General features: G+C 46.2%; 3 protein-coding genes across 3 annotated transcripts; all 3 read right to left on the reverse strand.

The window, feature by feature from the left end:
* Positions 1-4833: 4833 nt before the first annotated feature.
* On the reverse strand, positions 4834-5503 carry LOC136777861 (uncharacterized). Its single transcript, XM_066734441.1, has 2 exons — positions 5134-5503; positions 4834-5067 (listed from the first exon to the last, which is right to left on the reverse strand). Exons 1-2 carry the CDS (start codon positions 5333-5335, stop codon positions 4910-4912), a joined length of 360 nt encoding a protein of 119 aa, XP_066590538.1. The 5' UTR covers positions 5336-5503; the 3' UTR covers positions 4834-4909.
* Positions 5504-73066: 67563 nt separating this feature from the next.
* Positions 73067-74160, reverse strand: LOC136777814 (uncharacterized). Its single transcript, XM_066734404.1, has 3 exons — positions 73398-74160; positions 73256-73271; positions 73067-73121 (listed from the first exon to the last, which is right to left on the reverse strand). The coding sequence occupies exons 1-3, from the start codon at positions 74158-74160 to the stop codon at positions 73067-73069; spliced, it is 834 nt and encodes a 277-aa protein (XP_066590501.1).
* Positions 74161-74186: 26 nt separating this feature from the next.
* On the reverse strand, positions 74187-77174 carry LOC136777815 (uncharacterized). Its single transcript, XM_066734405.1, has one exon. It carries the CDS (start codon positions 77172-77174, stop codon positions 74187-74189), a length of 2988 nt encoding a protein of 995 aa, XP_066590502.1.
* Positions 77175-576716: the final 499542 nt, after the last annotated feature.

Here is a 576716-nt window from a genome sequence, read left to right on the forward strand (position 1 = left end):
TGTAGTTCCAATACTATATAATAGAAGTAAAAGAGAGTGAAAAGCTTACGCTTTTACATTTCTTCCAACTATCGTTAAAATAGGCTTAACATTTAATTTCATAACATAGTTCCACTGTAATGGAGATCATGTACCTCTCAAATAAAGAATTAAAGTTATATTTAAATTAACAGCTTCAATATAAGAATTATATAATTCATATTTGCGAAAAGTTTCGAATATAAATCAGTTGTGTATGCAACGAAGATTAAGTAGTACTCTTTCGAATGAGTAGAAAGGTTTTACACATACGAGCTGAAATGAAGTATGCCTAATCGTACAAGCAAGAAACTGTTACTTTACGCTCGAATTGTATAGAAAGTTTTTCCTAATTTTGTAAAAATTTGAGTCAATTATAAGAAGTTATTTTACTCACTTTTAAATTAGACAATATTTTTATTATAAATTAACTTTATTTAACATATTATTATATATTCGATGCTATAACATTTTTCTTTATTGAAATAAACGCTTTTATAAAGAACAATTGGAAAATTTAACAAGATGTTCGGTTTGTTAAGGTAGATTGAATAATCTCTTTTTCAGGGATGCACAATATAATGAAGTGCTGGGCCAACCATTTGGTGGCTTCTTTATTCCCTTTAAATTATATGCCCTTTGTTTCTCTCTTCCGTGAAGATCGGCAATTTCTTGTATTATTTTTATTCGTGTTTCCCGTATTAGTGGTTTATCGTCTTGTCCCATAATTAAGTTGGCTAAGTTTTTGCGGAAATTATCCATATCATGGTCATTGACGATTACATGATTTCCGGAACATATAATGTACATGTACCAACATAAATGTACACCGCAATTTGCACTAATTGTACCATTTTTTCTAATTTGCCTTGGTATATCTTTAGGTAGGTAGTAAGACCAGTTATTCCAATGTATATCTTTTGATTTTTGTATTTTAAATACTTGCTCGGTAAATGAACATATATTGTTTATTAAATTTTTCGGCGGAGCGGAATGCAGAGAATCTAGGAAAAGGATTAACTCATCTTTAAAATTTATTAATAACAAAGACCAATGCTGTCTATTCTGGTCATATACAGGTGCTATCCATAGTAACGCGTTGCTTATAACTTGAGTTGTTGCCCATTTTTCATAACCTTTAGATATATTGCCCACCATAATTTTTGATACTAAGAAAGTGTCAAAAATTATGAATTTGTCATTATCCTTGAGCATATCTTGACATATTACGCCAAAACAATTTACAATAGCATCATCCACGTAAGCGTTTTCTTCTAGTGACCGAAAGCTGTCTTCGTTAACAACAACGTTGTTTAGATTTTTATACAATCTAGGAAACCCTTCTGGATACGAGCTATCTGATGATATTAGTTGAAGAGCTGCTGCTATATCAGGATTGATTTCTTCTAACGATATGTTTGAGTAGAGTAGCTAGGATGGTTCTGGGACCGCGTGGCGAGGGGGTCGGGGTCCCGCGGGGGCAAGGGAAGTAGGGGAATTGCCCCCTCTCCTCGTGCGCGGTTGTGCGCATGCGCATCGTCCTCCCCCGACGTTAAACTCGTAGGGTACACACGTGACCTCCCCCCCTCTAATGTTAAGCAGTGGACGCCTGAGAGAGAGAGAGAGAGAGAGAGAGAGAGAGAGAGAGAGATTCCAGCAGAATAGTAGGGTACACACGTGGTCCCCCTTACGTTTATCCGTACAAGAGAGAGAGCCCCCCCCCATCCCCCTTACGTTAAGCCATACAAGAGAGAGAGAGAGAGAGTAGTGCGATGATGCGACCTCCCCCCTCTTACGTTAAGCAGTGTACGTCTAAGAGAGAGAGAGAGAGAGAGAGAGATTCCATCTTTGTTCCTCTGTAGCTGATTCTTTGCAATATTTCTAGTACGGGATACAGTGGATTGGTGGAGAGGTAATGTAATAGAAAAAAAACATAAATTTAAGGGAAAAAGCCTTTCGGCATAAAAAACCCTCTTTATTTAAATACATATGAAATATATATATATAGGTACCGCAATAAAAACAGCAACAGCATCTATAATTAAAAAGAAAAATTATTTATATTTATTATTAATATTTATTATTATTATTTTTTTGTATTAACTCTTACCGATTTGGTGGGGACTGCCTGTCACACACACACACAACCTAGCAGCTCACATAGGCTACATATTAGGTAAACGTAATATTAATTACAGCCTACGCGAGACTGCAGGTTGCTCCGCTGCAGACTGCTCCGCTGCAGGTTGCTCCGCTGCAGACTGCTCCGCTGCAGGCTGCTCCGCTGCATGCAGCATCCGCAGGGCTATGGGCAGCGAATGTGGCCGCCGCAGTGGCTGCTGCTGTTCGGGTATCGTGCGATACCCTCTTCGCACTGACTGCTGCTGCTGCTGCCTCACAATTGGCCTCACTATTGCCACTGGTTTGGAGGAATGTTTTAGATCCTCCAGCGTCACTTTCTTGTCCGGTAAACTAACTTTCCTTGTGGAACTCATGATGGTTCACTGAAGACTGATTTGAAGAATGCTCTCCTCTACGTGTTCAAATTTTCTCTCTCTCTCTCTCTCTCTCTCTCTACTCCAGATGAAGTTTATACATCTTTAACAATACATATTAGCCTTCTCTCCACTTCAGATCAAGTTTACATATTAGCCTTCTCTCCACTTCAGATCAAGTTTACATCTCATTGTCAATGCGGAGAGAAGTTTATATTCAATTATCAATACGTATTAGGTTTCGCGATCGACTTCTTTTAAGGCGAATAGTCCATCGTCGTAGATACTTATCATCCGCTCTGTAATTTGAGCGGAGCCTACGTGACCTTACCTAAAGAGAAGTGGTTGGGACGTATTTGAAACACTTGAAAAGATTTAGGAGCAGTGTTCAAGGGTTCTATTGGTGTGAAAATGGCTCTCAAGGCAATATAACTGGAAAATGGTTGCTGGCTTGCGAGTACCGTTATTTTTTTAAAAAAAAAAAAAAAAACCTTATGGATAAAGAATTTTTAAAATGTAAATATTTTTCTTAATAAAAATTTTATAGGTATTTGAGCGATATAATTCCCATTTTGTTATTATTCAATAAAAAGGGAAATTGTTATGGATTGATGGAGAGGTAATTAAATAAAAAAAAAAAAATTGAAGGGAAAAAGCCTTTCGGCATAAAAAACCCTCTTTATTGAAATACATTATTGACTGATGATATATATGTATTTGCTTGCTTCCACCGTGACGAAGTAAGTTGTACCTCAGGCTCGTAACTTGTGTTCCCCCGTGACGAAAGTCTCAGATTGCGCAGCCTCCAAAATTTCTCTCTTCAAAAACATATTTGAATTAATGTTGTTCTTCGTTTTCCTCCTCCTCATCTTCCTCCTCCTGCTCTTGCTCCGCTTGCTCTAGCCCTTCTTGTATTCGATTTCTGAGCTCCACTAGTTTTTCAACAATTACTATCAAATCTTCTTCCTCTTGCACTGCTTCCTCCATTTCACCCATTATCTCCACAAGTTCTTCAACCAAGGCGCTAAATTCAGGAATATCCTCCGGATTCCTCAACAAATCTTCGTCCTCTTCCTCTATTTGTTCCTCTATTTCACTTATTATCCCCACAAGCACTTCAATCAAGGCATCAAAATCAGGATTATCCTTAAAAATGTCTCGTTTTTTAGATGTAGCACGGAACATTGTCACTGTCGTTGCTAGCGTTAAAATGATCTCAAGATTTTTCGTCACTAGTCGCTCAGATGCAAAACGATCTCCCAATGAAATATGAACTGACCGATTACGCACGTACATTTTAGTTAGTCAGATACCTTTCTTTATCAATACATATTAGTTAACTCTTTATCAAAACATATTAGCCTCCTATCCGAGAAGCGGAACGCAGTCAAAGAGAATTTCAATAGAGACCTGATACGACGAACGTTAATAATAATAATAATAATAGAAGGAGAAGGAGAAATAGAATTTTGAGGTTGTGAAATGAACGATATTTTTTTGTTATTTTAATTAAAATTTATAAATATATTTTTAATAACATACATAAAAAAAAAAGTTATAATTGAATTTAATAATAATAAAATATTATAAAAATGAAGTGGTAGTGAGAGTAGCAGTAGTAGGAGCGGTATCATCTACGAGAAAAAAAAATTAGGAAAAATTATACTACTTATCCAAGCACTTGATAGTTTTTTTTTTTTCATCGATTCTTACCGATTGTTGGAGAACGTCATTATCCTCGTCGAACCGTATTACATTTTCTGGAGAAATTTATTCCCAAATTTCTGGCTCCCACTCTACTTCACTACTATAATCTAATAGATTAGCCTCATCATCATCATCATCATCATCATCATCATCATCAATATTTGATGTTGATTTTTGCCGCTGAAGCTTCTTCCTCAACATTCTGACAATCGCGGTCAACGCGTTGTTATTCACTTCACCCCAATCTCCTTCCAAATCTACTTCTTCTTCTTCTTCCTCCACAAATTCATCCATATTCTGAATGTTTTCAATATTTTGTTCAATATTTTGTTCAGTAGTTAACCTGTACAATTTAATTGCACCCATTTTTTTTCTTGTTGAAACTGTCACGTCAAGCAAACTCGGTAGACTGAGAATGGTAGAGATGTAAGCTCAATACGAAATGTATAATTATTATTATTTTCTCTATCAATACGTATTAGATTTCTCCACTTCACAATAGCTATTAACAGCCTCCTCCTCCTCTTCTACTACCTCGTCCATACTTTGGATGATAACGTTTTTCACGTGAATTCAAGGTTGAGGAGCAGGGGTTTGCTAGTTGAACAATCGTTGTAGTTTTTTAAATAAAATTAATATATATTTTTAATAATATTTCTACAATAATTTTTAAACTATTCTATAAAAATTTAATAATAAAAGAAAAAGAAATTTGGTGATTCATCTTCCTTCTTAGTCTGCTTTGACACATTATCTTTTTCCTCCTCCTCTATTTTTTTCTCCTCTTCCTTCTTCATCTCCTTTGACTCAATATCTTCCCCGGTCTGTTTCTCTTCGTCTTTCTTCACTTTAATTTAAAAATACAAACAGGTAATAATTATGAAAAGGTAAAAAAGATAAAGTTAATACTTACATTCTTCCTCCTCTATTTTTTTCTCCTCTTTATCTTCTTCTTCCTTCTTCGTCTGCTTCGACTCAATATCTTTTTCCTCCTCCTCCTCCTCTATTTTTTTCTCCTCTTTATCTTCTTCCTTCTTCGTCTCCTTTGACTCAATATCTTTTTCCTCAGTCTCTTCGTCTTTCTTCACTTTATTTTTTTCTTCTTCCTTCTTCATCTCCTTTGACTCAATATCTTCCCCGGTCTCTTCGTCTTTCTTCACTTTAATTTAAAAATACAAACAGGTAATAATTATGAAAAGGTAAAAAAGATAAAGTTAATACTTACATTCTTCCTCCTCCTCTATTTTTTTCTCCTCTTTATCTTCTTCTTCTTCCTTCTTCGACTCAATATCTTTTTCCTCCTCCTCTATTTTTTTCTCCTCTTTATCTTCTTCCTTCTTCGTCTCCTTTGACTCAATATCTTTTTCCTCAGTCTCTTCGTCTTTCTTCACTTTATTTTTTGAAGAAAAAAAAATACAAACAAATAATAAATATAAAAATATTAAATAAATACTTACAGTTTTTATGCAAATAATGGTGCAGTTTCCGTTCATACTCTTCGAAGTAACGATTGAAGAAATCGTTAATTCGATTGACGTATTCCTCTGTCAATTCTCTGGGAAGAGTGGGTGAAAGAGGAACAATATCCTCTTGAATCATGATTAATTTACACTTTTCGCAGCTCATTTTTTCTTACTGTCACCGACGATGTTGTAACATTGAATGAGGCTGCGAGGACTTGTTTTCCCCTCTTTATTCCTCCGATGAATTTTAAAGAGTCACATTTTTGATTGTATCCACTTGGCAAAAACTGACACCTCCTCGTACGGGCAGTGGATACGTTCATTGTTCAAGTTCTTCTCTCGAACGTGTAAATTGCACGGTGTTTTTTCAAAATCATATAATTCAATTAAATCCTTAAACTTAGGGCAACCATACACTTCTAAATTAATATTATCCACATTCATCTTATTCAATAGATTTTTTTCAATGTTCCCTCCCTTGTAGGCTACTACGGGATTCTCGCACGTTAGGCAACCTCTAATAAAATCTTCCACATCCTCCTGCTCGTATTTCTCGAATCCCGTATCACTGTATTTTATACCATGCACCATATTTAGCAAAAACCACACAGTTTTTTTGTCTTTTTCACTAAGGTTTTTCATACTGTCACGCAAACGAAAAGATGCGTAAGAAATTTGATTACTTTTTAAATCAATTATAGCTATATCTTTATATTTAAGTTCTTTTTTATAAACTAAGAAACCTTCTATATCCATTATGTGAGTTATTCTATGCATTGTTGCGCTATTCTCGACGAAGATAAAAACTGAAATGAAGCATCTCCGAAGAAATATCTCCGTAGAGAGAGAAAGATTTTTTAAAAATATAAAGTTACATTCGATAAGGAGTCCATTGTTTCTTAATCTCTGGAAGATATTTTTTTTTTCCGAAGAAACTAACAATGGGAAAAAAATACATTCGATAAGGAGTCTTAATCTCTGGAAGATATTTTTTTCCGAAGAAACTAACAATGGGAAAAAAATTCTTAGAAAATATCCCCTCCTAAAAAAAACATTAAACTTTCTTAAATGTAACAAAAAAAAAAAAAAAGATCGTTCAGTATTGCATCGAGCGACTGACGATAATGACACCGACATTCGTTGATTTTCAAGGTTTTGTATTGACCGACAAGAGTTTTATAGTTAAAGAATTTGCGGTGTTGCGTGATAATGAAGTGTATCACAATGTATTTTCACCACCATTTCAAGAAGCTTGGTTGAGCGATCTCGAGAGAGAACAGAATGAGTAAGTATTTTTTTTTTTTTTAAATGTAATGTTTTGTATATAATTTTTTTTCTTTTTTAAAGTTGGCTTTATTTTAATCGACATGGATTCAATTGGACCGACGGTCATTCACCTTATTACAAGCATAAAGATGTAATAAGAAAGTATGTAACGTCGTACGATGAAGATTGGATTTTCGTGAAAGGACGGGAGAAATATGATTGGTTGAGAAAAATTTGCAACTTAGAAAATATATACAATGCGAAGGAGTGTGAGTGGGGTAAATTTTGTCTTGGATGGAGTAAAAATTTCGAACCACCGTTACCCAAGTGTATGAATCATTATGGTATATGTTCACTGCAAAATGTCTACTATATGAAATCTGTATATGATCAATATATAAAGGAATAAAAGACTTCTGAAAAAAACAATGTATATCAATGTTAGTATGCATCTCAGACGAAACAATGGGATGTGTAGATACCCCTACTTCCATTCTCTATTCGATATATATAAGCGTTACTCTTCGCGAGAGACGCATTCGCAATTATTAATTTAAGAAAAACACCAAAATGTTGACGGAATTGCGAAGAAAATTTTTTACAATTAATAGTGCGAATGAGTACGATGCGTGGGTACTGGAATGTCGCGAGCATATTCGACGATTGAGCAACGCGGATCGAGCTTTACCCGTTGGAACGCGTCAAAAGAATTTCGCCGAAATCGCGTGTATAAAGTGTCTGTTGCTACGAGCGCAGAGGGAATTGAATTATATTAAATCGGGTGCTGGTTGTAGCAATGACGTACAAGGACTTACCTGGGAGGAGCTTGATTCGGCGTTTCGAAGTCGAATATGCAGCGGCATGGTAGTTAATAGTAATTATATAGAGCCTAAGGATTTTTTAGTAGACGCGGAAGTATTAGTGCGTACGCGTATAGATAAGGTATTTGTTAGTGCAAATAGTGTTAAGGTTAATTGTGTATTTAACGGGCAATTCATCTCTAAGGACCAGAGTGATGATAAAAACATTAGTACGACTAATGCTACATTGTACAAGACTGATAATTTTAGTGATTGGTATAGGAAAAACATTTTAGACGTTATTATGAAAAAATTAAGTGAATTTCAAGAGCGTGATAGTGGATGGACTTTGCACAAAATTCATTATTTAATAGTTAACATTAATCGTTTTAACCCGTTGCACGCGGGTTGTAAAATTAATCTGCCATCCGCTATCACGAGTAGGAAAGCTCTGATAAATTTAGAAACCAGTGATAATGCATGTTTCGCGTGGTCCGTGACGGCGGCACTCTATCCAGCGAAACCTACGGCTCATCCAAATCGTACGTCCTCTTATCCACATTTTCGGACGGTTTTAGACGTCGGTAGCCTAACCTTTCCGACTACGCTAAAACAGATCCCGAAATTCGAGGTGGATAACGACGTGTCGGTGAACATCTTCACCTTGGAGAATGAAGAGCAAAATAGCGACGCAAAAATTGTGCCTCTTCAGGTGACGAAGAAGAAGAGATCGAGGCATGCTAATCTTCTTCTTCTTCTCGTCAACGATGAACAGGGAGCTGCACATTTTATGTGCATAAGGAATCTCTCGAGACTGGTGCGAAGCCAATTCACCAAGAGAGAAAATGCTCATTATGTATGCGATCGGTATGTATTAATAATGATACAAATATAACTGCATATGTTTTATTTTTTTGTATAACTGCATATGTTTTATTTATTTTTTTTTTTTTTTAGATGTCTCCACTACTTCCGCACAGTGGAGAGGCTCGAGTCGCACGAGCAGGATTGCGCGCAGCTCAACGATAACCTCCGCTTGATGTTGCCGAGCAAAGCCGAGGATCGCTGGGTTTCCTTCAAGAACATCAAAAATGGGGAACGAGTACCATTCGTCGTATACGCGGATCTGGAGTGCATATTATCAAAAGTTGAACAATCGAACAGTAGTGATATTTATCAGAAGCATGAACCTATTAGTGTAGGCTATTATTTAAAAAGTGCTCGCGATGCGTCACTCTCGAAATACGATGCTCATCGGGGTGCCGACTGCATCGAATGGTTCGTACGCGAGCTCGAGGTCATTGCGCGCATCGCGAGCGAGAAACTGGGGACTGTCGTGCCCATGCATAATCTTAGTATTAGCGAACGATCGCGTCACTATAATGACCCCAATTGTCATATATGCAAAAAGCCGTTTCTTCCGAATCAACTACGAATTCGCGATCACGATCATCTGACCGGCAGATACAGAGGACCGGCTCACAATAATTGTAATTTAAATTTCAAAGATTCGCATGTCATTCCAGTAATTTTCCACAATTTTTCCGGCTATGATTCACATTTCATTTTCGAGACGATCGCTAATTTGTACGAGGGATCGGTATATCTGCTGCCTGTGCATAAGGAAAAATACATTTCATTCACCAAATATCTGCGAAATTATAATATACGGCTGAGATTTATCGATTCGTTCAAATTCATGGCCTCCAGTTTGGACAAATTGAGCTCGTACTTGGCGGAATCTCAGCTGACAAATTTGAGGTCACAATTTTCGGAATTGAGCGTCGAGCACTTCGACTTGCTTACGAGGAAAGGTATTTTTCCTTACGACTATGTAGATAGTGCGGCTAGATTGGAAGAGACGGCTTTACCACCGCGGCAGTCGTTTCACAACAGACTGTCCGACAGCGATATCAGCGAGGAAGCATACAATCATGCCGTAGAGGTATGGACCAAATTCCACATGCGCACACTTGGGGAGTACAGTGACCTGTACCTGAAAACCGATGTCCTATTGTTGACCGATGTTTTCGAAAGTTTTCGCGATAGTTGCATGCTAAATTATGAGTTGGATCCAGCCCATTATTATACGCTACCGGGCTTCACCTGGGACGCAATGTTGAAGCATACGGGAATCAGGCTGGAGCTTTTCACGGACGTGGATATGTCGCTGTTCGTGGAGCGCGGTATACGCGGTGGTTTGAGTCAGTGCTCCCATCGTTACGAGAGGGCCAACAATCGGTACATGCGGGACTACGATCCGGCGGAACCGTCGAAATATCTCATGTATTACGACGTAAACAATCTGTATGGGTGGGCAATGTGTCAGCCGCTGCCCACCCATGGATTCCAATGGATCGAGGACGCTGCCAATCTCGATGTCTCCGCTATACCCTCGGATCATTCCGAGGGTTATATTTTGGAGGTCGATTTGGAGTATCCGCGCGAGCTTCACGACAAACACGCGGACCTACCGTTCTGCATGGTGCGCGAGAAGCCGCCGGGCGCGAGCCAGGAGAAGCTGCTGGCCACTTTAAACGATAAGACCCGTTACGTAATACATTATCGCGCTCTGCAACAATGTATGCGTAATGGACTCTTACTGAAGCGTATACATCGCGGTTTAAAGTTTCAGCAGTCCACCTGGCTTCGCGATTACATCGAGCTGAACACGCGTTTGCGCACCGCGTCCACCAATGAATTTGAGAAGAATCTCTTCAAGCTGATGAACAACGCGGTTTTCGGTAAAACAATGGAGAACGTGAGGAATAGAGTTGACGTGAGGCTCGCAACCAAGTGGGAGGGAAGATACGGAGCGGAAAGCCTGATTTCCAAACCGAATTTTCACAGTCTCGCGATTTTCAACGAGAATTTGGTCGCGATTCAATTATCGAAATTATCCGCGAAATTTGATAAACCCATTTACGTGGGAATGAGTATTTTAGATATTTCAAAAATTTGCTTGTATGAATTTCACTATGACTATATGCTTCCTACATTCGGCGGTAAATGTAGAGCGATGTATACCGACACGGACAGTCTGATATACAGTGTCGAGTGCGACGACGTTTACTCGGTCATGAAACGCGATCTCGCGCGATTCGACACCAGCGATTATCCTGACGATAATCGGTATGACTTGCCACGCGTCAACAAAAAGATACCCGGTCTGATGAAGGACGAGAACAATGGTCGTATCATGACCGAGTTCGTAGGACTGAGGGCAAAAATGTATACTTTCAAGGTGCAGGACTGTGCGAGAATTACCAAAAAAGCCAAAGGTGTCAAAGGTTACGTTATCGATAGAAATATAACATTTGACGACTACAAGGATTGTTTGAACAATTTCACCGTACAGTCTCGCAGTCAAAATTTAATAAGATCGAAGCTGCACCGAGTTTTCTCGATCAGTCAGCGGAAGGTCGCCCTCAGTCCGTACGACGACAAGCGTTTCGTTACACCCGACACCGCGGCGACTCTACCCTGGGGACATTATAGTCTAAAATTATAATTTATTTATTGTTTTTATTTATTCGCTTTATTTAGTTATTTATGTATTTATTCTATATTTTGATACATCTTAATAAAAGTTTTTATAAAACATTGCTCTTATTTATCCAGGAATTGTGCGTACTGTCGAATCCCAGCCACTTAACGAACACTTTTTCACCCTTTCTGCGCAATACTCTCTCCACCAGATACACATCAGGATTGATGGTTTTCGAAAGCTCGTATTCGTAAAATCCACCCAACAGTTGCGTGCCCCTGGAATCCTTGAGGAGATACGTAGCGGGATTGGTACTCTGCACTTTCGCCACCTCGAATATTTCGGTCGTCCAATTTGGCGTGTAGCCTTTGGCGAACATCTGCTTGTATTTACTGATTCGTACGAAATCGCCGACTTTGAACTTGGCACGACCTGCGACCTTGATGTGACTGTATACTGTCTTGAGTAGCTTATCTGCATGCTCGGGTTTCACATCCACGGGACGCATTCCCGTGGTACGATGCTTTCGCGCATTGTACGCATCCACCAACTCTTGCAGCATAGCGCGCCACTTGTAATTGCCGTTCAGCGTAAATCGTTTCCACATTTCCGTCTTCAACGTACGATTCCAGCGCTCGACTATCGACGCTTTCATCACGCTGTAGGTCGAGTAGTGATTTATCCCGCGTTTCCTCATCAACGCCCGAAAGTCACTGTTGTAAAACTCCTTGCCGTTGTCGGTCTGTAAATTTTTCGGACATCTACCGCCGTTCTTCAGTAGGATTCTCGTCATTGCCGTCGTCACTTCTCCGCCGCTCTTGGTCTTCAATGCCACCGCCCAAGCGTATTTCGAGAGGGTATCGATTACAGTGAGAATGTACTGGTGACCCGCATCGACGTAATTGCGCATATCAACAAGATCGGCCTGCCAGAGATCGTCGAAGCCGCGCACGATGACTCTTCTGCGTGGAAAATTTATCCTCGCCGGTGCGTGGAGCTCCTCCACCAACTGTATCTTTTCTTTGCTCATTTTTTTTTTTTTTTTCGAAATTCCTAATGAAAAGTGTTGCTAAGTATTGCTCTTTCCAGATCTCTTTTACTCACTTTATCATCCAATTTTTCGCAAATTGTTTGAAAAATTTGGTCCATCTTTTTCTCAAATTGTTCATTATGTGTATTCAATGCCATTGTCAGATATTGCTTGAATTCAAGCAGTAAATGCTCTAAATTGGGTTCGTGTTTCCTACTCTCACCATCCAGTCCAATTCCAAATTTATTTATCGACATTTCAAATGCACTACTTTGTATTTCAAAAATCAGTCTCTTTTTCCTCGCTATTATTCCTCTTTTTGATGGCTCGTAATGTCGAGAGTAAACATTCTACGATGTATGTTAAACAAATGCAAATTTCACAACAGCAGGAATCAGACATTTAATTTTTTTTTTTTACCTCGTACTACCGAAAGACGTTGATATTACACTGAGGTAAGAGTGTAACGTGCAACTTTCTTTATACGATGAGATCCTCCTCGCGCAACTCCTCGATTATCGACTGTATCTCGTTGTGATGACTCGTATTACCGGCAGCCACCGACGCGATCAAAAGTCTCAAACGTTCGATCAATTCATTCGGATCGTTCCAATGTACGTAGTTGATTGGTCCCTCGGTGACACGCATTAGTCCTTTACCCCTTTTTTTCGATGCTGTTGATGCTGCGCCTGACGGTTTACTTGCGCCCGACGGTTTACTTGCGCTAGACGGTTTACTTGCGCCCGATGTTGACGCGTCAGAAGTTGACGATTTTCTTGCGCGTGATGTTGATGGTAACCGATAAGGCGGTAAAATAGGTTTTCCCAATAGCAATGGTTTCATAATTTCTGTATATTTTGCACCTCTATTACCTTTGATTTGTTTTAGACTATCGTTTAACAGTTTATGCGCTTTAGTTTGATTGAGAATACTCTTGTATCGTTCCAAATCGTCGGGTTCTATAATGGCTCGATTGGGTTCTCTCATGAAAATTAGTTCATAAGTACCTCTTGTACCGGTGTATAACTTCTTATCGAGAATAATATCTCCCTCATGACTTATTTCAAATTTACATTTACCAAGCGTCAGTTGATCATCTTCATAACGAGGTCCAAAAGCATGATCAATCAAGTTCTCCCTATCAGTCAGAAGTAATTTAATATACTTGCCAGGGATCGGATGTAATTTAATATGTTGAAAGACATGTTGAAACAAGCCTGGTTCCTGTTTTTCATCAACATTTAATTTTTCTAGCAAACTTTTTTTTGAATCGGGCGATGGTTGATCGGTTATAGAAGACTCGTCGTCGTCGTCGGTCATGAAATCCAATGGATTCGTAATAGTTTCACTAATATTACTACTACTAAGATTCTTTGCTCGTTTATGCGGTGTCGATGTGAAGTAGGCTCCCCTCTTCAATTTATCGTTGTATTTGACAAATGAACTATTTGTGTTATCCTCCGTTTGCGAAACGAGTTTCTTCAATGGTTCGACTATCGGCTTGAATGTCTCATTCAAACTGCTCTCCATTATCGCCTTCTCCGATTTCAAGGCACGATGCTTGTCGCGAATGACCTCGCTCGTCTTGGCGATCCTCTTCAGAAGCGATTTTTCATCCATCGCGATGCTGTATAAAACAGCTATCCCCCGAAATGAACGGTTTTTAACCGACCTGTTGCGATGCTGTATACAACAGCTTTCCCCGAACCGACACGGGTTTTAACCGACCTGACGATCCGAACAGCCTGCGCTCCAGTATCAAACTGACACTCAAGGCCGTGATCGTGAAACCTTACCGGCCTGTTCACTCGATCGTGGCGTACTCGTTGAAACCTTTGCGATAACGGCCGTTCCTCAGAGTGCTATCCTTGTCTATTACCAAGAAACCGTAATCGCGACTCCAACAGGTCGAACACAATGTGAGAAATTTCTCATACGACATATCACTGTTGACATGATCGTTGAAAATATGCTTCAGATTAGTTCCATCCTGCTTAAATATTATTAGCAAGTTTGCGTTATCTCGTATCAGATGCTTCGGTATTTTCGCATAAGTCTGACAGAGGTAGAAACAATCGATGTTGGAATGTCTACCCATGCAAAAGTAGTCCCTTATATTGTCCTGCTTGTCGTTGGCCACATCGTCGAATATGAAAATGGAATTCGGCTTTGCATCCGCGACATTCACAACCTCGCAATTGTTGGAAAATTGAAAGTAACCAATTTCCTCCGTTTCCTGCAGAAGCTGCTCCAGATATCGATACTTCGGTTGCTGCAGCGACTTCGAGTAGACGTACAGGTTCTCGAATCTCACACCGTGCGGACTCTCTATGAGGCTCAGCAGCACGTTTGTCTTACCGCAATTCGACGGACCGCAAACTATGCAGCGTATCGTAGATGGTAATAGCGATCCGTGACGTTTTCTTATTTGCGCGGTAGCATTGTGAGCATCCAAATTTGTCACGCGAATAGTCGGCACGTGCTTCACGAAATGCATCCTCGCTATTGACCTTCGGCAACAGCCGTATCGTTCATTTATATTTCGCGATTCACGGAACTATTCGGTCAGTTGCCATTACGATGTCGTTCATGCTAGTCGTCGTCGATTCCCTGCAGAACTTGACGAATCATCAGCTCGAACACATACCGAAGATCGTATTGCTTGAGTACTTTCCAGACAGTATCGCGAGTGTGTGGGAAAGATTACCTCGGCACATTCGCGCGGACTCGGATGTGCAGCAATATCAATATTGTTTGCAACACTACAATCTACCTGATACCACTCACCACGACGGACCACCGAGACGGATAAAAGACTGTTACGTTTGTCAGCAAGAGAAGCAGTTGCTTTAAATGTCTGGATCGTTCTTCAATAAAGTCTTGAAAAAATTGCCATTTGAGCTGCACGTGCCCGGTTACAATTATTGCGGGCCCGGCACTCGACTTCGCGAAAGATTGGAGCGCGGCGATCGTGGTATAAATCCGCTGGACGAGGCCTGCCTCGATCACGACTTAGCATATTGGCACAACGAGGATCTACCGGAGCGTCATCAGGCCGATAAAGTGCTAGCGAGGAGAGCGCGTGAACGTATTACCGCAAGAGACGCGACCTTGGGTGAACGCGCGGTCGCCGCAGCCGTATGGGCATCGATGAATGCTAAGCGTAAACTTGGCTTGGGATTACATAATATTGTTGCGATGAAGAAAGCAGTAGCGGCTAAAAAAAAGAACAACAAGAAAAAAAAAATTGGTATTACGAGGAAGAGAAGAATTCGAGTGCCGAGGAAACGGGGTGGTATAATACCTATACTTCCACTACTAGGTGCAGTCGGAGCACTTGCAGGTGGGGCATCGGGTATAGCGAGTGCTGTAAACCGTGCAAAAGCTGAGAGAGAAGGATTGCGGGAAATGCAACGTCACAATCGCGCGATGGAAGCGTCGCGCGAGAGAGGTAGAGGTCTTTATCTGAAACCGTACAAGCGAGTCGTCGGAGAGGGTATCCGTGGAAAAAAAAAAACAAAAAAAAACGACAAAAAAACGGTCGAGGAAGAAAATGAATGAGGGAAAATTTCGTCGTTGCGATGCTCTCCCGGATTCAGGTCCTACTAGTAACGTACAATTGGCACTCATCTGCCGACGCATACCATACTTCCGTGGAGTCTTTATGCGCACATCTCTGCCGCTAGACGGGCCGCGGTGCAACGAGTGCGCGATCGTGAATCTCGACGATCAATGCGGTCCTGGTACCCACTGGGTAGCCTACGTCAAGCGTAACGACATCGTCCTATACTTTGATTCCTTCGGAAATTTGAAACCGCCGAAAGAATGTGTGCGTTACTTTGGCCCTAACGTTACAATCTACTACAATCATGATCGATATCAATCGTACGATAAAAGCAATTGCGGTCAGTTGTGCGTGAAATTCCTGCGAGAACAGATACTTTGAAAAAAAAAAAAAAAAAAAATGTCTTTCACCATGACATTATCGGATCGTAAATCAGTATTAAATTCAGATTTCTTTCCCCCCATCAATCTGCAAGACGATCGGTACGAGATCGGTCTCGTGGACATGCAAACGTACAACTCGATAGCCAATGTGGACGAGACGAATAATAAGTTCTACTACGACAACGATAAGGTACTGACGATACCCAGAGGCTGTTACGAATTGAGTGCGATAAATGAGTATTTGCAGTCTCAAATTTCTGCGAGACACGAAATTCAAGACGACATTGACAGCGTTATTCTTCTACGAGCGAATAACAATACACTGAAGAGTGAAATATTCTGCAAATATTCGATTGACTTTGGAAAACCGAATAACATTGGCTCGCTACTGGGCTTCTCATCGAATCGCGTGATCGAGCCGAACGTCCATGCTGAATCCGACGATACCGTGGACATTGTGAAAACAAATATTCTACGCATCGAGTGCAACATTGCGGGTGGTGCGTACACCAACGGTAGACCACGACACATTATTCACGAGTTCTTTCCCAGCGTACCACCGGGCTATAAAATCTCGGAGGCACCGAAAACCGTCATTTATCTACCGGTCATCGTCAGAGTAATCGACCGTCTCACGTTACGTATCCTCGATCAGGACGATCGTCTCGTAGACTTTGGACGTGAAGAAATTACCATAAGATTACACATTAAGAAATGTTAATTTACAAAAGTAGTAGCGAGGATTATAAAGCGGTGAAACTGGATGAAACGTTCGCTAGTCGTTCGTCCTACGTGGAGTCGAATACACCGGCTCGGAGTGAAAATCGCGACAAGAGGAGCTTCCTGCTAACGAGAAGAAATATCGAATTTTTACAATCATTGGGATTCACCGTGAAGAGATTGGGCGAAGGTAGTACATAGTGGAACAATGGCAGATCCCTTGAACGTCACCGCACCGCTGACCTACGACAATCGCATCACGAAAATGGAGATGCATGCCTACAATCCGTATGCGAACGCCTCGTTGGCGAACAGCGACGAGATTCGCATTCCCATACAGCAGCAAGATTTGATACTCCTGCCGTGCGAGAGTTATCTCTACGTCGAGGGCCAGCTGGTGGAGGGTACGCGTGACGCGAGCGCCACCAACGATGATACAGTTACGCTCGACTGCAATTCCGCGGCTTTCCTCTTCGACGAGATTCGTTATGAATTGAACGGTATCGAGATCGACCGATGCAGAAACGTCGGTATTACCAGCACTCTGAAGAATCTCGTTTCCCTGAGCACCGAGGAGAGCGCCAGTCTACGTCATTCCGGATGGTTCGTCGCTACGGCCAGAGACCGGCTCAAAAAGGAGGCGGCTGTTAAGAATTTCAGCTTTTGCGTGCCCCTGAAAATGCTGCTGGGATTCTGCGAGGATTATCGGCGAGTCGTCGTTAACGCGCGTCACGAGCTCGTTCTCATTCGCGCGCGCGACGATACAAACGCCATTTACTCGGCGGTGAAAATCACCGATTCGTCGATCAAGCTGCTACGAGTGCAATGGAGAATACCCCATGTGACTCTGAACGAAATTACGAAACTCCAATTTCTCGGTATCGTCGAGCAGGACAAGAGTCTGTCACTCGCTTTTCGCGCCTGGGAACTTTACGAGTATCCCCTTCTGCCCAAGTCGCAGCGACACACGTGGTCCGTGAAAGCGTCCACGCAATTGGAGAAGCCGCGATACGTCATTCTGGCGTTCAGAACGAACAAGAAGAGTAATCAGCACGAGGATGTGCTGAGATTTAATCATTGCAAAGTCCTCGATGTCAAACTCTATCTGAATTCCGAATCCTATCCGTACGATCGTCTCGACACTGATTTCACGAAATCCCGCTACTCCGTCCTCTACGACATGTATGTAAAGTTTTTCACCTCCTATTACGCTGGTGAGAAACTCGGGAGACCCATGCTCGACTATACGGACTTTTTGACGTACGGGCCGCTCTTCGTCATCGACTGCTCGCATCAGAACGAGTCCATAAAAACCGGCACGGTCGACGTTAAACTCGAGATCGAGTGTATGGAAATCATTCCGGATAATACTACAGCCTATTGTTTAATCATACACGATAAAATTGTACAATATAATCCTCTTACGAATATTGTTAGAAATGTAAGTTAAAAAAAAATAAGAAAACAATTTTTATTAAATAAATATATAATAAACAACAAATTTATTCATTATTTTTTTGATACAAAATACCTATCAAACTTTAGACTTAAATTCCACGTTGTGATATTTTCCTCCTTTATATAACATTATTAAATTATTGGATGCTGCAGCCTTTTGTAGGTGCTGCAACTGCTCCGTATCTTCCGCCAATTTTGCCATTCTCCCTGGCAAGAATACCCAATCGGTTGTTGACAGCTTTACAATGATTTTCATTCCATATTTTGTCATAATTTTGTCCACTTCGGAAATATCATACTCTTGATTTTCCGTCAAGCTATTTAATTTCACAAAATTTTTTGGAATGACGCTTCCCAATTCATTGATTTTATTGAAATTCATTTTTATCTCTATGAAAAAAAAAAAAAAAATGATTAGTCTCATTAAAGTTAAAAACTCAATTAAATAATGCATGTACTAATCGAATGAAAAAAAAAAAAAATATCCTTACCTTTTTTATGTAACAAACAAGTTTCTTTTTAATGCGTTCAAACACACACACACAAACTTATTTTTTCTTAATAGTTTAAGCACGCGTGGTACGACTATGCAGCTCTCGTTTAACAGACTGACTTTTTATATGAACGATATTGTCATATATTAAGCGTATGCAATGTTTGGAAGGGGTAATTTTTGTTTATTTTTTTTCTTTTTTACTTGCGATGAATTTCCATTGTGATTGATCTATAGGTTTATCACAGTATAACACAATAGGAAAAAATATCTATGGATATCACTATACGGGGATTATTCAGAGGGTATAGTGTATCCTTCTTAATTAAGAAAGAAATAATGGAAGGGGTAATTTTTTTTTTTATTTGCGATAAATTTCCATTGTGATTGACCTGTAGGTTTATCACAGTATAACACAATAGGGAAAAATATCTATGGATATCTCTATATACGGGGAGGGTATAGTGTATCCTTTAAGAAAGAAAGAATGGACTTCTAATGTAATTTCATATTGAAAACAAACGATAAAGACTCTCTCTCTCTCTCTCTCTCGACGGGATTTCTTCAGAGGCTGCATTCAGTCCTCGAACGTTCATCAGTGCGGATAGTAAAGTAGAAAATTAAAGAAATGGAAAGTGAACGTTGTTTAGTGACAATAAATCTAGTAGAGGAGGAGGAGGATAAAAATCAAGCAGAATCGATGTCTGATTACATCAAAAGAATTAACGATTCTCATAATCGTTATTTTGAAGAATATGAAGCAATGCTTCATCATAATATGCACATGAACTGTAAGTACTTATTTTAATTTCTTTTAAAGAAAAAAAACCCTACCCATCCATACAGATTGTTTATTTCAATAAATAGAATCATAAAAGAATTTTACGACACATATATTTGAAAACTGTTAACAATCCCACTATTTGACCAATTTTTTTTTTTTATTATTATTCAAAACGAAGAATTACGAAAAAAAAATTTTTTTCTTTTATTTTTTACCAGCCATTGCTTTAGAGGAGAGGGAGGAAGAAGAGGAGATGGTGGAAGAAGAGGAGATGGTGGAAGAAGAGGAGATGGTGGAAGAAGAGGAAGAAGAAGAAGAAGAAGAAGAAGAATTTGTGATTTTTGTAAGTATATTTGCTTTGTTAAAATAGTTATTACAATATCAAAAAAAAAAAAAAAAATAACAAAATGTTTCTCAAATATGTCCCAGGTGAAAAATATGGCCACACAAACGGAGTCCATTGCTACAAGAACTGAGGCTACGCAAATGGAGCCTCAGATAGATCTCACACCACATTACTGGTGTACAAATTGTACAAAATATGGTCACCTACGCATCAATTGTTCACTACCAGAGTGGTGTAGCATTTGTCATAAATATATACATCATGCAATTGAATGTAAAAAAAATTTCTAAAAAAAAAGCATTGTAAATAAAACCTTTTTAATACTTCAATAAATTATAATTAAAAAAAAAAAAAAAAAGATTCCCTTTTTTCTAACTTACGAAAAAAAAAAATATGGGGGAGCGATCACTGGATCGCTCTCTACGAGTATTCTCTCTCTCTCTCTCTTAGACGTACACTGCTTAACGTAAGAGGGGGGAGGTCGCATCATCGCACTACTCTCTCTCTCTCTCTCTTGTATGGCTTAACGTAAGGGGGATGGGGGGGGCTCTCTCTCTTGTACGGATAAACGTAAGGGGGACCACGTGTGTACCCTACTATTCTGCTGGAATCTCTCTCTCTCTCTCTCTCTCTCTCTCTCTCTCTCTCTCTCTCTCAGGCGTCCACTGCTTAACATTAGAGGGGGGGAGGTCACGTGTGTACCCTACGAGTTTAACGTCGGGGGAGGACGATGCGCATGCGCACAACCGCGCACGAGGAGAGGGGGCAATTCCCCTACTTCCCTTGCCCCCGCGGGACCCCGACCCCCTCGCCACGCGGTCCCAGAACCATCCTAGCTACTCTACTTGTTTGTAATATTATTGTATGCTAAATCAGAGTTTAATTCTATTTGTACACTTGATGGATCATCTACTAGTTCATGGTTCAAATCTTCCTCCATGTTAATTTGTTTGCTAGTCTTAAAATATTTGTTCTTATATGATCTTTTTCTACACCATTTTTCTTCTACTAAAGATAGATCCTGAACAGCTGGCTTTCTTCTTCTTGCTCTGTGCAATTTATATTTCCGATCCAACAATTTTCCTTTCAACAATTTTCCCATTTTTTGCACAAAACGTGGTAACAAAATATTTTTTTTGTTCAACAATAAATCGTGTTTTACAGAGCGGAAATAATTTTCTACAGGAGCATTTGATTCTCTTTTTAGATAAAAGGATTTTAAGGTAAGTGCCGACCATAATGGGTAATAAGGCATTAAATAATTTAAGACGTAATCCATTAAATTTGCATTGTAAAATTGATTATCTTGTACATTTGCACTATTAGTTGCAAATATACATCGGTATGAATTAAATTGTTCTTTAAAAAGAATAGTAAAAGGCGAAGAATTACGACGAGATCTTTTTTTTTCCTGCTCTTTATTTTCAATTTCACAATTTTCAGTGTCTAATGATTCAATCTGTATTGAGTCTGGATTATCCACTAATTCAGAATTGATTAAATTATAATCGTCATTTGTATTATTTTCATTTTCAAAAAATATAATATGTTCATCTATATGGCCCTCGTGGTGTTTTAGCCCAAATATTTTGGCAAAATGTTCGAAGCATTCTACAGCTTCCTTTAATTCAGTGCAGTGTATAAGTTTAACTATTGCCTGAGTAGCGAGTTTTCTGTGTGATTGAATTTGGCAGATCGTCGAAACTTTTTTTAAAAAATTCTTCAAAAAATGAGATGAACATATATGAATTTTTGTTAATTGAGAAAATGACGCTGATTCTTTTCCATTGACATGTTGGAAACATAGTTCAAGGTATTCCCACACATGAATCTTATTAAATGCCTCCGTAATTGCTTGGATTAGTGCGAGACTGAAATCGGTTTCAATTTTCATTATAGTAGGTGTACGTTTGGATAATTTTTTTAACTGGTAATCGAAAGATGACAGAAAATATACAATTGTTGGAATATCATGATTACTACTGATCAGTTCCGCTACAGGCAAAGGACTTAAGTCGTTTTCTTTATCAGGTAAAATTAGGGCATAATAATAAATCCTTTTAACACAATTAATAGGCTGACCGATTATTGATCCCGTAGCATCTAAATGAAGAGTTGAAGCTTCTTTGGGTAAAGATAACAAATATTCAATTTGTTTCTCCGTAAAGAGAACTGTGTACACTGGGTGCATAGAATAATGTTGGATGTACCCAGAAAACTGTTTGCCCGGAAATGTTTTTGTGAACTCTTCTATCAGTTTACACATAAATATAATTGGATTTGAATCTAAATCATCCGCTTTGTTGCACTCAGAAGAAATTTTCTGCATAACTGTTAGAGTTGGACCTGTTGTTAAATCCCCTTCTTCAAAATAGCGTTCATTACTATCTGCAATTAATTTCAACCGTTCAAGGCTAGGCGTGCTATTGATTGTTTTCTGCGCTATTCGTTTCCTTTCTTCTCCTTTCAGATGTCTTCTATAAACTTCATCACTGTTGTGATTGACTTGCTTATTTTGTGTAACATGCATAATTATGTTATCAAAAGGCTCTTTAATAGGCGTGGTTACTCTAAAGAAATAAGAAGAGCAATTTTCAAATTTACAGGTTGCTTTGGCATAAAAATAAATTTTCGTACGGCCACCAGGATTGCTGCACCTGCTACAATCAAAATTTATGACACACGAATATTTTTCCTTAAAAATGGCATATAAATCGTTTGTCCAACCCGGTTTCATTTTTTTTGAGTTTCGCCAATATTTTCTCCAAAAATTACTCGGAATCAGAAGTAAATGTTCAATTTCTGTTTTATCTGAGGCATTTGGAAGCATATTGTCTTCAGGTTCATATTCCGAATTCCAAGATACAGTAGTATCAGTAATGCCAGATGTGGTGCTTACATTTAAATTGGACTTAATATCTTGCATTTCTGTGTTTAATAATGAATCTTTTTCATTGAAAAAGCTTTCTTTAACACACACATTTTTTGATTATCTAAAGTTTGTACGATCTTCTTTTCTATCAGAAATTTTTTTATCAAGTATGCGTGTCGGCTAAATGTCAAGTAGCACCTTCTGGTATGATTTTTAACCGTTTTATCGCTGTAACCAATTAATATTTTTTTGCAAATACATTCGTACAAGTTGTTAGGAGTTTTGTAGGATGCTTTATATAAGGTATTCATGATATAGTTAATATCAGTTACACTACCAAAAACAGCTGTAATAGCTTCTGCTATCATATCAGGGGTTAAAAGCATGATAATCGGTACTTTGATTAATTCATAAAACCTGTAACAAATTAATCAAATATAACTTCAAATAACAAGTAAACTACCGTAAGAACGTATTTGTCATCATACAATCAAAATGTACTAAACTAAAAACTGCCGTATTTTTAACGAAAATTACCGCAATTTAAACATAAAAACAATGGGTTGAACACTAATTTGAAATATTTCTATCAAGTACTTATCCAAATCATACATTTATTTGGAAATTTTAATCAAACACTATTAGTTAATTTAATTGTTTTATAAATAAATAATACTAGAAAGAATTCAAATGTTTAAGTAGATTGTTTCTTTGTGCTACGAGGGGCCACAGTAAATTTTTCACACCTCATCGAAATCAAGATGGCCAGTCTTACAAGAAATCATTATTTTATACAATCGCTTATATCTGTAGTAGAAAAGCATCATGAAATCTGACGATTAATTATATGAATCAAGACGAACATCCTTATCAATTAACCATTTCTTTGTTTCATCACATCTTGTACATTTTGAGTTGATAGTAAAAAATAATTCCTTGCGATAGTTTATAGTTACTTCAAATATTTTAGTGCAAATAATAAACCAAATAGTTTTTCACTTACTGTAGTACCTGCAGTTCTCTGTAGATATAATTGCCAATTCTGATTAGCAAGCAATATTAACACAATAGTCATATATTAAAATACTACAATGATGAGGAGACAACTCATTTGTTCAAAATGAATTAATACAACAAAAGCTATCGTCTCTTGCTAACTCGAATGCCGCTCATTAAACATACACATATAAAACACGTATTGCTTATACCGTTTCTTGTTAAGTTCGTTACGCATAGTTTAAGGAAAACTGCAAATTGCATCCAGATCTCATATGAAAATGGTACCATTAAATTCGTCGTTACATTCTCTATAAGAGCATGTGCATACAAAAAAATGAAAATATGTCCTATTATTGAATTATCTAGCAAAATCCCCAATAGCGCAAATTTTCTATATCATATTCTCCAAAATTTGTAAGAAAACAGTGTTAAGGGCGTCAAGATCCCTAATGAAAGTCAAACCAGGCTACGCAGCATTTAATGGTCTAGAAGACTGTGCAATTCGAAAAAATTACAAAAATTTCTTGCTAGTTGAGAATCATTGCCAAAAGTTGGAAAACATGGTTATCGCTCTCTGTATCCGTTTCTCCGTAAAAAAAACCATTGTACAAGCCGAGATCCCTAACAAAAGTCATACCAGCCTACGCAGAATTTAATAGGCTAGAGGACTGTGCAATTCGAAAAAATTACAAAAATTTCTTGCTAGTTGAGAATCATTGCCGAAAGTTGGAAAACATGGTTATCGCTCTCTGTATCCGTTTCTCTGTAAAAAAAACCATTGTACAAGCCGAGATCCCTAACAAAAGTCATACCAGCCTACGCAGCATTTAATAGGCTAGAGGACTGTGCAATTCGAAAAAATTACAAAAATTTCTTGCTAGTTGAGAATCATTGCCGAAAGTTGGAAAACACGGTTGTCGCTGTGTATAGCTGCTTCTCTGTAAAAAAAAACATCGTGCAAGCCGAGATCCCTAACAAAAGTCATACCAGCGTACGGAGAATTTAATAGGCTAGAGGACTGTGCAATTCAAAAAAATTACAAAAATTTCTTGCTAGTTGAGAATCATTGCCGAAAGTTGGAAAACACGGTTGTCTCTGTGTATAGCTGCTTCTCTGTAAAAAAAAACATCGTGCAAGCCGAGATCCCTAACAAAAGTCATACCAGCGTACGGAGAATTTAATAGGCTAGAGGACTGTGCAATTCAAAAAAATTACAAAAATTTCTTACTAGTTGAGAATCATTGCCGAAAGTTGGAAAACATGGTTATCGCTCTCTGTATCCGTTTCTCCGTAAAAAAAACCATTGTATAAGCCAAGATCCCTAACAAAAATCATACCAGCCTAAGCAGAATTTAATAGGCTAGAGGACTGTGCAATTCTAAAAAATTACAAAAATTTCCCTGTCTGTCAAATATGATGATAAAGAGTTTAAACTTATATCTTTCCTTTGACTATTTTTTCTGTGTATTAATTGTTATTTTCTATTTTAATTCATAATTGATGTTATTTAAAAAAAAATACAATTTTTATCTTGCTTTTAATTTGATATTAAAGCATTTTATATAGGTTTTCTATATGTGTTGTGTACCAGGTGACACGCTAGTTTTGGGTTATGTGACGCCGAAACTCGCTGCTGGAAAGTCGCTGCTAACTTCAGCGTCATTTGGAGTCATGGAGTACTTATCAGGTACTAGGGTAACACACTTGGGGTGAGGGAGTACTTATATGGGACTAGGGTAACTCACTTGGGATCAAGGAGTACTTATATGGGACTAGGGTAACTCGCTTTGGGTCAGGGTGTACTTATAAAGGGGCTAGGGTAAATCACTTGGAGTCAGGGAGTACTTATATGAAACTAGGGTAACTCACTTGGGGACATGGAGTACTTATAAAGGGGATAGGGTAACTCACTTGGGGTCAGGGAGTACTTATAAAGGAGCTAGGGTAACTCATTTGGGGTCAGGTAGTACTTATATGGGACTAGGGTAGCTCACTTGGGGTCAGGGAGTACTTATATGGGACTAGGGTAACTCACTTGGGGACAGGGAGTACTTATATGGGACTAGGGTAACTCACTTGGGGTCAGGGAGTACTTATATGGGACTAGGGTCACACACTTTGGGTCACGGAGTACTTATATGGGACTAGGGTAACTCACTTGGGGACAGGGAGTACTTATATGGGACTAGGGTAACTCACTTGGGGTCAGGGAGTACTTATATGGGACTAGGGTCACACACTTTGGGTCACGGAGTACTTATATGGGACTAGAGTAACACACTTGGCGTCAGGGTTTACTTATAAAGGGGCTAGGGTAACTCACTTGGGATTAGGGAGTACTTATATGGGATTAGGGTAACTCACTTGGGGTCAGGGATTACTTATATTGGAGCTAAAGTAACTCACTTGTGGTCAGGGAGTACTTATATGGGACTAGGGTAACTCATTTGGGGCAGGGAGTACTTATAAGGGACTAGGGTAGCTCACTTGGGGTCAGGGAGTACTTATATGGGACTAGCGTAACTCACTTGGGGTCAGGGAGTACTTATAAAGGGGCTATGGTAACTCATTTGGGGTCAGGGAGTACTTATATGGGACTAGGGTACATCACTTGTGATCAGGGAGTACTTATATAGGAGCTAAAGTAACTCACAAGGGGTCAGGGAGTACTTATATGGGACTAGGGTAACTCACTTGGGGACATGGAGTACTTATAAATTGGCTAGGGTAACTCACTTGGGGTCAAGAAGTACATATAAAGGGGCTAGGGTAACTCGCTTGGAGTCAGGGAGTACTTATATAGGGGCTAAACTAACTTACTTAGTGTCAGGGAGTACTTATATGGGACTAGGGTAACTCACTTGGGGTCAGGGAGTACTTATATCGGACTAGGGTAACTCACTTGGGATCAAGGAGTACTTATATAGGACTAGGGTAACTCTCTTTGGGTCAGGGTGTACTTATAAAGGGGCTAGGGTAAATCACTTGGGGTCAGGGAGTACTTATATGGGACTAGGATACATCACTTGGGTCCAGGGAGTACTTAAATGGGACTAGGGTAACTCACTTGGGGACATGGAGTACTTATAAAGGGGCTAGGGTAACTCACTTGGGGTCAGAGAGTACTTATAAAGGGGCTAGGGTCACAAACTTTGGGTCACGGAGTACTTATATGGGACTAGGGTAAATCACTTGGTGTCAGGGAGTACTTATATGGGACTAGGGTAACACACTTTGGGTCACGGAGTACTTATTTGGGACTAGTGTAACACACTTGGGGTCAGGGAGTACTTATATGGGACTAGGGTAACTCACTTGGGATCAGGGAGTACTTATATGGGACTAGGGTACATCACTTGTGGTCAAGGAGTACTTATATAGGAGCTAAAGTAACTCACAAGGGGTCAGGGAGTACTTATATGGGACTAGGGTAACTCATTTGGGGTCAGGTAGTACTTATATAGGACTAGGGTACATCACTTGTGGTCAGGGAGTACTTATATAGGAGCTAAAGTAACTCACTTGGGGACAGGGAGTACTTATATGGGACTAGGGTAATTCACTTGGGGACAGGGAGTACTTATATGGGACTAGGGTAACTCACTTGGGGTCAGGGAGTACTTATATGGGACTAGGGTCACACACTTTGGGTCACGGAGTACTTATATGGGACTAGAGTAACACACTTGGCGTCAGGGTTTACTTATAAAGGGGCTAGGGTAACTCACTTGGGATTAGGGAGTACTTATATGGGATTAGGGTAACTCACTTGGGGTCAGGGATTACTTATATTGGAGCTAAAGTAACTCACTTGTGGTCAGGGAGTACTTATATGGGACTAGGGTAACTCATTTGGGGCAGGGAGTACTTATAAGGGACTAGGGTAGCTCACTTGGGGTCAGGGAGTACTTATATGGGACTAGCGTAACTCACTTGGGGTCAGGGAGTACTTATAAAGGGGCTATGGTAACTCATTTGGGGTCAGGGAGTACTTATATGGGACTAGGGTACATCACTTGTGATCAGGGAGTACTTATATAGGAGCTAAAGTAACTCACAAGGGGTCAGGGAGTACTTATATGGGACTAGGGTAACTCACTTGGGGACATGGAGTACTTATAAATTGGCTAGGGTAACTCACTTGGGGTCAAGAAGTACATATAAAGGGGCTAGGGTAACTCGCTTGGAGTCAGGGAGTACTTATATAGGGGCTAAACTAACTTACTTAGTGTCAGGGAGTACTTATATGGGACTAGGGTAACTCACTTGGGGTCAGGGAGTACTTATATCGGACTAGGGTAACTCACTTGGGATCAAGGAGTACTTATATAGGACTAGGGTAACTCTCTTTGGGTCAGGGTGTACTTATAAAGGGGCTAGGGTAAATCAATTGGGGTCAGGGAGTACTTATATGGGACTAGGATACATCACTTGGGTCAAGGGAGTACTTAAATGGGACTAGGGTAACTCACTTGGGGACATGGAGTACTTATAAAGGGGCTAGGGTAACTCACTTGGGGTCAGAGAGTACTTATAAAGGGGCTAGGGTCACAAACTTTGGGTCACGGAGTACTTATATGGGACTAGGGTAAATCACTTGGTGTCAGGGAGTACTTATATGGGACTAGGGTAACACACTTTGGGTCACGGAGTACTTATTTGGGACTAGTGTAACACACTTGGGGTCAGGGAGTACTTATATGGGACTAGGGTAACTCACTTGGGATCAGGGAGTACTTATATGGGACTAGGGTACATCACTTGTGGTCAAGGAGTACTTATATAGGAGCTAAAGTAACTCACAAGGGGTCAGGGAGTACTTATATGGGACTAGGGTAACTCATTTGGGGTCAGGTAGTACTTATATAGGACTAGGGTACATCACTTGTGGTCAGGGAGTACTTATATAGGAGCTAAAGTAACTCACTTGGGGTCAGGGAGTACTTATAAAGGGGCTATGGTAACTCATTTGGGGTCAGGGAGTACTTATATGGGACTAGGGTACATCACTTGTGGTCAGGGAGTACTTATATCGGAGCTAAAGTAACTCACAAGGGGTCAGGGAGTACTTATATGGGACTAGGGTAACACACTTGGCGTCAGGGAGTACTTATATAGGGGCTAAACTAACTTACTTAGTGTCAGGGAGTACTTATATGGGACTAGGGTAACTCACTTGGGGTCAGGGAGTACTTATATGGGACTAGGGTAACTCACTTGGGGACAGGGAGTACTTATATGGGACTAGGGTAATTCACTTGGGGACATGGAGTACTTATAAAATGGCTAGGGTAACTCACTTGGGGTCAGGGAGTACATATAAAGGGGCTAGGGTAACTCACTTGGAGTCAGGGAGAACTTATAAGGTACTAGGGTAACACACTTGGGGTCAGGGAGTACTTATAATAATGCTAGGGTAACTCACTTGGGGTCAGGGATTACTTATATGGGACTAGGGTAACACACTTGGGGTCAGGGAGTACATATAAGGGGGCTAGGGTAACTCGCTTGGAGTCAGGGAGTACTTATAAGGTACTAGGGTAACACACTTGGGGTCAGGGAGTGCTTATAAAGGTGCGAGGATAACTCACTTGGGGTCAGGGATTACTTATATGGGAATAGGGTAGCTCACTTGGGGTGAGGGAGTACTTATAGAGGGGCTAGGGTAACTCACTTGGGGTCAGGGAGTACTTATATAGGGGCTAAACTAACTCACTTAGTGTCAGGGAGTACTTATATGGGACTAGGGTAACTCACTTGGGGTCAGGGAGTACTTATATGGGACTAGGGTAACTCACTTGGGATCAAGGAGTACTTATATAGGACTAGGGTAACTCTCTTTGGGTCAGGGAGTACTTATATAGGAGCTAAAGTAACTCACAAGGGGTCAGGGAGTACTTATATGGGACTAGGGTAACTCATTTGGGGTCAGGGAGTACTTATATGGGACTAGGGTAACTCATTTGGGGTCAGGGAGTACTTATTTAGGAGCTAAAGTAACTCACTTGGGGTCAGGGATACTTATATGGGATTAGGGTAACTCATTTGGGGCAGGGAGTACTTATATGGGACTAGGGTAACTCACTTGGGGTTAGGGAGTACTTATATAGGAGCGAAAGTAACTCACTTGGGGTCAGGGATACTTATATGGGACTAGGGTAACTCATTTGGGGCAGGGAGTACTTATATGGGACTAGGGTAACTCTCTTGGGGATAGGGAGTACTTATATGCGACTAGGGTAACTCACTTGGGGTCAGGTAGTACTTATATGGGATTAGGGTAACACACTTGGGGTCAGGGAGTACTTATAAAGGGGCTAGGTTAACTCATTTGGGGTCAGGGAGTACTTATAAGGTACTAGGGTAACACACTTGGGGTCAGGGAGTACTTATAAAGGTGCTAGGGCAACTCACTTGGGGTCAGGGAGTACTTATATGGACTAGGGTAACTCACTTGGGGACTGGGAGAAGTTATTTAGGGACTAGGGTAACACACTTGGGGTCAGGGAGTACATATAAAGGGGCTAGGGTAACTCCCTTGGAGTTAGGGAGTACTTATAAGGTACTAGGGTAACACACTTGTGGTCAAGGAGTACTTATATAGGAGCTAAAGTAACTCACTTGGGGTCAGGGAGTACTTATAAAGGGGCTATGGTAACTCATTTGGGGTCAGGGAGTACTTATATGGGACTAGGGTACATCACTTGTGGTCAGGGAGTACTTATATGGGACTAGGGTAACTCATTTGGGGTCAGGTAGTACTTATATAGGACTAGGGTACATCACTTGTGGTCAGGGAGTACTTATATAGGAGCTAAAGTAACTCACTTGGGGTCAGGGAGTACTTATAAAGGGGCTATGGTAACTCATTTGGGGTCAGGGAGTACTTATATGGGACTAGGGTACATCACTTGTGGTCAGGGAGTACTTATATGGGACTAGGGTAACTCATTTGGGGTCAGGGAGTACTTATATGGGACTAGGGTAACTCACTTGGGGACAGGGAGTACTTATAAAGGGGCTACGATAACACACTTTGGGTCATGGAGTACTTATATGGGACTAGGGTAACTCACTTGGGGACAGGGAGTACCTATATGAGACTAGGGTAACACACTTGGGGTCAGGGTGTACTTATAAACGGGCTAGGGTAACTCACTTGGGATCAGGGAGTACTTATATGGGACTAGGGTAACTCATTTGGGGTCAGGGAGTACTTATATGGGACTAGGGTAACTCATTTGTGGCCAGGGTGTACGGATAAGGGGCTAGGGTAACTCACTTGGGGTCAGGGAGTACTTATATGGGACAAGGGTAACTCAATTGGGGTCAGGGAGTACTAATATAGGGGCTAAAGTAACTCACTTGGGGTCAGGGAGTACTTATAAGGGACTAGGTTAACTCATTTGGTATCAGGGAGTACTTATATGGGACTAGGGTCACACACTTTGGGTCACGGAGTACTTATATGGGACTAGGGTAACACACTTGGCGTCAGGGTTTACTTATAAAGGGGCTAGGGTAACTTACTTGGGATTAGGGAGTACTTATAAAGGAGCTAGGGTAACTCATTTGGGGTCAGGTAGTACTTATATGGGACTAGGGTACCTCACTTGGCTTCAGGGAGTACTTATATGGGACTAGGGTAACTCACTTTGGGACAGGGAGTACTTATATGGGACTAGGGTAACTCACTTGGGGTGTGGGAGAACTTATATAGGGGCTAAATTAACTCACTTGGTGTCAGGGAGTACTTATATGGGACTAGGGTAACTCAATTGGGATCAAGGAGTACTTATATGGGACTAGGGTAACTCGCTTTGGGTCAGGGTGTACTTATAAAGGGGCTAGGGTAAATCACTTGGGGTCAGGGAGTAATTATATGGGACTAGGGTACATCACCTGCGGTCAGGGAGTACTTATATGGGACTAGGGTAACTCACTTGGGGAAAGGGAGTACTTATTTAGGAGCTAAAGTAACTCACTTGGGGTCAGGGATACTTATATGGGATTAGGGTAACTCATTTGGGGCATGGAGTACTTATATGGGACTAGGGTAACTCACTTGGGGTTAGGGAGTACTTATATAGGAGCGAAAGTAACTCACTTGGGGTCAGGGATACTTATATGGGACTAGGGTAACTCATTTGGGGCAGGGAGTACTTATATGGGACTAGGGTAACTCTCTTGGGGATAGGGAGTACTTATATGCGACTAGGGTAACTCACTTGGGGTCAGGTAGTACTTATATGGGATTAGGGTAACACACTTGGGGTCAGGGAGTACTTATAAAGGGGCTAGGTTAACTCATTTGGGGTCAGGGAGTACTTATAAGGTACTAGGGTAACACACTTGGGGTCAGGGAGTACTTATAAAGGTGCTAGGGCAACTCACTTGGGGTCAGGGAGTACTTATATGGACTAGGGTAACTCACTTGGGGACTGGGAGAAGTTATTTAGGGACTAGGGTAACACACTTGGGGTCAGGGAGTACATATAAAGGGGCTAGGGTAACTCCCTTGGAGTTAGGGAGTACTTATAAGGTACTAGGGTAACACACTTGTGGTCAAGGAGTACTTATATAGGAGCTAAAGTAACTCACAAGGGGTCAGGGAGTACTTATATGGGACTAGGGTAACTCATTTGGGGTCAGGTAGTACTTATATAGGACTAGGGTACATCACTTGTGGTCAGGGAGTACTTATATAGGAGCTAAAGTAACTCACTTGGGGTCAGGGAGTACTTATAAAGGGGCTATGGTAACTCATTTGGGGTCAGGGAGTACTTATATGGGACTAGGGTACATCACTTGTGGTCAGGGAGTACTTATATCGGAGCTAAAGTAACTCACAAGGGGTCAGGGAGTACTTATATGGGACTAGGGTAACACACTTGGCGACAGGGAGTACTTATATAGGGGCTAAACTAACTTACTTAGTGTCAGGGAGTACTTATATGGGACTAGGGTAACTCACTTGGGGTCAGGGAGTACTTATATGGGACTAAGGTAACTCACTTGGGGACAGGGAGTACTTATATGGGACTAGGGTAATTCACTTGGGGACATGGAGTACTTATAAAATGGCTAGGGTAACTCACTTGGGGTCAGGGAGTACATATAAAGGGGCTAGGGTAACTCGCTTGGAGTCAGGGAGTACTTATAAGGTACTAGGGTAACACACTTGGGGTCAGGGAGTACTTATAATGGTGCTAGGGTAACTCACTTGGGGTCAGGGATTACTTATATGGGACTAGGGTAACACACTTGGGGTCAGGGAGTACATATAAGGGGGCTAGGGTAACTCGCTTGGAGTCAGGGAGTACTTATAAGGTACTAGGGTAACACACTTGGGGTCAGGGAGTACTTATAAAGGTGCGAGGATAACTCACTTGGGGTCAGGGATTACTTATATGGGAATAGGGTAGCTCACTTGGGGTGAGGGAGTACTTATAGAGGGGCTAGGGTAACTCACTTGGGGTCAGGGAGTACTTATATGGGACTAGGGTAACTCACTTGGGATCAAGGAGTACTTATATAGGACTAGGGTAACTCTCTTTGGGTCAGGGTGTACTTATAAAGGGGATAGGGTAAATCACTTGGGGTCAGGGAGTACTTATATGGGACTAGGGTACATCACTTGGGGTCAGGGAGTACTTAAATGGGACTAGGGTAACTCACTTGGGATCAAGGAGTACTTATATAGGACTAGGGTAACTCTCTTTGGGTCAGGGTGTACTTATAAAGGGGATAGGGTAAATCACTTGGGGTCAGGGAGTACTTATATGGGACTAGGGTACATCACTTGGGGTCAGGGAGTACTTAAATGGGACTAGGGTAACTCACTTGGGGACATGTAGTACTTATAAAGGGGCTAGGGTAACTCACTCGGGGTCAGGTAGTACTTATAAAGGGGCTAGGGTCACAAACTTTGAGTCACGGAGTACTTATATGGGACTAGTGTAACACACTTGGGGTCAGGGAGTACTTATATGGGACTAGGGTAACTCACTTGGGATCAGGGAGTACTTATATGGGACTAGGGTACATCACTTGTGGTCAGGGAGTACTTATATAGGAGCTAAAGTAACTCACAAGGGGTCAGGGAGTACTTATATGGGACTAGGGTAACTCATTTGGGGTCAGGGAGTACTTATATGGGACTAGGGTACCTCACTTGGGGTCAGGGAGTACTTATTTGGGACTAGGGTAACTCACTTGGGGACAGGGAGAACTTATATGGGATTAGGGTAACACACTTGGGATCAGGGTGTACTTATAAACGGGCTAGGGTAACTCATTTGGGATCAGGGAGTACTTATATGGGACTAGGGTAACTCACTTGGGGACAGGGAGTACTTATATGGGACTAGGGTACATCACTTGTGGTCAGGGAGTACTTATATGGGACTAGGGTAACTCATTTGGGGTCAGGGAGTACTTATATGGGACTAGGGTAACTCACTTGGGGACAGGGAGTACTTATAAAGGGGCTACGATAACACACTTTGGGTCATGGAGTACTTATATGGGACTAGGGTAACTCACTTGGGGACAGGGAGTACCTATATGAGACTAGGGTAACACACTTGGGGTCAGGGAGTACATATAAAGGGGCTAGGGTAACTCCCTTGGAGTTAGGGAGTACTTATAAGGTACTAGGGTAACACACTTGTGGTCAAGGAGTACTTATATAGGAGCTAAAGTAACTCACTTGGGGTCAGGGAGTACTTATAAAGGGGCTATGGTAACTCATTTGGGGTCAGGGAGTACTTATATGGGACTAGGGTACATCACTTGTGGTCAGGGAGTACTTATATGGGACTAGGGTAACTCATTTGGGGTCAGGTAGTACTTATATAGGACTAGGGTACATCACTTGTGGTCAGGGAGTACTTATATAGGAGCTAAAGTAACTCACTTGGGGTCAGGGAGTACTTATAAAGGGGCTATGGTAACTCATTTGGGGTCAGGGAGTACTTATATGGGACTAGGGTACATCACTTGTGGTCAGGGAGTACTTATATGGGACTAGGGTAACTCATTTGGGGTCAGGGAGTACTTATATGGGACTAGGGTAACTCACTTGGGGACAGGGAGTACTTATAAAGGGGCTACGATAACACACTTTGGGTCATGGAGTACTTATATGGGACTAGGGTAACTCACTTGGGGACAGGGAGTACCTATATGAGACTAGGGTAACACACTTGGGGTCAGGGTGTACTTATAAACGGGCTAGGGTAACTCACTTGGGATCAGGGAGTACTTATATGGGACTAGGGTAACTCATTTGGGGTCAGGGAGTACTTATATGGGACTAGGGTAACTCATTTGTGGCCAGGGTGTACGGATAAGGGGCTAGGGTAACTCACTTGGGGTCAGGGAGTACTTATATGGGACAAGGGTAACTCAATTGGGGTCAGGGAGTACTAATATAGGGGCTAAAGTAACTCACTTGGGGTCAGGGAGTACTTATAAGGGACTAGGTTAACTTATTTGGTATCAGGGAGTACTTATATGGGACTAGGGTCACACACTTTGGGTCACGGAGTACTTATATGGGACTAGGGTAACACACTTGGCGTCAGGGTTTACTTATAAAGGGGCTAGGGTAACTTACTTGGGATTAGGGAGTACTTATAAAGGAGCTAGGGTAACTCATTTGGGGTCAGGTAGTACTTATTTGGGACTAGGGTACCTCACTTGGCTTCAGGGAGTACTTATATGGGACTAGGGTAACTCACTTTGGGACAGGGAGTACTTATATGGGACTAGGGTAACTCACTTGGGGTGTGGGAGAACTTATATAGGGGCTAAATTAACTCACTTGGTGTCAGGGAGTACTTATATGGGACTAGGGTAACTCAATTGGGATCAAGGAGTACTTATATGGGACTAGGGTAACTCGCTTTGGGTCAGGGTGTACTTATAAAGGGGCTAGGGTAAATCACTTGGGGTCAGGGAGTAATTATATGGGACTAGGGTACATCACCTGCGGTCAGGGAGTACTTATATGGGACTAGGGTAACTCACTTGGGGAAAGGGAGTACTTATTTAGGAGCTAAAGTAACTCACTTGGGGTCAGGGATACTTATATGGGATTAGGGTAACTCATTTGGGGCATGGAGTACTTATATGGGACTAGGGTAACTCACTTGGGGTTAGGGAGTACTTATATAGGAGCGAAAGTAACTCACTTGGGGTCAGGGATACTTATATGGGACTAGGGTAACTCATTTGGGGCAGGGAGTACTTATATGGGACTAGGGTAACTCTCTTGGGGATAGGGAGTACTTATATGCGACTAGGGTAACTCACTTGGGGTCAGGGAGTACTTATAAAGGGGCTAGGTTAACTCATTTGGGGTCAGGGAGTACTTATAAGGTACTAGGGTAACACACTTGGGGTCAGGGAGTACTTATAAAGGTGCTAGGGCAACTCACTTGGGGTCAGGGAGTACTTATATGGACTAGGGTAACTCACTTGGGGACTGGGAGAAGTTATTTAGGGACTAGGGTAACACACTTGGGGTCAGGGAGTACATATAAAGGGGCTAGGGTAACTCCCTTGGAGTTAGGGAGTACTTATAAGGTACTAGGGTAACACACTTGTGGTCAAGGAGTACTTATATAGGAGCTAAAGTAACTCACAAGGGGTCAGGGAGTACTTATATGGGACTAGGGTAACTCATTTGGGGTCAGGTAGTACTTATATAGGACTAGGGTACATCACTTGTGGTCAGGGAGTACTTATATAGGAGCTAAAGTAACTCACTTGGGGTCAGGGAGTACTTATAAAGGGGCTATGGTAACTCATTTGGGGTCAGGGAGTACTTATATGGGACTAGGGTACATCACTTGTGGTCAGGGAGTACTTATATCGGAGCTAAAGTAACTCACAAGGGGTCAGGGAGTACTTATATGGGACTAGGGTAACACACTTGGCGTCAGGGAGTACTTATATAGGGGCTAAACTAACTTACTTAGTGTCAGGGAGTACTTATATGGGACTAGGGTAACTCACTTGGGGTCAGGGAGTACTTATATGGGACTAAGGTAACTCACTTGGGGACAGGGAGTACTTATATGGGACTAGGGTAATTCACTTGGGGACATGGAGTACTTATAAAATGGCTAGGGTAATTCACTTGGGGTCAGGGAGTACATATAAAGGGGCTAGGGTAACTCGCTTGGAGTCAGGGAGTACTTATAAGGTACTAGGGTAACACACTTGGGGTCAGGGAGTACTTATAATGGTGCTAGGGTAACTCACTTGGGGTCAGGGATTACTTATATGGGACTAGGGTAACACACTTGGGGTCAGGGAGTACATATAAGGGGGCTAGGGTAACTCGCTTGGAGTCAGGGAGTACTTATAAGGTACTAGGGTAACACACTTGGGGTCAGGGAGTACTTATAAAGGTGCGAGGATAACTCACTTGGGGTCAGGGATTACTTATATGGGAATAGGGTAGCTCACTTGGGGTGAGGGAGTACTTATAGAGGGGCTAGGGTAACTCACTTGGGGTCAGGGAGTACTTATATAGGGGCTAAACTAACTCACTTAGTGTCAGGGAGTACTTATATGGGACTAGGGTAACTCACTTGGGGTCAGGGAGTACTTATATGGGACTAGGGTAACTCACTTGGGATCAAGGAGTACTTATATAGGACTAGGGTAACTCTCTTTGGGTCAGGGTGTACTTATAAAGGGGATAGGGTAAATCACTTGGGGTCAGGGAGTACTTATATGGGACTAGGGTACATCACTTGGGGTCAGGGAGTACTTAAATGGGACTAGGGTAACTCACTTGGGGACATGTAGTACTTATAAAGGGGCTAGGGTAACTCACTCGGGGTCAGGTAGTACTTATAAAGGGGCTAGGGTCACAAACTTTGAGTCACGGAGTACTTATATGGGACTAGTGTAACACACTTGGGGTCAGGGAGTACTTATATGGGACTAGGGTAACTCACTTGGGATCAGGGAGTACTTATATGGGACTAGGGTACATCACTTGTGGTCAGGGAGTACTTATATAGGAGCTAAAGTAACTCACAAGGGGTCAGGGAGTACTTATATGGGACTAGGGTAACTCATTTGGGGTCAGGGAGTACTTATATGGGACTAGGGTACCTCACTTGGGGTCAGGGAGTACTTATTTGGGACTAGGGTAACTCACTTGGGGACAGGGAGAACTTATATGGGATTAGGGTAACACACTTGGGATCAGGGTGTACTTATAAACGGGCTAGGGTAACTCATTTGGGATCAGGGAGTACTTATATGGGACTAGGGTAACTCACTTGGGGACAGGGAGTACTTATAAAGGGGCTACGATAACACAATTTGGGTCATGGAGTACTTATATGGGACTAGGGTAACTCACTTGGGGACAGGGAGTACTTATATGACACTAGGGTAACACACTTGGGGTCAGGGTGTACTTATAAACGGGCTAGGGTAACTCACTTGGGATCAGGGAGTACTTATATGGGACTAGGGTAACTCATTTGGGGTCAGGGAGTACTTATATGGGACTAGGGTAACTCATTTGTGGCCAGGGTGTACGGATAAGGGGCTAGGGTAACTCACTTGGGGTCAGGGAGTACTTATATGGGACAAGGGTAACTCAATTGGGGTCAGGGAGTACTAATATAGGGGCTAAAGCAACTCACTTGGGGTCAGGGAGTACTTATAAGGGACTAGGTTAACTCATTTGGTATCAGGGAGTACTTATATGGGACTAGGGTCACACACTTTGGGTCACGGAGTACTTATATGGGACTAGGGTAACACACTTGGCGTCAGGGTTTACTTATAAAGGGGCTAGGGTAACTCACTTGGGATTAGGGAGTACTTATATGGGATTAGGGTAACTCACTTGGGGTCAGGGATTACTTATATTGGAGCTAAAGTAACTCACTTGTGGTAAGGGAGTACTTATATGGGACTAGGGTAACTCATTTGGGGCAGGGAGTACTTATATGGGACTAGGGTAGCTCACTTGGGGTCAGGGAGTACTTATATGGGACTAGCGTAACTCACTTGAGGTCAGGGAGTACTTATAAAGGGGCTATGGTAACTCATTTGGGGTCAGGGAATACTTATATGGGACAAGGGTAACTCAATTGGGGTCAGGGAGTACTAATATAGGGGCTAAAGTAACTCACTTGGGGTCAGGGAGTACTTATAAGGGACTAGGTTAACTCATTTGGTATCAGGGAGTACTTATATGGGACTAGGGTAACTCACTTGGAGTCAGGGAGTACATATTTAGGACTAGGGTACCATACTTGGGGTCAGGGAGTACTTATAAAGGGGCTAGGGCAACTCACTTGCGGTCAGAGAGTACATATAAAGGGGCTAGGGTAACTCGCTTGGAGTCAGGGAGTACTTATATAGGGGCTAAACTAACTTACTTAGTGTCAGGGAGTACTTATATGGGACTAGGGTAACTCACTTGGGGGCAGGGAGTACTTATATGGGACTAGGGTAACTCACTTGGGATCAAGGAGTACTTATATAGGACTAGGGTAACTCTCTTTGGGTCAGGGTGTACTTATAAAGGGGCTAGGGTAAATCACTTGGGGTCAGGGAGTACTTATATGGGACTAGGGTACATCACTTGGGTTCAGGGAGTACTTAAATGGGACTAGGGTAACTCACTTGGGGACATGGAGTACTTATAAAGGGGCTAGGGTAACTCACTTGGGGTCAGAGAGTACTTATAAAGGGGCTAGGGTCACAAACTTTGGGTCACGGAGTACTTATATGGGACTAGGGTAAATCACTTGGTGTCAGGGAGTACTTATATGGGACTAGGGTAACACACTTTGGGTCACGGAGTACTTATTTGGGACTAGTGTAACACACTTGGGGTCAGGGAGTACTTATATGGGACTAGGGTAACACACTTGGGATCAAGGAGTACTTATATAGGACTAGGGTAACTCTCTTTGGGTCAGGGTGTACTTATAAAGGGGCTAGGGTAAATCACTTGGGGTCAGAGAGTACTTATATGGGACTAGGGTACATCACCTGGGGACAGGGAGTACTTATATGGGAATAGGGTAACTCACTTGGGGACATGGAGTACTTATAAAGGGGCTAGGGTAACTCACTTGGGGTCAGGGAGTACTTATAAAGGAGCTAGGGTAACTCATTTGGGGTCAGGTAGTACTTATATGGGACTAGGGTACCTCACTTGGCTTCAGGGAGTACTTATATGGGACTAGGGTAACTCACTTTGGGACAGGGAGTACTTATATGGGACTAGGGTAACTCACTTGGGGTGTGGGAGAACTTATATAGGGGCTCAACTAACTCACTTGGTGTCAGGGAGTACTTATATGGGACTAGGGTAACTCAATTGGGATCAAGGAGTACTTATATGGGACTAGAGTAATTCACTTGCGGTCAGAGAGTACATATAAAGGGGCTATGGTAACTCACTTGGAGTCAGGGTGTACTACTATGGGACTAGGTTAACTTATTTGCGGTCAGAGAGTACATATAAAGGGGCTAGGATAACTCACTCGGGGTAAAGGAGAACTAATAAAGGTGATATGGTAACTCATTTGGGGTCAGGGAGTACTTATTTGGGACTAGGGTAACTCACTTGGGGTCAGGGAGTACTTATATGGGACCAGGATAACTCACTTGGGGCCAGGGTGTACTTATAAAGGGGCTAGAGTAACTCACTTGGGGTCAGGGAGTACATATAAAGGGGCTATGGTAACTCACTTGGGGTCAGGGAGTACTACTATGGGACTAGGGTAACTCACCTGCGGTCAGAGAGTACATATAAAGGGGCTAGAATAACTCACTTGGGGTCAGGGAGTACTACTATGGGACTAGGGTAACTCACTTGGGATCAGGGAGTACTTGTAAAGGGGCTATGGTAACTCACTTGTGGTCAGGGAGTACTTATATGAGACTAGGGTAACACACTTGGGGTCAGGGAGTACTAATAAAGGGGTTAGATTAACTCACTTGCGGTCAGAGAGTACATATAAAGGGGCTAGGATAACTCACTTGGGGTCAGGGAGTACTTATGAAGGGGCTATGGTAACTCACTTAGGGTCAGGAAGTACTTCTATGGGATTAGGGTAACTCACTTGGGGTCAGGGAGTACTTATATGAGACTAGGGTAACACACTTGGGGTCAGGGAGTACTAATAAAGGGGTTAGATTAACTCACTTGCGGTCAGAGAGTACATATAAAGGGGCTAGGATAACTCACTTGGGGTCAGGGAGTACTTATGAAGGGGCTATGGTAACTCACTTAGGGTCAGGAAGTACTTTTATGGGACTAGGGTAACTTACTTGGGGTCAGGGTGTACTTATATAGGGGCTAGGGTAACTCACTTGGGGTCAGTGTGTACTACTATGGGACTAGAGTAATTCACTTGCGGTCAGAGAGTACATATAAAGTGGCTAGGATAACTCACTCGGGGTAAAGGAGAACTAATAAAGGTGATATGGTAACTCATTTGGGGTCAGGGAGTACTTATATGGGACCAGGATAACTCACTTGGGGCCAGGGTGTACTTATAAAGGGGCTAGAGTAACTCACTTGGGGTCAGGGAGTACATATAAAGGGGCTATGGTAACTCACTTGGGGTCAGGGAGTACTACTATGGGACTAGGGTAACTCACCTGCGGTCAGAGAGTACATATAAAGGGGCTAGGATAACTCACTTGGGGTCAGGGAGTACTTATAAGGGACTAGGGTAACTCACTTGGGGTCAGGGAGTACTACTATGGGACTAGGGTAACTCACTTGCAGTCAGAAAGTACATATATAGGGGCTAGGATAACTCATTTGGGGTCAGGGAGTACTTATAAAGGTGATATGGTAACTCACTTGGGGTCAGGGAGTAGTTATAAAAGGGGTAGGATAACTCACTTGTGGTCGGGGAGTACTTCTATGGGACTAGGGTAACTCACTTGGGGTCAAGGGGTACTTATAAAGAGGTTTGAATAACCCACTTGCGGTCAGAGAGTACATATATAGGGGCTAGGATAACTCACTTGGGGTCAGGGAGTACTTATAAGGGACTAGGGTAACTCACTTGGGGTCAGGGAGTACTACTATGGGACTAGGGTAACTCACTTGCAGTCAGAAAGTACATATATAGGGGCTAGGATAACTCATTTGGGGTCAGGGAGTACTTATAAAGGTGATATGGTAACTCACTTGGGGTCAGGGAGTAGTTATAAAAGGGGTAGGATAACTCACTTGTGGTCGGGGAGTACTTCTATGGGACTAGGGTAACTCACTTGGGGTCAAGGGGTACTTATAAAGAGGTTTGAATAACCCACTTGCGGTCAGAGAGTACATATATAGGGGCTAGGATAACTCACTTGGGGTCAGGGAGTACTTCTATGGGACCAGGGTAACTCACTTGGGGTCAAGGGGTACTTATATAGGGGCTAGGGTAACTCATTTGGGGTCAGGGAGTACTTTTGTGGGACTAGGGTAACTCACTTGCGGTCAGAAAGTTCATAAAAAAAGGCTAGGACAACACATTTGGGGTCAGGGAGTAATACTATGGGACTAGGGTAACTCACTTGGGGTCTGGGAGTACTTATATGGGACTAGGGTAACTCTCTTGGGGTCAGGGAGTACTTATAAGGGACTAGGGTAACTCACTTGGGGTCTGGGAGTACATTTAAAGCGGCTAGGATAACTCACTTGCGGTCAGAGAGTACATACAAAGGGGCTAGGGTAACTCACTTGCGGTCAGAGATTACATATAAAGGGGCTAGGATAACTCACTTGGGGTCAGGGAGTACTTATAAAGGGGCTAGGATAACTCACTTGCGGTCAGAGAGTACATATAAAGGGGCTAGGATAACTCACTTGGGGTCAGGGAGTACTACTATGGGACTAGGGAAAATCACTTGCGGTCAGAGAGTACATAAAAAGGGGCTATGGTAACTCACTTGGAGTCAGGGAGTACTACTATGGGACTAGGGTAACTTACTTGCGGTCAGAGAGTACATATAAAGGGGCTAGGATAACTCACTTGGGGTCAGGGAGTACTTGTAAAGGGGCTATGGTAAATCACTTGGGGTCAGGGAGTACTTATATGAGACTAGGGTAACACACTTGGGGTAAGGGAGTACTAATAAAGGGGTTAGATTAACTCACTTGTGGTCAGAGAGTACATAAAAAGGGGCTACGGTAACTCACTTGGGGTCAGGGAGTACTACTATGGGACTAGGGTAACTTATTTGCGGTCAGAGAGTACATATAAAGGGGCTAGGATAATTCATTTGGGGTCAGGGAGTACTTATTTGGGACTAGGGTAACTCACTTGGGGTCACGGAGTACTTATATGGGACCAGGGTTACTCACTTGGGGTCAGGGAGTACTTATATGGGACCAGGGTAACTCACTTGGGGCCAGGGTGTACTTATAAAGGGGCTAGGGTAACTCACTTGGGGTCAGGGAGTACATATAAAGGGGCTATGGTAACTCACTTGGGGTCAGGGAGTACTACTTATGGGACTAGGGTAACTCACTTGCGGTCAGGGGGTACATATATAGGGGCTAGTATAACTCACTTGGGGTCAGGGAGTACTTATAAAGGTGATATGGTAACTCACTTGGGGTCATGAGTACAACTATGGGACTAGGGTAACTTACTTGCGGTCAGAGAGTACATATAAAGGGGCTAGGATAACTCACTTGGGGTCAGGGAGTACTTGTAAAGGGGCTATGGTAAATCACTTGGGGTCAGGGAGTACTTATATGAGACTAGGGTAACACACTTGGGGTCAGGGAGTACTAATAAAGGGGTTAGATTAACTCACTTGTGGTCAGAGAGTACATATAAAGGGGCTAGGATAACTCACTTGTGGTCAGGGAGTACTTATATAGGGGGTAGGGTAACTCACTTAGGGTCAGGTAGTACTTCTATGGGATTAGGGTAACTCACTTGGGGTCAGGGAGTACTTTTATGGGACTAGGGTAACTCACTTGTGGTCAGGGAGAACTAATAAAGGTGATATGGTAACTCATTTGGGGTCAGGGAGAACTAATAAAGGTAATATGGTAACTCATTTGGGGTCAGGGAGTACTTATTTGGGACTAGTGTAACTCACTTGGGGTCAGGGAGTACTACTATGGGACTAGGGTAACTCACTTGCGGTCAGAGAGTACATATAAAGGGGCTAGGATAACTCACCTGGGGTCAGGGAGTACTACAATGGGACTAGGGCAACTCACTTGGGATCAAGGGGTTCTTATATAGGGGCTAGGGTAACTAATTTGGGGTCAGGGAGTACTTATATGGGACTAGGGTAACTCACTTGCGGTCAGAAAGTTCATAAAAAAAGGCTAGGACAACACATTTGGGGTCAGGGAGTACTTATATGGGACTAGGGTAACACACTTGGGGTCAGGGATTACTTTTATGGAACTAGGGTAACTCACTTGGGGTCAGGGAGTACTTCTATGGGACTAGGGTAACTCACTTGGGGTCAGGGAGTAATTCTATGGGACTAGGGTAACTCACTTGGGGTCTGGGAATACTTATATGGGACTAGGGTAACTCTATTGGGGTCAGGGAGTACTTATAAGGGACTAGGGTAACTCACTTGTGGTCTGGGAGTACATTTAAAGCGGCTAGCATAACTCACTTGCGGTCAGAGAGTACATATAAAGGGGCTAGGATAACTCACTTGGGGTCAGGGAGTACTTATAAAGGTGATATGGTAACTCACTTGGGGTCAGGGAGTATTTATATAGGGGCTAGGGTAACTCACTTCGGGTCAGTGAATACTACTATGGGACTAGGGTAATTCACTTGCGGTCAGAGAGTACATATAAAAGGGATAGGATAACTCACTTGGGGTCAGGGAGTACTTATATAGGGGCTATGGTAACTCACTTGGGATCAGGGAGTACTACTATGGAACTAGGGTAACTTACTTGCGGTCAGATAGTACATATAAAGGGGCTAGGATAACTCACTTGGGGTCAGGGAGTACTACTATGGGACTAGGGTAACTCACTAGGGGTCAGGGAGTACTTTTATGGGACTAGGGTAACACACTTGGGGTCAGGGAGTACTTATATAGGGGCTAGGGTAATTCACTTGGGGTCAGTGAGTATTACTATGGGACTATGGTAACTCACTTGCGGTCAGAGAGTACATATAAAGGGGATAGTATAACTCACTTGGGGTCAGGGAGTACTTATTTGGGACTAGGGTAACTCACTTGGGGTCAGGGAGTACTTATATGGGACCAGGGCAATTCACTTGGGGCCAGGGTGTACTTATAAAGGGGCTATGGTAACTCACTTGGGGTCAGGGAGTACTACTATGTGACTAGGGTAACTTATTTGCGGTCAGAGATTACATATAAAGGGGCTAGGATAACTCACTTGGGGTCAGGGAGAACTTATAAGGTGATGAGGTAGCTCATTTGGGGTCAGGGAGTACTTATATGGGATCAGGGCAATTCACTTGGGGCCAGGGTGTACTTATAAAGGGGCTGTGGTAACACACTTGGAGTCAGGGAGTACTTCTATGGGACTAGGGTAACTTATTTGCGGTCAGAGAGTACATATAAAGGGGCTAGGATAACTCACTTGGGGTCAGGGAGAACTTATAAGGTGATGAGGTAGCTCATTTGGGGTCAGGGAGTACTTATATGGGACTAGGGTAACTCACTTGGGGTCAGGGAGTACTTATATGGTACCAGGGTAACTCACTAGGGGCCAGGGTGTACTTATATAGGGGCTAGGATAACTCACTAGGGGTCAGGGAGTACTTATAAAGGTGATATGGTAACTCACTTGGGGTCAGGGTGTACTACTATGGGACTAGGGTAACTTACTTGCGGTCAGAGAGTACATATAAAGGGGCTAGGATAACTCACTTGGGATCAGGGAGTACTTGTAAAGGGGCTATGGTAACTCACTTGGGGTCAGGGAGTACTTATATGAGACTAGGGTAACACACTTGGGGTCAGGGAGTACTAATAAAGGGGTTAGATTAACTCACTTGCGGTCAGAGAGTACATATAAAGGGGCTAGGATAACTCACTTGAGGTCAGTGAGTACTACTATGGGACTAGGGTAACTCACTTGATGTCAGAGAGTACATATAACGGGGATAGGATAACCCACTTGGGGTCAGGGAGTACTACTATGGGACTAGGGAAAATCACTTGCGGTCAGAGAGTACATAAAAAGGGGCTATGGTAACTCACTTGGAGTCAGGGAGTACTACTCTGGGACTAGGGTAACTTATTACGGTCAGAGAGTACATATAAAGGGGCTAGGATAACTCACTTGGGGTCAGGGAGAACTAATAAAGGTGATATTGTAACTCATTTGGGGTCAGGGAGTACTTATTTGGGACTAGGGTAACTCACTTGGGGTCAGTGAGTACTTATATGGGACCAGGATCACTCACTTGGGGCCAGGGTGTACTTATAAAGGGGCTAGGGTAACTCACTTGGGGTCAGGGAGTACATATAAAGGGGCTATGGTAACTCACTTGGGAACAGGGAGTACTACTATGGGCCTAGGGTAACTCACTTGGGGTCAGGGAGTACTTTTATGGGACTAGGGTAACTCACTTGGGGTCAGGGAGTACTTATATAGGGGCTAGGGTAACTCACTTGGGGTCAGTGAGTATTACTATGGGACTATGGTAACTCACTTGGGGTCAGGGAGTACTAATAAAGGGGTTAGATTAATTCACTTGCGGTCAGATAGTACATGTAAAGGGGCTATGGTAACTCACTTGGAGTCAGGGAGTACTACTATGGGACTAGGGTAACTTATTTGCGGTCAGAGAGTACATATAAAGGGGCTAGGATAACTCACTTGGGGTCAGGGAGTACTTGTATAGGGGCTATGGTAACTCACTTGGGGTCAGGGAGTACTTATATGGGACCAGGGTAACTCACTTGGGGCCAGAGTGTACTTATAAAGGGGCTAGGGTAACTCACTTGCGGTCAGAGAGTACATATAAAGGGGCTAGGATAACTCACTTGGGGTCAGGGAGTACTTGTAAAGGGGCTATGGTAACTCACTTGGGGTCAGGGAGTACTTATAAAGGGGCTATGGTAACTCACTTAGGGTCAGGAAGTACTTCTATGGGACTAGGGTAACTCACTTGGGGTCAGGGAGTACTTTTATGGGACTAGGGTAACTCACTTGGGGTCAGGGAGTACTTATATAGGGGCTAGGGTAACTCACTTGGGGTCAGTGAGTATTACTATGGGACTATGGTAACTCACTTGGGGTCAGGGAGTACTAATAAAGGGGTTAGATTAATTCACTTGCGGTCAGATAGTACATGTAAAGGGGCTATGGTAACTCACTTGGAGTCAGGGAGTACTACTATGGGACTAGGGTAACTTATTTGCGGTCAGAGAGTACATATAAAGGGGCTAGGATAACTCACTTGGGGTCAGGGAGAACTAACAAAGGTGATATTGTAACTCATTTGGGGTCAGGGAGTACTTATTTGGGACTAGGGTAACTCACTTGGGTTCAGTGAGTACTACTATGGGACTAGGGTAACTTATTTGCGCTCAGAGAGTACATATAAAGGGGCTAGGGTAACTCACTTGGGGTCAGGGAGTACATATAAAGGGGCTATGGTAACTCACTTGGGGTCATTGAGTATTACTATGGGACTATGGTAACTCACTTGGGGTCAGGGAGTACTAATAAAGGGGTTAGATTAATTCACTTGCGGTCAGATAGTACATGTAAAGGGGCTATGGTAACTCACTTGGAGTCAGGGAGTACTACTATGTGACTAGGGTAACTTATTTGCGGTCAGAGAGTACATATAAAGGGGCTAGGGTAACTCACTTGGGGTCAGGGAGTACATATAAAGGGCTATGGTAACTCACTTGGGGTCAGGGAGTACTACTATGGGACTAGGGTAACCCACCTGCGGTCAGAGAGTAGATATAAAGGGGGTAGGATAACTCACTTGGGGTCAGGGAGTACTACTATGGGACTAGGGTAACTCACTTGCAGTCTGAAAGTACATATAAAGGGGCTAGGATAACTCATTTGGGGTCAGGGTGTAATTATAAAGGTGATATGGTAACTCACTTGGGGTCAGGGAGTAGTTATAAAAGGGATAGGATAACTCACTTGGGGTCGGGGAGTACTTCTATGGGACTAGGTTAACTCACTTTGGGTCAAGGGGTACTTATAAAGAGGTTTGAATAACCCACTTGCGGTCAGAGAGTACATATAAAGGGGCTAGGATAACTCACTTGGGGTCAGGGAGTACGTCTATGGGACTAGGGTAACTCACTTGGGGTCAAGTGGTACTCATATAGGGGCTAGGGTAACTCATTTGGGGTCAGGGAGTACTTAAGTGGGACTAGGGTAACTCACTTGGGGTCAGGGAGTAATTCTATGGGACTAGGGTAACTCACTTGGGGTCTGAGAGTACATTTAAAGCGGCTAGGATAACTCACTTGCGGTCAGAGAGTACATATAAAGGGGCTAGGGTAACTCACTTGCGGTCAGAGAGTACATATAAAGGGGCTAGGATAACTCACTTGGGTTCAGAGAGTACATATAAAGGGGCTAGGATAACTCACTGGGGGTCAGGGAATACTACTATGGGACTAGGGAAAATCACTTGCGGTCAGAGAGTACATAAAAAGGGGCTATGGTAACTCACTTGGAGTCAGGGAGTACTACTATGGGACTAGGGTAACTTATTTGCGGTCAGAGAGTACATATAAAGGGGCTAGGATAACTCACTTGGGGTCAGGGAGTACTTGTAAAGGGGCTATGCTAACTCACTTGGGGTCAGGGAGTACTTATATGAGACCAGGGTAACACACTTGGTGTCAGGGAGTACTAATAAAGGGGGTGAGATTAACTCACTTGCGGTCAGAGAGTACATATAAAGGGGCTATGGTAACTCACTTGGAGTCAGGGAGTACTACTATGGAACTAGGGTAACTTATTTGCGGTCAGAGAGTACATATAAAGGGGCTATGGTAATTCACTTGGAGTCAGGAAGTACAACTATGGGACTAGGGTAACTTATTTGCGGTCAGAGACTACATATAAAGGGGCTAGGATGACTCACTTGGGGTCAGGGAGTACTACTATGGGACTAGGGTAACTCACTTGCGGTCAGAGAGTACATTAAAAGGGGCTAGGATAACTCACTTAGGGTCAGGGAGAACTTATAAGTTGATAAGGTAACTCTTTTGGGGCCAGGGAGTACTTATATGGGACTAGGGTAACTCACTTGGGGTCTGGGAGTACTTATATGGGACCAGGGTAACTCACTAGGGGCCAGGGTGTACTTATAAAGGGGCTAGGGTAACTCACTTGGGGTCAGGGAGTACATATAAAGGGGCTATGGTAACTCACTTGGGGTCAGGGAGTACTACTTATGGGACTAGGGTAACTCACTTGCGGTAAGAGGGTACATATAAAGGGGCTAGGATAACTCACTTGGGGTCAGGGAGTACTTATATGAGACTAGGGTAACACACTTGGTGTCAGGGAGTACTAATAAAGGGGTTAGATTAACTCACTTGCGGTCAGAGAGTACATATAAATGGGCTATGGTAACTCACTTGGAGTCAGGGAGTACTACTATGGGACTAGGGTAACTTATTTGCGGTCAGAGAGTACATATAAAGGGGCTAGGATAACTCACTTGGGGTCAGGGAGAACTAATAAAGGTGATATGGTAACTCACTTGATGTCAGAGAGTACATATAAAGGGGCTAGGATAACTCACTTGGGGTCAAGGAGTACTACTATGGGACTAGGGTAACTCACTTGCGGTCAGAGAGTACATTAAAAGGGGCTAGGATAACTCACTTAGGGTCAGGGAGAACTTATAAGTTGATAAGGTAACTCATTTGGGGTCAGGGAGTACTTATATGGGACCAGGGTAACTCACTAGGGGCCAGGGTGTACTTATAAAGGGGCTAGGGTAACTCACTTGGGGTCAGGGAGTACATATAAAGGGGCTACGGTAACTCACTTGGGGTCAGGGAGTAATACTTATGGGACTAGGGTAACTCACTTGCGGTAAGAGGGTACATATAAAGGGGCTAGGATAACTCACTTGGCGTCAGGGAGTACTTATAAAGGTGATATGGTAACTCACTTGGGGTCAGGGAGTACTTATAAAGGGGATAGGATAAATCACTTGGGGTCGGGGAGTACTTATAAAGGGGTTAAGGTAACACACTTCGGTTCAGGGAGTACTTATATGACACTAGGGTAACACAATTGGGTTCAGGGAGTACTTATATGACACTAGGGTAAGACACTTGGAGTAAGGGAGTACTTATAAAGGGGCTATGGTAACTCACTTAGGTACAGGAAGTACTTCTATGGGACTAGGGTAACTCACTTGGGGTCAGGGAGAACTTTTATGGGACTAGGGTAACTCACTTGGGGTCAGGGAGTACTTATATGGGACCAGGGTAACTCACTTGGGCCAGTGTGTACTTATAAAGGGGCTAGGGTACCTCACTTGGGGTCAGCGAGTACATATAAAGGGGCTATGGTAACTCACTTGGGGTCAGGGAGTACTACTTATGGGACTAGGGTAACTCACTTGCGGTAAGAGGGTACATATAAAGGGGCTAGGATAACTCACTTGGCGTCAGGGAGTACTTATAAAGGTGATATGATAACTCACTTGGGGTCAGGGAGTACTTATAAAGGGGATAGGATATATCACTTGGAGTCGGGGAGTACTTATAAAGGGTTTAAGGTAACACACTTCGCGGTTCAGGGAGTACTTATATGACATTAGGGTAACACACTTGGGTTCAGGGAGTACTTATATGACAATAGGGTAACACACTTGGAGTCAGGGAGTACTTATAAAGGAGCTAGGGTAACTCACTTAGGTACAGGAAGTACTTCTATGGGACTAGGGTAACTCACTTGGGGTCAGGGAGAACTTTTAAGGGACTAGGGTAACTCACTTGGGGTCAGGGAGTACTTATAAAGGGGCTAGGGTAACTCACTTGGGGTCAGTGAGTACTACTATGGAACTAGGGTAACTCACTTGCGGTCAGAAAGAATATATAAAGGGGATAGGATAACTCACTTGGGGTCGGGGAGTACTTATAAAGGGGCTAAGGTAACACACTTGGGTTCAGGGAGTACTTATGTGAGACTAGGGTAACACACTTGGGGTCAGGGAGTACTTATAAAGTGGCTATGGTAACTCACTTAGGGTCAGGAAGTACTTCTATGGGACTAGGGTAACTCACTTGGGGTCAGGGAGTACTTATATGGGACCATGGTAACTCAATTGGGGCCAGGGTGTACTTATAAAGGGGCTAGGGTAACTCACTTGGGGTCAGGGAGTACATATAAAGGGGCTATGGTAACTCACTTGGGGTCAGGGAGTACTACTTATGGGACTAGGGTAACACACTTGGGGTCAGGGAGTAGTAATAAAGGGGTTAGATTAACTCACTTGCGGTCAGAGAGTACATATAAAGGGGTTAGGATAACTCACTTGGGGTCAGGGAGTACTTATTAAGGGGCTATGGTAACTCACTTAGGGTCAGGAAGTACTTCTATGGGATTAGGGTAACTCACTTGGGGTCAGGGAGTACTTTTATGGGACTAGGGTAACTCACTTGGGGTCAGGGAGTACCTATATAGGGGCTAGGGTAACTCACTTGGGGTCAGTGAGTACTACTATGGAACTAGGGTAATTCACTTGCGGTCAGAGAGTACATATAAAGGGGCTATGGTAACTCACTTGGAGTCAGGGAGTACTTATATGACAATAGGGTAACACACTTGGCGTCAGGGATTACTTATAAAGGAGCTATGGTAACGCACTTAGGTACAGGAAGTACTTCTATGGGACTAGGGTAACTCACTTGGGGTCAGGGAGAACTTTTATGGGACTAGGGTAACTTACTTGCGGTCAGAGAGTACATATAAAGGGGCTAGGATAACTCACTTGGGGTCAGGGAGTACATATATTGGCGCTAGGATAACTCACTTGCGGTCAGAGAGTACATATAAAGGGGTTAGGATAACTCACTTGGGGAGAGGGAGTACTACTATGGGACTAGGGTAACTCACTTGCGGTCAGAGAGTACTAATAAAGGGGCTAGGGTAACTCACTTGGGGTCAGGGAGTACTTATAAAGGGGCAAGGGTAACTCACTTGCGGTCAGGGAGTATTTCTATGTGACTAGGGTAACTCACTTGGGGTCTGGGAGTACTTATATGGGACTAGGGTAACTCTCTTGAGGTCAGCGAGTACTTATAAAGGGGCTAGGGTAACTCAATTTGGGTCAAGGAGTGCTTATAAGGGACTAGGGTAACTCACTTGGGGCCTGGGAGTAAATATAAAATGGCTAGCAGAACTCACTTGCGTCAGAGAGTACATATAAAGGGGCTATGGTAACTCACTTTGGGTCAGGAGTACTTATATAGGACTAGGGTAACTCACTTGCGGTCAGAGAGTACATATAAAGGGGCTAGGATAACTCACTTGGGGTCAGGGAGTACATATAATGGCGCTAGGATAACTCACTTGCGGTCAGAGAGTACATATAAAGGGGCTATGGTAACTCACATTGGGTAAGGAGTACTTATATAGGACTAGGGTAACTCACTTGCGGTCAGAGAGTACATATAAAGGGGATAGGATAACTCACTTGCGGTCAGAGAGTACATATATAGGGGCTAGAATAACTCACTTGTTTTCAGGGAGTACTTATATGGGACTAGGGTAACGCACTTAGGGTTAGGGAGTACTTATATAGGGGCTAGGGTAACTCACTTGGGGTCAGGGAGTACTTCTATGGGACTAGGGTAACTCACTTGGGGTCTGGGAGTACTTATATGGGACTAGGGTAACCCACTTAGGGTCAGGGTGTACTTATAAAGGGGCTAGGGTAACGCACTTTGGGTCAGGGAGTAGTTAAAAGTAACTAGGGTAACTCACTTGGAGTCTGGGAGTACGTATTAAGGGTCTAGGACAACTCACTTGGGATCAGGGAGTGCTTATAAAGGGGCTAGGGTAACTCACTTGGGGTCAGGGAGTACTTCTATGGGACTAGGGTAACTTACTTGCGGTCAGAGAGTACATATAAAGGGGCTAGGATAACTCACTTGGGGTCAGGGAGTACATATAATGGCGCTAGGATAACTCACTTGCGGTCAGAGAGTACATATAAAGGGGCTATGGTAACTCACATTGGGTAAGGAGTACTTATATAGGACTAGGGTAACTCACTTGCGGTCAGAGAGTACATATAAAGGGGATAGGATAACTCACTTGCGGTCAGAGAGTACATATATAGGGGCTAGAATAACTCACTTGTTTTCAGGGAGTACTTATATGGGACTAGGGTAACGCACTTAGGGTTAGGGAGTACTTATATAGGGGCTAGGGTAACTCACTTGGGGTCAGGGAGTACTTCAATGGGACTAGGGTGTTACGTACTGGGTAGTCGTGGCCGCCTATCGGTCGGGTTTCGCGCTGACTAGACACGACAGTCTGGGTCAGTAGAAACGCCGATTGAGCTTTGCGACTCACAGTACAATGAACTAAAGTATTACACTCCGAGCGGTAAGAATGTAATGAATTGGCAGAATTCGGGGTGAATGATAGTGTGTATAAACACACGTTGGAACAGCAGATTTGACACAAATATATATATTTTCAGCTATTACAATTGTACTTACAGTAAACACTAAATATGCTGTATCAGCATTCGCAGGATTATTTATTATTCGTCACAACTATTGGAGAGACTAGACCCTCCTATGGTTGTGGATTACTCGCACTTAAATTATTAGAATCAGTTCGTAGTAGTTGTTGTTATCTTTCAGAACGGTACGTGTTAGGCACGACTGAAAGATACACACTCGCGATGATTTCTACACGACTTGTTTTCGGATTGAATTATACTAGACTTAACTACCAGTACACGGCGACTGGGCAAGAGATTTTAGTTAGAATACGGTGGAGTACTCTGCTCCCGCGGAACGAACACTAGAGTTACGACCTTGGAACGCGGATGATGCGGCAGCGGCTAAGCTTGCACAGAATAAGACTCGACTTGAGGGTCGCGGAACTCGCATATATGTAGGAGGCTTAATAGGTCATGTGTCGTCAGTAGCGCCATGATCTTTCGACACATGACGACCAAAAAGTCTCCACATCCACGGCCGACGCCCAAGGTTTGACGCATTTCCGGAAAAGAATTCCGGGTGTCAGCAATGTGCAATACTACCGGTATTGCACACGGACGCGTGCGATCTACTTTGGTTCGGCGAGGTGGCTGACCCCTACGTTACAAGGGTAACTCACTTGGGGTCTGGTAGTACTTATATGGGACTAGGGTAACCCACTTACGGTCAGGGTGTACTTATAAAGGGGCTAGGGTAACGCACTTTGGGTCAGGCAGTAGTTAAAAGTAACTAGGGTAACTCATTTGGAGTCTGGGAGTAAATATTAAGGGTCTAGGATAACTCACTTGGGGTCAGGGAGTACTACTATGGGACTAGGGTATCTCACTTGCGGTCAGAGAGTACATATAAAGGGGCTAGGATAACTCACTTGGGGTCAGGGAGTACATATAATGGCGCTAGGATAACTCACTTGCGGTCAGAGAGTACATGTAAAGGGGCTAGGATAACACACTTGGGGACAGGGAGTACTACTATGGGACTAGGGTAACTCACTTGCGGTCAGAGAGTACTAATAAAGGGGCTAGGGTAACTCACTTGGGGTCAAGGAGTACTTATAAAGGGGCAAGGGTAACTCACTTGCGGTCAGGGAGTATTTCTATGAGACTAGGGTAACTCACTTGGGGTCTGGGAGTACTTATATGGGACTAGGGTAACTCTCTTGAGGTCAGCGAGTACTTATAAAGGGGCTAGGGTAACTCAATTTGGGTCAAGGAGTACTTATAAGGGACTAGGGTAACTCACTTGGGGCCTGGGAGTAAATATTAAATGGCTAGGATAACTCACTTGCGGTCAGAGAGTACATATAAAGGGGCTATGGTAACTCACTTTGGGTCAGGAGTACTTATATAGGACTAGGGTAACACACTTGCGGTCAGAGAGTACATATAAAGGGGCTACGGTAACTCACTTGCGGTCAGAGATTACATATAAAGGGGCTAGGATAACTCACTTGGGGTCAGGGAGTACATATAATGGGGCTAGGATAAATCACTTGCGGTCAGAGAGTACATATAAAGGGGCTAGGGTAACTCACTTGCGGTCAGAGAGTACATATAAAGGGGCAAGGATAACTCACTTGGGGTCAGGGAGTACCTATAAAGGGGCTATGGTAACTCACTTGGTGCCAGGGAGTACTAATATGAAACTAGGGTAACACACTTGGGGTCAGGGAGTACTGATAAAGGGGTTAGGTTAACTCACTTGGGGTCAGAGAGTACATATAAAGTGGATAGGATAACTCACTTGGGGTCAGGGAGTACTTATATAGGGGCTATGGTAACTCACTTGGAGTCAAGGGGTACTTATATAGGGGCTAGGGTAACTCATTTAGTGTCAGGGAGTACTTATATGGGACTAGAGTAACTCACTTAGGGTTAGGGAGTACTTATATAATGGCTAGGGTAACTCACTTGAGGTCAGCGAGGACTTATAAAGGGGCTAGGGTAACTCAATTTGGGTCAAGGAGTACTTATTTTGTACTAGGCTAACTCACTTGTTGTCTGGCAGTACTTATATGGGACCTGGGTAACTCCCCTGGGGCCAGGGTGTACTTATAAAGGGGCTAGGGTAACTAACTTTGGGTCAGGGAGTAGTTATAAGGGACTAGGGTAACTCACTTGGGGTCTGGGAGTAAATATACAGGGGCTAGGATAACTCACTTGCGGTCAGAGAGTACATATAAAGGGGATAGGGTAACTCACTTGCGGTCAGAGAGTACATATAAAGGGGCTAGAATAACTCACTTGTTGTCAGGGAGTACTTATATTGGACTAGGGTAACTCACTTAGGGTTAGGGAGTACCTATATAGGGGCTAGGGTAACTCACTTGGGGTCAGGGAGTACTTCTATGTGACTAGGGTAACTCATTTAGGGTCTGGAGTACTTATATGGGACTAGGGTAACCCACTTATGGTCAGGGTGTACTTATAAAGAAGCTAGGGCAACGCACTTTGGGTCAGGGAGTAGTTATAAGGGACTAGGGTAACTCACTTGGAGTCTAAGAGTACGTATTAAGGGTCTAGGACAACTCACTTGGGATCAGGGAGTGCTTATAAAGGGGCTAGGGTAACTCACTTGGGGTCAGGAAGTACTTCTATGGGACTAGGGTAACTTACTTGCGGTCAGGGAGTACATATAAAGGGGCTAGGATAACTCACTTGGGGTCAGGGAGTACATATAATGGCGCTAGGATAACTCACTTGCGGTCAGAGAGTACTAATAAAGGGGCTAGGGTAACTCACTTGGGGTCAGGGAGTACTTATAAATGGGCAAGGGTAACTCACTTGCGGTCAGGGAGTATTTCTATGTGACTAGGGTAACTCACTTGGGGTCTGGGAGTACTTATATGGGACTAGGGTAACTCTCTTGAGGTCAGCGAGTACTTATAAAGGGGCTAGGGTAACTCAATTTGGTTAAGGGGTACTTATAAGGGACTAGGGTAACTCACTTGGGGCCTGGGAGTAAATATAAAATGGCTAGGATAACTCACTTGCGGTCAGAGAGTACATATAAAGGGGCTATGGTAACTCACTTTGGGTCAGGAGTACTTATATAGGACTAGGGTAACTCACTTGCGGTCAGAGAGTACATATAAAGGGGCAAGGATAACACACTTGGGGTCAGGGAGTACATATAAAGGGGCTAGGATAATTCACATGCGGTTAGAGAGTACATATAAAGGGGCTAGGATAACTCACTTGTTGTCAGGGAGTACTTATATGGGACTAGGGTAACTCACTTAGGTTTAGGGAGTACTTATATAGGGGCTAGGGTAACTCACTTGGGGTAAGGGAGTACTTCAATGGGACTAGGGTAACTCACTTGGGGTCTGGGAGTACTTATATGGGACTAGGGTAACCCACTTAGGGTCAGGGTGTACTTATAAAAGAGCTAGGGTAACGCAATTTGGGTCAGACAGTAGTTAAAAGTAACTAGGGTAACTCACTTGGAGTCTGGGAGTAAATATTAAGGGTCTAGGATAACTCACTTGGGGTCAGGGAGTACTACTATGGGACTAGGGTATCTCACTTGCGGTCAGAGAGTACATATAAAGGGGCTAGGATAACTCACTTGCGGTCAGAGAGTACATATAAAGGGGCTATGGTAACTCACTTTGGGTAAGGAGTACTTATATAGTACTAGGGTAACTCACTTGCGGTCAGAGTGTTCATATAAATGGGATAGGATAACTCACTTGCGGTCAGAGAGTACATATAAAGGGGCTAGGATAACTCACTTGGGTTCAGGGAGTACTTATAAAGGGGCTATGGTAACTCACTTAGGGTCAGGAAGTACTTCTATGGGATTAGGGTAACTCACTTGGGGTCAGGGAGTACTTATGTAGGGGCTAGGGTAACTCACTTGTGGTCAGGGAGTACTACTATGGGACTAGGGTAACTCACTTGCGGTCAGAGAGTACATATAAAGGGGCTAGGGTAACTCACTTGCGGTCAGAGAGTACATATAAAGGGGCTGGGATAACTCACTTGGGGTCAGGGAGTACTTATAAAGGGGCTATGGTAACTCACTTGGGGCCAGGGAGTACTAATATGAAACTAGGGTAACACACTTGGGTTCAGGGAGTACTTATAAAGGGGCTAGGATAACTCACTTGCGGTTAGAGAGTACATATAAAGGGGCTAGGATAACACACTTGGGATCAGGGAGTACATATAAAGGGGCTAGGATAATTCACATGCGGTTAGAGAGTACATATAAAGGGGCTAGGATAACTCACTTGGGGTCAGGGAGTACTTATAAAGGGGCAAGGGTAACTCACTTGCGGTCAGAGAGTACATATAAAGGGGCTAGGATAACTCACTTGGGGTCAGGGAGTACATATAATGGCGCTAGGATAACTCACTTGCGGTCAGAGAGTACATATAAAGGGGCTAGGATAACTCACTTGGGGACAGGGAGTACTACTATGGGACTAGGGTAACTCACTTGCGGTCAGAGAGTACATATAAAGGGGCTAGGGTAACTCACTTGGGGTCAGGGAGTACTTATAAAGGGGCAAGGGTAACTCACTTGCGGTCAGGGAGTACATTTAAAGGGGCTATGATAACTCACCTGCGTTTAGAGAGTACATATAAAGGGGATAGGATAACTCACTTGGGGTCAGGGAGTACTTATAAAGGGGCAAGGGTAACTCACTTGCGGTCAGAGAGTACATATAAAGGGGCTAGGATAACTCACTTGGGGTCAGGGAGTACATATAATGGCGCTAGGATAACTTACTTGCTGTCAGAGAGTACATATAAAGGGGCTAGGATAACTCACTTTGGGACAGGGAGTACTACTATGGGACTAGGGTAACTCACTTGCGCTCAGAGAGTACATATAAAAAGGCTAGGATAACTCACTTGGGATCAGGGAGTACTTATAGAGGTGATATGGTAACTCACTTGGGATCAGGGAGTACTTATATGGGTCTAGGGTAACTCACTTGTTGTCAGGGAGTACTTATATGGGACTAGAGTAACTCACTTAGGGTTAGGGAGTACTTATATAGGGGCTAGGGTAACCCACTTGGGGTAAGGGAGTATTTCTATGTGACTAGGGTAACTCACTTGGGGTCTGGGAGTACTTATATGGGACTAGGGTAACTCTCTTGAGGTCAGCGAGTAGTTATAAAGGGGCTAGGGTAACTCAATTTGGGTCAAGGAGTACTTATAAGGGACTAGGGTAACTCACTTGGGGCCTGGGAGTAAATATAAAATGGCTAGGATAACTCACTTGCGGTCTGGGAGTACTTATATGGGACTAGGGTAACTCTCTTGAGGTCAGCGAGTACTTATAAAGGGGCTAGGGTAACTCAATTTGGGTCAAGGTGTGCTTATAAGGGACTAGGGTAACTCACTTGGGGCCTGGGAGTAAATATAAAATGGCTAGGATAACTCACTTGCGGTCAGATAGTACATATAAAGGGGCTATGGTAACTCACTTAGGGTCAGGAGTACTTATATAGGACTAGGGTAACTCACATGCGGTCAGAGAGTACATATAAAGGGGCTAGGATAACACACTTGGGGTCAGGGAGTACATATAAAAGGGCTACGATAATTCACATGCGGTTAGAGAGTACATATAAAGGGGCTAGGATAACTCACTTGTTGTCAGGGAGTACTTATATGGGACTAGGGTAACTCACTTAGGGTTAGGGAGTACTTATATAGGGGCTAGGGTAACTCACTTGGGGTCAGGGAGTACTTCAATGGGACTAGGGTAACTCACTTGGGGTCTGGGAGTACTTATATGGGACTAGGGTAACCCACTTAGGGTCAGGGTGTACTTATAAAGGGGCTAGGGTAACGCACTTTGGGTCAGGCAGTAGTTAAAAGTAACTAGGGTAACTCACTTGGAGTCTGGGAGTAAATATTAAGGGTCTAGGATAACTCACTTGGGGTCAGCGAGTACTACTATGGGACTAGGGTATCTCACTTGCGGTCAGAGAGTACATATAAAGGGGCTAGGATAACTCACTTGCGGTCAGAGAGTACATATAAAGGGGATAGGATAACTCACTTGCGGTCAGAGAGTACATATAAAGGGGCTATGGTAACTCACTTGTGGTCAGGGAGTACTACTATGGGACTAGGGTAACTCACTTGCGGTCAGAGAGTACATATAAAGGGGCTAGGGTAACTCACTTGGGGTCAGGGAGTACTTATAAAGGGGCAAGGGTAACTCACTTGCGGTCAGGGAGTACATTTAAAGGGGCTATGATAACTCACCTGCGTTTAGAGAGTACATATAAAGGGGATAGGATAACTCACTTGGGGTCAGGGAGTACTTATAAAGGGGCAAGGGTAACTCACTTGCGCTCAGAGAGTACATATAAAGGGGCTAGGATAACTCACTTGGGGTCAGGGAATACTTATAAAGGGGCTATGGTAACTCACTTAGGGTCAGGAAGTACTTATATGGGATTAGGGTAACTCACTTAGGGTCAGGGAGTACTTAAATAGGGGCTAGGGTAACTCACTTGCGGTCAGAGAGTACATATAAAGGGGCTAGGATAACTCACTTGGGGTCAGGGAGTACATATAATGGCGCTAGGATAACTCACTTGCGGTCAGAGAGTACATATAAAGGGGCTAGGATAACTCACTTGGGGACAGGGAGTACTACTATGGGACTAGGGTAACTCACTTGCGGTCAGAGAGTACATATAAAGGGGCTAGGGTAACTCACTTGGGGTCAGGGAGTACTTATAAAGGGGCAAGGGTAACTCACTTGCGGTCAGGGAGTACATTTAAAGGGGCTATGATAACTCACCTGCGTTTAGAGAGTACATATAAAGGGGATAGGATAACTCACTTGGGGTCAGGGAGTACTTATAAAGGGGCAAGGGTAACTCACTTGCGGTCAGAGAGTACATATAAAGGGGCTAGGATAACTCACTTGGGGTCAGGGAGTACATATAATGGCGCTAGGATAACTTACTTGCTGTCAGAGAGTACATATAAAGGGGCTAGTATAACTCACTTTGGGACAGGGAGTACTACTATGGGACTAGGGTAACTCACTTGCGCTCCGAGAGTACATATAAAAAGGCTAGGATAACTCACTTGGGATCAGGGAGTACTTATAGAGGTGATATGGTAACTCACTTGGGATCAGGGAGTACTTATATGGGTCTAGGGTAACTCACTTGTTGTCAGGGAGTACTTATATGGGACTAGAGTAACTCACTTAGGGTTAGGGAGTACTTATATAGGGGCTAGGGTAACCCACTTGGGGTAAGGGAGTATTTCTATGTGACTAGGGTAACTCACTTGGGGTCTGGGAGTACTTATATGGGACTAGGGTAACTCTCTTGAGGTCAGCGAGTAGTTATAAAGGGGCTAGGGTAACTCAATTTGGGTCAAGGAGTACTTATAAGGGACTAGGGTAACTCACTTGGGGCCTGGGAGTAAATATAAAATGGCTAGGATAACTCACTTGCGGTCTGGGAGTACTTATATGGGACTAGGGTAACTCTCTTGAGGTCAGCGAGTACTTATAAAGGGGCTAGGGTAACTCAATTTGGGTCAAGGAGTGCTTATAAGGGACTAGGGTAACTCACTTGGGGCCTGGGAGTAAATATAAAATGGCTAGGATAACTCACTTGCGGTCAGATAGTACATATAAAGGGGCTATGGTAACTCACTTAGGGTCAGGAGTACTTATATAGGACTAGGGTAACTCACATGCGGTCAGAGAGTACATATAAAGGGGCTAGGATAACACACTTGGGGTCAGGGAGTACATATAAAAGGGCTACGATAATTCACATGCGGTTAGAGAGTACATATAAAGGGGCTAGGATTACTCACTTGTTGTCAGGGAGTACTTATATGGGACTAGGGTAACTCACTTAGGGTTAGGGAGTACTTATATAGGGGCTAGGGTAACTCACTTGGGGTCAGGGAGTACTTCAATGGGACTAGGGTAACTCACTTGGGGTCTGGGAGTACTTATATGGGACTAGGGTAACCCACTTAGGGTCAGGGTGTACTTATAAAGGGGCTAGGGTAACGCACTTTGGGTCAGGCAGTAGTTAAAAGTAACTAGGGTAACTCACTTGGAGTCTGGGAGTAAATATTAAGGGTCTAGGATAACTCACTTGGGGTCAGGGAGTACTACTATGGGACTAGGGTATCTCACTTGCGGTCAGAGAGTACATATAAAGGGGCTAGGATAACTCACTTGCGGTCGGAGAGTACATATAAAGGGGATAGGATAACTCACTTGCGGTCAGTGAGTACTTATATAGGGGCTATGGTAACTCACTTGGGGACAGGGAGTACTACTATGGGACTAGGGTAACTCACTTGCGGTCAGAGAGTACATATAAAGGGGCTAGGGTAACTCACTTGGGGTCAGGGAGTACTTATAAAGGGGCAAGGGTAACTCACTTGTGGTCAGAGAGTACATATAAAGGGGCTAGGATAACTCACTTGGAGTCAGGGAGTACATATAATGGCGCTAGAATAACTTACTTGTTGTCAGGGAGTAATTATATGGGACTAGGGTAACGCACTTTGGGTCAGGGAGTAGTTATAAGGGACTAGGGTAACTCACTTGGAGTTTAAGAGTACGTATTAAGGGTCTAGGACAATTCACTTGGGATCAGGGAGTGCTTATAAAGGGGCTAGGGTAACTCACTTGGGGTCAGGAAGTACTTCTATGGGACTAGGGTAACTTACTTGCGGTCAGAGAGTACATATAAAGAGGCTATGGTAACTCACTTTGGGTAAGGAGTACTTATATAGGACTAGGGTAACTCACTTGCGGTCAGAGAGTACATATAAAGGGGCTAGGATAACTCACTTGCGGTCAGAGTGTACATATAAAGGGGCTATGGTAACTCATTTTGGGTAAGGAATACTTATATAGTACTATGGTAACTCACTTGCGGTCAGAGAGTACATATAAAGGGGCTAGGATAACTCACTTGCGGTCAGAGAGTACATATAAAGGGGCAATGGTAACTCACTTTGGGTAAGGAGTACTTATATAGTACTAGGGTAACTCACTTGCGGTCAGAGAGTACATATAAAGGGGATAGGATAACTCACTTGCGGTCAGAGAGTACATATAAAGGGGCTATGGTAACTCACTTGTGGTCAGGGAGTACTTATATGAGACAATGGTAACACACTTGGGGTCATTGAGTACTAATAAAGGGGTTAGATAAACTCTCTTGCGGTCAGAGAGTACATATAAAGGGGCTAGGATAACTCACTTGGGGTCAGGGAATACTTATAAAGGGGCTATGGTAACTCACTTAGGGTCAGGAAGTACTTCTATGGGATTAGGGTAACTCACTTGGGGTCAGGGAGTACTTAAATAGGGGCTAGGGTAACTCACTTGTGGTCAAGGAGTACTACTATGGGACTAGGGTAACTCACTTGCGGTCAGAGAGTACATATAAAGGGGCTGGGATAACACACTTGGGGTCAGGGAGTACTTATAAAGGGGCTAGGATAACTCACTTGCGGTTAGAGAGTACATATAAAGGGGCTAGTATAACACACTTGGGATCAGGGAGTACATATAAAGGGGCTAGGATAATTCACATGCGGTTAGAGAGTACATATAAAGGGGCTAGGATAACTCACTTGGGGTCAGGGAGTACTTATAAAGGGGCAAGTGTAACTCACTTGTGGTCAGAGAGTACATATTAAGGGGCTAGGATAACTCACTTGGGGTCAGGGAGTACATATAATGGCGCTAGGATAACTCACTTGCGGTCAGAGAGTACATATAAAGGGGCTAGGATAACTCACTTGGGGAAAGGGAGTACTACTATGGGACTAGAGTAACTCACTTGCGGTCAGAGAGTACATATAAAGGGGCTAGGTTAACTCACTTGGGGTCAGGGAGTACTTATAAAGGGGCAAGGGTAACTCACTTGCGGTCAGGGAGTACATTTAAAGGGGCTAGGATAACTCACCTGCGGTTAGAAAGTACATATAAAGGGGATTGGATAACTCACTTGGGGTCAGGGAGTACTTATAAAGGGGCAAGGGTAACTCACTTGCGGTCAGAGAGTACATATAAAGGGGCTAGGATAACTCACTTGCGGTCAGAGAGTACATATAAAGGGGCTAGAATAACTTACTTGTTGTCAGGGAGTAATTATATGGGACTAGGGTAACGCACTTTGGGTCAGGGAGTAGTTATAAGGGACTAGGGTAACTCACTTGGAGTTTAAGAGTACGTATTAAGGGTCTAGGACAATTCACTTGGGATCAGGGAGTGCTTATAAAGGGGCTAGGGTAACTCACTTGGGGTCAGGAAGTACTTCTATGGGACTAGGGTAACTTACTTGCAGTCAGAGAGTACATATAAAGGGGCTATGGTAACTCACTTTGGGTAAGGAGTACTTATATAGGACTAGGGTAACTCACTTGCGGTCAGAGAGTACATATAAAGGGGCTAGGATAACTCACTTTTGGTAAGGAGTACTTATATAGTACTAGGGTAACTCACTTGCGGTCAGAGAGTACATATAAAGGGGCTATGGTAACTCACTTGTGGTCAGGGAGTACTTATATGAGACAATGGTAACACACTTGGGGTCATTGAGTACTAATATAGGGGTTAGATAAACTCTCTTGCGGTCAGAGAGTACATATAAAGGGGCTAGGATAACTCACTTGGGGTCAGGGAATACTTATAAAGGGGCTATGGTAACTCACTTAGGGTCAGGAAGTACTTCTATGGGATTAGGGTAACTCACTTGGGGTCAGGGAGTACTTAAATAGGGGCTAGGGTAACTCACTTGTGGTCAGGGAGTACTACTATGGGACTAGGGTAACTCACTTGCGGTCAGAGAGTACATATAAAGGGGCTGGGATAACTCACTTGGGGTCAGGGAGTACTTATAAAGGGGCTAGGATAACTCACTTGCGGTTAGAGAGTACATATAAAGGGGCTAGGATAACACACTTGGGATCAGGGAGTACATATAAAGGGGCTAGGATAATTCACATGCGGTTAGAGAGTACATATAAAGGGGCTAGGATAACTCACTTGGGGTCAGGGAGTACTTATAAAGGGGCAAGTGTAACTCACTTGTGGTCAGAGAGTACATATAAAGGGGCTAGGATAACTCACTTGGGGTCAGGGAGTACATATAATGGCGCTAGGATAACTCACTTGCGGTCAGAGAGTACATATAAAGGGGCTAGGATAACTCACTTGGGGAAAGGGAGTACTACTATGGGACTAGGGTAACTCACTTGCGGGCAGAGAGTACATATAAAGGGGCTAGGTTAACTCACTTGGGGTCAGGGAGTACTTATAAAGGGGCAAGGGTAACTCACTTGCGGTCAGGGAGTACATTTAAAGGGGTTAGGATAACTCACCTGCGGTTAGAGAGTACATATAAAGGGGATTGGATAACTCACTTGGGGTCAGGGAGTACTTATAAAGGGGCAAGGGTAACTCACTTGCGGTCAGAGAGTACATATAAAGGGGCTAGGATAACTCACTTGGGGTCAGGGAGTACATATAATGGCGCTAGGATAACTCACTTGCGGTCAGAGAGTCCATATAAAGGGGCTAGGATAACTCACTTTGGGACAGGGAGTACTACTATGGGACTAGGGTAACTCACTTGCGCTCAGAGAGTACATATAAAAAGGCTAGGATAACTCACTTGGGATCAGGGAGTACTTATAAAGGTGATATGGTAACTCACTTGGGGTCAGGGAGTACTTATATGGGTCTAGGGTAACTCACTTGTTGTCAGGGAGTACTTATATGGGACTAGAGTAACTCACTTAGGGTTAGGGAGTACTTATATAGGGGCTAGGGTAACCCACTTGGGGTAAGGGAGTATTTCTATGTGACTAGGGTAACTCACTTGTTGTCAGGGAGTACTTATATGGGACTAGGGTAACTCATTTGTTGTCAGGGAGTACTTATATGAGACCTGGGTAACTCCCTTGGGGCCAGGGTGTACTTATAAAGGGGCTAGGGTAACTCACTTTGGGTCAGGGAGTAGTTATAAGGGACTAGGGTAACTCACTTGGGGTCTGGGAGTAAATATAAAGGGGCTAGGATAACTCACTTGCGGTCAGAGAGTACATATAAAGGGGCTATGGTAACTTACTTTGGGTAAGGAGTACTTATATAGGACTAGGGTAACTCACTTGCGGTGAGAGAGTACATATAAAGGGGATAGGATAACTCACTTGAGGTCAGAGAGTACATATAAAGGGGCTAGAATAACTCACTTGTTGTCAGGGAGTACTTATATGGGACTAGAGTAACTCACTTAGGGTTAGGGAGTACTTATATAGTGGCTAGGGTAACTCACTTGAGGTCAGCGAGGACTTATAAAGGGGCTAGGGTAACTCAATTTGGGTGAAGGAGTACTTATATTGTACTAGGCTAACTCACTTGTTGTCTGGGAGTACTTATATGAGACCTGGGTAACTCCCTTGGGGCCAGGGTGTACTTATAAAGGGGCTAGGGTAACTCACTTTGGGTCAGGGAGTAGTTATAAGGGACTAGGGTAACTCACTTGGGGTCTGGGAGTAAATATATAGGGGCTAGGATAACTCACTTGCGGTCAGAGAGTACATATAAAGGGGATAGGGTAACTCACTTGCGGTCAGAGAGTACATATAAAGGGGCTAGAATAACTCACTTGTTGTCAGGGAGTACTTATATTGGACTAGGGTAACTCACTTAGGGTTAGGGAGTACCTATATAGGGGCTAGGGTAACTCACTTGGGGTCAGGGAGTACTTCTATGTGACTAGGGTAACTCACTTGGAGTCTAAGAGTACTTATTAAGGGTCTAGGACAACTCACTTGGGATCAGGGAGTGTTTATAAAGGGGCTAGGGTAACTCACTTGGGGTCAGGAAGTACTTCTATGGGACTAGGGTAACTTACTTGCGGTCAGAGAGTACATATAAAGGGGCTTGGATAACTCACTTGGGGTCAGGGAGTACATATAATGGCGCTAGGATAACTCACTTGCGGTCAGAGAGTACATATAAAGGGGCTAGGATAACTCACTTGGGGACAGGGAGTACTACTATGGGACTAGGGTAACTCACTTGCGGTCAGAGAGTACTAATAAAGGGGCTAGGGTAACTCAATTGGGGTCAGGGAGTACTTATAAAGGGGCTAGGGTAACTCAATTTGGGTCAAGGAGTGCTTATAAGGGACTAGGGTAACTCACTTGGGGCCTGGGAGTAAATATAAAATGGCTAGGATAACTCACTTGCGTCAGAAAGTACATATAAAGGGGCTATGGTAACTCACTTTGGGTCAGGAGTACTTATATAGGACTAGGGTAACTCACTTGCGGCCAGAGAGTACATATAAAGGGGCTAGGATAACACACTTGGGGTCAGGGAGTACATAGAAAGGGGCTAGGATAATTCACATGCGGTTAGAGAGTACATATAAAGGGGCTAGGATAACTCACTTGGGGTCAGGGAGTACTTCAATGGGACTAGGGTAACTCACTTGGGGTCTGGGAGTACTTATATGGGACTAGGGTAACCCACTTAGGGTCAGGGTGTACTTATAAAGGGGCTAGGGTAACGCACTTTGGGTCAGGGAGTAGTTAAAAGTAACTAGGGTAACTCACTTGGAGTCTGGGAGTACGTATTAAGGGTCTAGGACAACTCACTTGGGATCAGGGAGTGCTTATAAAGGGGCTAGGGTAACTCACTTGGGGTCAGGGAGTACTTCTATGGGACTAGGGTAACTTACTTGCGGTCAGAGAGTACATATAAAGGGGCTAGGATAACTCACTTGGGGTCAGGGAGTACATATATAGGCGCTAGGATAACTCACTTGCGGTCAGAGAGTACATATAAAGGGGCTATGGTAACTCACTTTGGGTAAGGAGTACTTATATAGGACTAGGGTAACTCACTTGCGGTCAGAGAGTACATATAAAGGGGCTAGGATAACTCACTTGCGGTCAGAGTGTACATATAAAGGGGCTAGGGTAACTCATTTGGGGTCAGAGAGTACATATAAAGGGGCTAGGGTAACTCATTTGGGGTCAGAGAGTACATATAAAGGGGCTAGGATAACTCACTTGGGGTCAGGAAGTACTTCTATGGGACTAGGGTAACTCACTTGGGGTCAGGGAGTACTTTTATGGGACTAGGGTAACTCACTTGGGGTCAAGGAGTACTTATATAGGGGCTAGGGTAACTCACTTGGGGTCAGTGAGTACTACTATGGGAGTAGGGTAACTCACTTGCGGTCAGAGAGTACATATAAAGGGGATAGGATAACTCAATTTGGGTCAGGGAGTACTTATAAAGGGGCTATGGTAACTCACTTGGGATCAGGGAGTACTACTATGGAACTAGGGTAACTTACTTGCGGTCAGAGAGTACATATAAAGGGGCTAGGATAACTCACTTGGGGTCAGGGAGTACTTGTAAAGGGGCTAGTATAACTCACTTGGGGTCAGGGAGTACTTATAAAGGGGCTATGGTAACTCACTTGGGGTCAGTGAGTACTACCATGGGACTAGGGTAACTCACTTGCGGTCAGAGAGTACATATAAATGGGCTAGGATAACTCACTTGGGGTCAGAGAGTACATATAAAGGGGCTAGGATAGCTCACTTGGGGTCAGGGAGTACATATAATGGGGCTAGGATAACTCACTTGGGGTAAGGGAGTACTTATAAAGGGGCTAGGGTAACTCACTTGGGGTCAGTGAGTACTACTATGGGACTAGGGTAACTCTCTTGATGTCAGAGAGTACATATAAAGGGGCTAGGATAACTCACTTGGGGTCAGGGAGAACTAATAAAGGTGATTTGGTAACTCATTTGGGGTCAGGGAGTACTTATTTGGGACTAGGGTAACTCACTATGGGTCAGGGAGTACTTATATGGGACCAGAATAACTCACTTGGGGCCAGGGTGTACTAATAAAGGGGCTAGGGTAACTCACTTGGGGTCAGGGAGTACTACTATGGGACTAGGGTAACTCACCTGCGGTCAGAGATTACATATAAAGGGGCTAGGATAACTCACTTGCGGTCAGAGTGTACATATAATGGGGCTATGGTAACTCACTTTGGGTAAGGAGTACTTATATAGTACTAGGGTAACTCACTTGCGGTCAGAGAGTACATATAAAGGGGCTAGAATAACTCACTTGTTGTCAGGGAGTAATTATATGGGACTAGGGTAACGCATTTTGGGTCAGGGAGTAGTTATAAGGGACTAGGGTAACTCACTTGGAGTTTAAGAGTACGTATTAAGGGTCTAGGTCAACTCATTGGGATCAGGGAGTGCTTATAAAGGGGCTAGGGTAACTCACTTGGGGTCAGGAAGTACTTCTATGGGACTAGGGTCACTTACTTGCGGTCAGAGAGTACATATAAAGGGGCTAGGATAACTCACTTGGGGACAGGGAGTACTACTATGGGACTAGGGTAACTCACTTGCGGTCAGAGAGTACTAATAAAGGGGCTAGGGTAACTCACTTGGGGTCAGGGAGTACTACTATGGGACTAGGGTAACTCACCTGCGGTCAGAGAGTACATATAAAGGGGCTAGGATAACTCACTTGCGGTCAGAGTGTACATATAATGGGGCTATGGTAACTCACTTTGGGTAAGGAGTACTTATATAGTACTAGGGTAACTCACTTGCGGTCAGAGAGTACATATAAAGGGGATAGGATAACTCACTTGCGGTCAGAGAGTACATATAAAGGGGCTAGAATAACTCACTTGTTGTCAGGGAGTAATTATATGGGACTAGGGTAACGCATTTTGGGTCAGGGAGTAGTTATAAGGGACTAGGGTAACTCACTTGGAGTTTAAGAGTACGTATTAAGGGTCTAGGTCAACTCATTGGGATCAGGGAGTGCTTATAAAGGGGCTAGGGTAACTCACTTGGGGTCAGGAAGTACTTCTATGGGACTAGGGTCACATACTTGCGGTCAGAGAGTACATATAGAGGGGCTAGGATAACTCTATTGGGGACAGGGAGTACTACTATGGGACTAGGGTAACTCACTTGCGGTCAGAGAGTACTAATAAAGGGGCTAGGGTAACTCACTTGGGGTCAGGGAGTACTTATAAAGGGGCAAGGGTAACTCACTTGCGGTCAGGGAGTATTTCTATGTGACTAGGGTAACTCACTTGGGATCTGGGAGTACTTATATGGGACTAGGGTAACTCTCTTGAGGCCAGCGAGTACTTATAAAGGGGCTAGGGTAACTCAATTTGGGTCAAGGGGTACTTATAAGGGACTAGGGTAACTCACTTGGGGTCAGGGAGTACTTCAATGGGACTAGGGTAACTCACTTGGGGTCTGGGAGTACTTATGTGGGACTAGGGTAACCCATTTAGGGTCAGGGTGTACTTATAAAGGGGCTAGCGTAACGCACTTTGGGTCAGGGAGTAGTGAAAAGTAACTAGGGTAGCTCACTTGGAGTCTGGGAGTACGTATTATGGGTCTAGGACAACTCACTTGGGATCAGGGAGTGCTTATAAATGGGCTAGGGTAACTCACTTGGGGTCAGGGAGTACTTCTATGGGACTAGGGTAACTTACTTGCGGTCAGAGAGTACATATAAAGGGGCTAGGATAACTCACTTGGGGTCAGGGAGTACATATAATGGCGCTAGGATAACTCACTTGCGGTCAGAGAGTACATATAAAGAGGCTAGGATAACTCACTTGGGGACAGGGAGTACTACTATGGGACTAGGGTAACTCACTTGCGGTCAGAGAGTACATATAAAGGGGCTAGGGTAACTCACTTGTGGTCAGGGAGTACTTATAAAGGGGCAAGGGTAACTCAATTGCGGTCAGGGAGTATTACTATGTGACTAGGGTAACTCACTTGGGGTCTGGGAGTACTTATATGGGACTAGGGTAACTCTATTGAGGTCAGCGAGTACTTATAAAGGGGCTAGGGTAACTCAATTTGGGTCAAGGAGTACTTATAAGGGACTAGGGTAACTCACTTGGGGCCTGGGAGTAAATATAAAATGGCTAGGATAACTCACTTGCGGTCAGAGAGTACATATAAAGGGGCTATGGTAACTCACTTTGGGTCAGGAGTACTTATATAGGACTAGGCTAACTCACTTGCGGTCAGAGAGTACATATAAAGGGGCTAGGATAACACACTTGGGGTCAGGGAGTACATATAAAGGGGCTAGGATAATTCACATGCGGTTAGAGAGTACATATAAAGGGGCTAGGATAACTCACTTGGGGTCAGGGAGTACTTCAATGGGACTAGGGTAACTCACTTGGGGTCTGGGAGTACTTATATGGGACTAGGGTAACCCACTTAGGGTCAGGGTGTACTTATAAAGGGGCTAGGGTAACGCACTTTGGGTCAGGGAGTAGTTAAAAGTAACTAGGGTAACTCACTTGGAGTCTGGGAGTAAATATTAAGGGTCTTGGATAACTCACTTGGGGTCAGGGAGTACTACTATGGGACTAGGGTATCTCACTTGAGGTCAGAGAGTACATATAAAGGGGCTACGGTAACTCACTTGCGGTCAGAGATTACATATAAAGGGGCTAGGATAACTCACTTGGGGTCAGGGAGTACATATAATGGGGCTAGGATAAATCACTTGCGGTCAGAGAGTACATATAAAGGGGCTAAGGTAACTCACTTGCGGTCAGAGAGTACATATAAAGGGGATAGGATAACTCACTTGGTGTCAGGGAGTACTTATATAGGAGCTATGGTAACTCACTTGGGATCAGGGAGTACTACTATGGGACTAGGGTAACTCACTTGGGGTCAGGGAGTACTTTTATGGGACTAGGGTAACTCACTTGGGATCAGGGAGTACTTATATAGGGGCTAGGGTAACTCACTTGGGGTCAGTGAGTACTACTATGGGACTAGGGTAACTCACTTGCGGTCAGAGAGTACATATAATGGGGATAGGATAACTCACTTGGGGTCAGGGAGTACTTATAAAGGGGCTATGGTAACTCACTTGGGATCAGGGAATACTACTATGGACTAGGGTAACTTACATGCGGTCAGAGAATACATATAAAGGGGCTACGATAACTCACTTGGGGTCAGGGAGTACTTGTAAAGGGGCTAAGGTAACTCACTTGGGGTCAGGGAGTACTTCAATGGGACCAGGTTAACTCACTTGGGGCCAGAGTGTACTTATAAAGGGGCTAGGGAAACTCACTTGGGGTCAGAGAGTACATATAAAGGGGCCAGGATAACTCACTTGGGGTCAGGAAGTACTTCTATGGGACTAGGGTAACTCACTTGGGGTCAGGGAGTACTTTTATGGGACTAGGGTAACTCACTTGGGGTCAAGGAGTACTTATATAGGGGCTAGGGTAACTCACTTGGGGTCAGTGAGTACTACTATGGGACTAGGGTAACTCACTTGCGGTCAGAGAGTACATATAAAGGGGATAGGATAACTCAATTTGGGTCAGGGAGTACTTATAAAGGGGCTATGGTAACTCACTTGGGATCAGGGAGTACTACTATGGAACTAGGGTAACTTACTTGCGGTCAGAGAGTACATATAAAGGGGCTAGGATAACTCACTTGGGGTCAGGGAGTACTTGTAAAGGGGCTAGTATAACTCACTTGGGGTCAGGGAGTACTTATAAAGGGGCTATGGTAACTCACTTGGGGTCAGTGAATACTACTATGGGACTAGGGTAACTCACTTGCGGTCAGAGAGTACATATAAATGGGCTAGGATAACTCACTTGGGGTCAGAGAGTACATATAAAGGGGCTAGGATAGCTCACTTGGGGTCAGGGAGTGTTTGGGAGGAACTACTTCGCACGAAGGAATTCCTTAGTTTTTGAATAACTTGTACACTTTTTTTAGGGAAAAAGCCCGAAGGCATAAAAAACCCTGTTTATTGCTCGTAATACACTTTCACTTATAATTAACTATAATTCGTTAAACAACACATTGATGGATTAATTACACTATATTAAATGAACATTATTAAGCTCGTTGCTTGTTGTATTTTTATTCTCTTTCGCGTAAATTGTTGTTTAGGCTTACGCCTGATTTCATTTCTTCTCTCCTTCGTGGAGTTCGTTTTGTAGGTTCACACCTTATTTCGTTTCTCCTCTCCCTCGTGGAGCTCGTTCTGTAGGCTAACGCCTGGATTCGTTTCTCCTCTCCCTCGTGGAGCTCGTTCTGTAGGCTAACGCCTGGATTCGTTTCTCCTCTCCCTCGTGGAGCTCGTTCTGTAGGCTAACGCCTGGATTCGTTTCTCCTCTCCCTCGTGGAGCTCGTTCTGTAGGCTAACGCCTGGATTCGTTTCTCCTCTCCCTCGTGGAGCTCGTTCGATAAGCTTGCGCTTGATTGTATTTGATAGCAACTTGGTTGTTATCGTTATAATGAACAATCCGTTAAGCACCTCAATTACGATCACTTATATGAATATAATATCATTTCTTTTCGCTTCGATTAAAATTACTACGACGCGTCCGCTTTCTTTAACTGTTACCAAGAGAATGAATTTTATCCGGCAACTGTTCAATCTGATCTGGGCTGAAAACAAAAACCAGCTAGCAATCGATTTTTACATGTTACTACGCAGATAAATCGATCACCTGACTGCAGCTAAAATCTCGATCTTTTTAAATCATGCTTATCGAATTGTTCAGTTACCTTATTAATTATACCATTGTATGGATTTAGCTACAATATTCAATTTAAAGATTACATGACTTGAACATCCTCCCCCCGTTGAGAGATGATATCGATCAAAACTTTATTTACAATCAATTAAACAACAAATTGATTTTACATTTCGCTTGAAATTACCTCTAGATGTTTTAACGGTTACTACTCGAACTATACCATCATCCCCAGGATGCGTCTCTATTAATTTTCCTATAGACCAATGCATGCAAGGTTGATTTTTTTCTAAAAGCAGCACAATAGTTCCTACCGTTATCTCTTGTCCAGGATAGAACCACTTATTTCGCTTTTGTAATTCCATTAAATACTCGGATTGCCATCTTTTCCAGAAATCTAAACGAATCTTTTGAATTAGGCGCCAAGCTCTAATATGCTTGTGAGATATTTCGGAAATTTCAGATTCGGGTAACATGTTTAGCGGTTTGCCTATCAGTAAATGAGCTGGAGTCAATGCTAACGGATCATTTGGATCAGACGAAATTGGACACAAAGGTCTAGAGTTTAAAATTGCTTCTATTTCTACCGTAAATGTATTTAATTCTTCTAAAGTAAGCAACTGATCACCGACCACTCGTTTAAAATGGTGTTTAAAGGATTTAACCGCCGCTTCCCATATGCCTCCGAAATGAGGGGAAAGAGGAGGATTAAAATGCCAATATATTTTGTTCTCCAATGCGTAATGCTCCCTTTTATCTTTAAATTCTCTTGATTCTAATAACATATATAATTCTTGTAATTCGCGATTGGCACCTACAAAATTTGTTCCATTATCGGAATAAATGTGAGCGGGTATACCTCTTCTTCCGGTGAACCTTCGTAATGCCGCTATGAAGGCCTCTGTTGATAAGTCGTTAGCAATTTCTATATGTACTGCTTTAGACGCCATACATATAAATACGCATCCATAGGCTTTTATTCGATTCCGATTTCTATATTTTTTTCTTTTATGAATATAGGCCCGAAAAAATCTATACCAACATGATGAAATGGAAGAGACGGCTCCACTCGTTCCGCTGGTAAATCCGCCATCTTATAATTGTTTATCTTTGGTTTAAATCTTAAACATCGCACACAATTTCGTACAATTTTACGAACCTGATTTCTACCATCAGGAATCCAAAACTTATGTCTTATTGAATATAAAGTACTCTGCACCCCAGCATGATAAAATTTTTCGTGGCATGCACGTATAATCAAATCAGTAACGTGATGCCGCGCTGGCAACAATACAGGGCATTTTTGATTAAAAGGTATCTTAGAATTTTTTAATCTACCTCCTACGCATATCAATCCGTCATTATTTAATATAGGACTCAATGAAGCTATTTGATTTGATTTAATTTCCTTTTTGTTGCTTAAGCAATTTATTTCATATGCAAATCGATCAGCTTGAACTATTTTTAATATTTTAACTTCTGCTTGATTGATTTCGTCGTTACTTAAACTTCCTCGTTGTTTATTATTCTTATTAAATCGTAAACAATATGCTATTACCCTTATCATTCTAGAATATTTAGAAAATCTTTTAAGAATTTCCATTCCGCTAACCTTGATTATAAAACACGACTCATTTCGCTCCCCGACTTCGTTATCTAAAGTAATTTGTATCGATTGTGGCCACAACTTTTCGCCTTTTTTTAACCATGACGGTCCTTCGAACCATGTCTTGTTATTCAGGAATTCACTTGGTGATTGTCCTCTCGACAAATGATCAGCTGGGTTTTCATGCGTTCTCACATGGCGCCACTCTATTTGATCCATTACGCTTTGTATCTCCGTGACCCTGTTTGCTTCGTATAGCCTTAAAGATATCGGTGTTTTACGAATCCAATGTAAAACTATAGTAGAATCGCTCCAAAATACGATTTTTTGTATTTGAATTGTTATAATAGATCTGATTTCCTTGTATAGACGCGCAAGCGTTAAAGCCCCGTTCAGTTCCATTCGTGGAATGGTTATCTCCTTTAATGATGCTACTCGAGATTTGGAACAAATTAGTCGTACACTTATATTTCCTTTCGCATCGATAGATCTTAGATATATACAAGCACCATAACCCAATTTGCTAGCGTCACAAAAACCATGAATCTGTACCTCACATGCTTCACCAATCAAAGAATAACGTGGTACCGTTACGTCGTTTAGTAGGATTAATTGGTTGGCAAATAATGCCCATTTTTCTCTTAAAGTCATGTTTATCGACTCGTCCCATGACACCTTGATCTTCCAGCATTCTTGTACAATGATTTTTGCCATGAATATTACCGGACCCAAAAGACCGATTGGATCAAAAATCTTGGCTACTGTTGATAATATAATCCGCTTAGTAACTCGTTCATTAGACTCTATTGGTTTTACGATGTATGACAATTCGTCACTTTTGGCATTCCAAAAAACTCCTAATGTTTTCTTTGTAATTGTATCATCCGTTAAGAACTCCATGTCTGACATCTGTTCATCCATAAATTCTATGGCTCTCGGATGATTCGAAGACCATTTTCGTATTTTAAATCCTCCCAGATTCAACAATGCAATTAACTCATTTCTCAATTTTAATATATCGTCTAAATTGTCTGCACCTGCCATGAGATCATCAACATATAGATTTCGTTTTAAAATCGCCGCACCTATGGGAAATTTATCTCCTTCATCCTCAGCCAATTGTTTTAAAGTGCGAATTGCCAAAAATGAAGATGACGATATTCCGAAAGTTACCGTGTTTAGCTCAAACGTTCGAATTTGTTCTTGATGAAACCATAATATCCTTTGATAACGTCTATCCTCTTTGTTTACCAGAATTTGTCTATACATTTTTTCTATGTCCGCTGTGATCATGTATTTATTTAACCGAATGCGTACTAAATGCTCGAATAATTTATCTTGAATGTTCGGGCCGGTTAATAAAATATCATTTAACGATATTCCCTTACTGCCTTTAGCCGATGCATCGAATACTACCCTGACCTTCGTTGTGATGCTATCTTTTTTTACTACCGCGTGATGTGGCAAATAATAACCTTCTTCTTCTTCTGATTCTATTAAAGTCATATGCCCCGATTCTAAATATTCTTGCATGACTTTACGGTATTCCTTTTCTAATTCCGAATCATTTTTAAATTTTCGAATTAATGCATAAAATCGCCGCGTAGCTATTATCTTAGTATCCCCTAGATCTGGTTTGTTCAATTTAAAAGGCAACCGTACTATGTATCTGCCCTTATCATTTCGGATAGTATTTAATACGTAATGTGCTTCACATTCATTCATATCATTTAACATTTTTTTCTTCTTGTTTAATTCCGTTGATGTAATTTGTTTGATAAAACTTGTTAATTGACAATTCTCAATCTTCCCATGGTTTTCTCGCGGCATTTCACCTACAACAACCCATCCTATCAACGTTTTTTGCAGATATAAATCGCCTTCATTAGGTATTAAATTGAATTGACCTACACTAAATAAAGATATTGTTGCTCCGGAACCTATGAGTAAGTCAACTCCTCTCGGCACATGGAATTGAGGATCAGCGAGTTTTAAATTTGCTGGTATCTTTATCTTTTCGCGCGGAAAAACTTCACTCGGTACATTCTCTGAAATCTTAGGCAATACTAGACATGTCAATTTTTTATTAAATGGACTATGAGCTGAATAAAAAACTAATTCTACCATTCCGTTTGTAAAAGTCTGTATATTATCAATCGCGTTAATCCTAAATTCGCATGCTTTAATAGGCAGGTTGAGTCTACGAGCCATTTCATTAGTTAAAAAATTAGCAGTAGCACATGTATCTAATAAAGCACGACCCTTAATAAATTTCCCTACATCATTTTTTATTCTTATTTCGGCAGTCATTATTAATTGTGAAAATGAACGGGTCGCGATCGTGTGCATCGCGACCATATTATGTCAATTTTTGTCGCCTGGTCGTATTGTTTCTCTATTAGAAGTATCATTTACTTTCGATATATTACCTCGTTGTTTCTCATCTATTATTCCCCTTTTATGTAGCGATGTGTGATGAAACCTGTTGCAAATTTTACATTTTATAGATTTACATGGTCTTTCATGAACGCGTAGACAATTCTGGCATACCCTTAATTGTTTGACTTTGTCCCATCTTTGTTCGATATTCATCGCATCGTATTTGGGACATCTGAATATAGAATGCATACCATCTCGACAAATTGAACAATATCCCCCTCGAGAAGTAGTGGTTAACATAATTCGCGTATCAAAATTACTCTTTTTCATTTTAAATCCATGACTATGTTCAAATCCATTGCTCATTCTTTTACGTGTCTTTTCTTTTTCAATATTGTCTATTCTTAATGCGGCGCTAGCTAAGAATTTATATAATTTATTTAATGAAGGCATTTCATCGAACCCTAAACTTTCTTCCCATCTAGCTCTAATGTTCAAGGGAATTGATCTTTCTAATATTCTCACTAGCATTGTCTCATCTATTTTTACGTCCATTAAATCTAACATATTAACATGCTGCTTCATGTTGTCGATCAATTTATTTAATTCCTTACCGTCGAATTTTGTTTGATTTGGTATGTCAAGAATAGCATCTAGATGTTTGTTTATGATTATCCTTTTCTTTTCATAACTTTCGACTAACAAGTTCCATGCAAGTTTATAACTTGCATCACTTGTGTCGTATATGGATATTTTATTTAATGCTTCCCCTTTTAAGGAATCTTTTAAATATAAAAACTTCTGTAAGTCAGTAATGTCTTCTCTTGAATCTATTAACGTGACGAACGTGTTTTTATAGGATAACCAATTTTCTATTTCGCCTGAAAACCCTGGTAATTGCGCGATAGGCAATTTAATTCTCTTCATTCTTTCATTCTGTGATGCTGTCAATGAGTCAATATGATCAGATACTATCGCAGCGCTAGAGTTATTCTGATTTAATATAGTATGTACTCGACTAGCCAAGTTATAAAACCTATCTTGCACTTCGAGCATTTCCTCAAAATGATCACCGTTCGGCTCTATTAATTCTAATTCGTCATGCAATTCTTCGTAATTCTTAAAATGCTCTTTAATACGCTCGAATCTTAAATTCACGTTAATGCAGTCCAATCGATCATTATCTATTGCGTTGGTTAATATCGTTATTTGGGATTTAATCGTACTTCTTTTTTGATTAATAAATCTTATTCTTTCGTTACGTTCCATTTTTAAACTATGTTTCAATTAATTATTGTTATGTGATGTTATGTATAATTTGGATTTAATTTCCGACCCACTCAATTACTCTTGTTTATAAATGTGTTTATTAATCACTTGCAAACAGTAAACAAATTAACAACGTGTCTATTTCTTTTAATTGGAGTGCATGTGCACTTAAACCGCGTGAAACTGTAATAACCTTATACGTTCATCTTTTTCTACTAACAATAAAACAATTAATAACGCGTCTTGTTTCTATCGATTGGATTGCATGTGCATTTAATCTGCTTGAAACTGAAATAAATTTATAATCTTATCTTGTAAATAATACATGTATACTAGCTATCGTTTTGAATCTAATCCTCTGCTGCTGCTAATCGTGCGATTTGCCTTTTATTTGCTGGGGTGAGCCTATATGGAATCTTAATCTAACTGAGATTATATGCGAAAATAAATCTTGCTAATAACGCTTTTACTCCTTTGCTCGGCTGGGATGATGGTATACGCAATCTTATTCGAGCTGAAAACGCATAAAAATAAGGAAATATATATCGCTCGCCGTTTTGATGTCCTTTAGCCTCAGTTGTTGAATCGTGACTAGATGGCCATGCATGTCCTTGTTCCTAGCTGATGTGAAGTGTGCTGCGCTCTCGGGCCTAAGCTTAGCCGCCTGAACCTCGCTGTGCTGTTAGTCGATTTGGCTTCTATCTGAAGATTGCTCTCGTTTCCAGGCTCGCTGTTGTTTGTCACTAGCTCCTTGAAGTATCCTTCTTAATCATTTTCTAGACTCGCTTGCTCTCGATTCTCGATTCACTTTAACGCTTTTCACACACGAATTATTTACTCTTCGTATTGTACTTGCACTTTTCGATTCTCGTATATATGAGAAGACCTCACAGGAGGCACCAATGTTTGGGAGGAACTACTTCGCACGAAGGAATTCCTTAGTTTTTGAATAACTTGTACACTTTTTTTAGGGAAAAAGCCCGAAGGCATAAAAAACCCTGTTTATTGCTCGTAATACACTTTCACTTATAATTAACTATAATTCGTTAAACAACACATTGATGGATTAATTACACTATATTAAATGAACATTATTAAGCTCGTTGCTTGTTGTATTTTTATTCTCTTTCGCGTAAATTGTTGTTTAGGCTTACGCCTGATTTCATTTCTTCTCTCCTTCGTGGAGTTCGTTTTGTAGGTTCACACCTTATTTCGTTTCTCCTCTCCCTCGTGGAGCTCGTTCTGTAGGCTAACGCCTGGATTCGTTTCTCCTCTCCCTCGTGGAGCTCGTTCTGTAGGCTAACGCCTGGATTCGTTTCTCCTCTCCCTCGTGGAGCTCGTTCGATAAGCTTGCGCTTGATTGTATTTGATAGCAACTTGGTTGTTATCGTTATAATGAACAATCCGTTAAGCACCTCAATTACGATCACTTATATGAATATAATATCATTTCTTTTCGGTTCGATTAAAATTACTACGACGCGTCCGCTTTCTTTAACTGTTACCAAGAGAATGAATTTTATCCGGCAACTGTTCAATCTGATCTGGGCTGAAAACAAAAACCAGCTAGCAATCGATTTTTACATGTTACTACGCAGATAAATCGATCACCTGACTGCAGCTAAAATCTCGATCTTTTTAAATCATGCTTATCGAATTGTTCGGTTACCTTATTAATTATACCATTGTATGGATTTAGCTACAATATTCAATTTAAAGATTACATGACTTGAACAGGGAGTACATATAATGGGGCTAGGATAACTCACTTGGGGTAAGGGAGTACTTATAAAGGGGCTAGGGTAACTCACTTGGGGTCAGTGAGTACTACTATGGGACTAGGGTAACTCTCTTGATGTCAGAGAGTACATATAAAGGGGCTAGGATAACTCACTTGGGGTCAGGGAGAACTAATAAAGGTGATTTGGTAACTCATTTGGGGTCAGGGAGTACTTATTTGGGACTAGGGTAACTCACTTGGGGTCAGGGAGTACTTATATGGGACCAGAATAACTCACTTGGGGCCAGGGTGTACTAATAAAGGGGCTAGGGTAACACACTTGGGGTCAGGGAGTACATATAAAGGGGCTATGGTAACTCACTTGGGGTCAGGGAGTACTACTATGGGACTAGGGTAACTCACCTGCGGTCAGAGAGTACATATAAAGGGGCTAGGATAACTCACTTGGGGTCAGGGAGTACTACTATGGGACTAGGGTAACTCACTTGCGGTCAGAAAGTACATATAAAGGGGCTAGGATAACTCACTTGGGGTCAGGGAGTACTTATAAAAGGGGTAGGATAACTCACTTGGGGTCGGGGAGTACTTCTATGGGACTAGGGTAACTCACTTGGGGTCAAGGGGTACGTATAAAGAGGTTTGAATAACCCACTTGCGGTCAAAGAGTACATATAAAGGGGCTAGGATAACTCACTTGGGGTCAGGGAGTACTTCTATGGGACTAGGGTAACTCACTTGGAGTCAAGGGGTACTTATATCGGGGCTAGGGTAACTCACTTAGGGTCAGGGAGTACTTATGTGGGACTAGGGTAACTCACTTGCGGTCAGAAAGTTCATAAAAAAAGGCTAGGACAACACATTTGCGGTCAGAGAGTACATATAAAGGGGCTAGGATAACTCACTTGGGGTCAGGGAGTACATATAATGGCGCTAGGATAACACACTTGCGGTCAGAGAGTACATATAAAGAGGCTAGGATAACTCACTTGGGGACAGGGAGTACTACTATGGGACTAGGGTAACTCACTTGCGGTCAGAGAGTACATATAAAGGGGCTAGGGTAACTCACTTGTGGTCAGGGAGTACTTATAAAGGGGCAAGGGTAACTCAATTGCGGTCAGGGAGTATTACTATGTGACTAGGGTAACTCACTTGGGGTCTGGGAGTACTTATATGGGACTAGGGTAACTCTCTTGAGGTCAGCGAGTACTTATAAAGGGGCTAGGGTAACTCAATTTGGGTCAAGGAGTACTTATAAGGGACTAGGGTAACTCACTTGGGGCCTGAAAGTAAATATAAAATGGCTAGGATAACTCACTTGCGGTCAGAGAGTACATATAAAGGGGCTATGGTAACTCACTTTGGGTCAGGAGTACTTATATAGGACTAGGGTAACTCACTTGCGGTCAGAGAGTACATATAAAGGGGCTAGGATAACACACTTGGGGTCAGGGAGTACATATAAAGGGGCTAGGATAACTCACTTGGGGTCAGGGAGTACTTCAATGGGACTAGGGTAACTCACTTGGGGTCTGGGAGTACTTATATGGGACTAGGGTAACCCACTTGGGGGCAGGGTGTACTTATAAAGGGGCTAGGGTAACGCACTTTGGGTCAGGGAGTAGTTAAAAGTAACTAGGGTAACTCACTTGGAGTCTGGGAGTAAATATTAAGGGTCTAGGATAACTCACTTGGGGTCAGGGAGTACTACTATGGGACTAGGGTATCTCACTTGCGGTCAGAGAGTACATATAAAGGGGCTACGGTAACTCACTTGCGGTCAGAGATTACATATACAGGGGCTAGGATAACTCACTTGGGGTCAGGGAGTACATATAATGGGGCTAGGATAAATCACTTGCGGTCAGAGAGTACATATAAAGGGGCTAGGGTAACTCACTTGCGGTCAGAGAGTACATATAAAGGGGATAGGATAACTCACTTGGGGTCAGGGAGTACTTACATAGGGGCTATGGTAACTCACTTGGGATCAGGGAGTACTACTATGGGACTAGGGTAACTCACTTGGGGTCAGGGAGTACTTTTATGGGACTAGGGTAATTCACTTGGGGTCAGGGAGTACTTATATAGGGGCTAGGGTAACTCACTTGGGGTCGGTGAGTACTACTATGGGACTAGGGTAACTCACTTGCGGTCAGAGAGTACATATAATGGGGATAGGATAACTCACTTGGGGTCAGGGAGTACTTATAAAGGGGCTATGGTAACTCACTTGGGATCAGGGAATACTACTATGGACTAGGGTAACTTACATGCGGTCAGAGAATACATATAAAGGGGCTACGATAACTCACTTGGGGTCAGGGAGTACTTGTAAAGGGGCTAAGGTAACTCACTTGGGGTCAGGGAGTACTTCAATGGGACCAGGTTAACTCACTTGGGGCCAGAGTGTACTTATAAAGGGGCTAGGGTAACTCACTTGGGGTCAGAGAGTACATATAAAGGGGCTAGGATAACTCACTTGGGGTCAGGAAGTACTTCTATGGGACTAGGGTAAGTCACTTGGGGTCAGGGAGTACTTTTATGGGACTAGGGTAACTCACTTGGGGTCAAGGAGTACTTATATAGGGGCTAGGGTAACTCACTTGGGGTCAGTGAGTACTACTATGGGACTAGGGTAACTCACTTGCGGTCAGAGAGTACATATAAAGGGGATAGGATAACTCAATTTGGGTCAGGGAGTACTTATAAAGGGGCTATGGTAACTCACTTGGGATCAGGGAGTACTACTATGGAACTAGGGTAACTTACTTGCGGTCAGAGAGTACATATAAAGGGGCTAGGATAACTCACTTGGGGCCAGGGAGTACTTGTAAAGGGGCTATGGTAACTCACTTGGGGTCAGGGAGTACTTATAAAGGGGCTAGGATAACTCACTTGCGGTCAGAGAGTACATATAAAGGGGCTAGGATAACTCACTTGGGGTCAGTGAGTACTACTATGGGACTAGGGTAACTCACTTGCGGTCAGAGAGTACATATAAAGGGGATAGGATAACTCACTTGGGGTCAGGGAGTACTTATAAAGAGGCTATGGTAACTCACTTGGGATCAGGGAGTACTACTATGGGACTAGGGTAACTTACTTGCGGTCAGAGAGTACATATAAAGGGGCTAGTATAACTCACTTGGGGTCAGGGAGTACTTATAAAGGGGCTATGGTAACTCACTTGGGGTCAGTGAGTACTACTATGGGACTAGGGTAACACATTTGCGGTCAGGGATTACTTTTATGGAACTAGGGTAACTCACTTGGGGACAGGGAGTACTTCTATGTGACTAGGGTAACTCACTTGGGGTCAGGGAGTAATTCTATGGGACTAGGGTAACTCACTTGGGGTCTGGGAGTACTTATATGGGACTAGGGTAACTCTCAAGGGGTCAGGGAGTACATTTAAAGCGGCTAGGATAACTCACTTGCGGTCAGAGAGTACATATAAAGGGGCTAGGGTAACTCACTTGCTGTCAGAGAGTACATATAAAGGGGCTAGGATAACTCACTTGGGGTCAGGGAGTACTTATGAAGGGGCTATGGTAACTCACTTGGGGTAAGGGAGTACTTATAATGGCGCTAGGATAACTCACTTGCCGTCAGAGAGTACAAATAAAGGGGCTAGGATAACTCACTTGGGGACAGGGAGTACTACTATGGGACTAGGGTAACTCACTTGCGTTCAGAGACTACATATAAAGGGGCTAGGATAACTCACTTGGGATCAGGGAGTACTTATAAAGGTGATATGGTAACTCACTTGGGGTCAGGGAGTACTTATATGGGTTTAGGGTAACTCACTTGTTGTCAGGGAGTACTTATATGGGACTAGAGTAACTCACTTAGGGTTAGGGAGTACTTATATAGGGGCTAGGGTAACTCACATTGGGTAAGGAGTACTTATATAGGACTAGGGTAACTCACTTGCGGTCAGAGAGTACATATAAAGGGGCTCGGATAACTCACTTGCGGTCAGAGAGTACATATAAAGGGGCTAGGATAACTCACTTGGGGTCAGGGAGTACATATAATGGGGCTAGGATAACTCACTTGGGGTAAGGGAGTACTACTATGGGACTAGGGTAACTCACTTGCGGTCAGAGAGTACATATAAAGGGGCTAGGGTAACTCACTTGTGGTCAGGGAGTACTTATAAAGGGGCAAGGGTAACTCAATTGCGGTCAGGGAGTATTACTATGTGACTAGGGTAACTCACTTGGGGTCTGGGAGTACTTATATGGGACTAGGGTAACTCTCTTGAGGTCAGCGAGTACTTATAAAGGGGCTAGGGTAACTCAATTTGGGTCAAGGAGTACTTATAAGGGACTAGGGTAACTCACTTGGGGCCTGAAAGTAAATATAAAATGGCTAGGATAACTCACTTGCGGTCAGAGAGTACATATAAAGGGGCTATGGTAACTCACTTTGGGTCAGGAGTACTTATATAGGACTAGGGTAACTCACTTGCGGTCAGAGAGTACATATAAAGGGGCTAGGATAACACACTTGGGGTCAGGGAGTACATATAAAGGGGCTAGGATAATTCACATGCGGTTAGAGAGTACATATAAAGGGGCTAGGATAACTCACTTGGGGTCAGGGAGTACTTCAATGGGACTAGGGTAACTCACTTGGGGTCAGTGAGTACATATAAAGGGGCTAGGATAACTCACTTGCGGTCAGAGAGTACATATAAAGCGGCTAGGGTAACTCGCTTGGGGTCAGTGAGTACTACTATGGGACTAGGGTAACTCACTTGATGTCAGAGAGTACATATAACGGGCTAGGATAACTCACTTGGGGTCACGGAGTACTACTATGGGACTAGCGAAAATCATTTGCGGTCAGGGAGTACTTATATGGGACCAGGGTAACTCACTAGGGGCCAGGGTGTACTTATAAAGGGGCTAGGGTAACTCACTTGGGGTCAGGGAGTACATATAAAGGGGCTATGGTAACTCACTTGCGGTCAGGAGGTACATATATAGGGGCTAGGATAACTCATTTGGGGTCAGGGAGTACTTATAAATGTGATATGGTAACTCACTTGGAGTCAGGGAGTACTACTATGGGACTAGGGTAACTTACTTGCGGTCAGAGAGTACATATAAAGGGGCTAGGATAACGCACTTGGGGTCAGGGAGTACTTGTAAAGGGGCTATGGTAACTCACTTGGGGTCAGGGAGTACTTATATGAGACTAGGGTAACACACTTGGGGTCAGGGAGTACTAATAAAGGGGTTAGATTAACTCACTTGCGGTCAGAGAGTACATATAAAGGGGCTAGGATAACTCACTTGGGGTCAGGGAGTACTTATAAAGGGGCTAAAGTAACACACTTGGGTTCAGGGAGTACATTTATGAGACTAGGGTAACTTACTTGGGGCCAGGGTGTACTTGTAAAGGGGCTAGGGTAACTCACTTGGGGTCAGGGAGTACTACTTATGGGACTAGGGTAACTCACTTGCGGTCAGGGGGTACATATATAGGGGCTAGGATAACTCACTTGGGGTCAGGGAGTACTTATAATGGTGATATGGTAACTCACTTGGGGTCAGGGAGTACTACTATGGGACTAGGGTATCTTACTTGCGGTCAGAGAGTACATATAAAGGGGCTAGGATAACTCACTTGGGGTCAGGGAGTACTTGTAAAGGGGCTATGGTAACTCACCTGGGGTCAGGGAGTACTTATAAAGGGGCAAGGGTAACTCACTTGCGGTCAGGGAGTACATTTAAAGGGGCTAGGATAACTCACATGCGGTTAGAGAGTACATATAAAGGGGATAGGATAACACACTTGGGGTCAGGGAGTACTTATAAAGGGGCAAGGGTAACTCACTTGCGGTCAGAGAGTACATATAAAGGGGCTAGGATAACTCACTTGGGGTCAGGGAGTACATATAATGGCGCTAGGATAACTCACTTGCGGTCATAGAGTACATATAAAGGGGCTAGGATAACTCACTTGGGGACAGGGAGTACTACTATGGGATTAGGGTAACTCACTTGCGCTCAGAGAGTACATATAAAGGGGCTAGGATAACTCACTTGGGATCAGGGGGTACTACTATGGGACTAGGGTAACTCACTTGCGGTCAGAGAGTACACATAAAGGGACTAGGATAACTCACTTGGGGTCAGGGTGTACTTATAAAGGTGATATGGTAACTCACTTGGTGTCAGGCAGTACTTATATGGGACTAGGGTAACTCACTTGGGGCCAGGGTGTACTTATAAAGGGGCTAGGATAACTCACTTGGGGTCAGGGAGTACTTCTATGGGTCTAGGGTAACTCACTTGGGATCAGGGAGTAATTCTATGGGACTAGGGTAACTCACTTGGGGTCTGGGAGTACTTATATGGGACTAGGGTAACACTCTTGGGGTCAGGGAGTACTTATAAGGGACTAGGGTAACTCACTTGGGGTCAGAGAGTACATATAAAGGGACTAGGATAACACACTTGTGGTCAGGGAGTACTTATAAAGGGGCTATGGTAACTCACTTAGGGTCAGTAAGTAATTCTATGGTACTAGGGTAACTCACTTGGGGTCAGGGAGTACTTATATAGGGGCTAGGGTAACTCACTTGGGGTCAGTCAGTACTACTATGGGACTAGGGTAACTCACTTGCGGTCAGAGAGTACATATAAAGGGGATAGGATAACTCACTTGGGGTCAGGGAGTACTTATAAAGGTGATACAGTAACTCACTTGGGGTCAGGGAGTACTTATAAAGGGGATAGGATAACTCACTTGGGATCAGGGAGTACTACTATGGGACTAGGGTAACTTACTTGCGTTCAGAGAATACATATAAAGGGGCTAGGATAACTTACTTGGGGTCAGGGAGTACTTGTAAAGGGGCTATGGTAACTCACTTGGGGTCAGGGAGTACATATAAAGGGGCTATGGTAACTCACTTGGGGTCTGGGAGTACTACTATGGGACTAGGGTAACTCACTTGCGGTCAGAGAGTACATATAAAGGGGCTAGGTTAACTCACTTGGGGTCAGGGAGTACTTATAAAGGTGATATAGTAACTCACTTGGGGTCAGGGAGTACTTATAAAGGGGATAGGATAACTCACTTGGGGTCGGGGAGTACTTATAAAGGGGGTAAGGTAACACACTTGGGTTCAGGGAGTACTTATATGAGACTAGGGTAACACACTTGGGGTCAGGGAGTACTTATAAAGGGGCTATGGTAACTCACTTAGGGTCAGGAAGTACTTCTATGGGACTAGGGTAACTCACTTGGGGTCAGGGAGTACATTTATGGGACTAGGGTAACTCACTTGATGTCAGGGAGTACTTATATAGGGGCTAGGGTAACTCACTTGAGGTCAGTGAGTACAATTATGGGACTAGGGTAACTCTCTTGATGTCAGAGAGTACATATAAAGGGCTAGGATAACACACTTGGGGTCAGGGAGTACATATAAAGGGGCTAGGATAATTCACATGCGGTTAGAGAGTACGTATAAAGGGGCTAGGATAACTCACTTGGGGTCAGGGAGTACTTCAATGGGACTAGGGTAACTCACTTGGGGTCTGGGAGTACTTATATGGGACTAGGGTAACCCACTTAGGGTCAGGGTGTACTTATAAAGGGGCTAGGATAACTCACTTGGGGCCTGGGAGTAAATATAAAATGGCTAGGATAACTCACTTGCGGTCAGAGAGTACATATAAAGGGGCTAGGATAACACACTTGGGGTCAGGGAGTACATATAAAGGGGCTAGGATAATTCTCATGCGGTTAGAGAGTACATATAAAGGGGCTAGGATAACTCACTTGGGGTCAGGGAGTACTTCAATGGTACTAGGGTAACTCACTTGGGGTCAGGGAGTACTTATATGAGACTAGGGTAACACACTTGTGGTCAGGGAGTACTAATAAAGGGGTTAGATTAACTCACTTGCGGTCAGAGAGTACATATAAAGGGGCTAGGATAACTCACTTGGGGTCAGAGAGTACTTATAAAGGGGCTATGGTAACTCACTTAGGGTCAGGAAGTATTTCTATGGAATTAGGGTAACTCACTTGGGGTCAGGGAGTACTTTTATGGGACTAGGGTAACTCACTTGTGGTCAGGGAGTACTTATATAGGGGCTAGGGTAACTCACTTGGGGTCAGGGAGTACTTATATAGGGGCTAGTGTAACTCATTTGGGGTCAGGGAGTACTTATATGGGACTAGGGTAACTCACTTGCGGTCAGAAAGTTCATAAAAAAAGGCTAAGACAACACATTTGGGGTCAGGGAGTACTTATATGGGACTAGGGTAACACACTTGGGGTCAGGGAGTAATTCTATGGGACAAGGGTAACTCACTTGGGGTCTGGGAGTACTTATATGGGACTAGGGTAACTCTCTTGGGGTCAGGGAGTACTTATAAGGGACTAGGGTAACTCACTTGGGGTCAGAGAGTACATATAAAGGGTCTAGTATAACACACTTGTGGTCAGGGAGTACTTATAAAGGGGCTATGGTAACTCACTTAGGGTCAGTAAGTAATTCTATGGGACTAGGGTAACTCACTTGGGGTCAGGGAGTACTTATATAGGGGCTAGGGTAACTCACTTGGGGTCAGTCAGTACTACTATGGGACTAGGGTAACTCACTTGCGGTCAGAGAGTACATATAAAGGGGATAGGATAACTCACTTGGGGTCAGGGAGTACTTATAAAGGTGATACAGTAACTCACTTGGGGTCAGGGAGTACTTATAAAGGGGATAGGATAACTCACTTGGGGTCAGGGAGTACTTATAAAGGTGATACAGTAACTCACTTGGGGTCAGGGAGTACATATAAAGGGGATAGGATAACTCACTTGGGGTCAGGGAGTACTTATAAAGGTGATACAGTAACTCACTTGGGGTCAGGGAGTACTTATAAAGGGGATAGGATAACTCACTTGGGATCAGGGAGTACTACTATGGGACTAGGGTAACTTACTTGCGGTCAGAGAATACATATAAAGGGGCTAGGATAACTCACTTGGGGTCAGGGAGTACTTGTAAAGGGGCTATGGTAACTCACTTGGGGTCAGGGAGTACATATAAAGGGGCTATGGTATCTCACTTGGGGTCAGTGAGTACTACTGTGGGACTAGGGTAACTCTCTTGATGTCAGAGAGTACATATAAAGGGGCTAGGATAACTCACTTGGTGTCAGGGAGAACTAATAAAGGTGATATGGTAACTCATTTGGGGTCAGGGAGTACTTATTTGTGACTAGGGTAACTCACTTGGGGTCAGGGAGTACTTATATGGGACCAGGATAACTCACTTGGGGCCAGGGTGTACTTATAAAGGGGCTAGGTTAACACACTTGGGGTCAGGGAGTACATATAAAGGGGATAGGATAACTCACTTGGGGTCGCGGAGAACTTATAAAGGGGCTAAGGTAACACACTTGGGTTCAAGGAGTACTTATATGAGACTAGGGTAACACACTTGGGGTCAGGGAGTACATATAAAGGGGCTATGTTAACTCACTTAGGGTCAGGAAGTACTTCTATGGGACTAGGGTAACTCACTTGGGGTCAGGGAGTACTTATATAGGGGCTAAGGTAACTCACTTGGGATCAGGGAGTACTACTATGGGACTAGGGTAACTCACTTGCGGTAAGAGAGTACATATAAAGGGGATAGGATAACTCACTTGGGTTCAGGGAGTACTTATAAAGGGGCTAGGGTAACTCAATTTGGGTCAAGGAGTACTTATAAGGGACTAGGATAACACAATTGGGGTCAGGGAGTACATATAAAGGGGCTAGGATAATTCACATGCAGTTAGAGAGTACATATAAAGGGGCTAGGATAACTCACTTGGGGACAGGGAGTACTACTATGGGACTAGGGTAACTCACTTGTTGTCAGGGAGTACTTATATAGGGGCTAAGGTAACTCACTTGGGATCAGGGAGTACTACTATGGGACTAGGGTAACTCACTTGCGGTCAGAGAGTACATATAAATGGGCTATGGTAACTCACTTTGGGTCAGGAGTACTTATATAGGACTAGGGTAACTCACTTGCGGTCATAGAGTACATATAAAGGGGCTAGGATAACACAATTGGGGTCAGGGAGTACATATAAAGGGGCTAGGATAATTCACATGCAGTTAGAGAGTACATATAAAGGGGCTAGGATAACTCACTTGGGGACAGGGAGTACTACTATGGGACTAGGGTAACTCACTTGTTGTCAGGGAGTACTTCAATGGGACTAGGGTAACTCACTTGGGGTTTGGGAGTACTTATATGGGACTAGGGTAACCCACTTAGGGTCAGGGTGTACTTATAAAGGGGCTAGGATAACTCACTTGGGGTCAGGGAGTACATATAATGGGGCTAGGATAAATCACTTGCGGTCAGAGAGTACATATAAAGGGGCTAGGGTAACTCACTTGCGGTCAGAGAGTACATATAAAGGGGCAAGGATAACTCACTTGGGGTCAAGGTGTACCTATAAAGGGGCTATGGTAACTCACTTGGTGCCAGGGAGTACTTATTTGGGACTAGGGTAACTCACTTGGGGTCAGGGAGTACTTATATGGGACCAGGATAACTCACTTGGGGCTAGGGTGTACTTATAAAGGGGCTAGGGTAACTCACTTGGGGTCAGGAAGTACATATAAAGGGGCTATGGTAACTCACTTGGGGTCAGGGAGTACTTATTTGGGACTAGGGTAACTCACTTGGGGTCAGGGAGTACTTATATGGGACCAGGATAACTCACTTGGGGCTAGGGTGTACTTATAAAGGGGCTAGGGTAACTCACTTGGGGTCAGGAAGTACATATAAAGGGGCTATGGTAACTCGCTTGGGGTCAGGGAGTACTACTTATGGGACAAGGGTAACTTACTTGCGGTCAGAGAGTACATATAAAGGGGCTAGGATAACTCACTTGGGGTCAGGGAGTACTTGTAAAGGGGCTATGGTAACTCACTTGGGGTCAGGGAGTACTTATATGAGACTAGGGTAACACACTTGGGGTCAGGCAGTACTTATATGGGACCAGGGTAACTTACTTGCGGTCAGAGAGTACATATAAAGGGGCTAGGATAACTCACTTGGGGTCAGGGAGTACTTATAAAGGGGCTATGGTAACTCACTTAGGGTCAGGAAGTACTTCTATGGGATTAGGGTAACTCACTTGGGGTCAGGGAGTACTTATATAGGGGCTAGGGTAACTCACTTGCGGTCAGGGGGTACATATATAGGGGCTAGGATAACTCACTTGGGGTCAGGGAGTACTTATAAAGGTGATATGGTAACTCACTTGGGGTCAGGGAGTACTACTATGGGACTAGGGTAACTTACTTGCGGTCAGAGAGTACATATAAAGGGGCTAGGATAACTCACTTGGGGTCAGGGAGTACTTATAAAGGGGCTATGGTAACTCACTTAGGGTCAGGAAGTACTTCTATGGGATTAGGGTAACTCACTTGGGGTCAGGGAGTACTTATATAGGGGCTAGGGTAACTCACTTGCGGTCAGGGGGTACATATATAGGGGCTAGGATAACTCACTTGGGGTCAGGGAGTACTTATAAAGGGGCTAGGATAACTCACTTGGGGTCAGGGAGTACTTATAAAGGGGCTATGGTAACTCACTTAGGGTCAGGAAGTACTTCTATGGGATTAGGGTAACTCACTTGGGGCCAGGGTGTACTTATAAAGGGGCTAGGTTAACACACTTGGGGTCAGGGAATACATATAAAGGGGATAGGATAACTCACTTGGGGTCGCGGAGAACTTATAAAGGGGCTAAGGTAACACACTTGGGTTCAAGGAGTACTTATATGAGACTAGGGTAACACACTTGGGGTCAGGGAGTACATATAAAGGGGCTATGTTAACTCACTTAGGGTCAGGAAGTACTTCTATGGGACTAGGGTAACTCACTTGGGGTCGGGGAATACTTTTATGGGACTAGGGTAACTCACTTGGGGTCAGGGAGTACTTATATAGGGGCTAGGGTAACTCACTTGGGGTCAGTCAGTACTACTATGGGACTAGGGTAACTCACTTGCGGTCAGAGAGTACATATAAAGGGGATAGGATAACTCACTTGGGGTCAGGGAGTACTTATAAAGGTGATATAGTAACTCACTTGGGGTCAGGGAGTACTTATAAAGGGGATAGGATAACTCACTTGGGATCAGGGAGTACTACTATGGGACTAGGGTAACTTACTTGCGTTCAGAGAATACATATAAAGGGGCTAGGATAACTTACTTGGGGTCAGGGAGTACTTGTAAAGGGGCTATGGTAACTCACTTGGGGTCAGGGAGTACATATAAAGGGGCTATGGTAACTCACTTGGGGTCTGGGAGTACTACTATGGGACTAGGGTAACTCACTTGCGGTCAGAGAGTACATATAAAGGGGCTAGGTTAACTCACTTGGGGTCAGGGAGTACATATAAAGGTGATATAGTAACTCACTTGGGGTCAGGGAGTACTTATAAAGGGGATAGGATAACTCACTTGGGGTCGGGGAGTACTTATAAAGGGGGTAAGGTAACACACTTGGGTTCAGGGAGTACTTATATGAGACTAGGGTAACACACTTGGGGTCAGGGAGTACTTATAAAGGGGCTATGGTAACTCACTTAGGGTCAGGAAGTACTTCTATGGGACTAGGGTAACTCACTTGGGGTCAGGGAGTACATTTATGGGACTAGGGTAACTCACTTGGTGTCAGGGAGTACTTATATAGGGGCTAGGGTAACTCATTTGAGGTCAGTGAGTACAATTATGGGACTAGGGTAACTCTCTTGATTTCAGAGAGTACATATAAAGGGCTAGGATAACACACTTGGGGTCAGGGAGTACATATAAAGGGGCTAGGATAATTCACATGCGGTTAGAGAGTACGTATAAAGGGGCTAGGATAACTCACTTGGGGTCAGGGAGTACTTCAATGGGACTAGGGTAACTCACTTGGGGTCTGGGAGTACTTATATGGGACTAGGGTAACCCACTTAGGGTCAGGGTGTACTTATAAAGGGGCTAGGATAACTCACTTGGGGCCTGGGAGTAAATATAAAATGGCTAGGATAACTCACTTGCGGTCAGAGAGTACATATAAAGGGGCTAGGATAACACACTTGGGGTCAGGGAGTACATATAAAGGGGCTAGGATAATTCACATGCGGTTAGAGAGTACATATAAAGGGGCTAGGATAACTCACTTGGGGTCAGGGAGTACTTCAATGGTACTAGGGTAACTCACTTGGGGTCAGGGAGTACTTATATGAGACTAGGGTAACACACTTGTGGTCAGGGAGTACTAATAAAGGGGTTAGATTAACTCACTTGCGGTCAGAGAGTACATATAAAGGGGCTAGGATAACTCACTTGGGGTCAGAGAGTACTTATAAAGGGGCTATGGTAACTCACTTAGGGTCAGGAAGTATTTCTATGGAATTAGGGTAACTCACTTGGGGTCAGGGAGTACTTTTATGGGACTAGGGTAACTCACTTGTGGTCAGGGAGTACTTATATAGGGGCTAGGGTAACTCACTTGGGGTCAGGGAGTACTTATATAGGGGCTAGTGTAACTCATTTGGGGTCAGGGAGTACTTATATGGGACTAGGGTAACTCACTTGCGGTCAGAAAGTTCATAAAAAAAGGCTAAGACAACACATTTGGGGTCAGGGAGTACTTATATGGGACTAGGGTAACACACTTGGGGTCAGGGAGTAATTCTATGGGACTAGGGTAACTCACTTGGGGTCTGGGAGTACTTATATGGGACTAGGGTAACTCTCTTGGGGTCAGGGAGTACTTATAAGGGACTAGGGTAACTCACTTGGGGTCAGAGAGTACATATAAAGGGTCTAGTATAACACACTTGTGGTCAGGGAGTACTTATAAAGGGGCTATGGTAACTCACTTAGGGTCAGTAAGTAATTCTATGGGACTAGGGTAACTCACTTGGGGTCAGGGAGTACTTATATAGGGGCTAGGGTAACTCACTTGGGGTCAGTCAGTACTACTATGGGACTAGGGTAACTCACTTGCGGTCAGAGAGTACATATAAAGGGGATAGGATAACTCACTTGGGGTCAGGGAGTACTTATAAAGGTGATACAGTAACTCACTTGGGGTCAGGGAGTACTTATAAAGGGGATAGGATAACTCACTTGGGATCAGGGAGTACTACTATGGGACTAGGGTAACTTACTTGCGGTCAGAGAATACATATAAAGGGGCTAGGATAACTCACTTGGGGTCAGGGAGTACTTGTAAAGGGGCTATGGTAACTCACTTGGGGTCAGGGAGTACATATAAAGGGGCTATGGTATCTCACTTGGGGTCAGTGAGTACTACTGTGGGACTAGGGTAACTCTCTTGATGTCAGAGAGTACATATAAAGGGGCTAGGATAACTCACTTGGTGTCAGGGAGAACTAATAAAGGGGCTAAGGTAACACACTTGTGTTCAAGGAGTACTTATATGAGACTAGGGTAACACACTTGGGGTCAGGGAGTACATATAAAGGGGCTATGTTAACTCACTTAGGGTCAGGAAGTACTTCTATGGGACTAGGGTAACTCACTTGGGGTCAGGGAGTACTTATATAGGGGCTAAGGTAACTCACTTGGGATCAGGGAGTACTACTATGGGACTAGGGTAACTCACTTGCGGTAAGAGAGTACATATAAAGGGGATAGGATAACTCACTTGGGTTCAGGGAGTACTTATAAAGGGGCTAGGGTAACTCAATTTGGGTGAAGGAGTACTTATAAGGGACTAGGGTAACCTACTTGGGGCCTGGGAGTAAATATAAAATGGCTAGGATAACTCACTTGCGGTCAGAGAGTACATATAAATGGGCTATGGTAACTCACTTTGGGTCAGGAGTACTTATATAGGACTAGGGTAACTCACTTGCGGTCATAGAGTACATATAAAGGGGCTAGGATAACACAATTGGGGTCAGGGAGTACATATAAAGGGGCTAGGATAATTCACATGCAGTTAGAGAGTACATATAAAGGGGCTAGGATAACTCACTTGGGAACAGGGAGTACTACTATGGGACTAGGGTAACTCACTTGTTGTCAGGGAGTACTTCAATGGGACTAGGGTAACTCACTTGGGGTTTGGGAGTACTTATATGGGACTAGGGTAACCCACTTAGGGTCAGGGTGTACTTATAAAGGGGCTAGGATAACTCACTTGGGGTCAGGGAGTACATATAATGGGGCTAGGATAAATCACTTGCGGTCAGAGAGTACATATAAAGGGGCTAGGGTAACTCACTTGCGGTCAGAGAGTACATATAAAGGGGCAAGGATAACTCACTTGGGGTCAAGGTGTACCTATAAAGGGGCTATGGTAACTCACTTGGTGCCAGGGAGTACTTATTTGGGACTAGGGTAACTCACTTGGGGTCAGGGAGTACTTATATGGGACCAGGATAACTCACTTGGGGCTAGGGTGTACTTATAAAGGGGCTAGGGTAACTCACTTGGGGTCAGGAAGTACATATAAAGGGGCTATGGTAACTCACTTGGGGTCAGGGAGTACTTATTTGGGACTAGGGTAACTCACTTGGGGTCAGGGAGTACTTATATGGGACCAGGATAACTCACTTGGGGCTAGGGTGTACTTATAAAGGGGCTAGGGTAACTCACTTGGGGTCAGGAAGTACATATAAAGGGGCTATGGTAACTCACTTGGGGTCAGGGAGTACTACTTATGGGACAAGGGTAACTTACTTGCGGTCAGAGAGTACATATAAAGGGGCTAGGATAACTCACTTGGGGTCAGGGAGTACTTGTAAAGGGGCTATGGTAACTCACTTGGGGTCAGGGAGTACTTATATGAGACTAGGGTAACACACTTGGGGTCAGGGAGTACTTATATGGGACCAGGGTAACTTACTTGCGGTCAGAGAGTACATATAAAGGGGCTAGGATAACTCACTTGGGGTCAGGGAGTACTTATAAAGGTGATATGGTAACTCACTTGGGGTCAGGGAGTACTACTATGGGACTAGGGTAACTTACTTGCGGTCAGAGAGTACATATAAAGGGGCTAGGATAACTCACTTGGGGTCAGGGAGTACTTATAAAGGGGCTATGGTAACTCACTTAGGGTCAGGAAGTACTTCTATGGGATTAGGGTAACTCACTTGGGGTCAGGGAGTACTTATATAGGGGCTAGGGTAACTCACTTGCGGTCAGGGGGTACATATATAGGGGCTAGGATAACTCACTTGGGGTCAGGGAGTACTTATAAAGGGGCTAGGATAACTCACTTGGGGTCAGGGAGTACTTATAAAGGGGCTATGGTAACTCACTTAGGGTCAGGAAGTACTTCTATGGGATTAGGGTAACTCACTTGGGGCCAGGGTGTACTTATAAAGGGGCTAGGTTAACACACTTGGGGTCAGGGAGTACATATAAAGGGGATAGGATAACTCACTTGGGATCAGGGAGTACTACTATGGGACTAGGGTAACTTACTTGCGGTCAGAGAATACATATAAAGGGGCTAGGATAACTCACTTGGGGTCAGGGAGTACTTGTAAAGGGGCTATGGTAACTCACTTGGGGTCAGGGAGTACATATAAAGGGGCTATGGTATCTCACTTGGGGTCAGTGAGTACTACTGTGGGACTAGGGTAACTCTCTTGATGTCAGAGAGTACATATAAAGGGGCTAGGATAACTCACTTGGTGTCAGGGAGAACTAATAAAGGTGATATGGTAACTCATTTGGGGTCAGGGAGTACTTATTTGTGACTAGGGTAACTCACTTCGGGTCAGGGAGTACTTATATGGGACCAGGATAACTCACTTGGGGCCAGGGTGTACTTATAAAGGGGCTAGGTTAACACACTTGGGGTCAGGGAGTACATATAAAGGGGATAGGATAACTCACTTGGGGTCGCGGAGAACTTATAAAGGGGCTAAGGTAACACACTTGTGTTCAAGGAGTACTTATATGAGACTAGGGTAACACACTTGGGGTCAGGGAGTACATATAAAGGGGCTATGTTAACTCACTTAGGGTCAGGAAGTACTTCTATGGGACTAGGGTAACTCACTTGGGGTCAGGGAGTACTTATATAGGGGCTAAGGTAACTCACTTGGGATCAGGGAGTACTACTATGGGACTAGGGTAACTCACTTGCGGTAAGAGAGTACATATAAAGGGGATAGGATAACTCACTTGGGTTCAGGGAGTACTTATAAAGGGGCTAGGGTAACTCAATTTGGGTGAAGGAGTACTTATAAGGGACTAGGGTAACCTACTTGGGGCCTGGGAGTAAATATAAAATGGCTAGGATAACTCACTTGCGGTCAGAGAGTACATATAAATGGGCTATGGTAACTCACTTTGGGTCAGGAGTACTTATATAGGACTAGGGTAACTCACTTGCGGTCATAGAGTACATATAAAGGGGCTAGGATAACACAATTGGGGTCAGGGAGTACATATAAAGGGGCTAGGATAATTCACATGCAGTTAGAGAGTACATATAAAGGGGCTAGGATAACTCACTTGGGGACAGGGAGTACTACTATGGGACTAGGGTAACTCACTTGTTGTCAGGGAGTACTTCAATGGGACTAGGGTAACTCACTTGGGGTTTGGGAGTACTTATATGGGACTAGGGTAACCCACTTAGGGTCAGGGTGTACTTATAAAGGGGCTAGGATAACTCACTTGGGGTCAGGGAGTACATATAATGGGGCTAGGATAAATCACTTGCGGTCAGAGAGTACATATAAAGGGGCTAGGGTAACTCACTTGCGGTCAGAGAGTACATATAAAGGGGCAAGGATAACTCACTTGGGGTCAAGGTGTACCTATAAAGGGGCTATGGTAACTCACTTGGTGCCAGGGAGTACTTATTTGGGACTAGGGTAACTCACTTGGGGTCAGGGAGTACTTATATGGGACCAGGATAACTCACTTGGGGCTAGGGTGTACTTATAAAGGGGCTAGGGTAACTCACTTGGGGTCAGGAAGTACATATAAAGGGGCTATGGTAACTCACTTGGGGTCAGGGAGTACTTATTTGGGACTAGGGTAACTCACTTGGGGTCAGGGAGTACTTATATGGGACCAGGATAACTCACTTGGGGCTAGGGTGTACTTATAAAGGGGCTAGGGTAACTCACTTGGGGTCAGGAAGTACATATAAAGGGGCTATGGTAACTCACTTGGGGTCAGGGAGTACTACTTATGGGACAAGGGTAACTTACTTGCGGTCAGAGAGTACATATAAAGGGGCTAGGATAACTCACTTGGGGTCAGGGAGTACTTGTAAAGGGGCTATGGTAACTCACTTGGGGTCAGGGAGTACTTATATGAGACTAGGGTAACACACTTGGGGTCAGGGAGTACTTATATGGGACCAGGGTAACTTACTTGCGGTCAGAGAGTACATATAAAGGGGCTAGGATAACTCACTTGGGGTCAGGGAGTACTTATAAAGGTGATATGGTAACTCACTTGGGGTCAGGGAGTACTACTATGGGACTAGGGTAACTTACTTGCGGTCAGAGAGTACATATAAAGGGGCTAGGATAACTCACTTGGGGTCAGGGAGTACTTATAAAGGGGCTATGGTAACTCACTTAGGGTCAGGAAGTACTTCTATGGGATTAGGGTAACTCACTTGGGGTCAGGGAGTACTTATATAGGGGCTAGGGTAACTCACTTGCGGTCAGGGGGTACATATATAGGGGCTAGGATAACTCACTTGGGGTCAGGGAGTACTTATAAAGGGGCTAGGATAACTCACTTGGGGTCAGGGAGTACTTATAAAGGGGCTATGGTAACTCACTTAGGGTCAGGAAGTACTTCTATGGGATTAGGGTAACTCACTTGGGGCCAGGGTGTACTTATAAAGGGGCTAGGTTAACACACTTGGGGTCAGGGAGTACATATAAAGGGGATAGGATAACTCACTTGGGATCAGGGAGTACTACTATGGGACTAGGGTAACTTACTTGCGGTCAGAGAATACATATAAAGGGGCTAGGATAACTCACTTGGGGTCAGGGAGTACTTGTAAAGGGGCTATGGTAACTCACTTGGGGTCAGGGAGTACATATAAAGGGGCTATGGTATCTCACTTGGGGTCAGTGAGTACTACTGTGGGACTAGGGTAACTCTCTTGATGTCAGAGAGTACATATAAAGGGGCTAGGATAACTCACTTGGTGTCAGGGAGAACTAATAAAGGTGATATGGTAACTCATTTGGGGTCAGGGAGTACTTATTTGTGACTAGGGTAACTCACTTCGGGTCAGGGAGTACTTATATGGGACCAGGATAACTCACTTGGGGCCAGGGTGTACTTATAAAGGGGCTAGGTTAACACACTTGGGGTCAGGGAGTACATATAAAGGGGATAGGATAACTCACTTGGGGTCGCGGAGAACTTATAAAGGGGCTAAGGTAACACACTTGTGTTCAAGGAGTACTTATATGAGACTAGGGTAACACACTTGGGGTCAGGGAGTACATATAAAGGGGCTATGTTAACTCACTTAGGGTCAGGAAGTACTTCTATGGGACTAGGGTAACTCACTTGGGGTCAGGGAGTACTTATATAGGGGCTAAGGTAACTCACTTGGGATCAGGGAGTACTACTATGGGACTAGGGTAACTCACTTGCGGTAAGAGAGTACATATAAAGGGGATAGGATAACTCACTTGGGTTCAGGGAGTACTTATAAAGGGGCTAGGGTAACTCAATTTGGGTGAAGGAGTACTTATAAGGGACTAGGGTAACCTACTTGGGGCCTGGGAGTAAATATAAAATGGCTAGGATAACTCACTTGCGGTCAGAGAGTACATATAAATGGGCTATGGTAACTCACTTTGGGTCAGGAGTACTTATATAGGACTAGGGTAACTCACTTGCGGTCATAGAGTACATATAAAGGGGCTAGGATAACACAATTGGGGTCAGGGAGTACATATAAAGGGGCTAGGATAATTCACATGCAGTTAGAGAGTACATATAAAGGGGCTAGGATAACTCACTTGGGGACAGGGAGTACTACTATGGGACTAGGGTAACTCACTTGTTGTCAGGGAGTACTTCAATGGGACTAGGGTAACTCACTTGGGGTTTGGGAGTACTTATATGGGACTAGGGTAACCCACTTAGGGTCAGGGTGTACTTATAAAGGGGCTAGGATAACTCACTTGGGGTCAGGGAGTACATATAATGGGGCTAGGATAAATCACTTGCGGTCAGAGAGTACATATAAAGGGGCTAGGGTAACTCACTTGCGGTCAGAGAGTACATATAAAGGGGCAAGGATAACTCACTTGGGGTCAAGGTGTACCTATAAAGGGGCTATGGTAACTCACTTGGTGCCAGGGAGTACTTATTTGGGACTAGGGTAACTCACTTGGGGTCAGGGAGTACTTATATGGGACCAGGATAACTCACTTGGGGCTAGGGTGTACTTATAAAGGGGCTAGGGTAACTCACTTGGGGTCAGGAAGTACATATAAAGGGGCTATGGTAACTCACTTGGGGTCAGGGAGTACTTATTTGGGACTAGGGTAACTCACTTGGGGTCAGGGAGTACTTATATGGGACCAGGATAACTCACTTGGGGCTAGGGTGTACTTATAAAGGGGCTAGGGTAACTCACTTGGGGTCAGGAAGTACATATAAAGGGGCTATGGTAACTCACTTGGGGTCAGGGAGTACTACTTATGGGACAAGGGTAACTTACTTGCGGTCAGAGAGTACATATAAAGGGGCTAGGATAACTCACTTGGGGTCAGGGAGTACTTGTAAAGGGGCTATGGTAACTCACTTGGGGTCAGGGAGTACTTATATGAGACTAGGGTAACACACTTGGGGTCAGGGAGTACTTATATGGGACCAGGGTAACTTACTTGCGGTCAGAGAGTACATATAAAGGGGCTAGGATAACTCACTTGGGGTCAGGGAGTACTTATAAAGGTGATATGGTAACTCACTTGGGGTCAGGGAGTACTACTATGGGACTAGGGTAACTTACTTGCGGTCAGAGAGTACATATAAAGGGGCTAGGATAACTCACTTGGGGTCAGGGAGTACTTATAAAGGGGCTATGGTAACTCACTTAGGGTCAGGAAGTACTTCTATGGGATTAGGGTAACTCACTTGGGGTCAGGGAGTACTTATATAGGGGCTAGGGTAACTCACTTGCGGTCAGGGGGTACATATATAGGGGCTAGGATAACTCACTTGGGGTCAGGGAGTACTTATAAAGGGGCTAGGATAACTCACTTGGGGTCAGGGAGTACTTATAAAGGGGCTATGGTAACTCACTTAGGGTCAGGAAGTACTTCTATGGGATTAGGGTAACTCACTTGGGGCCAGGGTGTACTTATAAAGGGGCTAGGTTAACACACTTGGGGTCAGGGAGTACATATAAAGGGGATAGGATAACTCACTTGGGGTCGCGGAGAACTTATAAAGGGGCTAAGGTAACACACTTGGGTTCAAGGAGTACTTATATGAGACTAGGGTAACACACTTGGGGTCAGGGAGTACATATAAAGGGGCTATGTTAACTCACTTAGGGTCAGGAAGTACTTCTATGGGACTAGGGTAACTCACTTGGGGTCGGGGAGTACTTTTATGGGACTAGGGTAACTCACTTGGGGTCAGGGAGTAATTATATAGGGGCTAAGGTAACTCACTTGGGATCAGGGAGTACTACTATGGGACTAGGGTAACTCACTTGCGGTAAGAGAGTACATATAAAGGGGATAGGATAACTCACTTGGGTTCAGGGAGTACTTATAAAGGGGCTAGGGTAACTCAATTTGGGTCAAGGAGTACTTATAAGGGACTAGGGTAACCTACTTGGGGCCTGGGAGTAAATATAAAATGGCTAGGATAACTCACTTGCGGTCAGAGAGTACATATAAAGGGGCTATGGTAACTCACTTTGGGTCAGGAGTACTTATATAGGACTAGGGTAACTCACTTGCGGTCATAGAGTACATATAAAGGGGCTAGGATAACACAATTGGGGTCAGGGAGTACATATAAAGGGGCTAGGATAATTCACATGCGGTTAGAGAGTACATATAAAGGGACTAGGATAACTCACTTGGGGACAGGGAGTACTACTATGGGACTAGGGTAACTCACTTGTTGTCAGGGAGTACTTCAATGGGACTAGGGTAACTCACTTGGGGTCTGGGAGTACTTATATGGGACTAGGGTAACCCATTTAGGGTCAGGGTGTACTTATAAAGGGGCTAGGATAACTCACTTGGGGTCAGGGAGTACATATAATGGGGCTAGGATAAATCACTTGCGGTCAGAGAGTACATATAAAGGGGCTAGGGTAACTCACTGGCGGTCAGAGAGTACATATAAAGGGGCAAGGATAACTCACTTGGGGTCAAGGTGTACCTATAAAGGGGCTATGGTAACTCACTTGGTGCCAGGGAGTACTTATTTGGGACTAGGGTAACTCACTTGGGGTCAGGGAGTACTTATATGGGACCAGGATAACTCACTTGGGGCTAGGGTGTACTTATAAAGGGGCTAGGGTAACTCACTTGGGGTCAGGAAGTACATATAAAGGGACTATGGTAACTCACTTGGGGTCAGGGAGTACTTATTTGGGACTAGGGTAACTCACTTGGGGTCAGGGAGTACTTATATGGGACCAGGATAACTCACTTGGGGCTAGGGTGTACTTATAAAGGGGCTAGGGTAACTCACTTGGGGTCAGGAAGTACATATAAAGGGGCTATGGTAACTCACTTGGGGTCAGGGAGTACTACTTATGGGACAAGGGTAACTTACTTGCGGTCAGAGAGTACATATAAAGGGGCTAGGATAACTCACTTGGGGTCAGGGAGTACTTGTAAAGGGGCTATGGTAACTCACTTGGGGTCAGGGAGTACTTATATGAGACTAGGGTAACACACTTGGGGTCAGGGAGTACTTATATGGGACCAGGGTAACTTACTTGCGGTCAGAGAGTACATATAAAGGGGCTAGGATAACTCACTTGGGGTCAGGGAGTACTTATAAAGGGGCTATGGTAACTCACTTAGGGTCAGGAAGTACTTCTATGGGATTAGGGTAACTCACTTGGGGTCAGGGAGTACTTATATAGGGGCTAGGGTAACTCACTTGGGGTCAGTGAGTACTACTATGGGACTAGGGTAATTCACTCGCGGTCAGAGAGTACATATAAAGGGGCTATGGTAACTCACTTGGAGTCAGGGAGTACTACTTATGGGACTAGGGTAACTCACTTGCGGTCAGGGGGTACATAAATAGGGTTAGGATAACTCACTTGGGGTCAGGGAGTACTACTATGGGACTAGGGTAACTTACTTGCGGTCAGAGAGTACACATAAAGGGGCTAGGATAACTCACTTGGGATCAGGGAGTACTTGTAAAGGGGTTATGGTAACTCACTTGGGGTCAGGGAGTACTTATATGAGAATAGGGTAACACACTTGGGGTCAGGGAGTACTAATAATTGGGTTAGATTAACTCACTTGCGGTCAGAGAGTACATATAAAGGGGCTAGGATAACTCACTTGGGGTCAGGGAGTACTTATAAAGGGGCTATGGTAACCCACTTGGAGTCAGGGAGTACTACTATGGGACTAGGGTAACTTATTTGCGGTCAGAGAGTACATATAAAGGGGCTAGGATAACTCACTTGGGGTCAGGGAGAACTAATAAAGGTGATATGGTAACTCTTTTGGGGTCAGGGAGTACTTATTTGGGACTAGGGTAACTCACTTGGGGTCAGGGAGTACTTATATAGGGGCTAGGGTAACTCACTTGGGGTCAGTGAGTACTACTATGGGACTAGGGTAATTCACTCGCGGTCAGAGAGTACATATAAAGGGGCTATGGTAACTCACTTGGAGTCAGGGAGTACTACTTATGGGACTAGGGTAACTCACTTGCGGTCAGGGGGTACATAAATAGGGTTAGGATAACTCACTTGGGGTCAGGGAGTACTACTATGGGACTAGGGTAACTTACTTGCGGTCAGAGAGTACATATAAAGGGGCTAGGATAACTCACTTGGGATCAGGGAGTACTTGTAAAGGGGTTATGGTAACTCACTTGGGGTCAGGGAGTACTTATATGAGACTAGGGTAACACACTTGGGGTCAGGGAGTACTAATAATTGGGTTAGATTAACTCACTTGCGGTCAGAGAGTACATATAAAGGGGCTAGGATAACTCACTTGGGGTCAGGGAGTACTTGTAAAGGGGTTATGTTAACTCACTTGGGGTCAGGGAGTACTTATATGAGACTAGGGTAACACACTTGGGGTCAGGGAGTACTAATAATTGGGTTAGATTAACTCACTTGCGGTCAGAGAGTACATATAAAGGGGCTAGGATAACTCACTTGGGGTCAGGGAGTACTTATAAAGGGGCTATGGTAACCCACTTGGAGTCAGGGAGTACTACTATGGGACTAGGGTAACTTATTTGCGGTCAGAGAGTACATATAAAGGGGCTAGGATAACTCACTTGGGGTCAGGGAGAACTAATAAAGGTGATATGGTAACTCTTTTGGGGTCAGGGAGTACTTATTTGGGACTAGGGTAACTCACTTGGGGTCAGGGAGTACCTATATGGGACCAGGGTAACTCACTTGGGGCCAGGGTGTACTTATAAAGGGGCTATGGGTAACTCACTTGGGGTCAGGGAGTACATATAAAGGGGCTATGGTAACTCACTTGGGGTCAGGGAGTACTACTATGGGTCTAGGGTAACTCACTTGCGGTCAGAGAGTACATATAAAGGGGCTAGGATAACTCACTTGGGGTCAGGGAGTACTTATAAGGTGATGATGTAACTCATTTGGGGTCAGGGAGTACGTATATGGGGCTATGGTAACTCACTTGGGGTCAGTGAGTACAACTATGGGACTAGGGTAACTCACTTGCGGTCAGAGAGTACATATAAAGGGGATAGGATAACTCACTTGGGGTCAGGGAGTACTTATAAAGGGGCTATGGTAACTCACTTGGGATCAGGGAGTACTACTATGGGACTAGGGTAATTTACTTGCGGTCAGAGAGTACATATAAAGGGGCTAGTATAACTCACTTGGGGTCAGGGAGTACTAATAATGGGGCTATGGTAACTCACTTGGGGTCAGGGAGTACTTATAAAGGGGCTAGGATAACTCACTTGCGGTCAGAGAGTACATATAAAGGGGCTAGGATAACTCACTTGGGATCAGGGAGTACTTGTAAAGGGGTTATGGTAACTCACTTGGGGTCAGGGAGTACTTATATGAGACTAGGGTAACACACTTGGGGTCAGGGAGTACTAATAATTGGGTTAGATTAACTCACTTGCGGTCAGAGAGTACATATAAAGGGGCTAGGATAACTCACTTGGGGTCAGGGAGTACTTGTAAAGGGGTTATGTTAACTCACTTGGGGTCAGGGAGTACTTATATGAGACTAGGGTAACACACTTGGGGTCAGGGAGTACTAATAATTGGGTTAGATTAACTCACTTGCGGTCAGAGAGTACATATAAAGGGGCTAGGATAACTCACTTGGGGTCAGGGAGTACTTATAAAGGGGCTATGGTAACCCACTTGGAGTCAGGGAGTACTACTATGGGACTAGGGTAACTTATTTGCGGTCAGAGAGTACATATAAAGGGGCTAGGATAACTCACTTGGGGTCAGGGAGAACTAATAAAGGTGATATGGTAACTCTTTTGGGGTCAGGGAGTACTTATTTGGGACTAGGGTAACTCACTTGGGGTCAGGGAGTACCTATATGGGACCAGGGTAACTCACTTGGGGCCAGGGTGTACTTATAAAGGGGCTATGGGTAACTCACTTGGGGTCAGGGAGTACATATAAAGGGGCTATGGTAACTCACTTGGGGTCAGGGAGTACTACTATGGGTCTAGGGTAACTCACTTGCGGTCAGAGAGTACATATAAAGGGGCTAGGATAACTCACTTGGGGTCAGGGAGTACTTATAAGGTGATGATGTAACTCATTTGGGGTCAGGGAGTACGTATATGGGGCTATGGTAACTCACTTGGGGTCAGTGAGTACAACTATGGGACTAGGGTAACTCACTTGCGGTCAGAGAGTACATATAAAGGGGATAGGATAACTCACTTGGGGTCAGGGAGTACTTATAAAGGGGCTATGGTAACTCACTTGGGATCAGGGAGTACTACTATGGGACTAGGGTAATTTACTTGCGGTCAGAGAGTACATATAAAGGGGCTAGTATAACTCACTTGGGGTCAGGGAGTACTAATAATGGGGCTATGGTAACTCACTTGGGGTCAGGGAGTACTTATAAAGGGGCTAGGATAACTCACTTGCGGTCAGAGAGTACATATAAAGGGGCTAGGATAACTCACTTGGGGTCAGGGAGTACATATAATTGGGCTAGGATAACTCACTTGGGTTAAGGGAGTACTTATAAAGGGGCTAGGGTAACTCACTAGGGGTCAGTGAGTACTACAATGGGACTAGGGTAACTCTCTTGATGTCAGAGAGTACATATAAAGGGGCTAGGATAACTCACTTGGGGTCATGGAGTACTACTATGGGACTAGGGAAAATCACTTGCGGCCAGAGAGTACATTAAAAGGGGCTAGGATAACTCACTTGGGGTCAGGGAGAACTTATAAGGTGATGAGGTAACTCATTTGGGGTCAGGGAGTACTTATATGGGACTAGGGTAACACTCTTGGGGTCAGGGAGTACTTATAAGGGACTAGGGTAACTCACCTGCGGTCAGAGAGTACATATGTAGGGGCTAGGATAACTCACTTGGGGTCAGGGAGTACTACTATGGGACTAGGGTAACTCGCTTGGGTCAGGGAGTAATTCTATGGGACTAGGGTAACTCACTTGGGGTCTGGGAGTACTTATATGGGACTAGGGTAACACTCTTGGGGTCAGGGAGTATTTATAAGGGACTAGGGTAACTCACTTGGGGTCTGGGAATGCATTTAAAGCGGCTAGGATAACTCACTTGCGGTCAGAGAGTACATATAAAGGGGCTAGGATAACTCACTTGGGGTCAGGGAGTACCTATAAAGGGGCTATGGTAACTCACTTGGGGTCAGGGAGTACTTATAAAGGGGCTAGGATAACTCACTTGCGGTCAGAGAGTACATATAAATGGGCTAGGGTAACTCACTTGCGGTCAGAGAGTACATATAAAGGGGCTAGGATAACTCACTTGGGGTCAGGGAGTACTTATAAAGGGGCTATGGTAACTCACTTGGGGTCAGGGAGTACTTATAAAGGGGCTAGGATAACTCACTTGCGGTCAGAGAGTACATATAAAGGGGCTAGGATAACTCACTTGGGGTCAGTGAGTACAACTATGGGACTAGGGTAACTCACTTGCGGTCAGAGAGTACATATAAAGGGGATAGGATAACTCACTTGGGGTCAGGGAGTACTTATAAAGGGGCTATGGTAACTCACTTGGGATCAGGGAGTACTACTATGGGACTAGGGTAATTTACTTGCGGTCAGAGAGTACATATAAAGGGGCTAGTATAACTCACTTGGGGTCAGGGAGTACTAATAATGGGGCTATGGTAACTCACTTGGGGTCAGGGAGTACTTATAAAGGGGCTAGGATAACTCACTTGCGGTCAGAGAGTACATATAAAGGGGCTAGGATAACTCACTTGGGTTAAGGGAGTACTTATAAAGGGGCTAGGGTAACTCACTAGGGGTCAGTGAGTACTACAATGGGACTAGGGTAACTCTCTTGATGTCAGAGAGTACATATAAAGGGGCTATGATAACTCACTTGGGGTCATGGAGTACTACTATGGGACTAGGGAAAATCACTTGCGGCCAGTGAGTACATTAAAAGGGGCTAGGATAACTCACTTGGGGTCAGGGAGAACTTATAAGGTGATGAGGTAACTCATTTGGGGTCAGGGAGTACTTATATGGGACTAGGGTAACACTCTTGGGGTCAGGGAGTACTTATGAGGGACTAGGGTAACTCACCTGCGGTCAGAGAGTACATATGTAGGGGCTAGGATAACTCACTTGGGGTCAGGGAGTACTACTATGGGACTAGGGTAACTCACTTGGGTCAGGGGGTAATTCTATGGGACTAGGGTAACTCACTTGGTGTCTGGGAGTACTTATATGGGACTAGGGTAACACTCTTGGGGTCAGGGAGTATTTATAAGGGACTAGGGTAACTCACTTGGGGTCTGGGAGTACTTATATGAGACTAGGGTAACACACTTGGGGTCAGGGAGTACTAATAATTGGGTTAGATTAACTCACTTGCGGTCAGAGAGTACATATAAAGGGGCTAGGATAACTCACTTGGGGTCAGGGAGTACTTATAAAGGGGCTATGGTAACCCACTTGGAGTCAGGGAGTACTACTATGGGACTAGGGTAACTTATTTGCGGTCAGAGAGTACATATAAAGGGGCTAGGATAACTCACTTGGGGTCAGGGAGAACTAATAAAGGTGATATGGTAACTCTTTTGGGGTCAGGGAGTACTTATTTGGGACTAGGGTAACTCACTTGGGGTCAGGGAGTACCTATATGGGACCAGGGTAACTCACTTGGGGCCAGGGTGTACTTATAAAGGGGCTATGGGTAACTCACTTGGGGTCAGGGAGTACATATAAAGGGGCTATGGTAACTCACTTGGGGTCAGGGAGTACTACTATGGGTCTAGGGTAACTCACTTGCGGTCAGAGAGTACATATAAAGGGGCTAGGATAACTCACTTGGGGTCAGGGAGTACTTATAAGGTGATGAGGTAACTCATTTGGGGTCAGGGAGTACGTATATGGGGCTATGGTAACTCACTTGGGGTCAGTGAGTACAACTATGGGACTAGGGTAACTCACTTGCGGTCAGAGAGTACATATAAAGGGGATAGGATAACTCACTTGGGGTCAGGGAGTACTTATAAAGGGGCTATGGTAACTCACTTGGGATCAGGGAGTACTACTATGGGACTAGGGTAATTTACTTGCGGTCAGAGAGTACATATAAAGGGGCTAGTATAACTCACTTGGGGTCAGGGAGTACTAATAATGGGGCTATGGTAACTCACTTGGGGTCAGGGAGTACTTATAAAGGGGCTAGGATAACTCACTTGCGGTCAGAGAGTACATATAAAGGGGCTAGGATAACTCACTTGGGGTCAGGGAGTACATATAATTGGGCTAGGATAACTCACTTGGGTTAAGGGAGTACTTATAAAGGGGCTAGGGTAACTCACTAGGGGTCAGTGAGTACTACAATGGGACTAGGGTAACTCTCTTGATGTCAGAGAGTACATATAAAGGGGCTAGGATAACTCACTTGGGGTCATGGAGTACTACTATGGGACTAGGGAAAATCACTTGCGGCCAGAGAGTACATTAAAAGGGGCTAGGATAACTCACTTGGGGTCAGGGAGAACTTATAAGGTGATGAGGTAACTCATTTGGGGTCAGGGAGTACTTATATGGGACTAGGGTAACACTCTTGGGGTCAGGGAGTACTTATAAGGGACTAGGGTAACTCACCTGCGGTCAGAGAGTACATATGTAGGGGCTAGGATAACTCACTTGGGGTCAGGGAGTACTACTATGGGACTAGGGTAACTCGCTTGGGTCAGGGAGTAATTCTATGGGACTAGGGTAACTCACTTGGGGTCTGGGAGTACTTATATGGGACTAGGGTAACACTCTTGGGGTCAGGGAGTATTTATAAGGGACTAGGGTAACTCACTTGGGGTCTGGGAATGCATTTAAAGCGGCTAGGATAACTCACTTGCGGTCAGAGAGTACATATAAAGGGGCTAGGATAACTCACTTGGGGTCAGGGAGTACCTATAAAGGGGCTATGGTAACTCACTTGGGGTCAGGGAGTACTTATAAAGGGGCTAGGATAACTCACTTGCGGTCAGAGAGTACATATAAATGGGCTAGGGTAACTCACTTGCGGTCAGAGAGTACATATAAAGGGGCTAGGATAACTCACTTGGGGTCAGGGAGTACTTATAAAGGGGCTATGGTAACTCACTTGGGGTCAGGGAGTACTTATAAAGGGGCTAGGATAACTCACTTGCGGTCAGAGAGTACATATAAAGGGGCTAGGATAACTCACTTGGGGTCAGTGAGTACAACTATGGGACTAGGGTAACTCACTTGCGGTCAGAGAGTACATATAAAGGGGATAGGATAACTCACTTGGGGTCAGGGAGTACTTATAAAGGGGCTATGGTAACTCACTTGGGATCAGGGAGTACTACTATGGGACTAGGGTAATTTACTTGCGGTCAGAGAGTACATATAAAGGGGCTAGTATAACTCACTTGGGGTCAGGGAGTACTAATAATGGGGCTATGGTAACTCACTTGGGGTCAGGGAGTACTTATAAAGGGGCTAGGATAACTCACTTGCGGTCAGAGAGTACATATAAAGGGGCTAGGATAACTCACTTGGGGTCAGGGAGTACATATAATTGGGCTAGGATAACTCACTTGGGTTAAGGGAGTACTTATAAAGGGGCTAGGGTAACTCACTAGGGGTCAGTGAGTACTACAATGGGACTAGGGTAACTCTCTTGATGTCAGAGAGTACATATAAAGGGGCTAGGATAACTCACTTGGGGTCATGGAGTACTACTATGGGACTAGGGAAAATCACTTGCGGCCAGAGAGTACATTAAAAGGGGCTAGGATAACTCACTTGGGGTCAGGGAGAACTTATAAGGTGATGAGGTAACTCATTTGGGGTCAGGGAGTACTTATATGGGACTAGGGTAACACTCTTGGGGTCAGGGAGTACTTATAAGGGACTAGGGTAACTCACCTGCGGTCAGAGAGTACATATGTAGGGGCTAGGATAACTCACTTGGGGTCAGGGAGTACTACTATGGGACTAGGGTAACTCGCTTGGGTCAGGGAGTAATTCTATGGGACTAGGGTAACTCACTTGGGGTCTGGGAGTACTTATATGGGACTAGGGTAACACTCTTGGGGTCAGGGAGTATTTATAAGGGACTAGGGTAACTCACTTGGGGTCTGGGAATGCATTTAAAGCGGCTAGGATAACTCACTTGCGGTCAGAGAGTACATATAAAGGGGCTAGGATAACTCACTTGGGGTCAGGGAGTACCTATAAAGGGGCTATGGTAACTCACTTGGGGTCAGGGAGTACTTATAAAGGGGCTAGGATAACTCACTTGCGGTCAGAGAGTACATATAAATGGGCTAGGGTAACTCACTTGCGGTCAGAGAGTACATATAAAGGGGCTAGGATAACTCACTTGGGGTCAGGGAGTACTTATAAAGGGGCTATGGTAACTCACTTGGGGTCAGGGAGTACTTATAAAGGGGCTAGGATAACTCACTTGCGGTCAGAGAGTACATATAAAGGGGCTAGGATAACTCACTTGGGGTCAGTGAGTACAACTATGGGACTAGGGTAACTCACTTGCGGTCAGAGAGTACATATAAAGGGGATAGGATAACTCACTTGGGGTCAGGGAGTACTTATAAAGGGGCTATGGTAACTCACTTGGGATCAGGGAGTACTACTATGGGACTAGGGTAATTTACTTGCGGTCAGAGAGTACATATAAAGGGGCTAGTATAACTCACTTGGGGTCAGGGAGTACTAATAATGGGGCTATGGTAACTCACTTGGGGTCAGGGAGTACTTATAAAGGGGCTAGGATAACTCACTTGCGGTCAGAGAGTACATATAAAGGGGCTAGGATAACTCACTTGGGGTCAGGGAGTACATATAATTGGGCTAGGATAACTCACTTGGGTTAAGGGAGTACTTATAAAGGGGCTAGGGTAACTCACTAGGGGTCAGTGAGTACTACAATGGGACTAGGGTAACTCTCTTGATGTCAGAGAGTACATATAAAGGGGCTATGATAACTCACTTGGGGTCATGGAGTACTACTATGGGACTAGGGAAAATCACTTGCGGCCAGTGAGTACATTAAAAGGGGCTAGGATAACTCACTTGGGGTCAGGGAGAACTTATAAGGTGATGAGGTAACTCATTTGGGGTCAGGGAGTACTTATATGGGACTAGGGTAACACTCTTGGGGTCAGGGAGTACTTATGAGGGACTAGGGTAACTCACCTGCGGTCAGAGAGTACATATGTAGGGGCTAGGATAACTCACTTGGGGTCAGGGAGTACTACTATGGGACTAGGGTAACTCACTTGGGTCAGGGAGTAATTCTATGGGACTAGGGTAACTCACTTGGTGTCTGGGAGTACTTATATGGGACTAGGGTAACACTCTTGGGGTCAGGGAGTATTTATAAGGGACTAGGGTAACTCACTTGGGGTCTGGGAGTACATTTAAAGCGGCTAGGATAACTCACTTGCGGTCAGGGAGTACATATAAATGGGCTAGGGTAACTCACTTGCGGTCAGAGAGTACAAATAAAGGGGCTAGGATAACACACTTGGGGTCAGGGAGTACTTATAAAATGGTAACTCACTTGGGGTCAGGGAGTACTTATAAAGGGGCTAGGATAACTCACTTGCGGTCAGAGAGTACATATAAAGGGGCTAGGATAACTCACTTGGTGCCAGGGAGTACTTATTTGGGACTAGGGTAACTCACTTGGGGTCAGGGAGTACTTATATGGGACCAGGATAACTCACTTGGGGCTAGGGTGTACTTATAAAGGGGCTAGGGTAACTCACTTGGGGTCAGGGAGTACTTATTTGGGACTAGGGTAACTCACTTGGGGTCAGGGAGTACTTATATGGGACCAGGATAACTCACTTGGGGCTAGGGTGTACTTATAAAGGGGCTAGGGTAACTCACTTGGGGTCAGGAAGTACATATAAAGGGGCTATGGTAACTCACTTGGGGTCAGGGAGTACTACTTATGGGACAAGGGTAACTTACTTGCGGTCAGAGAGTACATATAAAGGGGCTAGGATAACTCACTTGGGGTCAGGGAGTACTTGTAAAGGGGCTATGGTAACTCACTTGGGGTCAGGGAGTACTTATATGAGACTAGGGTAACACACTTGGGGTCAGGGAGTACTTATATGGGACCAGGGTAACTTACTTGCGGTCAGAGAGTACATATAAAGAGGTAGGATAACTCACTTGGGGTCAGGGAGTACTTATAAAGGGGCTATGGTAACTCACTTAGGGTCAGGAAGTACTTCTATGGGATTAGGGTAACTCACTTGGGGTCAGGGAGAACTTATAAGGTGATGAGGTAACTCATTTGGGGTCAGGGAGTACTTATATGGGACTAGGGTAACACTCTTGGGGTCAGGGAGTACTTATGAGGGACTAGGGTAACTCACCTGCGGTCAGAGAGTACATATGTAGGGGCTAGGATAACTCACTTGGGGTCAGGGAGTACTACTATGGGACTAGGGTAACTCACTTGGGTCAGGGAGTAATTCTATGGGACTAGGGTAACTCACTTGGTGTCTGGGAGTACTTATATGGGACTAGGGTAACACTCTTGGGGTCAGGGAGTATTTATAAGGGACTAGGGTAACTCACTTGGGGTCTGGGAGTACATTTAAAGCGGCTAGGATAACTCACTTGCGGTCAGGGAGTACATATAAATGGGCTAGGGTAACTCACTTGCGGTCAGAGAGTACATATAAAGGGGCTAGGATAACACACTTGGGGTCAGGGAGTACTTATAAAATGGTAACTCACTTGGGGTCAGGGAGTACTTATAAAGGGGCTAGGATAACTCACTTGCGGTCAGAGAGTACATATAAAGGGGCTAGGATAACTCACTTGGTGCCAGGGAGTACTTATTTGGGACTAGGGTAACTCACTTGGGGTCAGGGAGTACTTATATGGGACCAGGATAACTCACTTGGGGCTAGGGTGTACTTATAAAGGGGCTAGGGTAACTCACTTGGGGTCAGGGAGTACTTATTTGGGACTAGGGTAACTCACTTGGGGTCAGGGAGTACTTATATGGGACCAGGATAACTCACTTGGGGCTAGGGTGTACTTATAAAGGGGCTAGGGTAACTCACTTGGGGTCAGGAAGTACATATAAAGGGGCTATGGTAACTCACTTGGGGTCAGGGAGTACTACTTATGGGACAAGGGTAACTTACTTGCGGTCAGAGAGTACATATAAAGGGGCTAGGATAACTCACTTGGGGTCAGGGAGTACTTGTAAAGGGGCTATGGTAACTCACTTGGGGTCAGGGAGTACTTATATGAGACTAGGGTAACACACTTGGGGTCAGGGAGTACTTATATGGGACCAGGGTAACTTACTTGCGGTCAGAGAGTACATATAAAGAGGTAGGATAACTCACTTGGGGTCAGGGAGTACTTATAAAGGGGCTATGGTAACTCACTTAGGGTCAGGAAGTACTTCTATGGGATTAGGGTAACTCACTTGGGGTCAGGGAGTACTTATATAGGGGCTAGGGTAACTCACTTGCGGTCAGGGGGTACATATATAGGGGCTAGGATAACTCACTTGGGGTCAGGGAGTACTTATAAAGGTGATATGGTAACTCACTTGGGGTCAGGGAGTACTACTATGGGACTAGGGTAACTTACTTGCGGTCAGAGAGTACATATAAAGGGGCTAGGATAACTCACTTGGGGTCAGGTAGTACTTCTAAAGGGGCTATGGTAACTCACTTAGGGTCAGGAAGTACTTCTATTTGATTAGGGTAACTCACTTGGGGTCAGGGAGTACTTATATAGGGGCTAGGGTAACTCACTTGGGGTCAGTGAGTACTACTATGGGACTAGGGTAATTCACTCGCGGTCAGAGAGTACATATAAAGGGGCTATGGTAACTCACTTGGAGTCAGGGAGTACTACTTATGGGACTAGGGTAACTCACTTGCGGTCAGGGGGTACATAAATAGGGGCTAGGATAACTCACTTGGGGTCAGGGAGTACTTATAAAGGTGATATGGTAACTCACTTGGGGTCAGGGAGTACTTATAAAGGGGCTAGGATAACTCACTTGCGGTCAGAGAGTACATATAAATGGGCTAGGGTAACTCACTTGCGGTCAGAGAGTACATATAAAGGGGCTAGGATAACTCACTTGGGGTCAGGGAGTACCTATAAAGGGGCTATGGTAACTCACTTGGGGTCAGGGAGTACTTATAAAGGGGCTAGGATAACTCACTTGCGGTCAGAGAGTACATATAAATGGGCTAGGGTAACTCACTTGCGGTCAGAGAGTACATATAAAGGGGCTAGGATAACTCACTTGGGGTCAGGGAGTACTTATAAAGGGGCTATGGTAACTCACTTGGGGTCAGGGAGTACTTATAAAGGGGCTAGGATAACTCACTTGCGGTCAGAGAGTACATATAAAGGGGCTAGGATAACTCACTTGGGGTCAGTGAGTACAACTATGGGACTAGGGTAACTCACTTGCGGTCAGAGAGTACATATAAAGGGGATAGGATAACTCACTTGGGGTCAGGGAGTACTTATAAAGGGGCTATGGTAACTCACTTGGGATCAGGGAGTACTACTATGGGACTAGGGTAATTTACTTGCGGTCAGAGAGTACATATAAAGGGGCTAGTATAACTCACTTGGGGTCAGGGAGTACTAATAATGGGGCTATGGTAACTCACTTGGGGTCAGGGAGTACTTATAAAGGGGCTAGGATAACTCACTTGCGGTCAGAGAGTACATATAAAGGGGCTAGGATAACTCACTTGGGGTCAGGGAGTACATATAATTGGGCTAGGATAACTCACTTGGGTTAAGGGAGTACTTATAAAGGGGCTAGGGTAACTCACTAGGGGTCAGTGAGTACTACAATGGGACTAGGGTAACTCTCTTGATGTCAGAGAGTACATATAAAGGGGCTATGATAACTCACTTGGGGTCATGGAGTACTACTATGGGACTAGGGAAAATCACTTGCGGCCAGTGAGTACATTAAAAGGGGCTAGGATAACTCACTTGGGGTCAGGGAGAACTTATAAGGTGATGAGGTAACTCATTTGGGGTCAGGGAGTACTTATATGGGACTAGGGTAACACACTTGGGGTCAGGGAGTACTTATATGGGACCAGGGTAACTTACTTGCGGTCAGAGAGTACATATAAAGAGGTAGGATAACTCACTTGGGGTCAGGGAGTACTTATAAAGGGGCTATGGTAACTCACTTAGGGTCAGGAAGTACTTCTATGGGATTAGGGTAACTCACTTGGGGTCAGGGAGTACTTATATAGGGGCTAGGGTAACTCACTTGCGGTCAGGGGGTACATATATAGGGGCTAGGATAACTCACTTGGGGTCAGGGAGTACTTATAAAGGTGATATGGTAACTCACTAGGGGTCAGGGAGTACTACTATGGGACTAGGGTAACTTACTTGCGGTCAGAGGGTACATATAAAGGGGCTAGGATAACTCACTTGGGGTCAGGTAGTACTTCTAAAGGGGCTATGGTAACTCACTTAGGGTCAGGAAGTACTTCTATTTGATTAGGGTAACTCACTTGGGGTCAGGGAGTACTTATATAGGGGCTAGGGTAACTCACTTGGGGTCAGTGAGTACTACTATGGGACTAGGGTAATTCACTCGCGGTCAGAGAGTACATATAAAGGGGCTATGGTAACTCACTTGGAGTCAGGGAGTACTACTTATGGGACTAGGGTAACTCACTTGCGGTCAGGGGGTACATAAATAGGGGCTAGGATAACTCACTTGGGGTCAGGGAGTACTTATAAAGGTGATATGGTAACTCACTTGGGGTCAGGGAGTACTACTATGGGACTAGGGTAACTTACTTGCGGTCAGAGAGTACATATAAAGGGGCTAGGATAACTCACTTGGGATCAGGGAGTACTTGTAAAGGGGCTATGGTAACTCACTTGGGGTCAGGGAGTACTTGTATGAGACTAGGGTAACACACTTGGGGTCAGGGAGTACTAATAAATGGGTTAGATTAACTCACTTGCGGTCAGAGAGTACATATAAAGGGGCTAGGATAACTCACTTGGGGTCAGGGAGTACTTATAAAGGGGCTATGGTAACCCACTTGGAGTCAGGGAGTACTACTATGGGACTAGGGTAACTTATTTGCGGTCAGAGAGTACATATAAAGGGGCTAGGATAACTCACTTGGGGTCAGGGAGAACTAATAAAGGTGATATGGTAACTCTTTTGGGGTCAGGGAGTACTTATTTGGGACTAGGGTAACTCACTTGGGGTCAGGGAGTACATATAAAGGGGCTATGGTAACTCACTTGGGGTCAGGGAGTACATATAAAGGGGCTATGGTAACTCACTTGGGGTCAGGGAGTACTACTATGGGTCTAGGGTAACTCACTTGCGGTCAGAGAGTACATATAAAGGGGCTAGGATAACTCACTTGGGGTCAGGGAGTACTTATAAGGTGATGAGGTAACTCATTTGGGGTCAGGGAGTACGTATATGGGGCTATGGTAACTCACTTGGGGTCAGGTAGTACTTATAAAGGGGCTAGGATAACTCACTTGGGGTCAGTGAGTACAACTATGGGACTAGGGTAACTCACTTGCGGTCAGAGAGTACATATAAAGGGGATAGGATAACTCACTTGGGGTCAGGGAGTACTTATAAAGGGGCTATGGTAACTCACTTGGGATCAGGGAGTACTTATAAAGGGGCTAGGATAACTCACTTGCGGTCAGAGAGTACATATAAAGGGGCTAGGATAACTCACTTGGGGTCAGGGAGTACATATAATTGGGCTAGGATAACTCACTTGGGGTCATGGAGTACTACTATGGGACTAGGGAAAATCACTTGCGGCCAGTGAGTACATTAAAAGGGGCTAGGATAACTCACTTGGGGTCAGGGAGAACTTATAAGGTGATGAGGTAACTCATTTGGGGTCAGGGAGTACTTATATGGGACTAGGGTAACACTCTTGGGGTCAGGGAGTACTTATGAGGGACTAGGGTAACTCACCTGCGGTCAGAGAGTACATAAGTAGGGGCTAGGATAACTCACTTGGGGTCAGGGAGTACTACTATGGGACTAGGGTAACTCACTTGGGTCAGGGAGTAATTCTATGGGACTAGGGTAACTCACTTGGGGTCTGGGAGTACTTATATGGGACTAGAGTAACACTCTTGGGGTCAGGGAGTATTTATAAGGGACTAGGGTAACTCACTTGGGGTCTGGGAGTACATTTAAAGCGGCTAGGATAACTCACTTGCGGTCAGAGAGTACATATAAAGGGGCTAGGATAACTCACTTGGGGTCAGGGAGTACTTATAAAGGGGCTATGGTAACTCACTTGGGGTCAGGGAGTACTTATAAAGGGGCTAGGATAACTCACTTGCGGTCAGAGAGTACATATAAAGGGGCTAGGATAACTCACTTGGTGCCAGGGAGTACTTATTTGGGACTAGGGTAACTCACTTGGGGTCAGAGAGTACTTATATGGGACCAGGATAACTCACTTGGGGCTAGGGTGTACTTATAAAGGGGCTAGGGTAACTCACTTGGGGTCAGGAAGTACATATAAAGGGGCTATGGTAACTCACTTGGGGTCAGGGAGTACTTATTTGGGACTAGGGTAACTCACTTGGGGTCAGGGAGTACTTATATGGGACCAGGATAACTCACTTGGGGCTAGGGTGTACTTATAAAGGGGCTAGGGTAACTCACTTGGGGTCAGGAAGTACATATAAAGGGGCTATGGTAACTCACTTGGGGTCAGGGAGTACTACTTATGGGACAAGGGTAACTTACTTGCGGTCAGAGAGTACATATAAAGGGGCTAGGATAACTCACTTGGGGTCAGGGAGTACTTGTAAAGGGGCTATGGTAACTCACTTAGGGTCAGGAAGTACTTCTATGGGATTAGGGTAACTCACTTGGGGTCAGGGAGTACTTATATAGGGGCTAGGGTAACTCACTTGGGGTCAGTGAGTACTACTATGGGACTAGGGTAATTCACTCGCGGTCAGAGAGTACATATAAAGGGGCTATGGTAACTCACTTGGAGTCAGGGAGTACTACTTATGGGACTAGCGTAACTCACTTGCGGTCAGGGGGTACATAAATAGGGGCTAGGATAACTCACTTGGGGTCAGGGAGTACTTATAAAGGTGATATGGTAACTCACTTGGGATCAGGGAGTACTTGTAAAGGGGCTATGGTAACTCACTTGGGGTCAGGGAGTACTTATATGAGACTAGGGTAACACACTTGGGGTCAGGGAGTACTAATAAATGGGTTAGATTAACTTATTTGCGGTCAGAGAGTACATATAAAGGGGCTAGGATAACTCACTTGGGGTCAGGGAGAACTAATAAAGGTGATATGGTAACTCTTTTGGGGTCAGGGAGTACTTATTTGGGACTAGGGTAACTCACTTGGGGTCAGGGAGTACCTATATGGGACCAGGGTAACTCACTTGGGGCCAGGGTGTACTTATAAAGGGGCTATGGGTAACTCACTTGGGGTCAGGGAGTACATATAAAGGGGCTATGGTAACTCACTTGGGGTCAGGGAGTACTACTATGGGTCTAGGGTAACTCACTTCCGGTCAGAGAGTACATATAAAGGGGCTAGGATAACTCACTTGGGGTCAGGGAGTACTTATAAGGTGATGAGGTAACTCATTTGGGGTCAGGGAGTACGTATATGGGGCTATGGTAACTCACTTGGGGTCAGGGAGTACTTATAAAGGGGCTAGGATAACTCACTTGGGGTCAGTGAGTACAACTATGGGACTAGGGTAACTCACTTGCGGTCAGAGAGTACATATAAAGGGGATAGGATAACTCACTTGGGGTCAGGGAGTACTTATAAAGGGGCTATGGTAACTCACTTGTGATCAGGGAGTACTACTATGGGACTAGGGTAATTTACTTGCGGTCAGAGAGTACATATAAAGGGGCTAGTATAACTCACTTGGGGTCAGGGAGTACTAATAATGGGGCTATGGTAACTCACTTGGGGTCAGGGAGTACTTATAAAGGGGCTAGGATAACTCACTTGCGGTCAGAGAGTACATATAAAGGGGCTAGGATAACTCACTTGGGGTCAGGGAGTACATATAATTGGGCTAGGATAACTCACTTGGGTTAAGGGAGTACTTATAAAGGGGCTAGGGTAACTCACTAGGGGTCAGTGAGTACTACAATGGGACTAGGGTAACTCTCTTGATGTCAGAGAGTACATATAAAGGGGCTAGGATAACTCACTTGGGGTCATGGAGTACTACTATGGGACTAGGGAAAATCACTTGCGGCCAGAGAGTACATTAAAAGGGGCTAGGATAACTCACTTGGGGTCAGGGAGAACTTATAAGGTGATGAGGTAACTCATTTGGGGTCAGGGAGTACTTATATGGGACTAGGGTAACACTCTTGGGGTCAGGGAGTACTTATAAGGGACTAGGGTAACTCACCTGCGGTCAGAGAGTACATATGTAGGGGCTAGGATAACTCACTTGGAGTCAGGGAGTACTACTATGGGACTAGGGTAACTCACTTGGGTCAGGGAGTAATTCTATGGGACTAGGGTAACTCACTTGGGGTCTGGGAGTACTTATATGGGACTAGGGTAACACTCTTGGGGTCAGGGAGTATTTATAAGGGACTAGGGTAACTCACTTGGGGTCTGGGAATACATTTAAAGCGGCTAGGATAACTCACTTGCGGTCAGAGAGTACATATAAAGGGGCTAGGATAACTCACTTGGGGTCAGGGAGTACCTATAAAGGGGCTATGGTAACTCACTTGGGGTCAGGGAGTACTTATAAAGGGGCTAGGATAACTCACTTGCGGTCAGAGAGTACATATAAATGGGCTAGGGTAACTCACTTGCGGTCAGAGAGTACATATAAAGGGGCTAGGATAACTCACTTGGGGTCAGGGAGTACTTATAAAGGGGCTATGGTAACTCACTTGGGGTCAGGGAGTACTTATAAAGGGGCTAGGATAACTCACTTGGGGTCAGGGAGTACTTATAAAGGGGCTAGGATAACTCACTTGCGGTCAGAGAGTACATATAAAGGGGCTAGGATAACTCACTTGGGGTCAGTGAGTACAACTATGGGACTAGGGTAACTCACTTGCGGTCAGAGAGTACATATAAAGGGGATAGGATAACTCACTTGGGGTCAGGGAGTACTTATAAAGGGGCTATGGTAACTCACTTGGGATCAGGGAGTACTACTATGGGACTAGGGTAATTTACTTGCGGTCAGAGAGTACATATAAAGGGGCTAGTATAACTCACTTGGGGTCAGGGAGTACTAATAATGGGGCTATGGTAACTCACTTGGGGTCAGGGAGTACTTATAAAGGGGCTAGGATAACTCACTTGCGGTCAGAGAGTACATATAAAGGGGCTAGGATAACTCACTTGGGGTCTGGGAGTACTTATATGGGACTAGGGTAACACTCTTGGGGTCAGGGAGTATTTATAAGGGACTAGGGTAACTCACTTGGGGTCTGGGAATGCATTTAAAGCGGCTAGGATAACTCACTTGCGGTCAGAGAGTACATATAAAGGGGCTAGGATAACTCACTTGGGGTCAGGGAGTACCTATAAAGGGGCTATGGTAACTCACTTGGGGTCAGGGAGTACTTATAAAGGGGCTAGGATAACTCACTTGCGGTCAGAGAGTACATATAAATGGGCTAGGGTAACTCACTTGCGGTCAGAGAGTACATATAAAGGGGCTAGGATAACTCACTTGGGGTCAGGGAGTACTTATAAAGGGGCTATGGTAACTCACTTGGGGTCAGGGAGTACTTATAAAGGGGCTAGGATAACTCACTTGCGGTCAGAGAGTACATATAAAGGGGCTAGGATAACTCACTTGGGGTCAGTGAGTACAACTATGGGACTAGGGTAACTCACTTGCGGTCAGAGAGTACATATAAAGGGGATAGGATAACTCACTTGGGGTCAGGGAGTACTTATAAAGGGGCTATGGTAACTCACTTGGGATCAGGGAGTACTACTATGGGACTAGGGTAATTTACTTGCGGTCAGAGAGTACATATAAAGGGGCTAGTATAACTCACTTGGGGTCAGGGAGTACTAATAATGGGGCTATGGTAACTCACTTGGGGTCAGGGAGTACTTATAAAGGGGCTAGGATAACTCACTTGCGGTCAGAGAGTACATATAAAGGGGCTAGGATAACTCACTTGGGGTCAGGGAGTACATATAATTGGGCTAGGATAACTCACTTGGGTTAAGGGAGTACTTATAAAGGGGCTAGGGTAACTCACTAGGGGTCAGTGAGTACTACAATGGGACTAGGGTAACTCTCTTGATGTCAGAGAGTACATATAAAGGGGCTATGATAACTCACTTGGGGTCATGGAGTACTACTATGGGACTAGGGAAAATCACTTGCGGCCAGTGAGTACATTAAAAGGGGCTAGGATAACTCACTTGGGGTCAGGGAGAACTTATAAGGTGATGAGGTAACTCATTTGGGGTCAGGGAGTACTTATATGGGACTAGGGTAACACTCTTGGGGTCAGGGAGTACTTATGAGGGACTAGGGTAACTCACCTGCGGTCAGAGAGTACATATGTAGGGGCTAGGATAACTCACTTGGGGTCAGGGAGTACTACTATGGGACTAGGGTAACTCACTTGGGTCAGGGAGTAATTCTATGGGACTAGGGTAACTCACTTGGTGTCTGGGAGTACTTATATGGGACTAGGGTAACACTCTTGGGGTCAGGGAGTATTTATAAGGGACTAGGGTAACTCACTTGGGGTCTGGGAGTACATTTAAAGCGGCTAGGATAACTCACTTGCGGTCAGGGAGTACATATAAATGGGCTAGGGTAACTCACTTGCGGTCAGAGAGTACATATAAAGGGGCTAGGATAACACACTTGGGGTCAGGGAGTACTTATAAAATGGTAACTCACTTGGGGTCAGGGAGTACTTATAAAGGGGCTAGGATAACTCACTTGCGGTCAGAGAGTACATATAAAGGGGCTAGGATAACTCACTTGGTGCCAGGGAGTACTTATTTGGGACTAGGGTAACTCACTTGGGGTCAGGGAGTACTTATATGGGACCAGGATAACTCACTTGGGGCTAGGGTGTACTTATAAAGGGGCTAGGGTAACTCACTTGGGGTCAGGGAGTACTTATTTGGGACTAGGGTAACTCACTTGGGGTCAGGGAGTACTTATATGGGACCAGGATAACTCACTTGGGGCTAGGGTGTACTTATAAAGGGGCTAGGGTAACTCACTTGGGGTCAGGAAGTACATATAAAGGGGCTATGGTAACTCACTTGGGGTCAGGGAGTACTACTTATGGGACAAGGGTAACTTACTTGCGGTCAGAGAGTACATATAAAGGGGCTAGGATAACTCACTTGGGGTCAGGGAGTACTTGTAAAGGGGCTATGGTAACTCACTTGGGGTCAGGGAGTACTTATATGAGATTAGGGTAACACACTTGGGGTCAGGGAGTACTTATATGGGACCAGGGTAACTTACTTGCGGTCAGAGAGTACATATAAAGAGGTAGGATAACTCACTTGGGGTCAGGGAGTACTTATAAAGGGGCTATGGTAACTCACTTAGGGTCAGGAAGTACTTCTATGGGATTAGGGTAACTCACTTGGGGTCAGGGAGTACTTATATAGGGGCTAGGGTAACTCACTTGCGGTCAGGGGGTACATATATAGGGGCTAGGATAACTCACTTGGGGTCAGGGAGTACTTATAAAGGTGATATGGTAACTCACTTGGGGTCAGGGAGTACTACTATGGGACTAGGGTAACTTACTTGCGGTCAGAGAGTACATATAAAGGGGCTAGGATAACTCACTTGGGGTCAGGTAGTACTTCTAAAGGGGCTATGGTAACTCACTTAGGGTCAGGAAGTACTTCTATTTGATTAGGGTAACTCACTTGGGGTCAGGGAGTACTTATATAGGGGCTAGGGTAACTCACTTTGGGTCAGTGAGTACTACTATGGGACTAGGGTAATTCACTCGCGGTCAGAGAGTACATATAAAGGGGCTATGGTAACTCACTTGGAGTCAGGGAGTACTACTTATGGGACTAGGGTAACTCACTTGCGGTCAGGGGGTACATAAATAGGGGCTAGGATAACTCACTTGGGGTCAGGGAGTACTTATAAAGGTGATATGGTAACTCACTTGGGGTCAGGGAGTACTACTATGGGACTAGGGTAACTTACTTGCGGTCAGAGAGTACATATAAAGGGGCTAGGATAACTCACTTGGGATCAGGGAGTACTTGTAAAGGGGCTATGGTAACTCACTTGGGGTCAGGGAGTACTTATATGAGACTAGGGTAACACACTTGGGGTCAGGGAGTACTAATAAATGGGTTAGATTAACTCACTTGCGGTCAGAGAGTACATATAAAGGGGCTAGGATAACTCACTTGGGGTCAGGGAGTACTTATAAAGGGGCTATGGTAACCCACTTGGAGTCAGGGAGTACTACTATGGGACTAGGGTAACTTATTTGCGGTCAGAGAGTACATATAAAGGGGCTAGGATAACTCACTTGGGGTCAGGGAAAACTAATAAAGGTGATATGGTAACTCTTTTGGGGTCAGGGAGTACTTATTTGGGACTAGGGTAACTCACTTGGGGTCAGGGAGTACATATAAAGGGGCTATGGTAACTCACTTGGGGTCAGGGAGTACTACTATGGGTCTAGGGTAACTCACTTGCGGTCAGAGAGTACATATAAAGGGGCTAGGATAACTCACTTGGGGTCAGGGAGTACTTATAAGGTGATGAGGTAACTCATTTGGGGTCAGGGAGTACGTATATGGGGCTATGGTAACTCACTTGGGGTCAGGGAGTACTTATAAAGGGGCTAGGATAACTCACTTGGGGTCAGTGAGTACAACTATGGGACTAGGGTAACTCACTTGCGGTCAGAGAGTACATATAAAGGGGATAGGATAACTCACTTGGGGTCAGGGAGTACTTATAAAGGGGCTATGGTAACTCACTTGGGATCAGGGAGTACTTATAAAGGGGCTAGGATAACTCACTTGCGGTCAGTGAGTACATATAAAGGGGCTAGGATAACTCACTTGGGGTCAGGGAGTACATATAATTGGGCTAGGATAACTCACTTGGGGTCATGGAGTACTACTATGGGACTAGGGAAAATCACTTGCGGCCAGTGAGTACATTAAAAGGGGCTAGGATAACTCACTTGGGGTCAGGGAGAACTTATAAGGTGATGAGGTAACTCATTTGGGGTCAGGGAGTACTTATATGGGACTAGGGTAACACTCTTGGGGTCAGGGAGTACTTATGAGGGACTAGGGTAACTCACCTGCGGTCAGAGAGTACATAAGTAGGGGCTAGGATAACTCACTTGGGGTCAGGGAGTACTACTATGGGACTAGGGTAACTCACTTGGGTCAGGGAGTAATTCTATGGGACTAGGGTAACTCACTTGGGGTCTGGGAGTACTTATATGGGACTAGAGTAACACTCTTGGGGTCAGGGAGTATTTATAAGGGACTAGGGTAACTCACTTGGGGTCTGGGAGTACATTTAAAGCGGCTAGGATAACTCACTTGCGGTCAGAGAGTACATATAAAGGGGCTAGGATAACTCACTTGGGGTCAGGGAGTACTTATAAAGGGGCTATGGTAACTCACTTGGGGTCAGGGAGTACTTATAAAGGGGCTAGGATAACTCACTTGCGGTCAGAGAGTACATATAAAGGGGCTAGGATAACTCACTTGGTGCCAGGGAGTACTTATTTGGGACTAGGGTAACTCACTTGGGGTCAGAGAGTACTTATATGGGACCAGGATAACTCACTTGGGGCTAGGGTGTACTTATAAAGGGGCTAGGGTAACTCACTTGGGGTCAGGAAGTACATATAAAGGGGCTATGGTAACTCACTTGGGGTCAGGGAGTACTTATTTGGGACTAGGGTAACTCACTTGGGGTCAGGGAGTACTTATATGGGACCAGGATAACTCACTTGGGGCTAGGGTGTACTTATAAAGGGGCTAGGGTAACTCACTTGGGGTCAGGAAGTACATATAAAGGGGCTATGGTAACTCACTTGGGGTCAGGGAGTACTACTTATGGGACAAGGGTAACTTACTTGCGGTCAGAGAGTACATATAAAGGGGCTAGGATAACTCACTTGGGGTCAGGGAGTACTTGTAAAGGGGCTATGGTAACTCACTTAGGGTCAGGAAGTACTTCTATGGGATTAGGGTAACTCACTTGGGGTCAGGGAGTACTTATATAGGGGCTAGGGTAACTCACTTGGGGTCAGTGAGTACTACTATGGGACTAGGGTAATTCACTCGCGGTCAGAGAGTACATATAAAGGGGCTATGGTAACTCACTTGGAGTCAGGGAGTACTACTTATGGGACTAGCGTAACTCACTTGCGGTCAGGGGGTACATAAATAGGGGCTAGGATAACTCACTTGGGGTCAGGGAGTACTTATAAAGGTGATATGGTAACTCACTTGGGATCAGGGAGTACTTGTAAAGGGGCTATGGTAACTCACTTGGGGTCAGGGAGTACTTATAAAGGGGCTATGGTAACTCACTTAGGGTCAGGAAGTACTTCTATGGGATTAGGGTAACTCACTTGGGGTCAGGGAGTACTTATATAGGGGCTAGGGTAACTCACTTGCGGTCAGGGGGTACATATATAGGGGCTAGGATAACTCACTTGGGGTCAGGGAGTACTTATAAAGGTGATATGGTAACTCACTTGGGGTCAGGGAGTACTACTATGGGACTAGGGTAACTTACTTGCGGTCAGAGAGTACATATAAAGGGGCTAGGATAACTCACTTGGGGTCAGGTAGTACTTCTAAAGGGGCTATGGTAACTCACTTAGGGTCAGGAAGTACTTCTATTTGATTAGGGTAACTCACTTGGGGTCAGGGAGTACTTATATAGGGGCTAGGGTAACTCACTTTGGGTCAGTGAGTACTACTATGGGACTAGGGTAATTCACTCGCGGTCAGAGAGTACATATAAAGGGGCTATGGTAACTCACTTGGAGTCAGGGAGTACTACTTATGGGACTAGGGTAACTCACTTGCGGTCAGGGGGTACATAAATAGGGGCTAGGATAACTCACTTGGGGTCAGGGAGTACTTATAAAGGTGATATGGTAACTCACTTGGGGTCAGGGAGTACTACTATGGGACTAGGGTAACTTACTTGCGGTCAGAGAGTACATATAAAGGGGCTAGGATAACTCACTTGGGATCAGGGAGTACTTGTAAAGGGGCTATGGTAACTCACTTGGGGTCAGGGAGTACTTATATGAGACTAGGGTAACACACTTGGGGTCAGGGAGTACTAATAAATGGGTTAGATTAACTCACTTGCGGTCAGAGAGTACATATAAAGGGGCTAGGATAACTCACTTGGGGTCAGGGAGTACTTATAAAGGGGCTATGGTAACCCACTTGGAGTCAGGGAGTACTACTATGGGACTAGGGTAACTTATTTGCGGTCAGAGAGTACATATAAAGGGGCTAGGATAACTCACTTGGGGTCAGGGAAAACTAATAAAGGTGATATGGTAACTCTTTTGGGGTCAGGGAGTACTTATTTGGGACTAGGGTAACTCACTTGGGGTCAGGGAGTACATATAAAGGGGCTATGGTAACTCACTTGGGGTCAGGGAGTACTACTATGGGTCTAGGGTAACTCACTTGCGGTCAGAGAGTACATATAAAGGGGCTAGGATAACTCACTTGGGGTCAGGGAGTACTTATAAGGTGATGAGGTAACTCATTTGGGGTCAGGGAGTACGTATATGGGGCTATGGTAACTCACTTGGGGTCAGGGAGTACTTATAAAGGGGCTAGGATAACTCACTTGGGGTCAGTGAGTACAACTATGGGACTAGGGTAACTCACTTGCGGTCAGAGAGTACATATAAAGGGGATAGGATAACTCACTTGGGGTCAGGGAGTACTTATAAAGGGGCTATGGTAACTCACTTGGGATCAGGGAGTACTTATAAAGGGGCTAGGATAACTCACTTGCGGTCAGTGAGTACATATAAAGGGGCTAGGATACTCACTTGGGGTCAGGGAGTACATATAATTGGGCTAGGATAACTCACTTGGGGTCATGGAGTACTACTATGGGACTAGGGAAAATCACTTGCGGCCAGTGAGTACATTAAAAGGGGCTAGGATAACTCACTTGGGGTCAGGGAGAACTTATAAGGTGATGAGGTAACTCATTTGGGGTCAGGGAGTACTTATATGGGACTAGGGTAACACTCTTGGGGTCAGGGAGTACTTATGAGGGACTAGGGTAACTCACCTGCGGTCAGAGAGTACATAAGTAGGGGCTAGGATAACTCACTTGGGGTCAGGGAGTACTACTATGGGACTAGGGTAACTCACTTGGGTCAGGGAGTAATTCTATGGGACTAGGGTAACTCACTTGGGGTCTGGGAGTACTTATATGGGACTAGAGTAACACTCTTGGGGTCAGGGAGTATTTATAAGGGACTAGGGTAACTCACTTGGGGTCTGGGAGTACATTTAAAGCGGCTAGGATAACTCACTTGCGGTCAGAGAGTACATATAAAGGGGCTAGGATAACTCACTTGGGGTCAGGGAGTACTTATAAAGGGGCTATGGTAACTCACTTGGGGTCAGGGAGTACTTATAAAGGGGCTAGGATAACTCACTTGCGGTCAGAGAGTACATATAAAGGGGCTAGGATAACTCACTTGGTGCCAGGGAGTACTTATTTGGGACTAGGGTAACTCACTTGGGGTCAGAGAGTACTTATATGGGACCAGGATAACTCACTTGGGGCTAGGGTGTACTTATAAAGGGGCTAGGGTAACTCACTTGGGGTCAGGAAGTACATATAAAGGGGCTATGGTAACTCACTTGGGGTCAGGGAGTACTTATTTGGGACTAGGGTAACTCACTTGGGGTCAGGGAGTACTTATATGGGACCAGGATAACTCACTTGGGGCTAGGGTGTACTTATAAAGGGGCTAGGGTAACTCACTTGGGGTCAGGAAGTACATATAAAGGGGCTATGGTAACTCACTTGGGGTCAGGGAGTACTACTTATGGGACAAGGGTAACTTACTTGCGGTCAGAGAGTACATATAAAGGGGCTAGGATAACTCACTTGGGGTCAGGGAGTACTTGTAAAGGGGCTATGGTAACTCACTTAGGGTCAGGAAGTACTTCTATGGGATTAGGGTAACTCACTTGGGGTCAGGGAGTACTTATATAGGGGCTAGGGTAACTCACTTGGGGTCAGTGAGTACTACTATGGGACTAGGGTAATTCACTCGCGGTCAGAGAGTACATATAAAGGGGCTATGGTAACTCACTTGGAGTCAGGGAGTACTACTTATGGGACTAGCGTAACTCACTTGCGGTCAGGGGGTACATAAATAGGGGCTAGGATAACTCACTTGGGGTCAGGGAGTACATATAAAGGGGCTATGGTAACTCACTTGGGGTCAGGGAGTACTACTATGGGTCTAGGGTAACTCACTTCCGGTCAGAGAGTACATATAAAGGGGCTAGGATAACTCACTTGGGGTCAGGGAGTACTTATAAGGTGATGAGGTAACTCATTTGGGGTCAGGGAGTACGTATATGGGGCTATGGTAACTCACTTGGGGTCAGGGAGTACTTATAAAGGGGCTAGGATAACTCACTTGGGGTCAGTGAGTACAACTATGGGACTAGGGTAACTCACTTGCGGTCAGAGAGTACATATAAAGGGGATAGGATAACTCACTTGGGGTCAGGGAGTACTTATAAAGGGGCTATGGTAACTCACTTGTGATCAGGGAGTACTACTATGGGACTAGGGTAATTTACTTGCGGTCAGAGAGTACATATAAAGGGGCTAGTATAACTCACTTGGGGTCAGGGAGTACTAATAATGGGGCTATGGTAACTCACTTGGGGTCAGGGAGTACTTATAAAGGGGCTAGGATAACTCACTTGCGGTCAGAGAGTACATATAAAGGGGCTAGGATAACTCACTTGGGGTCAGGGAGTACATATAATTGGGCTAGGATAACTCACTTGGGTTAAGGGAGTACTTATAAAGGGGCTAGGGTAACTCACTAGGGGTCAGTGAGTACTACAATGGGACTAGGATAACTCTCTTGATGTCAGAGAGTACATATAAAGGGGCTAGGATAACTCACTTGGGGTCATGGAGTACTACTATGGGACTAGGGAAAATCACTTGCGGCCAGAGAGTACATTAAAAGGGGCTAGGATAACTCACTTGGGGTCAGGGAGAACTTATAAGGTGATGAGGTAACTCATTTGGGGTCAGGGAGTACTTATATGGGACTAGGGTAACACTCTTGGGGTCAGGGAGTACTTATAAGGGACTAGGGTAACTCACCTGCGGTCAGAGAGTACATATGTAGGGGCTAGGATAACTCACTTGGAGTCAGGGAGTACTACTATGGGACTAGGGTAACTCACTTGGGTCAGGGAGTAATTCTATGGGACTAGGGTAACTCACTTGGGGTCTGGGAGTACTTATATGGGACTAGGGTAACACTCTTGGGGTCAGGGAGTATTTATAAGGGACTAGGGTAACTCACTTGGGGTCTGGGAATACATTTAAAGCGGCTAGGATAACTCACTTGCGGTCAGAGAGTACATATAAAGGGGCTAGGATAACTCACTTGGGGTCAGGGAGTACCTATAAAGGGGCTATGGTAACTCACTTGGGGTCAGGGAGTACTTATAAAGGGGCTAGGATAACTCACTTGCGGTCAGAGAGTACATATAAATGGGCTAGGGTAACTCACTTGCGGTCAGAGAGTACATATAAAGGGGCTAGGATAACTCACTTGGGGTCAGGGAGTACTTATAAAGGGGCTATGGTAACTCACTTGGGGTCAGGGAGTACTTATAAAGGGGCTAGGATAACTCACTTGCGGTCAGAGAGTACATATAGAGGGGCTAGGATAACTCACTAGGGGTCAGTGAGTACTACAATGGGACTAGGGTAACTCTCTTGATGTCAGAGAGTACATATAAAGGGGCTAGGATAACTCACTTGGGGTCAGGGAGTACATATAATTGGGCTAGGATAACTCACTTGGGTTAAGGGAGTACTTATAAAGGGGCTAGGGTAACTCACTAGGGGTCAGTGAGTACTACAATGGGACTAGGGTAACTCTCTTGATGTCAGAGAGTACATATAAAGGGGCTAGGATAACTCACTTGGGGTCATGGAGTACTACTATGGGACTAGGGAAAATCACTTGCGGCCAGAGAGTACATTAAAAGGGGCTAGGATAACTCACTTGGGGTCAGGCAGAACTTATACGGTGATGAGGTAACTCATTTGGGGTCAGGGAGTACTTATATGGGACTAGGGTAACACTCTTGGGGTCAGGGAGTACTTATAAGGGACTAGGGTAACTCACCTGCGGTCAGAGAGTACATATGTAGGGGCTAGGATAACTCACTTGGGGTCAGGGAGTACTACTATGGGACTAGGGTAACTCACTTGGGTCAGGGAGTAATTCTATGGGACTAGGGTAACTCACTTGGGGTCTGGGAGTACTTATATGGGACTAGGGTAACACTCTTGGGGTCAGGGAGTATTTATAAGGGACTAGGGTAACTCACTTGGGGTCTGGGAATACATTTAAAGCGGCTAGGATAACTCACTTGCGGTCAGAGAGTACATATAAAGGGGCTAGGATAACTCACTTGGGGTCAGGGAGTACCTATAAAGGGGCTATGGTAACTCACTTGGGGTCAGGGAGTACTTATAAAGGGGCTAGGATAACTCACTTGCGGTCAGAGAGTACATATAAATGGGCTAGGGTAACTCACTTGCGGTCAGAGAGTACATATAAAGGGGCTAGGATAACTCACTTGGGGTCAGGGAGTACTTATAAAGGGGCTATGGTAACTCACTTGGGGTCAGGGAGTACTTATAAAGGGGCTAGGATAACTCACTTGCGGTCAGAGAGTACATATAGAGGGGCTAGGATAACTCACTAGGGGTCAGTGAGTACTACAATGGGACTAGGGTAACTCTCTTGATGTCAGAGAGTACATATAAAGGGGCTAGGATAACTCACTTGGGGTCATGGAGTACTACTATGGGACTAGGGAAAATCACTTGCGGCCAGAGAGTACATTAAAAGGGGCTAGGATAACTCACTTGGGGTCAGGGAGTACTTATAAAGGGGCTATGGTAACTCACTTGGGGTCAGGGAGTACTTATAAAGCGGCTAGGATAACTCACTTGCAGTCAGAGAGTACATATAAAGGGGCTAGGATAACTCACTTGGGGTCAGTGAGTACAACTATGGGACTAGGGTAACTCACTTGCGGTCAGAGAGTACATATAAAGGGGATAGGATAACTCACATGGGGTCAGGGAGTACTTATAAAGGGGCTATGGTAACTCACTTGGGATCAGGGAGTACTACTATGGGACTAGGGTAATTTACTTGCGGTCAGAGAGTACATATAAAGGGGCTAGTATAACTCACTTGGGATCAGGGAGTACTAATAATGGGGCTATGGTAACTCACTTGGGGTCAGGGAGTACTTATAAAGGGGCTAGGATAACTCACTTGCGGTCAGAGAGTACATATAAAGGGGCTAGGATAACTCACTTGGGGTCAGGGAGTACATATAATTGGGCTAGGATAACTCACTTGGGTTAAGGGAGTACTTATAAAGGGGCTAGGGTAACTCACTAGGGGTCAGTGAGTACTACAATGGGACTAGGGTAACTCTCTTGATGTCAGAGAGTACATATAAAGGGGCTATGATAACTCACTTGGGGTCATGGAGTACTACTATGGGACTAGGGAAAATCACTTGCGGCCAGTGAGTACATTAAAAGGGGCTAGGATAACTCACTTGGGGTCAGGGAGAACTTATAAGGTGATGAGGTAACTCATTTGGGGTCAGGGAGTACTTATATGGGACTAGGGTAACACTCTTGGGGTCAGGGAGTACTTATGAGGGACTAGGGTAACTCACCTGCGGTCAGAGAGTACATATGTAGGGGCTAGGATAACTCACTTGGGGTCAGGGAGTACTACTATGGGACTAGGGTAACTCACTTGGGTCAGGGAGTAATTCTATGGGACTAGGGTAACTCACTTGGGGTCTGGGAGTACTTATATGGGACTAGGGTAACACTCTTGGGGTCAGGGAGTATTTATAAGGGACTAGGGTAACTCACTTGGGGTCTGGGAGTACATTTAAAGCGGCTAGGATAACTCACTTGCGGTCAGAGTGTACATATAAATGGGCTAGGGTAACTCACTTGCGGTCAGAGAGTACATATAAAGGGGCTAGGATAACTCACTTGGGGTCAGGGAGTACTTATAAAGGGGCTATGGTAACTCACTTGGGGTCAGGGAGTACTTATAAAGGGGCTAGGATAACTCACTTGCGGTCAGAGAGTACATATAAAGGGGCTAGGATAACTCACTTGGTGCCAGGGAGTACTTATTTGGGACTAGGGTAACTCACTTGGGGTCAGGGAGTACTTATATGGGACCAGGATAACTCACTTCCTGGGGCGGTTTACCACGCTACCAGGCGCGTCCCCGGGTGGTGGATAGGGGGACGGCCGGCAGATATGCCGGTTAGCTGCGAAATAAGCCGTTTCATACGGACGAATAAGCAGTCGCGAACCAAAATGGTATTCTCACCCTCGCCTCATTTCATTCTCATGTGTCATCTGCCGTCGTACGGATTCCGGACGAGGGCCCCATAACATCACTTTTCTCATTTCACCCATTTCAGGGGACACGGGTACGGCCTCTGTGTTGACACTGCCCGAAAGGGATGTGTGGATGATTCCAGTAAGGTCGTGCTCGTGTCGGATCCCGGTGTCTACGCACCGTCCTCCCACGGAGGTATGCGGAATGCCAGTGATGGAAGAAGGTGTAAGGCGGCCTGGATGTTTGTCCCCGGGCTTGAGCCCCAAGCCATGGTGTCTGATGGAGGTAGGCATCATGGTGATCACCCCTCCACTTCCTGAGGCGGCGCGTTCGGAGACGCTCCGCATGCTGGTGATTATTTATTAATTTATGGAAAACCAAACTTCTTCTTATTCTTCCCCTACAGGTAACGGCGTTAGCGCAGGATCGGGCTCCAGAGCCATGGACTTGGAGGAGGTGCGGCTGCGCCTGGAGGCCCGTGACAGAAGTGCGCAGGAACTGCATACGCTCATCCAGCGTATGTCAATAGCAATGACGGAGCTTCTTGGACTCACGGACGGGAGAAAGGGCGTCAAGAGGAGCATCCAGGGAAAAGTGAGGGACCTGCGGGATCTCGTCGTCTCCGCTGTGCAGGAGGTGCAGGGAGCTGCGACCCAGGATTGTGGGTCACTTTTCCCTGTGCTTCTTGAGACGAGGGAGCGGGACGAAGCGCGAGAAGAGGTGCAACGGCCAGCGCTGAAGAATAAGGGTACGCAGACGTCGCTTCCGCTTCCACCGACTTCTAAAGGGGGGAGGGGGGTTTCGATTAAGTCGGGTGGAAGCGGCAATAGGGAAAGGGGCGCGAAAAGGGGAGCTGCCCTGGGGACGCCTTCTCCGCCGAAGGAGGGGGCCTCTGGGGCAGCTGGCCCGCCACCAGTGGCTACGGCATCTCCTCCGCGGGAGGAGGGGGTGCAATGGTCGGTCGTGGCTGGGCGGAAGGGAAGGGGGAGGAGGGATTTGGGGCCGGCCCCGATATCCCGTCCTCCTCATTCGGGTAGGGTTGGGGGACCTCCTCGTCGCCCCCGTGCCCAGGCCGTGCTCGTAGCGTGCGGGTCGGATGGGTATGGGGGGGCGATGAGGTTGCTGAAGGAAAGGGTGGACCCCGGTAAGGTCGGGGTTGAGGTCAGGTCGATCAGGAGGACTCGCAGGGGAGACCTCCTGATTGAGCTGAACAAAGGAGGGGGCTCCGCGTCCACGCTCGCGGGGGCGGTCGCGGAGGCGTTGGGTAACAGGATTCCGGTCTCTGCTCTCTCTCCGATGGAGAGGGTGGAGATCCGGGACCTCGATGGGGTTTCGTCCGGGGAGGATGTGCGTGCGGCCCTTCTGGCCGCACTGGGCGTGGAGGCAGCCGGGGTTAGAGTCTCCGCGCCGCGAAGAACTGGTGGGGGCTCCTGGTCCGTCGGCGCTTCCATGCCACCCGAGGTGGCTGGCAAGTTGTTGCGGCTTGGGCGCGTTCGCGTTGGGTGGGTGGTCTGCAGGGTTCGCCCTGCGACCAGTATCGTGCGGTGCAAGAGGTGTCACCACTTCGGTCACACCTCGGGTAGCTGCAAATTCAGCACAGACCGTTCGGGGCTGTGTTGGAGATGCGGGGAGGGGGGTCATGCCTCTGCCAGTTGTAGGGGTTCTCCTTGTTGTCTCGCCTGTAGGGACTCGGGGCTTGCGCATGATCACGCTGGGGGCTCTTCAGCGTGCGGATCGATCGGGGTGTGGAGAGGATCGAGACGTACATGAAGGGTCTCCAGATCAATGTCAATCGTTCGCGATCTGCTCAGGACTTGGCCGTCCATTGCACGTACTCTGGCGAGTACACGGTCTGCCTTGTCTCAGAGCAGCATAGGAATAGTAATTTCCCAAGCACCGGCTTGGAGGATGTCGGGGGGGATTCGGCTATGCTGCCCGGTGCTTCGTGCAAACTGGCATCCGTCTCGTCCGGTCGGGGGTTTTGTTCGTCTCTCGTTGGGGACATTAGGGTGTACAGTGTTTACTTTACCCCTAATGCCCCCATCGGGGAGTTCGAGGCTTTCCTGGAGGACTTGGCGGGGAGTGTCAGGGAGCATGGGGTGCCGGTACTCATTGGTGGAGACTTCAACTCGTGGTCGACATCATGGGGATCCGGTTGCACTAACCGACGTGGAGAGCTTGTTGAGGAATGGGGCGGTCAGCTCGGGTTGACATTGCTCAACCGAGGTCGTTCTCCGACCTTCGTCTCAGGCGACCGTGGTAGTATAATAGATCTCACCTGGGTATCGTCGTCGATCGCCTCGAGAGTAGTCTCTTGGGAGGTGCTCGATGACGAGACTCTGAGCGATCACCGCTTCATCCAGTGGATTCTCACGGATGGGGGTCCTGGCCCTGCCTCGCCGGAGCGGGGGGTGCGCTGGGTTCGCTCGAGGTTCGACCCACTCTTATGCGAATTGGCATTTGCGTGGGGAATAGCCTCGAGCAGCTCAGCTTCCCCTCCGTCCGGGCGGGGGAGGGCCGGGGCGGACGTCGGCGGTGACGGCTCGGGCGTCTCGCCGGAGGGTTATCTCCGGAGACTCGTCGGGGCGTCCGACGCTTCTATGCCCAGGGCTCACGGAACTGCCAAGCGCTGGAAAGCAGCGTATTGGTGGTGTGAGGACCTCGACCGTCTCCGTAAGGCAGCGAATGCTGCCGCAGGAGGTGGTCGAGGTCGAGGGGTGCCAATACGGAAGTTCACTTGCGCGAAGCCTATAAGACGGCGAGAACCGCTTTCTCCTCCGCTATACGCGAGAGGAAGCGGGCCGCATGGTTGGCGCTGGTGAATGAAGTGGAGGCAGATCCTTGGGGTCGCCCCTTCTGGGTGGCCTACAAGAGATTGAAGAGACAGACATCTGCTAGTCTGACGGAGTCTGAGACGGTGGTTGCGATTGAGAGTCTTTTCTCGACGTCGCAAGTGAGGCCTGGGGGCGTTCCATTCGTGTTTCGCGGTAACACCAGGCCGATCTTGGAGTCTGATCTCATCACGGAAACAGAGATTGTCATGGCTGCCGGGAGGTCCCCTGCAAAGGGGGCCCCTGGTGTCGATGGCATTCTCCCGGAAGTGGTTAAGGTTGCAGCAATGAGCTGCCCCGCTGATTTTGCCCGGTTGTTCAACCGCTGCCTGGAACTCGGCGACTTTCCCGCTATCTGGAGGAGGGCGAGGGTTGTCCTAATCCCGAAAGGGATCGGGGGCTTCAGACCCATATCTCTCCTACCGGTGGTGGGGAAGTTGTTCGAGAGGGTAGTTGTCGCTCGTCTTACGGAGGTTTATGAGGGGGTCGCACCTCTCGCGGACGGTCAATACGGGTTCCGTCCTGGTAGAAGTACCATGGATGCCGTATCGGCTGTACAGAATTTTATTCGGATCGCCCTTCGGGGGTCTGTGTACCGGAGCAAACGCGTGGCCGTAATCCTTCTCGACATTAAGAACGCGTTCAATTCTGTGTCGCATGCGGCCATCTTGGAGGCCCTGGCCGCCAATGGCGCGGTCCCGGGGGTGATTGTGGATATAGTCCGCAGTTACCTGGGGGACCGGGTCATTGAGTGCGCTGGACGGCAGTGGCGCGTTGGGGCGGGTGTTCCGCAGGGATCGGTCTTAGGACCTCTCCTGTGGAACATTTGTTTCGACGGTCTGCTGCGGTTGAGTCTCCCGGAGGGCTGCACGTTGACTTGTTACGCGGACGATACGGCATTGTGTGTGTCTGCGGGAAGCGTCGGGTCCTTGCAGTTGAAGGCTAACAGGGCTTTGTCGCGTATCGTTCTGTGGCTTGAGGGGAGGAACCTGGAGGTGAACGTCTCCAAATCGGAGGCTGTTTTCTTCTCTAGGAGGCGGTCTGATCGGGCTCCGCGGTTTTCGGTCGGGGGCGAGACGGTTTCCGTCTCCCCGCGGGCGAAATACCTCGGTGTGTGGTTGGATCGTCGTCTTTCCTTCAAGTTTCACATTGATTGCATGGTGGGAAAAGCCAAAAAGGCTGGGTGGGCGTTGAGTAATTTATTGCCGAACGTGGGTGGGTCGGGGGTCTCGGGAAGGATGTTGTACACGAATTTAGTGCACAGCATTCTTCTTTACGGGGCGCCTTGCTGGGCTGAGGCTGCCTCTCGCCCAACCATTGCGAGGTCCCTAATCTCCGCGCAGAGGGTCATGGCGCTGAGGGTTTCCCGCGCGTGTCGTACGGCTTCGTCCTGTGCGCTATTAGTAATCTCGGGCATACCACCGGCCCATCTTTTAGCTTTGGAGCGCAGGGAGGTGTACGATGCGTCGCGTGCGGGTGGCTCCTCGGCTGGCGTGGCCGAAGCGCGGAGATTGGCGAGGGCTAATTTAGTAGAGAGATGGCAGGCAGCATGGGACTCGGATGGTCGGGGTAGGTGGACCCACCGCCTCATCCCGGACATCCGGTCCTGGCTGGCTGCTAATTGTAGAAGCTTGAACTACCATGTTTCCCAGATGCTCCTGGGGCATGGTAGTTTCATGAGTCATCGCGCGAGGGTGGGCCGCAGGGCGACTCCCGACTGCTGGTGCTCCCCGAATCCGGTCGCGGATACGGCGGAGCACACGCTGTTGTGGTGTCCCCTGTGGGAATGCGAAAGAGCAGAACTCTGTGATGCTTTAGGTGTGCCCTCGTTGGAGGTGGAGACCCTTGTGTCCCATGTTACGAGTACGCCGAGAGCTTGGAATGCATTTTCCAGCTTCTCGGTTAGGGTCCTCACCTCCAAGGACAGTAGAGTCCGAGCTGAGGAGTCTGCTGCTCTCTCCTCTGGGGTGGGGTAGAGTCTGGGGTTTTTGTTTGTCTTGGGATGACCGCATACGGTCGTAGAGTAGAGCGTATACCCTCCTACCTGATGTTATAAGCTATGCTTGGTACCGGGTAGGGGGGCAGGTAGGGGGTTTTGGTGGGTTAGAATCCCACATAACCTCTGGCCAAAACATCGGCCGCCGGAGGTACTTAACAAGCCGTAAGGCTTTAAGAAGTTTCCCCCTACCTCGCAAAGCGTCGGAAAAAAAAAAAAAAAAAAAAAAAAAAAAAAAAAAAAAAGGATAACTCACTTGGGGCTAGGGTGTACTTATAAAGGGGCTAGGGTAACTCACTTGGGGTCAGGAAGTACATATAAAGGAGCTATGGTAACTCACTTGGGGTCAGGGAGTACTTATTTGGGACTAGGGTAACTCACTTGGGGTCAGGGAGTACTTATATGGGACCAGGATAACTCACTTGGGGCTAGGGTGTACTTATAAAGGGGCTAGGGTAACTCACTTGGGGTCAGGAAGTACATATAAAGGGGCTATGGTAACTCACTTGGGGTCAGGGAGTACTACTTATGGGACAAGGGTAACTTACTTGCGGTCAGAGAGTACATATAAAGGGGCTAGGATAACTCACTTGGGGTCAGGGAGTACTTGTAAAGGGGCTATGGTAACTCACTTGGGGTCAGGGAGTACTTATATGAGACTAGGGTAACACACTTGGGGTCAGGGAGTACTTATATGGGACCAGGGTAACTTACTTACGGTCAGAGAGTACATATAAAGGGGCTAGGATAACTCACTTGGGGTCAGGGAGTACTTATAAAGGGGCTATGGTAACTCACTTAGGGTCAGGAAGTACTTCTATGGGATTAGGGTAACTCACTTGTGGTCAGGGAGTACTTATATAGGGGCTAGGGTAACTCACTTGCGGTCAGGGGGTACATATATAGGGGCTAGGATAACTCACTTGGGGTCAGGGAGTACTTATAAAGGTGATATGGTAACTCACTTGGGGTCAGGGAGTACTACTATGGGACTAGGGTAACTTACTTGCGGTCAGAGAGTACATATAAAGGGGCTAGGATAACTCACTTGGGGTCAGGGAGTACTTATAAAGGGGCTATGGTAACTCACTTAGGGTCAGGAAGTACTTCTATGGGATTAGGGTAACTCACTTGGGGTCAGGGAGTACTTATATAGGGGCTAGGGTAACTCACTTGGGGTCAGTGAGTACTACTATGGGACTAGGGTAATTCACTCGCGGTCAGAGAGTACATATAAAGGGGCTATTGTAACTCACTTGGAGTCAGGGAGTACTACTTATGGGACTAGGGTAACTCACTTGCGGTCAGGGGGTACATAAATAGGGGCTAGGATAACTCACTTGGGGTCAGGGAGTACTTATAAAGGTGATATGGTAACTCACTTGGGGTCAGGGAGTACTACTATGGGACTAGGGTAACTTACTTGCGGTCAGAGAGTACATATAAAGGGGCTAGGATAACTCACTTGGGATCAGGGAGTACTTGTAAAGGTGCTATGGTAACTCACTTGGGGTCAGGGAGTACTTATATGAGACTAGGGTAACACACTTGGGGTCAGGGAGTACTAATAAATGGGTTAGATTAACTCACTTGCGGTCAGAGAGGACATATAAAGGGGCTAGGATAACTCACTTGGGGTCAGGGAGTACTTATAAAGGGGCTATGGTAACCCACTTGGAGTCAGGGAGTACTACTATGGGACTAGGGTAACTTATTTGCGGTCAGAGAGTACATATAAAGGGGCTAGGATAACTCACTTGGGGTCAGGGAGAACTAATAAAGGTGATATGGTAACTCTTTTGGGGTCAGGGAGTACTTATTTGGGACTAGGGTAACTCACTTGAGGTCAGGGAGTACCTATATGGGACCAGGGTAACTCACTTGGGGCCAGGGTGTACTTATAAAGGGGCTATGGGTAACTCACTTGGGGTCAGGGAGTACATATAAAGGGGCTATGGTAACTCACTTGGGGTCAGGGAGTACTACTATGGGTCTAGGGTAACTCACTTGCGGTCAGAGAGTACATATAAAGGGGCTAGGATAACTCACTTGGGGTCAGTGAGTACAACTATGGGACTAGGGTAACTCACTTGGGGTCAGGGAGTACTTTTATGGGACTAGGGTAACTCACTTGGGGTCAGGGAGTACTTATATAGGGGCTAGGGTAACTCACTTGGGGTCAGTGAGTACTACTATGGGACTAGGGTAACTCACTTGCGGTCAGAGAGTACATATAAATGGGCTAGGGTAACTCACTTGCGGTCAGATAGTACATATAAAGGGGCTAGGATAACTCACTTGGGGTCAGGGAGTACTTATAAAGGGGCTATGGTAACCCACTTGGAGTCAGGGAGTACTACTATGGGACTAGGGTAACTTATTTGCGGTCAGAGAGTACATATAAAGGGGCTAGGATAACTCACTTGGGGTCAGGGAGAACTAATAAAGGTGATATGGTAACTCTTTTGGGGTCAGGGAGTACTTATTTGGGACTAGGGTAACTCACTTGGGGTCAGGGAGTACCTATATGGGACCAGGGTAACTCACTTGGGGCCAGGGTGTACTTATAAAGGGGCTATGGGTAACTCACTTGGGGTCAGGGAGTACTTATAAAGGGGCTATGGTAACTCACTTAGGGTCAGGAAGTACTTCTATGGGATTAGGGTAACTCACTTGGGGTCAGGGAGTACTTATATAGGGGCTAGGGTAACTCACTTGGGGTCAGTGAGTACTACTATGGGACTAGGGTAATTCACTCGCGGTCAGAGAGTACATATAAAGGGGCTATTGTAACTCACTTGGAGTCAGGGAGTACTACTTATGGGACTAGGGTAACTCACTTGCGGTCAGGGGGTACATAAATAGGGGCTAGGATAACTCACTTGGGGTCAGGGAGTACTTATAAAGGTGATATGGTAACTCACTTGGGGTCAGGGAGTACTACTATGGGACTAGGGTAACTTACTTGCGGTCAGAGAGTACATATAAAGGGGCTAGGATAACTCACTTGGGATCAGGGAGTACTTGTAAAGGTGCTATGGTAACTCACTTGGGGTCAGGGAGTACTTATATGAGACTAGGGTAACACACTTGGGGTCAGGGAGTACTAATAAATGGGTTAGATTAACTCACTTGCGGTCAGAGAGGACATATAAAGGGGCTAGGATAACTCACTTGGGGTCAGGGAGTACTTATAAAGGGGCTATGGTAACCCACTTGGAGTCAGGGAGTACTACTATGGGACTAGGGTAACTTATTTGCGGTCAGAGAGTACATATAAAGGGGCTAGGATAACTCACTTGGGGTCAGGGAGAACTAATAAAGGTGATATGGTAACTCTTTTGGGGTCAGGGAGTACTTATTTGGGACTAGGGTAACTCACTTGAGGTCAGGGAGTACCTATATGGGACCAGGGTAACTCACTTGGGGCCAGGGTGTACTTATAAAGGGGCTATGGGTAACTCACTTGGGGTCAGGGAGTACATATAAAGGGGCTATGGTAACTCACTTGGGGTCAGGGAGTACTACTATGGGTCTAGGGTAACTCACTTGCGGTCAGAGAGTACATATAAAGGGGCTAGGATAACTCACTTGGGGTCAGTGAGTACAACTATGGGACTAGGGTAACTCACTTGGGGTCAGGGAGTACTTTTATGGGACTAGGGTAACTCACTTGGGGTCAGGGAGTACTTATATAGGGGCTAGGGTAACTCACTTGGGGTCAGTGAGTACTACTATGGGACTAGGGTAACTCACTTGCGGTCAGAGAGTACATATAAATGGGCTAGGGTAACTCACTTGCGGTCAGATAGTACATATAAAGGGGCTAGGATAACTCACTTGGGGTCAGGGAGTACTTATAAAGGGGCTATGGTAACCCACTTGGAGTCAGGGAGTACTACTATGGGACTAGGGTAACTTATTTGCGGTCAGAGAGTACATATAAAGGGGCTAGGATAACTCACTTGGGGTCAGGGAGAACTAATAAAGGTGATATGGTAACTCTTTTGGGGTCAGGGAGTACTTATTTGGGACTAGGGTAACTCACTTGGGGTCAGGGAGTACCTATATGGGACCAGGGTAACTCACTTGGGGCCAGGGTGTACTTATAAAGGGGCTATGGGTAACTCACTTGGGGTCAGGGAGTACATATCAAGGGGCTATGGTAACTCACTTGGGGTCCGGGAGTACTTATGAGGTGATGAGGTAACTCATTTGGGGTCAGGGAGTACTTATATGGGGCTATGGTAACTCACTTGGGGTCAGGGAGTACTTATAAAGGGGCTAGGATAACTCACTTACGGTCAGAGAGTACATATAAAGGGGCTAGGATAACTCACTTGGGGTCAGTGAGTACTACTATGGGACTAGGGTAACTCACTTGCGGTCAGAGAGTACATATAAAGGGAATAGGATAACTCACTTGGGGTCAGGGAGTACTTATAAAGGGGCTATGGTAACTCACTTGGGATCAGGGAGAACTACTATGGGACTAGGATAACTCACTTGCGGTCAGAGAGTACATATAAATGGGCTAGGGTAACTCACTTGCGGTCAGAGAGTACATATAAAGGGGCTAGGATAACTCACTTGGGGTCAGTGAGTACTACTATGGGACTAGGGTAACTCACTTGATGTCAGAGAGTACATATAACGGGGCTAGGATAACTCACTTGGGGTCAGGGAGTACTACTATGGGACTAGGGAAAATCACTTGCGGTCAGAGAGTACATTAAAAGGGGCTAGGATAAATCACTTGGGGTCAGGGAGTACTACATATGGGACTAGGGTATCTCACTTGCCGTCAGGGGGTACATATATAGGGGCTAGGATAACTCACTTGGGGTCAGGGAGTACTTATAAAGGAGATATGGTAACTCACTTGGGGTCAGGGAGTACTTATATGAGGCTAGGGTAACACACTTGGGGTCAGGGAGTACTAATAAAGGGGTTAGATTAACTCACTTGCGGTCAGAGAGTACATATAAAGGGGCTAGGATAACTCTCTTGGGGTCAGGGAGTACTTATGAAGGGGCTATGGTAACTCACTTAGTTTCAGGAAGTATTTCTATGGGATTAGGCTAACTCACTTGGGGTCAGGGAGTACTTTTATGGGACTAGGGTAACTCACTTGGGGTCAGGGAGTACTTATATAGGGGCTAGGGTAACTCACTTGGGGTCAGTGAGTACTACTATGGGACTAGGGTAACTCACTTGCGGTCAGAGAGTACATATAAATGGGCTAGGGTAACTCACTTGCGGTCAGATAGTACATATAAAGGGGCTAGGATAACTCACTTGGGGTCAGGGAGTACTTATAAAGGGGCTATGGTAACCCACTTGGAGTCAGGGAGTACTACTATGGGACTAGGGTAACTTATTTGCGGTCAGAGAGTACATATAAAGGGGCTAGGATAACTCACTTGGGGTCAGGGAGAACTAATAAAGGTGATATGGTAACTCTTTTGGGGTCAGGGAGTACTTATTTGGGACTAGGGTAACTCACTTGGGGTCAGGGAGTACCTATATGGGACCAGGGTAACTCACTTGGGGCCAGGGTGTACTTATAAAGGGGCTATGGGTAACTCACTTGGGGTCAGGGAGTACATATCAAGGGGCTATGGTAACTCACTTGGGGTCCGGGAGTACTTATAAGGTGATGAGGTAACTCATTTGGGGTCAGGGAGTACTTATATGGGGCTATGGTAACTCACTTGGGGTCAGGGAGTACTTATAAAGGGGCTAGGATAACTCACTTACGGTCAGAGAGTACATATAAAGGGGCTAGGATAACTCACTTGGGGTCAGTGAGTACTACTATGGGACTAGGGTAACTCACTTGCGGTCAGAGAGTACATATAAAGGGGATAGGATAACTCACTTGGGGTCAGGGAGTACTTATAAAGGGGCTATGGTAACTCACTTGGGATCAGGGAGAACTACTATGGGACTAGGGTAACTTACTTGCGGTCAGAGAGTACATATAAAGGGGCTAGTATAACTCACTTGGGGTCAGGGAGTACTAATAAAGGAGCTATGGTAACTCACTTGGGGTCAGGGAGTACTTATAAAGGGGCTAGGATAACTCACTTGCGGTCAGAGAGTACATATAAAGGGGCTAGGATAACTCACTTGGGGTCAGGGAGTACATATAATGGGGCTAGGATAACTCACTTGGGTTAAGGGAGTACTTATAAAGGGGCTAGGGTAACTCACTAGGGGTCAGTGAGTACTACAATGGGACTAGGGTAACTCTCTTGATGTCAGAGAGTACATTAAAAGGGGCTAGGATAACTCACTTGGGGTCAGGGAGTACTTATATGGGACTAGGGTAACTCACTTGGGGTCAATGGGTACTTATATAGGGGCTAGAGTAACTCATTTGGGGTCAGGGAGTACTTATGTTGGACTAGGGTAACACACTTGCGGTCAGAAAGTTCATAAAAAAAGGCTAGGACAACACATTTGGGGTCAGGGAGTACATATATGTGACTAGGGTAACTCACTTGGGGTCAGGGAGTAATTCTATGGGACTAGGGTAACTCACTTGGGGTCTGGGAGTACTTATATGGGACTAGGGTAACTCACTTTGGGTCTGGGAGTACTTATATGGGACTAGGGTAACACTCTTGGGGTCAGGGAGTACTTATAAGGGACTAGGGTAACTCACTTGGGGTCTGGGAGTACATTTAAAGCGGCTAGGATAACTCACTTGGGGTCAGGGAGTACTTATAAAGGGGCTATGGTAACTCACTTGGGGTCAGGGAGTACTTATAAAGGGGCTAGGATAACTCACTTGCGGTCAGGGAGTACATATAAAGGGCTAGGATAACTCACTTGGGGTCAGTGAGTACTACTATGGGACTAGGGTAACTCACTTGATGTCAGAGAGTACATATAACGGGGCTAGGATAACTCACTTGGGGTCAGGGAGTACTACTATGGGACTAGAGAAAATCACTTGCGGTCAGAGAGTACATTAAAAGGGGCTAGGATAACTCACTTGGGGTCAGGGAGAACTTATAAGGTGATGAGGTAACTCATTTGGGGTCAGGGAGTACTTATATGAGACTAGGGTAACTCACTTGGGGACAGGGAGTACTTATATGGTACCAGGGTAACTCACTAGGGGTCAGGGTGTACTTATAAAGGGGCTAGGGTAACTCACTTGGGGTCAGGGAGTACATATAAAGGGGCTATGGTAACTCACTTGGGGTCAGGGAGTACTATTTATGGGACTAGGGTAACTCACTTGCGGTCAGGGGGTACATATATAGGGGCTAGGATAACTCACTTGGGGTCAGGGAGTACTTATAAAGGTGATATGGTAACTCATTTGGGGTCAGGGAGTACTACTATGGGACTAGGGTAACTTACTTGCGGTCAGAGAGTACATATAAAGGGGATAGGATAACTCACTTGGGGTCAGGGAGTACTTATAAAGGGGCTATGGTAACTCACTTAGGGTCAGGAAGTACTTCTATGCGATTAGGGTAACTCACTTGGGGTCAGGGAGTACTTATATAGGGGCTAAGGTAACTCACTTGGGGTCAGTGAGTACTACTATGGGACTAGGGTAATTCACTCGCGGTCAGAGAGTACATATAAAGGGGCTATGGTAACTCACTTGGAGTCAGGGAGTACTACTTATGGGACTAGGGTAACTCACTTGCGGTCAGGGGGTACATAAATAGGGGCTAGGATAACTCACTTGGGGTCAGGGAGTACTTATAAAGGTGATATGGTAACTCACTTGGGGTCAGGGAGTACTACTATGGGACTAGGGTAACTTACTTGCGGTCAGAGAGTACATATAAAGGGGCTAGGATAACTCACTTGGGATCAGGGAGTACTTGTAAAGGGGCTATGGTAACTCACTTGGGGTCAGGGAGTACTTATATGAGACTAGGGTAACACACTTGGGGTCAGGGAGTACTAATAAATGGGTTAGATTAACTCACTTGCGGTCAGAGAGTACATATAAAGGGGCTAGGATAACTCACTTGGGGTCAGGGAGTACTTATAAAGGGGCTATGGTAACCCACTTGGAGTCAGGGAGTACTACTATGGGACTAGGGTAACTTATTTGCGGTCAGAGAGTACATATAAAGGGGCTAGGATAACTCACTTGGGATCAGGGAGAACTAATAAAGGTGATGAGGTAACTCATTTGGGGTCAGGGAGTACGTATATGGGGCTATGGTAACTCACTTGGGGTCAGGGAGTACTTATAAAGGGGCTAGGATAACTCACTTGGGGTCAGTGAGTACAACTATGGGACTAGGGTAACTCACTTGCGGTCAGAGAGTACATATAAAGGGGATAGGATAACTCACTTGGGGTCAGGGAGTACTTATAAAGGGGCTATGGTAACTCACTTGGGATCAGGGAGTACTACTATGGGACTAGGGTAATTTACTTGCGGTCAGAGAGTACATATAAAGGGGCTAGTATAACTCACTTGGGGTCAGGGAGTACTAATAATGGGGCTATGGTAACTCACTTGGGGTCAGGCAGTACTTATAAAGGGGCTAGGATAACTCACTTGCGGTCAGAGAGTACATATAAAGGGGCTAGGATAACTCACTTGGGGTCAGGGAGTACATATAATTGGGCTAGGATAACTCACTTGGGTTAAGGGAGTACTTATAAAGGGGCTAGGGTAACTCACTAGGGGTCAGTGAGTACTACAATGGGACTAGGGTAACTCTCTTGATGTCAGAGAGTACATATAAAGGGGCTAGGATAACTCACTTGGGGTCATGGAGTACTACTATGGGACTAGGGAAAATCACTTGCGGCCAGAGAGTACATTAAAAGGGGCTAGGATAACTCACTTGGGGTCAGGGAGAACTTATAAGGTGATGAGGTAACTCATTTGGGGTCAGGGAGTACTTATATGGGACTAGGGTAACACTCTTGGGGTCAGGGAGTACTTATAAGGGACTAGGGTAACTCACCTGCGGTCAGAGAGTACATATGTAGGGGCTAGGATAACTCACTTGGGGTCAGGGAGTACTACTATGGGACTAGGGTAACTCACTTGGGTCAGGGAGTAATTCTATGGGACTAGGGTAACTCACTTGGGGTCTGGGAGTACTTATATGGGACTAGGGTAACACTCTTGGGGTCAGGGAGTATTTATAAGGGACTAGGGTAACTCACTTGGGGTCTGGGAATACATTTAAAGCGGCTAGGATAACTCACTTGCGGTCAGAGAGTACATATAAAGGGGCTAGGATAACTCACTTGGGGTCAGGGAGTACCTATAAAGGGGCTATGGTAACTCACTTGGGGTCAGGGAGTACTTATAAAGGGGCTAGGATAACTCACTTGCGGTCAGAGAGTACATATAAATGGGCTAGGGTAACTCACTTGCGGTCAGAGAGTACATATAAAGGGGCTAGGATAACTCACTTGGGGTCAGGGAGTACTTATAAAGGGGCTATGGTAACTCACTTGGGGTCAGGGAGTACTTATAAAGGGGCTAGGATAACTCACTTGCGGTCAGAGAGTACATATAGAGGGGCTAGGATAACTCACTAGGGGTCAGTGAGTACTACAATGGGACTAGGGTAACTCTCTTGATGTCAGAGAGTACATATAAAGGGGCTAGGATAACTCACTTGGGGTCATGGAGTACTACTATGGGACTAGGGAAAATCACTTGCGGCCAGAGAGTACATTAAAAGGGGCTAGGATAACTCACTTGGGGTCAGGGAGTACTTATAAAGGGGCTATGGTAACTCACTTGGGGTCAGGGAGTACTTATAAAGCGGCTAGGATAACTCACTTGCAGTCAGAGAGTACATATAAAGGGGCTAGGATAACTCACTTGGGGTCAGTGAGTACAACTATGGGACTAGGGTAACTCACTTGCGGTCAGAGAGTACATATAAAGGGGATAGGATAACTCACTTGGGGTCAGGGAGTACTTATAAAGGGGCTATGGTAACTCACTTGGGATCAGGGAGTACTACTATGGGACTAGGGTAATTTACTTGCGGTCAGAGAGTACATATAAAGGGGCTAGTATAACTCACTTGGGGTCAGGGAGTACTAATAATGGGGCTATGGTAACTCACTTGGGGTCAGGGAGTACTTATAAAGGGGCTAGGATAACTCACTTGCGGTCAGAGAGTACATATAAAGGGGCTAGGATAACTCACTTGGGGTCAGGGAGTACATATAATTGGGCTAGGATAACTCACTTGGGTTAAGGGAGTACTTATAAAGGGGCTAGGGTAACTCACTAGGGGTCAGTGAGTACTACAATGGGACTAGGGTAACTCTCTTGATGTCAGAGAGTACATATAAAGGGGCTAGGATAACTCACTTGGGGTCATGGAGTACTACTATGGGACTAGGGAAAATAACTTGCGGCCAGAGAGTACATTAAAAGGGGCTAGGATAACTCACTTGGGGTCAGGGAGAACGTATAAGGTGATGAGGTAACTCATTTGGGGTCAGGGAGTACTTATATGGGACTAGGGTAACACTCTTGGGGTCAGGGAGTACTTATAAGGGACTAGGGTAACTCACCTGCGGTCAGAGAGTACATATGTAGGGGCTAGGATAACTCACTTGGGGTCAGGGAGTACTACTATGGGACTAGGGTAACTCACTTGGGTCAGGGAGTAATTCTATTGGACTAGGGTAACTCACTTGGGGTCTGGGAGTACTTATATGGGACTAGGGTAACACTCTTGGGGTCAGGGAGTATTTATAAGGGACTAGGGTAACTCACTTGGGGTCTGGGAATACATTTAAAGCGGCTAGGATAACTCACTTGCGGTCAGAGAGTACATATAAATGGGCTAGGGTAACTCACTTGCGGTCAGAGAGTACATATAAAGGGGCTAGGATAACTCACTTGGGGTCAGTGAGTACTACTATGGGACTAGGGTAACTCACTTGATGTCAGAGAGTACATATAACGGGGCTAGGATAACTCACTTGGGGTCAGGGAGTACTACTATGGGACTAGGGAAAATCACTTGCGGTCAGAGAGTACATTAAAAGGGGCTAGGATAACTCACTTGGGGTCAGGGAGTACTACATATGGGACTAGGGTATCTCACTTGCGGTCAGGGGGTACATATATAGGGGCTAGGATAACTCACTTGGGGTCAGGGAGTACTTATAAAGGTGATATGGTAACTCACTTGGGGTCAGGGAGTACTTATATGAGGCTAGGGTAACACACTTGGGGTTAGGGAGTACTAATAAAGGGGTTAGATTAACTCAATTGCGGTCAGAGAGTACATATAAAGGGGCTAGGATAACTCTCTTGGGGTCAGGGAGTACTTATGAAGGGGCTATGGTAACTCACTTAGTTTCAGGAAGTATTTCTATGGGATTAGGCTAACTCACTTGGGGTCAGGGAGTACTTTTATGGGACTAGGGTAACTCACTTGGGGTCAGGGAGTACTTATATAGGGGCTAGGGTAATTCACTTGGGGTCAGTGAGTACTACTATGGGACTAGGGTAACTCACTTGCGGTCAGAGAGTACATATAAATGGGCTAGGGTAACTCACTTGCGGTCAGATAGTACATATAAAGGGGCTAGGATAACTCACTTGGGGTCAGGGAGTACTTATAAAGGGGCTATGGTAACCCACTTGGAGTCAGGGAGTACTACTATGGGACTAGGGTAACTTATTTGCGGTCAGAGAGTACATATAAAGGGGCTAGGATAACTCACTTGGGGTCAGGGAGAACTAATAAAGGTGATATGGTAACTCTTTTGGGGTCAGGGAGTACTTATTTGGGACTAGGGTAACTCACTTGGGGCCAGGGTGTACTTATAAAGGGGCTATGGGTAACTCACTTGGGGTCAGGGAGTACATATCAAGGGGCTATGGTAACTCACTTGGGGTCCGGGAGTACTTATAAGGTGATGAGGTAACTCATTTGGGGTCAGGGAGTACTTATATGGGGCTATGGTAACTCACTTGGGGTCAGGGAGTACTTATAAAGGGGCTAGGATAACTCACTTACGGTCAGAGAGTACATATAAAGGGGCTAGGATAACTCACTTGGGGACAGTGAGTACTACTATGGGACTAGGGTAACTCACTTGCGGTCAGAGAGTACATATAAAGGGGATAGGATAACTCACTTGGGGTCAGGGAGTACTTATAAAGGGGCTATGGTAACTCACTAGGGATCAGGGAGAACTACTATGGGACTAGGGTAACTTACTTGCGGTCAGAGAGTACATATAAAGGGGCTAGTATAACTCACTTGGGGTCAGGGAGTACTAATAAAGGGGCTATGGTAACTCACTTGGGGTCAGGGAGTGCTTATAAAGGGGCTAAGATAACTCACTTGGGTTAAGGGAGTACTTATAAAGGGGCTAGGGTAACTCACTAGGGGTCAGTGAGTACTACAATGGGACTAGGGTAACTCTCTTGATGTCAGAGAGTACATTAAAAGGGGCTAGGATAACTCACTTGGGGTCAGGGAGAACTTATAAGGTGATGAGGTAACTCATTTGGGGTCAGGGAGTACTTATATGGGACTAGGGTAACTCACTTGGGGTCAAGGGGTACTTATATAGGGGCTAGAGTAACTCATTTGGGGTCAGGGAGTACTTATGTTGGACTAGGGTAACACACTTGCGGTCAGAAAGTTCATAAAAAAAGGCTAGGACAACACATTTGGGGTCAGGGAGTACATATATGTGACTAGGGTAACTCACTTGGGGTCAGGGAGTAATTCTATGGGACTAGGGTAACTCACTTGGGGTCTGGGAGTACTTATATGGGACTAGGGTAACTCACTTTGGGTCTGGGAGTACTTATATGGGACTAGGGTAACACTCTTGGGGTCAGGGAGTACTTATAAGGGACTAGGGTAACTCACTTGGGGTCTGGGAGTACATTTAAAGCGGCTAGGATAACTCACTTGGGGTCAGGGAGTACTTATAAAGGGGCTATGGTAACTCACTTGGGGTCAGGGAGTACTTATAAAGGGGCTAGGATAACTCACTTGCGGTCAGGGAGTACATATAAAGGGGCTAGGATAACTCACTTGGGGTCAGTGAGTACTACTATTGGACTATGGTAACTCACTTGATGTCAGAGAGTACATATAACGGGGCTAGGATAACTCACTTGGGGTCAGGGAGTACTACTATGGGACTAGAGAAAATCACTTGCGGTCAGAGAGTACATTAAAAGGGGCTAGGATAACTCACTTGGGGTCAGGGAGAACTTATAAGGTGATGAGGTAACTCATTTGGGGTCAGGGAGTACTTATATGAGACTAGGGTAACTCACTTGGGGACAGGGAGTACTTATATGGTACCAGGGTAACTCACTAGGGGCCAGGGTGTACTTATAAAGGGGCTAGGGTAACTCACTTGGGGTCAGGGAGTACATATAAAGGGGCTATGGTAACTCACTTGGGGTCAGGGAGTACTATTTATGGGACTAGGGTAACTCACTTGCGGTCAGGGGGTACATATATAGGGGCTAGGATAACTCACTTGGGGTCAGGGAGTACTTATAAAGGTGATATGGTAACTCATTTGGGGTCAGGGAGTACTACTATGGGACTAGGGTAACTTACTTGCGGTCAGAGAGTACATATAAAGGGGATAGGATAACTCACTTGGGGTCAGGGAGTACTTATAAAGGGGCTATGGTAACTCACTTAGGGTCAGGAAGTACTTCTATGGGATTAGGGTAACTCACTTGGGGTCAGGGAGTACTTATATAGGGGCTAGGGTAACTCACTTGGGGTCAGTGAGTACTACTATGGGACTAGGGTAATTCACTCGCGGTCAGAGAGTACATATAAAGGGGCTATGGTAACTCACTTGGAGTCAGGGAGTACTACTTATGGGACTAGGGTAACTCACTTGGGGACAGGGAGTACTTATATGGTACCAGGGTAACTCACTAGGGGCCAGGGTGTACTTATAAAGTGGCTAGGGTAACTCACTTGGGGTCAGGGAGTACATATAAAGGGGCTATGGTAACTCACTTGGGGTCAGGGAGTACTACTTATGGGACTAGGGTAACTCACTTGCGGTCAGGGGGTACATATATAGGGGCTAGGATAACTCACTTGGGGTCAGGGAGTACTTATAAAGGTGATATGGTAACTCACTTGGGGTCAGGGTGTACTACTATGGGACTAGGGTAACTTACTTGCGGTCAGAGAGTACATATAAAGGGGCTAGGATAACTCACGTGGGATCAGGGAGTACTTGTAAAGGGGCTATGGTAACTCACTTGGGGTCAGGGAGTACTTTTATGAGACTAGGGTAACACACTTGGGGTCAGGGAGTACTAATAAAGGGGTTTGATTAACTCACTTGCGGTCAGAGAGTACATATAAAGGGGCTAGGATAACTCACTTGGGGTCAGGGAGTACTACTATGGGACTAGGGTAACTTATTTGCGGTCAGAGAGTACATATAAAGGGGCTAGGATAACTCACTTGGGGTCAGGGAGAACTAATAAAGGTGATATGGTAACTCTTTTGGGGTCAGGGAGTACTTATTTGGGACTAGGGTAACTCACTTGGGGTCAGGGAGTACCTATATGGGACCAGGGTAACTCACTTGGGGTCAGGGAGTACATATAAAGGGGCTATGGTAACTCACTTGGGGTCCGGGAATACTACTATGGGTCTAGGGTAACTCACTTGCGGTCAGAGAGTACATATAAAGGGGCTAGGATAACTCACTTGGGGTCAGGGAGTACTTATAAGGTGATGAGGTAACTCATTTGGGGTCAGGGAGTACTTATATGGGGCTATGGTAACTCACTAGGGGTCAGGGAGTACTTATAAAGGGGCTAGGATAACTCACTTACGGTCAGAGAGTACATATAAAGGGGCTAGGATAACTCACTTGAGGTCAGTGAGTACTACTATGGGACTAGGGTAACTCACTTGCGGTCAGAGAGTACATATAAAGGGGATAGGATAACTCACTTGGGGTCAGGGAGAACTTATAAAGGGGCTATGGTAACTCACTTGGGATCAGGGAGTACTACTATGGGACTAGGGTAACTTACTTGCGGTCAGAGAGTACATATAAAGGGGCTAGTATAACTCACTTGGGGTCAGGGAGTACTAATAAAGGGGCTATGGTAACTCACTTGGGGTCAGGGAGTACTTATATAGGGGCTAGGATAACTCACTTGCGGTCAGAGAGTACATATAAAGGGGCTAGGATAACTCACTTGGGGTCAGGGAGTACATATAATGGGGCTAGGATAACTCACTTGGGTTAAGGGAGTACTTATAAAGGGGCTAGGGTAACTCACTTGGGGTCAGGGAGTACTACTATGGGACTAGGGAAAATCACTTGCGGCCAGAGAGTACATTAAAAGGGGCTAGGATAACTCACTTGGGGTCAGGGAGAACTTATAAGGTGATGAGGTAACTCATTTGGGGTCAGGGAGTACTTATATGGGACTAGGGTAACTCACTTGGGGTCAAGGGGTACTTATATAGGGGCTAGAGTAACTAATTTGGGGTCAGGGAGTACTTATGTGGGACTAGGGTAACACACTTGCGGTCAGAAAGTTCATAAAAAAAGGCTAGGACAACACATTTGGGGTCAGGGAGTACATATATGTGACTAGGGTAATTCACTTGGGGTCAGGGAGTAATTCTATGGGACTAGGGTAACTCAATTTGGGTCTGGGAGTACTTATATGGGAATAGGGTAACACTCTTGGGGTCAGGGGGTACTTATAAGGGACTAGGCTAACTCACTTGGGGTCTGGGAGTACATTTAAAGCGGCTAGGATAACTCACTTGGGGTCAGGGAGTACTTATAAAGGGGCTATGGTAACTCACTTGGGGTCAGGGAGTACTTATAAAGGGGCTAGGATAACTCACTTGGGGTCAGGGAGAACTTATAAGGTGATGAGGTAACTCATTTGGGGTCAGGGAGTACTTATAAAGGTGATATGGTAACTCACTTGGGGTCAGGGTGTACTACTATGGGACTAGGGTAACTTACTTGCGGTCAGAGAGTACATATAAAGGGGCTAGGATAACTCACGTGGGATCAGGGAGTACTTGTAAAGGGGCTATGGTAACTCACTTGGGGTCAGGGAGTACTTATATGAGACTAGGGTAACACACTTGGGGTCAGGGAGTACTAATAAAGGGGTTAGATTAACTCACTTGCGGTCAGAGAGTACATATAAAGGGGCTAGGATAACTCACTTGGGGTCAGGGAGTACTACTATGGGACTAGGGTAACTCACTTGCAGTCAGAAAGTACATATAAAGGGGCAAGGATAACTCTCTTGGGGTCAGGGAGTACTTATGAAGGGGCTATGGTAACTCACTTAGGGTCAGGAAGTACTTCTATGGGATTAGGCTAACTCACTTGGGGTCAGGGAGTACTTTTATGGGACTAGGGTAACTCACTTGGGGTCAGGGAGTACTTATATAGGGGCTAGGGTAACTCACTTGGGGCCAGTGAGTACTACTATGGGACTAGGGTAATTCACTTGCGGTCAGAGAGTACATATAAAGGGGCTATGGTAACTCACTTGGAGTCAGGGAGTACTACTATGGGACTAGGGTAACTTATTTGCGGTCAGAGAGTACATATAAAGGGGCTAGGATAACTCACTTGGGGTCAGGGAGAACTAATAAAGGTGATATGGTAACTCATTTGGGGTCAGGGAGTACTTATTTGGGACTAGGGTAACTCACTTGGGGTCAGGGAGTACTTATATGGGACCAGGATAACTCACTTGCGGTCAGATAGTACATATAAATGGGCTAGGGTAACTCACTTGCGGTCAGAGAGTACATATAAAGGGGCTAGGATAACTCACTTGGGGCCAGGGAGTACTTATAAAGGGGCTATGGTAACTCACTTTGGGTCAGGGAGTACTTATAAAGGGGCTAGGATAACTCACTTGCGGTCAGAGAGTACATATAAAGGGGCTAGGATAACTCACTTGGGGTCAATGAGTACTACTATGGGACTAGGGTAACTCACTTGATGTCAGAGAGTACATATATCGGGGCTAGGATAACTCACTTGGGGTCAGGGAGTACTACTATGGGACTAGGGAAAATCACTTGCGGTCAGAGAGTACATTAAAAGGGGCTAGGATAACTCACTTGGGGTCAGGGAGAACTTATAAGGTGATGAGGTAACTCATTTGGGGTCAGGGAGTACTTATATGAGACTAGGGTAACTCACTTGGGGACAGGGTGTACTTATAAAGGGGCTAGGGTAACTCACTTGGGGTCAGGGAGTACATATAAAGGGGCTATGGACACTCACTTGGGGTCAGGGAGTACTACTTATGGGACTAGGGTAACTCACTTGCGGTCAGGGGGTACATATAAAGGGGCTAGGATAACTCACTTGGGATCAGGGAGTACTTGTAAATGGGCTATGGTAACTCACTTGGGGTCAGGGAGTACTTATATGAGACTAGGGTAACACACTTGGGGACAGGGAGTACTAATAAAGGGGTTAGATTAACTCACTTGCGGTCAGAGAGTACATATAAAGGGGCTAGGATAACTCACTTGGGGTCAGGGTGTACTACTATGGGACTAGGGTAACTTACTTGCGGTCAGAGAGTACATATAAAGGGGCTAGGATAACTCACTTGGGATCAGGGAGTACTTGTAAAGGGGCTATGGTAACTCACTTGGGGTCAGGGAGTACTTATATGAGACTAGGGTAACACACTTGGGGTCAGGGAGTACTAATAAAGGGGTTAGATTAACTCACTTGCGGTCAGAGAGTACATATAAAGGGGCTATGGTAACTCACTTGGAGTCAGGGAGAACTTATAAGTTGATGAGGTAACTCATTTGGGGTCAGGGAGTACTTATATGGGACTAGGGTAACTCACTTGGGGTCAAGGGGTACTTATATAGGGGCTAGGGTAACTCATTTGGGGTCAGGGAGTACTTATGTGGGACTAGGGTAACTCACTTGCGGTCAGAAACTTCATAAAAAAAGGCTAGGACAACACATTTGGGGTCAGGGAGTACTTCTATGTGACTAGGGTAACTCACTTGGGGTCAGGGATTAATTCTATGGGACTAGGGTAACTCACTTGGGGTCTGGGAGTACTTATATGGGACTAGGGTAACACTCTTGGGGTCAGGGAGTACTTATAAGGGACTAGGGTAACTCACTTGGGGTCTGGGAGTACATTTAAAGCGGTTAGGATAACTCACTTGCGGTCGGAGAGTACATATAAATGGGCTATGGTAACTCACTTGGGGTCAGGGAGTACTACTATGGGACTAGGGTAACTCACTTGCGGTCAGATAGTACATATAAAGGGGCTAGGATAACTCACTTGGGGTCAGGGAGTACTTATAAAGGGGCTATGGTAACCCACTTGGAGTCAGGGAGTACTACTATGGGACTAGGGTAACTTATTTGCGGTCAGAGAGTACATATAAAGGGGCTAGGATAACTCACTTGGGGTCAGGGAGAACTAATAAAGGTGATATGGTAACTCTTTTGGGATCAGGGAGTACTTATTTGGGACTAGGGTAACTCACTTGGGGTCAGGGAGTACCTATATGGGACCAGGGTAACTCACTTGGGGCCAGGGTGTACTTATAAAGGGGCTATGGGTAACTCACTTGGGGTCAGGGAGTACAAATAAAGGGGCTATGGTAACTCACTTGGGGTCCGGGAGTACTACTATGGGTCTAGGGTAACTCACTTGCGGGCAGAGAGTACATATAAAGGGGCTAGGATAACTCACTTGGGGTCAGGGAGTACTTATGAAGGGGCTATGGTAACTCACTTAGGGTCAGGAAGTACTTCTATGGGATTAGGCTAACTCACTTGGGGTCAGGGAGTACTTTTATGGCACTAGGGTAACTCACTTGGGGTCAGGGAGTACTTATATAGGGGCTATGGTAACTCACTTGGGGTCAGTGAGTACTACTATGGGACTAGGGTAATTCACTTGCGGTTAGAGAGTACATATAAAGGGGCTATGGTAACTCACTTGGAGTCAGGGAGTACTACTATGGGACTAGGGTAACTTATTTGCGGTCAGAGAGTACATATAAAGGGGCTAGGATAACTCACTTGCGTCAGAGAGTACATATAAAGGGGCTAGGATAACTCACTTGGGGTCAGGGAGAACTAATAAAGGTGATATGGTAACTCTTTTGGGGTCAGGGAGTACTTATTTGGGACTAGGGTAACTCACTTGGGGTCAGGGAGTACCTATATGGGACCAGGGTAACTCACTTGGGGCCAGGGTGTACTTATAAAGGGGCTATGGGTAACTCACTTGGGGTCAGGGAGTACATATAAAGGGGCTATGGTAACTCACTTGGGGTCCGGGAGTACTACTATGGGTGTAGGGTAACTCACTTGGGGACAGGGAGTACTTATATGGTACCAGGGTAACTCACTAGGGGCCAGGGTGTACTTATAATGTGGCTAGGGTAACTCACTTGGGGTCAGGGAGTACATATAAAGGGGCTATGGTAACTCACTTGGGGTCAGGGAGTACTACTTATGGGACTAGGGTAACTCACTTGCGGTCAGGGGGTACATATATAGGGGCTAGGATAACTCACTTGGGGTCAGGGAGTACTTATAAAGGTGATATGGTAACTCACTTGGGGTCAGGGTGTACTACTATGGGACTAGGGTAACTTACTTGCAGTCAGAGAGTACATATAAAGGGGCTAGGATAACTCACGTGGGATCAGGGAGTACTTGTAAAGGGGCTATGGTAACTCACTTGGGGTCAGGGAGTACTTTTATGAGACTAGGGTAACACACTTGGGGTCAGGGAGTACTAATAAAGGGGTTTGATTAACTCACTTGCGGTCAGAGAGTACATATAAAGGGGCTAGGATAACTCACTTGGGGTCAGGGAGTACTACTATGGGACTAGGGTAACTTATTTGCGGTCAGAGAGTACATATAAAGGGGCTAGGATAACTCACTTGGGGTCAGGGAGAACTAATAAAGGTGATATGGTAACTCTTTTGGGGTCAGGGAGTACTTATTTGGGACTAGGGTAACTCACTTGGGGTCAGGGAGTACCTATATGGGACCAGGGTAACTCACTTGGGGCCAGGGTGTACTTATAAAGGGGCTATGGGTAACTCACTTGGGGTCAGGGAGTACATATAAAGGGGCTATGGTAACTCACTTGGGGTCCGGGAGTACTACTATGGGTCTAGGGTAACTCACTTGCGGTCAGAGAGTACATATAAAGGGGCTAGGATAACTCACTTGGGGTTAGGGAGTACTTATAAGGTGTTGAAGTAACTCATTTGGGGTCAGGGAGTACTTATATGGGGCTATGGTAACCCACTAGGGGTCAGGGAGTACTTATAAAGGGGCTAGGATAACTCACTTACGGTCAGAGAGTACATATAAAGGGGCTAGGATAACTCACTTGAGGTCAGTGAGTACTACTATGGGACTAGGGTAACTCACTTGCGGTCAGAGAGTACATATAAAGGGGATAGGATAACTCACTTGGGGTCAGGGAGTACTTATAAAGGGGCTATGGTAACTCACTTGGGGTCAGGGAGTACTAATAAAGGGGCTAGGATAACTCACTTGCGGTCAGGGAGTACATATAAAGGGGCTAGGATAACTCACTTGGGGTCAGTGAGTACTACTATGGGAGTAGGGTAACTCACTTGATGTCAGAGAGTACATATAACGGGGCTAGGATAACTCATTTGGGGTCAGGGAGTACTACTATGGGACTAGGGAAAATCACTTGCGGTCAGAGAGTACATTAAAAGGGGCTAGGATAACTCACTTGGGGTCAGGGAGAACTTATAAGGTGATGAGGTAACTCATTTGGGGTCAGGGAGTACTTATATGAGACTAGGGTAACTCACTTGGGGACAGGTAGTACTTATATGGTACCAGGGTAACTCACTAGGGGCCAGGGTGTACTTATAAAGGGGCTAGGGTAACTCACTTGGGGTCAGGGAGTACATATAAAGGGGCTATGGTAACTCACTTGGGGTCAGGGAGTACTACTTATGGGACTAGGGTAACTCACTTGCGGTCAGGGGGTACATATATAGGGGCTAGGATAACTCACTTGGGGTCAGGGAGTACTTATAAAGGTGATATGGTAACTCACTTGGGGTCAGGGTGTACTACTATGGGACTAGGGTAACTTACTTGCGGTCAGAGAGTACATATAAAGGGGCTAGGATAACTCACGTGGGATCAGGGAGTACTTGTAAAGGGGCTATGGTAACTCACTTGGGGTCAGGGAGTACTTATATGAGACTAGGGTAACACACTTTGGATCAGGGAGTACTAATAAAGGGGTTAGATTAACTCACTTGCGGTCAGAGAGTACATATAAAGGGGCTAGGATAACTCACTTGGGGTCAGGGAGTACTACTATGGGACTAGGGTAACTCACTTGCAGTCAGAAAGTACATATAAAGGGGCTAGGATAACTCACTTGGGGTCAGGGAGTACTACTATGGGACTAGGGTAACTCACTTGCAGTCAGAAAGTACATATAAAGGGGCTAGGATAACTCTCTTGGGGTCAGGGAGTACTTATGAAGGGGCTATGGTAACTCACTTAGGGTCAGGAAGTACTTCTATGGGATTAGGCTAACTCACTTGGGGTCAGGGAGTACTTTTATGGCACTAGGGTAACTCACTTGGGGTCAGGGAGTACTACTTATGGGACTAGGGTAACTCACTTGCGGTCAGGGTGTACATATATAGGGGCTAGGATAACTCACTTGGGGTCAGGGAGTACTTATAAAGGTGATATGGTAACTCACTTGGGGTCAGGGTGTACTACTATGGGACTAGGGTAACTTACTTGCGGTCAGAGAGTACATATAAAGGGGCTAGGATAACTCACGTGGGATCAGGGAGTACTTGTAAAGGGGCTATGGTAACTCACTTGGGGTCAGGGAGTACTTATATGAGACTAGGGTAACACACTTGGGATCAGGGAGTACTAATAAAGGGGTTAGATTAACTCACTTGCGGTCAGAGAGTACATATAAAGGGGCTAGGATAACTCACTTGGGGTCAGGGAGTACTACTATGGGACTAGGGTAACTCACTTGCAGTCAGAAAGTACATATAAAGGGGCTAGGATAACTCACTTGGGGTCAGGGAGTACTACTATGGGACTAGGGTAACTCACTTGCAGTCAGAAAGTACATATAAAGGGGCTAGGATAACTCTCTTGGGGTCAGGGAGTACTTATGAAGGGGCTATGGTAACTCACTTAGGGTCAGGAAGTACTTCTATGGGATTAGGCTAACTCACTTGGGGTCAGGGAGTACTTTTATGGCACTAGGGTAACTCACTTGGGGTCAGGGAGTACTTATATAGGGGCTATGGTAACTCACTTGGGGTCAGTGAGTACTACTATGGGACTAGGGTAATTCACTTGCGGTTAGAGAGTACATATAAAGGGGCTATGGTAACTCACTTGGAGTCAGGGAGTACTACTATGGGACTAGGGTAACTTATTTGCGGTCAGAGAGTACATATTAAGGGGCTAGGATAACTCACTTGATGTCAGAGAGTACATATAAAGGGGCTAGGATAACTCACTTGGGGTCAGGGAGAACTAATAAAGGTGATATGGTAACTCTTTTGGGGTCAGGGAGTACTTATTTGGGACTAGGGTAACTCACTTGGGGTCAGGGAGTACCTATATGGGACCAGGGTAACTCACTTGGGGCCAGGGTGTACTTATAAAGGGGCTATGGGTAACTCACTTGGGGTCAGGGAGTACATATAAAGGGGCTATGGTAACTCACTTGGGGTCCGGGAGTACTACTATGGGTCTAGGGTAACTCACTTGCGGTCAGAGAGTACATATAAAGGGGCTAGTATAACTCACTTGGGGTCAGGGAGTACTAATAAAGGGGCTATGGTAACTCACTTGGGGTCAGGGAGTACTTATAAAGGGGCTAGGATAACTCACTTGCGGTCAGAGAGTACATATAAAGGGGCTAGGATAACTCACTTGGGGTCAGGGAGAACTAATAAAGGTGATATGGTAACTCTTTTGGGGTCAGGGAGTACTTATTTGGGACTAGGGTAACTCACTTGGGGTCAGGGAGTACCTATATGGGACCAGGGTAACTCACTTGGGGCCAGGGTGTACTTATAAAGGGGCTATGGGTAACTCACTTGGGGTCAGGGAGTACATATAAAGGGGCTATGGTAACTCACTTGGGGTCCGGGAGTACTACTATGGGTCTAGGGTAACTCACTTGCGGTCAGAGAGTACATATAAAGGGGCTAGGATAACTCACTTGGGGTCAGGGAGTACTTATAAGGTGATGAGGTAACTCATTTGGGGTGAGGGAGTACTTATATGGGGCTATGGTAACTCACTTGGGGTCAGGGACTACTTATAAAGGGGCTAGGATAACTCACTTACGGTCAGAGAGTACATATAAAGGGGCTAGGATAACTCACTTGGGGTCAGTGAGTACTACTATGGGACTAGGGTAACTCACTTGCGGTCAGAGAGTACATATAAAGGGGATAGGATAACTCACTTGGGGTCAGGGAGTACTTATAAAGGGGCTATGGTAACTCACTTGGGATCAGGGAGTACTACTATGGGACTAGGGTAACTTACTTGCGGTCAGAGAGTACATATAAAGGGGCTAGTATAACTCACTTGGGGTCAGGGAGTACTAATAAAGGGGCTATGGTAACTAACTTAAGGTCAGGGAGTACTTATAAAGGGGCTAGGATAACTCACTTGCGGTCAGAGAGTACATATAAAGGGGCTAGGATAACTCACTTGGGGTCAGGGAGTACATATAATGGGGCTAGGATAACTCACTTGGGTTAAGGGAGTACTTATAAAGGGGCAAGGGTAACTCACTAGGGGTCAGTGAGTACTACAATGGGACTAGGGTAACTCTCTTGATGTCAGAGAGTACATATAAAGGGGCTAGGATAACTCACTTGGGGTCAGGGAGTACTACTATGGGACTAGGGAAAATCACTTGCGGCCAGAGAGTACATTAAAAGGGGCTAGGATAACTCACTTGGGGTCAGGGAGAACTTATAAGGTGATGAGGTAACTCATTTGGGGTCAGGGAGTACTTATATGGGACTAGGGTAACTCACTTGGGGTCAAGGGGTACTTATATAGGGGCTAGAGTAACTCATTTGGGGTCAGGGAATACTTATGTGGGACTAGGGTAACACACTTGCGGTCAGAAGTTCATAAAAAAAGGCTAGGAGAACACATTTGGGGTCAGGGAGTACATATATGTGCCTAGGGTAACTCACTTGGGGTCAGGGAGTAATTCTATGGGACTAGGGTAACTCACTTGGTGTCTGGGAGTACTTATATGGGACTAGGGTAACTCAATTTGGGTCTGGGAGTACTTATATGGGACTAGGGTAACACTCTTGGGGTCAGGGAGTACTTATAAGGGACTAGGGTAACTCACTTGGGGTCTGGGAGTACATTTAAAGCGGCTAGGATAACTCACTTGGGGTCAGGGAGTACTTATAAAGGGGCTATGGTAACTCACTTGGGGTCAGGGAGTACTAATAAAGGGGCTAGGATAACTCACTTGCGGTCAGGGAGTACATATAAAGGGGCTAGGATAACTCACTTGGGGTCAGTGAGTACTACTATGGGACTAGGGTAACTCACTTGATGTCAGAGAGTACATATAACGGGGCTAGGATAACTCACTTGGGGTCAGGGAGTACTACTATGGGACTAGGGAATATCACTTGCGGTCAGAGAGTACATTAAAAGGGGCTAGGATAACTCACTTGGGGTCAGGGAGAACTTATAAGGTGATGAGGTAACTCATTTGGGGTCAGGGAGTACTTATATGAGACTAGGGTAACTCACTTGGGGACAGGGAGTACTTATATGGTACCAGGGTAACTCACTAGGGGCCAGGGTGTACTTATAAAGGGGCTAGGGTAACTCACTTGGGGTCAGGGAGTACATATAAAGGGGCTATGGTAACTCACTTGGGGTCAGGGAGTACTACTTATGGGACTAGGGTAACTCACTTGCGGTCAGGGGGTACATATATAGGGGCTAGGATAACTCACTTGGGGTCAGGGAGTACTTATAAAGGTGATATGGTAACTCACTTGGGGTCAGGGTGTACTACTATGGGACTAGGGTAACTTACTTGCGGTCAGAGAGTACATATAAAGGGGCTAGGATAACTCACGTGGGATCAGGGAGTACTTGTAAAGGGGCTATGGTAACTCACTTGGGGTCAGGGAGTACTTATATGAGACTAGGGTAACACACTTGGGATCAGGGAGTACTAATAAAGGGGTTAGATTAACTCACTTGCGGTCAGAGAGTACATATAAAGGGGCTAGGATAACTCACTTGGGGTCAGGGAGTACTACTATGGGACTAGGGTAACTCACTTGCAGTCAGAAAGTACATATAAAGGGGCTAGGATAACTCACTTGGGGTCAGGGAGTACTACTATGGGACTAGGGTAACTCACTTGCAGTCAGAAAGTACATATAAAGGGGCTAGGATAACTCTCTTGGGGTCAGGGAGTACTTATGAAGGGGCTATGGTAACTCACTTAGGGTCAGGAAGTACTTCTATGGGATTAGGCTAACTCACTTGGGGTCAGGGAGTACTTTTATGGCACTAGGGTAACTCACTTGGGGTCAGGGAGTACTTATATAGGGGCTATGGTAACTCACTTGGGGTCAGTGAGTACTACTATGGGACTAGGGTAATTCACTTGCGGTCAGAGAGTACATATAAAGGGGCTATGGTAACTCACTTGGAGTCAGGGAGTACTACTATGGGACTAGGGTAACTTATTTGCGGTCAGAGAGTACATATAAAGGGGCTAGGATAACTCACTTGCGGTCAGAGAGTACATATAAAGGGGCTAGGATAACTCACTTGGGGTCAGGGAGAACTAATAAAGGTGATATGGTAACTCTTTTGGGGTCAGGGAGTACTTATTTGGGACTAGGGTAACTCACTTGGGGTCAGGGAGTACTACTATGGGACTAGGGAAAATCACTTGCGGCCAGAGAGTACATTAAAAGGGGCTAGGATAACTCACTTGGGGTCAGGGAGAACTTATAAGGTGATGAGGTAACTCATTTGGGGTCAGGGAGTACTTATATGGGACTAGGGTAACTCACTTGGGGTCAAGGGGTACTTATATAGGGGCTAGAGTAACTCATTTGGGGTCAGGGAGTACTTATGTGGGACTAGGGTAACACACTTGCGGTCAGAAAGTTCATAAAAAAAGGCTAGGACAACACATTTGGGGTCAGGGAGTACATATATGTTACTAGGGTAACTCACTTGGGGTCAGGGAGTAATTCTATGGGACTAGGGTAACTCACTTGGGGTCAGTGAGTACTACTATGGGACTAGGGTAACTCACTTGCGGTCAGAGAGTACATATAAAGGGGATAGGATAACTCACTTGGGGTCAGGGAGTACTTATAAAGGGGCTATGGTAACTCACTTGGGATCAGGGAGTACTACTATGGGACTAGGGTAACTTACTTGCGGTCAGAGAGTACATATAAAGGGGCTAGTATAACTCACTTGGGGTCAGGGAGTACTAATAAAGGGGCTATGGTAACTAACTTAAGGTCAGGGAGTACTTATAAAGGGGCTAGGATAACTCACTTGCGGTCAGAGAGTACATATAAAGGGGCTAGGATAACTCACTTGGGGTCAGGGAGTACATATAATGGGGCTAGGATAACTCACTTGGGTTAAGGGAGTACTTATAAAGGGGCAAGGGTAACTCACTAGGGGTCAGTGAGTACTACAATGGGACTAGGGTAACTCTCTTGATGTCAGAGAGTACATATAAAGGGGCTAGGATAACTCACTTGGGGTCAGGGAGTACTACTATGGGACTAGGGAAAATCACTTGCGGCCAGAGAGTACATTAAAAGGGGCTAGGATAACTCACTTGGGGTCAGGGAGAACTTATAAGGTGATGAGGTAACTCATTTGGGGTCAGGGAGTACTTATATGGGACTAGGGTAACTCACTTGGGGTCAAGGGGTACTTATATAGGGGCTAGAGTAACTCATTTGGGGTCAGGGAATACTTATGTGGGACTAGGGTAACACACTTGCGGTCAGAAGTTCATAAAAAAAGGCTAGGAGAACACATTTGGGGTCAGGGAGTACATATATGTGCCTAGGGTAACTCACTTGGGGTCAGGGAGTAATTCTATGGGACTAGGGTAACTCACTTGGTGTCTGGGAGTACTTATATGGGACTAGGGTAACTCAATTTGGGTCTGGGAGTACTTATATGGGACTAGGGTAACACTCTTGGGGTCAGGGAGTACTTATAAGGGACTAGGGTAACTCACTTGGGGTCTGGGAGTACATTTAAAGCGGCTAGGATAACTCACTTGGGGTCAGGGAGTACTTATAAAGGGGCTATGGTAACTCACTTGGGGTCAGGGAGTACTAATAAAGGGGCTAGGATAACTCACTTGCGGTCAGGGAGTACATATAAAGGGGCTAGGATAACTCACTTGGGGTCAGTGAGTACTACTATGGGACTAGGGTAACTCACTTGATGTCAGAGAGTACATATAACGGGGCTAGGATAACTCACTTGGGGTCAGGGAGTACTACTATGGGACTAGGGAATATCACTTGCGGTCAGAGAGTACATTAAAAGGGGCTAGGATAACTCACTTGGGGTCAGGGAGAACTTATAAGGTGATGAGGTAACTCATTTGGGGTCAGGGAGTACTTATATGAGACTAGGGTAACTCACTTGGGGACAGGGAGTACTTATATGGTACCAGGGTAACTCACTAGGGGCCAGGGTGTACTTATAAAGGGGCTAGGGTAACTCACTTGGGGTCAGGGAGTACATATAAAGGGGCTATGGTAACTCACTTGGGGTCAGGGAGTACTACTTATGGGACTAGGGTAACTCACTTGCGGTCAGGGGGTACATATATAGGGGCTAGGATAACTCACTTGGGGTCAGGGAGTACTTATAAAGGTGATATGGTAACTCACTTGGGGTCAGGGTGTACTACTATGGGACTAGGGTAACTTACTTGCGGTCAGAGAGTACATATAAAGGGGCTAGGATAACTCACGTGGGATCAGGGAGTACTTGTAAAGGGGCTATGGTAACTCACTTGGGGTCAGGGAGTACTTATATGAGACTAGGGTAACACACTTGGGATCAGGGAGTACTAATAAAGGGGTTAGATTAACTCACTTGCGGTCAGAGAGTACATATAAAGGGGCTAGGATAACTCACTTGGGGTCAGGGAGTACTACTATGGGACTAGGGTAACTCACTTGCAGTCAGAAAGTACATATAAAGGGGCTAGGATAACTCACTTGGGGTCAGGGAGTACTACTATGGGACTAGGGTAACTCACTTGCAGTCAGAAAGTACATATAAAGGGGCTAGGATAACTCTCTTGGGGTCAGGGAGTACTTATGAAGGGGCTATGGTAACTCACTTAGGGTCAGGAAGTACTTCTATGGGATTAGGCTAACTCACTTGGGGTCAGGGAGTACTTTTATGGCACTAGGGTAACTCACTTGGGGTCAGGGAGTACTTATATAGGGGCTATGGTAACTCACTTGGGGTCAGTGAGTACTACTATGGGACTAGGGTAATTCACTTGCGGTCAGAGAGTACATATAAAGGGGCTATGGTAACTCACTTGGAGTCAGGGAGTACTACTATGGGACTAGGGTAACTTATTTGCGGTCAGAGAGTACATATAAAGGGGCTAGGATAACTCACTTGCGGTCAGAGAGTACATATAAAGGGGCTAGGATAACTCACTTGGGGTCAGGGAGAACTAATAAAGGTGATATGGTAACTCTTTTGGGGTCAGGGAGTACTTATTTGGGACTAGGGTAACTCACTTGGGGTCAGGGAGTACCTATATGGGACCAGGGTAACTCACTTGGGGCCAGGGTGTACTTATAAAGGGGCTATGGGTAACTCACTTGGGGTCAGGGAGTACATATAAAGGGGCTATGGTAACTCACTTGGGGTCCGGGAGTACTTATAAGGTGATGAGGTAACTCATTTGGGGTCAGGGTGTACTTATAAGGGGCTATGGTAACTCACTTGGGGTCAGGGAGTACTAATAAAGGGGCTATGGTAACTCACTTGGGGTCAGGGAGTACTTATAAAGGGGCTAGGATAACTCACTTGCGGTCAGAGAGTACATATAAAGGGGCTAGGATAACTCACTTGGGGTCAGGGAGTACATATAATGGGGCTAGGATAACTCACTTGGGTTAAGGGAGTACTTATAAAGGGGCTAGGGTAACTCACTAGGGGTCAGTGAGTACTACAATGGGACTAGGGTAACTCTCTTGATGTCAGAGAGTACATATAAAGGGGCTAGGATAACTCACTTGGGGTCAGGGAGTACTACTATGGGACTAGGGAAAATCACTTGCGGCCAGAGAGTACATTAAAAGGGGCTAGGATAACTCACTTGGGGTCAGGGAGAACTTATAAGGTGATGAGGTAACTCATTTGGGGTCAGGGAGTACTTATATGGGACTAGGGTAACTCACTTGGGGTCAAGGGGTACTTATATAGGGGCTAGAGTAACTCATTTGGGGTCAGGGAGTACTTATGTGGGACTAGGGTAACACACTTGCGGTCAGAAAGTTCATAAAAAAAGGCTAGGACAACACATTTGGGGTCAGGGAGTACATATATGTTACTAGGGTAACTCACTTGGGGTCAGGGAGTAATTCTATGGGACTAGGGTAACTCACTTGGGGTCTGGGAGTACTTATATGGGACTAGGGTAACTCAATTTGGGTCTGGGAGTACTTATATGGGACTAGGGTAACACTCTTGGGGTCAGGGAGTACTTATAAGGGACTAGGGTAACTCACTTGGGGTCTGGGAGTACATTTAAAGCGGCTAGGATAACTCACTTGGGGTCAGGGAGTACTTATAAAGGGGCTATGGTAACTCACTTGGGGTCAGGGAGTACTTATAAAGGGGCTAGGATAACTCACTTGCGGTCAGGGAATACATATAAAAGGGCTAGGATAACTCACTTGGGGTCAGTGAGTACTACTATGGGACTAGGGTAACTCACTTGGGGTCTGGGAGTACATTTAAAGCGGCTAGGATAACTCACTTGGGGTCAGGGAGTACTTATAAAGGGGCTATGGTAACTCACTTGGGGTCAGGGAGTACTTATAAAGGGGCTAGGATAACTCACTTGCGGTCAGGGAATACATATAAAAGGGCTAGGATAACTCACTTGGGGTCAGTGAGTACTACTATGGGACTAGGGTAACTCACCTGATGTCAGAGAGTACATATAACGGGGCTAGGATAACTCACTTGGGGTCAGGGAGTACTACTATGGGACTAGGGAAAATCACTTGCGGTCAGAGAGTACATTAAAAGGGGCTAGGATAACTCACTTGGGGTCAGGGAGAACTTATAAGGTGATGAGGTAACTCATTTGGGGTCAGGGAGTACTTATATGAGACTAGGGTAACTCACTTGGGGACAGGGAGTACTTATATGGTACCAGGGTAACTCACTAGGGGCCAGGGTGTACTTATAAAGGGGCTAGGGTAACTCACTTGGGGTCAGGGAGTACATATATAGGGGCTATGGTAACTCACTTGGGGTCAGGGAGTACTACTTATGGGACTAGGGTAACTCACTTGCGGTCAGGGGGTACATATATAGGGGCTAGGATAACTCACTTGGGGTCAGGGAGTACTTATAAAGGTGATATGGTAACTCACTTGGGGTCAGGGTGTACTACTATGGGACTAGGGTAACTTACTTGCGGTCAGAGAGTACATATAAAGGGGCTATGATAACCCACGTGGGATCAGGGAGTACTTGTAAAGGGGCTATGGTAACTCACTTGGGGTCAGGGAGTACTTATATGAGACTAGGGTAACACACTTGGGATCAGGGAGTACTAATAAAGGGGTTAGATTAACTCACTTGCGGTCAGAGAGTACATATAAAGGGGCTAGGATAACTCACTTGGGGTCAGGGAGTACTACTATGGGACTAGGGTAACTCACTTGCAGTCAGAAAGTACATATAAAGGGGCTAGGATAACTCTCTTGGGGTCAGGGAGTACTTATGAAGGGGCTATGGTAACTCACTTAGGGTCAGGTAGTACTTCTATGGGATTAGGCTAACTCACTTGGGGTCAGGGAGTACTTTTATGGGACTAGGGTAACTCACTTGGGGTCAGGGAGTACTTATATAGGGGCTAGGGTAACTCACTTGGGGTCAGTGAGTACTACTATGGGACTAGGGTAATTCACTTGCGGTCAGAGAGTACATATGAAGGGGCTATGGTAACTCACTTGGAGTCAGGGAGTACTACTATGGGACTAGGGTAACTTATTTGCGGTCAGAGAGTACATATAAAGGGGCTAGGATAACTCACTTGGGGTCAGGGAGAACTAATAAAGGTGATATGGTAACTCATTTGGGGTCAGGGAGTACTTATTTGGGACTAGGGTAACTCACTTGGGGTCAGGGAGTACTTATATGGGACCAGGATAACTCACTTGCGGTCAGATAGTACATATAAATGGGCTAGGGTAACTCACTTGCGGTCAGAGAGTACATATAAAGGGGCTAGGATAACTCACTTGGGCCAGGGAGTACTTATAAAGGGGCTATGGTAACTCACTTGGGGTCAGGGAGTACTTATAAAGGGGCTAGGATAACTCACTTGCGGTCAGAGAGTACATATGAAGGGGCTAGGATAACTCACTTGGGGTCAATGAGTACTACTATGGGACTAGGTTAACTTACTTGCGGTCAGAGAGTACATATAAAGGGGCTACGATAACTCACTTGGGATCAGGGAGTACTTGTAAAGGGGCTATGGTAACTCACTTGGGGTCAGGGAGTACTTATATGAGACTAGGGTAACACACTTGGGGTCAGGGAGTACTAATAAAGGGGTTAGATTAACTCACTTGCGGTCAGAGAGTACATATAAAGGGGCTAGGGTAACTCACTTGGGGTCAGTGAGTACTACTATGGGACTAGGGTAATTCACTTGCGGTCAGAGAGTACATATAAAGGGGCTATGGTAACTCACTTGGAGTCAGGGAGAAATTATAAGTTGATGAGGTAACTCATTTGGGGTCAGGGAGTACTTATATGGGACTAGGGTAACTCACTTGGGGTCAGGGAGTAATTCTATGGGACTAGGGTAACTCACTTGGTGTCTGGGAGTACTTATATGGGACTAGGGTAACTCAATTTGGGTCTGGGAGTACTTATATGGGACTAGGGTAACACTCTTGGGGTCAGGGAGTACTTATAAGGGACTAGGGTAACTCACTTGGGGTCTGGGAGTACATTTAAAGCGGCTAGGATAACTCACTTGGGGTCAGGGAGTACTTATAAAGGGGCTATGGTAACTCACTTGGGGTCAGGGAGTACTAATAAAGGGGCTAGGATAACTCATGTGCGGTCAGGGAGTACATATAAAGGGGCTAGGATAACTCACTTGGGGTCAGTGAGTACTACTATGGGACTAGGGTAACTCACTTGATGTCAGAGAGTACATATAACGGGGCTAGGATAACTCACTTGGGGTCAGGGAGTACTACTATGGGACTAGGGAAAATCACTTGCGGTCAGAGAGTACATTAAAAGGGGCTAGGATAACTCACTTGGGGTCAGGGAGAACTTATAAGGTGATGAGGTAACTCATTTGGGGTCAGGGAGTACTTATATGAGACTAGGGTAACTCACTTGGGGACAGGGAGTACTTATATGGTACCAGGGTAACTCACTAGGGGCCAGGGTGTACTTATAAAGGGGCTAGGGTAACTCACTTGGGGTCAGGGAGTACATATAAAGGGGCTATGGTAACTCACTTGGGGTCAGGGAGTACTACTTATGGGACTAGGGTAACTCACTTGCGGTCAGGGGGTACATATATAGGGGCTAGGATAACTCACTTGGGGTCAGGGAGTACTTATAAAGGTGATATGGTAACTCACTTGGGGTCAGGGTGTACTACTATGGGACTAGGGTAACTTACTTGCGGTCAGAGAGTACATATAAAGGGGCTAGGATAACTCACGTGGGATCAGGGAGTACTTGTAAAGGGGCTATGGTAACTCACTTGGGGTCAGGGAGTACTTATATGAGACTAGGGTAACACACTTGGGATCAGGGAGTACTAATAAAGGGGTTAGATTAACTCACTTGCGGTCAGAGAGTACATATAAAGGGGCTAGGATAACTCACTTGGGGTCAGGGAGTACTACTATGGGACTAGGGTAACTCACTTGCAGTCAGAAAGTACATATAAAGGGGCTAGGATAACTCACTTGGGGTCAGGGAGTACTACTATGGGACTAGGGTAACTCACTTGCAGTCAGAAAGTACATATAAAGGGGCTAGGATAACTCTCTTGGGGTCAGGGAGTACTTATGAAGGGGCTATGGTAACTCACTTAGGGTCAGGAAGTACTTCTATGGGATTAGGCTAACTCACTTGGGGTCAGGGAGTACTTTTATGGCACTAGGGTAACTCACTTGGGGTCAGGGAGTACTTATATAGGGGCTATGGTAACTCACTTGGGGTCAGTGAGTACTACTATGGGACTAGGGTAATTCACTTGCGGTCAGAGAGTACATATAAAGGGGCTATGGTAACTCACTTGGAGTCAGGGAGTACTACTATGGGACTAGGGTAACTTATTTGCGGTCAGAGAGTACATATAAAGGGGCTAGGATAACTCACTTGCGGTCAGAGAGTACATATAAAGGGGCTAGGATAACTCACTTGGGGTCAGGGAGAACTAATAAAGGTGATATGGTAACTCTTTTGGGGTCAGGGAGTACTTATTTGGGACTAGGGTAACTCACTTGGGGTCAGGGAGTACCTATATGGGACCAGGGTAACTCACTTGGGGCCAGGGTGTACTTATAAAGGGGCTATGGGTAACTCACTTGGGGTCAGGGAGTACATATAAAGGGGCTATGGTAACTCACTTGGGGTCCGGGAGTACTTATAAGGTGATGAGGTAACTCATTTGGGGTCAGGGTGTGCTTATATGGGGCTATGGTAACTCACTTGGGGTCAGGGAGTACTAATAAAGGGGCTATGGTAACTCACTTGGGGTCAGGGAGTACTTATAAAGGGGCTAGGATAACTCACTTGCGGTCAGAGAGTACATATAAAGGGGCTAGGATAACTCACTTGGGGTCAGGGAGTACATATAATGGGGCTAGGATAACTCACTTGGGTTAAGGGAGTACTTATAAAGGGGCTAGGGTAACTCACTAGGGGTCAGTGAGTACTACAATGGGACTAGGGTAACTCTCTTGATGTCAGAGAGTACATATAAAGGGGCTAGGATAACTCACTTGGGGTCAGGGAGTACTACTATGGGACTAGGGAAAATCACTTGCGGCCAGAGAGTACATTAAAAGGGGCTAGGATAACTCACTTGGGGTCAGGGACAACTTATAAGGTGATGAGGTAACTCATTTGGGGTCAGGGAGTACTTATATGGGACTTGGGTAACTCACTTGGGGTCAAGGGGTACTTATATAGGGGCTAGAGTAACTCATTTGGGGTCAGGGAGTACTTATGTGGGACTAGGGTAACACACTTGCGGTCAGAAAGTTCATAAAAAAAGGCTAGGACAACACATTTGGGGTCAGGGAGTACATATATGTGACTAGGGTAACTCACTTGGGGTCAGGGAGTAATTCTATGGGACTAGGGTAACTCACTTGGGGTCTGGGAGTACTTATATGGGACTAGGGTAACTCAATTTGGGTCTGGGAGTACTTATATGGGACTAGGGTAACACTCTTGGGGTCAGGGAGTACTTATAAGGGACTAGGGTAACTCACTTGGGGTCTGGGAGTACATTTAAAGCGGCTAGGATAACTCACTTGGGGTCAGGGAGTACTTATAAAGGGGCTATGGTAACTCACTTGGGGTCAGGGAGTACTTATGAAGGGGCTAGGATAACTCACTTGCGGTCAGGGAATACATATAAAGGGGCTAGGATAACTCACTTGGGGTCAGTGAGTACTACTATGGGACTAGGGTAACTCACCTGATGTCAGAGAGTACATATAACGGGGCTAGGATAACTCACTTGGGGTCAGGGAGTACTACTATGGGACTAGGGAAAATCACTTGCGGTCAGAGAGTACATTAAAAGGGGCTAGGATAACTCACTTGGGGTCAGGGAGAACTTATAAGGTGATGAGGTAACTCATTTGGGGTCAGGGAGTACTTATATGAGACTAGGGTAACTCACTTGGGGACAGGGAGTACTTATATGGTACCAGGGTAACTCACTAGGGGCCAGGGTGTACTTATAAAGGGGCTAGGGTAACTCACTTGGGGTCAGGGAGTACATATATAGGGGCTATGGTAACTCACTTGGGGTCAGGGAGTACTACTTATGGGACTAGGGTAACTCACTTGCGGTCAGGGGGTACATATATAGGGGCTAGGATAACTCACTTGGGGTCAGGGAGTACTTATAAAGGTGATATGGTAACTCACTTGGGGTCAGGGTGTACTACTATGGGACTAGGGTAACTTACTTGCGGTCAGAGAGTACATATAAAGGGGCTATGATAACCCACGTGGGATCAGGGAGTACTTGTAAAGGGGCTATGGTAACTCACTTGGGGTCAGGGAGTACTTATATGAGACTAGGGTAACACACTTGGGATCAGGGAGTACTAATAAAGGGGTTAGATTAACTCACTTGCGGTCAGAGAGTACATATAAAGGGGCTAGGATAACTCACTTGGGGTCAGGGAGTACTACTATGGGACTAGGGTAACTCACTTGCAGTCAGAAAGTACATATAAAGGGGCTAGGATAACTCTCTTGGGGTCAGGGAGTACTTATGAAGGGGCTATGGTAACTCACTTAGGGTCAGGAAGTACTTCTATGGGATTAGGCTAACTCACTTGGGGTCAGGGAGTACTTTTATGGGACTAGGGTAACTCACTTGGGGTCAGGGAGTACTTATATAGGGGCTAGGGTAACTCACTTGGGGTCAGTGAGTACTACTATGGGACTAGGGTAATTCACTTGCGGTCAGAGAGTACATATGAAGGGGCTATGGTAACTCACTTGGAGTCAGGGAGTACTACTATGGGACTAGGGTAACTTATTTGCGGTCAGAGAGTACATATAAAGGGGCTAGGATAACTCACTTGGGGTCAGGGAGAACTAATAAAGGTGATATGGTAACTCATTTGGGGTCAGGGAGTACTTATTTGGGACTAGGGTAACTCACTTGGGGTCAGGGAGTACTTATATGGGACCAGGATAACTCACTTGCGGTCAGATAGTACATATAAATGGGCTAGGGTAACTCACTTGCGGTCAGAGAGTACATATAAAGGGGCTAGGATAACTCACTTGGGCCAGGGAGTACTTATAAAGGGGCTATGGTAACTCACTTGGGGTCAGGGAGTACTTATAAAGGGGCTAGGATAACTCACTTGCGGTCAGAGAGTACATATGAAGGGGCTAGGATAACTCACTTGGGGTCAATGAGTACTACTATGGGACTAGGGTAACTTACTTGCGGTCAGAGAGTACATATAAAGGGGCTACGATAACTCACTTGGGATCAGGGAGTACTTGTAAAGGGGCTATGGTAACTCACTTGGGGTCAGGGAGTACTTATATGAGACTAGGGTAACACACTTGGGGTCAGGGAGTACTAATAAAGGGGTTAGATTAACTCACTTGCGGTCAGAGAGTACATATAAAGGGGCTAGGGTAACTCACTTGGGGTCAGTGAGTACTACTATGGGACTAGGGTAATTCACTTGCGGTCAGAGAGTACATATAAAGGGGCTATGGTAACTCACTTGGAGTCAGGGAGAACTTATAAGTTGATGAGGTAACTCATTTGGGGTCAGGGAGTACTTATATGGGACTAGGGTAACTCACTTGGGGTCAAGGGGTACTTATATAGGGGCTAGGGTAACTCATTTGGGGTCAGGGAGTACTTATGTGGGACTAGGGTAACTCACTTGCGGTCAGAAACTTCATAAAAAAAGGTTAGGACAACACATTTGGGGTCAGGGAGTACTTCTATGTGACTAGGGTAACTCACTTGGGGTCAGGGATTAATTCTATGGGACTAGGGTAACTCACTTGGGGTCTGGGAGTACTTATATGGGACTAGGGTAACACTCTTGGGGTCAGGGAGTACCTATAAGGGACTAGGGTAACTCACTTGGGGTCTGGGAGTACATTTAAAGCGGCTAGGATAACTCACTTGCGGTCAGAGAGTACATATAAATGGGCTATGGTAACTCACTTGGGGTCAGGGAGTACTACTATGGGACTAGGGTAACTCACTTGCGGTCAGATAGTACATATAAAGGGGCTAGGATAACTCACTTGGGGTCAGGGAGTACTTATAAAGGGGCTATGGTAACCCACTTGGAGTCAGGGAGTACTACTATGGGACTAGGGTAACTTATTTGCGGTCAGAGAGTACATATAAAGGGGCTAGGATAACTCACTTGGGGTCAGGGAGAACTAATAAAGGTGATATGGTAACTCTTTTGGGGTCAGGGAGTACTTATTTGGGACTAGGGTAACTCACTTGGGGTCTGGGAGTACATTTAAAGCGGCTAGGATAACTCACTTGCGGTCAGAGAGTACATATAAATGGGCTATGGTAACTCACTTGGGGTCCGGGAGTACTACTATGGGTCTAGGGTAACTCACTTGCGGTCAGAGAGTACATATAAAGGGGCTAGGATAACTCACTTGGGGTCAGGGAGTACTTATAAGGTGATGAGGTAACTCATTTGGGGTCAGGGAGTACTTATATGGGGCTATGGTAACTCACTTGGGGTCAGGGAGTACTTATAAAGGGGCTAGGATAACTCACTTACGGTCAGGGAGTACTACTATGGGACTAGGGTAACTCACTTGCGGTCAGATAGTACATATAAAGGGGCTAGGATAACTCACTTGGGGTCAGGGAGTACTTATAAAGGGGCTATGGTAACCCACTTGGAGTCAGGGAGTACTACTATGGGACTAGGGTAACTTATTTGCGGTCAGAGAGTACATATAAAGGGGCTAGGATAACTCACTTGGGGTCAGGGAGAACTAATAAAGGTGATATGGTAACTCTTTTGGGGTCAGGGAGTACTTATTTGGGACTAGGGTAACTCACTTGGGGTCAGGGAGTACCTATATGGGACCAGGGTAACTCACTTGGGGCCAGGGTGTACTTATAAAGGGGCTATGGGTAACTCACTTGGGGTCAGGGAGTACATATAAAGGGGCTATGGTAACTCACTTGGGGTCCGGGAGTACTACTATGGGTCTAGGGTAACTCACTTGCGGTCAGAGAGTACATATAAAGGGGCTAGTATAACTCACTTGGGGTCAGGGAGTACTAATAAAGGGTCTATGGTAACTCACTTGGGGTCAGGGAGTACTTATAAAGGGGCTAGGATAACTCACTTGCGGTCAGAGAGTACATATAAAGGGGCTAGGATAACTCACTTGGGTTAAGGGAGTACTTATAAAGGGGCTAGGGTAACTCACTTGGGATCAGGGAGTACTACTATGGGACTAGGGTAACTTACTTGCGGTCAGAGAGTACATATAAAGGGGCTAGTATAACTCACTTGGGGTCAGGGAGTACTAATAAAGGGGCTATGGTAACTCACTTGGGGTCAGGGAGTACTTATAAAGGGGCTAGGATAACTCACTTGCGGTCAGAGAGTACATATAAAGGGGCTAGGATAACTCACTTGGGTTAAGGGAGTACTTATAAAGGGGCTAGGGTAACTCACTAGGGGTCAGTGAGTACTACAATGGGACTAGGGTAACTCTCTTGATGTCAGAGAGTACATATAAAGGGGCTAGGATAACTCACTTGGGGTCAGGGAGTACTACTATGGGACTAGGGAAAATCACTTGCGGCCAGAGAGCACATTAAAAGGGGCTAGGATAACTCACTTGGGGTCAGGGAGAACTTATAAAGTGATGAGGTAACTCATTTGGGGTCAGGGAGTACTTATATGGGACTAGGGTAACTCACTTGGGGTCAAGGGGTACTTATATAGGGGATAGAGTAACTCATTTGGGGTCAGGGAGTACTTATGTGGGACTAGGGTAACACACTTGCGGTCAGAAAGTTCATAAAAAAAGGCTAGGACAACACATTTGGGGTCAGGGAGTACATATATGTGACTAGGGTAACTCACTTGGGGTCAGGGAGTAATTCTATGGGACTAGGGTAACTCACTTGGGGTCTGGGAGTACTTATATGGGACTAGGGTAACTCAATTTGGGTCTGGGAGTACTTATATGGGACTAGGGTAACACTCTTGGGGTCAGGGAGTACTTATAAGGGACTAGGGTAACTCACTTGGGGTCTGGGAGTACATTTAAAGCGGCTAGGATAACTCACTTGGGGTCAGGGAGTACTTATAAAGGGGCTATGGTAACTCACTTGGGGTCAGGGAGTACTTATAAAGGGGCTAGGATAACTCACTTGCGGTCAGGGAGTACATATAAAGGGGCTAGGATAACTCACTTGGGGTCAGTGATTACTACTATGGGACTAGGGTAACTCACTTGATGTCAGAGAGTACATATAACGGGGCTAGGATAACTCACTTGGGGTCAGGGAGTACTACTATGGGACTAGGGAAAATCACTTGCGGTCAGAGAGTACATTAAAAGGGGCTAGGATAACTCACTTGGGGTCAGGGAGAACTTATAAAGGGGCTATGGTAACTCACTTGGGGTCAGGGAGTACTACTTATGGGACTAGGGTAACTCACTTGCGGTCAGGGGGTACATATATAGGGGCTAGGATAACTCACTTGGGGTCAGGGAGTACATATAAAGGTGATATGGTAACTCACTTGGGGTCAGGGTGTACTACTATGGGACTAGGGTAACTTACTTGCGGTCAGAGAGTACATATAAAGGGGCTAGGATAACTCACGTGGGATCAGGGAGTACTTGTAAAGGGGCTATGGTAACTCACTTGGGGTCAGGGAGTACTTATATGAGACTAGGGTAACACACTTGGGATCAGGGAGTACTAATAAAGGGGTTAGATTAACTCACTTGCGGTCAGAGAGTACATATAAAGGGGCTAGGATAACTCACTTGGGGTCAGGGAGTACTTCTATGTGACTAGGGTAACTCACTTGCAGTCAGAAAGTACATATAAAGGGGCTAGGATAACTCTCTTGGGGTCAGGGAGTACTTATGAAGGGGCTATGGTAACTCACTTAGGGTCAGGAAGTTCTTCTATGGGATTAGGCTAACTCACTTGGGGTCAGGGAGTACTTTTATGGGACTAGGGTAACTCACTTGGGGTCAGGGAGTACTTATAAAGGGGCTAGGATAACTCACTTACGGTCAGAGAGTACATATAAAGGGGCTAGGATAACTCACTTGGGGTCAGTGAGTACTACTATGGGACTAGGGTAACTCACTTGCGGTCAGAGAGTACATATAAAGGGGATAGGATAACTCACTTGGGGTCAGGGAGTACTAATAAAGGGGCTATGGTAACTCACTTGGGGTCAGGGAGTACTTATAAAGGCGCTAGGATAACTCACTTGCGGTCAGAGAGTACATATAAAGGGGCTAGGATAACTCACTTGGGGTCAGGGAGTACATATAATGGGGCTCGGATAACTCACTTGGGTTAAGGGAGTACTTATAAAGGGGCTAGGGTAACTCACTAGGGGTCAGTGAGTACTACAATGGGACTAGGGTAACTCTCTTGATGTCAGAGAGTACATATAAAGGGGCTAGGATAACTCACTTGGGGTCAGGGAGTACTACTATGGGACTAGGGAAAATCACTTGCGGCCAGAGAGTACATTAAAAGGGGCTAGGATAACTCACTTGGGGTCAGGGAGAACTTATAAGGTGATGAGGTAACTCATTTGGGGTCAGGGAGTACTTATATGAGACTAGGGTAACTCACTTGGGGACAGGGAGTACTTATATGGTACCAGGGTAACTCACTAGGGGCCAGGGTGTACTTATAAAGGGGCTAGGGTAACTCACTTGGGGTCAGGGAGTACATATAAAGGGGCTATGGTAACTCACTTGGGGTCAGGGAGTACTACTTATGGGACTAGGGTAACTCACTTGCGGTCAGGGGGTACATATATAGGGGCTAGGATAACTCACTTGGGGTCAGGGAGTACTTATAAAGGTGATAAGGTAACTCACTTGGGGTCAGGGTGTACTACTATGGGACTAGGGTAACTTACTTGCGGTCAGAGAGTACATATAAAGGGGCTAGGATAACTCACGTGGGATCAGGGAGTACTTGTAAAGGGGCTATGGTAACTCACTTGGGGTCAGGGAGTACTTATATGAGACTAGGGTAACACACTTGGGATCAGGGAGTACTAATAAAGGGGTTAGATTAACTCACTTGCGGTCAGAGAGTACATATAAAGGGGCTAGGATAACTCACTTGGGGTCAGGGAGTACTACTATGGGACTAGGGTAACTCACTTGCAGTCAGAAAGTACATATAAAGGGGCTAGGATAACTCTCTTGGGGTCAGGGAGTACTTATGAAGGGGCTATGGTAACTCACTTAGGGTCAGGAAGTACTTCTATGGGATTAGGCTAACTCACTTGGGGTCAGGGAGTACTTTTATGGGACTAGGGTAACTCACTTGGGGTCAGGGAGTACTTATATAGGGGCTAGGGTAACTCACTTGGGGTCAGTGAGTACTACTATGGGACTAGGGTAATTCACTTGCGGTCAGAGAGTACATATAAAGGGGCTATGGTAACTCACTTGGAGTCAGGGAGTACTACTATGGGACTAGGGTAACTTATTTGCGGTCAGAGAGTACATATAAAGGGGCTAGGATAACTCACTTGGGGTCAGGGAGAACTAATAAAGGTGATATGGTAACTCATTTGGGGTCAGGGAGTACTTATTTGGGACTAGGGTAACTCACTTGGGGTCAGGGAGTACTTATATGGGACCAGGATAACTCACTTGCGGTCAGATAGTACATATAAATGGGCTAGGGTAACTCACTTGCGGTCAGAGAGTACATATAAAGGGGCTAGGATAACTCACTTGGGGCCAGGGATTACTTATAAAGGGGCTATGGTAACTCACTTGGGGTCAGGGAGTACTTATAAAGGGGCTAGGATAACTCACTTGCGGTCAGAGAGTACATATAAAGGGGCTAGGATAACTCACTTGGGGTCAATGAGTACTACTATGGGACTAGGGTAACTCACTTGATGTCAGAGAGTACATATATCGGGGCTAGGATAACTCACTTGGGGTCAGGGAGTACTACTATGGGACTACGGAAAATCACTTGCGGTCAGAGAGTACATTAAAAGGGGCTAGGATAACTCACTTGGGGTCAGGGAGAACTTATAAGGTAATGAGGTAACTCATTTGGGGTCAGGGAGTACTTATATGAGACTAGGGTAACTCACTTGGGGACAGGGTGTACTTATAAAGGGGCTAGGGTAACTCACTTGGGGTCAGGGAGTACATATAAAGGGGCTATGGTAACTCACTTGGGGTCAGGGAGTACTTATATGAGACTAGGGTAACACACTTGGGATCAGGGAGTACTAATAAAGGGGTTAGATTAACTCACTTGCGGTCAGAGAGTACATATAAAGGGGCTAGGATAACTCACTTGGGATCAGGGAGTACTTGTAAATGGGCTATGGTAACTCACTTGGGGTCAGGGAGTACTTATATGAGACTAGGGTAACACACTTGGGGACAGGGAGTACTAATAAAGGGGTTAGATTAACTCACTTGCGGTCAGAGAGTACATATAAAGGGGCTAGGATAACTCACTTGGGGTCAGGGTGTACTACTATGGGACTAGGGTAACTTACTTGCGGTCAGAGAGTACATATAAAGGGGCTAGGATAACTCACTTGGGATCAGGGAGTACTTGTAAAGGGTGTAACGTAGGGGTCAGCCACCTCGCCGAACCAAAGTAGATCGCACGCGTCCGTGTGCAATACCGGTAGTATTGCACATTGCTGACACCCGGAATTCTTTTCCGGAAATGCGTCAAACCTTGGGCGTCGGCCGTGGATGTGGAGACTTTTTGGTCGTCGTGTGTCGAAAGATCATGGCGCTACTGACGACACATGACCTATTAAGCCTCCTACATATATGCGAGTTCCGCGACCCTCAAGTCGAGTCTTATTCTGTGCAAGCTTAGCCGCTGCCGCATCTTCCGCGTTCCAAGGTCGTTACTCTAGTGTTCGTTCCACGGGAGCAGAGTACTCCACTGTATTCTAACTAAAATCTCTTGCCCAGTCGCCGTGTACTGGTAGTTAAGTCTAGTATAATTCAGTCCGAAACAAGTCGTGTAGAAATTGTCGCGAGTGTTCATCTTTCAGTCGTGCCTAACACGTACCGTTCTGAAAGATACCCACAACTACTACGAACTGATCATAATTAATTAAGTGCGAGTAATCCACAACCATAGGAGAGTCTAGTCTCTCCAATAGTTGTGACGACTAGTAAATAATCCTGCGAATGCTGATACAGCATATTTAGTGTTTACTGTAAGTACATTTGTAATATCTGAAAATACATAGCATTGTGTCAAATCTGCTGTTCCAACGTGTGTTTATACACACTATCATTCACCCCGAATCCTGCCAATTCATTACATTCTTACCGCTCGGAGTGTAATACTTTAGTTCATTGTACTGTGAGTCGCAAAGCTCAATCGGCGTTTCTACTGACCCAGACTGTAGTGTCGAGTCAGCGCGTAACACGACCGATAGGCGGCCCCGACTACCCAGTACGTAACAAGGGGCTATGGTAACTCACTTGGGGTCAGGGAGTACTTATATGAGACTAGGGTAACACACTTGGGGTCAGGGAGTACTAATAAAGGGGTTAGATTAACACACTTGCGGTCAGAGAGTACATATAAAGGGGCTAGGGTAACTCACTTGGGGTCAGTGAGTACTACTATGGGACTAGGGTAATTCACTTGCGGTCAGAGAGTACATATAAAGGGGCTATGGTAACTCACTTGGAGTCAGGGAGTACTACTACGGGACTAGGGTAACTTATTTGCGGTCAGAGAGTACATATAAAGGGGCTAGGATAACTCACTTGGGGTCAGGGAGAACTAATAAAGGTGATATGGTAACTCATTTGGGGTCAGGGAGTACTTATTTGGGACTAGGGTAACTCACTTGGGGTCAGGGAGTACTTATATGGGACCAGGATAACTCACTTGCCGTCAGATAGTACATATAAATGGGCTAGGGTAACTCACTTGCGGTCAGAGAGTACATATAAAGGGGCTAGGATAACTCACTTGGGGTCAGGGAGTACTTATAAAGGGGCTATGATAACTCACTTGCGGTCAGAGAGTACATATAAAGGGGCTAGGATAACTCACTTGGGGTCAGTGAGTACTACTATGGGACTAGGGTAACTCACTTGATGTCAGAGAGTACATATATCGGGGCTAGGATAACTCACTTGGGGTCAGGGAGTACTACTATGGGACTAGGGAAAATCACTTGCGGTCAGAGAGTACATTAAAAGGGGCTAGGATAACTCACTTGGGGTCAGGGAGAACTTATAAGGTGATGAGGTAACTCATTTGGGGTCAGGGAGTACTTATATGAGACTAGGATAACTCACTTGCCGTCAGATAGTACATATAAATGGGCTAGGGTAACTCACTTGCGGTCAGAGAGTACATATAAAGGGGCTAGGATAACTCACTTGGGGTCAGGGAGTACTACTATGGGACTAGGGAAAATCACTTGCGGTCAGAGAGTACATTAAAAGGGGCTAGGATAACTCACTTGGGGTCAGGGAGAACTTATAAGGTGATGAGGTAACTCATTTGGGGTCAGGGAGTACTTATATGAGACTAGGATAACTCACTTGCCGTCAGATAGTACATATAAATGGGCTAGGGTAACTCACTTGCGGTCAGAGAGTACATATAAAGGGGCTAGGATAACTCACTTGGGGTCAGTGAGTACTACTATGGGACTAGGGTAACTCACTTGATGTCAGAGAGTACATATATCGGGGCTAGGATAACTCACTTGGGGTCAGGGAGTACTACTATGGGACTAGGGAAAATCACTTGCGGTCAGAGAGTACATTAAAAGGGGCTAGGATAACTCACTTGGGGTCAGGGAGAACTTATAAGGTGATGAGGTAACTCATTTGGGGTCAGGGAGTACTTATATGAGACTAGGATAACTCACTTGCCGTCAGATAGTACATATAAATGGGCTAGGGTAACTCACTTGCGGTCAGAGAGTACATATAAAGGGGCTAGGATAACTCACTTGGGGTCAGGGAGTACTTATAATGGGGCTATGGTAACTCACTTGCGGTCAGAGAGTACATATAAAGGGGCTAGGATAACTCACTTGGGGTCAGTGAGTACTACTATGGGACTAGGGTAACTCACTTGATGTCAGAGAGTACATATATCGGGGCTAGGATAACTCACTTGGGGTCAGGGAGTACTACTATGGGACTAGGGAAAATCACTTGCGGTCAGAGAGTACATTAAAAGGGGCTAGGATAACTTAATTGGGGTCAGGGAGAACTTATAAGGTGATGAGGTAACTCATTTGGGGTCAGGGAGTACTTATATGAGACTAGGATAACTCACTTGGGGACAGGGACTATTTATATGGTACCAGGGTAACTCACTAGGGGCCAGGGTGTACTTATAAAGGGGCTAGGGTAACTCACTTGGGGTCAGGGAGTACATATAAAGGGGCTATGGTAACTCACTTGGGGTCAGGGAGTACTACTTATGGGACTAGGGTAACTCACTTGCGGTCAGGGGGTACATATATAGGGGCTAGGATAACTCACTTGGGGTCAGGGAGTACTTGTAAAGGGGCTATGGTAACTCACTTGGGATCAGGGAGTACTACTATGGGACTAGGGTAACTTACTTGCGGTCAGAGAGTACATATAAAGGGGCTAGTATAACTCACTTGGGGTCAGGGAGTACTAATAAAGGGGCTATGGTAACTCACTTGGGGTCAAGGAGTACTTATAAAGGGGCTAGGATAACTCACTTGCGGTCAGAGAGTACATATAAAGGGGCTAGGATAACTCACTTGGGGTCAGGGAGTACATATAATGGGGCTAGGATAAATCACTTGGGTTAAGGGAGTACTTATAAAGGGGCTAGGGTAAATCACTAGGGGTCAGTGAGTACTACAATGGGACTAGGATAACTCTCTTGATGTCAGAGAGTACATATAAAGGGGCTATGGTAACTCACTTGGGGTCAGGGAGTACTACTATGGGACTAGGGTAACTCACCTGCGGTCAGAGAGTACATATAAAGGGGCTAGGATAACTCACTTGGGGTCAGGGAGTACTACTATGGGACTAGGGTAACTCACTTGCAGTCAGAGAGTACATTAAAAGGGGCTAGGATAACTCACTTGGGGTCAGGGAGAACTTATAAGGTGATGAGGTAACTCATTTGGGGTCAGGGAGTACTTATATGGGACTAGGGTAACTCACTTGCGGTCAGATAGTACATATAAAGGGGCTAGGATAACTCACTTGGGGTCAGGGAGTACTTATAAAGGGGCTATGGTAACCCACTTGGAGTCAGGGAGTACTACTATGGGACTAGGGTAACTTATTTGCGGTCAGAGAGTACATATAAAGGGGCTAGGATAACTCACTTGGTTTCAGGGAGAACTAATAAAGGTGATATGGTAACTCTTTTGGGGTCAGGGAGTACTTATTTGGGACTAGGGTAACTCACTTGGGGTCAGGGAGTACCTATATGGGACCAGGGTAACTCACTTGGGGCCAGGGTGTACTTATAAAGGGGCTATGGGTAACTCACTTGGGGTCAGGGAGTACATATAAAGGGGCTATGGTAACTCACTTGGGGTCCGGGAGTACTACTATGGGTCTAGGGTAACTCACTTGCGGTCAGAGAGTACATATAAAGGGGCTAGGATAACTCACTTGGGGTCAGGGAGTACTTATAAGGTGATGAGGTATCTCATTTGGGGTCAGGGAGTACTTATATGGGGCTATGGTAACTCACTTGGGGTCAGGGAGTACTTATAAAGGGGCTAGGATAACTCACTTACGGTCAGAGAGTACATATAAAGGGGCTAGGATAACTCACTTGGGGTCAGTGAGTACTACTATGGGACTAGGGTAACTCACTTGCGGTCAGAGAGTACATATAAAGGGGATAGGATAACTCACTTGGGGTCAGGGAGTACTTATAAAGGGGCTATGGTAACTCACTTGGGATCAGGGAGTACTACTATGGGACTACGGTAACTTACTTGCGGTCAGAGAGTACATATAAAGGGGCTAGTATAACTCACTTGGGGTCAGGGAGTACTAACAAAGGGGCTATGGTAACTCACTTGGGGTCAGGGAGTACTTATAAAGGGGCTAGGATAACTCACTTGCGGTCAGAGAGTACATATAAAGGGGCTAGGATAACTCACTTGGGGTCAGGGAGTACATATAATGGGGCTAGGATAACTCACTTGGGTTAAGGGAGTACTTATAAAGGGGCTAGGGTAACTCACTAGGGGTCAGTGAGTACTACAATGGGACTAGGGTAACTCTCTTGATGTCAGAGAGTACATATAAAGGGGCTAGGATAACTCACTTGGGGTCAGGGAGTACTACTATGGGACTAGGGAAAATCACTTGCGGCCAGAGAGTACATTAAAAGGGGCTAGGATAACTCACTTGGGGTCAGGGAGAACTTATAAGGTGATGAGGTAACTCATTTGGGGTCAGGGAGTACTTATATGGGACTAGGGTAACTCACTTGGGGTCAAGGGGTACTTATATAGGGGCTAGAGTAACTCATTTGGGGTCAGGGAGTACTTATGTGGGACTAGGGTAACACACTTGCGGTCAGAAAGTTCATAAAAAAAGGCTAGGACAACACATTTGGGGTCAGGGAGTACATATATGTGACTAGGGTAACTCACTTGGGGTCAGGGAGTAATTCTATGGGACTAGGGTAACTCACTTGGGGTCTGGGAGTACTTATATGGGACTAGGGTAACTCAATTTGGGTCTGGGAGTACTTATATGGGACTAGGGTAACACTCTTGGGGTCAGGGAGTACTTATAAGGGACTAGGGTAACTCACTTGGGGTCTGGGAGTACATTTAAAGCGGCTAGGATAACTCACTTGGGGTCAGGGAGTACTTATAAAGGGGCTATGGTAACTCACTTGGGGTCAGGGAGTACTTATAAAGGGGCTAGGATAACTCACTTGCGGTCAGGGAGTACATATAAAGGGGCTAGGATAACTCACTTGGGGTCAGTGAGTACTACTATGGGACTAGGGTAACTCACTTGATGTCAGAGAGTACATATAACGGGGCTAGGATAACTCACTTGGGGTCAGGGAGTACTACTATGGGACTAGGGAAAATCACTTGCGGTCAGAGAGTACATTAAAAGGGGCTAGGATAACTCACTTGGGGTCAAGGAGAACTTATAAGGTGATGAGGTAACTCATTTGGGGTCAGGGAGTACTTATATGAGACTAGGGTAACTCACTTGGGGACAGGGAGTACTTATATGGTCCCAAGGTAACTCACTAGGGGCCAGGGTGTACTTATAAAGGGGCTAGGGTAACTCACTTGGGGTCAGGGAGTACTACTTATGGGACTAGGGTAACTCACTTGCGGTCAGGGGGTACATATATAGGGGCTAGGATAACTCACTTGGGGTCAGGGAGTACTTATAAAGGTGATATGGTAACTCACTTGGGGTCAGGGTGTACTACTATGGGACTAGGGTAACTTACTTGCGGTCAGAGAGTACATATAAAGGGGCTAGGATAACTCACGTGGGATCAGGGAGTACTTGTAAAGGGGCTATGGTAACTCACTTGGGGTCAGGGAGTACTTATATGAGACTAGGGTAACACACTTGGGATCAGGGAGTACTAATAAAGGGGTTAGATTAACTCACTTGCGGTCAGAGAGTACATATAAAGGGGCTAGGATAACTCACTTGGGGTCAGGGAGTACTACTATGGGACTAGGGTAACTCACTTGCAGTCAGAAAGTCCATATAAAGGGGCTAGGATAACTCTCTTGGGGTCAGGGAGTACTTATGAAGGGGCTATGGTAACTCACTTAGGGTCAGGAAGTACTTCTATGGGATTAGGCTAACTCACTTGCGGTCAGAGAGTACATATAAAGGGGCTATGGTAACTCACTTGGAGTCAGGGAGTACTACTATGGGACTAGGGTAACTTATTTGCGGTCAGAGAGTACATATAAAGGGGCTAGGATAACTCACTTGGGGTCAGGGAGAACTAATAAAGGTGATATGGTAACTCATTTGGGGTCAGGGAGTACTTATTTGGGACTAGGGTAACTCACTTGGGGTCAGGGAGTACTTATATGTGACCAGTATAACTCACTTGCGGTCAGATAGTACATATAAATGGGCTAGGGTAACTCACTTGCGGTCAGAGAGTACATATAAAGGGGCTAGGATAACTCACTTGGGGCCAGGGAGTACTTATATAGGGGCTAGGGTAACTCACTTGGGGTCAGTGAGTACTACTATGGGACTAGGGTAATTCACTTGCGGTCAGAGAGTACATATAAAGGGGCTATGGTAACTCACTTGGAGTCAGGGAGTACTACTATGGGACTAGCGTAACTTATTTGCGGTCAGAGAGTACATATAAAGGGGCTAGGATAACTCACTTGGGGTCAGGGAGAACTAATAAATGTGATATGGTAACTCATTTGGGGTCAGGGAGTACTTATTTGGGACTAGGGTAACTCACTTGGGGTCAGGGAGTACTTATATGGGACCAGGATAACTCACTTGCGGTCAGATAGTACATATAAATGGGCTAGGGTAACTCACTTGCGGTCAGAGAGTACATATAAAGGGGCTAGGATAACTCACTTGGGGCGAGGGAGTACTTATAAAGGGGCTATGGTAACTCACTTGGGGTCAGGGAGTACTTATAAAGGGGCTAGGATAACTCACTTGCGGTCAGAGAGTACATATAAAGGGGCTAGGATAACTCACTTGGGGTCAATGAGTACTACTATGGGACTAGGGTAACTCACTTGATGTCAGAGAGTACATATATCGGGGCTAGGATAACTCACTTGGGGTCAGGGAGTACTACTATGGGACTAGGGAAAATCACTTGCGGTCAGAGAGTACATTAAAAGGGGCTAGGATAACTCACTTGGGGTCAGGGAGAACTTATAAGGTAATGAGGTAACTCATTTGGGGTCAGGGAGTACTTATATGAGACTAGGGTAACTCACTTGGGGACAGGGTGTACTTATAAAGGGGCTAGGGTAACTCACTTGGGGTCAGGGAGTACATATAAAGGGGCTATGGTAACTCACTTGGGGTCAGGGTGTACTACTATGGGACTAGGGTAACTCACTTGCGGTCAGGGGGTACATTAAAAGGGGCTAGGATAACTCACTTGGGGTCAGGGAGAACTTATAAGGTGATGAGGTAACTCATTTGGGGTCAGGGAGTACTTATATGAGACTAGGGTAACTCACTTGGGGACAGGGAGTACTTATATGGTACCAGGGTAACTCACTAGGGGCCAGGGTGTACTTATAAAGGGGCTAGGGTAACTCACTTGGGGTCAGGGAGTACATATAAAGGGGCTATGGTAACTCACTTGGGGTCAGGGAGTACTACTTATGGGACTAGGGTAACTCACTTGCGGTCAGGGGGTACATATATAGAGGCTAGGATAACTCACTTGGGGTCAGGGAGTACTTATAAAGGTGATATGGTAACTCACTTGGGGTCAGGGTGTACTACTATGGGACTAGGGTAACTTACTTGCGGTCAGAGAGTACATATAAAGGGGCTAGGATAACTCACGTGGGATCAGGGAGTACTTATAAAGGTGATATGGTAACTCACTTGGGGTCAGGGTGTACTACTATGGGACTAGGGTAACACACTTGGGATCAGGGAGTACTAATAAAGGGGTTAGATTAACTCACTTGCGGTCAGAGAGTACATATAAAGGGGCTAGGATAACTCACTTGGGGTCAGGGAGTACTACTATGGGACTAGGGTAACTCACTTGCAGTCAGAAAGTACATATAAAGGGGCTAGGATAACTCTCTTGGGGTCAGGGAGTACTTATGAAGGGGCTATGGTAACTCACTTAGGGTCAGGAAGTACTTCTATGGGATTAGGCTAACTCACTTGCGGTCAGAGAGTACATATAAAGGGGCTATGGTAACTCACTTGGAGTCAGGGAGTACTACTATGGGACTAGGGTAACTTATTTGCGGTCAGAGAGTACATATAAAGGGGCTAGGATAACTCACTTGGGGTCAGGGAGAACTAATAAAGGTGATATGGTAACTCATTTGGGGTCAGGGAGTACTTATTTGGGACTAGGGTAACTCACTTGGGGTCAGGGAGTACTTATATGGGACCAGGATAACTCACTTGCGGTCAGATAGTACATATAAATGGGCTAGGGTAACTCACTTGCGGTCAGAGAGTACATATAAAGGGGCTAGGATAACTCACTTGGGGCCAGGGAGTACTTATATAGGGGCTAGGGTAACTCACTTGGGGTCAGTGAGTACTAATATGGGACTAGGGTAATTCACTTGCGGTCAGAGAGTACATATAAAGGGGCTATGGTAACTCACTTGGAGTCAGGGAGTACTACTATGGGACTAGGGTAACTTATTTGCGGTCAGAGAGTACATATAAAGGGGCTAGGATAACTCACTTGGGGTCAGGGAGAACTAATAAAGGTGATATGGTAACTCATTTGGGGTCAGGGAGTACTTATTTGGGACTAGGGTAACTCACTTGGGGTCAGGGAGTACTTATATGGGACCAGGATAACTCACTTGCGGTCAGATAGTACATATAAATGGGCTAGGGTAACTCACTTGCGGTCAGAGAGTACATATAAAGGGGCTAGGATAACTCACTTGGGGCCAGGGAGTACTTATAAAGGGGCTATGGTAACTCACTTGGGGTCAGGGAGAACTAATAAAGGTGATATGGTAACTCATTTGGGGTCAGGGAGTACTTATTTGGGACTAGGGTAACTCACTTGGGGTCAGGGAGTACTTATATGGGACCAGGATAACTCACTTGCGGTCAGATAGTACATATAAATGGGCTAGGGTAACTCACTTGCGGTCAGAGAGTACATATAAAGGGGCTAGGATAACTCACTTGGGGCCAGGGAGTACTTATATAGGGGCTAGGGTAACTCACTTGGGGTCAGTGAGTACTACTATGGGACTAGGGTAATTCACTTGCGGTCAGAGAGTACATATAAAGGGGCTATGGTAACTCACTTGGAGTCAGGGAGTACTACTATGGGACTAGGGTAACTTATTTGCGGTCAGAGAGTACATATAAAGGGGCTAGGATAACTCACTTGGGGTCAGGGAGAACTAATAAAGGTGATATGGTAACTCATTTGGGGTCAGGGAGTACTTATTTGGGACTAGGGTAACTCACTTGGGGTCAGGGAGTACTTATATGGGACCAGGATAACTCACTTGCGGTCAGATAGTACATATAAATGGGCTAGGGTAACTCACTTGCGGTCAGAGAGTACATATAAAGGGGCTAGGATAACTCACTTGGGGTCAGGGAGTACTTATAAAGGGGCTATGGTAACTCACTTGGGGTCAGGGAGTACTTATAAAGGGGCTAGGATAACTCACTTGGGGTCAGTGAGTACTACTATGGGACTAGGGTAACTCACTTGATGTCAGAGAGTACATATATCGGGGCTAGGATAACTCACTTGTGATCAGGGAGAACTAATAAAGGTGATATGGTAACTCATTTGGGGTTAGGGAGAACTAATGAAGGTGATATGGTAACTCATTTGGGGTCAGGGAGTACTTATTTGGGACTAGGGTAACTCACTTGGGGTCAGGGAGTACTACTATGGGACTAGGGTAACTCACTTGCGGTCAGAGAGTACATATAAAGGGGCTAGGATAACTCACTTAGGGTCAGGGAGTACTACTATGGGACTAGGGTAACTCACATGGGGTCAAGGGGTACTTATATAGGGGCTATGGTAACTCACTTAGGGTCAGGAAGTACTTCTATGTGACTAGGGTAACTCACTTGGGGTCAGGGAGTACTTATATAGGGGCTAGGGTAACTCACTTCGGGTCAGTGAGTACTACTATGGGACTAGGGTAACTCACTTGCGGTCAGAAGGTACATATAAAGGGGATAGGATAACTCACTTGGGGTCAGGGAGTACTTATATAGGGGCTATGGTAACTCACTTGGGGTCAGGGAGTACTTATATGGGACCAGGGTAACTCACTTGGGGCCAGAGTGTACTTATAAAGGGGCTAGGGTAACTCACTTGGGGTCAGGGAGTACATATAAAGGGGCTATGGTAACTCACTTGGGGTCAGGAAGTACTTCTATGGGACTAGGGTAACTCACTTGGGGTCAGGGAGTACTTATATAGGGGCTAGGGTAACTCACTTGGCGTCAGTGAGTATTACTAGGGGACTATGGTAACTCACTTGCGGTCAGAGAGTACATATAAAGGGGCTAGGATAACTCACTTGGGGTCAGGGAGTACTTATAAAGGGGCTAGGATAACTCACTTAGGGTCAGGGAGTACTTATAAAGGGGCTATGGTAACTCACTTGGGGTAAGGGAGTACTTATAAAGGGGCTAGGGTAACTCACTTGGGGTCAGGGAGTACTTATATGGGACCAGGGTAACTCACTTGGGGCCAGGGTGTACTTATAAAGGGGCTATGGGTAACTCACTTGGGGTCAGGGAGTACATATAAAGGGGCTATGGTAACTCACTTGGGGTCAGGGAGTACTACTATGGGACTAGCGTAACTCACTTGCGGTCAGAGAGTACATATAAAGGGGCTAGGATAACTCACTTGGGGTCAGGGAGTACTTATATGGTAATGAGGTAACTCATTTGGGGTTAGGGAGTACTTGTATGGGGCTATGGTAACTCACTTGAGGTCAGGGAGTACTTATAAAGGGGCTAGGATAACTCACTTACGGTCAGAGAGTACATATAAAGGGGCTAGGATAACTCACTTGGGGTCAGTGAGTACTACTATGGGACTAGGGTAACTCACTTGCGGTCAGAGAGTACATATAAAGGGGATAGGATAACTCACTTGGGGTCAGGGAGTACTTATAAAGGGGCTATGGTAACTCACTTGGGATCAGGGAGTACTACTATGGGACTAGGGTAACTTACTTGCGGTCAGAGAGTACATATAAAGGGGCTAGTATAACTAACTTGGGGTCAGGGAGTACATATAAAGGGGCTATGGTGACTCACTTGGGGTCAGGGAGTACTAATTATGGGACTAGGGTAACTCACTTGCGGTCAGGAGGTACATATATAGGGACTAGGGTAACTCACTTGCGGTCAGGAGGTACATATATAGGGGCTAGGATAACTCACTTGGGGTCAGGGAGAACTACTATGGGACAAGGGTAACTTACTTGCGGTCAGAGAGTACATATAAAGGGGCTAGGATAACTCACTTGGGGTCAGGGAGTACTTGTAAAGGGGCTATGGTAACTCACTTGGGGTCAGGGAGTACATATAAAGGGGCTATGGTAACTCACTTGGGGTCAGGGAGTACTACTATGGGAGTAGCGTAACTCACTTGCGGTCAGAGAGTACATATAAAGGGGCTAGGATAACTCACTTGGGGTCAGGGAGTACTTATATGGTAATGAGGTAACTCATTTGGGGTTAGGGAGTACTTATATGGGGCTATGGTAACTCACTTGAGGTCAGGGAGTACTTATAAAGGGGCTAGGATAACTCACTTACGGTCAGAGAGTACATATAAAGGGGCTAGGATAACTCACTTGGGGTCAGTGAGTACTACTATGGGACTAGGGTAACTCACTTGCGGTCAGAGAGTACATATAAAGGGGATAGGATAACTCACTTGGGGTCAGGGAGTACTTATAAAGGGGCTATGGTAACTCACTTGGGATCAGGGAGTACTACTATGGGACTAGGGTAACTTACTTGCGGTCAGAGAGTACATATAAAGGGGCTAGTATAACTAACTTGGGGTCAGGGAGTACATATAAAGGGGCTATGGTGACTCACTTGGGGTCAGGGAGTACTACTTATGGGACTAGGGTAACTCACTTGCGGTCAGGAGGTACATATATAGGGACTAGGGTAACTCACTTGCGGTCAGGAGGTACATATATAGGGGCTAGGATAACTCACTTGGGGTCAGGGAGAACTACTATGGGACAAGGGTAACTTACTTGCGGTCAGAGAGTACATATAAAGGGGCTAGGATAACTCACTTGGGGTCAGGGAGTACATATAAAGGGGCTATGGTAACTCACTTGGGGTCAGGGAGTACTACTTATGGGACTAGGGTAACTCACTTGCGGTCAGGGGGTACATATATAGGGGCTAGGATAACTCACTTGGGGTCAGGGAGTACTTATAAAGGGGTTATGGTAACTCACTTGGGATCAGGGAGTACTACTATGGGACTAGGGTAACTTACTTGCGGTCAGAGAGTACATATAAAGGGGCTAGTATAACTCACTTGGGGTCAGGGAGTACTAATAAAGGGGCTATGGTAACTCACTTGGGGTCAGGGAGTACTTATAAAGGGGCTAGGATAACTCACTTGCGGTCAGAGAGTACATATAAAGGGGCTAGGATAACTCACTTGGGGTCAGGGAGTACATATAATGGGGCTAGGATAACTCACTTGGGTTAAGGGAGTACTTATAAAGGGGCTAGGGTAACTCACTAGGGGTCAGTGAGTACTACAATGGGACTAGGGTAACTCTCTTGATGTCAGAGAGTACATATAAAGGGACTAGGATAACTCACTTGGGGTCAGGGAGTACTACTATGGGACTAGGGAAAATCACTTGCGGCCAGAGAGTACATTAAAAGGGGCTAGGATAACTCACTTGGGGTCAGGGAGAACTTATAAGGTGATGAGGTAACTCATTTGGGGTCAGGGAGTACTTATATGGGACTAGGGTAACTCACTTGGGGTCAAGGGGTACTTATATAGGGGCTAGAGTAACTCATTTGGGGTCAGGGAGTACTTATGTGGGACTAGGGTAACACACTTGCGGTCAGAAAGGTCATAAAAATAGGCTAGGACAACACATTTGGGGTCAGGGAGTACATATATGTGACTAGGGTAACTCACTTGGGGTCAGGGAGTAATTCTATGGGACTAGGGTAACTCACTTGGGGTCTGGGAGTACTTATATGGGACTAGGGTAACTCACTTGGGGTCTGGGAGTAATTATATGGGACTAGGGTAACACTCTTGGGGTCAGGGAGTACTTATAAGGGACTAGGGTAACTCACTTGGGGTCTGGGAGTACATTTAAAGCGGCTAGGATAACTCACTTGCGGTCAGAGAGTACAAATAAATGGGCTATGGTAACTCACTTGGGGTCAGGGAGTACTACTATGGGACTAGGGTAACTCACCTGCGGTCAGAGAGTACATATGAAGGGGCTAGGATAACTCACTTGGGGTCAGGGAGTACTACTATGGGACTAGGGTAACATATTTGCGGTCAGAGAGTACATATAAAGGGGCTAGGATAACTCACTTGGGGTCAGGGAGAACTAATAAAAGTGATATGGTAACTCATTTGGGGTCAGGGAGTACTTATTTGGGACTAGGGTAACTCACTTGGGGTCAGGGAGTACTTATATGGGACCAGGATAACTCACTTGCGGTCAGATAGTACATATAAATGGGCTAGGGTAACTCACTTGCGGTCAGAGAGTACATATAAGTGGGCTAGGAGAACTCACTTGGGGTCAGGGAGTACTTATAAAGGGGCTATGGTAACTCACTTGCGGTCAGAGAGTACATATAAAGGGGCTAGGATAATTCACTTGGGGTCAGGGAGTACTACTATGGGACTAGGGAAAATCACTTGCGGTCAGAGAGTACATTAAAAGGGGCTAGGATAACTCACTTGGGGTAAGGGAGAACTTATAAGGTGATGAGGTAACTCATTTGGGGTCAGGGTGTACTACTATGGGACTAGGGTAACTTACTTGCGGTCAGAGAGTACATATAAAGGGGCTAGTATAACTCACTTGGGGTCAGGGAGTACTAATAAAGGGGCTATGGTAACTCACTTGGGGTCAGGGAGTACTTATAAAGGGGCTAGGATAACTCACTTGCGGTCAGAGAGTGCATATAAAGGGGCTAGGATAACTCACTTGGGGTCAGGGAGTACATATAATGGGGCTAGGATAAATCACTTGGGTTAAGGGAGTACTTATAAAGGGGCTACGGTAAATCACTAGGGGTCAGTGAGTACTACAATGGGACTAGAGTAACTCTCTTGATGTCAGAGAGTACATATAAAGGGGCTAGGATAACTCACTTGCGGTCAGAGAGTACATATAAATGGGCTATGGTAACTCACTTGGGGTCAGGGAGTACTACTATGGGACTAGGGTAACTCACCTGCGGTCAGAGAGTACATATAAAGGGGCTAGGATAACTCACTTGGGGTCAGGGAGTACTACTATGGGACTAGGGTAACTCACTTGCAGTCAGAAAGTACATATAAAGGGGCTAGGATAACTCACTTGGGGTCAGTGAATACTACTATGGGACTAGGTTAACTCACTTGATGTCAGAGGGTACATAAACAGGGCTAGGATAACTCACTTGGGGTCAGGGAGTACTACTATGGGACTAGGGAAAATCACTTGCGGTCAGAGAGTACATTAAAAGGGGCTATGATAACTCACTTTGGGTCAGGGAGAACTTATAAGGTGATGAGGTAACTCATTTGGGGTCAGGGAGTACTTATATGGGATTAGGGTAACTCACTTGGGGTCAGGGAGTACTTATATGGTACCAGGGTAACTCACTAGGGGCCAGGGTGTACTTATAAAGGGGCTAGGGTAACTCACTTGGGGTCAGGGAGTACATATAAAGGGGCTATGGTAACTCACTTGGGGTCAGGGAGTACTACTTATGGGACTAGGGTAACTCACTTGCGGTCAGGGGGTACATATATAGGGGCTAGGATAACTCACTTGGGGTCAGGGAGTACTTATAAAGGTGATATGGTAACTCACTTGCGGTCAGGGTGTACTACTATGGGACTAGGGTAACTTACTTGCGGTCAGAGAGTATATATAAAGGGGCTAGGATAACTCACTTGGGATCAGGGAGTACTTGTAAAGGGGCTATGGTAACTCACTTGGGGTCAGGGAGTACTTATATGAGACTAGGGTAACACACTTGGGGTCAGGGAGTACTTGTAAAGGGGCTATGGTAACTCACTTGGGGTCAGGGAGTACTTATATGAGACTAGGGTAACACACTTGGGGTCAGGGAGTACTAATAAAGGGGTTAGATTAACTCACTTGCGGTCAGAGAGTACATATAAAGGGGCTAGGATAACTCACTTGGGGTCAGGGAGTACTTATGAAGGGGCTATGGTAACTCACTTAGGGTCAGGAAGTACTTCTATGGGATTAGGGTAACTCACTTGGCGTCAGGGAGTACTTTTATGGGACTAGGGTAACTCACTTGGGGTCAGGGAGTACTTATAAAAGGGGCTAGGGTAACTCACTTGGGGTCAGTGAGTACTACTATGGGACTAGGGTAATTCACTTGCGGTCAGAGAGTACATATAAGGGGGCTATGGTAACTCACTTGGAGTCAGGGAGTACTACTATGGGACTAGGGTAACTTATTTGCGGTCAGAGAGTACATATAAAGGGGCTAAGATAACTCACTTGGGGTAAGGGAGAACTAATAAAGGTGATATGGTAACTCATTTGGGGTCAGGGAGTACTTATTTGGGACTAGGGTAACTTACTTGGGGTCAGGTTGTACTTATATGGGACCAGGATAACTCACTTGGGGCCAGGGTGTACTTATAAAGGGGCTAGGGTAACTCACTTGGGGTCAGGGAGTACATATAAAGGGGCTATGGTAACTCACTTGGGGTCAGGGAGTACTACTATGGGACTAGAGTAACTCACCTGCGGTCAGAGAGTACATATAAAGGGGCTAGGATAACTCACTTAGGGTCAGGGAGTACTACTATGGGACTAGGGTAACTCACTTGGGGTCAAGGGGTACTTATATAGGGGCTATGGTAACTCACTTAGGGTCAGGAAGTACTTCTATGGGACTAGGGTAACTCACTTGGGGTCAGGGAGTACTTTTATGGGACTAGGGTAACTCACTTGGGGTCAGGGAGTACTTATATAGGGGCTAGGGTAACTCACTTCGGGTCAGTGAATACTACTATGGGACTAGGGTAACTCACTTGCGGTCAGAGAGTACATATAAAGGGGATAGGATAACTCACTTGGGGTCAGGGAGTACTTATATAGGGGCTATGGTAACTCACTTGGGACAAGGGAGTACTACTATGGGACTAGGGTAACTTACTTGCGGTCGGAGAGTACATATAAAGGGGCTAGGATATCTCACTTGGGGTCAGGGAGTACATATAAAGGGGCTAGGATAACTCACTTGGGGTCAGGGAGTACTTATAAAGGGGCTAGGATAACTCACATAGGGTCAGGGAGTACTTATAAAGGGGCTATGGTAACTCACTTGGGGTAAGGGAGTACTTATAAAGGGGCTATTGTAACTCACTTGGGGTAAGGGAGTACTTATAAAGGGGCTAGGGTAACTCACTTGCGGTCAGGGTGTACTACTATGGGACTAGGGTAACTTACTTGCGGTCAGAGAGTATATATAAAGGGGCTAGGATAACTCACTTGGGATCAGGGAGTACTTGTAAAGGGGCTATGGTAACTCACTTGGGGTCAGGGAGTACTTATATGAGACTAGGGTAACACACTTGGGGTCAGGGAGTACTTGTAAAGGGGCTATGGTAACTCACTTGGGGTCAGGGAGTACTTATATGAGACTAGGGTAACACACTTGGGGTCAGGGAGTACTAATAAAGGGGTTAGATTAACTCACTTGCGGTCAGAGAGTACATATAAAGGGGCTAGGATAACTCACTTGGGGTCAGGGAGTACTTATGAAGGGGCTATGGTAACTCACTTAGGGTCAGGAAGTACTTCTATGGGATTAGGGTAACTCACTTGGCGTCAGGGAGTACTTTTATGGGACTAGGGTAACTCACTTGGGGTCAGGGAGTACTTATAAAAGGGGCTAGGGTAACTCACTTGGGGTCAGTGAGTACTACTATGGGACTAGGGTAATTCACTTGCGGTCAGAGAGTACATATAAGGGGGCTATGGTAACTCACTTGGAGTCAGGGAGTACTACTATGGGACTAGGGTAACTTATTTGCGGTCAGAGAGTACATATAAAGGGGCTAGGATAACTCACTTGGGGTAAGGGAGAACTAATAAAGGTGATATGGTAACTCATTTGGGGTCAGGGAGTACTTATTTGGGACTAGGGTAACTTACTTGGGGTCAGGTTGTACTTATATGGGACCAGGATAACTCACTTAAGGCCAGGGTGTACTTATAAAGGGGCTAGGGTAACTCACTTGGGGTCAGGGAGTACATATAAAGGGGCTATGGTAACTCACTTGGGGTCAGGGAGTACTACTATGGGACTAGAGTAACTCACCTGCGGTCAGAGAGTACATATAAAGGGGCTAGGATAACTCACTTAGGGTCAGGGAGTACTACTATGGGACTAGGGTAACTCACTTGGGGTCAAGGGGTACTTATATAGGGGCTATGGTAACTCACTTAGGGTCAGGAAGTACTTCTATGGGACTAGGGTAACTCACTTGGGGTCAGGGAGTACTTTTATGGGACTAGGGTAACTCACTTGGGGTCAGGGAATACTTATATAGGGGCTAGGGTAACTCACTTCGGGTCAGTGAATACTACTATGGGACTAGGGTAACTCACTTGCGGTCAGAGAGTACATATAAAGGGGATAGGATAACTCACTTGGGGTCAGGGAGTACTTATATAGGGGCTATGGTAACTCACTTGGGACAAGGGAGTACTACTATGGGACTAGGGTAACTTACTTGCGGTCAGAGAGTACATATAAAGGGGCTAGGATATCTCACTTGGGGTCAGGGAGTACATATAAAGGGGCTAGGATAACTCACTTGGGGTCAGGGAGTACTTATAAAGGGGCTAGGATAACTCACATAGGGTCAGGGAGTACTTATAAAGGGGCTATGGTAACTCACTTGGGGTAAGGGAGTACTTATAAAGGGGCTATTGTAACTCACTTGGGGTAAGGGAGTACTTATAAAGGGGCTAGGGTAACTCACTTGGGATCAGGGAATACTTTTATGGGACTAGGGTAACTCACTTGGGGTCAGGGAGTACTTATATAGGGGCTAGGGTAACTCACTTCGGGTCAGGGAATACTACTATGGGACTAGGGTAGCTCACTTGCGGTCAGAGAGTACATATAAAGGGGATAGGATAACTCACTTGGGGTCAGGGAGTACTTATAAAGGGGCTATGGTAACTCACTTGGGGTCAGGGAGTACTTATATGAGACTAGGGTAACACACTTGGGGTCAGGGAGTACTAATAAAGGGGTTAGATTAACTCACTTGCGGTCAGAGAGTACATATAAAGGGGCTAGGATAACTCACTTGGGGTTCAGGGAGTACTTATAAAGGGGCTAGGATAACTCACATAGGGTCAGGGAGTACTTATAAAGGGGCTATGGTAACTCACTTGGGGTAAGGGAGTACTTATAAAGGGGCTAGGGTAACTCACTTGGGATCAGGGAGTACTTATATGGGACCAGGGTAACTCACTTGGGGCCAGGGTGTACTTATAAAGGGGCTATGGGTAACACACTTGGGGTCAGGGAGTACATATAAAGGGGCTATGGTAACTCACTTGGGGTCAGGGAGTACTACTATGGGACTAGGGTAACTCACTTGCGGTCAGAGAGTACATATAAAGGGGCTAGGATAACTCACATGGGGTCAGGGAGTAATTATAAGGTAATGACGTAACTCATTTGGGGTCAGGGAGTACTTATATGGGGCTATGGTAACTCACTTGGGGTCAGGGAGTACTTATAAAGGGGCTAGGATAACTCACTTACGGTCAGAGAGTACATATAAAGGGGCTAGGATAACTCACTTGGGGTCAGGGAGTACTTATAAAGGGGCTATGGTAACTCACTTGGGATCAGGGAGTACTACTATGGGACTAGGGTAACTTACTTGCGGTCAGAGAGTACATATAAAGGGGCTAGTATAACTCACTTGGGGTCAGGGAGTACTACTTATGGGACTAGGGTAACTCACTTGCGGTCAGGAGGTACATATATAGGGACTAGGGTAACTCACTTGCGGTCAGGAGGTACATATATAGGGGCTAGGATAACTCACTTGGGGTCAGGGAGTACTACTATGGGACAAGGGTAACTTACTTGCGGTCAGAGAGTACATATAAAGGGGCTAGGATAACTCACTTGGGGTCAGGGAGTACTTGTAAAGGGGCTATGGTAACTCACTTGGGGTCAGGGAGTACTTATATGAGACTAGGGTAACACACTTGGGGTCAGGGAGTACTTATATGGGACCAGGGTAACTCACTTGTGGCCAGGGTGTACTTATAAAGGGGCTAGGGTAACTCACTTGGGGTCAGGGAGTACATATAAAGGGGCTATGGTAACTCACTTGGGGTCAGGGAGTACTACTATGGGACTAGAGTAACTCACCTGCGGTCAGAGAGTACATATAAAGGGGCTAGCATAACTCAGTTAGGGTCAGGGAGTACTACTATGGGACTAGGGTAACTCACTTGGGGTCAAGGGGTACTTATATAGGGGCTATGGTAACTCACTTAGGGTCAGGAAGTACTTCTATGGGACTAGGGTAACTCACTTGGGGTCAGGGAGTACTTTTATGGGACTAGGGTAACTCACTTGGGGTCAGGGAGTACTTATATAGGGGCTAGGGTAACTCACTTCGGGTCAGTGAATACTACTATGGGACTAGGGTAACTCACTTGCGGTCAGAGAGTACATATAAAGGGGATAGGATAACTCACTTGGGGTCAGGGAGTACTTATATAGGGGCTATGGTAACTCACTTGGGACAAGGGAGTACTACTATGGGACTAGGGTAACTTACTTGCGGTCAGAGAGTACATATAAAGGGGCTAGGATATCTTACTTGGGGTCAGGGAGTACTTGTAAAGAGGCTATGGTAACTCACTTGGGGTCAGGGAGTACTTATATGGGACCAGGGTAACTCACTTGGGGCCAGAGTGTACTTATAAAGGGGCTAGGGTAACTCACTTGGCGTCAGGGAGTACATATAAAGGGGCTATGGTAACTCACTTGGGGTCAGGGAGAACTACTATGGGTCTAGGGTAACTCACTTGCGGTCAGAGAGTACATATAAAGTGGCTAGGATAACTCACTTGGGGTCAGGGAGTACTTATAAAGGTGATATAGTAACTCACTTGGGGTCAGGGAGTACTTATAAAGGGGATAGGATAACTCACTTGGGGTCGGGGAGTACTTATAAAGGGGCTAAGGTAACACAATTGGGTTCAGGGAGTACTTATATGAGACTAGGGTAACACACTTGGGGTCAGGGAGTACTTATAAAGGGGCTATGGTAACTCACTTAGGGTCAGGAAGTACTTCTATGGGACTAGGGTAACTCACTTGGGGTCAGGGAGTACTAATAAAGGGGTTAGATTAACTCACTTGCGGTCAGAGAGTACATATAAAGGGGATAGGATAACTCACTTGGGGTCAGGGAGTACTTATAAAGGGGCTATGGTAACTCACTTGGGGTCAGGGAGTACTTATATGAGACTAGGGTAACACACTTGGGGTCAGGGAGTACTAATAAAGGGGTTAGATTAACTCACTTGCGGTCAGAGAGTACATATAAAGGGGCTAGGATAACTCACTTGGGGTCAGGGAGTACTTATAAAGGGGCTAGGATAACTCACTTAGGGTCAGGGAGTACTTATAAAGGGGCTATGGTAACTCACTTGGGGTAAGGGAGTACTTATAAAGGGGCTAGGGTAACTCACTTGGGGTAAGGGAGTACTTATAAAGGGGCTAGGGTAACTCACTTGGGATCAGGGAGTACTTATATGGGACCAGGGTAACTCACTTGGGGCCAGGGTGTACTTATAAAGGGGCTATGGGTAACACACTTGGGGTCAGGGAGTACATATAAAGGGGCTATGGTAACTCACTTGGGGTCAGGGAGTACTACTATGGGACTAGGGTAACTCACTTGCGGTCAGAGAGTACATTAAAGGGGCTAGGATAACTCACTTGGGGTCAGGGAGTACTTATAAAGGGGCTATGGTAACTCACTTGGGATCAGGGAGTACTACTATGGGACTAGGGTAACTTACTTGCGGTCAGAGAGTACATATAAAGGGGCTAGTATAACTCACTTGGGGTCAGGGAGTACTACTTATGGGACTAGGGTAACTCACTTGCGGTCAGGAGGTACATATATAGGGACTAGGGTAACTCACTTGCGGTCAGGAGGTACATATATAGGGGCTAGGATAACTCACTTGGGGTCAGGGAGTACTTGTAAAGGGGCTATGGTAACTCACTTGGGGTCAGGGAGTACTTATATGAGACTAGGGTAACACACTTGGGGTCAGGGAGTACTTATATGGGACCAGGGTAACTCACTTGTGGCCAGGGTGTACTTATAAAGGGGCTAGGGTAACTCACTTGGGGTCAGGGAGTACATATAAAGGGGCTATGGTAACTCACTTGGGGTCAGGGTGTACTACTATGGGACTAGAGTAACTCACCTGCGGTCAGAGAGTACATATAAAGGGGCTAGCATAACTCACTTAGGGTCAGGGAGTACTACTATGGGACTAGGGTAACTCACTTGGGGTCAAGGGGTACTTATAAAGGGGCTATGGTAACTCACTTAGGGTCAGGAAGTACTTCTATGGGACTAGGGTAACTCACTTGGGGTCAGGGAGTACTTTTATGGGACTAGGGTAACTCACTTGGGGTCAGGGAGTACTTATATAGGGGCTAGGGTAACTCACTTCGGGTCAGTGAATACTACTATGGGACTAGGGTAACTCACTTGCGGTCAGAGAGTACATATAAAGGGGATAGGATAACTCACTTGGGGTCAGGGAGTACTTATATAGGGGCTATGGTAACTCACTTGGGACAAGGGAGTACTACTATGGGACTAGGGTAACTTACTTGCGGTCAGAGAGTACATATAAAGGGGCTAGGATATCTCACTTGGGGTCAGGGAGTACTTGTAAAGAGGCTATGGTAACTCACTTGGGGTCAGGGAGTACTTATATGGGACCAGGGTAACTCACTTGGGGCCAGAGTGTACTTATAAAGGGGCTAGGGTAACTCACTTGGCGTCAGGGAGTACATATAAAGGGGCTATGGTAACTCACTTGGGGTCAGGGAGAACTACTATGGGTCTAGGGTAACTCACTTGCGGTCAGAGAGTACATATAAAGTGGCTAGGATAACTCACTTGGGGTCAGGGAGTACTTATAAAGGGGATAGGATAACTCACTTGGGGTCGGGGAGTACTTATAAAGGGGCTAAGGTAACACAATTGGGTTCAGGGAGTACTTATATGAGACTAGGGTAACACACTTGGGGTCAGGGAGTACTTATAAAGGGGCTATGGTAACTCACTTAGGGTCAGGAAGTACTTCTATGGGACTAGGGTAACTCACTTGGGGTCAGGGAGTACTAATAAAGGGGTTAGATTAACTCACTTGCGGTCAGAGAGTACATATAAAGGGGATAGGATAACTCACTTGGGGTCAGGGAGTACTTATAAAGGGGCTATGGTAACTCACTTGGGGTCAGGGAGTACTTATATGAGACTAGGGTAACACACTTGGGGTCAGGGAGTACTAATAAAGGGGTTAGATTAACTCACTTGCGGTCAGAGAGTACATATAAAGGGGCTAGGATAACTCACTTGGGGTCAGGGAGTACTTATAAAGGGGCTAGGATAACTCACTTAGGGTCAGGGAGTACTTATAAAGGGGCTATGGTAACTCACTTGGGGTAAGGGTGTACTTATAAAGGGGCTAGGGTAACTCACTTGGGGTAAGGGAGTACTTATAAAGGGGCTAGGGTAACTCACTTGGGATCAGGGAGTACTTATATGGGACCAGGGTAACTCACTTGGGGCCAGGGTGTACTTATAAAGGGGCTATGGGTAACACACTTGGGGTCAGGGAGTACATATAAAGGGGCTATGGTAACTCACTTGGGGTCAGGGAGTACTACTATGGGACTAGGGTAACTCACTTGCGGTCAGAGAGTACATATAAAGGGGCTAGGATAACTCACTTGGGGTCAGGGAGTACTTATAAAGGGGCTATGGTAACTCACTTGGGATCAGGGAGTACTACTATGGGACTAGGGTAACTTACTTGCGGTCAGAGAGTACATATAAAGGGGCTAGTATAACTCACTTGGGGTCAGGGAGTACTACTTATGGGACTAGGGTAACTCACTTGCGGTCAGGAGGTACATATATAGGGACTAGGGTAACTCACTTGCGGTCAGGAGGTACATATATAGGGGCTAGGATAACTCACTTGGGGTCAGGGAGTACTACTATGGGACAAGGGTAACTTACTTGCGGTCAGAGAGTACATATAAAGGGGCTAGGATAACTCACTTGGGGTCAGGGAGTACTTGTAGAGGGGCTATGGTAACTCACTTGGGGTCAGGGAGTACTTATATGAGACTAGGGTTACACACTTGGGGTCAGGGAGTACTTATATGGGACCAGGGTAACTCACTTGTGGCCAGGGTGTACTTGTAAAGGGGCTAGGGTAACTCACTTGGGGTCAGGGAGTACATATAAAGGGGCTATGGTAACCCACTTGGAGTCAGGGAGTACTACTATGGGACTAGGGTAACTCACTTGCGGTCAGGGGGTACATATATAGGGGCTAGGATAACTCACTTGGGGTCAGGGAGTACTTATAAAGGTGATATGGTAACTCACTTGGGGTCAGGGAGTACTACTATGGGACTAGGGTAACTTACTTGCGGTCAGAGAGTACATATAAAGGGGCAAGGATAACTCACTTGGGATCAGGGAGTACTTGTAAAGGGGCTATGGTAACTCACTTGGGGTCAGGGAGTACTACTATGGGACTAGGGTAACTCACTTGCGGTCAGAGAGTACATATAAATGGGCTAGGGTAACTCACTTGGGGCCAGGGTGTACTTTTAAAGGGGCTATGGGTAACTCACTTGGGGTCAGGGAGTACATATAAAAGGGCTATGGTAACTCACTTGAGGTCAGGGAGTACTACTATGGGACTAGGGTAACTCACTTGCGGTCAGAGAGTACATATAAAGGGGCTAGGATAACTCACTTGGGGTCAGGGATTACTTATAAGGTGATGAGGTAACTCATTTGGGGTCAGGGAGTACTTATATGGGGCTATGGTAACTCACATGGGGTCAGGGAGTACTTATAAAGGGGCTAGGATAACTCACTTACGGTCAGAGAGTACATATAAAGGGGCTAGGATAACTCACTTGGGGTCAGGGAGTACTACTATGGGACTAGGGTAACTCACTTGGGGTCAAGGGGTACTTATATAGGGGCTATGGTAACTCACTTAGGGTCAGGAAGTACTTCTATGGGACTAGGGTAACTCACTTGGGGTCAGTGAGTATTTTTATGGGACTAGGGTAACTCACTTGGGGTCAGGGAATACTTATATAGGGGCTAGGGTAACTCACTTGCGGTCAGAGAGTACATATAAAGGGGATAGGATAACTCACTTGGGGTCAGGGAGTACTTATATAGGGGCTATGGTAACTCACTTGGGACAAGGGAGTACTACTATGGGACTAGGGTAACTTACTTGCGGTCAGAGAGTACATATAAAGGGGCTAGGATATCTCACTTGGGGTCAGGGAGTACTTGTAAAGGGGCTATGGTAACTCACTTGGGGTCAGGGAGTACTTATATGGGACCAGGGTAACTCACTTGGGGCCAGAGTGTACTTATAAAGGGGCTAGGGTAACTCACTTGGGGTCAGGGAGTACATATAAAGGGGCTATGGTAACTCACTTGGGGTCAGGGAGAAATACTATGGGTCTAGGGTAACTCACTTGCGGTCAGAGAGTACATATAAAGTGGCTAGGATAACTCACTTGGGGTCAGGGAGTACTTATAAAGGTGATATAGTAACTAACTTGGGGTCAGGGAGTACTTATAATGGGGATAGGATAACTCACTTGGGGTCGGGGAGTACTTATAAAGGGGCTAAGGTAACACAATTGGGTTCAGGGAGTACTTATATGAGACTAGGGTAACACACTTGGGGTCAGGGAGTACTTATAAAGGGGCTATGGTAACTCACTTAGGGTCAGGAAGTACTTCTATGGGACTAGGGTAACTCACTTGGGGTCAGGGAGTACTTTTATGGGACTAGGGTAACTCACTTGGGGTCAGGGAGTACTTATATAGGGGCTAGGGTAACTCACTTGGCGTCAGTGAGTATTACTATGGGACTATGGTAACTCACTTGCGGTCAGAGAGTACATATAAAGGGGATAGGATAACTCACTTGGGGTCAGGGAGTACTTATAAAGGGGCTATGGTAACTCACTTGGGGTCAGGGAGTACTTATATGAGACTAGGGTAACACACTTGGGGTCAGGGAGTACTAATAAAGGGGTTAGATTAACTCACTTGCGGTCAGAGAGTACATATAAAGGGGCTAGGATAACTCACTTGGGGTCAGGGAGTACTTATAAAGGGGCTAGGATAACTCACTTAGGGTCAGGGAGTACTTATAAAGGGGCTATGGTAACTCACTTGGGGTAAGGGAGTACTTATAAAGGGGCTAGGGTAACTCACTTGGGATCAGGGAGTACTTATATGGGACCAGGGTAACTCACTTGGGGCCAGGGTGTACTTATAAAGGGGCTATGGGTAACTCACTTGGGGTCAGAGAGTACATATAAAGGGGCTAGGATAACTCACTTGGGGTCAGGGAGTACTTATAAGGTAATGAGGTAACTCATTTGGGGTCAGGGAGTACTTATATGGGGCTATGGTAACTCACTTGGGGTCAGGGAGTACTTATAAAGGGGCTAGGATAACTCACTTAAGGTCAGAGAGTACATATAAAGGGGCTAGGATAACTCACTTGGGGTCAGGGAGTACTTAGAAAGGGGCTATGGTAACTCACTTGGGATCAGGGAGTACTACTATGGGACTAGGGTAACTTACTTGCGGTCAGAGAGTACATATAAAGGGGCTAGTATAACTCACTTGGGGTCAGGGAGTACTACTTATGGGACTAGGGTAACTCACTTGCGGTCAGGAGGTACATATATAGGGACTAGGGTATCTCACTTGCGGTCAGGAGGTACATATATAGGGACTAGGGTAACTCACTTGCGGTCAGGAGGTACATATATAGGGGCTAGGATAACTCACTTGGGGTCAAGGAGTACTACTATGGGACAAGGGTAACTTACTTGCGGTCAGAGAGTACATATAAAGGGGCTAGGATAACTCACTTGGGGTCAGGGAGTACTTGTGAAGGGGCTATGGTAACTCACTTGGGGTCAGGGAGTACTTATATGAGACTAGGGTAACACACTTGGGGTCAGGGAGTACTTATGTGGGACCAGGGTAACTCACTTGTGGCCAGGGTGTACTTGTAAAGGGGCTAGGGTAACTCACTTGGGGTCAGGGAGTACATATAAAGGGGCTATGGTAACTCACTTGGGGTCAGGGAGTACTACTTATGGGACTAGGGTAACTCACTTGCGGTCAGGGGGTACATATATAGGAGCTAGGATAACTCACTTGGGGTCAGGGAGTACTTATAAAGGTGATATGGTAACTCACTTGGGGTCAGGGAGTACTACTATGGGACTAGGGTAACTTACTTGCGGTCAGAGAGTACATATAAAGGGGCTAGGATAACTCACTTGGGGTCAATGAGTACTATTATGGGACTAGGGTAACTCACTTGCGGTCAGAGAGTACATATAAAGGGGATAGGATAACTCACTTGGGGTCGGGGAGTACTTATAAAGGGGCTATGGTAACTCACTTGGGATCAGGGAGTACTACTAAGGGACTAGGGTAACTTACTTGCGGTCAGAGAGTACATATAAAGGGGCTAGTATAACTCACTTGGGGTCAGGGAGTACTAATAAAGGGGCTATGGTAACTCACTTGGGGTCAGGGAGTACTTATAAAGGGGCTAGGATAACTCACTTGCTGTCAGAGTGTACTTATAAAGGGGCTAGGGTAACTCACTTGGGGTCAGGGAGTACATATAAAGGGGCTATGGTAACTCACTTGGGGTCAGGGAGAACTACTATGGGTCTAGGGTAACTCACTTGCGGTCAGATAGTACATATAAAGTGGCTAGGATAACTCACTTGGGGTCAGGGAGTACTTATAAAGGTGATATAGTAACTCACTTGGGGTCAGGGAGTACTTATAAAGGGGATAGGATAACTCACTTGGGGTCGGGGAGTACTTATAAAGGGGCTAAGGTAACACAATTGGGTTCAGGGAGTACTTATATGAGACTAGGGTAACACACTTGGGGTCAGGGAGTACTTATAAAGGGGCTATGGTAACTCACTTAGGGTCAGGAAGTACTTCTATGGGACTAGGGTAACTCACTTGGGGTCAGGGAGTACTTTTATGGGACTAGGGTAACTCACTTGGGGTCAGGGAGTACTTATATAGGGGCTAGGGTAACTCACTTGGCGTCAGTGAGTATTACTATGGGACTATGGTAACTCACTTGCGGTCAGAGAGTACATATAAAGGGGATAGGATAACTCACTTGGGGACAGGGAGTACTTATAAAGGGGCTATGGTAACTCACTTGGAGTCAAGGAGTACTACTATGGGACTAGGGTAACTTATTTGCGGTCAGAGAGTACATATAAAGGGGCTAGGATAACTCACTTGGGGTCAGGGAGAACTAATAAAAGTGATATGGTAACTCATTTGGGGTCAGGGAGTACTTATTTGGGACTAGGGTAACTCACTTGGGGTCAGGGAGTACTTATATGGGACCAGGGTAACTCACTTGGGGCCAGGGTGTACTTATAAAGGGGCTATGGTAACTCACTTGGGGTCAGGGAGTACTACTATGGGACTAGGGAAACTCACTTGCGGTCAGAGAGTACATATAAATGGGCTAGGGTAACTCACTTGCGGTCAGATAGTACATATAAAGGGGCTAGGATAACTCACTTGGGGTCAGGGAGTACTTATAAAGGGGCTATGGTAACCCACTTGGAGTCAGGGAGTACTACTATGGGACTAGGGTAACTTATTTGCGGTTAAAGAGTACATATAAAGGGGCTAGGATAACTCACTTGGGGTCAGGGAGAACTAATAAAGGTGATATGGTAACTCTTTTGGGGTCAGGGAGTACTTATTTGGGACTAGGGTAACTCACTTGGGGTCAGGGAGTACTTATATTGGACCAGGGTAACTCACTTGGGGCCAGGGTGTACTTTTAAAGGGGCTATGGGTAACTCACTTGGGGTCAGTGAGTACATATAAAAGGGCTATGGTAACTCACTTGGGGTCAGGGAGTACTACTATGGGACTAGGGTAACTCACTTGCGGTCAGAGAGTACATATAAAGGGGCTAGGATAACTCACTTGGGGTCAGGGATTACTTATAAGGTGATGAGGTAACTCATTTGGGGTCAGGGAGTACTTATATGGGGCTATGGTAACTCACATTGGGTCAGGGAGTACTTATAAAGGGGCTAGGATAACTCACTTACGGTCAGAGAGTACATATAAAGGGGCTAGGATAACTCACTTGGGGTCAGGGAGTACTACTATGGGACTAGGGTAACTCACTTGGGGTCAAGGGGTACTTATATAGGGGCTATGGTAACTCACTTAGGGTCAGGAAGTACTTCTATGGGACTAGGGTAACTCACTTGGGGTCAGGGAGTACTTTTATGGGACTAGGGTAACTCACTTGGGGTCAGGGAGTACTTATATAGGGGCTAGGGTAACTCACTTCGGGTCAGTGAATACTACTATGGGACTAGGTTAACTCACTTGATGTCAGAGGGTACATAAACAGGGCTAGGATAACTCACTTGGGGTCAGGGAGTACTACTATGGGACTAGGGAAAATCACTTGCGGTCAGAGAGTACATTAAAAGGGGCTAGGATAACTCACTTTGGGTCAGGGAGAACTTATAAGGTGATGAGGTAACTCATTTGGGGTCAGGGAGTACTTATATGGGATTAGGGTAACTCACTTGGGGTCAGGGAGTACTTATATGGTACCAGGGTAACTCACTAGGGGCCAGGGTGTACTTATAAAGGGGCTAGGGTAACTCACTTGGGGTCAGGGAGTACTACTTATGGGACTAGGGTAACTCACTTGCGGTCAGGGGGTACATATATAGGGGCTAGGATAACTCACTTGGGATCAGGGAGTACTTGTAAAGGGGCTATGGTAACTCACTTGGGGTCAGGGAGTACTTATATGAGACTAGGGTAACACACTTGGGGTCAGGGAGTACTAATAAAGGGGTTAGATTAACTCACTTGCGGTCAGAGAGTACATATAAAGGGGCTAGGATAACTCACTTGGGGTCAGGGAGTACTTATGAAGGGGCTATGGTAACTCACTTAGGGTCAGGAAGTACTTCTATGGGATTAGGGTAACTCACTTGGCGTCAGGGAGTACTTTTATGGGACTAGGGTAACTCACTTGGGGTCAGGGAGTACTTATAAAAGGGGCTAGGGTAACTCACTTGGGGTCAGTGAGTACTACTATGGGACTAGGGTAATTCACTTGCGGTCAGAGAGTACATATAAGGGGGCTATGGTAACTCACTTGGAGTCAGGGAGTACTACTATGGGACTAGGGTAACTTATTTGCGGTCAGAGAGTACATATAAAGGGGCTAGGATAACTCACTTGGGGTAAGGGAGAACTAATAAAGGTGATATGGTAACTCATTTGGGGTCAGGGAGTACTTATTTGGGACTAGGGTAACTTACTTGGGGTCAGGTTGTACTTATATGGGACCAGGATAACTCACTTGGGGCCAGGGTGTACTTATAAAGGGGCTAGGGTAACTCACTTGGGGTCAGGGAGTACATATAAAGGGGCTATGGTAACTCACTTGGGGTCAGGGAGTACTACTATGGGACTAGAGTAACTCACCTGCGGTCAGAGAGTACATATAAAGGGGCTAGGATAACTCACTTTGGGTCAGGGAGTACTACTATGGGACTAGGGTAACTCACTTGGGGTCAAGGGGTACTTATATAGGGGCTATGGTAACTCACTTAGGGTCAGGAAGTACTTCTATGGGACTAGGGTAACTCACTTGGGGTCAGGGAGTACTTTTATGGGACTAGGGTAACTCACTTGGGGTCAGGGAGTACTTATATAGGGGCTAGGGTAACTCACTTCGGGTCAGTGAATACTACTATGGGACTAGGGTAACTCACTTGCGGTCAGAGAGTACATATAAAGGGGATAGGATAACTCACTTGGGGTCAGGGGTACTTATATAGGGGCTATGGTAACTCACTTGGGACAAGGGAGTACTACTATGGGACTAGGGTAACTTACTTGCGGTCAGAGAGTACATATAAAGGGGCTAGGATATCTCACTTGGGGTCAGGGAGTACATATAAAGGGGCTAGGATAACTCACTTGGGGTCAGGGAGTACTTATAAAGGGGCTAGGATAACTCACATAGGGTCAGGGAGTACTTATAAAGGGGCTATGGTAACTCACTTGGGGTAAGGGAGTACTTATAAAGGGGCTATTGTAACTCACTTGGGGTAAGGGAGTACTTATAAAGGGGCTAGGGTAACTCACTTGGGATCAGGGAGTACTTTTATGGGACTAGGGTAACTCACTTGGGGTCAGGGAGTACTTATATAGGGGCTAGGGTAACTCACTTCGGGTCAGGGAATACTACTATGGGACTAGGGTAGCTCACTTGCGGTCAGAGAGTACATATAAAGGGGATAGGATAACTCACTTGGGGTCAGGGAGTACTTATAAAGGGGCTATGGTAACTCACTTGGGGTCAGGGAGTATTTATATGAGACTAGGGTAACACACTTGGGGTCAGGGAGTACTAATAAAGGGGTTAGATTAACTCACTTGCGGTCAGAGAGTACATATAAAGGGGCTAGGATAACTCACTTGGGGTTCAGGGAGTACTTATAAAGGGGCTAGGATAACTCACATAGGGTCAGGGAGTACTTATAAAGGGGCTATGGTAACTCACTTGGGGTAAGGGAGTACTTATAAAGGGGCTAGGGTAACTCACTTGGGATCAGGGAGTACTTATATGGGACCAGGGTAACTCACTTGGGGCCAGGGTGTACTTATAAAGGGGCTATGGGTAACACACTTGGGGTCAGGGAGTACATATAAAGGGGCTATGGTAACTCACTTGGGGTCAGGGAGTACTACTATGGGACTAGGGTAACTCACTTGCGGTCAGAGAGTACATATAAAGGGGCTAGGATAACTCACTTGGGGTCAGGGAGTACTTATAAGGTAATGACGTAACTCATTTGGGGTCAGGGAGTACTTATATGGGGCTATGGTAACTCACTTGGGGTCAGGGAGTACTTATAAAGGGGCTAGGATAACTCACTTACGGTCAGAGAGTACATATAAAGGGGCTAGGATAACTCACTTGGGGTCAGGGAGTACTTATAAAGGGGCTATGGTAACTCACTTGGGATCAGGGAGTACTACTATGGGACTAGGGTAACTTACTTGCGGTCAGGAGGTACATATATAGGGGCTAGGATAACTCACTTGGGGTCAGGGAGTACTACTATGGGACAAGGGTAACTTACTTGCGGTCAGAGAGTACATATAAAGGGGCTAGGATAACTCACTTGGGGTCAGGGAGTACTTGTAAAGGGGCTATGGTAACTCACTTGGGGTCAGGGAGTACTTATATGAGACTAGGGTAACACACTTGGGGTCAGGGAGTACTTATATGGGACAAGGGTAACTCACTTGTGGCCAGGGTGTACTTATAAAGGGGCTAGGGTAACTCACTTGGGGTCAGGGAGTACATATAAAGGGGCTATGGTAACTCACTTGGGGTCAGGGAGTACTACTATGGGACTAGGGTAACTCACTTGGGGTCAAGGGGTACTTATATAGGGGCTATGGTAACTCACTTAGGGTCAGGAAGTACTTCTATGGGACTAGGGTAACTCACTTGGGGTCAGGGAGTACTTTTATGGGACTAGGGTAACTCACTTGGGGTCAGGGAGTACTTATATAGGGGCTAGGGTAACTCACTTCGGGTCAGTGAATACTACTATGGGACTAGGTTAACTCACTTGATGTCAGAGGGTACATAAACAGGGCTAGGATAACTCACTTGGGGTCAGGGAGTACTACTATGGGACTAGGGAAAATCACTTGCGGTCAGAGAGTACATTAAAAGGGGCTAGGATAACTCACTTTGGGTCAGGGAGAACTTATAAGGTGATGAGGTAACTCATTTGGGGTCAGGGAGTACTTATATGGGATTAGGGTAACTCACTTGGGGTCAGGGAGTACTTATATGGTACCAGGGTAACTCACTAGGGGCCAGGGTGTACTTATAAAGGGGCTAGGGTAACTCACTTGGGGTCAGGGAGTACTACTTATGGGACTAGGGTAACTCACTTGCGGTCAGGGGGTACATATATAGGGGCTAGGATAACTCACTTGGGGTCAGGGAGTACTTATAAAGGTGATATGGTAACTCACTTGCGGTCAGGGTGTACTACTATGGGACTAGGGTAACTTACTTGCGGTCAGAGAGTATATATAAAGGGGCTAGGATAACTCACTTGGGATCAGGGAGTACTTGTAAAGGGGCTATGGTAACTCACTTGGGGTCAGGGAGTACTTATATGAGACTAGGGTAACACACTTGGGGTCAGGGAGTACTTGTAAAGGGGCTATGGTAACTCACTTGGGGTCAGGGAGTACTTATATGAGACTAGGGTAACACACTTGGGGTCAGGGAGTACTAATAAAGGGGTTAGATTAACTCAGTTGCGGTCAGAGAGTACATATAAAGGGGCTAGGATAACTCACTTGGGGTTCAGGGAGTACTTATAAAGGGGCTAGGATAACTCACATAGGGTCAGGGAGTACTTATAAAGGGGCTATGGTAACTCACTTGGGGTAAGGGAGTACTTATAAAGGGGCTAGGGTAACTCACTTGGGATCAGGGAGTACTTATATGGGACCAGGGTAACTCACTTGGGGCCAGGGTGTACTTATAAAGGGGCTATGGGTAACACACTTGGGGTCAGGGAGTACATATAAAGGGGCTATGGTAACTCACTTGGGGTCAGGGAGTACTACTATGGGACTAGGGTAACTCACTTGCGGTCAGAGAGTACATATAAAGGGGCTAGGATAACTCACTTGGGGTCAGGGAGTACTTATAAGGTAATGACGTAACTCATTTGGGGTCAGGGAGTACTTATATGGGGCTATGGTAACTCACTTGGGGTCAGGGAGTACTTATAAAGGGGCTAGGATAACTCACTTACGGTCAGAGAGTACATATAAAGGGGCTAGGATAACTCACTTGGGGTCAGGGAGTACTTATAAAGGGGCTATGGTAACTCACTTGGGATCAGGGAGTACTACTATGGGACTAGGGTAACTCACTTGCGGTCAGAGAGTACATATAAAGGGGCTAGGATAACTCACTTGGGGTCAGGGAGTACTTATAAGGTAATGACGTAACTCATTTGGGGTCAGGGAGTACTTATATGGGGCTATGGTAACTCACTTGGGGTCAGGGAGTACTTATAAAGGGGCTAGGATAACTCACTTACGGTCAGAGAGTACATATAAAGGGGCTAGGATAACTCACTTGGGGTCAGGGAGTACTACTTATGGGACTAGGGTAACTCACTTGCGGTCAGGAGGTACATATATAGGGACTAGGGTAACTCACTTGCGGTCAGGAGGTACATATATAGGGGCTAGGATAACTCACTTGGGGTCAGGGAGTACTACTATGGGACAAGGGTAACTTACTTGCGGTCAGAGAGTACATATAAAGGGGCTAGGATATCTCACTTGGGGTCAGGGAGTACTTGTAAAGGGGCTATGGTAACTCACTTGGGGTCAGGGAGTACTTATATGAGACTAGGGTAACACACTTGGGGTCAGGGAGTACTTATATGGGACCAGGGTAACTCACTTGTGGCCAGGGTGTACTTATAAAGGGGCTAGGGTAACTCACTTGGGGTCAGGGAGTACATATAAAGGGGCTATGGTAACTCACTTGGGGTCAGGGAGTACTACTATGGGACTAGGGTAACTCACTTGGGGTCAAGGGGTACTTATATAGGGGCTATGGTAACTCACTTAGGGTCAGGAAGTACTTCTATGGGACTAGGGTAACTCACTTGGGGTCAGGGAGTACTTTTATGGGACTAGGGTAACTCACTTGGGGTCAGGGAGTACTTATATAGGGGCTAGGGTAACTCACTTCGGGTCAGTGAATACTACTATGGGACTAGGTTAACTCACTTGATGTCAGAGGGTACATAAACAGGGCTAGGATAACTCACTTGGGGTCAGGGAGTACTACTATGGGACTAGGGAAAATCACTTGCGGTCAGAGAGTACATTAAAAGGGGCTAGGATAACTCACTTTGGGTCAGGGAGAACTTATAAGGTGATGAGGTAACTCATTTGGGGTCAGGGAGTACTTATATGGGATTAGGGTAACTCACTTGGGGTCAGGGAGTACTTATATGGTACCAGGGTAACTCACTAGGGGCCAGGGTGTACTTATAAAGGGGCTAGGGTAACTCACTTGGGGTCAGGGAGTACTACTTATGGGACTAGGGTAACTCACTTGCGGTCAGGGGGTACATATATAGGGGCTAGGATAACTCACTTGGGGTCAGGGAGTACTTATAAAGGTGATATGGTAACTCACTTGCGGTCAGGGTGTACTACTATGGGACTAGGGTAACTTACTTGCGGTCAGAGAGTATATATAAAGGGGCTAGGATAACTCACTTGGGATCAGGGAGTACTTGTAAAGGGGCTATGGTAACTCACTTGGGGTCAGGGAGTACTTATATGAGACTAGGGTAACACACTTGGGGTCAGGGAGTACTTGTAAAGGGGCTATGGTAACTCACTTGGGGTCAGGGAGTACTTATATGAGACTAGGGTAACACACTTGGGGTCAGGGAGTACTAATAAAGGGGTTAGATTAACTCACTTGCGGTCAGAGAGTACATATAAAGGGGCTAGGATAACTCACTTGGGGTCAGGGAGTACTTATGAAGGGGCTATGGTAACTCACTTAAGGTCAGGAAGTACTTATAAAAGGGGCTAGGGTAACTCACTTGGGGTCAGTGAGTACTACTATGGGACTAGGGTAATTCACTTGCGGTCAGAGAGTACATATAAGGGGGCTATGGTAACTCACTTGGAGTCAGGGAGTACTACTATAGGACTAGGGTAACTTATTTGCGGTCAGAGAGTACATATAAAGGGGCTAGGATAACTCACTTGGGGTAAGGGAGAACTAATAAAGGTGATATGGTAACTCATTTGGGGTCAGGGAGTACTTATTTGGGACTAGGGTAACTTACTTGGGGTCAGGTTGTACTTATATGGGACCAGGATAACTCACTTGGGGCCAGGGTGTACTTATAAAGGGGCTAGGGTAACTCACTTGGGGTCAGGGAGTACATATAAAGGGGCTATGGTAACTCACTTGGGGTCAGGGAGTACTACTATGGGACTAGAGTAACTCACCTGCGGTCAGAGAGTACATATAAAGGGGCTAGGATAACTCACTTAGGGTCAGGGAGTACTACTATGGGACTAGGGTAACTCACTTGGGGTCAAGGGGTACTTATATAGGGGCTATGGTAACTCACTTAGGGTCAGGAAGTACTTCTATGGGACTAGGGTAACTCACTTGGGGTCAGGGAGTACTTTTATGGGACTAGGGTAACTCACTTGGGGTCAGGGAGTACTTATATAGGGGCTAGGGTAACTCACTTCGGGTCAGTGAATACTACTATGGGACTAGGGTAACTCACTTGCGGTCAGAGAGTACATATAAAGGGGATAGGATAACTCACTTGGGGTCAGGGAGTACTTATATAGGGGCTATGGTAACTCACTTGGGACAAGGGAGTACTACTATGGGACTAGGGTAACTTACTTGCGGTCAGAGAGTACATATAAAGGGGCTAGGATATCTCACTTGGGGTCAGGGAGTACATATAAAGGGGCTAGGATAACTCACTTGGGGTCAGGGAGTACTTATAAAGGGGCTAGGATAACTCACATAGGGTCAGGGAGTACTTATAAAGGGGCTATGGTAACTCACTTGGGGTAAGGGAGTACTTATAAAGGGGCTATTGTAACTCACTTGGGGTAAGGGAGTACTTATAAAGGGGCTAGGGTAACTCACTTGGGATCAGGGAGTACTTTTATGGGACTAGGGTAACTCACTTGGGGTCAGGGAGTACTTATATAGGGGCTAGGGTAACTCACTTCGGGTCAGGGAATACTACTATGGGACTAGGGTAGCTCACTTGCGGTCAGAGAGTACATATAAAGGGGATAGGATAACTCACTTGGGGTCAGGGAGTACTTATAAAGGGGCTATGGTAACTCACTTGGGGTCAGGGAGTACTTATATGAGACTAGGGTAACACACTTGGGGTCAGGGAGTACTAATAAAGGGGTTAGATTAACTCACTTGCGGTCAGAGAGTACATATAAAGGGGCTAGGATAACTCACTTGGGGTTCAGGGAGTACTTATAAAGGGGCTAGGATAACTCACATAGGGTCAGGGAGTACTTATAAAGGGGCTATGGTAACTCACTTGGGGTAAGGGAGTACTTATAAAGGGGCTAGGGTAACTCACTTGGGATCAGGGAGTACTTATATGGGACCAGGGTAACTCACTTGGGGCCAGGGTGTACTTATAAAGGGGCTATGGGTAACACACTTGGGGTCAGGGAGTACATATAAAGGGGCTATGGTAACTCACTTGGGGTCAGGGAGTACTACTATGGGACTAGGGTAACTCACTTGCGGTCAGAGAGTACATATAAAGGGGCTAGGATAACTCACTTGGGGTCAGGGAGTACTTATAAGGTAATGACGTAACTCATTTGGGGTCAGGGAGTACTTATATGGGGCTATGGTAACTCACTTGGGGTCAGGGAGTACTTATAAAGGGGCTAGGATAACTCACTTCGGGTCAGGGAATACTACTATGGGACTAGGGTAGCTCACTTGCGGTCAGAGAGTACATATAAAGGGGATAGGATATCTCACTTGGGGTCAGGGAGTACTTATAAAGGGGCTATGGTAACTCACTTGGGGTCAGGGAGTACTTTTATGGGACTAGGGTAACTCACTTGGGGTCAGGGAGTACTTATATAGGGGCTAGGGTAACTCACTTCGGGTCAGTGAATACTACTATGGGACTAGGGTAACTCACTTGCGGTCAGAGAGTACATATAAAGGGGATAGGATAACTCACTTGGGGTCAGGGAGTACTTATATAGGGGCTATGGTAACTCACTTGGGACAAGGGAGTACTACTATGGGACTAGGGTAACTTACTTGCGGTCAGAGAGTACATATAAAGGGGCTAGGATATCTTACTTGGGGTCAGGGAGTACTTGTAAAGAGGCTATGGTAACTCACTTGGGGTCAGGGAGTACTTATATGGGACCAGGGTAACTCACTTGGGGCCAGAGTGTACTTATAAAGGGGCTAGGGTAACTCACTTGGCGTCAGGGAGTACATATAAAGGGGCTATGGTAACTCACTTGGGGTCAGGGAGAACTACTATGGGTCTAGGGTAACTCACTTGCGGTCAGAGAGTACATATAAAGTGGCTAGGATAACTCACTTGGGGTCAGGGAGTACTTATAAAGGTGATATAGTAACTCACTTGGGGTCAGGGAGTACTTATAAAGGGGATAGGATAACTCACTTGGGGTCGGGGAGTACTTATAAAGGGGCTAAGGTAACACAATTGGGTTCAGGGAGTACTTATATGAGACTAGGGTAACACACTTGGGGTCAGGGAGTACTTATAAAGGGGCTATGGTAACTCACTTAGGGTCAGGAAGTACTTCTATGGGACTAGGGTAACTCACTTGGGGTCAGGGAGTACTAATAAAGGGGTTAGATTAACTCACTTGCGGTCAGAGAGTACATATAAAGGGGATAGGATAACTCACTTGGGGTCAGGGAGTACTTATAAAGGGGCTATGGTAACTCACTTGGGGTCAGGGAGTACTTATATGAGACTAGGGTAACACACTTGGGGTCAGGGAGTACTAATAAAGGGGTTAGATTAACTCACTTGCGGTCAGAGAGTACATATAAAGGGGCTAGGATAACTCACTTGGGGTCAGGGAGTACTTATAAAGGGGCTAGGATAACTCACTTAGGGTCAGGGAGTACTTATAAAGGGGCTATGGTAACTCACTTGGGGTAAGGGAGTACTTATAAAGGGGCTAGGGTAACTCACTTGGGGTAAGGGAGTACTTATAAAGGGGCTAGGGTAACTCACTTGGGATCAGGGAGTACTTATATGGGACCAGGGTAACTCACTTGGGGCCAGGGTGTACTTATAAAGGGGCTATGGGTAACACACTTGGGGTCAGGGAGTACATATAAAGGGGCTATGGTAACTCACTTGGGGTCAGGGAGTACTACTATGGGACTAGGGTAACTCACTTGCGGTCAGAGAGTACATATAAAGGGGCTAGGATAACTCACTTGGGGTCAGGGAGTACTTATAAAGGGGCTATGGTAACTCACTTGGGATCAGGGAGTACTACTATGGGACTAGGGTAACTTACTTGCGGTCAGAGAGTACATATAAAGGGGCTAGTATAACTCACTTGGGGTCAGGGAGTACTACTTATGGGACTAGGGTAACTCACTTGCGGTCAGGAGGTACATATATAGGGACTAGGGTAACTCACTTGCGGTCAGGAGGTACATATATAGGGGCTAGGATAACTCACTTGGGGTCAGGGAGTACTTGTAAAGGGGCTATGGTAACTCACTTGGGGTCAGGGAGTACTTATATGAGACTAGGGTAACACACTTGGGGTCAGGGAGTACTTATATGGGACCAGGGTAACTCACTTGTGGCCAGGGTGTACTTATAAAGGGGCTAGGGTAACTCACTTGGGGTCAGGGAGTACATATAAAGGGGCTATGGTAACTCACTTGGGGTCAGGGAGTACTACTATGGGACTAGAGTAACTCACCTGCGGTCAGAGAGTACATATAAAGGGGCTAGCATAACTCACTTAGGGTCAGGGAGTACTACTATGGGACTAGGGTAACTCACTTGGGGTCAAGGGGTACTTATAAAGGGGCTATGGTAACTCACTTAGGATCAGGAAGTACTTCTATGGGACTAGGGTAACTCACTTGGGGTCAGGGAGTACTTTTATGGGACTAGGGTAACTCACTTGGGGTCAGGGAGTACTTATATAGGGGCTAGGGTAACTCACTTCGGGTCAGTGAATACTACTATGGGACTAGGGTAACTCACTTGCGGTCAGAGAGTACATATAAAGGGGATAGGATAACTCACTTGGGGTCAGGGAGTACTTATATAGGGGCTATGGTAACTCACTTGGGACAAGGGAGTACTACTATGGGACTAGGGTAACTTACTTGCGGTCAGAGAGTACATATAAAGGGGCTAGGATATCTCACTTGGGGTCAGGGAGTACTTGTAAAGAGGCTATGGTAACTCACTTGGGGTCAGGGAGTACTTATATGGGACCAGGGTAACTCACTTGGGGCCAGAGTGTACTTATAAAGGGGCTAGGGTAACTCACTTGGCGTCAGGGAGTACATATAAAGGGGCTATGGTAACTCACTTGGGGTCAGGGAGAACTACTATGGGTCTAGGGTAACTCACTTGCGGTCAGAGAGTACATATAAAGTGGCTAGGATAACTCACTTGGGGTCAGGGAGTACTTATAAAGGGGATAGGATAACTCACTTGGGGTCGGGGAGTACTTATAAAGGGGCTAAGGTAACACAATTGGGTTCAGGGAGTACTTATATGAGACTAGGGTAACACACTTGGGGTCAGGGAGTACTTATAAAGGGGCTATGGTAACTCACTTAGGGTCAGGAAGTACTTCTATGGGACTAGGGTAACTCACTTGGGGTCAGGGAGTACTAATAAAGGGGTTAGATTAACTCACTTGCGGTCAGAGAGTACATATAAAGGGGATAGGATAACTCACTTGGGGTCAGGGAGTACTTATAAAGGGGCTATGGTAACTCACTTGGGGTCAGGGAGTACTTATATGAGACTAGGGTAACACACTTGGGGTCAGGGAGTACTAATAAAGGGGTTAGATTAACTCACTTGCGGTCAGAGAGTACATATAAAGGGGCTAGGATAACTCACTTGGGGTCAGGGAGTACTTATAAAGGGGCTAGGATAACTCACTTAGGGTCAGGGAGTACTTATAAAGGGGCTATGGTAACTCACTTGGGGTAAGGGAGTACTTATAAAGGGGCTAGGGTAACTCACTTGGGGTAAGGGAGTACTTATAAAGGGGCTAGGGTAACTCACTTGGGATCAGGGAGTACTTATATGGGACCAGGGTAACTCACTTGGGGCCAGGGTGTACTTATAAAGGGGCTATGGGTAACACACTTGGGGTCAGGGAGTACATATAAAGGGGCTATGGTAACTCACTTGGGGTCAGGGAGTACTACTATGGGACTAGGGTAACTCACTTGCGGTCAGAGAGTACATATAAAGGGGCTAGGATAACTCACTTGGGGTCAGGGAGTACTTATAAAGGGGCTATGGTAACTCACTTGGGATCAGGGAGTACTACTATGGGACTAGGGTAACTTACTTGCGGTCAGAGAGTACATATAAAGGGGCTAGTATAACTCACTTGGGGTCAGGGAGTACTACTTATGGGACTAGGGTAACTCACTTGCGGTCAGGAGGTACATATATAGGGACTAGGGTAACTCACTTGCGGTCAGGAGGTACATATATAGGGGCTAGGATAACTCACTTGGGGTCAGGGAGTACTACTATGGGACAAGGGTAACTTACTTGCGGTCAGAGAGTACATATAAAGGGGCTAGGATAACTCACTTGGGGTCAGGGAGTACTTGTAAAGGGGCTATGGTAACTCACTTGGGGTCAGGGAGTACTTATATGAGACTAGGGTTACACACTTGCCTGGGGCGGTTTACCACGCTACCAGGCGCGTCCCCGGGTGGTGGATAGGGGGACGGCCGGCAGATATGCCGGTTAGCTGCGAAATAAGCCGTTTCATACGGACGAATAAGCAGTCGCGAACCAAAATGGTATTCTCACCCTCGCCTCATTTCATTCTCATGTGTCATCTGCCGTCGTACGGATTCCGGACGAGGGCCCCATAACATCACTTTTCTCATTTCACCCATTTCAGGGGACACGGGTACGGCCTCTGTGTTGACACTGCCCGAAAGGGATGTGTGGATGATTCCAGTAAGGTCGTGCTCGTGTCGGATCCCGGTGTCTACGCACCGTCCTCCCACGGAGGTATGCGGAATGCCAGTGATGGAAGAAGGTGTAAGGCGGCCTGGATGTTTGTCCCCGGGCTTGAGCCCCAAGCCATGGTGCCTGATGGAGGTAGGCATCATGGTGATCACCCCTCCACTTCCTGAGGCGGCGCGTTCGGAGACGCTCCGCATGCTGGTGATTATTTATTAATTTATGGAAAACCAAACTTCTTCTTATTCTTCCCCTACAGGTAACGGCGTTAGCGCAGGATCGGGCTCCAGAGCCATGGACTTGGAGGAGGTGCGGCTGCGCCTGGAGGCCCGTGACAGAAGTGCGCAGGAACTGCATACGCTCATCCAGCGTATGTCAGTAGCAATGACGGAGCTTCTTGGACTCACGGACGGGAGAAAGGGCGTCAAGAGGAGCATCCAGGGAAAAGTGAGGGACCTGCGGGATCTCGTCGTCTCCGCTGTGCAGGAGGTGCAGGGAGCTGCGACCCAGGATTGTGGGTCACTTCTCCCTGTGCTTCTTGAGACGAGGGAGCGGGACGAAGCGCGAGAAGAGGTGCAACGGCCAGCGCTGAAGAATAAGGGTACGCAGACGTCGCTTCCGCTTCCACCGACTTCTAAAGGGGGGAGGGGGGTTTCGATTAAGTCGGGTGGAAGCGGCAATAGGGAAAGGGGCGCGAAAAGGGGAGCTGCCCTGGGGACGCCTTCTCCGCCGAAGGAGGGGGCCTCTGGGGCAGCTGGCCCGCCACCAGTGGCTACGGCATCTCCTCCGCGGGAGGAGGGGGTGCAATGGTCGGTCGTGGCTGGGCGGAAGGGAAGGGGGAGGAGGGATTTGGGGCCGGCCCCGATATCCCGTCCTCCTCATTCGGGTAGGGTTGGGGCACCTCCTCGTCGCCCCCGTGCCCAGGCCGTGCTCGTAGCGTGCGGGTCGGATGGGTATGGGGGGGCGATGAGGTTGCTGAAGGAAAGGGTGGACCCCGGTAAGGTCGGGGTTGAGGTCAGGTCGATCAGGAGGACTCGCAGGGGAGACCTCCTGATTGAGCTGAACAAAGGAGGGGGCTCCGCGTCCGCGCTCGCGGGGGCGGTCGCGGAGGCGTTGGGTAACGGGATTCCGGTCTCTGCTCTCTCTCCGATGGAGAGGGTGGAGATCCGGGACCTCGATGGGGTTTCGTCCGGGGAGGATGTGCGTGCGGCCCTTCTGGCCGCACTGGGCGAGGAGGCAGCCGGGGTTAGAGTCTCCGCGCCGCGAAGAACTGGTGGGGGCTCCTGGGCCGTCGGCGCTTCCATGCCACCCGAGGTGGCTGGCAAGTTGTTGCGGCTTGGGCGCGTTCGCGTTGGGTGGGTGGTCTGCAGGGTTCGCCCTGCGACCAGTATCGTGCGGTGCAAGAGGTGTCACCACTTCGGTCACACCTCGGGTAGCTGCAAATTCAGCACAGACCGTTCGGGGCTGTGTTGGAGATGCGGGGAGGGGGGTCATGCCTCTGCCAGTTGTAGGGGTTCTCCTTGTTGTCTCGCCTGTAGGGACTCGGGGCTTGCGCATGATCACGCTGGGGGCTCTTCAGCGTGCGGATCGATCGGGGTGTGGAGAGGATCGAGACGTACATGAAGGGTCTCCAGATCAATGTCAATCGTTCGCGATCTGCTCAGGACTTGGCCGTCCATTGCACGTACTCTGGCGAGTACACGGTCTGCCTTGTCTCAGAGCAGCATAGGAATAGTAATTTCCCAAGCACCGGCTTGGAGGATGTCGGGGGGGATTCGGCTATGCTGCCCGGTGCTTCGTGCAAACTGGCATCCGTCTCGTCCGGTCGGGGGTTTTGTTCGTCTCTCGTTGGGGGCATTAGGGTGTACAGTGTTTACTTTACCCCTAATGCCCCCATCGGGGAGTTCGAGGCTTTCCTGGAGGACTTGGCGGGGAGTGTCAGGGAGCATGGGGTGCCGGTCCTCATTGGTGGAGACTTCAACTCGTGGTCGACATCATGGGGATCCGGTTGCACTAACCGACGTGGAGAGCTTGTTGAGGAATGGGGCGGTCAGCTCGGGTTGACATTGCTCAACCGAGGTCGTTCTCCGACCTTCGTCTCAGGCGACCGTGGTAGTATAATAGATCTCACCTGGGTATCGTCGTCGATCGCCTCGAGAGTAGTCTCTTGGGAGGTGCTCGATGACGAGACTCTGAGCGATCACCGCTTCATCCAGTGGATTCTCACGGATGGGGGTCCTGGCCCTGCCTCGCCGGAGCGGGGGGTGCGCTGGGTTCGCTCGAGGTTCGACCCACTCTTATGCGAATTGGCATTTGCGTGGGGAATAGCCTCGAGCAGCTCGGCTTCCCCTCCGTCCGGCCGGGGGAGGGCCGGGGCGGACGTCGGCGGTGACGGCTCGGGCGTCTCGCCGGAGGGTTATCTCCGGAGACTCGTCGGGGCGTCCGACGCTTCTATGCCCAGGGCTCACGGAACTGCCAAGCGCTGGAAAGCAGCGTATTGGTGGTGTGAGGACCTCGACCGTCTCCGTAAGGCAGCGAATGCTGCCCGCAGGAGGTGGTCGAGGTCGAGGGGTGCCAATACGGAAGTTCACTTGCGCGAAGCCTATAAGACGGCGAGAACCGCTTTCTCCTCCGCTATACGCGAGAGGAAGCGGGCCGCATGGTTGGCGCTGGTGAATGAAGTGGAGGCAGATCCTTGGGGTCGCCCCTTCTGGGTGGCCTACAAGAGATTGAAGAGACAGACATCTGCTAGTCTGACGGAGTCTGAGACGGTGGTTGCGATTGAGAGTCTTTTCTCGACGTCGCAAGTGAGGCCTGGGGGCGTTCCATTCGTGGTTCGCGGTAACACCAGGCCGATCTTGGAGTCTGATCTCATCACGGAAGCAGAGATTGTCATGGCTGCCGGGAGGTCCCCTGCAAAGGGGGCCCCTGGTGTCGATGGCATTCTCCCGGAAGTGGTTAAGGTTGCAGCAATGAGCTGCCCCGCTGATTTTGCCCGGTTGTTCAACCGCTGCCTGGAACTCGGCGACTTTCCCGCTATCTGGAGGAGGGCGAGGGTTGTCCTAATCCCGAAAGGGATCGGGGGCTTCAGACCCATATCTCTCCTACCGGTGGTGGGGAAGTTGTTCGAGAGGGTAGTTGTCGCTCGTCTTACGGAGGTTTATGAGGGGGTCGCACCTCTCGCGGACGGTCAATACGGGTTCCGTCCTGGTAGAAGTACCATGGATGCCGTATCGGCTGTCCAGAATTTTATTCGGATCGCCCTTCGGGGGTCTGTGTACCGGAGCAAACGCGTGGCCGTAATCCTTCTCGACATTAAGAACGCGTTCAATTCTGTGTCGCATGCGGCCATCTTGGAGGCCCTGGCCGCCAATGGCGCGGTCCCGGGGGTGATTGTGGATATAGTCCGCAGTTACCTGGGGGACCGGGTCATTGAGTGCGCTGGACGGCAGTGGCGCGTTGGGGCGGGTGTTCCTCAGGGATCGGTCTTAGGACCTCTCCTGTGGAACATTTGTTTCGACGGTCTGCTGCGGTTGAGTCTCCCGGAGGGCTGCACGTTGACTTGTTACGCGGACGATACGGCATTGTGTGTGTCTGCGGGAAGCGTCGGGTCCTTGCAGTTGAAGGCTAACAGGGCTTTGTCGCGTATCGTTCTGTGGCTTGAGGGGAGGAACCTGGAGGTGAACGTCTCCAAATCGGAGGCTGTTTTCTTCTCTAGGAGGCGGTCTGATCGGGCTCCGCGGTTTTCGGTCGGGGGCGAGACGGTTTCCGTCTCCCCGCGGGCGAAATACCTCGGTGTGTGGTTGGATCGTCGTCTTTCCTTCAAGTTTCACATTGATTGCATGGTGGGAAAAGCCAAAAAGGCTGGGTGGGCGTTGAGTAATTTATTGCCGAACGTGGGTGGGTCGGGGGTCTCGGGAAGGATGTTGTACACGAATTTAGTGCACAGCATTCTTCTTTACGGGGCGCCTTGCTGGGCTGAGGCTGCCTCTCGCCCAACCATTGCGAGGTCCCTAATCTCCGCGCAGAGGGTCATGGCGCTGAGGGTTTCCCGCGCGTGTCGTACGGCTTCGTCCTGTGCGCTATTAGTAATCTCGGGCATACCACCGGCCCATCTTTTAGCTTTGGAGCGCAGGGAGGTGTACGATGCGTCGCGTGCGGGTGGCTCCTCGGCTGGCGTGGCCGAAGCGCGGAGATTGGCGAGGGCTAATTTAGTAGAGAGATGGCAGGCAGCATGGGACTCGGATGGTCGGGGTAGGTGGACCCACCGCCTCATCCCGGACATCCGGTCCTGGCTGGCTGCTAATTGTAGAAGCTTGAACTACCATGTTTCCCAGATGCTCCTGGGGCATGGTAGTTTCATGAGTCATCGCGCGAGGGTGGGCCGCAGGGCGACTCCCGACTGCTGGTGCTCCCCGAATCCGGTCGCGGATACGGCGGAGCACACGCTGTTGTGGTGTCCCCTGTGGGAATGCGAAAGAGCAGAACTCTGTGATGCTTTAGGTGTGCCCTCGTTGGAGGTGGAGACCCTTGTGTCCCATGTTACGAGTACGCCGAGAGCTTGGAATGCATTTTCCAGCTTCTCGGTTAGGGTCCTCACCTCCAAGGACAGTAGAGTCCGAGCTGAGGAGTCTGCTGCTCTCTCCTCTGGGGTGGGGTAGAGTCTGGGGTTTTTGTTTGTCTTGGGATGACCGCATACGGTCGTAGAGTAGAGCGTATACCCTCCTACCTGATGTTATAAGCTATGCTTGGTACCGGGTAGGGGGGCAGGTAGGGGGTTTTGGTGGGTTAGAATCCCACATAACCTCTGGCCAAAACATCGGCCGCCGGAGGTACTTAACAAGCCGTAAGGCTTTAAGAAGTTTCCCCCTACCTCGCAAAGCGTCGGAAAAAAAAAAAAAAAAAAAAAAAAAAAAAAAAAAGGGTTACACACTTGGGGTCAGGGAGTACTTATATGGGACCAGGGTAACTCACTTGTGGCCAGGGTGTACTTGTAAAGGGGCTAGGGTAACTCACTTGGGGTCAGGGAGTACATATAAAGGGGCTATGGTAACCCACTTGGAGTCAGGGAGTACTACTATGGGACTAGGGTAACTCACTTGCGGTCAGGGGGTACATATATAGGGGCTAGGATAACTCACTTGGGGTCAGGGAGTACTTATAAAGGTGATATGGTAACTCACTTGGGGTCAGGGAGTACTACTATGGGACTAGGGTAACTTACTTGCGGTCAGAGAGTACATATAAAGGGGCTAGGATAACTCACTTGGGATCAGGGAGTACTTGTAAAGGGGCTATGGTAACTCACTTGGGGTCAGGGAGTACTACTATGGGACTAGGGTAACTCACTTGCGGTCAGAGAGTACATATAAATGGGCTAGGGTAACTCACTTGGGGCCAGGGTGTACTTTTAAAGGGGCTATGGGTAACTCACTTGGGGTCAGGGAGTACATATAAAAGGGCTATGGTAACTCACTTGAGGTCAGGGAGTACTACTATGGGACTAGGGTAACTCACTTGCGGTCAGAGAGTACATATAAAGGGGCTAGGATAACTCACTTGGGGTCAGGGATTACTTATAAGGTGATGAGGTAACTCATTTGGGGTCAGGGAGTACTTATATGGGGCTATGGTAACTCACATGGGGTCAGGGAGTACTACTATGGGACTAGGGTAACTCACTTGGGGTCAAGGGGTACTTATATAGGGGCTATGGTAACTCACTTAGGGTCAGGAAGTACTTCTATGGGACTAGGGTAACTCACTTGGGGTCAGTGAGTATTTTTATGGGACTAGGGTAACTCACTTGGGGTCAGGGAATACTTATATAGGGGCTAGGGTAACTCACTTCGGGTCAGTGAATACTACTATGGGACTAGGGTAACTCACTTGCGGTCAGAGAGTACATATAAAGGGGATAGGATAACTCACTTGGGGTCAGGGAGTACTTATATAGGGGCTATGGTAACTCACTTGGGACAAGGGAGTACTACTATGGGACTAGGGTAACTTACTTGCGGTCAGAGAGTACATATAAAGGGGCTAGGATATCTCACTTGGGGTCAGGGAGTACTTGTAAAGGGGCTATGGTAACTCACTTGGGGTCAGGGAGTACTTATATGGGACCAGGGTAACTCACTTGGGGCCAGAGTGTACTTATAAAGGGGCTAGGGTAACTCACTTGGGGTCAGGGAGTACATATAAAGGGGCTATGGTAACTCACTTGGGGTCAGGGAGAAATACTATGGGTCTAGGGTAACTCACTTGCGGTCAGAGAGTACATATAAAGTGGCTAGGATAACTCACTTGGGGTCAGGGAGTACTTATAAAGGTGATATAGTAACTCACTTGGGGTCAGGGAGTACTTATAATGGGGATAGGATAACTCACTTGGGGTCGGGGAGTACTTATAAAGGGGCTAACGTAACACAATTGGGTTCAGGGAGTACTTATATGAGACTAGGGTAACACACTTGGGGTCAGGGAGTACTTATAAAGGGGCTATGGTAACTCACTTAGGGTCAGGAAGTACTTCTATGGGACTAGGGTAACTCACTTGGGGTCAGGGAGTACTTTTATGGGACTAGGGTAACTCACTTGGGGTCAGGGAGTACTTATATAGGGGCTAGGGTAACTCACTTGGCGTCAGTGAGTATTACTATGGGACTATGGTAACTCACTTGCGGTCAGAGAGTACATATAAAGGGGATAGGATAACTCACTTGGGGTCAGGGAGTACTTATAAAGGGGCTATGGTAACTCACTTGGGGTCAGGGAGTACTTATATGAGACTAGGGTAACACACTTGGGGTCAGGGAGTACTAATAAAGGGGTTAGATTAACTCACTTGCGGTCAGAGAGTACATATAAAGGGGCTAGGATAACTCACTTGGGGTCAGGGAGTACTTATAAAGGGGCTAGGATAACTCACTTAGGGTCAGGGAGTACTTATAAAGGGGCTATGGTAACTCACTTGGGGTAAGGGAGTACTTATAAAGGGGCTAGGGTAACTCACTTGGGATCAGGGAGTACTTATATGGGACCAGGGTAACTCACTTGGGGCCAGGGTGTACTTATAAAGGGGCTATGGGTAACTCACTTGGGGTCAGAGAGTACATATAAAGGGGCTAGGATAACTCACTTGGGGTCAGGGAGTACTTATAAGGTAATGAGGTAACTCATTTGGGGTCAGGGAGTACTTATATGGGGCTATGGTAACTCACTTGGGGTCAGGGAGTACTTATAAAGGGGCTAGGATAACTCACTTACGGTCAGAGAGTACATATAAAGGGGCTAGGATAACTCACTTGGGGTCAGGGAGTACTTAGAAAGGGGCTATGGTAACTCACTTGGGATCAGGGAGTACTACTATGGGACTAGGGTAACTTACTTGCGGTCAGAGAGTACATATAAAGGGGCTAGTATAACTCACTTGGGGTCAGGGAGTACTACTTATGGGACTAGGGTAACTCACTTGCGGTCAGGAGGTACATATATAGGGACTAGGGTAACTCACTTGCGGTCAGGAGGTACATATATAGGGGCTAGGATAACTCACTTGGGGTCAAGGAGTACTACTATGGGACAAGGGTAACTTACTTGCGGTCAGAGAGTACATATAAAGGGGCTAGGATAACTCACTTGGGGTCAGGGAGTACTTGTGAAGGGGCTATGGTAACTCACTTGGGGTCAGGGAGTACTTATATGAGACTAGGGTAACACACTTGGGGTCAGGGAGTACTTATGTGGGACCAGGGTAACTCACTTGTGGCCAGGGTGTACTTGTAAAGGGGCTAGGGTAACTCACTTGGGGTCAGGGAGTACATATAAAGGGGCTATGGTAACTCACTTGGGGTCAGGGAGTACTACTTATGGGACTAGGGTAACTCACTTGCGGTCAGGGGGTACATATATAGGAGCTAGGATAACTCACTTGGGGTCAGGGAGTACTGATAAAGGTGATATGGTAACTCACTTGGGGTCAGGGAGTACTACTATGGGACTAGGGTAACTTACTTGCGGTCAGAGAGTACATATAAAGGGGCTAGGATAACTCACTTGGGATCAGGGAGTACTTGTAAAGGGGCTATGGTAACTCACTTGGGGTCAGGGAGTACTTATATGAGACAAGGGTAACACACTTGGGGTCAGGGAGTACTAATAAATGGGTTAGATTAACTCACTTGCGGTCAGAGAGTACATATAAAGGGGATAGGATAACTCACTTGGGGTCAGGGAGTACTTATATAGGGGCTATGGTAACTCACTTGGGACAAGGGAGTACTACTATGGGACTAGGGTAACTTACTTGCGGTCAGAGAGTACATATAAAGGGGCTAGGATATCTCACTTGGGGTCAGGGAGTACTTGTAAAGGGGCTATGGTAACTCACTTGGGGTCAGGGAGTACTTATATGGGACCAGGGTAACTCACTTGGGGCCAGAGTGTACTTATAAAGGGGCTAGGGTAACTCACTTGGGGTCAGGGAGTACATATAAAGGGGCTATGGTAACTCACTTGGGGTCAGGGAGAAATACTATGGGTCTAGGGTAACTCACTTGCGGTCAGAGAGTACATATAAAGTGGCTAGGATAACTCACTTGGGGTCAGGGAGTACTTATAAAGGTGATATAGTAACTCACTTGGGGTCAGGGAGTACTTATAATGGGGATAGGATAACTCACTTGGGGTCGGGGAGTACTTATAAAGGGGCTAAGGTAACACAATTGGGTTCAGGGAGTACTTATATGAGACTAGGGTAACACACTTGGGGTCAGGGAGTACTTTTATGGGACTAGGGTAACTCACTTGGGGTCAGGGAGTACTTATATAGGGGCTAGGGTAACTCACTTGGCGTCAGTGAGTATTACTATGGGACTATGGTAACTCACTTGCGGTCAGAGAGTACATATAAAGGGGATAGGATAAGTCACTTGGGGTCAGGGAGTACTTATAAAGGGGCTATGGTAACTCACTTGGGGTCAGGGAGTACTTATATGAGACTAGGGTAACACACTTGGGGTCAGGGAGTACTAATAAAGGGGTTAGATTAACTCACTTGCGGTCAGAGAGTACATATAAAGGGGCTAGGATAACTCACTTGGGGTCAGGGAGTACTTATAAAGGGGCTAGGATAACTCACTTAGGGTCAGGGAGTACTTATAAAGGGGCTATGGTAACTCACTTGGGGTAAGGGAGTACTTATAAAGGGGCTAGGGTAACTCACTTGGGATCAGGGAGTACTTATATGGGACCAGGGTAACTCACTTGGGGCCAGGGTGTACTTATAAAGGGGCTATGGGTAACTCACTTGGGGTCAGAGAGTACATATAAAGGGGCTAGGATAACTCACTTGGGGTCAGGGAGTACTTATAAGGTAATGAGGTAACTCATTTGGGGTCAGGGAGTACTTATATGGGGCTATGGTAACTCACTTGGGGTCAGGGAGTACTTATAAAGGGGCTAGGATAACTCACTTACGGTCAGAGAGTACATATAAAGGGGCTAGGATAACTCACTTGGGGTCAGGGAGTACTTATATGGGGCTATGGTAACTCACTTGGGGTCAGGGAGTACTTATAAAGGGGCTAGGATAACTCACTTACGGTCAGAGAGTACATATAAAGGGGCTAGGATAACTCACTTGGGGTCAGGGAGTACTACTATGGGACTAGGGTAACTTACTTGCGGTCAGAGAGTACATATAAAGGGGCTAGTATAACTCACTTGGGGTCAGGGAGTACTACTTATGGGACTAGGGTAACTCACTTGCGGTCAGGAGGTACATATATAGGGACTAGGGTAACTCACTTGCGGTCAGGAGGTACATATATAGGGGCTAGGATAACTCACTTGGGTTCAAGGAGTACTACTATGGGACAAGGGTAACTTACTTGCGGTCAGAGAGTACATATAAAGGGGCTAGGATAACTCACTTGGGGTCAGGGAGTACTTGTGAAGGGGCTATGGTAACTCACTTGGGGTCAGGGAGTACTTATATGAGACTAGGGTAACACACTTGGGGTCAGGGAGTACTTATGTGGGACCAGGGTAACTCACTTGTGGCCAGGGTGTACTTGTAAAGGGGCTAGGGTAACTCACTTGGGGTCAGGGAGTACATATAAAGGGGCTATGGTAACTCACTTGGGGTCAGGGAGTACTACTTATGGGACTAGGGTAACTCACTTGCGGTCAGGGGGTACATATATAGGAGCTAGGATAACTCACTTGGGGTCAGGGAGTACTTATAAAGGTGATATGGTAACTCACTTGGGGTCAGGGAGTACTACTATGGGACTAGGGTAACTTACTTGCGGTCAGAGAGTACATATAAAGGGGCTAGGATAACTCACTTGGGATCAGGGAGTACTTGTAAAGGGGCTATGGTAACTCACTTGGGGTCAGGGAGTACTTATATGAGACAAGGGTAACACACTTGGGGTCAGGGAGTACTAATAAATGGGTTAGATTAACTCACTTGCGGTCAGAGAGTACAAATAAAGGGGCTAGGATAACTCACTATGGGTCAGGGAGTACTTATAAAGGGGCTATGGTAACTCACTTGGAGTCAGGGAGTACTACTATGGGACTAGGGTAACTTATTTGCGGTCAGAGAGTACATATAAAGGGGCTAGGATAACTCACTTGGGGTCAGGGAGAACTAATAAAAGTGATATGGTAACTCATTTGGGGTCAGGGAGTACTTATTTTGGACTAGGGTAACTCACTTGGGGTCAGGGAGTACTTATATGGGACCAGGGTAACTCACTTGGGGCCAGGGTGTACTTATAAAGGGGCTATGGTAACACACTTGGGATCAGGGAGTACTACTATGGGACTAGGGTAACTTACTTGCGGTCAGAGAGTACATATAAAGGGGCTAGGATAACTCACTTTGGGTCAGGGAGAACTTATAAGGTGATGAGGTAACTCATTTGGGGTCAGGGAGTACTTATATGGGATTAGGGTAACTCACTTGGGGTCAGGGAGTACTTATATGGTACCAGGGTAACTCACTAGGGGCCAGGGTGTACTTATAAAGGGGCTAGGGTAACTCACTTGGGGTCAGGGAGTACTACTTATGGGACTAGGGTAACTCACTTGCGGTCAGGGGGTACATATATAGGGGCTAGGATAACTCACTTGGGGTCAGGGAGTACTTATAAAGGTGATATGGTAACTCACTTGCGGTCAGGGTGTACTACTATGGGACTAGGGTAACTTACTTGCGGTCAGAGAGTATATATAAAGGGGCTAGGATAACTCACTTGGGATCAGGGAGTACTTGTAAAGGGGCTATGGTAACTCACTTGGGGTCAGGGAGTACTTATATGAGACTAGGGTAACACACTTGGGGTCAGGGAGTACTTGTAAAGGGGCTATGGTAACTCACTTGGGGTCAGGGAGTACTTATATGAGACTAGGGTAACACACTTGGGGTCAGGGAGTACTAATAAAGGGGTTAGATTAACTCACTTGCGGTCAGAGAGTACATATAAAGGGGCTAGGATAACTCACTTGGGGTTCAGGGAGTACTTATAAAGGGGCTAGGATAACTCACATAGGGTCAGGGAGTACTTATAAAGGGGCTATGGTAACTCACTTGGGGTAAGGGAGTACTTATAAAGGGGCTAGGGTAACTCACTTGGGATCAGGGAGTACTTATATGGGACCAGGGTAACTCACTTGGGGCCAGGGTGTACTTATAAAGGGGCTATGGGTAACACACTTGGGGTCAGGGAGTACATATAAAGGGGCTATGGTAACTCACTTGGGGTCAGGGAGTACTACTATGGGACTAGGGTAACTCACTTGCGGTCAGAGAGTACATATAAAGGGGCTAGGATAACTCACTTGGGGTCAGGGAGTACTTATAAGGTAATGACGTAACTCATTTGGGGTCAGGGAGTACTTATATGGGGCTATGGTAACTCACTTGGGGTCAGGGAGTACTTATAAAGGGGCTAGGATAACTCACTTACGGTCAGAGAGTACATATAAAGGGGCTAGGATAACTCACTTGGGGTCAGGGAGTACTTATAAAGGGGCTATGGTAACTCACTTGGGATCAGGGAGTACTACTATGGGACTAGGGTAACTTACTTGCGGTCTGAGAGTACATATAAAGGGGCTAGTATAACTCACTTGGGGTCAGGGAGTACTACTTATGGGACTAGGGTAACTCACTTGCGGTCAGGAGGTACATATATAGGGACTAGGGTAACTCACTTGCGGTCAGGAGGTACATATATAGGGGCTAGGATAACTCACTTGGGGTCAGGGAGTACTACTATGGGACAAGGGTAACTTACTTGCGGTCAGAGAGTACATATAAAGGGGCTAGGATATCTCACTTGGGGTCAGGGAGTACTTGTAAAGGGGCTATGGTAACTCACTTGGGGTCAGGGAGTACTTATATGAGACTAGGGTAACACACTTGGGGTCAGGGAGTACTTATATGGGACCAGGGTAACTCAATTGTGGCCAGGGTGTACTTATAAAGGGGCTAGGGTAACTCACTTGGGGTCAGGGAGTACATATAAAGGGGCTATGGTAACTCACTTGGGGTCAGGGAGTACTACTATGGGACTAGGGTAACTCACTTGGGGTCAAGGGGTACTTATATAGGGGCTATGGTAACTCACTTAGGGTCAGGAAGTACTTCTATGGGACTAGGGTAACTCACTTGGGGTCAGGGAGTACTTTTATGGGACTAGGGTAACTCACTTGGGGTCAGGGAGTACTTATATAGGGGCTAGGGTAACTCACTTCGGGTCAGTGAATACTACTATGGGACTAGGTTAACTCACTTGATGTCAGAGGGTACATAAACAGGGCTAGGATAACTCACTTGGGGTCAGGGAGTACTACTATGGGACTAGGGAAAATCACTTGCGGTCAGAGAGTACATTAAAAGGGGCTAGGATAACTCACTTTGGGTCAGGGAGAACTTATAAGGTGATGAGGTAACTCATTTGGGGTCAGGGAGTACTTATATGGGATTAGGGTAACTCACTTGGGGTCAGGGAGTACTTATATGGTACCAGGGTAACTCACTAGGGGCCAGGGTGTACTTATAAAGGGGCTAGGGTAACTCACTTGGGGTCAGGGAGTACTACTTATGGGACTAGGGTAACTCACTTGCGGTCAGGGGGTACATATATAGGGGCTAGGATAACTCACTTGGGGTCAGGGAGTACTTATAAAGGTGATATGGTAACTCACTTGCGGTCAGGGTGTACTACTATGGGACTAGGGTAACTTACTTGCGGTCAGAGAGTATATATAAAGGGGCTAGGATAACTCACTTGGGATCAGGGAGTACTTGTAAAGGGGCTATGGTAACTCACTTGGGGTCAGGGAGTACTTATATGAGACAAGGGTAACACACTTGGGGTCAGGGAGTACTAATAAAGGGGTTAGATTAACTCACTTGCGGTCAGAGAGTACATATAAAGGGGCTAGGATAACTCACTTGGGGTCAGGGAGTACTTATGAAGGGGCTATGGTAACTCACTTAAGGTCAGGAAGTACTTATAAAAGGGGCTAGGGTAACTCACTTGGGGTCAGTGAGTACTACTATGGGACTAGGGTAATTCACTTGCGGTCAGAGAGTACATATAAGGGGGCTATGGTAACTCACTTGGAGTCAGGGAGTACTACTATGGGACTAGGGTAACTTATTTGCGGTCAGAGAGTACATATAAAGGGGCTAGGATAACTCACTTGGGGTAAGGGAGAACTAATAAAGGTGATATGGTAACTCATTTGGGGTCAGGGAGTACTTATTTGGGACTAGAGTAACTTACTTGGGGTCAGGTTGTACTTATATGGGACCAGGATAACTCACTTGGGGCCAGGGTGTACTTATAAAGGGGCTAGGGTAACTCACTTGGGGTCAGGGAGTACATATAAAGGGGCTATGGTAACTCACTTGGGGTCAGGGAGTACTACTATGGGACTAGAGTAACTCACCTGCGGTCAGAGAGTACATATAAAGGGGCTAGGATAACTCACTTAGGGTCAGGGAGTACTACTATGGGACTAGGGTAACTCACTTGGGGTCAAGGGGTACTTATATAGGGGCTATGGTAACTCACTTAGGGTCAGGAAGTACTTCTATGGGACTAGGGTAACTCACTTGGGGTCAGGGAGTACTTTTATGGGACTAGGGTAACTCACTTGGGGTCAGGGAGTACTTATATAGGGGCTAGGGTAACTCACTTCGGGTCAGTGAATACTACTATGGGACTAGGGTAACTCACTTGCGGTCAGAGAGTACATATAAAGGGGATAGGATAACTCACTTGGGGTCAGGGAGTACTTATATAGGGGCTATGGTAACTCACTTGGGACAAGGGAGTACTACTATGGGACTAGGGTAACTTACTTGCGGTCAGAGAGTACATATAAAGGGGCTAGGATATCTCACTTGGGGTCAGGGAGTACATATAAAGGGGCTAGGATAACTCACTTGGGGTCAGGGAGTACTTATAAAGGGGCTAGGATAACTCACATAGGGTCAGGGAGTACTTATAAAGGGGCTATGGTAACTCACTTGGGGTAAGGGAGTACTTATAAAGGGGCTATTGTAACTCACTTGGGGTAAGGGAGTACTTATAAAGGGGCTAGGGTAACTCACTTGGGATCAGGGAGTACTTTTATGGGACTAGGGTAACTCACTTGGGGTCAGGGAGTACTTATATAGGGGCTAGGGTAACTCACTTCGGGTCAGGGAATACTACTATGGGACTAGGGTAGCTCACTTGCGGTCAGAGAGTACATATAAAGGGGATAGGATAACTCACTTGGGGTCAGGGAGTACTTATAAAGGGGCTATGGTAACTCACTTGGGGTCAGGGAGTACTTATATGAGACTAGGGTAACACACTTGGGGTCAGGGAGTACTAATAAAGGGGTTAGATTAACTCACTTGCGGTCAGAGAGTACATATAAAGGGGCTAGGATAACTCACTTGGGGTTCAGGGAGTACTTATAAAGGGGCTAGGATAACTCACATAGGGTCAGGGAGTACTTATAAAGGGGCTATGGTAACTCACTTGGGGTAAGGGAGTACTACTATGGGACTAGGGAAAATCACTTGCGGTCAGAGAGTACATTAAAAGGGGCTAGGATAACTCACTTTGGGTCAGGGAGAACTTATAAGGTGATGAGGTAACTCATTTGGGGTCAGGGAGTACTACTATGGGACTAGGGAAAATCACTTGCGGTCAGAGAGTACATTAAAAGGGGCTAGGATAACTCACTTTGGGTCAGGGAGAACTTATAAGGTGATGAGGTAACTCATTTGGGGTCAGGGAGTACTTATATGGGATTAGGGTAACTCACTTGGGGTCAGGGAGTACTTATATGGTACCAGGGTAACTCACTAGGGGCCAGGGTGTACTTATAAAGGGGCTAGGGTAACTCACTTGGGGTCAGGGAGTACTACTTATGGGACTAGGGTAACTCACTTGCGGTCAGGGGGTACATATATAGGGGCTAGGATAACTCACTTGGGGTCAGGGAGTACTTATAAAGGTGATATGGTAACTCACTTGCGGTCAGGGTGTACTACTATGGGACTAGGGTAACTTACTTGCGGTCAGAGAGTATATATAAAGGGGCTAGGATAACTCACTTGGGATCAGGGAGTACTTGTAAAGGGGCTATGGTAACTCACTTGGGGTCAGGGAGTACTTATATGAGACAAGGGTAACACACTTGGGGTCAGGGAGTACTAATAAAGGGGTTAGATTAACTCACTTGCGGTCAGAGAGTACATATAAAGGGGCTAGGATAACTCACTTGGGGTCAGGGAGTACTTATGAAGGGGCTATGGTAACTCACTTAAGGTCAGGAAGTACTTATAAAAGGGGCTAGGGTAACTCACTTGGGGTCAGTGAGTACTACTATGGGACTAGGGTAATTCACTTGCGGTCAGAGAGTACATATAAGGGGGCTATGGTAACTCACTTGGAGTCAGGGAGTACTACTATGGGACTAGGGTAACTTATTTGCGGTCAGAGAGTACATATAAAGGGGCTAGGATAACTCACTTGGGGTAAGGGAGAACTAATAAAGGTGATATGGTAACTCATTTGGGGTCAGGGAGTACTTATTTGGGACTAGAGTAACTTACTTGGGGTCAGGTTGTACTTATATGGGACCAGGATAACTCACTTGGGGCCAGGGTGTACTTATAAAGGGGCTAGGGTAACTCACTTGGGGTCAGGGAGTACATATAAAGGGGCTATGGTAACTCACTTGGGGTCAGGGAGTACTACTATGGGACTAGAGTAACTCACCTGCGGTCAGAGAGTACATATAAAGGGGCTAGGATAACTCACTTAGGGTCAGGGAGTACTACTATGGGACTAGGGTAACTCACTTGGGGTCAAGGGGTACTTATATAGGGGCTATGGTAACTCACTTAGGGTCAGGAAGTACTTCTATGGGACTAGGGTAACTCACTTGGGGTCAGGGAGTACTTTTATGGGACTAGGGTAACTCACTTGGGGTCAGGGAGTACTTATATAGGGGCTAGGGTAACTCACTTCGGGTCAGTGAATACTACTATGGGACTAGGGTAACTCACTTGCGGTCAGAGAGTACATATAAAGGGGATAGGATAACTCACTTGGGGTCAGGGAGTACTTATATAGGGGCTATGGTAACTCACTTGGGACAAGGGAGTACTACTATGGGACTAGGGTAACTTACTTGCGGTCAGAGAGTACATATAAAGGGGCTAGGATATCTCACTTGGGGTCAGGGAGTACATATAAAGGGGCTAGGATAACTCACTTGGGGTCAGGGAGTACTTATAAAGGGGCTAGGATAACTCACATAGGGTCAGGGAGTACTTATAAAGGGGCTATGGTAACTCACTTGGGGTAAGGGAGTACTTATAAAGGGGCTATTGTAACTCACTTGGGGTAAGGGAGTACTTATAAAGGGGCTAGGGTAACTCACTTGGGATCAGGGAGTACTTTTATGGGACTAGGGTAACTCACTTGGGGTCAGGGAGTACTTATATAGGGGCTAGGGTAACTCACTTCGGGTCAGGGAATACTACTATGGGACTAGGGTAGCTCACTTGCGGTCAGAGAGTACATATAAAGGGGATAGGATAACTCACTTGGGGTCAGGGAGTACTTATAAAGGGGCTATGGTAACTCACTTGGGGTCAGGGAGTACTTATATGAGACTAGGGTAACACACTTGGGGTCAGGGAGTACTAATAAAGGGGTTAGATTAACTCACTTGCGGTCAGAGAGTACATATAAAGGGGCTAGGATAACTCACTTGGGGTTCAGGGAGTACTTATAAAGGGGCTAGGATAACTCACATAGGGTCAGGGAGTACTTATAAAGGGGCTATGGTAACTCACTTGGGGTAAGGGAGTACTTATAAAGGGGCTAGGGTAACTCACTTGGGATCAGGGAGTACTTATATGGGACCAGGGTAACTCACTTGGGGCCAGGGTGTACTTATAAAGGGGCTATGGGTAACACACTTGGGGTCAGGGAGTACATATAAAGGGGCTATGGTAACTCACTTGGGGTCAGGGAGTACTACTATGGGACTAGGTTTACTCACTTGCGGTCAGAGAGTACATATAAAGGGGCTAGGATAACTCACTTGGGGTCAGGGAGTACTTATAAGGTAATGACGTAACTCATTTGGGGTCAGGGAGTACTTATATGGGGCTATGGTAACTCACTTGGGGTCAGGGAGTACTTATAAAGGGGCTAGGATAACTCACTTCGGGTCAGGGAATACTACTATGGGACTAGGGTAGCTCACTTGCGGTCAGAGAGTACATATAAAGGGGATAGGATATCTCACTTGGGGTCAGGGAGTACTTATAAAGGGGCTATGGTAACTCACTTGGGGTCAGGGAGTACTTTTATGGGACTAGGGTAACTCACTTGGGGTCAGGGAGTACTTATATAGGGGCTAGGGTAACTCACTTCGGGTCAGTGAATACTACTATGGGACTAGGGTAACTCACTTGCGGTCAGAGAGTACATATAAAGGGGATAGGATAACTCACTTGGGGTCAGGGAGTACTTATATAGGGGCTATGGTAACTCACTTGGGACAAGGGAGTACTACTATGGGACTAGGGTAACTTACTTGCGGTCAGAGAGTACATATAAAGGGGCTAGGATATCTTACTTGGGGTCAGGGAGTACTTGTAAAGAGGCTATGGTAACTCACTTGGGGTCAGGGAGTACTTATATGGGACCAGGGTAACTCACTTGGGGCCAGAGTGTACTTATAAAGGGGCTAGGGTAACTCACTTGGCGTCAGGGAGTACATATAAAGGGGCTATGGTAACTCACTTGGGGTCAGGGAGAACTACTATGGGTCTAGGGTAACTCACTTGCGGTCAGAGAGTACATATAAAGTGGCTAGGATAACTCACTTGGGGTCAGGGAGTACTTATAAAGGTGATATAGTAACTCACTTGGGGTCAGGGAGTACTTATAAAGGGGATAGGATAACTCACTTGGGGTCGGGGAGTACTTATAAAGGGGCTAAGGTAACACAATTGGGTTCAGGGAGTACTTATATGAGACTAGGGTAACACACTTGGGGTCAGGGAGTACTTATAAAGGGGCTATGGTAACTCACTTAGGGTCAGGAAGTACTTCTATGGGACTAGGGTAACTCACTTGGGGTCAGGGAGTACTAATAAAGGGGTTAGATTAACTCACTTGCGGTCAGAGAGTACATATAAAGGGGATAGGATAACTCACTTGGGGTCAGGGAGTACTTATAAAGGGGCTATGGTAACTCACTTGGGGTCAGGGAGTACTTATATGAGACTAGGGTAACACACTTGGGGTCAGGGAGTACTAATAAAGGGGTTAGATTAACTCACTTGCGGTCAGAGAGTACATATAAAGGGGCTAGGATAACTCACTTGGGGTCAGGGAGTACTTATAAAGGGGCTAGGATAACTCACTTAGGGTCAGGGAGTACTTATAAAGGGGCTATGGTAACTCACTTGGGGTAAGGGAGTACTTATAAAGGGGCTAGGGTAACTCACTTGGGGTAAGGGAGTACTTATAAAGGGGCTAGGGTAACTCACTTGGGATCAGGGAGTACTTATATGGGACCAGGGTAACTCACTTGGGGCCAGGGTGTACTTATAAAGGGGCTATGGGTAACACACTTGGGGTCAGGGAGTACATATAAAGGGGCTATGGTAACTCACTTGGGGTCAGGGAGTACTACTATGGGACTAGGGTAACTCACTTGCGGTCAGAGAGTACATATAAAGGGGCTAGGATAACTCACTTGGGGTCAGGGAGTACTTATAAAGGGGCTATGGTAACTCACTTGGGATCAGGGAGTACTACTATGGGACTAGGGTAACTTACTTGCGGTCAGAGAGTACATATAAAGGGGCTAGTATAACTCACTTGGGGTCAGGGAGTACTTGTAAAGGGGCTATGGTAACTCACTTGGGGTCAGGGAGTACTTATATGAGACTAGGGTAACACACTTGGGGTCAGGGAGTACTTATATGGGACCAGGGTAACTCACTTGTGGCCAGGGTGTACTTATAAAGGGGCTAGGGTAACTCACTTGGGGTCAGGGAGTACATATAAAGGGGCTATGGTAACTCACTTGGGGTCAGGGAGTACTTATAAAGGGGCTATGGGTAACACACTTGGGGTCAGGGAGTACATATAAAGGGGCTATGGTAACTCACTTGGGGTCAGGGAGTACTTATAAAGGGGCTATGGTAACTCACTTGGGATCAGGGAGTACTACTATGGGACTAGGGTAACTCACTTGCGGTCAGGAGGTACATATATAGGGGCTAGGATAACTCACTTGGGGTCAGGGAGTACTTGTAAAGGGGCTATGGTAACTCACTTGGGGTCAGGGAGTACTTATATGAGACTAGGGTAACACACTTGGGGTCAGGGAGTACTTATATGGGACCAGGGTAACTCACTTGTGGCCAGGGTGTACTTATAAAGGGGCTAGGGTAACTCACTTGGGGTCAGGGAGTACATATAAAGGGGCTATGGTAACTCACTTGGGGTCAGGGAGTACTACTATGGGACTAGAGTAACTCACCTGCGGTCAGAGAGTACATATAAAGGGGCTAGGATAACTCACTTAGGGTCAGGGAGTACTAATATGGGACTAGGGTAACTCACTTGGGGTCAAGGGGTACTTATATAGGGGCTATGGTAACTCACTTAGGGTCAGGAAGTACTTCTATGGGACTAGGGTAACTCACTTGGGGTCAGGGAGTACTTTTATGGGACTAGGGTAACTCACTTGGGGTCAGGGAGTACTTATATAGGGGCTAGGGTAACTCACTTCGGGTCAGTGAATACTACTATGGGACTAGGGTAACTCACTTGCGGTCAGAGAGTACATATAAAGGGGATAGGATAACTCACTTGGGGTCAGGGAGTACTTATATAGGGGCTATGGTAACTCACTTGGGACAAGGGAGTACTACTATGGGACTAGGGTAACTTACTTGCGGTCAGAGAGTACATATAAAGGGGCTAGGATATCTCACTTGGGGTCAGGGAGTACATATAAAGGGGCTAGGATAACTCACTTGGGGTCAGGGAGTACTTATAAAGGGGCTAGGATAACTCACATAGGGTCAGGGAGTACTTATAAAGGGGCTATGGTAACTCACTTGGGGTAAGGGAGTACTTATAAAGGGGCTATTGTAACTCACTTGGGGTAAGGGAGTACTTATAAAGGGGCTAGGGTAACTCACTTGGGATCAGGGAGTACTTTTATGGGACTAGGGTAACTCACTTGGGGTCAGGGAGTACTTATATAGGGGCTAGGGTAACTCACTTCGGGTCAGGGAATACTACTATGGGACTAGGGTAGCTCACTTGCGGTCAGAGAGTACATATAAAGGGGATAGGATAACTCACTTGGGGTCAGGGAGTACTTATAAAGGGGCTATGGTAACTCACTTGGGGTCAGGGAGTACTTATATGAGACTAGGGTAACACACTTGGGGTCAGGGAGTACTAATAAAGGGGTTAGATTAACTCACTTGCGGTCAGAGAGTACATATAAAGGGGCTAGGATAACTCACTTGGGGTTCAGGGAGTACTTATAAAGGGGCTAGGATAACTCACATAGGGTCAGGGAGTACTTATAAAGGGGCTATGGTAACTCACTTGGGGTAAGGGAGTACTTATAAAGGGGCTAGGGTAACTCACTTGGGATCAGGGAGTACTTATATGGGACCAGGGTAACTCACTTGGGGCCAGGGTGTACTTATAAAGGGGCTATGGGTAACACACTTGGGGTCAGGGAGTACATATAAAGGGGCTATGGTAACTCACTTGGGGTCAGGGAGTACTACTATGGGACTAGGGTAACTCACTTGCGGTCAGAGAGTACATATAAAGGGGCTAGGATAACTCACTTGGGGTCAGGGAGTACTTATAAGGTAATGACGTAACTCATTTGGGGTCAGGGAGTACTTATATGGGGCTATGGTAACTCACTTGGGGTCAGGGAGTACTTATAAAGGGGCTAGGATAACTCACTTCGGGTCAGGGAATACTACTATGGGACTAGGGTAGCTCACTTGCGGTCAGAGAGTACATATAAAGGGGATAGGATATCTCACTTGGGGTCAGGGAGTACTTATAAAGGGGCTATGGTAACTCACTTGGGGTCAGGGAGTACTTTTATGGGACTAGGGTAACTCACTTGGGGTCAGGGAGTACTTATATAGGGGCTAGGGTAACTCACTTCGGGTCAGTGAATACTACTATGGGACTAGGGTAACTCACTTGCGGTCAGAGAGTACATATAAAGGGGATAGGATAACTCACTTGGGGTCAGGGAGTACTTATATAGGGGCTATGGTAACTCACTTGGGACAAGGGAGTACTACTATGGGACTAGGGTAACTTACTTGCGGTCAGAGAGTACATATAAAGGGGCTAGGATATCTTACTTGGGGTCAGGGAGTACTTGTAAAGAGGCTATGGTAACTCACTTGGGGTCAGGGAGTACTTATATGGGACCAGGGTAACTCACTTGGGGCCAGAGTGTACTTATAAAGGGGCTAGGGTAACTCACTTGGCGTCAGGGAGTACATATAAAGGGGCTATGGTAACTCACTTGGGGTCAGGGAGAACTACTATGGGTCTAGGGTAACTCACTTGCGGTCAGAGAGTACATATAAAGTGGCTAGGATAACTCACTTGGGGTCAGGGAGTACTTATAAAGGTGATATAGTAACTCACTTGGGGTCAGGGAGTACTTATAAAGGGGATAGGATAACTCACTTGGGGTCGGGGAGTACTTATAAAGGGGCTAAGGTAACACAATTGGGTTCAGGGAGTACTTATATGAGACTAGGGTAACACACTTGGGGTCAGGGAGTACTTATAAAGGGGCTATGGTAACTCACTTAGGGTCAGGAAGTACTTCTATGGGACTAGGGTAACTCACTTGGGGTCAGGGAGTACTAATAAAGGGGTTAGATTAACTCACTTGCGGTCAGAGAGTACATATAAAGGGGATAGGATAACTCACTTGGGGTCAGGGAGTACTTATAAAGGGGCTATGGTAACTCACTTGGGGTCAGGGAGTACTTATATGAGACTAGGGTAACACACTTGGGGTCAGGGAGTACTAATAAAGGGGTTAGATTAACTCACTTGCGGTCAGAGAGTACATATAAAGGGGCTAGGATAACTCACTTGGGGTCAGGGAGTACTTATAAAGGGGCTAGGATAACTCACTTAGGGTCAGGGAGTACTTATAAAGGGGCTATGGTAACTCACTTGGGGTAAGGGAGTACTTATAAAGGGGCTAGGGTAACTCACTTGGGGTAAGGGAGTACTTATAAAGGGGCTAGGGTAACTCACTTGGGATCAGGGAGTACTTATATGGGACCAGGGTAACTCACTTGGGGCCAGGGTGTACTTATAAAGGGGCTATGGGTAACACACTTGGGGTCAGGGAGTACATATAAAGGGGCTATGGTAACTCACTTGGGGTCAGGGAGTACTACTATGGGACTAGGGTAACTCACTTGCGGTCAGAGAGTACATATAAAGGGGCTAGGATAACTCACTTGGGGTCAGGGAGTACTTATAAAGGGGCTATGGTAACTCACTTGGGATCAGGGAGTACTACTATGGGACTAGGGTAACTTACTTGCGGTCAGAGAGTACATATAAAGGGGCTAGTATAACTCACTTGGGGTCAGGGAGTACTACTTATGGGACTAGGGTAACTCACTTGCGGTCAGGAGGTACATATATAGGGACTAGGGTAACTCACTTGCGGTCAGGAGGTACATATATAGGGGCTAGGATAACTCACTTGGGGTCAGGGAGTACTTGTAAAGGGGCTATGGTAACTCACTTGGGGTCAGGGAGTACTTATATGAGACTAGGGTAACACACTTGGGGTCAGGGAGTACTTATATGGGACCAGGGTAACTCACTTGTGGCCAGGGTGTACTTATAAAGGGGCTAGGGTAACTCACTTGGGGTCAGGGAGTACATATAAAGGGGCTATGGTAACTCACTTGGGGTCAGGGAGTACTACTATGGGACTAGAGTAACTCACCTGCGGTCAGAGAGTACATATAAAGGGGCTAGCATAACTCACTTAGGGTCAGGGAGTACTACTATGGGACTAGGGTAACTCACTTGGGGTCAAGGGGTACTTATAAAGGGGCTATGGTAACTCACTTAGGGTCAGGAAGTACTTCTATGGGACTAGGGTAACTCACTTGGGGTCAGGGAGTACTTTTATGGGACTAGGGTAACTCACTTGGGGTCAGGGAGTACTTATATAGGGGCTAGGGTAACTCACTTCGGGTCAGTGAATACTACTATGGGACTAGGGTAACTCACTTGCGGTCAGAGAGTACATATAAAGGGGATAGGATAACTCACTTGGGGTCAGGGAGTACTTATATAGGGGCTATGGTAACTCACTTGGGACAAGGGAGTACTACTATGGGACTAGGGTAACTTACTTGCGGTCAGAGAGTACATATAAAGGGGCTAGGATATCTCACTTGGGGTCAGGGAGTACTTGTAAAGAGGCTATGGTAACTCACTTGGGGTCAGGGAGTACTTATATGGGACCAGGGTAACTCACTTGGGGCCAGAGTGTACTTATAAAGGGGCTAGGGTAACTCACTTGGCGTCAGGGAGTACATATAAAGGGGCTATGGTAACTCACTTGGGGTCAGGGAGAACTACTATGGGTCTAGGGTAACTCACTTGCGGTCAGAGAGTACATATAAAGTGGCTAGGATAACTCACTTGGGGTCAGGGAGTACTTATAAAGGGGATAGGATAACTCACTTGGGGTCGGGGAGTACTTATATGGGACCAGGGTAACTCACTTGGGGCCAGAGTGTACTTATAAAGGGGCTAGGGTAACTCACTTGGGGTCAGGGAGTACATATAAAGGGGCTATGGTAACTCACTTGGGGTCAGGGAGTACTACTATGGGACTAGGGTAACTTACTTGCGGTCAGAGAGTACATATAAAGGGGCTAGGATAACTCACTTGGGATCAGGGAGTACTTGTAAAGGGGCTATGGTAACTCACTTGGGGTCAGGGAGTACTTATATGAGACAAGGGTAACACACTTGGGGTCAGGGAGTACTAATAAATGGGTTAGATTAACTCACTTGCGGTCAGAGAGTACATATAAAGGGGATAGGATAACTCACTTGGGGTCAGGGAGTACTTATATAGGGGCTATGGTAACTCACTTGGGACAAGGGAGTACTACTATGGGACTAGGGTAACTTACTTGCGGTCAGAGAGTACATATAAAGGGGCTAGGATATCTCACTTGGGGTCAGGGAGTACTTGTAAAGGGGCTATGGTAACTCACTTGGGGTCAGGGAGTACTTATATGGGACCAGGGTAACTCACTTGGGGCCAGAGTGTACTTATAAAGGGGCTAGGGTAACTCACTTGGGGTCAGGGAGTACATATAAAGGGGCTATGGTAACTCACTTGGGGTCAGGGAGAAATACTATGGGTCTAGGGTAACTCACTTGCGGTCAGAGAGTACATATAAAGTGGCTAGGATAACTCACTTGGGGTCAGGGAGTACTTATAAAGGTGATATAGTAACTCACTTGGGGTCAGGGAGTACTTATAATTGGGATAGGATAACTCACTTGGGGTCGGGGAGTACTTATAAAGGGGCTAAGGTAACACAATTGGGTTCAGGGAGTACTTATATGAGACTAGGGTAACACACTTGGGGTCAGGGAGTACTTATAAAGGGGCTATGGTAACTCACTTAGGGTCAGGAAGTACTTCTATGGGACTAGGGTAACTCACTTGGGGTCAGGGAGTACTTTTATGGGACTAGGGTAACTCACTTGGGGTCAGGGAGTACTTATATAGGGGCTAGGGTAACTCACTTGGCGTCAGTGAGTATTACTATGGGACTATGGTAACTCACTTGCGGTCAGAGAGTACATATAAAGGGGATAGGATAAGTCACTTGGGGTCAGGGAGTACTTATAAAGGGGCTATGGTAACTCACTTGGGGTCAGGGAGTACTTATATGAGACTAGGGTAACACACTTGGGGTCAGGGAGTACTAATAAAGGGGTTAGATTAACTCACTTGCGGTCAGAGAGTACATATAAAGGGGCTAGGATAACTCACTTGGGGTCAGGGAGTACTTATAAAGGGGCTAGGATAACTCACTTAGGGTCAGGGAGTACTTATAAAGGGGCTATGGTAACTCACTTGGGGTAAGGGAGTACTTATAAAGGGGCTAGGGTAACTCACTTGGGATCAGGGAGTACTTATATGGGACCAGGGTAACTCACTTGGGGCCAGGGTGTACTTATAAAGGGGCTATGGGTAACTCACTTGGGGTCAGAGAGTACATATAAAGGGGCTAGGATAACTCACTTGGGGTCAGGGAGTACTTATAAGGTAATGAGGTAACTCATTTGGGGTCAGGGAGTACTTATATGGGGCTATGGTAACTCACTTGGGGTCAGGGAGTACATATAAAGGGGCTAGGATAACTCACTTGGGGTCAGGGAGTACTACTATGGGACTAGGGTAACTCACTTGCGGTCAGGAGGTACATATATAGGGACTAGGGTAACTCACTTGCGGTCAGGAGGTACATATATAGGGGCTAGGATAACTCACTTGGGGTCAGGGAGTACTTATAAGGTAATGACGTAACTCATTTGGGGTCAGGGAGTACTTATATGGGGCTATGGTAACTCACTTGGGGTCAGGGAGTACTTATAAAGGGGCTAGGATAACTCACTTACGGTCAGAGAGTACATATAAAGGGGCTAGGATAACTCACTTGGGGTCAGGGAGTACTTATAAAGGGGCTATGGTAACTCACTTGGGATCAGGGAGTACTACTATGGGACTAGGGTAACTTACTTGCGGTCTGAGAGTACATATAAAGGGGCTAGTATAACTCACTTGGGGTCAGGGAGTACTAATTATGGGACTAGGGTAACTCACTTGCGGTCAGGAGGTACATATATAGGGACTAGGGTAACTCACTTGCGGTCAGGAGGTACATATATAGGGGCTAGGATAACTCACTTGGGGTCAGGGAGTACTACTATGGGACAAGGGTAACTTACTTGCGGTCAGAGAGTACATATAAAGGGGCTAGGATATCTCACTTGGGGTCAGGGAGTACTTGTAAAGGGGCTATGGTAACTCACTTGGGGTCAGGGAGTACTTATATGAGACTAGGGTAACACACTTGGGGTCAGGGAGTACTTATATGGGACCAGGGTAACTCAATTGTGGCCAGGGTGTACTTATAAAGGGGCTAGGGTAACTCACTTGGGGTCAGGGAGTACATATAAAGGGGCTATGGTAACTCACTTGGGGTCAGGGAGTACTACTATGGGACTAGGGTAACTCACTTGGGGTCAAGGGGTACTTATATAGGGGCTATGGTAACTCACTTAGGGTCAGGAAGTACTTCTATGGGACTAGGGTAACTCACTTGGGGTCAGGGAGTACTTTTATGGGACTAGGGTAACTCACTTGGGGTCAGGGAGTACTTATATAGGGGCTAGGGTAACTCACTTCGGGTCAGTGAATACTACTATGGGACTAGGTTAACTCACTTGATGTCAGAGGGTACATAAACAGGGCTAGGATAACTCACTTGGGGTCAGGGAGTACTACTATGGGACTAGGGAAAATCACTTGCGGTCAGAGAGTACATTAAAAGGGGCTAGGATAACTCACTTTGGGTCAGGGAGAACTTATAAGGTGATGAGGTAACTCATTTGGGGTCAGGGAGTACTTATATGGGATTAGGGTAACTCACTTGGGGTCAGGGAGTACTTATATGGTACCAGGGTAACTCACTAGGGGCCAGGGTGTACTTATAAAGGGGCTAGGGTAACTCACTTGGGGTCAGGGAGTACTACTTATGGGACTAGGGTAACTCACTTGCGGTCAGGGGGTACATATATAGGGGCTAGGATAACTCACTTGGGGTCAGGGAGTACTTATAAAGGTGATATGGTAACTCACTTGCGGTCAGGGTGTACTACTATGGGACTAGGGTAACTTACTTGCGGTCAGAGAGTATATATAAAGGGGCTAGGATAACTCACTTGGGATCAGGGAGTACTTGTAAAGGGGCTATGGTAACTCACTTGGGGTCAGGGAGTACTTATATGAGACAAGGGTAACACACTTGGGGTCAGGGAGTACTAATAAAGGGGTTAGATTAACTCACTTGCGGTCAGAGAGTACATATAAAGGGGCTAGGATAACTCACTTGGGGTCAGGGAGTACTTATGAAGGGGCTATGGTAACTCACTTAAGGTCAGGAAGTACTTATAAAAGGGGCTAGGGTAACTCACTTGGGGTCAGTGAGTACTACTATGGGACTAGGGTAATTCACTTGCGGTCAGAGAGTACATATAAGGGGGCTATGGTAACTCACTTGGAGTCAGGGAGTACTACTATGGGACTAGGGTAACTTATTTGCGGTCAGAGAGTACATATAAAGGGGCTAGGATAACTTACTTGGGGTAAGGGAGAACTAATAAAGGTGATATGGTAACTCATTTGGGGTCAGGGAGTACTTATTTGGGACTAGAGTAACTTACTTGGGGTCAGGTTGTACTTATATGGGACCAGGATAACTCACTTGGGGCCAGGGTGTACTTATAAAGGGGCTAGGGTAACTCACTTGGGGTCAGGGAGTACATATAAAGGGGCTATGGTAACTCACTTGGGGTCAGGGAGTACTACTATGGGACTAGAGTAACTCACCTGCGGTCAGAGAGTACATATAAAGGGGCTAGGATAACTCACTTAGGGTCAGGGAGTACTACTATGGGACTAGGGTAACTCACTTGGGGTCAAGGGGTACTTATATAGGGGCTATGGTAACTCACTTAGGGTCAGGAAGTACTTCTATGGGACTAGGGTAACTCACTTGGGGTCAGGGAGTACTTTTATGGGACTAGGGTAACTCACTTGGGGTCAGGGAGTACTTATATAGGGGCTAGGGTAACTCACTTCGGGTCAGTGAATACTACTATGGGACTAGGGTAACTCACTTGCGGTCAGAGAGTACATATAAAGGGGATAGGATAACTCACTTGGGGTCAGGGAGTACTTATATAGGGGCTATGGTAACTCACTTGGGACAAGGGAGTACTACTATGGGACTAGGGTAACTTACTTGCGGTCAGAGAGTACATATAAAGGGGCTAGGATATCTCACTTGGGGTCAGGGAGTACATATAAAGGGGCTAGGATAACTCACTTGGGGTCAGGGAGTACTTATAAAGGGGCTAGGATAACTCACATAGGGTCAGGGAGTACTTATAAAGGGGCTATGGTAACTCACTTGGGGTAAGGGAGTACTTATAAAGGGGCTATTGTAACTCACTTGGGGTAAGGGAGTACTTATAAAGGGGCTAGGGTAACTCACTTGGGATCAGGGAGTACTTTTATGGGACTAGGGTAACTCACTTGGGGTCAGGGAGTACTTATATAGGGGCTAGGGTAACTCACTTCGGGTCAGGGAATACTACTATGGGACTAGGGTAGCTCACTTGCGGTCAGAGAGTACATATAAAGGGGATAGGATAACTCACTTGGGGTCAGGGAGTACTTATAAAGGGGCTATGGTAACTCACTTGGGGTCAGGGAGTACTTATATGAGACTAGGGTAACACACTTGGGGTCAGGGAGTACTAATAAAGGGGTTAGATTAACTCACTTGCGGTCAGAGAGTACATATAAAGGGGCTAGGATAACTCACTTGGGGTTCAGGGAGTACTTATAAAGGGGCTAGGATAACTCACATAGGGTCAGGGAGTACTTATAAAGGGGCTATGGTAACTCACTTGGGGTAAGGGAGTACTTATAAAGGGGCTAGGGTAACTCACTTGGGATCAGGGAGTACTTATATGGGACCAGGGTAACTCACTTGGGGCCAGGGTGTACTTATAAAGGGGCTATGGGTAACACACTTGGGGTCAGGGAGTACATATAAAGGGGCTATGGTAACTCACTTGGGGTCAGGGAGTACTACTATGGGACTAGGGTAACTCACTTGCGGTCAGAGAGTACATATAAAGGGGCTAGGATAACTCACTTGGGGTCAGGGAGTACTTATAAGGTAATGACGTAACTCATTTGGGGTCAGGGAGTACTTATATGGGGCTATGGTAACTCACTTGGGGTCAGGGAGTACTTATAAAGGGGCTAGGATAACTCACTTCGGGTCAGGGAATACTACTATGGGACTAGGGTAGCTCACTTGCGGTCAGAGAGTACATATAAAGGGGATAGGATATCTCACTTGGGGTCAGGGAGTACTTATAAAGGGGCTATGGTAACTCACTTGGGGTCAGGGAGTACTTTTATGGGACTAGGGTAACTCACTTGGGGTCAGGGAGTACTTATATAGGGGCTAGGGTAACTCACTTCGGGTCAGTGAATACTACTATGGGACTAGGGTAACTCACTTGCGGTCAGAGAGTACATATAAAGGGGATAGGATAACTCACTTGGGGTCAGGGAGTACTTATATAGGGGCTATGGTAACTCACTTGGGACAAGGGAGTACTACTATGGGACTAGGGTAACTTACTTGCGGTCAGAGAGTACATATAAAGGGGCTAGGATATCTTACTTGGGGTCAGGGAGTACTTGTAAAGAGGCTATGGTAACTCACTTGGGGTCAGGGAGTACTTATATGGGACCAGGGTAACTCACTTGGGGCCAGAGTGTACTTATAAAGGGGCTAGGGTAACTCACTTGGCGTCAGGGAGTACATATAAAGGGGCTATGGTAACTCACTTGGGGTCAGGGAGAACTACTATGGGTCTAGGGTAACTCACTTGCGGTCAGAGAGTACATATAAAGTGGCTAGGATAACTCACTTGGGGTCAGGGAGTACTTATAAAGGTGATATAGTAACTCACTTGGGGTCAGGGAGTACTTATAAAGGGGATAGGATAACTCACTTGGGGTCGGGGAGTACTTATAAAGGGGCTAAGGTAACACAATTGGGTTCAGGGAGTACTTATATGAGACTAGGGTAACACACTTGGGGTCAGGGAGTACTTATAAAGGGGCTATGGTAACTCACTTAGGGTCAGGAAGTACTTCTATGGGACTAGGGTAACTCACTTGGGGTCAGGGAGTACTAATAAAGGGGTTAGATTAACTCACTTGCGGTCAGAGAGTACATATAAAGGGGATAGGATAACTCACTTGGGGTCAGGGAGTACTTATAAAGGGGCTATGGTAACTCACTTGGGGTCAGGGAGTACTTATATGAGACTAGGGTAACACACTTGGGGTCAGGGAGTACTAATAAAGGGGTTAGATTAACTCACTTGCGGTCAGAGAGTACATATAAAGGGGCTAGGATAACTCACTTGGGGTCAGGGAGTACTTATAAAGGGGCTAGGATAACTCACTTAGGGTCAGGGAGTACTTATAAAGGGGCTATGGTAACTCACTTGGGGTAAGGGAGTACTTATAAAGGGGCTAGGGTAACTCACTTGGGGTAAGGGAGTACTTATAAAGGGGCTAGGGTAACTCACTTGGGATCAGGGAGTACTTATATGGGACCAGGGTAACTCACTTGGGGCCAGGGTGTACTTATAAAGGGGCTATGGGTAACACACTTGGGGTCAGGGAGTACATATAAAGGGGCTATGGTAACTCACTTGGGGTCAGGGAGTACTACTATGGGACTAGGGTAACTCACTTGCGGTCAGAGAGTACATATAAAGGGGCTAGGATAACTCACTTGGGGTCAGGGAGTACTTATAAAGGGGCTATGGTAACTCACTTGGGATCAGGGAGTACTACTATGGGACTAGGGTAACTTACTTGCGGTCAGAGAGTACATATAAAGGGGCTAGTATAACTCACTTGGGGTCAGGGAGTACTACTTATGGGACTAGGGTAACTCACTTGCGGTCAGGAGGTACATATATAGGGACTAGGGTAACTCACTTGCGGTCAGGAGGTACATATATAGGGGCTAGGATAACTCACTTGGGGTCAGGGAGTACTTGTAAAGGGGCTATGGTAACTCACTTGGGGTCAGGGAGTACTTATATGAGACTAGGGTAACACACTTGGGGTCAGGGAGTACTTATATGGGACCAGGGTAACTCACTTGTGGCCAGGGTGTACTTATAAAGGGGCTAGGGTAACTCACTTGGGGTCAGGGAGTACATATAAAGGGGCTATGGTAACTCACTTGGGGTCAGGGAGTACTACTATGGGACTAGAGTAACTCACCTGCGGTCAGAGAGTACATATAAAGGGGCTAGCATAACTCACTTAGGGTCAGGGAGTACTACTATGGGACTAGGGTAACTCACTTGGGGTCAAGGGGTACTTATAAAGGGGCTATGGTAACTCACTTAGGGTCAGGAAGTACTTCTATGGGACTAGGGTAACTCACTTGGGGTCAGGGAGTACTTTTATGGGACTAGGGTAACTCACTTGGGGTCAGGGAGTACTTATATAGGGGCTAGGGTAACTCACTTCGGGTCAGTGAATACTACTATGGGACTAGGGTAACTCACTTGCGGTCAGAGAGTACATATAAAGGGGATAGGATAACTCACTTGGGGTCAGGGAGTACTTATATAGGGGCTATGGTAACTCACTTGGGACAAGGGAGTACTACTATGGGACTAGGGTAACTTACTTGCGGTCAGAGAGTACATATAAAGGGGCTAGGATATCTCACTTGGGGTCAGGGAGTACTTGTAAAGAGGCTATGGTAACTCACTTGGGGTCAGGGAGTACTTATATGGGACCAGGGTAACTCACTTGGGGCCAGAGTGTACTTATAAAGGGGCTAGGGTAACTCACTTGGCGTCAGGGAGTACATATAAAGGGGCTATGGTAACTCACTTGGGGTCAGGGAGAACTACTATGGGTCTAGGGTAACTCACTTGCGGTCAGAGAGTACATATAAAGTGGCTAGGATAACTCACTTGGGGTCAGGGAGTACTTATAAAGGGGATAGGATAACTCACTTGGGGTCGGGGAGTACTTATAAAGGGGCTAAGGTAACACAATTGGGTTCAGGGAGTACTTATATGAGACTAGGGTAACACACTTGGGGTCAGGGAGTACTTATAAAGGGGCTATGGTAACTCACTTAGGGTCAGGAAGTACTTCTATGGGACTAGGGTAACTCACTTGGGGTCAGGGAGTACTAATAAAGGGGTTAGATTAACTCACTTGCGGTCAGAGAGTACATATAAAGGGGATAGGATAACTCACTTGGGGTCAGGGAGTACTTATAAAGGGGCTATGGTAACTCACTTGGGGTCAGGGAGTACTTATATGAGACTAGGGTAACACACTTGGGGTCAGGGAGTACTAATAAAGGGGTTAGATTAACTCACTTGCGGTCAGAGAGTACATATAAAGGGGCTAGGATAACTCACTTGGGGTCAGGGAGTACTTATAAAGGGGCTAGGATAACTCACTTAGGGTCAGGGAGTACTTATAAAGGGGCTATGGTAACTCACTTGGGGTAAGGGAGTACTTATAAAGGGGCTAGGGTAACTCACTTGGGGTAAGGGAGTACTTATAAAGGGGCTAGGGTAACTCACTTGGGATCAGGGAGTACTTATATGGGACCAGGGTAACTCACTTGGGGCCAGGGTGTACTTATAAAGGGGCTATGGGTAACACACTTGGGGTCAGGGAGTACATATAAAGGGGCTATGGTAACTCACTTGGGGTCAGGGAGTACTACTATGGGACTAGGGTAACTCACTTGCGGTCAGAGAGTACATATAAAGGGGCTAGGATAACTCACTTGGGGTCAGGGAGTACTTATAAAGGGGCTATGGTAACTCACTTGGGATCAGGGAGTACTACTATGGGACTAGGGTAACTTACTTGCGGTCAGAGAGTACATATAAAGGGGCTAGTATAACTCACTTGGGGTCAGGGAGTACTACTTATGGGACTAGGGTAACTCACTTGCGGTCAGGAGGTACATATATAGGGACTAGGGTAACTCACTTGCGGTCAGGAGGTACATATATAGGGGCTAGGATAACTCACTTGGGGTCAGGGAGTACTACTATGGGACAAGGGTAACTTACTTGCGGTCAGAGAGTACATATAAAGGGGCTAGGATAACTCACTTGGGGTCAGGGAGTACTTGTAAAGGGGCTATGGTAACTCACTTGGGGTCAGGGAGTACTTATATGAGACTAGGGTTACACACTTGCCTGGGGCGGTTTACCACGCTACCAGGCGCGTCCCCGGGTGGTGGATAGGGGGACGGCCGGCAGATATGCCGGTTAGCTGCGAAATAAGCCGTTTCATACGGACGAATAAGCAGTCGCGAACCAAAATGGTATTCTCACCCTCGCCTCATTTCATTCTCATGTGTCATCTGCCGTCGTACGGATTCCGGACGAGGGCCCCATAACATCACTTTTCTCATTTCACCCATTTCAGGGGACACGGGTACGGCCTCTGTGTTGACACTGCCCGAAAGGGATGTGTGGATGATTCCAGTAAGGTCGTGCTCGTGTCGGATCCCGGTGTCTACGCACCGTCCTCCCACGGAGGTATGCGGAATGCCAGTGATGGAAGAAGGTGTAAGGCGGCCTGGATGTTTGTCCCCGGGCTTGAGCCCCAAGCCATGGTGTCTGATGGAGGTAGGCATCATGGTGATCACCCCTCCACTTCCTGAGGCGGCGCGTTCGGAGACGCTCCGCATGCTGGTGATTATTTATTAATTTATGGAAAACCAAACTTCTTCTTATTCTTCCCCTACAGGTAACGGCGTTAGCGCAGGATCGGGCTCCAGAGCCATGGACTTGGAGGAGGTGCGGCTGCGCCTGGAGGCCCGTGACAGAAGTGCGCAGGAACTGCATACGCTCATCCAGCGTATGTCAGTAGCAATGACGGAGCTTCTTGGACTCACGGACGGGAGAAAGGGCGTCAAGAGGAGCATCCAGGGAAAAGTGAGGGACCTGCGGGATCTCGTCGTCTCCGCTGTGCAGGAGGTGCAGGGAGCTGCGACCCAGGATTGTGGGTCACTTCTCCCTGTGCTTCTTGAGACGAGGGAGCGGGACGAAGCGCGAGAAGAGGTGCAACGGCCAGCGCTGAAGAATAAGGGTACGCAGACGTCGCTTCCGCTTCCACCGACTTCTAAAGGGGGGAGGGGGGTTTCGATTAAGTCGGGTGGAAGCGGCAATAGGGAAAGGGGCGCGAAAAGGGGAGCTGCCCTGGGGACGCCTTCTCCGCCGAAGGAGGGGGCCTCTGGGGCAGCTGGCCCGCCACCAGTGGCTACGGCATCTCCTCCGCGGGAGGAGGGGGTGCAATGGTCGGTCGTGGCTGGGCGGAAGGGAAGGGGGAGGAGGGATTTGGGGCCGGCCCCGATATCCCGTCCTCCTCATTCGGGTAGGGTTGGGGCACCTCCTCGTCGCCCCCGTGCCCAGGCCGTGCTCGTAGCGTGCGGGTCGGATGGGTATGGGGGGGCGATGAGGTTGCTGAAGGAAAGGGTGGACCCCGGTAAGGTCGGGGTTGAGGTCAGGTCGATCAGGAGGACTCGCAGGGGAGACCTCCTGATTGAGCTGAACAAAGGAGGGGGCTCCGCGTCCGCGCTCGCGGGGGCGGTCGCGGAGGCGTTGGGTAACGGGATTCCGGTCTCTGCTCTCTCTCCGATGGAGAGGGTGGAGATCCGGGACCTCGATGGGGTTTCGTCCGGGGAGGATGTGCGTGCGGCCCTTCTGGCCGCACTGGGCGAGGAGGCAGCCGGGGTTAGAGTCTCCGCGCCGCGAAGAACTGGTGGGGGCTCCTGGGCCGTCGGCGCTTCCATGCCACCCGAGGTGGCTGGCAAGTTGTTGCGGCTTGGGCGCGTTCGCGTTGGGTGGGTGGTCTGCAGGGTTCGCCCTGCGACCAGTATCGTGCGGTGCAAGAGGTGTCACCACTTCGGTCACACCTCGGGTAGCTGCAAATTCAGCACAGACCGTTCGGGGCTGTGTTGGAGATGCGGGGAGGGGGGTCATGCCTCTGCCAGTTGTAGGGGTTCTCCTTGTTGTCTCGCCTGTAGGGACTCGGGGCTTGCGCATGATCACGCTGGGGGCTCTTCAGCGTGCGGATCGATCGGGGTGTGGAGAGGATCGAGACGTACATGAAGGGTCTCCAGATCAATGTCAATCGTTCGCGATCTGCTCAGGACTTGGCCGTCCATTGCACGTACTCTGGCGAGTACACGGTCTGCCTTGTCTCAGAGCAGCATAGGAATAGTAATTTCCCAAGCACCGGCTTGGAGGATGTCGGGGGGGATTCGGCTATGCTGCCCGGTGCTTCGTGCAAACTGGCATCCGTCTCGTCCGGTCGGGGGTTTTGTTCGTCTCTCGTTGGGGGCATTAGGGTGTACAGTGTTTACTTTACCCCTAATGCCCCCATCGGGGAGTTCGAGGCTTTCCTGGAGGACTTGGCGGGGAGTGTCAGGGAGCATGGGGTGCCGGTCCTCATTGGTGGAGACTTCAACTCGTGGTCGACATCATGGGGATCCGGTTGCACTAACCGACGTGGAGAGCTTGTTGAGGAATGGGGCGGTCAGCTCGGGTTGACATTGCTCAACCGAGGTCGTTCTCCGACCTTCGTCTCAGGCGACCGTGGTAGTATAATAGATCTCACCTGGGTATCGTCGTCGATCGCCTCGAGAGTAGTCTCTTGGGAGGTGCTCGATGACGAGACTCTGAGCGATCACCGCTTCATCCAGTGGATTCTCACGGATGGGGGTCCTGGCCCTGCCTCGCCGGAGCGGGGGGTGCGCTGGGTTCGCTCGAGGTTCGACCCACTCTTATGCGAATTGGCATTTGCGTGGGGAATAGCCTCGAGCAGCTCGGCTTCCCCTCCGTCCGGCCGGGGGAGGGCCGGGGCGGACGTCGGCGGTGACGGCTCGGGCGTCTCGCCGGAGGGTTATCTCCGGAGACTCGTCGGGGCGTCCGACGCTTCTATGCCCAGGGCTCACGGAACTGCCAAGCGCTGGAAAGCAGCGTATTGGTGGTGTGAGGACCTCGACCGTCTCCGTAAGGCAGCGAATGCTGCCCGCAGGAGGTGGTCGAGGTCGAGGGGTGCCAATACGGAAGTTCACTTGCGCGAAGCCTATAAGACGGCGAGAACCGCTTTCTCCTCCGCTATACGCGAGAGGAAGCGGGCCGCATGGTTGGCGCTGGTGAATGAAGTGGAGGCAGATCCTTGGGGTCGCCCCTTCTGGGTGGCCTACAAGAGATTGAAGAGACAGACATCTGCTAGTCTGACGGAGTCTGAGACGGTGGTTGCGATTGAGAGTCTTTTCTCGACGTCGCAAGTGAGGCCTGGGGGCGTTCCATTCGTGGTTCGCGGTAACACCAGGCCGATCTTGGAGTCTGATCTCATCACGGAAGCAGAGATTGTCATGGCTGCCGGGAGGTCCCCTGCAAAGGGGGCCCCTGGTGTCGATGGCATTCTCCCGGAAGTGGTTAAGGTTGCAGCAATGAGCTGCCCCGCTGATTTTGCCCGGTTGTTCAACCGCTGCCTGGAACTCGGCGACTTTCCCGCTATCTGGAGGAGGGCGAGGGTTGTCCTAATCCCGAAAGGGATCGGGGGCTTCAGACCCATATCTCTCCTACCGGTGGTGGGGAAGTTGTTCGAGAGGGTAGTTGTCGCTCGTCTTACGGAGGTTTATGAGGGGGTCGCACCTCTCGCGGACGGTCAATACGGGTTCCGTCCTGGTAGAAGTACCATGGATGCCGTATCGGCTGTCCAGAATTTTATTCGGATCGCCCTTCGGGGGTCTGTGTACCGGAGCAAACGCGTGGCCGTAATCCTTCTCGACATTAAGAACGCGTTCAATTCTGTGTCGCATGCGGCCATCTTGGAGGCCCTGGCCGCCAATGGCGCGGTCCCGGGGGTGATTGTGGATATAGTCCGCAGTTACCTGGGGGACCGGGTCATTGAGTGCGCTGGACGGCAGTGGCGCGTTGGGGCGGGTGTTCCTCAGGGATCGGTCTTAGGACCTCTCCTGTGGAACATTTGTTTCGACGGTCTGCTGCGGTTGAGTCTCCCGGAGGGCTGCACGTTGACTTGTTACGCGGACGATACGGCATTGTGTGTGTCTGCGGGAAGCGTCGGGTCCTTGCAGTTGAAGGCTAACAGGGCTTTGTCGCGTATCGTTCTGTGGCTTGAGGGGAGGAACCTGGAGGTGAACGTCTCCAAATCGGAGGCTGTTTTCTTCTCTAGGAGGCGGTCTGATCGGGCTCCGCGGTTTTCGGTCGGGGGCGAGACGGTTTCCGTCTCCCCGCGGGCGAAATACCTCGGTGTGTGGTTGGATCGTCGTCTTTCCTTCAAGTTTCACATTGATTGCATGGTGGGAAAAGCCAAAAAGGCTGGGTGGGCGTTGAGTAATTTATTGCCGAACGTGGGTGGGTCGGGGGTCTCGGGAAGGATGTTGTACACGAATTTAGTGCACAGCATTCTTCTTTACGGGGCGCCTTGCTGGGCTGAGGCTGCCTCTCGCCCAACCATTGCGAGGTCCCTAATCTCCGCGCAGAGGGTCATGGCGCTGAGGGTTTCCCGCGCGTGTCGTACGGCTTCGTCCTGTGCGCTATTAGTAATCTCGGGCATACCACCGGCCCATCTTTTAGCTTTGGAGCGCAGGGAGGTGTACGATGCGTCGCGTGCGGGTGGCTCCTCGGCTGGCGTGGCCGAAGCGCGGAGATTGGCGAGGGCTAATTTAGTAGAGAGATGGCAGGCAGCATGGGACTCGGATGGTCGGGGTAGGTGGACCCACCGCCTCATCCCGGACATCCGGTCCTGGCTGGCTGCTAATTGTAGAAGCTTGAACTACCATGTTTCCCAGATGCTCCTGGGGCATGGTAGTTTCATGAGTCATCGCGCGAGGGTGGGCCGCAGGGCGACTCCCGACTGCTGGTGCTCCCCGAATCCGGTCGCGGATACGGCGGAGCACACGCTGTTGTGGTGTCCCCTGTGGGAATGCGAAAGAGCAGAACTCTGTGATGCTTTAGGTGTGCCCTCGTTGGAGGTGGAGACCCTTGTGTCCCATGTTACGAGTACGCCGAGAGCTTGGAATGCATTTTCCAGCTTCTCGGTTAGGGTCCTCACCTCCAAGGACAGTAGAGTCCGAGCTGAGGAGTCTGCTGCTCTCTCCTCTGGGGTGGGGTAGAGTCTGGGGTTTTTGTTTGTCTTGGGATGACCGCATACGGTCGTAGAGTAGAGCGTATACCCTCCTACCTGATGTTATAAGCTATGCTTGGTACCGGGTAGGGGGGCAGGTAGGGGGTTTTGGTGGGTTAGAATCCCACATAACCTCTGGCCAAAACATCGGCCGCCGGAGGTACTTAACAAGCCGTAAGGCTTTAAGAAGTTTCCCCCTACCTCGCAAAGCGTCGGAAAAAAAAAAAAAAAAAAAAAAAAAAAAAAAAAAGGGTTACACACTTGGGGTCAGGGAGTACTTATATGGGACCAGGGTAACTCACTTGTGGCCAGGGTGTACTTGTAAAGGGGCTAGGGTAACTCACTTGGGGTCAGGGAGTACATATAAAGGGGCTATGGTAACCCACTTGGAGTCAGGGAGTACTACTATGGGACTAGGGTAACTCACTTGCGGTCAGGGGGTACATATATAGGGGCTAGGATAACTCACTTGGGGTCAGGGAGTACTTATAAAGGTGATATGGTAACTCACTTGGGGTCAGGGAGTACTACTATGGGACTAGGGTAACTTACTTGCGGTCAGAGAGTACATATAAAGGGGCTAGGATAACTCACTTGGGATCAGGGAGTACTTGTAAAGGGGCTATGGTAACTCACTTGGGGTCAGGGAGTACTACTATGGGACTAGGGTAACTCACTTGCGGTCAGAGAGTACATATAAATGGGCTAGGGTAACTCACTTGGGGCCAGGGTGTACTTTTAAAGGGGCTATGGGTAACTCACTTGGGGTCAGGGAGTACATATAAAAGGGCTATGGTAACTCACTTGAGGTCAGGGAGTACTACTATGGGACTAGGGTAACTCACTTGCGGTCAGAGAGTACATATAAAGGGGCTAGGATAACTCACTTGGGGTCAGGGATTACTTATAAGGTGATGAGGTAACTCATTTGGGGTCAGGGAGTACTTATATGGGGCTATGGTAACTCACATGGGGTCAGGGAGTACTTATAAAGGGGCTAGGATAACTCACTTACGGTCAGAGAGTACATATAAAGGGGCTAGGATAACTCACTTGGGGTCAGGGAGTACTACTATGGGACTAGGGTAACTCACTTGGGGTCAAGGGGTACTTATATAGGGGCTATGGTAACTCACTTAGGGTCAGGAAGTACTTCTATGGGACTAGGGTAACTCACTTGGGGTCAGTGAGTATTTTTATGGGACTAGGGTAACTCACTTGGGGTCAGGGAATACTTATATAGGGGCTAGGGTAACTCACTTCGGGTCAGTGAATACTACTATGGGACTAGGGTAACTCACTTGCGGTCAGAGAGTACATATAAAGGGGATAGGATAACTCACTTGGGGTCAGGGAGTACTTATATAGGGGCTATGGTAACTCACTTGGGACAAGGGAGTACTACTATGGGACTAGGGTAACTTACTTGCGGTCAGAGAGTACATATAAAGGGGCTAGGATATCTCACTTGGGGTCAGGGAGTACTTGTAAAGGGGCTATGGTAACTCACTTGGGGTCAGGGAGTACTTATATGGGACCAGGGTAACTCACTTGGGGCCAGAGTGTACTTATAAAGGGGCTAGGGTAACTCACTTGGGGTCAGGGAGTACATATAAAGGGGCTATGGTAACTCACTTGGGGTCAGGGAGAAATACTATGGGTCTAGGGTAACTCACTTGCGGTCAGAGAGTACATATAAAGTGGCTAGGATAACTCACTTGGGGTCAGGGAGTACTTATAAAGGTGATATAGTAACTCACTTGGGGTCAGGGAGTACTTATAATGGGGATAGGATAACTCACTTGGGGTCGGGGAGTACTTATAAAGGGGCTAACGTAACACAATTGGGTTCAGGGAGTACTTATATGAGACTAGGGTAACACACTTGGGGTCAGGGAGTACTTATAAAGGGGCTATGGTAACTCACTTAGGGTCAGGAAGTACTTCTATGGGACTAGGGTAACTCACTTGGGGTCAGGGAGTACTTTTATGGGACTAGGGTAACTCACTTGGGGTCAGGGAGTACTTATATAGGGGCTAGGGTAACTCACTTGGCGTCAGTGAGTATTACTATGGGACTATGGTAACTCACTTGCGGTCAGAGAGTACATATAAAGGGGATAGGATAACTCACTTGGGGTCAGGGAGTACTTATAAAGGGGCTATGGTAACTCACTTGGGGTCAGGGAGTACTTATATGAGACTAGGGTAACACACTTGGGGTCAGGGAGTACTAATAAAGGGGTTAGATTAACTCACTTGCGGTCAGAGAGTACATATAAAGGGGCTAGGATAACTCACTTGGGGTCAGGGAGTACTTATAAAGGGGCTAGGATAACTCACTTAGGGTCAGGGAGTACTTATAAAGGGGCTATGGTAACTCACTTGGGGTAAGGGAGTACTTATAAAGGGGCTAGGGTAACTCACTTGGGATCAGGGAGTACTTATATGGGACCAGGGTAACTCACTTGGGGCCAGGGTGTACTTATAAAGGGGCTATGGGTAACTCACTTGGGGTCAGAGAGTACATATAAAGGGGCTAGGATAACTCACTTGGGGTCAGGGAGTACTTATAAGGTAATGAGGTAACTCATTTGGGGTCAGGGAGTACTTATATGGGGCTATGGTAACTCACTTGGGGTCAGGGAGTACTTATAAAGGGGCTAGGATAACTCACTTACGGTCAGAGAGTACATATAAAGGGGCTAGGATAACTCACTTGGGGTCAGGGAGTACTTAGAAAGGGGCTATGGTAACTCACTTGGGATCAGGGAGTACTACTATGGGACTAGGGTAACTTACTTGCGGTCAGAGAGTACATATAAAGGGGCTAGTATAACTCACTTGGGGTCAGGGAGTACTACTTATGGGACTAGGGTAACTCACTTGCGGTCAGGAGGTACATATATAGGGACTAGGGTAACTCACTTGCGGTCAGGAGGTACATATATAGGGGCTAGGATAACTCACTTGGGGTCAAGGAGTACTACTATGGGACAAGGGTAACTTACTTGCGGTCAGAGAGTACATATAAAGGGGCTAGGATAACTCACTTGGGGTCAGGGAGTACTTGTGAAGGGGCTATGGTAACTCACTTGGGGTCAGGGAGTACTTATATGAGACTAGGGTAACACACTTGGGGTCAGGGAGTACTTATGTGGGACCAGGGTAACTCACTTGTGGCCAGGGTGTACTTGTAAAGGGGCTAGGGTAACTCACTTGGGGTCAGGGAGTACATATAAAGGGGCTATGGTAACTCACTTGGGGTCAGGGAGTACTACTTATGGGACTAGGGTAACTCACTTGCGGTCAGGGGGTACATATATAGGAGCTAGGATAACTCACTTGGGGTCAGGGAGTACTTATAAAGGTGATATGGTAACTCACTTGGGGTCAGGGAGTACTACTATGGGACTAGGGTAACTTACTTGCGGTCAGAGAGTACATATAAAGGGGCTAGGATAACTCACTTGGGATCAGGGAGTACTTGTAAAGGGGCTATGGTAACTCACTTGGGGTCAGGGAGTACTTATATGAGACAAGGGTAACACACTTGGGGTCAGGGAGTACTAATAAATGGGTTAGATTAACTCACTTGCGGTCAGAGAGTACATATAAAGGGGATAGGATAACTCACTTGGGGTCAGGGAGTACTTATATAGGGGCTATGGTAACTCACTTGGGACAAGGGAGTACTACTATGGGACTAGGGTAACTTACTTGCGGTCAGAGAGTACATATAAAGGGGCTAGGATATCTCACTTGGGGTCAGGGAGTACTTGTAAAGGGGCTATGGTAACTCACTTGGGGTCAGGGAGTACTTATATGGGACCAGGGTAACTCACTTGGGGCCAGAGTGTACTTATAAAGGGGCTAGGGTAACTCACTTGGGGTCAGGGAGTACATATAAAGGGGCTATGGTAACTCACTTGGGGTCAGGGAGAAATACTATGGGTCTAGGGTAACTCACTTGCGGTCAGAGAGTACATATAAAGTGGCTAGGATAACTCACTTGGGGTCAGGGAGTACTTATAAAGGTGATATAGTAACTCACTTGGGGTCAGGGAGTACTTATAATGGGGATAGGATAACTCACTTGGGGTCGGGGAGTACTTATAAAGGGGCTAAGGTAACACAATTGGGTTCAGGGAGTACTTATATGAGACTAGGGTAACACACTTGGGGTCAGGGAGTACTTATAAAGGGGCTATGGTAACTCACTTAGGGTCAGGAAGTACTTCTATGGGACCAGGGTAACTCACTTGGGGTCAGGGAGTACTTTTATGGGACTAGGGTAACTCACTTGGGGTCAGGGAGTACTTATATAGGGGCTAGGGTAACTCACTTGGCGTCAGTGAGTATTACTATGGGACTATGGTAACTCACTTGCGGTCAGAGAGTACATATAAAGGGGATAGGATAAGTCACTTGGGGTCAGGGAGTACTTATAAAGGGGCTATGGTAACTCACTTGGGGTCAGGGAGTACTTATATGAGACTAGGGTAACACACTTGGGGTCAGGGAGTACTAATAAAGGGGTTAGATTAACTCACTTGCGGTCAGAGAGTACATATAAAGGGGCTAGGATAACTCACTTGGGGTCAGGGAGTACTTATAAGGTAATGAGGTAACTCATTTGGGGTCAGGGAGTACTTATATGGGGCTATGGTAACTCACTTGGGGTCAGGGAGTACTTATAAAGGGGCTAGGATAACTCACTTACGGTCAGAGAGTACATATAAAGGGGCTAGGATAACTCACTTGGGGTCAGGGAGTACTTATATGGGGCTATGGTAACTCACTTGGGGTCAGGGAGTACTTATAAAGGGGCTAGGATAACTCACTTACGGTCAGAGAGTACATATAAAGGGGCTAGGATAACTCACTTGGGGTCAGGGAGTACTACTATGGGACTAGGGTAACTTACTTGCGGTCAGAGAGTACATATAAAGGGGCTAGTATAACTCACTTGGGGTCAGGGAGTACTACTTATGGGACTAGGGTAACTCACTTGCGGTCAGGAGGTACATATATAGGGACTAGGGTAACTCACTTGCGGTCAGGAGGTACATATATAGGGGCTAGGATAACTCACTTGGGTTCAAGGAGTACTACTATGGGACAAGGGTAACTTACTTGCGGTCAGAGAGTACATATAAAGGGGCTAGGATAACTCACTTGGGGTCAGGGAGTACTTGTGAAGGGGCTATGGTAACTCACTTGGGGTCAGGGAGTACTTATATGAGACTAGGGTAACACACTTGGGGTCAGGGAGTACTTATGTGGGACCAGGGTAACTCACTTGTGGCCAGGGTGTACTTGTAAAGGGGCTAGGGTAACTCACTTGGGGTCAGGGAGTACATATAAAGGGGCTATGGTAACTCACTTGGGGTCAGGGAGTACTACTTATGGGACTAGGGTAACTCACTTGCGGTCAGGGGGTACATATATAGGAGCTAGGATAACTCACTTGGGGTCAGGGAGTACTTATAAAGGTGATATGGTAACTCACTTGGGGTCAGGGAGTACTACTATGGGACTAGGGTAACTTACTTGCGGTCAGAGAGTACATATAAAGGGGCTAGGATAACTCACTTGGGATCAGGGAGTACTTGTAAAGGGGCTATGGTAACTCACTTGGGGTCAGGGAGTACTTATATGAGACAAGGGTAACACACTTGGGGTCAGGGAGTACTAATAAATGGGTTAGATTAACTCACTTGCGGTCAGAGAGTACAAATAAAGGGGCTAGGATAACTCACTATGGGTCAGGGAGTACTTATAAAGGGGCTATGGTAACTCACTTGGAGTCAGGGAGTACTACTATGGGACTAGGGTAACTTATTTGCGGTCAGAGAGTACATATAAAGGGGCTAGGATAACTCACTTGGGGTCAGGGAGAACTAATAAAAGTGATATGGTAACTCATTTGGGGTCAGGGAGTACTTATTTTGGACTAGGGTAACTCACTTGGGGTCAGGGAGTACTTATATGGGACCAGGGTAACTCACTTGGGGCCAGGGTGTACTTATAAAGGGGCTATGGTAACACACTTGGGATCAGGGAGTACTACTATGGGACTAGGGTAACTTACTTGCGGTCAGAGAGTACATATAAAGGGGCTAGTATAACTCACTTGGGGTCAGGGAGTACTAATAAAGGGGCTATGGTAACTCACTTGGGGTCAGGGAGTACTTATAAAGGGGCTAGGATAACTCACTTGCTGTCAGAGTGTACTTATAAAGGGGCTAGGGTAACTCACTTGGGGTCAGGGAGTACATATAAAGGGGCTATGGTAACTCACTTGGGGTCAGGGAGAACTACTATGGGTCTAGGGTAACTCACTTGCGGTCAGATAGTACATATAAAGTGGCTAGGATAACTCACTTGGGGTCAGGGAGTACTTATAAAGGTGATATAGTAACTCACTTGGGGTCAGGGAGTACTTATAAAGGGGATAGGATAACTCACTTGGGGTCGGGGAGTACTTATAAAGGGGCTAAGGTAACACAATTGGGTTCAGGGAGTACTTATATGAGACTAGGGTAACACACTTGGGGTCAGGGAGTACTTATAAAGGGGCTATGGTAACTCACTTAGGGTCAGGAAGTACTTCTATGGGACTAGGGTAACTCACTTGGGGTCAGGGAGTACTTATATAGGGGCTAGGGTAACTCACTTGGCGTCAGTGAGTATTACTATGGGACTATGGTAACTCACTTGCGGTCAGAGAGTACATATAAAGGGGATAGGATAACTCACTTGGGGACAGGGAGTACTTATAAAGGGGCTATGGTAACTCACTTGGAGTCAAGGAGTACTACTATGGGACTAGGGTAACTTATTTGCGGTCAGAGAGTACATATAAAGGGGCTAGGATAACTCACTTGGGGTCAGGGAGAACTAATAAAAGTGATATGGTAACTCATTTGGGGTCAGGGAGTACTTATTTGGGACTAGGGTAACTCACTTGGGGTCAGGGAGTACTTATATGGGACCAGGGTAACTCACTTGGGGCCAGGGTGTACTTATAAAGGGGCTATGGTAACTCACTTGGGGTCAGGGAGTACTACTATGGGACTAGGGAAACTCACTTGCGGTCAGAGAGTACATATAAATGGGCTAGGGTAACTCACTTGCGGTCAGATAGTACATATAAAGGGGCTATGGGTAACTCACTTGGGGTCAGTGAGTACATATAAAAGGGCTATGGTAACTCACTTGGGGTCAGGGAGTACTACTATGGGACTAGGGTAACTCACTTGCGGTCAGAGAGTACATATAAAGGGGCTAGGATAACTCACTTGGGGTCAGGGATTACTTATAAGGTGATGAGGTAACTCATTTGGGGTCAGGGAGTACTTATATGGGGCTATGGTAACTCACATGGGGTCAGGGAGTACTTATAAAGGGGCTAGGATAACTCACTTACGGTCAGAGAGTACATATAAAGGGGCTAGGATAACTCACTTGGGGTCAGGGAGTACTACTATGGGACTAGGGTAACTCACTTGGGGTCAAGGGGTACTTATATAGGGGCTATGGTAACTCACTTAGGGTCAGGAAGTACTTCTATGGGACTAGGGTAACTCACTTGGGGTCAGGGAGTACTTTTATGGGACTAGGGTAACTCACTTGGGGTCAGGGAGTACTTATATAGGGGCTAGGGTATCTCACTTCGGGTCAGTGAATACTACTATGGGACTAGGTTAACTCACTTGATGTCAGAGGGTACATAAACAGGGCTAGGATAACTCACTTGGGGTCAGGGAGTACTACTATGGGACTAGGGAAAATCACTTGCGGTCAGAGAGTACATTAAAAGGGGCTAGGATAACTCACTTTGGGTCAGGGAGAACTTATAAGGTGATGAGGTAACTCATTTGGGGTCAGGGAGTACTTATATGGGATTAGGGTAACTCACTTGGGGTCAGGGAGTACTTATATGGTACCAGGGTAACTCACTAGGGGCCAGGGTGTACTTATAAAGGGGCTAGGGTAACTCACTTGGGGTCAGGGAGTACTACTTATGGGACTAGGGTAACTCACTTGCGGTCAGGGGGTACATATATAGGGGCTAGGATAACTCACTTGGGATCAGGGAGTACTTGTAAAGGGGCTATGGTAACTCACTTGGGGTCAGGGAGTACTTATATGAGACTAGGGTAACACACTTGGGGTCAGGGAGTACTTGTAAAGGGGCTATGGTAACTCACTTGGGGTCAGGGAGTACTTATATGAGACTAGGGTAACACACTTGGGGTCAGGGAGTACTAATAAAGGGGTTAGATTAACTCACTTGCGGTCAGAGAGTACATATAAAGGGGCTAGGATAACTCACTTGGGGTCAGGGAGTACTTATGAAGGGGCTATGGTAACTCACTTAGGGTCAGGAAGTACTTCTATGGGATTAGGGTAACTCACTTGGCGTCAGGTAGTACTTTTATGGGACTAGGGTAACTCACTTGGGGTCAGGGAGTACTTATAAAAGGGGCTAGGGTAACTCACTTGGGGTCAGTGAGTACTACTATGGGACTAGGGTAATTCACTTGCGGTCAGAGAGTACATATAAGGGGGCTATGGTAACTCACTTGGAGTCAGGGAGTACTACTATGGGACTAGGGTAACTTATTTGCGGTCAGAGAGTACATATAAAGGGGCTAGGATAACTCACTTGGGGTAAGGGAGAACTAATAAAGGTGATATGGTAACTCATTTGGGGTCAGGGAGTACTTATTTGGGACTAGGGTAACTTACTTGGGGTCAGGTTGTACTTATATGGGACCAGGATAACTCACTTGGGGCCAGGGTGTACTTATAAAGGGGCTAGGGTAACTCACTTGGGGTCAGGGAGTACATATAAAGGGGCTATGGTAACTCACTTGGGGTCAGGGAGTACTACTATGGGACTAGAGTAACTCACCTGCGGTCAGAGAGTACATATAAAGGGGCTAGGATAACTCACTTGGGATCAGGGAGTACTTGTAAAGGGGCTATGGTAACTCACTTGGGGTCAGGGAGTACTTATATGAGACTAGGGTAACACACTTGGGGTCAGGGAGTACTTATATGAGACTAGGGTAACACACTTGGGGTCAGGGAGTACTAATAAAGGGGTTAGATTAACTCACTTGCGGTCAGAGAGTACATATAAAGGGGCTAGGATAACTCACTTGGGGTCAGGGAGTACTTATGAAGGGGCTATGGTAACTCACTTAGGGTCAGGAAGTACTTCTATGGGATTAGGGTAACTCACTTGGCGTCAGGGTGTACTTATAAAGGGGCTAGGGTAACTCACTTGGGGTCAGGGAGTACATATAAAGGGGCTATGGTAACTCACTTGGGGTCAGGGAGTACTACTATGGGACTAGAGTAACTCACCTGCGGTCAGAGAGTACATATAAAGGGGCTAGGATAACTCACTTGGGATCAGGGAGTACTTGTAAAGGGGCTATGGTAACTCACTTGGGGTCAGGGAGTACTTATATGAGACTAGGGTAACACACTTGGGGTCAGGGAGTACTTGTAAAGGGGCTATGGTAACTCACTTGGGGTCAGGGAGTACTTATATGAGACTAGGGTAACACACTTGGGGTCAGGGAGTACTAATAAAGGGGTTAGATTAACTCACTTGCGGTCAGAGAGTACATATAAAGGGGCTAGGATAACTCACTTGGGGTCAGGGAGTACTTATGAAGGGGCTATGGTAACTCACTTAGGGTCAGGAAGTACTTCTATGGGATTAGGGTAACTCACTTGGCGTCAGGTAGTACTTTTATGGGACTAGGGTAACTCACTTGGGGTCAGGGAGTACTTATAAAAGGGGCTAGGGTAACTCACTTGGGGTCAGTGAGTACTACTATGGGACTAGGGTAATTCACTTGCGGTCAGAGAGTACATATAAGGGGGCTATGGTAACTCACTTGGAGTCAGGGAGTACTACTATGGGACTAGGGTAACTTATTTGCGGTCAGAGAGTACATATAAAGGGGCTAGGATAACTCACTTGGGGTAAGGGAGAACTAATAAAGGTGATATGGTAACTCATTTGGGGTCAGGGAGTACTTATTTGGGACTAGGGTAACTTACTTGGGGTCAGGTTGTACTTATATGGGACCAGGATAACTCACTTGGGGCCAGGGTGTACTTATAAAGGGGCTAGGGTAACTCACTTGGGGTCAGGGAGTACATATAAAGGGGCTATGGTAACTCACTTGGGGTCAGGGAGTACTACTATGGGACTAGAGTAACTCACCTGCGGTCAGAGAGTACATATAAAGGGGCTAGGATAACTCACTTGGGATCAGGGAGTACTTGTAAAGGGGCTATGGTAACTCACTTGGGGTCAGGGAGTACTTATATGAGACTAGGGTAACACACTTGGGGTCAGGGAGTACTTATATGAGACTAGGGTAACACACTTGGGGTCAGGGAGTACTAATAAAGGGGTTAGATTAACTCACTTGCGGTCAGAGAGTACATATAAAGGGGCTAGGATAACTCACTTGGGGTCAGGGAGTACTTATGAAGGGGCTATGGTAACTCACTTAGGGTCAGGAAGTACTTCTATGGGATTAGGGTAACTCACTTGGCGTCAGGGTGTACTTATAAAGGGGCTAGGGTAACTCACTTGGGGTCAGGGAGTACATATAAAGGGGCTATGGTAACTCACTTGGGGTCAGGGAGTACTACTATGGGACTAGAGTAACTCACCTGCGGTCAGAGAGTACATATAAAGGGGCTAGGATAACTCACTTGGGATCAGGGAGTACTTGTAAAGGGGCTATGGTAACTCACTTGGGGTCAGGGAGTACTTATATGAGACTAGGGTAACACACTTGGGGTCAGGGAGTACTTGTAAAGGGGCTATGGTAACTCACTTGGGGTCAGGGAGTACTTATATGAGACTAGGGTAACACACTTGGGGTCAGGGAGTACTAATAAAGGGGTTAGATTAACTCACTTGCGGTCAGAGAGTACATATAAAGGGGCTAGGATAACTCACTTGGGGTCAGGGAGTACTTATGAAGGGGCTATGGTAACTCACTTAGGGTCAGGAAGTACTTCTATGGGATTAGGGTAACTCACTTGGCGTCAGGGAGTACTTTTATGGGACTAGGGTAACTCACTTGGGGTCAGGGAGTACTTATAAAAGGGGCTAGGGTAACTCACTTGGGGTCAGTGAGTACTACTATGGGACTAGGGTAATTCACTTGCGGTCAGAGAGTACATATAAGGGGGCTATGGTAACTCACTTGGAGTCAGGGAGTACTACTATGGGACTAGGGTAACTTATTTGCGGTCAGAGAGTACATATAAAGGGGCTAGGATAACTCACTTGGGGTAAGGGAGAACTAATAAAGGTGATATGGTAACTCATTTGGGGTCAGGGAGTACTTATTTGGGACTAGGGTAACTTACTTGGGGTCAGGTTGTACTTATATGGGACCAGGATAACTCACTTGGGGCCAGGGTGTACTTATAAAGGGGCTAGGGTAACTCACTTGGGGTCAGGGAGTACATATAAAGGGGCTATGGTAACTCACTTGGGGTCAGGGAGTACTACTATGGGACTAGAGTAACTCACCTGCGGTCAGAGAGTACATATAAAGGGGCTAGGATAACTCACTTAGGGTCAGGGAGTACTACTATGGGACTAGGGTAACTCACTTGGGGTCAAGGGGTACTTATATAGGGGCTATGGTAACTCACTTAGGGTCAGGAAGTACTTCTATGGGACTAGGGTAACTCACTTGGGGTCAGGGAGTACTTTTATGGGACTAGGGTAACTCACTTGGGGTCAGGGAGTACTTATATAGGGGCTAGGGTAACTCACTTCGGGTCAGTGAATACTACTATGGGACTAGGGTAACTCACTTGCGGTCAGAGAGTACATATAAAGGGGATAGGATAACTCACTTGGGGTCAGGGAGTACTTATATAGGGGCTATGGTAACTCACTTGGGACAAGGGAGTACTACTATGGGACTAGGGTAACTTACTTGCGGTCAGAGAGTACATATAAAGGGGCTAGGATATCTCACTTGGGGTCAGGGAGTACATATAAAGGGGCTAGGATAACTCACTTGGGGTCAGGGAGTACTTATAAAGGGGCTAGGATAACTCACATAGGGTCAGGGAGTACTTATAAAGGGGCTATGGTAACTCACTTGGGGTAAGGGAGTACTTATAAAGGGGCTATTGTAACTCACTTGGGGTAAGGGAGTACTTATAAAGGGGCTAGGGTAACTCACTTGGGATCAGGGAGTACTTTTATGGGACTAGGGTAACTCACTTGGGGTCAGGGAGTACTTATATAGGGGCTAGGGTAACTCACTTCGGGTCAGGGAATACTACTATGGGACTAGGGTAGCTCACTTGCGGTCAGAGAGTACATATAAAGGGGATAGGATAACTCACTTGGGGTCAGGGAGTACTTATAAAGGGGCTATGGTAACTCACTTGGGGTCAGGGAGTACTTATATGAGACTAGGGTAACACACTTGGGGTCAGGGAGTACTAATAAAGGGGTTAGATTAACTCACTTGCGGTCAGAGAGTACATATAAAGGGGCTAGGATAACTCACTTGGGGTTCAGGGAGTACTTATAAAGGGGCTAGGATAACTCACATAGGGTCAGGGAGTACTTATAAAGGGGCTATGGTAACTCACTTGGGGTAAGGGAGTACTTATAAAGGGGCTAGGGTAACTCACTTGGGATCAGGGAGTACTTATATGGGACCAGGGTAACTCACTTGGGGCCAGGGTGTACTTATAAAGGGGCTATGGGTAACACACTTGGGGTCAGGGAGTACATATAAAGGGGCTATGGTAACTCACTTGGGGTCAGGGAGTACTACTATGGGACTAGGGTAACTCACTTGCGGTCAGAGAGTACATATAAAGGGGCTAGGATAACTCACTTGGGGTCAGGGAGTACTTATAAGGTAATGACGTAACTCATTTGGGGTCAGGGAGTACTTATATGGGGCTATGGTAACTCACTTGGGGTCAGGGAGTACTTATAAAGGGGCTAGGATAACTCACTTACGGTCAGAGAGTACATATAAAGGGGCTAGGATAACTCACTTGGGGTCAGGGAGTACTTATAAAGGGGCTATGGTAACTCACTTGGGATCAGGGAGTACTACTATGGGACTAGGGTAACTTACTTGCGGTCAGAGAGTACATATAAAGGGGCTAGTATAACTCACTTGGGGTCAGGGAGTACTACTTATGGGACTAGGGTAACTCACTTGCGGTCAGGAGGTACATATATAGGGACTAGGGTAACTCACTTGCGGTCAGGAGGTACATATATAGGGGCTAGGATAACTCACTTGGGGTCAGGGAGTACTACTATGGGACAAGGGTAACTTACTTGCGGTCAGAGAGTACATATAAAGGGGCTAGGATAACTCACTTGGGGTCATGGAGTACTTGTAAAGGGGCTATGGTAACTCACTTGGGGTCAGGGAGTACTTATATGAGACTAGGGTAACACACTTGGGGTCAGGGAGTACTTATATGGGACCAGGGTAACTCACTTGTGGCCAGGGTGTACTTATAAAGGGGCTAGGGTAACTCACTTGGGGTCAGGGAGTACATATAAAGGGGCTATGGTAACTCACTTGGGGTCAGGGAGTACTACTATGGGACTAGAGTAACTCACCTGCGGTCAGAGAGTACATATAAAGGGGCTAGCATAACTCACTTAGGGTCAGGGAGTACTACTATGGGACTAGGGTAACTCACTTGGGGTCAAGGGGTACTTATATAGGGGCTATGGTAACTCACTTAGGGTCAGGAAGTACTTCTATGGGACTAGGGTAACTCACTTGGGGTCAGGGAGTACTTATATAGGGGCTAGGGTAACTCACTTCGGGTCAGTGAATACTACTATGGGACTAGGGTAACTCACTTGCGGTCATAGAGTACATATAAAGGGGATAGGATAACTCACTTGGGGTCAGGGAGTACTTATATAGGGGCTATGGTAACTCACTTGGGACAAGGGAGTACTACTATGGGACTAGGGTAACTTACTTGCGGTCAGAGAGTACATATAAAGGGGCTAGGATATCTCACTTGGGGTCAGGGAGTACTTGTAAAGAGGCTATGGTAACTCACTTGGGGTCAGGGAGTACTTATATGGGACCAGGGTAACTCACTTGGGGCCAGAGTGTACTTATAAAGGGGCTAGGGTAACTCACTTGGCGTCAGGGAGTACATATAAAGGGGCTATGATAACTCACTTGGGGTCAGGGAGAACTACTATGGGTCTAGGGTAACTCACTTGCGGTCAGAGAGTACATATAAAGTGGCTAGGATAACTCACTTGGGGTCAGGGAGTACTTATAAAGGTGATATAGTAACTCACTTGGGGTCAGGGAGTACTTATAAAGGGGATAGGATAACTCACTTGGGGTCGGGGAGTACTTATAAAGGGGCTAAGGTAACACAATTGGGTTCAGGGAGTACTTATATGAGACTAGGGTAACATACTTGGGGTCAGGGAGTACTTATAAAGGGGCTATGGTAACTCACTTAGGGTCAGGAAGTACTTCTATGGGATTAGGGTAACTCACTTGGCGTCAGGGAGTACTTTTATGGGACTAGGGTAACTCACTTGGGGTCAGGGAGTACTTATAAAAGGGGCTAGGGTAACTCACTTGGGGTCAGTAAGTACTACTATGGGACTAGGGTAATTCACTTGCGGTCACAGAGTACATATAAGGGGGCTATGGTAACTCACTTGGAGTCAGGGAGTACTACTATGGGACTAGGGTAACTTATTTGCGGTCAGAGAGTACATATAAAGGGGCTAGGATAACTCACTTGGGGTAAGGGAGAACTAATAAAGGTGATATGGTAACTCATTTGGGGTCAGGGAGTACTTATTTGGGACTAGGGTAACTTACTTGGGGTCAGGTTGTACTTATATGGGACCAGGATAACTCACTTGGGGCCAGGGTGTACTTATAAAGGGGCTAGGGTAACTCACTTGGGGTCAGGGAGTACATATAAAGGGGCTATGGTAACTCACTTGGGGTCAGGGAGTACTACTATGGGACTAGAGTAACTCACCTGCGGTCAGAGAGTACATATAAAGGGGCTAGGATAACTCACTTAGGGTCAGGGAGTACTACTATGGGACTAGGGTAACTCACTTGGGGTCAAGGGGTACTTATATAGGGGCTATGGTAACTCACTTAGGGTCAGGAAGTACTTCTATGGGACTAGGGTAACTCACTTGGGGTCAGAGAGTACTTCTATGGGACTAGGGTAACTCACTTGGGGTCAGGGAGTACTTATATAGGGGCTAGGGTAACTCACTTCGGGTCAGTGAATACTACTATGGGACTAGGGTAACTCACTTGCGGTCAGAGAGTACATATAAAGGGGATAGGATAACTCACTTGGGGTCAGGGAGTACTTATATAGGGGCTATGGTAACTCACTTGGGACAAGGGAGTACTACTATGGGACTAGGGTAACTTACTTGCGGTCAGAGAGTACATATAAAGGGGCTAGGATATCTCACTTGGGGTCAGGGAGTACATATAAAGGGGCTAGGATAACTCACTTGGGGTCAGGGAGTACTTATAAAGGGGCTAGGATAACTCACATAGGGTCAGGGAGTACTTATAAAGGGGCTATGGTAACTCACTTGGGGTAAGGGAGTACTTATAAAGGGGCTATTGTAACTCACTTGGGGTAAGGGAGTACTTATAAAGGGGCTAGGGTAACTCACTTGGGATCAGGGAGTACTTTTATGGGACTAGGATAACTCACTTGGGTCAGGGAGTACTTATAAAGGGGCTAGGATAACTCACATAGGGTCAGGGAGTACTTATAAAGGGGCTATGGTAACTCACTTGGGGTCAGGGAGTACTTATATAGGGGCTAGGGTAACTCACTTCGGGTCAGGGAATACTACTATGGGACTAGGGTAGCTCACTTGCGGTCAGAGAGTACATATAAAGGGGATAGGATATCTCACTTGGGGTCAGGGAGTACTTATAAAGGGGCTATGGTAACTCACTTGGGGTCAGGGAGTACTTATATGAGACTAGGGTAACACACTTGGGGTCAGGGAGTACTAATAAAGGGGTTAGATTAACTCACTTGCGGTCAGAGAGTACATATAAAGGGGATAGGATAACTCACTTGGGGTCAGGGAGTACTTATAAAGGGGCTATGGTAACTCACTTGGGGTCAGGGAGTACTTATATGAGACTAGGGTAACACACTTGGGGTCAGGGAGTACTAATAAAGGGGTTAGATTAACTCACTTGCGGTCAGAGAGTACATATAAAGGGGCTAGGATAACTCACTTGGGGTTCAGGGAGTACTTATAAAGGGGCTAGGGTAACTCACTTGGGGTCAGGGAGTACATATAAAGGGGCTATGGTAACTCACTTGGGGTCAGGGAGTACTACTATGGGACTAGAGTAACTCACCTGCGGTCAGAGAGTACATATAAAGGGGCTAGGATAACTCACTTGGGATCAGGGAGTACTTGTAAAGGGGCTATGGTAACTCACTTGGGGTCAGGGAGTACTTATATGAGACTAGGGTAACACACTTGGGGTCAGGGAGTACTTGTAAAGGGGCTATGGTAACTCACTTGGGGTCAGGGAGTACTTATATGAGACTAGGGTAACACACTTGGGGTCAGGGAGTACTAATAAAGGGGTTAGATTAACTCACTTGCGGTCAGAGAGTACATATAAAGGGGCTAGGATAACTCACTTGGGGTCAGGGAGTACTTATGAAGGGGCTATGGTAACTCACTTAGGGTCAGGAAGTACTTCTATGGGATTAGGGTAACTCACTTGGCGTCAGGGAGTACTTTTATGGGACTAGGATAACTCACTTGGGGTCAGGGAGTACTTATATAGGGGCTATGGTAACTCACTTGGGACAAGGGAGTACTACTATGGGACTAGGGTAACTTACTTGCGGTCAGAGAGTACATATAAAGGGGCTAGGATATCTCACTTGGGTTCAGGGAGTACATATAAAGGGGCTAGGATAACTCACTTGGGGTCAGGGAGTACTTATAAAGGGGCTAGGATAACTCACATAGGGTCAGGGAGTACTTATAAAGGGGCTATGGTAACTCACTTGGGGTAAGGGAGTACTTATAAAGGGGCTATTGTAACTCACTTGGGGTAAGGGAGTACTTATAAAGGGGCTAGGGTAACTCACTTGGGATCAGGGAGTACCTTTATGGGACTAGGGTAACTCACTTGGGGTCAGGGAGTACTTATATAGGGGCTAGGGTAACTCACTTCGGGTCAGGGAATACTACTATGGGACTAGGGTAGCTCACTTGCGGTCAGAGAGTACATATAAAGGGGATAGGATATCTCACTTGGGGTCAGGGAGTACTTATAAAGGGGCTATGGTAACTCACTTGGGGTCAGGGAGTACTTATATGAGACTAGGGTAACACACTTGGGGTCAGGGAGTACTAATAAAGGGATTAGATTAACTCACTTGCGGTCAGAGAGTACATATAAAGGGGATAGGATAACTCACTTGGGGTCAGGGAGTACTTATAAAGGGGCTATGGTAACTCACTTGGGGTCAGGGAGTACTTATATGAGACTAGGGTAACACACTTGGGGTCAGGGAGTACTAATAAAGGGGTTAGATTAACTCACTTGCGGTCAGAGAGTACATATAAAGGGGCTAGGATAACTCACTTGGGGTTCAGGGAGTACTTATAAAGGGGCTAGGATAACTCACATAGGGTCAGGGAGTACTTATAAAGGGGCTATGGTAACTCACTTGGTGTAAGGGAGTACTTATAAAGGGGCTAGGGTAACTCACTTGGGATCAGGGAGTACTTATATGGGACCAGGGTAACTCACTTGGGGCCAGGGTGTACTTATAAAGGGGCTATGGGTAACACACTTGGGGTCAGGGAGTACATATAAAGGGGCTATGGTAACTCACTTGGGGTCAGGGAGTACTACTATGGGACTAGGGTAACTCACTTGCGGTCAGAGAGTACATATAAAGGGGCTAGGATAACTCACTTGGGGTCAGGGAGTACTTATAAAGGGGCTATGGTAACTCACTTGGGATCAGGGAGTACTACTATGGGACTAGGGTAACTTACTTGCGGTCAGAGAGTACATATAAAGGGGCTAGTATAACTCACTTGGGGTCAGGGAGTACTACTTATGGGACTAGGGTAACTCACTTGCGGTCAGGAGGTACATATATAGGGACTAGGGTAACTCACTTACGGTCAGGAGGTACATATATAGGGACTAGGGTAACTCACTTGCGGTCAGGAGGTACATATATAGGGGCTAGGATAACTCACTTGGGGTCAGGGAGTACTACTATGGGACAAGGGTAACTTACTTGCGGTCAGAGAGTACATATAAAGGGGCTAGGATAACTCACTTGGGGTCAGGGAGTACTTGTAAAGGGGCTATGGTAACTCACTTGGGGTCAGGGAGTACTTATATGAGACTAGGGTAACACACTTGGGGTCAGGGAGTACTTATATGGGACCAGGGTAACTCACTTGGGGCCAGAGTGTACTTATAAAGGGGCTAGGGTAACTCACTTGGGGTCAGGGAGAACTACTATGGGTATAGGGTAACTCACTTGCGGTCAGAGAGTACATATAAAGTGGCTAGGATAACTCACTTGGGGTCAGGGAGTACTTATAAAGGTGATATAGTAACTCACTTGGGGTCAGGGAGTACTTATAAAGGGGATAGGATAACTCACTTGGGGTCGGGGAGTACTTATAAAGGGGCTAAGGTAACACAATTGGGTTCAGGGAGTACTTATATGAGACTAGGGTAACACACTTGGGGTCAGGGAGTACTTATAAAGGGGCTATGGTAACTCACTTAGGGTCAGGAAGTACTTCTATGGGACTAGGGTAACTCACTTGGGGTCAGGGAGTACTAATAAAGGGGTTAGATTAACTCACTTGCGGTCAGAGAGTACATATAAAGGGGATAGGATAACTCACTTGGGGTCAGGGAGTACTTATAAAGGGGCTATGGTAACTCACTTGGGGTCAGGGAGTACTTATATGAGACTAGGGTAACACACTTGGGGTCAGGGAGTACTAATAAAGGGGTTAGATTAACTCACTTGCGGTCAGAGAGTACATATAAAGGGGCTAGGATAACTCACTTGGGGTCAGGGAGTACTTATAAAGGGGCTAGGATAACTCACTTGGGACAAGGGAGTACTACTATGGGACTAGGGTAACTTACTTGCGGTCAGAGAGTACATATAAAGGGGCTAGGATATCTCACTTGGGGTCAGGGAGTACTTGTAAAGAGGCTATGGTAACTCACTTGGGGTCAGGGAGTACTTATATGGGACCAGGGTAACTCTCTTGGGGCCAGAGTGTACTTATAAAGGGGCTAGGGTAACTCACTTGGCGTCAGGGAGTACATATAAAGGGGCTATGGTAACTCACTTGGGGTCAGGGAGAACTACTATGGGTCTAGGGTAACTCACTTGCGGTCAGAGAGTACATATAAAGGGGCTAGGATAACTCACTTGGGGTTCAGGGAGTACTTATAAAGGGGCTAGGATAACTCACATAGGGTCAGGGAGTACTTATAAAGGGGCTATGGTAACTCACTTGGGGTAAGGGAGTACTTATAAAGGGGCTAGGGTAACTCACTTGGGATCAGGGAGTACTTATATGGGACCAGGGTAACTCACTTGGGGCCAGGGTGTACTTATAAAGGGGCTATGGGTAACACACTTGGGGTCAGGGAGTACATATAAAGGGGCTATGGTAACTCACTTGGGGTCAGGGAGTACTACTATGGGACTAGGGTAACTCACTTGCGGTCAGAGAGTACATATAAAGGGGCTAGGATAACTCACTTGGGGTCAGGGAGTACTTATAAAGGGGCTATGGTAACTCACTTGGGATCAGGGAGTACTACTATGGGACTAGGGTAACTTACTTGCGGTCAGAGAGTACATATAAAGGGGCTAGTATAACTCACTTGGGGTCAGGGAGTACTACTTATGGGACTAGGGTAACTCACTTGCGGTCAGGAGGTACATATATAGGGACTAGGGTAACTCACTTGCGGTCAGGAGGTACATATATAGGGGCTAGGATAACTCACTTGGGGTCAGGGAGTACTACTATGGGACAAGGGTAACTTACTTGCGGTCAGAGAGTACATATAAAGGTGCTAGGATAACTCACTTGGGGTCAGGGAGTACTTGTAAAGGGGCTATGGTAACTCACTTGGGGTCAGGGAGTACTTATATGAGACTAGGGTAACACACTTGGGGTCAGGGAGTACTTATATGGGACCAGGGTAACTCACTTGTGGCCAGGGTGTACTTATAAAGGGGCTAGGGTAACTCACTTGGGGTCAGGGAGTACATATAAAGGGGCTATGGTAACTCACTTGGGGTCAGGGAGTACTACTATGGGACTAGAGTAACACACCTGCGGTCAGAGAGTACATATAAAGGGGCTAGCATAACTCACTTAGGGTCAGGGAGTACTACTATGGGACTAGGGTAACTCACTTGGGGTCAAGGGGTACTTATATAGGGGCTATGGTAACTCACTTAGGGTCAGGAAGTACTTCTATGGGACTAGGGTAACTCACTTGGGGTCAGGGAGTACTTTTATGGGACTAGGGTAACTCACTTGGGGTCAGGGAGTACTTATATAGGGGCTAGGGTAACTCACTTCGGGTCAGTGAATACTACTATGGGACTAGGGTAACTCACTTGCGGTCAGAGAGTACATATAAAGGGGATAGGATAACTCACTTGGGGTCAGGGAGTACTTATATAGGGGCTATGGTAACTCACTTGGGACAAGGGAGTACTACTATGGGACTAGGGTAACTTACTTGCGGTCAGAGAGTACATATAAAGGGGCTAGGATATCTCACTTGGGGTCAGGGAGTACTTGTAAAGAGGCTATGGTAACTCACTTGGGGTCAGGGAGTACTTATATGGGACCAGGGTAACTCACTTGGGGCCAGAGTGTACTTATAAAGGGGCTAGGGTAACTCACTTGGCGTCAGGGAGTACATATAAAGGGGCTATGGTAACTCACTTGGGGTCAGGGAGAACTACTATGGGTCTAGGGTAACTCACTTGCGGTCAGAGAGTACATATAAAGGGGATAGGATAACTCACTTGGGGTCGGGGAGTACTTATAAAGGGGCTAAGGTAACACAATTGGGTTCAGGGAGTACTTATATGAGACTAGGGTAACACACTTGGGGTCAGGGAGTACTTATAAAGGGGCTATGGTAACTCACTTAGGGTCAGGAAGTACTTCTATGGGACTAGGGTAACTCACTTGGGGTCAGGGAGTACTAATAAAGGGGTTAGATTAACTCACTTGCGGTCAGAGAGTACATATAAAGGGGATAGGATAACTCACTTGGGGTCAGGGAGTACTTATAAAGGGGCTATGGTAACTCACTTGGGGTCAGGGAGTACTTATATGAGACTAGGGTAACACACTTGGGGTCAGGGAGTACTAATAAAGGGGTTAGATTAACTCACTTGCGGTCAGAGAGTACATATAAAGGGGCTAGGATAACTCACTTGGGGTCAGGGAGTACTTATAAAGGGGCTAGGATAACTCACTTAGGGTCAGGGAGTACTTATAAACGGGCTATGGTAACTCACTTGGGGTAAGGGAGTACTTATAAAGGGGCTAGGGTAACTCACTTGGGATCAGGGAGTACTTATATGGGACCAGGGTAACTCACTTGGGGCCAGGGTGTACTTATAAAGGGGCTATGGGTAACACACTTGGGGTCAGGGAGTACATATAAAGGGGCTATGGTAACTCACTTGGGGTCAGGGAGTACTACTATGGGACTAGGGTAACTCACTTGCGGTCAGAGAGTACATATAAAGGGGCTAGGATAACTCACTTGGGGTCAGGGAGTACTTATAAGGTAATGAGGTAACTCATTTGGGGTCAGGGAGTACTTATATGGGGCTATGGTAACTCACTTGGGGTCAGGGAGAACTTATAAAGGGGCTAGGATAACTCACTTGGGGTCAGGGAGTACTTATAAAGGGGCTATGGTAACTCACTTGGGATCAGGGAGTACTACTATGGGACTAGGGTAACTTACTTGCGGTCAGAGAGTACATATAAAGGGGCTTTTATAACTCACTTGGGGTCAGGGAGTACTACTTATGGGACTAGGGTAACTCACTTGCGGTCAGGAGGTACATATATAGGGACTAGGGTAACTCACTTGCGGTCAGGAGGTACATATATAGGGGCTAGGATAACTCACTTGGGGTCAGGGAGTACTACTATGGGACAAGGGTAACTTACTTGCGGTCAGAGAGTACATTTAAAGGGGCTAGGATAACTCACTTGGGGTCAGGGAGTACTTGTAAAGGGGCTATGGTAACTCACTTGGGGTCAGGGAGTACTTATATGAGACTAGGGTTACACACTTGGGGTCAGGGAGTACTTATATGGGACCAGGGTAACTCACTTGTGGCCAGGGTGTACTTGTAAAGGGGCTAGGGTAACTCACTTGGGGTCAGGGAGTACATATAAAGGGGCTATGGTAACACACTTGGGGTCAGGGAGTACTACTTATGGGACTAGGGTAACTCACTTGCGGTCAGGGGGTACATATATAGGGGCTAGGATAACTCACTTGGGGTCAGGGAGTACTTATAAAGGTGATATGGTAACTCACTTGGGGTCAGGGAGTACTACTATGGGACTAGGGTAACTTACTTGCGGTCAGAGAGTACATGTAAAGGGGCTAGGATAACTCACTTGGGATCAGGGAGTACTTGTAAAGGGGCTATGGTAACTCACTTGGGGTCAGGGAGTACTACTATGGGACTAGGGTAACTCACTTGCGGTCAGAGAGTACATATAAATGGGCTAGGGTAACTCACTTGCGGTCAGATAGTACATATAAAGGGGCTAGGATAACTCACTTGGGGTCAGGGAGTACTTATAAAGGGGCTATGGTAACCCACTTGGAGTCAGGGAGTACTACTATGGGACTAGGGTAACTTATTTGCGGTCAGAGAGTACATATAAAGGGGCTAGGATAACTCACTTGGGGTCAGGGAGAACTAATAAAGGTGATATGGTAACTCTTTTGGGGTCAGGGAGTACTTATTTGGGACTAGGGTAACTCACTTGGGGTCAGGGAGTACTTATATTGGACCAGGGTAACTCACTTGGGGCCAGGGTGTACTTTTAAAGGGGCTATGGGTAACTCACTTGGGGTCAGGGAGTACATATAAAAGGGCTATGGTAACTCACTTGAGGTCAGGGAGTACTACTATGGGACTAGGGTAACTCACTTGCGGTCAGAGAGTACATATAAAGGGGCTAGGATAACTCACTTGGGGTCAGGGAGTACTTATAAGGTGATGAGGTAACTCATTTGGGGTCAGGGAGTACTTATATGGGGCTATGGTAACTCACTTGAGGTCAGGGAGTACTACTATGGGACTAGGATAACTCACTTACGGTCAGAGAGTACATATAAAGGGGCTAGGATAACTCACTTGGGGTCAGGGAGTACTACTATGGGACTAGGGTAACTCACTTGGGGTCAAGGGGTACTTATATAGGGGCTATGGTAACTCACTTAGGGTCAGGAAGTACTTCTATGGGACTAGGGTAACTCACTTGGGGTCAGTGAGTATTTTTATGGGACTAGGGTAACTCACTTGGGGTCAGGGAATACTTATATAGGGGCTAGGGTAACTCACTTCGGGTCAGTGAATACTACTATGGGACTAGGGTAACTCACTTGCGGTCAGAGAGTACATATAAAGGGGATAGGATAACTCACTTGGGGTCAGGGAGTACTTATATAGGGGCTATGGTAACTCACTTGGGACAAGGGAGTACTACTATGGGACTAGGGTAACTTACTTGCGGTCAGAGAGTACATATAAAAGGGCTAGGATATCTCACTTGGGGTCAGGGAGTACTTGTAAAGGGGCTATGGTAACTCACTTGGGGTCAGGGAGTACTTATATGGGACCAGGGTAACTCACTTTGGGCCAGAGTGTACTTATAAAGGGGCTAGGGTAACTCACTTGGGGTCAGGGAGTACATATAAAGGGGCTATGGTAACTCACTTGGGGTCAGGGAGAAATACTATGGGTCTAGGGTAACTCACTTGCGGTCAGAGAGTACATATAAAGTGGCTAGGATAACTCACTTGGGGTCAGGGAGTACTTATAAAGGTGATATAGTAACTCACTTGGGGTCAGGGAGTACTTATAATGGGGATAGGATAACTCACTTGGGGTCGGGGAGTACTTATAAAGGGGCTAAGGTAACACAATTGGGTTCAGGGAGTACTTATATGAGACTAGGGTAACACACTTGGGGTCAGGGAGTACTTATAAAGGGGCTATGGTAACTCACTTAGGGTCAGGAAGTACTTCTATGGGACTAGGGTAACTCACTTGGGGTCAGGGAGTACTTTTATGGGACTAGGGTAACTCACTTGGGGTCAGGGAGTACTTATATAGGGGCTAGGGTAACTCACTTGGCGTCAGTGAGTATTACTATAGGACTATGGTAACTCACTTGCCGTCAGAGAGTACATATAAAGGGGAGAGGATAACTCACTTGGGGTCAGGTAGTACATATAAAGGGGCTATGGTAACTCACTTGGGGTCAGGGAGTACTTATATGAGACTAGGGTAACACACTTGGGGTCAGGGAGTACTAATAAAGGGGTTAGATTAACTCACTTGCGGTCAGAGAGTACATATAAAGGGGCTAGGATAACTCACTTGGGGTCAGGGAGTACTTATAAAGGGGCTAGGATAACTCACTTAGGGTCAGGGAGTACTTATAAAGGGGCTATGGTAACTCACTTGGGGTAAGGGAGTACTTATAAAGGGGCTAGGGTAACTCACTTGGGATCAGGGAGTACTTATATGGGACCAGGGTAACTCACTTGGGGCCAGGGTGTACTTATAAAGGGGCTATGGGTAACTCACTTGGGGTCAGGGAGTACATATAAAGGGGCTATGGTAACTCACTTGGGGTCAGGGAGTACTACTATGGGATTAGGGTAACTCACTTGCGGTCAGAGAGTACATATAAAGGGGCTAGGATAACTCACTTGGGGTCAGGGAGTACTTATAAGGTAATGAGGTAACTCATTTGGGGTCAGGGAGTACTTATATGGGGCTATGGTAACTCACTTGGGGTCAGGGAGTACTTATAAAGGGGCTAGGATAACTCACTTACGGTCAGGGAGTACATATAAAGGGGCTAGGATAACTCACTTGGGGTCAGGGAGTACTTAGAAAGGGGCTATGGTAACTCACTTGGGATCAGGGAGTACTACTATGGGACTAGGGTAACTTACTTGCGGTCAGAGAGTACATATAAAGGGGCTAGTATAACTCACTTGGGGTCAGGGAGTACTACTTATGGGACTAGGGTAACTCACTTGCGGTCAGGAGGTACATATATAGGGACTAGGGTAACTCACTTGCGGTCAGGAGGTACATATATAGGGGCTAGGATAACTCACTTGGGGTCAAGGAGTACTACTATGGGACAAGGGTAACTTACTTGCGGTCAGAGAGTACATATAAAGGGGCTAGGATAACTCACTTGGGGTCAGGGAGTACTTGTGAAGGGTCTATGGTAACTCACTTGGGGTCAGGGAGTACTTATATGAGACTAGGGTAACACACTTGGGGTCAGGGAGTACTTATGTGGGACCAGGGTAACTCACTTGGGGCCAGGGTGTACTTATAAAGGGGCTATGGGTAACACACTTGGGGTCAGGGAGTACATATAAAGGGGCTATGGTAACTCACTTGGGGTCAGGGAGTACTACTATGGGACTAGGGTAACTCACTTGCGGTCAGAGAGTACATATAAAGGGGCTAGGATAACTCACTTGGGGTCAGGGAGTACTTATAAGGTAATGAGGTAACTCATTTGGGGTCAGGGAGTACTTATATGGGGCTATGGTAACTCACTTGGGGTCAGGGAGTACTTATAAAGGGGCTAGGATAACTCACTTGGGATCAGGGAGTACTTGTAAAGGGGCTATGGTAACTCACTTGGGGTCAGGGAGTACTACTATGGGACTAGGGTAACTCACTTGCGGTCAGAGAGTACATATAAATGGGCTAGGGTAACTCACTTGCGGTCAGATAGTACATATAAAGGGGCTAGGATAACTCACTTGGGGTCAGGGAGTACTTATAAAGGGGCTAGGGTAACTCACTTGGGATCAGGGAGTACTTATATGGGACCAGGGTAACTCACTTGGGGCCAGGGTGTACTTATAAAGGGGCTATGGGTAACACACTTGGGGTCAGGGAGTACATATAAAGGGGCTATGGTAACTCACTTGGGGTCAGGGAGTACTACTATGGGACTAGGGTAACTCACTTGCGGTCAGAGAGTACATATAAAGGGGCTAGGATAACTCACTTGGGGTCAGGGAGTACTTATAAGGTAATGAGGTAACTCATTTGGGGTCAGGGAGTACTTATATGGGGCTATGGTAACTCACTTGGGGTCAGGGAGTACTTATAAAGGGGCTAGGATAACTCACTTGGGGTCAGGGAGTACTTATAAAGGGGCTATGGTAATTCACTTGGGATCAGGGAGTACTACTATGGGACTAGGGTAACTTACTTGCGGTCAGAGAGTACATATAAAGGGGCTAGTATAACTCACTTGGGGTCAGGGAGTACTACTTATGGGACTAGGGTAACTCACTTGCGGTCAGGAGGTACATATATAGGGACTAGGGTAACTCACTTGCGGTCAGGAGGTACATATATAGGGGCTAGGATAACTCACTTGGGGTCAGGGAGTACTACTATGGGACAAGGGTAACTTACTTGCGGTCAGAGAGTACATTTAAAGGGGCTAGGATAACTCACTTGGGGTCAGGGAGTACTTGTAAAGGGGCTATGGTAACTCACTTGGGGTCAGGGAGTACTTATATGAGACTAGGGTTACACACTTGGGGTCAGGGAGTACTTATATGGGACCAGGGTAACTCACTTGTGGCCAGGGTGTACTTGTAAAGGGGCTAGGGTAACTCACTTGGGGTCAGGGAGTACATATAAAGGGGCTATGGTAACACACTTGGGGTCAGGGAGTACTACTTATGGGACTAGGGTAACTCACTTGCGGTCAGGGGGTACATATATAGGGGCTAGGATAACTCACTTGGGGTCAGGGAGTACTTATAAAGGTGATATGGTAACTCACTTGGGGTCAGGGAGTACTACTATGGGACTAGGGTAACTTACTTGCGGTCAGAGAGTACATATAAAGGGGCTAGGATAACTCACTTGGGATCAGGGAGTACTTGTAAAGGGGCTATGGTAACTCACTTGGGGTCAGGGAGTACTACTATGGGACTAGGGTAACTCACTTGCGGTCAGAGAGTACATATAAATGGGCTAGGGTAACTCACTTGCGGTCAGATAGTACATATAAAGGGGCTAGGATAACTCACTTGGGGTCAGGGAGTACTTATAAAGGGGCTATGGTAACTCACTTGGGATCAGGGAGTACTACTATGGGACTAGGGTAACTTACTTGCGGTCAGAGAGTACATATAAAGGGGCTAGTATAACTCACTTGGGGTCAGGGAGTACTTGTAAAGGGGCTATGGTAACTCACTTGGGGTCAGGGAGTACTACTATGGGACTAGGGTAACTCACTTGCGGTCAGGGAGTACTTATAAAGGGGCTAGGATAACTCACTTACGGTCAGAGAGTACATATAAAGGGGCTAGGATAACTCACTTGGGGTCAGGGAGTACTTATAAAGGGGCTATGGTAACTCACTTGGGATCAGGGAGTACTACTATGGGACTAGGGTAACTTACTTGCGGTCAGAGAGTACATATAAAGGGGCTAGTATAACTCACTTGGGGTCAGGGAGTACTACTTATGGGACTAGGGTAACTCACTTGCGGTCAGGAGGTACATATATAGGGACTAGGGTAACTCACTTGCGGTCAGGAGGTACATATATAGGGGCTAGGATAACTCACTTGGGGTCAGGGAGTACTACTATGGGACAAGGGTAACTTACTTGCGGTCAGAGAGTACATATAAAGGGGCTAGGATAACTCACTTGGGGTCAGGGAGTACTTGTAAAGGGGCTATGGTAACTCACTTGGGGTCAGGGAGTACTTATATGAGACTAGGGTAACACACTTGGGGTCAGGGAGTACTTATATGGGACCAGGGTAACTCACTTGTGGCCAGGGTGTACTTATAAAGGGGCTAGGGTAACTCACTTGGGGTCAGGGAGTACATATAAAGGGGCTATGGTAACTCACTTGGGGTCAGGGAGTACTACTATGGGACTAGAGTAACTCACCTGCGGTCAGAGAGTACATATAAAGGGGCTAGCATAACTCACTTAGGGTCAGGGAGTACTACTATGGGACTAGGGTAACTCACTTGGGGTCAAGGGGTACTTATATAGGGGCTATGGTAACTCACTTAGGGTCAGGAAGTACTTCTATGGGACTAGGGTAACTCACTTGGGGTCAGGGAGTACTTATATAGGGGCTAGGGTAACTCACTTCGGGTCAGTGAATACTACTATGGGACTAGGGTAACTCACTTGCGGTCAGAGAGTACATATAAAGGGGATAGGATAACTCACTTGGGGTCAGGGAGTACTTATATAGGGGCTATGGTAACTCACTTGGGACAAGGGAGTACTACTATGGGACTAGGGTAACTTACTTGCGGTCAGAGAGTACATATAAAGGGGCTAGGATATCTCACTTGGGGTCAGGGAGTACTTGTAAAGAGGCTATGGTAACTCACTTGGGGTCAGGGAGTACTTATATGGGACCAGGGTAACTCACTTGGGGCCAGAGTGTACTTATAAAGGGGCTAGGGTAACTCACTTGGCGTCAGGGAGTACATATAAAGGGGCTATGGTAACTCACTTGGGGTCAGGGAGAACTACTATGGGTCTAGGGTAACTCACTTGCGGTCAGAGAGTACATATAAAGTGGCTAGGATAACTCACTTGGGGTCAGGGAGTACTTATAAAGGTGATATAGTAACTCACTTGGGGTCAGGGAGTACTTATAAAGGGGATAGGATAACTCACTTGGGGTCGGGGAGTACTTATAAAGTGGCTAAGGTAACACAATTGGGTTCAGGGAGTACTTATATGAGACTAGGGTAACACACTTGGGGTCAGGGAGTACTTATAAAGGGGCTATGGTAACTCACTTAGGGTCAGGAAGTACTTCTATGGGATTAGGGTAACTCACTTGGCGTCAGGGAGTACTTTTATGGGACTAGGGTAACTCACTTGGGGTCAGGGAGTACTTATAAAAGGGGCTAGGGTAACTCACTTGGGGTCAGTGAGTACTACTATGGGACTAGGGTAATTCACTTGCGGTCACAGAGTACATATAAGGGGGCTATGGTAACTCACTTGGAGTCAGGGAGTACTACTATGGGACTAGGGTAACTTATTTGCGGTCAGAGAGTACATATAAAGGGGTTAGGATAACTCACTTGGGGTAAGGGAGAACTAATAAAGGTGATATGGTAACTCATTTGGGGTCAGGGAGTACTTATTTGGGACTAGGGTAACTTACTTGGGGTCAGGTTGTACTTATATGGGACCAGGATAACTCACTTGGGGCCAGGGTGTACTTATAAAGGGGCTAGGGTAACTCACTTGGGGTCAGGGAGTACATATAAAGGGGCTATGGTAACTCACTTGGGGTCAGGGAGTACTACTATGGGACTAGAGTAACTCACCTGCGGTCAGAGAGTACATATAAAGGGGCTAGGATAACTCACTTAGGGTCAGGGAGTACTACTATGGGACTAGGGTAACTCACTTGGGGTCAAGGGGTACTTATATAGGGGCTATGGTAACTCACTTAGGGTCAGGAAGTACTTCTATGGGACTAGGGTAACTCACTTGGGGTCAGAGAGTACTTCTATGGGACTAGGGTAACTCACTTGGGGTCAGGGAGTACTTATATAGGGGCTAGGGTAACTCACTTCGGGTCAGTGAATACTACTATGGGACTAGGGTAACTCACTTGCGGTCAGAGAGTACATATAAAGGGGATAGGATAACTCACTTGGGGTCAGGGAGTACTTATATAGGGGCTATGGTAACTCACTTGGGACAAGGGAGTACTACTATGGGACTAGGGTAACTTACTTGCGGTCAGAGAGTACATATAAAGGGGCTAGGATATCTCACTTGGGGTCAGGGAGTACATATAAAGGGGCTAGGATAACTCACTTGGGGTCAGGGAGTACTTATAAAGGGGCTAGGATAACTCACATAGGGTCAGGGAGTACTTATAAAGGGGCTATGGTAACTCACTTGGGGTAAGGGAGTACTTATAAAGGGGCTATTGTAACTCACTTGGGGTAAGGGAGTACTTATAAAGGGGCTAGGGTAACTCACTTGGGATCAGGGAGTACTTTTATGGGACTAGGGTAACTCACTTGGGGTCAGGGAGTACTTATATAGGGGCTAGGGTAACTCACTTCGGGTCAGGGAATACTACTATGGGACTAGGGTAGCTCACTTGCGGTCAGAGAGTACATATAAAGGGGATAGGATATCTCACTTGGGGTCAGGGAGTACTTATAAAGGGGCTATGGTAACTCACTTGGGGTCAGGGAGTACTTATATGAGACTAGGGTAACACACTTGGGGTCAGGGAGTACTAATAAAGGGGTTAGATTAACTCACTTGCGGTCAGAGAGTACATATAAAGGGGATAGGATAACTCACTTGGGGTCAGGGAGTACTTATAAAGGGGCTATGGTAACTCACTTGGGGTCAGGGAGTACTTATATGAGACTAGGGTAACACACTTGGGGTCAGGGAGTACTAATAAAGGGGTTAGATTAACTCACTTGCGGTCAGAGAGTACATATAAAGGGGCTAGGATAACTCACTTGGGGTTCAGGGAGTACTTATAAAGGGGCTATGGTAACTCACTTGGGGTAAGGGAGTACTTATAAAGGGGCTAGGGTAACTCACTTGGGATCAGGGAGTACTTATATGGGACCAGGGTAACTCACTTGGGGCCAGGGTGTACTTATAAAGGGGCTATGGGTAACACACTTGGGGTCAGGGAGTACATATAAAGGGGCTATGGTAACTCACTTGGGGTCAGGGAGTACTACTATGGGACTAGGGTAACTCACTTGCGGTCAGAGAGTACATATAAAGGGGCTAGGATAACTCACTTGGGGTCAGGGAGTACTTATAAAGGGGCTATGGTAACTCACTTGGGATCAGGGAGTACTACTATGGGACTAGGGTAACTTACTTGCGGTCAGAGAGTACATATAAAGGGGCTAGTATAACTCACTTGGGGTCAGGGAGTACTACTTATGGGACTAGGGTAACTCACTTGCGGTCAGGAGGTACATATATAGGGACTAGGGTAACTCACTTGCGGTCAGGAGGTACATATATAGGGGCTAGGATAACTCACTTGGGGTCAGGGAGTACTACTATGGGACAAGGGTAACTTACTTGCGGTCAGAGAGTACATATAAAGGTGCTAGGATAACTCACTTGGGGTCAGGGAGTACTTGTAAAGGGGCTATGGTAACTCACTTGGGGTCAGGGAGTACTTATATGAGACTAGGGTAACACACTTGGGGTCAGGGAGTACTTATATGGGACCAGGGTAACTCACTTGTGGCCAGGGTGTACTTATAAAGGGGCTAGGGTAACTCACTTGGGGTCAGGGAGTACATATAAAGGGGCTATGGTAACTCACTTGGGGTCAGGGAGTACTACTATGGGACTAGAGTAACTCACCTGCGGTCAGAGAGTACATATAAAGGGGCTAGCATAACTCACTTAGGGTCAGGGAGTACTACTATGGGACTAGGGTAACTCACTTGGGGTCAAGGGGTACTTATATAGGGGCTATGGTAACTCACTTAGGGTCAGGAAGTACTTCTATGGGACTAGGGTAACTCACTTGGGGTCAGGGAGTACTTTTATGGGACTAGGGTAACTCACTTGGGGTCAGGGAGTACTTATATAGGGGCTAGGGTAACTCACTTCGGGTCAGTGAATACTACTATGGGACTAGGGTAACTCACTTGCGGTCAGAGAGTACATATAAAGGGGATAGGATAACTCACTTGGGGTCAGGGAGTACTTATATAGGGGCTATGGTAACTCACTTGGGACAAGGGAGTACTACTATGGGACTAGGGTAACTTACTTGCGGTCAGAGAGTACATATAAAGGGGCTAGGATATCTCACTTGGGGTCAGGGAGTACTTGTAAAGAGGCTATGGTAACTCACTTGGGGTCAGGGAGTACTTATATGGGACCAGGGTAACTCACTTGGGGCCAGAGTGTACTTATAAAGGGGCTAGGGTAACTCACTTGGCGTCAGGGAGTACATATAAAGGGGCTATGGTAACTCACTTGGGGTCAGGGAGAACTACTATGGGTCTAGGGTAACTCACTTGCGGTCAGAGAGTACATATAAAGTGGCTAGGATAACTCACTTGGGGTCAGGGAGTACTTATAAAGGTGATATAGTAACTCACTTGGGGTCAGGGAGTACTTATAAAGGGGATAGGATAACTCACTTGGGGTCGGGGAGTACTTATAAAGGGGCTAAGGTAACACAATTGGGTTCAGGGAGTACTTATATGAGACTAGGGTAACACACTTGGGGTCAGGGAGTACTTATAAAGGGGCTATGGTAACTCACTTAGGGTCAGGAAGTACTTCTATGGGACTAGGGTAACTCACTTGGGGTCAGGGAGTACTAATAAAGGGGTTAGATTAACTCACTTGCGGTCAGAGAGTACATATAAAGGGGATAGGATAACTCACTTGGGGTCAGGGAGTACTTATAAAGGGGCTATGGTAACTCACTTGGGGTCAGGGAGTACTTATATGAGACTAGGGTAACACACTTGGGGTCAGGGAGTACTAATAAAGGGGTTAGATTAATTCACTTGCGGTCAGAGAGTACATATAAAGGGGCTAGGATAACTCACTTGGGGTCAGGGAGTACTTATAAAGGGGCTAGGATAACTCACTTAGGGTCAGGGAGTACTTATAAAGGGGCTATGGTAACTCACTTGGGGTAAGGGAGTACTTATAAAGGGGCTAGGGTAACTCACTTGGGATCAGGGAGTACTTATATGGGACCAGGGTAACTCACTTGGGGCCAGGGTGTACTTATAAAGGGGCTATGGGTAACACACTTGGGGTCAGGGAGTACATATAAAGGGGCTATGGTAACTCACTTGGGGTCAGGGAGTACTACTATGGGACTAGGGTAACTCACTTGCGGTCAGAGAGTACATATAAAGGGGCTAGGATAACTCACTTGGGGTCAGGGAGTACTTATAAGGTAATGAGGTAACTCATTTGGGGTCAGGGAGTACTTATATGGGGCTATGGTAACTCACTTGGGGTCAGGGAGTACTTATAAAGGGGCTAGGATAACTCACTTGGGGTCAGGGAGTACTTATAAAGGGGCTATGGTAACTCACTTGGGATCAGGGAGTACTACTATGGGACTAGGGTAACTTACTTGCGGTCAGAGAGTACATATAAAGGGGCTTTTATAACTCACTTGGGGTCAGGGAGTACTACTTATGGGACTAGGGTAACTCACTTGCGGTCAGGAGGTACATATATAGGGACTAGGGTAACTCACTTGCGGTCAGGAGGTACATATATAGGGGCTAGGATAACTCACTTGGGGTCAGGGAGTACTACTATGGGACAAGGGTAACTTACTTGCGGTCAGAGAGTACATTTAAAGGGGCTAGGATAACTCACTTGGGGTCAGGGAGTACTTGTAAAGGGGCTATGGTAACTCACTTGGGGTCAGGGAGTACTTATATGAGACTAGGGTTACACACTTGGGGTCAGGGAGTACTTATATGGGACCAGGGTAACTCACTTGTGGCCAGGGTGTACTTGTAAAGGGGCTAGGGTAACTCACTTGGGGTCAGGGAGTACATATAAAGGGGCTATGGTAACACACTTGGGGTCAGGGAGTACTACTTATGGGACTAGGGTAACTCACTTGCGGTCAGGGGGTACATATATAGGGGCTAGGATAACTCACTTGGGGTCAGGGAGTACTTATAAAGGTGATATGGTAACTCACTTGGGGTCAGGGAGTACTACTATGGGACTAGGGTAACTTACTTGCGGTCAGAGAGTACATATAAAGGGGCTAGGATAACTCACTTGGGATCAGGGAGTACTTGTAAAGGGGCTATGGTAACTCACTTGGGGTCAGGGAGTACTACTATGGGACTAGGGTAACTCACTTGCGGTCAGACAGTACATATAAATGGGCTAGGGTAACTCACTTGCGGTCAGATAGTACATATAAAGGGGCTAGGATAACTCACTTGGGGTCAGGGAGTACTTATAAAGGGGCTATGGTAACCCACTTGGAGTCAGGGAGTACTACTATGGGACTAGGGTAACTTATTTGCGGTCAGAGAGTACATATAAAGGGGCTAGGATAACTCACTTGGGGTCAGGGAGAACTAATAAAGGTGATATGGTAACTCTTTTGGGGTCAGGGAGTACTTATTTGGGACTAGGGTAACTCACTTGGGGTCAGGGAGTACTTATATTGGACCAGGGTAACTCACTTGGGGCCAGGGTGTACTTTTAAAGGGGCTATGGGTAACTCACTTGGGGTCAGGGAGTACATATAAAAGGGCTATGGTAACTCACTTGAGGTCAGGGAGTACTACTATGGGACTAGGGTAACTCACTTGCGGTCAGAGAGTACATATAAAGGGGCTAGGATAACTCACTTGGGGTCAGGGAGTACTTATAAGGTGATGAGGTAACTCATTTGGGGTCAGGGAGTACTTATATGGGGCTATGGTAACTCACTTGAGGTCAGGGAGTACTACTATGGGACTAGGATAACTCACTTACGGTCAGAGAGTACATATAAAGGGGCTAGGATAACTCACTTGGGGTCAGGGAGTACTACTATGGGACTAGGGTAACTCACTTGGGGTCAAGGGGTACTTATATAGGGGCTATGGTAACTCACTTAGGGTCAGGAAGTACTTCTATGGGACTAGGGTAACTCACTTGGGGTCAGTGAGTATTTTTATGGGACTAGGGTAACTCACTTGGGGTCAGGGAATACTTATATAGGGGCTAGGGTAACTCACTTCGGGTCAGTGAATACTACTATGGGACTAGGGTAACTCACTTGCGGTCAGAGAGTACATATAAAGGGGATAAGATAACTCACTTGGGGTCAGGGAGTACTTATATAGGGGCTATGGTAACTCACTTGGGACAAGGGAGTACTACTATGGGACTAGGGTAACTTACTTGCGGTCAGAGAGTACATATAAAAGGGCTAGGATATCTCACTTGGGGTCAGGGAGTACTTGTAAAGGGGCTATGGTAACTCACTTGGGGTCAGGGAGTACTTATATGGGACCAGGGTAACTCACTTGGGGCCAGAGTGTACTTATAAAGGGGCTAGGGTAACTCACTTGGGGTCAGGGAGTACATATAAAGGGGCTATGGTAACTCACTTGGGGTCAGGGAGAAATACTATGGGTCTAGGGTAACTCACTTGCGGTCAGAGAGTACATATAAAGTGGCTAGGATAACTCACTTGGGGTCAGGGAGTACTTATAAAGGTGATATAGTAACTCACTTGGGGTCAGGGAGTACTTATAATGGGGATAGGATAACTCACTTGGGGTCGGGGAGTACTTATAAAGGGGCTAAGGTAACACAATTGGGTTCAGGGAGTACTTATATGAGACTAGGGTAACACACTTGGGGTCAGGGAGTACTTATAAAGGGGCTATGGTAACTCACTTAGGGTCAGGAAGTACTTCTATGGGACTAGGGTAACTCACTTGGGGTCAGGGAGTACTTTTATGGGACTAGGGTAACTCACTTGGGGTCAGGGAGTACTTATATAGGGGCTAGGGTAACTCACTTGGCGTCAGTGAGTATTACTATCGGACTATGGTAACTCACTTGCGGTCAGAGAGTACATATAAAGGGGAGAGGATAACTCACTTGGGGTCAGGGAGTACATATAAAGGGGCTATGGTAACTCACTTGGGGTCAGGGAGTACTTATATGAGACTAGGGTAACACACTTGGGGTCAGGGAGTACTAATAAAGGGGTTAGATTAACTCACTTGCGGTCAGAGAGTACATATAAAGGGGCTAGCATAACTCACTTGGGGTCAGGGAGTACTTATAAAGGGGCTAGGATAACTCACTTAGGGTCAGGGAGTACTTATAAAGGGGCTATGGTAACTCACTTGGGGTAAGGGAGTACTTATAAAGGGGCTAGGGTAACTCACTTGGGATCAGGGAGTACTTATATGGGACCAGGGTAACTCACTTGGGGCCAGGGTGTACTTATAAAGGGGCTATGGGTAACTCACTTGGGGTCAGGGAGTACATATAAAGGGGCTATGGTAACTCACTTGGGGTCAGGGAGTACTACTATGGGATTAGGGTAACTCACTTGCGGTCAGAGAGTACATATAAAGGGGCTAGGATAACTCACTTGGGGTCAGGGAGTACTTATAAGGTAATGAGGTAACTCATTTGGGGTCAGGGAGTACTTATATGGGGCTATGGTAACTCACTTGGGGTCAGGGAGTACTTATAAAGGGGCTAGGATAACTCACTTACGGTCAGGGAGTACATATAAAGGGGCTAGGATAACTCACTTGGGGTCAGGGAGTACTTAGAAAGGGGCTATGGTAACTCACTTGGGATCAGGGAGTACTACTATGGGACTAGGGTAACTTACTTGCGGTCAGAGAGTACATATAAAGGGGCTAGTATAACTCACTTGGGGTCAGGGAGTACTACTTATGGGACTAGGGTAACTCACTTGCGGTCAGGAGGTACATATATAGGGACTAGGGTAACTCACTTGCGGTCAGGAGGTACATATATAGGGGCTAGGATAACTCACTTGGGGTCAAGGAGTACTACTATGGGACAAGGGTAACTTACTTGCGGTCAGAGAGTACATATAAAGGGGCTAGGATAACTCACTTGGGGTCAGGGAGTACTTGTGAAGGGTCTATGGTAACTCACTTGGGGTCAGGGAGTACTTATATGAGACTAGGGTAACACACTTGGGGTCAGGGAGTACTTATGTGGGACCAGGGTAACTCACTTGGGGCCAGGGTGTACTTATAAAGGGGCTATGGTTAACACACTTGGGGTCAGGGAGTACATATAAAGGGGCTATGGTAACTCACTTGGGGTCAGGGAGTACTACTATGGGACTAGGGTAACTCACTTGCGGTCAGAGAGTACATATAAAGGGGCTAGGATAACTCACTTGGGGTCAGGGAGTACTTATAAGGTAATGAGGTAACTCATTTGGGGTCAGGGAGTACTTATATGGGGCTATGGTAACTCACTTGGGGTCAGGGAGTACTTATAAAGGGGCTAGGATAACTCACTTGGGGTCAGGGAGTACTTATAAAGGGGCTATGGTAACTCACTTGGGATCAGGGAGTACTACTATGGGACTAGGGTAACTTACTTGCGGTCAGAGAGTACATATAAAGGGGCTAGTATAACTCACTTGGGGTCAGGGAGTACTACTTATGGGACTAGGGTAACTCACTTGCGGTCAGGAGGTACATATATAGGGACTAGGGTAACTCACTTGCGGTCAGGAGGTACATATATAGGGGCTAGGATAACTCACTTGGGGTCAGGGAGTACTACTATGGGACAAGGGTAACTTACTTGCGGTCAGAGAGTACATTTAAAGGGGCTAGGATAACTCACTTGGGGTCAGGGAGTACTTGTAAAGGGGCTATGGTAACTCACTTGGGGTCAGGGAGTACTTATATGAGACTAGGGTTACACACTTGGGGTCAGGGAGTACTTATATGGGACCAGGGTAACTCACTTGTGGCCAGGGTGTACTTGTAAAGGGGCTAGGGTAACTCACTTGGGGTCAGGGAGTACATATAAAGGGGCTATGGTAACACACTTGGGGTCAGGGAGTACTACTTATGGGACTAGGGTAACTCACTTGCGGTCAGGGGGTACATATATAGGGGCTGGGATAACTCACTTGGGGTCAGGGAGTACTTATAAAGGTGATATGGTAACTCACTTGGGGTCAGGGAGTACTACTATGGGACTAGGGTAACTTACTTGCGGTCAGAGAGTACATATAAAGGGGCTAGGATAACTCACTTGGGATCAGGGAGTACTTGTAAAGGGGCTATGGTAACTCACTTGGGGTCAGGGAGTACTACTATGGGACTAGGGTAACTCACTTGCGGTCAGAGAGTACATATAAATGGGCTAGGGTAACTCACTTGCGGTCAGATAGTACATATAAAGGGGCTAGGATAAATCACTTGGGGTCAGGGAGTACTTATAAAGGGGCTATGGTAACCCACTTGGAGTCAGGGAGTACTACTATGGGACTAGGGTAACTTATTTGCGGTCAGAGAGTACATATAAAGGGGCTAGGATAACTCACTTGGGGTCAGGGAGAACTAATAAAGGTGATATGGTAACTCTTTTGGGGTCAGGGAGTACTTATTTGGGACTAGGGTAACTCACTTGGGGTCAGGGAGTACTTATATTGGACCAGGGTAACTCACTTGGGGCCAGGGTGTACTTTTAAAGGGGCTATGGGTAACTCACTTGGGGTCAGGGAGTACATATAAAAGGGCTATGGTAACTCACTTGAGGTCAGGGAGTACTACTATGGGACTAGGGTAACTCACTTGCGGTCAGAGAGTACATATAAAGGGGCTAGGATAACTCACTTGGGGTCAGGGAGTACTTATAAGGTGATGAGGTAACTCATTTGGGGTCAGGGAGTACTTATATGGGGCTATGGTAACTCACTTGAGGTCAGGGAGTACTACTGTGGGACTAGGATAACTCACTTACGGTCAGAGAGTACATATAAAGGGGCTAGGATAACTCACTTGGGGTCAGGGAGTACTACTATGGGACTAGGGTAACTCACTTGGGGTCAAGGGGTACTTATATAGGGGCTATGGTAACTCACTTAGGGTCAGGAAGTACTTCTATGGGACTAGGGTAACTCACTTGGGGTCAGTGAGTATTTTTATGGGACTAGGGTAACTCACTTGGGGTCAGGGAATACTTATATAGGGGCTAGGGTAACTCACTTCGGGTCAGTGAATACTACTATGGGACTAGGGTAACTCACTTGCGGTCAGAGAGTACATATAAAGGGGATAGGATAACTCACTTGGGGTCAGGGAGTACTTATATAGGGGCTATGGTAACTCACTTGGGACAAGGGAGTACTACTATGGGACTAGGGTAACTTACTTGCGGTCAGAGAGTACATATAAAAGGGCTAGGATATCTCACTTGGGGTCAGGGAGTACTTGTAAAGGGGCTATGGTAACTCACTTGGGGTCAGGGAGTACTTATATGGGACCAGGGTAACTCACTTGGGGCCAGAGTGTACTTATAAAGGGGCTAGGGTAACTCACTTGGGGTCAGGGAGTACATATAAAGGGGCTATGGTAACTCACTTGGGGTCAGGGAGAAATACTATGGGTCTAGGGTAACTCACTTGCGGTCAGAGAGTACATATAAAGTGGCTAGGATAACTCACTTGGGGTCAGGGAGTACTTATAAAGGTGATATAGTAACTCACTTGGGGTCAGGGAGTACTTATAATGGGGATAGGATAACTCACTTGGGGTCGGGGAGTACTTATAAAGGGGCTAAGGTAACACAATTGGGTTCAGGGAGTACTTATATGAGACTAGGGTAACACACTTGGGGTCAGGGAGTACTTATAAAGGGGCTATGGTAACTCACTTAGGGTCAGGAAGTACTTCTATGGGACTAGGGTAACTCACTTGGGGTCAGGGAGTACTTTTATGGGACTAGGGTAACTCACTTGGGGTCAGGGAGTACTTATATAGGGGCTAGGGTAACTCACTTGGCGTCAGTGAGTATTACTATGGGACTATGGTAACTCACTTGCGGTCAGAGAGTACATATAAAGGGGAGAGGATAACTCACTTGGGGTCAGGGAGTACATATAAAGGGGCTATGGTAACTCACTTGGGGTCAGGGAGTACTTATATGAGACTAGGGTAACACACTTGGGGTCAGGGAGTACTAATAAAGGGGTTAGATTAACTCACTTGCGGTCAGAGAGTACATATAAAGGGGCTAGCATAACTCACTTGGGGTCAGGGAGTACTTATAAAGGGGCTAGGATAACTCACTTAGGGTCAGGGAGTACTTATAAAGGGGCTATGGTAACTCACTTGGGGTAAGGGAGTACTTATAAAGGGGCTAGGGTAACTCACTTGGGATCAGGGAGTACTTATATGGGACCAGGGTAACTCACTTGGGGCCAGGGTGTACTTATAAAGGGGCTATGGGTAACTCACTTGGGGTCAGGGAGTACATATAAAGGGGCTATGGTAACTCACTTGGGGTCAGGGAGTACTACTATGGGATTAGGGTAACTCACTTGCGGTCAGAGAGTACATATAAAGGGGCTAGGATAACTCACTTGGGGTCAGGGAGTACTTATAAGGTAATGAGGTAACTCATTTGGGGTCAGGGAGTACTTATATGGGGCTATGGTAACTCACTTGGGGTCAGGGAGTACTTATAAAGGGGCTAGGATAACTCACTTACGGTCAGGGAGTACATATAAAGGGGCTAGGATAACTCACTTGGGGTCAGGGAGTACTTAGAAAGGGGCTATGGTAACTCACTTGGGATCAGGGAGTACTACTATGGGACTAGGGTAACTTACTTGCGGTCAGAGAGTACATATAAAGGGGCTAGTATAACTCACTTGGGGTCAGGGAGTACTACTTATGGGACTAGGGTAACTCACTTGCGGTCAGGAGGTACATATATAGGGACTAGGGTAACTCACTTGCGGTCAGGAGGTACATATATAGGGGCTAGGATAACTCACTTGGGGTCAAGGAGTACTACTATGGGACAAGGGTAACTTACTTGCGGTCAGAGAGTACATATAAAGGGGCTAGGATAACTCACTTGGGGTCAGGGAGTACTTGTGAAGGGTCTATGGTAACTCACTTGGGGTCAGGGAGTACTTATATGAGACTAGGGTAACACACTTGGGGTCAGGGAGTACTTATGTGGGACCAGGGTAACTCACTTGGGGCCAGGGTGTACTTATAAAGGGGCTATGGGTAACACACTTGGGGTCAGGGAGTACATATAAAGGGGGTATGGTAACTCACTTGGGGTCAGGGAGTACTACTATGGGACTAGGGTAACTCACTTGCGGTCAGAGAGTACATATAAAGGGGCTAGGATAACTCACTTGGGGTCAGGGAGTACTTATAAGGTAATGAGGTAACTCATTTGGGGTCAGGGAGTACTTATATGGGGCTATGGTAACTCACTTGGGGTCAGGGAGTACTTATAAAGGGGCTAGGATAACTCACTTGGGGTCAGGGAGTACTTATAAAGGGGCTATGGTAACTCACTTGGGATCAGGGAGTACTACTATGGGACTAGGGTAACTTACTTGCGGTCAGAGAGTACATATAAAGGGGCTAGTATAACTCACTTGGGGTCAGGGAGTACTACTTATGGGACTAGGGTAACTCACTTGCGGTCAGGAGGTACATATATAGGGACTAGGGTAACTCACTTGCGGTCAGGAGGTACATATATAGGGGCTAGGATAACTCACTTGGGGTCAGGGAGTACTACTATGGGACAAGGGTAACTTACTTGCGGTCAGAGAGTACATTTAAAGGGGCTAGGATAACTCACTTGGGGTCAGGGAGTACTTGTAAAGGGGCTATGGTAACTCACTTGGGGTCAGGGAGTACTTATATGAGACTAGGGTTACACACTTGGGGTCAGGGAGTACTTATATGGGACCAGGGTAACTCACTTGTGGCCAGGGTGTACTTGTAAAGGGGCTAGGGTAACTCACTTGGGGTCAGGGAGTACATATAAAGGGGCTATGGTAACACACTTGGGGTCAGGGAGTACTACTTATGGGACTAGGGTAACTCACTTGCGGTCAGGGGGTACATATATAGGGGCTGGGATAACTCACTTGGGGTCAGGGAGTACTTATAAAGGTGATATGGTAACTCACTTGGGGTCAGGGAGTACTACTATGGGACTAGGGTAACTTACTTGCGGTCAGAGAGTACATATAAAGGGGCTAGGATAACTCACTTGGGATCAGGGAGTACTTGTAAAGGGGCTATGGTAACTCACTTGGGGTCAGGGAGTACTACTATGGGACTAGGGTAACTCACTTGCGGTCAGAGAGTACATATAAATGGGCTAGGGTAACTCACTTGCGGTCAGATAGTACATATAAAGGGGCTAGGATAAATCACTTGGGGTCAGGGAGTACTTATAAAGGGGCTATGGTAACCCACTTGGAGTCAGGGAGTACTACTATGGGACTAGGGTAACTTATTTGCGGTCAGAGAGTACATATAAAGGGGCTAGGATAACTCACTTGGGGTCAGGGAGAACTAATAAAGGTGATATGGTAACTCTTTTGGGGTCAGGGAGTACTTATTTGGGACTAGGGTAACTCACTTGGGGTCAGGGAGTACTTATATTGGACCAGGGTAACTCACTTGGGGCCAGGGTGTACTTTTAAAGGGGCTATGGGTAACTCACTTGGGGTCAGGGAGTACATATAAAAGGGCTATGGTAACTCACTTGAGGTCAGGGAGTACTACTATGGGACTAGGGTAACTCACTTGCGGTCAGAGAGTACATATAAAGGGGCTAGGATAACTCACTTGGGGTCAGGGAGTACTTATAAGGTGATGAGGTAACTCATTTGGGGTCAGGGAGTACTTATATGGGGCTATGGTAACTCACTTGAGGTCAGGGAGTACTACTGTGGGACTAGGATAACTCACTTACGGTCAGAGAGTACATATAAAGGGGCTAGGATAACTCACTTGGGGTCAGGGAGTACTACTATGGGACTAGGGTAACTCACTTGGGGTCAAGGGGTACTTATATAGGGGCTATTGTAACTCACTTAGGGTCAGGAAGTACTTCTATGGGACTAGGGTAACTCACTTGGGGTCAGTGAGTATTTTTATGGGACTAGGGTAACTCACTTGGGGTCAGGGAATACTTATATAGGGGCTAGGGTAACTCACTTCGGGTCAGTGAATACTACTATGGGACTAGGGTAACTCACTTGCGGTCAGAGAGTACATATAAAGGGGATAGGATAACTCACTTGGGGTCAGGGAGTACTTATATAGGGGCTATGGTAACTCACTTGGGACAAGGGAGTACTACTATGGGACTAGGGTAACTTACTTGCGGTCAGAGAGTACATATAAAAGGGCTAGGATATCTCACTTGGGGTCAGGGAGTACTTGTAAAGGGGCTATGGTAACTCACTTGGGGTCAGGGAGTACTTATATGGGACCAGGGTAACTCACTTGGGGCCAGAGTGTACTTATAAAGGGGCTAGGGTAACTCACTTGGGGTCAGGGAGTACATATAAAGGGGCTATGGTAACTCACTTGGGGTCAGGGAGAAATACTATGGGTCTAGGGTAACTCACTTGCGGTCAGAGAGTACATATAAAGTGGCTAGGATAACTCACTTGGGGTCAGGGAGTACTTATAAAGGTGATATAGTAACTCACTTGGGGTCAGGGAGTACTTATAATGGGGATAGGATAACTCACTTGGGGTCGGGGAGTACTTATAAAGGGGCTAAGGTAACACAATTGGGTTCAGGGAGTACTTATATGAGACTAGGGTAACACACTTGGGGTCAGGGAGTACTTATAAAGGGGCTATGGTAACTCACTTAGGGTCAGGAAGTACTTCTATGGGACTAGGGTAACTCACTTGGGGTCAGGGAGTACTTTTATGGGACTAGGGTAACTCACTTGGGGTCAGGGAGTACTTATATAGGGGCTAGGGTAACTCACTTGGCGTCAGTGAGTATTACTATGGGACTATGGTAACTCACTTGCGGTCAGAGAGTACATATAAAGGGGAGAGGATAACTCACTTGGGGTCAGGGAGTACATATAAAGGGGCTATGGTAACTCACTTGGGGTCAGGGAGTACTTATATGAGACTAGGGTAACACACTTGGGGTCAGGGAGTACTAATAAAGGGGTTAGATTAACTCACTTGCGGTCAGAGAGTACATATAAAGGGGCTAGCATAACTCACTTGGGGTCAGGGAGTACTTATAAAGGGGCTAGGATAACTCACTTAGGGTCAGGGAGTACTTATAAAGGGGCTATGGTAACTCACTTGGGGTAAGGGAGTACTTATAAAGGGGCTAGGGTAACTCACTTGGGATCAGGGAGTACTTATATGGGACCAGGGTAACTCACTTGGGGCCAGGGTGTACTTATAAAGGGGCTATGGGTAACTCACTTGGGGTCAGGGAGTACATATAAAGGGGCTATGGTAACTCACTTGGGGTCAGGGAGTACTACTATGGGATTAGGGTAACTCACTTGCGGTCAGAGAGTACATATAAAGGGGCTAGGATAACTCACTTGGGGTCAGGGAGTACTTATAAGGTAATGAGGTAACTCATTTGGGGTCAGGGAGTACTTATATGGGGCTATGGTAACTCACTTGGGGTCAGGGAGTACTTATAAAGGGGCTAGGATAACTCACTTACGGTCAGGGAGTACATATAAAGGGGCTAGGATAACTCACTTGGGGTCAGGGAGTACTTAGAAAGGGGCTATGGTAACTCACTTGGGATCAGGGAGTACTACTATGGGACTAGGGTAACTTACTTGCGGTCAGAGAGTACATATAAAGGGGCTAGTATAACTCACTTGGGGTCAGGGAGTACTACTTATGGGACTAGGGTAACTCACTTGCGGTCAGGAGGTACATATATAGGGACTAGGGTAACTCACTTGCGGTCAGGAGGTACATATATAGGGGCTAGGATAACTCACTTGGGGTCAAGGAGTACTACTATGGGACAAGGGTAACTTACTTGCGGTCAGAGAGTACATATAAAGGGGCTAGGATAACTCACTTGGGGTCAGGGAGTACTTGTGAAGGGTCTATGGTAACTCACTTGGGGTCAGGGAGTACTTATATGAGACTAGGGTAACACACTTGGGGTCAGGGAGTACTTATGTGGGACCAGGGTAACTCACTTGGGGCCAGGGTGTACTTATAAAGGGGCTATGGGTAACACACTTGGGGTCAGGGAGTACATATAAAGGGGCTATGGTAACTCACTTGGGGTCAGGGAGTACTACTATGGGACTAGGGTAACTCACTTGCGGTCAGAGAGTACATATAAAGGGGCTAGGATAACTCACTTGGGGTCAGGGAGTACTTATAAGGTAATGAGGTAACTCATTTGGGGTCAGGGAGTACTTATATGGGGCTATGGTAACTCACTTGGGGTCAGGGAGTACTTATAAAGGGGCTAGGATAACTCACTTGGGGTCAGGGAGTACTTATAAAGGGGCTATGGTAACTCACTTGGGATCAGGGAGTACTACTATGGGACTAGGGTAACTTACTTGCGGTCAGAGAGTACATATAAAGGGGCTAGTATAACTCACTTGGGGTCAGGGAGTACTACTTATGGGACTAGGGTAACTCACTTGCGGTCAGGAGGTACATATATAGGGACTAGGGTAACTCACTTGCGGTCAGGAGGTACATATATAGGGGCTAGGATAACTCACTTGGGGTCAGGGAGTACTACTATGGGACAAGGGTAACTTACTTGCGGTCAGAGAGTACATTTAAAGGGGCTAGGATAACTCACTTGGGGTCAGGGAGTACTTGTAAAGGGGCTATGGTAACTCACTTGGGGTCAGGGAGTACTTATATGAGACTAGGGTTACACACTTGGGGTCAGGGAGTACTTATATGGGACCAGGGTAACTCACTTGTGGCCAGGGTGTACTTGTAAAGGGGCTAGGGTAACTCACTTGGGGTCAGGGAGTACATATAAAGGGGCTATGGTAACACACTTGGGGTCAGGGAGTACTACTTATGGGACTAGGGTAACTCACTTGCGGTCAGGGGGTACATATATAGGGGCTGGGATAACTCACTTGGGGTCAGGGAGTACTTATAAAGGTGATATGGTAACTCACTTGGGGTCAGGGAGTACTACTATGGGACTAGGGTAACTTACTTGCGGTCAGAGAGTACATATAAAGGGGCTAGGATAACTCACTTGGGATCAGGGAGTACTTGTAAAGGGGCTATGGTAACTCACTTGGGGTCAGGGAGTACTACTATGGGACTAGGGTAACTCACTTGCGGTCAGAGAGTACATATAAATGGGCTAGGGTAACTCACTTGCGGTCAGATAGTACATATAAAGGGGCTAGGATAAATCACTTGGGGTCAGGGAGTACTTATAAAGGGGCTATGGTAACCCACTTGGAGTCAGGGAGTACTACTATGGGACTAGGGTAACTTATTTGCGGTCAGAGAGTACATATAAAGGGGCTAGGATAACTCACTTGGGGTCAGGGAGAACTAATAAAGGTGATATGGTAACTCTTTTGGGGTCAGGGAGTACTTATTTTGGACTAGGGTAACTCACTTGGGGTCAGGGAGTACTTATATGGGACCAGGGAAACTCACTTGGGGCCAGGGTGTACTTATAAAGGGGCTATGGTAACTCACTTGGGGTCAGGGAGTACTACTATGGGACTAGGGTAACTCACTTGCGGTCAGAGAGTACATATAAATGGGCTAGGGTAACTCACTTGTGGTCAGATAGTACATATAAAGGGGCTAGGATAACTCACTTGGGGTCAGGGAGTAATTATAAAGGGGCTATGGTAACCCACTTGGAGTCAGGGAGTACTACAATGGGACTAGGGTAACTTATTTGCGGTCAGAGAGTACATATAAAGGGGCTAGGATAACTCACTTGGGGTCAGGGAGAACTAATAAAGGTGATATGGTAACTCTTTTGGGGTCAGGGAGTACTTATTTGGGACTAGGGTAACACACTTGGGGTCAGGGAGTACTTATATTGGACCAGGGTAACTCACTTGGGGCCAGGGTGTACTTATAAAGGGGCTATGGGTAACTCACTTGGGGTCAGGGAGTACTACTATGGGACTAGGGTAACTCACTTGCGGTCAGAGAGTACATATAAAGGGGCTAGGATAACTCACTTGGGGTCAGGGAGTACTTATAAGGTGATGAGGTAACTCATTTGGGGTCAGGGAGTACTTATATGGGGCTATGGTAACTCACTTGGGGTCAGGGAGTACTAATAAAGGGGTTAGATTAACTCACTTGCGGTCAGAGAGTACATATAAAGGGGATAGGATAACTCACTTGGGGTCAGGGAGTACTTATAAAGGGGCTAGGATAACTCACTTAGGGTCAGGGAGTACTTATAAAGGGGCTATGGTAACTCACTTGGGGTAAGGGAGTACTTATAAAGGGGCTAGGGTAACTCACTTGGGATCAGGGAGTACTTATATGGGACCAGGGTAACTCACTTGGGGCCAGGGTGTACTTATAAAGGGGCTATGGGTAACACACTTGGGGTCAGGGAGTACATATAAAGGGGCTATGGTAACTCACTTGGGGTCAGGGAGTACTACTATGGGACTAGGGTAACTCACTTGCGGTCAGAGAGTACATATAAAGGGGCTAGGATAACTCACTTGGGGTCAGGGAGTACTTATAAGGTAATGAGGTAACTCATTTGGGGTCAGGGAGTACTTATATGGGGCTATGGTAACTCACTTGGGGTCAGGGAGTACTTATAAAGGGGCTAGGATAACTCACTTGGGGTCAGGGAGTACTTATAAAGGGGCTATGGTAACTCACTTGGGATCAGGGAGTACTACTATGGGACTAGGGTAACTTACTTGCGGTCAGAGAGAACATATAAAGGGGCTAGTATAACTCACTTGGGGTCAGGGAGTACTACTTATGGGACTAGGGTAACTCACTTGCGGTCAGGAGGTACATATATAGTGACTAGGGTAACTCACTTGCGGTCAGGAGGTACATATATAGGGGCTAGGATAACTCACTTGGGGTCAGGGAGTACTACTATGGGACAAGGGTAACTTACTTGCGGTCAGAGAGTACATTTAAAGGGGCTAGGATAACTCACTTGGGGTCAGGGAGTACTTGTAAAGGGGCTATGGTAACTCACTTGGGGTCAGGGAGTACTTATATGAGACTAGGGTAACACACTTGGGGTCAGGGAGTACTTATAAAGGGGCTATGGTAACTCACTTAGGGTCAGGAAGTACTTCTATGGGACTAGGGTAACTCACTTGGGGTCAGGGAGTACTTTTATGGGACTAGGGTAACTCACTTGGGGTCAGGGAGTACTTATATAGGGGCTAGGGTAACTCACTTGGCGTCAGTGAGTATTACTATGGGACTATGGTAACTCACTTGCGGTCAGAGAGTACATATAAAGGGGATAGGATAACTCACTTGGGGTCAGGGAGTACTTATAAAGGGGCTATGGTAACTCACTTGGGGTCAGGGAGTACTTATATGAGACTAGGGTAACACACTTGGGGTCAGGGAGTACTAATAAAGGGGTTAGATTAACTCACTTGCGGTCAGAGAGTACATATAAAGGGGCTAGGATAAATCACTTGGGGTCAGGGAGTACTTATAAAGGGGCTATGGTAACCCACTTGGAGTCAGGGAGTACTACTATGGGACTAGGGTAACTTATTTGCGGTCAGAGAGTACATATAAAGGGGCTAGGATAACTCACTTGGGGTCAGGGAGAACTAATAAAGGTGATATGGTAACTCTTTTGGGGTCAGGGAGTACTTATTTTGGACTAGGGTAACTCACTTGGGGTCAGGGAGTACTTATATGGGACCAGGGAAACTCACTTGGGGCCAGGGTGTACTTATAAAGGGGCTATGGTAACTCACTTGGGGTCAGGGAGTACTACTATGGGACTAGGGTAACTCACTTGCGGTCAGAGAGTACATATAAATGGGCTAGGGTAACTCACTTGTGGTCAGATAGTACATATAAAGGGGCTAGGATAACTCACTTGGGGTCAGGGAGTAATTATAAAGGGGCTATGGTAACCCACTTGGAGTCAGGGAGTACTACAATGGGACTAGGGTAACTTATTTGCGGTCAGAGAGTACATATAAAGGGGCTAGGATAACTCACTTGGGGTCAGGGAGAACTAATAAAGGTGATATGGTAACTCTTTTGGGGTCAGGGAGTACTTATTTGGGACTAGGGTAACACACTTGGGGTCAGGGAGTACTTATATTGGACCAGGGTAACTCACTTGGGGCCAGGGTGTACTTATAAAGGGGCTATGGGTAACTCACTTGGGGTCAGGGAGTACTACTATGGGACTAGGGTAACTCACTTGCGGTCAGAGAGTACATATAAAGGGGCTAGGATAACTCACTTGGGGTCAGGGAGTACTTATAAGGTGATGAGGTAACTCATTTGGGGTCAGGGAGTACTTATATGGGGCTATGGTAACTCACTTGGGGTCAGGGAGTACTAATAAAGGGGTTAGATTAACTCACTTGCGGTCAGAGAGTACATATAAAGGGGATAGGATAACTCACTTGGGGTCAGGGAGTACTTATAAAGGGGCTATGGTAACTCACTTGGGGTCAGGGAGTACTTATATGAGACTAGGGTAACACACTTGGGGTCAGGGAGTACTAATAAAGGGGTTAGATTAACTCACTTGCGGTCAGAGAGTACATATAAAGGGGCTAGGATAACTCACTTGGGGTCAGGGAGTACTTATAAAGGGGCTAGGATAACTCACTTAGGGTCAGGGAGTACTTATAAAGGGGCTATGGTAACTCACTTGGGGTAAGGGAGTACTTATAAAGGGGCTAGGGTAACTCACTTGGGATCAGGGAGTACTTATATGGGACCAGGGTAACTCACTTGGGGCCAGGGTGTACTTATAAAGGGGCTATGGGTAACACACTTGGGGTCAGGGAGTACATATAAAGGGGCTATGGTAACTCACTTGGGGTCAGGGAGTACTACTATGGGACTAGGGTAACTCACTTGCGGTCAGAGAGTACATATAAAGGGGCTAGGATAACTCACTTGGGGTCAGGGAGTACTTATAAGGTAATGAGGTAACTCATTTGGGGTCAGGGAGTACTTATATGGGGCTATGGTAACTCACTTGGGGTCAGGGAGTACTTATAAAGGGGCTAGGATAACTCACTTGGGGTCAGGGAGTACTTATAAAGGGGCTATGGTAACTCACTTGGGATCAGGGAGTACTACTATGGGACTAGGGTAACTTACTTGCGGTCAGAGAGAACATATAAAGGGGCTAGTATAACTCACTTGGGGTCAGGGAGTACTACTTATGGGACTAGGGTAACTCACTTGCGGTCAGGAGGTACATATATAGTGACTAGGGTAACTCACTTGCGGTCAGGAGGTACATATATAGGGGCTAGGATAACTCACTTGGGGTCAGGGAGTAATTATAAAGGGGCTATGGTAACCCACTTGGAGTCAGGGAGTACTACAATGGGACTAGGGTAACTTATTTGCGGTCAGAGAGTACATATAAAGGGGCTAGGATAACTCACTTGGGGTCAGGGAGAACTAATAAAGGTGATATGGTAACTCTTTTGGGGTCAGGGAGTACTTATTTGGGACTAGGGTAACACACTTGGGGTCAGGGAGTACTTATATTGGACCAGGGTAACTCACTTGGGGCCAGGGTGTACTTATAAAGGGGCTATGGGTAACTCACTTGGGGTCAGGGAGTACTACTATGGGACTAGGGTAACTCACTTGCGGTCAGAGAGTACATATAAAGGGGCTAGGATAACTCACTTGGGGTCAGGGAGTACTTATAAGGTGATGAGGTAACTCATTTGGGGTCAGGGAGTACTTATATGGGGCTATGGTAACTCACTTGGGGTCAGGGAGTACTAATAAAGGGGTTAGATTAACTCACTTGCGGTCAGAGAGTACATATAAAGGGGATAGGATAACTCACTTGGGGTCAGGGAGTACTTATAAAGGGGCTATGGTAACTCACTTGGGGTCAGGGAGTACTTATATGAGACTAGGGTAACACACTTGGGGTCAGGGAGTACTAATAAAGGGGTTAGATTAACTCACTTGCGGTCAGAGAGTACATATAAAGGGGCTAGGATAACTCACTTGGGGTCAGGGAGTACTTATAAAGGGGCTAGGATAACTCACTTAGGGTCAGGGAGTACTTATAAAGGGGCTATGGTAACTCACTTGGGGTAAGGGAGTACTTATAAAGGGGCTAGGGTAACTCACTTGGGATCAGGGAGTACTTATATGGGACCAGGGTAACTCACTTGGGGCCAGGGTGTACTTATAAAGGGGCTATGGGTAACACACTTGGGGTCAGGGAGTACATATAAAGGGGCTATGGTAACTCACTTGGGGTCAGGGAGTACTACTATGGGACTAGGGTAACTCACTTGCGGTCAGAGAGTACATATAAAGGGGCTAGGATAACTCACTTGGGGTCAGGGAGTACTTATAAGGTAATGAGGTAACTCATTTGGGGTCAGGGAGTACTTATATGGGGCTATGGTAACTCACTTGGGGTCAGGGAGTACTTATAAAGGGGCTAGGATAACTCACTTGGGGTCAGGGAGTACTTATAAAGGGGCTATGGTAACTCACTTGGGATCAGGGAGTACTACTATGGGACTAGGGTAACTTACTTGCGGTCAGAGAGAACATATAAAGGGGCTAGTATAACTCACTTGGGGTCAGGGAGTACTACTTATGGGACTAGGGTAACTCACTTGCGGTCAGGAGGTACATATATAGTGACTAGGGTAACTCACTTGCGGTCAGGAGGTACATATATAGGGGCTAGGATAACTCACTTGGGGTCAGGGAGTACTACTATGGGACAAGGGTAACTTACTTGCGGTCAGAGAGTACATTTAAAGGGGCTAGGATAACTCACTTGGGGTCAGGGAGTACTTGTAAAGGGGCTATGGTAACTCACTTGGGGTCAGGGAGTACTTATATGAGACTAGGGTAACACACTTGGGGTCAGGGAGTACTTATAAAGGGGCTATGGTAACTCACTTAGGGTCAGGAAGTACTTCTATGGGACTAGGGTAACTCACTTGGGGTCAGGGAGTACTTTTATGGGACTAGGGTAACTCACTTGGGGTCAGGGAGTACTTATATAGGGGCTAGGGTAACTCACTTGGCGTCAGTGAGTATTACTATGGGACTATGGTAACTCACTTGCGGTCAGAGAGTACATATAAAGGGGATAGGATAACTCACTTGGGGTCAGGGAGTACTTATAAAGGGGCTATGGTAACTCACTTGGGGTCAGGGAGTACTTATATGAGACTAGGGTAACACACTTGGGGTCAGGGAGTACTAATAAAGGGGTTAGATTAACTCACTTGCGGTCAGAGAGTACATATAAAGGGGCTAGGATAACTCACTTGGGGTCAGGGAGTACTTATAAAGGGGCTAGGATAACTCACTTAGGGTCAGGGAGTACTTATAAAGGGGCTATGGTAACTCACTTGGGGTAAGGGAGTACTTATAAAGGGGCTAGGGTAACTCACTTGGGATCAGGGAGTACTTATATGGGACCAGGGTAACTCACTTGGGGCCAGGGTGTACTTATAAAGGGGCTATGGGTAACTCACTTGGGGTCAGGGAGTACATATAAAGGGGCTATGGTAACTCACTTGGGGTCAGGGAGTACTACTATGGGATTAGGGTAACTCACTTGCGGTCAGAGAGTACATATAAAGGGGCTAGGATAACTCACTTGGGGTCAGGGAGTACTTATAAGGTAATGAGGTAACTCATTTGGGGTCAGGGAGTACTTATATGGGGCTATGGTAACTCACTTGGGGTCAGGGAGTACTTATAAAGGGGCTAGGATAACTCACTTACGGTCAGAGAGTACATATAAAGGGGCTAGGATAACTCACTTGGGGTCAGGGAGTACTTAGAAAGGGGCTATGGTAACTCACTTGGGATCAGGGAGTACTACTATGGGACTAGGGTAACTTACTTGCGGTCAGAGAGTACATATAAAGGGGCTAGTATAACTCACTTGGGGTCAGGGAGTACTACTTATGGGACTAGGGTAACTCACTTGCGGTCAGGAGGTACATATATAGGGACTAGGGTAACTCACTTGCGGTCAGGAGGTACATATATAGGGGCTAGGATAACTCACTTGGGGTCAAGGAGTACTACTATGGGACAAGGGTAACTTACTTGCGGTCAGAGAGTACATATAAAGGGGCTAGGATAACTCACTTGGGGTCAGGGAGTACTTGTGAAGGGTCTATGGTAACTCACTTGGGGTCAGGGAGTACTTATATGAGACTAGGGTAACACACTTGGGGTCAGGGAGTACTTATGTGGGACCAGGGTAACTCACTTGTGGCCAGGGTGTACTTGTAAAGGGGCTAGGGTAACTCACTTGGGGTCAGGGAGTACATATAAAGGGGCTATGGTAACTCACTTGGGGTCAGGGAGTACTACTTATGGGACTAGGGTAACTCACTTGCGGTCAGGGGGTACATATATAGGAGCTAGGATAACTCACTTGGGGTCAGGGAGTACTTATAAAGGTGATATGGTAACTCACTTGGGGTCAGGGAGTACTACTATGGGACTAGGGTAACTTACTTGCGGTCAGAGAGTACATATAAAGGGGCTAGGATAATTCACTTGGGATCAGGGAGTACTTGTAAAGGGGCTATGGTAACTCACTTGGGGTCAGGGAGTACTTATATGAGACAAGGGTAACACACTTGGGGTCAGGGAGTACTAATAAATGGGTTAGATTAACTCACTTGCGGTCAGAGAGTACAAATAAAGGGGCTAGGATAACTCACTATGGGTCAGGGAGTACTTATAAAGGGGCTATGGTAACTCACTTGGAGTCAGGGAGTACTACTATGGGACTAGGGTAACTTATTTGCGGTCAGAGAGTACATATAAAGGGGCTAGGATAACTCACTTGGGGTCAGGGAGAACTAATAAAAGTGATATGGTAACTCATTTGGGGTCAGGGAGTACTTATTTTGGACTAGGGTAACTCACTTGGGGTCAGGGAGTACTTATATGGGACCAGGGAAACTCACTTGGGGCCAGGGTGTACTTATAAAGGGGCTATGGTAACTCACTTGGGGTCAGGGAGTACTACTATGGGACTAGGGTAACTCACTTGCGGTCAGAGAGTACATATAAATGGGCTAGGGTAACTCACTTGTGGTCAGATAGTACATATAAAGGGGCTAGGATAACTCACTTGGGGTCAGGGAGTAATTATAAAGGGGCTATGGTAACCCACTTGGAGTCAGGGAGTACTACAATGGGACTAGGGTAACTTATTTGCGGTCAGAGAGTACATATAAAGGGGCTAGGATAACTCACTTGGGGTCAGGGAGAACTAATAAAGGTGATATGGTAACTCTTTTGGGGTCAGGGAGTACTTATTTGGGACTAGGGTAACACACTTGGGGTCAGGGAGTACTTATATTGGACCAGGGTAACTCACTTGGGGCCAGGGTGTACTTATAAAGGGGCTATGGGTAACTCACTTGGGGTCAGGGAGTACTACTATGGGACTAGGGTAACTCACTTGCGGTCAGAGAGTACATATAAAGGGGCTAGGATAACTCACTTGGGGTCAGGGAGTACTTATAAGGTGATGAGGTAACTCATTTGGGGTCAGGGAGTACTTATATGGGGCTATGGTAACTCACTTGGGGTCAGGGAGTACTAATAAAGGGGTTAGATTAACTCACTTGCGGTCAGAGAGTACATATAAAGGGGATAGGATAACTCACTTGGGGTCAGGGAGTACTTATAAAGGGGCTATGGTAACTCACTTGGGGTCAGGGAGTACTTATATGAGACTAGGGTAACACACTTGGGGTCAGGGAGTACTAATAAAGGGGTTAGATTAACTCACTTGCGGTCAGAGAGTACATATAAAGGGGCTAGGATAACTCACTTGGGGTCAGGGAGTACTTATAAAGGGGCTAGGATAACTCACTTAGGGTCAGGGAGTACTTATAAAGGGGCTATGGTAACTCACTTGGGGTAAGGGAGTACTTATAAAGGGGCTAGGGTAACTCACTTGGGATCAGGGAGTACTTATATGGGACCAGGGTAACTCACTTGGGGCCAGGGTGTACTTATAAAGGGGCTATGGGTAACACACTTGGGGTCAGGGAGTACATATAAAGGGGCTATGGTAACTCACTTGGGGTCAGGGAGTACTACTATGGGACTAGGGTAACTCACTTGCGGTCAGAGAGTACATATAAAGGGGCTAGGATAACTCACTTGGGGTCAGGGAGTACTTATAAGGTAATGAGGTAACTCATTTGGGGTCAGGGAGTACTTATATGGGGCTATGGTAACTCACTTGGGGTCAGGGAGTACTTATAAAGGGGCTAGGATAACTCACTTGGGGTCAGGGAGTACTTATAAAGGGGCTATGGTAACTCACTTGGGATCAGGGAGTACTACTATGGGACTAGGGTAACTTACTTGCGGTCAGAGAGAACATATAAAGGGGCTAGTATAACTCACTTGGGGTCAGGGAGTACTACTTATGGGACTAGGGTAACTCACTTGCGGTCAGGAGGTACATATATAGGGACTAGGGTAACTCACTTGCGGTCAGGAGGTACATATATAGGGGCTAGGATAACTCACTTGGGGTCAGGGAGTACTACTATGGGACAAGGGTAACTTACTTGCGGTCAGAGAGTACATTTAAAGGGGCTAGGATAACTCACTTGGGGTCAGGGAGTACTTGTAAAGGGGCTATGGTAACTCACTTGGGGTCAGGGAGTACTTATATGAGACTAGGGTTACACACTTGGGGTCAGGGAGTACTTATATTGGACCAGGGTAACTCACTTGGGGCCAGGGTGTACTTATAAAGGGGCTATGGGTAACTCACTTGGGGTCAGGGAGTACTACTATGGGACTAGGGTAACTCACTTGCGGTCAGAGAGTACATATAAAGGGGCTAGGATAACTCACTTGGGGTCAGGGAGTACTTATAAGGTGATGAGGTAACTCATTTGGGGTCAGGGAGTACTTATATGGGGCTATGGTAACTCACTTGGGGTCAGGGAGTACTTATAAAGGGGCTAGGATAACTCACTTACGGTCAGAGAGTACATATAAAGGGGCTAGGATAACTCACTTGGGGTCAATGAGTACTACTATGGGACTAGGGTAACTCACTTGCGGACAGAGAGTACATATAAAGGGGATAGGATAACTCACTTGGGGTCGGGGAGTACTTATAAAGGGGCTATGGTAACTCACTTGGGATCAGGGAGTACTACTATGGGACTAGGGTAACTTACTTGCGGTCAGAGAGTACATATAAAGGGGCTAGGATATCTCACTTGGGGTCAGGGAGTACTTGTAAAGAGGCTATGGTAACTCACTTGGGGTCAGGGAGTACTTATATGGGACCAGGGTAACTCACTTGGGGCCAGAGTGTACTTATAAAGGGGCTAGGGTAACTCACTTGGCGTCAGGGAGTACATATAAAGGGGCTATGGTAACTCACTTGGGGTCAGGGAGAACTACTATGGGTCTAGGGTAACTCACTTGCGGTCAGAGAGTACATATAAAGTGGCTAGGATAACTCACTTGGGGTCAGGGAGTACTTATAAAGGTGATATAGTAACTCACTTGGGGTCAGGGAGTACTTATAATGGGGATAGGATAACTCACTTGGGGTCGGGGAGTACTTATAAAGGGGCTAAGGTAACACAATTGGGTTCAGGGAGTACTTATATGAGACTAGGGTAACACACTTGGGGTCAGGGAGTACTTATAAAGGGGCTATGGTAACTCACTTAGGGTCAGGAAGTACTTCTATGGGACTAGGGTAACTCACTTGGGGTCAGGGAGTACTAATAAAGGGGTTAGATTAACTCACTTGCGGTCAGAGAGTACATATAAAGGGGATAGAATAACTCACTTGGGGTCAGGGAGTACTTATAAAGGGGCTATGGTAACTCACTTGGGGTCAGGGAGTACTTATATGAGACTAGGGTAACACACTTGGGGTCAGGGAGTACTAATAAAGGGGTTAGATTAACTCACTTGCGGTCAGAGAGTACATATAAAGGGGCTAGGATAACTCACTTGGGGTCAGGGAGTACTTATAAAGGGGCTAGGATAACTCACTTAGGGTCAGGGAATACTTATAAAGGGGCTATGGTAACTCACTTGGGGTAAGGGAATACTTATAAAGGGGCTATGGTAACTCACTTGGGGTAAGGGAGTACTTATAAAGGGGCTAGGGTAACTCACTTGGGATCAGGGAGTACTTATATGGGGCTATGGTAACTCACTTGGGGTCAGGGAGTACTTATAAAGGGGCTAGGATAACTCACTTGGGGTCAGGGAGTACTTATAAAGGGGCTATGGTAACTCACTTGGGATCAGGGAGTACTACTATGGGACTAGGGTAACTTACTTGCGGTCAGAGAGTACATATAAAGGGGCTAGTATAACTCACTTGGGGTCAGGGAGTACTACTTATGGGACTAGGGTAACTCACTTGCGGTCAGGAGGTACATATATAGGGACTAGGGTAACTCACTTGCGGTCAGGAGGTACATATATAGGGGCTAGGATAACTCACTTGGGGTCAGGGAGTACTACTATGGGACAAGGGTAACTTACTTGCGGTCAGAGAGTACATTTAAAGGGGCTAGGATAACTCACTTGGGGTCAGGGAGTACTTGTAAAGGGGCTATGGTAACTCACTTGGGGTCAGGGAGTACTTATATGAGACTAGGGTTACACACTTGGGGTCAGGGAGTACTTATATGGGACCAGGGTAACTCACTTGTGGCCAGGGTGTACTTGTAAAGGGGCTAGGGTAACTCACTTGGGGTCAGGGAGTACATATAAAGGGGCTATGGTAACACACTTGGGGTCAGGGAGTACTACTTATGGGACTAGGGTAACTCACTTGCGGTCAGGGGGTACATATATAGGGGCTAGGATAACTCACTTGGGGTCAGGGAGTACTTATAAAGGTGATATGGTAACTCACTTGGGGTCAGGGAGTACTACTATGGGACTAGGGTAACTTACTTGCGGTCAGAGAGTACATATAAAGGGGCTAGGATAACTCACTTGGGATCAGGGAGTACTTGTAAAGGGGCTATGGTAACTCACTTGGGGTCAGGGAGTACTTATATGAGACTAGGGTTACACACTTGGGGTCAGGGAGTACTTATATGGGACCAGGGTAACTCACTTGTGGCCAGGGTGTACTTGTAAAGGGGCTAGGGTAACTCACTTGGGGTCAGGGAGTACATATAAAGGGGCTATGGTAACACACTTGGGGTCAGGGAGTACTACTTATGGGACTAGGGTAACTCACTTGCGGTCAGGGGGTACATATATAGGGGCTAGGATAACTCACTTGGGGTCAGGGAGTACTTATAAAGGTGATATGGTAACTCACTTGGGGTCAGGGAGTACTACTATGGGACTAGGGTAACTTACTTGCGGTCAGAGAGTACATATAAAGGGGCTAGGATAACTCACTTGGGATCAGGGAGTACTTGTAAAGGGGCTATGGTAACTCACTTGGGGTCAGGGAGTACTTATAAAGGGGCTATGGTAACTCACTTGGGGTAAGGGAGTACTTATAAAGGGGCTAGGGTAACTCACTTGGGATCAGGGAGTACTTATATGGGACCAGGGTAACTCACTTGGGGCCAGGGTGTACTTATAAAGGGGCTATGGGTAACACACTTGGGGTCAGGGAGTACATATAAAGGGGCTATGGTAACTCACTTGGGGTCAGGGAGTACTACTATGGGACTAGGGTAACTCACTTGCGGTCAGAGAGTACATATAAAGGGGCTAGGATAACTCACTTGGGGTCAGGGAGTACTTATAAGGTAATGAGGTAACTCATTTGGGGTCAGGGAGTACTTATATGGGGCTATGGTAACTCACTTGGGGTCAGGGAGTACTTATAAAGGGGATAGGATAACTCACTTGGGGTCAGGGAGTACTTATAAAGGGGCTATGGTAACTCACTTGGGATCAGGGAGTACTACTATGGGACTAGGGTAACTTACTTGCGGTCAGAGAGTACATATAAAGGGGCTAGTATAACTCACTTGGGGTCAGGGAGTACTACTTATGGGACTAGGGTAACTCACTTGCGGTCAGGAGGTACATATATAGGGACTAGGGTAACTCACTTGCGGTCAGGAGGTACATATATAGGGGCTAGGATAACTCACTTGGGGTCAGGGAGTACTACTATGGGACAAGGGTAACTTACTTGCGGTCAGAGAGTACATTTAAAGGGGCTAGGATAACTCACTTGGGGTCAGGGAGTACTTGTAAAGGGGCTATGGTAACTCACTTGGGGTCAGGGAGTACTTATATGAGACTAGGGTTACACACTTGGGGTCAGGGAGTACTTATATGGGACCAGGGTAACTCACTTGTGGCCAGGGTGTACTTGTAAAGGGGCTAGGGTAACTCACTTGGGGTCAGGGAGTACATATAAAGGGGCTATGGTAACACACTTGGGGTCAGGGAGTACTACTTATGGGACTAGGGTAACTCACTTGCGGTCAGGGGGTACATATATAGGGGCTAGGATAACTCACTTGGGGTCAGGGAGTACTTATAAAGGTGATATGGTAACTCACTTGGGGTCAGGGAGTACTACTATGGGACTAGGGTAACTTACTTGCGGTCAGAGAGTACATATAAAGGGGCTAGGATAACTCACTTGGGATCAGGGAGTACTTGTAAAGGGGCTATGGTAACTCACTTGGGGTCAGGGAGTACTACTATGGGACTAGGGTAACTCACTTGCGGTCAGAGAGTACATATAAATGGGCTAGGGTAACTCACTTGCGGTCAGATAGTACATATAAAGGGGCTAGGATAACTCACTTGGGGTCAGGGAGTACTTATAAAGGGGCTATGGTAACCCACTTGGAGTCAGGGAGTACTACTATGGGACTAGGGTAACTTATTTGCGGTCAGAGAGTACATATAAAGGGGCTAGGATAACTCACTTGGGGTCAGGGAGAACTAATAAAGGTGATATGGTAACTCTTTTGGGGTCAGGGAGTACTTATTTGGGACTAGGGTAACTCACTTGGGGTCAGGGAGTACTTATATTGGACCAGGGTAACTCACTTGGGGCCAGGGTGTACTTTTAAAGGGGCAATGGGTAACTCACTTGGGGTCAGGGAGTACATATAAAAGGGCTATGGTAACTCACTTGAGGTCAGGGAGTACTACTATGGGACTAGGGTAACTCACTTGCGGTCAGGGAGTACTTATATGGGACCAGGGTAACTCACTTGTGGCCAGGGTGTACTTGTAAAGGGGCTAGGGTAACTCACTTGGGGTCAGGGAGTACATATAAAGGGGCTATGGTAACACACTTGGGGTCAGGGAGTACTACTTATGGGACTAGGGTAACTCACTTGCGGTCAGGGGGTACATATATAGGGGCTAGGATAACTCACTTGGGGTCAGGGAGTACTTATAAAGGTGATATGGTAACTCACTTGGGGTCAGGGAGTACTACTATGGGACTAGGGTAACTTACTTGCGGTCAGAGAGTACATATAAAGGGGCTAGGATAACTCACTTGGGATCAGGGAGTACTTGTAAAGGGGCTATGGTAACTCACTTGGGGTCAGGGAGTACTTATATGAGACTAGGGTTACACACTTGGGGTCAGGGAGTACTTATATGGGACCAGGGTAACTCACTTGTGGCCAGGGTGTACTTGTAAAGGGGCTAGGGTAACTCACTTGGGGTCAGGGAGTACATATAAAGGGGCTATGGTAACACACTTGGGGTCAGGGAGTACTACTTATGGGACTAGGGTAACTCACTTGCGGTCAGGGGGTACATATATAGGGGCTAGGATAACTCACTTGGGGTCAGGGAGTACTTATAAAGGTGATATGGTAACTCACTTGGGGTCAGGGAGTACTACTATGGGACTAGGGTAACTTACTTGCGGTCAGAGAGTACATATAAAGGGGCTAGGATAACTCACTTGGGATCAGGGAGTACTTGTAAAGGGGCTATGGTAACTCACTTGGGGTCAGGGAGTACTTATAAAGGGGCTATGGTAACTCACTTGGGGTAAGGGAGTACTTATAAAGGGGCTAGGGTAACTCACTTGGGATCAGGGAGTACTTATATGGGACCAGGGTAACTCACTTGGGGCCAGGGTGTACTTATAAAGGGGCTATGGGTAACACACTTGGGGTCAGGGAGTACATATAAAGGGGCTATGGTAACTCACTTGGGGTCAGGGAGTACTACTATGGGACTAGGGTAACTCACTTGCGGTCAGAGAGTACATATAAAGGGGCTAGGATAACTCACTTGGGGTCAGGGAGTACTTATAAGGTAATGAGGTAACTCATTTGGGGTCAGGGAGTACTTATATGGGGCTATGGTAACTCACTTGGGGTCAGGGAGTACTTATAAAGGGGATAGGATAACTCACTTGGGGTCAGGGAGTACTTATAAAGGGGCTATGGTAACTCACTTGGGATCAGGGAGTACTACTATGGGACTAGGGTAACTTACTTGCGGTCAGAGAGTACATATAAAGGGGCTAGTATAACTCACTTGGGGTCAGGGAGTACTACTTATGGGACTAGGGTAACTCACTTGCGGTCAGGAGGTACATATATAGGGACTAGGGTAACTCACTTGCGGTCAGGAGGTACATATATAGGGGCTAGGATAACTCACTTGGGGTCAGGGAGTACTACTATGGGACAAGGGTAACTTACTTGCGGTCAGAGAGTACATTTAAAGGGGCTAGGATAACTCACTTGGGGTCAGGGAGTACTTGTAAAGGGGCTATGGTAACTCACTTGGGGTCAGGGAGTACTTATATGAGACTAGGGTTACACACTTGGGGTCAGGGAGTACTTATATGGGACCAGGGTAACTCACTTGTGGCCAGGGTGTACTTGTAAAGGGGCTAGGGTAACTCACTTGGGGTCAGGGAGTACATATAAAGGGGCTATGGTAACACACTTGGGGTCAGGGAGTACTACTTATGGGACTAGGGTAACTCACTTGCGGTCAGGGGGTACATATATAGGGGCTAGGATAACTCACTTGGGGTCAGGGAGTACTTATAAAGGTGATATGGTAACTCACTTGGGGTCAGGGAGTACTACTATGGGACTAGGGTAACTTACTTGCGGTCAGAGAGTACATATAAAGGGGCTAGGATAACTCACTTGGGATCAGGGAGTACTTGTAAAGGGGCTATGGTAACTCACTTGGGGTCAGGGAGTACTACTATGGGACTAGGGTAACTCACTTGCGGTCAGAGAGTACATATAAATGGGCTAGGGTAACTCACTTGCGGTCAGATAGTACATATAAAGGGGCTAGGATAACTCACTTGGGGTCAGGGAGTACTTATAAAGGGGCTATGGTAACCCACTTGGAGTCAGGGAGTACTACTATGGGACTAGGGTAACTTATTTGCGGTCAGAGAGTACATATAAAGGGGCTAGGATAACTCACTTGGGGTCAGGGAGAACTAATAAAGGTGATATGGTAACTCTTTTGGGGTCAGGGAGTACTTATTTGGGACTAGGGTAACTCACTTGGGGTCAGGGAGTACTTATATTGGACCAGGGTAACTCACTTGGGGCCAGGGTGTACTTTTAAAGGGGCAATGGGTAACTCACTTGGGGTCAGGGAGTACATATAAAAGGGCTATGGTAACTCACTTGAGGTCAGGGAGTACTACTATGGGACTAGGGTAACTCACTTGCGGTCAGAGAGTACATATAAAGGGGCTAGGATAACTCACTTGGGGTCAGGGAGTACTTATAAGGTGATGAGGTAACTCATTTGGGGTCAGGGAGTACTTATATGGGGCTATGGTAACTCACTTAGGGTCAGGAAGTACTTCTATGGGACTAGGGTAACTCACTTGGGGTCAGTGAGTATTTTTATGGGACTAGGGTAACTCACTTGGGGTCAGGGAATACTTATATAGGGGCTAGGGTAACTCACTTCGGGTCAGTGAATACTACTATGGGACTAGGGTAACTCACTTGCGGTCAGAGAGTACATATAAAGGGGATAGGATAACTCACTTGGGGTCAGGGAGTACTTATATAGGGGCTATGGTAACTCACTTGGGACAAGGGAGTACTACTATGGGACTAGGGTAACTTACTTGCGGTCAGAGAGTACATATAAAAGGGCTAGGATATCTCACTTGGGGTCAGGGAGTACTTGTAAAGGGGCTATGGTAACTCACTTGGGGTCAGGGAGTACTACTTATGGGACTAGGGTAACTCACTTGCGGTCAGGAGGTACATATATAGGGACTAGGGTAACTCACTTGCGGTTAGGAGGTACATATATAGGGGCTAGGATAACTCACTTGGGGTCAAGGAGTACTACTATGGGACAAGGGTAACTTACTTGCGGTCAGAGAGTACATATAAAGGGGCTAGGATAATTCACTTGGGATCAGGGAGTACTTGTAAAGGGGCTATGGTAACTCACTTGGGGTCAGGGAGTACTTATATGAGACAAGGGTAACACACTTGGGGTCAGGGAGTACTAATAAATGGGTTAGATTAACTCACTTGCGGTCAGAGAGTACAAATAAAGGGGCTAGGATAACTCACTATGGGTCAGGGAGTACTTATAAAGGGGCTATGGTAACTCACTTGGAGTCAGGGAGTACTACTATGGGACTAGGGTAACTTATTTGCGGTCAGAGAGTACATATAAAGGGGCTAGGATAACTCACTTGGGGTCAGGGAGAACTAATAAAAGTGATATGGTAACTCATTTGGGGTCAGGGAGTACTTATTTTGGACTCGGGTAACTCACTTGGGGTCAGGGAGTACTTATATGGGACCAGGGAAACTCACTTGGGGCCAGGGTGTACTTATAAAGGGGCTATGGTAACTCACTTGGGGTCAGGGAGTACTACTATGGGACTAGGGTAACTCACTTGCGGTCAGAGAGTACATATAAATGGGCTAGGGTAACTCACTTGTGGTCAGATAGTACATATAAAGGGGCTAGGATAACTCACTTGGGGTCAGGGAGTAATTATAAAGGGGCTATGGTAACCCACTTGGAGTCAGGGAGTACTACAATGGGACTAGGGTAACTTATTTGCGGTCAGAGAGTACATATAAAGGGGCTAGGATAACTCACTTGGGGTCAGGGAGAACTAATAAAGGTGATATGGTAACTCATTTGGGGTCAGGGAGTACTTATTTGGGACTAGGGTAACTCACTTGGGGTCAGGGAGTACTTATATGGGACCAGGGTAACTCACTTGGGGCCAGGGTGTACTTATAAAGGGGCTATGGTAACTCACTTGGGGTCAGGGAGTACTACTATGGGACTAGGGAAACTCACTTGCGGTCAGAGAGTACATATAAATGGGCTAGGGTAACTCACTTGCTGTCAGATAGTACATATAAAGGGGCTAGGATAACTCACTTGGGGTCAGGGAGTACTTATAAAGGGGCTATGGTAACCCACTTGGAGTCAGGGAGTACTACTATGGGACTAGGGTAACTTATTTGCGGTCAGAGAGTACATATAAAGGGGCTAGGATAACTCACTTGGGGTCAGGGAGAACTAATAAAGGTGATATGGTAACTCTTTTGGGGTCAGGGAGTACTTATTTGGGACTAGGGTAACTCACTTGGGGTCAGGGAGTACTTATATTGGACCAGGGTAACTCACTTGGGGCCAGGGTGTACTTTTAAAGGGGCTATGGGTAACTCACTTGGGGTCAGTGAGTACATATAAAAGGGCTATGGTAACTCACTTGGGGTCAGGGAGTACTACTATGGGACTAGGGTAACTCACTTGCGGTCAGAGAGTACATATAAAGGGGCTAGGATAACTCACTTGGGGTCAGGGATTACTTATAAGGTGATGAGGTAACTCATTTGGGGTCAGGGAGTACTTATATGGGGCTATGGTAACTCACATGGGGTCAGGGAGTACTTATAAAGGGGCTAGGATAACTCACTTACGGTCAGAGAGTACATATAAAGGGGCTAGGATAACTCACTTGGGGTCAGGGAGTACTACTATGGGACTAGGGTAATTCACTTGGGGTCAAGGGGTACTTATATAGGGGCTATGGTAACTCACTTAGGGTCAGGAAGTACTTCTATGGGACTAGGGTAACTCACTTGGGGTCAGGGAGTACTTTTATGAGACTAGGGTAACTCACTTGGGGTCAGGGAGTACTTATATAGGGGCTAGGGTAACTCACTTCGGGTCAGTGAATACTACTATGGGACTAGGGTAACTCACTTGCGGTCAGAGAGTACATATAAAGGGGATAGGATAACTCACTTGGGGTCAGGGAGTACTTATATAGGGGCTATGGTAACTCACTTGGGACAAGGGAGTACTACTATGGGACTAGGGTAACTTACTTGCGGTCAGAGAGTACATATAAAGGGGCTAGGATATCTCACTTGGGGTCAGGGAGTACTTGTAAAGGGGCTATGGTAACTCCCTTGGGGTCAGGGAGTACTTATATGGGACCAGGGTAACTCACTGGGGGCCAGAGTGTACTTATAAAGGGGCTATGGTAACTCACTTGGGGTCAGGGAGTACATATAAAGGGGCTATGGTAACTCACTTGGGGTCAGGGAGAACTACTATGGGTCTAGGGTAACTCACTTGCGATCAGGGAGAACTACTATGGGTCTAGGGTAACTCACTTGGGGTCGGGGAGTACTTATAAAGGGGCTAAGGTAACACAATTGGGTTCAGGGAGTACTTATATGAGACTAGGGTAACACACTTGGGGTCAGGGAGTACTTATAAAGGGGCTATGGTAACTCACTTAGGGTCAGGAAGTACTTCTATGGGACTAGGGTAACTCACTTGGGGTCAGGGAGTACTTTTATGGGACTAGGGTAACTCACTTGGGGTCAGGGAGTACTTATATAGGGGCTAGGGTAACTCACTTGGCGTCAGTGAGTATTACTATGGGACTATGGTAACTCTCTTGCTGTCAGAGAGTACATATAAAGGGGATAGGATAACTCACTTGGGGTCAGGGAGTACTTATAAAGGGGCTATGGTAACTCACTTGGGGTCAGGGTGTACTTATATGAGACTAGGGTAACTCACTTGGGGTAAGGGAGTACTTATAAAGGGGCTAGGGTAACTCACTTGGGATCAGGGAGTACTTATATGGGGCCAGGGTAATTCACTTGGGGCCAGGGTGTACTTATAAAGGGGCTATGGGTAACTCACTTCGGGTCAGGGAGTACATATAAAGGGGCTATGGTAACTCACTTGTGGTCAGGGAGTACTACTATGGGACTAGGGTAACTCACTTGCGGTCAGAGAGTACATATAAAGGGGCTAGGATAACTCACTTGGGGTCAGGGAGTACTTATAAGGTAATGAGGTAACTCATTTGGGGTCAGGGAGTACTTATATGGGGCTATGGTAACTCACTTGGGGTCAGGGAGTACTTATAAAGGGGCTAGGATAACTCACTTACGGTCAGAGAGTACATATAAAGGGGCTAGGATAACTCACTTGGGGTCAGGGAGTACTTATAAAGGGGCTATGGTAACTCACTTGGGATCAGGGAGTACTACTATGGGACTAGGGTAACTTACTTGCGGTCAGAGAGTACATATAAAGGGGCTAGTATAGCTCACTTGGGGTCAGGGAGTACTACTTATGGGACTAGGGTAACTCACTTGCGGTCAGGAGGTACATATATAGGGACTAGGGTAACTCACTTGCGGTCAGGAGGTACATATATAGGGGCTAGGATAACTCACTTGGGGTCAGGGAGTACTACTATGGGACAAGGGTAACTTACTTGCGGTCAGAGAGTACATATAAAGGGGCTAGGATAACTCACTTTGGGTCAGGGAGTACTTGTAAAGGGGCTATGGTAACTCACTTGGGGTCAGGGAGTACTTATATGAGACTAGGGTAACACACTTGGGGTCAGGGAGTACTTATATGGGACCAGGGTAACTCACTTGTGGCCAGGGTATACTTGTAAAGGGGCTAGGGTAACTCACTTGGGGTCAGGGAGTACATATAAAGGGGCTATGGTAACTCACTTGGGGTCAGGGAGTACTACTTATGGGACTAGGGTAACTCACTTGCGGTCAGGGGGTACATATATAGGGGTTAGGATAACTCACTTGGGGTAAGGGAGTACTTATAAAGGGGCTAGGGTAACTCACTTGGGGTCAGTGAGTACTACTGTGGGACTAGGGTAACTCTCTTGATGTCAGAGAGTACATATAAAGGGGCTAGGATAACTCACTTGGGGTCAGGGAGAACTAATAAAGGTGATATGGTAACTCATTTGGGGTCAGGGAGTACTTATTTGGGACTAGGGTAACTCACTTGGGGTAAGGGAGTACTTATTTGGGACCAGGATAACTCACTTGGGGCCAGGGTGTACATATAAAGGGGCTAGGTTAACACACTTGGGTTCAGGGAGTACATATAAAGGGGATAGGATAACTCACTTGGGGTCGCGGAGAACTTATAAAGGGGCTAAGGTAACACACTTGGGTTCAAGGAGTACTTATATGAGACTAGGGTAACAGACTTGGGGTCAGGGAGTACATATAAAGGGGCTATGGTAACTCACTTGGGATCAGGGAGTACTACTATGGGACTAGGGTAACTTACTTGCGGTCAGAGAGTACATATAAAGGGGCTAGGATAACTCACTTGGGGTCAGGGAGTACTTGTAAAGGGGCTATGGTAACTCACTTGGGGTCAGGGAGTACTTATAAAGGGGCTAGGATAAATCACTTGCGGTCAGAGAGTACATATAAAGGGGTTAGGATAACTCACTTGGGGTCAGTGAGTACTACTATGGGACTAGGTTAACTCACTTGCAGTCAGAAAGAACATATAAAGGGGCTAGGATAACTCACTTGGGGTCAGGGAGTACTTGTAAAGGGGCTATGGTAACTCACTTGGGGTCAGGGAGTACTTATAAAGGGGCTAGGATAACTCACTTGCGGTCAGAGAGTACATATAAAGCGGTTAGGATAACTCACTTGGGGTCAGGGAGTACTTATAAGGTAATGAGGTAACTCATTTGGGGTCAGGGAGTACTTATATGGGGCTATGGTAACTCACTTGGGGTCAGGGAGTACTTATAAAGGGGCTAGGATAACTCACTTACGGTCAGAGAGTACATATAAAGGGGCTAGGATAACTCACTTGGGGTCAGGGAGTACTTATAAAGGGGCTATGGTAACTCACTTGGGATCAGGGAGTACTACTATGGGACTAGGGTAACTTACTTGCGGTCAGAGAGTACATATAAAGGGGCTAGTATAACTCACTTGGGGTCAGGGAGTACTACTTATGGGACTAGGGTAACTCACTTGCGGTCAGGAGGTACATATATAGGGACTAGGGTAACTCACTTGCGGTCAGAGAGTACATATAAAGGGGCTAGGATAACTCACTTGGGGTCAGGGAGTACTTGTAAAGGGGCTATGGTAACTCACTTGGGGTCAGGGAGTACTTATATGAGACTAGGGTAACACACTTGGGGTCAGGGAGTACTTATATGGGACCAGGGTAACTCACTTGTGGCCAGGGTATACTTGTAAAGGGGCTAGGGTAACTCACTTGGGGTCAGGGAGTACATATAAAGGGGCTATGGTAACTCACTTGGGGTCAGGGAGTACTTATAAAGGGGCTAGGATAACTCACTTGCGGTCAGAGAGTACATATAAAGGGGCTAGAATAGCTCACTTGGGGTCAGGGAGTACATATAATGGGGTTAGGATAACTCACTTGGGGTAAGGGAGTGCTTATAAAGGGGCTAGGGTATCTCACTTGGGGTCAGTGAGTACTACTGTGGGACTAGGTTAACTCACTTGATGTCAGAGAGTACATATAAAGGGGCTAGGATAACTCACTTGGTGTCAGGGAGAACTAATAAAGGTGATATGGTAACTCATTTGGGGTCAGGGAGTACTTATTTGGGACTAGGGTAACTCACTTGGGGTCAGGGAGTACTTATATGGGACCAGGATAACTCACTTGGGGCCAGGGTGTACTTATAAAGGCGCTAGGTTAACACACTTGGGGTCAGGGAGTACATATAAAGGGGATAGGATAATTCACTTGGGTTCAGGGAGTACTTATAAAGGGGCTAGGGTAACTCAATTTGGGTCAAGGAGTACTTATAAGGGACTAGGGTAACCTACTTGGGGCCTGGGAGTAAATATAAAATGGCTAGGATAACTCACTTGCGGTCAGAGAGTACATATAAAGGGGCTATGGTAACTCACTTTGGGTCAGGAGTACTTATATATGACTAGGGTAACTCACTTGCGGTCATAGAGTACATATAAAGGGGCTAGGATAACACAATTGGGGTCAGGGAGTACATATAAAGGGGCTAGGATAATTCACATGCGGTTAGAGAGTACATATAAAGGGGCTAGGATAACTCACTTGGGGACAGGGAGTACTACTATGGGACTAGGGTAACTCACTTGTTGTCAGGGAGTACTTCAATGGGACTAGGGTAACTCACTTGGGGTCTGGGAGTAAATATTAAGGGTCTAGGATAACTCACTTGGGGTCAGGGAGTACTACTATGGGACTAGGGTATCTCACTTGCGGTCTGAGAGTACATATAAAGGGGCTACGGTAACTCACTTGCGGTCAGAGATTACATATAAAGGGGCTAGGATAACTCACTTGGGGTCAGGGAGTACATATAATGGGGCTAGGATAAATCACTTGCGGTCAGAGAGTACATATAAAGGGGCTAGGGTAACTCACTTGCGGTCAGAGAGTACATATAAAGGGGCAAGGATAACTCACTTGGGGTCAGTGAGTACTACTATGGGACTAGGGTAACTCACTTGCGGTCAGAGAGTACATATAAAGGGGATAGGATAACTCACTTGGAGTCAGGGAGTACTTATAAAGGGGCTATGGTAACTCACTTGGGATCAGGGAGTACTACTATGGGACTAGGGTAACTTACTTGCGGTCAGAGAGTACATATAAAGGGGCTAGGATAACTCACTTGGGGTCAGGGAGTACTTGTAAAGGGGCTATGGTAACTCACTTGGGGTCAGGGAGTACTTATAAAGGGGCTAGGATAAATCACTTGCGGTCAGAGAGTACATATAAAGGGGTTAGGATAACTCACTTGGGGTCAGTGAGTACTACTATGGGACTAGGGTAACTCACTTGCAGTCAGAAAGTACATATAAAGGGGCTAGGATAACTCACTTGGGGTCAGGGAGTACTTATATAGGGGCTATGGTAACTCACTTGGGACAAGGGAGTACTACTATGGGACTAGGGTAACTTACTTGCGGTCAGAGAGTACATATAAAGGGGCTAGGATATCTCACTTGGGGTCAGGGAGTACTTGTAAAGGGGCTATGGTAACTCACTTGGGGTCAGGGAGTACTTATATGGGACCAGGGTAACTCACTTGGGGCCAGAGTGTACTTATAAAGGGGCTATGGTAACTCACTTGGGGTCAGGGAGTACATATAAAGGGGCTATGGTAACTCACTTGGGGTCAGGGAGAACTACTATGGGTCTAGGGTAACTCACTTGCGATCAGGGAGAACTACTATGGGTCTAGGGTAACTCACTTGGGGTCGGGGAGTACTTATAAAGGGGCTAAGGTAACACAATTGGGTTCAGGGAGTACTTATATGAGACTAGGGTAACACACTTGGGGTCAGGGAGTACTTATAAAGGGGCTATGGTAACTCACTTAGGGTCAGGAAGTACTTCTATGGGACTAGGGTAACTCACTTGGGGTCAGGGAGTACTTTTATGGGACTAGGGTAACTCACTTGGGGTCAGGGAGTACTTATATAGGGGCTAGGGTAACTCACTTGGCGTCAGTGAGTATTACTATGGGACTATGGTAACTCACTTGCGGTCAGAGAGTACATATAAAGGGGATAGGATAACTCACTTGGGGTCAGGGAGTACTTATAAAGGGGCTATGGTAACTCACTTGGGGTCAGGGAGTACTTATATGAGACTAGGGTAACTCACTTGGGGTAAGGGAGTACTTATAAAGGGGCTAGGGTAACTCACTTGGGATCAGGGAGTACTTATATGGGACCAGGGTAACTCACTTGGGGCCAGGGTGTACTTATAAAGGGGCTATGGGTAACTCACTTCGGGTCAGGGAGTACATATAAAGGGGCTATGGTAACTCAGTTGGGGTCAGGGAGTACTACTATGGGACTAGGGTAACTCACTTGCGGTCAGAGAGTACATATAAAGGGGCTAGGATAACTCACTTGGGGTCAGGGAGTACTTATAAGGTAATGAGGTAACTCATTTGGGGTCAGGGAGTACTTATATGGGGCTATGGTAACTCACTTGGGGTCAGGGAGTACTTATAAAGGGGCTAGGATAACTCACTTACGGTCAGAGAGTACATATAAAGGGGCTAGGATAACTCACTTGGGGTCAGGGAGTACTTATAAAGGGGCTATGGTAACTCACTTGGGATCAGGGAGTACTACTATGGGACTAGGGTAACTTACTTGCGGTCAGAGAGTACATATAAAGGGGCTAGTATAACTCACTTGGGGTCAGGGAGTACTACTTATGGGACTAGGGTAACTCACTTGCGGTCAGGAGGTACATATATAGGGACTAGGGTAACTCACTTGCGGTCAGGAGGTACATATATAGGGGCTAGGATAACTCACTTGGGGTCAGGGAGTACTACTATGGGACAAGGGTAACTTACTTGCGGTCAGAGAGTACATATAAAGGGGCTAGGATAACTCACTTGGGGTCAGGGAGTACTTGTAAAGGGGCTATGGTAACTCACTTGGGGTCAGGGAGTACTTATATGAGACTAGGGTAACACACTTGGGGTCAGGGAGTACTTATATGGGACCAGGGTAACTCACTTGTGGCCAGGGTATACTTGTAAAGGGGCTAGGGTAACTCACTTGGGGTCAGGGAGTACATATAAAGGGGCTATGGTAACTCACTTGGGGTCAGTGAGTACTACTGTGGGACTAGGGTAACACTCTTGATGTCAGAGAGTACATATAAAGGGGCTAGGATAACTCACTTGGGGTCAGGGAGAACTAATAAAGGTGATATGGTAACTCATTTGGGGTCAGGGAGTACTTATTTGGGACTAGGGTAACTCACTTGGGGTAAGGGAGTACTTATTTGGGACCAGGATAACTCACTTGGGGCCAGGGAGTACTTATAAAGGGGCTAGGTTAACACACTTGGGTTCAGGGAGTACATATAAAGGGGATAGGATAACTCACTTGGGGTCGCGGAGAACTTATAAAGGGGCTAAGGTAACACACTTGGGTTCAAGGAGTACTTATATGAGACTAGGGTAACAGACTTGGGGTCAGGGAGTACATATAAAGGGGCTATGGTAACTCACTTGGGATCAGGGAGTACTACTATGGGACTAGGGTAACTCACTTGCGGTAAGAGAGTACATATAAAGGGGATAGGATAACTCACTTGGGTTCAGGGAGTACTTATAAAGGAGCTAGGGTAACTCAATTTGGGTCAAGGAGTACATATAAGGGACTAGGGTAACCTACTTGGGGCCTGGGAGTAAATATAAAATGGCTAGGATAACTAACTTGCGGTCAGAGAGTACATATAAAGGGGCAATGGTAACTCACTTTGGGTCAGGAGTACTTATATAGGACTAGGGTAACTCACTTGCGGTCAGAGAGTACATATAAAGGGGCTAGGATAATTCACATGCGGTTAGAGAGTACATATAAAGGGGCTAGGATAACTCACTTGGGGACAGGGAGTACTACTATGGGACTAGGGTAACTCACTTGTTGTCAGGGAGTACTTCAATGGGACTAGGGTAACTCACTTGGGGTCTGGGAGTACTTATATGGTACTAGGGTAACCCACTTAGGGTCAGGGTGTACTTATAAAGGGGCTAGGGTAACGCACTTTGGGTCAGGGAGTAGTTAAAAGTAACTAGGGTAACTCACTTGGAGTCTGGGAGTAAATATTAAGGGTCCAGGATAACTCACTTGGGGTCAGGGAGTACTACTATGGGACTAGGGTATCTCACTTGCGGTCAGAGAGTACATATAAAGGGGCTACGGTAACTCACTTGCGGTCAGAGATTACATATAAAGGGGCTAGGATAACTCACTTGGGGTCAGGGAGTACATATAATGGGGCTAGGATATTTCACTTGCGGTCAGAGAGTACATATAAAGGGGCTAGGGTAACTCACTTGCGGTCAGAGAGTACATATATAGGGGCAAGGATAACTCACTTGGGGTCAGTGAGTACTACTATGGGACTAGGGTAACTCACTTGCGGTCAGAGAGTACATATAAAGGGGATAGGATAACTCACTTGGAGTCAGGGAGTACTAATAAAGGGGCTATGGTAACTCACTTGGGATCAGGGAGTACTACTATGGGACTAGGGGAACTTACTTGCGGTCAGAGAGTACATATAAAGGGGCTAGGATAACTCACTTGGGGTCAGGGAGTACTTGTAAAGGGGCTATGGTAACTCACTTGGGGTCAGAGAGTACTTATAAAGTGGCTAGGATAACTCACTTGCGGTCAGAGAGTACATATAAAGGGGATAGGATAACTCACTTGGGGTCAGGGAGTACTTATAAAGGGGCTATGGTAACTCACTTGGGGTCAGGGAGTACTTATAAAGGGGCTAGGATAACTCACTTGCGGTCAGAGAGTACATATAAAGGGGCTAGGATAGCTCGCTTGGGGTCAGGGAGTACATATAATGGGGTTAGGATAACTCACTTGGGGTAAGGGAGTGCTTATAAAGGGGCTAGTGTTTCTCACTTGGGGTCAGTGAGTACTACTGTGGGACTAGGGTAACTCTCTTGATGTCAGAGAGTACATATAAAGGGGCTAGGATAACTCACTTGGTGTCAGGGAGAACTAATAAAGGTGATATGGTAACTCATTTGGGGTCAGGGAGTACTTATTTGGGACTAGGGTAACTCACTTGGGGTCAGGGAGTACTTATATGAGACCAGGATAACTTACTTGGGGCCAGGGTGTACTTATAAAGGGGCTAGGTTAACACACTTGGGGTCAGGGAGTACATATAAAGGGGCTATGGTAACTCACTTAGGGTCAGGAAGTACTTCTATGGGACTAGGGTAACTCACTTGGGGTCAGGGAGTACTTTTATGGGACTAGGGTAACTCACTTGGGGTCAGGGAGTACTTATATAGGGGCTAAGGTAACTCACTTGGGATCAGGGAGTACTACTATGGGACTAGTGTAACTCACTTGCGGTAAGAGAGTACATATAAAGGGGATAGGATAACTCACTTGGGTTCAGGGAGTACTTATAAAGGGGCTAGGGTAACTCAATTTGGGACAAGGAGTACTTATAAGGGACTAGGGTAACCTACTTGGGGCCTGGGAGTAAATATAAAATGGCTAGGATAACTCACTTGCGGTCAGAGAGTACATATAAAGGGGCTATGGTAACTAACTTTGGGTCAGGAGTACTTATATATGACTAGGGTAACTCACTTGCGGTCATAGAGTACATATAAAGGGGCTAGTATAACTCACTTGGGGTCAGGGAGTACTTATAAAGGGGTTATGGTAACTCACTTGGGGTCAGGGAGTACTTATAAAGGGGCTAGGATAACTCACTTGCGGTCAGAGAGTACATATAAAGGGGCTAGAATAGCTCACTTGGGGTCAGGGAGTACATATAATGGGGTTAGGATAACTCACTTGGGGTAAGGGAGTGCTTATAAAGGGGCTAGGGTATCTCACTTGGGGTCAGTGAGTACTACTGTGGGACTAGGTTAACTCACTTGATGTCAGAGAGTACATATAAAGGGGCTAGGTTAACACACTTGGGGTCAGGGAGTACATATAAAGGGGATAGGATAACTCACTTGGGTTCAGGGAGTACTTATAAAGGGGCTAGGGTAACTCAATTTGGGTCAAGGAGTACTTATAAGGGACTAGGGTAACCTACTTGGGGCCTGGGAGTAAATATAAAATGGCTAGGATAACTCACTTGCGGTCAGAGAGTACATATAAAGGGGCTATGGTAACTCACTTTGGGTCAGGAGTACTTATATATGACTAGGGTAACTCACTTGCGGTCATAGAGTACATATAAAGGGGCTAGGATAACACAATTGGGGTCAGGGAGTACATATAAAGGGGCTAGGATAATTCACATGCGGTTAGAGAGTACATATAAAGGGGCTAGGATAACTCACTTGGGGACAGGGAGTACTTATAAGGTAATGAGGTAACTCATTTGGGGTCAGGGAGTACTTATATGGGGCTATGGTAACTCACTTGGGGTCAGGGAGTACTTATAAAGGGGCTAGGATAACTCACTTGGGGTCAGTGAGTACTACTATGGGACTAGGGTAACTCACTTGCAGTCAGAAAGTACATATAAAGGGGCTAGGATAACTCACTTGGGGTCAGGGAGTACTTATATAGGGGCTATGGTAACTCACTTGGGACAAGGGAGTACTACTATGGGACTAGGGTAACTTACTTGCGGTCAGAGAGTACATATAAAGGGGCTAGGATATCTCACTTGGGGTCAGGGAGTACTTGTAAAGGGGCTATGGTAACTCACTTGGGGTCAGGGAGTACTTATATGGGACCAGGGTAACTCACTTGGGGCCAGAGTGTACTTATAAAGGGGCTATGGTAACTCACTTGGGGTCAGGGAGTACATATAAAGGGGCTATGGTAACTCACTTGGGGTCAGGGAGAACTACTATGGGTCTAGGGTAACTCACTTGCGATCAGGGAGAACTACTATGGGTCTAGGGTAACTCACTTGGGGTCGGGGAGTACTTATAAAGGGGCTAAGGTAACACAATTGGGTTCAGGGAGTACTTATATGAGACTAGGGTAACACACTTGGGGTCAGGGAGTACTTATAAAGGGGCTATGGTAACTCACTTAGGGTCAGGAAGTACTTCTATGGGACTAGGGTAACTCACTTGGGGTCAGGGAGTACTTTTATGGGACTAGGGTAACTCACTTGGGGTCAGGGAGTACTTATATAGGGGCTAGGGTAACTCACTTGGCGTCAGTGAGTATTACTATGGGACTATGGTAACTCACTTGCGGTCAGAGAGTACATATAAAGGGGATAGGATAACTCACTTGGGGTCAGGGAGTACTTATAAAGGGGCTATGGTAACTCACTTGGGGTCAGGGAGTACTTATATGAGACTAGGGTAACTCACTTGGGGTAAGGGAGTACTTATAAAGGGGCTAGGGTAACTCACTTGGGATCAGGGAGTACTTATATGGGACCAGGGTAACTCACTTGGGGCCAGGGTGTACTTATAAAGGGGCTATGGGTAACTCACTTCGGGTCAGGGAGTACATATAAAGGGGCTATGGTAACTCAGTTGGGGTCAGGGAGTACTACTATGGGACTAGGGTAACTCACTTGCGGTCAGAGAGTACATATAAAGGGGCTAGGATAACTCACTTGGGGTCAGGGAGTACTTATAAGGTAATGAGGTAACTCATTTGGGGTCAGGGAGTACTTATATGGGGCTATGGTAACTCACTTGGGGTCAGGGAGTACTTATAAAGGGGCTAGGATAACTCACTTACGGTCAGAGAGTACATATAAAGGGGCTAGGATAACTCACTTGGGGTCAGGGAGTACTTATAAAGGGGCTATGGTAACTCACTTGGGATCAGGGAGTACTACTATGGGACTAGGGTAACTTACTTGCGGTCAGAGAGTACATATAAAGGGGCTAGTATAACTCACTTGGGGTCAGGGAGTACTACTTATGGGACTAGGGTAACTCACTTGCGGTCAGGAGGTACATATATAGGGACTAGGGTAACTCACTTGCGGTCAGGAGGTACATATATAGGGGCTAGGATAACTCACTTGGGGTCAGGGAGTACTACTATGGGACAAGGGTAACTTACTTGCGGTCAGAGAGTACATATAAAGGGGCTAGGATAACTCACTTGGGGTCAGGGAGTACTTGTAAAGGGGCTATGGTAACTCACTTGGGGTCAGGGAGTACTTATATGAGACTAGGGTAACACACTTGGGGTCAGGGAGTACTTATATGGGACCAGGGTAACTCACTTGTGGCCAGGGTATACTTGTAAAGGGGCTAGGGTAACTCACTTGGGGTCAGGGAGTACATATAAAGGGGCTATGGTAACTCACTTGGGGTCAGTGAGTACTACTGTGGGACTAGGGTAACACTCTTGATGTCAGAGAGTACATATAAAGGGGCTAGGATAACTCACTTGGGGTCAGGGAGAACTAATAAAGGTGATATGGTAACTCATTTGGGGTCAGGGAGTACTTATTTGGGACTAGGGTAACTCACTTGGGGTAAGGGAGTACTTATTTGGGACCAGGATAACTCACTTGGGGCCAGGGAGTACTTATAAAGGGGCTAGGTTAACACACTTGGGTTCAGGGAGTACATATAAAGGGGATAGGATAACTCACTTGGGGTCGCGGAGAACTTATAAAGGGGCTAAGGTAACACACTTGGGTTCAAGGAGTACTTATATGAGACTAGGGTAACAGACTTGGGGTCAGGGAGTACATATAAAGGGGCTATGGTAACTCACTTGGGATCAGGGAGTACTACTATGGGACTAGGGTAACTCACTTGCGGTAAGAGAGTACATATAAAGGGGATAGGATAACTCACTTGGGTTCAGGGAGTACTTATAAAGGAGCTAGGGTAACTCAATTTGGGTCAAGGAGTACATATAAGGGACTAGGGTAACCTACTTGGGGCCTGGGAGTAAATATAAAATGGCTAGGATAACTAACTTGCGGTCAGAGAGTACATATAAAGGGGCAATGGTAACTCACTTTGGGTCAGGAGTACTTATATAGGACTAGGGTAACTCACTTGCGGTCAGAGAGTACATATAAAGGGGCTAGGATAATTCACATGCGGTTAGAGAGTACATATAAAGGGGCTAGGATAACTCACTTGGGGACAGGGAGTACTACTATGGGACTAGGGTAACTCACTTGTTGTCAGGGAGTACTTCAATGGGACTAGGGTAACTCACTTGGGGTCTGGGAGTACTTATATGGTACTAGGGTAACCCACTTAGGGTCAGGGTGTACTTATAAAGGGGCTAGGGTAACGCACTTTGGGTCAGGGAGTAGTTAAAAGTAACTAGGGTAACTCACTTGGAGTCTGGGAGTAAATATTAAGGGTCCAGGATAACTCACTTGGGGTCAGGGAGTACTACTATGGGACTAGGGTATCTCACTTGCGGTCAGAGAGTACATATAAAGGGGCTACGGTAACTCACTTGCGGTCAGAGATTACATATAAAGGGGCTAGGATAACTCACTTGGGGTCAGGGAGTACATATAATGGGGCTAGGATATTTCACTTGCGGTCAGAGAGTACATATAAAGGGGCTAGGGTAACTCACTTGCGGTCAGAGAGTACATATATAGGGGCAAGGATAACTCACTTGGGGTCAGTGAGTACTACTATGGGACTAGGGTAACTCACTTGCGGTCAGAGAGTACATATAAAGGGGATAGGATAACTCACTTGGGGTCAGGGAGTACTAATAAAGGGGCTATGGTAACTCACTTGGGATCAGGGAGTACTACTATGGGACTAGGGGAACTTACTTGCGGTCAGAGAGTACATATAAAGGGGCTAGGATAACTCACTTGGGGTCAGGGAGTACTTGTAAAGGGGCTATGGTAACTCACTTGGGGTCAGAGAGTACTTATAAAGGGGCTAGGATAACTCACTTGCGGTCAGAGAGTACATATAAAGGGGATAGGATAACTCACTTGGGGTCAGGGAGTACTTATAAAGGGGCTATGGTAACTCACTTGGGGTCAGGGAGTACTTATAAAGGGGCTAGGATAACTCACTTGCGGTCAGAGAGTACATATAAAGGGGCTAGGATAGCTCGCTTGGGGTCAGGGAGTACATATAATGGGGTTAGGATAACTCACTTGGGGTAAGGGAGTGCTTATAAAGGGGCTAGTGTTTCTCACTTGGGGTCAGTGAGTACTACTGTGGGACTAGGGTAACTCTCTTGATGTCAGAGAGTACATATAAAGGGGCTAGGATAACTCACTTGGTGTCAGGGAGAACTAATAAAGGTGATATGGTAACTCATTTGGGGTCAGGGAGTACTTATTTGGGACTAGGGTAACTCACTTGGGGTCAGGGAGTACTTATATGGGTCCAGGATAACTTACTTGGGGCCAGGGTGTACTTATAAAGGGGCTAGGTTAACACACTTGGGGTCAGGGAGTACATATAAAGGGGCTATGGTAACTCACTTAGGGTCAGGAAGTACTTCTATGGGACTAGGGTAACTCACTTGGGGTCAGGGAGTACTTTTATGGGACTAGGGTAACTCACTTGGGGTCAGGGAGTACTTATATAGGGGCTAAGGTAACTCACTTGGGATCAGGGAGTACTACTATGGGACTAGTGTAACTCACTTGCGGTAAGAGAGTACATATAAAGGGGATAGGATAACTCACTTGGGTTCAGGGAGTACTTATAAAGGGGCTAGGGTAACTCAATTTGGGACAAGGAGTACTTATAAGGGACTAGGGTAACCTACTTGGGGCCTGGGAGTAAATATAAAATGGCTAGGATAACTCACTTGCGGTCAGAGAGTACATATAAAGGGGCTATGGTAACTAACTTTGGGTCAGGAGTACTTATATATGACTAGGGTAACTCACTTGCGGTCATAGAGTACATATAAAGGGGCTAGTATAACTCACTTGGGGTCAGGGAGTACTTATAAAAGGGCTATGGTAACTCACTTGGGGTCAGGGAGTACTTATAAAGGGGCTAGGATAACTCACTTGCGGTCAGAGAGTACATATAAAGGGGCTAGAATAGCTCACTTGGGGTCAGGGAGTACATATAATGGGGTTAGGATAACTCACTTGGGGTAAGGGAGTGCTTATAAAGGGGCTAGGGTATCTCACTTGGGGTCAGTGAGTACTACTGTGGGACTAGGTTAACTCACTTGATGTCAGAGAGTACATATAAAGGGGCTAGGTTAACACACTTGGGGTCAGGGAGTACATATAAAGGGGATAGGATAACTCACTTGGGTTCAGGGAGTACTTATAAAGGGGCTAGGGTAACTCAATTTGGGTCAAGGAGTACTTATAAGGGACTAGGGTAACCTACTTGGGGCCTGGGAGTAAATATAAAATGGCTAGGATAACTCACTTGCGGTCAGAGAGTACATATAAAGGGGCTATGGTAACTCACTTTGGGTCAGGAGTACTTATATATGACTAGGGTAACTCACTTGCGGTCATAGAGTACATATAAAGGGGCTAGGATAACACAATTGGGGTCAGGGAGTACATATAAAGGGGCTAAGATAATTCACATGCGGTTAGAGAGTACATATAAAGGGGCTAGGATAACTCACTTGGGGACAGGGAGTACTACTATGGGACTAGGGTAACTCACTTATTGTCAGGGAGTACTTCAATGGGACTAGGGTAACTCACTTGGGGTCTGGGAGTACTTATATGGGACTAGGGTAACCCACTTAGGGTCAGGGTGTACTTATAAAGGGGCTAGGGTAACGCACTTTGGGTTAGGGAGTAGTTAAAAGTAACTAGGGTAACTCACTTGGAGTCTGGGAGTAAATATTAAGGGTCTAGGATAACTCACTTGGGGTCAGGGAGTACTACTATGGGACTAGGGTATCTCACTTGCGGTCAGAGAGTACATATAAAGGGGCTACGGTAACTCACTTGCGGTCAGAGATTACATATAAAGGGGCTAGGATAACTCACTTGGGGTCAGGGAGTACATATAATGGGGCTAGGATAAATCACTTGCGGTCAGAGAGTACATATAAAGGGGCTAGGGTAACTCACTTGCGGTCAGAGAGTACATATAAAGGGGATAGGATAACTCACTTGGAGTCAGGGAGTACTTATAAAGGGGCTATGGTAACTCACTTGGGATCAGGGAGTACTACTATGGGACTAGGGTAACTTACTTGCGGTCAGAGAGTACATATAAAGGGGCTAGGATAACTCACTTGGGGTCAGGGAGTACTTGTAAAGGGGCTATGGTAACTCACTTGGGGTCAGGGAGTACTTATAAAGGGGCTAGGATAAATCACTTGCGGTCAGAGAGTACATATAAAGGGGTTAGGATAACTCACTTGGGGTCAGTGAGTACTACTATGGGACTAGGTTAACTCACTTGCAGTCAGAAAGAACATATAAAGGGGCTAGGATAACTCACTTGGGGTCAGGGAGTACTTGTAAAGGGGCTATGGTAACTAACTTTGGGTCAGGAGTACTTATATGTCGGAGATGATAGGTTGAGAAGTGATTGGTTGGGGGAATATAGTGGGAGGTAGTTGGGCTATGGTGGAGTAGCAGTAATATGTTGAGAAGAACGAGTGAGCGTTAGGTTCAACGAGATGTAAACAAATCGGAGTTAGTAATGTAAAGTGGGTTAGTAAATAAACAAGACGTGGAAGGGAGGGCGGAAGTATGATGCGGAGTAAAATTAGTGAGAGTTTCACGGTGGGAACCGGAAAAGACGGAAGTAATCGGGTGGCGGCTAGAAAAATTCAAGTGTTCTCCGATATCAGAAGTGGGATTACCACAAATGAAAAAGGATGCAGTTGGGATTGTTAGGCAGAGGAAAGGAAGAAAATGGGCGATGTATCGGTGGTGAAGAGCATAATGGATTTGTGAGTTGATCAGTAAGTATTGAAAAAAAAAAAAAAATTGAAGTTGTGTGAGATGCACCAATAGTTGTATCGTAGCCGTAGCCCGGTACTCGTCTATTAGAGTCCGTGAGTGGGCGGTGGGCGAACGGACTATTGGTGAGGATAAAGAGGTTGACAAATGTGTTAGGTATCATGGATTTGATACTAGCAGGTCAATGGTATGACCGAAAGTTTTTGTTGGGTATCATGGATTTGATACTAGCAGGTCAATGGTATGACCGATAGTTTTTGTTGGGTATCATGGATTTGATACTAGCAGGTCAATGGTATGACCGATAGTTTTTATTGGGTATCATGGATTTGATACTAGCAGGTCAATGGTATGACCGAAAGTTTTTGTTGGGTATCATGGATTTGATACTAGCAGGTCAATGGTATGACCGATAGTTTTTGTTGGGTATCATGGATTTGATACTAGCAGGTCAATGGTATGACCGATAGTTTTTGTTGGGTATCATGGATTTGATACTAGCAGGTCAATGGTATGACCGATAGTTTTTATTGGGTATCATGGATTTGATACTAGCAGGTCAATAGTACGACCGAAAGATTGATGGGCATTATGATTTTAATATCAAGTGGGTTGTTATTGTGATTGTGGAGCAACATCCGAGGACGGATGATTTGTCAGAATGGCCGTGTCGGAGATGATAGGTTGAGAAGTGATTGGTTGGGGGAATATAGTGGGAGGTAGTTGGGCTATGGTGGAGTAGCAGTAATATGTTGAGAAGAACGAGTGAGCGTTAGGTTCAACGAGATGTAAACAAATCGGAGTTAGTAATGTAAAGTGGGTTAGTAAATAAACAAGACGTGGAAGGGAGGGCGGAAGTATGATGCGGAGTAAAATTAGTGAGAGTTTCACGGTGGGAACCGGAAAAGACGGAAGAAATCGGGTGGCGGCTAGAAAAATTCAAGTGTTCTCCGATATATATATGACTAGGGTAACTCACTTGCGGTCATAGAGTACATATAAAGGGGCTAGTATAACTCACTTGGGGTCAGGGAGTACTTATAAAGGGGCTATGGTAACTCACTTGGGGTCAGGGAGTACTTATAAAGGGGCTAGGATAACTCACTTGCGGTCAGAGAGTACATATAAAGGGGCTAGAATAGCTCACTTGGGGTCAGGGAGTACATATAATGGGGTTAGGATAACTCACTTGGGGTAAGGGAGTGCTTATAAAGGGGCTAGGGTATCTCACTTGGGGTCAGTGAGTACTACTGTGGGACTAGGTTAACTCACTTGATGTCAGAGAGTACATATAAAGGGGCTAGGATAACTCACTTGGTGTCAGGGAGAACTAATAAAGGTGATATGGTAACTCATTTGGGGTCAGGGAGTACTTATTTGGGACTAGGGTAACTCACTTGGGGTCAGGGAGTACTTATATGGGACCAGGATAACTCACTTGGGGCCAGGGTGTACTTATAAAGGCGCTAGGTTAACACACTTGGGGTCAGGGAGTACATATAAAGGGGATAGGATAACTCACTTGGGTTCAGGGAGTACTTATAAAGGGGCTAGGGTAACTCAATTTGGGTCAAGGAGTACTTATAAGGGACTAGGGTAACCTACTTGGGGCCTGGGAGTAAATATAAAATGGCTAGTATAACTCACTTGCGGTCAGAGAGTACATATAAAGGGGCTATGGTAACTCACTTTGGGTCAGGAGTACTTATATATGACTAGGGTAACTCACTTGCGGTCATAGAGTACATATAAAGGGGCTAGGATAACACAATTGGGGTCAGGGAGTACATATAAAGGGGCTAGGATAATTCACATGCGGTTAGAGAGTACATATAAAGGGGCTAGGATAACTCACTTGGGGACAGGGAGTACTACTATGGGACTAGGGTAACTCCCTTGTTGTCAGGGAGTACTTCAATGGGACTAGGGTAACTCACTTGGGGTCTGGGAGTACTTATATGGGACTAGGGTAACCCACTTAGGGTCAGGGTGTACTTATAAAGGGGCTAGGGTAACGCACTTTGGGTTAGGGAGTAGTTAAAAGTAACTAGGGTAACTCACTTGGAGTCTGGGAGTAAATATTAAGGGTCTAGGATAACTCACTTGGGGTCAGGGAGTACTACTATGGGACTAGGGTATCTCACTTGCGGTCAGAGAGTACATATAAAGGGGCTACGGTAACTCACTTGCGGTCAGAGATTACATATAAAGGGGCTAGGATAACTCACTTGGGGTCAGGGAGTACATATAATGGGGCTAGGATAAATCACTTGCGGTCAGAGAGTACATATAAAGGGGCTAGGGTAACTCACTTGCGGTCAGAGAGTACATATAAAGGGGCAAGGATAACTCACTTGGGGTCAGTGAGTACTACTATGGGACTAGGGTAACTCACTTGCGGTCAGAGAGTACATATAAAGGGGATAGGATAACTCACTTGGAGTCAGGGAGTACTTATAAAGGGGCTATGGTAACTCACTTGGGATCAGGGAGTACTACTATGGGACTAGGGTAACTTACTTGCGGTCAGAGAGTACATATAAAGGGGCTAGGATAACTCACTTGGGGTCAGGGAGTACTTGTAAAGGGGCTATGGTAACTCACTTGGGGTCAGGGAGTACTTATAAAGGGGCTAGGATAAATCACTTGCGGTCAGAGAGTACATATAAAGGGGTTAGGATAACTCACTTGGGGTCAGTGAGTACTACTATGGGACTAGGGTAACTCACTTGCAGTCAGAAAGTACATATAAAGGGGCTAGGATAACTCACTTGGGGTCAGGGAGTACTTGTAAAGCGGCTATGGTAACTCACTTGGGGTCAGGGAGTACTTGTAAAGGGGCTATGGTAACTCACTTGGGGTCAGGGAGTACATATAATGGGGTTAGGATAACTCACTTGGGGTAAGGGAGTGCTTATAAAGGGGCTAGGGTATCTCACTTGGGGTCAGGGAGTACTTATAAAGGGGTTAGGATAACTCACTTGTGGTCAGAGAGTACATATAAAGGGGCTAGGATAACTCACTTGGGGTCAGGGAGCACATATAATGGGGCTAGGATAACTCACTTGGGGTAAGGGAGTACTTATAAAGGGGCTAGGGTAACTCACTTGGGGTCAGTGAGTACTACTATGGGACTAGGGTAACTCACTTGATGTCAGAGAGTACATATAAAGGGGCTAGTATAACTCACTTGGGGTCAGGGAGTACTTATAAAGGGGCTATGGTAACTCACTTCGGATCAGGAATACTTATAAAGGGGCTAGGATAACTCACTTGCGGTCAGAGAGTACATATAAAGGGGCTAGGATAACTCACTTGGGGTCAGGGAGTACATATAATGGGTCTAGGATAACTCACTTGGGGTAAGGGAGTACTTATAAAGGGGCTAGGGTAACTCACTTGGGGTCAGTGAGTACTACTATGGGACTAGGGTAACTCTCTTGATGTCAGAGAGTACATATAAAGGGGCTAGGATAACTCACTTGGGGTCAGGGAGTACTTATAAAGGGGCTATGGTAACTCACTTAGGGTCAGGAAGTACTTCTATGGGATTAGGGTAACTCACTTGGGGTCAGGGAGTACTTATATAGGGGCTAGGGTAACTCACTTGGGGTCAGCGAGTACTACTATGGGACTAGGGTAATACACTCACGGTCAGAGAGTACATATAAAGGGGCTATGGTAACTCACTTGGAGTCAGGGAGTACTACTATGGGACTAGGGTAACTTATTTGCGGTCAGAGAGTACATATAAAGGGGCTAGGATAACTCACTTGGGGTCAGGGAGAACTAATAAAGGTGATATGGTAACTCATTTGGGGTCAGGGAGTACTTATTTGGGACTAGGGTAACTCACTTGGGGTCAGGGAGTACTTATATGGGACCAGGATAACTCACTTAGGGCTAGGGTGTACTTATAAAGGGGCTAGGGTAACTCACTTGGGGTCAGGAAGTACATATAAAGGGGCTATGGTAACTCACTTGGGGTCAGGGAGTACTACTTATGGGACAAGGGTAACTTACTTGCGGTCAGAGAGTACATATAAAGGGGCTAGGATAACTCACTTGGGGTCAGGGAGTACTTGTAAAGGGGCTATGGTAACTCACTTGCGGTCAGGGAGTACTTATATGAGACTAGGGTAACACACTTGGGGTCAGGTAGTACTTATATGGGACCAGGGTAACTTACTTGCGGTCAGAGAGTACATATAAAGGGGCTAGGATAACTCACTTGGGGTCAGGGAGTACTTATAAAGGGGCTATGGTAACTCACTTAGGGTCAGGATGTACTTTTATGGGATTAGGGTAACTCACTTGGGGTCAGGGAGTACTTATATAGGGGCTAGGGTAACTCACTTGCGGTCAGGGGGTACATATATAGGGGCTAGGATAACTCACTTGGGGTCAGGGAGTACTTATAAAGGTGATATGGTAACTCACTTGGGGACAGGGAGTACTACTATGGGACTAGGGTAACTCACTTGTTGTCAGGGAGTACTTCAATGGGACTAGGGTAACTCACTTGGGGTCTGGGAGTACTTATTTGGGACTAGGGTAACCCACTTAGGGTCAGGGTGTACTTATAAAGGGGCTAGGGTAACGCACTTTGGGTCAGGGAGTAGTTAAAAGTAACTAGGGTAACTCACTTGGAGTCTGGGAGTAAATATTAAGGGTCTAGGATAACTCACTTGGGGTCAGGGAGTACTACTATGGGACTAGGGTATCTCACTTGCGGTCAGAGAGTACATATAAAGGGGCTACGGTAACTCACTTGCGGTCAGAGATTACATATAAAGGGGCTAGGATAACTCACTTGGGGTCAGGGAGTACATATAAAGGGGCTAGGATAACTCACTTGGGGTCAGGGAGTACATATAATGGGTCTAGGATAACTCACTTGGGGTAAGGGAGTACTTATAAAGGGGCTAGGGTAACTCACTTGGGGTCAGGGAGTACTTATAAAGGGGCTATGGTAACTCACTTAGGGTCAGGAAGTACTTCTATGGGATTAGGGTAACTCACTTGGGGTCAGGGAGTACTTATATAGGGGCTAGGGTAACTCACTTGGGGTCAGGGAGTACTACTATGGGACTAGGGTAACTCACTTGCTGTCAGAGAGTACATATAAAGGGGCTAGGATAACTCACTTGGGGTCAGGGAGTACTTATAAAGGGGCTATGGTAACTCACTTGGGGTCAGGGAGTACTTATAAAGGGGTTAGGATAACTCACTTGCGGTCAGAGAGTACATATAAAGGGGCTAGGATAACTCACTTGGGGTCAGGGAGTACATATAATGGGGCTAGGATAACTCACTTGGGGTAAGGGAGTACTTATAAAGGGGCTAGGGTAACTCACTTGGGGTCAGTGAGTACTACTATGGGACTAGGGTAACTCACTTGATGTCAGAGAGTACATATAAAGAGGCTAGTATAACTCACTTGGGGTCAGCGAGTACTTATAAAGGGGCTATGGTAACTCACTTCGGGTCAGGAATACTTATAAAGGGGCTAGGATAACTCACTTGCGGTCAGAGAGTACATATAAAGGGGCTAGGATAACTCACTTGGGGTCAGGGAGTACATATAATGGGTCTAGGATAACTCACTTGGGGTAAGGGAGTACTTATAAAGGGGCTAGGGTAACTCACTTGGGGTCAGTGAGTACTACTATGGGACTAGGGTAACTTACTTGCGGTCAGAGAGTACATATAAAGGGGCTAGGATAACTCACTTGGGGTCAGGGAGTACTTATAAAGGGGCTATGGTAACTCACTTAGGGTCAGGAAGTACTTATATATGACTAGGGTAACTCACTTGCGGACATAGAGTACATATAAAGGGGCTAGGATAACTCACTTGGGGACAGGGAGTACTACTATGGTACTAGGGTAACTCGCTTGTTGTCAGGGAGTACTTCAATGGGACTAGGGTAACTCACTTGGGGTCTGGGAGTACTTATATGGGACTAGGGTAACCCACTTAGGGTCAGGGTGTACTTATAAAGGGGCTAGGGTAACGCACTTTGGGTCAGGGAGTAGTTAAAAGTAACTAGGGTAACTCACTTGGAGTCTGGGAGTAAATATTAAGGGTCTAGGATAACTCACTTGGGGTCAGGGAGTACTACTATGGGACTAGGGTATCTCACTTGCGGTCAGAGAGTACATATAAAGGGGCTACGGTAACTCACTTGCGGTCAGAGATTACATATAAAGGGGCTAGGATAACTCACTTGGGGTCAGGGAGTACATATAATGGGGCTAGGATAAATCACTTGCGGTCAGAGAGTACATATAAAGGGGCTAGGGTAACTCACTTGCGGTCAGAGAGTACATATAAAGGGGCAAGGATAACTCACTTGGGGTCAGGGAGTACTACTATGGGACTAGGGTAACTTACTTGCGGTCAGAGAGTACATATAAAGGGGCTAGGATAACTCACTTGGGGTCAGGGAGTACTTGTAAAGGGGCTATGGTAACTCACTTGGGGTCAGGGAGTACTTATAAAGGGGCTAGGATAACTCACTTGCGGTCAGAGAGTACATATAAAGGGGTTAGGATAACTCACTTGGGGTCAGTGAGTACTACTATGGGACTAGGGTAACTCACTTGCAGTCAGAAAGTACATATAAAGGGGCTAGGATAACTCTCTTGATGTCAGAGAGTACATATAAAGGGGCTAGGATAACTCACTTGGGGTCAGGGAGTACTTATAAAGGGGCTATGGTAACTCACTTAGGGTCAGGAAGTACTTCTATGGGATTAGGGTAACTCACTTGGGGTCAGGGAGTACTTATATAGGGGCTAGGGTAACTCACTTGGGGTCAGTGAGTACTACTATGGGACTAGGGTAATTCACTCGCGGTCAGAGAGTACATATAAAGGGGCTATGGTAACTCACTTGGAGTCAGGGAGTACTACTATGGGACTAGGGTAACTTATTTGCGGTCAGAGAGTACATATAAAGGGGCTAGGATAACTCACTTGGGGTCAGGAAGTACATATAAAGGGGCTATGGTAACTCACTTGGGGTCAGGGAGTACTACTTATGGGACAAGGGTAACTTACTTGCGGTCAGAGAGTACATATAAAGGGGCTAGGATAACTCACTTGGGGTCAGGGAGTACTTGTAAAGGGGCTATGGTAACTCACTTGGGGTCAGGGAGTACTTATATGAGACTAGGGTAACACACTTGGGGTCAGGGAGTACTTATATGGGACCAGGGTAACTTACTTGCGGTCAGAGAGTACATATAAAGGGGCTAGGATAACTCACTTGGGGTCAGGGAGTACTTATAAAGGGGCTATGGTAACTCACTTAGGGTCAGGGAGTACTACTTATGGGACAAGGGTAACTTACTTGCGGTCAGAGAGTACATATAAAGGGGCTAGGATAACTCACTTGGGGTCAGGGAGTACTTGTAAAGGGGCTATGGTAACTCACTTGGGGTCAGGGAGTACTTATATGAGACTAGGGTAACACACTTGGGGTCAGGGAGTACTTATATGGGACCAGGGTAACTTACTTGCGGTCAGAGAGTACATATAAAGGGGCTAGGATAACTCACTTGGGGTCAGGGAGTACTTATAAAGGGGCTATGGTAACTCACTTAGGGTCAGGGAGTACTACTTATGGGACAAGGGTAACTTACTTGCGGTCAGAGAGTACATATAAAGGGGCTAGGATAACTCACTTGGGGTCAGGGAGTACTTGTAAAGGGGCTATGGTAACTCACTTGGGGTCAGGGAGTACTTATATGAGACTAGGGTAACACACTTGGGGTCAGGGAGTACTACTTATGGGACAAGGGTAACTTACTTGCGGTCAGAGAGTACATATAAAGGGGCTACGATAACTCACTTGCGGTCAGAGAGTACATATAAAGGGGCTAGGATAACTCACTTGGGGTCAGGGAGTACTTATAAAGGGGCTATGGTAACTCACTTAGGGTCAGGAAGTACTTTTATGGGATTAAGGTAACTCACTTGGGGTCAGGGAGTACTTATATAGGGGCTAGGGTAACTCACTTGCGGTCAGGGGGTACATATATAGGGGCTAGGATAACTCACTTGGGGTCAGGGAGTACTTATGAAGGTGATATGGTAACTCACTTGGGGTCAGGGAGTACTACTATGGGACAAGGGTAACTTACTTGCGGTCAGAGAGTACATATAAAGGGGCTAGGATAACTCACTTGGGATCAGGGAGTACTTATAAAGGGGCTATGGTAACTCACTTAGGGTCAGGAAGTACTTATATATGACTAGGGTAACTCACTTGCGGTCATAGAGTACATATAAAGGGGCTAGGATAACACAATTGGGGTCAGGGAGTACATATAAAGGGGCTAGGATAATTCACATGCGGTTAGAGAGTACATATAAAGGGGCTAGGATAACTCACTTGGGGACAGGGAGTACTACTATGGGACTAGGGTAACTTACTTGTTGTCAGGGAGTACTTCAATGGGACTAGGGTAACTCACTTGGGGTCTGGGAGTACTTATATGGGACTAGGGTAACCCACTTAGGGTCAGGGTGTACTTATAAAGGGGCTAGGGTAACGCACTTTGGGTCAGGGAGTAGTTAAAAGTAACTAGGGTAACTCACTTGGAGTCTGGGAGTAAATATTAAGGGTCTAGGATAACTCACTAAGGGTCAGGGAGTACTACTATGGGACTAGGGTATCTCACTTGCGGTCAGAGAGTACATATAAAGGGGCTACGGTAACTCACTTGCGGTCAGAGATTACATATAAAGGGGCTAGGATAACTCACTTGGGGTCAGGGAGTACATATAATGGGGCTAGGATAAATCACTTGCGGTCAGAGAGTACATATAAAGGGGCTAGGGTAACTCACTTGCGGTCAGAGAGTACATATTAAGGGGCAAGGATAACTCACTTGGGGTCAAGGTGTACCTATAAAGGGGCTATGGTAACTCACTTGGTGCCAGGGAGTACTAATATGAAACTAGGGTAACACACTTGGGGTCAGGGAGTACTGATAAAGGGGCTAGGATAACTCACTTGCGGTCAGAGAGTACATATAAAGTGGCTAGGATAACTCACTAGGGGTAAGGGAGTACATATAAAGGGGCTAGGATAACTCACTTGCGGTCAGAGAGTACATATAAAGGGGCTAGGATAACTCACTTGGCGTCAGGGAGTACTTATAAAGGGGCTAGGGTAACTCACTTGCGGTCAGAGAGTACATATAAAGGGGCTAGGATAACTCACTTGGGGTCAGGGAGTACATATAATGGGGCTAGGATAACTCACTTGCAGTTAGAGAGTACATATAAAGGGGCTAGGATAACTCAATTGGGGTCAGGGAGTACTACTATGGGACTAGGGTAACTCACTTGCGGTCAGAGATTACATATAAAGGGACTAGGATAACTCACTTGGGGTCAGGGTGTACTTATAAAGGTGATATGGTAACTCACTTGGTGTCAGGGAGTACTTATATGGGACTAGGGTAACTCACTTGGGGCCAGGGTGTACTTATAAAGGGGCTAGGATAACTCACTTGGGGTCAGGGAGAACTTCTATGGGTCTAGGGTAACTCACTTGGTGTCAGGGAGTACTTATATAGGGGCTAGTGTAACTCATTTTGGGTCAGGGAGTACTTATATGGGACTAGGGTAACTCACTTGCGGTCAGAAAGTTCATAAAAAAAGGCTAAGACAACACATTTGGGGTCAGGGAGTACTTATATGTGACTAGGGTAACTCACTTGGGGTCAGAGAGTACATATAAAGGGTCTAGGATAACACACTTGGGGTCAGGGAGTACTTATAAAGGGGCTATGGTAACTCACTTAGGGACAGTAAGTAATTCTATGGGACTAGGGTAACTCACTTGGGGTCAGGGAGTACTTTTATGGGACTAGGGTAACTCACTTGCGGTCAGGGGGTACATATATAGGGGCTAGGATAACTCACTTGGGGTCAGGGAGTACTTATAAAGGTGAGATGGTAACTCACTTGGGATCAGGGAGTACTACTATGGGACTAGGGTAACTTACTTGCGGTCAGAGAGTACATACAAAAGGGGCTAGGATAGCTCACTTGGGGTCAGGGAGTACATATAATGGGGCTAGGATAACTCACTTGGGGTAAGGGAGTACTTATAAAGGGGCTAGGGTAACTCATTTGGGGTCAGTGAGTACTATTGTGGGACTAGGGTAACTCTCTTGATGTCAGAGAGTACATATAAAGGGGCTAGGATAACTCACTTGGGGTCAGGGAGAACTAATAAAGGTGATATGGTAACTCATTTGGGGTCAGGGAGTACTTATTTGGGACTAGGGTAACTCACTTGGGGTTAGGGAGTACTTATATGGGACCAGGATAACTCACTTGGGGCCAGGGTGTACTTATAAAGGGGCTAGGGTAAGTCACTTGGGGTCAGGGAGTACATATAAAGGGGCTATGGTAACTCACTTGGAGTCAGGGAGTACTACTATGGGACTAGGGTAACTCACCTGCGGTCAGAGAGTACATATAAAGGGGCTAGGATAACTCACTTGGGGTCAGGGAGTACTACTATGGGACTAGGGTAACTCACTTGCAGTCAGAAAGTACATATAATGGGTTAGGATAACTCACTTGGGGTCAGGGAGTACTTATAAAGGTGATATGGTAGCTCACTTGGGGTTAGGGAGTACTTATAAAAGGGGCTAGGATAACTCACTTGGGGTCAGGGAGTACTTCTATGGGACTAGGGTAACTCACTTGGAGTCAAGGGGTACTTATATAGGGGCTAGGGTAACTCATTTAGGGTCAGGGAGTACTTATGTGGGACTAGGGTAACTCACTTGCGGTTAGAAAGTTCATAAAAAAAGGCTAGGACAACACATTTGGGGTCAGGGAGTACTTATATGGGACTAGGGTAACACATTTGGGGTCAGGGATTACTTTTATGGAACTAGGGTAACTCACTTGGGGTCAGGGAGTACTTCTATGTGACTAGGGTAACTCACTTGGGGTCAGGGAGTAATTCTATGGGACTAGGGTAACTCACTTGGGGTCTGGGAGTACTTATATGGGACTAGGGTAACTCTCAAGGGGTCAGGGAGTACTTATAAGGGACTAGGGTAACTCACTTGGGGTCTGGGAGTACATTTAAAGCGGCTAGGATAACTCACTTGCGGTCAGAGAGTACATATAAAGGGGCTAGGGTAACTCACTTGCTGTCAGAGAGTACATATAAAGGGGCTAGGATAACTCACTTGGGGTCAGGGAGTACTTATAAAGGGGCTATGGTAACTCACTTGGGGTCAGGGAGTACTTATAAAGGGGTTAGGATAACTCACTTGCGGTCAGAGAGTACATATAAAGGGGCTAGGATAACTCACTTGGGGTCAGGGAGTACATATAATGGGGCTAGGATAACTCACTTGGGGTAAGGGAGTACTTATAAAGGGGCTAGGGTAACTCACTTGGGGTCAGTGAGTACTACTATGGGACTAGGGTAACTCACTTGATGTCAGAGAGTACATATAAAGGGGCTAGTATAACTCACTTGGGGTCAGGGAGTACTTATAAAGGGGCTATGGTAACTCACTTCGGGTCAGGAATACTTATAAAGGGGCTAGGATAACTCACTTGCGGTCAGAGAGTACATATAAAGGGGCTAGGATAACTCACTTGGGGTAAGGGAGTACTTATAAAGGGGCTAGGGTAACTCACTTGGGGTCAGTGAGTACTACTATGGGACTAGGGTAACTTACTTGCGGTCAGAGAGTACATATAAAGGGGCTATGGTAACTCACTTAGGGTCAGGAAGTACTTATATATGACTAGGGTAACTCACTTGCGGACATAGAGTACATATAAAGGGGCTAGGATAACACAATTGGGGTCAGAGAGTACATATAAAGGGGCTAGGATAATTCACTTGGGGACAGGGAGTACTACTATGGTACTAGGGTAACTCGCTTGTTGTCAGGGAGTACTTCAATGGGACTAGGGTAACTCACTTGGGGTCTGGGAGTACTTATATGGGACTAGGGTAACCCACTTAGGGTCAGGGTGTACTTATAAAGGGGCTAGGGTAACGCACTTTGGGTCAGGGAGTAGTTAAAAGTAACTAGGGTAACTCACTTGGAGTCTGGGAGTAAATATTAAGGGTCTAGGATAACTCACTTGGGGTCAGGGAGTACTACTATGGGACTAGGGTATCTCACTTGCGGTCAGAGAGTACATATAAAGGGGCTACGGTTACTCACTTGCGGTCAGAGATTACATATAAAGGGGCTAGGATAACTCACTTGGGGTCAGGGAGTACATATAATGGGGCTAGGATAAATCACTTGCGGTCAGAGAGTACATATAAAGGGGCTAGGGTAACTCACTTGCGGTCAGAGAGTACATATAAAGGGGCAAGGATAACTCACTTGGGGTCAGTGAGTACTACTATGGGACTAGGGTAACTCACTTGCGGTCAGAGAGTACATATAAAGGGGATAGGATAACTCACTTGGAGTCAGGGAGTACTTATAAAGGGGCTATGGTAACTCACTTGGGATCAGGGAGTACTACTATGGGACTAGGGTAACTTACTTGCGGTCAGAGAGTACATATAAAGGGGCTAGGATAACTCACTTGGGGTCAGGGAGTACTTGTAAAGGGGCTATGGTAACTCACTTGGGGTCAGGGAGTACTTATAAAGGGGCTAGGATAACTCACTTGCGGTCAGAGAGTACATATAAAGGGGTTAGGATAACTCACTTGGGGTCAGTGAGTACTACTATGGGATTAGGGTAACTCACTTGCAGTCAGAAAGTACATATAAAGGGGCTAGGATAACTCACTTGGGGTCAGGGAGTACTTGTAAAGCGGCTATGGTAACTCACTTGGGGTCAGGGAGTACTTATAAAGGGGCTAGGATAACTCACTTGCGGTCAGAGAGTACATATAAAGGGGTTAGGATAACTCACTTGGGGTCAGTGAGTACTACTATGGGACTAGGGTAACTCACTTGCAGTCAGAAAGTACATATAAAGGGGCTAGGATAACTCATTTGGGGTCAGGGAGTACTTGTAAAGGGGCTATGGTAACTCACTTGGGGTCAGGGAGTACATATAATGGGGTTAGGATAACTCACTTGGGGTAAGGGAGTGCTTATAAAGGGGCTAGGGTATCTCACTTGGGGTCAGGGAGTACTTATAAAGGGGTTAGGATAACTCACTTGTGGTCAGAGAGTACATATAAAGGGGCTAGGATAACTCACTTGGGGTCAGGGAGCACATATAATGGGGCTAGGATAACTCACTTGGGGTAAGGGAGTACTTATAAAGGGGCTAGGGTAACTCACTTGGGGTCAGTGAGTACTACTATGGGACTAGGGTAACTCACTTGATGTCATAGAGTACATATAAAGGGGCTAGTATAACTCACTTGGGGTCAGGGAGTACTTATAAAGGGGCTATGGTAACTCACTTCGGATCAGGAATACTTATAAAGGGGCTAGGATAACTCACTTGCGGTCAGAGAGTACATATAAAGGGGCTAGGATAACTCACTTGGGGTCAGGGAGTACATATAGTGGGTCTAGGATAACTCACTTGGGGTAAGGGAGTACTTATAAAGGGGCTAGGGTAACTCACTTGGGGTCAGTGAGTACTACTATGGGACTAGGGTAACTCTCTTGATGTCAGAGAGTACATATAAAGGGACTAGGATAACTCACTTGGGGTCAGCGAGTACTACTATGGGACTAGGGTAATACACTCGCGGTCAGAGAGTACATATAAAGGGGCTATGGTAACTCACTTGGAGTCAGGGAGTACTACTATGGGACTAGGGTAACTTATTTGCGGTCAGAGAGTACATATAAAGGGGCTAGGATAACTCATTTGGGGTCAGGGAGAACTAATAAAGGTGATATGGTAACTCATTTGGGGTCAGGGAGTACTTATTTGGGACTAGGGTAACTCACTTGGGGTCAGGGAGTACTTATATGGGACCAGGATAACTCACTTAGGGCTAGGGTGTACTTATAAAGGGGCTAGGGTAACTCACTTGGGGTCAGGAAGTACATATAAAGGGGCTATGGTAACTCACTTGGGGTCAGGGAGTACTACTTATGGGACAAGGGTAACTTACTTGCGGTCAGAGAGTACATATAAAGGGGCTAGGATAACTCACTTGGGGTCAGGGAGTACTTGTAAAGGGGCTATGGTAACTCACTTGCGGTCAGGGAGTACTTATATGAGACTAGGGTAACACACTTGGGGTCAGGGAGTACTTATATGGGACCAGGGTAACTTACTTGCGGTCAGAGAGTACATATAAAGGGGCTAGGATAACTCACTTGGGGTCAGGGAGTACTTATAAAGGGGCTATGGTAACTCACTTAGGGTCAGGATGTACTTTTATGGGATTAGGGTAACTCACTTGGGGTCAGGGAGTACTTATATAGGGGCTAGGGTAACTCACTTGCGGTCAGGGGGTACATATATAGGGGCTAGGATAACTCACTTGGGGTCAGGGAGTACTTATAAAGGTGATATGGTAACTCACTTGGGGACAGGGAGTACTACTATGGGACTAGGGTAACTCACTTGTTGTCAGGGAGTACTTCAATGGGACTAGGGTAACTCACTTGGGGTCTGGGAGTACTTATTTGGGACTAGGGTAACCCACTTAGGGTCAGGGTGTACTTATAAAGGGGCTAGGGTAACGCACTTTGGGTCAGGGAGTAGTTAAAAGTAACTAGGGTAACTCACTTGGAGTCTGGGAGTAAATATTAAGGGTCTAGGATAACTCACTTGGGGTCAGGGAGTACTACTATGGGACTAGGGTATCTCACTTGCGGTCAGAGAGTACATATAAAGGGGCTACGGTAACTCACTTGCGGTCAGAGATTACATATAAAGGGGCTAGGATAACTCACTTGGGGTCAGGGAGTACATATAAAGGGGCTAGGATAACTCACTTGGGGTCAGGGAGTACATATAATGGGTCTAGGATAACTCACTTGGGGTAAGGGAGTACTTATAAAGGGGCTAGGGTAACTCACTTGGGGTCAGTGAGTACTACTATGGGACTAGGGTAACTCTCTTGATGTCAGAGAGTACATATAAAGGGGCTAGGATAACTCACTTGGGGTCAGGGAGTACTTATAAAGGGGCTATGGTAACTCACTTAGGGTCAGGAAGTACTTCTATGGGATTAGGGTAACTCACTTGGGGTCAGGGAGTACTTATATAGGGGCTAGGGTAACTCACTTGGGGTCACTGAGTACTACTATGGGACTAGGGTAATTCACTCGCGGTCAGAGAGTACATATAAAGGGGCTATGGTAACTCACTTGGAGTCAGGGAGTACTACTATGGGACTAGGGTAACTTATTTGCGGTCAGAGAGTACATATAAAGGGGCTAGGATAACTCACTTGGGGTCAGGAAGTACATATAAAGGGGCTATGGTAACTCACTTGGGGTCAGGGAGTACTACTTATGGGACAAGGGTAACTTACTTGCGGTCAGAGAGTACATATAAAGGGGCTAGGATAACTCACTTGGGGTCAGGGAGTACTTGTAAAGGGGCTATGGTAACTCACTTGGGGTCAGGGAGTACTTATATGAGACTAGGGTAACACACTTGGGGTCAGGGAGTACTTATATGGGACCAGGGTAACTTACTTGCGGTCAGAGAGTACATATAAAGGGGCTAGGATAACTCACTTGGGGTCAGGGAGTACTTATAAAGGGGCTATGGTAACTCACTTAGGGTCAGGGAGTACTACTTATGGGACAAGGGTAACTTACTTGCGGTCAGAGAGTACATATAAAGGGGCTAGGATAACTCACTTGGGGTCAGGGAGTACTTGTAAAGGGGCTATGGTAACTCACTTGGGGTCAGGGAGTACTTATATGAGACTAGGGTAACACACTTGGGGTCAGGGAGTACTTATATGGGACCAGGGTAACTTACTTGCGGTCAGAGAGTACATATAAAGGGGCTAGGATAACTCACTTGGGGTCAGGGAGTACTTATAAAGGGGCTATGGTAACTCACTTAGGGTCAGGGAGTACTACTTATGGGACAAGGGTAACTTACTTGCGGTCAGAGAGTACATATAAAGGGGCTAGGATAACTCACTTGGGGTCAGGGAGTACTTGTAAAGGGGCTATGGTAACTCACTTGGGGTCAGGGAGTACTTATATGAGACTAGGGTAACACACTTGGGGTCAGGGAGTACTACTTATGGGACAAGGGTAACTTACTTGCGGTCAGAGAGTACATATAAAGGGGCTAGGATAACTCACTTGCGGTCAGAGAGTACATATAAAGGGGCTAGGATAACTCACTTGGGGTCAGGGAGTACTTATAAAGGGGCTATGGTAACTCACTTAGGGTCAGGAAGTACTTTTATGGGATTAGGGTAACTCACTTGGGGTCAGGGAGTACTTATATAGGGGCTAGGGTAACTCACTTGCTGTCAGGGGGTACATATATAGGGGCTAGGATAACTCACTTGGGGTCAGGGAGTACTTATGAAGGTGATATGGTAACTCACTTGGGGTCAGGGAGTACTACTATGGGACAAGGGTAACTTACTTGCGGTCAGAGAGTACATATAAAGGGGCTAGGATAACTCACTTGGGATCAGGGAGTACTTATAAAGGGGCTATGGTAACTCACTTAGGGTCAGGAAGTACTTATATATGACTAGGGTAACTCACTTGCGGTCATAGAGTACATATAAAGGGGCTAGGATAACACAATTGGGGTCAGGGAGTACATATAAAGGGGCTAGGATAATTCACATGCGGTTAGAGAGTACATATAAAGGGGCTAGGATAACTCACTTGGGGACAGGGAGTACTATTATGGGACTAGGGTAACTTACTTGTTGTCAGGGAGTACTTCAATGGGACTAGGGTAACTCACTTGGGGTCTGGGAGTACTTATATGGGACTAGGGTAACCCACTTAGGGTCAGGGTGTACTTATAAAGGGGCTAGGGTAACGCACTTTGGGTCAGGGAGTAGTTAAAAGTAACTAGGGTAACTCACTTGGAGTCTGGGAGTAAATATTAAGGGTCTAGGATAACTCACTAAGGGTCAGGGAGTACTACTATGGGACTAGGGTATCTCACTTGCGGTCAGAGAGTACATATAAAGGGGCTACGGTAACTCACTTGCGGTCAGAGATTACATATAAAGGGGCTGGGATAACTCACTTGGGGTCAGGGAGTACATATAATGGGGCTAGGATAAATCACTTGCGGTCAGAGAGTACATATAAAGGGGCTAGGGTAACTCACTTGCGGTCAGAGAGTACATATTAAGGGGCAAGGATAACTCACTTGGGGTCAAGGTGTACCTATAAAGGGGCTATGGTAACTCACTTGGTGCCAGGGAGTACTAATATGAAACTAGGGTAACACACTTGGGGTCAGGGAGTACTGATAAAGGGGCTAGGATAACTCACTTGGGGTCAGAGAGTACATATAAAGTGGCTAGGATAACTCACTAGGGGTCAGGGAGTACTTATAAAGGGGCTAGGGTAACTCACTTGCGGTCAGAGAGTACATATAAAGGGGATAGGATAACTCACTTGGGGTCAGGGAGTACATATAATGGGGCTAGGATAACTCACTTGCAGTTAGAGAGTACATATAAAGGGGCTAGGATAACTCAATTGGGGTCAGGGAGTACTACTATGGGACTAGGGTAACTCACTTGCGGTCAGAGATTACATATAAAGGGACTAGGATAACTCACTTGGGGTCAGGGTGTACTTATAAAGGTGATATGGTAACTCACTTGGTTTCAGGGAGTACTTATATGGGACTAGGGTAACTCACTTGGGGCCAGGGTAAACTTATAAATGGGCTAGGATAACTCACTTGGGGTCAGGGAGAACTTCTATGGGTCTAGGGTAACTCACTTGGTGTCAGGGAGTACTTATATAGGGGCTAGTGTAACTCATTTTGGGTCAGGGAGTACTTATATGGGACTAGGGTAACTCACTTGCGGTCAGAAAGTTCATAAAAAAAGGCTAAGACAACACATTTGGGGTCAGGGAGTACTTACATGTGACTAGGGTAACTCACTTGGGGTCAGAGAGTACATATAAAGGGTCTAGGATAACACACTTGGGGTCAGGGAGTACTTATAAAGGGGCTATGGTAACTCACTTGGGGTCAGGGAGTACTTATATGAGACTAGGGTAACACACTTGGGGTCAGGGAGTACTTATATGGGACCAGGGTAACTTACTTGCGGTCAGAGAGTACATATAAAGGGGCTAGGATAACTCACTTGGGGTCAGGGAGTACTTATAAAGGGGCTATGGTAACTCACTTAGGGTCAGGGAGTACTACTTATGGGACAAGGGTAACTTACTTGCGGTCAGAGAGTACATATAAAGGGGCTAGGATAACTCACTTGGGGTCAGGGAGTACTTGTAAAGGGGCTATGGTAACTCACTTGGGGTCAGGGAGTACTTATATGAGACTAGGGTAACACACTTGGGGTCAGGGAGTACTACTTATGGGACAAGGGTAACTTACTTGCGGTCAGAGAGTACATATAAAGGGGCTAGGATAACTCACTTGCGGTCAGAGAGTACATATAAAGGGGCTAGGATAACTCACTTGGGGTCAGGGAGTACTTATAAAGGGGCTATGGTAACTCACTTAGGGTCAGGAAGTACTTTTATGGGATTAGGGTAACTCACTTGGGGTCAGGGAGTACTTATATAGGGGCTAGGGTAACTCACTTGCGGTCAGGGGGTACATATATAGGGGCTAGGATAACTCACTTGGGGTCAGGGAGTACTTATGAAGGTGATATGGTAACTCACTTGGGGTCAGGGAGTACTACTATGGGACAAGGGTAACTTACTTGCGGTCAGAGAGTACATATAAAGGGGCTAGGATAACTCACTTGGGATCAGGGAGTACTTATAAAGGGGCTATGGTAACTCACTTAGGGTCAGGAAGTACTTATATATGACTAGGGTAACTCACTTGCGGTCATAGAGTACATATAAAGGGGCTAGGATAACACAATTGGGGTCAGGGAGTACATATAAAGGGGCTAGGATAATTCACATGCGGTTAGAGAGTACATATAAAGGGGCTAGGATAACTCACTTGGGGACAGGGAGTACTATTATGGGACTAGGGTAACTTACTTGTTGTCAGGGAGTACTTCAATGGGACTAGGGTAACTCACTTGGGGTCTGGGAGTACTTATATGGGACTAGGGTAACCCACTTAGGGTCAGGGTGTACTTATAAAGGGGCTAGGGTAACGCACTTTGGGTCAGGGAGTAGTTAAAAGTAACTAGGGTAACTCACTTGGAGTCTGGGAGTAAATATTAAGGGTCTAGGATAACTCACTAAGGGTCAGGGAGTACTACTATGGGACTAGGGTATCTCACTTGCGGTCAGAGAGTACATATAAAGGGGCTACGGTAACTCACTTGCGGTCAGAGATTACATATAAAGGGGCTGGGATAACTCACTTGGGGTCAGGGAGTACATATAATGGGGCTAGGATAAATCACTTGCGGTCAGAGAGTACATATAAAGGGGCTAGGGTAACTCACTTGCGGTCAGAGAGTACATATTAAGGGGCAAGGATAACTCACTTGGGGTCAAGGTGTACCTATAAAGGGGCTATGGTAACTCACTTGGTGCCAGGGAGTACTAATATGAAACTAGGGTAACACACTTGGGGTCAGGGAGTACTGATAAAGGGGCTAGGATAACTCACTTGCGGTCAGAGAGTACATATAAAGTGGCTAGGATAACTCACTAGGGGTCAGGGAGTACTTATAAAGGGGCTAGGGTAACTCACTTGCGGTCAGAGAGTACATATAAAGGGGATAGGATAACTCACTTGGGGTCAGGGAGTACATATAATGGGGCTAGGATAACTCACTTGCAGTTAGAGAGTACATATAAAGGGGCTAGGATAACTCAATTGGGGTCAGGGAGTACTACTATGGGACTAGGGTAACTCACTTGCGGTCAGAGATTACATATAAAGGGACTAGGATAACTCACTTGGGGTCAGGGTGTACTTATAAAGGTGATATGGTAACTCACTTGGTGTCAGGGAGTACTTATATGGGACTAGGGTAACTCACTTGGGGCCAGGGTAAACTTATAAATGGGCTAGGATAACTCACTTGGGGTCAGGGAGAACTTCTATGGGTCTAGGGTAACTCACTTGGTGTCAGGGAGTACTTATATAGGGGCTAGTGTAACTCATTTTGGGTCAGGGAGTACTTATATGGGACTAGGGTAACTCACTTGCGGTCAGAAAGTTCATAAAAAAAGGCTAAGACAACACATTTGGGGTCAGGGAGTACTTACATGTGACTAGGGTAACTCACTTGGGGTCAGAGAGTACATATAAAGGGTCTAGGATAACACACTTGGGGTCAGGGAGTACTTATAAAGGGGCTATGGTAACTCACTTAGGGACAGTAAGTAATTCTATGGGACTAGGGTAACTCACTTGGGGTCAGGGAGTACTTTTATGGGACTAGGGTAACTCACTTGGGGTCAGGGAGTACTTATATAGGGGCTAGAATAACTCACTTGGGGTCAGTGAGTACTACTATGGGACTAGAGTAACTCACTTGATGTCAGAGAGTACATATAAAGGGGCTAGTATAACTCACTTGGGGTCAGGGAGTACTTATAAAGGGGCTATGGTAACTCACTTCGGGTCAGGAATACTTATAAAGGGGCTAGGATAACTCACTTGCGGTCAGAGAGTAAATATAAAGGTGCTATGGTAACTCACTTGGAGTCAGGGAGTACTACTATGGGACTAGGGTAACTTATTTGCGGTCAGAGAGTACATATAAAGGGGCTAGGATAACTCACTTTGGGTCAGGGAGAACTAATAAAGGTGATATGGTAACTCATTTGGCGTCAGGGAGTACTTATTTGGGACTAGGGTAACTCACTTGGGGTCAGGGAGTACTTATATGGGACCAGGATAACTCACTTGGGGCTAGGGTGTACTTATAAAGGGGCTAGGGTAACTCACTTGGGGTCAGGAAGTACATATAAAGGGGCTATGGTAACTCACTTGGGGTCAGGGAGTACTACTTATGGGACAAGGGTAACTTACTTGCGGTCAGAGAGTACATATAAAGGGGCTAGGATAACTCACTTGGGGTCAGGGAGTACTTCAATGGGACCAGGTTAACTCACTTGGGGCCAGAGTGTACTTATAAAGGGGCTAGGGTAACTCACTTGGGGTCAGGGAGTACATATAAAGGGGCTATGGTAACTCACTTGGGGTCAGGGAGTACTACTATGGGACTAGGGTAACTCACTTGCGGTCAGAGAGTACATATAAAGGGGCTAGGATAACTCACTTGGGGTCAGGGAATACTTATAAAGGTGATATAGTAACTCACTTGGGGTCAGGGAGTACTTATAAAGGTGATATAGTAACTCACTTGGGGTCGGGGAGTACTTATAAAGGGGCTAAGGTAACACACTTGGGTTCAGGGAGTACTTATATGAGACTAGGGTAACTCACTTGGGGTCAGGGAGTACTTTTATGGGACTAGGGTAACTCACTTGGGGTCAGGGAGTACTTATATAGGGGCTAGGGTAACTCACTTGGGGTCAGTGAGTACTACTATGGGACTAGGGTAACTCACTTGCGGTCAGAGAGTACATATAAAGGGGATAGAATAACTCACTTGGGGTCAGGGAGTACTTATAAAGAGGCTATCGTAACTCACTTGGGATCAAGGAGTACTACTATGGGACTAGGGTAACTTACTTGCGGTCAGAGAGTACATATAAAGGGGCTAGGATAGCTCACTTGGGGTCAGGGAGTACATATAATGGGGCTAGGATAACTCACTTGGGGTAAGGGAGTACTTATAAAGAGGCTAGGGTAACTCACTTGGGGTCAGTGAGTACTATTGTGGGACTAGGGTAACTCTCTTGATGTCAGAGAGTACATATAAAGGGGCTAGGATAACTCACTTGGGGTCAGGGAGAACTAATAAAGGTGATATGGTAACTCATTTGGGGTCAGGGAGTACTTATTTGGGACTAGGGTAACTCACTTGGGGTCAGGGAGTACTTATATGGGACCAGGATAACTCACTTGGGGCCAGGGAGTACATATAATGGGTCTAGGATAACTCACTTGGGGTAAGGGAGTACTTATAAAGGGGCTAGGGTAACTCACTTGGGGTCAGTGAGTACTACTATGGGACTAGGGTAACTCTCTTGATGTCAGAGAGTACATATAAAGGGGCTAGGATAACTCACTTGGGGTCAGGGAGTACTTATAAAGGGGCTATGGTAACTCACTTAGGGTCAGGAAGTACTTCTATGGGATTAGGGTAACTCACTTGGGGTCAGGGAGTACTTATATAGGGGCTAGGGTAACTCACTTGGGGTCAGCGAGTACTACTATGGGACTAGGGTAATACACTCGCGGTCAGAGAGTACATATAAAGGGGCTATGGTAACTCACTTGGAGTCAGGGAGTACTACTATGGGACTAGGGTAACTTATTTGCGGTCAGAGAGTACATATAAAGGGGCTAGGATAACTCACTTGGGGTCAGGGAGAACTAATAAAGGTGATATGGTAACTCATTTGGGGTCAGTGAGTACTTATTTGGGACTAGGGTAACTCACTTGGGGTCAGGGAGTACTTATATGGGACCAGGATAACTCACTTAGGGCTAGGGTGTACTTATAAAGGGGCTAGGGTAACTCACTTGGGGTCAGGAAGTACATATAAAGGGGCTATGGTAACTCACTTGGGGTCAGGGAGTACTACTTATGGGACAAGGGTAACTTACTTGCGGTCAGAGAGTACATATAAAGGGGCTAGGATAACTCACTTGCGGTCAGAGAGTACATATAAAGGGGCTAGGATAACTCACTTGGGGTCAGGGAGTACTTATAAAGGGGCTATGGTAACTCACTTAGGGTCAGGAAGTACTTTTATGGGATTAGGGTAACTCACTTGGGGTCAGGGAGTACTTATATAGGGGCTAGGATAACTCACTTGGGGTCAGGGAGTACTTATGAAGGTGATATGGTAACTCACTTGGGATCAGGGAGTACTACTATGGGACAAGGGTAACTTACTTGCGGTCAGAGAGTACATATAAAGGGGCTAGGATAACACAATTGGGGTCAGGGAGTACATATAAAGGGGCTAGGATAATTCACATGCGGTTAGAGAGTACATATAAAGGGGCTAGGATAACTCACTTGGGGACAGGGAGTACTACTATGGGACTAGGGTAACTTACTTGTTGTTAGGGAGTACTTCAATGGGACTAGGGTAACTCACTTGGGGTCTGGGAGTACTTATATGGGACTAGGGTAACCCACTTAGGGTCAGGGTGTACTTATAAAGGGGCTAGGGTAACGCACTTTGGGTCAGGGAGTAGTTAAAAGTAACTAGGGTAACTCACTTGGAGTCTGGGAGTAAATATTAAGGGTCTAGGATAACTCACTTGGGGTCAGGGAGTACTACTATGGGACTAGGGTATCTCACTTGCGGTCAGAGAGTACATATAAAGGGGCTACGGTAACTCACTTGCGGTCAGAGATTACATATAAAGGGGCTGGGATAACTCACTTGGGATCAGGGAGTACTTATAAAGGGGCTATGGTAACTCACTTAGGGTCAGGAAGTACTTATATATGACTAGGGTAACTCACTTGCGGTCATAGAGTACATATAAAGGGGCTAGGATAACACAATTGGGGTCAGGGAGTACATATAAAGGGGCTAGGATAATTCACATGCGGTTAGAGAGTACATATAAAGGGGCTAGGATAACTCACTTGGGGACAGGGAGTACTATTATGGGACTAGGGTAACTTACTTGTTGTCAGGGAGTACTTCAATGGGACTAGGGTAACTCACTTGGGGTCTGGGAGTACTTATATGGGACTAGGGTAACCCACTTAGGGTCAGGGTGTACTTATAAAGGGGCTAGGGTAACGCACTTTGGGTCAGGGAGTAGTTAAAAGTAACTAGGGTAACTCACTTGGAGTCTGGGAGTAAATATTAAGGGTCTAGGATAACTCACTAAGGGTCAGGGAGTACTACTATGGGACTAGGGTATCTCACTTGCGGTCAGAGAGTACATATAAAGGGGCTACGGTAACTCACTTGCGGTCAGAGATTACATATAAAGGGGCTGGGATAACTCACTTGGGGTCAGGGAGTACATATAATGGGGCTAGGATAAATCACTTGCGGTCAGAGAGTACATATAAAGGGGCTAGGGTAACTCACTTGCGGTCAGAGAGTACATATTAAGGGGCAAGGATAACTCACTTGGGGTCAAGGTGTACCTATAAAGGGGCTATGGTAACTCACTTGGTGCCAGGGAGTACTAATATGAAACTAGGGTAACACACTTGGGGTCAGGGAGTACTGATAAAGGGGCTAGGATAACTCACTTGCGGTCAGAGAGTACATATAAAGTGGCTAGGATAACTCACTAGGGGTCAGGGAGTACTTATAAAGGGGCTAGGGTAACTCACTTGCGGTCAGAGAGTACATATAAAGGGGATAGGATAACTCACTTGGGGTCAGGGAGTACATATAATGGGGCTAGGATAACTCACTTGCAGTTAGAGAGTACATATAAAGGGGCTAGGATAACTCAATTGGGGTCAGGGAGTACTACTATGGGACTAGGGTAACTCACTTGCGGTCAGAGATTACATATAAAGGGACTAGGATAACTCACTTGGGGTCAGGGTGTACTTATAAAGGTGATATGGTAACTCACTTGGTGTCAGGGAGTACTTATATGGGACTAGGGTAACTCACTTGGGGCCAGGGTAAACTTATAAATGGGCTAGGATAACTCACTTGGGGTCAGGGAGAACTTCTATGGGTCTAGGGTAACTCACTTGGTGTCAGGGAGTACTTATATAGGGGCTAGTGTAACTCATTTTGGGTCAGGGAGTACTTATATGGGACTAGGGTAACTCACTTGCGGTCAGAAAGTTCATAAAAAAAGGCTAAGACAACACATTTGGGGTCAGGGAGTACTTACATGTGACTAGGGTAACTCACTTGGGGTCAGAGAGTACATATAAAGGGTCTAGGATAACACACTTGGGGTCAGGGAGTACTTATAAAGGGGCTATGGTAACTCACTTAGGGACAGTAAGTAATTCTATGGGACTAGGGTAACTCACTTGGGGTCAGGGAGTACTTTTATGGGACTAGGGTAACTCACTTGGGGTCAGGGAGTACTTATATAGGGGCTAGAATAACTCACTTGGGGTCAGTGAGTACTACTATGGGACTAGAGTAACTCACTTGATGTCAGAGAGTACATATAAAGGGGCTAGTATAACTCACTTGGGGTCAGGGAGTACTTATAAAGGGGCTATGGTAACTCACTTCGGGTCAGGAATACTTATAAAGGGGCTAGGATAACTCACTTGCGGTCAGAGAGTAAATATAAAGGTGCTATGGTAACTCACTTGGAGTCAGGGAGTACTACTATGGGACTAGGGTAACTTATTTGCGGTCAGAGAGTACATATAAAGGGGCTAGGATAACTCACTTTGGGTCAGGGAGAACTAATAAAGGTGATATGGTAACTCATTTGGCGTCAGGGAGTACTTATTTGGGACTAGGGTAACTCACTTGGGGTCAGGGAGTACTTATATGGGACCAGGATAACTCACTTGGGGCTAGGGTGTACTTATAAAGGGGCTAGGGTAACTCACTTGGGGTCAGGAAGTACATATAAAGGGGCTATGGTAACTCACTTGGGGTCAGGGAGTACTACTTATGGGACAAGGGTAACTTACTTGCGGTCAGAGAGTACATATAAAGGGGCTAGGATAACTCACTTGGGGTCAGGGAGTACTTCAATGGGACCAGGTTAACTCACTTGGGGCCAGAGTGTACTTATAAAGGGGCTAGGGTAACTCACTTGGGGTCAGGGAGTACATATAAAGGGGCTATGGTAACTCACTTGGGGTCAGGGAGTACTACTATGGGACTAGGGTAACTCACTTGCGGTCAGAGAGTACATATAAAGGGGCTAGGATAACTCACTTGGGGTCAGGGAATACTTATAAAGGTGATATAGTAACTCACTTGGGGTCAGGGAGTACTTATAAAGGTGATATAGTAACTCACTTGGGGTCGGGGAGTACTTATAAAGGGGCTAAGGTAACACACTTGGGTTCAGGGAGTACTTATATGAGACTAGGGTAACTCACTTGGGGTCAGGGAGTACTTTTATGGGACTAGGGTAACTCACTTGGGGTCAGGGAGTACTTATATAGGGGCTAGGGTAACTCACTTGGGGTCAGTGAGTACTACTATGGGACTAGGGTAACTCACTTGCGGTCAGAGAGTACATATAAAGGGGATAGAATAACTCACTTGGGGTCAGGGAGTACTTATAAAGAGGCTATCGTAACTCACTTGGGATCAAGGAGTACTACTATGGGACTAGGGTAACTTACTTGCGGTCAGAGAGTACATATAAAGGGGCTAGGATAGCTCACTTGGGGTCAGGGAGTACATATAATGGGGCTAGGATAACTCACTTGGGGTAAGGGAGTACTTATAAAGAGGCTAGGGTAACTCACTTGGGGTCAGTGAGTACTATTGTGGGACTAGGGTAACTCTCTTGATGTCAGAGAGTACATATAAAGGGGCTAGGATAACTCACTTGGGGTCAGGGAGAACTAATAAAGGTGATATGGTAACTCATTTGGGGTCAGGGAGTACTTATTTGGGACTAGGGTAACTCACTTGGGGTCAGGGAGTACTTATATGGGACCAGGATAACTCACTTGGGGCCAGGGAGTACATATAATGGGTCTAGGATAACTCACTTGGGGTAAGGGAGTACTTATAAAGGGGCTAGGGTAACTCACTTGGGGTCAGTGAGTACTACTATGGGACTAGGGTAACTCTCTTGATGTCAGAGAGTACATATAAAGGGGCTAGGATAACTCACTTGGGGTCAGGGAGTACTTATAAAGGGGCTATGGTAACTCACTTAGGGTCAGGAAGTACTTCTATGGGATTAGGGTAACTCACTTGGGGTCAGGGAGTACTTATATAGGGGCTAGGGTAACTCACTTGGGGTCAGCGAGTACTACTATGGGACTAGGGTAATACACTCGCGGTCAGAGAGTACATATAAAGGGGCTATGGTAACTCACTTGGAGTCAGGGAGTACTACTATGGGACTAGGGTAACTTATTTGCGGTCAGAGAGTACATATAAAGGGGCTAGGATAACTCACTTGGGGTCAGGGAGAACTAATAAAGGTGATATGGTAACTCATTTGGGGTCAGTGAGTACTTATTTGGGACTAGGGTAACTCACTTGGGGTCAGGGAGTACTTATATGGGACCAGGATAACTCACTTAGGGCTAGGGTGTACTTATAAAGGGGCTAGGGTAACTCACTTGGGGTCAGGAAGTACATATAAAGGGGCTATGGTAACTCACTTGGGGTCAGGGAGTACTACTTATGGGACAAGGGTAACTTACTTGCGGTCAGAGAGTACATATAAAGGGGCTAGGATAACTCACTTGCGGTCAGAGAGTACATATAAAGGGGCTAGGATAACTCACTTGGGGTCAGGGAGTACTTATAAAGGGGCTATGGTAACTCACTTAGGGTCAGGAAGTACTTTTATGGGATTAGGGTAACTCACTTGGGGTCAGGGAGTACTTATATAGGGGCTAGGATAACTCACTTGGGGTCAGGGAGTACTTATGAAGGTGATATGGTAACTCACTTGGGATCAGGGAGTACTACTATGGGACAAGGGTAACTTACTTGCGGTCAGAGAGTACATATAAAGGGGCTAGGATAACACAATTGGGGTCAGGGAGTACATATAAAGGGGCTAGGATAATTCACATGCGGTTAGAGAGTACATATAAAGGGGCTAGGATAACTCACTTGGGGACAGGGAGTACTACTATGGGACTAGGGTAACTTACTTGTTGTTAGGGAGTACTTCAATGGGACTAGGGTAACTCACTTGGGGTCTGGGAGTACTTATATGGGACTAGGGTAACCCACTTAGGGTCAGGGTGTACTTATAAAGGGGCTAGGGTAACGCACTTTGGGTCAGGGAGTAGTTAAAAGTAACTAGGGTAACTCACTTGGAGTCTGGGAGTAAATATTAAGGGTCTAGGATAACTCACTTGGGGTCAGGGAGTACTACTATGGGACTAGGGTATCTCACTTGCGGTCAGAGAGTACATATAAAGGGGCTACGGTAACTCACTTGCGGTCAGAGATTACATATAAAGGGGCTAGGATAACTCACTTGGGGTCAGGGAGTACATATAATGGGGCTAGGATAAATCACTTGCGGTCAGAGAGTACATATAAAGGGGCTAGGGTAACTCACTTGCGGTCAGAGAGTACATATTAAGGGGCAAGGATAACTCACTTGGGGTCAAGGTGTACCTATAAAGGGGCTATGGTAACTCACTTGGTGCCAGGGAGTACTAATATGAAACTAGGGTAACACACTTGGGGTCAGGGAGTACTGATAAAGGGGCTAGGATAACTCACTTGCGGTCAGAGAGTACATATAAAGTGGCTAGGATAACTCACTAGGGGTCAGGGAGTACATATAAAGGGGCTAGGATAACTCACTTGCGGTCAGAGAGTACATATAAACGGGCTAGGATAACTCACTTGGCGTCAGGGAGTACTTATAAAGGGGCTAGGGTAACTCACTTGCGGTCAGAGAGTACATATAAAGGGGCTAGGATAACTCACTTGGGGTCAGGGAGTACATATAATGGGGCTAGGATAACTCACTTGCAGTTAGAGAGTACATATAAAGGGGCTAGGATAACTCAATTGGGGTCAGGGAGTACTACTATGGGACTAGGGTAACTCACTTGCGGTCAGAGATTACATATAAAGGGACTAGGATAACTCACTTGGGGTCAGGGTGTACTTATAAAGGTGATATGGTAACTCACTTGGTGTCAGGGAGTACTTATATGGGACTAGGGTAACTCACTTGGGGCCAGGGTGTACTTATAAAGGGGCTAGGATAACTCACTTGGGGTCAGGGAGAACTTCTATGGGTCTAGGGTAACTCACTTGGTGTCAGGGAGTACTTATATAGGGGCTAGTGTAACTCATTTTGGGTCAGGGAGTACTTATATGGGACTAGGGTAACTCACTTGCGGTCAGAAAGTTCATAAAAAAAGGCTAAGACAACACATTTGGGGTCAGGGAGTACTTATATGTGACTAGGGTAACACACTTGGGGTCAGGGATTACTTTTATGGAACTAGGGTAACTCACTTGGGGTCAGGGAGTAATTCTATGGGACTAGGGTAACTCACTTGGGGTCTGGGAGTATTTATATGGGACTAGGGTAACTCTCTTGGGGTCAGGGAGTACTTATAAGGGACTAGGGTAACTCACTTGGGGTCAGAGAGTACATATAAAGGGTCTAGGATAACACACTTGGGGTCAGGGAGTACTTATAAAGGGGCTATTGTAACTCACTTAGGGACAGTAAGTAATTCTATGGGACTAGGGTAACTCACTTGGGGTCAGGGAGTACTTTTATGGGACTAGGGTAACTCACTTGGGGTCAGGGAGTACTTATATAGGGGCTAGAATAACTCACTTGGGGTCAGTGAGTACTACTATGGGACTAGAGTAACTCACTTGATGTCAGTGAGTACATATAAAGGGGCTAGTATAACTCACTTGGGGTCAGGGAGTACTTATAAAGGGGCTATGGTAACTCACTTCGGGTCAGGAATACTTATAAAGGGGCTAGGATAACTCACTTGCGGTCAGAGAGTACATATAAAGGGGCTAGGATAACTCACTTGGGGTCAGGGAGTACATATAATGGGTCTAGGATAACTCACTTGGGGTAAGGGAGTACTTATAAAGGGGCTAGGGTAACTCACTTGGGGTCAGAGAGTAAATATAAAGGTGCTATTGTAACTCACTTGGAGTCAGGGAGTACTACTATGGGACTAGGGTAACTTATTTGCGGTCAGAGAGTACATATAAAGGGGCTAGGATAACTCACTTTGGGTCAGGGAGAACTAATAAAGGTGATATGGTAACTCATTTGGCGTCAGGGAGTACTTATTTGGGACTAGGGTAACTCACTTGGGGTCAGGGAGTACTTATATGGGACCAGGATAACTCACTTGGGGCTAGGGTGTACTTATAAAGGGGCTAGGGTAACTCACTTGGGGTCAGGAAGTACATATAAAGGGGCTATGGTAACTCACTTGGGGTCAGGGAGTACTACTTATGGGACAAGGGTAACTTACTTGCGGTCAGAGAGTACATATAAAGGGGCTAGGATAACTCACTTGGGGTCAGGGAGTACTTCAATGGGACCAGGTTAACTCACTTGGGGCCAGAGTGTACTTATAAAGGGGCTAGGGTAACTCACTTGGGGTCAGGGAGTACATATAAAGGGGCTATGGTAACTCACTTGGGGTCAGGGAGTACTACTATGGGACTAGGGTAACTCACTTGCGGTCAGAGAGTACATATAAAGGGGCTAGGATAACTCACTTGGGGTCAGGGAATACTTATAAAGGTGATATAGTAACTCACTTGGGGTCAGGGAGTACTTATAAAGGTGATATAGTAACTCACTTGGGGTCGGGGAGTACTTATAAAGGGGCTAAGGTAACACACTTGGGTTCAGGGAGTACTTATATGAGACTAGGGTAACTCACTTGGGGTCAGGGAGTACTTTTATGGGACTAGGGTAACTCACTTGGGGTCAGGGAGTACTTATATAGGGGCTAGGGTAACTCACTTGGGGTCAGTGAGTACTACTATGGGACTAGGGTAACTCACTTGCGGTCAGAGAGTACATATAAAGGGGATAGGATAACTCACTTGGGGTCAGGGAGTACTTATAAAGAGGCTATGGTAACTCACTTGGGATCAGGGAGTACTACTATGGGCCTAGGGTAACCCACTTGCGGTCAGAGAGTACATATAAAGGGGATAGGATAACTCACTTGGGGTCAGGGAGTACTTATAAAGAGGCTATCGTAACTCACTTGGGATCAAGGAGTACTACTATGGGACTAGGGTAACTTACTTGCGGTCAGAGAGTACATATAAAGGGGCTAGGATAGCTCACTTGGGGTCAGGGAGTACATATAATGGGGCTAGGATAACTCACTTGGGGTAAGGGAGTACTTATAAAGAGGCTAGGGTAACTCACTTGGGGTCAGTGAGTACTATTGTGGGACTAGGGTAACTCTCTTGATGTCAGAGAGTACATATAAAGGGGCTAGGATAACTCACTTGGGGTCAGGGAGAACTAATAAAGGTGATATGGTAACTCATTTGGGGTCAGGGAGTACTTATTTGGGACTAGGGTAACTCACTTGGGGTCAGGGAGTACTTATATGGGATCAGGATAACTCACTTGGGGCCAGGGTGTACTTATAAAGGGGCTAGGGTAACTCACTTGGGCTCAGGGAGTACATATAAAGGGGCTATGGTAACTCACTTGGGGTCAGGGAGTACTACTATGGGACTAGGGTAACTCACCTGCGGTCAGAGAGTACATATAAAGGGGCTAGGATAACTCACTTGGGGTCAGGGAGTACTACTATGGGACTAGGGTAACTCACTTGGGGCTAGGGTGTACTTATAAAGGGGCTAGGGTAACTCACTTGGGGTCAGGAAGTACATATAAAGGGGCTATGGTAACTCACTTGGGGTCAGGGAGTACTTATAAAGGTGATATGGTAGCTCACTTGGGGTCAGGGAGTACTTATAAAAGGGGTAGGATAACTCACTTGGGGTCGGGGAGTACTTCTATGGGACTAGGGTAACTCACTTGGGGTCAAGGGGTACTTATAAAGAGGTTTGAATAACCCACTTGCGGTCAGAGAGTACATATAAAGGGGCTAGGATAACTCACTTGGGGTCAGGGATTACTTATTTGGGACTAGGGTAACTCACTTGGGGTCAGGGAGTACTTATATGGGACCAGGATAACTCACTTGGGGCTAGGGTGTACTTATAAAGGGGCTAGGGTAACTCACTTGGGGTCAGGAAGTACATATAAAGGGGCTATGGTAACTCACTTGGGGTCAGGGAGTACTACTTATGGGCCAAGGGTAACTTACTTGCGGTCAGAGAGTACATATAAAGGGGCTAGGATAACTCACTTGGGGTCAGGGAGTACTTGTAAAGGGGCTATGGTAACTCACTTGGGGTCAGGGAGTACTTATATGAGACTAGGGTAACACACTTGGGGTCAGGGAGTACTTATATGGGACCAGGGTAACTTACTTGCGGTCAGAGAGTACATATAAAGGGGCTAGGATAACTCACTTGGGGTCAGGGAGTACTTATAAAGGGGCTATGGTAACTCACTTAGGGTCAGGAAGTACTTTTATGGGATTAGGGTAACACACTTGGGGTCAGGGAGTACTTATATAGGGGCTAGGGTAACTCACTTGCGGTCAGGGGGTACATATATAGGGGCTAGGATAACTCACTTGGGGTCAGGGAGTACTTATAAAGGTGATATGGTAACTCACTTGGGGTCAGGGAGTACTACTATGGGACAAGGGTAACTTACTTGCGGTCAGAGAGTACATATAAAGGGGCTAGGATAACTCACTTGGGGACAGGGAGTACTTATAAAGGGGCTATGGTAACTCACTTAGGGTCAGGAAGTACTTATATATGACTAGGGTAACTCACTTGCGGACATAGAGTACATATAAAGGGGCTAGGATAACACAATTGGGGTCAGGGAGTACATATAAAGGGGCTAGGATAATTCACATGCGGTTAGAGAGTACATATAAAGGGGCTAGGATAACTCACTTGGGGACAGGGAGTACTACTATGGGACTAGGGTAACTCACTTGTTGTCAGGGAGTACTTCAATGGGACTAGGGTAACTCACTTGGGGTCTGGGAGTACTTATATGGGGCTAGGGTAACGCACTTTGGGTCAGGGAGTAGTTAAAAGTAACTAGGGTAACTCACTTGGAGTCTGGGAGTAAATATTAAGGGTCTAGGATAACTCACTTGGGGTCAGGGAGTACTACTATGGGACTAGGGTATCTCACTTGCGGTCAGAGAGTACATATAAAGGGGCTACGGTAACTCACTTGCGGTCAGAGATTACATATAAAGGGGCTAGGATAACTCACTTGGGGTCAGGGAGTACATATAATGGGGCTAGGATAAATCACTTGCGGTCAGAGAGTACATATAAAGGGACTAGGGTAACTCACTTGCGGTCAGAGAGTACATATAAAGGGGATAGGGTAACTCACTTGGAGTCAGGGAGTACTTATAAAGGGGCTATGGTAACTCACTTAGGATCAGGGAGTACTACTATGGGACTAGGGTAACTTACTTGCGGTCAGAGAGTACATATAAAGGGGCTAGGATAACTCACTTGGGGTCAGGGAGTACTTGTAAAGGGGCTATGGTAACTCACTTGGGGTCAGGGAGTACTTATAAAGGGGCTAGGATAACTCACTTGCGGTCAGAGAGTACATATAAAGGGGTTAGGATAACTCACTTGGGGTCAGTGAGTACTACTATGGGACTAGGGTAACTCACTTGCAGTCAGAAAGTACATATAAAGGGGCTAGGATAACTCACTTGGGGTCAGGGAGTACTTGTAAAGGGGCTATGGTAACTCACTTGGGGTCAGGGAGTACTTATAAAGGGGCTAGGATAACTCACTTGCAGTCAGAAAGTACATATAAAGGGGCTAGGATAACTCATTTGGGGTCAGGGAGTACTTCTAAAGGGGCTATGGTAACTCACTTGGGGTCAGGGAGTACATATAATGGGGTTAGGATAACTCACTTGGGGTAAGGGAGTGCTTATAAAGGGGCTAGGGTATCTCACTTGGGGTCAGGGAGTACTTATAAAGGGGTTAGGATAACTCACTTGTGGTCAGAGAGTACATATAAAGGGGCTAGGATAACTCACTTGGGGTCAGGGAGTACATATAATGGGGCTAGGATAACTCACTTGGGGTAAGGGAGTACTTATAAAGGGGCTATGGTAACTCACTTGGGGTCAGGGAGTACTTATAAAGGGGCTAGGATAACTCACTTGCGGTCAGAGAGTACATATAAAGGGGTTAGGATAACTCACTTGGGGTCAGTGAGTACTACTATGGGACTAGGGTAACTCACTTGCAGTCAGAAAGTACATATAAAGGGGCTAGGATAACTCATTTGGGGTCAGGGAGTACTTCTAAAGGGGCTATGGTAACTCACTTGGGGTCAGGGAGTACATATAATGGGGTTAGGATAACTCACTTGGGGTAAGGGAGTGCTTATAAAGGGGCTAGGGTATCTCACTTGGGGTCAGGGAGTACTTATAAAGGGGTTAGGATAACTCACTTGTGGTCAGAGAGTACATATAAAGGGGCTAGGATAACTCACTTGGGGTCAGGGAGTACATATAATGGGGCCAGGATAACTCACTTGGGGTAAGGGAGTACTTATAAAGGGGCTAGTATAACTCACTTGGGGTCAGGGAGTACTTATAAAGGGGCTATGGTAACTCACTTCGGATCAGGAATACTTATAAAGGGGCTAGGATAACTCACTTGGGGTCAGGGAGTACTTGTAAAGGGGCTATGGTAACTCACTTGGGGTCAGGGAGTACTTATAAAGGGGCTAGGATAACTCACTTGCGGTCAGAGAGTACATATAAAGGGGTTAGGATAACTCACTTGGGGTCAGTGAGTACTACTATGGGACTAGGGTAACTCACTTGCAGTCAGAAAGTACATATAAAGGGGCTAGGATAACTCACTTGGGGTCAGGGAGTACTTGTAAAGGGGCTATGGTAACTCACTTGGGGTCAGGGAGTACTTATAAAGGGGCTAGGATAACTCACTTGCGGTCAGAGAGTACATATAAAGGGGTTAGGATAACTCACTTGGGGTCAGTGAGTACTACTATGGGACTAGGGTAACTCACTTGCAGTCAGAAAGTACATATAAAGGGGCTATGATAACTCATTTGGGGTCAGGGAGTACTTCTAAAGGGGCTATGGTAACTCACTTGGGGTCAGGGAGTACATATAATGGGGTTAGGATAACTCACTTGGGGTAAGGGAGTGCTTATAAAGGGGCTAGGGTATCTCACTTGGGGTCAGGGAGTACTTATAAAGGGGTTAGGATAACTCACTTGTGGTCAGAGAGTACATATAAAGGGGCTAGGATAACTCACTTGGGGTCAGGGAGTACATATAATGGGGCTAGGATAACTCACTTGGGGTCAGGGAGTACTTATATGGGACCAGGATAACTCACTTGGGGCTAGGGTGTACTTATAAAGGGGCTAGGGTAACTCACTTGGGGTCAGGAAGTACATATAAAGGGGCTATGGTAACTCACTTGGGGTCAGGGAGTACTACTTATGGGCCAAGGGTAACTTACTTGCGGTCAGAGAGTACATATAAAGGGGCTAGGATAACTCACTTGGGGTCAGGGAGTACTTGTAAAGGGGCTATGGTAACTCACTTGGGGTCAGGGAGTACTTATATGAGACTAGGGTAACACACTTGGGGTCAGGGAGTACTTATATGGGACCAGGGTAACTTACTTGCGGTCAGAGAGTACATATAAAGGGGCTAGGATAACTCACTTGGGGTCAGGGAGTACTTATAAAGGGGCTATGGTAACTCACTTAGGGTCAGGAAGTACTTTTATGGGATTAGGGTAACACACTTGGGGTCAGGGAGTACTTATATAGGGGCTAGGGTAACTCACTTGCGGTCAGGGGGTACATATATAGGGGCTAGGATAACTCACTTGGGGTCAGGGAGTACTTATAAAGGTGATATGGTAACTCACTTGGGGTCAGGGAGTACTACTATGGGACAAGGGTAACTTACTTGCGGTCAGAGAGTACATATAAAGGGGCTAGGATAACTCACTTGGGGACAGGGAGTACTTATAAAGGGGCTATGGTAACTCACTTAGGGTCAGGAAGTACTTATATATGACTAGGGTAACTCACTTGCGGACATAGAGTACATATAAAGGGGCTAGGATAACACAATTGGGGTCAGGGAGTACATATAAAGGGGCTAGGATAATTCACATGCGGTTAGAGAGTACATATAAAGGGGCTAGGATAACTCACTTGGGGACAGGGAGTACTACTATGGGACTAGGGTAACTCACTTGTTGTCAGGGAGTACTTCAATGGGACTAGGGTAACTCACTTGGGGTCTGGGAGTACTTATATGGGGCTAGGGTAACGCACTTTGGGTCAGGGAGTAGTTAAAAGTAACTAGGGTAACTCACTTGGAGTCTGGGAGTAAATATTAAGGGTCTAGGATAACTCACTTGGGGTCAGGGAGTACTACTATGGGACTAGGGTATCTCACTTGCGGTCAGAGAGTACATATAAAGGGGCTACGGTAACTCACTTGCGGTCAGAGATTACATATAAAGGGGCTAGGATAACTCACTTGGGGTCAGGGAGTACATATAATGGGGCTAGGATAAATCACTTGCGGTCAGAGAGTACATATAAAGGGACTAGGGTAACTCACTTGCGGTCAGAGAGTACATATAAAGGGGATAGGGTAACTCACTTGGAGTCAGGGAGTACTTATAAAGGGGCTATGGTAACTCACTTAGGATCAGGGAGTACTACTATGGGACTAGGGTAACTTACTTGCGGTCAGAGAGTACATATAAAGGGGCTAGGATAACTCACTTGGGGTCAGGGAGTACTTGTAAAGGGGCTATGGTAACTCACTTGGGGTCAGGGAGTACTTATAAAGGGGCTAGGATAACTCACTTGCGGTCAGAGAGTACATATAAAGGGGTTAGGATAACTCACTTGGGGTCAGTGAGTACTACTATGGGACTAGGGTAACTCACTTGCAGTCAGAAAGTACATATAAAGGGGCTAGGATAACTCACTTGGGGTCAGGGAGTACTTGTAAAGGGGCTATGGTAACTCACTTGGGGTCAGGGAGTACTTATAAAGGGGCTAGGATAACTCACTTGCAGTCAGAAAGTACATATAAAGGGGCTAGGATAACTCACTTGGGGTCAGGGAGTACATATAATGGGGCTAGGATAACTCACTTGGGGTAAGGGAGTACTTATAAAGGGGCTATGGTAACTCACTTGGGGTCAGGGAGTACTTATAAAGGGGCTAGGATAACTCACTTGCGGTCAGAGAGTACATATAAAGGGGTTAGGATAACTCACTTGGGGTCAGTGAGTACTACTATGGGACTAGGGTAACTCACTTGCAGTCAGAAAGTACATATAAAGGGGCTAGGATAACTCATTTGGGGTCAGGGAGTACTTCTAAAGGGGCTATGGTAACTCACTTGGGGTCAGGGAGTACATATAATGGGGTTAGGATAACTCACTTGGGGTAAGGGAGTGCTTATAAAGGGGCTAGGGTATCTCACTTGGGGTCAGGGAGTACTTATAAAGGGGTTAGGATAACTCACTTGTGGTCAGAGAGTACATATAAAGGGGCTAGGATAACTCACTTGGGGTCAGGGAGTACATATAATGGGGCCAGGATAACTCACTTGGGGTAAGGGAGTACTTATAAAGGGGCTAGTATAACTCACTTGGGGTCAGGGAGTACTTATAAAGGGGCTATGGTAACTCACTTCGGATCAGGAATACTTATAAAGGGGCTAGGATAACTCACTTGGGGTCAGGGAGTACTTGTAAAGGGGCTATGGTAACTCACTTGGGGTCAGGGAGTACTTATAAAGGGGCTAGGATAACTCACTTGCGGTCAGAGAGTACATATAAAGGGGTTAGGATAACTCACTTGGGGTCAGTGAGTACTACTATGGGACTAGGGTAACTCACTTGCAGTCAGAAAGTACATATAAAGGGGCTAGGATAACTCACTTGGGGTCAGGGAGTACTTGTAAAGGGGCTATGGTAACTCACTTGGGGTCAGGGAGTACTTATAAAGGGGCTAGGATAACTCACTTGCGGTCAGAGAGTACATATAAAGGGGTTAGGATAACTCACTTGGGGTCAGTGAGTACTACTATGGGACTAGGGTAACTCACTTGCAGTCAGAAAGTACATATAAAGGGGCTAGGATAACTCATTTGGGGTCAGGGAGTACTTCTAAAGGGGCTATGGTAACTCACTTGGGGTCAGGGAGTACATATAATGGGGTTAGGATAACTCACTTGGGGTAAGGGAGTGCTTATAAAGGGGCTAGGGTATCTCACTTGGGGTCAGGGAGTACTTATAAAGGGGTTAGGATAACTCACTTGTGGTCAGAGAGTACATATAAAGGGGCTAGGATAACTCACTTGGGGTCAGGGAGTACATATAATGGGGCTAGGATAACTCACTTGGGGTAAGGGAGTACTTATAAAGGGGCTATGGTAACTCACTTGGGGTCAGGGAGTACTTATAAAGGGGCTAGGATAACTCACTTGCGGTCAGAGAGTACATATAAAGGGGTTAGGATAACTCACTTGGGGTCAGTGAGTACTACTATGGGACTAGGGTAACTCACTTGCAGTCAGAAAGTACATATAAAGGGGCTAGGATAACTCATTTGGGGTCAGGGAGTACTTCTAAAGGGGCTATGGTAACTCACTTGGGGTCAGGGAGTACATATAATGGGGTTAGGATAACTCACTTGGGGTAAGGGAGTGCTTATAAAGGGGCTAGGGTATCTCACTTGGGGTCAGGGAGTACTTATAAAGGGGTTAGGATAACTCACTTGTGGTCAGAGAGTACATATAAAGGGGCTAGGATAACTCACTTGGGGTCAGGGAGTACATATAATGGGGCCAGGATAACTCACTTGGGGTAAGGGAGTACTTATAAAGGGGCTAGTATAACTCACTTGGGGTCAGGGAGTACTTATAAAGGGGCTATGGTAACTCACTTCGGATCAGGAATACTTATAAAGGGGCTAGGATAACTCACTTGGGGTCAGGGAGTACTTGTAAAGGGGCTATGGTAACTCACTTGGGGTCAGGGAGTACTTATAAAGGGGCTAGGATAACTCACTTGCGGTCAGAGAGTACATATAAAGGGGTTAGGATAACTCACTTGGGGTCAGTGAGTACTACTATGGGACTAGGGTAACTCACTTGCAGTCAGAAAGTACATATAAAGGGGCTAGGATAACTCACTTGGGGTCAGGGAGTACTTGTAAAGGGGCTATGGTAACTCACTTGGGGTCAGGGAGTACTTATAAAGGGGCTAGGATAACTCACTTGCGGTCAGAGAGTACATATAAAGGGGTTAGGATAACTCACTTGGGGTCAGTGAGTACTACTATGGGACTAGGGTAACTCACTTGCAGTCAGAAAGTACATATAAAGGGGCTAGGATAACTCATTTGGGGTCAGGGAGTACTTCTAAAGGGGCTATGGTAACTCACTTGGGGTCAGGGAGTACATATAATGGGGTTAGGATAACTCACTTGGGGTAAGGGAGTGCTTATAAAGGGGCTAGGGTATCTCACTTGGGGTCAGGGAGTACTTATAAAGGGGTTAGGATAACTCACTTGTGGTCAGAGAGTACATATAAAGGGGCTAGGATAACTCACTTGGGGTCAGGGAGTACATATAATGGGGCTAGGATAACTCACTTGGGGTAAGGGATTACTTATAAAGGGGCTATGGTAACTCACTTGGGGTCAGGGAGTACTTATAAAGGGGCTAGGATAACTCACTTGCGGTCAGAGAGTACATATAAAGGGGTTAGGATAACTCACTTGGGGTCAGTGAGTACTACTATGGGACTAGGGTAACTCACTTGCAGTCAGAAAGTACATATAAAGGGGCTAGGATAACTCATTTGGGGTCAGGGAGTACTTCTAAAGGGGCTATGGTAACTCACTTGGGGTCAGGGAGTACATATAATGGGGTTAGGATAACTCACTTGGGGTAAGGGAGTGCTTATAAAGGGGCTAGGGTATCTCACTTGGGGTCAGGGAGTACTTATAAAGGGGTTAGGATAACTCACTTGTGGTCAGAGAGTACATATAAAGGGGCTAGGATAACTCACTTGGGGTCAGGGAGTACATATAATGGGGCTAGGATAACTCACTTGGGGTAAGGGAGTACTTATAAAGGGGCTAGTATAACTCACTTGGGGTCAGGGAGTACTTATAAAGGGGCTATGGTAACTCACTTCGGATCAGGAATACTTATAAAGGGGCTAGGATAACTCACTTGGGGTCAGGGAGAACTAATAAAGGTGATATGGTAACTCATTTGGGGTCAGGGAGTACTTATTTGGGACTAGGGTAACTCACTTGGGGTCAGGGAGTACTTATATGGGACCAGGATAACTCACTTGGGGCTAGGGTGTACTTATAAAGGGGCTAGGGTAACTCACTTGGGGTCAGGAAGTACATATAAAGGGGCTATGGTAACTCACTTGGGGTCAGGGAGTACTACTTATGGGACAAGGGTAACTTACTTGCGGTCAGAGAGTACATATAAAGGGGCTAGGATAACTCACTTGGGGTCAGGGAGTACTTGTAAAGGGGCTATGGTAACTCACTTGGGGTCAGGGTTTACTTATATGAGACTAGGGTAACACACTTGGGGTCAGGGAGTACTTATATGGGACCAGGGTAACTTACTTGCGGTCAGAGAGTACATATAAAGGGGCTAGGATAACTCACTTGGGGTCAGGGAGTACTTATAAAGGGGCTATGGTAACTCACTTAGGGTCAGGAAGTACTTTTATGGGATTAGGGTAACTCACTTGGGGTCAGGGAGTACTTATATAGGGGCTAGGGTAACTCACTTGCGGTCAGGGGGTACATATATAGGGGCTAGGATAACTCACTTGGGGTCAGGGAGTACTTATAAAGGTGATATGGTAACTCACTTGGGGTCAGGGAGTACTACTATGGGACAAGGGTAACTTACTTGCGGTCAAAGAGTACATATAAAGGGGCTAGGATAACTCACTTGGGATCAGGGAGTACTTATAAAGGGGCTATGGTAACTCACTTAGGGTCAGGAAGTACTTATATATGACTAGGGTAACTCACTTGCGGTCATAGAGTACATATAAAGGGGCTAGGATAACACAATTGGGGTCAGGGAGTACATATAAAGGGGCTAGGATAATTCACATGCGGTTAGAGAGTACATATAAAGGGGCTAGGATAACTCACTTGGGGACAGGGAGTACTACTATGGGAATAGGGTAACTCACTTGTTGTCAGGGAGTACTTCAATGGGACTAGGGTAACTCACTTGGGGTCTGGGAGTACTTATATGGGACTAGGGTAACCCACTTAGGGTCAGGGTGTACTTATAAAGGGGCTAGGGTAACGCACTTTGGGTCAGGGAGTAGTTAAAAGTAACTAGGGTAACTCACTTGGAGTCTGGGAGTAAATATTAAGGGTCTAGGATAACTCACTTGGGGTCAGGGAGTACTACTATGGGACTAGGGTATCTCACTTGCGGTCAGAGAGTACATATAAAGGGGCTACGGTAACTCACTTGCGGTCAGAGATTACATATAAAGGGGCTAGGATAATTCACATGCGGTTAGAGAGTACATATAAAGGGGCTAGGATAACTCACTTGGGGACAGGGAGTACTACTATGGGACTAGGGTAACTTACTTGTTGTCAGGGAGTACTTCAATGGGACTAGGGTAACTCACTTGGGGTCTGGGAGTACTTATATGGGACTAGGGTAACCCACTTAGGGTCAGGGTGTACTTATAAAGGGGCTAGGGTAACGCACTTTGGGTCAGGGAGTAGTTAAAAGTAACTAGGGTAACTCACTTGGAGTCTGGGAGTAAATATTAAGGGTCTAGGATAACTCACTTGGGGTCAGGGAGTACTACTATGGGACTAGGGTATCTCACTTGCGGTCAGAGAGTACATATAAAGGGGCTACGGTAACTCACTTGCGGTCAGAGATTACATATAAAGGGGCTAGGATAACTCACTTGGGGTCAGGGAGTACATATAATGGTGCTAGGATAAATCACTTGCGGTCAGAGAGTACATATAAAGGGGCTAGGGTAACTCACTTGCGGTCAGAGAGTACATATTAAGGGGCAAGGATAACTCACTTGCGGTCAGAGAGTACATATAAAGGGGCTAGGATAACTCACTAGGGGTCAGGGAGTACATATAAAGGGGCTAGGGTAACTCACTTGCGGTCAGAGAGTACATATAAAGGGGCTAGGATAACTCACTTGGGGTCAGGGAGAACTAATAAAGGTGATATGGTAACTCATTTGGGGTCAGGGAGTACTTATTTGGGACTAGGGTAACTCACTTGGGGTCAGGGAGTACTTATATGGGACCAGGATAACTCACTTGGGGCTAGGGTGTACTTATAAAGGGGCTAGGGTAACTCACTTGGGGTCAGGAAGTACATATAAAGGGGCTATGGTAACTCACTTGGGGTCAGGGAGTACTACTTATGGGACAAGGGTAACTTACTTGCGGTCAGAGAGTACATATAAAGGGGCTAGGATAACTCACTTGGGGTCAGGGAGTACTTGTAAAGGGGCTATGGTAACTCACTTGGGGTCAGGGAGTACTTATATGAGACTAGGGTAACACACTTGGGGTCAGGGAGTACTTATATGGGACCAGGGTAACTTACTTGCGGTCAGAGAGTACATATAAAGGGGCTAGGATAACTCACTTGGGGTCAGGGAGTACTTATAAAGGGGCTATGGTAACTCACTTAGGGTCAGGAAGTACTTTTATGGGATTAGGGTAACTCACTTGGGGTCAGGGAGTACTTATATAGGGGCTAGGGTAACTCACTTGCGGTCAGAGAGTACATATAAAGGGGCTAGGATAACTCACTTGGGGTCAGGGAGTACTTATAAAGGGGCTAGGGTAACTCACTTGCGGTCAGAGAGTACATATAAAGGGGCTAGGATAACTCACTTGGGGTCAGGGAGAACTAATAAAGGTGATATGGTAACTCATTTGGGGTCAGGGAGTACTTATTTGGGACTAGGGTAACTCACTTGGGGTCAGGGAGTACTTATATGGGACCAGGATAACTCACTTGGGGCTAGGGTGTACTTATAAAGGGGCTAGGGTAACTCACTTGGGGTCAGGAAGTACATATAAAGGGGCTATGGTAACTCACTTGGGGTCAGGGAGTACTACTTATGGGACAAGGGTAACTTACTTGCGGTCAGAGAGTACATATAAAGGGGCTAGGATAACTCACTTGGGGTCAGGGAGTACTTGTAAAGGGGCTATGGTAACTCACTTGGGGTCAGGGAGTACTTATATGAGACTAGGGTAACACACTTGGGGTCAGGGAGTACTTATATGGGACCAGGGTAACTTACTTGCGGTCAGAGAGTACATATAAAGGGGCTAGGATAACTCACTTGGGGTCAGGGAGTACTTATAAAGGGGCTATGGTAACTCACTTAGGGTCAGGAAGTACTTTTATGGGATTAGGGTAACTCACTTGGGGTCAGGGAGTACTTATATAGGGGCTAGGGTAACTCACTTGCGGTCAGAGAGTACATATAAAGGGGTTAGGATAACTCACTTGGGGTCAGTGAGTACTACTATGGGACTAGGGTAACTCACTTGCAGTCAGAAAGTACATATAAAGGGGCTAGGATAACTCACTTGGGGTCAGGGAGTACTTGTAAAGGGGCTATGGTAACTCACTTGGGGTCAGGGAGTACTTATAAAGGGGCTAGGATAACTCACTTGCGGTCAGAGAGTACATATAAAGGGGTTAGGATAACTCACTTGGGGTCAGTGAGTACTACTATGGGACTAGGGTAACTCACTTGCAGTCAGAAAGTACATATAAAGGGGCTAGGATAACTCATTTGGGGTCAGGGAGTACTTCTAAAGGGGCTATGGTAACTCACTTGGGGTCAGGGAGTACATATAATGGGGTTAGGATAACTCACTTGGGGTAAGGGAGTGCTTATAAAGGGGCTAGGGTATCTCACTTGGGGTCAGGGAGTACTTATAAAGGGGTTAGGATAACTCACTTGTGGTCAGAGAGTACATATAAAGGGGCTAGGATAACTCACTTGGGGTCAGGGAGTACATATAATGGGGCTAGGATAACTCACTTGGGGTAAGGGATTACTTATAAAGGGGCTATGGTAACTCACTTGGGGTCAGGGAGTACTTATAAAGGGGCTAGGATAACTCACTTGCGGTCAGAGAGTACATATAAAGGGGTTAGGATAACTCACTTGGGGTCAGTGAGTACTACTATGGGACTAGGGTAACTCACTTGCAGTCAGAAAGTACATATAAAGGGGCTAGGATAACTCATTTGGGGTCAGGGAGTACTTCTAAAGGGGCTATGGTAACTCACTTGGGGTCAGGGAGTACATATAATGGGGTTAGGATAACTCACTTGGGGTAAGGGAGTGCTTATAAAGGGGCTAGGGTATCTCACTTGGGGTCAGGGAGTACTTATAAAGGGGTTAGGATAACTCACTTGTGGTCAGAGAGTACATATAAAGGGGCTAGGATAACTCACTTGGGGTCAGGGAGTACATATAATGGGGCTAGGATAACTCACTTGGGGTAAGGGAGTACTTATAAAGGGGCTAGTATAACTCACTTGGGGTCAGGGAGTACTTATAAAGGGGCTATGGTAACTCACTTCGGATCAGGAATACTTATAAAGGGGCTAGGATAACTCACTTGGGGTCAGGGAGAACTAATAAAGGTGATATGGTAACTCATTTGGGGTCAGGGAGTACTTATTTGGGACTAGGGTAACTCACTTGGGGTCAGGGAGTACTTATATGGGACCAGGATAACTCACTTGGGGCTAGGGTGTACTTATAAAGGGGCTAGGGTAACTCACTTGGGGTCAGGAAGTACATATAAAGGGGCTATGGTAACTCACTTGGGGTCAGGGAGTACTACTTATGGGACAAGGGTAACTTACTTGCGGTCAGAGAGTACATATAAAGGGGCTAGGATAACTCACTTGGGGTCAGGGAGTACTTGTAAAGGGGCTATGGTAACTCACTTGGGGTCAGGGAGTACTTATATGAGACTAGGGTAACACACTTGGGGTCAGGGAGTACTTATATGGGACCAGGGTAACTTACTTGCGGTCAGAGAGTACATATAAAGGGGCTAGGATAACTCACTTGGGGTCAGGGAGTACTTATAAAGGGGCTATGGTAACTCACTTAGGGTCAGGAAGTACTTTTATGGGATTAGGGTAACTCACTTGGGGTCAGGGAGTACTTATATAGGGGCTAGGGTAACTCACTTGCGGTCAGGGGGTACATATATAGGGGCTAGGATAACTCACTTGGGGTCAGGGAGTACTTATAAAGGTGATATGGTAACTCACTTGGGGTCAGGGAGTACTACTATGGGACAAGGGTAACTTACTTGCGGTCAGAGAGTACATATAAAGGGGCTAGGATAACTCACTTGGGATCAGGGAGTACTTATAAAGGGGCTATGGTAACTCACTTAGGGTCAGGAAGTACTTATATATGACTAGGGTAACTCACTTGCGGTCATAGAGTACATATAAAGGGGCTAGGATAACACAATTGGGGTCAGGGAGTACATATAAAGGGGCTAGGATAATTCACATGCGGTTAGAGAGTACATATAAAGGGGCTAGGATAACTCACTTGGGGACAGGGAGTACTACTATGGGAATAGGGTAACTCACTTGTTGTCAGGGAGTACTTCAATGGGACTAGGGTAACTCACTTGGGGTCTGGGAGTACTTATATGGGACTAGGGTAACCCACTTAGGGTCAGGGTGTACTTATAAAGGGGCTAGGGTAACGCACTTTGGGTCAGGGAGTAGTTAAAAGTAACTAGGGTAACTCACTTGGAGTCTGGGAGTAAATATTAAGGGTCTAGGATAACTCACTTGGGGTCAGGGAGTACTACTATGGGACTAGGGTATCTCACTTGCGGTCAGAGAGTACATATAAAGGGGCTACGGTAACTCACTTGCGGTCAGAGATTACATATAAAGGGGCTAGGATAATTCACATGCGGTTAGAGAGTACATATAAAGGGGCTAGGATAACTCACTTGGGGACAGGGAGTACTACTATGGGACTAGGGTAACTTACTTGTTGTCAGGGAGTACTTCAATGGGACTAGGGTAACTCACTTGGGGTCTGGGAGTACTTATATGGGACTAGGGTAACCCACTTAGGGTCAGGGTGTACTTATAAAGGGGCTAGGGTAACGCACTTTGGGTCAGGGAGTAGTTAAAAGTAACTAGGGTAACTCACTTGGAGTCTGGGAGTAAATATTAAGGGTCTAGGATAACTCACTTGGGGTCAGGGAGTACTACTATGGGACTAGGGTATCTCACTTGCGGTCAGAGAGTACATATAAAGGGGCTACGGTAACTCACTTGCGGTCAGAGATTACATATAAAGGGGCTAGGATAACTCACTTGGGGTCAGGGAGTACATATAATGGTGCTAGGATAAATCACTTGCGGTCAGAGAGTACATATAAAGGGGCTAGGGTAACTCACTTGCGGTCAGAGAGTACATATTAAGGGGCAAGGATAACTCACTTGCGGTCAGAGAGTACATATAAAGGGGCTAGGATAACTCACTAGGGGTCAGGGAGTACATATAAAGGGGCTAGGGTAACTCACTTGCGGTCAGAGAGTACATATAAAGGGGCTAGGATAACTCACTTGGGGTCAGGGAGATCTAATAAAGGTGATATGGTAACTCATTTGGGGTCAGGGAGTACTTATTTGGGACTAGGGTAACTCACTTGGGGTCAGGGAGTACTTATATGGGACCAGGATAACTCACTTGGGGCTAGGGTGTACTTATAAAGGGGCTAGGGTAACTCACTTGGGGTCAGGAAGTACATATAAAGGGGCTATGGTAACTCACTTGGGGTCAGGGAGTACTACTTATGGGACAAGGGTAACTTACTTGCGGTCAGAGAGTACATATAAAGGGGCTAGGATAACTCACTTGGGGTCAGGGAGTACTTGTAAAGGGGCTATGGTAACTCACTTGGGGTCAGGGAGTACTTATATGAGACTAGGGTAACACACTTGGGGTCAGGGAGTACTTATATGGGACCAGGGTAACTTACTTGCGGTCAGAGAGTACATATAAAGGGGCTAGGATAACTCACTTGGGGTCAGGGAGTACTTATAAAGGGGCTATGGTAACTCACTTAGGGTCAGGAAGTACTTTTATGGGATAAGGGTAACTCACTTGGGGTCAGGGAGTACTTATATAGGGGCTAGGGTAACTCACTTGCGGTCAGAGAGTACATATAAAGGGGCTAGGATAACTCACTTGGGGTCAGGGAGTACTTATAAAGGGGCTAGGGTAACTCACTTGCGGTCAGAGAGTACATATAAAGGGGCTAGGATAACTCACTTGGGGTCAGGGAGAACTAATAAAGGTGATATGGTAACTCATTTGGGGTCAGGGAGTACTTATTTGGGACTAGGGTAACTCACTTGGGGTCAGGGAGTACTTATATGGGACCAGGATAACTCACTTGGGGCTAGGGTGTACTTATAAAGGGGCTAGGGTAACTCACTTGGGGTCAGGAAGTACATATAAAGGGGCTATGGTAACTCACTTGGGGTCAGGGAGTACTACTTATGGGACAAGGGTAACTTACTTGCGGTCAGAGAGTACATATAAAGGGGCTAGGATAACTCACTTGGGGTCAGGGAGTACTTGTAAAGGGGCTATGGTAACTCACTTGGGGTCAGGGAGTACTTATATGAGACTAGGGTAACACACTTGGGGTCAGGGAGTACTTATATGGGACCAGGGTAACTTACTTGCGGTCAGAGAGTACATATAAAGGGGCTAGGATAACTCACTTGGGGTCAGGGAGTACTTATAAAAGGGCTATGGTAACTCACTTAGGGTCAGGAAGTACTTTTATGGGATTAGGGTAACTCACTTGGGGTCAGGGAGTACTTATATAGGGGCTAGGGTAACTCACTTGCGGTCAGGGGGTACATATATAGGGGCTAGGATAACTCACTTGGGGTCAGGGAGTACTTATAAAGGTGATATGGTAACTCACTTGGGGTCAGGGAGTACTACTATGGGACAAGGGTAACTTACTTGCGGTCAGAGAGTACATATAAAAGGGCTAGGATAACTCACTTGGGATCAGGGAGTACTTATAAAGGGGCTATGGTAACTCACTTAGGGTCAGGAAGTACTTATATATGACTAGGGTAACTCACTTGCGGTCATAGAGTACATATAAAGGGGCTAGGATAACACAATTGGGGTCAGGGAGTACATATAAAGGGGCTAGGATAATTCACATGCGGTTAGAGAGTACATATAAAGGGGCTAGGATAACTCACTTGGGGACAGGGAGTACTACTATGGGAATAGGGTAACTCACTTGTTGTCAGGGAGTACTTCAATGGGACTAGGGTAACTCACTTGGGGTCTGGGAGTACTTATATGGGACTAGGGTATCTCACTTGCGGTCAGAGAGTACATATAAAGGGGCTACGGTAACTCACTTGCGGTCAGAGATTACATATAAAGGGGCTAGGATAACTCACTTGGGGTCAGGGAGTACATATAAAGGGGCTAGGATAACTCACTTGGGGTCAGGGAGTACATATAATGGGTCTAGGATAACTCACTTGGGGTAAGGGAGTACTTATAAAGGGGCTAGGGTAACTCACTTGGGGTCAGTGAGTACTACTATGGGACTAGGGTAACTCTCTTGATGTCAGAGAGTACATATAAAGGGGCTAGGATAACTCACTTGGGGTCAGGGAGTACTTATAAAGGGGCTATGGTAACTCACTTAGGGTCAGGAAGTACTTCTATGGGATTAGGGTAACTCACTTGGGGTCAGGGAGTACTTATATAGGGGCTAGGGTAACTCACTTGGGGTCAGTGAGTACTACTATGGGACTAGGGTAATTCACTCGCGGTCAGAGAGTACATATAAAGGGGCTATGGTAACTCACTTGGAGTCAGGGAGTACTACTATGGGACTAGGGTAACTTATTTGCGGTCAGAGAGTACATATAAAGGGGCTAGGATAACTCACTTGGGGTCAGGAAGTACATATAAAGGGGCTATGGTAACTCACTTGGGGTCAGGGAGTACTACTTATGGGACAAGGGTAACTTACTTGCGGTCAGAGAGTACATATAAAGGGGCTAGGATAACTCACTTGGGCTCAGGGAGTACTTGTAAAGGGGCTATGGTAACTCACTTGGGGTCAGGGAGTACTTATATGAGACTAGGGTAACACACTTGGGGTCAGGGAGTACTTATATGGGACCAGGGTAACTTACTTGCGGTCAGAGAGTACATATAAAGGGGCTAGGATAACTCACTTGGGGTCAGGGAGTACTTATAAAGGGGCTATGGTAACTCACTTAGGGTCAGGGAGTACTACTTATGGGACAAGGGTAACTTACTTGCGGTCAGAGAGTACATATAAAGGGGCTAGGATAACTCACTTGGGGTCAGGGAGTACTTGTAAAGGGGCTATGGTAACTCACTTGGGGTCAGGGAGTACTTATATGAGACTAGGGTAACACACTTGGGGTCAGAGAGTACTACTTATGGGACAAGGGTAACTTACTTGCGGTCAGAGAGTAAATATAAAGGGGCTAGGATAACTCACTTGCGGTCAGAGAGTACATATAAAGGGGCTAGGATAACTCACTTGGGGTCAGGGAGTACTTATAAAGGGGCTATGGTAACTCACTTAGGGTCAGGAAGTACTTTTATGGGATTAGGGTAACTCACTTGGGGTCAGGGAGTACTTATATAGGAGCTAGGGTAACTCACTTGCGGTCAGGGGGTACATATATAGGGGCTAGGATAACTCACTTGGGGTCAGGGAGTACTTATGAAGGTGATATGGTAACTCACTTGGGGTCAGGGAGTACTACTATGGGACAAGGGTAACTTACTTGCGGTCAGAGAGTACATATAAAGGGGCTAGGATAACTCACTTGGGATCAGGGAGTACTTATAAAGGGGCTATGGTAACTCACTTAGGGTCAGGAAGTACTTATATATGACTAGGGTAACTCACTTGCGGTCATAGAGTACATATAAAGGGGCTAGGATAACACAATTGGGGTCAGGGAGTACATATAAAGGGGCTAGGATAATTCACATGCGGTTAGAGAGTACATATAAAGGGGCTAGGATAACTCACTTGGGGACAGGGAGTACTACTATGGGACTAGGGTAACTTACTTGTTGTCAGGGAGTACTTCAATGGGACTAGGGTAACTCACTTGGGGTCTGGGAGTACTTATATGGGAATAGGGTAACCCACTTAGGGTCAGGGTGTACTTATAAAGGGGCTAGGGTAACGCACTTTGGGTCAGGGAGTAGTTAAAAGTAACTAGGGTAACTCACTTGGAGTCTGGGAGTAAATATTAAGGGTCTAGGATAACTCACTTGGGGTCAGGGAGTACTACTATGGGACTAGGGTATCTCACTTGCGGTCAGAGAGTACATATAAAGGGGCTACGGTAACTCACTTGCGGTCAGAGATTACATATAAAGGGGCTAGGATAACTCACTTGGGGTCAGGGAGTACATATAATGGGGCTAGGATAAATCACTTGCGGTCAGAGAGTACATATAAAGGGGCTAGGGTAACTCACTTGCGGTCAGAGAGTACATATTAAGGGGCAAGGATAACTCACTTGGGGTCAAGGTGTACCTATAAAGGGGCTATGGTAACTCACTTGGTGCCAGGGAGTACTAATATGAAACTAGGGTAACACACTTGGGGTCAGGGAGTACTGATAAAGGGGCTAGGATAACTCACTTGCGGTCAGAGAGTACATATAAAGTGGCTAGGATAACTCACTAGGGGTCAGGGAGTACATATAAAGGGGCTAGGGTAACTCACTTGCGGTTAGAGAGTACATATAAAGGGGCAAGGATAACTCACTTGGGGTCAAGGTGTACCTATAAAGGGGCTATGGTAACTCACTTGGTGCCAGGGAGTACTAATATGAAACTAGGGTAACACACTTGGGGTCAGGGAGTACTGATAAAGGGGCTAGGATAACTCACTTGCGGTCAGAGAGTACATATAAAGTGGCTAGGATAACTCACTAGGGGTCAGGGAGTACATATAAAGGGGCTAGGATAACTCACTTGCGGTCAGAGAGTACATATAAAGGGGCTAGGATAACTCACTTGGCGTCAGGGAGTACTTATAAAGGGGCTAGGGTAACTCACTTGCGGTCAGAGAGTACATATAAAGGGGCTAGGATAACTCACTTGGGGTCAGGGAGTACATATAATGGGGCTAGGATAACTCACTTGCAGTTAGAGAGTACATATAAAGGGGCTAGGATAACTCAATTGGGGTCAGGGAGTACTACTATGGGACTAGGGTAACTCACTTGCGGTCAGAGATTACATATAAAGGGACTAGGATAACTCACTTGGGGTCAGGGTGTACTTATAAAGGTGATATGGTAACTCACTTGGTGTCAGGGAGTACTTATATGGGACTAGGGTAACTCACTTGGGGCCAGTGTGTACTTATAAAGGGGCTAGGATAACTCACTTGGGGTCAGGGAGAACTTCTATGGGTCTAGGGTAACTCACTTGGTGTCAGGGAGTACTTATATAGTGGCTAGTGTAACTCATTTTGGGTCAGGGAGTACTTATATGGGACTAGGGTAACTCACTTGCGGTCAGAAAGTTCATAAAAAAAGGCTAAGACAACACATTTGGGGTCAGGGAGTACTTATATGTGACTAGGGTAACACACTTGGGGTAAGGGATTACTTTTATGGAACTAGGGTAACTCACTTGGGGTCAGGGAGTAATTCTATGGGACTAGGGTAACTCACTTGGGGTCTGGGAGTATTTATATGGGACTAGGGTAACTCTCTTGGGGTCAGGGAGTACTTATAAGGGACTAGGGTAACTCACTTGGGGTCAGAGAGTACATATAAAGGGTCTAGGATAACACACTTGGGGTCAGGGAGTACTTATAAAGGGGCTATGGTAACTCACTTAGGGACAGTAAGTAATTCTATGGGACTAGGGTAACTCACTTGGGGTCAGGGAGTACTTTTATGGGACTAGGGTAACTCACTTGGGGCCAGGGTGTACTTATAAAGGGGCTAGGATAACTCACTTGGGGTCAGGTAGAACTTCTATGGGTCTAGGGTAACTCACTTGGGGTCAGGGAGTACTTATAAAGGGGCTATGGTAACTCACTTCGGGTCAGGAATACTTATAAAGGGGCTAGGATAACTCACTTGCGGTCAGAGAGTACATATAAAGGGGCTAGGATAACTCACTTGGGGTCAGGGAGTACATATAAAGGGTCTAGGATAACTCACTTGGGGTAAGGGAGTACTTATAAAGGGGCTAGGGTAACTCACTTGGGGTCAGAGAGTAAATATAAAGGTGCTATGGTAACTCACTTGGAGTCAGGGAGTACTACTATGGGACTAGGGTAACTTATTTGCGGTCAGAGAGTACATATAAAGGGGCTAGGATAACTCACTTTGGGTCAGGGAGAACTAATAAAGGTGATATGGTAACTCATTTGGCATCAGGGAGTACTTATTTGGGACTAGGGTAACTCACTTGGGGTCAGGGAGTACTTATATGGGACCAGGATAACTCACTTGGGGCTAGGGTGTACTTATAAAGGGGCTAGGGTAACTCACTTGGGGTCAGGAAGTACATATAAAGGGGCTATGGTAACTCACTTGGGGTCAGGGAGTACTACTTATGGGACAAGGGTAACTTACTTGCGGTCAGAGAGTACATACAAAGGGGCTAGGATAACTCACTTGGGGTCAGGGAGTACTTCAATGGGACCAGGTTAACTCACTTGGGGCCAGAGTGTACTTATAAAGGGGCTAGGGTAACTCACTTGGGGTCAGGGAGTACATATAAAGGGGCTATGGTAACTCACTTGGGGTCAGGGAGTACTACTATGGGACTAGGGTAACTCACTTGCGGTCAGAGAGTACATATAAAGGGGCTAGGATAACTCACTTGGGGTCAGGGAGTACTTCAATGGGACCAGGTTAACTCACTTGGGGCCAGAGTGTACATATAAAGGGGCTAGGATAACTCACTTGGGGTCAGGGAATACTTATAAAGGTGATATAGTAACTCACTTGGGGTCAGGGAGTACTTATAAAGGTGATATAGTAACTCACTTGGGGTCGGGGAGTACTTATAAAGGGGCTAAGGTAACACACTTGGGTTCAGGGAGTACTTATATGAGACTAGGGTAACTCACTTGGGGTCAGGGAGTACTTTTATGGGACTAGGGTAACTCACTTGGGGTCAGGGAGTACTTATATAGGGGCTAGGGTAACTCACTTGGGGTCAGTGAGTACTACTATGGGACTAGGGTAACTCACTTGCGGTCAGAGAGTACATATAAAGGGGATAGGATAACTCACTTGGGGTCAGGGAGTACTTATAAAGAGGCTATGGTAACTCACTTGGGATCAGGGAGTACTACTATGGGCCTAGGGTAACCCACTTGCGGTCAGAGAGTACATATAAAGGGGATAGGATAACTCACTTGGGGTCAGGGAGTACTTATAAAGAGGCTATCGTAACTCACTTGGGATCAAGGAGTACTACTATGGGACTAGGGTAACTTACTTGCGGTCAGAGAGTACATATAAAGGGGCTAGGATAGCTCACTTGGGGTCAGGGAGTACATATAATGGGGCTAGGATAACTCACTTGGGGTAAGGGAGTACTTATAAAGAGGCTAGGGTAACTCACTTGGGGTCAGTGAGTACTATTGTGGGACTAGGGTAACTCTCTTGATGTCAGAGAGTACATATAAAGGGGCTAGGATAACTCACTTGGGGTCAGGGAGAACTAATAAAGGTGATATGGTAACTCATTTGGGGTCAGGGAGTACTTATTTGGGACTAGGGTAACTCACTTGGGGTCAGGGAGTACTTATATGGGACCAGGATAACTCACTTGGGGCCAGGGTGTACTTATAAAGGGGCTAGGGTAACTCACTTGGGGTCAGGGAGTACATATAAAGGGGCTATGGTAACTCACTTGGGGTCAGGGAGTACTACTATGGGACTAGGGTAACTCACCTGCGGTCAGAGAGTACATATAAAGGGGCTAGGATAACTCACTTGGGGTCAGGGAGTACTACTATGGGACTAGGGTAACTCACTTGCAGTCAGAAAGTACATATAATGGGCTAGGATAACTCACTTGGGGTCAGGGAGTACTTATAAAAGTGATATGGTAACTCACTTGGGGTCAAGGGGTACTTATAAAGAGGTTTGAATAACCCACTTGCGGTCAGAGAGTACATATAAAGGGGCTAGGATAACTCACTTGGGGTCAGGGATTACTTATTTGGGACTAGGGTAACTCACTTGGGGTCAGGGAGTACTTATATGGGACCAGGATAACTCACTTGGGGCCAGGGTGTACTCATAAAGGGGCTAGGGTAACTCACTTGGGGTCAGGGAGTACATATAAAGGGGCTATGGTAACTCACTTGGGGTCAGGGAGTACTACTATGGGACTAGGGTAACTCACCTGCGGTCAGAGAGTACATATAAAGGGGCTAGGATAACTCACTTGGGGTCAGGGAGTACTACTATGGGACTAGGGTAACTCACTTGCAGTCAGAAAGTACATATAATGGGCTAGGATAACTCACTTGGGGTCAGGGAGTACTTATAAAAGGGGTAGGATAACTCACTTGGGGTCGGGGAGTACTTCTATGGGACTAGGGTAACTCACTTGGGGTCAAGGGGTACTTATAAAGAGGTTTGAATAACCCACTTGCGGTCAGAGAGTACATATAAAGGGGCTAGGATAACTCACTTGGGGTCAGGGATTACTTTTATGGAACTAGGGTAACTCACTTGGGGCCAGGGAGTACTTCTATGTGACTAGGGTAACTCACTTGGGGTCAGGGAGTAATTCTATGGGACTAGGGTAACTCACTTGGGGCCTGGGAGTACTTATATGGGACTAGGGTAACTCTCAAGGGGTCAGGGAGTACTTATAAGGGACTAGGGTAACCCACTTGGGGTCTGGGAGTACATTTAAAGCGGCTAGGATAACTCACTTGCGGTCAGAGAGTACATATAAAGGTGCTAGGGTAACTCACTTGCTGTCAGAGAGTACATATAAAGGGGCTAGGATAACTCGCTTGGGGTCGGGGAGTACATATAATGGGGCTAGGATAACTCACTTGGGGTAAGGGAGTACTTATAAAGGGGCTAGAATAACTCACTTGGGGTCAGTGAGTACTACTATGGGACTAGGGTAACTCACTTGATGTCAGAGAGTACATATAAAGGGGCTAGTATAACTCACTTGGGGTCAGGGAGTACTTATAAAGGGGCTAGGGTAACTCACTTGGGGTCAGGGAGTACATATAAAGGGGCTATGGTAACTCACTTGGGGTCAGGGAGTACTACTATGGGACTAGGGTAACTCACCTGCGGTCAGAGAGTACATATAAAGGAGCTAGGATAACTCACTTGGGGTCAGGGATTACTTTTATGGAACTAGGGTAACTCACTTGGGGTCAGGGAGTACTACTATGGGACAAGGGTAACTTACTTGCGGTCAGAGAGTACATATAAAGGGGCTAGGATAACTCACTTGGGATCAGGGAGTACTTATAAAGGGGCTATGGTAACTCACTTAGGGTCAGGAAGTACTTATATATGACTAGGGTAACTCACTTGCGGTCATAGAGTACATATAAAGGGGCTAGGATAACACAATTGGGGTCAGGGAGTACATATAAAGGGGCTAGGATAATTCACATGCGGTTAGAGAGTACATATAAAGGGGCTAGGATAACTCACTTGGGGACAGGGAGTACTACTATGGGACTAGGGTAACTTACTTGTTGTCAGGGAGTACTTCAATGGGACTAGGGTAACTCACTTGGGGTCTGGGAGTACTTATATGGGAATAGGGTAACCCACTTAGGGTCAGGGTGTACTTATAAAGGGGCTAGGGTAACGCACTTTGGGTCAGGGAGTAGTTAAAAGTAACTAGGGTAACTCACTTGGAGTCTGGGAGTAAATATTAAGGGTCTAGGATAACTCACTTGGGGTCAGGGAGTACTACTATGGGACTAGGGTATCTCACTTGCGGTCAGAGAGTACATATAAAGGGGCTACGGTAACTCACTTGCGGTCAGAGATTACATATAAAGGGGCTAGGATAACTCACTTGGGGTCAGGGAGTACATATAATGGGGCTAGGATAAATCACTTGCGGTCAGAGAGTACATATAAAGGGGCTAGGGTAACTCACTTGCGGTCAGAGAGTACATATTAAGGGGCAAGGATAACTCACTTGGGGTCAAGGTGTACCTATAAAGGGGCTATGGTAACTCACTTGGTGCCAGGGAGTACTAATATGAAACTAGGGTAACACACTTGGGGTCAGGGAGTACTGATAAAGGGGCTAGGATAACTCACTTGCGGTCAGAGAGTACATATAAAGTGGCTAGGATAACTCACTAGGGGTCAGGGAGTACATATAAAGGGGCTAGGGTAACTCACTTGCGGTCAGAGAGTACATATTAAGGGGCAAGGATAACTCACTTGGGGTCAAGGTGTACCTATAAAGGGGCTATGGTAACTCACTTGGTGCCAGGGAGTACTAATATGAAACTAGGGTAACACACTTGGGGTCAGGGAGTACTGATAAAGGGGCTAGGATAACTCACTTGCGGTCAGAGAGTACATATAAAGTGGCTAGGATAACTCACTAGGGGTCAGGGAGTACATATAAAGGGGCTAGGATAACTCACTTGCGGTCAGAGAGTACATATAAAGGGGCTAGGATAACTCACTTGGCGTCAGGGAGTACTTATAAAGGGGCTAGGGTAACTCACTTGCGGTCAGAGAGTACATATAAAGGGGCTAGGATAACTCACTTGGGGTCAGGGAGTACATATAATGGGGCTAGGATAACTCACTTGCAGTTAGAGAGTACATATAAAGGGGCTAGGATAACTCAATTGGGGTCAGGGAGTACTACTATGGGACTAGGGTAACTCACTTGCGGTCAGAGATTACATATAAAGGGACTAGGATAACTCACTTGGGGTCAGGGTGTACTTATAAAGGTGATATGGTAACTCACTTGGTGTCAGGGAGTACTTATATGGGACTAGGGTAACTCACTTGGGGCCAGGGTGTACTTATAAAGGGGCTAGGATAACTCACTTGGGGTCAGGGAGAACTTCTATGGGTCTAGGGTAACTCACTTGGTGTCAGGGAGTACTTATATAGTGGCTAGTGTAACTCATTTTGGGTCAGGGAGTACTTATATGGGACTAGGGTAACTCACTTGCGGTCAGAAAGTTCATAAAAAAAGGCTAAGACAACACATTTGGGGTCAGGGAGTACTTATATGTGACTAGGGTAACACACTTGGGGTCAGGGATTACTTTTATGGAACTAGGGTAACTCACTTGGGGTCAGGGAGTAATTCTATGGGACTAGGGTAACTCACTTGGGGTCTGGGAGTATTTATATGGGACTAGGGTAACTCTCTTGGGGTCAGGGAGTACTTATAAGGGACTAGGGTAACTCACTTGGGGTCAGAGAGTACATATAAAGGGTCTAGGATAACACACTTGGGGTCAGGGAGTACTTATAAAGGTGCTATGGTAACTCACTTAGGGACAGTAAGTAATTCTATGGGACTAGGGTAACTCACTTGGGGTCAGGGAGTACTTTTATGGGACTAGGGTAACTCACTTGGGGCCAGGGTGTACTTATAAAGGGGCTAGGATAACTCACTTGGGGTCAGGGAGAACTTCTATGGGTCTAGGGTAACTCACTTGGGGCTAGGGTGTACTTATAAAGGGGCTAGGGTAACTCACTTGGGGTCAGGAAGTACATATAAAGGGGCTATGGTAACTCACTTGGGGTCAGGGAGTACTACTTATGGGACAAGGGTAACTTACTTGCGGTCAGAGAGTACATATAAAGGGGCTAGGATAACTCACTTGGGGTCAGGGAGTACTTCAATGGGACCAGGTTAACTCGCTTGGGGCCAGAGTGTACTTATAAAGGGGCTAGGGTAACTCACTTGGGGTCAGGGAGTACATATAAAGGGGCTATGGTAACTCACTTGGGGTCAGGGAGTACTACTATGGGACTAGGGTAACTCACTTGCGGTCAGAGAGTACATATAAAGGGGCTAGGATAACTCACTTGGGGTCAGGGAATACTTATAAAGGTGATATAGTAACTCACTTGGGGTCAGGGAGTACTTATAAAGGTGATATAGTAACTCACTTGGGGTCGGGGAGTACTTATAAAGGGGCTAAGGTAACACACTTGGGTTCAGGGAGTACTTATATGAGACTAGGGTAACTCACTTGGGGTCAGGGAGTACTTTTATGGGACTAGGGTAACTCACTTGGGGTCAGGGAGTACTTATATAGGGGCTAGGGTAACTCACTTGGGGTCAGTGAGTACTACTATGGGACTAGGGTAACTCACTTGCGGTCAGAGAGTACATATAAAGGGGATAGGATAACTCACTTGGGGTCAGGGAGTACTTATAAAGAGGCTATGGTAACTCACTTGGGATCAAGGAGTACTACTATGGGACTAGGGTAACTTACTTGCGGTCAGAGAGTACATATAAAGGGGCTAGGATAGCTCACTTGGGGTCAGGGAGTACATATAATGGGGCTAGGATAACTCACTTGGGGTAAGGGAGTACTTATAAAGAGGCTAGGGTAACTCACTTGGGGTCAGTGAGTACTATTGTGGGACTAGGGTAACTCTCTTGATGTCAGAGAGTACATATAAAGGGGCTAGGATAACTCACTTGGGGTCAGGGAGAACTAATAAAGGTGATATGGTAACTCATTTGGGGTCAGGGAGTACTTATTTGGGACTAGGGTAACTCACTTGGGGTCAGGGAGTACTTATATGGGACCAGGATAACTCACTTGGGGCCAGGGTGTACTTATAAAGGGGCTAGGGTAACTCACTTGGGGTCAGGGAGTACATATAAAGGGGCTATGGTAACTCACTTGGGGTCAGGGAGTACTACTATGGGACTAGGGTAACTCACCTGCGGTCAGAGAGTACATATAAAGGGGCTAGGATAACTCACTTGGGGTCAGGGAGTACTACTATGGGACTAGGGTAACTCACTTGTAGTCAGAAAGTACATATAATGGGCTAGGATAACTCACTTGGGGTCAGGGAGTACTTATAAAAGTGATATGGTAACTCACTTGGGGTCAAGGGGTACTTATAAAGAGGTTTGAATAACCCACTTGCGGTCAGAGAGTACATATAAAGGGGCTAGGATAACTCACTTGGGGTCAGGGATTACTTATTTGGGACTAGGGTAACTCACTTGGGGTCAGGGAGCACTTATATGGGACCAGGATAACTCACTTGGGGCCAGGGTGTACTCATAAAGGGGCTAGGGTAACTCACTTGGGGTCAGGGAGTACATATAAAGGGGCTATGGTAACTCACTTGGGGTCAGGGAGTACTACTATGGGACTAGGGTAACTCACCTGCGGTCAGAGAGTACATATAAAGGGGCTAGGATAACTCACTTGGGGTCAGGGAGTACTACTATGGGACTAGGGTAACTCACTTGCAGTCAGAAAGTACATATAATGGGCTAGGATAACTCACTTGGGGTCAGGGAGTACTTATAAAAGGGATAGGATAACTCACTTGGGGTCGGGGAGTACTTCTATGGGACTAGGGTAACTCACTTGGGGTCAAGGGGTACTTATAAAGGGGCTATGGTAACTCACTTGGGGTCAGGGAGTACTACTATGGGACTAGGGTAACTCACCTGCGGTCAGAGAGTACATATAAAGGGGCTAGGATAACTCACTTGGGGTCAGGGAGTACTACTATGGGACTAGGGTAACTCACTTGCAGTCAGAAAGTACATATAATGGGCTAGGATAACTCACTTGGGGTCAGGGAGTACTTATAAAGGTGATATGGTAGCTCACTTGGGGTCAGGGAGTACTTATAAAAGGGGTAGGATAACTCACTTGGGGTCGTGGAGTACTTCTATGGGACTAGGGTAACTCACTTGGGGTCAAGGGGTACTTATAAAGAGGTTTGAATAACCCACTTGCGGTCAGAGAGTACATATAAAGGGGCTAGGATAACTCACTTGGGGTCAGGGATTACTTTTATGGAACTAGGGTAACTCACTTGGGGTCAGGGAGTAATTCTATGGGACTAGGGTAACTCACTTGGGGTCTGGGAGTACTTATATGGGACTAGGGTAACTCTCAAGGGGTCAGGGAGTACTTATAAGGGAATAGGGTAACTCACTTGGGGTCTGGGAGTACATTTAAAGCGGCTAGGATAACTCATTTGCGGTCAGAGAGTACATATAAAGGGGCTAGGGTAACTCGCTTGCTGTCAGAGAGTACATATAAAGGGGCTAGGATAACTCACTTGGGGTCAGGGAGTACTTATAATGGGGCTATGGTAACTCACTTGGGGTCAGGGAGTACTTATAAAGGGGTTAGGATAACTCACTTGCGGTCAGAGAGTACTTCTATGGGACTAGGGTAACTCACTTGGGGTCAAGGGGTACTTATAAAGAGGTTTGAATAACCCACTTGCGGTCAGAGAGTACATATAAAGGGGCTAGGATAACTCACTTGGGGTCAGGGATTACTTTTATGGAACTAGGGTAACTCACTTGGGGTCAGGGAATAATTCTATGGGACTAGGGTAACTCACTTGGGGTCTGGGAGTACTTATATGGGACTAGGGTAACTCTCAAGGGGTCAGGGAGTACTTATAAGGGACTAGGGTAACTCACTTGGGGTCTGGGAGTACATTTAAAGCGGCTAGGATAACTCACTTGCGGTCAGAGAGTACATATAAAGGTGCTAGGGTAACTCACTTGCTGTCAGAGAGTACATATAAAGGGGCTAGGATAACTCACTTGGGGTCAGGGAGTACTACTATGGGACTAGGGTAACTCACTTGCAGTCAGAAAGTACATATAATGGGCTAGGATAACTCACTTGGGGTCAGGGAGTACTTATAAAGGTGATATGGTAGCTCACTTGGGGTCAGGGAGTACTTATAAAAGGGGTAGGATAACTCACTTGGGGTCGGGGAGTACTTCTATGGGACTAGGTTAACTCACTTGGGGTCAAGGGGTACTTATAAAGAGGTTTGAATAACCCACTTGCGGTCAGAGAATACATATAAAGGGGCTAGGATAACTCACTTGGGGTCAGGGATTACTTTTATGGAACTAGGGTAACTCACTTGGGGTCAGGGAGTAATTCTATGGGACTAGGGTAACTCACTTGGGGTCTGGGAGTACTTATATGGGACTAGGGTAACTCTCAAGGGGTCAGGGAGTACTTATAAGGGACTAGGGTAACTCACTTGGGGTCTGGGAGTACATTTAAAGCGGCTAGGATAACTCATTTGCGGTCAGAGAGTACATATAAAGGGGCTAGGGTAACTCACTTGCTGTCAGAGAGTACATATAAAGGGGCTAGGATAACTCACTTGGGGTCAGGGAGTACTTATAATGGGGCTATGGTAACTCACTTGGGGTCAGGGAGTACTTATAAAGGGGTTAGGATAACTCACTTGCGGTCAGAGAGTACATATAAAGGGGCTAGGATAACTCACTTGGGGTCAGGGAGTACATATAATGGGGCTAGGATAACTCACTTGGGGTAAGGGGAGTACTTATAAAGGGGCTAGAATAACTCACTTGGGGTCAGTGAGTACTACTATGGGACTAGAGTAACTCACTTGATGTCAGAGAGTACATATAAAGGGGCTAGTATAACTCACTTGGGGTCAAGGAGTACTTATAAAGGGGCTAGGATAACTCACTTGCGGTCAGAGAGTACATATAAAGGGGCTAGGATAACTCACTTGGGGTCAGGGAGTACATATAATGGGTCTAGGATAACTCACTTGGGGTAAGGGAGTACTTATAAAGGGGCTAGGGTAACTCACTTGGGGTCAGAGAGTAAATATAAAGGGGCTATGGTAACTCACTTGGAGTCAGGGAGTACTACTATGGGACTAGGGTAACTTATTTGCGGTCAGAGAGTACATATAAAGGGGCTAGGATAACTCACTTTGGGTCAGGGAGAACTAATAAAGGTGATATGGTAACTCATTTGGGGTCAGGGAGTACTTATATGTGACCAGGATAACTCACTTGGGGCTAGGGTGTACTTATAAAGGGGCTAGGGTAACTCACTTGGGGTCAGGAAGTACATATAAAGGGGCTATGGTAACTCACTTGGGGTCAGGGAGTACTACTTATGGGACAAGGGTAACTTACTTGCGGTCAGAGAGTACATATAAAGGGGATAGGATAACTCACTTGGGGTCAGGAAGTACTTCAATGGGACCAGGTTAACTCACTTGGGGCCAGAGTGTACTTATAAAGGGGCTAGGGTAACTCACTTGGGGTCAGGGAGTACATATAAAGGGGCTATGGTAACTCACTTGGGGTCAGGGAGTACTACTATGCGACTAGGGTAACTCACTTGCGGTCAGAGAGTACATATAAAGGGGCTAGGATAACTCACTTGGGGTCAGTGAATACTTATAAAGGTGATATAGTAACTCACTTGGGGTCAGGGAGTACATATAAAGGGGCTAGTATAACTCACTTGGGGTCAGGGAGTACTTATAAAGGGGCTAGGGTAACTCACTTGGGGTCAGGGGAGTACATATAAAGGGGCTATGGTAACTCACTTGGGGTCAGGGAGTACTACTATGGGACTAGGGTAACTCACCTGCGGTCAGAGAGTACATATAAAGGGGCTAGGATAACTCACTTGGGGTCAGGGATTACTTTTATGGAACTAGGGTAACTCACTTGGGGTCAGGGAGTAATTCTATGGGACTAGGGTAACTCACTTGGGGTCTGGGAGTACTTATATGGGACTAGGGTAACTCTCAAGGGGTCAGGGAGTACTTATAAGGGACTAGGGTAACTCACTTGGGGTCTGGGAGTACATTTAAAGCGGCTAGGATAACTCATTTGCGGTCAGAGAGTACATATAAAGGGGCTAGGGTAACTCACTTGCTGTCAGAGAGTACATATAAAGGGGCTAGGATAACTCACTTGGGGTCAGGGGAGTACTTATAATGGGGCTATGGTAACTTACTTGGGGTCAGGGAGTACTTATAAAGGGGTTAGGATAACTCACTTGCGGTCAGAGAGTACATATAAAGGGGCTAGGATAACTCACTTGGGGGTCAGGGAGTACATATAATGGGGCTAGGATAACTCACTTGGGGTAAGGGAGTACTTATAAAGGGGCTAGAATAACTCACTTGGGGTCAGTGAGTACTACTATGGGACTAGAGTAACTCACTTGATGTCAGAGAGTACATATAAAGGGGCTAGTATAACTCACTTGGGGTCAGGGAGTATTTATAAAGGGGCTAGGATAACTCACTTGCGGTCAGAGAGTACATATAAAGGGGCTAGGATAACTCACTTGGGGTCAGGGAGTACATATAATGGGTCTAGGATAACTCACTTGGGGTAAGGGAGTACTTATAAAGGGGCTAGGGTAACTCACTTGGGGTCAGAGAGTAAATATAAAGGGGCTATGGTAACTCACTTGGAGTCAGGGAGTACTACTATGGGACTAGGGTAACTTATTTGCGGTCAGAGAGTACATATAAAGGGGCTAGGATAACTCACTTTGGGTCAGGGAGAACTAATAAAGGTGATATGGTAACTCATTTGGGGTCAGGGAGTACTTATTTGGGACTAGGGTAACTCGCTTGGGGTCAGGGAATACTTATATGGGACCAGGATAACTCACTTGGGGCTAGGGTGTACTTATAAAGGGGCTAGGGTAACTCACTTGGGGTCAGGAAGTACATATAAAGGGGCTATGGTAACTCACTTGGGGTCAGGGAGTACTACTTATGGGACAAGGGTAACTTACTTGCGGTCAGAGAGTACATATAAAGGGGATAGGATAACTCACTTGGGGTCAGGGAGTACTTCAATGGGACCAGGTTAACTCACTTGGGGCCAGAGTGTACTTATAAAGGGGCTAGGGTAACTCACTTGGGGTCAGGGAGTACATATAAAGGGGCTATGGTAACTCACTTGGGGTCAGGGAGTACTACTATGGGACTAGGGTGACTCACCTGCGGTCAGAGAGTACATATAAAGGGGCTAGGATAACTCACTTGGGGTCAGGGAGTACTACTATGGGACTAGGGTAACTCACTTGCAGTCAGAAAGTACATATAATGGGCTAGGATAACTCACTTGGGTCAGGGAGTACTTATAAAAGGGATAGGATAACTCACTTGGGGTCGGGGAGTACTTCTATGGGACTAGGGTACTCACTTGGGGTCAAGGGGGTACTTATAAAGAGGTTTGAATAACCCACTTGCGGTCAGAGAGTACATATAAAGGGGCTAGGATAACTCACTTGGGGTCAGGGATTACTTTTATGGAACTAGGGTAACTCACTTGGGGTCAGGGAGTACTTCTATGTGACTAGGGTAACTCACTTGGGGTCAGGGAGTAATTCTATGGGACTAGGGTAACTCACTTGGGGTCTGGGAGTACTTATATGGGACTAGGGTAACTCTCAAGGGGTCAGGGGAGTACTTATAAGGGACTAGGGTAACTCACTTGGGGTCTGGGAGTACATTTAAAGCGGCTAGGATAACTCACTTGCGGTCAGAGAGTACATATAAAGGTGCTAGGGTAACTCACTTGCTGTCAGAGAGTACATATAAAGGGGCTAGGATAACTCACTTGGGGTCAGGGAGTACTTATAATGGGGGCTATGGTAACTCACTTGGGGTCAGGGAGTACTTATAATGGGGTTAGGATAACTCACTTGCGGTCAGAGAGTACATATAAAAGGGGCTAGGATAACTCGCTTGGGGTCGGGGAGTACATATAATGGGGCTAGGATAACTCACTTGGGGTAAGGGAGTACTTATAAAGGGGCTAGAATAACTCACTTGGGGTCAGTGAGTACTACTATGGGACTAGGGTAACTCACTTGATGTCAGAGAGTACATATAAAGGGGCTAGTATAACTCACTTGGGGTCAGGGAGTACTTATAAAGGGGCTAGGGTAACTCACTTGGGTCAGGGGAGTACATATAAAGGGGGCTATGGTAACTCACTTGGGGTCAGGGAGTACTACTATGGGACTAGGGTAACTCACCTGCGGTCAGAGAGTACATATAAAGGGGCTAGGATAACTCACTTGGGGTCAGGGAGTACTACTATGGGACTAGGGTAACTCACTTGCAGTTAGAAAGTACATATAATGGGCTAGGATAACTCACTTGGGGTCAGGGAGTACTTATAAAGGTGATATGGTAGCTCACTTGGGGTCAGGGAGTACTTATAAAAGGGGTAGGATAACTCACTTGGGGTCGGGGAGTACTTCTATGGGACTAGGGTAACTCACTTGGGGTCAAGGGGGTACTTATAAAGAGGTTTGAATAACCCACTTGCGGTCAGAGAGTACATATAAAGGGGCTAGGATAACTCACTTGGGGTCAGGGATTACTTTTATGGAACTAGGGTAACTCACTTGGGGTCAGGGAGTAATTCTATGGGACTAGGGTAACTCACTTGGGGTCTGGGAGTACTTATATGAGACTAGGGTAACTCTCAAGGGGTCAGGGAGTACTTATAAGGGGACTAGGGTAACTCACTTGGGGTCTGGGAGTACATTAAAGCGGCTAGGATAACTCATTTGCGGTCAGAGAGTACATATAAAGGGGCTAGGGTAACTCACTTGCTGTCAGAGAGTACATATAAAGGGGCTAGGATAACTCACTTGGGGTCAGGGAGTACTTATAATGGGGCTATGGTAACTCACTTGGGGTCAGGGAGTACTTATAAAGGGGTTAGGATAACTCACTTGCGGTCAGAGAGTACTTCTATGGGACTAGGGTAACTCACTTGGGGTCAAGGGGTACTTATAAAGAGGTTTGAATAACCCACTTGCGGTCAGAGAGTACATATAAAGGGGCTAGGATAACTCACTTGGGGTCAGGGATTACTTTTATGGAACTAGGGTAACTCACTTGGGGTCAGGGAGTAATTCTATGGGACTAGGGTAACTCACTTGGGGTCTGGGAGTACTTATATGGGACTAGGGTAACTCTCAAGGGGTCAGGGAGTACTTATAAGGGACTAGGGTAACTCACTTGGGGTCTGGGAGTACATTTAAAGCGGCTAGGATAACTCACTTGCGGTCAGAGAGTACATATAAAGGTGCTAGGGTAACTCACTTGCTGTCAGAGAGTACATATAAAGGGGCTAGGATAACTCACTTGGGGTCAGGGAGTACTTATAATGGGGCTATGGTAACTCACTTGGGGTCAGGGAGTACTTATAATGGGGTTAGGATAACTCACTTGCGGTCAGAGAGTACATATAAAGGGGCTAGGATAACTCGCTTGGGGTCGGGGAGTACATATAATGGGGCTAGGATAACTCACTTGGGGTAAGGGAGTACTTATAAAGGGGCTAGAATAACTCACTTGGGGTCAGTGAGTACTACTATGGGACTAGGGTAACTCACTTGATGTCAGAGAGTACATATAAAGGGGCTAGTATAACTCACTTGGGGTCAGGGAGTACTTATAAAGGGGCTAGGGTAACTCACTTGGGGTCAGGGAGTACATATAAAGGGGCTATGGTAACTCACTTGGGGTCAGGGAGTACTACTATGGGACTAGGGTAACTCACCTGCGGTCAGAGAGTACATATAAAGGGGCTAGGATAACTCACTTGGGGTCAGGGAGTACTACTATGGGACTAGGGTAACTCACTTGCAGTCAGAAAGTACATATAATGGGCTAGGATAACTCACTTGGGGTCAGGGAAGTACTTATAAAAGGGGTAGGATAACTCACTTGGGGTCGGGGAGTACTTCTATGGGACTAGGGTAACTCACTTGGGGTCAAGGGGTACTTATAAAGAGGTTTGAATAACCCACTTGCGGTCAGAGAGTACATATAAAGGGGCTAGGATAACTCACTGGGGGTCAGGGATTACTTTTATGGAACTAGGGTAACTCACTTGGGGTCAGGGAGTAATTCTATGGGACTAGGGTAACTCACTTGGGGTCTGGGAGTACTTATATGGGACTAGGGTAACTCTCAAGGGGTCAGGGAGTACTTATAAGGGACTAGGGTAACTCACTTGGGGTCTGGGAGTACATTTAAAGCGGCTAGGATAACTCATTTGCGGTCAGAGAGTACATATAAAGGGGCTAGGGTAACTCACTTGCTGTCAGAGAGTACATATAAAGGGGCTAGGATAACTCACTTGGGTCAGGGAGTACATATAATGGGGCTATGGTAACTCACTTGGGGTCAGGGAGTACTTATAAAAGGGGTAGGATAACTCACTTGGGGTCGGGGAGTACTTCTATGGGACTAGGGTAACTCACTTGGGGTCAAGGGGTACTTATAAAGAGGTTTGAATAACCCACTTGCGGTCAGAGAGTACATATAAAGGGGCTAGGATAACTCACTTGGGGTCAGGGATTACTTTTATGGAACTAGGGTAACTCACTTGGGGTCAGGGAGTAATTCTATGGGACTAGGGTAACTCACTTGGGGTCTGGGAGTACTTATATGAGACTAGGGTAACTCTCAAGGGGTCAGGGAGTACTTATAAGGGACTAGGGTAACTCACTTGGGGTCTGGGAGTACATTAAAGCGGCTAGGATAACTCATTTGCGGTCAGAGAGTACATATAAAGGGGCTAGGGTAACTCACTTGCTGTCAGAGAGTACATATAAAGGGGCTAGGATAACTCACTTGGGGGTCAGGGAGTACTTATAATGGGGCTATGGTAACTCACTTGGGGTCAGGGAGTACTTATAAAGGGGTTAGGATAACTCACTTGCGGTCAGAGAGTACTTCTATGGGACTAGGGTAACTCACTTGGGGTCAAGGGGTACTTATAAAGAGGTTTGAATAACCCACTTGCGGTCAGAGAGTACATATAAAGGGGCTAGGATAACTCACTTGGGGTCAGGGATTACTTTTATGGAACTAGGGTAACTCACTTGGGGTCAGGGAGTAATTCTATGGGACTAGGGTAACTCACTTGGGGTCTGGGAGTACTTATATGGGACTAGGGTAACTCTCAAGGGGTCAGGGAGTACTTATAAGGGACTAGGGTAACTCACTTGGGGTCTGGGAGTACATTTAAAGCGGCTAGGATAACTCACTTGCGGTCAGAGAGTACATATAAAGGTGCTAGGGTAACTCACTTGCTGTCAGAGAGTACATATAAAGGGGCTAGGATAACTCACTTGGGGTCAGGGAGTACTTATAATGGGGCTATGGTAACTCACTTGGGGTCAGGGAGTACTTATAATGGGGTTAGGATAACTCACTTGCGGTCAGAGAGTACATATGGGGCTAGGATAACTCGCTTGGGGTCGGGGAGTACATATAATGGGGCTAGGATAACTCACTTGGGGTAAGGGAGTACTTATAAAGGGGCTAGAATAACTCACTTGGGGTCAGTGGAGTACTACTATGGGGACTAGGGTAACTCACTTGATGTCAGAGAGTACATATAAAGGGGCTAGTATAACTCACTTGGGGTCAGGGAGTACTTATAAAGGGGCTAGGGTAACTCACTTGGGGTCAGGGAGTACATATAAAGGGGCTATGGTAACTCACTTGGGGTCAGGGAGTACTACTATGGGACTAGGGTAACTCACCTGCGGTCAGAGAGTACATATAAAGGGGCTAGGATAACTCACTTGGGGTCAGGGAGTACTACTATGGGACTAGGGTAACTCACTTGCAGTCAGAAAGTACATATAATGGGCTAGGATAACTCACTTGGGGTCAGGGAGTACTTATAAAGGTGATATGGTAGCTCACTTGGGGTCAGGGAGTACTTATAAAAGGGGTAGGATAACTCACTTGGGGTCGGGGAGTACTTCTATGGGACTAGGGTAACTCACTTGGGGTCAAGGGGTACTTATAAAGAGGTTTGAATAACCCACTTGCGGTCAGAGAGTACATATAAAGGGGCTAGGATAACTCACTGGGGGTCAGGGATTACTTTTATGGAACTAGGGTAACTCACTTGGGGTCAGGGAGTAATTCTATGGGACTAGGGTAACTCACTTGGGGTCTGGGAGTACTTATATGGGACTAGGGTAACTCTCAAGGGGTCAGGGAGTACTTATAAGGGACTAGGGTAACTCACTTGGGGTCTGGGAGTACATTTAAAGCGGCTAGGATAACTCATTTGCGGTCAGAGAGTACATATAAAGGGGCTAGGGTAACTCACTTGCTGTCAGAGAGTACATATAAAGGGGCTAGGATAACTCACTTGGGGTCAGGGAGTACATATAATGGGGCTATGGTAACTCACTTGGGGTCAGGGGAGTACTTATAAAGGGGTTAGGATAACTCACTTGCGGTCAGAGAGTACTTCTATGGGACTAGGGTAACTCACTTGGGGTCAAGGGGTACTTATAAAGAGGTTTGAATAACCCACTTGCGGTCAGAGAGTACATATAAAGGGGCTAGGATAACTCACTTGGGGTCAGGGATTACTTTTATGAAACTAGGGTAACTCACTTGGGGTCAGGGGAGTAATTCTATGGGACTAGGGTAACTCACTTGGGGTCTGGGAGTACTTATATGGGACTAGGGTAACTCTCAAGGGGTCAGGGAGTACTTATAAGGGACTAGGGTAACTCACTTGGGGTCTGGGAGTACATTTAAAGCGGCTAGGATAACTCACTTGCGGTCACAGAGTACATATAAAGGTGCTAGGGTAACTCACTTGCTGTCAGAGAGTACATATAAAGGGGCTAGGATAACTCACTTGGGGTCAGGGAGTACTTATAATGGGGCTATGGTAACTCACTTGGGGTCAGGGAGTACTTATAATGGGGTTAGGATAACTCACTTGCGGTCAGAGAGTACATATAAAGGGGCTAGGATAACTCGCTTGGGGTCGGGGAGTACATATAATGGGGCTAGGATAACTCACTTGGGGTAAGGGAGTACTTATAAAGGGGCTAGAATAACTCACTTGGGGTCAGTGAGTACTACTATGGGACTAGGGTAACTCACTTGATGTCAGAGAGTACATATAAAGGGGCTAGTATAACTCACTTGGGGTCAGGGATTACTTTTATGGAACTAGGGTAACTCACTTGGGGTCAGGGAGTAATTCTATGGGACTAGGGTAACTCACTTGGGGTCTGGGAGTACTTATATGGGACTAGGGTAACTCTCAAGGGGTCAGGGAGTACTTATAAGGGACTAGGGTAACTCACTTGGGGTCAGGGAGTACTACTATGGGACTAGGGTAACTCACTTGCAGTCAGAAAGTACATATAATGGGCTAGGATAACTCACTTGGGGTCAGGGAGTACTTATAAAGGTGATATGGTAGCTCACTTGGGGTCAGGGAGTACTTATAAAAGGGGGTAGGATAACTCACTTGGGGTCGGGGAGTACTTCTATGGGACTAGGGTAACTCACTTGGGGTCAAGGGGGTACTTATAAAGAGGTTTGAATAACCCACTTGCGGTCAGAGAGTACATATAAAGGGGCTAGGATAACTCACTGGGGGTCAGGGATTACTTTTATGGAACTAGGGTAACTCACTTGGGGTCAGGGAGTAATTCTATGGGACTAGGGTAACTCACTTGGGGTCTGGGAGTACTTATATGGGACTAGGGTAACTCTCAAGGGGTCAGGGAGTACTTATAAGGGACTAGGGTAACTCACTTGGGGTCTGGGGAGTACATTTAAAGCGGCTAGGATAACTCATTTGCGGTCAGAGAGTACATATAAAGGGGCTAGGGTAACTCACTTGCTGTCAGAGAGTACATATAAAGGGGCTAGGATAACTCACTTGGGGTCAGGGAGTACTTATAATGGGGGCTATGGTAACTCACTTGGGGTCAGGGAGTACTTATAAAGGGGTTAGGATAACTCACTTGCGGTCAGAGAGTACATATAAAGGGGCTAGGATAACTCACTTGGGGTCAGGGAGTACATATAATGGGGCTAGGATAACTCACTTGGGGTAAGGGAGTACTTATAAAGGGGCTAGAATAACTCACTTGGGGTCAGTGAGTACTACTATGGGACTAGAGTAACTCACTTGATGTCAGAGAGTACATATAAAGGGGCTAGTATAACTCACTTGGGGTCAGGGTAGTACTTATAAAGGGGCTAGGATAACTCACTTGCGGTCAGAGAGTACATATAAAGGGGCTAGGATAACTCACTTGGAGTCAGGGAGTACATATAATGGGTCTAGGATAACTCACTTGGGGTAAGGGAGTACTTATAAAGGGGCTAGGGTAACTCACTTGGGGTCAGAGAGTAAATATAAAGGGGCTATGGTAACTCACTTGGAGTCAGGGAGTACTACTATGGGACTAGGGTAACTTATTTGCGGTCAGAGAGTACATATAAAGGGGCTAGGATAACTCACTTTGGGTCAGGGAGAACTAATAAAGGTGATATGGTAACTCATTTGGGGTCAGGGAGTACTTATTTGGGACTAGGGTAACTCACTTGGGGTCAGGGAGTACTTATATGGGACCAGGATAACTCACTTGGGGCTAGGGTGTACTTATAAAGGGGCTAGGGTAACTCACTTGGGGTCAGGAAGTACATATAAAGGGGCTATGGTAACTCACTTGGGGTCAGGGAGTACTACTTATGGGACAAGGGTAACTTACTTGCGGTCAGAGAGTACATATAAAGGGGATAGGATAACTCACTTGGGGTCAGGGAGTACTTCAATGGGACCAGGTTAACTCACTTGGGGCCAGAGTGTACTTATAAAGGGGCTAGGGTAACTCACTTGGGGTCAGGGAGTACATATAAAGGGGCTATGGTAACTCACTTGGGGTCAGGGAGTACTACTATGGGACTAGGGTAACTCACTTGCGGTCAGAGAGTACATATAAAGGGGCTAGGATAACTCACTTGGGGTCAGTGAATACTTATAAAGGTGATATAGTAACTCACTTGGGGTCAGGGAGTACTTATAAAGGTGATATAGTAACTCACTTGGGGTCGGGGAGTACTTATAAAGGGGCTAAGGTAACACACTTTGGTTCAGGGAGTACTTATATGAGACTAGGGTAACTCACTTGGGGTCAGGGAGTACTTTTATGGGACTAGGGTAACTCACTTGGGGTCAGTGAGTACTACTATGGGACTAGGGTAACTTACTTGCGGTCAGAGAGTACATATAAAGGGGCTAGGATAGCTCACTTGGGGTCAGGGAGTACATATAATGGGGCTAGGATAACTCACTTGGGGTAAGGGAGTACTTATAAAGAGGGTAGGGTAACTCACTTGGGGTCAGTGAGTACTATTGTGGGACTAGGGTAACTCTCTTGATGTCAGAGAGTACATATAAAGGGGCTAGGATAACTCACTTGGGGTCAGGGAGAACTAATAAAGGTGATATGGTAACTCATTTGGGGTCAGGGAGTACTTATTTGGGACTAGGGTAACTCACTTGGGGTCAGGGAGTACTTATATGGGACCAGGATAACTCCCTTGGGGCCAGGGTGTACTTATAAAGGGGCTAGGGTAACTCACTTGGGGTCAGGGAGTACATATAAAGGGGCTATGGTAACTCACTTGGGGTCAGGGAGTACTACTATGGGACTAGGGTAACTCACCTGCGGTCAGAGAGTACATATAAAGGGGCTAGGATAACTCACTTGGGGTCAGGGAGTACTACTATGGGACTAGGGTAACTCACTTGCAGTCAGAAAGTACATATAATGGGCTAGGATAACTCACTTGGGGTCAGGGAGTACTTATAAAGGTGATATGGTAGCTCACTTGGGGTCAGGGAAGTACTTATAAAAGGGGTAGGATAACTCACTTGGGGTCGGGGAGTACTTCTATGGGACTAGGGTAACTCACTTGGGGTCAAGGGGTACTTATAAAGAGGTTTGAATAACCCACTTGCGGTCAGAGAGTACATATAAAGGGGCTAGGATAACTCACTTGGGGTCAGGGATTACTTATTTGGGACTAGGGTAACTCACTTGGGGTCAGGGAGTACTTATATGGGACCAGGATAACTCACTTGGGGCCAGGGTGTACTTATAAAGGGGCTAGGGTAACTCACTTGGGGTCAGGGAGTACATATAAAGGGGCTATGGTAACTCACTTGGGGTCAGGGAGTACTACTATGGGACTAGGGTAACTCACCTGCGGTCAGAGAGTACATATAAAGGGGCTAGGATAACTCACTTGGGGTCAGGGAGTACTACTATGGGACTAGGGTAACTCACTTGCAGTCAGAAAGTACATATAATGGGCTAGGATAACTCACTTGGGGTCAGGGAGTACTTATAAAAGGGGTAGGATAACTCACTTGGGGTCGGGGAGTACTTCTATGGGACTAGGGTAACTCACTTGGGGTCAGGGAGTACTTATATAGGGGCTAGGGTAACTCACTTGGGGTCAGTGAGTACTACTATGGGACTAGGGTAATTCACTCGCGGTCAGAGAGTACATATAAAGGGGCTATGGTAACTCACTTGGAGTCAGGGAGTACTACTTATGGGACTAGGGTAACTCACTTGCGGTCAGAGAGTACATATAAAGAGGCTAGGATAACTCACTTGGGATCAGGGAATACTTGTAAAGGGGCAATGGTAACTCACTTGGGGTCAGGGAGTACTTATAAGAGACTAGGGTAACACACTTGGGGTCAGGGAGTACTAATAAATGGGTTAGATTAACTCACTTGCGGTCAGAGAGTACATATAAAGGGGCTAGGATAACTCACTTGGGGTCAGGGAGTACTTATAAAGGGGCTATGGTAACTCACTTGGAGTCAGGGAGTACTACTATGGGACTAGGGTAACTTATTTGCGGTCAGAGAGTACATATAAAGGGGCTAGGATAACTCACTTGGGGTCAGGGAGAACTAATAAAAGTGATATGGTAACTCATTTGGGGTCAGGGAGTACTTATTTGGGACTAGGGTAACTCACTTGGGGTCAGGGAGTACTTATATGGGACCAGGGTAACTCACTTGGGGCCAGGGTGTACTTATAAAGGGGCTATGGTAACTCACTTGGGGTCAGGGAGTACTATTATGGGACTAGGGTAACTCACTTGCGGTCAGGGAGTACATATAAATGGGCTAGGGTAACTCACTTGCGGTCAGATAGTACATATAAAGGGGCTAGGATAACTCACTTGGGGTCAGTGAGTACTACTATGGGACTAGGGTAACTCACTTGATGTCAGAGAGTACATATAACGGGGCTAGGATAACTCACTTGGGGTCAGGGAGTACTACTATGGGACTAGGGAAAATCACTTGCGGTCAGAGAGTACATTAAAAGGGGCTAGGATAACTCACTTGGGGTCAGGGAGAACTAATAAAAGTGATATGGTAACTCATTTGGGGTCAGGGAGTACTTATTTGGGACTAGGGTAACTCACTTGGGGTCAGGGAGTACTTATATGGGACCAGGGTAACTCACTTGGGGTCAGGGAGTACTTATAAAGGGGCTATGGTAACCCCCTTGGAGTCAGGGAGTACTACTATGGGACTAGGGTAACTTATTTGCTGTCAGAGAGTACATATAAAGGGGCTAGGATAACTCACTTGGGGTCAGGGAGAACTAATAAAGGTGATATGGTAACTCTTTTGGGGTCAGGGAGTACTTATATGGGACCAGGGTAACTCACTTGGGGCCAGGGTGTACTTATAAAGGGGCTATGGGTAACTCACTTGGGGTCAGGGAGTACATATAAAGGGGCTATGGTAACTCACTTGGGGTCAGGGAGTACTACTATGGGTCTAGGGTAACTCACTTGCGGTCAGAGAGTACATATAAAGGGGCTAGGATAACTCACTTGGGGTCAGGGAGTACTTATAAGGTGATGAGGTAACTCATTTGGGGTCAGGGAGTACGTATATGGGGCTATGGTAACTCACTTGGGGTCAGGGAGTACTTATAAAGGGGCTAGGATAACTCACTTACGGTCAGAGAGTACATATAAAGGGGCTAGGATAACTCACTTGGGGTCATTGAGTACAACTAAGGGACTAGGGTAACTCACATGCGGTCAGAGAGTACATATAAAGGGGATAGGATAACTCACTTGGGGTCAGGGAGTACTAATAATGGGGCTATGGTAACTCAATTGGGGTCAGGGAGTACTTATAAAGGGGCTAGGATAACTCACTTGCGGTCAGAGAGTACATATAAAGGGGCTAGGATAACTCACTTGGGGTCAGGGAGTACATATAATGGGGCTAGGATAACTCACTTGGGTTAAGGGAGTACTTATAAAGGGGCTAGGGTAACTCACTAGGGGTCAGTGAGTACTACAATGGGTCTAGGGTAACTCTCTTGATGTCAGAGAGTACATATAAAGGGGCTAGGATAACTCACTTGGGGTCAGGGAGTACATATAATGGGGCTAGGATAACTCACTTGGGTTAAGGGAGTACTTATAAAGGGGCTAGGGTAACTCACTAGGGGTCAGTGAGTACTACAATGGGACTAGGGTAACTCTCTTGATGTCAGAGAGTACATATAAAGGGGCTAGGATAACTCACTTGGGGTCAGGGAGTACTACTATGGGACTAGGGAAAATCACTTGCGGCCAGAGAGTACATTAAAAGGGGCTAGGATAACTCACTTGGGGTCAGGGAGAACTTATAAGGTGATGAGAAACTCATTTGGGGTCAGGGAGTACTTTTAAAGGGGCTAGGGTAACTCACTAGGGGTCAGTGAGTACTACAATGGGACTAGGGTAACTCTCTTGATGTCAGAGAGTACATATAAAGGGGCTAGGATAACTCACTTGGGGTCAGGGAGTACTACTATGGGACTAGGGAAAATCACTTGCGGCCAGAGAGTACATTAAAAGGGGCTAGGATAACTCACTTGGGGTCAGGGAGAACTTATAAGGTGATGAGGTAACTCATTTGGGGTCAGGGAGTACTTATATGGGACTAGGGTAACTCACTTGGGGTCAAGGGGTACTTATATAGGGGCTAGAGTAACTCATTTGGGGTCAGGGAGTACTTATGCGGGACTAGGGTAGCACACTTGCGGTCAGAAAGTTCATAAAAAAAGGCTAGGACAACACATTTGGGGTCAGGGAGTACATATATGTGACTAGGGTAACTCACTTGGGGTCAGGGAGTAATTCTATGGGACTAGGGTAACTCACTTGGGGTCTGGGAGTACTTATATGGGACTAGGGTAACTCACTTTGGGTCTGGGAGTACTTATATGGGACTAGGGTAACTTACTTGGGGTCAGGGAGTACTTATAAGGGACTAGGGTAACTCACTTGGGGTCTGGGAGTACTTATATGGTACCAGGGTAACTCACTAGGGGCCAGGGTGTACTTATAAAGGGGCTAGGGTAACTCACTTGGGGTCAGGGAGTACATATAAAGGGGCTATGGTAACTCACTTGGGGTCAGGGAGTACTACTTATGGGACTAGGGTAACTCACTTGCGGTCAGGGGGTACATATATAGGGGCTAGGATAACTCACTTGGGGTCAGGGAATACTTATAAAGTTGATATGGTAACTCACTTGGGGTCAGGGTGTACTACTATGGGACAAGGGTAACTTACTTGCGGTCAGAGAGTACATATAAAGGGGCTAGGGTAACTCACTTGCGGTCAGAGAGTACATATAAAGGGGCTAGGATAACTCACTTGGGGTCAGGGAGTACTTATAAAGGGGCTAGGGTAACTCACTTAGGGTCAGGAAGTACTTCTATGGGATTAGGGTAACTCACTTGGGGTCAGGGAGTACTTTTGTGGGACTAGGGTAACTCACTTGTGGTCAGGGAGAACTAATAAAGGTGATATGGTAACTCATTTGGCGTCAGGGAGAACTAATGAAGGTGATATGGTAACTCATTTGGGGTCAGGGAGTACTTATTTGGGACTAGGGTAACTCACTTGGGGTCAGGGAGTACTACTATGGGACTAGGGTAACTCACTTGCGGTCAGAGAGTACATATAAAGGGGCTAGGATAACTCACTTAGGGTCAGGGAGTACTACTATGGGACTAGGGTAACTCACTTGGGGTCAAGGGGTACTTATATAGGGGCTATGGTAACTCACTTAGGGTCAGCAAGTACTTCTATGGGACTAGGGTAACTCACTTGGGGTCAGGGAGTACTTTTATGGGACTAGGGTAACTCACTTGGGGTCAGGGAGTACTTATATAGGGGCTAGGGTAACTCACTTCGGGTCAGTGAGTACTACTATGGGACTAGGGTAACTCACTTGCGGTCAGAGAGTACATATAAAGGGGATAGGATAACTCACTTGGGGTCAGGGAGTACTTATATAAGGGCTATGGTAACTCACTTGGGACAAGGGAGTACTACTATGGGACTAGGGTAACTTACTTGCGGTCAGAGAGTACATATAAAGGGGCTAGGATATCTCACTTGGGGTCAGGGAGTACTTATAAAGGGGCTAGGGTAACTCACTTGGGGTCAGGGAGTACATATAAAAGGGCTATGGTAACTCACTTGGGGTCAGGGAGAACTACTATGGGACTAGGGTAACTCACTTGCGGTCAGAGAGTACATATAAAGTGGCTAGGATAACTCACTTGGGGTCAGGGAGTACTTATAAAGGTGATATAGTAACTCACTTGGGGTCAGGGAGTACTTATAAAGGGGATAGGATAACTCACTTGGGGTCGGGGAGTACTTATAAAGGGGCTAAGGTAACACAATTGGGTTCAGGGAGTACTTATATGAGACTAGGGTAACACACTTGGGGTCAGGGAGTACTTATAAAGGGGCTATGGTAACTCACTTAGGGTCAGGAAGTACTTCTATGGGACTAGGGTAACTCACTTGGGGTCAGGGAGTACTTTTATGGGACTAGGGTAACTTACTTGCGGTCAGAGAGTACATATAAAGGGGCTAGGATAACTCACTTGGGGTCAGGGAGTACTTCAATGGGACCAGGTTAACTCACTTGGGGCCAGAGTGTACTTATAAAGGGGCTAGGGTAACTCACTTGGGGTCAGGGAGTACATATAAAGGGGCTATGGTAACTCACTTGGGGTCAGGGAGTACTACTATGGGACTAGGGTAACTCACTTGCGGTCAGAGAGTACATATAAAGGGGCTAGGATAACTCACTTGGGGTCAGGGAATACTTATAAAGGTGATATAGTAACTCACTTGGGGTCAGGGAGTACTTATAAAGGTGATATAGTAACTCACTTGGGGTCGGGGAGTAATTATAAAGGGGCTAAGGTAACACACTTGGGTTCAGGGAGTACTTTTATGAGACTAGGGTAACTCACTTGGGGTCAGGGAGTACTTTTATGGGACTAGGGTAACTCACTTGGGGTCAGGGAGTACTTATATAGGGGCTAGGGTAACTCACTTGGGGTCAGTGAGTACTACTATGGGACTAGGGTAACTCACTTGCGGTCAGAGAGTACATATAAAGGGGATAGGATAACTCACTTGGGGTCAGGGAGTACTTATAAAGAGGCTATGGTAACTCACTTGGGATCAGGGAGTACTACTATGGGCCTAGGGTAACCCACTTGCGGTCAGAGAGTACATATAAAGGGGATAGGATAACTCACTTGGGGTCAGGGAGTACTTATAAAGAGGCTATCGTAACTCACTTGGGATCAAGGAGTACATATAATGGGGCTAGGATAACTCACTTGGGTTAAGGGAGTACTTATAAAGGGGCTAGGGTAACTCACTAGGGGTCAGTGAGTACTACAATGGGACTAGGGTAACTCTCTTGATGTCAGAGAGTACATATAAAGGGGCTAGGATAACTCACTTGCGGTCAGAGAGTACATATAAAGGGGCTAGGATAACTCACTTGGGGTCAGGGAGTACATATAATGGGGTTAGGATAACTCACTTGGGTTAAGGGAGTACTTATAAAGGGGCTAGGGTAACTCACTAGGGGTCAGTGAGTACTACAATGGGACTAGGGTAACTCTCTTGATGTCAGAGAGTACATATAAAGGGGCTAGGATAACTCACTTGGGGTCAGGGAGTACTACTATGGGACTAGGGAAAATCACTTGCGGCCAGAGAGTACATTAAAAGGGGCTAGGATAACTCACTTGGGGTCAGGGAGAACTTATAAGGTGATGAGGTAACTCATTTGGGGTCAGGGAGTACTTTTAAAGGGGCTAGGGTAACTCACTAGGGGTCAGTGAGTACTACAATGGGACTAGGGTAACTCTCTTGATGTCAGAGAGTACATATAAAGGGGCTAGGATAACTCACTTGGGGTCAGGGAGTACTACTATGGGACTAGGGAAAATCACTTGCGGCCAGAGAGTACATTAAAAGGGGCTAGGATAACTCACTTGGGGTCAGGGAGAACTTATAAGGTGATGAGGTAACTCATTTGGGGTCAGGGAGTACTTTTAAAGGGGCTAGGGTAACTCACTAGGGGTCAGTGAGTACTACAATGGGACTAGGGTAACTCTCTTGATGTCAGAGAGTACATATAAAGGGGCTAGGATAACTCACTTGGGGTCAGGGAGTACTACTATGGGACTAGGGAAAATCACTTGCGGCCAGAGAGTACATTAAAAGGGGCTAGGATAACTCACTTGGGGTCAGGGAGAACTTATAAGGTGATGAGGTAACTCATTTGGGGTCAGGGAGTACTTATATGGGACTAGGGTAACTCACTTGGGGTCAAGGGGTACTTATATAGGGGCTAGAGTAACTCATTTGGGGTCAGGGAGTACTTATGCGGGACTAGGGTAGCACACTTGCGGTCAGAAAGTTCATAAAAAAAGGCTAGGACAACACATTTGGGGTCAGGGAGTACATATATGTGACTAGGGTAACTCACTTGGGGTCAGGGAGTAATTCTATGGGACTAGGGTAACTCACTTGGGGTCTGGGAGTACTTATATGGGACTAGGGTAACTCACTTTGGGTCTAGGAGTACTTATATGGGACTAGGGTAACTTACTTGGGGTCAGGGAGTACTTATAAGGGACTAGGGTAACTCACTTGGGGTCTGGGAGTACTTATATGGTACCAGGGTAACTCACTAGGGGCCAGGGTGTACTTATAAAGGGGCTAGGGTAACTCACTTGGGGTCAGGGAGTACATATAAAGGGGCTATGGTAACTCACTTGGGGTCAGGGAGTACTACTTATGGGACTAGGGTAACTCACTTGCGGTCAGGGGGTACATATATAGGGGCTAGGATAACTCACTTGGGGTCAGGGAATACTTATAAAGGTGATATGGTAACTCACTTGGGGTCAGGGTGTACTACTATGGGACAAGGGTAACTTACTTGCGGTCAGAGAGTACATATAAAGGGGCTAGGGTAACTCACTTGCGGTCAGAGAGTACATATAAAGGGGCTAGGATAACTCACTTGGGGTCAGGGAGTACTTATAAAGGGGCTAGGGTAACTCACTTAGGGTCAGGAAGTACTTCTATGGGATTAGGGTAACTCACTTGGGGTCAGGGAGTACTTTTGTGGGACTAGGGTAACTCACTTGTGGTCAGGGAGAACTAATAAAGGTGATATGGTAACTCATTTGGCGTCAGGGAGAACTAATGAAGGTGATATGGTAACTCATTTGGGGTCAGGGAGTACTTATTTGGGACTAGGGTAACTCACTTGGGGTCAGGGAGTACTACTATGGGACTAGGGTAACTCACTTGCGGTCAGAGAGTACATATAAAGGGGCTAGGATAACTCACTTAGGGTCAGGGAGTACTACTATGGGACTAGGGTAACTCACTTGGGGTCAAGGGGTACTTATATAGGGGCTATGGTAACTCACTTAGGGTCAGGAAGTACTTCTATGGGACTAGGGTAACTCACTTGGGGTCAGGGAGTACTTTTATGGGACTAGGGTAACTCACTTGGGGTCAAGGGGTACTTATATAGGGGCTATGGTAACTCACTTAGGGTCAGCAAGTACTTCTATGGGACTAGGGTAACTCACTTGGGGTCAGGGAGTACTTTTATGGGACTAGGGTAACTCACTTGGGGTCAGGGAGTACTTATATAGGGGCTAGGGTAACTCACTTCGGGTCAGTGAGTACTACTATGGGACTAGGGTAACTCACTTGCGGTCAGAGAGTACATATAAAGGGGATAGGATAACTCACTTGGGGTCAGGGAGTACTTATATAGGGGCTATAGTAACTCACTTGGGACAAGGGAGTACTACTATGGGACTAGGGTAACTTACTTGCGGTCAGAGAGTACATATAAAGGGGCTAGGATATCTCACTTGGGGTCAGGGAGTACTTATAAAGGGGCTAGGGTAACTCACTTGGGGTCAGGGAGTACATATAAAAGGGCTATGGTAACTCACTTGGGGTCAGGGAGAACTACTATGGGACTAGGGTAACTCACTTGCGGTCAGAGAGTACATATAAAGTGGCTAGGATAACTCACTTGGGGTCAGGGAGTACTTATAAAGGTGATATAGTAACTCACTTGGGGTCAGGGAGTACTTATAAAGGGGATAGGATAACTCACTTGGGGTCGGGGAGTACTTATAAAGGGGCTAAGGTAACACAATTGGGTTCAGGGAGTACTTATATGAGACTAGGGTAACACACTTGGGGTCAGGGAGTACTTATAAAGGGGCTATGGTAACTCACTTAGGGTCAGGAAGTACTTCTATGGGACTAGGGTAACTCACTTGGGGTCAGGGAGTACTTTTATGGGACTAGGGTAACTTACTTGCGGTCAGAGAGTACATATAAAGGGGCTATGGTAACTCACTTGGGGTCAGGGAGTACTACTATGGGACTAGGGTAACTCACTTGCGGTCAGAGAGTACATATAAAGGGGCTAGGATAACTCACTTGGGGTCAGGGAATACTTATAAAGGTGATATAGTAACTCACTTGGGGTCAGGGAGTACTTATAAAGGTGATATAGTAACTCACTTGGGGTCGGGGAGTACTTATAAAGGGGCTAAGGTAACACACTTGGGTTCAGGGAGTACTTATATGAGACTAGGGTAACTCACTTGGGGTCAGGGAGTACTTTTATGGGACTAGGGTAACTCACTTGGGGTCAGGGAGTACTTATATAGGGGCTAGGGTAACTCACTTGGGGTCAGTGAGTACTACTATGGGACTAGGGTAACTCACTTGCGGTCAGAGAGTACATATAAAGGGGATAGGATAACTCACTTGGGGTCAGGGAGTACTTATAAAGAGGCTATGGTAACTCACTTGGGATCAGGGAGTACTACTATGGGCCTAGGGTAACCCACTTGCGGTCAGAGAGTACATATAAAGGGGATAGGATAACTCACTTGGGGTCAGGGAGTACTTATAAAGAGGCTATCGTAACTCACTTGGGATCAAGGAGTACTACTATGGGACTAGGGTAACTTACTTGCGGTCAGAGAGTACATATAAAGGGGCTAGGATAGCTCACTTGGGGTCAGGGAGTACATATAATGGGGCTAGGATAACTCACTTGGGGTAAGGGAGTACTTATAAAGAGGCTAGGGTAACTCACTTGGGGTCAGTGAGTACTATTGTGGGACTAGGGTAACTCTCTTGATGTCAGAGAGTACATATAAAGGGGCTAGGATAACTCACTTGGGGTCAGGGAGAACTAATAAAGGTGATATGGTAACTCATTTGGGGTCAGGGAGTACTTATTTGGGACTAGGGTAACTCACTTGGGGTCAGGGAGTACTTATATGGGACCAGGATAACTCACTTGGGGCCAGGGTGTACTTATAAAGGGGCTAGGGTAACTCACTTGGGGTCAGGGAGTACATATAAAGGGGCTATGGTTACTCACTTGGGGTCAGGGAGTACTACTATGGGACTAGGGTAACTCACCTGCGGTCAGAGAGTACATATAAAGGGGCTAGGATAACTCACTTGGGGTCAGGGAGTACTACTATGGGACTAGGGTAACTCACTTGCAGTCAGAAAGTACATATAATGGGCTAGGATAACTCACTTGGGGTCAGGGAGTACTTATAAAAGTGATATGGTAACTCACTTGGGGTCAAGGGGTACTTATAAAGAGGTTTGAATAACCCACTTGCGGTCAGAGAGTACATATAAAGGGGCTAGGATAACTCACTTGGGGTCAGGGATTACTTATTTGGGACTAGGGTAACTCACTTGGGGTCAGGGAGTACTTATATGGGACCAGGATAACTCACTTGGGGCCAGGGTGTACTTATAAAGGGGCTAGGGTAACTCACTTGGGGTCAGGGAGTACATATAAAGGGGCTATGGTAACTCACTTGGGGTCAGGGAGTACTACTATGGGACTAGGGTAACTCACCTGCGGTCAGAGAGTACATATAAAGGGGCTAGGATAACTCACTTGGGGTCAGGGAGTACTACTATGGGACTAGGGTAACTCACTTGCAGTCAGAAAGTACATATAATGGGCTAGGATAACTCACTTGGGGTCAGGGAGTACTTATAAAAGGGGTAGGATAACTCACTTGGGGTCGGGGAGTACTTCTATGGGACTAGGGTAACTCACTTGGGGTCAAGGGGTACTTATAAAGAGGTTTGAATAACCCACTTGCGGTCAGAGAGTACATATAAAGGGGCTAGGATAACTCACTTGGGGTCACGGATTACTTTTATGGAACTAGGGTAACTCACTTGGGGTCAGGGAGTACTTCTATGTGACTAGGGTAACTCACTTGGGGTCAGGGAGTAATTCTATGGGACTAGGGTAACTCACTTGGGGTCTGGGAGTACTTATATGGGACTAGGGTAACTCTCAAGGGGTCAGGGAGTACTTATAAGGGACTAGGGTAACTCACTTGGGGTCTGGGAGTACATTTAAAGCGGCTAGGATAACTCACTTGCGGTCAGAGAGTACATATAAAGGTGCTAGGGTAACTCACTTGCTGTCAGAGAGTACATATAAAGGGGCTAGGATAACTCACTTGGGGTCAGGGAGTACTTATAATGGGGCTATGGTAACTCACTTGGGGTCAGGGAGTACTTATAATGGGGTTAGGATAACTCACTTGCGGTCAGAGAGTACATATAAAGGGGCTAGGATAACTCGCTTGGGGTCGGGGAGTACATATAATGGGGCTAGGATAACTCACTTGGGGTAAGGGAGTACTTATAAAGGGGCTAGAATAACTCACTTGGGGTCAGTGAGTACTACTATGGGACTAGGGTAACTCACTTGATGTCAGAGAGTACATATAAAGGGGCTAGTATAACTCACTTGGGGTCAGGGAGTACTTATAAAGGGGCTAGGGTAACTCACTTGGGGTCAGGGAGTACATATAAAGGGGCTATGGTAACTCACTTGGGGTCAGGGGTACTACTATGGGACTAGGGTAACTCACCTGCGGTCAGAGAGTACATATAAAGGGGCTAGGATAACTCACTTGGGGTCAGGGAGTACTACTATGGGACTAGGGTAACTCACTTGCAGTCAGAAAGTACATATAATGGGCTAGGATAACTCACTTGGGGTCAGGGAGTACTTATAAAGGTGATATGGTAGCTCACTTGGGGTCAGGGAGTACTTATAAAAGGGGTAGGATAACTCACTTGGGGTCGGGGAGTACTTCTATGGGACTAGGGTAACTCACTTGGGGTCAAGGGGTACTTATAAAGAGGTTTGAATAACCCACTTGCGGTCAGAGAGTACATATAAAGGGGCTAGGATAACTCACTTGGGGTCAGGGATTACTTTTATGGAACTAGGGTAACTCACTTGGGGTCAGGGAGTAATTCTATGGGACTAGGGTAACTCACTTGGGGTCTGGGAGTACTTATATGGGACTAGGGTAACTCTCAAGGGGTCAGGGAGTACTTATAAGGGACTAGGGTAACTCACTTCGGGGTCTGGGAGTACATTTAAAGCGGCTAGGATAACTCATTTGCGGTCAGAGAGTACATATAAAGGGGCTAGGGTAACTCACTTGCTGTCAGAGAGTACATATAAAGGGGCTAGGATAACTCACTTGGGGTCAGGGAGTACTTATAATGGGGCTATGGTAACTCACTTGGGGTCAGGGAGTACTTAGAAAGGGGTTAGGATAACTCACTTGCGGTCAGAGAGTACATATAAAGGGGCTAGGATAACTCACTTGGGGTCAGGGAGTACATATAATGGGGCTAGGATAACTCACTTGGGGTCAGTGAGTACTACTATGGGACTAGAGTAACTCACTTGATGTCAGAGAGTACATATAAAGGGGCTAGTATAACTCACTTGGGGTCAGGGAGTACTTATAAAGGGGCTAGGATAACTCACTTGCGGTCAGAGAGTACATATAAAGGGGCTAGGATAACTCACTTGGGGTCAGGGAGTACATATAATGGGTCTAGGATAACTCACTTGGGGTAAGGGAGTACTTATAAAGGGGCTAGGGTAACTCACTTGGGGTCAGAGAGTAAATATAAAGGGGCTATGGTAACTCACTTGGAGTCAGGGAGTACTACTATGGGACTAGGGTAACTTATTTGCGGTCAGAGAGTACATATAAAGGGGCTAGGATAACTCACTTAGGGTCAGGGAGAACTAATAAAGGTGATATGGTAACGCATTTGGGGTCAGGGAGTACTTATTTGGGACTAGGGTAACTCACTTGGGGTCTGGGAGTACATTTAAAGCGGCTAGGATAACACACTTGCGGTCAGAGAGTACATATAAAGGTGCTAGGGTAACTCACTTGCTGTCAGAGAGTACATATAAAGGGGCTAGGATAACTCACTTGGGGTCAGGGAGTACTTATAATGGGGCTATGGTAACTCACTTGGGGTCAGGGAGTACTTATAATGGGGTTAGGATAACTCACTTGCGGTCAGAGAGTACATATAAAGGGGCTAGGATAACTCGCTTGGGGTCGGGGAGTACATATAATGGGGCTAGGATAACTCACTTGGGGTAAGGGAGTACTTATAAAGGGGCTAGAATAACTCACTTGGGGTCAGTGAGTACTACTATGGGACTAGGGTAACTCACTTGATGTCAGAGAGTACATATAAAGGGGCTAGTATAACTCACTTGGGGTCAGGGAGTACTTATAAAGGGGCTAGGGTAACTCACTTGGGTTCAGGGAGTACATATAAAGGGGCTATGGTAACTCACTTGGGGTCAGGGAATACTACTATGGGACTAGGGTAACTCACCTGCGGTCAGAGAGTACATATAAAGGGGCTAGGATAACTCACTTGGGGTCAGGGATTACTTTTATGGAACTAGGGTAACTCACTTGGGGTCAGGGAGTAATTCTATGGGACTAGGGTAACTCACTTGGGGTCTGGGAGTACTTATATGGGACTAGGGTAATTCTCAAGGGGTCAGGGAGTACTTATAAGGGACTAGGGTAACTCACTTGGGGTCTGGGAGTACATTTAAAGCGGCTAGGATAACTCATTTGCGGTCAGAGAGTACATATAAAGGGGCTAGGGTAACTCACTTGCTGTCAGAGAGTACATATAAAGGGGCTAGGATAACTCACTTGAGGTCAGGGAGTACTTATAATGGGGCTATGGTAACTCACTTGGGGTCAGGGAGTACTTATAAAGGGGTTAGGATAACTCACTTGCGGTCAGAGAGTACATATAAAGGGGCTAGGATAACTCACTTGGGGTCAGGGAGTACATATAAAGGGGCTAGGGTAACTCACTTGGGGTCAGGAAGTACATATAAAGGGGCTATGGTAACTCACTTGGGGTCAGGGAGTACTACTTATGGGACAAGGGTAACTTACTTGCGGTCAGAGAGTACATATAAAGGGGATAGGATAACTCACTTGGGGTCAGGGAGTACTTCAATGGGACCAGGTTAACTCACTTGGGGCCAGAGTGTACTTATAAAGGGGCTAGGGTAACTCACTTGGGGTCAGGGAGTACATATAAAGGGGCTATGGTAACTCACTTGGGGTCAGGGAGTACTACTATGGGACTAGGGTAACTCACTTGCGGTCAGAGAGTACATATAAAGGGGCTAGGATAACTCACTTGGGGTCAGTGAATACTTATAAAGGTGATATAGTAACTCACTTGGGGTCAGGGAGTACTTATAAAGGTGATATAGTAACTCACTTGGGGTCGGGGAGTACTTATAAAGGGGCTAAGGTAACACACTTTGGTTCAGGGAGTACTTATATGAGACTAGGGTAACTCACTTGGGGTCAGGGAGTACTTTTATGGGACTAGGGTAACTCACTTGGGGTCAGTGAGTACTACTATGGGACTAGGGTAACTTACTTGCGGTCAGAGAGTACATATAAAGGGGCTAGGATAGCTCACTTGGGGTCAGGGAGTACATATAATGGGGCTAGGATAACTCACTTGGGGTAAGGGAGTACTTATAAAGAGGGTAGGGTAACTCACTTGGGGTCAGTGAGTACTATTGTGGGACTAGGGTAACTCTCTTGATGTCAGAGAGTACATATAAAGGGGCTAGGATAACTCACTTGGGGTCAGGGAGAACTAATAAAGGTGATATGGTAACTCATTTGGGGTCAGGGAGTACTTATTTGGGACTAGGGTAACTCACTTGGGGTCAGGGAGTACTTATATGGGACCAGGATAACTCCCTTGGGGCCAGGGTGTACTTATAAAGGGGCTAGGGTAACTCACTTGGGGTCAGGGAGTACATATAAAGGGGCTATGGTAACTCACTTGGGGTCAGGGAGTACTACTATGGGACTAGGGTAACTCACCTGCGGTCAGAGAGTACATATAAAGGGGCTAGGATAACTCACTTGGGGTCAGGGAGTACTACTATGGGACTAGGGTAACTCACTTGCAGTCAGAAAGTACATATAATGGGCTAGGATAACTCACTTGGGGTCAGGGAGTACTTATAAAGGTGATATGGTAGCTCACTTGGGGTCAGGGAGTACTTATAAAAGGGGTAGGATAACTCACTTGGGGTCGGGGAGTACTTCTATGGGACTAGGGTAACTCACTTGGGGTCAAGGGGTACTTATAAAGAGGTTTGAATAACCCACTTGGGGTCAGAGAGTACATATAAAGGGGCTAGGATAACTCACTTGGGGTCAGGGATTACTTATTTGGGACTAGGGTAACTCACTTGGGGTCAGGGAGTACTTATATGGGACCAGGATAACTCACTTGGGGCCAGGGTGTACTTATAAAGGGGCTAGGGTAACTCACTTGGGGTCAGGGAGTACATATAAAGGGGCTATGGTAACTCACTTGGGGTCAGGGAGTACTACTATGGGACTAGGGTAACTCACCTGCGGTCAGAGAGTACATATAAAGGGGCTAGGATAACTCACTTGGGGTCAGGGAGTACTACTATGGGACTAGGGTAACTCACTTGCAGTCAGAAAGTACATATAATGGGCTAGGATAACTCACTTGGGGTCAGGGAGTACTTATAAAAGGGGTAGGATAACTCACTTGGGGTCGGGGAGTACTTCTATGGGACTAGGGTAACTCACTTGGGGTCAGGGAGTACTTATATAGGGGCTAGGGTAACTCACTTGGGGTCAGTGAGTACTACTATGGGACTAGGGTAATTCACTCGCGGTCAGAGAGTACATATAAAGGGGCTATGGTAACTCACTTGGAGTCAGGGAGTACTACTTATGGGACTAGGGTAACTCACTTGCGGTCAGAGAGTACATATAAAGAGGCTAGGATAACTCACTTGGGATCAGGGAATACTTGTAAAGGGGCAATGGTAACTCACTTGGGGTCAGGGAGTACTTATAAGAGACTAGGGTAACACACTTGGGGTCAGGGAGTACTAATAAATGGGTTAGATTAACTCACTTGCGGTCAGAGAGTACATATAAAGCGGCTAGGATAACTCACTTGGGGTCAGGGAGTACTTATAAAGGGGCTATGGTAACTCACTTGGAGTCAGGGAGTACTACTATGGGACTAGGGTAACTTATTTGCGGTCAGAGAGTACATATAAAGGGGCTAGGATAACTCACTTGGGGTCAGGGAGAACTAATAAAAGTGATATGGTAACTCATTTGGGGTCAGGGAGTACTTATTTGGGACTAGGGTAACTCACTTGGGGTCAGGGAGTACTTATATGGGACCAGGGTAACTCACTTGGGGCCAGGGTGTACTTATAAAGGGGCTATGGTAACTCACTTGGGGTCAGGGAGTACTATTATGGGACTAGGGTAACTCACTTGCGGTCAGGGAGTACATATAAATGGGCTAGGGTAACTCACTTGCGGTCAGATAGTACATATAAAGGGGCTAGGATAACTCACTTGGGGTCAGTGAGTACTACTATGGGACTAGGGTAACTCACTTGATGTCAGAGAGTACATATAACGGGGCTAGGATAACTCACTTGGGGTCAGGGAGTACTACTATGGGACTAGGGAAAATCACTTGCGGTCAGAGAGTACATTAAAAGGGGCTAGGATAACTCACTTGGGGTCAGGGAGAACTAATAAAAGTGATATGGTAACTCATTTGGGGTCAGGGAGTACTTATTTGGGACTAGGGTAACTCACTTGGGGTCAGGGAGTACTTATATGGGACCAGGGTAACTCACTTGGGGTCAGGGAGTACTTATAAAGGGGCTATGGTAACCCCCTTGGAGTCAGGGAGTACTACTATGGGACTAGGGTAACTTATTTGCTGTCAGAGAGTACATATAAAGGGGCTAGGATAACTCACTTGGGGTCAGGGAGAACTAATAAAGGTGATATGGTAACTCTTTTGGGGTCAGGGAGTACTTATATGGGACCAGGGTAACTCACTTGGGGCCAGGGTGTACTTATAAAGGGGCTATGGGTAACTCACTTGGGGTCAGGGAGTACATATAAAGGGGCTATGGTAACTCACTTGGGGTCAGGGAGTACTACTATGGGTCTAGGGTAACTCACTTGCGGTCAGAGAGTACATATAAAGGGGCTAGGATAACTCACTTGGGGTCAGGGAGTACTTATAAGGTGATGAGGTAACTCATTTGGGGTCAGGGAGTACGTATATGGGGCTATGGTAACTCACTTGGGGTCAGGGAGTACTTATAAAGGGGCTAGGATAACTCACTTACGGTCAGAGAGTACATATAAAGGGGCTAGGATAACTCACTTGGGGTCATTGAGTACAACTAAGGGACTAGGGTAACTCACATGCGGTCAGAGAGTACATATAAAGGGGATAGGATAACTCACTTGGGGTCAGGGAGTACTAATAATGGGGCTATGGTAACTCAATTGGGGTCAGGGAGTACTTATAAAGGGGCTAGGATAACTCACTTGCGGTCAGAGAGTACATATAAAGGGGCTAGGATAACTCACTTGGGGTCAGGGAGTACATATAATGGGGCTAGGATAACTCACTTGGGTTAAGGGAGTACTTATAAAGGGGCTAGGGTAACTCACTAGGGGTCAGTGAGTACTACAATGGGTCTAGGGTAACTCTCTTGATGTCAGAGAGTACATATAAAGGGGCTAGGATAACTCACTTGGGGTCAGGGAGTACATATAATGGGGCTAGGATAACTCACTTGGGTTAAGGGAGTACTTATAAAGGGGCTAGGGTAACTCACTAGGGGTCAGTGAGTACTACAATGGGACTAGGGTAACTCTCTTGATGTCAGAGAGTACATATAAAGGGGCTAGGATAACTCACTTGGGGTCAGGGAGTACTACTATGGGACTAGGGAAAATCACTTGCGGCCAGAGAGTACATTAAAAGGGGCTAGGATAACTCACTTGGGGTCAGGGAGAACTTATAAGGTGATGAGGTAACTCATTTGGGGTCAGGGAGTACTTATATGGGACTAGGGTAACTCACTTGGGGTCAAGGGGTACTTATATAGGGGCTAGAGTAACTCATTTGGGGTCAGGGAGTACTTATGCGGGACTAGGGTAGCACACTTGCGGTCAGAAAGTTCATAAAAAAAGGCTAGGACAACACATTTGGGGTCAGGGAGTACATATATGTGACTAGGGTAACTCACTTGGGGTCAGGGAGTAATTCTATGGGACTAGGGTAACTCACTTGGGGTCTGGGAGTACTTATATGGGACTAGGGTAACTCACTTTGGGTCTGGGAGTACTTATATGGGACTAGGGTAACTTACTTGGGGTCAGGGAGTACTTATAAGGGACTAGGGTAACTCACTTGGGGTCTGGGAGTACTTATATGGTACCAGGGTAACTCACTAGGGGCCAGGGTGTACTTATAAAGGGGCTAGGGTAACTCACTTGGGGTCAGGGAGTACATATAAAGGGGCTATGGTAACTCACTTGGGGTCAGGGAGTACTACTTATGGGACTAGGGTAACTCACTTGCGGTCAGGGGGTACATATATAGGGGCTAGGATAACTCACTTGGGGTCAGGGAATACTTATAAAGTTGATATGGTAACTCACTTGGGGTCAGGGTGTACTACTATGGGACAAGGGTAACTTACTTGCGGTCAGAGAGTACATATAAAGGGGCTAGGGTAACTCACTTGCGGTCAGAGAGTACATATAAAGGGGCTAGGATAACTCACTTGGGGTCAGGGAGTACTTATAAAGGGGCTAGGGTAACTCACTTAGGGTCAGGAAGTACTTCTATGGGATTAGGGTAACTCACTTGGGGTCAGGGAGTACTTTTGTGGGACTAGGGTAACTCACTTGTGGTCAGGGAGAACTAATAAAGGTGATATGGTAACTCATTTGGCGTCAGGGAGAACTAATGAAGGTGATATGGTAACTCATTTGGGGTCAGGGAGTACTTATTTGGGACTAGGGTAACTCACTTGGGGTCAGGGAGTACTACTATGGGACTAGGGTAACTCACTTGCGGTCAGAGAGTACATATAAAGGGGCTAGGATAACTCACTTAGGGTCAGGGAGTACTACTATGGGACTAGGGTAACTCACTTGGGGTCAAGGGGTACTTATATAGGGGCTATGGTAACTCACTTAGGGTCAGCAAGTACTTCTATGGGACTAGGGTAACTCACTTGGGGTCAGGGAGTACTTTTATGGGACTAGGGTAACTCACTTGGGGTCAGGGAGTACTTATATAGGGGCTAGGGTAACTCACTTCGGGTCAGTGAGTACTACTATGGGACTAGGGTAACTCACTTGCGGTCAGAGAGTACATATAAAGGGGATAGGATAACTCACTTGGGGTCAGGGAGTACTTATATAAGGGCTATGGTAACTCACTTGGGACAAGGGAGTACTACTATGGGACTAGGGTAACTTACTTGCGGTCAGAGAGTACATATAAAGGGGCTAGGATATCTCACTTGGGGTCAGGGAGTACTTATAAAGGGGCTAGGGTAACTCACTTGGGGTCAGGGAGTACATATAAAAGGGCTATGGTAACTCACTTGGGGTCAGGGAGAACTACTATGGGACTAGGGTAACTCACTTGCGGTCAGAGAGTACATATAAAGTGGCTAGGATAACTCACTTGGGGTCAGGGAGTACTTATAAAGGTGATATAGTAACTCACTTGGGGTCAGGGAGTACTTATAAAGGGGATAGGATAACTCACTTGGGGTCGGGGAGTACTTATAAAGGGGCTAAGGTAACACAATTGGGTTCAGGGAGTACTTATATGAGACTAGGGTAACACACTTGGGGTCAGGGAGTACTTATAAAGGGGCTATGGTAACTCACTTAGGGTCAGGAAGTACTTCTATGGGACTAGGGTAACTCACTTGGGGTCAGGGAGTACTTTTATGGGACTAGGGTAACTTACTTGCGGTCAGAGAGTACATATAAAGGGGCTAGGATAACTCACTTGGGGTCAGGGAGTACTTCAATGGGACCAGGTTAACTCACTTGGGGCCAGAGTGTACTTATAAAGGGGCTAGGGTAACTCACTTGGGGTCAGGGAGTACATATAAAGGGGCTATGGTAACTCACTTGGGGTCAGGGAGTACTACTATGGGACTAGGGTAACTCACTTGCGGTCAGAGAGTACATATAAAGGGGCTAGGATAACTCACTTGGGGTCAGGGAATACTTATAAAGGTGATATAGTAACTCACTTGGGGTCAGGGAGTACTTATAAAGGTGATATAGTAACTCACTTGGGGTCGGGGAGTAATTATAAAGGGGCTAAGGTAACACACTTGGGTTCAGGGAGTACTTTTATGAGACTAGGGTAACTCACTTGGGGTCAGGGAGTACTTTTATGGGACTAGGGTAACTCACTTGGGGTCAGGGAGTACTTATATAGGGGCTAGGGTAACTCACTTGGGGTCAGTGAGTACTACTATGGGACTAGGGTAACTCACTTGCGGTCAGAGAGTACATATAAAGGGGATAGGATAACTCACTTGGGGTCAGGGAGTACTTATAAAGAGGCTATGGTAACTCACTTGGGATCAGGGAGTACTACTATGGGCCTAGGGTAACCCACTTGCGGTCAGAGAGTACATATAAAGGGGATAGGATAACTCACTTGGGGTCAGGGAGTACTTATAAAGAGGCTATCGTAACTCACTTGGGATCAAGGAGTACATATAATGGGGCTAGGATAACTCACTTGGGTTAAGGGAGTACTTATAAAGGGGCTAGGGTAACTCACTAGGGGTCAGTGAGTACTACAATGGGACTAGGGTAACTCTCTTGATGTCAGAGAGTACATATAAAGGGGCTAGGATAACTCACTTGCGGTCAGAGAGTACATATAAAGGGGCTAGGATAACTCACTTGGGGTCAGGGAGTACATATAATGGGGTTAGGATAACTCACTTGGGTTAAGGGAGTACTTATAAAGGGGCTAGGGTAACTCACTAGGGGTCAGTGAGTACTACAATGGGACTAGGGTAACTCTCTTGATGTCAGAGAGTACATATAAAGGGGCTAGGATAACTCACTTGGGGTCAGGGAGTACTACTATGGGACTAGGGAAAATCACTTGCGGCCAGAGAGTACATTAAAAGGGGCTAGGATAACTCACTTGGGGTCAGGGAGAACTTATAAGGTGATGAGGTAACTCATTTGGGGTCAGGGAGTACTTTTAAAGGGGCTAGGGTAACTCACTAGGGGTCAGTGAGTACTACAATGGGACAAGGGTAACTCTCTTGATGTCAGAGAGTACATATAAAGGGGCTAGGATAACTCACTTGGGGTCAGGGAGTACTACTATGGGACTAGGGAAAATCACTTGCGGCCAGAGAGTACATTAAAAGGGGCTAGGATAACTCACTTGGGGTCAGGGAGAACTTATAAGGTGATGAGGTAACTCATTTGGGGTCAGGGAGTACTTTTAAAGGGGCTAGGGTAACTCACTAGGGGTCAGTGAGTACTACAATGGGACTAGGGTAACTCTCTTGATGTCAGAGAGTACATATAAAGGGGCTAGGATAACTCACTTGGGGTCAGGGAGTACTACTATGGGACTAGGGAAAATCACTTGCGGCCAGAGAGTACATTAAAAGGGGCTAGGATAACTCACTTGGGGTCAGGGAGAACTTATAAGGTGATGAGGTAACTCATTTGGGGTCAGGGAGTACTTATATGGGACTAGGGTAACTCACTTGGGGTCAAGGGGTACTTATATAGGGGCTAGAGTAACTCATTTGGGGTCAGGGAGTACTTATGCGGGACTAGGGTAGCACACTTGCGGTCAGAAAGTTCATAAAAAAAGGCTAGGACAACACATTTGGGGTCAGGGAGCACATATATGTGACTAGGGTAACTCACTTGGGGTCAGGGAGTAATTCTATGGGACTAGGGTAACTCACTTGGGGTCTGGGAGTACTTATATGGGACTAGGGTAACTCACTTTGGGTCTAGGAGTACTTATATGGGACTAGGGTAACTTACTTGGGGTCAGGGAGTACTTATAAGGGACTAGGGTAACTCACTTGGGGTCTGGGAGTACTTATATGGTACCAGGGTAACTCACTAGGGGCCAGGGTGTACTTATAAAGGGGCTAGGGTAACTCACTTGGGGTCAGGGAGTACATATAAAGGGGCTATGGTAACTCACTTGGGGTCAGGGAGTACTACTTATGGGACTAGGGTAACTCACTTGCGGTCAGGGGGTACATATATAGGGGCTAGGATAACTCACTTGGGGTCAGGGAATACTTATAAAGGTGATATGGTAACTCACTTGGGGTCAGGGTGTACTACTATGGGACAAGGGTAACTTACTTGCGGTCAGAGAGTACATATAAAGGGGCTAGGGTAACTCACTTGCGGTCAGAGAGTACATATAAAGGGGCTAGGATAACTCACTTGGGGTCAGGGAGTACTTATAAAGGGGCTAGGGTAACTCACTTAGGGTCAGGAAGTACTTCTATGGGATTAGGGTAACTCACTTGGGGTCAGGGAGTACTTTTGTGGGACTAGGGTAACTCACTTGTGGTCAGGGAGAACTAATAAAGGTGATATGGTAACTCATTTGGCGTCAGGGAGAACTAATGAAGGTGATATGGTAACTCATTTGGGGTCAGGGAGTACTTATTTGGGACTAGGGTAACTCACTTGGGGTCAGGGAGTACTACTATGGGACTAGGGTAACTCACTTGCGGTCAGAGAGTACATATAAAGGGGCTAGGATAACTCACTTAGGGTCAGGGAGTACTACTATGGGACTAGGGTAACTCACTTGGGGTCAAGGGGTACTTATATAGGGGCTATGGTAACTCACTTAGGGTCAGGAAGTACTTCTATGGGACTAGGGTAACTCACTTGGGGTCAGGGAGTACTTTTATGGGACTAGGGTAACTCACTTGGGGTCAAGGGGTACTTATATAGGGGCTATGGTAACTCACTTAGGGTCAGCAAGTACTTCTATGGGACTAGGGTAACTCACTTGGGGTCAGGGAGTACTTTTATGGGACTAGGGTAACTCACTTGGGGTCAGGGAGTACTTATATAGGGGCTAGGGTAACTCACTTCGGGTCAGTGAGTACTACTATGGGACTAGGGTAACTCACTTGCGGTCAGAGAGTACATATAAAGGGGATAGGATAACTCACTTGGGGTCAGGGAGTACTTATATAGGGGCTATAGTAACTCACTTGGGACAAGGGAGTACTACTATGGGACTAGGGTAACTTACTTGCGGTCAGAGAGTACATATAAAGGGGCTAGGATATCTCACTTGGGGTCAGGGAGTACTTATAAAGGGGCTAGGGTAACTCACTTGGGGTCAGGGAGTACATATAAAAGGGCTATGGTAACTCACTTGGGGTCAGGGAGAACTACTATGGGACTAGGGTAACTCACTTGCGGTCAGAGAGTACATATAAAGTGGCTAGGATAACTCACTTGGGGTCAGGGAGTACTTATAAAGGTGATATAGTAACTCACTTGGGGTCAGGGAGTACTTATAAAGGGGATAGGATAACTCACTTGGGGTCGGGGAGTACTTATAAAGGTGATATAGTAACTCACTTGGGGTCAGGGAGTACTTATAAAGGTGATATAGTAACTCACTTGGGGTCGGGGAGTACTTATAAAGGGGCTAAGGTAACACACTTGGGTTCAGGGAGTACTTATATGAGACTAGGGTAACACACTTGGGGTCAGGGAGTACTTATAAAGGGGCTATGGTAACTCACTTAGGGTCAGGAAGTACTTCTATGGGACTAGGGTAACTCACTTGGGGTCAGGGAGTACTTTTATGGGACTAGGGTAACTTACTTGCGGTCAGAGAGTACATATAAAGGGGCTAGGATAACTCACTTGGGGTCAGGGAGTACTTCAATGGGACCAGGTTAACTCACTTGGGGCCAGAGTGTACTTATAAAGGGGCTAGGGTAACTCACTTGGGGTCAGGGAGTACATATAAAGGGGCTATGGTAACTCACTTGGGGTCAGGGAGTACTACTATGGGACTAGGGTAACTCACTTGCGGTCAGAGAGTACATATAAAGGGGCTAGGATAACTCACTTGGGGTCAGGGAATACTTATAAAGGTGATATAGTAACTCACTTGGGGTCAGGGAGTACTTATAAAGGTGATATAGTAACTCACTTGGGGTCGGGGAGTACTTATAAAGGGGCTAAGGTAACACACTTGGGTTCAGGGAGTACTTATATGAGACTAGGGTAACTCACTTGGGGTCAGGGAGTACTTTTATGGGACTAGGGTAACTCACTTGGGGTCAGGGAGTACTTATATAGGGGCTAGGGTAACTCACTTGGGGTCAGTGAGTACTACTATGGGACTAGGGTAACTCACTTGCGGTCAGAGAGTACATATAAAGGGGATAGGATAACTCACTTGGGGTCAGGGAGTACTTATAAAGAGGCTATGGTAACTCACTTGGGATCAGGGAGTACTACTATGGGCCTAGGGTAACCCACTTGCGGTCAGAGAGTACATATAAAGGGGATAGGATAACTCACTTGGGGTCAGGGAGTACTTATAAAGAGGCTATCGTAACTCACTTGGGATCAAGGAGTACTACTATGGGACTAGGGTAACTTACTTGCGGTCAGAGAGTACATATAAAGGGGCTAGGATAGCTCACTTGGGGTCAGGGAGTACATATAATGGGGCTAGGATAACTCACTTGGGGTAAGGGAGTACTTATAAAGAGGCTAGGGTAACTCACTTGGGGTCAGTGAGTACTATTGTGGGACTAGGGTAACTCTCTTGATGTCAGAGAGTACATATAAAGGGGCTAGGATAACTCACTTGGGGTCAGGGAGAACTAATAAAGGTGATATGGTAACTCATTTGGGGTCAGGGAGTACTTATTTGGGACTAGGGTAACTCACTTGGGGTCAGGGAGTACTTATATGGGACCAGGATAACTCACTTGGGGCCAGGGTGTACTTATAAAGGGGCTAGGGTAACTCACTTGGGGTCAGGGAGTACATATAAAGGGGCTATGGTTACTCACTTGGGGTCAGGGAGTACTACTATGGGACTAGGGTAACTCACCTGCGGTCAGAGAGTACATATAAAGGGGCTAGGATAACTCACTTGGGGTCAGGGAGTACTACTATGGGACTAGGGTAACTCACTTGCAGTCAGAAAGTACATATAATGGGCTAGGATAACTCACTTGGGGTCAGGGAGTACTTATAAAAGTGATATGGTAACTCACTTGGGGTCAAGGGGTACTTATAAAGAGGTTTGAATAACCCACTTGCGGTCAGAGAGTACATATAAAGGGGCTAGGATAACTCACTTGGGGTCAGGGATTACTTATTTGGGACTAGGGTAACTCACTTGGGGTCAGGGAGTACTTATATGGGACCAGGATAACTCACTTGGGGCCAGGGTGTACTTATAAAGGGGCTAGGGTAACTCACTTGGGGTCAGGGAGTACATATAAAGGGGCTATGGTAACTCACTTGGGGTCAGGGAGTACTACTATGGGACTAGGGTAACTCACCTGCGGTCAGAGAGTACATATAAAGGGGCTAGGATAACTCACTTGGGGTCAGGGAGTACTACTATGGGACTAGGGTAACTCACTTGCAGTCAGAAAGTACATATAATGGGCTAGGATAACTCACTTGGGGTCAGGGAGTACTTATAAAAGGGGTAGGATAACTCACTTGGGGTCGGGGAGTACTTCTATGGGACTAGGGTAACTCACTTGGGGTCAAGGGGTACTTATAAAGAGGTTTGAATAACCCACTTGCGGTCAGAGAGTACATATAAAGGGGCTAGGATAACTCACTTGGGGTCACGGATTACTTTTATGGAACTAGGGTAACTCACTTGGGGTCAGGGAGTACTTCTATGTGACTAGGGTAACTCACTTGGGGTCAGGGAGTAATTCTATGGGACTAGGGTAACTCACTTGGGGTCTGGGAGTACTTATATGGGACTAGGGTAACTCTCAAGGGGTCAGGGAGTACTTATAAGGGACTAGGGTAACTCACTTGGGGTCTGGGAGTACATTTAAAGCGGCTAGGATAACTCACTTGCGGTCAGAGAGTACATATAAAGGTGCTAGGGTAACTCACTTGCTGTCAGAGAGTACATATAAAGGGGCTAGGATAACTCACTTGGGGTCAGGGAGTACTTATAATGGGGCTATGGTAACTCACTTGGGGTCAGGGAGTACTTATAATGGGGTTAGGATAACTCACTTGCGGTCAGAGAGTACATATAAAGGGGCTAGGATAACTCGCTTGGGGTCGGGGAGTACATATAATGGGGCTAGGATAACTCACTTGGGGTAAGGGAGTACTTATAAAGGGGCTAGAATAACTCACTTGGGGTCAGTGAGTACTACTATGGGACTAGGGTAACTCACTTGATGTCAGAGAGTACATATAAAGGGGCTAGTATAACTCACTTGGGGTCAGGGAGTACTTATAAAGGGGCTAGGGTAACTCACTTGGGGTCAGGGAGTACATATAAAGGGGCTATGGTAACTCACTTGGGGTCAGGGGTACTACTATGGGACTAGGGTAACTCACCTGCGGTCAGAGAGTACATATAAAGGGGCTAGGATAACTCACTTGGGGTCAGGGAGTACTACTATGGGACTAGGGTAACTCACTTGCAGTCAGAAAGTACATATAATGGGCTAGGATAACTCACTTGGGGTCAGGGAGTACTTATAAAGGTGATATGGTAGCTCACTTGGGGTCAGGGAGTACTTATAAAAGGGGTAGGATAACTCACTTGGGGTCGGGGAGTACTTCTATGGGACTAGGGTAACTCACTTGGGGTCAAGGGGTACTTATAAAGAGGTTTGAATAACCCACTTGCGGTCAGAGAGTACATATAAAGGGGCTAGGATAACTCACTTGGGGTCAGGGATTACTTTTATGGAACTAGGGTAACTCACTTGGGGTCAGGGAGTAATTCTATGGGACTAGGGTAACTCACTTGGGGTCTGGGAGTACTTATATGGGACTAGGGTAACTCTCAAGGGGTCAGGGAGTACTTATAAGGGACTAGGGTAACTCACTTCGGGGTCTGGGAGTACATTTAAAGCGGCTAGGATAACTCATTTGCGGTCAGAGAGTACATATAAAGGGGCTAGGGTAACTCACTTGCTGTCAGAGAGTACATATAAAGGGGCTAGGATAACTCACTTGGGGTCAGGGAGTACTTATAATGGGGCTATGGTAACTCACTTGGGGTCAGGGAGTACTTAGAAAGGGGTTAGGATAACTCACTTGCGGTCAGAGAGTACATATAAAGGGGCTAGGATAACTCACTTGGGGTCAGGGAGTACATATAATGGGGCTAGGATAACTCACTTGGGGTCAGTGAGTACTACTATGGGACTAGAGTAACTCACTTGATGTCAGAGAGTACATATAAAGGGGCTAGTATAACTCACTTGGGGTCAGGGAGTACTTATAAAGGGGCTAGGATAACTCACTTGCGGTCAGAGAGTACATATAAAGGGGCTAGGATAACTCACTTGGGGTCAGGGAGTACATATAATGGGTCTAGGATAACTCACTTGGGGTAAGGGAGTACTTATAAAGGGGCTAGGGTAACTCACTTGGGGTCAGAGAGTAAATATAAAGGGGCTATGGTAACTCACTTGGAGTCAGGGAGTACTACTATGGGACTAGGGTAACTTATTTGCGGTCAGAGAGTACATATAAAGGGGCTAGGATAACTCACTTAGGGTCAGGGAGAACTAATAAAGGTGATATGGTAACGCATTTGGGGTCAGGGAGTACTTATTTGGGACTAGGGTAACTCACTTGGGGTCTGGGAGTACATTTAAAGCGGCTAGGATAACTCACTTGCGGTCAGAGAGTACATATAAAGGTGCTAGGGTAACTCACTTGCTGTCAGAGAGTACATATAAAGGGGCTAGGATAACTCACTTGGGGTCAGGGAGTACTTATAATGGGGCTATGGTAACTCACTTGGGGTCAGGGAGTACTTATAATGGGGTTAGGATAACTCACTTGCGGTCAGAGAGTACATATAAAGGGGCTAGGATAACTCGCTTGGGGTCGGGGAGTACATATAATGGGGCTAGGATAACTCACTTGGGGTAAGGGAGTACTTATAAAGGGGCTAGAATAACTCACTTGGGGTCAGTGAGTACTACTATGGGACTAGGGTAACTCACTTGATGTCAGAGAGTACATATAAAGGGGCTAGTATAACTCACTTGGGGTCAGGGAGTACTTATAAAGGGGCTAGGGTAACTCACTTGGGTTCAGGAAGTACATATAAAGGGGCTATGGTAACTCACTTGGGGTCAGGGAATACTACTATGGGACTAGGGTAACTCACCTGCGGTCAGAGAGTACATATAAAGGGGCTAGGATAACTCACTTGGGGTCAGGGATTACTTTTATGGAACTAGGGTAACTCACTTGGGGTCAGGGAGTAATTCTATGGGACTAGGGTAACTCACTTGGGGTCTGGGAGTACTTATATGGGACTAGGGTAATTCTCAAGGGGTCAGGGAGTACTTATAAGGGACTAGGGTAACTCACTTGGGGTCTGGGAGTACATTTAAAGCGGCTAGGATAACTCATTTGCGGTCAGAGAGTACATATAAAGGGGCTAGGGTAACTCACTTGCTGTCAGAGAGTACATATAAAGGGGCTAGGATAACTCACTTGAGGTCAGGGAGTACTTATAATGGGGCTATGGTAACTCACTTGGGGTCAGGGAGTACTTATAAAGGGGTTAGGATAACTCACTTGCGGTCAGAGAGTACATATAAAGGGGCTAGGATAACTCACTTGGGGTCAGGGAGTACATATAATGGGGCTAGGATAACTCACTTGGGGTAAGGGAGTACTTATAAAGGGGCTAGAATAACTCACTTGGGGTCAGTGAGTACTACTATGGGACTAGAGTAACTCACTTGATGTCAGAGAGTACATATAAAGGGGCTAGTATAACTCACTTGGGGTCAGGGAGTACTTATAAAGGGGCTAGTATAACTCACTTACGGTCAGAGAGTACATATAAAGGGGCTAGGATAACTCACTTGGGGTCAGGGAGTACATATAATGGGTCTAGGATAACTCACTTGGGGTAAGGGAGTACTTATAAAGGGGCTAGGGTAACTCACTTGGGGTCAGAGAGTAAATATAAAGGGGCTATGGTAACTCACTTGGAGTCAGGGAGTACTACTATGGGACTAGGGTAACTTATTTGCGGTCAGAGAGTACATATAAAGGGGCTAGGATAACTCACTTTGGGTCAGGGAGAACTAATAAAGGTGATATGGTAACTCATTTGGGGTCAGGGAGTACTTATTTGGGACTAGGGTAACTCACTTGGGGTCAGGGAGTACTTATATGGGACCAGGATAACTCACTTGGGGCTAGGGTGTACTTATAAAGGGGCTAGGGTAACTCACTTGGGGTCAGGAAGTACATATAAAGGGGCTATGGTAACTCACTTGGGGTCAGGGAGTACTACTTATAGGACAAGGGTAACTTACTTGCGGTCAAAGAGTACATATAAAGGGGATAGGATAACTCACTTGGGGTCAGGGAGTACTTCAATGGGACCAGGATAACTCACTTGGGGCCAGGGTGTACTTATAAAGGGGCTAGGGTAACTCACTTGGGGTCAGGGAGTACATATAAAGGGGCTATGGTAACTCACTTGGGGTCAGGGAGTACTACTATGGGACTAGGGTAACTCACCTGCGGTCAGAGAGTACATATAAAGGGGCTAGGATAACTCACTTGGGGTCAGGGAGTACTACTATGGGACTAGGGTAACTCACTTGCAGTCAGAAAGTACATATAATGGGCTAGGATAACTCACTTGGGGTCAGGGAGTACTTATAAAAGGGGTAGGATAACTCACTTGGGGTCGGGGAGTACTTCTATGGGACTAGGGTAACTCACTTGGGGTCAAGGGGTACTTATAAAGAGGTTTGAATAACCCACTTGCGGTCAGAGAGTACATATAAAGGGGCTAGGATAACTCACTTGGGGTCAGGGATTACTTTTATGGAACTAGGGTAACTCACTTGGGGTCAGGGAGTACTTCTATGTGACTAGGGTAACTCACTTGGGGTCAGGGAGTACTTATAATGGGGCTATGGTAACTCACTTGGGGTCAGGGAGTACTTATAAAGGGGTTAGGATAACTCACTTGCGGTCAGAGAGTACATATAAAGGGGCTAGGATAACTCACTTGGGGTCAGGGAGTACATATAATGGGGCTAGGATAACTCACTTGGGGTAAGGGAGTACTTATAAAGGGGCTAGAATAACTCACTTGGGGTCAGTGAGTACTACTATGGGACTAGAGTAACTCACTTGATGTCAGAGAGTACATATAAAGGGGCTAGTATAACTCACTTGGGGTCAGGGAGTACTTATAAAGGGGCTAGGATAACTCACTTGCGGTCAGAGAGTACATATAAAGGGGCTAGGATAACTCACTTGGGGTCAGGGAGTACATATAATGGGTCTAGGATAACTCACTTGGGGTAAGGGAGTACTTATAAAGGGGCTAGGGTAACTCACTTGGGGTCAGAGAGTAAATATAAAGGGGCTATGGTAACTCACTTGGAGTCAGGGAGTACTACTATGGGACTAGGGTAACTTATTTGCGGTCAGAGAGTACATATAAAGGGGCTAGGATAACTCACTTTGGGTCAGGGAGAACTAATAAAGGTGATATGGTAACTCATTTGGGGTCAGGGAGTACTTATTTGGGACTAGGGTAACTCACTTGGGGTCAGGGAGTACTTATATGGGACCAGGATAACTCACTTGGGGCTAGGGTGTACTTATAAAGGGGCTAGGGTAACTCACTTGGGGTCAGGAAGTACATATAAAGGGGCTATGGTAACTCACTTGGGGTCAGGGAGTACTACTTATGGGACAAGGGTAACTTACTTGCGGTCAGAGAGTACATATAAAGGGGATAGGATAACTCACTTGGGGTCAGGGAGTACTTCAATGGGACCAGGTTAACTCACTTGGGGCCAGAGTGTACTTATAAAGGGGCTAGGGTAACTCACTTGGGGTCAGGGAGTACATATAAAGGGGCTATGGTAACTCACTTGGGGTCAGGGAGTACTACTATGGGACTAGGGTAACTCACCTGCGGTCAGAGAGTACATATAAAGGGGCTAGGATAACTCACTTGGGGTCAGGGAGTACTACTATGGGACTAGGGTAACTCACTTGCAGTCAGAAAGTACATATAATGGGCTAGGATAACTCACTTGGGGTCAGGGAGTACTTATAAAAGGGGTAGGATAACTCACTTTGGGTCGGGGAGTACTTCTATGGGACTAGGGTAACTCACTTGGGGTCAAGGGGTACTTATAAAGAGGTTTGAATAACCCACTTGCGGTCAGAGAGTACATATAAAGGGGCTAGGATAACTCACTTGGGGTCAGGGATTACTTTTATGGAACTAGGGTAACTCACTTGGGGTCAGGGAGTACTTCTATGTGACTAGGGTAACTCACTTGGGGTCAGGGAGTAATTCTATGGGACTAGGGTAACTCACTTGGGGTCTGGGAGTACTTATATGGGACTAGGGTAACTCTCAAGGGGTCAGGGAGTACTTATAAGGGACTAGGGTAACTCACTTGGGGTCTGGGAGTACATTTAAAGCGGCTAGGATAACTCACTTGCGGTCAGAGAGTACATATAAAGGTGCTAGGGTAACTCACTTGCTGTCAGAGAGTACATATAAAGGGGCTAGGATAACTCACTTGGGGTCAGGGAGTACTTATAATGGGGCTATGGTAACTCACTTGGGGTCAGGGAGTACTTATAATGGGGTTAGGATAACTCACTTGCGGTCAGAGAGTACATATAAAGGGGCTAGGATAACTCGCTTGGGGTCGGGGAGTACATATAATGGGGCTAGGATAACTCACTTGGGGTAAGGGAGTACTTATAAAGGGGCTAGAATAACTCACTTGGGGTCAGTGAGTACTACTATGGGACTAGGGTAACTCACTTGATGTCAGAGAGTACATATAAAGGGGCTAGTATAACTCACTTGGGGTCAGGGAGTACTTATAAAGGGGCTAGGGTAACTCACTTGGGGTCAGGGAGTACATATAAAGGGGCTATGGTAACTCACTTGGGGTCAGGGAGTACTACTATGGGACTAGGGTAACTCACCTGCGGTCAGAGAGTACATATAAAGGGGCTAGGATAACTCACTTGGGGTCAGGGAGTACTACTATGGGACTAGGGTAACTCACTTGCAGTCAGAAAGTACATATAATGGGCTAGGATAACTCACTTGGGGTCAGGGAGTACTTATAAAGGTGATATGGTAGCTCACTTGGGGTCAGGGAGTACTTATAAAAGGGGTAGGATAACTCACTTGGGGTCGGGGAGTACTTCTATGGGACTAGGGTAACTCACTTGGGGTCAAGGGGTACTTATAAAGAGGTTTGAATAACCCACTTGCGGTCAGAGAGTACATATAAAGGGGCTAGGATAACTCACTTGGGGTCAGGGATTACTTTTATGGAACTAGGGTAACTCACTTGGGGTCAGGGAGTAATTCTATGGGACTAGGGTAACTCACTTGGGGTCTGGGAGTACTTATATGGGACTAGGGTAACTCTCAAGGGGTCAGGGAGTACTTATAAGGGACTAGGGTAACTCACTTGGGGTCTGGGAGTACATTTAAAGCGGCTAGGATAACTCATTTGCGGTCAGAGAGTACATATAAAGGGGCTAGGGTAACTCACTTGCTGTCAGAGAGTACATATAAAGGGGCTAGGATAACTCACTTGGGGTCAGGGAGTACTTATAATGGGGCTATGGTAACTCACTTGGGGTCAGGGAGTACTTATAAAGGGGTTAGGATAACTCACTTGCGGTCAGAGAGTACATATAAAGGGGCTAGGATAACTCACTTGGGGTCAGGGAGTACATATAATGGGGCTAGGATAACTCACTTGGGGTCAGTGAGTACTACTATGGGACTAGAGTAACTCACTTGATGTCAGAGAGTACATATAAAGGGGCTAGTATAACTCACTTGGGGTCAGGGAGTACTTATAAAGGGGCTAGGATAACTCACTTGCGGTCAGAGAGTACATATAAAGGGGCTAGGATAACTCACTTGGGGTCTGGGAGTACATATAATGGGTCTAGGATAACTCACTTGGGGTAAGGGAGTACTTATAAAGGGGCTAGGGTAACTCACTTGGGGTCAGAGAGTAAATATAAAGGGGCTATGGTAACTCACTTGGAGTCAGGGAGTACTACTATGGGACTAGGGTAACTTATTTGCGGTCAGAGAGTACATATAAAGGGGCTAGGATAACTCACTTTGGGTCAGGGAGAACTAATAAAGGTGATATGGTAACTCATTTGGGGTCAGGGAGTACTTATTTGGGACTAGGGTAACTCACTTGGGGTCAGGGAGTACTTATATGGGACCAGGATAACTCACTTGGGGCTAGGGTGTACTTATAAAGGGGCTAGGGTAACTCACTTGGGGTCAGGAAGTACATATAAAGGGGCTATGGTAACTCACTTGGGGTCAGGGAGTACTACTTATGGGACAAGGGTAACTTACTTGCGGTCAGAGAGTACATATAAAGGGGATAGGATAACTCACTTGGGGTCAGGGAGTACTTCAATGGGACCAGGTTAACTCACTTGGGGCCAGAGTGTACTTATAAAGGGGCTAGGGTAACTCACTTGGGGTCAGGGAGTACATATAAAGGGGCTATGGTAACTCACTTGGGGTCAGGGAGTACTACTATGGGACTAGGGTAACTCACTTGCGGTCAGAGAGTACATATAAAGGGGCTAGGATAACTCACTTGGGGTCAGTGAATACTTATAAAGGTGATATAGTAACTCACTTGGGGTCAGGGAGTACTTATAAAGGTGATATAGTAACTCACTTGGGGTCGGGGAGTACTTATAAAGGGGCTAAGGTAACACACTTGGGTTCAGGGAGTACTTATATGAGACTAGGGTAACTCACTTGGGGTCAGGGAGTACTTTTATGGGACTAGGGTAACTCACTTGGGGTCAGGGAGTACTTATATAGGGGCTAGGGTAACTCACTTGGGGTCAGTGAGTACTACTATGGGACTAGGGTAACTCACTTGCGGTCAGAGAGTACATATAAAGAGGATAGGATAACTCACTTGGGGTCAGGGAGTACTTATAAAGAGGCTATGGTAACTCACTTGGGATCAGGGAGTACTACTATGGGCCTAGGGTAACCCACTTGCGGTCAGAGAGTAGATATAAAGGGGATAGGATAACTCACTTGGGGTCAGGGAGTACTTTTAAAGAGGCTACCGTAACTCACTTGGGATCAAGGAGTACTACTATGGGACTAGGGTAACTTACTTGCGGTCAGAGGGTACATATAAAGGGGCTAGGATAGCTCACTTGGGGTCAGGGAGTACATATAATGGGGCTAGGATAACTCACTTGGGGTAAGGGAGTACTTATAAAGAGGCTAGGGTAACTCACTTGGGGTCAGTGAGTACTACAATGGGTCTAGGGTAACTCTCTTGATGTCAGAGAGTACATATAAAGGGGCTAGGATAACTCACTTGGGGTCAGGGAGTACATATAATGGGGCTAGGATAACTCTCTTGGGTTAAGGGAGTACTTATAAAGGGGCTAGGGTAACTCACTAGGGGTCAGTGAGTACTACAATGGGACTAGGGTAACTCTCTTGATGTCAGAGAGTACATATAAAGGGGCTAGGATAACTCACTTGGGGTCAGGGAGTACTACTATGGGACTAGGGAAAATCACTTGCGGCCAGAGAGTACATTAAAAGGGGCTAGGATAACTCACTTGGGGTCAGGGAGTACTTATAAGGTGATGAGGTAACTCATTTGGGGTCAGGGAGTACGTATATGGGGCTATGGTAACTCACTTGGGGTCAGGGAGTACTTATAAAGGGGCTAGGATAACTCACTTACGGTCAGAGAGTACATATAAAGGGGCTAGGATAACTCACTTGGGGTCATTGAGTACAACTAAGGGACTAGGGTAACTCACATGCGGTCAGAGAGTACATATAAAGGGGATAGGATAACTCACTTGGGGTCAGGGAGTACTAATAATGGGGCTATGGTAACTCACTTGGGGTCAGGGAGTACTTATAAAGGGGCTAGGATAACTCACTTGCGGTCAGAGAGTACATATAAAGGGGCTAGGATAACTCACTTGGGGTCAGGGAGTACATATAATGGGGCTAGGATAACTCACTTGGGTTAAGGGAGTACTTATAAAGGGGCTAGGGTAACTCACTAGGGGTCAGTGAGTACTACAATGGGTCTAGGGTAACTCTCTTGATGTCAGAGAGTACATATAAAGGGGCTAGGATAACTCACTTGGGGTCAGGGAGTACATATAATGGGGCTAGGATAACTCTCTTGGGTTAAGGGAGTACTTATAAAGGGGCTAGGGTAACTCACTAGGGGTCAGTGAGTACTACAATGGGACTAGGGTAACTCTCTTGATGTCAGAGAGTACATATAAAGGGGCTAGGATAACTCACTTGGGGTCAGGGAGTACTACTATGGGACTAGGGAAAATCACTTGCGGCCAGAGAGTACATTAAAAGGGGCTAGGATAACTCACTTGGGGTCAGGGAGAACTTATAAGGTGATGAGGTAACTCATTTGGGGTCAGGGAGTACTTATATGGGACTAGGGTAACACTCTTGGGGTCAGGGAGTACTTATAAGGGACTAGGGTAACTCACCTGCGGTCAGAGAGTACATATGTAGGGGCTAGGATAACTCACTTGGGGTCAGGGAGTACTACTATGGGACTAGGGTAACTCACTTGCAGTCAGAATGTACATATAAAGGGGCTAGGATAACTCACTTGCGGTCAAGGGGTACTTATAAAGAGGTTTGAATAACCCACTTGCGGTCAGAGGGTACATATATAGGGGCTAGGGTAACCCATTTGGGGTCAGGGAGTACTTATGTGGGACTAGGGTAACTCACTTGGGTCAGGGAGTAATTCTATGGGACTAGGGTAACTCACTTGGGGTCTGGGAGTACTTATATGGGACTAGGGTAACACTCTTGGGGTCAGGGATTATTTATAAGGGACTAGGGTAACTCACTTGGGGGTCTGGGAGTACATTTAAAGCGGCTAGGATAACTCACTTGCGGTCAGAGAGTAGATATAAATGGGCTAGGGTAACTCCCTTGAGGTCAGAGAGTACATATAAAGGGGCTAGGATAACTCACTTGGGGTCAGGGAGTACTTATAAAGGGGCTATGGTAACTCACTCGGGGTCAGGGAGTACTTATAAAGGGGCTAGGATAACTCACTTGCGGTCAGAGAGTACATATAAAGGGGCTAGGATAACTCACTTGGGGTCAGTGAGTACTACTATGGGACTAGGGTAACTCACTTGATGTCAGAGAGTACATATAACGGGGCTAGGATAACTCACTTGGGATAGGGAGTACTACTATGGGACTAGGGAAAATCACTTGCGGTCAGAGAGTACATTAAAAGGGGCTAGGATAACTCACTTGGGGTCAGGGAGAACTTATAAGGTGATGAGGTAACTCATTTGGGGTCAGGGAGTACTTATATGAGACTAGGGTAACTCACTTGGGGACAGGGAGTACTTATATGGTACCAGGGTAACTCACTAGGGGCCAGGGTGTACTTATAAAGGGGCTAGGGTAACTCACTTGGGGTCAGGGAGTACATATAAGGGGCTATGGTAACTCACTTGGGGTCAGGGAGTACTACATATGGGACTAGGGTAACTCACTTGCGGTCAGGGGGTACATATATAGGGGCTAGGATAACTCACTTGGGGTCAGGGAGTACTACTATGGGTCTAGGGTAACTCACTTGCGGTCAGAGAGTACATATAAAGGGGCTAGGATAACTCACTTGGGGTCAGGGAGTACTTATAAGGTGATGAGGTAACTCATTTGGGGTCAGGGAGTACTTATATGGGGCTATGGTAACTCACTTGGGGTCAGGGAGTACTTATAAAGGGGCTAGGATAACTCACTTACGGTCAGAGAGTACATATAAAGGGGCTAGAATAACTCACTTGGGGTCAGTGAGTACTACTATGGGACTAGGGTAACTCACTTGCGGTCAGAGAGTACATATAAAGGGGATAGGATAACTCACTTGGGGTCAGGGAGTACTAATAAAGGGGCTATGGTAACTCACTTGGGATCAGGGAGTACTTATAAAGGGGCTAGGATAACTCACTTGCGGTCAGAGAGTACATATAAAGGGGCTAGGATAACTCACTTGGGGTCAGGGAGTACATATAATGGGGCTAGGATAACTCACTTGGGTTAAGGGAGTACTTATAAAGGGGCTAGGGTAACTCACTAGGGGTCAGTGAGTACTACAATGGGACTAGGGTAACTCTCTTGATGTCAGAGAGTACATATAAAGGGGCTAGGATAACTCACTTGGGGTCAGGGAGTACTACTATGGGACTAGGGAAAATCACTTGCGGCCAGAGAGTACATATAAAGGGGATAGGATAACTCACTTGGGGTCAGGGAGTACTAATAATGGGGCTATGGTAACTCACTTGGGGTCAGGGAGTACTTATAAAGGGGTTAGGATAACTCACTTGCGGTCAGAGAGTACATATAAAGGGGCTAGGATAACTCACTTGGGGTCAGGGAGTACATATAATGGGGCTAGGATAACTCACTTGGGGTAAGGGAGTACTTATAAAGGGGCTAGAATAACTCACTTGGGGTCAGTGAGTACTACTATGGGACTAGAGTAACTCACTTGATGTCAGAGAGTACATATAAAGGGGCTAGTATAACTCACTTGGGGTCAGGGAGTACTTATAAAGGGGCTAGGATAACTCACTTGCGGTCAGAGAGTACATATAAAGGGGCTAGGATAACTCACTTGGGGTCAGGGAGTACATATAATGGGTCTAGGATAACTCACTTGGGGTAAGGGAGTACTTATAAAGGGGCTAGGGTAACTCACTTGGGGTCAGAGAGTAAATATAAAGGGGCTATGGTAACTCACTTGGAGTCAGGGAGTACTACTATGGGACTAGGGTAACTTATTTGCGGTCAGAGAGTACATATAAAGGGGCTAGGATAACTCACTTTGGGTCAGGGTGAACTAATAAAGGTGATATGGTAACTCATTTGGGGTCAGGGAGTACTTATTTGGGACTAGGGTAACTCACTTGGGGTCAGGGAGTACTTATATGGGACCAGGATAACTCACTTGGGGCTAGGGTGTACTTATAAAGGGGCTAGGGTAACTCACTTGGGGTCAGGAAGTACATATAAAGGGGCTATGGTAACTCACTTGGGGTCAGGGAGTACTACTTATGGGACAAGGGTAACTTACTTGCGGTCAGAGAGTACATATAAAGGGGATAGGATAACTCACTTGGGGTCAGGGAGTACTTCAATGGGACCAGGATAACTCACTTGGGGCCAGGGTGTACTTATAAAGGGGCTAGGGTAACTCACTTGGGGTCAGGGAGTACATATAAAGGGGCTATGGTAACTCACTTGGGGTCAGGGAGTACTACTATGGGACTAGGGTAACTCACCTGCGGTCAGAGAGTACATATAAAGGGGCTAGGATAACTCACTTGGGGTCAGGGAGTACTACTATGGGACTAGGGTAACTCACTTGCAGTCAGAAAGTACATATAATGGGCTAGGATAACTCACTTGGGGTCAGGGAGTACTTATAAAAGGGGTAGGATAACTCACTTGGGGTCGGGGAGTACTTCTATGGGACTAGGGTAACTCACTTGGGGTCAAGGGGTACTTATAAAGAGGTTTGAATAACCCACTTGCGGTCAGAGAGTACATATAAAGGGGCTAGGATAACTCACTTGGGGTCAGGGATTACTTTTATGGAACTAGGGTAACTCACTTGGGGTCAGGGAGTAATTCTATGGGACTAGGGTAACTCACTTGGGGTCTGGGAGTACTTATATGGGACTAGGGTAACTCTCAAGGGGTCAGGGAGTACTTATAAGGGACTAGGGTAACTCACTTGGGGTCTGGGAGTACATTTAAAGCGGCTAGGATAACTCATTTGCGGTCAGAGAGTACATATAAAGGGGCTAGGGTAACTCACTTGCTGTCAGAGAGTACATATAAAGGGGCTAGGATAACTCACTTGGGGTCAGGGAGTACTTATAATGGGGCTATGGTAACTCACTTGGGGTCAGGGAGTACTTATAAAGGGGTTAGGATAACTCACTTGCGGTCAGAGAGTACATATAAAGGGGCTAGGATAACTCACTTGGGGTCAGGGAGTACATATAATGGGGCTAGGATAACTCACTTGGGGTCAGTGAGTACTACTATGGGACTAGAGTAACTCACTTGATGTCAGAGAGTACATATAAAGGGGCTAGTATAACTCACTTGGGGTCAGGGAGTACTTATAAAGGGGCTAGGATAACTCACTTGCGGTCAGAGAGTACATATAAAGGGGCTAGGATAACTCACTTGGGGTCAGGGAGTACATATAATGGGTCTAGGATAACTCACTTGGGGTAAGGGAGTACTTATAAAGGGGCTAGGGTAACTCACTTGGGGTCAGAGAGTAAATATAAAGGGGCTATGGTAACTCACTTGGAGTCAGGGAGTACTACTATGGGACTAGGGTAACTTATTTGCGGTCAGAGAGTACATATAAAGGGGCTAGGATAACTCACTTAGGGTCAGGGAGAACTAATAAAGGTGATATGGTAACTCATTTGGGGTCAGGGAGTACTTATTTGGGACTAGGGTAACTCACTTGGGGTCTGGGAGTACATTTAAAGCGGCTAGGATAACTCACTTGCGGTCAGAGAGTACATATAAAGGTGCTAGGGTAACTCACTTGCTGTCAGAGAGTACATATAAAGGGGCTAGGATAACTCACTTGGGGTCAGGGAGTACTTATAATGGGGCTATGGTAACTCACTTGGGGTCAGGGAGTACTTATAATGGGGTTAGGATAACTCACTTGCGGTCAGAGAGTACATATAAAGGGGCTAGGATAACTCGCTTGGGGTCGGGGAGTACATATAATGGGGCTAGGATAACTCACTTGGGGTAAGGGAGTACATATAAAGGGGCTATGGTAACTCACTTGGGGTCAGGGAGTACTACTATGGGACTAGGGTAACTCACCTGCGGTCAGAGAGTACATATAAAGGGGCTAGGATAACTCACTTGGGGTCAGGGAGTACTACTATGGGACTAGGGTAACTCACTTGCAGTCAGAAAGTACATATAATGGGCTAGGATAACTCACTTGGGGTCAGGGAGTACTTATAAAAGGGGTAGGATAACTCACTTGGGGTCGGGGAGTACTTCTATGGGACTAGGGTAACTCACTTGGGGTCAAGGGGTACTTATAAAGAGGTTTGAATAACCCACTTGCGGTCAGAGAGTACATATAAAGGGGCTAGGATAACTCACTTGGGGTCAGGGATTACTTTTATGGAACTAGGGTAACTCACTTGGGGTCAGGGAGTACTTCTATGTGACTAGGGTAACTCACTTGGGGTCAGGGAGTAATTCTATGGGACTAGGGTAACTCACTTGGGGTCTGGGAGTACTTATATGGGACTAGGGTAACTCTCAAGGGGTCAGGGAGTACTTATAAGGGACTAGGGTAACTCACTTGGGGTCTGGGAGTACATTTAAAGCGGATAGGATAACTCACTTGCGGTCAGAGAGTACATATAAAGGTGCTAGGGTAACTCACTTGCTGTCAGAGAGTACATATAAAGGGGCTAGGATAACTCACTTGGGGTCAGGGAGTACTTATAATGGGGCTATGGTAACTCACTTGGGGTCAGGGAGTACTTATAATGGGGTTAGGATAACTCACTTGCGGTCAGAGAGTACATATAAAGGGGCTAGGATAACTCGCTTGGGGTCGGGGAGTACATATAATGGGGCTAGGATAACTCACTTGGGGTAAGGGAGTACTTATAAAGGGGCTAGAATAACTCACTTGGGGTCAGTGAGTACTACTATGGGACTAGGGTAACTCACTTGATGTCAGAGAGTACATATAAAGGGGCTAGTATAACTCACTTGGGGTCAGGGAGTACTTATAAAGGGGCTAGGGTAACTCACTTGGGGTCAGAGAGTACTTATAAAGGTGATATGGTAGCTCACTTGGGGTCAGGGAGTACTTATAAAAGGGGTAGGATAACTCACTTGGGGTCGGGGAGTACTTCTATGGGACTAGGGTAACTCACTTGGGGTCAAGGGGTACTTATAAAGAGGTTTGAATAACCCACTTGCGGTCAGAGAGTACATATAAAGGGGCTAGGATAACTCACTTGGGGTCAGGGATTACTTTTATGGAACTAGGGTAACTCACTTGGGGTCAGGGAGTAATTCTATGGGACTAGGGTAACTCACTTGGGGTCTGGGAGTACTTATATGGGACTAGGGTAACTCTCAAGGGGTCAGGGAGTACTTATAAGGGACTAGGGTAACTCACTTGGGGTCTGGGAGTACATTTAAAGCGGCTAGGATAACTCATTTGCGGTCAGAGAGTACATATAAAGGGGCTAGGGTAACTCACTTGCTGTCAGAGAGTACATATAAAGGGGCTAGGATAACTCACTTGGGGTCAGGGAGTACTTATAATGGGGCTGTGGTAACTCACTTGGGGTCAGGGAGTACTTATAAAGGGGTTAGGATAACTCACTTGCGGTCAGAGAGTACATATAAAGGGGCTAGGATAACTCACTTGGGGTCAGGGAGTACATATAATGGGGCTAGGATAACTCACTTGGGGTCAGTGAGTACTACTATGGGACTAGAGTAACTCACTTGATGTCAGAGAGTACATATAAAGGGGCTAGTATAACTCACTTGGGGTCAGGGAGTACTTATAAAGGGGCTAGGATAACTCACTTGCGGTCAGAGAGTACATATAAAGGGGCTAGGATAACTCACTTGGGGTCAGGGAGTACATATAATGGGTCTAGGATAACTCACTTGGGGTAAGGGAGTACTTATAAAGGGGCTAGGGTAACTCACTTGGGGTCAGAGAGTAAATATAAAGGGGCTATGGTAACTCACTTGGAGTCAGGGAGTACTACTATGGGACTAGGGTAACTTATTTGCGGTCAGAGAGTACATATAAAGGGGCTAGGATAACTCACTTAGGGTCAGGGAGAACTAATAAAGGTGATATGGTAACTCATTTGGGGTCAGGGAGTACTTATTTGGGACTAGGGTAACTCACTTGGGGTCTGGGAGTACATTTAAAGCGGCTAGGATAACTCACTTGCGGTCAGAGAGTACATATAAAGGTGCTAGGGTAACTCACTTGCTGTCAGAGAGTACATATAAAGGGGCTAGGATAACTCACTTGGGGTCAGGGAGTACTTATAATGGGGCTATGGTAACTCACTTGGGGTCAGGGAGTACTTATAATGGGGTTAGGATAACTCACTTGCGGTCAGAGAGTACATATAAAGGGGCTAGGATAACTCGCTTGGGGTCGGGGAGTACATATAATGGGGCTAGGATAACTCACTTGGGGTAAGGGAGTACTTATAAAGGGGCTAGAATAACTCACTTGGGGTCAGTGAGTACTACTATGGGACTAGGGTAACTCACTTGATGTCAGAGAGTACATATAAAGGGGCTAGTATAACTCACTTGGGGTCAGGGAGTACTTATAAAGGGGCTAGGGTAACTCACTTGGGGTCAGGGAGTACATATAAAGGGGCTATGGTAACTCACTTGGGGTCAGGGAATACTACTATGGGACTAGGGTAACTCACCTGCGGTCAGAGAGTACATATAAAGGGGCTAGGATAACTCACTTGGGGTCAGGGATTACTTTTATGGAACTAGGGTAACTCACTTGGGGTCAGGGAGTAATTCTATGGGACTAGGGTAACTCACTTGGGGTCTGGGAGTACTTATATGGGACTAGGGTAACTCTCAAGGGGTCAGGGAGTACTTATAAGGGACTAGGGTAACTCACTTGGGGTCTGGGAGTACATTTAAAGCGGCTAGGATAACTCATTTGCGGTCAGAGAGTACATATAAAGGGGCTAGGGTAACTCACTTGCTGTCAGAGAGTACATATAAAGGGGCTAGGATAACTCACTTGGGGTCAGGGAGTACTTATAATGGGGCTATGGTAACTCACTTGGGGTCAGGGAGTACTTATAAAGGTATTAGGATAACTAACTTGCGGTCAGAGAGTACATATAAAGGGGCTAGGATAACTCACTTGGGGTCAGGGAGTACATATAATGGGGCTAGGATAACTCACTTGGGGTAAGGGAGTACTTATAAAGGGGCTAGAATAACTCACTTGGGGTCAGTGAGTACTACTATGGGACTAGAGTAACTCACTTGATGTCAGAGAGTACATATAAAGGGGCTAGTATAACTCACTTGGGGTCAGGGAGTACTTATAAAGGGGCTAGGATAACTCACTTGCGGTCAGAGAGTACATATAAAGGGGCTAGGATAACTCACTTGGGGTCAGGGAGTACATATAATGGGTCTAGGATAACTCACTTGGGGTAAGGGAGTACTTATAAAGGGGCTAGGGTAACTCACTTGGAGTCAGGGAGTACTACTATGGGACTAGGGTAACTTATTTGCGGTCAGAGAGTACATATAAAGGGGCTAGGATAACTCACTTTGGGTCAGGGAGAACTAATAAAGGTGATATGGTAACTCATTTGGGGTCAGGGAGTACTTATTTGGGACTAGGGTAACTCACTTGGGGTCAGGGAGTACTTATATGGGACCAGGATAACTCACTTGGGGCTAGGGTGTACTTATAAAGGGGCTAGGGTAACTCACTTGGGGTCAGGGAGTACTACTTATGGGACAAGGGTAACTTACTTGCGGTCAGAGAGTACATATAAAGGGGATAGGATAACTCACTTGGGGTCAGGGAGTACTTCAATGGGACCAGGTTAACTCACTTGGGGCCAGAGTGTACTTATAAAGGGGCTAGGGTAACTCACTTGGGGTCAGGGAGTACATATAAAGGGGCTATGGTAACTCACTTGGGGTCAGGGAGTACTACTATGGGACTAGGGTAACTCACCTGCGGTCAGAGAGTACATATAAAGGGGCTAGGATAACTCACTTGGGGTCAGGGAGTACTACTATGGGACTAGGGTAACTCACTTGCAGTCAGAAAGTACATATAATGGGCTAGGATAACTCACTTGGGGTCAGGGAGTACTTATAAAAGGGGTAGGATAACTCACTTGGGGTCGGGGAGTACTTCTATGGGACTAGGGTAACTCACTTGGGGTCAAGGGGTACTTATAAAGAGGTTTGAATAACCCACTTGCGGTCAGAGAGTACATATAAAGGGGCTAGGATAACTCACTTGGGGTCAGGGATTACTTTTATGGAACTAGGGTAACTCACTTGGGGTCAGGGAGTACTTCTATGTGACTAGGGTAACTCACTTGGGGTCAGGGAGTAATTCTATGGGACTAGGGTAACTCACTTGGGGTCTGGGAGTACTTATATGGGACTAGGGTAACTCTCAAGGGGTCAGGGAGTACTTATAAGGGACTAGGGTAACTCACTTGGGGTCTGGGAGTACATTTAAAGCGGCTAGGATAACTCACTTGCGGTCAGAGAGTACATATAAAGGTGCTAGGGTAACTCACTTGCTGTCAGAGAGTACATATAAAGGGGCTAGGATAACTCACTTGGGGTCAGGGAGTACTTATAATGGGGCTATGGTAACTCACTTGGGGTCAGGGAGTACTTATAATGGGGTTAGGATAACTCACTTGCGGTCAGAGAGTACATATAAAGGGGCTAGGATAACTCGCTTGGGGTCGGGGAGTACATATAATGGGGCTAGGATAACTCACTTGGGGTAAGGGAGTACTTATAAAGGGGCTAGAATAACTCACTTGGGGTCAGTGAGTACTACTATGGGACTAGGGTAACTCACTTGATGTCAGAGAGTACATATAAAGGGGCTAGTATAACTCACTTGGGGTCAGGGAGTACTTATAAAGGGGCTAGGGTAACTCACTTGGGGTCAGGGAGTACATATAAAGGGGCTATGGTAACTCACTTGGGGTCAGGGAGTACTACTATGGGACTAGGGTAACTCACCTGCGGTCAGAGAGTACATATAAAGGGGCTAGGATAACTCACTTGGGGTCAGGGAGTACTACTATGGGACTAGGGTAACTCACTTGCAGTCAGAAAGTACATATAATGGGCTAGGATAACTCACTTGGGGTCAGGGAGTACTTATAAAGGTGATATGGTAGCTCACTTGGGGTCAGGGAGTACTTATAAAAGGGGTAGGATAACTCACTTGGGGTCGGGGAGTACTTCTATGGGACTAGGGTAACTCACTTGGGGTCAAGGGGTACTTATAAAGAGGTTTGAATAACCCACTTGCGGTCAGAGAGTACATATAAAGGGGCTAGGATAACTCACTTGGGGTCAGGGATTACTTTTATGGAACTAGAGTAACTCACTTGGGGTCAGGGAGTAATTCTATGGGACTAGGGTAACTCACTTGGGGTCTGGGAGTACTTATATGGGACTAGGGTAACTCTCAAGGGGTCAGGGAGTACTTATAAGGGACTAGGGTAACTCACTTGGGGTCTGGGAGTACATTTAAAGCGGCTAGGATAACTCATTTGCGGTCAGAGAGTACATATAAAGGGGCTAGGGTAACTCACTTGCTGTCAGAGAGTACATATAAAGGGGCTAGGATAACTCACTTGGGGTCAGGGAGTACTTATAATGGGGCTATGGTAACTCACTTGGGGTCAGGGAGTACTTATAAAGGGGTTAGGATAACTCACTTGCGGTCAGAGAGTACATATAAAGGGGCTAGGATAACTCACTTGGGGTCAGGGAGTACATATAATGGGGCTAGGATAACTCACTTGGGGTCAGTGAGTACTACTATGGGACTAGAGTAACTCACTTGATGTCAGAGAGTACATATAAAGGGGCTAGTATAACTCACTTGGGGTCAGGGAGTACTTATAAAGGGGCTAGGATAACTCACTTGCGGTCAGAGAGTACATATAAAGGGGCTAGGATAACTCACTTGGGGTCAGGGAGTACATATAATGGGTCTAGGATAACTCACTTGGGGTAAGGGAGTACTTATAAAGGGGCTAGGGTAACTCACTTGGGGTCAGAGAGTAAATATAAAGGGGCTATGGTAACTCACTTGGAGTCAGGGAGTACTACTATGGGACTAGGGTAACTTATTTGCGGTCAGAGAGTACATATAAAGGGGCTAGGATAACTCACTTTGGGTCAGGGAGAACTAATAAAGGTGATATGGTAACTCATTTGGGGTCAGGGAGTACTTATTTGGGACTAGGGTAACTCACTTGGGGTCAGGGAGTACTTATATGGGACCAGGATAACTCACTTGGGGCTAGGGTGTACTTATAAAGGGGCTAGGGTAACTCACTTGGGGTCAGGAAGTACATATAAAGGGGCTATGGTAACTCACTTGGGGTCAGGGAGTACTACTTATGGGACAAGGGTAACTTACTTGCGGTCAGAGAGTACATATAAAGGGGATAGGATAACTCACTTGGGGTCAGGGAGTACTTCAATGGGACCAGGTTAACTCACTTGGGGCCAGAGTGTACTTATAAAGGGGCTAGGGTAACTCACTTGGGGTCAGGGAGTACATATAAAGGGGCTATGGTAACTCACTTGGGGTCAGGGAGTACTACTATGGGACTAGGGTAACTCACTTGCGGTCAGAGAGTACATATAAAGGGGCTAGGATAACTCACTTGGGGTCAGTGAATACTTATAAAGGTGATATAGTAACTCACTTGGGGTCATGGAGTACTTATAAAGGTGATATAGTAACTCACTTGGGGTCGGGGAGTACTTATAAAGGGGCTAAGGTAACACACTTGGGTTCAGGGAGTACTTATATGAGACTAGGGTAACTCACTTGGGGTCAGGGAGTACTTTTATGGGACTAGGGTAACTCACTTGGGGTCAGGGAGTACTTATATAGGGGCTAGGGTAACTCACTTGGGGTCAGTGAGTACTACTATGGGACTAGGGTAACTCACTTGCGGTCAGAGAGTACATATAAAGGGGATAGGATAACTCACTTGGGGTCAGGGAGTACTTATAAAGAGGCTATGGTAACTCACTTGGGATCAGGGAGTACTACTATGGGCCTAGGGTAACCCACTTGCGGTCAGAGAGTAGATATAAAGGGGATAGGATAACTCACTTGGGGTCAGGGAGTACTTATAAAGAGGCTACCGTAACTCACTTGGGATCAAGGAGTACTACTATGGGACTAGGGTAACTTACTTGCGGTCAGAGAGTACATATAAAGGGGCTAGGATAGCTCACTTGGGGTCAGGGAGTACATATAATGGGGCTAGGATAACTCACTTGGGGTAAGGGAGTACTTATAAAGAGGCTAGGGTAACTCACTTGGGGTCAGTGAGTACTATTGTGGGACTAGGGTAACTCTCTTGATGTCAGAGAGTACATATAAAGGGGCTAGGATAACTCACTTGGGGTCAGGGAGAACTAATAAAGGTGATATGGTAACTCATTTGGGGTCAGGGAGTACTTATTTGGGACTAGGGTAACTCACTTTGGGTCAGGGAGTACTTATATGGGACCAGGATAACTCACTTGGGGCCAGGGTGTACTTATAAAGGGGCTAGGGTAACTCACTTGGGGTCAGGGAGTACATATAAAGGGGCTATGGTAACTCACTTGGGGTCAGGGAGTACTACTATGGGACTAGGGTAACTCACCTGCTGTCAGAGAGTACATATAAAGGGGCTAGGATAACTCACTTGGGGTCAGGGAGTACTACTATGGGACTAGGGTAACTCACTTGCAGTCAGAAAGTACATATAATGGGCTAGGATAACTCACTTGGGGTCAGGGAGTACTTATAAAGGTGATATGGTAGCTCACTTGGGGTCAGGGAGTACTTATAAAAGGGGTAGGATAACTCACTTGGGGTCGGGGAGTACTTCTATGGGACTAGGGTAACTCACTTGGGGTCAAGGGGTACTTATAAAGAGGTTTGAATAACCCACTTGCGGTCAGAGAGTACATATAAAGGGGCTAGGATAACTCACTTGGGGTCAGGGATTACTTATTTGGGACTAGGGTAACTCACTTGGGGTCAGGGAGTACTTATATGGGACCAGGATAACTCACTTGGGGCCAGGGTGTACTTATAAAGGGGCTAGGGTAACTCACTTGGGGTCAGGGAGTACATATAAAGGGGCTATGGTAACTCACTTGGGGTCAGGGAGTACTACTATGGGACTAGGGTAACTCACCTGCGGTCAGAGAGTACATATAAAGGGGCTAGGATAACTCACTTGGGGTCAGGGAGTACTACTATGGGACTAGGGTAACTCACTTGCAGTCAGAAAGTACATATAATGGGCTAGGATAACTCACTTGGGGTCAGGGAGTACTTATAAAAGGGGTAGGATAACTCACTTGGGGTCGGGGAGTACTTCTATGGGACTAGGGTAACTCACTTGGGGTCAGGGAGTACTTATATAGGGGCTAGGGTAACTCACTTGGGGTCAGTGAGTACTACTATGGGACTAGGGTAATTCACTCGCGGTCAGAGAGTACATATAAAGGGGCTATGGTAACTCACTTGCAGTCAGGGAGTACTACTTATGGGACTAGGGTAACTCACTTGCGGTCAGGGGGTACATAAATAGGGGCTAGGATAACTCACTTGGGGTCAGGGAGTACTTATAAAGGTGATATGGTAACTCACTTGGGGTCAGGGAGTACTACTATGGGACTAGGGTAACTTACTTGCGGTCAGAGAGTACATATAAAGAGGCTAGGATAACTCACTTGGGATCAGGGAATACTTGTAAAGGGGCAATGGTAACTCACTTGGGGTCAGGGAGTACTTATAAGAGACTAGGGTAACACACTTGGGGTCAGGGAGTACTAATAAATGGGTTAGATTAACTCACTTGCGGTCAGAGAGTACATATAAAGGGGCTAGGATAACTCACTTGATGTCAGAGAGTACATATAACGGGGCTAGGATAACTCACTTGGGGTCAGGGAGTACTACTATGGGACTAGGGAAAATCACTTGCGGTCAGAGAGTACATTAAAAGGGGCTAGGATAACTCACTTGGGGTCAGGGAGAACTAATAAAAGTGATATGGTAACTCATTTGGGGTCAGGGAGTACTTATTTGGGACTAGGGTAACTCACTTGGGGTCAGGGAGTACTTATATGGGACCAGGGTAACTCACTTGGGGTCAGGGAGTACTTATAAAGGGGCTATGGTAACCCCCTTGGAGTCAGGGAGTACTACTATGGGACTAGGGTAACTTATTTGCTGTCAGAGAGTACATATAAAGGGGCTAGGATAACTCACTTGGGGTCAGGGAGAACTAATAAAGGTGATATGGTAACTCTTTTGGGGTCAGGGAGTACTTATTTGGGACTAGGGTAACTCACTTGGGGTCAGGGAGTACTTATATGGGACCAGGGTAACTCACTTGGGCCCAGGGTGTACTTATAAAGGGGCTATGGGTAACTCACTTGGGGTCAGGGAGTACATATAAAGGGGCTATGGTAACTCACTTGGGGTCAGGGAGTACTACTATGGGTCTAGGGTAACTCACTTGCGGTCAGAGAGTACATATAAAGGGGCTAGGATAACTCACTTGGGGTCAGGGAGTACTTATAAGGTGATGAGGTAACTCATTTGGGGTCAGGGAGTACGTATATGGGGCTATGGTAACTCACTTGGGGTCAGGGAGTACTTATAAAGGGGCTAGGATAACTCACTTACGGTCAGAGAGTACATATAAAGGGGCTAGGATAACTCACTTGGGGTCATTGAGTACAACTAAGGGACTAGGGTAACTCACATGCGGTCAGAGAGTACATATAAAGGGGATAGGATAACTCACTTGGGGTCAGGGAGTACTAATAATGGGGCTATGGTAACTCACTTGGGGTCAGGGAGTACTTATAAAGGGGCTAGGATAACTCACTTGCGGTCAGAGAGTACATATAAAGGGGCTAGGATAACTCACTTGGGGTCAGGGAGTACATATAATGGGGCTAGGATAACTCACTTGGGTTAAGGGAGTACTTATAAAGGGGCTAGGGTAACTCACTAGGGGTCAGTGAGTACTACAATGGGTCTAGGGTAACTCTCTTGATGTCAGAGAGTACATATAAAGGGGCTAGGATAACTCACTTGGGGTCAGGGAGTACATATAATGGGGCTAGGATAACTCACTTGGGTTAAGGGAGTACTTATAAAGGGGCTAGGGTAACTCACTAGGGGTCAGTGAGTACTACAATGGGACTAGGGTAACTCTCTTGATGTCAGAGAGTACATATAAAGGGGCTAGGATAACTCACTTGGGGTCAGGGAGTACTACTATGGGACTAGGGAAAATCACTTGCGGCCAGAGAGTACATTAAAAGGGGCTAGGATAACTCACTTGGGGTCAGGGAGAACTTATAAGGTGATGAGGTAACTCATTTGGGGTCAGGGAGTACTTATATGGGACTAGGGTAACACTCTTGGGGTCAGGGAGTACTTATAAGGGACTAGGGTAACTCACCTGCGGTCAGAGAGTACATATGTAGGGGCTAGGATAACTCACTTGGGGTCAGGGAGTACTACTATGGGACTAGGGTAACTCACTTGCAGTCAGAAAGTACATATAAAGGGGCTAGGATAACTCACTTGCGGTCAAGGGGTACTTATAAAGAGGTTTGAATAACCCACTTGCGGTCAGAGGGTACATATATAGGGGCTAGGGTAACCCATTTGGGGTCAGGGAGTACTTATGTGGGACTAGGGTAACTCACTTGGGTCAGGGAGTAATTCTATGGGACTAGGGTAACTCACTTGGGGTCTGGGAGTACTTATATGGGACTAGGGTAACACTCTTGGGGTCAGGGATTATTTATAAGGGACTAGGGTAACTCACTTGGGGGTCTGGGAGTACATTTAAAGCGGCTAGAATAACTCACTTGCGGTCAGAGAGTAGATATAAATGGGCTAGGGTAACTCCCTTGAGGTCAGAGAGTACATATAAAGGGGCTAGGATAACTCACTTGGGGTCAGGGAGTACTTATAAAGGGGCTATGGTAACTCACTCGGGGTCAGGGAGTACTTATAAAGGGGCTAGGATAACTCACTTGCGGTCAGAGAGTACATATAAAGGGGCTAGGATAACTCACTTGGGGTCAGTGAGTACTACTATGGGACTAGGGTAACTCACTTGATGTCAGAGAGTACATATAACGGGGCTAGGATAACTCACTTGGGGTCAGGGAGTACTACTATGGGACTAGGGAAAATCACTTGCGGTCAGAGAGTACATTAAAAGGGGCTAGGATAACTCACTTGGGGTCAGGGAGAACTTATAAGGTGATGAGGTAACTCATTTGGGGTCAGGGAGTACTTATATGAGACTAGGGTAACTCACTTGGGGACAGGGAGTACTTATATGGTACCAGGGTAACTCACTAGGGGCCAGGGTGTACTTATAAAGGGGCTAGGGTAACTCACTTGGGGTCAGGGAGTACATATAAGGGGCTATGGTAACTCACTTGGGGTCAGGGAGTACTACATATGGGACTAGGGTAACTCACTTGCGGTCAGGGGGTACATATATAGGGGCTAGGATAACTCACTTGGGGTCAGGGAGTACTACTATGGGTTTAGGGTAACTCACTTGCGGTCAGAGAGTACATATAAAGGGGCTAGGATAACTCACTTGGGGTCAGGGAGTACTTATAAGGTGATGAGGTAACTCATTTGGGGTCAGGGAGTACTTATATGGGGCTATGGTAACTCACTTGGGGTCAGGGAGTACTTATAAAGGGGCTAGGATAACTCACTTACGGTCAGAGAGTACATATAAAGGGGCTAGAATAACTCACTTGGGGTCAGTGAGTACTACTATGGGACTAGGGTAACTCACTTGCGGTCAGAGAGTACATATAAAGGGGATAGGATAACTCACTTGGGGTCAGGGAGTACTTATAAAGGGGCTATGGTAACTCACTTGGGATCAGGGAGTACTACTATGGGACTAGGGTAACTTACTTGCGGTCAGAGAGTACATATAAAGGGGCTAGTATAACTCACTTGGGGTCAGGGAGTACTAATAAAGGGGCTATGGTAACTCACTTGGGGTCAGGGAGTACTTATAAAGGGGCTAGGATAACTCACTTGCGGTCAGAGAGTACATATAAAGGGGCTAGGATAACTCACTTGATGTCAGAGAGTACATATAACGGGGCTAGGATAACTCACTTGGGGTCATTGAGTACAACTAAGGGACTAGGGTAACTCACATGCGGTCAGAGAGTACATATAAAGGGGATAGGATAACTCACTTGGGGTCAGGGAGTACTAATAATGGGGCTATGGTAACTCACTTGGGGTCAGGGAGTACTTATAAAGGGGCTAGGATAACTCACTTGCGGTCAGAGAGTACATATAAAGGGGCTAGGATAACTCACTTGGGGTCAGGGAGTACATATAATGGGGCTAGGATAACTCACTTGGGTTAAGGGAGTACTTATAAAGGGGCTAGGGTAACTCACTAGGGGTCAGTGAGTACTACAATGGGTCTAGGGTAACTCTCTTGATGTCAGAGAGTACATATAAAGGGGCTAGGATAACTCACTTGGGGTCAGGGAGTACATATAATGGGGCTAGGATAACTCACTTGGGTTAAGGGAGTACTTATAAAGGGGCTAGGGTAACTCACTAGGGGTCAGTGAGTACTACAATGGGACTAGGGTAACTCTCTTGATGTCAGAGAGTACATATAAAGGGGCTAGGATAACTCACTTGGGGTCAGGGAGTACTACTATGGGACTAGGGAAAATCACTTGCGGCCAGAGAGTACATTAAAAGGGGCTAGGATAACTCACTTGGGGTCAGGGAGAACTTATAAGGTGATGAGGTAACTCATTTGGGGTCAGGGAGTACTTATATGGGACTAGGGTAACACTCTTGGGGTCAGGGAGTACTTATAAGGGACTAGGGTAACTCACCTGCGGTCAGAGAGTACATATGTAGGGGCTAGGATAACTCACTTGGGGTCAGGGAGTACTACTATGGGACTAGGGTAACTCACTTGCAGTCAGAAAGTACATATAAAGGGGCTAGGATAACTCACTTGCGGTCAAGGGGTACTTATAAAGAGGTTTGAATAACCCACTTGCGGTCAGAGGGTACATATATAGGCGCTAGGGTAACCCATTTGGGGTCAGGGAGTACTTATGTGGGACTAGGGTAACTCACTTGGGTCAGGGAGTAATTCTATGGGACTAGGGTAACTCACTTGGGGTCTGGGAGTACTTATATGGGACTAGGGTAACACTCTTGGGGTCAGGGATTATTTATAAGGGACTAGGGTAACTCACTTGGGGGTCTGGGAGTACATTTAAAGCGGCTAGGATAACTCACTTGCGGTCAGAGAGTAGATATAAATGGGCTAGGGTAACTCCCTTGAGGTCAGAGAGTACATATAAAGGGGCTAGGATAACTCACTTGGGGTCAGGGAGTACTTATAAAGGGGCTATGGTAACTCACTCGGGGTCAGGGAGTACTTATAAAGGGGCTAGGATAACTCACTTGCGGTCAGAGAGTACATATAATGGGGCTAGGATAACTCACTTGGGGTCAGTGAGTACTACTATGAGACTAGGGTAACTCACTTGATGTCAGAGAGTACATATAACGGGGCTAGGATAACTCACTTGGGGTCAGGGAGTACTACTATGGGACTAGGGAAAATCACTTGCGGTCAGAGAGTACATTAAAAGGGGCTAGGATAACTCACTTGGGGTCAGGGAGAACTTATAAGGTGATGAGGTAACTCATTTGGGGTCAGGGAGTACTTATATGAGACTAGGGTAACTCACTTGGGGACAGGGAGTACTTATATGGTACCAGGGTAACTCACTAGGGGCCAGGGTGTACTTATAAAGGGGCTAGGGTAACTCACTTGGGGTCAGGGAGTACATATAAGGGGCTATGGTAACTCACTTGGGGTCAGGGAGTACTACATATGGGACTAGGGTAACTCACTTGCGGTCAGGGGGTACATATATAGGGGCTAGGATAACTCACTTGGGGTCAGGGAGTACTACTATGGGTTTAGGGTAACTCACTTGCGGTCAGAGAGTACATATAAAGGGGCTAGGATAACTCACTTGGGGTCAGGGATTACTTTTATGGAACTAGGGTAACTCACTTGGGGTCAGGGAGTAATTCTATGGGACTAGGGTAACTCACTTGGGGTCTGGGAGTACTTATATGGGACTAGGGTAACTCTCAAGGGGTCAGGGAGTACTTATAAGGGACTAGGGTAACTCACTTGGGGTCTGGGAGTACATTTAAAGCGGCTAGGATAACTCATTTGCGGTCAGAGAGTACATATAAAGGGGCTAGGGTAACTCACTTGCTGTCAGAGAGTACATATAAAGGGGCTAGGATAACTCACTTGGGGTCAGGGAGTACTTATAATGGGGCTATGGTAACTCACTTGGGGTCAGGGAGTACTTATAAAGGGGTTAGGATAACTCACTTGCGGTCAGAGAGTACATATAAAGGGGCTAGGATAACTCACTTGGGGTCAGGGAGTACATATAATGGGGCTAGGATAACTCACTTGGGGTCAGTGAGTACTACTATGGGACTAGAGTAACTCACTTGATGTCAGAGAGTACATATAAAGGGGCTAGTATAACTCACTTGGGGTCAGGGAGTACTTATAAAGGGGCTAGGATAACTCACTTGCGGTCAGAGAGTACATATAAAGGGGCTAGGATAACTCACTTGGGGTCTGGGAGTACATATAATGGGTCTAGGATAACTCACTTGGGGTAAGGGAGTACTTATATAGGGGCTAGGGTAACTCACTTGGGGTCAGAGAGTAAATATAAAGGGGCTATGGTAACTCACTTGGAGTCAGGGAGTACTACTATGGGACTAGGGTAACTTATTTGCGGTCAGAGAGTACATATAAAGGGGCTAGGATAACTCACTTTGGGTCAGGGAGAACTAATAAAGGTGATATGGTAACTCATTTGGGGTCAGGGAGTACTTATTTGGGACTAGGGTAACTCACTTGGGGTCAGGGAGTACTTATATGGGACCAGGATAACTCACTTGGGGCTAGGGTGTACTTATAAAGGGGCTAGGGTAACTCACTTGGGGTCAGGAAGTACATATAAAGGGGCTATGGTAACTCACTTGGGGTCAGGGAGTACTACTTATGGGACAAGGGTAACTTACTTGCGGTCAGAGAGTACATATAAAGGGGATAGGATAACTCACTTGGGGTCAGGGAGTACTTCAATGGGACCAGGTTAACTCACTTGGGGCCAGAGTGTACTTATAAAGGGGCTAGGGTAACTCACTTGGGGTCAGGGAGTACATATAAAGGGGCTATGGTAACTCACTTGGGGTCAGGGAGTACTACTATGGGACTAGGGTAACTCACTTGCGGTCAGAGAGTACATATAAAGGGGCTAGGATAACTCACTTGGGGTCAGTGAATACTTATAAAGGTGATATAGTAACTCACTTGGGGTCAGGGAGTACTTATAAAGGTGATATAGTAACTCACTTGGGGTCGGGGAGTACTTATAAAGGGGCTAAGGTAACACACTTGGGTTCAGGGAGTACTTATATGAGACTAGGGTAACTCACTTGGGGTCAGGGAGTACTTTTATGGGACTAGGGTAACTCACTTGGGGTCAGGGAGTACTTATATAGGGGCTAGGGTAACTCACTTGGGGTCAGTGAGTACTACTATGGGACTAGGGTAACTCACTTGCGGTCAGAGAGTACATATAAAGGGGATAGGATAACTCACTTGGGGTCAGGGAGTACTTATAAAGAGGCTATGGTAACTCACTTGGGATCAGGGAGTACTACTATGGGCCTAGGGTAACCCACTTGCGGTCAGAGAGTAGATATAAAGGGGATAGGATAACTCACTTGGGGTCAGGGAGTACTTATAAAGAGGCTACCGTAACTCACTTGGGATCAAGGAGTACTACTATGGGACTAGGGTAACTTACTTGCGGTCAGAGGGTACATATAAAGGGGCTAGGATAGCTCACTTGGGGTCAGGGAGTACATATAATGGGGCTAGGATAACTCACTTGGGGTAAGGGAGTACTTATAAAGAGGCTAGGGTAACTCACTTGGGGTCAGTGAGTACTATTGTGGGACTAGGGTAACTCTCTTGATGTCAGAGAGTACATATAAAGGGGCTAGGATAACTCACTTGGGGTCAGGGAGTACTTATAAGGTGATGAGGTAACTCATTTGGGGTCAGGGAGTACGTATATGGGGCTATGGTAACTCACTTGGGGTCAGGGAGTACTTATAAAGGGGCTAGGATAACTCACTTACGGTCAGAGAGTACATATAAAGGGGCTAGGATAACTCACTTGGGGTCATTGAGTACAACTAAGGGACTAGGGTAACTCACATGCGGTCAGAGAGTACATATAAAGGGGATAGGATAACTCACTTGGGGTCAGGGAGTACTAATAATGGGGCTATGGTAACTCACTTGGGGTCAGGGAGTACTTATAAAGGGGCTAGGATAACTCACTTGCGGTCAGAGAGTACATATAAAGGGGCTAGGATAACTCACTTGGGGTCAGGGAGTACATATAATGGGGCTAGGATAACTCACTTGGGTTAAGGGAGTACTTATAAAGGGGCTAGGGTAACTCACTAGGGGTCAGTGAGTACTACAATGGGTCTAGGGTAACTCTCTTGATGTCAGAGAGTACATATAAAGGGGCTAGGATAACTCACTTGGGGTCAGGGAGTACATATAATGGGGCTAGGATAACTCTCTTGGGTTAAGGGAGTACTTATAAAGGGGCTAGGGTAACTCACTAGGGGTCAGTGAGTACTACAATGGGACTAGGGTAACTCTCTTGATGTCAGAGAGTACATATAAAGGGGCTAGGATAACTCACTTGGGGTCAGGGAGTACTACTATGGGACTAGGGAAAATCACTTGCGGCCAGAGAGTACATTAAAAGGGGCTAGGATAACTCACTTGGGGTCAGGGAGAACTTATAAGGTGATGAGGTAACTCATTTGGGGTCAGGGAGTACTTATATGGGACTAGGGTAACACTCTTGGGGTCAGGGAGTACTTATAAGGGACTAGGGTAACTCACCTGCGGTCAGAGAGTACATATGTAGGGGCTAGGATAACTCACTTGGGGTCAGGGAGTACTACTATGGGACTAGGGTAACTCACTTGCAGTCAGAATGTACATATAAAGGGGCTAGGATAACTCACTTGCGGTCAAGGGGTACTTATAAAGAGGTTTGAATAACCCACTTGCGGTCAGAGGGTACATATATAGGGGCTAGGGTAACCCATTTGGGGTCAGGGAGTACTTATGTGGGACTAGGGTAACTCACTTGGGTCAGGGAGTAATTCTATGGGACTAGGGTAACTCACTTGGGGTCTGGGAGTACTTATATGGGACTAGGGTAACACTCTTGGGGTCAGGGATTATTTATAAGGGACTAGGGTAACTCACTTGGGGGTCTGGGAGTACATTTAAAGCGGCTAGGATAACTCACTTGCGGTCAGAGAGTAGATATAAATGGGCTAGGGTAACTCCCTTGAGGTCAGAGAGTACATATAAAGGGGCTAGGATAACTCACTTGGGGTCAGGGAGTACTTATAAAGGGGCTATGGTAACTCACTCGGGGTCAGGGAGTACTTATAAAGGGGCTAGGATAACTCACTTGCGGTCAGAGAGTACATATAAAGGGGCTAGGATAACTCACTTGGGGTCAGTGAGTACTACTATGGGACTAGGGTAACTCACTTGATGTCAGAGAGTACATATAACGGGGCTAGGATAACTCACTTGGGATAGGGAGTACTACTATGGGACTAGGGAAAATCACTTGCGGTCAGAGAGTACATTAAAAGGGGCTAGGATAACTCACTTGGGGTCAGGGAGAACTTATAAGGTGATGAGGTAACTCATTTGGGGTCAGGGAGTACTTATATGAGACTAGGGTAACTCACTTGGGGACAGGGAGTACTTATATGGTACCAGGGTAACTCACTAGGGGCCAGGGTGTACTTATAAAGGGGCTAGGGTAACTCACTTGGGGTCAGGGAGTACATATAAGGGGCTATGGTAACTCACTTGGGGTCAGGGAGTACTACATATGGGACTAGGGTAACTCACTTGCGGTCAGGGGGTACATATATAGGGGCTAGGATAACTCACTTGGGGTCAGGGAGTACTACTATGGGTCTAGGGTAACTCACTTGCGGTCAGAGAGTACATATAAAGGGGCTAGGATAACTCACTTGGGGTCAGGGAGTACTTATAAGGTGATGAGGTAACTCATTTGGGGTCAGGGAGTACTTATATGGGGCTATGGTAACTCACTTGGGGTCAGGGAGTACTTATAAAGGGGCTAGGATAACTCACTTACGGTCAGAGAGTACATATAAAGGGGCTAGAATAACTCACTTGGGGTCAGTGAGTACTACTATGGGACTAGGGTAACTCACTTGCGGTCAGAGAGTACATATAAAGGGGATAGGATAACTCACTTGGGGTCAGGGAGTACTAATAAAGGGGCTATGGTAACTCACTTGGGATCAGGGAGTACTTATAAAGGGGCTAGGATAACTCACTTGCGGTCAGAGAGTACATATAAAGGGGCTAGGATAACTCACTTGGGGTCAGGGAGTACATATAATGGGGCTAGGATAACTCACTTGGGTTAAGGGAGTACTTATAAAGGGGCTAGGGTAACTCACTAGGGGTCAGTGAGTACTACAATGGGACTAGGGTAACTCTCTTGATGTCAGAGAGTACATATAAAGGGGCTAGGATAACTCACTTGGGGTCAGGGAGTACTACTATGGGACTAGGGAAAATCACTTGCGGCCAGAGAGTACATATAAAGGGGATAGGATAACTCACTTGGGGTCAGGGAGTACTAATAATGGGGCTATGGTAACTCACTTGGGGTCAGGGAGTACTTATAAAGGGGTTAGGATAACTCACTTGCGGTCAGAGAGTACATATAAAGGGGCTAGGATAACTCACTTGGGGTCAGGGAGTACATATAATGGGGCTAGGATAACTCACTTGGGGTAAGGGAGTACTTATAAAGGGGCTAGAATAACTCACTTGGGGTCAGTGAGTACTACTATGGGACTAGAGTAACTCACTTGATGTCAGAGAGTACATATAAAGGGGCTAGTATAACTCACTTGGGGTCAGGGAGTACTTATAAAGGGGCTAGGATAACTCACTTGCGGTCAGAGAGTACATATAAAGGGGCTAGGATAACTCACTTGGGGTCAGGGAGTACATATAATGGGTCTAGGATAACTCACTTGGGGTAAGGGAGTACTTATAAAGGGGCTAGGGTAACTCACTTGGGGTCAGAGAGTAAATATAAAGGGGCTATGGTAAATCACTTGGAGTCAGGGAGTACTACTATGGGACTAGGGTAACTTATTTGCGGTCAGAGAGTACATATAAAGGGGCTAGGATAACTCACTTTGGGTCAGGGTGAACTAATAAAGGTGATATGGTAACTCATTTGGGGTCAGGGAGTACTTATTTGGGACTAGGGTAACTCACTTGGGGTCAGGGAGTACTTATATGGGACCAGGATAACTCACTTGGGGCTAGGGTGTACTTATAAAGGGGCTAGGGTAACTCACTTGGGGTCAGGAAGTACATATAAAGGGGCTATGGTAACTCACTTGGGGTCAGGGAGTACTACTTATGGGACAAGGGTAACTTACTTGCGGTCAGAGAGTACATATAAAGGGGATAGGATAACTCACTTGGGGTCAGGGAGTACTTCAATGGGACCAGGATAACTCACTTGGGGCCAGGGTGTACTTATAAAGGGGCTAGGGTAACTCACTTGGGGTCAGGGAGTACATATAAAGGGGCTATGGTAACTCACTTGGGGTCAGGGAGTACTACTATGGGACTAGGGTAACTCACCTGCGGTCAGAGAGTACATATAAAGGGGCTAGGATAACTCACTTGGGGTCAGGGAGTACTACTATGGGACTAGGGTAACTCACTTGCAGTCAGAAAGTACATATAATGGGCTAGGATAACTCACTTGGGGTCAGGGAGTACTTATAAAAGGGGTAGGATAACTCACTTGGGGTCGGGGAGTACTTCTATGGGACTAGGGTAACTCACTTGGGGTCAAGGGGTACTTATAAAGAGGTTTGAATAACCCACTTGCGGTCAGAGAGTACATATAAAGGGGCTAGGATAACTCACTTGGGGTCAGGGATTACTTTTATGGAACTAGGGTAACTCACTTGGGGTCAGGGAGTAATTCTATGGGACTAGGGTAACTCACTTGGGGTCTGGGAGTACTTATATGGGACTAGGGTAACTCTCAAGGGGTCAGGGAGTACTTATAAGGGACTAGGGTAACTCACTTGGGGTCTGGGAGTACATTTAAAGCGGCTAGGATAACTCATTTGCGGTCAGAGAGTACATATAAAGGGGCTAGGGTAACTCACTTGCTGTCAGAGAGTACATATAAAGGGGCTAGGATAACTCACTTGGGGTCAGGGAGTACTTATAATGGGGCTATGGTAACTCACTTGGGGTCAGGGAGTACTTATAAAGGGGTTAGGATAACTCACTTGCGGTCAGAGAGTACATATAAAGGGGCTAGGATAACTCACTTGGGGTCAGGGAGTACATATAATGGGGCTAGGATAACTCACTTGGGGTCAGTGAGTACTACTATGGGACTAGAGTAACTCACTTGATGTCAGAGAGTACATATAAAGGGGCTAGTATAACTCACTTGGGGTCAGGGAGTACTTATAAAGGGGCTAGGATAACTCACTTGCGGTCAGAGAGTACATATAAAGGGGCTAGGATAACTCACTTGGGGTCAGGGAGTACATATAATGGGTCTAGGATAACTCACTTGGGGTAAGGGAGTACTTATAAAGGGGCTAGGGTAACTCACTTGGGGTCAGAGAGTAAATATAAAGGGGCTATGGTAACTCACTTGGAGTCAGGGAGTACTACTATGGGACTAGGGTAACTTATTTGCGGTCAGAGAGTACATATAAAGGGGCTAGGATAACTCACTTAGGGTCAGGGAGAACTAATAAAGGTGATATGGTAACTCATTTGGGGTCAGGGAGTACTTATTTGGGACTAGGGTAACTCACTTGGGGTCTGGGAGTACATTTAAAGCGGCTAGGATAACTCACTTGCGGTCAGAGAGTACATATAAAGGTGCTAGGGTAACTCACTTGCTGTCAGAGAGTACATATAAAGGGGCTAGGATAACTCACTTGGGGTCAGGGAGTACTTATAATGGGGCTATGGTAACTCACTTGGGGTCAGGGAGTACTTATAATGGGGTTAGGATAACTCACTTGCGGTCAGAGAGTACATATAAAGGGGCTAGGATAACTCGCTTGGGGTCGGGGAGTACATATAATGGGGCTAGGATAACTCACTTGGGGTAAGGGAGTACATATAAAGGGGCTATGGTAACTCACTTGGGGTCAGGGAGTACTACTATGGGACTAGGGTAACTCACCTGCGGTCAGAGAGTACATATAAAGGGGCTAGGATAACTCACTTGGGGTCAGGGAGTACTACTATGGGACTAGGGTAACTCACTTGCAGTCAGAAAGTACATATAATGGGCTAGGATAACTCACTTGGGGTCAGGGAGTACTTATAAAAGGGGTAGGATAACTCACTTGGGGTCGGGGAGTACTTCTATGGGACTAGGGTAACTCACTTGGGGTCAAGGGGTACTTATAAAGAGGTTTGAATAACCCACTTGCGGTCAGAGAGTACATATAAAGGGGCTAGGATAACTCACTTGGGGTCAGGGATTACTTTTATGGAACTAGGGTAACTCACTTGGGGTCAGGGAGTACTTCTATGTGACTAGGGTAACTCACTTGGGGTCAGGGAGTAATTCTATGGGACTAGGGTAACTCACTTGGGGTCTGGGAGTACTTATATGGGACTAGGGTAACTCTCAAGGGGTCAGGGAGTACTTATAAGGGACTAGGGTAACTCACTTGGGGTCTGGGAGTACATTTAAAGCGGATAGGATAACTCACTTGCGGTCAGAGAGTACATATAAAGGTGCTAGGGTAACTCACTTGCTGTCAGAGAGTACATATAAAGGGGCTAGGATAACTCACTTGGGGTCAGGGAGTACTTATAATGGGGCTATGGTAACTCACTTGGGGTCAGGGAGTACTTATAATGGGGTTAGGATAACTCACTTGCGGTCAGAGAGTACATATAAAGGGGCTAGGATAACTCGCTTGGGGTCGGGGAGTACATATAATGGGGCTAGGATAACTCACTTGGGGTAAGGGAGTACTTATAAAGGGGCTAGAATAACTCACTTGGGGTCAGTGAGTACTACTATGGGACTAGGGTAACTCACTTGATGTCAGAGAGTACATATAAAGGGGCTAGTATAACTCACTTGGGGTCAGGGAGTACTTATAAAGGGGCTAGGGTAACTCACTTGGGGTCAGAGAGTACTTATAAAGGTGATATGGTAGCTCACTTGGGGTCAGGGAGTACTTATAAAAGGGGTAGGATAACTCACTTGGGGTCGGGGAGTACTTCTATGGGACTAGGGTAACTCACTTGGGGTCAAGGGGTACTTATAAAGAGGTTTGAATAACCCACTTGCGGTCAGAGAGTACATATAAAGGGGCTAGGATAACTCACTTGGGGTCAGGGATTACTTTTATGGAACTAGGGTAACTCACTTGGGGTCAGGGAGTAATTCTATGGGACTAGGGTAACTCACTTGGGGTCTGGGAGTACTTATATGGGACTAGGGTAACTCTCAAGGGGTCAGGGAGTACTTATAAGGGACTAGGGTAACTCACTTGGGGTCTGGGAGTACATTTAAAGCGGCTAGGATAACTCATTTGCGGTCAGAGAGTACATATAAAGGGGCTAGGGTAACTCACTTGCTGTCAGAGAGTACATATAAAGGGGCTAGGATAACTCACTTGGGGTCAGGGAGTACTTATAATGGGGCTATGGTAACTCACTTGGGGTCAGGGAGTACTTATAAAGGGGTTAGGATAACTCACTTGCGGTCAGAGAGTACATATAAAGGGGCTAGGATAACTCACTTGGGGTCAGGGAGTACATATAATGGGGCTAGGATAACTCACTTGGGGTCAGTGAGTACTACTATGGGACTAGAGTAACTCACTTGATGTCAGAGAGTACATATAAAGGGGCTAGTATAACTCACTTGGGGTCAGGGAGTACTTATAAAGGGGCTAGGATAACTCACTTGCGGTCAGAGAGTACATATAAAGGGGCTAGGATAACTCACTTGGGGTCAGGGAGTACATATAATGGGTCTAGGATAACTCACTTGGGGTAAGGGAGTACTTATAAAGGGGCTAGGGTAACTCACTTGGGGTCAGAGAGTAAATATAAAGGGGCTATGGTAACTCACTTGGAGTCAGGGAGTACTACTATGGGACTAGGGTAACTTATTTGCGGTCAGAGAGTACATATAAAGGGGCTAGGATAACTCACTTAGGGTCAGGGAGAACTAATAAAGGTGATATGGTAACTCATTTGGGGTCAGGGAGTACTTATTTGGGACTAGGGTAACTCACTTGGGGTCTGGGAGTACATTTAAAGCGGCTAGGATAACTCACTTGCGGTCAGAGAGTACATATAAAGGTGCTAGGGTAACTCACTTGCTGTCAGAGAGTACATATAAAGGGGCTAGGATAACTCACTTGGGGTCAGGGAGTACTTATAATGGGGCTATGGTAACTCACTTGGGGTCAGGGAGTACTTATAATGGGGTTAGGATAACTCACTTGCGGTCAGAGAGTACATATAAAGGGGCTAGGATAACTCGCTTGGGGTCGGGGAGTACATATAATGGGGCTAGGATAACTCACTTGGGGTAAGGGAGTACTTATAAAGGGGCTAGAATAACTCACTTGGGGTCAGTGAGTACTACTATGGGACTAGGGTAACTCACTTGATGTCAGAGAGTACATATAAAGGGGCTAGTATAACTCACTTGGGGTCAGGGAGTACTTATAAAGGGGCTAGGGTAACTCACTTGGGGTCAGGGAGTACATATAAAGGGGCTATGGTAACTCACTTGGGGTCAGGGAATACTACTATGGGACTAGGGTAACTCACCTGCGGTCAGAGAGTACATATAAAGGGGCTAGGATAACTCACTTGGGGTCAGGGATTACTTTTATGGAACTAGGGTAACTCACTTGGGGTCAGGGAGTAATTCTATGGGACTAGGGTAACTCACTTGGGGTCTGGGAGTACTTATATGGGACTAGGGTAACTCTCAAGGGGTCAGGGAGTACTTATAAGGGACTAGGGTAACTCACTTGGGGTCTGGGAGTACATTTAAAGCGGCTAGGATAACTCATTTGCGGTCAGAGAGTACATATAAAGGGGCTAGGGTAACTCACTTGCTGTCAGAGAGTACATATAAAGGGGCTAGGATAACTCACTTGGGGTCAGGGAGTACTTATAATGGGGCTATGGTAACTCACTTGGGGTCAGGGAGTACTTATAAAGGGGTTAGGATAACTAACTTGCGGTCAGAGAGTACATATAAAGGGGCTAGGATAACTCACTTGGGGTCAGGGAGTACATATAATGGGGCTAGGATAACTCACTTGGGGTAAGGGAGTACTTATAAAGGGGCTAGAATAACTCACTTGGGGTCAGTGAGTACTACTATGGGACTAGAGTAACTCACTTGATGTCAGAGAGTACATATAAAGGGGCTAGTATAACTCACTTGGGGTCAGGGAGTACTTATAAAGGGGCTAGGATAACTCACTTGCGGTCAGAGAGTACATATAAAGGGGCTAGGATAACTCACTTGGGGTCAGGGAGTACATATAATGGGTCTAGGATAACTCACTTGGGGTAAGGGAGTACTTATAAAGGGGCTAGGGTAACTCACTTGGGGTCAGAGAGTAAATATAAAGGGGCTATGGTAACTCACTTGGAGTCAGGGAGTACTACTATGGGACTAGAGTAACTTATTTGCGGTCAGAGAGTACATATAAAGGGGCTAGGATAACTCACTTTGGGTCAGGGAGAACTAATAAAGGTGATATGGTAACTCATTTGGGGTCAGGGAGTACTTATTTGGGACTAGGGTAACTCACTTGGGGTCAGGGAGTACTTATATGGGACCAGGATAACTCACTTGGGGCTAGGGTGTACTTATAAAGGGGCTAGGGTAACTCACTTGGGGTCAGGGAGTACTACTTATGGGACAAGGGTAACTTACTTGCGGTCAGAGAGTACATATAAAGGGGATAGGATAACTCACTTGGGGTCAGGGAGTACTTCAATGGGACCAGGTTAACTCACTTGGGGCCAGAGTGTACTTATAAAGGGGCTAGGGTAACTCACTTGGGGTCAGGGAGTACATATAAAGGGGCTATGGTAACTCACTTGGGGTCAGGGAGTACTACTATGGGACTAGGGTAACTCACCTGCGGTCAGAGAGTACATATAAAGGGGCTAGGATAACTCACTTGGGGTCAGGGAGTACTACTATGGGACTAGGGTAACTCACTTGCAGTCAGAAAGTACATATAATGGGCTAGGATAACTCACTTGGGGTCAGGGAGTACTTATAAAAGGGGTAGGATAACTCACTTGGGGTCGGGGAGTACTTCTATGGGACTAGGGTAACTCACTTGGGGTCAAGGGGTACTTATAAAGAGGTTTGAATAACCCACTTGCGGTCAGAGAGTACATATAAAGGGGCTAGGATAACTCACTTGGGGTCAGGAATTACTTTTATGGAACTAGGGTAACTCACTTGGGGTCAGGGAGTACTTCTATGTGACTAGGGTAACTCACTTGGGGTCAGGGAGTAATTCTATGGGACTAGGGTAACTCACTTGGGGTCTGGGAGTACTTATATGGGACTAGGGTAACTCTCAAGGGGTCAGGGAGTACTTATAAGGGACTAGGGTAACTCACTTGGGGTCTGGGAGTACATTTAAAGCGGCTAGGATAACTCACTTGCGGTCAGAGAGTACATATAAAGGTGCTAGGGTAACTCACTTGCTGTCAGAGAGTACATATAAAGGGGCTAGGATAACTCACTTGGGGTCAGGGAGTACTTATAATGGGGCTATGGTAACTCACTTGGGGTCAGGGAGTACTTATAATGGGGTTAGGATAACTCACTTGCGGTCAGAGAGTACATATAAAGGGGCTAGGATAACTCGCTTGGGGTCGGGGAGTACATATAATGGGGCTAGGATAACTCACTTGGGGTAAGGGAGTACTTATAAAGGGGCTAGAATAACTCACTTGGGGTCAGTGAGTACTACTATGGGACTAGGGTAACTCACTTGATGTCAGAGAGTACATATAAAGGGGCTAGTATAACTCACTTGGGGTCAGGGAGTACTTATAAAGGGGCTAGGGTAACTCACTTGGGGTCAGGGAGTACATATAAAGGGGCTATGGTAACTCACTTGGGGTCAGGGAGTACTACTATGGGACTAGGGTAACTCACCTGCGGTCAGAGAGTACATATAAAGGGGCTAGGATAACTCACTTGGGGTCAGGGAGTACTACTATGGGACTAGGGTAACTCACTTGCAGTCAGAAAGTACATATAATGGGCTAGGATAACTCACTTGGGGTCAGGGAGTACTTATAAGGTGATGAGGTAACTCATTTGGGGTCAGGGAGTACTTATATGGGGCTATGGTAACTCACTTGGGGTCAGGGAGTACTTATAAAGGGGCTAGGATAACTCACTTGGGGTCAGGGAGTACTAATAAAGGGGCTATGGTAACTCACTTGGGATCAGGGAGTACTTATAAAGGGGCTAGGATAACTCACTTGCGGTCAGAGAGTACATATAAAGGGGCTAGGATAACTCACTTGGGGTCAGGGAGTACATATAATGGGGCTAGGATAACTCACTTGGGTTAAGGGAGTACTTATAAAGGGGCTAGGGTAACTCACTAGGGGTCAGGGAGTACATATAATGTGTCTAGGATAACTCACTTGGGGTAAGGGAGTACTTATAAAGGGGCTAGGGTAACTCACTTGGGGTCAGAGAGTAAATATAAAGGGGCTAGGATAACTCACTTGCGGTCAGAGAGTACATATAAAGGGGCTAGGATAACTCACTTGGGGTCAGGGAGTACATATAATGGGGCTAGGATAACTCACTTACGGTCAGAGAGTACATATAAAGGGGCTAGAATAACTCACTTGGGGTCAGTGAGTACTACTATGGGACTAGGGTAACTCACTTGCGGTCAGAGAGTACATATAAAGGGGATAGGATAACTCACTTGGGGTCAGGGAGTACTAATAAAGGGGCTATGGTAACTCACTTGGGATCAGGGAGTACTTATAAAGGGGCTAGGATAACTCACTTGCGGTCAGAGAGTACATATAAAGGGGCTAGGATAACTCACTTGGGGTCAGGGAGTACATATAATGGGGCTAGGATAACTCACTTGGGTTAAGGGAGTACTTATAAAGGGGCTAGGGTAACTCACTAGGGGTCAGTGAGTACTACAATGGGACTAGGGTAACTCTCTTGATGTCAGAGAGTACATATAAAGGGGCTAGGATAACTCACTTGGGGTCAGGGAGTACTACTATGGGACTAGGGAAAATCACTTGCGGCCAGAGAGTACATATAAAGGGGATAGGATAACTCACTTGGGGTCAGGGAGTACTAATAATGGGGCTATGGTAACTCACTTGGGGTCAGGGAGTACTTATAAAGGGGTTAGGATAACTCACTTGCGGTCAGAGAGTACATATAAAGGGGCTAGGATAACTCACTTGGGGTCAGGGAGTACATATAATGGGGCTAGGATAACTCACTTGGGGTAAGGGAGTACTTATAAAGGGGCTAGAATAACTCACTTGGGGTCAGTGAGTACTACTATGGGACTAGAGTAACTCACTTGATGTCAGAGAGTACATATAAAGGGGCTAGTATAACTCACTTGGGGTCAGGGAGTACTTATAAAGGGGCTAGGATAACTCACTTGCGGTCAGAGAGTACATATAAAGGGGCTAGGATAACTCACTTGGGGTCAGGGAGTACATATAATGGGTCTAGGATAACTCACTTGGGGTAAGGGAGTACTTATAAAGGGGCTAGGGTAACTCACTTGGGGTCAGAGAGTAAATATAAAGGGGCTATGGTAAATCACTTGGAGTCAGGGAGTACTACTATGGGACTAGGGTAACTTATTTGCGGTCAGAGAGTACATATAAAGGGGCTAGGATAACTCACTTTGGGTCAGGGTGAACTAATAAAGGTGATATGGTAACTCATTTGGGGTCAGGGAGTACTTATTTGGGACTAGGGTAACTCACTTGGGGTCAGGGAGTACTTATATGGGACCAGGATAACTCACTTGGGGCTAGGGTGTACTTATAAAGGGGCTAGGGTAACTCACTTGGGGTCAGGAAGTACATATAAAGGGGCTATGGTAACTCACTTGGGGTCAGGGAGTACTACTTATGGGACAAGGGTAACTTACTTGCGGTCAGAGAGTACATATAAAGGGGATAGGATAACTCACTTGGGGTCAGGGAGTACTTCAATGGGACCAGGATAACTCACTTGGGGCCAGGGTGTACTTATAAAGGGGCTAGGGTAACTCACTTGGGGTCAGGGAGTACATATAAAGGGGCTATGGTAACTCACTTGGGGTCAGGGAGTACTACTATGGGACTAGGGTAACTCACCTGCGGTCAGAGAGTACATATAAAGGGGCTAGGATAACTCACTTGGGGTCAGGGAGTACTACTATGGGACTAGGGTAACTCACTTGCAGTCAGAAAGTACATATAATGGGCTAGGATAACTCACTTGGGGTCAGGGAGTACTTATAAAAGGGGTAGGATAACTCACTTGGGGTCGGGGAGTACTTCTATGGGACTAGGGTAACTCACTTGGGGTCAAGGGGTACTTATAAAGAGGTTTGAATAACCCACTTGCGGTCAGAGAGTACATATAAAGGGGCTAGGATAACTCACTTGGGGTCAGGGATTACTTTTATGGAACTAGGGTAACTCACTTGGGGTCAGGGAGTAATTCTATGGGACTAGGGTAACTCACTTGGGGTCTGGGAGTACTTATATGGGACTAGGGTAACTCTCAAGGGGTCAGGGAGTACTTATAAGGGACTAGGGTAACTCACTTGGGGTCTGGGAGTACATTTAAAGCGGCTAGGATAACTCATTTGCGGTCAGAGAGTACATATAAAGGGGCTAGGGTAACTCACTTGCTGTCAGAGAGTACATATAAAGGGGCTAGGATAACTCACTTGGGGTCAGGGAGTACTTATAATGGGGCTATGGTAACTCACTTGGGGTCAGGGAGTACTTATAAAGGGGTTAGGATAACTCACTTGCGGTCAGAGAGTACATATAAAGGGGCTAGGATAACTCACTTGGGGTCAGGGAGTACATATAATGGGGCTAGGATAACTCACTTGGGGTCAGTGAGTACTACTATGGGACTAGAGTAACTCACTTGATGTCAGAGAGTACATATAAAGGGGCTAGTATAACTCACTTGGGGTCAGGGAGTACTTATAAAGGGGCTAGGATAACTCACTTGCGGTCAGAGAGTACATATAAAGGGGCTAGGATAACTCACTTGGGGTCAGGGAGTACATATAATGGGTCTAGGATAACTCACTTGGGGTAAGGGAGTACTTATAAAGGGGCTAGGGTAACTCACTTGGGGTCAGAGAGTAAATATAAAGGGGCTATGGTAACTCACTTGGAGTCAGGGAGTACTACTATGGGACTAGGGTAACTTATTTGCGGTCAGAGAGTACATATAAAGGGGCTAGGATAACTCACTTAGGGTCAGGGAGAACTAATAAAGGTGATATGGTAACTCATTTGGGGTCAGGGAGTACTTATTTGGGACTAGGGTAACTCACTTGGGGTCTGGGAGTACATTTAAAGCGGCTAGGATAACTCACTTGCGGTCAGAGAGTACATATAAAGGTGCTAGGGTAACTCACTTGCTGTCAGAGAGTACATATAAAGGGGCTAGGATAACTCACTTGGGGTCAGGGAGTACTTATAATGGGGCTATGGTAACTCACTTGGGGTCAGGGAGTACTTATAATGGGGTTAGGATAACTCACTTGCGGTCAGAGAGTACATATAAAGGGGCTAGGATAACTCGCTTGGGGTCGGGGAGTACATATAATGGGGCTAGGATAACTCACTTGGGGTAAGGGAGTACATATAAAGGGGCTATGGTAACTCACTTGGGGTCAGGGAGTACTACTATGGGACTAGGGTAACTCACCTGCGGTCAGAGAGTACATATAAAGGGGCTAGGATAACTCACTTGGGGTCAGGGAGTACTACTATGGGACTAGGGTAACTCACTTGCAGTCAGAAAGTACATATAATGGGCTAGGATAACTCACTTGGGGTCAGGGAGTACTTATAAAAGGGGTAGGATAACTCACTTGGGGTCGGGGAGTACTTCTATGGGACTAGGGTAACTCACTTGGGGTCAAGGGGTACTTATAAAGAGGTTTGAATAACCCACTTGCGGTCAGAGAGTACATATAAAGGGGCTAGGATAACTCACTTGGGGTCAGGGATTACTTTTATGGAACTAGGGTAACTCACTTGGGGTCAGGGAGTACTTCTATGTGACTAGGGTAACTCACTTGGGGTCAGGGAGTAATTCTATGGGACTAGGGTAACTCACTTGGGGTCTGGGAGTACTTATATGGGACTAGGGTAACTCTCAAGGGGTCAGGGAGTACTTATAAGGGACTAGGGTAACTCACTTGGGGTCTGGGAGTACATTTAAAGCGGATAGGATAACTCACTTGCGGTCAGAGAGTACATATAAAGGTGCTAGGGTAACTCACTTGCTGTCAGAGAGTACATATAAAGGGGCTAGGATAACTCACTTGGGGTCAGGGAGTACTTATAATGGGGCTATGGTAACTCACTTGGGGTCAGGGAGTACTTATAATGGGGTTAGGATAACTCACTTGCGGTCAGAGAGTACATATAAAGGGGCTAGGATAACTCGCTTGGGGTCGGGGAGTACATATAATGGGGCTAGGATAACTCACTTGGGGTAAGGGAGTACTTATAAAGGGGCTAGAATAACTCACTTGGGGTCAGTGAGTACTACTATGGGACTAGGGTAACTCACTTGATGTCAGAGAGTACATATAAAGGGGCTAGTATAACTCACTTGGGGTCAGGGAGTACTTATAAAGGGGCTAGGGTAACTCACTTGGGGTCAGAGAGTACTTATAAAGGTGATATGGTAGCTCACTTGGGGTCAGGGAGTACTTATAAAAGGGGTAGGATAACTCACTTGGGGTCGGGGAGTACTTCTATGGGACTAGGGTAACTCACTTGGGGTCAAGGGGTACTTATAAAGAGGTTTGAATAACCCACTTGCGGTCAGAGAGTACATATAAAGGGGCTAGGATAACTCACTTGGGGTCAGGGATTACTTTTATGGAACTAGGGTAACTCACTTGGGGTCAGGGAGTAATTCTATGGGACTAGGGTAACTCACTTGGGGTCTGGGAGTACTTATATGGGACTAGGGTAACTCTCAAGGGGTCAGGGAGTACTTATAAGGGACTAGGGTAACTCACTTGGGGTCTGGGAGTACATTTAAAGCGGCTAGGATAACTCATTTGCGGTCAGAGAGTACATATAAAGGGGCTAGGGTAACTCACTTGCTGTCAGAGAGTACATATAAAGGGGCTAGGATAACTCACTTGGGGTCAGGGAGTACTTATAATGGGGCTATGGTAACTCACTTGGGGTCAGGGAGTACTTATAAAGGGGTTAGGATAACTCACTTGCGGTCAGAGAGTACATATAAAGGGGCTAGGATAACTCACTTGGGGTCAGGGAGTACATATAATGGGGCTAGGATAACTCACTTGGGGTCAGTGAGTACTACTATGGGACTAGAGTAACTCACTTGATGTCAGAGAGTACATATAAAGGGGCTAGTATAACTCACTTGGGGTCAGGGAGTACTTATAAAGGGGCTAGGATAACTCACTTGCGGTCAGAGAGTACATATAAAGGGGCTAGGATAACTCACTTGGGGTCAGGGAGTACATATAATGGGTCTAGGATAACTCACTTGGGGTAAGGGAGTACTTATAAAGGGGCTAGGGTAACTCACTTGGGGTCAGAGAGTAAATATAAAGGGGCTATGGTAACTCACTTGGAGTCAGGGAGTACTACTATGGGACTAGGGTAACTTATTTGCGGTCAGAGAGTACATATAAAGGGGCTAGGATAACTCACTTAGGGTCAGGGAGAACTAATAAAGGTGATATGGTAACTCATTTGGGGTCAGGGAGTACTTATTTGGGACTAGGGTAACTCACTTGGGGTCTGGGAGTACATTTAAAGCGGCTAGGATAACTCACTTGCGGTCAGAGAGTACATATAAAGGTGCTAGGGTAACTCACTTGCTGTCAGAGAGTACATATAAAGGGGCTAGGATAACTCACTTGGGGTCAGGGAGTACTTATAATGGGGCTATGGTAACTCACTTGGGGTCAGGGAGTACTTATAATGGGGTTAGGATAACTCACTTGCGGTCAGAGAGTACATATAAAGGGGCTAGGATAACTCGCTTGGGGTCGGGGAGTACATATAATGGGGCTAGGATAACTCACTTGGGGTAAGGGAGTACTTATAAAGGGGCTAGAATAACTCACTTGGGGTCAGTGAGTACTACTATGGGACTAGGGTAACTCACTTGATGTCAGAGAGTACATATAAAGGGGCTAGTATAACTCACTTGGGGTCAGGGAGTACTTATAAAGGGGCTAGGGTAACTCACTTGGGGTCAGGGAGTACATATAAAGGGGCTATGGTAACTCACTTGGGGTCAGGGAATACTACTATGGGACTAGGGTAACTCACCTGCGGTCAGAGAGTACATATAAAGGGGCTAGGATAACTCACTTGGGGTCAGGGATTACTTTTATGGAACTAGGGTAACTCACTTGGGGTCAGGGAGTAATTCTATGGGACTAGGGTAACTCACTTGGGGTCTGGGAGTACTTATATGGGACTAGGGTAACTCTCAAGGGGTCAGGGAGTACTTATAAGGGACTAGGGTAACTCACTTGGGGTCTGGGAGTACATTTAAAGCGGCTAGGATAACTCATTTGCGGTCAGAGAGTACATATAAAGGGGCTAGGGTAACTCACTTGCTGTCAGAGAGTACATATAAAGGGGCTAGGATAACTCACTTGGGGTCAGGGAGTACTTATAATGGGGCTATGGTAACTCACTTGGGGTCAGGGAGTACTTATAAAGGGGTTAGGATAACTAACTTGCGGTCAGAGAGTACATATAAAGGGGCTAGGATAACTCACTTGGGGTCAGGGAGTACATATAATGGGGCTAGGATAACTCACTTGGGGTAAGGGAGTACTTATAAAGGGGCTAGAATAACTCACTTGGGGTCAGTGAGTACTACTATGGGACTAGAGTAACTCACTTGATGTCAGAGAGTACATATAAAGGGGCTAGTATAACTCACTTGGGGTCAGGGAGTACTTATAAAGGGGCTAGGATAACTCACTTGCGGTCAGAGAGTACATATAAAGGGGCTAGGATAACTCACTTGGGGTCAGGGAGTACATATAATGGGTCTAGGATAACTCACTTGGGGTAAGGGAGTACTTATAAAGGGGCTAGGGTAACTCACTTGGGGTCAGAGAGTAAATATAAAGGGGCTATGGTAACTCACTTGGAGTCAGGGAGTACTACTATGGGACTAGAGTAACTTATTTGCGGTCAGAGAGTACATATAAAGGGGCTAGGATAACTCACTTGGGGTCAGGGAGAACTAATAAAGGTGATATGGTAACTCATTTGGGGTCAGGGAGTACTTATTTGGGACTAGGGTAACTCACTTGGGGTCAGGGAGTACTTATATGGGACCAGGATAACTCACTTGGGGCTAGGGTGTACTTATAAAGGGGCTAGGGTAACTCACTTGGGGTCAGGGAGTACTACTTATGGGACAAGGGTAACTTACTTGCGGTCAGAGAGTACATATAAAGGGGATAGGATAACTCACTTGGGGTCAGGGAGTACTTCAATGGGACCAGGTTAACTCACTTGGGGCCAGAGTGTACTTATAAAGGGGCTAGGGTAACTCACTTGGGGTCAGGGAGTACATATAAAGGGGCTATGGTAACTCACTTGGGGTCAGGGAGTACTACTATGGGACTAGGGTAACTCACCTGCGGTCAGAGAGTACATATAAAGGGGCTAGGATAACTCACTTGGGGTCAGGGAGTACTACTATGGGACTAGGGTAACTCACTTGCAGTCAGAAAGTACATATAATGGGCTAGGATAACTCACTTGGGGTCAGGGAGTACTTATAAAAGGGGTAGGATAACTCACTTGGGGTCGGGGAGTACTTCTATGGGACTAGGGTAACTCACTTGGGGTCAAGGGGTACTTATAAAGAGGTTTGAATAACCCACTTGCGGTCAGAGAGTACATATAAAGGGGCTAGGATAACTCACTTGGGGTCAGGAATTACTTTTATGGAACTAGGGTAACTCACTTGGGGTCAGGGAGTACTTCTATGTGACTAGGGTAACTCACTTGGGGTCAGGGAGTAATTCTATGGGACTAGGGTAACTCACTTGGGGTCTGGGAGTACTTATATGGGACTAGGGTAACTCTCAAGGGGTCAGGGAGTACTTATAAGGGACTAGGGTAACTCACTTGGGGTCTGGGAGTACATTTAAAGCGGATAGGATAACTCACTTGCGGTCAGAGAGTACATATAAAGGTGCTAGGGTAACTCACTTGCTGTCAGAGAGTACATATAAAGGGGCTAGGATAACTCACTTGGGGTCAGGGAGTACTTATAATGGGGCTATGGTAACTCACTTGGGGTCAGGGAGTACTTATAATGGGGTTAGGATAACTCACTTGCGGTCAGAGAGTACATATAAAGGGGCTAGGATAACTCGCTTGGGGTCGGGGAGTACATATAATGGGGCTAGGATAACTCACTTGGGGTAAGGGAGTACTTATAAAGGGGCTAGAATAACTCACTTGGGGTCAGTGAGTACTACTATGGGACTAGGGTAACTCACTTGATGTCAGAGAGTACATATAAAGGGGCTAGTATAACTCACTTGGGGTCAGGGAGTACTTATAAAGGGGCTAGGGTAACTCACTTGGGGTCAGAGAGTACTTATAAAGGTGATATGGTAGCTCACTTGGGGTCAGGGAGTACTTATAAAAGGGGTAGGATAACTCACTTGGGGTCGGGGAGTACTTCTATGGGACTAGGGTAACTCACTTGGGGTCAAGGGGTACTTATAAAGAGGTTTGAATAACCCACTTGCGGTCAGAGAGTACATATAAAGGGGCTAGGATAACTCACTTGGGGTCAGGGATTACTTTTATGGAACTAGGGTAACTCACTTGGGGTCAGGGAGTAATTCTATGGGACTAGGGTAACTCACTTGGGGTCTGGGAGTACTTATATGGGACTAGGGTAACTCTCAAGGGGTCAGGGAGTACTTATAAGGGACTAGGGTAACTCACTTGGGGTCTGGGAGTACATTTAAAGCGGCTAGGATAACTCATTTGCGGTCAGAGAGTACATATAAAGGGGCTAGGGTAACTCACTTGCTGTCAGAGAGTACATATAAAGGGGCTAGGATAACTCACTTGGGGTCAGGGAGTACTTATAATGGGGCTATGGTAACTCACTTGGGGTCAGGGAGTACTTATAAAGGGGTTAGGATAACTCACTTGCGGTCAGAGAGTACATATAAAGGGGCTAGGATAACTCACTTGGGGTCAGGGAGTACATATAATGGGGCTAGGATAACTCACTTGGGGTCAGTGAGTACTACTATGGGACTAGAGTAACTCACTTGATGTCAGAGAGTACATATAAAGGGGCTAGTATAACTCACTTGGGGTCAGGGAGTACTTATAAAGGGGCTAGGATAACTCACTTGCGGTCAGAGAGTACATATAAAGGGGCTAGGATAACTCACTTGGGGTCAGGGAGTACATATAATGGGTCTAGGATAACTCACTTGGGGTAAGGGAGTACTTATAAAGGGGCTAGGGTAACTCACTTGGGGTCAGAGAGTAAATATAAAGGGGCTATGGTAACTCACTTGGAGTCAGGGAGTACTACTATGGGACTAGGGTAACTTATTTGCGGTCAGAGAGTACATATAAAGGGGCTAGGATAACTCACTTAGGGTCAGGGAGAACTAATAAAGGTGATATGGTAACTCATTTGGGGTCAGGGAGTACTTATTTGGGACTAGGGTAACTCACTTGGGGTCTGGGAGTACATTTAAAGCGGCTAGGATAACTCACTTGCGGTCAGAGAGTACATATAAAGGTGCTAGGGTAACTCACTTGCTGTCAGAGAGTACATATAAAGGGGCTAGGATAACTCACTTGGGGTCAGGGAGTACTTATAATGGGGCTATGGTAACTCACTTGGGGTCAGGGAGTACTTATAATGGGGTTAGGATAACTCACTTGCGGTCAGAGAGTACATATAAAGGGGCTAGGATAACTCGCTTGGGGTCGGGGAGTACATATAATGGGGCTAGGATAACTCACTTGGGGTAAGGGAGTACTTATAAAGGGGCTAGAATAACTCACTTGGGGTCAGTGAGTACTACTATGGGACTAGGGTAACTCACTTGATGTCAGAGAGTACATATAAAGGGGCTAGTATAACTCACTTGGGGTCAGGGAGTACTTATAAAGGGGCTAGGGTAACTCACTTGGGGTCAGGGAGTACATATAAAGGGGCTATGGTAACTCACTTGGGGTCAGGGAATACTACTATGGGACTAGGGTAACTCACCTGCGGTCAGAGAGTACATATAAAGGGGCTAGGATAACTCACTTGGGGTCAGGGATTACTTTTATGGAACTAGGGTAACTCACTTGGGGTCAGGGAGTAATTCTATGGGACTAGGGTAACTCACTTGGGGTCTGGGAGTACTTATATGGGACTAGGGTAACTCTCAAGGGGTCAGGGAGTACTTATAAGGGACTAGGGTAACTCACTTGGGGTCTGGGAGTACATTTAAAGCGGCTAGGATAACTCATTTGCGGTCAGAGAGTACATATAAAGGGGCTAGGGTAACTCACTTGCTGTCAGAGAGTACATATAAAGGGGCTAGGATAACTCACTTGGGGTCAGGGAGTACTTATAATGGGGCTATGGTAACTCACTTGGGGTCAGGGAGTACTTATAAAGGGGTTAGGATAACTAACTTGCGGTCAGAGAGTACATATAAAGGGGCTAGGATAACTCACTTGGGGTCAGGGAGTACATATAATGGGGCTAGGATAACTCACTTGGGGTAAGGGAGTACTTATAAAGGGGCTAGAATAACTCACTTGGGGTCAGTGAGTACTACTATGGGACTAGAGTAACTCACTTGATGTCAGAGAGTACATATAAAGGGGCTAGTATAACTCACTTGGGGTCAGGGAGTACTTATAAAGGGGCTAGGATAACTCACTTGCGGTCAGAGAGTACATATAAAGGGGCTAGGATAACTCACTTGGGGTCAGGGAGTACATATAATGGGTCTAGGATAACTCACTTGGGGTAAGGGAGTACTTATAAAGGGGCTAGGGTAACTCACTTGGGGTCAGAGAGTAAATATAAAGGGGCTATGGTAACTCACTTGGAGTCAGGGAGTACTACTATGGGACTAGAGTAACTTATTTGCGGTCAGAGAGTACATATAAAGGGGCTAGGATAACTCACTTTGGGTCAGGGAGAACTAATAAAGGTGATATGGTAACTCATTTGGGGTCAGGGAGTACTTATTTGGGACTAGGGTAACTCACTTGGGGTCAGGGAGTACTTATATGGGACCAGGATAACTCACTTGGGGCTAGGGTGTACTTATAAAGGGGCTAGGGTAACTCACTTGGGGTCAGGGAGTACTACTTATGGGACAAGGGTAACTTACTTGCGGTCAGAGAGTACATATAAAGGGGATAGGATAACTCACTTGGGGTCAGGGAGTACTTCAATGGGACCAGGTTAACTCACTTGGGGCCAGAGTGTACTTATAAAGGGGCTAGGGTAACTCACTTGGGGTCAGGGAGTACATATAAAGGGGCTATGGTAACTCACTTGGGGTCAGGGAGTACTACTATGGGACTAGGGTAACTCACCTGCGGTCAGAGAGTACATATAAAGGGGCTAGGATAACTCACTTGGGGTCAGGGAGTACTACTATGGGACTAGGGTAACTCACTTGCAGTCAGAAAGTACATATAATGGGCTAGGATAACTCACTTGGGGTCAGGGAGTACTTATAAAAGGGGTAGGATAACTCACTTGGGGTCGGGGAGTACTTCTATGGGACTAGGGTAACTCACTTGGGGTCAAGGGGTACTTATAAAGAGGTTTGAATAACCCACTTGCGGTCAGAGAGTACATATAAAGGGGCTAGGATAACTCACTTGGGGTCAGGAATTACTTTTATGGAACTAGGGTAACTCACTTGGGGTCAGGGAGTACTTCTATGTGACTAGGGTAACTCACTTGGGGTCAGGGAGTAATTCTATGGGACTAGGGTAACTCACTTGGGGTCTGGGAGTACTTATATGGGACTAGGGTAACTCTCAAGGGGTCAGGGAGTACTTATAAGGGACTAGGGTAACTCACTTGGGGTCTGGGAGTACATTTAAAGCGGCTAGGATAACTCACTTGCGGTCAGAGAGTACATATAAAGGTGCTAGGGTAACTCACTTGCTGTCAGAGAGTACATATAAAGGGGCTAGGATAACTCACTTGGGGTCAGGGAGTACTTATAATGGGGCTATGGTAACTCACTTGGGGTCAGGGAGTACTTATAATGGGGTTAGGATAACTCACTTGCGGTCAGAGAGTACATATAAAGGGGCTAGGATAACTCGCTTGGGGTCGGGGAGTACATATAATGGGGCTAGGATAACTCACTTGGGGTAAGGGAGTACTTATAAAGGGGCTAGAATAACTCACTTGGGGTCAGTGAGTACTACTATGGGACTAGGGTAACTCACTTGATGTCAGAGAGTACATATAAAGGGGCTAGTATAACTCACTTGGGGTCAGGGAGTACTTATAAAGGGGCTAGGGTAACTCACTTGGGGTCAGGGAGTACATATAAAGGGGCTATGGTAACTCACTTGGGGTCAGGGAGTACTACTATGGGACTAGGGTAACTCACCTGCGGTCAGAGAGTACATATAAAGGGGCTAGGATAACTCACTTGGGGTCAGGGAGTACTACTATGGGACTAGGGTAACTCACTTGCAGTCAGAAAGTACATATAATGGGCTAGGATAACTCACTTGGGGTCAGGGAGTACTTATAAAGGTGATATGGTAGCTCACTTGGGGTCAGGGAGTACTTATAAAAGGGGTAGGATAACTCACTTGGGGTCGGGGAGTACTTCTATGGGACTAGGGTAACTCACTTGGGGTCAAGGGGTACTTATAAAGAGGTTTGAATAACCCACTTGCGGTCAGAGAGTACATATAAAGGGGCTAGGATAACTCACTTGGGGTCAGGGATTACTTTTATGGAACTAGAGTAACTCACTTGGGGTCAGGGAGTAATTCTATGGGACTAGGGTAACTCACTTGGGGTCTGGGAGTACTTATATGGGACTAGGGTAACTCTCAAGGGGTCAGGGAGTACTTATAAGGGACTAGGGTAACTCACTTGGGGTCTGGGAGTACATTTAAAGGGGCTAGGATAACTCATTTGCGGTCAGAGAGTACATATAAAGGGGCTAGGGTAACTCACTTGCTGTCAGAGAGTACATATAAAGGGGCTAGGATAACTCACTTGGGGTCAGGGAGTACTTATAATGGGGCTATGGTAACTCACTTGGGGTCAGGGAGTACTTATAAAGGGGTTAGGATAACTCACTTGCGGTCAGAGAGTACATATAAAGGGGCTAGGATAACTCACTTGGGGTCAGGGAGTACATATAATGGGGCTAGGATAACTCACTTGGGGTCAGTGAGTACTACTATGGGACTAGAGTAACTCACTTGATGTCAGAGAGTACATATAAAGGGGCTAGTATAACTCACTTGGGGTCAGGGAGTACTTATAAAGGGGCTAGGATAACTCACTTGCGGTCAGAGAGTACATATAAAGGGGCTAGGATAACTCACTTGGGGTCAGGGAGTACATATAATGGGTCTAGGATAACTCACTTGGGGTAAGGGAGTACTTATAAAGGGGCTAGGGTAACTCACTTGGGGTCAGAGAGTAAATATAAAGGGGCTATGGTAACTCACTTGGAGTCAGGGAGTACTACTATGGGACTAGGGTAACTTATTTGCGGTCAGAGAGTACATATAAAGGGGCTAGGATAACTCACTTTGGGTCAGGGAGAACTAATAAAGGTGATATGGTAACTCATTTGGGGTCAGGGAGTACTTATTTGGGACTAGGGTAACTCACTTGGGGTCAGGGAGTACTTATATGGGACCAGGATAACTCACTTGGGGCTAGGGTGTACTTATAAAGGGGCTAGGGTAACTCACTTGGGGTCAGGAAGTACATATAAAGGGGCTATGGTAACTCACTTGGGGTCAGGGAGTACTACTTATGGGACAAGGGTAACTTACTTGCGGTCAGAGAGTACATATAAAGGGGATAGGATAACTCACTTGGGGTCAGGGAGTACTTCAATGGGACCAGGTTAACTCACTTGGGGCCAGAGTGTACTTATAAAGGGGCTAGGGTAACTCACTTGGGGTCAGGGAGTACATATAAAGGGGCTATGGTAACTCACTTGGGGTCAGGGAGTACTACTATGGGACTAGGGTAACTCACTTGCGGTCAGAGAGTACATATAAAGGGGCTAGGATAACTCACTTGGGGTCAGTGAATACTTATAAAGGTGATATAGTAACTCACTTGGGGTCATGGAGTACTTATAAAGGTGATATAGTAACTCACTTGGGGTCGGGGAGTACTTATAAAGGGGCTAAGGTAACACACTTGGGTTCAGGGAGTACTTATATGAGACTAGGGTAACTCACTTGGGGTCAGGGAGTACTTTTATGGGACTAGGGTAACTCACTTGGGGTCAGGGAGTACTTATATAGGGGCTAGGGTAACTCACTTGGGGTCAGTGAGTACTACTATGGGACTAGGGTAACTCACTTGCGGTCAGAGAGTACATATAAAGGGGATAGGATAACTCACTTGGGGTCAGGGAGTACTTATAAAGAGGCTATGGTAACTCACTTGGGATCAGGGAGTACTACTATGGGCCTAGGGTAACCCACTTGCGGTCAGAGAGTAGATATAAAGGGGATAGGATAACTCACTTGGGGTCAGGGAGTACTTATAAAGAGGCTACCGTAACTCACTTGGGATCAAGGAGTACTACTATGGGACTAGGGTAACTTACTTGCGGTCAGAGAGTACATATAAAGGGGCTAGGATAGCTCACTTGGGGTCAGGGAGTACATATAATGGGGCTAGGATAACTCACTTGGGGTAAGGGAGTACTTATAAAGAGGCTAGGGTAACTCACTTGGGGTCAGTGAGTACTATTGTGGGACTAGGGTAACTCTCTTGATGTCAGAGAGTACATATAAAGGGGCTAGGATAACTCACTTGGGGTCAGGGAGAACTAATAAAGGTGATATGGTAACTCATTTGGGGTCAGGGAGTACTTATTTGGGACTAGGGTAACTCACTTTGGGTCAGGGAGTACTTATATGGGACCAGGATAACTCACTTGGGGCCAGGGTGTACTTATAAAGGGGCTAGGGTAACTCACTTGGGGTCAGGGAGTACATATAAAGGGGCTATGGTAACTCACTTGGGGTCAGGGAGTACTACTATGGGACTAGGGTAACTCACCTGCTGTCAGAGAGTACATATAAAGGGGCTAGGATAACTCACTTGGGGTCAGGGAGTACTACTATGGGACTAGGGTAACTCACTTGCAGTCAGAAAGTACATATAATGGGCTAGGATAACTCACTTGGGGTCAGGGAGTACTTATAAAGGTGATATGGTAGCTCACTTGGGGTCAGGGAGTACTTATAAAAGGGGTAGGATAACTCACTTGGGGTCGGGGAGTACTTCTATGGGACTAGGGTAACTCACTTGGGGTCAAGGGGTACTTATAAAGAGGTTTGAATAACCCACTTGCGGTCAGAGAGTACATATAAAGGGGCTAGGATAACTCACTTGGGGTCAGGGATTACTTATTTGGGACTAGGGTAACTCACTTGGGGTCAGGGAGTACTTATATGGGACCAGGATAACTCACTTGGGGCCAGGGTGTACTTATAAAGGGGCTAGGGTAACTCACTTGGGGTCAGGGAGTACATATAAAGGGGCTATGGTAACTCACTTGGGGTCAGGGAGTACTACTATGGGACTAGGGTAACTCACCTGCGGTCAGAGAGTACATATAAAGGGGCTAGGATAACTCACTTGGGGTCAGGGAGTACTACTATGGGACTAGGGTAACTCACTTGCAGTCAGAAAGTACATATAATGGGCTAGGATAACTCACTTGGGGTCAGGGAGTACTTATAAAAGGGGTAGGATAACTCACTTGGGGTCGGGGAGTACTTCTATGGGACTAGGGTAACTCACTTGGGGTCAGGGAGTACTTATATAGGGGCTAGGGTAACTCACTTGGGGTCAGTGAGTACTACTATGGGACTAGGGTAATTCACTCGCGGTCAGAGAGTACATATAAAGGGGCTATGGTAACTCACTTGCAGTCAGGGAGTACTACTTATGGGACTAGGGTAACTCACTTGCGGTCAGGGGGTACATAAATAGGGGCTAGGATAACTCACTTGGGGTCAGGGAGTACTTATAAAGGTGATATGGTAACTCACTTGGGGTCAGGGAGTACTACTATGGGACTAGGGTAACTTACTTGCGGTCAGAGAGTACATATAAAGAGGCTAGGATAACTCACTTGGGATCAGGGAATACTTGTAAAGGGGCAATGGTAACTCACTTGGGGTCAGGGAGTACTTATAAGAGACTAGGGTAACACACTTGGGGTCAGGGAGTACTAATAAATGGGTTAGATTAACTCACTTGCGGTCAGAGAGTACATATAAAGGGGCTAGGATAACTCACTTGATGTCAGAGAGTACATATAACGGGGCTAGGATAACTCACTTGGGGTCAGGGAGTACTACTATGGGACTAGGGAAAATCACTTGCGGTCAGAGAGTACATTAAAAGGGGCTAGGATAACTCACTTGGGGTCAGGGAGAACTAATAAAAGTGATATGGTAACTCATTTGGGGTCAGGGAGTACTTATTTGGGACTAGGGTAACTCACTTGGGGTCAGGGAGTACTTATATGGGACCAGGGTAACTCACTTGGGGTCAGGGAGTACTTATAAAGGGGCTATGGTAACCCCCTTGGAGTCAGGGAGTACTACTATGGGACTAGGGTAACTTATTTGCTGTCAGAGAGTACATATAAAGGGGCTAGGATAACTCACTTGGGGTCAGGGAGAACTAATAAAGGTGATATGGTAACTCTTTTGGGGTCAGGGAGTACTTATTTGGGACTAGGGTAACTCACTTGGGGTCAGGGAGTACTTATATGGGACCAGGGTAACTCACTTGGGGCCAGGGTGTACTTATAAAGGGGCTATGGGTAACTCACTTGGGGTCAGGGAGTACATATAAAGGGGCTATGGTAACTCACTTGGGGTCAGGGAGTACTACTATGGGTCTAGGGTAACTCACTTGCGGTCAGAGAGTACATATAAAGGGGCTAGGATAACTCACTTGGGGTCAGGGAGTACTTATAAGGTGATGAGGTAACTCATTTGGGGTCAGGGAGTACGTATATGGGGCTATGGTAACTCACTTGGGGTCAGGGAGTACTTATAAAGGGGCTAGGATAACTCACTTACGGTCAGAGAGTACATATAAAGGGGCTAGGATAACTCACTTGGGGTCATTGAGTACAACTAAGGGACTAGGGTAACTCACATGCGGTCAGAGAGTACATATAAAGGGGATAGGATAACTCACTTGGGGTCAGGGAGTACTAATAATGGGGCTATGGTAACTCACTTGGGGTCAGGGAGTACTTATAAAGGGGCTAGGATAACTCACTTGCGGTCAGAGAGTACATATAAAGGGGCTAGGATAACTCACTTGGGGTCAGGGAGTACATATAATGGGGCTAGGATAACTCACTTGGGTTAAGGGAGTACTTATAAAGGGGCTAGGGTAACTCACTAGGGGTCAGTGAGTACTACAATGGGTCTAGGGTAACTCTCTTGATGTCAGAGAGTACATATAAAGGGGCTAGGATAACTCACTTGGGGTCAGGGAGTACATATAATGGGGCTAGGATAACTCACTTGGGTTAAGGGAGTACTTATAAAGGGGCTAGGGTAACTCACTAGGGGTCAGTGAGTACTACAATGGGACTAGGGTAACTCTCTTGATGTCAGAGAGTACATATAAAGGGGCTAGGATAACTCACTTGGGGTCAGGGAGTACTACTATGGGACTAGGGAAAATCACTTGCGGCCAGAGAGTACATTAAAAGGGGCTAGGATAACTCACTTGGGGTCAGGGAGAACTTATAAGGTGATGAGGTAACTCATTTGGGGTCAGGGAGTACTTATATGGGACTAGGGTAACACTCTTGGGGTCAGGGAGTACTTATAAGGGACTAGGGTAACTCACCTGCGGTCAGAGAGTACATATGTAGGGGCTAGGATAACTCACTTGGGGTCAGGGAGTACTACTATGGGACTAGGGTAACTCACTTGCAGTCAGAAAGTACATATAAAGGGGCTAGGATAACTCACTTGCGGTCAAGGGGTACTTATAAAGAGGTTTGAATAACCCACTTGCGGTCAGAGGGTACATATATAGGGGCTAGGGTAACCCATTTGGGGTCAGGGAGTACTTATGTGGGACTAGGGTAACTCACTTGGGTCAGGGAGTAATTCTATGGGACTAGGGTAACTCACTTGGGGTCTGGGAGTACTTATATGGGACTAGGGTAACACTCTTGGGGTCAGGGATTATTTATAAGGGACTAGGGTAACTCACTTGGGGGTCTGGGAGTACATTTAAAGCGGCTAGAATAACTCACTTGCGGTCAGAGAGTAGATATAAATGGGCTAGGGTAACTCCCTTGAGGTCAGAGAGTACATATAAAGGGGCTAGGATAACTCACTTGGGGTCAGGGAGTACTTATAAAGGGGCTATGGTAACTCACTCGGGGTCAGGGAGTACTTATAAAGGGGCTAGGATAACTCACTTGCGGTCAGAGAGTACATATAAAGGGGCTAGGATAACTCACTTGGGGTCAGTGAGTACTACTATGGGACTAGGGTAACTCACTTGATGTCAGAGAGTACATATAACGGGGCTAGGATAACTCACTTGGGGTCAGGGAGTACTACTATGGGACTAGGGAAAATCACTTGCGGTCAGAGAGTACATTAAAAGGGGCTAGGATAACTCACTTGGGGTCAGGGAGAACTTATAAGGTGATGAGGTAACTCATTTGGGGTCAGGGAGTACTTATATGAGACTAGGGTAACTCACTTGGGGACAGGGAGTACTTATATGGTACCAGGGTAACTCACTAGGGGCCAGGGTGTACTTATAAAGGGGCTAGGGTAACTCACTTGGGGTCAGGGAGTACATATAAGGGGCTATGGTAACTCACTTGGGGTCAGGGAGTACTACATATGGGACTAGGGTAACTCACTTGCGGTCAGGGGGTACATATATAGGGGCTAGGATAACTCACTTGGGGTCAGGGAGTACTACTATGGGTTTAGGGTAACTCACTTGCGGTCAGAGAGTACATATAAAGGGGCTAGGATAACTCACTTGGGGTCAGGGAGTACTTATAAGGTGATGAGGTAACTCATTTGGGGTCAGGGAGTACTTATATGGGGCTATGGTAACTCACTTGGGGTCAGGGAGTACTTATAAAGGGGCTAGGATAACTCACTTACGGTCAGAGAGTACATATAAAGGGGCTAGAATAACTCACTTGGGGTCAGTGAGTACTACTATGGGACTAGGGTAACTCACTTGCGGTCAGAGAGTACATATAAAGGGGATAGGATAACTCACTTGGGGTCAGGGAGTACTTATAAAGGGGCTATGGTAACTCACTTGGGATCAGGGAGTACTACTATGGGACTAGGGTAACTTACTTGCGGTCAGAGAGTACATATAAAGGGGCTAGTATAACTCACTTGGGGTCAGGGAGTACTAATAAAGGGGCTATGGTAACTCACTTGGGGTCAGGGAGTACTTATAAAGGGGCTAGGATAACTCACTTGCGGTCAGAGAGTACATATAAAGGGGCTAGGATAACTCACTTGATGTCAGAGAGTACATATAACGGGGCTAGGATAACTCACTTGGGGTCAGGGAGTACTACTATGGGACTAGGGAAAATCACTTGCGGTCAGAGAGTACATTAAAAGGGGCTAGGATAACTCACTTGGGGTCAGGGAGAACTAATAAAAGTGATATGGTAACTCATTTGGGGTCAGGGAGTACTTATTTGGGACTAGGGTAACTCACTTGGGGTCAGGGAGTACTTATATGGGACCAGGGTAACTCACTTGGGGTCAGGGAGTACTTATAAAGGGGCTATGGTAACCCCCTTGGAGTCAGGGAGTACTACTATGGGACTAGGGTAACTTATTTGCTGTCAGAGAGTACATATAAAGGGGCTAGGATAACTCACTTGGGGTCAGTGAGTACTACTATGGGACTAGGGTAATTCACTCGCGGTCAGAGAGTACATATAAAGGGGCTATGGTAACTCACTTGCAGTCAGGGAGTACTACTTATGGGACTAGGGTAACTCACTTGCGGTCAGGGGGTACATAAATAGGGGCTAGGATAACTCACTTGGGGTCAGGGAGTACTTATAAAGGTGATATGGTAACTCACTTGGGGTCAGGGAGTACTACTATGGGACTAGGGTAACTTACTTGCGGTCAGAGAGTACATATAAAGAGGCTAGGATAACTCACTTGGGATCAGGGAATACTTGTAAAGGGGCAATGGTAACTCACTTGGGGTCAGGGAGTACTTATAAGAGACTAGGGTAACACACTTGGGGTCAGGGAGTACTAATAAATGGGTTAGATTAACTCACTTGCGGTCAGAGAGTACATATAAAGGGGCTAGGATAACTCACTTGATGTCAGAGAGTACATATAACGGGGCTAGGATAACTCACTTGGGGTCAGGGAGTACTACTATGGGACTAGGGAAAATCACTTGCGGTCAGAGAGTACATTAAAAGGGGCTAGGATAACTCACTTGGGGTCAGGGAGAACTAATAAAAGTGATATGGTAACTCATTTGGGGTCAGGGAGTACTTATTTGGGACTAGGGTAACACACTTGGGGTCAGGGAGTACTTATATGGGACCAGGGTAACTCACTTGGGGTCAGGGAGTACTTATAAAGGGGCTATGGTAACCCCCTTGGAGTCAGGGAGTACTACTATGGGACTAGGGTAACTTATTTGCTGTCAGAGAGTACATATAAAGGGGCTAGGATAACTCACTTGGGGTCAGGGAGAACTAATAAAGGTGATATGGTAACTCTTTTGGGGTCAGGGAGTACTTATTTGGGACTAGGGTAACTCACTTGGGGTCAGGGAGTACTTATATGGGACCAGGGTAACTCACTTGGGGCCAGGGTGTACTTATAAAGGGGCTATGGGTAACTCACTTGGGGTCAGGGAGTACATATAAAGGGGCTATGGTAACTCACTTGGGGTCAGGGAGTACTACTATGGGTCTAGGGTAACTCACTTGCGGTCAGAGAGTACATATAAAGGGGCTAGGATAACTCACTTGGGGTCAGGGAGTACTTATAAGGTGATGAGGTAACTCATTTGGGGTCAGGGAGTACGTATATGGGGCTATGGTAACTCACTTGGGGTCAGGGAGTACTTATAAAGGGGCTAGGATAACTCACTTACGGTCAGAGAGTACATATAAAGGGGCTAGGATAACTCACTTGGGGTCATTGAGTACAACTAAGGGACTAGGGTAACTCACATGCGGTCAGAGAGTACATATAAAGGGGATAGGATAACTCACTTGGGGTCAGGGAGTACTAATAATGGGGCTATGGTAACTCACTTGGGGTCAGGGAGTACTTATAAAGGGGCTAGGATAACTCACTTGCGGTCAGAGAGTACATATAAAGGGGCTAGGATAACTCACTTGGGGTCAGGGAGTACATATAATGGGGCTAGGATAACTCACTTGGGTTAAGGGAGTACTTATAAAGGGGCTAGGGTAACTCACTAGGGGTCAGTGAGTACTACAATGGGTCTAGGGTAACTCTCTTGATGTCAGAGAGTACATATAAAGGGGCTAGGATAACTCACTTGGGGTCAGGGAGTACATATAATGGGGCTAGGATAACTCACTTGGGTTAAGGGAGTACTTATAAAGGGGCTAGGGTAACTCACTAGGGGTCAGTGAGTACTACAATGGGACTAGGGTAACTCTCTTGATGTCAGAGAGTACATATAAAGGGGCTAGGATAACTCACTTGGGGTCAGGGAGTACTACTATGGGACTAGGGAAAATCACTTGCGGCCAGAGAGTACATTAAAAGGGGCTAGGATAACTCACTTGGGGTCAGGGAGAACTTATAAGGTGATGAGGTAACTCATTTGGGGTCAGGGAGTACTTATATGGGACTAGGGTAACACTCTTGGGGTCAGGGAGTACTTATAAGGGACTAGGGTAACTCACCTGCGGTCAGAGAGTACATATGTAGGGGCTAGGATAACTCACTTGGGGTCAGGGAGTACTACTATGGGACTAGGGTAACTCACTTGCAGTCAGAAAGTACATATAAAGGGGCTAGGATAACTCACTTGCGGTCAGGGAGTACATATAATGGGGCTAGGATAACTCACTTGGGATCAGGGAGTACTACTATGGGACTAGGGTAACTTACTTGCGGTCAGAGAGTACATATAAAGGGGCTAGTATAACTCACTTGGGTTCAGGGAGTACTAATAAAGGGGCTATGGTAACTCACTTGGGGTCAGGGAGTACTTATAAAGGGGCTAGGATAACTCACTTGCGGTCAGAGAGTACATATAAAGGGGCTAGGATAACTCACTTGGGGTCAGGGAGTACATATAATGGGGCTAGGATAACTCACTTGGGTTAAGGGAGTACTTATAAAGGGGCTAGGGTAACTCACTAGGGGTCAGTGAGTACTACAATGGGACTAGGGTAACTCTCTTGATGTCAGAGAGTACATATAAAGGGGCTAGGATAACTCACTTGGGGTCAGGGAGTACTACTATGGGACTAGGGAAAATCACTTGCGGCCAGAGAGTACATATAAAGGGGATAGGATAACTCACTTGGGGTCAGGGAGTACTAATAATGGGGCTATGGTAACTCACTTGGGGTCAGGGAGTACTTATAAAGGGGTTAGGATAACTCACTTGCGGTCAGAGAGTACATATAAAGGGGCTAGGATAACTCACTTGGGGTCAGGGAGTACATATAATGGGGCTAGGATAACTCACTTGGGGTAAGGGAGTACTTATAAAGGGGCTAGAATAACTCACTTGGGGTCAGTGAGTACTACTATGGGACTAGAGTAACTCACTTGATGTCAGAGAGTACATATAAAGGGGCTAGTATAACTCACTTGGGGTCAGGGAGTACTTATAAAGGGGCTAGGATAACTCACTTGCGGTCAGAGAGTACATATAAAGGGGCTAGGATAACTCACTTGGGGTCAGGGAGTACATATAATGGGTCTAGGATAACTCACTTGGGGTAAGGGAGTACTTATAAAGGGGCTAGGGTAACTCACTTGGGGTCAGAGAGTAAATATAAAGGGGCTATGGTAACTCACTTGGGGTCAGGGAGTACTACTATGGGACTAGGGTAACTTATTTGCGGTCAGAGAGTACATATAAAGGGGCTAGGATAACTCACTTTGGGTCAGGGAGAACTAATAAAGGTGATATGGTAACTCATTTGGGGTCAGGGAGTACTTATTTGGGACTAGGGTAACTCACTTGGGGTCAGGGAGTACTTATATGGGACCAGGATAACTCACTTGGGGCTAGGGTGTACTTATAAAGGGGCTAGGGTAACTCACTTGGGGTCAGGAAGTACATATAAAGGGGCTATGGTAACTCACTTGGGGTCAGGGAGTACTACTTATGGGACAAGGGTAACTTACTTGCGGTCAGAGAGTACATATAAAGGGGATAGGATAACTCACTTGGGGTCAGGGAGTACTTCAATGGGACCAGGATAACTCACTTGGGGCCAGGGTGTACTTATAAAGGGGCTAGGGTAACTCACTTGGGGTCAGGGAGTACATATAAAGGGGCTATGGTAACTCACTTGGGGTCAGGGAGTACTACTATGGGACTAGGGTAACTCACCTGCGGTCAGAGAGTACATATAAAGGGGCTAGGATAACTCACTTGGGGTCAGGGAGTACTACTATGGGACTAGGGTAACTCACTTGCAGTCATAAAGTACATATAATGGGCTAGGATAACTCACTTGGGGTCAGGGAGTACTTATAAAAGGGGTAGGATAACTCACTTGGGGTCGGGGAGTACTTCTATGGGACTAGGGTAACTCACTTGGGGTCAAGGGGTACTTATAAAGAGGTTTGAATAACCCACTTGCGGTCAGAGAGTACATATAAAGGGGCTAGGATAACTCACTTGGGGTCAGGGATTACTTTTATGGAACTAGGGTAACTCACTTGGGGTCAGGGAGTACTTCTATGTGACTAGGGTAACTCACTTGGGGTCAGGGAGTAATTCTATGGGACTAGGGTATCTCACTTGGGGTCTGGGAGTACTTATATGGGACTAGGGTAACTCTCAAGGGGTCAGGGAGTACTTATAAGGGACTAGGGTAACTCACTTGGGGTCTGGGAGTACATTTAAAGCGGATAGGATAACTCACTTGCGGTCAGAGAGTACATATAAAGGTGCTAGGGTAACTCACTTGCTGTCAGAGAGTACATATAAAGGGGCTAGGATAACTCACTTGGGGTCAGGGAGTACTTATAATGGGGCTATGGTAACTCACTTGGGGTCAGGGAGTACTTATAATGGGGTTAGGATAACTCACTTGCGGTCAGAGAGTACATATAAAGGGGCTAGGATAACTCGCTTGGGGTCGGGGAGTACATATAATGGGGCTAGGATAACTCACTTGGGGTAAGGGAGTACTTATAAAGGGGCTAGAATAACTCACTTGGGGTCAGTGAGTACTACTATGGGACTAGGGTAACTCACTTGATGTCAGAGAGTACATATAAAGGGGCTAGTATAACTCACTTGGGGTCAGGGAGTACTTATAAAGGGGCTAGGGTAACTCACTTGGGGTCAGGGAGTACATATAAAGGGGCTATGGTAACTCACTTGGGGTCAGGGAGTACTACTATGGGACTAGGGTAACTCACCTGCGGTCAGAGAGTACATATAAAGGGGCTAGGATAACTCACTTGGGGTCAGGGAGTACTACTATGGGACTAGGGTAACTCACTTGCAGTCAGAAAGTACATATAATGGGCTAGGATAACTCACTTGGGGTCAGGGAGTACTTATAAAGGTGATATGGTAGCTCACTTGGGGTCAGGGAGTACTTATAAAAGGGGTAGGATAACTCACTTGGGGTCGGGGAGTACTTCTATGGGACTAGGGTAACTCACTTGGGGTCAAGGGGTACTTATAAAGAGGTTTGAATAACCCACTTGCGGTCAGAGAGTACATATAAAGGGGCTAGGATAACTCACTTGGGGTCAGGGATTACTTTTATGGAACTAGGGTAACTCACTTGGGGTCAGGGAGTAATTCTATGGGACTAGGGTAACTCACTTGGGGTCTGGGAGTACTTATATGGGACTAGGGTAACTCTCAAGGGGCCAGGGAGTACTTATAAGGGACTAGGGTAACTCACTTGGGGTCTGGGAGTACATTTAAAGCGGCTACGATAACTCATTTGCGGTCAGAGAGTACATATAAAGGGGCTAGGGTAACTCACTTGCTGTCAGAGAGTACATATAAAGGGGCTAGAATAACTCACTTGGGGTCAGGGAGTACTTATAATGGGGCTATGGTAACTCACTTGGGGTCAGGGAGTACTTATAAAGGGGTTAGGATAACTCACTTGCGGTCAGAGAGTACATATAAAGGGGCTAGGATAACTCACTTGGGGTCAGGGAGTACATATAATGGGGCTAGGATAACTCACTTGGGGTCAGTGAGTACTACTATGGGACTAGAGTAACTCACTTGATGTCAGAGAGTACATATAAAGGGGCTAGTATAACTCACTTGGGGTCAGGGAGTACTTATAAAGGGGCTAGGATAACTCACTTGCGGTCAGAGAGTACATATAAAGGGGCTAGGATAACTCACTTGGGGTCAGGGAGTACATATAATGGGTCTAGGATAACTCACTTGGGGTAAGGGAGTACTTATAAAGGGGCTAGGGTAACTCACTTGGGGTCAGAGAGTAAATATAAAGGGGCTATGGTAACTCACTTGGAGTCAGGGAGTACTACTATGGGACTAGGGTAACTTATTTGCGGTCAGAGAGTACATATAAAGGGGCTAGGATAACTCACTTAGGGTCAGGGAGAACTAATAAAGGTGATATGGTAACTCATTTGGGGTCAGGGAGTACTTATTTGGGACTAGGGTAACTCACTTGGGGTCTGGGAGTACATTTAAAGCGGCTAGGATAACTCACTTGCGGTCAGAGAGTACATATAAAGGTGCTAGGGTAACTCACTTGCTGTCAGAGAGTACATATAAAGGGGCTAGGATAACTCACTTGGGGTCAGGGAGTACTTATAATGGGGCTATGGTAACTCACTTGGGGTCAGGGAGTACTTATAATGGGGTTAGGATAACTCACTTGCGGTCAGAGAGTACATATAAAGGGGCTAGGATAACTCGCTTGGGGTCGGGGAGTACATATAATGGGGCTAGGATAACTCACTTGGGGTAAGGGAGTACTTATAAAGGGGCTAGAATAACTCACTTGGGGTCAGTGAGTACTACTATGGGACTAGGGTAACTCACTTGATGTCAGAGAGTACATATAAAGGGGCTAGTATAACTCACTTGGGGTCAGGGAGTACTTATAAAGGGGCTAGGGTAACTCACTTGGGGTCAGGGAGTACATATAAAGGGGCTATGGTAACTCACTTGGGGTCAGGGAATACTACTATGGGACTAGGGTAACTCACCTGCGGTCAGAGAGTACATATAAAGGGGCTAGGATAACTCACTTGGGGTCAGGGATTACTTTTATGGAACTAGGGTAACTCACTTGGGGTCAGGGAGTAATTCTATGGGACTAGGGTAACTCACTTGGGGTCTGGGAGTACTTATATGGGACTAGGGTAACTCTCAAGGGGTCAGGGAGTACTTATAAGGGACTAGGGTAACTCACTTGGGGTCTGGGAGTACATTTAAAGCGGCTAGGATAACTCATTTGCGGTCAGAGAGTACATATAAAGGGGCTAGGGTAACTCACTTGCTGTCAGAGAGTACATATAAAGGGGCTAGGATAACTCACTTGGGGTCAGGGAGTACTTATAATGGGGCTATGGTAACTCACTTGGGGTCAGGGAGTACTTATAAAGGGGTTAGGATAACTCACTTGCGGTCAGAGAGTACATATAAAGGGGCTAGGATAACTCACTTGGGGTCAGGGAGTACATATAATGGGGCTAGGATAACTCACTTGGGGTAAGGGAGTACTTATAAAGGGGCTAGAATAACTCACTTGGGGTCAGTGAGTACTACTATGGGACTAGAGTAACTCACTTGATGTCAGAGAGTACATATAAAGGGGCTAGTATAACTCACTTGGGGTCAGGGAGTACTTATAAAGGGGCTAGGATAACTCACTTGCGGTCAGAGAGTACATATAAAGGGGCTAGGATAACTCACTTGGGGTCAGGGAGTACATATAATGGGTCTAGGATAACTCACTTGGGGTATGGGAGTACTTATAAAGGGGCTAGGGTAACTCACTTGGGGTCAGAGAGTAAATATAAAGGGGCTATGGTAACTCACTTGGAGTCAGGGAGTACTACTATGGGACTAGGGTAACTTATTTGCGGTCAGAGAGTACATATAAAGGGGCTAGGATAACTCACTTTGGGTCAGGGAGAACTAATAAAGGTGATATGGTAACTCATTTGGGGTCAGGGAGTACTTATTTGGGACTAGGGTAACTCACTTGGGGTCAGGGAGTACTTATATGGGACCAGGATAACTCACTTGGGGCTAGGGTGTACTTATAAAGGGGCTAGGGTAACTCACTTGGGGTCAGGAAGTACATATAAAGGGGCTATGGTAACTCACTTGGGGTCAGGGAGTACTACTTATGGGACAAGGGTAACTTACTTGCGGTCAGAGAGTACATATAAAGGGGATAGGATAACTCACTTGGGGTCAGGGAGTACTTCAATGGGACCAGGTTAACTCACTTGGGGCCAGAGTGTACTTATAAAGGGGCTAGGGTAACTCACTTGGGGTCAGGGAGTACATATAAAGGGGCTATGGTAACTCACTTGGGGTCAGGGAGTACTACTATGGGACTAGGGTAACTCACCTGCGGTCAGAGAGTACATATAAAGGGGCTAGGATAACTCACTTGGGGTCAGGGAGTACTACTATGGGACTAGGGTAACTCACTTGCAGTCAGAAAGTACATATAATGGGCTAGGATAACTCACTTGGGGTCAGGGAGTACTTATAAAAGGGGTAGGATAACTCACTTGGGGTCGGGGAGTACTTCTATGGGACTAGGGTAACTCACTTGGGGTCAAGGGGTACTTATAAAGAGGTTTGAATAACCCACTTGCGGTCAGAGAGTACATATAAAGGGGCTAGGATAACTCACTTGGGGTCAGGGATTACTTTTATGGAACTAGGGTAACTCACTTGGGGTCAGGGAGTACTTCTATGTGACTAGGGTAACACACTTGGGGTCAGGGAGTAATTCTATGGGACTAGGGTAACTCACTTGGGGTCTGGGAGTACTTATATGGGACTAGGGTAACTCTCAAGGGGTCAGGGAGTACTTATAAGGGACTAGGGTAACTCACTTGGGGTCTGGGAGTACATTTAAAGCGGCTAGGATAACTCACTTGCGGTCAGAGAGTACATATAAAGGTGCTAGGGTAACTCACTTGCTGTCAGAGAGTACATATAAAGGGGCTAGGATAACTCACTTGGGGTCAGGGAGTACTTATAATGGGGCTATGGTAACTCACTTGGGGTCAGGGAGTACTTATAATGGGGTTAGGATAACTCACTTGCGGTCAGAGAGTACATATAAAGGGGCTAGGATAACTCGCTTGGGGTCGGGGAGTACATATAATGGGGCTAGGATAACTCACTTGGGGTAAGGGAGTACTTATAAAGGGGCTAGAATAACTCACTTGGGGTCAGTGAGTACTACTATGGGACTAGGGTAACTCACTTGATGTCAGAGAGTACATATAAAGGGGCTAGTATAACTCACTTGGGGTCAGGGAGTACTTATAAAGGGGCTAGGGTAACTCACTTGGGGTCAGGGAGTACATATAAAGGGGCTATGGTAACTCACTTGGGGTCAGGGAGTACTACTATGGGACTAGGGTAACTCACCTGCGGTCAGAGAGTACATATAAAGGGGCTAGGATAACTCACTTGGGGTCAGGGAGTACTACTATGGGACTAGGGTAACTCACTTGCAGTCAGAAAGTACATATAATGGGCTAGGATAACTCACTTGGGGTCAGGGAGTACTTATAAAGGTGATATGGTAGCTCACTTGGGGTAAGGGAGTACTTATAAAAGGGGTAGGATAACTCACTTGGGGTCGGGGAGTACTTCTATGGGACTAGGGTAACTCACTTGGGGTCAAGGGGTACTTATAAAGAGGTTTGAATAACCCACTTGCGGTCAGAGAGTACATATAAAGGGGCTAGGATAACTCACTTGGGGTCAGGGATTACTTTTATGGAACTAGGGTAACTCACTTGGGGTCAGGGAGTAATTCTATGGGACTAGGGTAACTCACTTGGGGTCTGGGAGTACTTATATGGGACTAGGGTAACTCTCAAGGGGTCAGGGAGTACTTATAAGGGACTAGGGTAACTCACTTGGGGTCTGGGAGTACATTTAAAGCGGCTAGGATAACTCATTTGCGGTCAGAGAGTACATATAAAGGGGCTAGGGTAACTCACTTGCTGTCAGAGAGTACATATAAAGGGGCTAGGATAACTCACTTGGGGTCAGGGAGTACTTATAATGGGGCTATGGTAACTCACTTGGGGTCAGGGAGTACTTATAAAGGGGTTAGGATAACTCACTTGCGGTCAGAGAGTACATATAAAGGGGCTAGGATAACTCACTTGGGGTCAGGGAGTACATATAATGGGGCTAGGATAACTCACTTGGGGTCAGTGAGTACTACTATGGGACTAGAGTAACTCACTTGATGTCAGAGAGTACATATAAAGGGGCTAGTATAACTCACTTGGGGTCAGGGAGTACTTATAAAGGGGCTAGGATAACTCACTTGCGGTCAGAGAGTACATATAAAGGGGCTAGGATAACTCACTTGGGGTCAGGGAGTACATATAATGGGTCTAGGATAACTCACTTGGGGTAAGGGAGTACTTATAAAGGGGCTAGGGTAACTCACTTGGGGTCAGAGAGTAAATATAAAGGGGCTATGGTAACTCACTTGGAGTCAGGGAGTACTACTATGGGACTAGGGTAACTTATTTGCGGTCAGAGAGTACATATAAAGGTGCTAGGATAACTCACTTTGGGTCAGGGAGAACTAATAAAGGTGATATGGTAACTCATTTGGGGTCAGGGAGTACTTATTTGGGACTAGGGTAACTCACTTGGGGTCAGGGAGTACTTATATGGGACCAGGATAACTCACTTGGGGCTAGGGTGTACTTATAAAGGGGCTAGGGTAACTCACTTGGGGTCAGGAAGTACATATAAAGGGGCTATGGTAACTCACTTGGGGTCAGGGAGTACTACTTATGGGACAAGGGTAACTTACTTGCGGTCAGAGAGTACATATAAAGGGGATAGGATAACTCACTTGGGGTCAGGGAGTACTTCAATGGGACCAGGTTAACTCACTTGGGGCCAGAGTGTACTTATAAAGGGACTAGGGTAACTCACTTGGGGTCAGGGAGTACATATAAAGGGGCTATGGTAACTCACTTGTGGTCAGGGAGTACTACTATGGGACTAGGGTAACTCACTTGCGGTCAGAGAGTACATATAAAGGGGCTAGGATAACTCACTTGGGGTCAGTGAATACTTATAAAGGTGATATTGTAACTCACTTGGGGTCAGGGAGTACTTATAAAGGTGATATAGTAACTCACTTGGGGTCGGGGAGTACTTATAAAGGGGCTAAGGTAACACACTTGGGTTCAGGGAGTACTTATATGAGACTAGGGTAACTCACTTGGGGTCAGGGAGTACTTTTATGGGACTAGGGTAACTCACTTGGGGTCAGGGAGTACTTATATAGGGGCTAGGGTAACTCACTTGGGGTCAGTGAGTACTACTATGGGACTAGGGTAACTCACTTGCGGTCAGAGAGTACATATAAAGGGGATAGGATAACTCACTTGGGGTCAGGGAGTACTTATAAAGAGGCTATGGTAACTCACTTGGGATCAGGGAGTACTACTATGGGCCTAGGGTAACCCACTTGCGGTCAGAGAGTAGATATAAAGGGGATAGGATAACTCACTTGGGGTCAGGGAGTACTTATAAAGAGGCTACCGTAACTCACTTGGGATCAAGGAGTACTACTATGGGACTAGGGTAACTTACTTGCGGTCAGAGAGTACATATAAAGGGGCTAGGATAGCTCACTTGGGGTCAGGGAGTACATATAATGGGGCTAGGATAACTCACTTGGGGTAAGGGAGTACTTATAAAGAGGCTAGGGTAACTCACTTGGGGTCAGTGAGTACTATTGTGGGACTAGGGTAACTCTCTTGATGTCAGAGAGTACATATAAAGGGGCTAGGATAACTCACTTGGGGTCAGGGAGAACTAATAAAGGTGATATGGTAACTCATTTGGGGTCAGGGAGTACTTATTTGGGACTAGGGTAACTCACTTGGGGTCAGGGAGTACTTATATGGGACCAGGATAACTCACTTGGGGCTAGGGTGTACTTATAAAGGGGCTAGGGTAACTCACTTGGGGTCAGGGAGTACATATAAAGGGGCTATGGTAACTCACTTGGGGTCAGGGAGTACTACTATGGGACTAGGGTAACTCACCTGCGGTCAGAGAGTACATATAAAGGGGCTAGGATAACTCACTTGGGGTCAGGGAGTACTACTATGGGACTAGGGTAACTCACTTGCAGTCAGAAAGTACATATAATGGGCTAGGATAACTCACTTGGGGTCAGGGAGTACTTATAAAGGTGATATGGTAGCTCACTTGGGGTCAGGGAGTACTTATAAAAGGGGTAGGATAACTCACTTGGGGTCGGGGAGTACTTCTATGGGACTAGGGTAACTCACTTGGGGTCAAGGGGTACTTATAAAGAGGTTTGAATAACCCACTTGCGGTCAGAGAGTACATATAAAGGGGCTAGGATAACTCACTTGGGGTCAGGGATTACTTATTTGGGACTAGGGTAACTCACTTGGGGTCAGGGAGTACTTATATGGGACCAGGATAACTCACTTGGGGCCAGGGTGTACTTATAAAGGGGCTAGGGTAACTCACTTGGGGTCAGGGAGTACATATAAAGGGGCTATGGTAACTCACTTGGGGTCAGGGAGTACTACTATGGGACTAGGGTAACTCACCTGCGGTCAGAGAGTACATATAAAGGGGCTAGGATAACTCACTTGGGGTCAGGGAGTACTTATAAGGTGATGAGGTAACTCATTTGGGGTCAGGGAGTACTTATATGTGGCTATGGTAACTCACTTGGGGTCAGGGAGTACTTATAAAGGGGCTAGGATAACTCACTTACGGTCAGAGAGTACATATAAAGGGGCTAGAATAACTCACTTGGGGTCAGTGAGTACTACTATGGGACTAGGGTAACTCACATGCGGTCAGAGAGTACATATAAAGGGGATAGGATAACTCACTTGGGGTCAGGGAGTACTAATAATGGGGCTATGGTAACTCACTTGGGGTCAGGGAGTACTTATAAAGGGGCTAGGATAACTCACTTGCGGTCAGAGAGTACATATAAAGGGGCTAGGATAACTCACTTGGGGTCAGGGAGTACATATAATGGGGCTAGGATAACTCACTTGGGTTAAGGGAGTACTTATAAAGGGGCTAGGGTAACTCACTAGGGGTCAGTGAGTACTACAATGGGTCTAGGGTAACTCTCTTGATGTCAGAGAGTACATATAAAGGGGCTAGGATAACTCACTTGGGGTCAGGGAGTACATATAATGGGGCTAGGATAACTCACTTGGGTTAAGGGAGTACTTATAAAGGGGCTAGGGTAACTCACTAGGGGTCAGTGAGTACTACAATGGGACTAGGGTAACTCTCTTGATGTCAGAGAGTACATATAAAGGGGCTAGGATAACTCACTTGGGGTCAGGGAGTACTACTATGGGACTAGGGAAAATCACTTGCGGCCAGAGAGTACATTAAAAGGGGCTAGGATAACTCACTTGGGGTCAGGGAGAACTTATAAGGTGATGAGGTAACTCATTTGGGGTCAGGGAGTACTTATATGGGACTAGGGTAACACTCTTGGGGTCAGGGAGTACTTATAAGGGACTAGGGTAACTCACCTGCGGTCAGAAAGTACATATGTAGGGGCTAGGATAACTCACTTGGGGTCAGGGAGTACTACTATGGGACTAGGGTAACTCACTTGCAGTCAGAAAGTACATATAAAGGGGCTAGGATAACTCACTTGCGGTCAAGGGGTACTTATAAAGAGGTTTGAATAACCCACTTGCGGTCAGAGGGTACATATATAGGGGCTAGGGTAACCCATTTGGGGTCAGGGAGTACTTATGTGGGACTAGGGTAACTCACTTGGGTCAGGGAGTAATTCTATGGGACTAGGGTAACTCACTTGGGGTCTGGGAGTACTTATATGGGACTAGGGTAACACTCTTGGGGTCAGGGATTATTTATAAGGGACTAGGGTAACTCACTTGGGGGTCTGGGAGTACATTTAAAGCGGCTAGGATAACTCACTTGCGGTCAGAGAGTAGATATAAATGGGCTAGGGTAACTCCCTTGAGGTCAGAGAGTACATATAAAGGGGCTAGGATAACTCACTTGGGGTCAGGGAGTACTTATAAAGGGGCTATGGTAACTCACTCGGGGTCAGGGAGTACTTATAAAGGGGCTAGGATAACTCACTTGCGGTCAGAGAGTACATATAAAGGGGCTAGGATAACTCACTTGGGGTCAGTGAGTACTACTATGGGACTAGGGTAACTCACTTGATGTCAGAGAGTACATATAACGGGGCTAGGATAACTCACTTGGGGTCAGGGAGTACTACTATGGGACTAGGGAAAATCACTTGCGGTCAGAGAGTACATTAAAAGGGGCTAGGATAACTCACTTGGGGTCAGGGAGAACTTATAAGGTGATGAGGTAACTCATTTGGGGTCAGGGAGTACTTATATGAGACTAGGGTAACTCACTTGGGGACAGGGAGTACTTATATGGTACCAGGGTAACTCACTAGGGGCCAGGGTGTACTTATAAAGGGGCTAGGGTAACTCACTTGGGGTCAGGGAGTACATATAAGGGGCTATGGTAACTCACTTGGGGTCAGGGAGTACTACATATGGGACTAGGGTAACTCACTTGCGGTCAGGGGGTACATATATAGGGGCTAGGATAACTCACTTGGGGTCAGGGAGTACTACTATGGGTCTAGGGTAACTCACTTGCGGTCAGAGAGTACATTAAAAGGGGCTAGGATAACTCACTTGGGGTCAGGGAGAACTTATAAGGTGATGAGGTAACTCATTTGGGGTCAGGGAGTACTTTTAAAGGGGCTAGGGTAACTCACTAGGGGTCAGTGAGTACTACAATGGGACTAGGGTAACTCTCTTGATATCAGAGAGTACATATAAAGGGGCTAGGATAACTCACTTGGGGTCAGGGAGTACTACTATGGGACTAGGGAAAATCACTTGCGGCCAGAGAGTACATTAAAAGGGGCTAGGATAACTCACTTGGGGTCAGGGAGAACTTGTAAGGTGATGAGGTAACTCATTTGGGGTCAGGGAGTACTTATATGGGACTAGGGTAACTCACTTGGGGTCAAGGGGTACTTATATAGGGGCTAGAGTAACTAATTTGGGGTCAGGGAGTACTTATGTGGGACTAGGGTAGCACACTTGCGGTGAGAAAGTTCATAAAAAAAGGCTAGGACAACACATTTGGGGTCAGGGAGTACATATATGTGACTAGGGTAACTCACTTGGGGTCAGGGAGTAATTCTATGGGACTAGGGTAACTCACTTGGGGTCTGGGAGTACTTATATGGGACTAGGGTAACTCACTTTGGGTCTGGGAGTACTTATATGGGACTAGGGTAACTTACTTGGGGTCAGGGAGTACTTATAAGGGACTAGGGTAACTCACTTGGGGTCTGGGAGTACTTATATGGTACCAGGGTAACTCACTAGGGGCCAGGGTGTACTTATAAAGGGGCTAGGGTAACTCACTTGGGGTCAGGGAGTACATATAAAGGGGCTATGGTAACTCACTTGGGGTCAGGGAGTACTACTTATGGGACTAGGGTAACTCACTTGCGGTCAGGGGGTACATATATAGGGGCTAGGATAACTCACTTGGGGTCAGGGAATACTTATAAAGGTGATATGGTAACTCACTTGGGGTCAGGGTGTACTACTATGGGACAAGGGTAACTTACTTGCGGTCAGAGAGTACATATAAAGGGGCTAGGATAACTCACGTGGGATCAGGGAGTACTTGTAAAGGGGCTATGGTAACTCACTTGGGGTCAGGGAGTACTTATATGAGACTAGGGTAACTCACTTGGGGACAGGGAGTACTTATATGGTACCAGGGTAACTCACTAGGGGCCAGGGTGTACTTATAAAGGGGCTAGGGTAACTCACTTGGGGTCAGGGAGTACATATAAGGGGCTATGGTAACTCACTTGGGGTCAGGGAGTACTACATATGGGACTAGGGTAACTCACTTGCGGTCAGGGGGTACATATATAGGGGCTAGGATAACTCACTTGGGGTCAGGGAGTACTACTATGGGACTAGGGAAAATCACTTGCGGTCAGAGAGTACATTAAAAGGGGCTAGGATAACTCACTTGGGGTCAGGGAGAACTTATAAGGTGATGAGGTAACTCATTTGGGGTCAGGGAGTACTTACATGAGACTAGGGTAACTCACTTGGGGACAGGGAGTACTTATATGGTACCAGGGTAACTCACTAGGGGCCAGGCTGTACTTATAAAGGGGCTAGGGTAACTCACTTGGGGTCAGGGAGTACATATAAGGGGCTATGGTAACTCACTTGGGGTCAGGGAGTGCTACATATGGGACTAGGGTAACTCACTTGCGGTCAGGGGGTACATATATAGGGGCTAGGATAACTCACTTGGGGTCAGGGAGTACTACTATGGGTCTAGGGTAACTCACTTGCGGTCAGAGAGTACATATAAAGGGGCTAGGATAACTCACTTGGGGTCAGGGAGTACTTATAAGGTGATGAGGTAACTCATTTGGGGTCAGGGAGTACTTATATGGGGCTATGGTAACTCACTTAGGGTCAGGGAGTACTTATAAAGGGGCTAGGATAACTCACTTACGGTCAGAGAGTACATATAAAGGGGCTAGAATAACTCACTTGGGGTCAGTGAGTACTACTATGGGACTAGGGTAACTCACTTGCGGTCAGAGAGTACATATAAAGGGGATAGGATAACTCACTTGGGGTCAGGGAGTACTTATAAAGGGTCTATGGTAACTCACTTGGGATCAGGGAGTACTACTATGGGACTAGGGTAACTTACTTGCGGTCAGAGAGTACATATAAAGGGGCTAGTATAACTCACTTGGGGTCAGGGAGTACTAATAAAGGGGCTATGGTAACTCACTTGGGGTCAGGGAGTACTTATAAAGGGGCTAGGATAACTCACTTGCGGTCAGAGAGTACATATAAAGGGGCTAGGATAACTCACTTGGGGTCAGGGAGTACATATAATGGGGCTAGGATAACTCACTTGGGTTAAGGGAGTACTTATAAAGGGGCTAGGGTAACTCACTAGGGGTCAGTGAGTACTACAATGGGACTAGGGTAACTCTCTTGATGTCAGAGAGTACATATAAAGGGGCTAGGATAACTCACTTGGGGTCAGGGAGTACTACTATGGGACTAGGGAAAATCACTTGCGGCCAGAGAGTACATTAAAAGGGGCTAGGATAACTCACTTGGGGTCAGGGAGAACTTATAAGGTGATGAGGTAACTCATTTGGGGTCAGGGAGTACTTTTAAAGGGGCTAGGGTAACTCACTAGGGGTCAGTGAGTACTACAATGGGACTAGGGTAACTCTCTTGATGTCAGAGAGTACATATAAAGGGGCTAGGATAACTCACTTGGGGTCAGGGAGTACTACTATGGGACTAGGGAAAATCACTTGCGGCCAGAGAGTACATTAAAAGGGGCTAGGATAACTCACTTGGGGTCAGGGAGAACTTATAAGGTGATGAGGTAACACATTTGGGGTCAGGGAGTACTTATATGGGACTAGGGTAACTCACTTGGGGTCAAGGGGTACTTATATAGGGGCTAGAGTAACTCATTTGGGGTCAGGGAGTACTTATGTGGGACTAGGGTAGCACACTTGCGGTCAGAAAGTTCATAAAAAAAGGCTAGGACAACACATTTGGGGTCAGGGAGTACATATATGTGACTAGGGTAACTCACTTGGGGTCAGGGAGTAATTCTATGGGACTAGGGTAACTCACTTGGGGTCTGGGAGTACTTATATGGGACTAGGGTAACTCACTTTGGGTCTGGGAGTACTTATATGGGACTAGGGTAACTTACTTGGGGTCAGGGAGTACTTATAAGGGACTAGGGTAACTCACTTGGGGTCTGGGAGTACTTATATGGTACCAGGGTAACTCACTAGGGGCCAGGGTGTACTTATAAAGGGGCTAGGGTAACTCACTTGGGGTCAGGGAGTACATATAAAGGGGCTATGGTAACTCACTTGGGGTCAGGGAGTACTACTTATGGGACTAGGGTAACTCACTTGCGGTCAGGGGGTACATATATAGGGGCTAGGATAACTCACTTGGGGTCAGGGAATACTTATAAAGGTGATATGGTAACTCACTTGGGGTCAGGGTGTACTACTATGGGACAAGGGTAACTTACTTGCGGTCAGAGAGTACATATAAAGGGGCTAGGGTAACTCACTTGCGGTCAGAGAGTACATATAAAGGGGCTAGGATAACTCACTTGGGGTCAGGGAGTACTTATAAAGGGGCTAGGGTAACTCACTTAGGGTCAGGAAGTACTTCTATGGGATTAGGGTAACTCACTTGGGGTCAGGGAGTACTTTTGTGGGACTAGGGTAACTCACTTGTGGTCAGGGAGAACTAATAAAGGTGATATGGTAACTCATTTGGCGTCAGGGAGAACTAATGAAGGTGATATGGTAACTCATTTGGGGTCAGGGAGTACTTATTTGGGACTAGGGTAACTCACTTGGGGTCAGGGAGTACTACTATGGGACTAGGGTAACTCACTTGCGGTCAGAGAGTACATATAAAGGGGCTAGGATAACTCACTTAGGGTCAGGGAGTACTACTATGGGACTAGGGTAACTCACTTGGGGTCAAGGGGTACTTATATAGGGGCTATGGTAACTCACTTAGGGTCAGGAAGTATTTCTATGGGACTAGGGTAACTCACTTGGGGTCAGGGAGTACTTTTATGGGACTAGGGTAACTCACTTGGGGTCAAGGGGTACTTATATAGGGGCTATGGTAACTCACTTAGGGTCAGCAAGTACTTCTATGGGACTAGGGTAACTCACTTTGGGTCAGGGAGTACTTTTATGGGACTAGGGTAACTCACTTGGGGTCAGGGAGTACTTATATAGGGGCTAGGGTAACTCACTTCGGGTCAGTGAGTATTACTATGGGACTAGGGTAACTCACTTGCGGTCAGAGAGTACATATAAAGGGGATAGGATAACTCACTTGGGGTCAGGGAGTTCTTATAAAGGGGCTATGGTTACTCACTTGGGGTCAGGGAGTACTTATATGAGACTAGGGTAACACACTTGGGGTAAGGGAGTACTAATAAAGGGGTTAGATTAACTCACTTGCGGTCAGAGAGTACATATAAAGGGGCTAGGATAACTCACTTGGGGTCAGGGAGTACTTATAAAGGGGCTAGGATAACTCACTTAGGGTCAGGGAGTACTTATAAAGGGGCTATGGTAACTCACTTGGGGTAAGGGAGTACTTATAAAGGGGCTAGGGTAACTTACTTGGGGTCAGGGAGTACTTATATGGGAACAGGGTAACTCACTTGGGGCCAGGGTGTACTTATAAAGGGGCTATGGGTAACTCACTTGGGGTCAGGGAGTACATATAAAGGGGCTATGGTAACTCACTTGGGGTCAGGGAGTACTTATAAAGGGGCTAGGATAACTCACTTACGGTCATAGAGTACATATAAAGGGGGTAGGATAACTCACTTGGGGTCAGTGAGTACTACTATGGGACTAGGGTAACTCACTTGCGGTCAGAGAGTACATATAAAGGGGATAGGATAACTCACTTGGGGTCAGGGAGTTCTTATAAAGGGGCTATGGTTACTCACTTGGGGTCAGGGAGTACTTATATGAGACTAGGGTAACACACTTGGGGTAAGGGAGTACTAATAAAGGGGTTAGATTAACTCACTTGCGGTCAGAGAGTACATATAAAGGGGCTGGGATAACTCACTTGGGGTCAGGGAGTACTTGTAAAGGGGCTATGGTAACTCACTTGGGGTGAGGGAGTACTTATATGAGACTAGGGTAACACACTTGGGGTCAGGGAGTACTTATATGGGACCAGGGTAACTCACTTGTGGCCAGGGTGTACTTGTAAAGGGGCTAGGGTAACTCACTTGGGGTCAGGGAGTACATATAAAGGGGCTATGGTAACTCACTTGGGGTCAGGGAGTACTACTTATGGGACTAGGGTAACTCACTTGCGGTCAGGGGGTACATATATAGGGGCTAGGATAACTCACTTGGGGTCAGGGAGTACTTATAAAGGTGATATGGTAACTCACTTGGGGTCAGGGAGTACTACTATGGGACTAGGGTAACTTACTTGCGGTCAGAGAGTACATATAAAGGGGCTAGGATAACTCACTTGGGATCAGGGAGTACTTGTAAAGGGGCTATGGTAACTCACTTGGGGTCAGGGAGTACTTATATGTGACTAGGGTAACACACTTTGGGTCAGGGAGTACTAATAAATGGGTTAGATTAACTCACTTGCGGTCGGAGAGTACATATAAAGGGGCTAGGATAACTCACTTGGGGTCAGGGAGTACTTATAAAGGGGCTATGGTAACTCACTTGGAGTCAGGGAGTACTACTATGGGACTAGGGTAACTTATTTGCGGTCAGAGAGTACATATAAAGGGGCTAGGATAACTCACTTGGGGTCAGGGAGAACTAATAAAAGTGATATGGTAACTCATTTGGGGTCAGGGAGTACTTATATGTGACCAGGGTAACTCACTTGGGGCCAGGGTGTACTAATAAAGGGGCTATGGTAACTCACTTGGGGTCAGGGAGTACTACTATGGGACTAGGGTAACTCACTTGCGGTCAGAGAGTACATATAAATGGGCTAGGGTAACTCACTTGCGGTCAGATAGTACATATAAAGGGGCTAGGATAACTCACTTGGGGTCAGGGAGAACTAATAAAGGTGATATGGTAACTCTTTTGGGGTCAGGGAGTACTTATCTGGGACTAGGGTAACTCACTTGGGGTCAGGGAGTACTTATATGGGACCAGGGTAACTCACTTGGGGCCATGGTGTACTTATAAAGGGGCTATGGGTAACTCACTTGGGGTCAGGGAGTATATATTGTTGTGGTTCAATCGCTGATTCACGACAAACTCGAAATTCTTTTGTATAATAAAGTTTATTGACGTTTGATTTACAATGTTTCTTTTTATACAAATTGATAACCAGAGCTATGAGCTAGATAATTATAGTTTTAAGAGACAAAGGATTGCCTGGATAAGTTTAAGAGATAAGAGGACTGAAGGTCCTAGGAGACTCGACTTGTTCCTTCTAGCTTTTGACTCGAACTGATTTTTGGGGCTGCACGTTTGGGGCTCCTACCCTCAAAGTGCAGCGTCAAACATTACCTTATATGGTAACATTTGCGGGTCCCAATGGTCAAATGCGTCATTGTTCTAGAACATTCGACTGCCGTCGAAGTGCATTTTGCCACGTGTCGGGACTTAGCCTTGGCGACAGTGTGAACGAGCTGCGTCTGGCGCATCGTATTACACTCAGGAATTTGTCGCTTTTAAGAGGCTATTGGTATTTTAGTATAACTATGCTAGATTAAGATTGATTAATTATGTCTCCAATTGAATATAATAATAATGATATTAATTATATAGTGCTTATAATAGCAATGAGTTATGTATGTTTATTCTATGTACATAACACCCCTCCCCCCCTGGAAAAAGAGGGTAGGTGGTTAATAATCGGGTTCGTATTGAATGTTTGCCGCTTGCTCAGGTGTGACGATAATCATGTGCGTCGGGACAACGTCGTCTGTTGCTGGGGCGGCGATGTCGTCTGTTACGATGGCATTGGATGACAATGCCTGTATTGGCCTGAGTCTTGGCTTAGGTTTTGGTCTTCTGTGAAGATATCGCCAGATTATGTAGATGGTTAATCCTATGATGATTAGCGTTGTAGTAGAATATGAGATGGCCATATGTTGATAGGTGTGGTGTTGTCCTAGGTCTTCGTTTTGTACATCCTTTTTCAGCTGTTTTAGCTGGATGCTGAGCGTGTTGAGGTCGTTGACCTTGTTCAAGATGTTATGCAGCCTGGGAATTTTGGTTGTGTTGATTGCTGCTACGTAGTTTTCAGGATCTATGGCTCTCAAAGAGAAATTATAGTGCGGGATATAGTTCTTATGTTTGTTGGGCTTGGAGGTTTGTACGGGTTCCAAAACAAAATCAGTAGCTGTTAGGATACAATTTTTATATAAATTAATTACTCCGGAGCCCATTAATTCTATATTATAGGTAGGTTTTTGTTTGCAGATTACTTCTACAATTTCTAATCGCGGTGTGGAGTATATCCACGAGGCTTGGTTTTTCATCGGAATTAGCATCGGTTGCACTAAATGTATAAGTTTATGCTCGCACGTGTTTATATCTATGTATTTTAAGTATAATGCGATTTCGCATGGATTTACTGCTTTTATTTTGTTGGATGGTTTATCCGTTGGACAGAAATAATTATCTTTTATCGTGTAACATTTTCGTAGTTCGTCTTCGGTATATTCTGTGTATCGCTCAGCGATGCTATCTATCGCTATGTAATCCTTTCTTAAATCTATTATGGAGTGTAATGTTGTAGAATTCTGAATAGGGATTGGGATTGGATATATTTGTAAAAGATCGAATTCTTTGGGTGTTGTTAGAGGTATATGGAATACTACAATTAGTTTGTTTGTTTTGGTATAAATTGTGGGTTGCATTAGTTTGGAAATTAAATGGATGTTTAGTGTTTCTAATGGAAAAGGAAATTGCGTGCCAGGAGGGATGTGAGGAATCGCATCTTTAAGGTATTCGATAATTTTTGTATATCGAATAATGTTCGGATTTATTATTCCTTGGCTCGCCATTATCACGAAATTTAATAAGTGATCTGTGTCTATCATTAATTCTTCGGATGTAAGATTAATGTTATATAGAGCTTCTCGCTCGTCCGCTTGGGCTTCTAGATCACGTGCTGCTTTCATCAGCATTTTTTCGTTCGCATCTATTTTTTGTATCGTGTTATTATAAGTTTCTATAGTTTGGTCGATAATTTGTATTTGTTTTAGGAGTGCTAATCTGTTGGTTTCTACTGTTTGATCTAAATTTTGTAGGTGTTTATTTATTTCTTCTTCGTCGTTACTGTCCATTATTCCGAATAAAATTTTTCCGATTGACCCTACTCCGTTTGCTAGTCCTCGTCTGTTTCTCTCTTGATGTAGCGTTACTTCATCTATTTCGTCTAGGATTTTTTCGGCTGTCTCTAATTTGTAGACGGTATCAATGACGGAGTGTTTACAGATTTTTTTTCCTTCTTGTGTGTGGCAAAGGGCGTGGTCGTATAGGAATTTGTTTAGTTGCGCGAGTCTTTGGCGATATTCTACTATGTCGGTAGTTATCACTAATTTCCATTTCTCTTTATAGAAATTGACCGTGCCGAATTTTTCATAGAATAGTCCCGGTTGACCTTTGATGGGAATATTTTGGACTTGCTGGGAGCTTCTGTGGATCGTTATGACCATAAGGGTCAGCATGCACCTATAATAAAGGGTATGTTTGGTTAATTGTGGAATTTTAATATGTAAAATTTGAACAAGTTTTATTTCTACATGGGAGTTATTTTAGTCGGTCGCGAAGGTGCGTCTAGTTCGTAGACATTGGGTCAGCGTTTTTGCGTGAATTTGAGCGAAGTGGGGAATGATGTATAAAATCGCGTTTTTCTCATGGAGCGTTTCATTCCGTATTATCAATTGCTGTGTGTTTTTTTTTTCTTGTGTTTTTCTCTTGTTTCTTTAAAAAAAAATGGCTCTCATTGTATATAAGAGGCGGGACATGTATGACCGGGGGCTGTTCGACGGTCAGGGAAGGCGCCTATTCGTTGTGATCGAGGGCGGTAAGTGTGTTGTTTTTTATATTTATGGTTTTTCTTTTCTCTCCTTTTGTTTGTTTGTTTTTTTTTTTTTTTTTTTTTGATTTCGTTCTTTTTCTTTTTCCTTTTAGTTGTAATAAAAAATGAAGAAGCAGTGGCGTTTCGCCGTATGTGTCGATGGAGCGACCGGAGGCAGATTGAGTTGGAGTGGAGCTACGAGGGGTACGAGGACGATTTTCGGGTGATGTTCGACCTGTACGGGATCCGGTGGCTTCAATATACGGGTGTGGAGGCCTTTCGTGGCTGGGGCTATCCTAATAGCCAAACCGCAGGGTTGTTTGATGGAACTGTATGGACGGAGGAGCAAGTCCTGCGCTACCATAATTTAATTTAAAATATATATATTTATGTCTAGCTTGTAAGATTATTATGTAAGAAGAGAAAGAGAGAGGAGAGTACCCATATGTTTTTTTTTTTGAATAAATTCTAAGTTACTTGTATATGTGTCTATTTTTATTTCTAGTTATCCCTATTAATTTAATTTTAAAGATAATAATAAAATAGATTTTTCTTGGGGTTTTTTTTTTTTTTTTGAATTGAGCTTAATTTATTAGTTATAGTAAAAGTATTTAGGAATGGAATTAAAAAGAATATTATCTTTTTTTTTTTTTTATAAAGATTATTAGTATAGTTGGGTAGTTCTAGTGGTAGTAATGTATAATAATTGCTAGTTGTAAGGTAGTATTGTAGTAAGAAGTAAATTAGGGTGATGGGGAAAAGAGTTAAGAGAGGATGGTATAAGTGGGTGGTTGAGTCGGTAACTATACGTGATAAGGCTTTAGCCTGTTGACGTGGGTTACGATTTTCTTTTTACCCACTGCTAACTCGTAATTTAACTCGCTTAGTTTTGCGATTATGGTATAGGGACCGTCGTATAGAGGTTCCAATTTCTTTGGTCTTCCGGCGCGAATCATTTCTCGCTTTAACAATACTTGGTCTCCTACTTCGTAATTTGATTCTTGAGTATTGTGATCATAATAGATCTTCGATTTTTCCTTTTCCCGTATTAATTGGTCTTTCATGACGTTACCTGTTGAGCGAATTCTTTCGCGAAGCTCGTTATAATAATCTTCAAATGTATATGTAGGTTGCGGCGGATATTTGAGCGTGGTCGGTAACTCAACCTCGCGCCCGAATAGTAGTGAAAAAGGCGTTCGGCCTGTAGCTGTGTGTGGCGTAGTGTTATAGGTGAACATGGCGTAGGGTAACCATTCGTCCCAGTTGTCTAAATCTTCGTTGACAAAGTTTTTTAAGTACGACGCCAATGTTCGGTGCGATCTTTCTAGCGCACCATTTGACTGTGGGTGGTATGCCGTGGTCTGTATTTTGTCAATTTTTAATAGCTTACAGACGTCCTTAAAGAGGTTACTTAGAAAGTTAGTACCCTGGTCAGTTAAAACCTTTTGGGGTAGCCCGTAAGAAAAAATGATCCTTTCAACGAATAGTCGTGCCACAGTAGAGGCTGACTGGTCTTGAATTGGTAGGGCTATGCTGTACCTTGTGAAAATGTCTTGGAAGGTTAAGGCATACTTATTTCCTTGTTTGGTCGCAGGGTATGGTCCTATTATATCTAGGGCGACCTTTTCGAAGGGTTCTACTGGCGTGTCTGTTATCTGCATTGGTGCACGTTTCACGTTGCCTGTTTTATTGCGCTGGCACTTGTCACATTTTTTTATGTATTCTTCAATGTCCTTTTTCATATTTGGCCAAACGTGTCTAATTTTAATTCTTTGCAGGGTTCTATTTACGCCTTCATGTCCTCCGAAGGGAGTATCGTGATACTCGTAAAGGATTTGGTTTATCATTGTGGGAGTATAGGTCGATGATTTCTCATCAGCTGTTTTTTCCTCGGCGTCGGAGTTAGCTGAGGTTGCATCTTCGTTTGAGTCGGTTGGCCTTGGGGCGGCTTGCCGTGCTCTTGAGCGCGTGGTCACGTATATACGACTTAGCGCATCTGCGTTTGTATTCTGAGTACCTGGTTTGTATCTAATTTCGTAATTGTACTAGGCTAACTTTAATCTCCAACGCATCAATCTGGAGCCTGGGTTTTCTACATTGAAAAGCCAAGTAAGTGGTTGATGATCGGTGATGATGGTAAATCTAGTACCATATAAGTAAGGTCGAAAATTTTGTACAGCCCAAACTATAGCTGCTAATTCTTTTTCCGTGGTGCTGTAGTTTACTTCGGCCTCGTTAAGCGTTCTGCTGGCGTAAGCAACGGGGAGGTCTTTGCCTACCTCGCCTTGCGATAACACGGCTCCTATTGCTTTATTGGAGGCGTCCGTGGTCAGAATGAAAGGAAGATGAAAGTCTGGATACTGTAAAAGTGGTGCAGTAGTCAATCTTTCCTTTAGATTTTCAAATGATGATTGTTCTAGGGAGGTCCAGTTGAACTTCACTCCTTTCTTTAATAGGTTCGTCATGGGTTTCGACAGGTCAGCAAAATGGTCAATGAACCTTCGGTAATAGCCTGCTAGGCCTAAAAAGGATTGTACGTCCTTTACGCTCTTGGGTGCTGGAAAATTTTTTACAGCTTCTATTTTAGTTGGGTCTGGAGAGATGCCTTTGTCCGTAATTATATGACCCAGGTAGCAAGTTTCTTTGCGAAGGAAACGGCATTTTTCCGGTTGCAGCTTTAGAGTATTTTCACGCAGTCGAATGAATACTTGTTTCAGTCTTTTGTTGTGCTCTATTAGAGTAGGGGCGTGAATTACTATGTCGTCAAGGTAAACGAAACATTGGATCCCTTGGAGTCCGGATAATACGGTGTTCATTAAACGTTGAAACGTAGCTGGCGCGTTTTTCAATCCAAAGGGCATGCGGTTGTACTCGTAGTGCCCTAGGGGTGTGGAGAAGGCTGTTTTTTCCTTGTCTTCTTCAGCCATGCCTATCTGGTGAAATCCAGAGGCTAGGTCAAGGGTGGTGAAATATTTCGAGTGGCCTAGTTGGTCCAATATTTCGGTGATGTTTGGCAATGGATAGGCATCACCTATAGTAGCTTCGTTTAGCTTGCGAAATTCTACGACGATGCGCATTTTTATATTTCCTTGTGCATCGGGTTTCTTGGGTACCACGAGCAGTGGCGCGTTCCACTGGCTTCGGCTCGGTCGTACTATTCCGTCGACTTCTAGCTGGGAAATTTGTTTATCAATTTCTTGTTTATGCTTTTCAGGTAACCTATAGGGTTTCTTGAAGATAGGCTTGGTATTTTCTACCAAGGTAATAGTGTGTTTTACCGCTTCAGTAGTGAGGAGTTTGTCACCTTCTAAGTGAAATATATCATTGTATTCCTCACAGATTTCTGTTAGAGTGCGCAATTCTTCCTGATTTAAATGATTTAGTTCTAATTGAGACTTTAGTCGGGCGAGTCGATCGCTGGCGCAATTATTTACAGCGTATACTGTTATGGGTACAGAAAGGTCGTCGCCCTGAGTCGGTGGAATCGGAATATCTTCTAACACAACTGTAGGCAAGGGTATCTCTAGTTCTTTCTCCGTTATGTTCAAGATGCTGACGCAGCAGGTAGAGTTGGTTGGCCTGGTGGCACAGTTACCTATATACACTCCAGGTAGTATTTGGTGTCCATTTACAATGCCGTCTTGTTTGCTATCAGTTAACGCGGCTACTAATGTTTGGGATCTCGGTTTTAGTGATACCGTGCGTGATACTACTTGTTTCATTGGCCAGGTGTGTCCCAGCATCGTCAAGGACACGTCCTTTTCATAATGGAAGCTATTTCTTTTCCAGAAATCCATACCGATTAGTCCGTCGGCTATTAGCGAAAAGGTATCTGGTACTATTTGAAATTTATGGGTTATGGTGTATTTTCCGACTTTTACGTGTAGGTAAACTGATCCTAGTGTCTTTACAGGTGTTCCACTTATTCCTGTTAGCGTAATCGGAGTTTTGTCAGCTATTGTTTCTTTGCGCAGGACTCTTATTTTAATTATGGAGACGTCGGCTCCAGTGTCGAAGAGTAAGGTTGCTGGTCGAATGAATTCAGCGGCTTGTACTTCGATTAAATTTTTTATAGGAGTACACAATACCATATTAGCGGTTAAATTTCCTACAGGTGTTGGTCGATTCAGGTTTTCGTTAATTGGTTGCTCTGAATTATTTGCATTCTGTTGAGCTTCTCTTTCTCGCTTTGCTTTTAATGTGCGGCACTCTTGGACGGTGTGTCCTGGTTTTTTGCAATAATTGCAAGAGGTGGATACTTTGTTCACGGAAGATGAGTGACTCTGAGTCCGTTTTGCGTTGCTAAGTCGCGCGTAGCATTTTTCGGCTACATATCCTTTCCTATCGCAGCGTTTGCAATGGAGGTGCGAATTATTCCGTTGTCCGGAGGGTCGTTGTTGTCCTTGGTTATCGCGTCTGCCATGGGTCGAGCCCTGTTGAGTTCTGTACTCTTCGTCGGAGCGAGTCAAGGACTCACGATCGATTGCGATAGCAATTGATTCTCTTAGAGTTGCACGCTCGCAAGATGCTACCATAACTTGGAGTTTAAAATTCAATCCTTTTATGAATTGATGTTTCGCTTGTTGCGTTAACAATTCTTCTATGGCTTCGTTTTTAGCCGGGTCATTTGCTGGCGTGATGCATCTTTCTTTCAAACCTGATAATATGTCTTCTAGTCGAGAAGCATAGGATCGTACCGATTCATCTTTTCCTTGTCGGCATCGATTTAAACTATTTTGAAGGGTCGCGGTAGACCGTCGGGGTTTGAATGCTTCTTCTAATTCTCGTATTAGTTGCTCGATATTTTCGATTACTTTGTGCTTAGTTTCGGTATAAGCTTTGCCTCTTAGTATAGTGAATCTAACCTGCCGTAGAAATTCGTCTCTATCTAACGGGTGTAGATTTTGGTTTGCCATAATTATGGAATTCACAAACGGTTCTAGCTCGTCTGGGTCTCCTTTGTACTTTGGAATTCTTCCAAGAGTTACGTGTATGGAAGCATATCCGTGGTGAGGTTCTTCTTCTTCCTCATCGTCTAGATCTGGCGCGTATCGAGGTCTTTCGCATGGAGTCACATACGATGTTCTTTGTGTCGGTCTTGCCGTGGAGGTCCTCGAGGGGAACCTATTAAAATTTTGTCGTAACCTGGAGAGTTCGTCTCTCAGTCTCGCGTTTTCTTCTTCCATTATGCTAATATCGCGGGGCCTTATGCTGTGGTGTAATCTTCTAATTTCAGCATCTATGGCGCTAGGAGGTACGCTTTCGTCAAGTGGAATCGTGTTTGTTGGTGCGTCTTCTATTCTGATAGGGGGACGTTCCGCGGTGTAACTATGGTCTAAATCTGGGGCGTCGTTATTCGCGTTGCCACGGTGAGCCATAGTTAGTCTATTCCGTCTTCGCGTATTTACGTTTCGAAATGGGGTTCCTTCGTCGGTTTCCCTAAGAGTACGCAAAGTTCTATTCCCTAATTGAGAGATGCAACTGTCTATCTCTCGGGAGATTGAAACACGATTTGGTCGAGGTACACTATGTGTCGCGGGAGTTAAGCTGGGTTCAGATTGAGTTCGGTCTAAATTATCGGGATTACGGTACATGGAAAAAATTTAGTACTACGAACGCTATGGGCTCGCGGTTACAATGTTCACAAATAAAATTGCTACTGATATGATTGGTACCGTACTCACCAAAAGCTCATTTTCACTGGTTGGCTGGCTGCAAGTTCTGCTGGTTTCCAGTCGTTGATTTCTTGTAGTCGTGAGGTAGTATGCGGGGTGAACCTCGAAGTTGTGGGTTTGTCGCTCCGTTGCTGAGAAAGGCGAAGTTGGCGGATGTCTCGTTGAGTATCGATGATCGTCCACGTCGGTTCGTCCTTGTAGAGGTTGGTCGATCGAAGAAATAGAATTTTCTTGATTTTCCTTGGGATGAAGATTTATGTAGGTTTGATCTTCACCAGTCAACGGATCCCACCGCTGCCACCAGTTTGTTGTGGTTCAATCGCTGATTGACGACAAACTCGAAATTCTGTTGTATAATAAAGTTTATTGACGTTTGATTTACAATGTTTCTTTTTATACAAATTGATAACCAGAGCTATGAGCTAGATAATTATAGTTTTAAGAGACAAAGGATTGCCTGGATAAGTTTAAGAGATAAGAGGACTGAAGGTCCTAGGAGACTCGACTTGTTCCTTCTAGCTTTTGACTCGAACTGATTTTTGGGGCTGCACGTTTGGGGCTCCTACCCTCAAAGTGCAGCGTCAAACATTACCTTATATGGTAACATTTGCGGGTCCCAATGGTCAAATGCGTCATTGTTCTAGAACATTCGACTGCCGTCGAAGTGCATTTTGCCACGTGTCGGGACTTAGCCTTGGCGACAGTGTGAACGAGCTGCGTCTGGCGCATCGTATTACACTCAGGAATTTGTCGCTTTTAAGAGGCTATTGGTATTTTAGTATAACTATGCTAGATTAAGATTGATTAATTATGTCTCCAATTGAATATAATAATAATGATATTAATTATATAGTGCTTATAATAGCAATGAGTTATGTATGTTTATTCTATGTACATAACAATATAAAGGGGCTATGGTAACTCACTTGGGGTCAGGGAGTACTACTATGGGACTAGGGTAACTCACTTGCGGTCAGAGATTACATAAAAAGGGGCTAGGATAACTCACTTGGGGTCAGGGAGTACTTATAAGGTGATGAGGTAACTCATTTGGGGTCAGGGAGTACTTATAAAGGGGCTAGGATAACTCACTTACGGTCAGAGAGTACATATAAAGGGGCTAGGATAACTCACTTGGGGTCAATGAGTACTACTATGGGACTAGAGTAACTCACTTGCGGTCAGAGAGTACATATAAAGGGGCTAGGATAACTCACTTGGGGTCAGGGAGTACATATAATGGGGCTAGGATAACTCACTTGGGTTAAGGGAGTACTTATAAAGGGGCTAGGGTAACTCACTAGGGGTCAGTGAGTACTACAATGGGACTAGGGTAACTCTCTTGATATCAGAGAGTACATATAAAGGGGCTAGGATAACTCATTTGGGGTCAGGGAGTACTACTATGGGACTAGGGAAAATCACTTGCGGCCAGAGAGTACATTAAAAGGGGCTAGGATAACTCACTTGGGGTCAGGGAGAACTTATAAGGTGATGAGGTAACTCATTTGGGGTCAGGGAGTACTTATATGGGACTAGGGTAACTCACTTGGGGTCAAGGGGTACTTATATAGGGGCTAGAGTAACTAATTTGGGGTCATGGAGTACTTATGTGGGACTAGGGTAACACACTTGCGGTCAGAAAGTTCATAAAAAAAGGCTAGGACAACACATTTGGGGTCAGGGAGTACATATATGTGACTAGGGTAACTCACTTGGGGTCAGGGAGTAATTCTATGGGACTAGGGTAACTCACTTGGGGTCTGGGAGTACATATATGGGACTAGGGTAACTCACTTGGGGTCTGGGAGTACTTATATGGGACTAGGGTAACACTCTTGGGGTCAGGGAGTACTACTATGGGACTAGGGTAACTCACTTGCGGTCAGAGAGTACATATAAAGGGGCTAGGATAACTCACTTGGGGTCAGGGAGTACTTATAAGGTAATGAGGTAACTCATTTGGGGTCAGGGAGTACTTATATGGGGCTATGGTAACTCACTTGGGGTCAGGGAGTACTTATAAAGGGGCTAGGATAACTCACTTGGGGTCAGTGAGTACTACTATGGGACTAGGGTAACTCACTTGCGGTCAGAGAGTACATATAAATGGGATAGGATAACTCACTTGGGGTCAGGGAGTACTTATAAAGGGGCTATGGTAACTCACTTGGGATCAGGAAGTACTACTATGGGACTAGGGTAACTTACTTGCGGTCAGAGAGTACATATAAAGGGGCTAGTATAACTCACTTGGGGTCAGGGAGTACATATAAAGGGGCTATGGTAACTAACTTGGGGTCAGGGAGTACTACTTATGGGACTAGGGTAACTCACTTGCGGTCAGGAGGTACATATATAGGGACTAGGGTAACTCACTTGCGGTCAGGAGGTACATATATAGGGGCTAGGATAACTCACTTGGGGTCAGGGAGTACTACTATGGGACAAGGGTAACTTACTTGCGGTCAGAGAGTACATATAAAGGGGCTAGGATAACTCACTTGGGGTCAGGGAGTACTTGTAAAGGGGCTATGGTAACTCACTTGGGGTCAGGGAGTACTTATATGAGATTATGGTAACACACTTGGGGTCAGGGAGTACTTATATGGGACCAGGGTAACTCACTTGTGGCCAGGGTGTACTTGTAAAGGGGCTAGGATAACTCACTTGGGGTCAGGGAGTACATATAAAGGGGCTATGGTAACTCACTTGGGGTCAGGGAGTACTACTTATGGGACTAGGGTAACTCACTTGCGGTCAGGGGGTACATATATAGGGGCTAGGATAACTCACTTGGGGTCAGGGAGTACTTATAAAGGTGATATGGTAACTCACTTGGGGTCAGGGAGTACTACTATGGGACTAGGGTAACTTACTTGCGGTCAGAGAGTACATATAAAGGGGCTAGGATAACTCACTTGGGGTCAGGGAGTACTTATAAAGGGGCTATGGTAACTCACTTGGAGTCAGGGAGTACTACTATGGGACTAGGGTAACTTATTTGCGGTCAGAGAGTACATATAAAGGGGCTAGGATAACTCACTTGGGGTCAGGGAGTACTTATAAGGTAATGAGGTAACTCATTTGGGGTCAGGGAGTACTTATATGGGGCTATGGTAACTCACTTGGGGTCAGGGAGTACTTATATGGGACCAGGGTAACTCACTTGGGGCCAGGGTGTACTTATAAAGGGGCTATGGTAACTCACTTGGGGTCAGGGAGTACTACTATGGGACTAGGGTAACTCACTTGCGGTCAGAGAGTACATATAAAGGGGCTAGGATAACTCACTTGGGGTCAGGGAGTACTTATAAAGGGGCTATGGTAACTCACTTGGAGTCAGGGAGTACTACTATGGGACTAGGGTAACTTATTTGCGGTCAGAGAGTACATATAAAGGGGCTAGGATAACTCACTTGGGGTCAGGGAGAACTAATAAAAGTGATATGGTAACTCATTTGGGGTCAGGGAGTACTTATTTGGGACTAGGGTAACTCACTTGGGGTCAGGGAGTACTTATATGGGACCATGGTAACTCACTTGGGGCCAGGGTGTACTTATAAAGGGGCTATGGTAACTCACTTGGGGTCAGGGAGTACTACTATGGGACTAGGGTAACTCACTTGCGGTCAGAGAGTACATATAAATGGGCTAGGGTAACTCACTTGCGGTCAGATAGTACATATAAAGGTGCTAGGATAACTCACTTGGGGTCAGGGAGTACTTATAAAGGGGCTATGGTAACCCACTTGGAGTCAGGGAGTACTACTATGGGACTAGGGTAACTTATTTGCGGTCAGAGAGTACATATAAAGGGGCTAGGATAACTCACTTGGGGTCAGGGAGAACTAATAAAGGTGATATGGTAACTCTTTTGGGGTCAGGGAGTACTACTATGGGACTAGGGTAACTCACTTGCGGTCAGAGAGTACATATAAAGGGGCTAGGATAACTCACTTGGGGTCAGGGAGTACTTATAAGGTAATGAGGTAACTCATTTGGGGTCAGGGAGTACTTATATGGGGCTATGGTAACTCACTTGGGGTCAGGGAGTACTTATAAAGGGGCTAGGATAACTCACTTGGGGTCAGTGAGTACTACTATGGGACTAGGGTAACTCACTTGCGGTCAGAGAGTACATATAAATGGGATAGGATAACTCACTTGGGGTCAGGGAGTACTTATAAAGGGGCTATGGTAACTCACTTGGGATCAGGGAGTACTACTATGGGACTAGGGTAACTTACTTGCGGTCAGAGAGTACATATAAAGGGGCTAGTATAACTCACTTGGGGTCAGGGAGTACATATAAAGGGGCTATGGTAACTAACTTGGGGTCAGGGAGTACTACTTATGGGACTAGGGTAACTCACTTGCGGTCAGGAGGTACATATATAGGGACTAGGGTAACTCACTTGCGGTCAGGAGGTACATATATAGGGGCTAGGATAACTCACTTGGGGTCAGGGAGTACTACTATGGGACAAGGGTAACTTACTTGCGGTCAGAGAGTACATATAAAGGGGCTAGGATAACTCACTTGGGGTCAGGGAGTACTTGTAAAGGGGCTATGGTAACTCACTTGGGGTCAGGGAGTACTTATATGAGATTATGGTAACACACTTGGGGTCAGGGAGTACTTATATGGGACCAGGGTAACTCACTTGTGGCCAGGGTGTACTTGTAAAGGGGCTAGGATAACTCACTTGGGGTCAGGGAGTACATATAAAGGGGCTATGGTAACTCACTTGGGGTCAGGGAGTACTACTTATGGGACTAGGGTAACTCACTTGCGGTCAGGGGGTACATATATAGGGGCTAGGATAACTCACTTGGGGTCAGGGAGTACTTATAAAGGTGATATGGTAACTCACTTGGGGTCAGGGAGTACTACTATGGGACTAGGGTAACTTACTTGCGGTCAGAGAGTACATATAAAGGGGCTAGGATAACTCACTTGGGGTCAGGGAGTACTTATAAAGGGGCTATGGTAACTCACTTGGAGTCAGGGAGTACTACTATGGGACTAGGGTAACTTATTTGCGGTCAGAGAGTACATATAAAGGGGCTAGGATAACTCACTTGGGGTCAGGGAGTACTTATAAGGTAATGAGGTAACTCATTTGGGGTCAGGGAGTACTTATATGGGGCTATGGTAACTCACTTGGGGTCAGGGAGTACTTATATGGGACCAGGGTAACTCACTTGGGGCCAGGGTGTACTTATAAAGGGGCTATGGTAACTCACTTGGGGTCAGGGAGTACTACTATGGGACTAGGGTAACTCACTTGCGGTCAGAGAGTACATATAAAGGGGCTAGGATAACTCACTTGGGGTCAGGGAGTACTTATAAAGGGGCTATGGTAACTCACTTGGAGTCAGGGAGTACTACTATGGGACTAGGGTAACTTATTTGCGGTCAGAGAGTACATATAAAGGGGCTAGGATAACTCACTTGGGGTCAGGGAGAACTAATAAAAGTGATATGGTAACTCATTTGGGGTCAGGGAGTACTTATTTGGGACTAGGGTAACTCACTTGGGGTCAGGGAGTACTTATATGGGACCATGGTAACTCACTTGGGGCCAGGGTGTACTTATAAAGGGGCTATGGTAACTCACTTGGGGTCAGGGAGTACTACTATGGGACTAGGGTAACTCACTTGCGGTCAGAGAGTACATATAAATGGGCTAGGGTAACTCACTTGCGGTCAGATAGTACATATAAAGGTGCTAGGATAACTCACTTGGGGTCAGGGAGTACTTATAAAGGGGCTATGGTAACCCACTTGGAGTCAGGGAGTACTACTATGGGACTAGGGTAACTTATTTGCGGTCAGAGAGTACATATAAAGGGGCTAGGATAACTCACTTGGGGTCAGGGAGAACTAATAAAGGTGATATGGTAACTCTTTTGGGGTCAGGGAGTACTACTATGGGACTAGGGTAACTCACTTGCGGTCAGAGAGTACATATAAAGGGGCTAGGATAACTCACTTGGGGTCAGGGAGTACTTATAAGGTAATGAGGTAACTCATTTGGGGTCAGGGAGTACTTATATGGGGCTATGGTAACTCACTTGGGGTCAGGGAGTACTTATAAAGGGGCTAGGATAACTCACTTGGGGTCAGTGAGTACTACTATGGGACTAGGGTAACTCACTTGCGGTCAGAGAGTACATATAAATGGGATAGGATAACTCACTTGGGGTCAGGGAGTACTTATAAAGGGGCTATGGTAACTCACTTGGGATCAGGGAGTACTACTATGGGACTAGGGTAACTTACTTGCGGTCAGAGAGTACATATAAAGGGGCTAGTATAACTCACTTGGGGTCAGGGAGTACATATAAAGGGGCTATGGTAACTAACTTGGGGTCAGGGAGTACTACTTATGGGACTAGGGTAACTCATTTGCGGTCAGGAGGTACATATATAGGGACTAGGGTAACTAACTTGCGGTCAGGAGGTACATATATAGGGGCTAGGATAACTCACTTGGGGTCAGGGAGTACTACTATGGGACAAGGGTAACTTACTTGCGGTCAGAGAGTACATATAAAGGGGCTAGGATAACTCACTTGGGGTCAGGGAGTACTTGTAAAGGGGCTATGGTAACTCACTTGGGGTCAGGGAGTACTTATATGAGATTAGGGTAACACACTTGGGGTCAGGGAGTACTTATATGGGACCAGGGTAACTCACATGTGGCCAGGGTGTACTTGTAAAGGGGCTAGGATAACTGATTTGGGGTCAGGGAGTACATATAAAGGGGCTATGGTAACTCACTTGGGGTCAGGGAGTACTACTTATGGGACTAGGGTAACTCACTTGCGGTCAGGGGGTACATATATAGGGGCTAGGATAACTCACTTGGGGTCAGGGAGTACTTATAAAGGTGATATGGTAACTCACTTGGGGTCAGGGAGTACTACTATGGGACTAGGGTAACTTACTTGCGGTCAGAGAGTAAATATAAAGGGGCTAGGATAACTCACTTGGGGTCAGGGAGTACTTATAAAGGGGCTATGGTAACTCACTTGGAGTCAGGGAGTACTACTATGGGACTAGGGTAACTTATTTGCGGTCAGAGAGTACATATAAAGGGGCTAGGATAACTCACTTGGGGTCAGGGAGAACTAATAAAAGTGATATGGTAACTCATTTGGGGTCAGGGAGTACTTATTTGGGACTAGGGTAACACACTTGGGGTCAGGGAGTACTTATATGGGACCAGGGTAACTCACTTGGGGCCAGGGTGTACTTATAAAGGGGCTATGGTAACTCACTTGGGGTCAGGGAGTACTACTATGGGACTAGGGTAACTCACTTGCGGTCAGAGAGTACATATAAATGGGCTAGGGTAACTCACTTGCGGTCAAATAGTACATATAAAGGTGCTAGGATAACTCACTTGGGGTCAGGGAGTACTTATAAAGGGGCTATGGTAACCCACTTGGAGTCAGGGAGTACTACTATGGGACTAGGGTAACTTATTTGCGGTCAGAGAGTACATATAAAGGGGCTAGGATAACTCACTTGGGGTCAGGGAGAACTAATAAAGGTGATATGGTAACTCTTTTGAGGTCAGGGAGTACTTATTTGGGACTAGGGTAACTCACTTGGGGTCAGGGAGTACATATAAAGGGGCTATGGTAACTCACTTGGGGTCAGGGAGTACTACTATGGGACTAGGGTAACTCACTTGCGGTCAGAGAGTTCATATAAAGGGGCTAGGATAACTCACTTGGGGTCAGGGAGTACTTATAAGGTGATGAGGTAACTCATTTAGGGTCAGGGAGTACTTATATGGGGCTATGGTAACTCACTTGGGGTCAGGGAGTAATTATAAAGGGGCTAGGATAACTCACTTACGGTCAGAGAGTACATATAAAGGGGCTAGGATAACTCACTTGGGGTCAGTGAGTACTACTATGGGACTAGGGTAACTCACTTGCGGTCAGAGAGTACATATAAAGGGGATAGGATAACTCACTTGGGGTCAGGGAGTACTTATAAAGGGGCTATGGTAACTCACTTGGGGTCAGGGAGTACTACTATGGGACTAGGGTAACTCACTTGGGATCAGGGAGTACTACTATGGGACTAGGGTAACTTACTTGCGGTCAGAGAGTACATATAAAGGGGCTAGTATAACTCACTTGGGGTCAGGGAGTACATATAAAGGGGCTATGGTAACTCACTTGGGGTCAGGGAGTACTACTTATGGGACTAGGGTAACTTACTTGCGGTCAGAGAGTACATATAAAGGGGCTAGGATAACTCACTTGGGGTCAGGGAGTACTTGTAAAGGGGCTATGGTAACTCACTTGGGGTCAGGGAGTACTTATATGAGACTAGGGTAACACACTTGGGGTCAGGGAGTACTTATATGGGACCAGGGTAACTCACTTGTGGCCAGGGTGTACTTGTAAAGGGGCTAGGGTAACTCACTTGGGGTCAGGGAGTACATATAAAGGGGCTATGGTAACTCACTTGGGGTCAGGGAGTACTACTATGGGACTAGGGTAACTCACTTGCGGTCAGAGAGTACATATAAAGGGGCTAGGATAACTCACTTGGGGTCAGGGAGTACTTATAAGGTGATGAGGTAACTCATTTGGGGTCAGGGAGTACTTATATGGGGCTATGGTAACTCACTTGGGGTCAGGGAGTAATTATAAAGGGGCTAGGATAACTCACTTACGGTCAGAGAGTACATATAAAGGGGCTAGGATAACTCACTTGGGGTCAATTAGTACTACTATGGGACTAGGGTAACTCACTTGCGGTCAGAGAGTACATATAAAGGGGATAGGATAACTCACTTGGGGTCAGGGAGTACTTATAAAGGGGCTATGGTAACTCACTTGGGATCAGGGAGTACTACTATGGGACTAGGGTAACTTACCTGCGGTCAGAGAGTACATATAAAGGGGCTAGTATAACTCACTTGGGGTCAGGGAGTACTAATAAAGGGGCTATGGTAACTCACTTGGGGTCAGGGAGTACTTATAAAGGGGTTAGGATAACTCACTTGCGGTCAGAGAGTACATATAAAGGGGCTAGGATAACTCACTTGGGGTCAGGCAGTACATATAATGGGGCTAGGATAACTCACTTGGGTTAAGGGTATACTTATAAAGGGGCTATGGTAACTCACTTGGGGTCAGGGAGTACTACTATGGGACTAGGGTAACTCACTTGCGGTCAGAGAGTACATATAAAGGGGCTAGGATAACTCACTTGGGGTCAGGGAGTACTTATAAAGGGGCTATGGTAACTCACTTGGAGTCAGGGAGTACTACTATGGGACTAGGGTAACTTATTTGCGGTCAGAGAGTACATATAAAGGGGCTAGGATAACTCACTTGGGGTCAGGGAGAACTAATAAAAGTGATATGGTAACTCATTTGGGGTCAGGGAGTACTTATTTGGGACTAGGGTAACTCACTTGGGGTCAGGGAGTACTTATATGGGACCATGGTAACTCACTTGGGGCCAGGGTGTACTTATAAAGGGGCTATGGTAACTCACTTGGGGTCAGGGAGTACTACTATGGGACTAGGGTAACTCACTTGCGGTCAGAGAGTACATATAAATGGGCTAGGGTAACTCACTTGCGGTCAGATAGTACATATAAAGGTGCTAGGATAACTCACTTGGGGTCAGGGAGTACTTATAAAGGGGCTATGGTAACCCACTTGGAGTCAGGGAGTACTACTATGGGACTAGGGTAACTTATTTGCGGTCAGAGAGTACATATAAAGGGGCTAGGATAACTCACTTGGGGTCAGGGAGAACTAATAAAGGTGATATGGTAACTCTTTTGGGGTCAGGGAGTACTACTATGGGACTAGGGTAACTCACTTGCGGTCAGAGAGTACATATAAAGGGGCTAGGATAACTCACTTGGGGTCAGGGAGTACTTATAAGGTAATGAGGTAACTCATTTGGGGTCAGGGAGTACTTATATGGGGCTATGGTAACTCACTTGGGGTCAGGGAGTACTTATAAAGGGGCTAGGATAACTCACTTGGGGTCAGTGAGTACTACTATGGGACTAGGGTAACTCACTTGCGGTCAGAGAGTACATATAAATGGGATAGGATAACTCACTTGGGGTCAGGGAGTACTTATAAAGGGGCTATGGTAACTCACTTGGGATCAGGGAGTACTACTATGGGACTAGGGTAACTTACTTGCGGTCAGAGAGTACATATAAAGGGGCTAGTATAACTCACTTGGGGTCAGGGAGTACATATAAAGGGGCTATGGTAACTAACTTGGGGTCAGGGAGTACTACTTATGGGACTAGGGTAACTCATTTGCGGTCAGGAGGTACATATATAGGGACTAGGGTAACTAACTTGCGGTCAGGAGGTACATATATAGGGGCTAGGATAACTCACTTGGGGTCAGGGAGTACTACTATGGGACAAGGGTAACTTACTTGCGGTCAGAGAGTACATATAAAGGGGCTAGGATAACTCACTTGGGGTCAGGGAGTACTTGTAAAGGGGCTATGGTAACTCACTTGGGGTCAGGGAGTACTTATATGAGATTAGGGTAACACACTTGGGGTCAGGGAGTACTTATATGGGACCAGGGTAACTCACATGTGGCCAGGGTGTACTTGTAAAGGGGCTAGGATAACTGATTTGGGGTCAGGGAGTACATATAAAGGGGCTATGGTAACTCACTTGGGGTCAGGGAGTACTACTTATGGGACTAGGGTAACTCACTTGCGGTCAGGGGGTACATATATAGGGGCTAGGATAACTCACTTGGGGTCAGGGAGTACTTATAAAGGTGATATGGTAACTCACTTGGGGTCAGGGAGTACTACTATGGGACTAGGGTAACTTACTTGCGGTCAGAGAGTAAATATAAAGGGGCTAGGATAACTCACTTGGGGTCAGGGAGTACTTATAAAGGGGCTATGGTAACTCACTTGGAGTCAGGGAGTACTACTATGGGACTAGGGTAACTTATTTGCGGTCAGAGAGTACATATAAAGGGGCTAGGATAACTCACTTGGGGTCAGGGAGAACTAATAAAAGTGATATGGTAACTCATTTGGGGTCAGGGAGTACTTATTTGGGACTAGGGTAACACACTTGGGGTCAGGGAGTACTTATATGGGACCAGGGTAACTCACTTGGGGCCAGGGTGTACTTATAAAGGGGCTATGGTAACTCACTTGGGGTCAGGGAGTACTACTATGGGACTAGGGTAACTCACTTGCGGTCAGAGAGTACATATAAATGGGCTAGGGTAACTCACTTGCGGTCAAATAGTACATATAAAGGTGCTAGGATAATTCACTTGGGGTCAGGGAGTACTTATAAAGGGGCTATGGTAACCCACTTGGAGTCAGGGAGTACTACTATGGGACTAGGGTAACTTATTTGCGGTCAGAGAGTACATATAAAGGGGCTAGGATAACTCACTTGGGGTCAGGGAGAACTAATAAAGGTGATATGGTAACTCTTTTGAGGTCAGGGAGTACTTATTTGGGACTAGGGTAACTCACTTGGGGTCAGGGAGTACATATAAAGGGGCTATGGTAACTCACTTGGGGTCAGGGAGTACTACTATGGGACTAGGGTAACTCACTTGCGGTCAGAGAGTACATATAAAGGGGCTAGGATAACTCACTTGGGGTCAGGGAGTACTTATAAGGTGATGAGGTAACTCATTTGGGGTCAGGGAGTACTTATATGGGGCTATGGTAACTCACTTGGGGTCAGGGAGTAATTATAAAGGGGCTAGGATAACTCACTTACGGTCAGAGAGTACATATAAAGGGGCTAGGATAACTCACTTGGGGTCAATTAGTACTACTATGGGACTAGGGTAACTCACTTGCGGTCAGAGAGTACATATAAAGGGGATAGGATAACTCACTTGGGGTCAGGGAGTACTTATAAAGGGGCTATGGTAACTCACTTGGGATCAGGGAGTACTACTATGGGACTAGGGTAACTTACTTGCGGTCAGAGAGTACATATAAAGGGGCTAGTATAACTCACTTGGGGTCAGGGAGTACTAATAAAGGGGCTATGGTAACTCACTTGGGGTCAGGGAGTACTTATAAAGGGGTTAGGATAACTCACTTGCGGTCAGAGAGTACATATAAAGGGGCTAGGATAACTCACTTGGGGTCAGGCAGTACATATAATGGGGCTAGGATAACTCACTTGGGTTAAGGGAGTACTTATAAAGGGGCTAGGGTAACTCACTAGGGGTCAGTGAGTACTACAATGGGACTAGGGTAACTCTCTTGATGTCAGAGAGTACATATAAAGGGGCTAGGATAACTCACTTGGGGTTAGGGAGTACTACTATGGGACTAGGGTAACTCACCTGCGGTCAGAGAGTACATATGAAGGGGCTAGGATAACTCACTTGCGGTCAGGGAGTACTACTATGGGACTAGGGTAACTCACTTGCAGTCAGAAAGTACATATAAAGGGGCTAGGATAACTCATTTGGGGTCAGGGAGTACTTATAAAGGTGATATGGTAACTCACTTGGGGTCAGGGAGTAGTTATAAAAGGGATAGGATAACTCACTTGGGGTCGAGGAGTACTTCTATGGGACTGGGGTAACTCACTTGGGGTCAAGGGGTACTTATAAAGAGGTTTGAATAACCCACTAGCGGTCAGAGGGTACATATAAAGGGGCTAGGATAACTCACTTGGGGTCAGGGAGTACTTATAAAGGGGCTAGGATAACTCACTTGGGGTCAGTGAGTACTACTATGGGACTAGGGTAACTCACTTTATGTCAGAGAGTACATATATCGGGGCTAGGATAACTCACTTGGGGTCAGGGAGTACTACTATGGGACTAGGGTAACTCACTTGCAGTCAGAAAGTACATATAAAGGGGCTAGGATAACTCTCTTGGGGTCAGGGAGTACTTATGAAGGGGCTATGGTAACTCACTTAGGGTCAGGAAGTACTTCTATGGGATTAGGGTAACTCACTTGGGATCAGGGAGTACTACTATGGGACTAGGGTAACTTACTTGCGGTCAGAGAGTACATATAAAGGGGCTAGTATAACTCACTTGGGGTCAGGGAGTACATATAAAGGGGCTATGGTAACTCACTTGGGGTCAGGGAGTACTACTTATGGGACTAGGGTAACTTACTTGCGGTCAGAGAGTACATATAAAGGGGCTAGGATAACTCACTTGGGGTCAGGGAGTACTTGTAAAGGGGCTATGGTAACTCACTTGGGGTAAGGGAGTACTTATATGAGACTAGGGTATCACACTTGGGGTCAGGGAGTACTTATATGGGACCAGGGTAACTCACTTGTGGCCAGGGTGTACTTGTAAAGGGGCTAGGGAAACTCACTTGGGGTCAGGGAGTACATATAAAGGGGCTATGGTAACTCACTTGGGGTCAGGGAGTACTACTTATGGGACTAGGGTAACTCACTTGCGGTCAGGGGGTACATATATAGGGGCTAGGATAACTCACTTGGGGTCAGGGAGTACTTATAAAGGTGATATGGTAACTCACTTGGGGTCAGGGAGTACTACTATGGGACTAGGGTAACTTACTTGCGGTCAGAGAGTTCATATAAAGGGGCTAGGATAACTCACTTGGGATCAGGGAGTACTTGTAAAGGGGCTATGGTAACTCACTTGGGGTCAGGGAGTACTTATATGAGACTAGGGTAACACACTTGGGGTCAGGGAGTACTAATAAATGGGTTAGATTAACTCACTTGCGGTCAGAGAGTACATATAAAGGGGCTAGGATAACTCACTTGGGGTCAGGGAGTACTTATAAAGGGGCTATGGTAACTCACTTGGAGTCAGGGAGTACTACTATTGGACTAGGGTAACTTATTTGCGGTCAGAGAGTACATATAAAGGGGCTAGGATAACTCACTTGGGGTCAGGGAGAACTAATAAAAGTGATATGGTAACTCATTTGGGGTCAGGGAGTACTTATTTGGGACTAGGGTAACTCACTTGGTGTCAGGGAGTACTTATATGGGACCAGGGTAACTCACTTGGGGCCAGGGTGTACTTATAAAGGGGCTATGGTAACTCACTTGGGGTCAGGGAGTACTACTATGGGACTAGGGTAACTCACTTGCGGTCAGAGAGTACATATAAAGGGGCTAGGATAACTCACTTGGGGTCAGGGAGTACTTATAAAGGGGCTATGGTAGCTCACTTGGGGCCAGGGTGTACTTATAAAGGGGCTATGGTAACTCACTTGGGTCAGGGAGTACTACTATGGGACTAGGGTAACTCACTTGCGGTCAGAGAGTACATATAAATGGGCTAGGGTAACTCACTTGCGGTCAGATAGTACATATAAAGGGGCTAGGATAACTCACTTGGGGTCAGGGAGTACTTATAAAGGGGCTATGGTAACCCACTTGGAGTCAGGGAGTACTACTATGGGACTAGGGTAACTTATTTGCGGTCAGAGAGTACATATAAAGGGGCTAGGATAACTCACTTGGGGTCAGGGAGAACTAATAAAGGTGATATGGTAACTCTTTTGGGGTCAGGGAGTACTTATTTGGGACTAGGGTAACTCACTTGGGGTCAGGGAGTACTTATATGGGACCAGGGTAACTCACTTGGGGCCAGGGTGTACTTATAAAGGGGCTATGGGTAACTCACTTGGGGTCAGGGAGTACATATAAAGGGGCTATGGTAACTCACTTGGGGTCAGGGAGTACTACTATGGGACTAGGGTAACTCACTTGCGGTCAGAGAGTACATATAAAGGGGCTAGGATAACTCACTTGGGGTCAGGGAGTACTTATAAGGTGATGAGGTAACTCATTTGGGGTCAGGGAGTACTTATATGGGGCTATGGTAACTCACTTGGGGTCAGGGAGTAATTATAAAGGGGCTAGGATAACTCACTTACGGTCAGAGAGTACATATAAAGGGGCTAGGATAACTCACTTGGGGTCAATGAGTACTACTATGGGACTAGGGTAACTCACTTGCGGTCAGAGAGTACATATAAAGGGGATAGGATAACTCACTTGGGGTCAGGGAGTACTTATAAAGGCGCTATGGTAACTCACTTGGGTTAAGGGAGTACTTATAAAGGGGCTAGGGTAACTCACTAGGGGTCAGTGAGTACTACAATGGGACTAGGGTAACTCTCTTGATGTCAGAGAGTACATATAAAGGGGCTAGGATAACTCACTTGGGGTCAGGGAGTACTACTATGGGACTAGGGAAAATCACTTGCGGCCAGAGAGTACATTAAAAGGGGCTAGGATAACTCACTTGGGGTCAGGGAGAACTTATAAGGTGATGAGGTAACTCATTTGGGGTCAGGGAGTACTTATATGGGACTAGGGTAACTCACTTGGGGTCAAGGGGTACTTATATAGGGGCTAGAGTAACTCATTTGGGGTCAGGGAGTACTTATGTGGGACTAGGGTAACACACTTGCGGTCTGAAAGTTCATAAAAAAAGGCTAGGACAACACATTTGGGGTCAGGGAGTACATATATGTGACTAGGGTAACTCACTTGGGGTCAGGGAGTAATTCTATGGGACTAGGGTAACTCACTTGGGGTCTGGGAGTACTTATATGGGACTAGGGTAACTCACTTGGGGTCTGGGAGTACTTATATGGGACTAGGGTAACACTCTTGGGGTCAGGGAGTACTTATAAGGGACTAGGGTAACTCACTTGGGGTCAGGGAGTACTACTATGGGACTAGGGTAACTCACCTGCGGTCAGAGAGTACATATGAAGGGGCTAGGATAACTCACTTGCGGTCAGGGAGTACTACTATGGGACTAGGGTAACTCACTTGCAGTCAGAAAGTACATATAAAGGGGCTAGGATAACTCATTTGGGGTCAGGGAGTACTTATAAAGGTGATATGGTAACTCACTTGGGGTCAGGGAGTAGTTATAAAAGGGATAGGATAACTCACTTGGGGTCGAGGAGTACTTCTATGGGACTGGGGTAACTCACTTGGGGTCAAGGGGTACTTATAAAGAGGTTTGAATAACCCACTAGCGGTCAGAGGGTACATATAAAGGGGCTAGGATAACTCACTTGGGGTCAGGGAGTACTTATAAAGGGGCTAGGATAACTCACTTGGGGTCAGTGAGTACTACTATGGGACTAGGGTAACTCACTTTATGTCAGAGAGTACATATATCGGGGCTAGGATAACTCACTTGGGGTCAGGGAGTAATTCTATGGGACTAGGGTAACTCACTTGCAGTCAGAAAGTACATATAAAGGGGCTAGGATATCTCTCTTGGGGTCAGGGAGTACTTATGAAGGGGCTATGGTAACTCACTTAGGGTCAGGAAGTACTTCTATGGGATTAGGGTAACTCACTTGGGGTCAGGGAGTACATATAAAGGGGCTAGGATAACTCACTTGGGGTCAGGGAGTACTTATGAAGGGGCTATGGTAACTCACTTAGGGTCAGGAAGTACTTCTATGGGATTAGGGTAACTCACTTGGGGTCAGGGAGTACATATAAAGGGGCTAGGATAACTCACTTGGGGTCAGGGAGTACTTATAAGGTGATGAGGTAACTCATTTGGGGTCAGAGAGTACATATAAAGGGGCTAGGATAACTCACTTGGGGTCAGGGAGTACATATAATGGGGCTAGGATAACTCACTTGGGTTAAGGGAGTACTTATAAAGGGGCTAGGGTAACTCACTAGGGGTCAGTGAGTACTACAATGGGACTAGGGTAACTCTCTTGATATCAGAGAGTACATATAAAGGGGCTAGGATAACTCACTTGGGGTCAGGGAGTACTACTATGGGACTAGGGAAAATCACTTGCGGCCAGAGAGTACATTAAAAGGGGCTAGGATAACTCACTTGGGGTCAGGGAGAACTTATAAGGTGATGAGGTAACTCATTTGGGGTCAGGGAGTACTTATATGGGACTAGGGTAACTCACTTGGGGTCAAGGGGTACTTATATAGGGGCTAGAGTAACTAATTTGGGGTCATGGAGTACTTATGTGGGACTAGGGTAACACACTTGCGGTCAGAAAGTTCATAAAAAAAGGCTAGGACAACACATTTGGGGTCAGGGAGTACATATATGTGACTAGGGTAACTCACTTGGGGTCAGGGAGTAATTCTATGGGACTAGGGTAACTCACTTGGGGTCTGGGAGTACATATATGGGACTAGGGTAACTCACTTGGGGTCTGGGAGTACTTATATGGGACTAGGGTAACACTCTTGGGGTCAGGGAGTACTACTATGGGACTAGGGTAACTCACTTGCGGTCAGAGAGTACATATAAAGGGGCTAGGATAACTCACTTGGGGTCAGGGAGTACTTATAAGGTAATGAGGTAACTCATTTGGGGTCAGGGAGTACTTATATGGGGCTATGGTAACTCACTTGGGGTCAGGGAGTACTTATAAAGGGGCTAGGATAACTCACTTGGGGTCAGTGAGTACTACTATGGGACTAGGGTAACTCACTTGCGGTCAGAGAGTACATATAAATGGGATAGGATAACTCACTTGGGGTCAGGGAGTACTTATAAACGGGCTATGGTAACTCACTTGGGATCAGGGAGTACTACTATGGGACTAGGGTAACTTACTTGCGGTCAGAGAGTACATATAAAGGGGCTAGTATAACTCACTTGGGGTCAGGGAGTACATATAAAGGGGCTATGGTAACTAACTTGGGGTCAGGGAGTACTACTTATGGGACTAGGGTAACTCACTTGCGGTCAGGAGGTACATATATAGGGACTAGGGTAACTCACTTGCGGTCAGGAGGTACATATATAGGGGCTAGGATAACTCACTTGGGGTCAGGGAGTACTACTATGGGACAAGGGTAACTTACTTGCGGTCAGAGAGTACATATAAAGGGGCTAGGATAACTCACTTGGGGTCAGGGAGTACTTGTAAAGGGGCTATGGTAACTCACTTGGGGTCAGGGAGTACTTATATGAGATTAGGGTAACACACTTGGGGTCAGGGAGTACTTATATGGGACCAGGGTAACTCACTTGTGGCCAGGGTGTACTTGTAAAGGGGCTAGGATAACTCACTTGGGGTCAGGGAGTACATATAAAGGGGCTATGGTAACTCACTTGGGGTCAGGGAGTACTACTTATGGGACTAGGGTAACTCACTTGCGGTCAGGGGGTACATATATAGGGGCTAGGATAACTCACTTGGGGTCAGGGAGTACTTATAAAGGTGATATGGTAACTCACTTGGGGTCAGGGAGTACTACTATGGGACTAGGGTAACTTACTTGCGGTCAGAGAGTACATATAAAGGGGCTAGGATAACTCACTTGGGGTCAGGGAGTACTTATAAAGGGGCTATGGTAACTCACTTGGAGTCAGGGAGTACTACTATGGGACTAGGGTAACTTATTTGCGGTCAGAGAGTACATATAAAGGGGCTAGGATAACTCACTTGGGGTCAGGGAGTACTTATAAGGTAATGAGGTAACTCATTTGGGGTCAGGGAGTACTTATATGGGGCTATGGTAACTCACTTGGGGTCAGGGAGTACTTATATGGGACCAGGGTAACTCACTTGGGGCCAGGGTGTACTTATAAAGGGGCTATGGTAACTCACTTGGGGTCAGGGAGTACTACTATGGGACTAGGGTAACTCACTTGCGGTCAGAGAGTACATATAAAGGGGCTAGGATAACTCACTTGGGGTCAGGGAGTACTTATAAAGGGGCTATGGTAACTCACTTGGAGTCAGGGAGTACTACTATGGGACTAGGGTAACTTATTTGCGGTCAGAGAGTACATATAAAGGGGCTAGGATAACTCACTTGGGGTCAGGGAGAACTAATAAAAGTGATATGGTAACTCATTTGGGGTCAGGGAGTACTTATTTGGGACTAGGGTAACTCACTTGGGGTCAGGGAGTACTTATATGGGACCAGGGTAACTCACTTGGGGCCAGGGTGTACTTATAAAGGGGCTATGGTAACTCACTTGGGGTCAGGGAGTACTACTATGGGACTAGGGTAACTCACTTGCGGTCAGAGAGTACATATAAATGGGCTAGGGTAACTCACTTGCGGTCAGATAGTACATATAAAGGTGCTAGGATAACTCACTTGGGGTCAGGGAGTACTTATAAAGGGGCTATGGTAACCCACTTGGAGTCAGGGAGTACTACTATGGGACTAGGGTAACTTATTTGCGGTCAGAGAGTACATATAAAGGGGCTAGGATAACTCACTTGGGGTCAGGGAGAACTAATAAAGGTGATATGGTAACTCTTTTGGGGTCAGGGAGTACTACTATGGGACTAGGGTAACTCACTTGCGGTCAGAGAGTACATATAAAGGGGCTAGGATAACTCACTTGGGGTCAGGGAGTACTTATAAGGTAATGAGGTAACTCATTTGGGGTCAGGGAGTACTTATATGGGGCTATGGTAACTCACTTGGGGTCAGGGAGTACTTATAAAGGGGCTAGGATAACTCACTTGGGGTCAGTGAGTACTACTATGGGACTAGGGTAACTCACTTGCGGTCAGAGAGTACATATAAATGGGATAGGATAACTCACTTGGGGTCAGGGAGTACTTATAAAGGGGCTATGGTAACTCACTTGGGATCAGGGAGTACTACTATGGGACTAGGGTAACTTACTTGCGGTCAGAGAGTACATATAAAGGGGCTAGTATAACTCACTTGGGGTCAGGGAGTACATATAAAGGGGCTATGGTAACTAACTTGGGGTCAGGGAGTACTACTTATGGGACTAGGGTAACTCACTTGCGGTCAGGAGGTACATATATAGGGACTAGGGTAACTAACTTGCGGTCAGGGAGTACTTGTAAAGGGGCTATGGTAACTCACTTGGGGTCAGGGAGTACTTATAAAGGGGCTAGGATAACTCACTTGGGGTCAGTGAGTACTACTATGGGACTAGGGTAACTCACTTGCGGTCAGAGAGTACATATAAATGGGATAGGATAACTCACTTGGGGTCAGGGAGTACTTATAAAGGGGCTATGGTAACTCACTTGGGGTCAGGGAGTAGTTATAAAAGGGATAGGATAACTCACTTGGGGTCGAGGAGTACTTCTATGGGACTGGGGTAACTCACTTGGGGTCAAGGGGTACTTATAAAGAGGTTTGAATAACCCACTAGCGGTCAGAGGGTACATATAAAGGGGCTAGGATAACTCACTTGGGGTCAGGGAGTACTTATAAAGGGGCTAGGATAACTCACTTGGGGTCAGTGAGTACTACTATGGGACTAGGGTAACTCACTTTATGTCAGAGAGTACATATATCGGGGCTAGGATAACTCACTTGGGGTCAGGGAGTAATTCTATGGGACTAGGGTAACTCACTTGCAGTCAGAAAGTACATATAAAGGGGCTAGGATATCTCTCTTGGGGTCAGGGAGTACTTATGAAGGGGCTATGGTAACTCACTTAGGGTCAGGAAGTACTTCTATGGGATTAGGGTAACTCACTTGGGGTCAGGGAGTACATATAAAGGGGCTAGGATAACTCACTTGGGGTCAGGGAGTACTTATGAAGGGGCTATGGTAACTCACTTAGGGTCAGGAAGTACTTCTATGGGATTAGGGTAACTCACTTGGGGTCAGGGAGTACATATAAAGGGGCTAGGATAACTCACTTGGGGTCAGGGAGTACTTATAAGGTGATGAGGTAACTCATTTGGGGTCAGAGAGTACATATAAAGGGGCTAGGATAACTCACTTGGGGTCAGGGAGTACATATAATGGGGCTAGGATAACTCACTTGGGTTAAGGGAGTACTTATAAAGGGGCTAGGGTAACTCACTAGGGGTCAGTGAGTACTACAATGGGACTAGGGTAACTCTCTTGATATCAGAGAGTACATATAAAGGGGCTAGGATAACTCACTTGGGGTCAGGGAGTACTACTATGGGACTAGGGAAAATCACTTGCGGCCAGAGAGTACATTAAAAGGGGCTAGGATAACTCACTTGGGGTCAGGGAGAACTTATAAGGTGATGAGGTAACTCATTTGGGGTCAGGGAGTACTTATATGGGACTAGGGTAACTCACTTGGGGTCAAGGGGTACTTATATAGGGGCTAGAGTAACTAATTTGGGGTCATGGAGTACTTATGTGGGACTAGGGTAACACACTTGCGGTCAGAAAGTTCATAAAAAAAGGCTAGGACAACACATTTGGGGTCAGGGAGTACATATATGTGACTAGGGTAACTCACTTGGGGTCAGGGAGTAATTCTATGGGACTAGGGTAACTCACTTGGGGTCTGGGAGTACATATATGGGACTAGGGTAACTCACTTGGGGTCTGGGAGTACTTATATGGGACTAGGGTAACACTCTTGGGGTCAGGGAGTACTACTATGGGACTAGGGTAACTCACTTGCGGTCAGAGAGTACATATAAAGGGGCTAGGATAACTCACTTGGGGTCAGGGAGTACTTATAAGGTAATGAGGTAACTCATTTGGGGTCAGGGAGTACTTATATGGGGCTATGGTAACTCACTTGGGGTCAGGGAGTACTTATAAAGGGGCTAGGATAACTCACTTGGGGTCAGTGAGTACTACTATGGGACTAGGGTAACTCACTTGCGGTCAGAGAGTACATATAAATGGGATAGGATAACTCACTTGGGGTCAGGGAGTACTTATAAACGGGCTATGGTAACTCACTTGGGATCAGGGAGTACTACTATGGGACTAGGGTAACTTACTTGCGGTCAGAGAGTACATATAAAGGGGCTAGTATAACTCACTTGGGGTCAGGGAGTACATATAAAGGGGCTATGGTAACTAACTTGGGGTCAGGGAGTACTACTTATGGGACTAGGGTAACTCACTTGCGGTCAGGAGGTACATATATAGGGACTAGGGTAACTCACTTGCGGTCAGGAGGTACATATATAGGGGCTAGGATAACTCACTTGGGGTCAGGGAGTACTACTATGGGACAAGGGTAACTTACTTGCGGTCAGAGAGTACATATAAAGGGGCTAGGATAACTCACTTGGGGTCAGGGAGTACTTGTAAAGGGGCTATGGTAACTCACTTGGGGTCAGGGAGTACTTATATGAGATTAGGGTAACACACTTGGGGTCAGGGAGTACTTATATGGGACCAGGGTAACTCACTTGTGGCCAGGGTGTACTTGTAAAGGGGCTAGGATAACTCACTTGGGGTCAGGGAGTACATATAAAGGGGCTATGGTAACTCACTTGGGGTCAGGGAGTACTACTTATGGGACTAGGGTAACTCACTTGCGGTCAGGGGGTACATATATAGGGGCTAGGATAACTCACTTGGGGTCAGGGAGTACTTATAAAGGTGATATGGTAACTCACTTGGGGTCAGGGAGTACTACTATGGGACTAGGGTAACTTACTTGCGGTCAGAGAGTACATATAAAGGGGCTAGGATAACTCACTTGGGGTCAGGGAGTACTTATAAAGGGGCTATGGTAACTCACTTGGAGTCAGGGAGTACTACTATGGGACTAGGGTAACTTATTTGCGGTCAGAGAGTACATATAAAGGGGCTAGGATAACTCACTTGGGGTCAGGGAGTACTTATAAGGTAATGAGGTAACTCATTTGGGGTCAGGGAGTACTTATATGGGGCTATGGTAACTCACTTGGGGTCAGGGAGTACTTATATGGGACCAGGGTAACTCACTTGGGGCCAGGGTGTACTTATAAAGGGGCTATGGTAACTCACTTGGGGTCAGGGAGTACTACTATGGGACTAGGGTAACTCACTTGCGGTCAGAGAGTACATATAAAGGGGCTAGGATAACTCACTTGGGGTCAGGGAGTACTTATAAAGGGGCTATGGTAACTCACTTGGAGTCAGGGAGTACTACTATGGGACTAGGGTAACTTATTTGCGGTCAGAGAGTACATATAAAGGGGCTAGGATAACTCACTTGGGGTCAGGGAGAACTAATAAAAGTGATATGGTAACTCATTTGGGGTCAGGGAGTACTTATTTGGGACTAGGGTAACTCACTTGGGGTCAGGGAGTACTTATATGGGACCAGGGTAACTCACTTGGGGCCAGGGTGTACTTATAAAGGGGCTATGGTAACTCACTTGGGGTCAGGGAGTACTACTATGGGACTAGGGTAACTCACTTGCGGTCAGAGAGTACATATAAATGGGCTAGGGTAACTCACTTGCGGTCAGATAGTACATATAAAGGTGCTAGGATAACTCACTTGGGGTCAGGGAGTACTTATAAAGGGGCTATGGTAACCCACTTGGAGTCAGGGAGTACTACTATGGGACTAGGGTAACTTATTTGCGGTCAGAGAGTACATATAAAGGGGCTAGGATAACTCACTTGGGGTCAGGGAGAACTAATAAAGGTGATATGGTAACTCTTTTGGGGTCAGGGAGTACTACTATGGGACTAGGGTAACTCACTTGCGGTCAGAGAGTACATATAAAGGGGCTAGGATAACTCACTTGGGGTCAGGGAGTACTTATAAGGTAATGAGGTAACTCATTTGGGGTCAGGGAGTACTTATATGGGGCTATGGTAACTCACTTGGGGTCAGGGAGTACTTATAAAGGGGCTAGGATAACTCACTTGGGGTCAGTGAGTACTACTATGGGACTAGGGTAACTCACTTGCGGTCAGAGAGTACATATAAATGGGATAGGATAACTCACTTGGGGTCAGGGAGTACTTATAAAGGGGCTATGGTAACTCACTTGGGATCAGGGAGTACTACTATGGGACTAGGGTAACTTACTTGCGGTCAGAGAGTACATATAAAGGGGCTAGTATAACTCACTTGGGGTCAGGGAGTACATATAAAGGGGCTATGGTAACTAACTTGGGGTCAGGGAGTACTACTTATGGGACTAGGGTAACTCACTTGCGGTCAGGAGGTACATATATAGGGACTAGGGTAACTAACTTGCGGTCAGGGAGTACTTGTAAAGGGGCTATGGTAACTCACTTGGGGTCAGGGAGTACTTATAAAGGGGCTAGGATAACTCACTTGGGGTCAGTGAGTACTACTATGGGACTAGGGTAACTCACTTGCGGTCAGAGAGTACATATAAATGGGATAGGATAACTCACTTGGGGTCAGGGAGTACTTATAAAGGGGCTATGGTAACTCACTTGGGATCAGGGAGTACTACTATGGGACTAGGGTAACTTACTTGCGGTCAGAGAGTACATATAAAGGGGCTAGTATAACTCACTTGGGGTCAGGGAGTACATATAAAGGGGCTATGGTAACTCACTTGGGGTCAGGGAGTACTACTATGGGACAAGGGTAACTTACTTGCGGTCAGAGAGTACATATAAAGGGGCTAGGATAACTCACTTGGGGTCAGGGAGTACTTGTAAAGGGGCTATGGTAACTCACTTGGGGTCAGGGAGTACTTATATGAGATTAGGGTAACACACTTGGGGTCAGGGAGTACTTATATGGGACCAGGGTAACTCACATGTGGCCAGGGTGTACTTGTAAAGGGGCTAGGATAACTGATTTGGGGTCAGGGAGTACATATAAAGGGGCTATGGTAACTCACTTGGGGTCAGGGAGTACTACTTATGGGACTAGGGTAACTCACTTGCGGTCAGGGGGTACATATATAGGGGCTAGGATAACTCACTTGGGGTCAGGGAGTAATTATAAAGGTGATATGGTAACTCACTTGGGGTCAGGGAGTACTACTATGGGACTAGGGTAACTTACTTGCGGTCAGAGAGTAAATATAAAGGGGCTAGGATAACTCACTTGGGGTCAGGGAGTACTTATAAAGGGGCTATGGTAACTCACTTGGAGTCAGGGAGTACTACTATGGGACTAGGGTAACTTATTTGCGGTCAGAGAGTACATATAAAGGGGCTAGGATAACTCACTTGGGGTCAGGGAGAACTAATAAAAGTGATATGGTAACTCATTTGGGGTCAGGGAGTACTTATTTGGGACTAGGGTAACTCACTTGGGGTCAGGGAGTACTTATATGGGACCAGGGTAACTCACTTGGGGCCAGGGTGTACTTATAAAGGGGCTATGGTAACTCACTTGGGGTCAGGGAGTACTACTATGGGACTAGGGTAACTCACTTGCGGTCAGAGAGTACATATAAATGGGCTAGGGTAACTCACTTGCGGTCAAATAGTACATATAAAGGTGCTAGGATAACTCACTTGGGGTCAGGGAGTACTTATAAAGGGGCTATGGTAACCCACTTGGAGTCAGGGAGTACTACTATGGGACTAGGGTAACTTATTTGCGGTCAGAGAGTACATATAAAGGGGCTAGGATAACTCACTTGGGGTCAGGGAGAACTAATAAAGGTGATATGGTAACTCTTTTGGGGTCAGGGAGTACTTATTTGGGACTAGGGTAACTCACTTGGGGTCAGGGAGTACTTATATGGGACCAGGGTAACTCACTTGGGGCCTGGGTGTACTTATAAAGGGGCTATGGGTAACTCACTTGGGGTCAGGGAGTACATATAAAGGGGCTATGGTAACTCACTTGGGGTCAGGGAGTACTACTATGGGACTAGGGTAACTCACTTGCGGTCAGAGAGTTCATATAAAGGGGCTAGGATAACTCACTTGGGGTCAGGGAGTACTTATAAGGTGATGAGGTAACTCATTTAGGGTCAGGGAGTACTTATATGGGGCTATGGTAACTCACTTGGGGTCAGGGAGTAATTATAAAGGGGCTAGGATAACTCACTTACGGTCAGAGAGTACATATAAAGGGGCTAGGATAACTCACTTGGGGTCAGTGAGTACTACTATGGGACTAGGGTAACTCACTTGCGGTCAGAGAGTACATATAAAGGGGATAGGATAACTCACTTGGGGTCAGGGAGTACTTATAAAGGGGCTATGGTAACTCACTTGGGGTCAGGGAGTACTACTATGGGACTAGGGTAACTCACTTGGGATCAGGGAGTACTACTATGGGACTAGGGTAACTTACTTGCGGTCAGAGAGTACATATAAAGGGGCTAGTATAACTCACTTGGGGTCAGGGAGTACATATAAAGGGGCTATGGTAACTCACTTGGGGTCAGGGAGTACTACTTATGGGACTAGGGTAACTTACTTGCGGTCAGAGAGTACATATAAAGGGGCTAGGATAACTCACTTGGGGTCAGGGAGTACTTGTAAAGGGGCTATGGTAACTCACTTGGGGTCAGGGAGTACTTATATGAGACTAGGGTAACACACTTGGGGTCAGGGAGTACTTATATGGGACCAGGGTAACTCACTTGTGGCCAGGGTGTACTTGTAAAGGGGCTAGGGTAACTCACTTGGGGTCAGGGAGTACATATAAAGGGGCTATGGTAACTCACTTGGGGTCAGGGAGTACTACTATGGGACTAGGGTAACTCACTTGCGGTCAGAGAGTACATATAAAGGGGCTAGGATAACTCACTTGGGGTCAGGGAGTACTTATAAGGTGATGAGGTAACTCATTTGGGGTCAGGGAGTACTTATATGGGGCTATGGTAACTCACTTGGGGTCAGGGAGTAATTATAAAGGGGCTAGGATAACTCACTTACGGTCAGAGAGTACATATAAAGGGGCTAGGATAACTCACTTGGGGTCAATTAGTACTACCAGAGATGAAACGGGAGATTGCTCATGCGAGGTCCCGAGGCAATCCCTACCGGTAGGCGGCGCTGGTGTTGGCAAACGCGTGTCTCAGGTCCATCTAACCCCTAACGCCATCTATCGGAAGAGACCACGAAGCACGAGCGTTAAGCTTAGAATAGGGTAAAACATATATGCATTGTTGCCAGAAAGCGGAATAAAGAGAGAGCGGAGATATTTTCTCGGACCTCTCTGTCTTTCTCGCTGTTAGCTTCTAGCAGAAGAGTCGAGGCAAAATCTTTCCGTTTCGCTTTGCCGAAAATCTACCAATAATCGATGTCATTTATATTTGCAGGCCAATGCCTTTATACATGATTTTTTCAGCATATTTATTTATCAGCATTGACTTATTTAAATCAATAATAAATTAAGGAAATGCGTATTTGATATATAATAATTATTTTAACTATAATTTCATCGTTATATTTCGCTTATTTCCGTAAAATCTGCATTTCTTTAGTTTATTATTGATTATTGTAAGTCAATGGCAATTAAAAAAAATTTAATCTTAAAAAAAAAAGAAAAATAGCGATCAGGAATCGAACCCGGACCCACGAATCGCCACGCGATTACCTTACCGCCTAGACCACGAGGCTTCTTCAGTGCACCGTAAACAGATAGTCTTTTTAAGGGCTTGAAATCTTCTATTGAAACATAAATAAACGAAGAACCGACATCTTTATTCATTATTATTCTATGATAATGGTACACAAATTAAAGAATAATTATATAATGTAGATTTTCAAAAGCTTTTCCAATAACCAAGAACGGAAACTGCGAGCGTTGATTATTTATCTTCGTTCTTGGCTATTGGAAAAGCTTTTGAAAACTATTCAAAATATAATTATTCCTTAATTTGTGTACCATTATGACAGAATAATAATGAATAAAGCTGTCGGTTGCTCGTTTATTTATATGGTTTAAAAGAAGATTTCAAGCCCTTAAAAAGACTATCTGTTTACGGTGCTCTGAAGAAGCCTCGTGGTCTAGGCGGTAAGGTAATCGCGTGGCGATTCGTGGGTCCGGGTTCGATTCCTGATCGGTACTTTTTTTTTTTTTTTAAGATTAAATTTTTTTTAATTGCCATTGACTTACAATAATCAATAATAAACTAAAGAAATGCAGATTTTACGGAAATAAGCGAAATATAACGATGAAATTATAGTTAAAATAATTATTATATATCAAATACGCATTTCCTTAATTTATTATTGATTTAAATAAGTCAATGCTGATAAATAAATATGCTGAAAAAATCATGTATAAAGGCATTGGCCTGCAAATATAAATGACATCGATTATTGGTAGATTTTCGGCAAAGCGAAACGGAAAGATTTTGCCTCGACTCTTCTGCTAGAAGCTAACAGCGAGAAAGACAGAGAGGTCCGAGAAAATATCTCCGCTCTCTCTTTATTCCGCTTTCTGGCAACAATGCATATATGTTTTACCCTATTCTAAGCTTAACGCTCGTGCTTCGTGGTCTCTTCCGATAGATGGCGTTAGGGGTTAGATGGACCTGAGACACGCGTTTGCCAACACCAGCGCCGCCTACCGGTAGGGATTGCCTCGGGACCTCGCATGAGCAATCTCCCGTTTCATCTCTGGTACTACTATGGGACTAGGGTAACTCACTTGCGGTCAGAGAGTACATATAAAGGGGATAGGATAACTCACTTGGGGTCAGGGAGTACTTATAAAGGGGCTATGGTAACTCACTTGGGATCAGGGAGTACTACTATGGGACTAGGGTAACTTACTTGCGGTCAGAGAGTACATATAAAGGGGCTAGTATAACTCACTTGGGGTCAGGGAGTACTAATAAAGGGGCTATGGTAACTCACTTGGGGTCAGGGAGTACTTATAAAGGGGTTAGGATAACTCACTTGCGGTCAGAGAGTACATATAAAGGGGCTAGGATAACTCACTTGGGGTCAGGCAGTACATATAATGGGGCTAGGATAACTCACTTGGGTTAAGGGAGTACTTATAAAGGGGCTAGGGTAACTCACTAGGGGTCAGTGAGTACTACAATGGGACTAGGGTAACTCTCTTGATGTCAGAGAGTACATATAAAGGGGCTAGGATAACTCACTTGGGGTTAGGGAGTACTACTATGGGACTAGGGTAACTCACCTGCGGTCAGAGAGTACATATGAAGGGGCTAGGATAACTCACTTGCGGTCAGGGAGTACTACTATGGGACTAGGGTAACTCACTTGCAGTCAGAAAGTACATATAAAGGGGCTAGGATAACTCATTTGGGGTCAGGGAGTACTTATAAAGGTGATATGGTAACTCACTTGGGGTCAGGGAGTAGTTATAAAAGGGATAGGATAACTCACTTGGGGTCGAGGAGTACTTCTACGGGACTGGGGTAACTCACTTGGGGTCAAGGGGTACTTATAAAGAGGTTTGAATAACCCACTAGCGGTCAGAGGGTACATATAAAGGGGCTAGGATAACTCACTTGGGGTCAGGGAGTACTTATAAAGGGGCTAGGATAACTCACTTGGGGTCAGTGAGTACTACTATGGGACTAGGGTAACTCACTTTATGTCAGAGAGTACATATATCGGGGCTAGGATAACTCACTTGGGGTCAGGGAGTACTACTATGGGACTAGGGTAACTCACTTGCAGTCAGAAAGTACATATAAAGGGGCTAGGATAACTCTCTTGGGGTCAGGGAGTACTTATGAAGGGGCTATGGTAACTCACTTAGGGTCAGGAAGTACTTCTATGGGATTAGGGTAACTCACTTGGGATCAGGGAGTACTACTATGGGACTAGGGTAACTTACTTGCGGTCAGAGAGTACATATAAAGGGGCTAGTATAACTCACTTGGGGTCAGGGAGTACATATAAAGGGGCTATGGTAACTCACTTGGGGTCAGGGAGTACTACTTATGGGACTAGGGTAACTTACTTGCGGTCAGAGAGTACATATAAAGGGGCTAGGATAACTCACTTGGGGTCAGGGAGTACTTGTAAAGGGGCTATGGTAACTCACTTGGGGTCAGGGAGTACTTATATGAGACTAGGGTATCACACTTGGGGTCAGGGAGTACTTATATGGGACCAGGGTAACTCACTTGTGGCCAGGGTGTACTTGTAAAGGGGCTAGGGTAACTCACTTGGGGTCAGGGAGTACATATAAAGGGGCTATGGTAACTCACTTGGGGTCAGGGAGTACTACTTATGGGACTAGGGTAACTCACTTGCGGTCAGGGGGTACATATATAGGGGCTAGGATAACTCACTTGGGGTCAGGGAGTACTTATAAAGGTGATATGGTAACTCACTTGGGGTCAGGGAGTACTACTATGGGACTAGGGTAACTTACTTGCGGTCAGAGAGTTCATATAAAGGGGCTAGGATAACTCACTTGGGATCAGGGAGTACTTGTAAAGGGGCTATGGTAACTCACTTGGGGTCAGGGAGTACTTATATGAGACTAGGGTAACACACTTGGGGTCAGGGAGTACTAATAAATGGGTTAGATTAACTCACTTGCGGTCAGAGAGTACATATAAAGGGGCTAGGATAACTCACTTGGGGTCAGGGAGTACTTATAAAGGGGCTATGGTAACTCAGTTGGAGTCAGGGAGTACTACTATTGGACTAGGGTAACCTATTTGCGGTCAGAGAGTACATATAAAGGGGCTAGGATAACTCACTTGGGGTCAGGGAGAACTAATAAAAGTGATATGGTAACTCATTTGGGGTCAGGGAGTACTTATTTGGGACTAGGGTAACTCACTTGGTGTCAGGGAGTACTTATATGGGACCAGGGTAACTCACTTGGGGCCAGGGTGTACTTATAAAGGGGCTATGGTAACTCACTTGGGGTCAGGGAGTACTACTATGGGACTAGGGTAACTCACTTGCGGTCAGAGAGTACATATAAAGGGGCTAGGATAACTCACTTGGGGTCAGGGAGTACTTATAAAGGGGCTATGGTAGCTCACTTGGGGCCAGGGTGTACTTATAAAGGGGCTATGGTAACTCACTTGGGTCAGGGAGTACTACTATGGGACTAGGGTAACTCACTTGCGGTCAGAGAGTACATATAAATGGGCTAGGGTAACTCACTTGCGGTCAGATAGTACATATAAAGGGGCTAGGATAACTCACTTGGGGTCAGGGAGTACTTATAAAGGGGCTATGGTAACCCACTTGGAGTCAGGGAGTACTACTATGGGACTAGGGTAACTTATTTGCGGTCAGAGAGTACATATAAAGAGGCTAGGATAACTCACTTGGGGTCAGGGAGAACTAATAAAGGTGATATGGTAACTCTTTTGGGGTCAGGGAGTACTTATTTGGGACTAGGGTAACTCACTTGGGGTCAGGGAGTACTTATATGGGACCAGGGTAACTCACTTGGGGCCAGGGTGTACTTATAAAGGGGCTATGGGTAACTCACTTGGGGTCAGGGAGTACATATAAAGGGGCTATGGTAACTCACTTGGGGTCAGGGAGTACTACTGTAGGACTAGGGTAACTCACTTGCGGTCAGAGAGTACATATAAAGGGGCTAGGATAACTCACTTGGGGTCAGGGAGTACTTATAAGGTGATGAGGTAACTCATTTGGGGTCAGGGAGTACTTATATGGGGCTATGGTAACTCACTTGGGGTCAGGGAGTAATTATAAAGGGGCTAGGATAACTCACTTACGGTCAGAGAGTACATATAAAGGGGCTAGGATAACTCACTTGGGGTCAATGAGTACTACTATGGGACTAGGGTAACTCACTTGCGGTCAGAGAGTACATATAAAGGGGATAGGATAACTCACTTGGGGTCAGGGAGTACTTATAAAGGCGCTATGGTAACTCACTTGGGTTAAGGGAGTACTTATAAAGGGGCTAGGGTAACTCACTAGGGGTCAGTGAGTACTACAATGGGACTAGGGTAACTCTCTTGATGTCAGAGAGTACATATAAAGGGGCTAGGATAACTCACTTGGGGTCAGGGAGTACTACTATGGGACTAGGGAAAATCACTTGCGGCCAGAGAGTACATTAAAAGGGGCTAGGATAACTCACTTGGGGTCAGGGAGAACTTATAAGGTGATGAGGTAACTCATTTGGGGTCAGGGAGTACTTATATGGGACTAGGGTAACTCACTTGGGGTCAAGGGGTACTTATATAGGGGCTAGAGTAACTCATTTGGGGTCAGGGAGTACTTATGTGGTACTAGGGTAACACACTTGCGGTCTGAAAGTTCATAAAAAAAGGCTAGGACAACACATTTGGGGTCAGGGAGTACATATATGTGACTAGGGTAACTCACTTGGGGTCAGGGAGTAATTCTATGGGACTAGGGTAACTCACTTGGGGTCTGGGAGTACTTATATGGGACTAGGGTAACTCACTTGGGGTCTGGGAGTACTTATATGGGACTAGGGTAACACTCTTGGGGTCAGGGAGTACTTATAAGGGACTAGGGTAACTCACTTGGGGTCAGGGAGTACTACTATGGGACTAGGGTAACTCACCTGCGGTCAGAGAGTACATATGAAGGGGCTAGGATAACTCACTTGCGGTCAGGGAGTACTACTATGGGACTAGGGTAACTCACTTGCAGTCAGAAAGTACATATAAAGGGGCTAGGATAACTCATTTGGGGTCAGGGAGTACTTATAAAGGTGATATGGTAACTCACTTGGGGTCAGGGAGTAGTTATAAAAGGGATAGGATAACTCACTTGGGGTCGAGGAGTACTTCTATGGGACTGGGGTAACTCACTTGGGGTCAAGGGGTACTTATAAAGAGGTTTGAATAACCCACTAGCGGTCAGAGGGTACATATAAAGGGGCTAGGATAACTCACTTGGGGTCAGTGAGTACTACTATGGGACTAGGGTAACTCACTTTATGTCAGAGAGTACATATATCGGGGCTAGGATAACTCACTTGGGGTCAGGGAGTAATTCTATGGGACTAGGGTAACTCACTTGCAGTCAGAAAGTACATATAAAGGGGCTAGGATATCTCTCTTGGGGTCAGGGAGTACTTATGAAGGGGCTATGGTAACTCACTTAGGGTCAGGAAGTACTTCTATGGGATTAGGGTAACTCACTTGGAGTCAGGGAGTACATATAAAGGGGCTAGGATCACTCACTTGGGGTCAGGGAGTACTTATAAAGGGGCTATGGTAACTCACTTGCGGTCAGAGAGTACATATAAAGGGGCTAGGATAATTCACTTGGGGTCAGTGAGTACTACTATGGGACTAGGGTAACTCACTTGATGTCAGAGAGTACATATATCGTGGCTAGGATAACTCACTTGGGGTCAGGGAGTACTACTATGGGACTAGGGAAAATCACTTGCGGTCAGAGAGTACATTAAAAGGGGCTAGGATAACTCACTTGGGGTCAGTGAGTACTACTATGGGACTAGGGTAACTCACTTGATGTCAGAGAGTACATATATCGTGGCTAGGATAACTCACTTGGGGTCAGGGAGTACTACTGTGGGACTAGGGAAAATCACTTGCGGTCAGAGAGTACATTAAAAGGGGCTAGGATAACTCACTTGGGGTCAGGGAGAACTTATAAGGTGATGAGGTAACTCATTTGGGGTCAGGGAGTACTTATATGAGACTAGGGTAACTCACTTGGGGACAGGGAGTACTTATATGGTACCAGGGTAACTCACTAGGGGCCAGGGTGTACTTATAAAGGGGCTAGGGTAACTCACTTGGGGTCAGGGAGTACATATAAAGGGGCTATGGTAACTCATTTGGGGTCAGGGAGTACTACTTATGGGACTAGGGTAACTCACTTGCGGTCAGGGGGTACATATATAGGGGCTAGGATAACTCACTTGGGGTCAGGGAGTACTTATAAAGGTGATATGGTAACTCACTTGGGGTCAGGGTGTACTACTATGGGACTAGGGTAACTTACTTGCGGTCAGAGAGTACATATAAAGGGGCTAGGATAACTCACTTGGGATCAGGGAGTACTTGTAAAGGGGCTATGGTAACTCACTTGGGATCAGGGAGTACTACTATGGGACTAGGGTAACTTACTTGCGGTCAGAGATTACATATAAAGGGGCTAGGATAACTCACTTGGGGTCAGTGAGTACTACTATGGGACTAGGGTAACTCACTTGCGGTCAGAGAGTACATATATAGGGGCTAGGATAACTCACTTGGGGTCAGGGAGTACTTATAAAGGTGATATGGTAACTCACTTGGGGTCAGGGTGTACTACTATGGGACTAGGGTAACTTACTTGCGGTCAACGAGTACATATAAAGGGGCTAGTATAACTCACTTGCGGTCAGAGAGTACATATAAAGGGGCTAGGATAACTCACTTGGGGTCAGGGAGTACATATAATGGGGCTAGGATAAATCACTTGGGTTAAGGGAGTACTTATAAAGGGGCTACGGTAAATCACTAGGGGTCAGTGAGTACTACAATGGGACTAGGGTAACTCTCTTGATGTCAGAGAGTACATATAAAGGGGCTAGGGTAACTCACTTGCGGTCAGAGAGTACATATAAATGGGCTATGGTAACTCACTTGGGGTCAGGGAGTACTACTATGGGACTAGGGTAACTCACCTGCGGTCAGAGAGTACATATAAAGGGGCTAGGATAACTCACTTGGGGTCAGTGAGTACTACTATGGGACTAGGTTAACTCACTTGATGTCAGAGAGTACATAAACAGGGCTAGGATAACTCACTTGGGGTCAGGGAGTACTACTATGGGACTAGGGAAAATCACTTGCGGTCAGAGAGTACATTAAAAGGGGCTAGGATAACTCTCTTGGGGTCAGGGAGTACTTATAAGGGACTAGGGTAACTCACTTGGGGTCTGGGAGTACATTTAAATCGGCTAGGATAACTCACTTGCGGTCAGAGAGTACATATAAAGGGGCTAGGGTAACTCACTTGCGGTCAGAGAGTACATATAAAGGGGCTACGATAACTCACTTGGGGTCAGGGAGTACTTATAAAGGGGCTATGGTAACTCACTTGCGGTCAGGGAGTACTTATAAAGGTGATATGGTAACTCACTTGGGGCAGGGAGTACTTATATGAGACTAGGGTAACACACTTGGGGTCAGAGAGTACTAATAAATGGGTTAGATTAACTCACTTGCGGTCAGAGAGTACATATAAAGGGGCTAGGATAACTCACATGGGGTCAGGGAGTACTTATAAAGGGGCTATGGTAACTCACTAGGAGTCAGGGAGTACTACTATGGGACTAGGGTAACTTATTTGCGGTTAGAGAGTACATATAAAGGGGCTAGGATAACTCACTTGGGGTCAGGGAGAACTAATAAAAGTGATATGGTAACTCATTTGGGGTCAGGGAGTACTTATTTGGGACTAGGGTAACTCACTTGGGGTCAGGGAGTACTTATAAAGGGGCTAGGATAACTCACTTACGGTCAGAGAGTACATATAAAGGGGCTAGGATAACTCACTTGGGGTCAATGAGTACTACTATGGGACTAGGGTAACTCACTTGCGGTCAGAGAGTAAATATAAAGGGGATAGGATAACTCACTTGGGGTCAGGGAGTACTTATAAAGGGGCTATGGTAACTCACTTGGGATCAGGGAGTAATACTATGGGACTAGGGTAACTTACTTGCGGTCAGAGAGTACATATAAAGGGGCTAGTATAACTCACTTGGGGTCAGGGAGTACTAATAAAGGGGCTATGGTAACTCAATTGGGGTCAGGGAGTACTTATAAAGGGTCTAGGATAACTCACTTGCGGTCAGAGAGTACATATAAAGGGGCTAGGATAACTCACTTGGGGTCAGGGAGTACTAATAAAGGGGTTAGATTAACTCACTTGCGGTCAGAGAGTACATATAAAGGGGCTAGGATAACTCACTTGGGGCAGGGAGTACTTATGAAGGGGTTATGATAACTCACTTAGGGTCAGGAAGTACTTCTATGGGATTAGGGTAACTCACTTGGGGTCAGGGAGTACTTTAATGGGACTAGGGTATCTCACATGCGGTCAGAGAGTACATATAAAGGGGATAGGATAACTCACTTGGGGTCAGGGAGTACTTATAAAGGCGCTATGGTAACTCACTTGGGTTAAGGGAGTACTTATAAAGGGGCTAGGGTAACTCACTAGGGGTCAGTGAGTACTACAATGGGACTAGGGTAACTCTCTTGATGTCAGAGAGTACATATAAAGGGGCTAGGATAACTCACTTGGGGTCAGGGAGTACTACTATGGGACTAGGGAAAATCACTTGCGGCCAGAGAGTACATTAAAAGGGGCTAGGATAACTCACTTGGGGTCAGGGAGAACTTATAAGGTGATGAGGTAACTCATTTGGGGTCAGGGAGTACTTATATGGGACTAGGGTAACTCACTTGGGGTCAAGGGGTACTTATATAGGGGCTAGAGTAACTCATTTGGGGTCAGGGAGTACTTATGTGGGACTAGGGTAACACACTTGCGGTCTGAAAGTTCATAAAAAAAGGCTAGGACAACACATTTGGGGTCAGGGAGTACATATATGTGACTAGGGTAACTCACTTGGCGTCAGGGAGTAATTCTATGGGACTAGGGTAACTCACTTGGGGTCTGGGAGTACTTATATGGGACTAGGGTAACTCACTTGGGGTCTGGGAGTACTTATATGGGACTAGGGTAACACTCTTGGGGTCAGGGAGTACTTATAAGGGACTAGGGTAACTCACTTGGGGTCAGGGAGTACTACTATGGGACTAGGGTAACTCACCTGCGGTCAGAGAGTACATATGAAGGGGCTAGGATAACTCACTTGCGGTCAGGGAGTACTACTATGGGACTAGGGTAACTCACTTGCAGTCAGAAAGTACATATAAAGGGGCTAGGATAACTCATTTGGGGTCAGGGAGTACTTATAAAGGTGATATGGTAACTCACTTGGGGTCAGGGAGTAGTTATAAAAGGGATAGGATAACTCACTTGGGGTCGAGGAGTACTTCTATGGGACTGGGGTAACTCACTTGGGGTCAAGGGGTACTTATAAAGAGGTTTGAATAACCCACTAGCGGTCAGAGGGTACATATAAAGGGGCTAGGATAACTCACTTGGGGTCAGGGAGTACTTATAAAGGGGCTAGGATAACTCACTTGGGGTCAGTGAGTACTACTATGGGACTAGGGTAACTCACTTTATGTCAGAGAGTACATATATCGGGGCTAGGATAACTCACTTGGGGTCAGGGAGTAATTCTATGGGACTAGGGTAACTCACTTGCAGTCAGAAAGTACATATAAAGGGGCTAGGATATCTCTCTTGGGGTCAGGGAGTACTTATGAAGGGGCTATGGTAACTCACTTAGGGTCAGGAAGTACTTCTATGGGATTAGGGTAACTCACTTGGGGTCAGGGAGTACATATAAAGGGGCTAGGATAACTCACTTGGGGTCAGGGAGTACTTATAAAGGGGCTATGGTAACTCACTTGCGGTCAGAGAGTACATATAAAGGGGCTAGGATAATTCACTTGGGGTCAGTGAGTACTACTATGGGACTAGGGTAACTCACTTGATGTCAGAGAGTACATATATCGTGGCTAGGATAACTCACTTGGGGTCAGGGAGTACTACTGTGGGACTAGGGAAAATCACTTGCGGTCAGAGAGTACATTAAAAGGGGCTAGGATAACTCACTTGGGGTCAGGGAGAACTTATAAGGTGATGAGGTAACTCATTTGGGGTCAGGGAGTACTTATATGAGACTAGGGTAACTCACTTGGGGACAGGGAGTACTTATATGGTACCAGGGTAACTCACTAGGGGCCAGGGTGTACTTATAAAGGGGCTAGGGTAACTCACTTGGGGTCAGGGAGTACATATAAAGGGGCTATGGTAACTCATTTGGGGTCAGGGAGTACTACTTATGGGACTAGGGTAACTCACTTGCGGTCAGGGGGTACATATATAGGGGCTAGGATAACTCACTTGGGGTCAGGGAGTACTTATAAAGGTGATATGGTAACTCACTTGGGGTCAGGGTGTACTACTATGGGACTAGGGTAACTTACTTGCGGTCAGAGAGTACATATAAAGGGGCTAGGATAACTCACTTGGGATCAGGGAGTACTTGTAAAGGGGCTATGGTAACTCACTTGGGATCAGGGAGTACTACTATGGGACTAGGGTAACTTACTTGCGGTCAGAGATTACATATAAAGGGGCTAGGATAACTCACTTGGGGTCAGTGAGTACTACTATGGGACTAGGGTAACTCACTTGCGGTCAGAGAGTACATATATAGGGGCTAGGATAACTCACTTGGGGTCAGGGAGTACTTATAAAGGTGATATGGTAACTCACTTGGGGTCAGGGTGTACTACTATGGGACTAGGGTAACTTACTTGCGGTCAACGAGTACATATAAAGGGGCTAGTATAACTCACTTGCGGTCAGAGAGTACATATAAAGGGGCTAGGATAACTCACTTGGGGTCAGGGAGTACATATAATGGGGCTAGGATAAATCACTTGGGTTAAGGGAGTACTTATAAAGGGGCTACGGTAAATCACTAGGGGTCAGTGAGTACTACAATGGGACTAGGGTAACTCTCTTGATGTCAGAGAGTACATATAAAGGGGCTAGGGTAACTCACTTGCGGTCAGAGAGTACATATAAATGGGCTATGGTAACTCACTTGGGGTCAGGGAGTACTACTATGGGACTAGGGTAACTCACCTGCGGTCAGAGAGTACATATAAAGGGGCTAGGATAACTCACTTGGGGTCAGTGAGTACTACTATGGGACTAGGTTAACTCACTTGATGTCAGAGAGTACATAAACAGGGCTAGGATAACTCACTTGGGGTCAGGGAGTACTACTATGGGACTAGGGAAAATCACTTGCGGTCAGAGAGTACATTAAAAGGGGCTAGGATAACTCTCTTGGGGTCAGGGAGTACTTATAAGGGACTAGGGTAACTCACTTGGGGTCTGGGAGTACATTTAAATCGGCTAGGATAACTCAGTTGCGGTCAGAGAGTACATATAAAGGGGCTAGGGTAACTCACTTGCGGTCAGAGAGTACATATAAAGGGGCTACGATAACTCACTTGGGGTCAGGGAGTACTTATAAAGGGGCTATGGTAACTCACTTGCGGTCAGGGAGTACTTATAAAGGTGATATGGTAACTCACTTGGGGCAGGGAGTACTTATATGAGACTAGGGTAACACACTTGGGGTCAGGGAGTACTAATAAAGGGGTTAGATTAACTCACTTGTGGTCAGAGAGAACATATAAAGGGGCTAGGATAACTCACTTGGGGTCAGGGAGTACTTATAAAGGTGCTAGGGTAACTCACTTAGGGTCAGGAAGTACTTCTATGGGATTAGGGTAACTCACTTGGGGTCAGGGAGTACTTTTATGGGACTAGGGTAACTCACTTGTGGTCAGGGAGAACTAATAAAGGTGATATGGTAACTCATTTGGGGTCAGGGAGTACTTATTTGGGACTAGGGTAACTCACTTGGGGTCAGGGAGTACTACTATGGGACTAGGGTAACTCACTTGCGGTCAGAGAGTACATATAAAGGGGCTAGGATAACTCACTTAGGGTCAGGGAGTACTACTATGGGACTAGGGTAACTCACTGGGGGTCAAGGGGTACTTATATAGGGGCTATGGTAACTCACTTAGGGTCAGGAAGTACTTCTATGGGACTAGGGTAACTCACTTGGGGTCAGGGAGAACATATAAAGGGGCTAGGATAACTCACTTAGGGTCAGGGAGTACTACTATGGGACTAGGGTAACTCACTGGGGGTCAAGGGGTACTTATATAGGGGCTATGGTAACTCACTTAGGGTCAGGAAGTACTTCTATGGGACTAGGGTAACTCACTTGGGGTCAGGGAGAACATATAAAGGGGCTATGGTAACTCACTTGGGGTCAGGGAGTACTACTTATGGGACTAGGGTAACTCACTTGCGGTCAGGGGGTACATATATAGGGGCTAGGATAACTCACTTGGGGTCAGGGAGTACTTATAAAGGTGATATGGTAACTCACTTGGGGTCAGGGAGTACTACTATGGGACTAGGGTAACTTACTTGCGGGCAGAGAGTACATATAAAGGGGCTAGGATAACTCACTTGGGATCAGGGAGTACTTGTAAAGGGGCTATGGTAACTCACTTGGGGTCAGGGAGTACTTATATGAGACTAGGGTAACACACTTGGGGTCAGAGAGTACTAATAAATGGGTTAGATTAACTCACTTGCGGTCAGAGAGTACATATAAAGGGGCTAGGATAACTCACATGGGGTCAGGGAGTACTTATAAAGGGGCTATGGTAACTCACTAGGAGTCAGGGAGTACTACTATGGGACTAGGGTAACTTATTTGCGGTTAGAGAGTACATATAAAGGGGCTAGGATAACTCACTTGGGGTCAGGGAGAACTAATAAAAGTGATATGGTAACTCATTTGGGGTCAGGGAGTACTTATTTGGGACTAGGGTAACTCACTTGGGGTCAGGGAGTACTTATAAAGGGGCTAGGATAACTCACTTACGGTCAGAGAGTACATATAAAGGGGCTAGGATAACTCACTTGGGGTCAATGAGTACTACTATGGGACTAGGGTAACTCACTTGCGGTCAGAGAGTAAATATAAAGGGGATAGGATAACTCACTTGGGGTCAGGGAGTACTTATAAAGGGGCTATGGTAACTCACTTGGGATCAGGGAGTAATACTATGGGACTAGGGTAACTTACTTGCGGTCAGAGAGTACATATAAAGGGGCTAGTATAACTCACTTGGGGTCAGGGAGTACTAATAAAGGGGCTATGGTAACTCAATTGGGGTCAGGGAGTACTTATAAAGGGTCTAGGATAACTCACTTGCGGTCAGAGAGTACATATAAAGGGGCTAGGATAACTCACTTGGGGTCAGGGAGTACTAATAAAGGGGTTAGATTAACTCACTTGCGGTCAGAGAGTACATATAAAGGGGCTAGGATAACTCACTTGGGGCAGGGAGTACTTATGAAGGGGTTATGGTAACTCACTTAGGGTCAGGAAGTACTTCTATGGGATTAGGGTAACTCACTTGGGGTCAGGGAGTACTTTAATGGGAATAGGGTATCTCACTTGGGGTCAGGGAGTACTTATAAAAGGGGCTAGGGTAACTCACTTGGGGTCAGTGAGTACTACTATGGGACTAGGGTAATTCACTTGCGGTCAGAGAGTACATATAAGGGGGCTATGGTAACTCACTTGGAGTCAGGGAGTACTACTATGGGACTAGGGTGACTTATTTGCGGTCAGAGAGTACATATAAAGGGTCTAGGATAACTCACTTGGGGTAAGGGAGAACTAATAAAGGTGATATGGTAACTCATTTGGGGTCAGGGAGTACTTATTTGGGACTAGGGTAACTTACTTGGGGCCAGGGTGTACTTATAAAGGGGCTAGGGTAACTCACTTGGGGTCAGGGAGGACATATAAAGGGGCAATGGTAACTCACTTGGGGTCAGGGAGTACTTATAAAGGGGCTAGGGTAACTCACTTAGGGTCAGGAAGTACTTCTATGGGATTAGGGTAACTCACTTGGGGTCAGGGAGTACTTTTATGGGACTAGGGTAACTCACTTGTGGTCAGGGAGAACTAATAAAGGTGATATGGTAACTCATTTGGGGTAAGGGAGAACTAATATAGGTGATATGGTAACTCATTTGGGGTCAGGGAGTACTTATTTGGGACTAGGGTAACTCACTTGGGGTCAGGGAGTACTACTATGGGACTAGGGTAACTCACTTGCGGTCAGAGAGTACATATAAAGGGGCTAGGATAACTCACTTAGGGTCAGGGAGTACTACTATGGGACTAGGGTAACTCACTTGGGGTCAAGGGGTACTTATATAGGGGCTATGGTAACTCACTTAGGGTCAGGAAGTACTTCTATGGGACTAGGGTAACTCACTTGGGGTCAGGGAGAACATATAAAGGGGCTATGGTAACTCACTTGGGGTCAGGGAGTACTACTTATGGGACTAGGGTAACTCACTTGCGGTCAGGGGGTACATATATAGGGGCTAGGATAACTCACTTGTGGTCAGGGAGTCCTTATAAAGGTGATATGGTAACTCACTTGGGGTCAGGGAGTACTACTATGGGACTAGGGTAACTTACTTGCGATCAGAGAGTACATATAAAGGGGCTAGGATAACTCATTTGGGATCAGGGAGTACTTGTAAAGGGGCTATGGTAACTCACTTGGGGTCAGGGAGTACTACTATGGGACTAGGGTAACTCACTTGCGGTCAGAGAGTACATATAAAGGGGCTAGGATAACTCACTTGGGGTCAGGGAGTACTTATAAGGTGATGAGGTAACTCATTTGGGGTCAGGGAGTACTTATATGGGGCTATGGTAACTTACTTGGGGTCAGGGAGTAATTATAAAGGGGCTAGGATAACTCACTTACGGTCAGAGAGTACATATAAAGGGGATAGGATAACTCACTTGGGGTCAGGGAGTACTGATAAAGGGGCTATGGTAACTCACTTGGGATCAGGGAGTACTACTATGGGACTAGGGTAACTTACTTGCGGTCAGAGAGTACATATAAAGGGGCTAGTATAACTCACTTGGGGTCAGGGAGTACTAATAAAGGGGCTATGGTAACTCACTTGGGGTCAGGGAGTACTTATAAAGGGGCTAGGATAACTCACTTGCGGTCAGAGAGTACATATAAAGGGGCTAGGATAACTCACTTGGGGTCAGGCAGTACATATAATGGGGCTAGGATAACTCACTTGGGTTAAGGGAGTACTTATAAAGGGGCTAGGGTAACTCACTAGGGGTCAGTGAGTACTACACTGGGACTAGGGTAACTCTCTTGATGTCAGAGAGTACATATAAAGGGGCTAGGATAACTCACTTGGGGTCAGGGAGTACTACTATGGGACTAGGGAAAATCACTTGCGGCCAGAGAGTACATTAAAAGGGGCTAGGATAACTCACTTGGGGTCAGGGAGAACTTATAAGGTGATGAGGTAACTCATTTGGGGTCAGGGAGTACTTATATGGGACTAGGGTAACTCACTTGGGGTCAAGGGGTACTTATATAGGGGCTAGAGTAACTCATTTGGGGTCAGGGAGTACTTATGTGGGACTAGGGTAACACACTTGCGGTCAGAAAGTTCATAAAAAAAGGCTAGGACAACACATTTGGGGTCAGGGAGTACATATATGTGACTAGGGTAACTCACTTGGGGTCAGGGAGTAATTCTATGGGACTAGGGTAACTCACTTGGGGTCTGGGAGTACTTATATGGGACTAGGGTAACTCACTTGGGGTCTGGGAGTACTTATATGGGACTAGGGTAACACTCTTGGGGTCAGGGAGTACTTATAAGAGACTAGGGTAACTCACTTGGGGTCTGGGAGTACATTTAAAGCGGCTAGGATAACTCACTTGCGGTCAGAGAGTACAAATAAATGGGCTATGGTAACTCACTTGGGGTCAGGGAGTACTACTATGGGACTAGGGTAACTCACTTGCAGTCAGAGAGTACATATAAGGGGGCTATGGTAACTCACTTGGAGTCAGGGAGTACTACTATGGGACTAGGGTGACTTATTTGCGGTCAGAGAGTACATATAAAGGGTCTAGGATAACTCACTTGGGGTAAGGGAGAACTAATAAAGGTGATATGGTAACTCATTTGGGGTCAGGGAGTACTTATTTGGGACTAGGGTAACTTACTTGGGGCCAGGGTGTACTTATAAAGGGGCTAGGGTAACTCACTTGGGGTCAGGGAGGACATATAAAGGGGCAATGGTAACTCACTTGGGGTCAGGGAGTACTTATAAAGGGGCTAGGGTAACTCACTTAGGGTCAGGAAGTACTTCTATGGGATTAGGGTAACTCACTTGGGGTCAGGGAGTACTTTTATGGGACTAGGGTAACTCACTTGTGGTCAGGGAGAACTAATAAAGGTGATATGGTAACTCATTTGGGGTAAGGGAGAACTAATATAGGTGATATGGTAACTCATTTGGGGTCAGGGAGTACTTATTTGGGACTAGGGTAACTCACTTGGGGTCAGGGAGTACTACTATGGGACTAGGGTAACTCACTTGCGGTCAGAGAGTACATATAAAGGGGCTAGGATAACTCACTTAGGGTCAGGGAGTACTACTATGGGACTAGGGTAACTCACTTGGGGTCAAGGGGTACTTATATAGGGGCTATGGTAACTCACTTAGGGTCAGGAAGTACTTCTATGGGACTAGGGTAACTCACTTGGGGTCAGGGAGAACATATAAAGGGGCTATGGTAACTCACTTGGG

The sequence above is a fragment of the Prorops nasuta genome, unplaced genomic scaffold (assembly GCF_024137725.1).
Source record: "Prorops nasuta isolate Cenicafe-Biocafe unplaced genomic scaffold, Cenicafe_Pnas_1.2 PNAS00012, whole genome shotgun sequence".
In the NCBI taxonomy this organism is placed as follows: Eukaryota; Metazoa; Arthropoda; class Insecta; order Hymenoptera; family Bethylidae; genus Prorops; species Prorops nasuta.

What these genes read in the sequence shown, in the direction of transcription:
- LOC136777861 (XM_066734441.1), bottom strand. Translation starts at nt 5,335, where the DNA reads ATGAAGAAGGAAGAAGAAAAAAATAAAGTGAAGAAAGACGAAGAGACT. An exon ending in AAAAATAGAGGAGGAAGAAT is followed by an intron (nt 5,068 to 5,133) that starts GTAAGTATTAAC and finishes TTTAAATTAAAG; the next exon opens with TGAAGAAAGACGAAGAGAAA.
- LOC136777814 (XM_066734404.1), bottom strand. Translation starts at nt 74,160, where the DNA reads ATGGCGTCTAAAGCAGTACATATAGAAATTGCTAACGACTTATCAACA.
- LOC136777815 (XM_066734405.1), bottom strand. Translation starts at nt 77,174, where the DNA reads ATGGTCGCGATGCACACGATCGCGACCCGTTCATTTTCACAATTAATA.